General features: G+C 36.2%; 6 protein-coding genes, 1 long non-coding RNA gene, 4 other non-coding genes and 1 pseudogene across 40 annotated transcripts; 3 read left to right on the top strand and 9 right to left on the bottom strand.

Annotated features, from left to right (window-relative positions):
- Positions 1-9,995: 9,995 nt before the first annotated feature.
- On the bottom strand, positions 9,996-99,684 carry ICA1L (islet cell autoantigen 1 like). 5 transcript variants are annotated; one of them, XM_019436627.2, is made up of 13 exons: positions 99,593-99,684; positions 87,864-88,031; positions 72,279-72,447; positions 69,271-69,343; positions 67,854-67,977; positions 66,859-67,057; positions 64,335-64,460; positions 62,878-62,976; positions 61,529-61,614; positions 59,269-59,312; positions 39,766-40,020; positions 32,365-32,454; positions 9,996-13,165 (listed from the first exon to the last, which is right to left on the bottom strand). In XM_019436627.2, the coding sequence occupies exons 2-13, from the start codon at positions 87,887-87,889 to the stop codon at positions 13,050-13,052; spliced, it is 1,407 nt and encodes a 468-aa protein (XP_019292172.1). In that variant the 5' UTR covers positions 87,890-88,031; positions 99,593-99,684; the 3' UTR covers positions 9,996-13,049. The 5 variants fall into 5 exon arrangements, with proteins under 5 accessions (XP_019292172.1, XP_019292174.1, XP_019292173.1 ...); XM_019436629.2 differs by lacking the exon at positions 99,593-99,684 and adding an exon at positions 98,568-98,781 and having other exon boundaries at positions 87,839-88,031; XM_019436628.2 differs by lacking the exon at positions 99,593-99,684 and adding an exon at positions 98,568-98,781 and having other exon boundaries at positions 72,279-72,461.
- Positions 99,685-109,525: 9,841 nt separating this feature from the next.
- On the bottom strand, positions 109,526-134,776 carry WDR12 (WD repeat domain 12). 4 transcript variants are annotated; one of them, XM_019436597.2, is made up of 14 exons: positions 134,666-134,776; positions 133,996-134,112; positions 130,308-130,402; positions 126,890-126,984; positions 125,691-125,797; positions 124,481-124,596; positions 123,889-124,043; positions 122,117-122,162; positions 119,849-119,934; positions 113,994-114,134; positions 113,787-113,892; positions 113,490-113,622; positions 111,116-111,188; positions 109,526-110,137 (listed from the first exon to the last, which is right to left on the bottom strand). In XM_019436597.2, the coding sequence occupies exons 2-14, from the start codon at positions 134,034-134,036 to the stop codon at positions 110,060-110,062; spliced, it is 1,272 nt and encodes a 423-aa protein (XP_019292142.1). In that variant the 5' UTR covers positions 134,037-134,112; positions 134,666-134,776; the 3' UTR covers positions 109,526-110,059. The 4 variants fall into 4 exon arrangements, with proteins under 4 accessions (XP_019292142.1, XP_019292144.1, XP_019292143.1 ...); XM_019436599.2 differs by having other exon boundaries at positions 134,645-134,745; XM_019436598.2 differs by having other exon boundaries at positions 134,603-134,706.
- On the top strand, positions 134,768-235,953 carry CARF (calcium responsive transcription factor). Of its 18 annotated transcripts, XM_053906055.1 has the most exons (20): positions 134,768-134,871; positions 138,953-139,113; positions 152,468-152,585; positions 153,826-154,053; positions 158,126-158,246; positions 159,245-159,374; positions 160,651-160,735; positions 164,944-165,133; positions 168,882-169,051; positions 169,650-169,825; positions 174,010-174,153; positions 177,138-177,371; positions 179,555-179,717; positions 180,699-180,762; positions 185,520-185,650; positions 186,027-186,399; positions 202,025-202,164; positions 212,194-212,302; positions 217,245-217,298; positions 217,506-217,728. In XM_053906055.1, the coding sequence occupies exons 3-20, from the start codon at positions 152,508-152,510 to the stop codon at positions 217,511-217,513; spliced, it is 2,598 nt and encodes an 865-aa protein (XP_053762030.1). In that variant the 5' UTR covers positions 134,768-134,871; positions 138,953-139,113; positions 152,468-152,507; the 3' UTR covers positions 217,514-217,728. The 18 variants fall into 18 exon arrangements, with proteins under 18 accessions (XP_053762030.1, XP_053762035.1, XP_053762026.1 ...); XM_053906060.1 differs by lacking the exons at positions 168,882-169,051; positions 217,245-217,298; positions 217,506-217,728 and adding exons at positions 234,395-234,829; positions 235,769-235,953 and having other exon boundaries at positions 152,468-152,576; positions 169,705-169,825; XM_053906051.1 differs by lacking the exons at positions 168,882-169,051; positions 217,245-217,298; positions 217,506-217,728 and adding exons at positions 234,395-234,829; positions 235,769-235,953 and having other exon boundaries at positions 169,705-169,825.
- LOC128772844 (U6 spliceosomal RNA) lies at positions 149,463-149,568 on the bottom strand. Its single transcript, XR_008416965.1, has one exon. It is a non-coding gene; the product is annotated as a U6 spliceosomal RNA (small nuclear RNA).
- Positions 165,681-165,753, bottom strand: TRNAK-UUU (transfer RNA lysine (anticodon UUU)). Its single transcript has one exon. It is a non-coding gene; the product is annotated as a tRNA-Lys (tRNA).
- On the bottom strand, positions 172,629-173,667 carry LOC109259189 (cell division cycle protein 123 homolog; annotated as a pseudogene).
- NBEAL1 (neurobeachin like 1) lies at positions 235,947-412,041 on the top strand. Of its 3 annotated transcripts, XM_053906037.1 has the most exons (55): positions 235,947-236,052; positions 259,533-259,624; positions 263,982-264,143; positions 265,584-265,665; positions 266,225-266,352; positions 278,946-279,028; positions 284,493-284,578; positions 287,910-288,216; positions 289,900-290,006; positions 296,407-296,493; positions 298,765-298,848; positions 302,085-302,183; positions 302,271-302,851; positions 303,581-303,713; positions 304,328-304,447; positions 305,804-306,107; positions 311,162-311,247; positions 316,886-316,975; positions 319,720-319,888; positions 320,347-320,480; positions 320,944-321,103; positions 321,213-321,315; positions 322,067-322,223; positions 324,184-324,342; positions 325,834-325,993; positions 328,829-328,917; positions 331,850-332,428; positions 332,776-332,951; positions 333,695-333,848; positions 334,142-334,270; positions 338,642-338,947; positions 339,039-339,188; positions 342,662-342,819; positions 345,453-345,577; positions 350,891-351,017; positions 356,337-356,485; positions 357,083-357,216; positions 359,492-359,593; positions 361,637-361,732; positions 362,130-362,254; positions 365,145-365,285; positions 368,220-368,350; positions 370,827-370,936; positions 374,892-375,009; positions 384,388-384,485; positions 386,835-386,951; positions 391,261-391,350; positions 396,722-396,831; positions 397,908-398,080; positions 399,078-399,172; positions 402,081-402,197; positions 402,634-402,795; positions 403,910-404,058; positions 405,659-405,794; positions 408,246-412,041. In XM_053906037.1, exons 1-55 carry the CDS (start codon positions 236,002-236,004, stop codon positions 408,345-408,347), a joined length of 8,172 nt encoding a protein of 2,723 aa, XP_053762012.1. In that variant the 5' UTR covers positions 235,947-236,001; the 3' UTR covers positions 408,348-412,041. The 3 variants fall into 3 exon arrangements, with proteins under 3 accessions (XP_053762012.1, XP_053762017.1, XP_019301866.2); XM_053906042.1 differs by lacking the exon at positions 296,407-296,493; XM_019446321.2 differs by lacking the exons at positions 235,947-236,052; positions 259,533-259,624; positions 263,982-264,143; positions 284,493-284,578; positions 408,246-412,041 and having other exon boundaries at positions 405,659-407,923.
- LOC109259188 (60S ribosomal protein L17-like) lies at positions 253,454-254,023 on the bottom strand. Its single transcript, XM_053910297.1, has one exon. It carries the CDS (start codon positions 254,021-254,023, stop codon positions 253,454-253,456), a length of 570 nt encoding a protein of 189 aa, XP_053766272.1.
- LOC128772646 (U6 spliceosomal RNA) lies at positions 386,988-387,095 on the bottom strand. Its single transcript, XR_008416808.1, has one exon. It is a non-coding gene; the product is annotated as a U6 spliceosomal RNA (small nuclear RNA).
- A 9,115-nt stretch (positions 412,042-421,156) lies between the features above and the next one.
- LOC128772656 (U6 spliceosomal RNA) lies at positions 421,157-421,261 on the bottom strand. The gene has a single exon (XR_008416813.1). It is a non-coding gene; the product is annotated as a U6 spliceosomal RNA (small nuclear RNA).
- A 7,338-nt stretch (positions 421,262-428,599) lies between these two features.
- LOC128778036 (uncharacterized) lies at positions 428,600-430,246 on the bottom strand. The gene is made up of 2 exons (XR_008423358.1): positions 429,712-430,246; positions 428,600-428,871 (listed from the first exon to the last, which is right to left on the bottom strand). It is a non-coding gene; the product is annotated as an uncharacterized LOC128778036 (long non-coding RNA).
- Positions 430,247-430,272: 26 nt separating this feature from the next.
- Positions 430,273-510,146, top strand: CYP20A1 (cytochrome P450 family 20 subfamily A member 1). 4 transcript variants are annotated; one of them, XM_019446315.2, is made up of 13 exons: positions 430,273-430,455; positions 437,985-438,034; positions 438,835-439,001; positions 441,526-441,668; positions 467,856-468,023; positions 471,261-471,339; positions 475,982-476,097; positions 477,140-477,194; positions 480,116-480,236; positions 486,184-486,295; positions 487,999-488,063; positions 504,805-504,894; positions 505,058-510,146. In XM_019446315.2, exons 1-13 carry the CDS (start codon positions 430,384-430,386, stop codon positions 505,206-505,208), a joined length of 1,389 nt encoding a protein of 462 aa, XP_019301860.1. In that variant the 5' UTR covers positions 430,273-430,383; the 3' UTR covers positions 505,209-510,146. The 4 variants fall into 4 exon arrangements, with proteins under 4 accessions (XP_019301860.1, XP_053762000.1, XP_053762001.1 ...); XM_053906025.1 differs by lacking the exons at positions 430,273-430,455; positions 437,985-438,034; positions 438,835-439,001; positions 441,526-441,668 and adding an exon at positions 450,072-450,184; XM_053906026.1 differs by lacking the exons at positions 430,273-430,455; positions 437,985-438,034; positions 438,835-439,001; positions 441,526-441,668 and adding an exon at positions 452,174-452,192.
- The last annotated feature ends 655 nt before the right edge of the window (positions 510,147-510,801 follow it).

Genomic DNA, 510,801 nt, shown 5'->3' with positions numbered 1-510,801 from the left:
TAGCACAGTTATTTTTGAGATCATTGGGATAATCCAGAGGAGATGCAGAAAAAGACCTGGGTTTAGGGCCACAGTTTGGGTACAGTTCTGGCTCAGCAGCTTAATGGTCATGGGACCTTGAGCAAAAAAGTGAGCTCTTTGAGCCTCAGTTTTCTTATTTATGAGATGAAGGAAATGCTGATAGTGCTCTCCATTAAATGGCTACTAGAATGTGAAAGTAATTTAACTTATAAAATTGGAAGCAAACATTTGTTCTCATCTCCTTTATATTTTGTTAGGTAAGTTTATTCATTCCCTAAGAAAGCCAAAACTTTTCAGTCATAGAAAATGGTCCCATATAATTCATTTTAGCTTATAAAGTGATAATACAGTTAACCCCTGAAAAACAGGTTTTTTTCCCAATAAATATATTGGAAAACTTTTTAAAGGTTTTTGACAATTTGAAAAAACTTACAGATGAACTGCATAGCTTAGAATCACCAAAAAATTTTGAGAAAAAATGTATCTCATGAATGCATAAAATATTTGTAGATAGTAGTCTATTTGATCATTTACTACCATAAAATACACACAAATTTCTCCTAAGTTAAAACTTATCAAAACTTAGGTGCACGCACAACTATATATGGTGCCATTTGCTGTGAAGAGAAAAGTAAACAAATAGGAAGATGCAGTAGCAAATCGTAACTGCATAAAATTATAGTACATGCTGTATTACTGTAATAATTTCATTTACACGTATTGCTATTGTGGTGAGTGCAAGTGTTGCAAGTATCCTCTTAACACGTTGTGTGACTAACATGAGCAGTTTGTCTCTCCAGTAAATTGCGTGTGGCAGTTAAAAGTGATCTTGCAGTCCCATGTATTTTTCATCATGTTTAGTGCAGTACCATAAACCTTGAATAACACCCTGGGACCCATACAGAGTGCCACTAGAGATGCTGGAAGTTCTCCCAAGAAGCAAAGTGGAATTGATTGATAATGTACCATAGATTGAGGTTTGAAGCTGCAGTGGTAACCTTTTCAAGATAAATTAATCCAGTATAAGGACCATTATAAAAAAAGATGTGAAGCCATTGTAGTTATACCAGCAGACATGAAAACCTTTCAAAACACCTTTTTTGTCTCATATTGAAAATGAAGCTTTTCTGTGGATGCAGGATTGCTATAAGAAGGGCATATCTGTAAACTAATATGATATGTGAAAACCCAAAGTCATTTTATGAAGGTAAATGCAGGCTCTAAAGTTGGAGAATTTAATGCCGGTAAAGGATGGTTCAATAATTTTAGAAAGTGGTTTGGGTTGGGGCACCTGGGTGGCTCAGTTGGTTGAGCTTTCGACTTTGGCTCAGGTCATGATCTCAGGTCACGGTATGTGAGTTTGAGCCCCATGTTGGTGACACTGCTATCAGCGTGGAGCCTGCGTCAGATCCTCTGTCCCCCTCTCTCGGCCCCTCCCCTGCTCACGCTCTCTCTCTCTCTTCCAAAAATAAACATTTAGAAAGTGGTTCGACTTAAAAAATGTAAAGATAACAGAACAACTTTTGATGACCTAGAGGCAGCAGATTAATTCCCAGACATCAAGAAAATAATTGAGGAAAAAGGATATCTGCCTGAACAGGTCTCTAATGCAGATGAAAGTGGCTTATTCGGGGACAGGGGGGAATGCCACAAATGACATTTAATGGTAAGGAAGTGAGCACCAGGATTTAAGGCAGAAAGGGATAAGCTAACCCCACTGTTTTGTGCAAATGCAGTTGGATTTATGATCAGGACTGCCCTTATGTATAAAGCTGCTAATCCCCAAGCCTTGAAGGGAAAAGAAAAATACCAGCAGCCAGTCTTTTGGTTGTACAAGAAGGTCTGGACAATGAAAACCCTTTTTCCATTGGTTCCAATGGTTCCATTGATGCTTTGTCCCTGAAGTCAGGAAGTAACTTGCCTTTGAGGGACTGCCTTTTAAAATTCTTCTGATACTGGACAATGCCCCTAGAACCCTATGAGTTCAACACCAAAGACATCAAAGTGGTTTACTTGCCCCTCAACACAGTGTCTCTAATTCAGCCTGTAGATAAGGGTCATAAGGACTTTCAAGGCTCGTTATACACTGTACTTAATAGAAAGCACTGTCAACACTATGGAAGAGAACCCCAATAGAACCTCATGAAAGTCTTGAAGGATTATGCCACTGAAGATGTCTGGCATCACTGTTACAGAAAAAGTGGTGAAAGCCATGAAACCCAATAGGATAAATACCTACTGGAGAAAATTGTGTCCAGATGTTGTGCATGACTTCACAGGATTTATGACGGTCGAGGAAATAATGAGATTTTGGATGTTGTAAAAACGATTGTGTGCGTGTGTGTGTATAAACAGTTTCAATATTTGGATCTTGGAGAAATTCAAGACCTAATGGACACAACACCAGAGGAATTAAAAGATTTGATGGAGATGAGTGCTACCAAACCAGTGCTAGATGATGAGGAAGAAGCAGTGCCAGAAAACATTGACATTAGACCATCTGGCAGAAGGGTTCTGGTTATTCACGACTACTTTTGACTAATTTCATAACCTGGATCCTTCTGTGATACAGGCACTGAAACTAAAGCAAATGGTGGAAGGAGGATTGATACCATATAGAAATATTTTTAGAGAAATGAAAAGGCAAGTCAGAAATTACAATATATTTCCATAAAGTTAACACTGAGTGTGCCTAACTTTCTGGCCTTGTTCCACCTCCTCTGCCTCTGCCATCCCAAAGGCCATGAGATCAACCCTCCTCATCTTCCTCCTCAGCCAGTATACTACTCAATGTGAGATGAGACTTTTATGATGCTTTCACTTAATAGTAACTAATCATGCCATTACTGTTAATAAACTTATCTGTTATGTATGTTGGGTCTTCGTGAAAATCTTGTCTGGCAAGAACTGCACGAGATATTTTTGTCATCATTATATTGCCTAAGTATTGTGTAGAACATTGTGTACAAGACTTGAAATGGATAACCTATCCTTACATAGGCATTAAGGTAAGTGATATTTAGTATAAGATTAATGTGTTAGTTTTGTTTTATATCATTGCTTTCAAAGAATTCCATTATAGTATGCCTCTCATAACTGAAGCAACTATATCAGCCTATCATCACAGGTTAAGTGGTTTTTAAAAATGTACTCTTTTCCAATACTGTATTATGAATGACACTACTACTTAATATATGCCATAAAAATATAAGAATCCATTCATTATAGGCTAGGCTACTGTGAAGCAATCATATGGATTATACTAGGCTACTGTAAAGCTATCATACTGATGCTGTGTCATTATCAATGCATGAACTGTTATACATATGAATATGAATTTTTTTTACACTATCTTCATTTTTGATGTCTAGTGTTAGTATTACATTGCATCTATGGTGTTTTGTGTAAGACTGCTGATGTAGGTACTGACAGATGATTAAACTTGTAAACACATGACTTATGGTATCAATAAGTTATAGTACTCTACTGTACAGTACTGTAAATGTATTGTCTCATGAGTTCTTAATATTTTCTGTAGCTTACGTTAAAGAGTACAACAGATAATATAACCTATATGACGTGTTATTGGCAAGCCTTCTGGTCAATAGTAGGCTATTTGTAGTTCAGTTCTGGGGGACTCAAAAATTACACACAGACTTTTAACTCTATGTAGGGGTGGGGGTAGCTAACCACCCCTCATTGTTCAAGGGATAACTATATAGTCAAGGATATTGAACTTAAATCAATAAATAGGTAACACTATCAGTAGCTTACCAAGTACCAGCCACTTTATATGTTAACTGTTTACCCTAATCTTTACAATAATCCTATAAAGCCAAACAAACACTGCTATTTTTACTATTTTGTGGATGACCAAATTGGAATTAGACAAACTCTTCCATGGTCATCTGGGAAATGTCAAAGTCTGGCTTTGAACCGAGTCTGACTATAGAACTCAAACACAAAGCCTCACTGCTACTTCCAGAACAGTAGCATTAATAAAATACAGGCATTCAGTATCATTGCAGATTATGTGCTATTGGGTCATTGCCTCATTTTCCTTTCTCATCCTTTTTGTTACTTTAGCTGCTGTGTAGCTTGGTTCAGAGGGTGAAGAGAAAGTACCCAAGTTAGACACCAATTCCTTACCAAAGAAGTTACTGACATGAATTTGCAAGCTCTGTTAGTTTTAATGTTGCACAGGTGCAGAAATTTCAAGAAGTATTTTAATTTGGAAGCACAACTTTTAGAGAGGCAGAGCTGACTTCGATCAGTTTTGGTGGTTTTTTTTACCTGACATTTTGAGGAAAAGACTTACAAAGTATTTAATTTTTTTATCATTATAAGCATACTCTTTAATCCCCATGCCCTGTTCCGCCCCCCCCCCCCCAACTCCCTTCTCATCAGTCTATAGTTAAGGCTGTTTCTTGGTTTGTCTCTCTTCCACCACCCCCCCCTTTTTTTTCTTAAAGTCCACATGTGAGAGAGAGCATATGGTATTTGTCTTTCTCTGGCTTATTTTACTTAGCATTATATTCTCTGGCTCCATCCATGTTGTTGCAAATGGCAAGATTTTATTCTTTTTTATGGCTGAATAATCTTCCATAATAAATATTTTATACACACACACACACACACACACACACCACGTTTTCTTTATCCATTCATCTATCAATGGACACTGGCTGCTTCCATAGTTCAGCTATTGTAAATAATGCTGCAGTGAACAGGGGCGTATATATCCCTTTCAATTAGTGTTTTTATATTTTGGGGGTAAATACACAGTGTGATTATCACATCATAAGGTAGTTCTATTTTAAATTTTTTGAGAAACATCTATACTGTTTTTCACAGTGGCTGCACCAGTTTGCATTCCCACCAATGGTGCACAAGGGTTCCTTTTCTCCACATCCTCGCCAAAACTTGTTTCTTGTACTTTTGATTTTAGCCATCCTGACAGGTGTGAGGTGGTATCTAATTGTGGTCTTGACTTGGATTTCTCTGATGATGACTGATGTTGAGCATCTTGTCATGTGTCTGTTGGCCATCTGGATGTCTTTGGAGAAATGTCTATTCATGTCTTCTGCCCATTTTTTAATTGGGTTACTTGTTTTTTGGGTGTTGATTTGTGTAAGTTCTTTGTATGTTTTAGATACCATACATTTATTGTATATGACATTTGCAAATATCTATTCCCATTCAGTAGGTTGCCTTTTAATTTTGTTGACTGTCCTTTGCTGTGTACAAACTTTGTATTTTGATGTAGTCCCAATAGTTTGTTTTTATTTCCCTTGCCTCAGGAGACATATCTAGAAAAATGTTGCTATGGACGAGGTCATTGAGATTACTGCCTGTGTTCTCTTCAAGGACTTTTATGGCTTTGAGTCTCACATTTAGGTCTTTAATCCATTTTGAGTTTATTTTTGTGTATGGTGTAAGAAAGTGGTCCCATTTCTTTCTTTTGCATGTTGCTGTCCAATTTTCCCAATACAATTCGTTAAAGAGAATTTTTCCCATTGGATATTTCATTCCTCCTTTGTTGAAGATTGATCATATAACTATGGGTTTGTTTATAGGTTTTCTGTTCTATTCCACTGGTCTTTTTTAATGCCAGTACTATACCGTTTTAATTACAACTTTGTAATGTAACTTGAAATTTGGAATTGTGATACCTCTAGTTTTTTCTTTTTCAAGATTGCTTAGGTATTCGGGGTTTTTGGTGATTCCATACAGATTTTAGGATTGTTCGTTCTTTGAAAAATACTGTTGGCATTCTGATAGGGATTGCATTAAATCTGTAGATTGCTTTGGGTAGTTTAGACATTTTAGCAGTATTTTTTTATCAGTGTTTTTATAATTTTCAGAGTCCTTCACCTCTTCAGTTAAGTTTATTCCTAAATACTTTATTGTTTTTGATATAGTTGTAAATGGGATTGTTTTCTTTATTTCACTTTCTGCTGCTTCATTGGTGTATAGAAATGCAACCGATTTTTGTACACTGATTTTTGTATCCTTTGATTTTACTGAATTCATTGATCAGTTCTGGTAGTTTTTGGTGGAGTCTTTAGAATTTTTTGTATTTAGTATCATGTTATCTGCAAATAGTGAAAGTTTGACCTCTTCCTTACCAATTTGGATGCCTTTTATTTCTATGTTTCTAATTGCTGTGGCTATGGCTTCCGGTACTATTGAATAAAAGTGTTGAATAAAAGTGGTGAGAGTGGACATCTTTGTCTTGTTCCTGACCTTAGGAGGAAAGCTCTCAGTTTTTCACCACTGAGGATGATGTTGGCTGTGGCTTTTTCACGTATGGCCTTTATTATGTTGTGGTATGTTCCCTCTAAACCTACTTTGTTGAGGGCTTTTATCATGAATGGATGTTTTACTTTGTCAAATGTTTTTTCTGCATCTATTGAAATGACCATATGGTTTTTATCTTTTCTCTTGTTGATGTGATAGATCATGTTGATTGTTTTTGCAAATATTGAACCACTCTTATATCCCAGGAATAAATCCCACTTGATCATGTGGGATCATTTTTTAATGTATTGTTGGATTTGGTTTGTTACTATTGAGGATTTTTCCATCCTTTATTCATGAAAGATATTGGCCTGTAGTTCTCTTGTTTTTGTTTTTTTGTTTTTTCTGTTTGTGTGTGTGTGTGTGTGTGTGTGTGTGTGTGTGTGTGTGTGATGTCTATCTGGTTTTGGTATCAGGGTGATACTGTCCTTATAGAATGAATTTAAATCGCTTCTTGGCCTTTTGGCTAAGATCAATTGTAGAATGAATTTAGAAGTTTCCTTCCTCTTGTATTTTCTGCAGTATTTTGAGAAAAACAGATGTTATCTCTTTTTTTTTTTTTTTTTGCAAGTTTATTTTGGGAGAAAGTGTGTACAAGTGGAGGAGGAAGAGAGAGAGAGAGAGAGAGAGAGAGAGAGAGAGAGAGAGAGAGAGAATGCCAAGCAGGCTCTTCACTGTCAGAGCAGAGCCTGATGTGGGACTTGAGTTCAAAAACTGTGAGATCATGACCTGAACCGAAGTCAGCCACTTAACCAATTGAGCCACCCAGGCGTCCCTATTAACTCTTCTTTAAATATTTGGTAGAATTTGCCAGTGAAGGCATCTGGTCCTGGACTTTTGTTTTTTTGGGGAGATTTTTGATTACTGATTCAATTTCATTGCTGATAATTGCTCTGTTCAAAATTTCTTTCTTTCTGCTTTAGTTTTGCTAAGTATATGTTTCTAGAATTTATCCATATCTTCTAGGTTGTCCGATTTGTTGGCATATGGGTTTTCATAATACTGTTATAATTGCTTATATTTCTGTGGTGTTAGTTGTTATTTCTCCTCTTTCATTAGTGATTTTGTTTATCTGGGTCCTCTCTCTCTCTTTTTAATGAGTCCTGCTAGAGGTTTATCAATGTTGTGATCTTTTCAAAGAAACAGCTTCTGGTTTCAGTGATCTGTTCTATTTTTTTTTTTAAGTTTTCTATTTTGTTTATTTCTGCTCTAATCTTTATTTATTTCCTTCATTTTGCTGGGTTTGGGTTTTATTCTTATTTTTCTAGCTCCTTTAGGTGTAAAGTTAGGTTGTTTTGAGATTTTTCTTCCTTCTTGATGTAGGCCTATATAGCTCTAAACTTCTCTTTTAGAATCAGTTTAGCAGCTGTAAACTTCTTTTAGAATCAGTTTAGCTGCATCCCAAAGAATTTGGACCATTGTGTTTATTTTCATTTTTTTCCATGTAATTTTGATCTTTGATTTCTTGGTTGACCCGTTCATTATTTAGTAGCATATGATTTAACTTCCAAGTATTTGTGCTCTTTCCAGATGTTTCTTGTGGTTGATTTCTGGTTTCCTAGCATGTGGTCAGAAAAGATACATGCTATGACTTGGACTTTTAAAAATTTGTTGAGACTTGTTTTGTGGTCTAATATGTGATCTACTCTGGAGAATGTTCCATGTGCATTTTGCTATTTAGGATGGAATGTTCTGAATATGTTAAATCTATCTGGTCCAATGTATCATTTAAAACCATGGTTTCCTTGTTGATTTTCTGTTTGGATGATCTGTCCATCAATGTGAGTGGGGTGTTAAAGTCCCCTACTATTGTATTATTGTCGATTATTTCCTTCATGTCTGTTATTAACAGTTTTATGTATTTGTACACTCCCACGTTGGGTGCATAGGTATTTACAGTTGTTATATCTTCTTGTTGGATTGTTCCAACACTTTATTATATAAAGTACTTCTTTGATTACTATTTTTGTTTTAAAGTTTAGTTTGTCAGGGCAGGGGCTGGCTGGCTCAGTTGGAAGAGAAAGTGACTCTTGATCCTCAGGCTCGTGAGTTTAAGACCCATGTTGGGTGTAGAGATTGCTTAAATAAACTTTAGAAAGAATAATATAGTTGGTCTGAGACAAGTACTGCTACTCTGGCTTTCTTTTGACATTCATTTGCATGATAAATGTTTCTCCATTCCCTCACTTTAAAAATGCAGGTCTTTTGGTCTGAAATGAGTCTCTTGTAGGCAAGTATATAGATGAGTCTGGTCAAAATTTTTTTAATGTTTATTTTTGAGAGAGACAGAACATGAATGGAGGGGCGGGGGAGAACACAGAATCTGAAGCAGGCTCCGGGCTCTGGGGTTGAACCCATGAACTGTGAGATCATGACTTGAGCTGAAGTTGGATGCTTAACCAACTGAGCCCCCCAGGCACCCCCAAAATTATTTTTTTAATCTTAATTTGGTATGGCCATTTCAGACAGAGGACAAAATGAAATCACCTGGGTCATAATTTAATGATGCACCTGGGTGGCTCAGTTGGTTGAGAGTCTGACTTCTATCCAGGTCATGATCTCACAGTTTGTGAGTTCAAGCCCAGCACTGAGCTGTATGCTGACAGTGCAGAGGCCTGCTTGGGCTTCTCTCTCTCTCTCTCTCTCTCTGCCCCCCCCCCACACACACACTCTCTCTCAAAATAAATAAACCTAAAAAAATATGTGAGCCCAAATGCACTATAAAATAGTATATAATGTCCATAGTTGTTATTTCTGGATGGTAGGGCTGTAGATGATTTTTCTTAAATGAATGGATATTACTTTGATGTGAGGAAAAAGCAAACTTTTTTTCTTTAATGTAAAAACACTTCAAAATCTTACCTATTACCACCACCAGGATCTCCTTTTGGTATTTACTTTTTGGACTTTGATCATTTATTTACACCATTGAGTGAAGAACCATGTTTTGACTTTAAATGCCAAGAACAGTTTTTGGTTTTCTTTACTTATTTTGAGAGAGAATAGGGTAGGGACAGAGACAATCCCAAGCAGGCTCCACACTGCCAGCATGGAGCCAGATGTGGGGCTCAAACCCATGAACCATGAGATCATGACCTGAGCTGAAATCAAGAGTCAGACGCTTAACTGACTGAGCCACCCAGATGCCCCACCAAGGATAGTTTTTAATTCAACTTTTTAGTCTTTTTAAATAGCACATAAAAATGAGATATTTTATTAAAGCTTGGCATATTGATGTGACTCATCCTGTTCCATAGGTTTTCATTGCCATATTTAAACAATTTACCATTGTATGTTTTAAGTGCATTACTTTCAGTACTGCTGAATTAATATTTAAAATTTGTTTTTCCTTCATAATTTAATTTCAGTATCCCAAGATTCTTGGGCTGGCTTCATTGCTCAAAGAAAACACAGGGCCCTGCCAATACTGTGGAAGACTGAAATAAACTAGATCAGTACTGCCTTTCTTCTTTTTATTCCTGCCTTCAGCAAGTCAGGTTAAATACTATGCTTATATTTCATTGGTTGTTTCTAAGCTCAAAATTTTGATATATTTATGGTTTGTATTTTGTTACTGAGTGTATTTACACACAAAAAATACACATTCTGTTATTTCCCATATCTTACAAAGTCCCTTCTGTATGACGTTAAAAAGAATCAGTCTCACAAAGATATTAATTGCCTTGGTTTTATTTTCATTTTGTGTTATCTATAGCAATTCAAACTACCTTTTCACTACTATGGTCCTGAGGTAAAACCTAAATTTTTGAATAGGTTAACAATAATTGCGTTTGTGTTGAATATTTCAGGAAATAAACTTTTTTGTTTTATGCCATCTTGTAATCTCTATTAAAAGAGGCTCAGTAAAATAGAGCATAAACTTCCTTTTGTTCTTAAGCTGTAAAGATCTCTACATTTCCAGATGGTTAGTTACGTGAAATAAATATCTATAGTTGAAATGCAAACACTTTTCATTGTGCAAATACTGAAACCTATTTTTTACAATACAGTTTGTTTCTAACCATATCAGAGCTATGTTTTACAATTAATGAAAGATTTCAAAAAAATACAAAGTTACATCAATCTGATCTTAATATGCCCTGGTATTCCTGTCTAATTTGTAAAGTGGTTGTAAGAAAGATTAGACAAGTTTTAGTTCTTCAGGGCTTTTCAAAGGTTAAAGGCATTCTTATTTGGAATTAAAAAGTAGGAGATATTATTTTCCCCCATTTAATATAAAAACAATACATTTACTCTGAAAGAGTTCTCAGCTTACCTTTGGTTAAGGTTAATTTACTTCTTATTGAATGTTTGATCTAGATTTAGGCAAATAGCAACTGATCACCTTTGTGTTCTATGTCTATCCTGTCCTTCCTTTCACTCCCTACTAAATATGTGGTTTGTTTCCTTTATTAGCAATGTAGGTGTAATATAGCCAGATTTCTGCTTCTGGCCTGTAATGACTGAACTTCAAATAATTAATACTGAAAAAAATATGGTTACCTTCATTTTAATAACAAAGTTTTCAATGTGCTCTTCAAAAATGGAGTTGTTAGATTTGTTGAAATTATAACTGAACTTGCTAAGCCAGTTAATGTTACTTTTGGGTTAAAGGAACAACCACACACTCTGTATTGAGAGAAGAAATTTTAAGAGAATCTCAGAACTGAATAAGATCTATTGTGTGTGAGGGTTTTTTTTTTTTTTTTTTTTTTTGAGGACTTTTGTTCTTTCTTTGAAAATTGAAGTCCTTATCTGTACACATTTATAGTCTGGAATTCAGGGTTCTGGCTTGGCGAAACCAGTGGTTTTCCTCTTTGGTGAGGTGTCTTTGTTTATACAAGATAACGTGCATGTGAAGGAAATACATAAATTATTTCTGAACTAATGCATTAGTGAAAGGAAATTAGTTAAAAATGGCACAAACTCATGATATAAAGTTATCAATTTCTGGAAGTAAAGTTGAGAGCACAGAGTCACCATAGGCATAGAATTTAAATTATGATTATGAATCACGACCCTTGGTGATTGAATTTGGCAGAACACTAACAGTACTAGTGCATTCTGGAGAATTTTACTGAATAAAAAAATCCTTCTGAAAGGGTAACCAAATAAAAAAATGGAAATAAGCATGAAAAGATTACATAATCTTTTCCTGAGTCCATGTTTCTGATCCTCAGGTAAGGTCTTTCCAGCCTCTGCAGTATTGCGACATAGTAGCGATTTTCTGGAGAGCTCCTGGGTGGTTCAGATTGTAGCTAGCTAGGCCAGAATGCTATGCATGGAGGTGGATGGCACTTTACCCACCCTGGTCTGTTTCTTCTGTATACAGTGACTCAGACATTACAATCCATTCTTTTGTAAACAATCAATAAGCTTGTTTAAAACTAGGAGCACATGGAAACTGCTGTGAACAACTTAGTTAAAATGTTTCCTTATGGAGATGCAATGAACTGGATGTCAAAAATAAGAATTTCTTATTCTGAAGAAATTGTCTCAAAACAGAGGGTGGGCAAGAAAAAAGAACAGGATATTGACTGACACATTTATACAGTGGCTATGTGTTCATTAGCTTACACTAACTTCCCTCCAGTAAGGATAACAGTTTTTCCATAGTAATCAAGCAGAGCCTCAGATGATGTCACCCACAAAAAGGAAAAAAGTGGAAAAATAAGACCGGTTCTTACTGATCATGTAGAGCCTTCTATGATGGCCAGAAAATCTTGGTTAAATCATGTCAAGAAAAAGGTTGTAAGTGAATGCGTAAGGATAGGTGTACCCTTACATGTATAAGGATAAGTTGTTTAGCATTTTTCCCTCATTCAGAAAGAAGTTTCTGGGTAATTTCAGGAATACTATTGCCACTTGCTTAGGGATTGTCCTCCCCTTGTTTTCTTTTCAGAAAGAATATGAATACTGTATATTACGGTAGCAATGTGTAAAAAAAAAAAAAAAAAAAAAAAACTAGGCCCGGAGACACCTGTACAATGTCTTGAATGTTACTAGACATTCTTGTGGCTTAGGAGATGGGTTATGTTTCTGCAGAGGATGGATTTAGCAAACAAATCATCCTGCTACTTCCCTATGAAAATTCAATCATGGAATTGAGGGGTGTCCACGATTCTGTATGAAGGAAAAAAACTAATACTACATTTTAGCCTCCAGGTGGAGAAAAGCACCAAGTTCTCTGTGATTTCATGAAAGCAAATTGAGTTCTCAAATCTTAATCTACTTTTCTAGCTAAAAACAAAACTAGTCTGGTTCTAGTGCTATTTTCCACAACAGAAAACTCCCCCTGCTATGGTTTTATTTAAAAACCAACCCCAAATCACAACCCAATTTACATGCTGTCTTTATCCACATATAGAAGTCTCACAGCCAGCAAGGCAACTTGAACATAAAAGGCTTTCCAAAGAAAAAAGCCCAACTCCTTATTTACAGAATTATTCCTTTCTGTTATCTTGAAACAAATTTTGATATCCATTTCACACTCAATAGTTTGTAATATTTTCAACATATTATCAAGATAGCTGCAGATCCAAGATACTAAAGAGATACTTAATCTATTCAGATGTGATCCTTACCATCTGTTTAAAGTTGGCTAAAAAGTGTTATATCCATGAACACGATGCTTTTGTATATGTGTTACAATATAAACTCCTTTCCACAAAGGCAGTATGTTGTAAAACTGATGTCTCAAGGCCACTGAAGTGACGACATAATTTCAATCAAGCATTAAGAAGTTCATCATCTGAGTGTCCAATAGCATCTGGGTTTGAAAGTGGATCCAAGTCTGCAAATAGATTGAACCAGGCTGACATGTCTTGGTTACCACTGCTGGGAGCTATTAAAGAAGAAAAAACACAATGAAGAGTCTCATATTTTTTAAATCACATCACCATTTACATGATTTTAAAGTAGATGCTTCTTCTGAATACAAAAATTTAAGACGACTGACAAGAATGAACTATCAATTACATCTCCTTGGTAATTCTGAGACGTGAATGCAGGTACCTTGTGCTTTGCTGAGGACCTTATATGTAAGTATTTTCATGTTGCTCTGAGAAATGATTAAAAGTGAAAAGGCAAATGAGGCACCTGGGTGGCTCAGTCGGTTGAGCGTCTGACTTCAGCTCAGGTCATGATCCCATGGTTCATGGGTTCGAGCCCCATGTTCAGGTTCTGTACTGACAACTCAGAGCCTGGAGCTTGCTTTGGAGTCTGTGTCTCCCTCTCTCTGCCCCTCCCCTGCTCATTCTCTCTCTCTCTCCCTCCCTCCCTCTCTCTCTCTCAAAAAATAAAAACATTAAAAAGATTTTTTTTCAATTAAAAAAAAAGTAAAAAAGGCAGGTGGTAGTAAAGGCTTCTTAGAAACACTGAGATGGGCACCTGGGTGACTTAGTTGGTTAGGTGTCCAACTTCAGCTCAGGTCATGATCTCACAGTTCATGAGTTTGAGCTCCATGTCAGGCTCTGTGCTGACAGCTCAGAACCTGGAGCCTGCTTGGGATTCTGTGTCTCCCTCTCTCTCTGCCCCTCCCTCACTCACATTCTGTCTTTCTCAAAAATAAAAAAGAAACACTGAGATAGTTTATAGAAGTCTCTCAGGTAAGGTTCAAAAGTAAAAGTAACGTTTGTTCCTACAAAGTAGGAACATTACATTTGTAAATGTGTTTAAAAATCTACATGATAAAATACTGAAATATTAAACATAAGGGGAAGAAAATCCTTCCGATCCTATTACATTAACATACCCAACAGTTCCTATTTTGGTTTACAGCAGTTTCCTTTGTCTTTTCCATGTGCTCTTTACAAATTCTTGATGAACATCTTATAGAGTGGATTGTGTTCAGGTACAACTTTCTGTTAACCAATTCCCTCTTACCTCTCTGTGGAGACTAGAAAACCATATATATCAATAGTCTACAGGTTGTACTGGGGCAAATATTTCAAGGATATACATTTAGACTCAAGGCTGAGACTAGTAAAAGAATGCACAATGGCACACAAGTGAGTCATCTCAGAAGGCTACGCTCTTGAGGGTCAAGGGATCCAGTAGCAGAGCTAAGACCCAGGGGACAATATAAAAACCTAGATATGAAATGAGTGACTCAGTGAGAAGAGAATGGAAAGCAATCATATGCAGAAGAGTCTAGGGCAACCCTCTTTTACAAACATGGTTCCCACTTTCCACAAACCAGTGGACTGTAGTTTGGACTGTGGAGGATCCCATTCCTCAAAGATAAGGACAGAGTGAAAGGCTTCTGTTTATGTCCACTTCTATTTCTAGAAAACTCCCAAGTTAGTGTCAGTTCTGGCCTTGAGTCCTCAGCACACTACCTACTAATAAGTAATTATGGCAAGTCATTTACCTCAAGGGCTCTTATTTACCCATCTGTAAAGTAGTAATAATTTGTCATTAAACTAGGATACCTGAGAGTGAACAAGGGGACCATTAATAAGTATCCTGGAAAAGAGCGATACAGACCTACCTCAAGAAGCAAGAAAATTTTCAAACAACCTAATCTTACATGTAAAGGAGCTAGAAAATGAAGAAGAAACAAAACCCAAAACCAATGGAAGGAAATAAAGATTAGAGTGGAAATAAAAGAGAAACTAAAAAATCCCAATAAAACAGATCAATCAAACTGGGAGCTGGTTCTTTGAAAAGATCATAAAATTGACAAACCTTTAGCCAGACTCATTAAAAAAAAAAAAAAAAGGACTCAAAATTAGAACTGAAAGAGGAGAAATAACACCACAGAAAGGATAAGAGAATATTATGAAAAGTTATATGCCAAAAGATGGATAAATTCACAGAAACATATCTCCCAAAACTGAATCAGAGGAAATAGAAAATTTGAACAGACCAATTAACAGCAATGAAATTGAATCAGTAATAAAAAAAAAAATCCCCAGACTGGACACCTTCACTGGCAAATTCTACCAAACATTTAAAAAAGTGTTAATACCTATCCTTCCCAAACTATTCCAAAAAGTACAAGAGGAAGGAAAACTTCTAAATTCATTATGTGCATTTGTAAATTCATGTATATGTGATATAAAGAAAACACAAAAAAAGAGACCTACAGGCCAATATCTCTCAATATAGACGCAAAAATCCTCAACAAAACACTAGCAAACTGAATCCAACCATACATTAAAAAAAAAAAAATCATTCACCATGATCAAGTGGGATTTATTCCTGGAATGCAAGGTGGTTCATTATTTGCAAATCAATCAATGAGATACATCAATCACATCAATAAGAAAAAGGATAAACACCAGATGGTCATTTCAACAGATGCAGAAAAAGCATGTGACAAAGTAAGTACAATATCCATTCAGGATAAAAACCCTCAACAAAGCAGGTCTAGAGGAAATATAACTCAACATAATAAAGCCCTTATATAAAAAAACCCATAGCTAACCTCATACTCAATTGTGAAAACTGAGAACTTTTCCTTTAAGGTCAAGAACAAGATAAGGATGCCTACTCTTACCACGTTTATTCAACATAGTACTGGAAGTCCTAGCCACAGCAATTAGTCAACATAAAGAGATAAAAGGCATCCAAACTGGTAAGGAAGAAGTCAAACTTCCACTATTTGTAGATGACATGATTATATATAGAAAAAACCCGTAAGACTCCACCAAAAAAGTACTAGAACTGACAAATGTATTAAAGTTGCAGGACACAAAATCAATGTATAGAAATCCATTTCATTCCTATCACTAATAATGAAGCAGCAAAAAGTGAAATTAAGAAAATAATCCCATTTACAATTACACCAAAAATAATAAAATTCTCAGGAATAAACTTAACCAAGGATGTCAAAGAGCTGTACTCTGGAAATTATAACACACTGATGAAAGAAATTGAAGATGACACAAATAAATGGACAGATGCTCATGGACTGGGAGAACAAACACTGTTAAATGTCCATACTACACAAAGAAACCTACAGATTTAATGCAATCTCTATCAAAATACCAACAGCAGTTTTAACTGAACTGAGAACAAATAATCCTAAATTTCCACGGAACCACCAAAGATCCTGAAAAGCCAAAGCAATTTTGAAAAAGAAGAACAAAACTGGAGACATCACAATCTCAGATTTCAAGATATGTTACAAAACTGTAGTAATCAAAACAATATGGTACAAAAAAAAAGAAAAAACAGTATGGTAGTGGCACACCAATAAACACATAGATCAATGGAACATAACAGAGAACCCAGAAATAAATCCACAGTTATATGGTTCATTAGTCTATGATAAAGGGGCAAGAATATGCAATGGGAAAAAAGTCTCTTCAACAAATGGGCTGGGAAAACCGTACCACCTTCTTACCATACACAAAAATAAACTCAAATGGATTAAAGACCTAAATGTGAGACTTAAAGCAATAAAAATCCTAGAAGAGAGCATGGGCAGTCATTTCTCTGACATTGGTCATTCTAGCTATGTCTCCTGAGGAAAGGGAAACAAAAGCAAATATAAACAATTAAGACAATATCAAAGTTAAAAAGCTTCTGAACAACAAAGGAAACAATCAACAAAAGAGAAAGACAACCTACTGAATAGGAAAAGATAAATGAAGGGCTAGTATCCAAAATACGAAAAGAACTTATACAAATCAACACCCAAAGAATAAATAATCCAATTAAAACTGGGCAGAAGAGGGGTGCCTGAGTGGCTGGGTCGGTTAAGCGGCTGCCTTCAGCTCAGGTCATGATCTCACGGTTCGTGCATTTGAGCCCCACATTAGGCTCTCTGTTGTCTGTGCAGAGCCCACTTCAGATCCTCTATCCCCCTTTCTCTCTACACCTCCCTCCCCCACTGGTCCCCCCCTTCTCTCTCTCAAAAATAAATATATTTTTTTAAATAGGCAGAAGGCATGAACAGATATTGTTCCAAAGACATCCAGATGGTCAACAGACACATGAAGAGATGCTCAACATCAGTCATCATCATGGAAATGCAAATCAAAACCACAATGAGATATCACCTCATAGCTGTCAGGATGGCTAAAATCAAAAACACATGAAACAACAAGGGTTGATGAAGATGTAGAGAAAAAGGAACTCTTGTACACTGTTGGTGGGAATGCATATTGGTGCAGCCACTGTGGAAAACAGTATGGAGGTTCCTCAAAAAATTAATCAGATGATCCCACTAATGGGTATTTACCCAAATAATGAAAAAACTAAGCCAAAAAGATGTATGTATCTCTATGTTTACTGTAGCATTATTTATAATAGCCAAATTATGGAAGCACTCCATGTGTTCATCAATAGATAAATGGATAAAGAAGATGTGGTATACAGGAAAAGCATGGAAGTTTTTTGTGTGTCTTGTGTCTGTGAAATGCGCCAGACCAATACTAAACCATCCTACACACCTAGAAAACTGATTGGAGGATTAACACAATAATCTGCACAACCTGAACCACAGAATTCAGCAGGTATGTGGCATGTAGAGGTGAACTTGGGAAGAGAGAAGCTGGTGATGGGCAGGGAGCCGCCTTTGCAGGTGTAGAGAGGACAGAAGACTGGGGTGGGGGAGAATATGGGAAAAGCACCCCTCCCCAAAAGCAGCTGGAGACAAAGTGGAAAATTGAAACAGCCACAGGGACTAAACTAAAAAGAGAGAAAAGAGAAAGGAGAGGGTTTAAATCCCATTAAGACGGTAAACAAGGGGAGTGCAAAGGCTGAAATTCTGCAGCTTGATACCTGGCGGTGCTCTGGTGGGAAGGGGGGATCCCTACGAACAGAGTGGGGTCCAGGAGGTTCTCGGGCCACATGGAGAAAAGCAGTTCCACTGCTGGAAGGACAATTGGTAGAGACTGTTGAAGCCACCTGGTCCCAACAGACCCCAGAAAACAGCCACATTTGCTGGTGCTGGAACAAGGTCATTAAGTGTGAAGCCTGGTGTCAGATGTGTGTTGTGATTTTCCATAATCCCTGAAAAGCTGCTGCTACACTATCTCACGAACTTTTTCTGGGGCGGGCTGGCACCTGGCCACAGTCTCGGGGCACTGGTAGGAGCAGGGTCCAGCAGGCGTTCCTGGGTGGAGCTGGCATTCAGCCATTGTTCAGTGAGACCCTCCCGCAGAGGGACAGAACGGGTCAAAGCCACAGTCCTTCAGACATAAGGGACCAGGGAAAAGAGCTGCATCTGAGACAAGACGTGGGAGAGGGGTACTGCTTGGTCATGGACAGTGAAGCAGCAGCGAGTGGACCAAAGCTGAAGACAGAGGACAGTGCACGATTGCTGATCGGAGAGAATGGAGTTCCCATACTAGAGACTAGGTAGCTGGGTGATGCCATTTTCACTGCTCCTGTGCATGCACATATGGCCTACGAGCGCTGCAGCAGTCCGCCCCAGTGTACTAGAGGCGCCATCTAGTGGGGAACGGAGCTGTTACACTGAGCCCTGCCCAACTGGGCCAACATCGCCCTTCAAGAACACAAGTCTCACAGCCTATTTAGTTTATGACTATTAAGTGCTACATAGTCTGACTTCTAGGGGAAAACGAAGTAATTTAAGTCCTATTTCAATATGTTAGGAGGTCCATCTATTCAATTTTCTTTCGTTTTCTTTTTTTTCTCTTTTACACTATTCTTTTTCTTGAATACAGAAAGAAGAAATTCATTTTTATTTTCACTTATTAAAAAAATTTTTTTACTATATTTTTTACTTTTGTGTAAATTTTTTCAAATTCTATCTTACTTCCATCATTCTATTTTAGTCTACTTCAGTGTATTCACCTTTTCAAATTTTCAAATGATTTCCTTGTTTTTTTTTTCTTTTTTCTTTTTCTTTTTCTTGAATGCAGAAAGTGAAAAACTTCATTTTTACTTTCAATTTCTATTAAAAATATTTTTCTTCAATTTTTTACTACATTTTTCTCTTTATGTAAATTTTTTTCAAATTCTATTTCCATCACTTTATTTTAGTCTACTACAGTACACTAAAAGTATTCACTTTTTCAAATTTTCAAACGATTTCTTTTTTTTCTCTTTTTTCTTTTTTTAGTTTCTTTTTCTTGAATATAGAAAGAGAAAAAAATTCATTTTTATTTTTACTTTTTATTAAAAATATTTTTTTCCGAGGGGGCTTCTGGGAAGATGGCAAAGTAGGAGGATGCTAGGCTCACCGCATCCTGCAGATCACTTAGATTCCACCCACACCTGCTTAAATAACCCAGAAAATCGCCAGAAGACTAACAACGGATTCTCCGGAGCCAAGTGTAGACAAGAGGTCCACAGAAGAGGGTAGGAAGGGCAGAGAGGCGGTGTGCACTACACGGACTGGCGGGAGGGAGCCGGGGCGGAGAGGTGGCCTGCCAGCAAAGCAGAGACCCCGAGTCTGGCTTGCAAAAATGGAGGGGCCGGACGGAGTGTGTTCTGACAGCAAGTGGGACTTAACATCTGGAAGGTTATAACTTAACAGATCTACTTGGAGAGCGGGAGGGATGGAGGACAACGGGAGGGAGAGTTGTTGAGCCCTGGACAACAGAGCAAAGCTTGGCGGGGAACAAAGACGCTAGCCAGCGCCATCTCCCTCGCCCATCCCCCAGCCAAAACCACAAAGGGAACTAGTTCCTGTCAGGGAACTTGCTTGCACTGCACAAACACCCAACGCTGTGCTTCTGCAGATCCATCCCTCTGGTACCAGGTCTGACTCCCTCCCGGTGCTGCAGGGCCCCTCCCTAAGCGGATCTCCGAAGGAAAAGTGAGCTGAGCCTGCGCCTCCTGCCCCTGTGCACCTTGCCGATCCACCCCAGCTAATACGCCAGATCCCCAGCACCACAAGCCTGGCAGTGTGCAAGTAGCCCAGACAGGCCATGCAACTCCACCCCACAGTGAATCTCGCCCCTAGGAGAGGGGAAGAGAAGGTACACACAAGTCTGACGGTGGCCCCAGCGGTGGGCTGGGGGCAGACATCAGGTCTGACTGCAGCACCGCCCACCAACGCAAGTTATTCAAGACAGCATAGGAGAAGTGCCCTGCAGTTCTGCACCACTCCAGGGACTATCCAAAAAGACGAAACGGAAGAATTCCCCTCAAAAAAACTTCCAGGAAATACCAACAGCTAATGAACTGATCAAAAAGGATTTAAACAATATAACAGAAAGTGAATTTAGAATAATAGTCATAAAATTAATCGCTGGGCTTGAAAAGAGTATAGAGGACAGCAGAGAATCTATTGCTACAGAGATCAAAGGACTAAGGAACAGCCAGGAGGAGCTAAAAAATGATATAAATGAGTGGCAAAATAAAATGGACACAACCACAGCTCGGATTAAAGAGGCAGAGGAGAGAATAGGGGAACTAGAAGATAAAATTATGGAAAAAGAAGCTGAGAAAAAGAGAGATAAAAAAATCCAGGAGTATGAGGGGAAAATTAGAGAACTAAGTGAGGCTTAAAGAGAAATAATCTACGCATAATTGGTATTCCAGAGGAGGAAGAGAGAGGCAAATGTGCTGAAGGTGTACTTGAAGAAATAATAGCTGAGAACGTCCCTGATCTGGGGAAGGAAAAAGGCATTGAAATCCAAGAGGCACAGAGAACCCTTCAGACGTACCTTGAATCGATCTTCTGCACGACATATCATAGTGAAACTGGCAAAATATAAGGATAAAGAGAAAATTCTGAAAGCAGCTAGGGATAAACATGCTCTAACATATAAAGGGAGACCGATAAGACTCGTGACTGATCTCTCTACTGAAACTTGACAGGCCAGAAAGGAATGGCAGGAAATCTTCAATATGATGAACAGAAAAAAAATATGCAGCTGAGAATCCTCTATCCAGCAAATCTGTCATTTAGAATAGAAGGAGAGATAAAGGTCCTACCAAACAAACAAAAACTAAGGAATTTATCACCACTAAACCAGCCCTACAAGAGATCCTAAGGGGATCCTGTGAGACAAAGTACCAGAGACATCGCTACAAGCATGAAACCTACAGACATCACAATGACTCTAAACCCGTATCTGTCTATAATAACACTGAATGTAAATGGACTAAATGCGCCAACCAAAAGACACAGGGTATCAGAATGGATAAAAAATAAGACCCATCTATTTGCTGTCTACAAGAGACTCATTTTAGACCTGAGGACACTTTCACATTGAAAGTGAGGGGATGGAGAACTATCTATCATGCTCCTGGAAGTCAAAAGAAAGCTGGAGTAGCCATACTTATATCAGACAAAGTAGACTTTAAATTAGAGGCTGTAACAAGAGATGAAGAAGGGCATTATATAATAATTACAGGGTCTATCCATCAAGAAGAACTAACAATTATAAATGTCTATGCGCCGAATATGGGAGCCCCCAAATATATAAAACAATTACTCACAGACATAAGCAATCTTATTGACCAGAATGTGGTAATTGCAGGGACTTTAATACCCCACTTACAACAATGGATAGATCTTCTAGACACAGGATCAATAAAGAAACAAGGGCCCTGAATGATACATTGGATCAGATAGACTTGACAGATATAATTAGAACTCTGCATCCCAAAGCAACAGAATATACTTTCTTCTCGAGTGCACATGGAACATTCTCCAAGACAGATCACATACTGGGTCACAAAACAGCCCTTCATAAGTACACAAGAATTGAGATCATACCATGCATACTTTCAGACCACAATGCTATGAAGCTTGAAATCAACCACAGGAAAAAATCTGGAAAACCTCCAAAAGCATGAAGGTTAAAGAACACCATACTAAAGAATGAATGGGAAAAAAAAAAAAAAAAGAATGAATGGGTCAACCAGGCAATTAGAGAAGAAATTTAAAAATATATGGAAACAAACAAAAATGAAAATACAACAATCCAAACGCTTTGGGATGCAGCGAAGGCAGTCCTGAGAGGAAAATACATTGCAATCCAGGCCTATCTCAAGAAACAAGAAAAATCCCAAATACAAAATCTAACAGCACACCTAAAGGAAATAGAAGCAGAGCAGCAAAGACACCCCAAACCCAGCAAGAGAAATAATAATGATTAGAGCATAAATAAACAATATAGAATCTAAAAACTGTAGAGCAGATCAGTGAAACCAAGAGTTGGTTTTTTGAAAAAATAAACAAAATTGATAAACCTCTAGCCAGGCTTCTCAAAAAGAAAAGAGAGATGACCCAAATAGATAAAATCATGAATGAAAATGGAATTATTACAACCAATCCCTCAGAAATACAAGCAATTACCAGGGAATACTATGAAAAATTATATGCCAACAAATTGGACAACCTGGAAGAAATGGACAAATTCCTAAGCACCCATGCACTTCCAAAACTCAAACAGGAAGAAATAGAAAGCTTGAACAGACCCATAACCAGCGAAGAAATTCAATCAGTTATCAAAAATCTCCCAACAAATAAGAGTCCAGGACCAGATGGCTTCCCAGGGGAATTCTACCAGACATTTAAAGCAGAGATAATACCTACCCTTCTCAAGCTATTCCAAAAAACAGAAAGGGAAGGAAAACTTCCAGACTCATTCTATGAAACCAGTATTTGATTCCTAAACCAGACAGAGACCCAGCAGAAAAAGAAAACTACAGGCCAATATCCCTGATGAATATGGATGCAAAAATTCTCAACAAGATACTAGCAAATCGAATTCAACAGCTTATAAAAAGAATTATTCACCATGATCAAGTGGGATTCATTCCTGGGCTGCAGGGCTGGTTCAACATTCGCAATCAATCAACGTGATACATCACATTAATAAAAGAAAAGATAAGAACCATATGATCCTGTCAACCGATGAAGAAAAAGCATTTGACAAAATTCAGCATCCTTTCTTAATAAAAACCCTCGAGAAAGTCGGGATAGAAGGAACATACTTAAACATCATAAAAGCCATTTATGAAAAGCCCACAGCTAACATCATCCTCAATGGGGAAAAACTGAGAGCTTTTTCCCTGAGATCAGGAACACGATAGGGATGTTCACTCTCACCACTGTTGTTTAACATAGTGTTGGAAGTTCTAGCATCAGCAATCAGACAACAAAAGGAAATCAAAGGCATCAAAATTGGCAATGATGATGTCAAGCTTTCACTTTTTGCAGATGACATATTATACATGGAAAATCCGATAGACTCCACCAAAAGTCTGCTAGAACTGATATATGAATTCAGCAAAGTTGCAAGATAAAAATCAATGTACAGAAATCAGTTGCATTCTTATACACTAAAAATGAAGCAACAGAAAGACAAATAAAGAAACTGATCCCATTCACAATTGCACCAAGAAGCATAAAATACCTAGGAATAAATCTAACCAAAGATGTACAAGATCTGTATGCTGAAAATTATAGAAAGCTTATGAAGGAAGTTGAAGAAAATATAAAGAAATGGAAAAACATTCGGTGCTTATGGGTTCGAAGAATAAATATTGTTAAAATGTCAATACTACCCAAAGCAATCTACACCTTCAATGCAATCCCAATCAACATTGCACCAGCATTCTTCTTGAAGCTAGAACAAACAGTCCTAAAATTTGCATAGAACCACAAAAGACCCCAAATAGCCAAAGTAATTTTGAAGAAGAAGACCAAAGCAGGAGGCATCACAATCCCAGACTTTAGCCTCTACTACAAAGCTGTAATCATCAAGACAGCATGGTATTGGCACAAAAACAGACACATAGACCAATGGAAGAGAATAAATACTTCAGAATTGGACCCACAAATGTATGGCCAACTAATCTTTGACAAGGCAGGAAAGAAGAGCCAATGGAAAAAAGACAGTCTCTTTAACAAATGGTGCTGGGAGAACTGGACAGTAACATGCAGAAGAATGAAACTAGACCACTTTATTACACCATTCACAAAAATATACTCAAAATGGATAAAGGACCTGAATGTGAGACAGGAAACCATCTAAACCCTAGAGGAGAAAGCAGGAAAAGACCTCTCCGACCTCAGCTGCAGCACTTTCTTACTTGACACATCCCCAAAGGCAAGGGAATTAAAAGCAAAAATGAACTACTGGGGCCTTATCAAGATAAAAAGCTTCTGCACAGCAAAGGAAACAATCAACAAAACTAAAAGGCAACCAATGGAATGGGAAAAGATATTTGCAAATGACATATCAGACAAAGGGCTAGTATCCAAAATCTATAAAGAGCTCACCAAACTCCACATCCGAAAAACAAATAATCCAGGGAAGAAATGGGCATAAAACATGAATAGACACTCTAAAGAAGACACCCAGATGGCCAACAGGCACATGAAAAGATGCTCAACATCGCTCATCAGGGAAATACAAATCAAAACCACACTCAGATATCACCTCACGCCAGTCAGAGTGGCTAAAAGGAACAAATTGGGAGACTATAGATGCTGGCGAGGATGTGGAGAAACGGGAACCCTCTTGCACTGTTGGTGGGAATGCAAATTGGTGCAGCCGCTCTGGAAAGCAGTGTGGAGGTTCCTCAAAAAATTAAAAATAGACCTACTCTGTGACCCAGCAGTAGCACTGCTAGGAATTTACCCAAGGGATACAAGAGTGCTGATGCATAGGGGCACTTGTACCCCAATGTTTATAGCAGCACTCAACAATAGCCAAATTGTGGAAAGAGCCTAAATGTCCATGAACTGATGAATGGATAAAGAAATTGTGGTTTATATACACAATGGAGTACTACGTGGCAATGAGAAAGAATGAAATATGGCCCTTTGTAGCAATGTGGATGGAACTGGAAAGTGTGATGGTAAGTGAAATAAGCCATACAGAGAAAGACAGATACCATATGTTTTCAGTCTTATGTGGATCCTGAGAAACTTAACAGAAACCCATGGTGGAGGGGAAGGAAAAAAAAAGAGGTTAGAGTGGGAGAGAGCCAAAGCATAAGAGACTGTTAAAAACTGAGAACAAACTTAGGGCTGATGGGGGGTGGGAGGTAAGGGAGGGTGGGTGATGGGTAATGAAGAGGGCATCTTTTGGGATGAGCACTGGGTGTTGTATGGAAACCAATTTGACAATAAATTTCATCTATTAAAAAAATAAAAAAATAAAAGTTTTTAAAAGCAAAAAAATTTTTTTTCCTGCTATATTCTTTACTTTGTGTAATTTTTTTTCAAATTCTATTTTACTCCCATCATCTTAGCGTACTTTGGTGTATTACTTTTTTCAAATTCTCAATTTCCTTTTTTTCCCTCCCTTTGTTTTTTCTCTAATCAGTCAAACCACTTTCAACACTCAGACCAAAACATGCCTAGGATCTAGCATCATTTATTAGATTTTGTGTGTGTATGTGTGTGTTTAATTTTTTAATTTTAATATATTTTTAATTTTAATTTTTCTACTTTATTAATTCCTTTTCTCCTTTCGAAATGACAAAACGAAAGAATTCACCCCAAAATAAAGAGCACGAGGAAATGACAGCCAGGGATTTAACCAACACAGATACAAGCAACATGTCTGAACCAGAATTTAGAATCACAATAATAAGAATACTAGCTGGAGTCGAAAATAGACTAGAATTCCTTTCTGCAGAGATAAAAGAAGTAAAAACTAGTCAGAACGAAATAAAAAAAGCTATAACTGAGCTGCAATCACGGATGGATGCTGCGGCGGCAAGGATGGATGAGGCAGAACAGAGACTCAGCAATATAGAGGACAAACTTACAGAGAATAATAAAGCAGAAAAAAAGAGGAAGATTAAGGCAAAAGAGCACGATTTAAATTAGAGAAATCAGTGACTCATTAAAAAGGAACAATATCAAAATCATAAGGGTCCCAGAAGAGGAAGAGAGAAAAATGGGGGTAGAAGGGTTATGTGAGCAAATCATAGAAGAAAACTTTCCTAACCTGGGGAAAGACACAGATATCAAAATCCAGGAAGCACAGAGGACTCCTATTAGATTCTACAAAAACCGACCACCAACAAGGCATATCATAGTCAAATTCACAAAATACTCAGGCAAGGAGAGAATCATAAAAGCACTAAGGGAAAAAAAGTCCCTAACCTATAAGGGAAGACAGATCAGGTTTGCAACAGACCTACCCACAGTGACTTGGCAGGCCAGAAACGAGTGGCAGGATATATTCATTCAATGTGCTGAGTCAGAAAAATATGCAGCCAAGAATTCTTTATCCAGCAAGGCTGTTATTCAAAATAGAAGAGAAAAAAAGTTGCCTGAACAAAAATTAAAGGAGTTTGTGACCACTAAACCAGCCCTGCAAGAAATTTTAAGGGGGACTCTGAGGGGAGAAAAGATGAAAAGATAAATACATACACACATACATACATACATACCAAAAGCAACAAAGATTAGAAAGGACCAGAAAACACCACCAGAAACTCCAACTCTACAAGCATCATAATGGCAATAAATTCATATCTTTCAGTAGTCACTGTAAACATCAATGGACTCAATGCTCCAACCAAAAGACACAGGGTAACAGAACTGATAAGAAAACAAGATCTATTTGCAGTTTACAAGAGACCCACTTTAGACCTAAAGACACCTTCAGATTAAAAATAAGGGGATGGAGAAGCATCTATCATACTAATGGTCAACAAAAGAAAGCCGGAGTAGCCATATTTATATCAGACAATCTAGACTTTAAAGACTGTATCAAGATGCAGAAGGGCATTATATCATAATCAAGGGGTCTATCACCAAGAAGACCTAACAATTGTAAACATTTATGCGCCAAATATGGAGCACCCAAACATATAAATCAATTAATCACAAACATAAAGAAACCCATCAATACTAATACCATAAAAGTAGGAGACTTCAACACCCCACTCACAGCAAAGGACAGATCATCTAATTAAAAAATCAACAAGGAAACAATGGCTTTGAATGATACACTGGACCAGATGGACTCAACAGGTATATTCAGAGCATTTCATCCTAAAGCAGCAGAATACACATTCTTCTCCAGTGCACATGGAATATTCTCCATAATAGACCATATACTGGGACACAAATCAGCCCTCAGCAAGTACAAAAAGATCAAGATCATACCATACATATTTTCAGACCACAACACTGTAAAATTGAAATCAACCACAAGAAAAAATTTGGAAAGATAACAAATACTTGGAGACTGAAGAACATCCTACTAAAGAATGAATGGGCTAACCAAGAAGTTAAAGAGGAAATTAAAAAGGTCATGGAAGCCAATGAAAATTATAACACCACAACCCAAAAACTCTGGGATGGTCATAGGCAAAGGTGGTCATAAGAGGAAAGTATATAGCAATCCAGGCCTTCCTAAAGAAGGAAGAAAGATCTCAGATACACAACCTAACCTTAAGCCTTAAGGAGCTGGAAAAAGAACAGCAAATAAAACCCAAAACCAGCAGAAGACAGGAAATAATAAAGATTAGAGCAGAAATTAATGCTATCGAAACCAAAAAAAAAAAAAAACCAAAAAAAAAAAAAAAAAACAGTAGAACAGATCAATGAAACCAGAAGCTGGTTCTTTGAAAGAATCAACAAAATTGATAAACGCCTAGCCAGTTTGATCAAAAAGAAAAATGAAAGGACCCAAGTAAATAAACTGAAGAATGAAAGAGGAGAGAGCACAACCAACACAGCAGAAATAAAAACAATAATAAGAGAATATTATGAGCAATTATATGCCAATAAAATGGGCAATCTGGAAAAAATGGACAAATTTCTAGAAACATATACCCTACCAAAACTGAAACAGAAAGAAATCGCAAATTTGAACAGACCCATAACCAGTAAGGAAATCAAATTAGTAATCAAAAATCTGCCAAAACACAAGAGTCCAGGGCCAAATGGCTTTCCAGGGGAATTCTACCAACTATTTAAGGAAGAGTTAACACCTATTCTCTTGAAGGTGTTCCAAAAACAGAAATGGAAGGAAAACTTCCAAACTCTTTCTATGAAGCCGGCATTACCTTGATTCCAAAAGCAGACAGAGACCCCACTAAAAAGGAGAACTACAGACCAATTTTCCTGATGAACATGGATGTAAAAATCCTCAACAAGATATTAGCCAACTGGATCCAACAATACATTAAAAAAAAAATTATTCACCACAACCAAGGATTTATACCTGGGATGAAGGGCTGGTTCAATATCCGCCAAACAACATGATTCATCACATCAATAAAAGAAAGGACAAGACCCATATGATCCTCTCAATAGATGCAGAGAAAGCATTTGACAAAATACAGCATCCTTTCTTGATAAAAACCTTCAAGAAAGGAGGGATAGAAGGAGCATACCTCGAGATCATAAAAGTCATATATGAAAGACCCAACACTAATATCATCCTCAAGGGGGAAAAACTGAGAGCTTTCCCCCTAAGGTCAGGAACAAGACAGGGATGTCCACTCTTGCCACTGTTATTAAACATACTATTGGAAGTCTTAGCCTCTGTAATCAGACAGCACAAAGAAATAAAAGGCATCCACATCGGCCAGGAGGAGGTTCAAACTTTCACTCTTCACAGATGACATGACACTCTATGAAAAGCCCAAAATATTCCACCAAAAACCTGCTAGAACAGATCCATGAATTCAGCAAAGTGGCAGGATATAAAATCAATGCACAGAAATCGGTTGCATTCCTATACACAAACAATGAAGCAACAGAAAGAGAAATCAAGGAGTCAATCCCATTTACAATTGCACAAAAGCCATAAAATACCTAGGAATAAATCTATCCAAAGAGGTGAAAACTCTATACACTGAAAACTATAGAAAGCATATGAAAGAAATTGAAGAAGACACAAAAAAATGGAAAAAGATTCCATGCTCCTGGATAGGAAGAACAAATATTGTAAAAATGTTGATACTACCCAAAGCAATCTACATATTCAATGCAATCCCTATCAAAATAACACCAGCATTCTTCACAGAGCCAGAACAAATAATCCTAAAATTTGTATGGAACCAGAAAGGACCCCGAATAGCCAAAGCAATCTTGAAAAAGAAAACCAAAGCAGGAGGCATCACAATCCCGGACTTCAAGCTATACTACAAAGCTGTAATCATCAAGACAGTATGGTACGGCACAAGAACAGACACTTGTTCAGATCAATGGAACAGATCAATGGAACAGAATAGAGAACCCAGAAATGGACCCACAAACGTATGGGCAACTAATCTCTGACAAAGCAGGAAAGAATATCCAATGGAATAAAGACAGTCTCTTCAGCAAGTGGTGCTGGGAAAACTGGACAGTGACATGCAGAAGAATGAACCTGGACCACTTTCCTACACCATGCACAAAAATAAACTCAAAATGGATGAAAGACCTAAATGTAAGACAGGAAGCCATCAAAATCCTCGAGGAGAAAGCAGGCAAAAACCTCTTTCATCTTGGCCACAGCAACTTCTTAATCAACACATCTCCAGAGGCAAGGAAAACCAAAGCAAAAATGAACTGCTGGGACCTCATCAAAATAAAAAGCTTCTACACAGCAAAGGAAACAATCAGCAAAACTAAAAGGCAACCTACAGAATGGGAGAAAATATTTGCAAACGACGTATCAGATAAAGGGTGAGTATCGAAAATCTATAAAGAACTTATCAAACTCAACACCCAAAAAACAAATAATCCAGTGAAGAAATGGGCAAAAGACATGAATAGCCACTTCTCCAAAGAAAACATCCAGATGGCCGACTGACATATGAAAACATGGTCAACATCACCATCATCAGGGAAACACAAATTAAAACCTCAATAAGATACCACCTCACACCTGTCAGAATGGCTAACATTAACAACTCAGGCAACAACAGATGTTGGTGAGGATGCAGAGAGAGAGGTTCTCTTTTGCACTCCTGGTGAGAATGCAAGCTGGTGCCGCCACTCTGGAAAACAGTATGGAGGTTCCACAAAAATCTAAAAATAGAATTACCCTATGACCCAGCAATTGCACTCTAGGTATTTATCTAAGCGATACAGGTATTCTGTTTTGAAGGGGCACATGCACCCTAATGTTTATGGCAGCACTGTCAACAATAGCCAAAGTATGGAAAGAGCCAAATGTCCATTGATGGATGAATGGATAAAGAAGATGTGGTGTGTGTATGTATGTATGTGTGTGTGTGTGTGTGTGTGGATATATACATATATATATATATATATATATATATATGTATATATCCACACATATATGCAATGGAGTATTACTAAGCAATCAAAAAGAATGAAATCTTGCCATTTGTAACTACGTGGATGGAACTAGAGGGTATTATGCTAAGCTAAATTAGTCAGAGAAAGACAAATATCATATGCCTTCACTCCTATGAGGATTTTAAGACACATAACAAATGAAGGGAAGCAAGGGAAGGGAAGCAAAAATAATATAAAAACAGGGAGAGGGACAAAACATAAGGGACTCTTAAATATGGAGAACAGAGGGTTACTGGCGGGGTTGTCGGAGGGGGTACGGGCTAAATGGGTAAGCTGCATTAAGTAATCTACTCCTGAAATCATTGTTGCACTATATGCTAGCTTGGATGTAAATTTATAAATAAACAAACAAATAAATAAATAAATGGAGGGTAAATTATGTTTTGTATTTTCTACTACAACAAAAATGTGGAGGGAGTGCTGTGGTGAGAAAATCTTATCTTTTTTTTTTTTAATACCACTCATCATTGTAAAGACTGAATCACACAAAAAGCAACAACAATGGATGCTACATCTAAGTAGAAATTCTGATTAAGACCTGGACTTGTGCGCTGTCGCAAAGTGTCTCCTCAGAGACTGCTTAATAACTGCATGAGAGGATAAAATAACATAAAACGGTAATTATTTAAGAGAAAAAGTACACAACACTTTGAATGGGTGGCCAAAATTAACATTATCAATGAAGGAGAAACAGACTGCATAAACCTTACATCTGGAACCCTGAGACAGGAGGGTCACCTGTGTAGTATTCCAGTCAAGAATGAAGAACCTGAATTTAATCACAATAAAATTCAGATAAAACTGAGATAAGAAATATTCTACTAAAGATAAAAAGCAGTGGAGCAGAGGGACTATATTGTATTAAAATTCCCATGTTCAAAAGTCAAAGAAAAACTGTGGAAATGTTTCAGAATAAAAGGGACTAAAGAGACATGGCAACTGAATACATCATGACCCTAGACTCTCTCGGTCCAGAGGGGGAATGTGCTACAGGGGACATTATTGGGTCAACTCACAAAACTGGAATACAAATACATGGTTTGCTTTGTACAAAATACATTAACATTAAATTTCCTGAAGTTTACAAACCATACAGTGGTTATGAAAGAAAATATATCTGTTCTTAGGAAATACAAACTTAAGTATTTTGGGGTAAATGGTCATGATGTATGTAACTCACCCTCAAGTGGTTGAGAATAAAATAACACATGAATCTCACACACACACACACACACACACACACACACACACACACACACACCCCCTACATAAAGCAAAGTACTAACAGTAGATGAATCCGGATAAAGGGTATACAGGTGTTCTTTGAGCTATTTTCACTTATGTAACACTTGTACATTTGAAATGCTTTCCAATCAAAGTTTTTAAAAATCAACATTAGTGACTAAGATTATCATGTATCTAAAATCCTGACAGAGTATCTGTTTTCTATGCATACCCTACATAGTAACTACAACATGGACCAGTTCTGCAGACAATAATATGGTAAGTACTCAACAAATGTTAGCAATTACTATGTACCAGGTCCTATGCTAAAGGCCTGAATGCACTCTTTGTCAATGGGCATCTTGTAATCAAAGAACACCTTCTATCTTAATGGTATTATCCATTACCAACAAACCTTAGTACAAAATATTTAAAAAATTAAAGTATAGAATTTACTATGACAAGTTCACAATTTCTATTCAATTTTTTCTATTCTGAGGGATAGCCTGGTATAACTTTCATTTTAATTCATTATGAACAAAATATTTTCCTGGACAATATGAGGCAAAGACTATAAAGTAATTCTTTTCTAAATTTATGTGACTGAAACTAATTGTTAATATGATAATAAAGAATAGAAATAAATAACTTACACTTTGTTAATTTCCTTGGACTCTGTGAAGGCACTGGCTGGTTATCAGTGTGTGAAAGAGGAACTTCTAATCCCCCTTCAGAGGCCCAGCCTAGCGGGGAGGGAAGTAAGGAATTATCCACTGTTAGTCAAATAGGAAGTAGCATCAGAAAAGACAAGAAAACGTAAAAATATCTAATGAGTACTTTAATCCTTCTACTAGGGTGTGATTCTACAATATAAGAGGCAGAAAATACTTAAAATGTATCTGCAATTATGTAGTCAAATCATCAAGTTTATTTCCAGGTAGAATTAGATCAGACTTCCTAACAGTTTTCAAAGTGGTTTTGATATAAATATACAAGTGTTCTTTTTAAATAATTGCAGATATATAAGGCATAGAAAGAGAATTTCTAAGGAGTTGGGAGAGAGGAAATACACCTGACAATTAGAATCTTGAAAACTTTAACTATGTTTATACCCTTGGACTCAGTAATCTTACTCCAGAAATTTACTTAAAGGAAGTTATTTAACTGAAGGAAAAAAAGTACATGTATGATGAAGTTTTTTGCAGCATTATCTATATAATGAAAAAGTCAAAAAAGCAAGGAAGGAATTTAGCAGATTATAGAAGATAAATGTGACAAAATGCTATGCAGTTATTAAAAAGTATCATTATGAACAAGCTCAACACCCAAAAAACAAATAATCCAGTGAAGAAATGGGCAAAAGATATGAACAGACACTTTTCTAATAAAGACATTCAGATGGCTAAAAGACACATGAAATGATGCTCAACATCATTCATCATAAGAAAAATACAAATCAAAACCACAATGAGATATCACTTTACACCTATTCAGGAAACAGCAGATATTGGTGAGGATGCGGAGAAAAGGGAATGCTTTTGAAATAGTGGTGGGAATGCAAACTGGTACAGCTGCTCTGCAAAACAATATGGAAGTTTCTCAAAAAATTAAAAATAGAGCGGTGCCTGGGTGGCTCAGTTGGTTACACCTCCAACTTCAGCTCAGATCATGATGTCACAGCTCGTGGGTTCGAGCCCCATATCAGGCTCTATGCTGACAGCTCAGAACCTGGAGCCTGCTTTGGATTCTGCAACTCTGTCTCTCTCTGCCCCTGCCTGCTCACACTCTGTCTCTCTCTCTCCCTCTCTCAAAAATAAACATTAAAAAAATTAAAAATAGAAACACCCTAAGGCCCAGCAATTGCACTACTATGTATCTACCCAAAGAATACAAAAATGCTGATTTCAAGGGGCACATGTACCCCAATGTTTATAGCAGCACCATCAATAATAGCTAAGTTATGGAAAGGGCCCAAATGTCCATCGACTAATGAATGGCTAAAGAAGATGTGATATATACACATACATACAATGAAATACTACTCGCAATCAAAAAGAATGAAATCTTGCCATTTGCAACAATGTGGATGGAACGAGAGTGTATTATGCTAAGTAAGTCAGAGAAAGACAAATATACAATTTCACTCATATGTGGAATTAAGAAACAGATGAACATAGGGGAAGGGAAGGGAAGGGAAAATAAGACAAAAATAGAGAGGGAGGCAAACCATATGAAACTCTTAAATACAGAGAACAAATTGAGGGTTGCTGGAGGGGAGGGAGGTGGGAGGATGGGCTAAATGGGTGATGGGCATTAAGAAGGGCACTTGTTGGGATGAGCACTGGGTGTTATATGTGAGTGACTATTCACTGGGTTCTGCTCCTGAAACCAATACTACACCATATGTTAACTAAATGAAATTTAAATAAATTTTTTTTAAAGTATCATTATGAGGGGCACCTGGCTGGCTCAGTGGAGCGTGAGACTCTTGGTCTTGGGGTTGTGAGTTTGAGCCTCATGGTGGATGTAGAAATTACTTAAAAATAAAATCTTAAAAGTAAAAAGTATTATGAATATGGTGAAATATTTTCTGTAACATGAAAAATTATTTAGTTTATAATTAAAACACAGCAGTAGAAAGGAATATAAATTATCCTGTCTACTACCTTCCTTGTACAGAAGAGATCATTTGAAGCCCATGTTCTTACTCAGGGTTCCTAGAACACAGATCTTCTAACTCAGGGCAGCTCACTTTCCTGGTTTACATTACAGGAGAGAAAGAAGTAGACATAAAGAAAAGGTGAATCAAGTAGAAAGAGTCCTGTACTAGGAGGCAGAAGACCAGATTTTGGTTCCCTCTTAATTGTTTAAACTGCCTAGTTATCTTGAACAAGACACTCATTAAACACTGAGTATCAACTGCCTCAGTCATTGCATGGGAACGTCTGTCAGCCTGCAGGCAGGGACCAGAACAGATGTTCTAAGTGATAAAGAAATATTGTGGATAATGTATTGCCAGAAAATAAGAAAAGAATCCAGTGCTGCTAGAGATGTGGCAAGTTAAGGAGAAAGAGCAAAAGGTATTCACGTGGAAAATGAATCTGTTTGTAAATCTTTATTAGGTCAGTTAGATATGTATGCAAGAATAATTGTTTTCTAAAATTTTATAGCAAAACATCTGAATTATCCTAGATAGAGTGCCTCTTTATCAAATAATACTGTCCTTTCTTCTAGGTTAAATTCTTACTGAGTGATTTAACTGATTTTTATTTTATCTTAGCTTAGTTTTTTTATTTTTTATTTATTTTTAAATATGAAATTTATTGTTAAATTGGTTTCCATACAACACCCAGTGCTCATTCCAACAGGTGCCCTCCTCAATACCCATCATCCACCCTCCCCTCTCTCCCACCCCCCATCAACCCTCAGTTTGTTCTCAGTTTTTAAGAGTCTCTTATGTTTTGGCTCCCTCCCACTCTAACCTCTTTTTTTTTCCCCCTTCCCCTCCCCCATGGTCTTCCGTTAAGTTTCTCAGGATCCACATAAGAGTGAAAACATATGGTATCTGTCTTTCTCTGACTATTTCACTTAGCATAACACTCTCCAGTTCCATCCATGTCGCTACACAAGGCCCTATTTCATTCTTTCTCATTGCCACGTAGTATTCCATTGTGTATATAAACCACAATTTCTTTATCCATTCATCAGTTCATGGACATTTAGGCTTTTTCCACAATTTGGCTATTGTTGAGTGCTGCTATAAACATTGGGGTACAAGTGCCCCTTATGCATCAGCACTCCTGTACCGCTTGGGTAAATTCCTAGCAGTGCTATTGCTGGCTCATAGGGTAGATCTATCTTTTAATTTTTTGAGGAACCTCCACACTGTTTTCCAGAGCGGCTGCACCAGTTTGCATTCCCACCAACAGTGCAAGAGGGTTCCCGTTTCTCCACATCCTCGCCAGCATCTATAGTCTCCTCATTGTTCATTTTAGCCACTCTGACTGGCATGAGATGGTATCTGAGTGTGGTTATGATTTGTATTTCCCTGATGAGGAGCGACATTGAGCATCTTTTCATGTGCCTGTTGGCCATCTGGATGTCTTCTTTAGAGAAGTGTCTATCCATGTTTTCTGCCCATTTCTTCCCTGGATTATTTGTTTTTTTGGATGTGGAGTTTGGTGAGCTCTTTATAGATTTTGGATACTAGCCCTTTGTCTGATATGTCATTTGCAAATATCTTTTCCCATTCCATTGGTTGCCTTTTAGCTTTGTTGATTGTTTCCTTTGCTGTGCAGAAGCTTTTTATCTTGATGAGGCCCCAATAGTTCATTTTTGCTTTTAATTCCCTTGCCTTTGGGGATGTGTCAAGTAAGAAAGTGCTGCAGCTGAGGTCGGAGAGGTCTTTTCCTGCTTTCTCCTCTAGGGTTTAGATGGTTTCCTGTCTCACATTCAGGTCCTTTATCCATTTTGAGTATATTTTTGTGAATGGTGTAAGAAAGTGGTCTAGTTTCATCCTTCTGCATGTTACTGTCCAGTTCTCCCAGCACCATTTGTTAAAGAGACTGTCTTTTTTCCATTGGATATTCTTTCCTGCTTTGTCAAAGATTAGTTGCCCATACTTTTGTGGGTCTAATTCTGGAGTTTCTATTCTATTCCATTGGTCTATGTGTCTGTTTTTGTGCCAATACCATGCTGTCTTGATGATTACAGCTTTGTAGTAGAGGCTAAAGTCTGGGATTGTGATGCCTCCCGCTTTGGTCTTCTTCTTCAAAATTACTTTGGCTATTTGGGGTCTTTTGTGGTTCTATACAAATTTTAGGATTGCTTGTTCTAGTTTAGAGAAGAATGCTGGTGCAATGTTGATTGGGATTGCATTGAATGTGTAGATTGTTTTGGGTAGTACTGACATTTTAACAATATTATTCTTCCAATCCATGAGCATGGAATGTTTTTCCATTTCTTTATGTCTTCTTCAATTTTCTTCATAAGCTTTCTATAGTTTATAGAAACTATAAACTAGCCCCTTGATCTCTGTAGCAAGAGATCCTCTATGTCCTCTACACTTTTTTAAATCCCAGCGATTAATTTTATGACTATTATTCTAAATTCATGGTCTGTTATATTACTTAAACCGTTTTTGATCAATTAGTTAGCTGCCGCTACTTCCTGGAGTTTCTTTTGAGGAGTATTCTTCTGTTTCGTCATTTTGGATAGTCCCTGGGGTGGCGCCAAACTGCAGGGCACTTCCCCTGTGCTGTCTGGAGTAACTTGTGTTGGTGGGCGGGGCCACAGTCAGACCCAATGTCTGTCCCCAGCCCACTGCTGGGGCCACAGTCAGACCGCTGTGTACCTTATCTTCCCCTCTCCCAGGGGCAGGACTCACTGTGGAGTGGTGTGGCCCCTGTCTGGGCTACTTGCACATTGCCAGGCTTGTGGTGCTGCTTTGATGGGATCTGGCGTATTAGCCAGGGTGGATCCGCAAGGTGCACAGGGGCAGGAGGGGCCCTGCAGCACCAGGAGGGAGGCAGACCCTCAGAGGGATGGATGACAGAAGCACGGCACTGAGTGTTCGTGAGGTGCAAGGAACTTTGGTGACGGGAACTGGTTCCTTTGGGATTTCGGCTGGGGGATAGGAGAGGGATATGACGCCGGCCAGTGCCTTTGTTCCCCACCACCGAGCTGATCTCTGTCTTCCAGGGCTTAACACCTCTCCCTCCCGGTGTCCTCTTGCCCTCCCAATCTCCAAGCAATCCAATGTTGACTTATAACATTCCAGATGTTAAGTCCTGCTGGCTGTCAGAACTCATGCAGTCCAGCCCCTCCACTTTTGGAAGCCAGAATGGGGGCTTTGCCTTGCTGGGTAGGCTGCCCCTCCACACACACACCCCCCCCCCCGGCTCCCTCCCACCAGTCTGTGTAGTGCGCACCGCTTCTCAGCCCTTCCTACCCTCTTCTGTCAGCCTCTTGTCTACACTTGGCTCCGGAGAGTCTGTCCTGCTAGTCTTCTGGTGGTTTTCTGGGTTATTTAGGCAGATGTGGGTGGAGTCTAAGTGATCAGCAGGACGTGGTGAGCCCAGCGTCCTCCTATACCGCCATCTTCTCCCCTATTCTCCTTAGTTTAGTTTTTTCATGTTTATTTTTGAGAGAGAGAGAGAGAGAGAGACAATGTGAGTGTGTATGCATGCACAAGCAGGGGAAGGGCAAAGAAAGAGAGGGACAGAGGATCTAAAGTGGGGTCTGTGCTGACAACCAAGAGATTGTAACCTGAGCCAAAGTCCAACACTTAGCCTACTGAGCCACCCAGGCACCTCTATTTTAAGTAGGCTCTATGCCCAATGTGGGGCTTCAACTTATGACCCTGAGACCAAGAGTCAAATGCTCTAGCAATTGAGGCAGCCAGGCTTCCCTAACTGATATTTATTTTATTTATTGAGCTAACTTTATGCTGTTGTCATAGAAAGGACAAAGATAAATCACCATACAGATTGTGTCCTTGAAATACTTGCAGGCTGGACAAAGTATGATGGTGTTGCAGACACGGTATGAACAAAGTATTTTAATACAAAGTACAATGCATTAAGACACTGTTAGGTGCTGTGAACCATTTTCTCAAGGATAAAATCTACTAGGGGGTGAAAGATAGGGACAGAAGGCAAGATGAACTATGATCACAGCCATGAAAACATATAAAGCACTATGCGAGGCCAGAGGTGGCAGAAACCACTCCACTGGGCAGTACTGAAGAAGTATTCAAGGGTTGGTTGGCCACCATGGAGAAAATGCTGGACTGGGAACCTAAAACACAGGCTCAAGCCTATGTTTTATTACTGAACATCATAAGTCAAAGCAGCAACACAAGCAGTGATGTCTCAGAGGGATCTAAAAATAGTCAATACATTTACAGAAAATGGAAAGGATTGTGGGTGCCTGGGTGACTCAGTTAAGTGTCTAACTCTTGGTTTTGGCTCAGGTCATGATCTCACGGTTTCGTGAGTTCGAGCCCCATGTTGGGCTCTGTACTGACAGTGTGAAGCCTGCTTGGGATTCTCTGTTTCCCTCTCTCTCAGCCCCTCCCCAACTCATGTTCTCTCTTAAATGAATGAATGAATGAATGAATGAATGAATGAATGAATAAATAAATAAATAAATAAATTTAGAAAAGAATATATAAGTATTTTGAAGTAAGGTAAGAGATAAGAGTGGAAATGCAGGCACGGGTTTTACCCTAGAGCCCATGGTCCTTCACTGTAATGTAAGCAGGGTGCTGACATCAGAATCTGCCTCTTGGAGAAAGAACTCTTCCATGAAAGCATGGAAGATGACCTGGGGTTTGGGAGGTCTGGTAGGAGGACTCTTACAGCAGCCCAGGAAACCAAACAAGGCTCTAAATGCCTCTGATAATAGAGGAAGAAAGGAGAAGCATGAAATTGGAGACATATTTTAGAAATAGAATTGACAGCACTTAGCAACAAATATGGAAGTGGGGAGCAAAATGACTCCCAAGGTGCTAGGTTGATTACACGTTGCTGGGATAGCAGGTCAGTAGAGGGAGTCCCTGACATAAACACAAAGCAGAGGGCCCTTTCCTCAGGAAAACAACCTTCCCCGGCTTTCTACCACAACCCTCCAGTCCTGCTGCCTTGCCCAGGAGTTGCCAGGATCTACTCTAAACCCACAGGAAGAGAACACACCAAGCTTTGCTAGATGGAAGAAACAATATGACCTGCCATAAGTAGGGATAACTTAGCAGGTCAAGAGTTTAAAATAAGACACTGATTTTCTATGTTGAGAAGACATCTGGGAAAGTCAATACAGAAAATGTGGGGTTTGGTGGAGGTGGGAGGAAAGCAGCCCTTTTTTCAGTCTTACTGATATACTCCAGTAGTAATATTTGTTATTTTTTTCAGTTGATGCGTGTGACTGCAGATTTTATCTAGTAGTACTAAAGTTAAAATCAATATCCTTGTTGATTTTAGCATCCACATGCACATAGTTTTGCTTCACAAGGATAAAATAAGTCATGGGTGTCCAAATGTTTCATAGACACTTACTGTTGAAAGCTCCAACAGCATGAAGGCCAAGATCAAAGAGCTGTGAAGGAAGGAATCGTGAAGAATGAGCAAGAGGCTCAGACCCCACAGAAGGCTCCTGGAATGTGAGGCTGGTGCCGGGGCTCCCAAAGGCAGTCTGGCATTCTTGGGTAAATTCACTAGTACTTGAAGAACCAGGACTTAGCAGGTTGTTCAGAAATGAGAATTCCTTCTCAAAATCATCTTCCAGTGAATCAACAGGTAAATCTTTTGCAACTGTTGAATGAAAATAAAAACAGAATGGCTCTTTTCTTTTCGAGGAAAGGAGAGTAAAATGTAGGGCAAATCAAATTTGGTTCACTGTTCTTATACATTAACATAATTTTTTAACAAAATTTTAGTGAACAATTAAACTGACTGGAAGTTTACATGAAATTATTTCTAATTGGGTAGGCTATAGATCAAAATGACCACATTTCACAATGAAGATACAATAGTCATGAATATCTAAGTGTGAAATAATGAAGCAGCCACTATTTAGGGCAGAAACTACAGGGGATGCAAGAAGTAGAAACAAATTAATGATCATAGAATTTAATTATTTAATTAATTACTCTCAGTAAAAAACAGTAGACTTTAATATACCACTCTCAGTAAAAAATATGCCCAAAAGGTAAAAGTAAAGATATAAAAAATCTAAACAGAGTAATCACTAAGATAGGTTTTGTAAATAAACCTAACAGAAAATACACTTGGACTGCCTGGCTGGCTCAGTCAGTAGAGCGTGTGACTCTTGATCTCAGGGTTGTGGGTCTGAGCCCCACAGTGAGTGTGGAGATTACTTAAAATAAAATCTTAAAAAAAAAAAGAAAAAGAAAATATATTTTCCTCTCAAGCACACATTGAAAATTCACCAAAATTATACTAAAGCAAACACATAAAAATCAATGAGTTTCTTAAAGTGGAAATACTACAAACAACATCCAAGAAAGTGAAGTAATTTAAAAAATGAAACTGAAAAACTAAAAGGCTCTTCCACTTGTAAATTTAAATACATTCTATTAAACAACTATTGGTTGAAAGGGCAATGGAATTTCTGAAAAATAATAAAAAAGGCATTTCATGTTATAATCCATGGATACTTAAATAGCAATTAATAGAGAAAAAATAATCCTGAACACCTTTACTGATAAAAATGAAAAAGGCTTCCAGCATGATAGAGTGGGGAAGTCTATGGACAGGCATACCAGTTTTTAAATAACTGGTAAAAAATGTTTAAAAAACAATCATTAAAGTCTCTAGAAATTGTTCCAAGGACACACATCAAATGAGGAAACACCTACTCAAGAAAATCTATTAAAATTCAGACTATGATAAGTGAACTAAGAACCATTCCCTTCCCAGTTAAGCAAGATGGAAATTCCACTCTCACCCTGTATAGCCAAGAACATAGGGCTCCTGCTCCCACAAGTCTCAGTCAAGAGTTATGTTCTCAGGAGGGGCAGGGTATCAGCATTTCATATCCTGTCCTCACTTACCTATTGGCTAAGTCTGGACAGTACAATCAAGAGGTGCAAGCTCCCATTTCCCACCCAGATAACAAGACCCCAGTCATAAGATTGAGACTATGATTTGGGTGTGGCATGCTGAGAATACAGGAGCCCTGGGTCATGTGACCCTGCTCATAATGTGGTAGTTTCATTCAGGAAAAGGCAGGCCAAAAAGACCTGAGATTACCATCACCCTCCTCACTTAGCACTCAGCTCCCAGAGCAAGGATCTTATACAGAAACATGTCATTGTTTTCATTCCCAGATAAAGCCCTAACTTAGAGATTTTGCCTGGAGAGAGAAGCAGACTATGAAATAGCTCCAAATCTTGTCCCAAAGAACTGACTTCCTTTGCAACAAAGTACAGAGAAATTCAAGCCTAAGGATACTCCCCAGAACAGTGAAGGCTGTGGTGAAAAGCAATTGGGAAGAGATTGGAAGACTCATTGGACATACAGGCTAAAATGTAGGCCAACTAGTTTGCCTGAAAGAATCAGGGAAAAAGCCAATGGGGACGAGCCTACCTAGGTAGGGTAAGAATAAATCTCAGTGACCTTGGAAAATATCCTCTCACAGGAGTCCAAATTTTACTGGTTTTGTTTGTAGAACAATTTATGATCCAGAGCATTCTTAAAAATAATAAATCAATGATATGGAAATTAGTGGTGTTTAACAGCTGGGTGTGATCAGGGAAAGGGACTATCAAAGAGAACCCTTACCAAAACAAACTGTCATCCCAGGGTGACTGTGGGTAAACCTAATTCTGTATTCCTTTTCCACTGTTGGGAGCTGAGGCGCTGGGGGAGGGGGGATAGACTTCACCAAAATAATCCAGCCTGTCACTAAACAAATAAAGCAAGCAAATAATAACAACAAGCCCCAAAGGAGAAGACCAGTAGCCAAAGTTGCTAAAATGTATTATCTAAAATGTCCAGTTTCCAACAAAAAACAGTAAGGTAGGCCAAAACAAACAATAAATAGTAAAGTATGACCAAACAATGGCAAGAAGGCAGGAACTCAAACTGCCTGTGAGAGCAAACCAAATGTCATATTAACAGGCAAAACCTTCAAAGCAACCCTTATAAATACATTTAAAGAACTAAAAGACAGTATGATTAAAGTAAAGGAAGTGTGTTCATAGATAGGGTAATTAACTAACTAGATGGAGAGAATCCTCTCACAAGGTAAACATTATATCAGCACACTTCAAACATCTTACAATTTTATTTATCAATTTTACCTCAGTAAAGCTGAAAATTTTGTTAAAGCAATCTTTAAAAAGCAAAGGAAGGTGTTGTGACAATACTGTATCAAATAGAGAGTATCAATAAAGAGTCAGAAATTACAAAAAAGAACCAAATAGAAATTGTGAAGTTGAAAAGTACAGTAACTGGGGCATGTGAGTGGCTCAGTCAGTTAAGTGTCCGACTCTTGATTTCAGCTCAGGTGATGATCTCATGGTTCATGGGATTGAGCCCCATGTCAGGCTCTGCACTGGCAGTGTGGAGCTCTCTTGGGATTCTCTCTCATCTCTGCCCCTTCCCTGCTTGCGTGTGCACGCTCTCTTTCTCAAAATAAATAAACTTAAAAAAATTTTGTTTTAAAAGTACAATAACTGAGGGGCACCTGGGTGGCTCAGTCAGTTGGGCATCCAACTTCAGCTCAGGACATGATTTCACGGTCCGTGAGTCTGAGCCCCACATTGGGCTCTGTGCTGACAGCTCAGAGCCTGGAGACTGCTTCTGATTCTATGTCTCTGTCTCTGCCCCTCCCCCACTCACGCTGTGTCTGTCTCTCTCTCTCAAAAATATATAAACATTAAAAAACTTAAAAAAAAAAAAAGTACAATAACCGAAATGAAAAATTCACTGGTGAGGATCACCAGTAGATCTGAACTAGCATAAGAAAGAATTAGCTAACTTTAAGATAGACTGACAGATTATGCAACCCAAAGAACTGAGAAAAGAAAAAAGAATGAAGAAACATGCACAGTATCTAAGTGAAATGGCGGGCCAACATCAGAAGTAAGAGTTTCAACAAATTTCAATTGAATTATTCAATAATTCAATAAGAGTTTCAATTTGAAACAAGTTTCAAAAGGATGGCGGGGCAGAATTTGAAGAAATAATGGACAAAATGTCCCAAATTTGTTGAAAACATCAATGTACTCATCCAACAAGCTTAATAAAACCCAAGTAGAATCAATGTAAAGAGATCCATATCTAGATACTTCATAAGCAAACCACTGAAAGCCAATGATAAGGAAAAAATCTCCACATTCACAGACTGGAAGGAACAATATTGTCCAGATAGCAATCAACTCCAACTGATGTATGAATTCAACATGATGATTGTAAAATTTATATGGAAATGCATACAAGTTAGAATAGCCAAAACAATTTTGAAAAAAAAACCAATGCTGTAGGGGCACCTGGGTGGCTCAGTCGGTTAAGCGTCCGACTGCAGCTAAGGTCATGATCTCGTGGTTTGTGAGTTCGAGCCCCACCGTGGGGCTCTGTGCTGACAGCCTGGAGCCTGCTTCCAATTCTGTGTCTCCCTCTCTGCCCCTCTCCCGTTCACTCTCTGTCTCTCTCAAAAATAAATAAATTTTAAAAAAAAGAATGTTGTAGGACTTATACTACCTAATTTCAAAATTTACTATAAAGCCACAGTAATCAAGACAGTAGGGTACTGACCAAGGTCAGGTATATAGATCAGTGGAACAGAAACTAGAATCCAGAAACATACCCTTACATTTTTTTTGGTCACTTGATTTTAACAAAAATGCCAAGAAAATACAGTGAATAAAGGAATATCTTTTCAATAAATGGTACTAGTACAAGTAGATATACATATGCAATAAACAAAAACAAAAATAAACCTTACCTACCTCACACAATACATGAACTCAAAATGATCATAGTCCCACAGATAAGAGTTAAAATTATGAAACTTCAAGAATACATAAGAGAAAATCTTTGTAATCTTGGGTAGGGAGATCTAGATGTGATACCAAAAGAACAACCCATAGAAGAAAAAAAATGTTAAGTTGAACTTCATAAAATTTAAAAAATTTTGTGTTTCAAGAGGCAAAATTGAGAAAATAAGATGACTAGAATATTTACAAGTCATATGTCTGACAACTTGTATGAAGAATAATTGTGCAATTTAATAATAAGGTAAATAACCCAATTAAAAAATTGGCAACAGATCTTAACAGATTTGTCAACAAAGATATACGAATGGCCAATAAACACAGGAAAAGATACTCAACATCATAGATAGAGAAATGCAAATTAAAGCCACAAATTAAAAGCGCTAGAATGTACATGATTAAGAAGATAATACCAAATGTTGACAAAGATGTGGAGAAACTAGACCCCTCATACTTTGCTAGTGGGAATGAAATAGTAGTAGAGCCATTTTGCAAAACCATTTAGCAGTTCCTCAGAAAGATAAAGTCAAATTTGCCACATAACCTAGCAGTTCCATTTCTAGGGATCTAACCAATAAAAATAAATCTTATGTCTATACTAGGAGAAGTACTTGAATGTTCACAGCAACAGAATTACAACAGCCAAAAACTATAAAGAGTCCAAATGTCCATCAACTGATAAATGGATAAATATAATGTGGTATAACCATACAATGGAATACATTCATAAATACAAATAAACTATAGTTAGCAAAATGTGGTGTATACATATAATGGAGTATTATTCAGACTTGTAAAGGAAGAAAATTCTGCAATATACCACAACATGAATGGATCTTGAGGACATTATGCTAAGTGAAATAAGCCAGTCACAAAAGGACAAATACTATATGATTCCACTTACATGAGGTACTTGGAATAGTCAACATCATAGAGAACAAAGGAGAATGTTGGGTGTTAGGGGCAGAGGTGGGGGAATGGGTAATTATCATTTAATGAATACAGACTTTCAGTTTTATAATGAAAAAAGTTAGAGATGGATGGTGGTGATGGTTGCACAATTTAATACCAGTATACACTTAAAACGGGTAGGATGGTAAATTTTATGTGTATTTTTCAATAAAACAAGGGGGGAAAAAGTAATGAACTACTGCTATTTGCAACAACATGGATGAATCTAGAAAAACATTAGGCTTAATGGCAGACATAAAAAGCCAGACACAAAGGGCGAACTTTTGTACAATTTCAGTCCAGGAAAGGGAAATTTAGAGAGACAGAAATCAGATTAGTAATTTTCTAGGACAGAGTGGGAGCAAGGATTATAAACAAGTACAAGAGGCTTTTGGGAAATATTCTAATATTCACTGAGGTGATAACATGCACAACTCTATAAATTTACGAAAAATCATAGAATCTTACACTCAGAATTGGTAATTTTTAGGTATTTAACTTACACCTCAATAAAGCTGTTAAAAATCAAGATTTTATACAAATCTATACAAATATCTGACAATCTAGACAAAACGAAGAATTTGAGAAAAATATAATTTGCTGAAATTGATTTTAGTACATATAGAAAGGTTAAACAGAACAATTTCCATTGAGAAGAAAACACAAAAAATGCACCAGGCCTAAATGTCTTCACAGGGAAATCAACTGCAATGCAGAATTAGTAAATAAAATATCAACAGATTAATGCACAATGACAAAGCTGGACTTATAACTGGAATGCAAAGATGGTGTAGTATCAGGAAACCTATTAATATAATTTATCATATTAATACATTTAAGAAGAAAAATCAAATAACTGCTGGCATAGATATGGAAAAAGCTGTTGGAAAAATTCAACAACCATTCCTAATAAAACTCTTAAGAAATTAGGAGTGTATGGATACTTTCTTTTTTTCTAGTTTATTAATTTTGAGAGAGAGAGAGACAAGGAAGAGAGAGACAGAATCCCAAGCAGGCTCTGTGTTGTTAGCGCAGAGCCCAACATGGGACCCAATCTCATGAACCATGAGATCATGACCTGAGCTGAAATCTAGAGTTGGACGCTTAACAGACTGAGCCATCCAGGCACCCCATGGATACTTCTTTAACGTCACAAAATCTATACCTCATTTCAAAAGCCAACATCTTAATTGATTCAGAAACATTACAGGAACTTCCACTAAAATTAGGAAATGCCCACTAATATTCAACTGGTTCTGGAGGTAGTAACCAATGCAATTAAACAAAAGAAATCAATTACAGTAACAAGAACTGGTAAAGAAAAAACAGGATTATATCTATTTGCATATGACATGATGGTATACCTGGACAATGCTAGAAAATCAACGCTAAAACTAACTCAAACTATAAAAAAAATTCTAGGTAGCAACATATAATATTAACATACAAAAAGTCAATAGAATTTTGGGGCACCTGGGTGGCTCAGTCTGTTAAGCTCTAACTCTTTGATTTCCGCTCAGATCATGATCTCACAGTTGTAAGAGAGAGGCCCATGTTGGGCTCCATGCTGAGTGTGGAGACTGCGTAAGATTCCCTTTCTCTCTCTCCCTCTGTCCCTCCCCAGCTTCTGCTCTCAGTCTCAAAAAATAAATAGATAAATAAATATCAGAAGTTTAAAAAAATCAACAGCATTTATTTATATACACAAATTAATAACCAGTTAAAAATATAATGGAAAGGGGTACCTGGCTGGCTTAGTTGGTAGAGCATGTGACTCTTGATCTCAAGGTCATGAGTTCAAGCCCAACATTGGGCATAAAGATTATTTACACACACACACACACACACACACACACACACACACACGTATATGTAATGGAAAAGAAAACCTCACTTACAGTGACAACAAACAAGATAAAATACTGAGAAAAAACAAAACTGTTCAAAACCTATATTTAAAAAAACCTGTATATAAAAGATACACAAGAAAATTTTAACAAATAGGAAAAATGTCCCTTGTTTCTGGTTAGGATGCCTCAGCACCATCAAGCTGTCAGTTTTTCACATTTAATATAATCACAATAAAAGGAACAATGGGTTTTATGCAGCTGGACAATATGATATAAAATTTATATTGAGGGGCACCTGGGTGGCACCTGGGTGCTCAGTTGAGCATCCGACTTCGGCTCAGGTCATGATCTCACAGCTCATGAGTTCAAGCCCCGCGTTGGGCTCTGTGCTGACAGCTCAGAGGCTGGAGCCTGCTTCAGATTCTGTGTCTCCCTCTCTCTCTACCCCACCCCTGCTCACACTCTGTCTCTCTCTCTCTCAAAAAATAAACATTAAAAAAAATTTTTTTAATTTATATTGAAAAACAAACATGCAAGAATAGCTAAGAAAATAATGAAAAGGATATTAGCCCTACCAGATATAATAACACAAAAGAAAATTTCAATAATTAAAACCACATGGCATTGGTACATGCACACATCAATAAAATATAAATAAAGTCCAGAAACAGACCTAAATACAAACAGAAACCTAGTATATGATTGGAAGTTATCTCAAATTACTGTGGCAAAGATGGCATTTAAAAAAAATGATATAAAAGGATGGCCACTTATAAAAGAAAACATTTAATCCACTGCTAATACCATATGGCTAAATAAACTCCAAATGAATTGGAGGTCTAAATGTGGGGGCACCTGGGCGGCTCAGTCGGTTAAGTGTCTGACTCTTGATTTTGGTTCAGGTCATGATCTCAAGGTTCGTGAGATCAAGCCCTGAGTCTGGCTCTGTGCTGACAGTGCAGAATCTGCTTGGGATTCTCCTCTCTCTGTCTGCCCCTCCCCACACTCATGCTCGCTCCCTCTTTCTCTCTCTCCTCTCTCTCTCAAAATAAATAAACATTAATAAAATAAATAAATGTAAAAAAAGTACACGAATACTAAAAGACACCATCAATGAATTTTTCTAACCTGATTCTTCATATGACAAAAATCAAATCCAATAAAAGAAAAGACTGATAAATTTGACTACACTAAATTATTTTTAAAAATTTACAAGGCAAGAAACAACCACATGAAAAGTCAAAAGACAAATGACAAAGCGGGAGAAAATATCTGCAACATAACTGCTTGGGGAAGATATTCAAGGTAGTTTCTACTGAGTGTCCACAACTGCTGGATAGCGGAGGTACACTAGACCGTAAGATAGACATGGTCCTCACAGTTACACAGATACATCTGGACAAGGGCCCAAACATACAAAACAAATAATGACTTCAGTTCCACTTCAGTGTGCTACAAAGTAGAAGCACAGGTATTGGATTCCTGTATAGAGAGACCTATACAGGTTTTAATGTTGAGGAATTAAGTATTAAATTAAAGAATTTTAAATAATACATTATCCATTTATATGATGAAATTATAATTTCTTAACCATTTTCAGAGTTAGAAAACTGAGGTGCTCCAAATTCTCTTATTTGATAATGGTTTTCCTTGTGATCTTTGGCTGCTGAAACAAAAGCACATAAAAGGTAAGTTGAACAAGGACAAATTTAGCATGCTTATTTGCTGTTAATATTTTGTAATTATTGGTTTAAGTGTTCAATTGGCCAAATCAGTTTATAATTTATATATATTAAAAGGGAGATATATTTAATATATTTATATTATATTTATATTTATATTATATATATATTTATATTTAATATATATTAAAAGGGAGATGTAAAAATTTAAAGAGCCATATATAAAGATTACATTTGTGTGTGTGTATGTGTATATACATGTACATATGTGGGTACATATGTATATATGCACACACACACACAGATGGTTCCCTACTTACAATGGTTTGACTTACCATTTTCTGACTTTATGATGATGCAAAAGAGATACACATTCAATAGAAACTGTACTTCGAGTGCTGAATTTAGTATTTTCCCCGGGCTAGTGATATGCAATACAATATTCTCTTACGATTCTGGGCAGCAGCAACAAGCCACAAATCCCAGTCAGCCATGTGATCACAGGGTAAACAACCGATACACTTACAAACTTCTGTACCCATAAAACCATTCTGTTTTCAGTTTCAGTACAGTATTCAATAAATTACACAAGATATTCAACACTTTATTATAAAACAGGCTTTGCGTTAGATCATTTTGCCCACCTGTAGGCTAAAGTAAGTGTTCTGAGCACATTTAAGGTAGGCCAGGATGAGCTATGATGTTCAGTATGTTCGACGTATTAAATGCATTTTGACTTACATTTTTTTTGGTATAGAAGAGAACATACATTTTTGATTTTTTGATTTTTAAAAATGTTTTCATTTATTTTTTATTTTAATTCCAGTATAGTTAACATACAGTGCTATATTAGTTTCAGTGTTCAGCTTACAGTATTTTCAACTTATGATGGGTTTATCAGGATGTAACTACACCTAAAGTTAAGAAAGATCTGTAACACAATAGATACAACTTATATATATAAATATAAATATATATATATACTGTATATGTGTATGTATGTAACATGTGTATATACATATTATATGTATATGTATGTATACACCTATACATACGTGGCTCTGTGCTGACAGTGCAGAATCTGCTTGGGATTCTCTTTCCCTCTCTCTCTGCCCCTCCCCACACTCATGCTTGCTCTCTCTTTCTCTCAAAATAAATATTAACAAAATAAATAAATGTAAAAAATAAAAGTACACAAATACTAGAAGACAGCATCAATGATTTTTTCTAACCTGAGTTTTGCATATGACAAAAATCAAGATCCAATAAAAGAAAAGATTGATAAATTTGACCACATTAAATTATTTTTTAATGTAATTGTAATAATTGTAATTATTCAGGTCCTTTGTTATATCTATGTTCCCTTGAAAGTTAAAAGTTTTCACATTCCATGTAAATTGGTATAGCCATTATAAGGAAAACAGTATGAATATCTCCATATTAAAAACAGAACCACATATGATCCAGCAATGCCACTTCTGGCTATTTATCTGAAAACAAACAAACAAACAACTATCTTGAAGAGATACATGCATCCCATGTTCATCTTGGCATTATTTACAATAACCAAGATATGGAAACGACCTAAGTGTCCATTAATGGATGAATGGGCAAAGAAAATGTGAGATATATCTATATACATACATATATATATAGATATATACACACACACATGTACATATGTACATATATATGTACATGTATGTATGTATATACATACACACACACTGGAGTATTAATCAGCCATTTAAAAAAAATGAAATCTTGCCATTTGCAACAACATGGATAGACCTTGAGGGAATTATACTAAGTTAAATATGACAGAGAAGACATTTTCTGTATGATCTCACTTATTTGTGGAATTTAAAAAACAAGGAACAGGGGCACCTGGGTGGCTCAGTTGGTTAAGTGTTTGGCTCAGGTCATGATCTCACAGTTCGTGAGTTCAAGCCCCGCATCCGGCTCTGTGCTGACTGCTCAGAGCTTGAGGCCTGCTTTGAATTCTGTGTCTCCCTCTCTCTCTGCCCCTCCCCTGCTCACGTCTCTCTTTCTCTCAAAAATGAACATTTACAAAATTTTATTAAAAAAAAAAAAAAAAGGCAAACTAAAACCAAGCTCAAAGACCAGATTTGGAGGTTGCCAGAGGCAGGGGATGGGGGCGGGTGGGGGGGGGGGGTGGGTAGGCAAAATAGGTGACTAAAGTGGGAGCACCTGGGTGGTTCAGTAGGTTAAACATCTGACTCTTGACTTTGGCTCAGGATATGTCATGGATTATGAGACTGAGCCCTGCTTCAGTCTCTGCACTGACAGCACAGAGCCTGCTTGGGATTCTTTCTCTCCCTCTCTCTCCGCCTTTCCCCCATTCATGCTTGCTCTCTCTCTCTCTCTCTCTCTCTCTCTCTCCCCCTCTCTCTCTCAAAATAAGTAAATATTTAAAAATAAATAAATAAATAATAGGGATGTAATGTCTAGCATGGCAACTAGTAAATAATACTGTATTGCATATTTGAAAGTTGCTGAATGAATAAATCTTAAAATATCACAAGAAAAAATTTTTGTAACTATGTCTGGTGACATAAGTTAACTAGACTTATTGTGGTGATCATTTCACAATATATACAAATATCAAATCATGCTGTGACTCTGAAACTAGTGTATCATTTATATATCAATTAATAAAAAAGTTTTCACATTCAAAAGCTTATCCCGTCCCTGGTGGACCTGTGTCTAATTCTGCATTCTCTGAAAGTCCATTTTATATTTTGTTCTGCCTGATTTCCATGTTTTTGCACAACAGATATTCACTTTATGTGTAAGCAGCTTCTCCACATTCCTCACCTATAACAAAGTGAGAGTAGTAGTGATTTCATACCAAGAAAAAGATCAAACATATGTGCTAAAAGAGAGCATACTCCGGGCGCCTGGGTGGCGCAGTCGGTTAAGCGTCCGACTTCATCCAGGTCACGATCTCGCGGTCCGTGAGTTCGAGCCCTGCGTCAGGCTCTGGGCTGATGGCTGGGAGCCTGGAGCCTGTTTCCGATTCTGTGTCTCCCTCTCTCTCTGCCCCTCCCCTGTTCATGCTCTGTCTCTCTCTGTCCCAAAAATAAATAAAAAACGTTGAAAAAAAAAAAAAAAGAGAGAGCATACTCTTAAGGGGTTTTTTTGAATGTTAAAAACCAGGGGCTCAATAAGTTAAGTGTTCAACTCCTGATTTTGGCTCAGTAACGATCTCATGGTTTCATGAGTTCAAGCCCTGCATTGGGCTCTGTGCCAAAAGCCAGAGCCTGCATGGGATTCTCTGTCTCCCTCTCTCTGCATGCGCTCTCTCTTTCTCTCTCAAAAATAAATAAACATTTTAAAAAAATTAAATGGGAATGCAAGTTGGTGCAGTGACTCTGGAAAACAGTATGGAGGTTCCTCAAAAAACTAAAAATAGAACTACCCTACCACCCAGCAATTGCACTACTAGGCATTTATCCAAGGGATACAGGTGTGCTGTTTTGAAGGGACACATGCACCCCCATATTTATAGCAGCACTATCAACAATAGCCAGAGTATGGAAAGAGCCCAAATGTCCATCGATGGATGAATGGATAAAGATGATGTGGCATATATATACAACGGAGTATTACTTGGCAATCAAAAAGAATGAAATCTTGCTATTTGCAACTACGTGGATGGAACTAGAGGGTATTATGCTAAGCAAAATTAGTCAGAGAAAGACAATTATCATATGACTTCACTCACATGAGGACTTTAAGAGACAAAACAAATGAACATAAGGGAAGAGAAGCAATAATAATATAAAAACAGGGAGGAGGACAAAACAGAAGAGACTCATAGAGAACAAACTGAGGGTTACTGGAGGGGTTGTGGAAGGGGGGATGGGCTAAATGGGTAAGGGGCACTAAGGAATCTACTCCTGAAATCATTGTTGCACTATATGCTAACTAATTTGGATGTAAATTTAAAAAAATAAAAAATAAAACAAGTTAAAAAAAAAAAAAAAAAGACCCTACAAACCAAAGCTCTTCAGGCAGAAAAAAATTGTGTGTTTTTTTTTAAAAACTATCTCCAAGTATGAGGTGTATATTGAGATAAATTATGCCCCATTATTAATTCAGGAGCCAGTTTCTCACATAATACACCTGTGCCTCATTTGCAACCTAGTAAAAACAGACACCAGAAACAAAAACAAAACCAATAACCAAACAAAAACAAAAAGCCTAAGATTTTGACATCTTCAACTATTATCAAGGGCATTTTTCAAAAAGATAAATGAAATATAAATGTCTCCTATACACAACATGAATAGTGTTGCTGATGTATAGTGAGCTTAGAGGGAGGAATACATCTAAGGACAAGGCAGTAATATCTGTACTACACTCTTATAAAATTTGATGCTCAGTTTGGAAAACTCAAAAGAAAATAGAAAAAATTAAATCAACCAAAGTAATCAAAAGAAAAACAAAATCAAAAGAAAGGTGTAAGGAACTCAGGGTTATTTAGCAAAATATATAGAAGAAAACAAGTACTAACAAAAATATAAACTAGTTAAGCTAAGCTAATGTCTTACAGAGGAAACTTTAAGCCAAGAAGTCTTATTAGGACAGAAAGGGTCATTATATTGATAACAGATTAATTCACTGAACAGATATAAGAATTCGAAATTTATATGCAACCATCACTTCAAAATCCTCAAAATATAAAAAATGAAAAACTACAGAGAGAATGAAAATCCACTTCAATAGCAGGGATTTCAAAACACATTTCCCAATTATTGATACATCAAATAAATTAAAAATTAGTAAAGATATAAAAGACTTAGAGAAGCACAAATAATAAGCTTGGTGTAATAGACACACAGGCTTCTGCATTCAACAGTTAGAGAACACATATTCTTCTCAACCACATGGGATAATTAGAACAACTGGCTACTTTTTAGGCTATAGAGAGCGTCCCAATAATTCAAAGAATCAGTATCACAAAGATACATTCTCTGACCATAATGAAATTAAGTTAAAAATCAATGACGGGGTGCCTGGGTGGTACAGTCGGTTAAGGGACCAACTTTGGCTTAGGTCATGATCTCGCGGTTCATGGGTTCAAGCCCCATGTTAGGCTCTGTGTGGATAGCTCACAGCCTGGAGCCTGCTTCGGATTCTGTGTCTCCCTCTTTCTGCCCTCCCCTGCTTGTGCTCGCTCTCTCTCTCTCTTGAAAATAAACAAAAGTTTTGTTTTAAATCAATGACAAAAAAAATAATTTCAATATCTCCTTAATTTGGCAATTTCAGAAACACAGCTTAAAATCACTCATGGCCATAGATCACAGAAGGTATTAGGAAAAGTTTAAAACAATTTAAATCAAATTATAATGAAAATACCATATATCAAAGTTTATGGACATCCATACGATAGATTAAGCAATAAAAAGGAAATACCAACACAAATTACGTCAGCGATGAACTTCAAGAGTGTTACATGAAGTGAAAAAAGTCAAATACATATTACATGATTCTAGTAATATGAAATGTCCACAAAAGGCAAATTTACACAGAGAGAAAGTAGATTAGTTGTTGACTAGGAATGAAAATGGGTATTACAGCAAATGAATGTGAGGGATCTTATTAATGAGAGGATGAAAAGGTTCTAAAACTGACTTATAGAGATGGTTAAAACACTCAGTAGTAACTAAAAATTACTGAAGTGTACAACTGAATGAGTTTTATGAAATATAAAATATACCTCATAAGGTTTTTTTAAAAAAAACTTGTGGGATACAGAAAAAGGGAAATTTTAGCCTTAAAACACAAAAAAAAATAATAAAAGAAAATAATAAAGAACTAAAATTAATGAAACAGAAACAAAGATTCAATAGACAGGATTAACAAAACCAAAAGTTGATTTGTTGAAAGAATAAATAAACCTTTAGCAAAATTAATTAAGAAAAAAAGAAAAGGAACAAATAAACATTTGGAATTAAAAAGTGGATATAACTACTGATACAGCAGGTTTTAAAAGATTAAATAATGCTACAAATGAATGTTAAAACTACACCAATATCCATTATATTTCATTTGGAACTTTAAAAAAAATGTTCTCTACCTGGGTACTGGATTATGTATACAGAAGTAGCTAACTTTTGGAACATACATTTGAAGCTATGTTAAATATAGAATTCCATAATTATTATGGCTTCTTAAATTGTTTTTCAGTACGATCTGTATTTACGTGTACACTTAAAAATGCCTCTCACATGGGGCACCTGGGTGGCTCAGTCAGTTAAGTATCAAACTCTTGGTCTCAGCTCAGGTCTTGATCTTGGGGTCATGAGTTCAAGCCCTGCATTGGGTTCTGTGCTGGGCATGTAGCCTACTTTATAAAAAAAAAAAAAAAATGCCTCTCATATTTACTGTCACCTATCCTGTGCTATGTAGTTTATAAATATTATCTCTAGCCCTAATGTCTCTGTAAGGTAGGAGTATATGACTCCTGTTTCAGATGAGAAAAATGAGGTATAAATGACTTGTTTTAAAAAGCCGGCACTCAAACCCTGATTATTCTGGCTCCAAAGCCACACTGATTGAATATATATGATTGTATATATAACATGTATTTATAAAAAAAAGAAAGTATGAATTTAAATGTGAGGAAGAGCTTGAAACTTAATTATACAACTATGAAATAAACGTCTACATTAGAAGTCCTTATCTTAGAGAAATTAAAAATTCCCTTAAGAAAACAAGTAGACCCTCTGATTAGGTACTCCTAGAAAGCTAACTCACTGCTGAGCATAGCCTCCAGTCCCACATGACCAGGAAGCCTGCAATGAGACCCTGGGAAGTTGCAGGGCATATCCTATCACCCACCCACCCAGAGAAGCAAGTCAGCAACACCCCCCAAGCTGGAAGCATAACCTGCAGCCTACCTCACTAGCAAGCTCTAATGGTAACCCTGGGGAACATCACGGCCCAGCTTACAGCACTGCTTAGCAGCAAACTCCAGTCTATAGCTCTGCTTGGCACTGGAGCCCAGCTGATGGCTATGCCCAATTGTTGAGTACAGCCTGCAGTCTCACCCAGGCAGGGAGACCAGTCAGTGACCATACCCTCTGTGAAGCAGAGCCTCAAGCCCTGCCCAATGGAGTACAGCATGAGGCCCGCCCAGCTAGGAAGCATGGCTAGCAATCTTGCCCAACAGCAGAGCACAGCCACCATTCTGCCTTATTTAGAACTGAGCCTCTGCAGTTCTGCCTAATCACAAAGCACAGGCTGAGGCCACATCAGACCATGAAGCCCTGCCTGCAACCCTGCCTGAATGAAGAGACTGGGCAGTGGCACCATTTGGCCAAGGAGCATACCCAGTAACATTGCCTGACCAGAGATGACTGTGAAACCCTGCTTAGTGACCCTGCCTGACCTCAGAGCACAGCCCTACCAGCCAACAGCACCGCTTAAACACACAATAGAGCCAGTGGGCCACCCCCACCTCAGCATGAACAGCAGCTTCACCTAGTCAGAGACAACAAACCATTATAATTATGTTGTCAAAAGTCAAAGATAGAATTTTGAAAGTAACAAGAGAAAAGTGACTTGTCATATATGAGGGAGCCCCTATAAGACTGTAAGCAGATTTTGAGGGAAAACTATAGGTCAGGAGAGAGCGGTAGGATATATTCAAAATACTGAAAGAAAAAACTCAGCAAAGCACACTATACCCAGCAAAGCTCTCTTTCAGAAATGAAAGAGAGATAAAGCCCTTCCCAAAGAAATGGAAGCTGAGAAAGTTCATCACCACTAGACCTCCCCTACAAGGAAGGCTAAGGATAGTCTACAAGCTGAAATGAGAGGATGTTAAATAAACCCCGTAAAACTGCATGAACGTATACAACTTGTTGGAAAGGGTAAATATATAATCAAAGGCACATTCTATAATATTGGAATACTGGTGCATAAATCACTTTCTACTCTAGTTGTTTTGGTTTTTTTTTTTAATGTCTATTTATTTTTGAGAGAAGGGAGAGCACGTGTGCACGCACAAGTGTAAGTAGGGGAGGGGCAGAGAGAGGGAGACAGAATCCAAAGCAGGCTCCAGGCTCTGAGCTGCCAGCACAGAGCCGACATGGGGTTCGAACTCACGGACCAAGAGATCATGACCTGAGCGGAAGTCAGACACTTAACCGACCAGCCACCCAGGTGCCCCTTTCAACTCTAGTTTAAAAGTCAAAAATAAACCTTAAAAATAACTATAACTATAATAATTTGTTATTAGATACACAATGAAAAAGATGGAAATTATAATATTAGTAATCTAAAAGGTGAGGGAGAGAAATGCATAGAGTTTCTATATGGTATTGAAGTTCTTATCAGCTTAAAATAGGATATTATTTCACATAAGCATACAGAATGGAATATTTCTCAGCCATAAAAAAGAATGAAATCTTGCCATTCATGACAATACATGGGCCTAGAAGGTATTATTCTAAGTGAAACAAGTCAGACAGAGAAATATAAATACCATATGATTTCCCTTATATGTGCAATCTAAAAAAAAAAAAAAGCAAAACAAAACAAACAACAATAAAAAGAGACACATAAATACAGAGAACAAGTGGCCACCAGAGCAGAGTGGGGTGGAGGCATAGGCAACATAGATAGCAGGGATTAAGAGGTACACACTTCTAGTGATAAAACAGCTAAGTCACAAGGATGGAAAGTACAGCACAGGGAATACAGTAGATAATATTATAATAACTTTGTATGATGACAGAAGGTGACTACACTTAACATGGTGAACATTTTGTAATGGACATAATTGTCAAATCACTGTGTTGTATACTTGAAACTAATGTATGTCAACTATCTTTCAATTAAAAATATATAAAAAAAAAACTAGGGAAAAACATTGTGACATTAGTGCTGGCAATGATTTTTTGCAAATGACACCAAAAGCACAAGAAACAAAAGCAAAAATAAAGATGATATCAAACTAAAAATCTTCTGCACAGCAAAAACACAAAAAATAACCATAACAAAACAATCAACATTCAAAAACCCAATCACATTTGCCTACAGAATGAGTAAAATATTTGCAAACCATGTATCTGATAAGGGGCTCCTATCCAAAACATGTAAGGAATTCAAACTCAATAGCAAAAATAAACAAACAGTAACAGTCTGTTTAAAAAATGGGCAAAGAACCTAGATACACATTTTTACAACCAAAGAAGAAGACATATACATGGCCAACCATACATGAAAAGGTGCTCAACAACACTATTCACTCATCAGGCAAATACAAATCAAACCACATTGAAATATCACCTCACACTTTTTTTTTTTTTTTAATTTTTTTTCAACTTTTTAAATTTATTTTTGGGACAGAGAGAGACAGAGCATGAATGGGGGAGGGGCAGAGAGAGAGGGAGACACAGAATCGGAAACAGGCTCCAGGCTCCGAGCCATCAGCCCAGAGCCTGACGCGGGGCTCGAACTCACAGCCCGCGAGATCGTGACCTGGCTGAAGTCGGACGCTTAACCGACTGCGCCACCCAGGCGCCCCTCACCTCACACTTTTTAGAATGGCAGTCATCAAAAAGACAAGAGGTAACAAGTGTTGGACAGGATGTGGAAAAAAGGATGTGTACTGTTGGTGGGAATGTAAATTGGTGTAGCCACTATAGAAAGCAGTATGGAAGTTTCTCAGGAAGTTAAAAACAGAAATACTATATGTTCCAGCAACTCCACATCTGGCTATATATACAAAGGAAATGAAATTACTATCTTGAAGAGGTATCTGCACCCCCATGTTCAATGCAGTATTATTTACAACAGCCAAGACATGGAAACAACCTAAGTGGCCATCACAGATAAATGGATAAAGAAAATGTTATACATGTACATATATAATAGAATATAATTGAATGTTATTTAGTCTTAAAATATAAGGAAATCCTAGCATTTGCAATAACATGGATGAACCTGGAGGGCATTATGCTAAGTGAAGTAAGCTAGAGAAAGACAAATACTGTATGATCTCACTTAAATGTGAGATCTTAAAAAGTCAAACTCAGAACAGACTGGTGGTTACTAAGGTCTAGGAGGTGGAGAAAATGGGGAAATTTGGTCAAAGGGTACAAACTTCCAGCTATAAAATTAAGTTCTGGGGATCTAAAATACAGCATGGGGACTATAGTTAACAATATACTTGACAGTTGCTAAGAAAATAAATGTTGTATGTTCTTGCCTCCACAAGATATATAGTAATTATGTGAGGTGATGGATGTTTTAATTTTATTGTGATAATCATTTCAAATACATCCATCTATCAAATCACACTATACACCTTAAACTTACACAGTGGTATACATCAATTATAACTCAATAAAGCTGAGGAAAAGAAGCTAACTCAAAAGTGTACAGAAGAGACTTATAAAATGACTTAATATGTTTTCTAATTGAATGGATATTAATACAATCTGTTTTAAAAGGTTGTGACAAGCTGTTTTGACATTTAAAATGTGGTCATTTCATATTTTAATGAATTTACCATCTTACCTGGTTTACTTCCCAAGCTCACTTCCTCATCTGACAAAACTAACCTAAAGTAAAAACCAAAAAATGCAAAGAATTTGGTTAAAACACACTTGGGATTCATATTCTACAGTTTTATATGGTTAAAAAAATGTTTTTAACTGAGATGACATATAAAATAGTTGTCCAGTAGATAGATCTCCTAAAATCTGAGGCAAATGTCACTTCTCTAGATCTACATAGACCATGAAAATAATCCTCCATCCATTATTCTTTTAACAACATATACTGAGTGCTGATGAAGCACCAGGCACCATGTTCAGTATTACAGGCACTGTGCTAAGTTAATACATCATAAAGAACGTCTATCACCGAAGTCACTGAGTATAAGGTTTAGTTTTCAAGTACTGAAGGGTTTGCTCAAGAATACTTGAAACCTAAATAGAGGGAATGAAGAACTGCAGAAAAAATGTAGTACTCTATTTTGGAACAGGAAAGTGATGTTTGCAAAAGAAGATACATTTGCCTAAAATGTTCTCGGTAAATACTAATTTTGGATATTTATATCATCCATCTGGGATGATTATGAAAAGTCAGACAAAGAAATTGAACATAGATTTAGGCATTATTCCTGGGGTGTAACCTCACAATTCTAGTATTGAAGGTTGTTTTTAATAAATCCTTAAAGATCCTTAAAAATCATTACAGGTATCCCCTGCTTTTTGGAAGTTTGCGTTATGCTTCTTTGGAAGACCTACGTTAGCGCCTGTCTTTGCTAACTGAAAGAAGTTTGAAGAGGATTTTTGCTTTTACAAAAAAGGCAAAAAGCAAAAATAGCATTAAGTGTTTATTCTGCAGGGAGCCCTCACAGAGGCAGTGTGCACCCTGAGCAGCAACAGTAGCACCACCAAGCTCCTTCCCTGGGAACTACATTCAGCATCTCAGTATTAAGCCACTACGAACTGTGTGTGCATCTGTGCTTCATCTCCATTTATTTTGGGTATAGCTTAGCAAGATGTGCCCTAGGGTGTCAGATAAACCTAAGAAAGGTTATTTTTTGGATCTAAGAATACTCAAAACATTTTCCACAAAAATTAATGGTAATTGCTTCCTTGCCTCACACTGTATTGGCTTATGAAAAGTTTCATTGGAACACTCTCAGATAGCAAGGGAAACCTATATGGTATTTATTTGCAAAAAACACACACGCACAAATAGAGCAAATATATACTAATGACTTGGAACAAAATTTCCAATGACCGTGTATGTGCATGATTCTTTAAATAACTTGGATGGAAGAGAAGGTAAAAAGCTTTGGAATCTGTTAACTCAAAAGGAAGCTTTCAGAATGGTGAATATGCATGAGAGGATTGTGAATAAAACTTTGATGAAATGTGATAATGGAAAAAGTTTACTAAATTAATATATTTAATGTAACATGATTTTAAATATCAGTGTATAAGTAATAAGTTTCATCTATAACTATACATTTGATATTTATTTAATCTACATCCTAAATTGTTTATATATTCAAATTAGGCAAAAAAATTTGTTTGGATTTCCCCATAAAGAAAAGAAGGAAATGCTTATATTCTGGATCACCTTCCACTCAACAATATACGGTTTGTCACTGTTCTGGTCTTATTTCTGGGTTTGTTATTACACTCAGTGCAATCTACTTCAAATGAGAAGTAAACAAAGGTAAGATGTAATAAAAGGGAAATAGGCAAAATGAAGGATGTGCACAGCAAGAGCCCCCCATTTCCAGGTAACCAGACCCAGTCCCATTTGTGTTGCTTTGGAGACAGATTTTCAATAGCTTCTGTTTCATAGCTGCTGGTACCTGTCCCTTTCTGTTTCAAGTTGCCCCTTCTGGGTTTCACTAGGCAGAGGTTCTTAATAAAAAGCTCAGTCTCCCCAAATACAGAATTTGGAGTTATCACCCTAATCTGTTCTGTACTCCTATCATCAACTTTGCCTACCATGTTAAAAATGGGGAGGGGGTAGATAAGGCTTTAAAACAAATGTTTAATATTAATTGGAAAATGGGGTGCCTGGCAGGCTTAGTGGGTAGAGCACCCAATTCTTGATATCAGGGTCATGAGGTCAAGCCCCACATTGGGTGCAGAGCTTACTTATAAAAAAAAAAAAAACTTTAAAAATATTAACTGGAAAAATGACACAGAAATAAATATTCAATAGATTGGAAAAGAAATAACTCTTTCCAAATATATCATATAACAGTATCTAGGACTTCCATAACCCCATACTTCTGCCTGCTTACTTATTGAGGTTTTCAGTGAGAGAACTGTTGTCTATTTGTTCTTCTTTGTGGTCTTCAGTAAGCTTGCTTGGAGTGTCTTGTAGTTGCTAAGGATAAGAAATTCAATGTTAAGTAGATGGAATCTGTTTCTCTCTTTGTGCAAATGAGATGAGAATAAAAATTCTAAAGAACAACATAAAATAGGGATAGTTCTGAAGTAGGAGTGAGAGATATGGGAAATGTATGATAATGCAATTTGACCTGGGCCCTGGGTCCCCATTTATCCTGGCTGCCAATGACAACCACACAGACTATAACATGGGCTAGCAACAAGCTTCACAAGTTTGTGATATGCCAAAGAAGACTTACACTGTGTTACTAACTTCTACTGCAATGCTTTAAATACAGCTGAAGATTTTCAACTTCATCTGAACAGAAATTACATGTTAAATTTGCCTAAAAACATAGTATGCTATCCAGTGAAGCATTAATATAGAAAAAGTAAAGAAAAAAAACATACACACAACAAAAACATAACGACTAATTCAAGGATATCTATTAGACTGGAAGATGCTATGTCAGAACATGACTTAAATATCTACACCAAGCCCCAGGAATATACAGCTGCAAGAGGTCAATCCATCATAGATACTACATCTAGCTTGAGCAATCTCAACAATAACATTTTCAAGCTCTATTGAAAACAATACAGAGTGATAAGGTCAAAGGCACTGAAACCCAACCTACCAGAATTAAATGATTACCATAGTGTGACCCTGCTGGATAAGCCATATGCAAAGGTTGACAGAAAGATATACAAATGTTAAAAGCATTATAATCAAAGCCCAAGAGTACCTTTTACATGTAGGTATTACAGAAAGAGCTGATCTAATATAATACAGTAGTCTCTTCAGCTGCAGTCACCCATTATTTTTGCATCATGAATTACATCTATGACATGAGTGTAAAAGTAAAGCAAGGAAATTTTTCTTTAACTTCTAAAATTGTTGGGTAGGTACTCTGGTTGTTTTTGAAAACCAACAACCATTTTCCATCACTTGTTCCTCTTAAGTTTTTCTTTTCCTTGGCTTTTTCTTACCTCGTTTACACTTTGATTTTCTTTTCTCTTGCTCCCTCTTTCTCTCCCCACCCCAATATCTTGAGCCCACAAGCAATATTCTCACGTATTTGTTTAGTGTTTCTGGTAGCACTTGGAATCAGGGAAGTGCAGAAAAATAACTGGCTGAAGGAGTGTAGAAAAATGTTTCCCATGTTTTGTAAATTCAAAATTAGGCTTAGCACAAAATAGTTTCAGTGTTATCTAAATGAAGTATAATATACCTAACAAAAGAACATGGAAACAAATGTACCTTGAGAGCTACAAAATCATATAGATGAAAGCCAGTACTGGCCCCATGGATCTGGGACATCAATTGAGCTGTTTTCTCCCAGAATCCAAGCAGCGTCCTCTGCAGAAAAAGAAAGGTTGTCACTACGGTTACGATTTTTTTCACTGCTATTTTTCCTCACTAGTGTAGTAGATGAATGGTTGCTGAATAACAAGCAGTAGGAAGTAAAATCAACTTCCAAGTTTGGGGAACAAGAAAGCAATGTAAATAGTAATTCTGCATAAGAACTGGCAACTGTATCAGCATACACACACATACACACACACACCTATCTGTATACAGCACTGGAAAGTACACTGGAATCAGCTGGAGAGTAATACTAGTGGATTAGAACACCTTTGGAAGAGTCCAAAAGAGAAATGTTAAGAGCACAAAAGACTGTATCTGTATTAAGGGTATATGTATAAATCTTTGTGTTGGTAAGCACATATAAGCCTTTATTAATTGGAGAAAAATAATATGCACCACTAAACTAGTCTTTCATTGAGGGCTCAAGAGACTCACCGAAAAAAAAAAAAGTGTTCTTCAGCTAATTCAAGTAACTGGACATCTTCCTTGCTGCTTCAGAGTTCCTATTCAAAGTGAGAGGGCTGAGCAGAGATAATAAAAGAGAACTGAACTAACAGCTGTTGCTTTTCAGGCATATGCTACATGGATTGCCAGATACTTTTATTTTCAATTGCATCCTTTCTTGACTACTGAATTCCATCCACAGTACTGCACTGAATCAGGAAGATTTCCTACAAGCAGCAGTGAATGTCCATTCCCTTTAGTTTATTATTCTTAAGTAAATACAGTTCATTCTATTTTGCCATTTAAAAATACAAGTTAATATCGGTACCTGCTACTAATTAACATCTGACTTATTCACTGTGTGCCATTTATGTGTGATCTGGGATAACAGAAGCACAAGTGAGAGACTGCTGATATGAAAGTGCAGAATGAAAAGAACGCACGGCCTAGCATGAGAACACAGGTTTTCAAGGCCAACATTGCCGTTTACTTTAATTCTCATAGGGTTTCACTTTCCTCAGCTATGACAGGAAAGTTTTACACTTTTGGGCCCCAGCATCTTTGCTTCAAATGAAACTGTATGTAGAAGTTCAAAATGGAGTAGCTCTGGGGAACCAGGCAGGCTGTGAACGCTGCCTCAACACTTCCACTCAAACCTAGATGGCCCCTAAATCTCTCCTAGGACCCCAAGGGGAATAATGTGAAGATACAGGAGTAGGCAATCCCTAAGGTCTTTTTCAGTTTAGAATTCTATGATTCTCTGTCATAACCTCAGTAGGTCAATTTTCAAAGTCAAAGGAATTTGATTAATTATGCAATTTTTTATATCCGTTAGACAACTTTTAAAAAGGAACCTCACCACTCATCGTTTACTGCAAGGACATGCTGACCATGGAGGTGGGTACCTGGTAGGTAGTGAGTGAATGAGATAACATATTGCAGCGACTAGCTCCAAGTAAATCCACTTTCTGACAAACATCCATCTTTAACTTGTCGAAAGAAGCTTTGCTATTTCTCACTTGGATCTGTACCTGCAACCACAATAATATTTATTATTATTACTGATAATACAAGTATAAATATACCATAAGGGTTCATGGTACATATTTTCAGACACATGAAATAAAGAAGATTAATTCCCTCTCCTTGTATTATTATTTCACGATTACTGGTAAAGATTTTGGCTATTTTTAGTAACTGAAGGAGATTCTTTCCAGCAGGTATCTTTGTGCTGAGAAAGTATGCAATGATAAATGGAAAGTGCATAGTTGAGAAGAAAGACCCCTACAGACTCCAAATAAAAAGAAACATCCAAAACTACTGATAGGTAATATTTAGCTAATAGAAGAACACATGGAAATGAAACAGTTAAAGTGTTGAGAAGCATTAATAATAACTCTGAATCATGGAGATACATTTATAAATTAAAATAAATGCCTATCATATTTCTTATACATAAGGTAAATCACATGTCATCAAGTAGCATGAGTATTCAAATGTAAACATACTAATGTATTCATTCAACAAATATTTATAAGGTATCTATTATGTGCCAGGCACTGGGATATTGTGCGTGAAAAAAACAATGTTCTTTCCCATCATTTCTGAGTGAGGAGGCACAGGAAAAAGCAGCAGTAAACAAATATATAAGAGCATCTCATGTTGCAAAGATAACATATAAGTGAAAAGAAATGACTACTTTTGGGTAAGATGATTAGGGAAGCCTTTGGTGAGCTCATGCAAGATGTTTGAAATGGGACAGAAAAATGATAAGCAGGCCATGCTAAGATTCTGAGGAGAGCATTCCAGGCTCAGAGAAAAGCAAGGACAAAAGTCCTGGGTGTGGGAGGTGAAGAGCTTAACAAGCTTGCAGGACAATATGGAATAGGCTAGACCATATTCCTTCCTGGGGCATGGAAAGGGCTAGAGTCTAGAAAGTACAAGATGTGGCTGCACAGGCATCAGGGACCAGACTGTGCAGAACTATTTGGGTCCAGATAAGTTTAGAATGCACTTTTTTTTTTTTTAATTTAGGTGTGGGGCGCCTGGGTGGCTCAGTCGATTGAGCATCCGACTTCGGCTCAGGTTATGATCTCGTGGTTCACAAGTTCGAGCCCTGTGTCAGGCTGTGTGCTGACAGCTCAGAGCCTGGAGCCTTCTTCAGGTTCTGTATCTCCTTCTCTCTCTGTCCCTCCCCCACTAGTACTCTGTCTCTTTCTCAAAAATAAATTTAAAAAACAATAATAAATAATAAAATTTAGGTGAAATTCAGGTAACATAAACTTAATCATTTAAAAATATATAGTTCAGTGACATTAGTGCATTCAGAATGTTGTTCAACAACTCTCTTGGATTGTATTCTAAGATTATAAAGGGGAAAGATAACAGGTTGCTGTGGTTTATACAGCTGGTATAAAGTTTCCATCAATATTAAATATGATTTGTATTACATGTACTCTAAATATTTATGAAATGAAGGACTGAATGAATTTTAGTATTCATGTATGGTGAACTTGGGGGATACAATTCAAAACTAGTTTATTTAGGGGCGCCTGGGTGGCTCAGTTGGTTGAGTGTCTGACTTGGGCTCAGGTCATGATCTCACCACTCCTGAGTTCAAGTCCCACTTTGGGCTCTGTGCTGACAGCTCAGAGCCTGGAGCCTGCTTTGGATTCTGGGTCTCCCTCTCTCTCTCTCTGCCCCTCTCCCACTCATGCTCTGTCTCTCAAAAATAAATAAACATTAAAAAAATGTTTTTAATAAATAAATAGTAGTTTATTTAGCAAAAACATAAGTCCATACAGTTACTTTAAAAGTCTGTGGTCAAGGGGAGCCTGGGTGGCTCAGTCGGTTAAGCATCTGGCTCTTGGTTTCGGCTCAGGTCATGAGTTCGGCTCAGTTCACGAGTTTGAGCCCTGTGTCTGGTTCCACACTGACAATGTAGAGCCTGGCTGGAATTGTCTCTCTTTCTGCCCCTCCTCCATGCACTCCCTCTTTCTCTCTCTTTGAAAACAAATAAACTTTAAAAAAAAGTTTGTGGTCAAACTATGTACTGTAGTAGAATAAAAATCTGATAATCACTTTTTCTTATAATAATCAATTTACCTGAATTTTTACTTAAATTATTTATTTTTTCCTCACTAATAAACTCTTTCTCTCCTGCAAACAAATCCCAAAAGTCCAGGGAAGCAACATTTATATTGTGAAAGGGATAAAAAAAAAATAATAGAAAAGGTTGATGGGGTCGGGATGTCACTTAAAGATTAAAAAAAAAGTGTAACAACCTTTTGCACTTCAAAGATCTCCAAGCAACCAAGATTTTATAACATTTTTCAAAAACAGCCTGATATTTTAGGATCTTGATTAAATTATTCCGTGTAAATTCAATAGATTTGTGTACCAAGAAAAGGAAAGGATGCATTTTCATACTTTTCGGAACTTTTCCATTTGTTTTAGGGTGTCTGGGTCCAGTTCTTGGGATACGTCTTTCATCCACAGCAGAGCTCCTCTGTATTCTGTGCGTGCTTGCTCCATCCGATTAATTGTCATCAAGGTATCAGATACTGCCCTTTGACTGAATGTTGCTACTTCTTGCTTAAGACGAGAAAGAGGAGTATATAGGGCCAATCTAATGGCAGAGAGGTAAAAATCAGAGGGATGTACATCCCATAAACAAAACAAAACAAAAACAAAGGTTTAAAACAACCATATATTTTGGCTGTATTTAGTAACTGTTGGAGATTCTTTGCAGTAAGTATCTTTATGTTAAAAATCTGTAAAGTGATAATAAGTTCAAAATAAATAAGTAGAAAAAAATCCCTTCCACCTATAAAGAAGAAAAGTTCTAATGTACTCCTAAATAACATAATATCCAAAAAAGCAATAAAACAATTAAAATATACATATTTTTATATGCATGTGCCTCTGTTACATTAAACCACATTAAGGAGTTTAAATATAGGCTTGGGGCGCCTGGGTGGCTCAGTCGGTTAAACGGCCGACTTCGGCTCAGGTCATGATCTCACGGTCCGTGGGTTCGAGCCCCGCATCAGGCTCTGTGCTGAAAGCTCAGAGCCTGGAGCCTGTTTCAGATTCTGTGTCTCCCTCTCTCTGACCCTCCCCCATTCATGCTCTGTCTCTCTCTGTCTCAAAAATAAATGTTAAAAATAAATAAATAAATAAATAAATAAATAAATAAATATAGGCTTAAAGCCTATTTGTAGGAATTAAGCAACCAGAATGTCAATTTTTAAGTAATTATTTTAAAACCAAATAAGTAAGAGGCATCGAAACAATTACATGCTGTATTTCTCTTTGAACCCTCTACTGGAATGATCAGTAACCTTTATAAATATGCAATTTTAGGTACATAGATCAAAACTGTCATAAAGACTACAGATTGAGGATGATGCAAAACTGTAAACCTTTGCTTGGCTGAAGAACAGAGTGCCTTGCCAGTAGCATCCATCATTTTACCAGCTTGTGTTGTATCCCGTTCTGCTTGAAACTTTAAAAAGAGCCCTAGTTCATTTTCTTCCTCTGATATGACTAGGAAAAAATTACAATACAGTTAACTGTTTTCTTTCATCATTTGTTAAAGACACACAGCTAAAATTCTCACAGCAATAATTCTCTATACATAAGAATTACTTGAGGGAAGAAGAGAGACTTATTTTAAAAATGCATATTCCCAAAAAGAAAAAAAAAATGCATATTCCCAGGGTCTTTTTCCAGAGATTCTGATTTTACAGGTCTGAGGATCTGCTTCCCCTTACCCACAAGTACTCCAGATGGTTTTGATATAGTGAATTCATGGACCTTGCTTTGGGAAGCAAGGAGGGGGAAAGAAAAGATTCCAAAATGACAAAACCACAAATGCATTTTCAAATGTGCAGACATGTATTTTAGGATCACTGTCTCTAACAAAGTCTTTGTTTTCTATTTAAACTTAATCTTGACTCCCACCCTGGTTTCAGTATCTATGCTCAGTATCCCAGGCCCACAGACATCCATGGTTTTATTGCTGAAACCATAAAATTTGTCAGTCATGTAGTACATCACTACTCAGTGTTGTCCACTGACCAATTCCAGTCCACAGTCATTTGTTAACAGCCTGTAACAAGTACCGAAACGAAGAAACTGTTTAGAAGCTTACTAATTTGATGAGTATTTTATATCTGCTGAATCTAATAATAAAGTGTGCTTATATTTTGTGTGTCTTCTTTAATTTCATTTGTGTTGAAATTCACTTTCATTGTATTTTATAGAAGTGTCAGTTTACAACAAATTGAAAGTAAAACACAAAGCAAAAAAGTGGTCTTTGACCACAAAGTTTTGGAAGTGTGACCCTCTAATCACACACAGTAAGACTAATAAATGGGGAACCCATAAAGTATTCAAATTATTAGCTTAAAGTGAAAAATGACAAATGTCATGCCTAATTTCACCCTGGTTTACTGATGGAAAAACTGAAGTTAAAAACTGAAAGGGAAAGGGGTGCGTGGCTGGCTGACTGGGTGGAGCATGCGACTCTTGACTTAGGGTTGTAAGTTCAAGCCCCATGATGGGCAAAGAGCCTACTTAAGAAAAAAAAAAAAAAAAAGAAAAACACCTCACAAAACAAACTGCAAGGGAAGTCTCTCAGCACCTCTGAGGTGGCAGCCCGCTCACTTACTAGCTCCACACTCACACTGCTCCTTACTGTCACTTCTTTGTCACAAGGAACCATTCACATAATAGTTCAGTAAACTATTTTTACATTAAATCTTTCATTCTCAAAAATGCAAGTAAATTATTTATTTTAAAATGGGAATTACTGAATAGATATATAGGATTTCATACCATTAAGTCTTAGTTGATATTTCTCAACTATCTTCAGAAGTTCAGTGCATGTCTCTTGAATAGAGTGAAAAACCTTTGAAATATAAATTTTATTAGGACCAAATTTAAAGAATCATAAACATAAAATATCTGTTATAAGCACTTCAAAAGCAGAACATTTTCTTTTAAGTATTATGTTTATTTTCCTTGACTTTGAAGTACTTCCGTATTGGTTTTATACAGATGTAGAAAGCACTTTTAGATTCCCCCTTGAAGGCTGGAAAAAATGGAGATAAATACATGGGAGCTAATGAAGATTTATAACTGTGAAGTGTGTCCTCCCCTCAGCTCCAAACTATCTAAATAGCAAAAATGTAAATCCAATATAAACTGCATCAAATATTGTCAATTTCAGATGAAGAGTATAGATAACCTTAGAAAATGTTAACTCTCAATCTGGTTTTTCTACAATGTTATCCTAAGCAAACAGGTCAGTTAATTACCATAAAAACTAAATAATGTATTACAACATCATAAATAAATTACTTTTGGATTGTTTTTATTTGGAATTTTCCCTTCATTACTATTGTTGCTAATACCTAAAAGTAAAATAACCAGTAGACACTCATTTCAAAGTAAGCACATGAAAATTTGATATTAGAACACATTATACACATGAGGTAACTCTTCACACACATCTATAAATTTAGGTTTTCCCAGAGAGATGAAGTATCATAGGTTTTAGGGTACAGCCGTCTTCCCACAAAGTCCTATGCCGAAGAATTGTTACAAGACTTTAGTTTAAAAAGACCTTTGCACTGTAGCATAGTCTTAGGCCCTAATCCTTTGATTATCAAATAAATTTCCAATATCACCACTGAGCCTAAATATTCACTCTCTGAAACAGTTTTGTTATTATTTAGATATATGATCAGACCTAAGGAAGATTAGTGACAGACACTAAAATCTAAATGGAGGAGCAACTATCAACTTTCCACATAAGTTTAGGTATGTTTGAAATGAATTTGGTATATGGATTTTGCAACCTAAAAAGCTGTTTTAAATCCATATGGAAGAACAGAAAAGGGTACAAAAATGAGAGCTCTACTATGATGAAGTGATTATGATTGATTTTGTTCCCCCTGGGTCTTTGGAAGATTTATATACAATTGCTTTTTAATTTTACAATGACATTTTTTTTAAATGTGAGTGAAGTATAATATAATTAAAGTGTACGACACGATGATTTAAGTAAACATACAATGAAAAATTTTCTCATTCTTAAAAAATAAAGTACAAAAGTCAGAGAAAGTACTTGGGTGATTCCAAATATTTGACTAATGGATAAGAATATAAAATATGTCATACAGACTACCTAACGATGTAAAACAAAACAGAAAAATCTATGTCTATGGGAATATATGTTGAAATAGTGAATCTTTCCTTTAGCCTTAAAACATTTATTGCTTATAATCAAGTCCCTTCATTTTTTCCACATGTCACTGAATCCTAAGAATACTTTTCTACGCAAAAAGCTTGTTAATTTGTTATCTATTTCCATATTTGTTATGGCAATGACATAAATTTACTTTTTTTATAATAAAAATACTTAGTAGATTAAGACCTATTTAATTAGGCCTCTACTTTTAAGGATTGCAAGAAATTATTATACTTCAAGCATAACAGAAATCCTACTTGGAAATATTTGTAAAAGGCATCTTCAATTAGTATACGTACATGGACTCAGTAAACTTGCATTTAAAAACCTAGACCTATTCATTAATATACATGAGACTTTCCTCTAATTAGCTTAATCACTTAAAAGTAAAAAACACTCATAGGTTTAAAGTCATTTCATGGCAATGACTTTATTTAAAATGAAAAACATGGACAAAAAAAACACATTATAAAATACTTCAATAACTTTATCCCTTAATTATAGAAACAAAAACTCTAACTTATAAAAATCTTCACTCAGGGGGCCCTGGCTGGCTCCGTTGGTGGAGCATGCACCTCAAGTTCCTGAGTTTGAGACCCATGCTGGGTATAAACTTCCTAAATAAATAAATAAATTTTAAAACATAATAAAAAAATAGGGGCGCCTGGGTGGCTCAGTCGGTTAAGCATCCGACTTCAGCTCAGGTCATGATCTCACAGTTTGTGAGTTCGAGCCCTGCGTTGGGCTCTGTGCTGACAGCTCAGAGACTGGAGCCTACTTCAGATTCTGTGTCTCCCCCTCTCTCTACCCCTCCCCTGTTCATGCTCTGTGTCTCTCTGTCTCTCAATAATAAATAAACGTTAAAAAAAAAATTTAAAGGGGCGCCTGGGTGGCTCAGTCAGTTGAGCATCCGACTCTGGCTCAGGTCATTATCTTGCGGTCTGTGAGTTCGAGCCCCGCGTTGGGCTCTGTGCTGACAGCTCAGAGCCTGGAGCCTGCTTCGGACTCTGTGTCTCCCTCTTTCTCTGCCCCTCCCCTGCTCATGCTCTGTCTCTGTCAAAAATAAATAAACATTATAAATTTAAATAAAAAAAAATTTTTTTAAACATTAAAAAAATAAAATATAAACCCTCACTATTTGATTTCAATTATTTTCAATTAGGCAAAAGACTTCATGTAAAAGTAGTACAGAATATTTTGACATGATATAACTGCATATAACATGCGATTATAACTTACACAAGTAACAGGCAAAAAGATTCATGATATTTATATTAATTTCAATTAGGAGACAAAGGTGATAAAGCTATTATGATATTTAAATGAATGGAAATAAATTTATTTAACTAATCTATTTGTAGATACCTAATCAACATAATTGATTAATATTTAGCTTAAAAACTTATATTTATTACTTACCTAACTTATAAATACTAGTTCTGCCAATTCTCAATTTGTGCAAATTGTGACCTCCTACTCAGATATGATTGACAGATGAATACAATTAAATATTCCATTATCAAATTTGCAAGCTCTTCAAAGTCCCAAATAATAACCAATTATATGCAATACAAAGAATCCTCAAATTTACCTCAAGTTTAGCATCCAGTTCAGCATCAGATGCCACCACGTGCTCATCTTCCTTTTTTCCTGTTGCTTTGATAAAGACCTGTTTGGTTTTCCAGTATTTCTTTTGCATTCTGCTAACTACTGACTGGTTATCTTCTGGTCTGGGTTGCCCAAAGGAATCCATGAAGTGACTACAAGGAACAGACTAAAATTTCTTAAATTTTTTTCAATAATAAATATCTAGTCAGTCAGTATTTAATCCAGTTGAAAAAGTGAAAAAGATACTAAGTAGAATATTAATTTTAATAGCTAAACATTCTAATATTTGCTCTATAAGTTCTAAACTTATGTTATAATTATAACTTGCACAAATAACAAGCAAAAGATTCATGATATTTATATTTCAGTTAGGAGACAAAGGTGATAAAACTATTATGATTTTGCAATAATGACTGGAAATAATTTTATTTAACCAATCTATTTATAGACATCTATTAGTTTCTAATTTTGCTTTTGTAATAATACTGCAAAATGAATTTGTACATACATCTTTGCATATTACTATCATTCCTTAGAAAAGCCTCCCATAGTTTTAACTGCTGTGTCAGAATACACATTTAATAAATATTCTCAGATACACAAGGATTCAGATACATACTCTTTAAAAATCACTCAAATAAATGCTTTAGTATCAAATAAATAAGCAAAAATAAAGATCTCAATAAACATTAAAAAACATTTTTTTTTAATTATAAAAGGGGTGCCTAGGTGGCTCAGTCAGTTAAGCGTTCAGCTTTGGCTCAGGTTCACAAGTTCATGCTCATGGTTCACAAGTTCAAGCCGCACGTCAGGCTCTGTACTGACAGCTCAGAGCCTGGAGTCTGCTTTGGATTCTCTGTTTCCCTCTCTCTCTGTCCCTCTCTTGCTCATGCTCTCTCTCAAAAATAAACATTTTGTAAAAATTTTTAAAAATTAGGGGCGCCTGGGTATCTCAGTCTGTTAAGCGTCCGACTTCAGCTCAGGTCATGATGTCACAGTCCGTGAGTTTGAGCCCTGCGTCAGGCTCTGTGCTGACAGCTCAGAGCCTGAAGCCTGATTTGGATTCTGTGTCTCCCTCTCTCTCTGCCCCTCCCCTGCTCATGCTCTGTCTCAAAAATAAATAAAACATCTTAAAAAAATTTTTAAAAATTAGAAAGATCTCAGGTATAGGGGAGTTATGTTAGAAATAAAGATGGAAATTATAACCTGTGAACTTGAAAACTAATGTTTAAGTAATTCTTCTTAATATGGTTAACACGGCTATGTAAGGAAATGCAAATGTGAAAAGTGTTCCTTAAGGAGATGTAAAAAAAAAAAAAAAGAAAGAATAATAATGGTTTTTAAAGCCTAAATTATTCCAATAAATGGTGGGAGGCAGGAACACAGGGAGATATTAAAGTATGTGATTGATTCATCATTTTCAGAATCAACAGATAATTAACGTATTATTAATCTTAGTAAAGAAATAGGTTCACCTACTTTTTAAAAAAGTAATTACTAATTAAATAAAAATAGAATGTTTACTTTCCAAATTACTAGGGGCAAAACAAAACAGCAAGGAAAACTAGCAAAAGCAACAGCAGGGTGGGAAAAACAGGATCAAGGCAACATAACAAAAAGTATAAACTAGGATGACAGAATAAGAACAACTACACAATTTAGTATGATAAATGCAAACCTCCTCTCAAATATAAAGAATTTCAAACCATAAAAAGAAAAAACGATATCCAACTACACGCTATTTGGGGTCAACCTCTAACAAAATGACACAGGAAGAATTAGTTAAGATAAGCCAGGTAAATACACACAAAATTAAAGCAGGAATAGCCATACTAATATCAGACCAAGAAGGTTTAAATAAATAGCATTAAAAAGAACACAGTTAAAATGTAAAGTCCACAGGTGACCACTCTTCCAGATATCCTCTGAACATTCTCCTTTGGGTATTCTCCTGGATTCCTGGCAGTATAGATTAGCCACCATTTAACTGCAGAACCTCTCCTATGCTATGCTGGATAACTTGGCTAGACATAGTTGAGATGGAAAATAGAATTTAACCTTGGTACAGAGTGAATCATCCTACTGTTCTGACACATAAAGAGTCTTGAGGGAAAACTTGCAATTTATCTTTGAAAAATGCCATATTATATACAGGGCAACAAAAATACAAATTACAGGCAGTTTCTCAACAAAACCAACAAAAGTTAGACTACAATAAAGGAATGTACTTAGGGTAATGAGTTAAAGAAAAACTGTCAATCCATAAATCTGTATCTATCAAAACTGTCCTTTAAAAAATGAAAGCAAAATACATTTTCAGATAAAGAACTGAGAGAATTCATGGCCAGGGAACTTTCAGAAATGCTAACAAATTCTTCAGGCTGAAGGAAAATTAAAACAGTGATTTGGATCTACAAGAAATAATGAAGATAATCAGAATTGGAAAATGGGTAAATATGAGTTTTTTCTTTCTTGATTTCTTTAAAAGTTATAGTTTAACATATGCAGAGAAAAATAAAAATAAAAGCTTAAGTGTCAATATTGCCATTTTTAGATCATTTATACCTTCACCTACTCCCTTACCACCTCATTCTGTCATCATCATTACTATATGGTTCTTTCTGGTAATATTTACATGCATGAAGTATACAGTTTTTAGCTGTATACTTTTCACAAATGAATAGATATTACAGTATAGAACATTTCTAATGCCCCAAAAAGTTTCCTTATATTCTTTTTCAGCCACTGCCCAGCCTATAAGTAATAACTTTCAATTTTTTTCATCTTTGATTAGTTTTTCCTTGTCTAGTGTGTTTTTTTATGTTTATTTTTATTTGAAAGAGAGATACTGAGTGAGCAGGGCAAGGGCAGAGAGAGAGGGAGACAGAATCCCAAGCAGGCTCCGGGCTAGCAGCAGGGCTCAAACTCCTGAACCATGAGATCACGATCAGACCAAAATCAAGTCCGACACTTAACCAACTGAGCCAGCCACCCAGGTGCCCCAGTGTGTTCTTTTTTTATTGCTGAATAGTAATCCACTGCATGAATGTAACACTATGTTTTCATTTTTTACTACTATAGATAAAGCTGCTATGAACATGCCTAAACAAGTCCTCTTGTGGACAAATGTTTTTATTTCTTTTGAATAAAGACCTAGGAAACGATTCTGTCAAAGAATTAATGTATACTTAACTTTATAAGAAATTGCCATTTTACATTCCAATTAACAATGTATGAGAGTTCCAATTGTTCTACATCCTCACTAACATTTAATGTTGGCAGTCTTAGTAGTTTTATTCACTCTAGTCATTGAATAATGGTTTTTCCTTGTGGCTTTAATGTCAATTTTACTGATGATGAGCACTTTTTCAGGTGTTAATTTTCCATCTGTATATATTCCATTGTTAAATGTTTGTCTTTTGCCCATTTTTAAATTGAGTTGTCTTTTTTACAATTAAGTTGTAGAGTTCTGAAATTTAGATTGGAGTGGCATTGAATCTACAGATGTATTTATGCAGGACTGGCATCTTAACAATACTTTTTTTTTTTTACTATTTTTTTTAGTGTTTATTTTTGAGGGAGAGACAGAGCACAAATGGGGGAGGGGGAGGGGGAGGGGGAGGGGGGAGGGGGAGGGGGAGGGGGAGGGGGAGGGGGAGGGGGAGGGGGAGGGGGAGGGGGAGGGGGAGGGGGAGGGAGAGGGAGAGGGAGAGGGGGAGGGGGAGGGAGAGGGAGAGGGAGAGGGAGAGGGAGACAGACAGACAGACAGAGGGATTCACAGAATCCGAAGCAGGCTCCAGGCTCTGAGCTGTAAGGACAGAGCACGACACGGGGCTTGAACTCACTCACCGTAGGATCATGACCTGAGCCAAAGTCGGACTCCTAACTGACTGAACCACCCAGGTGCCCTTTAACAATACTGAGTCTTTCAATTCAAGAACGACAGCATGTATCTCCCATTTATTTAGGTCTTCTTTAATTAATTTTGCTCAGCAGTGTTCTGCAGTTTTTAATATAGAAGCATTACACATTTCATTTAATTTATTCCTAAATATTCTGTGTCTACCGATGTTATTATAAATATCATGCCTCCTAAACTCAACAAAAGCCTTTACATCTGTATATTTTATTACACTTAAATTCTGTACTTTTGTTTCTCAATGTTCTCATTACATGAAATGTTACAGTCTCTGAGGGGACTTATTAAATGGCATCCCTTTTCTCTGCATTTTTCTAAATAAGAAACGAGTAATATAAGGAGTAGTAACTGAAGGCCCAAATCCCATTTTTTGTTACTAACAATGGCAAAGTTTATGGATATAGCTTAGTGTGAGACCTAAATGGTCCTCCTCACTGAGCATCAGGGCTAAGCAAATTTGCCAACCAGTCAAAGGTAACTGGATTAGGGCAAGTTTCCCCATATGGGAAGAGGAAGAAGGATGGCTAACCATTATTTCTTATCTCTCAAATTTTCCTTTTTTGCTTTTGAAAAGGCCCATTCTTTAACAGTTCTAATGAATCCTGTGGGTAAAAAAAAGCTTGGTCTTGGGATCTATGAAACTCTATTTTGAATTCATTCATATTTATTGTATATAAAAATCTAAACTAACAACTTTTTCCCTTTTTTTAGATACAATTTTTGGTCCATGCAAGACTCATTTTCTTATGTTTGTTCATTTACTTGTACATTCATTAACTCCCTCTTCCTTTCCATCTGTCCTCATAATCATTCTAATGTGCTTCATGTGTACTTTTTTATTTGAATGTATTCTTAATAAAATGTGTTATGTACACGTTCTAATATAGACAAATGATACTGTGTTGTATCATTTATTTCTGACTTTTTGGGTGTTTTGTGCTCAGCCCTGTTTTTAAAGTTCTATATATGTTGCTATCTGTTCTGTCATTTCTATTACATAGCATTCTTTAGTGTTTCTTGATTCTTTGTGAAGATAGAATCCCCATGTCTTAGGGCACCTATTGTAGTCAATGAGAATTCTGGGGTCAAACTATCTAAGTAAGCTCTTACTGTCTTTTGAATCTTGTAGAGCATTCTATTGAACCTTGATGACTTCAGGCTCTCTACGATATGTTTTGGTAGAGTATTGTCATTCTGGAGATTCAGGTCTTCCAGAAAATTTTAAGTTATTATCCCTTCAAATATTTCTTTTAACCCATAATTTCTTCTTTTATCTGAATCTTCTACTGGTGTTATTCTTTATAGGTCTTGACTCATTTTTAGATCCGTTTCTCTGTGCTATATTTTGGGTAAATTCCTCAGTACAATCTTCCAATTTATTAATTCTCTTTTCAATTCTGTCTAGAGTTGATCCCAGCTATTGAGGTTTACTTTTGTTTTTGTTTAATGTTTATTTTGGGAGAGAGAAAGAATGAGAAGGGGAGGGGCAAGGAGAGAGAGAATCCCAAGCAGGTCTATGTTCAGTGCAGAACCCAACACAGGGCTTGATCTCACAACTGCAAGATCATGACCTGAGCCAGTATCAAGAGTCGAATGCTTACTGGACTGAGCCACCCAGGTGCCCCAAGGTTTATTTTTTTATATGCAGTGACTGTTTCTTTCTGTCTTTTGTGATTTCCAAGATTTCTAATCAGCTCTTCTGCAGATTTTTCTAGTTTCTTGTCCTTTTTAAATGGTTATTCTATATTTTTTCTCTCTGGCATCTTAAATGTATAGAATTCTTAGAAAAAAATTATTTTCACCTGGAATGAATTCATGTCCCAAATGTTGATTTTGTTGAATTATATAGGCTCATTGTGAGTGCAGAATCTTTAATTTTTTCCTTCCTTCCCTCTGTAGTTATTCCTCCTCACTAGTAGTTATATAGTTGCCACCAATTCACCTTCAGGGCTCCCACTTCCACAGCATCTTATATTGATTATTTTAATGATATAGTGATACATAATGATATCTGAAATACTATTGATCTAATCATGTATGAAGGAATGCTGCATAGGAACACTTTTAATTTCTAACAACCTGCAGAAACTGAACTCCTAGATGCCAGAGCCTACTTCTATACTGAAAGCTCAGCACATCCATCTCAGCCTCACTCACTATTTTATCTTTCTATTGTATTGTTGGTTCATGTTTCTCTCTCTTTTATTTTAGAGTGCATGCACACAAGACGGGAGGGGCAAAGACAGAGAATCCAAAGCAGTCTCTACGTTGTCAGCACAGACCTGACGTGGGGCTCAGTCTCACCAACTGTGAGATCATGACCTGAGCCGAAATCAAGAGTTAGACACCTAACTGACTGAGTCACCCAGGCACCCCTGGTTTATCTTTATTTCATTATCTAGCCAAGACACATCTTTTTGGGTTTGCTTCTTAATTTCTTTTATAAATACTATGAGTAGAGAGCAAATGTTACTATGCTGTCTTAACTAGAGATCTCCTTTATTTGCAATAAGAGTAGTTTCTTTCTTTTTTTTTTTTTTTTTTACGTGAACAGTAACCACAGAGAACACTTTATTCCTTTTTACACTATACTATTTAAATTTTTTAGCTATCTCCTGGATTTGGAGTATAAATCATAAATTATGACAAATCAGTATTCTCTTTAGAGGTAGTTCTGTACTCACTTTAACATCTCATTACTGTGACATCAGTAAAAAGGAAGCAAAACAGACTGATGGTAATATGCAAAATGAAGCAGTGAAATCCCATTGAAAAAAATAATCTGTAAAGACTTTTGACTAAATATAACTGTTTGACGCAATTAAGAAAATACATTAGACAAGTTTGCTGTTTAATATTAATGTAGTACTCCCGATTATCCTGGCTCCTAATCCATAACTTTTCTTACAAACACAATCAGCATTTCCTCAAAGAATCAGTGTGTTAATGATTTCAACTAAGGACATGGAACACTCCAAAATGTCAACAAAGTTTTCTCTTCAGTAGGATAAAGGGTGATAGTTTCCTGTAGTCTCCAAATTTACTACAATTACCAGTAGGATAAAGGGTGATAGTTTCCTGTAGTCTCCAAATTTACTACAATTAACTAACTACCTTTTGTATAACTATTATTATTTTCAGAAATGTCTACTTGATTATCCCAGTTATATCTTTTTGGTGTTGTCTTTTTCATATTTTATTTATTATTATTTTGCAGCACTAGCAAGCTCTTATCCAAAGTTAAGAGTTATTCATTCATTCATTGTTAAATACACATTAAGCAGTTATACTTTTATGTAGACTTTTTTCTTATCTGAAATATAACTCTTCTTATAAACACCATATAAAGGCTATAAACAATTACATACAGAAAATATATTCTATATAGAGTTAAGAGTGAAACGTTTACATTACTTCCATCACTTAACAGTGCTATAAAGGGCTTAGAGTATTATTTACCCTCATTTGTTACAAAATAATTCACTAGATACATTAGCAAGTGCATTAAAAAAGTCTGAGAGTTAAAGTTATGGCAAAGACTAGGTATTAAAATCACATATACATTATTTACAAGGGAGCTCCTATTCCTCTCTTGCCAACAATCTCCCACTTGTTAACAGAAGTAAGATTAGAATTCAGGCATTCTAGGTGCCATAATTGAAATACTGAAGAAAAACAGAGATCTTAACAGCATGAGACAAGGAAATGTCATTCCAAAAATAGGAATGAAGAAGAAAAAGGTAGATTGATGATAATTGTAGAGGTCTCTATATTTTGTTAATAGGTAATGTGGAGCTAATAAAGGTTTTTAAGCAGCAGAAAGACTAAACAGAAAGTTTATAGCAATCTATCCATATTCCAGGTATAATGTAATAAGAATCAGGACCAAGGACCGTTACCATAAGAACACATTTGAAGGAAGACTCTACAGAATTTGGTTAGTAATGACTTAACAGTTTTGCCCCTGAAAAATAAAAAAAATTAGGAGAAGTGCGAACAAAATGCATCTGACATGTGAAATTCTGAGTCTGAAATGATAAGTGGCATCTGAATTTATAGAAATATCTGAAAGCAATTACAACTGTAGTAATCAAGATTGTTTCAAGCTTGGGTCTCTAGTCAGACTGCCTCGGTATGAACCTAATAACTCTACTACTTAGTAGATGTGGGACCCTGTATGAGCTACATTAATCTCTCTGACCTTTATTTTTCTTATCAGTAAAATAGCAATAATAAAGTAAATATATTGTTTTGAGAATTAAATGAGAAAATACATGTAAAGCACTTAGAACAGAAATTGTGGGTATTTAAGAATGAATATTTTATATTTTTTCATTTAATTTTTATTGCAGCTCAGATTAGAAATGGTGATTTGGGAGTTAGCTATAAAAAGACAGTTAAGGGGCACCTGGATGGCTGAGTCAGTTAAGCGTCTGACTTCAGCTCAGGTCATGATCTCGCGGTTGTGAGTTCGAGCCACACATTAGGCTCTGTGCTGACAGGTCAGAGCCTGGAGTCTGCTTCGGATTCTGTCTCCCTCTCTCTGTGCCCCTCCTCCACCTGCACTCTATGTCTCTCTCAAAAATAAATAAACATTAAAAAATTATATTAGAGGGGTGCCTGGGTGGCTCAGTTGGCTGAGTGTCTAACCTCAGCTCAGGTCACGATCTCATGGTTTGTGAGTTCAAGCCCCATGCCAGACTCTGTGCTGACAGCTCAGAGCCTGGAGCCTGCTTCAGATTCTGTGCCTCCTTCTCTCTCTGCCCCTCCCCTGCTGACACTCTGTCTCTCTTTCTCTGTCTCAAAAATAAATAAACATTAAAAAAATATTAAAAAAAGACGTTAAGCAGTGATAACTGATGAGACCTTTAAAAAAGAAAGCAGTCCACAAAACAATCAATGTGATTCATCACATCAATGAAAGAAAGGACAAGAACCACATGATTCTCTCAATAGATAAAGAGAAAGCATTTCACAAAATACAGCATCCTTTCTTGATAAAAACTCTTAAGAAAGTAGGGTTAGAAGGATCATACATCAAGATCATAAAAGCCATATATGAAAGACCCGACGCTAATATCATCCTCAGTGGGGAAAAACTGAGAGCTTTCCCCCTAAGGTCAGGAACAAGACAGGGATGTCCACTCTCGCCACTGTTATTCAACATAGTATTGGAAGTCTTAGCCTCTGCAATCAGACAACACAAAGAAATAAAAGGCATCCACATTGGCCAGGAGGAGGTCAAACTTTCACTCTTCACAGATGACATGACACTCTATATGGAAAACCCAAAATATTCCATCAAAAACCTGCTAAAACTGATCCATGAATTCAGCAAAGTGGCAGGATATAAAATCAATGTACAGAAATCGGTTGCATTCCTATACACCAACAATGAAGCAACAGAAAGAGAAATCAAGGAATCGATCCCATTTACAATTGCACCAAAAGCCATAAAATACCTAGGAATAAATCTAATCAAAGAGGTGAAAACTCTATACACTGAAAACCATAGAAAGCTTATGAAAGAAATTGAAGAAGACACAAAAAAATGGAAAAAGATTCCATGCTCCTGGATAGGAAGAACAAGTATTGTTAAAATGTCAATACTACCCAAAGCAATCTACATATTCAATGCAATCCCTATCAAAATAACACCAGCATTCTTCACAGAGCCAGAACAAATAATCCTAAAATTTGCATGGAACCAGAAAAGACCCCGAATAGCCAAAGCAATCTTGAAAAAGAAAACCAAAGCAGGAGGCATCACAATCCCGGACTTCAAGCTATACTACAAAGCTGTAATCATCAAGACAGTATGGTACTGGCACAAGAACAGACACTCAGATCAATGGAACAGAATAGAGAACCCAGAAATGGACACACAAACGTAAGGGCAACTAATCTCTGACAAAGCAGGAAAGAATATCCAATGGAATAAAGACAGTCTCTTCAGCAAGAGGTGCTGGGAAAACTGGACAGTGACAGGCAGAAGAATGAACCTGGACCACTTTCTTACACCATACACAAAAATAAACTCAAAATGGATGAAAGACCTCAAGACATGAAAGACAGGAAGCCATCAAAATCCTCGAGGAGAAAGCAGGCAAAAACTTCTTTGACCCTGGCCACAGCAACTTCTTACTCAACACATCTCCAGAGGCAAGGGAAACCAAAGCAAAAATGAACTATTGGGATCTCATCAAAATAAAGGCTTCTGCATGGTGAAGGAAACATTCAGTAAAACCAAAAGGCAACCAACAGAATGGGAGAAGATATTTGCAAACGACGTATCAGATAAAGGGTGAGTATCCAAAATCTATAAAGAACTTATCAAACTCAACACCCAAAAAACAAAAAATCCAGTGAAGTAATAGGCAAAAGACATGAATAGGCACTTCTCCAAAGAAAACATCCAGATGGCCAACTGACATATGAAAACATGGTCAACATCACCATCATCAGGGAAACACAAATTAAAACCTCAATAAGATACCACCTCACACCTGTCAGAATGGCTAACAACAACTCAGGCAACAATAGATGTTGGTGAGGATGCAGAGAGAGAGGATCTCTTTTGCACTGCTGGTGAGAATGCAAACTGGTACAGTCACTCTGGAAAACAATATGGAGGTTCCTCAAAAAGCTAAAAATACAACTACCCTATGTCCCAGCAATTGCACTACTACTACTTGGTATTTATCCAAGCGATACAGGTATGCTGTTTTGAAGGGGCACATGCACCCCAATGTTTATGGCAGCACTATCAACAATAGCCAAAGTATGGAAAGAACCAAATGTCCATCGACAGATGAATGGATAAAGAAGATGTGGCATATATATACACAATGGAGTATTACTTGGCAATCAAAAAGAATGAAATCTTGCCATTTGCAACTACGTGGATGGAACTAGAGGGTATTATGCTAAGCGAAATTAGTCAGAGAAAGACAAATATCACATGCCTTTACTCATATGAGGTTTTTAAGACACACAACAGATGAACACAAGGGAAGGGAAGCAAAAATAATATAAAACCAGGGAGGGGGACAAAACATAAGAGACTCTTAAACATGGAGAACAGAGGGTTGCTGGAGGGGTTGTGGGGAGGGATGGGCTGAATGGGTACGGGGCATTAAGGAATCTACTCCTGAAATCATTGTTGCACTATATGCTAACTAACCTGGATGTAAATTTAAAAAATAAATTAAAAAATAAAATAAAATAAAAAAGAAAGGTGAAAGGTGGTAAAATTTGGAGGTTTGAGGAAGGTGAATCAAATTTGGGCCAGGCTCTTGGTACTATGTTATGGATTCACCATGATATGAATAGGTTAATAAGAAATGTGTTCTCTATATAATAGACATTTAAATCACATAATAAAAAGAATTAAAAAGAACTTCAGAGATTATCTAGTTCAACTTTCTATTTTGACTCAAAAGGGATGGAGACTTCCATAAAATGACAGACCAATAGAAGGCTTATAAAAAAAAGCCTTATCATAACTGAGGGTATAAAATAATTACATACAGAAAATATATTCTATATAGAGTTACAGTGAAAAATTCCATCACTCAACAGTGCTGTAAAGAGTATTATTTACCCTCAGTTGTTACAAAATAATTCACTAGATACATTAGCAATCAACTGCATGTACTTATTAGACAGTTTTCATTAATAATATGTGACTGATCATGGGGCACCTGGGCGGCTCAGTCAGTTAAGTGTCTGACTTCGGCTCAAGTCATGATCTCACAGTTCATGAGTTCGAGCGCTGTGTTGGGCTCTATGCTAACAGCTCAGAGCCTGGAGCCCGCCTCAGATTCTGTGTCTCCCTCTTTCTCTGCCCCTCCCCTGCTCATGCTCTCTCTCTCTCAAAAATAAATAAACATTAAAAAAATTTTTTAATGGGGCGCCTGGGTGGCTCAGCCGGTTAAGCAGCCAACTTCGGTTCAGGTCATGATCTCGCAGTCCATGAGTTCAAGCCCCACGTCAGGCTCTGTGCTGACAGCTCAGAGCCTGGAGCCTGTTTCAGATTCTGTGTCTCCCTCTCTCTGACCCTCCCCCGTTCACGCTCTGTCTCTCTCTGTCTCAAAAATAAATAAACGTTAAAAAAAAAATTTAAAAAAAAATTTTTAATAACAAAATAATATGTGACTGATCACTATGAAATTGGTAATGGTAAACCATTTTTGACCAACAAAATCAGCAGTTTCATATGGTTTAACCTAATAAAAGGAACTCAAGTTACCAATGTGATCTAACTCCTCTCTGAAGAAAGTGCTTTGTGGGCAAATGATCTGCCTAACCAAGAACACATCTCAAGTCAGGGATCTAGGCTAACTAGCAAACTGGCCTGGAGAAAAATTAGTTCTGAGCCACTCTTTGCTACAACAGCAGAGCTAAGTAGATCCACCAGACTGAATGCCCCACAAAGCCATAATTACTGAGAATATGACATTTTACACATAAATTTTACAGACCCCTGATCTAGACCATGATTCTCAAAGTATAGTCTGAAAAATAAGTTTCTTAAGCTCTACTGTTTGTAATAAGACAATATCTATTTTTTGCTCATATGTACATACTATATATATATATATATACACACACACACACACATATATACATATACATTATATATATATCATACATAATTTTTAAAGACACTACCTGACTAATCTTTCATCAACTATCCATTAATTTGGGAATGGTTTTTAGCTCTAGCCAATCAATGAGTAGACTGTTTGTCTCCTTTCATGGATGAAGATAAACTGAAGCCCACTAAGATTATTAGGGACTACTGATATCAAAGAGAAACTATCAAGTCACAGATTGAGAATCTACCCCCGAAACTGCCCTAAAGGTATATTTTATAAAGTACCAGCTTTAATATTGACTAGAATTTCATGAAGGTTATAAACATGAATTCTTTCAGACACATAAATTTAACTCTTGTTTAGTCAAACATGGTTTGGTTACTGAGATACTAGAAGCATTACAGAACTACAGTAGTTGAAATTAACAAATACAATGGACACTGGAACTAGTGCAGAATTAAATTAGCTGAAATTTCCAAATAGTCCTAATAAGGAAGTCAGTTTCACACACATATTAAACACAGGCTTTGTTCTAGGTGCTACAACTTGGCACTACACTCATATGAGAAAATTAAATTAAATTAAATTAAATTAAATTAAATTAAATTAAATACAGGGCACCTGGGTGGTTCATTCAGTTAAGCATCTTACTTTAGCTCAGGTCATGATCTCATGGCTCATTAGTCCAAGCCCCACTTCGTAGGTGAGTCCCACTTCTCTCTCTCTTTCCCTCTCTCTCTCTCTCTCTCTCTCTCTCTCAGTCCTTGCTCACTTGTACCCTCTCTCTCAAATAAATAAATAAATAAATACAGACTTGTGTTTATCTAAAACAGAAGTATTATGGCAATTACTTACCACCATTAAATCACAGACCCAAAAATCCCATACTAAGCAAGTAGGTTGCACACACAGAGGTTACCACCTTGACCAAATATTCTTATAAAAGGACTAGAGCTTAATCATTATTCTACAAGAATTCAAAATTATATAAAAGGCAAAGTCTTAGAGGACGCTTAAGATACCTAGATGTTTCTGATAATCTTAGTATTACTACATACTAAAGTAATTATACTTGTAGAGCTCCTGACAATTTTTAAAACATTTTCACATTTTATCACCTTTGATCCTTATGATAACCCTGAGAGCTAGAAATGGTAGATTTTATTATTCTAGTTTCAGAGAGGAGATCACGGAGGCTCTGTGAAATGAAGGGAGCTTTCTCAAGGATACACATACATTAAGAATATCTTGAGGGGCACCTGGGTGGCTCAGTTGGTTAAGCTTCGGCAAGGTCACGATCTCATGGCTCATGAGTTCAAGCCCCATGTCGGGCTCTGTGCTGGCAGCTCAGAGCCTGGAGCCTGCTTCAGATTCTGTGTCTGCCTCTCTCTCTCTCTCTCTCTCTCTCTCTCTCTCTCTCTGCGCCCCTCCCCCACTCATGCTCTGTCTGTCTCTCTCTCTCAAAAAATTTAAAAAAAAAATTTTTTAAAGAGTATCTTGATACTTAGCACACATCCAGGTCTTTCACTCCACAAGTAGTGTTCTTTTCCATTTTGAAGGAAGAAAAAGTGAGATTAAAGTTGTTTCCTAATCTTATAGTGGATTAACTATTTAGTTCCCAATTTTCAGGTAACCTACTTCCAAAAACCTATAGGTCTCCAAGAATTAGCGAGGCACATAAAAATCGTTGTTTATATGAATTAAAACAAGAGAGACATGTCGTTAACAAAATTGACAAGTTTATATTGCAAACTACATTCAAATTTCTAGTTACAATAAAATTTATTTTTATATAACTAGTCTATAATTTCAGTAGTCAGCATAATTTTAACCTGTAAATAAGTCATTAAAAAAGATAAATCAGAGCTCATTTTTTTTCCAAAAGTGCTTTAGGATTATTATCTATTTTTCGACTTTCTATTTAAGAATTTACTATAATCATATAATTTACTTATACCACTTTAGTCATATCATTTCATAAAGAACATATGAATAGCATTTAAAATAGATCATTGGAGGGCCTGGGTGGCTCAGTCCCAACTTCGGCTCAAGTCATGATCTCACAGTTTGTGAGTTCAAGCCTCACACATCGGGCTCTCTGCTGTCAGTGCAGAGCCCGCTTCAGTTCCTCTGTACCCACCCCTCTCTCTCTGCCCCCCCTAAAATAAATAAACATTAAAAAAATTAAAATAGGTTATTGGAAAATAAGACTTGAAAAATGTTGATGAAATCAGTAAGAAAGACCATTCAAACTATAAATAACGTATCAAGGAAAAGGAAGTGAACTACAAAAGAAAATATCATATTTTTGAAAGTAGCCAAAAAATTATATTTCAAATGTTTTTAATAAAGTATCAACACTAAATTCTTATGTTAAAATGGTATTAAAGCTAATCTTCTATGAAACTTAAGAATATTTCCAACTTTACTGCAGATTTCAGGCAAATACCTCTTCCAGTCCTCTGCTATGCCCAAAATTTCCAAGTGCTGAGCCTCTCATACTATGAGGATCAAATGGGATAACATATGCAAAACTGCTTTGAAAAATATAAAGTTGTGGGGGGCCTAGCTGGCTCAGTTGGTAGACCATGTAAGCCCCACATTGGGCATAGCACTTACTTAAAAAAACAGATGAAGTTGTATGCAAGTATAAGACATTCTTTTAATTAACAAATAGCCTGTAAAAAATATATATGATGTAAATTTTTAAAACACAAAATTTTTTATTTAACTGACATAATTTTAAATCTCAACACTGAGAATAACCTGGAAGAGGTTTATGCAGATATTAAAATACAGGGTGCACTGTTAAAAATGCAGACTGACCACATGCACTTCCCCGCTTTCCCTTCCCTAATCTACTAACGGTAAAAGTATAAAACAAAAGCAACCAATTAACTCACAAGTATAAGGAGCATAAATACAGTGACAAGAGCAGATGAAAAGACTACAATACATTTTTGGAGAGAAAGTAGTAACCTAAGCAACTAAAAGAGGAATGTTAGTGAATAGTGAGTCAATTACCTTGCAGACTATCTGAAAAACTCACCATTTGGAAGTGGAAGGAGGATTCATTGAAGTCTATATACAGTTGGCTAGACCCTGAGGCCGTTTTCTAATCTGTGTCACTCAATGCGAGTTGAAGAAATTGAACCAAGGCGGCGCTGGACTTGGGCTACAGTCCAACACAGCAGTTGGACAACACAGAAGATCTGGCCTGAAAACAAAACAATTAAGTGAAAGTTTACACACAGAACTGTTAAATGTCAAGCTTTTTTCCCCATTCTTTGTTAACCAGTAGCAAAGCATTCTCTCTCTCTCTCTCTCTCTCTCTCTCTCTCTCTCACACACACACACACACACACACACACACACACACACACACACACACACCTTTCCATTCTTCAGAAAAGTCTAGAACATTCTTTTCTCTGGAAAGAACTAAAAGCTACAGAGAAAAGCAGGATACCATTGGGACATTCTAAAAGGATGGGTCTTTGCCTAATCACTCTAGAGCAAAATTTACCCGTTGTACATATAAATCTTCTGATTGGCTTTGTTATAGTCTTCCTCTTAAATATAAATGGAAAACCAAATGTCAAGAGATATCTGAGGGAAGTCTCCACCAAGAAAGACCTCTTACTTGGGGCACCTGGGTGGCTCAGTTGGTTAAGTGTCCGACTTCAGCTCAGGTCATAATCTCATGGCTTCTGAATTTGAGCCCTGCGTCAAGCTCTGTGCTGACAGCTCAGAGCCTGAAGCCTGCTTCAGATTCTGTCTCCCTCTCTCTGCTTATTCCCGGCGCTCTCTCTCTCTCTCTCTCTCTCTTAAAAATAAATAAACATTAAAAACAAAAACCTCTTACCTAAAGCAAAAAATAGAAAAAAGAAAATAGCTGAAGGGAATTAATATAATATAGGGAGGAAACAAAACAAAACAACCCTCCAACTAATATCCTCAAAGAGGAATAATAAAATAAAAAAGGACTCTTGAGGAAAAAAACAGGATAGCTGAATTTTTTTTTTAATTTAATAGAAGGGTTGAAAAGTAACTGAAGAACCCAAATCTCCATCCAAAAAGAGATTTATTCCAAAATACATCATTGTGAACTTTCAGGAAACAGGGCGGTGGGGGGGCGGAGGGGAGATCCTGGAAGTTTTAAGAGATAGAAAGTAGATTATATACAAATCATTAAGAGTCAGAAAGAGAGCAGATTTCTCAAAAGTAGCAATGAAATATAAAAGACAAAAATCGAACCCAGAAGAGCTATGAAGGGAAGGCTCAAGATGACAGCTGGACAGAACAAGCATCTCAAATTTAAGCAGAATGATGGACTCTGGAAAGGAGACCTCTGGGATATGTAACTGGTATGTTTCAGCATATTACTCATAGTCATATAGCAGAAATGTTAGAGCAATTGGTATTCAGAAAATTAAGTAAATTAAAAAATAAAGCCATTATTGGGGCACCTGGGTGGTTCAGTCAGTTAAGCATAGGACTTTGGCTCAGGTCATGATCTCACGGTTCAGGAGTTCCTGCCCCACATGGGGCTCTGTGCTGACAAATCAGAGCATGGAGCCTGCTTTGGATTCTGTGTCTCCCTCTTTCTGCCCCTCCCCCACTTGCACTGTCTGTCTATCAGTCTCTCTCTCAAAAATGAGATCAGGAACATGACAGGGATGTCTGCTCTCAACACTGTTGTTTAACATAGTGTTGGAAGTTCTAGCATCAGTAATCAGACAACAAAAGGAAATCAAAGGCATCAAAATTGGCAAAGATGAAGTCAAGCTTTCACTTTTTGCAGATGACATGATACTATACATGGAAAACCCAATAGACTCCACCAAAAGTCTGCTAGAACTGATATATGAATTCAGCAAAGTTGCAAGATACAAAATCAATGTACAGAAATCAGCTGCATTCTTATACACTAATAATGAAACAACAGAAAGACAAAGAAACTGATCCCATTCACGATTGCACCAAGAAGCATAAAATACCTAGGAATAAACCTAACCAAAGATGTAAAGCTCTGTATGCTGAAAACTATAGAAAGCTTATGAAGGAAATTGAAGAAGACATAAAGAAATGGAAAAACATTCCATGCTCATGGATTGGAACAATAAATACTGTTAAAATGTCAATACTACCCAAAGCAATCTACACATTCAGTGCAATCCCAATCAACATTGCACCAGCATTCTTCTCGAAGCTAGAACAAGCACTCCTAAAATCTGTATGGAACCACAAAAGACCCTGAATAGCCAAAGTAATATTGAAGAAGAAGACCAAAGCGGGAGGCATCACAATCCCAGACTTTAGCCTCTACTACAAAGCTGTAATCATCAAGACAGCATGGTATTGGCACAAAAACAGACACATAGACCAATGGAATAGAATAGAGACTTCAGAATTGGACCCACAAATGTATGGCCAACTAATCTTTGACAAAGCAGGAAAGAAGAGCCAATGGAAACAAGACAGTCTCTTTAACAAATGGTGCTAGGAGAACTGGACAGCAACATGGAGAAGAATGAAACTAGACCACTTTCTTACACCATTCACAAAAATATACTCAAAATGGATAAAGGACCTGAATGTGAGACAGGAAACCATCATAACCCTAGAGGAGAAAGCAGGAAAAAACCTCTCTGACCTCAGCCACAGCAATTTCTTACTTGACACATCCCCAAAGGGAATTAAAAGCAAAAATGAACTATTGGGACCTCATGAAGATAAAAAGCTTCTGCACAGCAAAGGAAACAATCAACAAAACTAAAAGGCAACCAACAGAATGGGAAAAGATATTTACAAATGACATATCAGAAAAGGGCTAATATCCAAAATCTATAAAGAACTCACCAAACTTCACACCCAAAAAACAAATAATCCAGGGAAGAAATGGGCAGAAGACATGGATAGACACTTCTCTAAAGAAGACATCCAGATGGCCAACAGGCACATGAAAAGATGCTCAACGTCACTCCTCATCAGGGAAATACAAATCAAAACCACACTGAGATACCACCTCATGCCGGTCAGAGTGGCTAAAACGAACAAATCAGGAGACTATAGATGCTGGCGAGGATGTGGAGAAACGGGAACCCTCTTGCACTGTTGGTGGGAAGGCAAAGTGGTGCAGCCGCTCTGGAAAACAGTGTGGAGATTCCTCAAAAAATTAAAAATAGATCTACCCTATGACCCAGCAATAGCACTGCTAGGAATTTACCCAAGGGATACAGGAGTGCTGATGCATAGGGGCATTTGTACCCCAATGTTTATAGCAGCACTTTCAACAATAGCCAAATTATGGAAAGAGCCTAAATGTCCATCAACTGACGAATGGATAAAGAAGATGTGGTTTATATATGCAATAGACTACTACTTGGCAATGAGAAAGAATGAAATCTGGCCATTAGTAGCAATGTGGATGGAACTGGAGAGTGTTATGCTAAGTGAAATAAGTCAGTCAGAGAAAGACAGATACCACATGTTTTCACTCTTATGTGGATCCTGAGAAACTTAACAGAAGACCATGGGGGAGGGGAAGGGGGGAAAAAATGGCCAGATTTGATTCTTTCTCTGACTTCAGCACAGGTCATGATCTCACATCGAGCCCCTTATCGGGTTCTCTGCTGTCAGTGCAGAGCCCACTTCAGATCCTCTGCATCCCTCTCTCTCTGCCCCTCCCCACTCTCTCTTCCTCCCACTCTCAAAAATAAACATTAAAAAAAAAAGGCAAGAAGCATTACGTATTGGGCTCCCTAAAACCTACAGTTGCTGTGACATTTTTAATTTTTCTTGTCAAGAGTCAAAGCATGGCTGTAGAAAAACAAAACAGTAAGCTAGTGGTCAACCTTGCACAGCAGACTAAAGAAGATCAATCAGAGCTATATCAGCATTGATCTGTCTCTGGAATGAATGATTAACACATGCTGTGGGAACCTGCTTAGAGATAGCATATGACGACTATTGTCAGCCAACAGCCAATTAAAGAAGAAAGATCACAACAATGTTCAGTCTCCTATCTCAGTCTCTAAGGTAGCTATTCCAATGCCTTATACCATTCTTGGGCAAAGAGCAGGCCAAAACACAACTGCCCTTTTCAACAATAGATAACATATAAAAGTAACTCTTCAAGAAAAGGAAGAGGGACCATATGTGGAAAAGAGAAAAAAAAACACATTTGAAGAGCTAGTGCATAAAATAGAATCTTAATAGAATTTTAAAGAAAACTGGTTTGCATCAGATAATACATATAATTATATAGACTATATACAGTATATATAGTTAGATAGACTAACTATATAGTTATATGAACTATAACATATATATAGTTATATGGACTATAACTATATAGTTATATAGAATATAACTTCATGAAACAGATTTTTGAAAAGAACTGAAAAAGCAAAAGATACAAGGGGAAAAAAATACCACAGAACTTGAAATCGTATTAGAAACAGCTCTGGGGGCGCCTGGGTGGCTCAGTCGGTTAAGTGTCCGACTTCAGCTCAGGTCACGATCTCACGGTCCGTGAGTTCAAGCCCCGTGTCGGGCTCTGGGCTGATGGCTCAGAGCCTGGAGCCTGCTTCCAATTCCGTGTCTCCCTCTCTCTCTGCCCCTCCCCCGTTCATGCTCTGTCTCTCTCTGTGTCAAAAATAAATAAGGGTTAAAAAAAAAATTAAAAAAAGAAAAAAAGAAACACCTCTGAGTAGAATAGATAATTCAGAAAACCAAGTTAACTTGGATGGCAAGCCATGGAAAATCCTTCAGAATAAATATTACAAAATAAAGGTGGCTAGATTCTAACAAAGTAGTTAGAACAAAGATGATCGATTTGTAAGACAGACTACTGAGATCTAATGTAAGTAATACTCTTTCTTGGACAGAAAGACAATAGGAACATAAAATTTTCAAGGATATAGAGGTGAAAAACTGAAAGGTCTTATGTTTCAGGAAAAATTAACAGGGAATGATCAAAATTTAGATATTGTATAGAATTCTGCCAAGTTTTAAGGATAAAGAAAAGATGCTATTAGCATCCAGAAGAAATAAAATAATTTATGTTGGCCTCATCCATCTCCTCAGCAACATGAGACAACGGATAAAAGTGAGTACTGTGTACAACACAGAGTGAAAAGGAATATGACATGGGATTTTCTACTTAGTGGAATATAATTTTAATGGATATTTAACATTCCCTTTAATGGTTGTACTATAATTTACTACTATGGTCTATTATTGATACATATTTAGATTGTTTCTGGAATATCATTTAAACCATGCTGAATAAAAAATAAGAAAAAAAAACATATATTATTTAAAATACATGCAAGTTTACCTATAAGATAAAAATCCTGGAAGTACAATGGCCGAATCAAAGGTTACATGCATTTAAAATTTTCATTCTGCTAAACTGTCCTGTATAAGAGATTGTACCAGTTTTTTTGCCCACCAGCAATGGAGTAAAGTGCTTGCTCACTGCAACTCAGAACATTGTGTTATTAGATTTCTGATCTTTTTCGGAGCACCTGGGTGGCTCAGTCAGTCAGTTGAGCGTCCGACTTTGGCTCAGGTCATGATCTCACAGCTTGTGAGTTCGAGCCCCATGTCACGCTCTGTGCTGACAGCTCGGAGCCTGGAGCCTGCGTCAGATTCTGTGCCTCTCTCTCTCTCTGCCCCAACCCACTCACATTCTGTCTCTGTCTCTCTCAAAAATAAATAAACATTAGATTTCTGATCTTTTTCAACCTTAAAGATAAAGCTTATTTGGGGTGCCTGCGTGGCTCAGTCGGTTAAGCATCCGACTTCAGCTCAGGTCATGAACTCCTGGTTTGTGAGTGTGAGTCCCACGTTGGACTCTGTGCTGATAGCTCAGAGCCTGGAGCCTGCTTCAGATTCTGTGTCTCCCTCTCGCTCTGCCCCATCCCCACTCATGCTCTGTCTCTGTCTCAGAAATAAATAAACATTAAAAAAATTTTTTTTTAAATTATTTTATGGTAACCTAATAATTTGGAATTATCTTACCATATTTCATCAGTTGAAGACACCATTATTTAAAAGGTATGCCATTATTTTACATACCTCTAAACACGAAAAAAATCTACAAAGTAAACTGTGCTTTCTAATCATCCATTTTCAAATACATGAAAAATTCTGATTTCAGGGGTACCTGGGTGGCTCAGTTGGTTAAGTGTCTGTCTTTGGTTCAGGTCATGATCTCAGGTTCTTGAATTCAAGCCCCACATTGGGATCTCTGCTGACAGCATGGAGCATGCTTGGGAGTCTGTCTGTCTACCCTTCCCCAGCTTGTGCTCTCACTCGCTCTCTCAAAAATAAATAAACATTAAAAAAAGTTCAGATTTCAGAAATAATTTCAGAGATGTGAAAATATGAACAGGTGCTTCTTAAAATCAACGAGATACGATATATGAGAAAGGCTGAGTATCTGAAAACGATTTTTTTTAATATGCAACAATCAGGAATACAGCACAAATATATGCTTCCCAGAACAAATAAAACAACTAAATTATTTGAAGCCACAATCCATACAACTAAAATGTATTTAGTTTTATTATTTTAATTTTATTTTTTAAGTTTATTTATTTTGAGAGCAAGAGAGACAGCACAAGTGGGGGAGGGGCAGAGAGGGAGAGAATCCCAAGCAGGCTCCCCACTGTCAGCGCAGAGCCATAGGGCTTGAACTCATGAATCCTGAGATCAAGACCTGAGCAGAAACTAAGAGTCAGGCACTCAACCGACTGAGCCACCCAGGTGCCCTTACAACTACAATGTATTTAAAAATGTGGGGCTGCTGGGTGGTTCAATCGGTTAAGCATCTGACCGGCTCAGGTCATGGTCTCACAGTTCGTGAGTTTGAGCCCCACATCGGGCTCTGTGCTGACAGCCTGGAGCCTGCTTTGGACTCTGTCGGTCTCTCTCTCTCTCTCTCTCTCTCTCTCTCTCTGCCCCTTCCCCACTCATGCTCTCTCTGTCTCTCAAAAAATAAATGCTAAAACGAAAATTTCTTTTTAATGTATTTAAAAATGAAGAACTTATTGGAGTACCTGGCCGGCTTAGTTGGTTAAGCATCAGACTTTGATTCAGGTCACTATCTCACTGTTCGTGAGTTTGAGCCCTGTTATGGGTGAGCACAAGCCCCACTTCAAATGAGCCCCACTTCTCTCTCACTCCCTTTTTGCCCCTTGTGGGATTCTCTCTCCCTCTCTCTTTCTGCACCTCGCTCACTTGTGCCCTCTCAGTCTCTCAAGAAAATTAAATAAATAAAAAAATTTAACAATGAAGAATTTATAAAATGGAGAAATGGTAAAAAGGGATTTAATTCAGTTAACTCTAAATGTGATTGTAACAAAACAGAATTGTTTTAACTATTAAAATAATAGGTACATGTAAAAAATAAGAAAAATTTGATGAAAATTATCTGTGATAAAAATTCCTGAACATGGGGCGCCTGGGTGGCTCAGTCGGTTAAGCGTCCGACTTCAGCTCAGGTCACGATATCACGGTCCGTGAGTTCAAGCCCCGCGTCGGGCTCTGGGCTGATGGCTCAGAGCCTGGAGCCTGCTTCCGATTCCGTGTCTCCCTCTCTCTCTGCCCCTCCCCCGTTCATGCTCTGTCTCTCTTTGTCTCAAAAATAAATAAAACGTTAAAGAAAAAAAAAAAAATTCCTGAACATACCATTAAAACATTAGCAAAAAGTATGTTAAATTATTCATCTCTCATGATAAAAAGGTATTTAATAAAACTTAACATCCATCTTTTTTTTTTCTTTTTTTAATCTTTCAAAGGCGCCTGGCTGGCTGAGTCCATAAAGCATATGACTCTTGATCTCAGGATCATGAGTTGAAGCCCCATGTTGGGCACAGAGCTTATTTAAAAAAATAACCTAGGGGCACCTGGGTGGCTCAGTCAGTTGGGCGACCGACTCATGATTTCAGCTAGGTCATCATTTCATGGTTCGTGAGTTTGAGCCCGGTGTCAGTCTCCACACTAACAGTGTGAAGCCTCCTTGGGATTCTCTGTCTCCCTCTCTCTCTGCCCCTCCCCTGCTTGCTTGTGCATGCTCTCTCAAAATAAACAAATAAACATTTTAAAAAAGAATAAAATCGGGCACCTGGGTGGCTCAGTCAGTTAAGCACTGGACTTTAGCTCAGGTCATGATCTCACGGCTCATGGGTTCGAGCCCTGGGTCAGGCTCTGTGCTGACAGCTCAGAGTCTGGAGCCTCCTTCAGATTCTGTGTCTGTCTCTCTCTCTCTCTCTCTCTCTCTCTGCCCCTCCCCCATTCACACTCTGTCTTTCAAAAATAAACCTTAAAAAAAATTTAATAAATAATAAAATAAAATTCACTAGGAAAACGACTGTAAGAATACCAGAAAAAATCTAATTAAGAGTAATAAAAAGATTTTAAGCAATATCAATTCAATCAGTATTGTACTGGTCTTCCATTTCCACTTCAGAAAGTTGCAAGAGAAAATTAATTCCATCCTAACACTGAGAATAAGTTAGATAATCTACAAAATTTAGTGTTTTCTGAAAGTACATCAGAGGGCTGAGGATGCAGGAAAGCTCATGATCTGAAAATCCAGAAAATGCTTAGCCCTACCTAGGACTGAAGAGATTCCTGGCTGCTCTCATCTTGGGAGAAAAGAGGAAGAAGAGGAGGCTACTTCACAAAATAAAGGAGGGCAAAAAACAAGCAAACTGTATCTTTAAGTCCTGGAAAAAAAAAAAAAAAAAAAAAAGCTGGCCAAGAATTCTATATCTAATAAAAATATCCTTCAAAAATGAAAGCAAAGTAAAACTTCAGACAGATACAGTTGAAAGGCCACAGTGACCTGTGTTACAAAAAAAAATCTAAATATTCTTTAGGGTGAAGAAAAATAACATAGAAACTCAGCTCTACAGGAAGCAAGAGAGAAAAAAGGGTAAATATATTGATAAATACAAAGGAATTTTTAAACATTACATATATACATGCATCTTTAAATTTCACTAAAAGATTGATTCATTACATTTTTAAAAATATAGGACACATGTAGAAGTAAAGTATGTAAGGGCACATAAGGTGAGATGGTCATTACAAGTATAAATGATAATATTCTTACACTGCTCATAAAATACTAAAATAGATTTGAAAATAAGCTATGATAAATTTAAGATACATATGAAATCTTTAGTACCACCAATAAAAAAAATAACATGAAGAGACAAAACTAAAAAGACAGGACAAGAAATATTTTTCTAAAAGCTCAATTCATCCAAAAAGGAGGCAGGGAAGAAGGCTAAAGAATAAATGAAAAAATGGAAAAAGAATACCAATATACTTAACCCAAACACAGAAAAAAGTTATAAAAATAAAAAATGAACTATATACCACTATTAAAACACAGAGGTTGTTGTGAGACTGGATAAACAACTACAAACCAACTGTATGTAGTTTATAACAAACACATTTTAAACATAAATACACAGATGTATTAAAAGGAAAAAGCAAGAGGCAAGCATTAAGCTTGTATTAAGGTCATACAGGACAGGCTTCCATGTAAAAAGTATTTTCGGGAATAGAATGGACATTTAATAATGATAAAGTGGTCAATCTATCAAAAGGACACAGCTGTCTTAAATGTGTATGTGACTGATAACACTACCAAATATTTTTAAAAAACTGACAGAACTGAAGGGGAAAATAGATAAATCTACAATCATAGTTAATCATAACTAAAACTTAACACTTCTCCCAGAGTAACTGATGGAATAAAGAGACATTAAAATGTGAAGATAAAAGGCTCAAGCAACACTCAACCAGCTTGACCTAAATGACATTTAGACTATTCCATCCACCACCAGAAGAATACACATTTTCCCCCAAGGGTAACTGAACACTCACCAAGACAGACCATAGGTTAGGCAAGGAAAAAATTCTCAATAAATTTAAAGGTATTGAAATAATACATGTTTTCTGAGCACGACATTGTTAATTTAGAAATCAATAGCAATGAACTACCTAAAAAAATTCCAAAATATTTGGAAATAAAATAGCACACCTAAATAAATAAGGGATCATAGAACTTAAACTTTTAAATATTTTTAACTAAATGATAATGAAAATATCCCATGTTTGTGGGATGTAGCTAAAGCATGCTTAGAGGAAAACTTATAGCTTTAAATGCTTACATAAAAGGGAAAAAAATATATTATTTATGCTTCCACCTTAATAAATTAGAAAAAGATGAGCAAATTAAACCCAAAGTAAAAGAAAAAAATGAAAATAGGAATGAAATATGTGAAATAGAAAACAGGCAAATCAGTAAAATCAACAAAGTCAAAAATGTAAATATAGGACATACGACACGATAAAATCATGAAGTCTGACAGTGTAGTATTTGGTACCAGTTCAGTCACTGGTACAAATTTTGTTTTATTAATTGCTTTATAATAAGTATGTCTAAAAAAAACGTGGCTTCCTAGTTTTCCCAACCAGTCTCATGTTTGCAGCTTTCACACTTGATCTCTGAGCACCCATTTAACTCCAAAATTATGATGATTTGTCTAGCAATTATAAATTACTGATAATTAGAACAATGTCTTGCACATTGCTGTTTCAATGGCTAGATGCACAATCATTCTGAGCTATTAAATACAGACATTTCAAAGAATACTGGTAATGATGGGCACAGATAAATATAAAACGATTAAAATTTTTCATTATATAAAAAATGTATACATACCATCAGATGTTTATTTGTTCAATAAATGCGTAATTAACTCCTATTAAAAGATGAGGCACCTGTGGCTACTTCATAAACACTGATGTTAAGATGATGTAAGTAATATCGCCTTACAGTACGTTGTCTAAGTCTAAACTAAATAAATCAATACATAAATGCTTAAAGAAAATCCAAAACCATGGACAAACGTGATCCTCCCAATAAGCTATTTCACAGTGACCCATAGCTTATAACAGCTTTCAGGCTCTGCGCATTAACATCATCTATTACATGAAAAATAATCCCACCCCCTCTACCGGCAAACCCACAGCATCGCGGGTTGGTTGCCAGATCGGATTTTTTTCCCCCTCTCCCATCTTTCTCAGGCATCAGGTATCTGACCACTGACATCATTTGGGCACCCGACCAGGTGATCCGCGTTTCCAAGAGCCGGATAGGTGCACGGGGCTGGGTTCACGGCCTCAGGCCGCAGTATTTGTGCGCGGAACCCCTTGGGAGCTCTAGCATTCCGCGGTTAGCCTTACGCCGCACACTTATGTTTTGTTTTTACCAAACGCTTGCCACTTCGTTTCTAAAGAAGGCGTTTCCATCACAAAATAATGACATAAAAATAAACACAACAGAAAAAAGAGGTCAGCAGGAAAGCACCTAAATGCTGTGAACACCTGCCTCTAATGGAAGCGATCTCCACCTTCCAGAGAAATCACCCAAATAAGCCTCAGGCTGGTGCGCACGTTCGCTACCGGGGCGGCGTGAAGGAAAGCTCCTTTCGTCCGGAGAGGACCCAGCCTCGCCAGAAACCACTCCTTGCGGGTTCTGCCCGGAGGAGCGCGGACCAGGACTTCGTCCCAGGGGGAGGCCGCAGGGGCCGGCGAGGCCTCGAGAGACAGCGTGCGCGCGTGGCAGGCGCCTCCCGCCGCGCTTCCACCTCAGGGCGTCGCCACGGAAACGAGGGTTTGGCCTCCGGCCCGCCAGGCCCGGAGAGGGCGCGGCCTGACCGCCACTGGGAGGCCGCAGGCTCTCACCGCGACGCTGGAACCGCGACGCGCCGGTCCTCCGCCAGCTCGGGTCGCGCTTAACTGCGCGGAGGTCCGTCACAGCACCCGTTCCCGCCGCCGCCACCCGCGAGCCCCGCGACGCCACCGGGCCACTCCCGCAGCCCGTGCCCCTCCGCACCCGTGCGTGGAGGTGTCGGGCTCCGGCTGCGGGAGGCGGGAGATTTAAACCGGGCGGCCTGGCGCGCGCGGAAGCCGCGCTGCCTTCGGCATCTCCGTCCGGCGTCCGCGTTCTCGCCCTCTCCGGCTTTTCCCGAACCCCACCGAAGCCCGGCTTCGGTCTGTTTTTTGATGAACTCCTAGACCCTTTCTGTTCCTTCGCTACCAAATTCGTTTACTAACAAATACCAAACCGGTCAGAATATCGGAATTAAGGAACTGTTTGTGAGACCTCTGAGGCATTCCCTGTTTCCTTTCCTAAGCCCGGGTCCCTCCCTGCCTCCGGGGCGGCACCGCACCTGCCAGGCCCTCCGAGAGACCATCTCTACCGGGCTATATGCTTCTGAGCCTCAGTCATTACTGAATCAGGGCGCTTCTCAGTACCAGTGCCCGCACGCGGTAACTGTTCATGTGTTATATTTTAACTCTTAAAGGTTTAAAGATGATTAAGTTAGCAACTGTTAATAACTGACCTCAAATGCACATACACATAACCTAAATTTGTTGTCATAAATGAGTCTTCAAAAGTAAAAGGCAAATTTTAAGCCTAAAAATTGAAGAAAAAAATGGAAAAAGGCAAAAGTAAATTGTTACTGGCGTAAGATAATATAAATTCAAAGTGCTTTCTTTTTAAAGGTGATTCAAAAAATCCTATCAACTTTTCTAAAGCTCCACAAAGTATGAATTACAACTGTGACATAGGCTAGCGAGGAAAAAACCTTACACTCCAGGTGATAACTAAAGTCTGTAAGATCACGAAAGATGGAGTGAGATTCTAGAATATTACAAAATACTTACCTAAAAAACCAGAAAGTGGTTTTAGAATAGGAAAAAGAATAGGCTATTTATACAAGAGTTAATTTGGATCGAAAAAAATTGAGATATCTTTAGACCAGGGATTCTTACTGAGATATATGGGGTTTCAACGAACAGGTGAATACCTGAAATAATAAGCAAACTTTCGGTATCTTTTTTTTTTTTCTAATTGTTAGAAATGTAACCAAAGCCAAGTTCCACTGCCCAAAGCACACAAAGCCAATCACTGAGACGTCATATTTGCAAGGAAAGGGTTTATTCCAGAGGCAGCCAAAGAGATAAAAGGGCAAGCTTCAAATCTGCCTCCTAGAAGGGGTTGTGATTACATATATGCTGATGAAAAAGGTGGAGAAATTTATGGTAATTCATGAGGAAAGATGGGGCATGCACACTGAGCATACCCACTTTGAGGTGGAGACTTAAAATGAGGCACAATTCAGCCTCTACTGTCAGGAGGTCATCTTAGGACACAGGGGCTATGGGCATGTTCCAAGAGAGCCTAGATCAAAATGGATGGGGTCTTGGGCTCATTATCTAGGGTAAGGAAGACAGGGCCTTGCTGTTCATAGGCGGGAACTTATCTGTGACTTTTTAGCCCAGGTCTCCCTAGTGGATTTGTTAGTGGGGTCTGAAAACAAACAATAGCTGATTAGGGAGAAACAGGCCTCTGAAAAACTTTAGATTTCCTGTTAGTTTCAACCTCATTAACCCCATGGGGGGCAGCAACCTCAGAGAGTCCACAGCTTTCCTCAGATTCTCAAAGTCCAGATCCTTAAAAGGGTAAGAATTAGCATTTGGCAATAAGGATAACTGCTGTACTTCCTCAGATCTTTCCTAACTCGTGCTAAGTTTGGCGTCCCACGTAAGGACATACCTCTGCTCTCAATAATTGTAATTATTTCTCTGTCTTCCCCATTGGATCCTTAGCTCTTCCAAGGTACATTTAGGCTGTTTAGTAGCTTTATCTCTTTTAACACAGTGCCTAATACATACTGCATTCTGAATGTGCATTCAATCAATAAATGAACAGAAGCAAAGACAGCTAATTGACAACTGAAGGATACTGTATAGAATACCTGAAAAGAATTGAACACCTTTCTTCCCAAAGAATAAATTATTCTAATAGAGTAAGCAAAACGACTTTCATAATGTTATCATGAAACATATGTTAAGTTACTTGGGATATTTTAGAAAATGCTTGTTCCAAACAGGATGAAGTTTAACTTAAGAGGATATGAAATAGTTTTTCAGCCCAATCTGAAGCAGAGAAAGGCCCTCCAAGAAATATACCAGAAAGTCAGAGAAGTGACTGTGGGCAAGGGGTGTTGGCTTTGTTCACTTACTTGGAGAAAATTACTTAGATACACAAGACACCATAAAATGTAGCATTCATACATAATCACTTTTCCTTCACAGGTCACTAAGAAAAGCAGGTAAGTGGCAGCAGAGTATAAGAATGGTTTCAGCAAACAAAGTTAAGCTACTGACACGCTTCGAATCAGGTTTCCTTAATCATAGATTTGATAAATGTTTGTAGAGTGAATTAATAATCCTCCTTTAGCTGTTGGTAAGAAAATATTTAAATGCCTTGTACTAGTTAGTACCTTAAATAAATAGGCGCCCACAGTAGTTAAAATGTAGTGTTTCATAAATAAGTTTTTAGAAAACAATTTAACACTATTAAAATATTTTTATATGGGAGGATTTATTTTTTTTTTAATTTTTTTAGCGTTTATTTATTTTTGAGACAGAGAGAGACAGAGCATGAATGGGGGAGGGTCAGAGAGAGGGAGACACAGAATCTGAAACAGGCTCCAGGCTCTGAGCTGTCAGCACAGAGCCCGACGCAGGGCTTGAACTCACGGACCGCGAGATCATGACCTGAGCCCAAGTCGGCCGCTTAACCGACTGAGCCACCCAGGCGCCCCTATATGGGAGGATTTAATTTCATCTAGAAATTAAATGTACAAACATTTATAGAAGTGTTATTTAATTTTCTATCAACAGATTTATCATAGTATAAAGTGTTTTCCTCCACGGTAGGCTTCTACAAGTGAACTAGAAAAGACGACCATTAGATATCTTGGAATATGGAGCTTCACAAATCTGCAATCCCAGAGCAATAAACAGCAACGATCTTTTGCACTATCAAGCAAACGTCTAGTTTATCTCTTAAATAAAACTTCAATTGATATTTAAAAACATACTAAGAATTCTATACTTTTGTACTGTTTTACTTATTTGTTTTGAGAGAGAGTTTGTGGGGGGAGGGCAGAGAGAGGGAGAGAGAATCCCACACAGGCTCCATGCTCAACCCTCAGATGTGGGGCTCGATTCCACTACTGTGAGATCATGAGCTGAGCCAAAATCAAGAGTTGGATGCTCAACTGACTAAGCCATCCAGGTGCCCCTGTACTGTTTTACTCTCATTAAGGATTAGGGATTTACTGAACTTGATGCCATGGAAATAGCTCCATTTCTTCAAGGTGTTCTACTTTCTCAGTAATTTGTTTGATCTTATCAAGGAAGTCAGAAGTAACAGGTCAGTTAACAAGTCAGGTAGTTAGTGAGGGTATGGTGAGCTATCTTCCCAGATGCCCACACTAGTATTTACTTACATGTGGCTAGCTAAACATGCTCTCTCCCATATTGTATTTGTGTTGATTCAAGTAAGGCTACAATTAGAGACATTATGATTTTTTTAAATGTGAAGTGTTATAGACAGATTTAAAAAAGTATGGTTTCCTCCCCCTGAAACAACCATTGAACTTAATTTGGTATTAGTAATTCCCAGGCATGTTGTCTATACTTTTACTAACTATCCATAGAATTAACATGTTTCTCAACTTTCTATCAGATTGTACCTAACAAGATCATTCTCTGTAGTCTTTTTTTTTTTTTTTTAACATTTATTTATTTTTGAGAGACAGAGACGAGCACGAGCAGGGGAAAATCAGAGAGAAAGGGAGACACAGAATCTAAAGCAGGCTCCAGGCTCTGAGCTGTCAGCACAGAGCTTGACATGGGGCTTGAACCCACAAACCATGAGATCATAACTTGAGCTGAAGTTGGACGCTTAACTGACTGAACCACCGAGGCACACCCATTTCTCTGTAGTCTTTATTACTCAGAGGCATGTGTCCTATCTTCATCAATTGGCTGTACACCTTCATACTCGATATTTAAGCTGCTGGGTTGTGGTTTCCTTTAATAACATGAATAATGTGATAATTCAAATGACATGAATGAATAACAGGATAAATTCTAAAGTTTCCTTTTGCTCATACAATTCCTATATGAAAAGAAATGGATCTTTAAAGAACACATATATTATTACGCATATAATTATTATGAATATATTACATTTTGTGGGATACTAATATGGAAATTAATTTTAAAGGCAAGAACATGCAAAGCTGAACCTAAGTTGGTAATTTGGTACCAATAAATGCCACTTAAATTTATATATAACCTTGTATATGAAGACATCTCCAAACTTATTCTTCACATTTATAAATACATCGTTCTTCTGGATGCCAATTGGCAAAATATATACGTACTAGTTAAGAACTTGACCTCTAGACAACGATACATCCAAATTCAAATTGTGACTCTATTTACTGGCTGCATGAAATCTGGTCAAGTAACTTGACCTCTCTGACACATATATTCCTGCTTTAAAAAAATTTTTTTTATACTTACTTTTGAGAGAGTGAAGATGAATGGGCGAGGGGCAGAGAAAGGGGCGGGGGGGGGGGGGGGAAGAGGATTTAGGATCTAAGCAGGCTCTGTGCTGACAGCAGAGAGCCCCATGTGGAGCTTGAACTCACAAACTGCAAGATCATGACCTGAGCTGAAGTCAGACACTCAACCAACTGAGCCACACAGGCACCCCTCCTCCTTTAAAATAAAGATCAGTCATTTTATTTTTTTCAACGTTTTTTTTTTTTATTTTTTTTTATTTTTGGGACAGAGAGAGACAGAGCATGAACGGGGGAGGGGCAGAGAGAGAGGGAGACACAGAATCGGAAACAGGCTCCAGGCTCCGAGCCATCAGCCCAGAGCCTGATGCGGGGCTCGAACTCACGGACCGCGAGATCGTGACCTGGCTGAAGTTGGACGCTTAACCGACTGCGCCACCCAGGCGCCCCAAGATCAGTCATTTTAATGTCAAAGGATTGCTAAGGTGGATTTTTTTTTCTTGCCATTTTAATAGACACTGCCAGAAAATAATTTACTTCTTCAAATCTGTGAATATTGGTGGATAATGGAACAAAAATAGTCTAATTCAATTAAGCAATACCATCCCCCCCCCCCAATTCTAAGTTACATTAAAGATATACTTAGCTTAAAATCAAAAACACAAGAAAAGGCAAGTGTTGGGGAGGATGTGGAGAAAAAGGAACCCTCTTGCACTGTTGGTGGGAATGCAAACTGGTGCAGCCACTGTGGAAAATGGTATGGAGTTTCCTCAAAAAGCTAAAAATAGAACTACCCTACAATCTAGTAATCACACTACTGGGTATTTACCTCCAAAATACAAAAGCACTAATTCAAAGAGATACATGCAACCCCTATGTTTGTTGCAGCATTATTTATAATAGCCAAACTATGGAAACAGCCCAAGTATCCATTGATAAATGAATGAAGATGTGAAATAGATGTGTATATACACATATACATATACATACACAATGACATGTTATTTAACCATAAAAAGGAATGAAATCTTGCCATTTGCAATGACATGGATGGAACTAGAGTATAATGCTGAGTTAAATAAGTCAGAGAAAGACAAATGCCATGATTTCGTTCATATGTAGAATTTAAGAAACAAAACCAACAAGCAAAGGAAAAAGAAGGGCAAACTAAGAAACTGACTCTTAACTACAGAGAAAAAACATGGTTACCATAGGGGAGGAGGTTGGGTGGATGGTGAAATTGGTGATGATTTAAGGTGTACACTTGTGATGAGCACTGGGTGATGTATGGAATCGTTGAATCACTATATTACACACCTGAAACTAATATAACACTATGATAACTATACTGGAGTTAAAATAAGAAGCTTAATAAAAACAAGGAAAAGAGATAAAATATTAATTACACATTAAGGTTTATTTTTTTTTTTTAACGTTTATTTATTTTTGAGACAGAGAGAGACAGAGCATAACGGGGGAGGGTCAGAGAGAGGGAGACACAGAATCTGAAACAGGCTCCAGGCTCTGAGCTGTCAGCACAGAGCCCAATGCGGGGCTCGAACTCACGGACCGTGAGATCATGACCTGAGCCGAGGTTGGCTACTTAACTGACTGAGCCACCCAGGCTCCCCTTAAGGTTTATTTTTTTACTTGCTTTCTGAAACCTGATTCCATTTAGTGGCTTTTTTGTTTATTTTTATTTTAGAGAGAGCATGCATGAGTGCAAGAGGCGGGGAGAGAATCTTTTTAAGTTTTTAAAATTTATTTTGAGAGAGAGAGCACAAGCAAGTGAAGAGCAGAGAGAAAGAGAATCCCAACCAGGCTCTGTGCAGGTTAGCACAGAGCCTGACATGGGGCTCAACCCCAAAAGCCTGGGATTATGATCTAAACTGAAAACAAGAGTCAGATGCTCAACCAACTGAGCCACCCAGGCACAACCACTCAGTGGCTTTTAAAATAAAATAAATACTAATTGAATATTGCTTGTATATGCATAGTCTCCAAATGAAATTTTTTTCCTTTTATAAGATATAGTAGTATAAAGATTATTTCTCCTTATATTTGCTTTATATAAGCAACTGATTTTTCAAAATTAGAATACATCAAAAGATTTTTTGTGAAAAGATTCAATGTTATTATCAGAAATTCCCAGATAGTATTTCATTTGCAGGGTTATTTGCTCATTTTGCGATTATGTGTATTTTATATAAATCTAAGTTTTAATTTGTTTTCCTCAACAGTGTTAGGAAGCATTCTGATATATTATTATGCATTGATGACAGTAGTTCCAAAATGGTCATTCTAAATTCAAAAGAAAAGGATATGACAAAACAAACACTGGTCACCTATTCATAGAAAATCTATGGTTTTTCTGCATTCTATGTAGAATTAAAAATCCTATATAACTCAAGTTTCTACCCTAATAATCTGAGTAATCATCATAGCCAGGTTTTGTTTTCATGGTTCTCAAAAAGATCATCATGTCTTACCATGTTTTCACCCATATGTGGATCCTGAGAAACTTAACAGAAGACCATGGGGGAGAAGAAAGGGAGGGAAAAAAAGTTAGAGAGAGGGAGGCAAACCATAAGAGACTCTTAAATACTGAGAACAAGCTGAGGGTTGATGGGGGGTGGGGGAGAGGGGAAAGTGGGTAATGGGCATTGAAGAGGGCCCTTGTTGGAATGAGCACTGGGTGTTGTATGGAAACCAATTTGACAATAAATTTAATAATAATAAAAAAAGATGTCTTAGATGAGACCTGGAGGCAGTTTTACCTAAAAGAGGAAACAAAATTAAACTTCTTAGCATATGAAGAAATAGGATTCCTTCTTTCCTCACATTATTTCTAAGCTATCATTTCTGATGGTTTGTGCTCTGGCAGAGGGAGCATTTCCACCCCCAACCAGTATCTGTCCAGGTCTGTCTGGCTCAAATATTACTCTTCTATGATGCCTTTCTTGACATCCAACTTACTCCCCACAAAGCTAATTGCTCCCTTCTCTATGCCACCGCTCTACCTTACATTTTACATCTTTCTTTGCACTTAGGTCACTGTTACAATTTTTTTTTTAAGTTTATCTCTTTATTGAGAGAGAGAGCATGCAGGTACGTGCACACAGCAGAGAAAGGGAGAGAGAGAATCCCAAGCAGGCTCCATGCTGTCAGCACGCAGCCTGACACAGAGCTAGATCTCATGAACCGTGAGATCATGATGTTAGCCCAAATCAAAAGTCAGACGCTTAACCAACTAAGCCACCCAAGTGCCCTTGTTGTAACTAATCCTTAAATGAGTATTTCCATGCAAGAGTGTTATCTTTTTGGAGGTAGTGTCCATGTCTTACACATTTTTTGTTTCCCCTCCCCTTTCCTCCATTCCCAAAGAAACCCTGGTACATGTTAGAAGTTCAGGCATTTTCCTTGAACTAACAATTAGGTATACTTTGAGTCTAATTTTTAGTTTTAGGAAGTTTATTGTTAAACAGTAAGAAAGGAATTTCTTAAAACTTTGTTTGATGAGGTTTAAGAGCAAGCATCAACCTGTTTATGGACCTCATTACTATGGCAACAAAGCATAAATAATCCTCTACCAGTCGGCATGTACTGAGCACTGCACTATCTCATTCCTAACTTCACCCTGCACTAGGAAAGCAGCAACACTCATTTTCCAAGAGAACCTTAGGTGCATTTAAGTGCATGTAAAGCCCTTGTCTCTGGTAGAACTAAAATAGAGGAAAATGGACCATTGAAAAGGAGTCTCCTACTTTCGAGTTAGGGATAGGAGAGCAATATATTGTAAGCACTCAGTCTTCTAGGCTTCTGTTAGCCTCTCATGTTTTTCCTGTTTGAGGAGTAAGATCTAACCGCCTGAGTTATACAAGGAGAGAAATTTGAGTTTCACTAATGTTATGCCCATCCTAAAGGAGAGTGCCTGAACCATGAATGCATCCTGCCTTGGAATCAGGGTCGGTTCTAAAAATTTAATTTATAGGCCTCTTTACCTTTATTTCAACCACTTTGTATATGCGGGCTACAACTGAAAAGCCCAGATTGGGGAAGTTAAGAAAGACATTTAAATAACTCTGTCCTTGGCTCATTCAGAGACCATCCAAAACAAGAATAAAAATTCTTCTTTATCCTGTAAAAGTTAAGATTTCGAGACAGTACAGATATCATGAAATTTATACCAGTCTGCACTAAATGAGAAAAACAGTCTGCATTTTCTGGCTAACTTTATTCAGTTTTTTAACATTAAAATATACTTCCTTTAAATGACGTAAGAACTATAGCTCTAGCTCTTGTGTGAAATGAGAACCATATCCTAGGGGTAGAGGGAGTCTGGGTCTCTAATGAGTGTAGAACAAAACCACTCTCCCAGCCCTGGAATGCCTCTGGATTTCAACTTATGAGAGAACTAAACTCCTAACTGGTTTAATCCACTGTTAATTTTGTTCTCAACTGCAGCCAAGTATTATTTCCTAGACCCCTGTAATAGGAACATTTTCTGAGATACACTGCGTTACAGTCTTGTGAGGGGACCAAACTTATTTTCCATATATTACTTAGAGGCTGAAGCGCTCTGCTTGAGGAATAACAATCCATTAAAGATGGAAATCATACTTTAAGAAGATATTTACCTTAAATATTTGGTATATAATAAATGCATTAAGATAAATGCTAAGGATATAAAATTTATAGAATGTTTATTATCTAATACTGACTGAAAGGTTTTGTCTACAAATTCTATTCTTATCTGCATACCAGGATAAGTTAGGGAGAAAGATTCCTGGTTACCATGAAATTTGTATGTATGCAATGTCTTAAAAAAATTTTTTTTAATGTCTATTCATTTTTGAGAGACAGAGCACAAGCAGGGGAGGGGCTGAGAGAGAGGGAGACACAGAATCTGAAGCAGCCTCTAGGCTCTGAGCTGTCAGCACAGAGCCCAAAATGGGGCTCAAACTCATGAACCATGAGATTATGACCTGAGCCGAAGTCAGACGCTAAACCGACTGAGCCACCCAGACGCCCCTGTATGTATGTAATTTCTAAAGCATTGTGACGTACCTTTTTTTTTTTTTAATTTAAAGTAGGCTCCATGCCCAACACAGGGCTCGAACTCATGACCCTGAGATCAAGACTCTGGTATCAAGAGTCACACACCCTACTGACCAAGCCAGCCAGGAGCCCCAGGATTCTAACATATCCTTAATACAAAGCACTTCACTTAAAATACTCTAGCAAACTCTTAATTGGCAGCAGGATCTATATGTTTTAATGCTGAATGCCCACAAAATCTTATGATAGGTTAGACATCACTTATTTTACCCAAAGCAAAGTGTTATTTCTAATTTTTTCTAATAGAATTTATTAGTTTTCTTAAGATACTTTTCTTAAACAGCTAACATAGGAATACTTAAGTGTCCCCATCAGAAATGAAAATCTGGACAATTACTTTAAATATATGCTTTTACAGCATTTCAAAAACAAATCTTAATTCAAACCAATACCTCTAAAAGGAAATAAAAAATTCAGTTTAGTTTCAAGAGTTTGCATATGGCTGAGAAGGCAGGTCACTTTTACATTTTAACAACACACACTACTATATAATAAATACAAAATAAAGAAATAGTGATAGTTATCATCAAGGATGAAACTATAAACTTTAAGAGACTGCTTTCTGAACCGTCACTGATGCAATCTGAGGATTCTCTATTTCATTTACAGACACAATTTCTGTAGTCAAATCTATCATTCACTTTCAAGCCCCAACATGAGAAGTGGTAGGTGAATATCTATAGGAATACAATTTATTGTCTGCTCCTCCACTCAGAAGTAACTGCGTAAAGGGAGAGAAAAAAAAAAAAGCACAAACATGTAAGTAAATATAATTATTTCATATGATAGTTAAACACAGTTAAATACCGATGATTCTGATTTACAGAAGGACTTAATGGATAAGCAATTAACTCTCATTGAGAGTTCATATTTAAATGGACCCATTACATCAGTTTTCACTACCATATTATAATACACTATATTAAAACCATAAGAGACTCTAAAAAACTGAGAATAAACTAAGGGTTGATAGGGGGTGGGAGGGAGAGGAAAGTGGGTGATGGGCACTGAGGAGGGCACCTGTTGGGATGAGCACTGGGTGATGTATGGAAACCAATTTGACAATAAATTTCATATTAAAAAAAAAAACTTTAAAAATGATCACTTGAATTTGGTTGGGGTGTGATACACTACTACTGTACTTTCCAAGAAACATTTAAGAAATATAATAAAATTTAAAAGTTTGAGGGAAGATATAGTTTACCTATTTAAGAAAATTAAGTTTTATAGCAAAGTATATTAACTATTTGCAGGTAAATGGATATTACAAATTATTCAAGTAGCTCTAGGATCTGTATTTGGAAAGAATTCTTAGGCAATAAGAGCTAATATTTATACGTAAAAATAAGTAAATTGTAATCCTTTAAGCAGATTTTATGGTCTAGACTTAGTCTATAAGATTTTTTGTAAGTAGAAAATACTTAGATCCAGTAAGTCTGAAGGAGCAAGTTTATGGAGTTAAAGCAGTTCATTACAATACTAGAGAAAGAAACGGCTTAAAACTTTCCAAATTTTACTACTCCTAACAGTAAAGGACAAATATGTTTCTTCTTTGAATGAGATGTGAGATTTTATGAATAATATTAAGGGAAACTTAGAATACAGAATTATAATTATCAGATATATTGAAAGTAGTAACTCTCTAAATATAAGCACCAGATTTATTCTTTTTTCCTTTCACCAAATAACAAATTCTTACCCCTGTGTCTGTCCAGTCTACACTCAGAACTTTGTCTTCATGAGCAGCCAGATCATAGAGAGGAGCCTTACAACTAAAAGATCAAAGTATTACCATGTTATATGCAATTCAAAGTATTAAAAAACATACATGACTAATCACATATAATTTTCTGAAAACTTTACCAACTTTACCATCCTTGCCCCAATAACCAGTTAATCTTAAAAATCCTGAGTATTTACTTGATTGGCTCTGTTGATTTTCCCCTATCGTTAGCAGAATACAGAGATTTATTGCAATAAATATTCAAGAAAAATGCTATTTATTTACAAATATTTATTCATAATTAGGCCCATTTTCATATTCCTTGACTATTTTCCTTTTACAAAACCTCAAATCACGACTTTATATATCCTTTGTCCATCCATATGTATGCTGATAACTCTCAAATTTGTATCTTTAGCCCAAACTTCTCCCTGATTTTGATATGTATATCCAATTGCCTGACATGTGGTTATCCCATGGGCACTACGAATTTATTTATTTAAAAAAAAATTTTTTTAATGTTTATTTATTTTTGAGACAGGAGCGTGAGCAGGGGAGGGAGCGAGAGAGAGTGAGGGAGACATAGAATCTGAAACAGGCTCCAGGCTCTGAGCTTTCAGCACAGAGCCTGATGTGGGGCTCGAACCCATGATCCATGAGATCATGACCTGAGCCGAAGTCAGACACTTAACCGATTGAGCCACCCAGGCGCCCCCGGCACTACGAATTTAAAATAACCAAAACAAAACTCTTGATCTTCCCTCATAAACCTGTTTCTTTTACTCTTTCCATCACAGTAAGTTGTACCACTAATGGCCCGATTGCGCAGGCAGAAAATATGGCCATTATTCCTTGATTCCTATCTCTATATTCCATCCATAAGCCAATCCTGCCAAAGAGCGGTCTTCAAAATATACCTAGAATCCAACCTAGGAACTGCTTCCATTCTTCCTACCCTATTTAGAACCCACAAATCCTTCCCCATAACATTTAGAATGGAACCCAAATTTCTTAGCTTGGCCCCTTAAGTCTTGCTCAGTATAGTACGACCTGTCTCATGTCCTGCCATTCTTCTCCTGGCTTACTCCACTCCATCAACACTGACCCTCTTCGTATTTTATCAACATGCCAAGATTTTCCCTACCTTATCTGCTGTTCTCTCTACCATGATTTGTGCATGGCTGATACCTTCCCATGTTCAATTCACTATTATAAAATCACCTTCAAGAATAGCCCACCCCTAAAGAAGTGTCCCTCTACTCTGCTTTACTTTCTTCATAGCACTGCTATCAGAAACTATATAATTGCTATATCAAGTATCCAACTAAATGTAAATAACCTTCTAGGTATTAACAAATCATGCATCATAAGGTAGTAGTATCAGGATGTTAAAATGCAGATTTCGGTAAACAAAGAACAGGTATTTTTTTTTTTTTTTTCAACGTTTTTTTATTTATTTTTGGGACAGAGAGAGACAGAGCATGAACGGGGGAGGGGCAGAGAGAGAGGGAGACACAGAATCGGAAACAGGCTCCAGGCTCCGAGCCGTCAGCACAGAGCCTGACGCGGGGCTCGAACCCACGGACCGCGAGATCGTGACCTGGCTGAAGTCGGACGCTTAACCGACTGCGCCACCCAGGCGCCCCCAAAGAACAGGTATTTGATTAATGCCTCTCCATTCTACCTGTAAAAATATGTAAATACACTGTGTATGCATTTCACTGGGGACACTCATATATACTAGTAACAAAAAACTTTAGTATCTAGTTATCTTTTAAAGTATGTATTTCTATGGAGCCTGGGTGGCACAGTCGGTTAGGCACCCGACTTCAGGTCACGATCTCAGTTTGTGAATTGGAGCCTTGCGTTGGGCTCTGTGCTGACAGCTAGGAGCCTGAAGCCTGCTTCCAATTCTGTGTCTCCCTCTCTCTGCCCACACTCTCTCTCTCTCTCTCTCAAAAATAAATATTTTAAAAAAATTTTAATATGTATTTTTATTTAATTTTCTATTAATATATAATTTATTATTTGTGCCATTTATTATAGATTATATTTATTATATAGATTATAGTGCCATTTATTTAGAGACCATTGCCTTCTACTTTTATAATATCACATTTATATTAAGGTTCAATATAAATTTTTTCAGAATGTAAAAAATAACCTATCAACATGAACGAAATTCCTTTGCTCCTGGCTTTTCTTTTTGACACCAATATTTATATCAGGTCATAATCAAAACTTTTTTTACTCTTCTGCTTTTGGATAATCTTTTCAGCATTCATTTCATTTTCTCTGTATATAATAGTTATTTCAAGTATCTTCTTTGTAGATCATAAATAGGATTTACCTTCTTGTATCCCACAGTTTCACAATGTTATCTAAAGAACCTGAAATCAGCTGCTGCTCATGGGTAGGAGACCACTTTAATGATGTGACCCAGCCTGTATGTGAGGTTAGGGACAGCGACACCAAAGAACCATCTGAACAAAATTTAAAAAATAATAATTATTGAATTTTAGAAGAGAAATAGGAGAACCAAAAACAATATTTGTAGAAAATTATCTTTTTTTATACACATTTCTAGTGATAGGAGAAACTGATGTTATTTACCCATATTTCTCCTCTAGGATTTTACACACCTCACCTTTAGTTCGGGGATCCCACAGCCTGATATGCCTATCTGTACTTCCAGACGCTAAACGTTTACAAAGCGGAGAATAGGAGATACAATTAAACACTCTATTTCCTGTCTGAAAAACAAGGAGGAAAGAACATTTAAATGGTGAGCCAGAAATAACCATCTCTAGAAGCTCAGAGTTAACCACAGAGTCACTGGATTTTGAAGTCTTACCAAAGTTGACTTAAGACTGCCAGACTCAACATCCCACACTCTAATTGTGTGGTCCCAAGATGCACTGCAGATTTCTTCAGCATCTGACCACAGAACCGATGAAATTGCTTCTTTGTGCCCAGAGAGGGTCACTATGGGAGTCTAGAAATGAAAAGATACCCAAAGGAAAGGCATTTTTAGAGTAACTGCAACAGTAATAGTATTTACTTCTGAAGCCCACACAGCAGATGCTTTAGCTTTCATATCTTGCCTTATTTCTTCTTTACAACAATCATCCAAAACATATATCTGATTTGATTCCATAAATGAAGACAGGGAAAGTGAGAAAGATAACTTGCTCAAGGTCATACAGCTATACATGGCAGACTGAAGTTTGAGCCCAAATATTACTTAAAGCTTTGTAGTCTTTCCTCTACATTCTACTGCTTTCCCATCTGTTCTACTTTTTATTTTGAGAAGTATTAATATTAACACTAACTTAACTCTTTCATATGTACATGTTACATGTAGAAGTTAGTTGAAAAAGATCTGGGGTCAAAGAGATCTAGGTTTGAGTCAAGGTGCTGCCATTTTCTTCCTAACTCTTCCAGGTAAAAGTATCTCAATAGATTACTCTCACCATTTCTTCAGTATCTTCTAAGTTATATTGTCCAATCTTTAAATAATGCCCATGGTCCATTTATTAATACTACAAAATCTCTAATGTTTTTTCTCAATTAAAATCCCCAAACTAGGTGTAATATCTATCTTAAAGAACAAGTGAAACAGAGAAAGAGTTCTGAAATGGAAGACAGTTAATCTACATTTGTAACTGCTGTATTTAACCTCCTTAAATATCATTACCTCATCTGTAATGTGAGTGACTTAGATCAGATATCAGCAAAGTTTCTCGGTAAAGGTTCAGAAAGTTAAGTATTTTAGCCTTCTAATGTCTGTTGTATACTCTTGTTTTTAAAACCACCTAAAATCGTAAAAATCATTCTTAGCTCTCTGTAATACAAAAATAGGTCACAGCCAAATCAGCTGTTAGGCTATACTTTGCCAACTCCTATACCAAATGATCCCTAAGTCCAATCTTCTAGCTCTAGAATTTTCCTGAGAGAAGTAAAGAAGCGTAATAGAGGAATGAGGAACAGAACGACCTCGGTTGTGATCCAAAGCAAAATAAAAAGGTAAGAAAGATAATCCAGCAGAGACACTGGGATAGAAAACAGCAAGGTAGCGGTGCCTGGATGGCTTAGTCAGTTAAGCGTCTGACTTCAGGTCATGATCTCACCACTTGTGAGTTCTAGCCCTGCACTGGGCTCTGTGCTGACAGCTCAGAGCCTAGAGCCTGCTTTAAATTGTGTCTGTCTTTCTCTGCGCCTCCCCTGCTCACACTCTGTCTTTCTCTCTCTCAAAAATAAATAAACATTAGGGGTGCCTGGGTGGCTCAATAGGTTAAGTGTCCAACTTTTGCTCAGGTCATGATCTCATGTTTGTGTGTTCGAGCCCCACATCTGGCTCTGTGCTGACAGCTCAGGGCCTGGGGCCTGCTTCCGATTCTGTGTCTCGCTCCCTCTCTTGCACTGTCTCTTTCTCTCTCAAAAATAAACATTAAAAAAAATTAAAAATAAACAAACATTAAAAAAATTAAAGAAAGAAAACAGCAAGGTAAAAACAAATGGGCAACACGAGTTTTAGCGAATGATAAACTGTTCTCTACCTTGATGATGCAGTGGTTACATACTCTATGCATTTATCAAAACTCAAAAGTTATACACCAAGAATACAAAATCAATGTACAGAAATCTGTTACATTTTTATACACCAATAATGAAGCAGTAGAAAAAGAAATCAAGGAATTGATCCCATTTACAATTGCATCAAAACAGTAAGATACATAGGAATAAACCTAACCAAAGAGGTAAAAGATGTGTACTCTGAAAACTATGGAACACTTACAAAAGAAATTAAAGGGGACACAAAGAAATGGGAAAGCATCCCAAGTTCACGGATCAGAAGGACATTGTTAAAATGTGTATACTACCCAAGCAATCTACACATTTAACGCAATCTCTATCAAAACACCACTAATATTTTTCACAGAGGTAAAACAAATAATCCTAAAGTTTGTGCGGAACCACAAAGATCCTGAATAGCCAAAGCAATCCTGAAAAAGAAAAGCAAAGCGGGAGGCATGACAATTCTTGTATTTCAAGCTATATTACAAAGGTGCAGTCCTTAAGACATTATAGTATTGGCACAAAAACAGACACATAGATCAATGGAAGAGATTAGAAAACCCAGAAATGGACCCACAACTATATGTTCAACTAATCTTCGACAAAGCAGGAAAGAACATCTATCCAATGGGAAAAAAAGTCTCTTCAACAAATGGTTTTGGGAAAATTGGACAGCAACATGCAGAAGAATGAAGCTAGACTACTTTCTTATACCATACACACAAATAAACTCAAACTGGATGAAAGACCTAAATGTGAGACAGGAAACCATCAAAATTCTAGAGATCACAGGCAGCAACCTCTTTGACCTTGGCCTCAGCAGCTTCTTACTAGACACATCACCAGAGGCAAGGGAAACAAAAGCAAAAATGAACTACTGGGACTTCATCAAGATAAAAAGCTTCTGCACAGCAAAGGAAACAATCAGCAAAACTAAAAGGCAACCTTTGGAATGGGAAGAGATATCTGCAAATGACATTATCTGATAAAGGATTAGTATCCAAAATCTAGAAAGAACCTATCAAACTCAACACCCAAAAAACAAATAATCCGGTGAAGAAATGGGCAGAAGATATGAATAGACACTCTTCCAAAGAAGACATCCAGATGGCAAACAGACACATGAAAAGATGCTCAATATCACTCATCATCTGGGAAATACAAATTAAAACTACAATGAGATACCACCTCACACCTGTCAGAATGGCTAAAATTAACAACTCAGGAAACAACAGGTGTTGGTGAGGATTCGAAGAAAATGGAACACTTTTGCAATGCTGGTGGGAACACAAACTGGTGCAGCCACTCTGAAGAACAGTATGGAGGTTCCTCAGAAAGTTAAAAATACAACTACCCTATGATCCATTAATTGCACTAATAGGTATTTACCCAAAAGATACAAATATACAGATTCAAAGGGGTACATGCAACCTGATGTTTATAGCAGCATTATCAACAACAGCCAAACTACAGAAAGAACCCAAGTGTCCATCAACAGATGAATGGATAAAGAAGATATGGTGTGTGTGTGTGTGTGTGTGTGTATGAACATAGGGGAAGGATAAAAATAAGAGAGGGAGACAAACCATAAGAGACTCTTAACTACAGAAACAAACAGGGTTGCTGGAAGGGAGGTGAGCAGGGTGATGGGTTAACAAGGAGGGCACTTGTCTTGAGCACTGGGTGTTGTATGTAAGTGATGAATCACTAAACTCTACTCCTAAAACCAATATTACACTATATATTAACCAACTAGAATTTGAATAAAAAATAAAAATAAAAAATAAAGGGCCAGCACTTAAATTACACTATGTAGCACCAGAAATTGACAAAATGATACACTTTTTAATAGTAACTAATGTAAACATAAATTATGTGTTAAATAAAATCAGTTATGGCATTAAAAATTTGGCCATATTGAGTGCTGGTAAGGATGTAGAGTAACTTTGATTCTTTTTATACTTTCAGTGGAAGTATAAACTGATATAACCATTTTGGAAAACTTTTTGCCAGTATCTAACATTTGAAAAACTCAACCTGTGCATACCCTGAGACCCAGCAATTCTAGTTTTCCAATTCTACATATGCAGAAATTACTGTATAAGTACACCAAAAGAAAAGTAAAATGACTAAAAAAATTTTTTTAACGTTTATTAATTTTTTTTGATAGAGACAAAGCACCAGTGGGGGAGGGGCAGAGAGAAAAGGAGACAGAATCCCAACCAGGTTCCAGGCTCCAAGATATCAGCAGAGTCCAACTTGGCACCTGAACCCACAAACTGTGAGATCATGACCTTAGCCTAAGTTGGCACCCCTAAAATAACTTCTTTTAATGTTTATTTTTGAGAAAGAAAGAGCATGTGCATGGGGGGGAAGGGCAGAGAGAGAGAGAGAGAGAACACGCCAAGCAGGCTCCACACTGTCAGTGCAGAGCCCAACGTGGGGCTTGAACTCATGAACCATGAGATCATGACCTGAGCCAAAATCAAGTCACTTAACTGACTGAGCCACCCAGGCACCCCAAGTATAGGAGCTTTCTTAGCAACGTTATTTATGGTAGCCAAAACTGGAATCAACCTAAATGTCCATCAAAAGAAGAATGGATAGGGGCGGCCTATCCATTGGATTAAGCATCCAACTCAGGTCATGATCTCATGGTTCCTGAGTTCGAGCCTCGCATCAGGTTCTGTGCTGACTGCATGGAGCCTGTTTGGAATTCTCTCTCCTCTCTGCCCCTATCCAACTCATGCTCTCACTTTCTCTCTCTCAAAATAAATAAATAAACTTAACAAAAAAAGAATGGATAAATTCTGATATAGTCAATGCAAGAGGATGCTATACATTAACGAAAAGAACTATTACGTGTAGCAACATAAAGCGAATCTCACAGATTATCACCTGAAGTTTAAAAACTAACGTAAGGTGACACAAGACAGAACAGTGATCACCTTCATGGGCTACCAATTGCAAAGCAGTCCAGAGGGAGTCTTCTAGGGTGTTGGTAATTCTCTATGCTTTATTTGGGTTGTGATTACTCGAGTGTATGTTTGTTAAACTTCACTGTACACTTAATTGTACATATGTCAAACTTTAATTGAAAGAAAGGAAAAAAAGCTACCTTCTGAGGGATTAACTTCTCTAATTCAAGAAATCTTTTTCTACTCAGATATTCTTTAAAGGTTGACCAGAGATATGCATCAGTAAATTACCACTTATCCAATTGGTGAGGCATTTATAGCTTTAACTTAAGACTAAGTGATAAGGAAATTAAGTAGCTGCCAGATCATTCCTCTTGCAATTCAGCAGTCCACGTTTAAATGTACTAAGAAATCATAAACCACTTCTTTCAGTTGGAACTGGTTAAGTGCTATTTTTTATTACATTTTATGTGACTCTGATTAATCATTTTATGATCATACTTTATTCCTCCTTTTCAACCGTTTTTATAAAATATTTTGTTATTTGTAACTACAAGAAATAATGTGCAAATGTGTTTTACTGTACATTCATTACAGCTGTGAGAAAATGAATGGAAAACATGTCTTCCTAAACCTGATTCAGTATTGTCCTTCTCATTTTGCGTATTAACTTGGGTCAGATCATATTATGACAAATATTTTCCTAACAAAACAGAACAAATAAGAATATGGGTGAACTGACTTTAATCTAACTGGACTAATAGCTAAATGACAGAATCAAAACTCAAATTAATTTTGACTTTCTATTGATTTAGGAGATATAATTAGCATTCCTAGTAAGAATTATATTCTCAGTGTATGAAACAATATCATTAAACAATCGAGGTATTAAAATGTTTCACTTAATTTGGATTCAAGCTTTAACAATTAAAAGATTCTACTAAAAACTGCATCATGGGATCAAATATAATAGCTAAATAATCGACCTACCAATCTGTAAGCCTGGCTAAATACCACTACATTCAAAGACTCAGATAAATGTAGCATACTACAGTATTTGTAATAAAAATTTACCAATCTACTATAAGAAAGCCTAATTATGGTTGACAAAGCAAGACAAGAAAAAGGGAAATTTAAATAGAAAAGATTAAATTGTCATACATTTGTTAGTACAGACCTCAGCCAAATATAGTAAGTTCTCAAAAATTCTTACCCTTGTCAGCCCCAACTGCTCTGTTTTCTGTTTCTTTCTTGGTCGATTTGTGGATTCCTCCATTTCATCTTCTTCATCTGTAGGAACTGTATCACAGAGAATTAGATCTGATGTTTTAAAAATTTAGGGTAAATATTAATTGCAAACAGTCTTAAAAGAATTCTTACATTTCTGGGTATGTTTTCTTAACTGGTTAGGGAATAAATATTCCTCCTTATTTTGGTTAAAGAAATTTACATATAAAAACAATACCTGGGTTATTAGTCTTCCAAAAGGAGAAAGCAAAAAATAGAGTACATTAAAATCCTAAAGCCTAACCAGTTTGATATCTTGCTATGTCTTTAAGATCATTATGAATATTCATCACTTTGCCATATCTATGAAAAATTGCTTACTATTAGTTATAGGAGAGTTCTTTCTTTTTTTTTTTTTAAACACTTTTTTAATGTTTTTATTTATTTTTGAGACAGAGAGAGACAGAGCATGAGCAGGGGAGGGGCAGAGAGAGAAGGAGACACAGAATCCAAAGCAGGCTCCAGGCTCTGAGCAGTCAGCACAGAGCCCAACGCGGGGCTCGAACTCACAGACTGTGAGATCATGACCTGAGCCGAAGTCAGATGCGTAACCCACTGAGCCACCCAGGCGCCCCAGGAGAGTTCTGAACACATTGTATTTTTATTATGACGAATGGAATAACAACAGGGTGCCTGGGTGGCTCAGTTAAACATACAACTCTTGGTTTTGTCTCAGTCATGATCTCATGGTTTGTGAGATCAAGCCTGTGTTGGGCTCTGTACTGACAGCAAGAAGCCTGCTTGGGATTCTCACTCTCTCACTCCCTTTGCCCCTCCCCCGCACACATGCAGGCACACGCACACTCTCTCTCAAAATAAATAAATTAACATTAAAAAAAAGGGACTGACAGGTAAACAAACACATTACATGGAGATACAATCCAGTTATGCTTATTCTTCTTGACTATTTCACTTTTATAACAATGAATTAAAAGTATTTCAGATTACAAAATATTCCACAAAAGGAAAATTATCCAAACAACTTTCTGCCTCAAACCTGTTTGCTTTAAGCATTACTGAGAAATCTACTGAAATGACTTATCTTTATTTCCTACTACTGACACTGTTTAAGCTTTTCTGGATCCCCCAATTCTACTTTGTGAACTGTAGTTAGGGTATTATACTATAATAAAGCAATTCCCTCAGAAGTAATAGGGATTCTGCTCTATTTACCTAGGCAATCTGTGGGTCTTCCCCCTCTTTTCTCCTCACTACTCTCAAAGCACCTTCCTTTAAGAGTCCTCCTTCCTCCAACTCTTCCTCCAAATTATCCCTTCTATGTTTTCAAAGTAAAAAAATTAAGTTTGGCAAAACTACACCGCAAAAAAAAATTTAAAGGGGCACCGGGTGGCTCAGTTGGTTAAGCATCCAACTTTTGGTTTCAGCTCAGGTCATGATCTCTGTTTTGTGAGTTCAAGCCCCCTATTGGGCTCTGCACTGGCATCGTGGAGCCTGATTGGGATTCTCTCTCTCCTTCTCTCTGCCCCTTCCCTTCTCTCCCCCCTCTCTCTGCCCCTTCCCTACTCACATTGTGTCTATCTTTCTCAACAGAAATAAACTTATTTTTTTAAGTAAATTAGCTTAACTATGAAATTTCTTTTTCATTTTTTTAAAATTTATTATTTTTTTTAAATTTTTTTAAAATTTATTTTTTTGAGAGAGAGAGCATGGACGAGGGACAGGCAGAGAGAGAGAGAGAGGGAGGGAAAGAGAATCCCAAGCAGGCTCCGCGCTATCAGTACAGAGCACGACATGGAGCTTGATCTCACAAACTGTGAGATCATGACCTAAGCTAAAACCAAGAGTCAGATGCTTAACCAGCTGAGCCACCCAAGCGTCTCTTAACTAAAATTTCTCTAACAGTGGAGTGTTATCAAAATGACTCAAGCTATTTTTGCTTATTTCCAGGTTCCTGAATAAGAGAACTCTGAGAACTAAGCAGTTATGCCCCATTGCACCAATCATGTTGTTGAGTTACATGCAGCAATTCAGTCACATGGTTCAATAAATAAGGGGGTAATAGATAGAAACACATTTTGAAACACAAAGCATACTAATTTTTCTCGATATGTTCCTTTATTTGTATCCTAAAAAGCTCTGATTCATTTTTATGGATCAAAATGGGGGTTAAAAAGTCTTCTTTCACTGGAATTCTTGGAACATTTTTAGTAAGTCAAAATAAACAAATATTTACCTGTAGACCAGATCTTTAGCATCTTGTCCCAGGAGCCACTGCAAAACTAAAAACATATACATGAAGAGAAAGAGTATATAATATAACCTATCGTATTATTTGCCTTGATTTTTCTATTTATAACTTAAAACCTTTACTTTGCTCTGAAATCCTTTACTACTATTGTACCATCTGCATAGCTTTCTAGTCTCCTGGAAGTTGTATCCACAATCTCATAACTGAAGGCATTGCCATTCTTACATGGCCCTGTGCCCTGGCTTTGGTTGCATAGATTGAGGTAGGCAACTGATCTACAGAGTACCAATAAGTCTCTCCCTCCTTCAGGACCTTTTTATGAAAGCCTATGTTCCAGAGAGTTGAAGTTCATCTTCTCCAGGAACTGATGGTAAAGGGTGTGAAACATAGGAATATTGAAAGCCAGGTTTTATTGTCATGTGGAAAAAGCCAGTTTGGGGGCACCTGGGTGGCTCAGTCGGTTAAGCATCTGTCTTCGGCTTAGGTCATGAGCTCATGGTTCCTGGGTTGAAGCCCCACATCAGGCTCTGTGCTGAGAGCTCAGGGCCTGGAGCCTCCTTCAGATTCTGTGTCTCCCTCTCTCTGCCCCTCTCCTGCTCACGCTGTCTCTCTCTCTCAAAAATAAACACTAAAAAAATTTTTTTTTAAAGGAAAAGCCATTTTGAAGTGAAAGAGAAGAAGTCAACTTAGGGAGATGAGCGAGGAAGGGAGAGGAATGTGCTGGCCACATTCAAGCTCAACTCCATTGGTTCCTAAGACTCAAATGCATCCTCACCCAGTTAGTGATGTGATTGTTTATTCCTTCCTGGATCTCACAAACTTTTTTTTTTTCATTTTTAAAAAAATGTTTATTCATTGTTCAGAGAGAGAGAGAGAGAGAGAGAGAGAGACAGAGTGCAAGCAGGGGAGGGGCAGAGAGAGAAGGAGACACAGAATCCGAAACCGGCTCCAGGCTCTGAGCTGTCAGCACAGAGCCCAACACGGCGCGTGAACCCACGAACTGTGAGATCATGACCTGAGCCGAAGTCCGACGTTCAACCAACTGAGTCACCCAGGCACACCTGGATCTCACAATCTTTTCAACTGAAAAAAGTTCAAGATGAGTTTCTATCTCTTATAGCGAAAGGTACAGTTAATTCATTTAAGTTTGGACTCAACAACAGGTAAACTTTCTTTATGGCTCTATATGAATAATCATAAATCTTTACCTTTGAATGCATCAAGGGTCCTCTAATGCTAATTGGCAAAGAAATGCTGAAGAAACACTCTTAAACCCAACACAACTCAATGTGGTTTAGGAAACTTTCAAACAGCAAGAGAATTTATAACTCCTCATATGTCAATAGTGTTGTACTCAGGTTTTTTTCTTTTTTTACCATTTTGTCACGATAAGAGTAAATCAGCAGTAATAGTAAAACAACCTCTATTAACACAAACCTTGAGTATGCTAAGGCTTAGATGATCAACTCGATTTTTTCAATGATGAAAGCACTGAGTAGCTAGAAGATTGAAAATGTCAATCACTATGATTAAAGTTAAACTGCTAGTTTACCTGATTTCTTAGAATTTCTGCAGTAACCAGAAAAACCCAGACTGAGGAAGTGAATTCTCTCTCATTGAAAGAGTATTTGCTTTGGGTTTGAAATCATATTCTTTAATTACCAACTGTTATGATTGTAGGACAATGAAGAAAAAATTGTTTGCATAAGAAGCTCAAATTCTAATTGAACAGTACTAGTAACACACTAGCTACTTACTTTAGTTCCTGTGCTATCAACAGCTATAGAATCCACACTTCCAGCATGACCTCTGCAGCAGTGCAGGGCTTTCACTTTGTTTCTCTCTACATTCCACTCCCATAAGAGAATAGTCTGATCCATAGAGGCACTCAATAGTAGGCAAGACAAACTGTCTGAAGAAAGGAGAACACAAGAACAAATTAGCACAAAAATTTTAAATACATTAAGTTCTAAAACTGAAGAACTGATTTTTTGTTGTTGAAAGACATTAAGAAGATAAAAGAGCTATATGCCAGCTTTGAAAAAGAAGTAACTTACAGTATAAAAGGATGATCCTTCAAAAATACTATAAAACATGAGTTTAACACAATATTAACTTGAAAGAGCACATTATCTGCTATGATTTTCAAAATGTATGGATTGAATTCTACCACTTATGGATTTTCTTACATAATCTTTTTCTTCTTCAACACTGTATTTTTGAAAGACCTCACAATAACCAAGGCACATGGCACTTCCTACCCCATCCCCATTGTGCCCCAGCACTGAAAATGGCTTATTTCCGGTTCCCTTTTCAGGATTACTTTCCATTCAGGCAGAGAGTCCTAACCTTTTTTCACCCAGGCCACATCTTTTACAACATCTGTGTGTCCCACAATTGTCATTATTGACTTTCCTTCCAAGGACCAGATCCTCGAAGTCTTATCATAAGAACCAGTCAAGATCCTATGAAAAGAAAAAAACCCTTATGAAATACAAAAAGCAGCTTTTTCAAATCCTGAAATCAATTATATTTCTTTTTTAGTGTTTATTTTTATTTTTGAGAGAGAGAGAGAGAGAGAGAGAGACAGAGCATGAGGGGAGGAAGGGTAGAGAGAAAAGTAGACACAGAATCTGAAGCAGACTCCAGGCTCTGAGCTGTCAACACAAAGCAGGATGCAGGGCTCGAACTCACAAACTGTGAGATCATGCCCTGAGCCGAAGTCAGACACTCAACCGACTGAGCCACCCAGGTGCCCCAATTATATTTCTAAGGCAATTAAGTAAATCTTGAGATTATACTTTAAAAAGATTTTTAATATGAAGACTAAGATTTTAAAAGACATTAGATCAGATCTTACCTGTGACTTTTTCTGACCTCCTAAAAATAAAAACATAAGTAAAAAGCCCTAGACTTCATTTTAATTACTATTGTAAACACTACAACTCAGGGAAATTGCTTGTAAAGCCTAACTGCCCTTTGTACTTAACCACTGAAAATCATTCAACAGAAAAACAGTAAAACCATCTAAGATAAAAGTAAAACCAGTAAAAACATCATTTGTGTAACAACTCCAGGAAGATATTCTTTTAAAAATGTAAGCTTGTACTATGATCCAGTCTCAAGATGCTTTTCAACAAGTAAGGCCACTGCGGGTTTGTTCTGAGCCATCCATACCTTCTCAGATCCAGTCTGCCCTTTTTAGCCCTATACCATGATCTGCATCTTCATGGTAGTAAGCCAGGAGATCTGTGGTTATAAGAGGGTTTTTTTCCCCTCTATGGAACAAATTATATCTTTGGTCTTATAAGCAACACACAAAAATAAAATATTCTAAGACACTTGACTTATTCATGTATAGACAAATGTCACTCCAACATCTTGGGAAGGAAAAGATATGCTTCTTCTTGAATAAATTGAATGTAAAGATCTTGGGCATGGACACTGATACATATATCACAAAATTACTTCTACAAATAACACAGAATCAATCAGAGAAAAATATTCACATAGTGCAATTAAAAAGACTGATGGAAGTGGCATAATAAAATCGCAATACCATTCCTCTGCCCCTCTGACTGAACTGATCCAATCATCATGGAACAAGCATTGTTCTGGCTGAGGTGCAGTGTACTTCTCCACATATTCTAGTTCCACAACCTCTTCCTAGTGACAGAGAAAAACCAGAAATCAATCAGGCAGTAGTTCCAAAGTAGTATACTACAAACATAAAGGACCCCTTGTTTATCACGTCTCTTTCATGTCAGTCCCCTTCATAACCCAGAAATTTGGAGCCATGCAAAAGGCGAAAAACTTTATCTGACCTAACAGTGTGCTAACAGTAATATTAATGAATATTAACAACCTTGGAAAATTTATGCTGAAAGGGGGGTAGGGGGATATAAGGAACTTTAAAAAATAAAATTATAAAAGCATTCTACTTAATGAGGATGATAACAGTCCTGGATATGGATAGTCGTGATAGATGCATAATATTGTGAATATACTTAATGCCACTGAATTACACACTTAAAAATGATTAAAATGATAAATTTTATGCATATTTCATAATTCTAAAACTTGTCAAAAAATTATAAAAGCAATTATAAATTACATTTTCAATTATAAAAGCAGTATCAAGGAACTTTGAAAATTAGAGGAAGGGGGAACCGCTATAAATCACAATTGTCTAACCCAAAAGTTTTTATACGTGCACAATCATCTTTTTTTTAAGGTTTTTTTTTTTTTTTTGAGAGCGAGAGACGAGGGGAGAGAGCGCACGCGCGCATGCGCGTGCATGCATGAGTGGGGGAGGAGCAGAGAGAGGGAGACACAGAATCCGACGCAGGCTCCAGGCCGTCAGCACAGAGCCCGATGTGCGGCTTGAACTCACGGACCCTGAGATCATGACCTGAGCCGAAGTTGGACGCTCAACCGACAGCCACCCAGGCACCCCTCATTTTGTACATCATTATTGGTAATAAACATGTATTTGGTATTCCCTTTCTTGATAATTCTTCCACAAATATGAAGGTTTTTTTTTTTATATTCATTCATCTACATTTCTTGAGTAAAACATTCTCAGAAGAGGGGATTTCAAAATTGAATATACAAACACTGAAGTTCAAATTTCTAGAAAAAAAATACTAATCAAAAAAAAAATCTTGGTTGCTAAAGATTCAGTCTGATTGTAAATGTTTTCCTACATTACCTGAGAACACCTTACATAAAACAGAGCAGGTAAACATTTGAACTTACCGATGAGATGTTTTCCAGTTCCATGTGTTTGAGTAAGGGCATTCGCAGAAACTGGCCCTTGATGAGGAAATCAAACTCCACATGTTTGTGTAACTCTAAAGAAAATGCATAATAAAATGATCACTCTTAGAACCTGAAGTGACATTGGCAGAGGTATATGAGAAACCCCAGAATGAACAGGTATTTATTATTCAGTGTGGCCTCTGAGTTTCTCCAGAATTTCTTCACGTCATAATCAGGCCATGTATTCTATTCCAGTACACCGTGATTTTTAGGAACAGAGGACTTTGTTCTGTTGGTGTAATTTTTTACTATTGTTGTTTCTATTATTTCTATTTAAAATTTATTTACTGTTATTTATTTCTATTTAAAAAAATGTTATTTCTACTTAAAAAAACTTTTGGGGCACCCAGGTGGCTCAGTCGGTTGAGCGTCCAACTTCGGCTCAGGTCATAATCTCACAGTTTGTGAGTTCGAGCCCCACGTCGGGCTCTGTGCTGACAGCTCAGAGCCTGGAGCCTGCTTCAGATTCTGTGTCTCCCTCTCTCTCTGCCCCATCCCCACTCATGCTCTGTCTCTCTTTGTCTTAAAAATAAAATTTTAAAAAAATTAAAAAAAAAACAAACTTTTTATTCTATGGAAAATTCCAAATATATGTAAAAGTAGAAATAACATTATGAATTCCCACCCCCATCACATACTTTGATAATTACCAACTCACTGACAATCATCTATACACCTCTCTCCACTCCTCTGCTGGTTTATTTTAAATCAAACCTTAGAAATGCTATCATTTTTATCTGTAAATGCTTTAATATGTATCTCTAAAATAAAAGGACCTAAAGTGATATTAAAAAATTTAATCATTATTGCTTTTAATATCAAATAGCCAATGTTCATGTTTCCTTCTCTTTACAGTGAGCTTTTTATTTTTATTTTGTTTTAGGTGTATTTATTCAAGTCATTTCTATACCCAATGTGGGGCTCGAACTCATGACCTAGAGAGGAAGAGTTGCATGCTCTTCTGACTGAGCCAGAGAAGTGACCTACAGTGAGCTTTTCAGAATCAGCATCCCAAGTCCACATATTATATCTGATTAATATGTTTTATTTAATCTTTAAGAGTTCCCCCTCCTTTTTTCCCCAGTCATTTATTTGTTAAAGAAACTGAGGGGGCACCTGGGTGGCTCAGCTGGTTAAGCATCCGACTTCGGCTCAGGTCATGATCTCACAGCTTGTTGAGTTCGAGTCCCATGTCAGGTTCTGTGCTGACCACTCAAAGCCTGGAGCCTGTTTTGGATTCCGTCTCCCTCTCTCTCTACCCCTCCCCTGCTCACCCTCTGTCTCTCAAAAGTATATAAACGTTAAAAAAAATTTTTTTTAACAAAAAAAAAAAAAAGAAATTAGGTCATCAGTCTTCTAGTATTTCTTACATTCTGGTTGATTACATCTCCATGGTGTCCTATAAGATGTTCCTCTACCACCTACACATCCTATACAGCAGGCAGACCTAAACAACTGATTAGACTTCAGGTTAGCTTTGTTTTTCTGGCAAGAATATTTATACATAGTATTATGTGTTTCCTATTGCATCACATCAGAAAATGCATTGTGTTGTTGTATGTCTTTCTATGATGTGATAATCTACATCTGGACTCTGATATTGTCAGCCTGGTCCCATCCATCCTAATATTCTCCGTCAGCCTTTCAACATGTAATAAATAGTTTTAGTAGCTACTGATAATCACTACTTAAACCCATTATTTCATTTGGAGTTACAAAATGCTAAAAATTATTCATTCTTTCTACATTTATTAGCTGAAAGAAGAATTCTCTCATTGGATTATTTGGATTGTTGCCTTTTAAAAATCTGAAATCTGAATCATTTGCATCTTCAACTCAAGAGCAATCAATGACTTAATTATTTGATTATTCAAAAAGTAACCCACATTCAATCTACAACTTCAGAAAAATATACAACTCTCTGGGTAACAACAAACATCCATACACCGGTATTTCAAAGATTCTATTACAAGAATAATTCTTATTCTCGTTCAAAGACTTTTTCAACAAGAATATATGGCAGTGTTGTAATTCAGAAGTAAATATTTATCAGAATCTTTATACATCAACTGGATGAAGTAAAGGCAAGGACCTATGGGAAGTGTTATGTGAATATCTCTCAACCAAGAACAATAGCTTCAATAGCTTGCTAGTAATAAAAAGACCGCAGACTCTGCCCCCTCCCACCAAAAACAAAAACAAAAAACAAAAAACTGTTCATAAACATCATCTCAGGGGTGTTTGGCTGGCTCATCTGGAAGATCATGAGATTTCTTCTTGAGGTCATGAGTTCAAGCCACAAGTTGGATACAGAGATTACCAAAAAAAAAAAAAAACAAAACAAAACAAAAAAAACAACAAAAAAACCTCAAACTTAAAAAAAAAGTTATAGGATTATTAGAAGATAGAGAAGAGGAATATATTAAGCATTAGTTTCTAACTCTCAACTCCTCATTCCTCCAACTGGGGTAGAATCAACAGAAACATCTGGGTAAAAATGTTTGTTTCTAAATGGTGACTTCATTGACAAATTATATGTTTAAAGATCATGCTTCATGTTATTTTCAACCTTTCATGTTTAAATCTTCTATTTTATGTATTGTTCCCTTACTTTTCAATATACATTTGATTATAGACAATTTCAAACATATGGAACAGTGGAGAATAATACAGTAAACTTTCATATACCTATCACCCAGTTTTAACAATTATCAACTCCTGGCCAATCTTGTTTCATCAATATTTTTGCATACCTTGTTCATATGAATTTTATGGGCTAATAATTTATTTTCATACAACAGCATGTTTAACATTTATATCTCTTAAATGTTTTACTTGATACCCTTGCATGTTTATAAAATTTTACCATTAATTTTTCAATGAATTCTAAATACTTAAAAAAATACTAGTATTAGTATTGGCATCTATTATTACACAAAATACTCAAATAGTGACAATGTCATTTTGCTTTGTAGGATTGTAGCAACTGGGGCTCAAGCACCTAGATGCTTGTTCTATGCTTACCAATCCCAGACCTCCCTAGGAAAACCAGTGTCATAACTATTACAACAAAATCGTATTCCTAAATGCCAACCACCTTATATCCATACTGCCTTTAAAGCAGATTAAACTGAAATAAATAAGAAAGAATTTTTCCTGAGAACTTGTATTTCAAAGCATTTAAAAAAGTATCATGTAGCAGGGAAACTCGTAATTTATAAATGTTACCATTACAAAATGCATACAGTATTTTAAAATAAGGCTTAAAAAAAGGAAACAAAATAAAATGTGATATATTTTAGTGTAGTTAGTGGCAATGCACCCTCTCCTAATTTCTCAGAGCATGTATACCTACCATTTTTGGCCTCCAGCAATTTATTGATGATGTTACTAAGATCAGCAATTTCAGAGGCTGCAGGAATTGAGAAGGGAACATCATCTACCACATATCTATAAAAAGGAAATGATATGTCAAAGTCAAGTCTATGGATTATTTTAACAAATGTGCATTTATTCATTCAGCAAATATTTACTGGGTATCTAATACATGCCAGACATTTCGCTACATGGGGTTACAAATGAAGCGACCCGGGTTCCCCTAGCTCCTCTTTATAATTTCTATGTCTTTATTGATACTTTGCTCATGTATTATTTTCCTGGTTTCCTCTTATTCTTTGTCCACGGTTTTCTTTAGCTCTTTGAGCATATTTAGGAGTATGTTGGGCTAGTTGACCTGCCCTGCAAGAAATGGTAAAAGGAATTCTTCAGGCTGAAATGAACAGACATAGACAGTAACTAAAAGCCATAAGAAGCAGTACAAAACTCCAATACAGTTAACTACTGGGGTGTCTGGGTGGCTCATTCGGTTAAGCATCAAACTTCAGCTCATGTCATGATCTCGTGGTTTGTGAGTTCAAACCCTGCATCGGGCTCTGTGCCGACAGCTCAGAGCCTGGAGCCTGCTTTGGATTCGGTGTCTTCCTCTCTGTCCACCCCTCCCCTGCTTGTGCTCTCTGCCTCTCTCTCTACCAAAGTTAAGTAAACATCAAAAAACAAATTTTTTTTAATGCTTATTTTTGGGAGTGCACAAGTGGGGGAGGAGCAGAGAGAGGGGGACAGAGGACCTGAAGCAGACTCTGCACTGACACGCTGACAGCAGTGAGCCTGATGTGGGGCTCGAACTCACGAACCACAAGATCATGACCTGAGCTGAAGTCCGCTCAATCGACTAAGCCACCTAGGCGCCTCCCCCCCAAAATTTTTTAATTGTCAAAAAGTTAAATATGAAATTACCATTTGACCCAGCAACTCTAAGTATATACCCAAGAGAAATGAAAATATATGTCCACACAAACACTTACACACAAAAGTTCCCATCACCACTCCTCGTAACAGCCAAAAGGTGGAAACAATCCAAATGTCCATCAACTTAAAAATTGCAAACAAAATTTGGTATGTGGTATATCCATACAATGGAATATTATTTGGCCCTAAAAAGGAATGAAGTACTGGTACACATTACAGTGTGAATGGACCTTATAAACATCATTCTAAGTGAAAGAAGCCACTCACAAAAGACCACATACTATAAAATTCCCTTTATACGAATTGTCCAAAACAGACAAACCCACAGAGATAGAAAGTAGATTAGTGGCTGCCTACGGCTGTAGTTGAAAGGATTAGGGGGTAATACCTAAAAGGTGATAAAAAACGTTCTAAAATTGTACTGATGGTTGTTCAATTTTGCAAATATACTCAAAACCATTGAAATGGAGATTTTAAAGTATGAATTCTGTTCTAAGTGAATTATATCTCAATAAAGTTGTTACCACAAAAAAAAAGTCTAAAGCATGAATTAAGGCTGTAGTTGTGGGGAATGGAAGTTTCAAAAGATGTTAAGGTAGAATCTACGGCTCATCAAGACACTGTATAATAAATCTCTTTTTACTACAATGGGGTAGGGTTAGGGAAGGGGGCTTCAGATCTTGTCAAAACGTACATCGTAAAACAGGTCTGAGGTGGAATTTGAGATTCTGCTTTTTCTAAAACCTCCCAAGTGATGTTGATGCTGCTAATCTTCAAACCATACTTTGAGTAGTAAGACTACAGCTTTATTTATATGTATCATGCTTAAAAAAAAATGTAAATAGTAATTTAGGATTTCCAAAAGATAACAAAACCTAGAATTAAAGTTCTCGGTTTTTCTTTTCACCTACTATTTGGTCAGTAAAATGAGAGGGTGGGGGGAGTAGCATAATTCACATACACGCGTATATGTAAATTACATACATATACGTGAAAAAATTATCCCCCTCTCCATTTTACTTACCAGAACATATAATGTATAAGAAGCAAGAACTTAATTTTTATTTATTTATTTTTTAATTTTTTTTTTTTAACGTTTATTTATTTTTGAGACAGAGAGAGACAGAGCATGAACGGGGGAGGGTCACAGAGAGAAGGAGACACAGAATCTGAAACAGGCTCCAGGCTCTGAGCTGTCAGCACAGAGCCCGACGCGGGGCTCGAACCCACGGACCGTGAGATCATGACCTGAGCCGAAATCGGACGCTTAACTGACTGAGCCACCCAGGCGCCCCAAGAACTTAATTTTTAGGTTTTGTTAACTTTTTGAAGAATTTAAACACACACATACATATATGTTTATCTATCTATCTCAGGGTTAAAACACAATGGTCTATTATTTCTTAAAACTTCATGTGAATCACCAATTATCGCAATTAAAAACTTCAATTAGAAGAAATACGGTGGTCATGCTATTGCACCACATTCCTTGAGAAATATGCAGACCAAGTATATATACTCATGTGCATTGATAATACAATTTATCTATACTGTAAGAATACAAGAGTGAATATGATTTACTAGGTCAACTCATACAGCTCCAACACATAATTTTAATTGAAGTGGGAGTTATCTAGCTTACAACTGGCGTTAGCTTGTTAATACAACAAATATTCACTATCATCAGTATGAGAAGAACTTGACAAACATTTGTTGATTCCGTCAATCCAAGAAGAGTAATACAGTCCCTACCATCAAGAGACTTACAATATAGCTGAAAAGACACTAAGAAAAGTTAGTAGTGTAATGTACGCCACAAGACTGAATACAATTAGATTTCAAACAAATGCTACTGACCTGGGGACCACTGGTAAAAACGTTCACATATACATACATGTATATACATACACACATACAGACACACACACGCATACATGTGTAAGTATGTATATGAATATACAAACCTGTAACTTAAAGAACTTCACACTATTACCAAAAATTAGTTCTATTGGGGTGCCTGGGTGGCTCACTTGGTTAACCGTAGGACTCTTGATTTCTGCTCAGGTCATGATCTCATGGTTCCTGAGATCTAGCCCCTATTGGGCTTTGCACTGACAACATGGAGCCTGCTTGGGATTTTCTCTCTCTCTCAAAATACATACATACATACATACATACATACATACATACATACAAAAATCTCTCAAAATAAACAAACGGACATTAAAAAAAAAAGTTATACCAACCCCCATTCAGAGCTCCACTTTCTAGCCTGGTTTAGAAAAGCACTGTCTATTATCTACCTAAAAAAATAATAGTAATAAACTTGTGTTTTGAGAAATGGTGAAACATCCCTAGCAGGCAGCCTGTAAGGACTCGGTCCATTGTTCATTCTTAAAATCACATGTGCTTCATTCAGGAATCAAAGGTGAAGCCCCTCAAAGCCCTCTACAGTCACAATTCAAATTATATACAGCCTTAGAAGCCAGGCAAAAAGGATCGGTGATATCAGATGTAGATCCCCGAGAAATCCCGGCAAGGTATCGCTTCCGCTTAATCGGAAAACGCGCTCAAGCCAAGAGTAAAGCCAAACAAACAAACAAACAAACAAAATAGGAGTTGGGGGAGGAATTGTGGGCAAAGACAACCGAGGCTCCACAAAGTCATACAGAAGGAGTTCTTGGAAAAGATCCCAGGGAGGCGAGAGGAAGAGAGGAAAGAAAAGGGCGCTCACTTACTTCTTATTGTCAGTGAAGAAGCGAGCCTGGAGCTGAGCCATGACGAGGAGTATACACAAGACTTGTCTACCGAAACGAAAGGGGGTAATAGACAACAGGCGCTCTGGTCTTTTAAGGCTACAAAAAGAGGTAACTCAAAATTAGCTTGCACAGGTACGCAAGAAGCTGCCGTGTTCCGGGCTTCCGCTTTCTTTCCTCCGGCCTCCTCAGCAACCACGAGGTTGCTCACACACCGAGACCCAGCCCACAAACATCAACTACCTATTCCTAGATACAGGAATTATCGATAGTAAAGCATGTCTTAAAGACCGGGTGTCCCTAATTTTTTTTAATTTTTTAAAAAATATTTAGAACTGTTATCGATTAAGAAGACACAGAAAAGGCCCAATTTAAACTGCTGCTCTATGTTTTTAATTGTAAGACGCTGTCTTCAGACCTGATACTTCAAACACAACTCCTAGACACTACCATTCCCAGAAAGCAGCGCTTCTCAGACGCAGTAACCACTGGGAATGGTAGTCTTTTTTTGCCATGCTGTCCTCAAGATAAATTTTATCCGTATTAAACCTTCCCAACCGCAGCCAGATATCTATTGTATTTCCTCTACCTTCAGCTTTAATTTGCTAAAGACTTTTCGGCTTTTTCTTACGTATACTCCCAATCACTCTACCGAGTCTTTCGCAGTACTCTGACCTCCGGCTTCAGGCTCTAGATCCAGTGAGAGTAGGAATACGCGTGCGGAAAGCGAATCAGAAGCCAAACGGACGACGGTGGCCGACTGTGCTCTTGTCTCATAGTACTACGCTGAGCGTTCTCAGAAGGATGCGCCTGCGCATTGTGCTGGTCTCCATGGCAGGGCCTCGGAGCCAAGACGAGGTTGAGTAGACTCGTTTTGAATTTTCTCCCCTCTGCTCCTGCACTTTGTGGACTTCCCTCCTCGCCCTGTAGGGCTCTCGGAGGCGGCGGGACTAAGGGAGTCGGAGGTTTGGCCGAGCTGTCTGCGCCCACCGACCGGACGCTGCCTCCCAACCCCCATTTCTTTCCTCCTGCCTCTTCCTCCCGTCACCTCCTGACCCTCCTGCTCTCTGAGCAACTGCGGGTCCCCGCCCCCAACCGGGCCCGGGTGGCGCCTTCAGCGCCCCGCCTCGGGGCCTTTTCGGGGTCCCACACAATGAGGCCTACTACCCCTCTCCCAGGACTGCTCACGCGGGCCTCGGGAAAGCAGGCTGGAGAAGGTGGAGGTTAGGTGTCTGGAGGAGGGTTGCTGAGCTTCAGGACGCGCCACCGTCGCGGAGAAGTATCCAGACGCCTGGGCGGGAGCGCGCGGTGTGTGGTCCTTTTAGCAGCCACGAGCCCCAATTTTTAGGTTTTTTGTTTTTGGTTTTTTGGTTCTTTTTGTTTTCCCTTTATGAGCCCCATTTTATCTTCCATTTAGAAAGGGAAAGGCGTCCTCCCGTACATTCTCAGACTACGCTTTTTGACTTTTGGTGTTGAAGTTACCCAAAGGCCTATGTCTTAACTCTCAATGGTCGGGAGAATTACTCTAATTAAATTTAGTTGTTTCGCTGTGGGAGGATGGATGGAGAGATACTATCCAGATTTCAAAGTCACTTTTTAAGTCGTTCGCCAGAAAAGCTGCAAGAGGGGGACTTCAAGAGAGAGCAGTTTAGAATCAGGCAAAACTGGATTGCAGAATTTGTGGGCTGAGCAGTATGTGCAGGTGAAGACAACTAAAGCTTTCTTTTACGTTGCTTAAAGATGTGCTACAATTAAGTAGACACCTGGTATTTAAATCACCCATAGACTATGAGAAAGTATTTACACAATTGTAAGCGAGGAACAATCTTTTATTGGAAAGTAATGATAATGAAAGTAGGACTATTTTCAATTCACTCACCTTTTTAGAATGCGGGCTCTCGAAACTGAATGTTTCAAGTACATATTAAATCTCTGCCACACTTGGGTCACTGTGAGAATTAAATGCCACATAGTAAATGTTAGCTATTATTACCATCACGATCATTTACATGTCCAGTTTGACTGCTGAATAAGAGAATAGTCTCGTGGTTAGAGGAATAAAAAAAAAAAACCTCTATGCTGAAATCCTAGCTTGCAAATAGAAACTGTGGTCATTTAACCATGTGATTCATTGTAATGGTGAGAATGATATGCCTTAAATAAGTTAGATCACGTGAAGCTTGAACACTTTCTTAACTGAAGTGTTGCTCTTCGTATTTTCTGAATCTGGTAGTCGTGGAAAGAAATTTGACAGTTTTAAACATTCTCCTTTAGTTATAAGTGATTTTTGAGTTACAGCAGTAAAATTGCCTGAATTAAAATTCATAGGGCCTGAAATAATCTTCAAATAATTAGGTTCTTTTTCAGATAATTTTTTTACTATTGATAAAGTATTGATTAAAATGTCTTTTAAAAACATGCAGGGGAGCCTGGCTAGCTCCGTTGATGCAGCATGCAGGTCTTGATCTCCGGGTTATAGGTTGTAAGTTAGAACCTCAGGCTGGGTGTAGAGATTAGCTAAAAATAAAATCTTAAGAAAAACAACAGCAAAAAACATATAGTAAGATTAATAAATTTTGGTGATTGTTATTTTGAAATTTACCGTAATAAGAAAGTACAATACCTGATGGTACAGATTGATCTTAATTTTAATTGAAAAATATGACCAGTAAGATACAGAACCTAAGTATGCTTAATAAGATAAAACTTCAATTTGCCAAGCAGAAATGTTGAATTCACTAAAATACATGTCTTCATTTGAGACCTTCCTTTGGTTAAGGAAAATTATAAGTGTTTCAAAGCAACTCAACATCCACTATGATGGCTTTGGTGTTTTTTCAGTAGTGACTTGTATCATACTTGGTGTTCCCTCCATGCAGTACTTAGGGTAGTTAATGCTTTTACTTTGATTGGTCTTTTTACATTTTTTTAAATGTTTATTTATTCTGGTGGGAGAGAGGGACAGAGCTCAAGAGGGGAAGGGCCAGAGAGAGAGGGAGGCACAGAACCTGAAGCAGGCTCCAGGCTCCGAGCTGTCAGCACAGAGTCCAATGCGGGGCTCGAACTCAAGAGCTGGAGATCATGACCTGAGCCGAAGTCTGACGCTTAACCATCTGAGCCACCCAGGTGCCCCTGAGTGTTTTTCTTAGAACGTTAACTTCAAGCTTTTTGTTCTTGATGATTTACTACATGATTCATTTACTGTGGTCCTTGTGAAGACATATTGTTATCTAGAAAATCACAGCTTAGAAGATTTGTGTCTCTTTATTATAGGTTTCTTTTTTCAACATATAATGGCATGGTATGGTATGATCTGAAGACTGTGTATGGGCTTTGCAGTGCAGTTTGTTTTTTGGGTTTTTCCAGCTTAGTTTTGAATCTGAGCTCTAATGCTTTCTGTGATTTTAGGCAAGTTACTTGACAGCTTTGGCTTTCTTCTCTATAGAGATAAAGATCCAACTGTTACTGTGAGGATTAAATGAAATAATCTGTATAGCTCTCAAAAAGCATAGAGGTAAAAAGAGGTATTATTTACAGGGTAAGAAATGGGTAGATACCAAGATTATAGGCAAGTTTATAGAAGAGGGCAAACCTTAAGTAAAAGAGACATTGTGAACACTAGCTTTAAATTTGTTTAAGTGAAAAGTTAAAAATAGGTTATTGTTTATACATATTTGCATACATTTAAATTTTTGACTTAACACATTATAACTTTCCAAATCCACCTTTAAAAAAATAAATTGTTCTATCAAATATTTGTGAACTAGGAGTCTTGATTTAATTTTTGATACCACTGATTCATAGTAATTTTATATACATCATAAAAGGAGCATAAAAAGAGCATTCATTTACTTTAAAAGACAAGAATAATTTTATTTTCTAAAGGACTTTTGAGCAACATTTTTTAATGTTAATAAGTTACAAGATCTGGCACTGATATTGAATATATTTCAAGATCCTTAAGTCTTAGGATGCTAACAAGGTACCTAGAATTAGGAAAATCTTTTAAGACTAAACTAAAAGTGGTTTCATCCTTCAGTTACCCTGTTTGGGGATTTATTCTCAGGCAATTGGTTTTAACAGATACATGTTAGTATGCAAAAGTCTTTAGAGGAAACTCAACAAAATAATCAGTTGTTAAGACAGAATTACCTCTAAAGTTTCGAATAAAATTCCTGTTGAACAAAATCAAAACGGTATCCCAAATAAGGTCCACAGAGATATGAGTGACTGCAGTCTGAATAGTCTTTTCCTCTCTGCCATGCATTCAATATTTATAAATAAAATTCCCCCTTTCCCTATAAAACATCAAACTTCTAATTTAACAATTTTCTTCCTAATCTTTGCTTTTGATATAAGGTAAAATCCACTTTTCTAACATGATGTGAAACATTCTAGAAAGCAATTTGTCAGCAAAATGTGTGTGCTCTGAACTCCAATCATAAACTGTGTACACATGTAATACTTTATTCTTTGTTCTCTTTATATAATCCCAATACTATTTGCTTAAGAACTAACTTTGTCAAATCAATTCCATGATTTTATAGAGGGTGTAGTTTGGGGAGGGGGACCTTTATTCTCAAGCTTTTATGGTTACAAAAAGTGCCCTGTTAGTAAATATTTCATGGGAGAAATGTACTTTACTAGAGGTCTTTGTTTTAGTAGTAGGTATAGAATGTGAGTTGAAACAAAACCTTAGTCCAAATCCCTGATTTGGACTGAGGAAACTGAATCACACGTTAAGTCATCTACCCCTGGACACATGCAGTTATCTGTAAAGTCAGTCCTGATCTTTAGTTTTCTTCAACTGAGTCAATTGATGGTTCTACTGTACTAGGCTGGTTACGGTTGTTTTATAATAAAACCTGCATAACAAAATCTAGTAGTTTTCTTTATGTGTAGAAAAAGAAAATATACATTGAATACCTTCTCATTACAGAAAAAATGCTGCTGTGAAGACATAATTATAGCTCTCACACAAATGAAGCCTATCATGATTTAGTGTCCCCGAAAGGAAGAACTTCAGTGGACAAGAGAGGGCATTTCTGGCAATAGTAGAATGCTTGAGGCCTGAGTTTAAACTTGAGCGACTGCCTGAAGGTAATACTTTTATTTCAACTAATTGAAAGTAACAGCTGTGTAAAAGTTTGTACCTATTACATATTAATGAAAAGTCAAATTGCACTTTGTATATAGGTATTTCATTCTATTTGTATTTACCAGTTGGAAGAAAGCATTTTATACCTAGCTACTTGATATCTTCATCCTTAAAAACTTCACTTTGACATAGTTAATTGAAAGCCATGGATGATAATTTCCAGCATGTACTGACATTGAAGTTAGTTGGGAAAATGTCACCCTGCAGTTGTCAGGGTTGAAAAGTGTAATGCAAAGTGATGGGGCAAGTAAGGGAGGAAGGAGTAATACTTTTGCTTCATTCAGATTTTGTCTTTTGAAAAGGATGTCAGTAACATAGAAATGTACTTTCAACCTCTGGTTCAGTAGTAGGTTAGTCAATAGATATTGACATCCATTTTTCCATGTAGAAACTAAGTAGTATTTTCCCAATGTAACACAAAAAAACTTCCTTAACCTATCGTGTAGATGTACATACTGAAAGGAAAATCTTGAGTTTTGAGTTCCCAAAAGATAGTATAAAAAGAAATTATCTTTGGCAAAATCTCAGTGTGAGCAAAGCCCTGAAGTAGGTGGTTTATGTTTGACAGTGTTCCTCTGTTAACAACATCTCCACCACCATCCTTTCCTCTTTCTTCATTGCAGCGTTTAGCTTAGACCTCTGCAAAATCCCTTTTACATGTTCTGAGCTTCAAGTGTACTTGCTTTCTCATCTCCAAATTAAACTTTGCAGGGTAGCTGTTCTTAACTTTTCTTAAAGGAAGAAAGCTATCCTTATATAAATTTACACAAATTTGTTAATGGCTGATACTCTGTCCAGAGTTTTTTCTTTTTAACAGAAAATGCTTATTAACTCCAGTGAAAATTTCAGCTAGGGTAAGAGAAAGTAAATAAAATGAAAAAAAAAAAAAAATAGGCCAATAGCGTTAATTTGTAATGGGATCAGGGCAGCTATTAGGAAACTGGGAGTAAGTTTTTAGAATTCTTTCCCCTAAACTATTTGCACTTTGCACTTCTTCTTCCCAAGCTCCACTTTTGAATCTATTTGCAGAATGTTTTCTCAGTGACTGCAGTGCCTGCAAGATTAGAACTCTAGCTTTTTCATGGGATCAGAGATGTTTAGATTGTTTACAGGAGGGCTTTGGAGCTTTAGGGACTGACTCTAATTGAATTTCAACCAAGAAAAGTTGAGAACAATAATGAACAAAGAATTTTTTTTTACCATCTAGAATTTGTTAACCTATCAGAAAAAAGGAAAAAGATTTAAAGCCATGACTAATGAAGGAAGGAAGGAGTTTTGTTACCTTGAAAGAGTTCCTATAGTAATAATAAAGAGTAGGCTTTGGGATCAGCACCTGTTGGCTTGAGTCCTTGCTCAGCCACTTAGTGTATTTGTAATCTTGGGAAAGTTACTTCATTGCCTGAGTTTTATTTCCTTTTATGTAAATTGGAGCAAGTAACTGAATCACTTGCTGGGTTGTTGAAAGGATTGTTGAAAGGATTATATAAAATGACAGATAGAAAACACTTAGCATAGTGTTTTACCATAGTGCTCAATAATTGATAACCTTGAGCAGTGAGCCTCAATTTCCTTTTCTGTAAAATGGTGATAATAGGTTCTACATCACAGAATAGTAGAGTGATTATTAATAATCCTAGCTAGTAATTAAGTATAATAAACATTCAATAGACATTAAATTTTATAGCTATGACAAATTCATAATCTTCATCTATTTTGTCATTGATAGTGCTTCATATTTAAACTCAAAAAACTCTCTAAAATTTTTTTTTTTAATTTTTTTTAACGTTTATTTATTTTTGAGACAGAGAGAGACAGAGCATGAACAGGGGAGGAGCAAAGAGAGAGGGAGACACAGAATCTGAAACAGGCTCCAGGCTCTGAGCTGTCAGCACAGAGCCTGACGCGGGGCTCAAACTCACGGACCGTGAGATCATGACCTGAGCCGAAGTCGGATGCTTAACCGACCAAGCCACCCAGGCGCCCCTCTAAAATATTTCTTAATATTGATGTCATCATATTTAGCCAGTGAATATTTCAATATATTTAATTTGCTTTAAAAAATTAAATTGTATTCTGGACACCAGTTATCACAGTTTTAATACATCTCTCAGTAGGACTTCATTTTCAGTTGAATCTAACATAAGAATTTTCTTTTTGAATAGTATTCTTTTATTTTTCTACTCTATACATTGGAAGTCAGTCAATAAACAATAAATGAATTAAAAAAAATTTTAATGCTTATTTATTTTTGAGAGAGAGACAGAACGCGAGTGGTGGAGGGGGTAGAGAGAGAGAGAGGGAGACACAGAATCTGAAGCAGGCTCCAGGCTCTGAGCTGCCAGCACAGAGCCCGACGCAGGGCTTGAACCCACGAACTGTGAGATCATGACCTGAGCTGAAGTCGGACACTCAACCGACTGAGCCACCCAGGTGCCCCAACAATAAATGAATTTTAAACATTATCAGGATAATCAACTTTTAAAAACAAAAATCTTAGAACTGGATGGGATCTTAGGGATCATCAGGACCAACTCTTCATTTTAAAGAACTAGAAATTCAAGTTCAGAAAAGTTCAGTTTGGATATTTTTCATCAAATCTAGACTGACTCTATGTACTCTACTACATTTATGAAATGTGTAAATTTTTAAATAATACTGAAATGAGAGTCTATTAGGCATCTTAAAGTATACAATTTTAAAATTTTTTCAAAGACTATATAGAAAAGTATATTTAGAAGTTTAATACTGGGGCACCTGGGTGGCTCAGTCGTTTGAGCATCTGATTTTGGTTTAGGTCATGATCTCAGTTTGTGAGTTCAAGCCCTGCACTGGCTCACTGCTGTCAGTGCAGAGCATGCTTCAAATCCTTTCTTCCCCTTTCTGTCCCTCCCCTGCTCACCCTCTCTCTCAAAAATAAATTAAACCTAAAAAAAAAAAAAGTTTCATACTAAGCCCAGATAAGTTTTGATTATATCAATTAGATGACTGGTGTTTAACAGATCTTTGCCCTAAAGAATTTGGGGCACCTGGGTTGCTCTGTCCAACTCTTGATTTCAGCTCAGGTCATGATCTTGTGGTTCATGGGTTCAAGCCCCGCATTGGGCTCTGCGCTGATAGCACATAGCCTGCTTGGGATTCTCTGTCTCCCTCTCTGCCCCTCCCCTGCTTGCATGCTTTTATGTGTACGCTCTCTCGCTCTCTCTCTTTCTCTCGGTCTCTCTCTCTTACTCAAAATAAGGCTTAAAAAAATGGGGTGCCTGGGTGGCTCAGTCGGTTTGGGGGTCCGACTTCAGCTCAGGTCATGATCTCACAGCTCATGGGTTTGAGCCCCACATCAGGTTCTATGCTGACAGCTCAGAGCCTGGAGCCTGCTTTGGATTCTGTGTCTCCCTCTCTCTCTGTCCCTACCCTGCTCATGCTCTCTTTCTCTCAAAAATAAAATAACCATTTAAAAAAAAAAAAAAAAGAACCAACGGGTTTATATTTAGATAGGTGAAATTTTGGCCTTCATTTGCATGATTATAGGTAGGAAAAATTATTTATTTAACACTGAACAGTGTATTGGGAACTGCATGATACCCTTTGCATACATTATTTTATTTAATCTTTATAACAACCCTGTGAGGTAGATGAATATTATGCCTATTTTGCAGATGAGAAAACTAAAGCTCAGGGTGGTTAACTAATTTGACAAATAAGCGTAAAGTTGATTTTCAAATTCCTACCATATAACTACGGAACAGTTCAACTATTTTATACAGTTTTACTAACAAAACTCTGTTTTTATTTGAAAATTTAATGAAAATATATTTTCTTGTATATCCTAATTCCAACATTGTCCAAATTGTGGTAACTTAACCTAAAGTTTCAAGATAATTTTGGAATTCATGTACTGTTATTTGTTATTGGCTTTAGTTTACATTCTGCTTTTTTTTTTTAAACTAAAGGACTTTATTTTTTTGCATAGTTTTAGACTTACGGAAAAATCAAGCAGGGTATACAAAGATTTCCATATTCTTACACCGCCCACTTCTTTCCTCTACCTGCTAGCACACAGTTGTCTCTGTTGCTAGCATTTCGCATTAGTGTGGTACATTTCTTTCTTTTCTTTTTTTTTTTTTTTTTTAGGTTTTATTTATTTATTTTGTAGGGCTTGAGCTCACAACCCTGAGATCAAGAGTTGCATGCTCCACCTACTGAGCCAGCCAGCCAGGCACTCTTAGTGTCCTATATTTTATAAAGTTAATGAACCCATATTGATATGTTATTATGAACAATAGTCTAGTTTACATTAAAGTTCACTATTTGTGTTGTATATTTTTATAGATTTTGACAAAATCCATTTCAAAATGTCATGTATCCACCATCAGAATTGTTTCATCACCTTGGGGCGCCTGGGTGGCTCAGTCGGTTAAGTGGCCGACTTCGGCTCAGGTCACGATCTCACGATCTGTGAGTTTGAGCCCCGCGTCGGGCTCTGTGCTGACAGCTCAGAGCCTGGAGCCCGTTTCAGATTCTGTGTCTCCTTCTCTCTCTGCCCCTCCTCTGTTCATGCTCTGTCTCTCTCTGTCTCAAAAATAAACATTAAAAAAAAAAATTTAAAAAAAGAATTGTTTCATCACCATAAAAATCTCTCAACCTCTGGCAACTATTGATGTTACTGTGTCTATACCTTTTCAAGAATGTCATATATTTGGGGTGCTTGGGTGTCTCAGTCAGTTGAGCATCCTACTCTTGATTTCAGCTTAGGTCATGATCTCAGGATTTGTGAGTTCCAGCCCCATATCAGGTTCTGTGCTGACTGTGCAGAGCCTGGTTGGGATTCTTTCTTTCCCTCTGTCTCTGCCCCTCCACTGCTCGTGCACTCTCTCTCTCAAAATAAATAAACTTAAAAAAAATTTTTTTTAAATGTCATATATTTGGAATCATATAGCCTTTTCAGAGTGGCTCCTTTCACTTATAAGTATGTATTTAAGGTTTCTCCATGTCTTTTTGTGGCTTAATAGCCTTTTTTTTTAATTGAAGTATAGTTGACATATAATAGTTTCAGGTATATAGCCTAGTGATTTGACAATTAAAAACATTGCAAAATGCTTACTGTGATAAATGTAGGTACCATCTGTCATACAAAGTTATTACAATATTATTGACTGTATTCTCTGTGCTGTACTTTTTATCCTCATGACTTTTCTGTGGGTGTGACTTGTTTTATAACTGGAAGTTTGTATCTTCCAATTCCACATATAAGACAGGTCACAGGGCATTTGCTTTTCTCTAGCTAGCTGTGTATCTTCTTTACTAAAGTGTTTAATTCAAATATTTTGGCTACTTTTTATTGGGTTGTTGTCTTATAATTAGGATGAAACAGTTCTTTACAGAGTTCGAATACAAATTCCTTTATCAGGCATGTGTTTTGCAAATATTTTCTCCCAAACTGTCATGAGCAAAAGTTTTTAATTGTGATGAAGTCCAATTTGTAGACTTATATTTCATGCTTTTTGAGTCATGTTTAAGATATTTTTGCCAAACCCAGACACCTGGGTAGCTTGGTAGGTTAGGCATTCAACTCTCTTTTTTTTTTTTTTTTAACGTTTATTTATTTTTGAGACAGAGAGAGACAGAGCATGAACAGGGGAGGGGCAGAGAGAGAGGGAGACACAGAATCTGAAACGGGCTCCAGGCTCTGAGCTGTCAGCACAGAGCCCGACGCGGGGCTCGAATTCACGGGCCGTGAGATCATGACCTGAGCCGAAGTCGGATGCTTAACTGACCAAGCCACCCAGGCGCCCTGGCATTCAACTCTTGATCTCGGCTCAGGTCATGATCTTGCAGTTTGTGGGTTCAAGCCCCACATCAGGCTCTGTGCTGACAGCGCAGAGCCTGCTTGGGATTCTCTCTGTCTCTCTCTCTCAAAAATAAATAACTAGACTTAAAAAAAAAGATATCTTTGCTAAACCCAAGGCCACAAAGATTTTCTCATATGTTATCTTCTAGAAGTTTTATAGTTTTACAGGCCATGATCCATGATTCAAGTCAATTTTTTTTAATATGGTTTGAGGTATTGGCCAATGTTTATTATTTTGCATATAGCTATTGTTTTAGCTGCATTTGTTGAAAAGACTGTCCCTTTTCTCTTAAGTACCTTGGCACTTTTATCAGAAAGCAATTGACTATATGCATGGAGGTCTGTTTCTGGATTCTTCTATCTCATTGATCTATTTGTCTTTACACTAATACCATACCATCTTGATCATTCTAGCTTCATAACAAGTCTTGAAATCAGGTAGAATTCCAAATCTGTTATTCTTTTCCAAAGTCGTTTTGGCTGTCTTAACCTTTGACTTTTCATATGAAGTTTAGAATCAGTTTGTCAATTAAAAAAAAAAAAAAAGGCCTGCTGGAATTGGGATTGGGATTGTAGGCAATTGATTGTAGATCAGTTTGGTTATTTTAACAATACTGAGTCATCCCTTCCATAAACATGCAGTATGTAACTTTTATCCTTTTAGGTCTTCTTTAATTTCTCCCATCTAAGTTTTGTAGTCTTCAGTGCATACATCTTCCATATATTTTGTTAACTTTATCCCTAAAATTTTCATATTTTTTATGCCATTGTGCTATTTTAGGTAGTTGGTATCATACTGTATTTATACAAAATTCTAACTTAGTCTCCACATTGGATTTACTTAAAGCCAATGACATACTTCATTTGATGAGATGCATTATTTTTATTATATGTTGCTGGATTTTGTTCACTGAGATTTTATTTAAGGCTTATTTATATGTTTATGATTGTTTCAAAATACTCTTATTTCTCTTTAGATATGGTGAGGTCAACGAATCAGGAGGTGATTGCCACTGAAAATTAAGATAGTTTATTACTCACAGTTCCAAAGAAGAGGGTAGGCATGCCACATAGGGCCACAAAAGAAAATATCAAGGTCAGTAGCAGGCACAAAGAGAGAAGATATCAAATCCTGGATATCATCACATGATATAATTTCATCTACAGTATCATTCCTGTACCTAAAAACACACCAAAAATTTTTTAAATAAATCTCTAGTCCACATTCATATTTTCCTGACTGCCACATATACATTACACACACACACACATACACACACATGTATATACTTATATATGTATATGTTTTTTTCTTTTTGGTAATAAATTTAAAAAGCTGAGGTGAAATTCATGTAACTTAAAATTAATCATTTTAGATGAACAATTTAGTGGCATTTTCTACATTCACAGTTTTATGTAAATACCACCTCTATCTAGTTCCAAAATATTTTCACCAACCCCAAATAAAATCTTGTGCCCAATTGACAGTTTTTCCCTATACTCCTCCCACCCCCCAGACCTTTGTCATCTACTAACCTGCTTTCTGTTTTTATGGATTTACCCCTTCTGGATATTTTTATATAAATGGAATTATGTAATATATGACAGTTTGTGTCTGGCTTCTATCACTTAGTATGTTTTTGAGATCCATCTATATTGTAGCATGTATCAGTACTTCATTCCTTTTTATGGCTGAATACCATTTATAAGGACATAGCACATTTTATTTATCTGTTCATGAGCTGATGAAAATTAGAGTTGTTTCCACTTTTGGTTCTTTTTTTTTTTTTTTTTTTTTTTTTTTCATTTTTTAACACTTACTCATTTGAGAGAGGGAGAGCACAAGGAGGGAGGGACAGAGAGAGAGGGAGACACAGAATCCGAAGCAGGCCCCAGGCTCTGGGCTGTCAGCACAGAGCCCAATGCGGGGCTCACACCCACAAACCGTGAAATCATGACCTGAGTTGAAGTCGAAGGCTTAATCGACTGAGCCACCCAGGTGCCCCTCCACCTTTTGGTTCTTATGAAAATTGCTGCTATGAGCGTTCGTGTACAAATTTATGTTTGAACACTGATTTTCATTTCTTTGGGGTATATACCTAGAGTGGAATTGCTGTCATATGGTCATTCTATGTTTAACTTCTTAAGGAACTGCCAAACTTTTGCACAGCACCTTCACCATTTTACATACCCATCAGCAATGCACGAGGGTTCCAATTGCTCTATATCCTCATCAACTCTTGTTTTCTTTTTTAAAAAAATATGTGGTTGGGGCACCTGAATGGCCCAGTCAGTTGATCATCCAACTCTTGATTTCGGTTCAGGTCATGATGGCAGGGTTGTGGGATTGAGCCCCACATCGAGCTCCCTGCTGAGCATGGAGCCTGCTTGGGATATTCTCTCTCTCTCTCTCTCTCTCTCTCTCTCTCTCTCTCTCTCTGTCCCTCTGCCCCTTTCCACCACTCGTACGCATTCTCTCTTGCTCAAACAAAATAAATATAGTTATTCTAGTGGGTGTCAACTGGTATCTCATTGTTGCTTTGATTTGCATAATCCTGATGACTAATGACCATAAACATCTTTCTTTTTTTTTTTAATGATTATTTATTTTTGAGACAGAGGGAGAGTGAGCACGGGGAAGGGGCAGAGAGAGAGGGAGACACAATCTGAAGCAGGCTCCAGGCTCTGAACTGTCAGCACAGAGCCCCACGTGGGGCTGGAACTCATGAACTGTGAGATCATGACCTGAGCCGAACTCAGACGTTTAACCGACTGAGCCACCCAGTCGCCCCTTCTCTGTTTTTTTTTTTAATCTTAAAGTATCTTTCTCTCCCCCTGCTTTGTGAAACAATAGTTTTGAACGTATATAATCATATACTGATTATCACTTTTTTTTTTAATTCTCATGACTTCCACCATTGTTGCTACTGAGTAGTCTGCTTTCTATCTAATGTCAGTACTCTGTGGGTGATCTGATCACTCTAGCTACATTTTAATTTTTTTTTTGTTTATTTATATGAGAGAGAGTGAGCTCCCTGCAGGGTAGGAGCAGAGAGAGAGAGAGAGGGAGATACAGAATCCGAAGCAGGCTCCAGGCTCCAAGCTGTCAGCACAGAACCCTATGCAGGGCTCAAACTCACGGAACCGTGAGCCGAAGTTGGACCTTGACAGAGCCACCCGGGCACTCTATCTCTCTGGCTACATTTTAGATTTTGCTTTCTCTTTAGAATTTTGTGCCTTTACTACACTGGGTGTGGATTTCTTCTGATTTATTTTGGTACATTTTGTGCTTTATCTGTGGATCCATGTATTCAGTTTTGAAAAATTGATAGCCATTATCTCTTCAAATATTCTCTGATCCATTTTCTCTTTTCTGTTTTTCTGAGACTCCAGTAATAAATTTACCATGCTTATTCTATTTTTCCTAGTTTTAGGTCTCTCTTTCATTTTTTTTATCTTCTGTTTTTCCTATGATGCATTCTGGGTAATTTTTTAAAAATCTGCCTTCTAATTTAGTAGTTCTTTCTTCTGCATCTAACCTTCTATTTAATGTTTCCAACTTACATTTTTTTTTTTATTTCTGAAAGTTCTGTTTGGTTCTTTTTCATATTAAACTTTTCAGTCTCTTGTTTGTTTATTCCTGTGATTCACTCATGTTTACTTCTTTGAACGTTAAATGATAACTTTATGTTCACTATTAGATTGTCCCAATACTTGAAGTCCATAGGGAGTGTCTTTGGTGTTTTTGGCACTCTGATTATAAGCTTATATTTAATATTAATGTGTAAGGAAACTAATGCTTTGGTTGGGTTTGTGTTCCTCCAAATAATAACTCTATTTGTTTGTACTAGAAGCCATGCTAAACTATTGTCTCAGGACCTTTCAGGTTCCTAGTCCTATTTTGGGAGTTTTTGAGTTCTCCTCCCCCAAGAGCTGCTTATCTAAGCCTGGGTTTCCCGACCATAAAACCTGTGTATTAGCACTGCTCTTGCAGAAATTTTCCTCTTTGCTTGTGCTTGTTACTTGGGTTTTAGCTCATAGCTTTTGCTTTTTGTTTTGGAGGGGGAAGAGACATAAGGGAGAACAGGGAGTGACCTTTGATTTTTGTTACTTCCTATAGTAGCTCCGTGTAGCGCAAAATATTTTGTTTTAGATCAACTTTGTATTTTTTTGTTTTCTAGCAAGAGAGCCTTCTATATTATCTAATCTGCTATACTGCCATTAGTGGGGCTTTCTTTTTATTTTATTTTATTTTTTTATTTTTTTATTTTTTTTATGAAGTGTAGCTTTTTATTTTTTTATTTTTTTATTTTTTTTTCAATATATGAAATTTATTGTCAAATTGGTTTCCATACAACACCCAGTGCTCATCCCAAAAGGTGCCCTCCTCAATACCCATCACCCACCCTCCCCTCCCTCCCACCCCCCATCAACCCTCAGTTTGTTAAAAATATAGAACGCTTCACGAATTTGCTGTCATCCTTGCGCAGGGGCCATGCTAATCTTCTCTGTATCGTTCCAATTTTAGTATATGTGCTGCCGAAGCGAGCACTTTATTTTATTTTATTTTATGCTTTTTAAATTTTTTTTTTAATGTTTATTTTATTTTTGAGACAGAGAGAGACTGAGCATGAATGGGGGAGGGGCAGAAAGAGAGGGAGACACAGAATCGGAAGCAGGCTCCAGGCTCTGAGCCATCAGCCCAGAGCCTGACGTGCGGGGCTCGAACTCACGAACCGTGAGATCATGACCTGAGCTGAAGTCGGACGCTCAACCGACTGAGCTACCCAGGCACCCCTCTTTTTATTTTTTAAACCATTCATAAAACATATTATTCTGAAGTTTTATACGTATCATCTAAAAAATTAAAAACAGAACAGAACCAGAACATTATAAAATAGAATTGCTCTTACTTGAGAGGTAATTACACGTTTTTGAAATTCTTGTAACAAGTTAAATTAGAATACAAGTGATAATTTAAAATCTTAAAACGAGAGACAATTTTAAGATATAGTTATATATTAAAAATAAGACTGATTTTTAGCCTATTACATTTTATATTTGAGTGGAACTATTTATAATATTGTGGAAATATTAAATGGCAGACCTTGTAGATTTTCTGAAATGTTTAATTTTACAAATATATATGTGGATGCTATCACAGAAAAATAAGTTTTCAGTGTGTTCAAATATGTACCAACTAAGTCTTAACTACAAGGTATAAGTTTATCTTATTTTTAAGAGAACATTTTGGGGGGGGTGGAAATGATTTTATTTATTTATTTATTTATTTATTTATTTAATATAATTTATTGTCAAATTGGTTTCCATACAACACCCAGTGCTCATCCCAACAGGTGCCCTCCTCAATGTCCATCACCCACTTTTGCCTTTCCCCCACCCCCATCAACCCTCAGCTTGTTCTCAGTATTTAAGAGTCCCTTATGGTTTGCCTCCCTCTCTGTAACTTTTTTTTTCCCCCTTCTTCTTCCCCATGGACTTTTGTTAAGTTTCTCAGGATCCACATATGAGTGAAAATATATGGTATCTTTCACTGACTGACTTATTTCACTCCGCATAATACTTTCCAGTTCTATCTGCGTTGCTGCAAATGGCCAGATTCCATTCTTTCTCATTGCCAAGTAGTATTCCATTGTATGTATAACCCACATCTTCTTTATCCATTTGTCAGTTGCTGGACATTTAGGCTTTTTCTATAATTTGGCTATTGTTGAAAGTGCTGCTATAAACATTGGGGTACAAGTGACCCTGTGCATCATTACTCCTGTATCCCTTGGTAAATTCCTAGCAGTGCTATTGCTGGGTCATAGGGTAGATCTATTTTTAATTTTTGAGGAACCTCCACACTGTTTTCCAGAGTGGCTGCACCAGTTTGCATTCCCACCAATAGTACAAGAGGGTTCCCGTTTCTCCACAAACTCTCCAGCATTATAGTAAGAGAACATTTTTAAAAAGTTTTTGTTTGAGGAGAGAGAGAGAGAGTGCAGGGGCGGGGTGCAGAGAGAGAAAGAGAGAGAGAATCCTAAGAGAGAGAATCCTAAACAGGCTTCACACTGTCAGCATGGAGTCAGACTTGGAGTTTCAACCCACAAACAGTGAGATCATAACCTGAACCGAAATCAAGAATCCCAACACTTAACTGACTGAGCCACCCAGTTGCCCGATAAGGTATAATTTTAAATTAGGGTTTAGGATGATTGAATTATTATATATCCTGGTTGTTATGGTGGTTACATGTGTTAAAATCCATAGAACTACACACCAAAAAAGGAAAAAGTTCAATTTAATGCATGTTAATTTAAAAATAACATTTTCAGGGACCTCTGGGTGGCTCAGTCGGTTAAGCATCCTCCTTTGTCTCAGTTCATGATCTCACAGTTCGTGGGTTCAAGCCCCACATCAGGCTCTGTGCTGACAGCTCAGCTCTCTCTCTCAAAATTAAAAAAATTAAAAATTTAAAAGTTTAAAAAAATTTAAAGAAAAATGTGTGTGTTCTTAAGATTCTATGCAGTTTATTTTAGAAGTTTTTCAATGATAGTCTTAACTAGTTTCATTTTGTCCTTACTCCAATTTTGAGACTTAAAACATCATTTCTTTTAGCTAATAGAGAATCCAGTATTCACTATGATATATTAGGCCAGGGTTTCTGAACCTAAGCATACTGACATCTTTGTTGTGGGGCTGTCCTGTGCATTGTAAGATATTTAACAGTACCCCTGGCTTATATTCTAGTAGCACTTCCCTGTCCATTTTGACAACCAAAAATGTTTTCAGACACTGCCATATGTCCTCACGGGACAGTAGTGTGTGTGTTTGTGTGTGTGTGTGTGTGTGTGTGCGTGTGTGTGTGTGTGTGTGTGTGTGTGTGTAGAGACAAAATTGATACCAGTGCTAACCACTGTATTAGGCCTGACTGGCTCAGAATTTTGGGAATATATATTTCTTAATTTTCAAAGCTTGTCAAGCCAGTATTAAGTGGTATGATGTATATTATGGTAAGAGCTATGTTTATATAATCAATATTTACACCAAAACATCTTTTCTAAAATTATCTAATGGTACAGTAGGGCATTCCCAATTCATAAAATTAAGACCTTTATTTGTATTAAATCTTTGTAAAATGAGAATTTTAGAAGTATTTGAAAGGGTGAACAGTACCTGTCACATAGCAACAATCTTATAAAAAGTATATGAGTGTTATTAAGGGTAGGATGAGGGAACTATACAAAGGTAATTTTTGCTCTGTCTTGAATGTATTCTGGTGCCTTGGCAAGTCATTTAAGGAAATGTTTATTTTCTTAATCTATAGAATGGAAATGATTTAACCTAAATTGTATGGGGTAACACCATAGGGGAAATGAGAGATTTAGTTAAGACAAACATTCCATAAAAATATTAAGTGTTTTAAACAGATATTTAAATTTTTTCAGCTATTAAATAATAAAAGAAAATGGAATTGAATATATCAGCATGGAACAGTCTAATGATTCATTAAGAGTCAACCATAATGATTCTGAAGAATCAAAAACAGATTCTCAGGTATTTGAGGTAGGAATTCAACGGGGAACTTTTTTCCATTACATTTAACAACTTTTTAATGGGTAAGAAATAGTGTCATGTTTAATATATTCACGACTGTTAACATTTATCCACAATGCTATCATATATTTGATTTAATAATATAGAGCTTTACTCAAAGTAATATTCATAAAGATCTATATATAAAGAAAAATATGTTGAATTACATATCAAGTTGTATTCCCATGTACAACTTTATTTCAGTAAGATTGAAATAAAACATAAAAATCAACAATTTCACTTAAAAACTGCTTTCTATGTTAGTCTGTGTGAATTGACAACTCTTACAAAAAATAAAGAGGATAATTAACTGAAAATGAATCTTTCCATTTTTATTATAACATGCTATTTTACTTTAAGTTTCAGTATAGTTAACATACAGTGTTATATTAGTTTCAGGTGATTCATATAGTGATTCAAGAATTTCCATACATCACCCAGTGCTCATCACGACCAGTGCACTCCTTAATCCCCATCTCCTATTTAACCCATCCACCCACACTCCTCCCCTCTGATAACCATCAGTTCTCTATTTACTAAGAGCCTGTTTCTTGGTTTCTCTCTCTGTCTCCCCTCTTCCCCTCTCCCTCTCCCTTTCTTCCTTTGCTCATTTGTTTCTTAAATTCCACATATGTGTGAAATCATGTGGTATTTGTCTTTCTCTGACTTATTTCTCTTAGCATTATCCTCTCTAGCTCTACCTATGTTGTTGTAAATGGCAAGATTTCATTCTCTTTATGGCTGGATAGTATTCCATTGTGGATATATAGCATAACTTCTTTATCCATTCATCAATTGATGGACATTTGGACTGTTTCCATAGTTTGGCTATTATAAATAATGCTGCTATAAACATAGAGGTGCATATATCCCTTTGAATTAGTGGTTTTGTATTTTTGGAGTAAGTACCCAGTAGTGTGATTACTGGATCATAGGGTAGTTCTATTTTTAACTTTTTGAGGAACCTCCATACTATTGTCCACAGTGCCTGATAAACATTCTATTTTATTTATTTTTTTATTGTGACATTAGGGGCAACTGGCTGGCTCAGTGGGTAGAGCATGTGACTCTTGATATCAGGGTTGTGAGTTCAAGCCCTGCATTGGGTGTAGAGATTACTTAAAAATAAAATCTTTAGAAAAAAAATTTTTTTTTAATTGTGACATTATGTTTTACAAACACCCAAGTGCTTTTTTTCTCTTTGCAAAAGCATCTAACCTGTATGGACTCCAGGGATCCTTCCTTTGGACAAAATGGTTCTCCTAGAATTTTACCCATCACCTCTCATGAAGTAGATAATTCACTCACATCACAGAATATACCAGGGACCCTGACTCAGACACAGACTCTTTCTACAGAACAATTCCATCTAGTGGACCAAAATGGGCAGCCTATTCAATATGAACTTCAGTCATTGGGGGATTCTAATGCACAAATGGTGAGTATATTTTATAAATAATAAGTTTTACCCTATTTAGCAAATGTATTGACCTTACTAATTTCTTGAAACTTGACTTACATTGCTTTGAAAATACTATTTCTGTGACATTCGTTTTTAAGTTATGTGAAGATTTTAAAAGATTTCCTTTTAGAACTACTAACAGTACATTAAACCAGTACTTCCCAGCCACTATGTCTAGGCATGCTGTGACTTTGAGATTAGTTGGAAATGTGTCATAACCTGTAACTAGTGCCAGAGTTTACATGTAACTTACATTTATTTTTGTATATACATTTGAATTCAAGGTTATTGCTTTATCCACATCTCAGTCACTAACTTGCATGCCATGTGCCACTGTGCTTTCTTGAAGCAAAAGAAAGCTATGGAAGTACCAATGATATACTGGCAATCAGACATACCTTGGTAATGGGCAGATATGTGTGTGTCATGTGAATAACAATGTATAAAGATGAAATTCCTGCTTTAATCTATTAGCTAAAGTATTTATGATTAAGTTTATAGTTTGAGTAGAAGAAATAAAAGATGGTTTTGATTGAAATGAGAGAATTACTGAGCAAAACTTCTCAGTTGCTCTCTGATTAATAAGAATATCCTTATATTAGTAATAATGTGAAGAATAATGAATTTCTTGTTTACCTGTATTTTTAAAATTTTCTACAATGGGTATAAATTTCATAATAAAAATTATTTTAAAAATTATAGCTTCAGTTATAAATTATACCACAGGTGAGCAACCATTTTACCTAAAATTAATCCCTGTTTTGATTCTAGTCTGGAGAATTCTGGAGTTATTCTATTTCTATTGTATGAAGGGCTATCATTTTATACATGGTAGTTGTCTTAAACACATTAAAGTCACTTATTTGAGTCTAAAAAGTGTTAGAGTTCCCATTCTCTTTGTAATTGTATTAAACTTTCTGTACAAAATGATCTTAAAGATGATTTTACATTGTTTGGGGTAGGAGATGATAGGGGTAGGAGAGAGTTACCTGAAGCTATGAAATAGGAAACCCATAGCATGGAGCATGGAAATAAATGTAAGACACATAGAGTATAAGGAACCAAAGATTAGAAAGTGGTGATGTTTTGGGAAACTTAGTGGAGCTTTTGGGGGCTTTGTTTTAAATAGATTTTAGTTTTTGTTTTTTTGTTTTTTTTTAAATTTTTTTTTTCAACGTTTTTTATTTATTTTTGGGACAGAGAGAGACACAGCGTGAACGGGGGAGGGGCAGAGAGAGAGGGAGACACAGAATCAGAAACAGGCTCCAGGCTCCGAGCCATCAGCCCAGAGCCCGACGCGGGGCTCAAACTCACGGACCGCGAGATCGTGACCTGGCCGAAGTCGGACGCTTAACCGACTGCGCCACCCAGGCGCCCCTAGATTTTAGTTTTTAGAGCAGTTTTAGGTTCAAAGAAAAACTGAGCAGAAGGTACAGTGATTTCTCATAAAGCCCCTGCCCCTACACACACATAGTCTTACCCATTTTCAACATCCCCCACCAAGTGGAGCTTTTTTAAAGAAATGACTTTTTTTATATGATTTTTTTTAATGTAGAAGTTAATCAAGGAACTAGTAAAGCTTCTGTAGTGGGTGAATCTGTAACACATGAGGAGGCTTTAAAGTGAAGCAGGGAAAAAAAAATAAAGTGAAGTAGGGATGGTATTTTGGATTTATTAGGAATATTGTATAGTACACAAAGAACCCAGTAAATATGACTACTTATTAGCCAAGGTTTTCTGATAATATTCGTGATCTGCCTCAAATAGAATGTATTGCAACAGATGACTTTTCAAAACGGTTTTGTTTTCATAGCAAAGATTAAAGATAATTGACTTTTTTTTTAAATAGGAAAAGTAATATTGTCACCATTATCAAATTACATGAACTGAAAATAGTTTTTTAGCTACCGGGTAGAATAAGCTAAGAGGAGGAGGAGGAGACTCTTCTCTACCATGCATAGGAAATATATTTTCAAAATTAAGAAGATATTCCACAGATCATTTTTTTTTAAGTTTATTTTGAGAGAGAGAGCAGGAGCACAGAGGAGGGGCAGAGAAAGAGACGGAGAGAGAGAATCCCAAGCAGGTTTCATGTGGTTAGCACAGAGCCCAACATGGGGCTCAAACTCATGAACCGTGAGATCATGACCTGAGCTGAGATCAAGAGTCAGACGCTTAACCAACTGAACCACCCAGGTGCCCCCCACGATTGTTTCAATTATGATATTTTCATATGATTAAATAAATTATAAATATATGTGTTTTGTTAGGATTTAGTAATAACCACAGCACTATTCTTTTCTAAGAATAAATGAAGTATTTTTCACAAATATTTAATCTCATTTAAGGAGGAAAGTCTTTATTTTTAAAATAACATATACCTTATTTTACTTTATTTTGTTTTTTAAAGTTTATTTATTTTGAGAAGGACAGAGAAAGCAAGCAGGGGAGTGGCAGAGAGAGTGGGAGAGAGGGAGAATCCCAAGCAGGCTCTGCACTGTCAGCACAGAGCCCCGTGTGGGGCTTGAATCCATGAAACTGTGAGATCAGGACCTGAGCTGAACTCAAAAGTTGGGCACTTCACCAACTGAGCCACCCAGGCTCCCCTAAGGAGAAAATAATTTAAAACCATGTTATTACTGTTGCCTTTTAAAGTCCAGCAGTGTTTTTGTATTATTTTTGCATTTTTTTAAGTTGAATAACATGATCAGATAATGGGAAGCAGTAGTTGTTTGAATTTGGGTTTGAATTTCAACTCATCACTATGTAACTTTGTGTTATTTTGCATGAGTTGTGTAACCTCTTGTGACAATTTCCTCAAGTATAAAATGTATATACTTCATATACATGTGATAAGGATTAAATCTGGTAAGGCATGTAAAGTCCTGCCATTTTGTATGCTCTCAACAAATGTAAAGCAATTATCATCATCAGACTTTACAATTGCTTTTTCATAATGAATTGGTAAAAGGTATGGCAAGATATTTTTCTCTCAAGAAACGATAAACATTAGGAGAGGGAATCAACTACTACTCTTAATTTCTGGGAAATGTTTATGACTATATTTAAAGCATTCTACCTTGTTGAAGTTTTTTTTTCCAATTTAATTTTTTCTCAAATTAAAATTTTTTCAATTGACCCTCTTGAAATTAGGACTACAGTCTCTCTCAGACATCAGCAATGTTTTCATGTTTTATATAGCAAAAAGGCAGTCTTGGAAAGTGGGTTGTAATGATTATGAAGAGTTACTTGTATTAGGGAGAACTGAGGCTAGTGGACTTTGGGTAAAAGAATAACACTATGTCAATAGAAGAGTGGTGTGTTAGGTAATAGAGTTTACACGGTGTCCCAAAAGTCTGGAAATATAGGATAAACTTATTTTCAAATAATGTATTAGTTTTATGTTCAGATGATAGGCGTAAAGTGTTTTTCTTCTGCTTCAAACACCCTTTTCATTGACCTCTAAATTTGAGACAATGGATTCAATTGTTAAATTGAAGGAAAAAAGTAATAAATCTATGATTTTTCCTATATTTTCAGAATTTTGGGGCATTCTATGGTATTCCTCATGGGCCAAGACAGGATATATATATATAAATTCAGAGATATAAAGATAAATTCTGTTTAATTAGACATCTAACAAGGTACTGTTTTTACATGTGACAAATGATTACCACACAAATAATTCAAACACATAGGGATATAATACAGTAAGTAGAAAAAAGTAAATATATTAAGTCCAATCAGAGCCTTGTTCATATTACTAAGTAATTAGACCTCATCCAAGTGTAATAATTAAGAGCATAAGTGGTTAAGATCATAGGACATATGGCTAAATTGCCTGTTTTGAAACTTGGCTTTACCACTTATCAGGTGTAAGACTTTGGAAAAAAATTTTTGTGTACCTCAGTGTTTTCATGTATAAAATGAGGGAAATAAATAGTAACCACCATGGAGGTAGGCATGTCTTTAATAATTTATTTAAGTAATAATTCTGTCAAATCATTGCTGGCTTATGCATTTCATTTTTTTTTTTAATGCTTCCAAGATGATTGTTCCTAGCCCATCAGAAAATGGACAGGTGCTGCATGTAATTCCATCTACCCAGACAGGAATGGCACAAGTAATTATTCCTCAGGGGCAGCTTGTGGATGTAAATAGCCCTCAGGGTAAGTAATGTTGGGATATAGGGGATTTTAGAATGTTTTAAAAAATGTATATTCCAGAAAATCACCTCATGAAAGTCAGTGCTAATTGGTCTCTTTGGGTAAGATTTTGAACTGAATAATTAGAAAAAGTTTCTTAGCCCAAATAAATTTCAAGTTCATTTTTCAACCCCTGTCTAGGTTAGCTGTCTATTTCATTTTGGAATTCTATGAAGCTGGTTGACTCTTGCTTCCTTCCAAATGACCAGTGAGCATAATAAATTCTTCTTAATTATAATAACAGTAATAATAACAGCAACAATAACAAGAATATAATGTTAATAGCTACTGGAGAAATTTTTACTTTTGTATTTTTATCGATACTTTTGTTAGCCATGTGACTCATTACTCTTTTGTTTAACTATTCTTTTCATCCTCTTTGCTGTTTCCCTCTTTGTTCCTTCAGATTCAGAAAGGAGAATCATGCTCCCCATTTTTTTTTAATTCTTTACCTATTTGGTAATATTCCTGTTAGTTCTTGTCTTTTGCTTCCCTTCCTTTTCTCTTTTCTAACACCATAGCTACACTGTTTCATTGTTCATTCATAGCTAATGATTTAGAGTAGATATTTTTACCTTAGTGTTATGATTCTTTGTCTTTGTTAACAGTTAAAACTTAGAGAAAAGAAAGTTTGCAGAAAAAAAATAAACATGGTTTAGAAATGAGTTTTATATTTTCCCATTACATTATGAAACAACATAACAGTTCTACCACCTTTATATCCTAGCTGTTCAATTTAAGCTTCAAAAACTTAATTATAAAATTTCAGTAGTCAGTATTATAATTTGAAACTAAACAAGTTTATTAGAGAAATTCTCAATAAAGCGTTATAAGTTTTGTTATCTTTATCTTTAGAGCACATCTTGCCTTTCCTATTTCAAATGTATGAGTTCTAATTAGTTACCTTGTCATTGTCTTCTTCAAGATATTGATGTTGCTTTGTTCTTTTTATTGCTGTTAAGATGTCTCTGAAGAGAAACCCGGTGACAGAAACTTACCAACCATAAGAGTGGATGTTCTAGCAGACAATACCAGTAATTATACTCTTCATCCACAAGCATCCCTCACATTGCCCAAAAAGACCGTGGCCAGGTGAGTCAGTGGGAGAGAGAAGTTCATCTTTTGAATTCATCATGGAGATCTTTTTTGAAATTACCACATCTAAAGCTGGCTGGCTATAGAAAAGATCAGAAATTCAGGAAATAGAATAAACATTAACCTAATTATCAAATATCTTTAATTATTTTAATGGCATCTTGGCAACAAGGAGGCTATCCTAGAAGCTATAGTGTCTGAAGTATTACCTTTCCTCAGTGACACTTGCCCGTTATCTTTTGAAGCAATCTGAAAATATCTGATACTCATAGGGTTTTTAGAATTAAAAAAAAAAAGAAAGAAAGAAATATCCATTCTAGTTCCTAAAATCATCTCTTATGCATTTAATTCCTCTGTGGTAAAGTGTTTAAATGTTTCTTATTAATATCTATTTCAGCTTTTATTTTTGCCTTAACATTGTTTATAATAATTTAGGGAAATATAGACATAGGTTTTGTATTATTTATATTCTTTTAACTGTTTATGAAAATATTAAAAATTAACACAATGTTTATGACATTTAGTCTTAGAACTTGACATAATATCATGTTAACTCTTAAAAAATCAGGTGAAGATGTTTTATTCATTTTTTTGTAAATGAAAAAAAAATTATATAATGAGAAGACAGCAAAGTAAGCATTGAGGGAGGTATATAAACCACTTAAATTTATTGGGACTACAGATATTTGGAAGAAGAAACTTAGGCCTTTGCTTTAGCAGCTAATAAGATGGTAATGTTTAAAGAAAATTAATACATCCATCACTCTATCATTATTATTACAATTTTTTAAAGATTTTATTTATGTATATATGTATGTATGTAAGCAAGCAAGCTCTACACCCAATGTACGGCTCGAACTCATGACCCTGAGATCAAGAGTCACATGCACTACCAACTGAGCCAGCCAGGTGCTCCTATTATTACAGTTTCTTTTCTTTTCTTTCCTTTTCTTTTATCTTTAAGATTATTTATTTTGAGAGAGCGTGCATGAGCAGGGGAGGGGTAGAGAGAGAATCCCAAGCGGATTCATCTGTGGAGCCAGATGCAGAGCTTGAACCCATGAGCTGAAATATCATGAACTGAGCAGAAATCAGGAGTCCAACACCCAGCCGACTGAGTCACCCAGGCACCCCTACAGTTTCTTATTGATGACCTCAATATATTGTCTTTAACACTGGCTAAGGGGATAAAGCAGTTGAATGTCATGTGTGTTTGTGTGAATGCAACTTACAATATGTGTTTATATATGTGCATATTCCTCCCTTTTCCCAGAATGCTTGAAGAGCCCTTTCTGGCTCCTCTCCAGCCACTTTCTTCTAACACACCTATGTGGGCTTGCCGTCTTAGGAGCTGTGAGGTGAGTTAAAGATAATCCTTACCTAGATTCACTAAATTGATTGTAATGCATCCCCAAATGTCCACTTTTGAGTCCAACTAATGGAGACTATCTGTTCTGTAATTTTTGTTCATGTGTATGCTAACTCTGATCTCACCTATTCTTTTATTCCTTAGAGATTTTAAGCTCTGTTGAAACAGAGATCATACAGATCCCTTCATGCTTCACTATCATGTCTTCTCTTGCAACTCTTTTCCTTTGTCTCATAAACTTCACTATCATGTTTCTCTACTTTTTATCTTTTGACCATTCCTTCTCTTTCTTTGCTTGCATTTATTTCTTTTCATGTTCTCAATGGAAATTCTTTAAGTTAAACTGTTTGACCTTATTTATCTACACTTTATCCTTTGAACTGCTGATCAACTTTACTAACTTCCGACTCTCACTTCTATAAAAATGATTTCCAAATATATATCACTGGTCCTTTAATTGTTGCCTTGCTCTTGTCTCAGATCTCCAGCTACTTTCTTGTAGCTTTACTTGAGTTTCACTTCGAATTCACCATATACTAAACTTAAATTACCATATCACAACTAGCTGTACTTCCTAAATCCCTTGTCCCTGTAATGACAAATACCATTTCTTTAGACATTCCAGCACAGTATTTTAGACTAATTTCTTTCTTTCCCATATTCAAGTAATCACTTGAGTCTCACAGTTTTTCCTTTAAAACCTCTCTCTTCTTTTTGTGAGGCAGTTGGGGCTGCCTCTTCCACAGATCTTTGTTATTTCAAACTCAATTACAGTAACAGCCTTCCCTCTAAGCTCGTTGACTCTTCCATTTCTGGTCCCCACTGTCTAGTTTTCTAAAACTACCTGGCTTTAAATATTGCTTTCATTATTTTTTCTCACTGCCCAACAGGTTCAGTGTTATTTTTTCCATATCATTTACCACTATACATAACTTTTAAGGTTTTTCATTATCTGGTATTACCTTATCTTGTCCTATTTTATTTACTACTTTTCCTCTACCTCATGTTTTATTCTTGTTAGCCTACTCTTCCTACTTTGTACAGACACTTCAGAATCTTTCTTTAACTCTGCCTTCACTTGTCTTTATTTCCATTTCCTAATGTGTTTTCTTTTCTTCTGTTTACCTTTGTGACCATTCTTCAAATCCCAGTGCAAGTTCTATATATCTTTTCTTTAAATAATCTAATGATTATTTTAGCTTTTATATATCTCTTTAAATTCTTTGGTATTTATCATTACCATTATTTTTTTAAAAATCTTTTTTTAAAGTTTATTTGTTTATTTTGAGAGAGAGAGAGAGAGCACAAACAGGGGAGGGCAGAGAGAGAGAGGGAGAGAGAGAACCCCAAGCAGGCTCTGCATAATCAGCATAGAGCCCAGTGTGGGGCTTGATCTCACAAACCATGAGATCTTGACCTGAGCTGAAATCAGGATTGGATGCTCAACCAACTAACTGAGCCAACCAGGCATCCCAAGAAAATTACTTTTTTGTTGTTGTTGTTAACTTTTTTTAATGTTTATTTTATTTTTGAGAGAAAAAGACAGAGTGTGAGTGGGGGAGGGGCAGAAAGAGAGAAGGAGACACAGAAATCTGAAGCAGGCTCCAGACTCCAAGCTGTCAGCACAGAACCCAATGTGAGGATCGAACTCATGAACCTCAAGATCATGACCTGACCCGAAGCCTACCGCTTAACCATCCAGGCGCCCCATCCCAATGAAAAATTTTTTTTTTAATTTTCTAATGCTTATTTATTTTGACAGAGAGAGAGTGAACAGGGGAGGGGCAGAGAGAGAGGGAGACACAGAATCCGAAGTAGGTTCCAGGCTCTGAGCTGTCAGCACAGAGCCTCACTTGGGGCTCAAACTGACAAGCTGTGAGATCATGACCTGAGCCGAAGTCGGACGCTTAACTGATTGAGCCACCCAGGCACTCCCAGAAAAAAATCCTAATAGTCAAGTATAATGATGTGATCTATTGCAATGATTAGGACATGTTTACTATTGTTGATTTTCTAAGTCATATATATTTAGGTGTATATGTATAGATGGATAGATTTTTTTTTTCCCTCACACTTTTGTTACTCATACTTTTTCACTGGTTTCCAAAAGTAACTATTATTGTTTTTGATGACAGTTTTTATTTTTTATTAAAAAAATTTTTTTTAACGTTTATTTATTTTTGAGACAGAGAGACAGAGCATGAACGGGGGAGAGTCAGAGAGAGGGAGACACAGAATCTGAAACAGGCTTCAGGCTCTGAGCTGTCAGCACAGAGCCCGACGCGGGGCTCGAACTCACAACCATGAGATCATGACCTGAGCTGAAGTCGGACACTTAACCGACTGAGCCACCCAGGCACCCCTGATGACAGTTTTTAAAATCATTATTATAAGCTTAACAGAATGCTACAAAAATTAAAGCATTAGCAATTATGTGGCCAAATCACCTTGTTTTACAACCACGATACATTGTGTGTGGCTTCTCTAATGTCGTACATCTTGTAAGAAACTGGTTAAAACTGCCCAACAGAATGTTTTTCTATGGGCATTTATTAGATTTCACCAAAATGTAGTAGTTGGATGAATTTCAAAACTGTATTAAATTTTATCTCCTGAACCAATTTGCACTCTCAGATGCAATGAGGCAAAATGTTGCTCTTATTCCCTTTAATGAGGAAATATTCATGGAGCCAATTTCATGGAATATATGCATTTTATGTAAGAGATCACAGTTAACAGATTTTCTCTACTGGTGTAGAAAAAACTTCTACTTCTGTTGAGGGATACTCCCATGGTTGTGAGTGGATAGTATCAATTTATTTACACGATTTACTTATACCTTCCTTGTTTTAGGAAGAATAAAGACAGCCTACAAAAATACATAAAATATATTAGCAAGGTAGAAATTAAAAGAATAAAAAACAAGAATGTAACGATAAAATGGAAGTAAGAAATGTATATCTTAATGAACTGTACATACACACATACACACACGCATACATATGCGCACGCGCACACACACACACACACACACACACACACCCTTGTCTATAAGCATCTACATTTCAGAATGGGAAAACCCAGTTAGTTACTAAATTCTGTGTCCATTAGGTAAAAGTAATTAAGTTGATTTCCATAAAATAAAACCATTAACTATTTTTGGTTCTAGGTTCAGACAGGATTTTCTTTCAGAGAAGGATCTTCATAAAAAGAATCTTGATATAATGAGCAAATTCTTTGATATCATTTCAATATGGGAGATACATCACAATTTTCATAGATTTTCAAAAATATTTGTGTCATGTCAAGATTATTTCAATAAAAGAAGCTCCACAGGGAGCCAGTACTTCATGGCTAGTTTGTGTTGATCTGGTTGGATCTAAGGGTAAAATTTAAATATATGGAAGAATGGATACATAATGTATTCTTCAAGCTGTCCTCCCTAACTGTTATTTCTCTCAAACAAGATTTTGATACTGATGGTATGACCATGAGTTTGAAATAATATTCTCTAACAAATACTTGGAGAATATTTACTTGAAATCAGATCAGATACACTGGTTGTAATACACCATTGATCTGACAGGAGAATGACATTCTGTTTTAAAAACTGATGAGTCTTGGGGCACCTGGGTGGCTCAGTCGGTTGAGCGTCCGACTTCAGCTCAGATCACGATCTCACAGTTCATGAGTTCGAGCCCTGCGTCAGGCTCTGGGCTGATGGCTCAGAGCCTGGAGCCTGCTTCCGATTCTGTGTCTCCCTCTCTCTCTGCCCCTCCCCCATTCATGCTCTGTCTCTCTCTGTCTCAAAAATAAATAAACATTAAAAAAAAATAAAAATAAAAATAAAAACTGATGAGTCTTGGGGTGCCTGGGTGGCGCAGTCGGTTGGGTGTCCGACTTCAGCCAGGTCACGATCTCGCGGTCCGTGAGTTCGAGCCCCGCGTCAGGCTCTGGGCTGATGGCTCAGAGCCTGGAGCCTGTTTCTGATTCTGTGTCTCCCTCTCTCTCTGCCCCTCCCCCGTTCATGCTCTGTCTCTCTCTGTCCCAAAAATAAATAAAAAACGTTGAAAAAAAAAAATTAAAAAAAAACAAACAAACTGATGAGTCTTTTATCTTGGAAAATCACTTCATTAAATTTTTGGTACAGTGAAACATTTGCTAATAATTTTGTTATTTAATTTCTATAATATGCAGAAAATTGGAGATTCTTACCGTGGCTACTGTGTAAGTGAGACTGAATTAGAAAGTGTCCTAACATTTCACAAGCAGCAAACTCAGAGTGTTTGGGGGACCCGCCAATCTCCAAGTCCAGCCAAGCCAGCTACACGCTTGATGTGGAAATCTCAATATGTTCCATATGACGGAATCCCATTTGTTAATGCAGGTACTTTTTAAAAGAAATTTTTTTTAAAGGTTCAGAACACCCATGATACACTGTGAAAATGTGGTTTTCCTAAAAGTTTTCTACCAAATTTTTCACTTTGGTGGATGACAGCTGAATGTTAATTGATGAAAATGCATATTAAACTAAAAATAAAACAAATATAACCAATTATTTTTATTATAAAATTGTATTATGTTAGAATAAATAATGCTTTCTTTAGATGTATTGATAAATAGAAAATAAAAACATTAACATAGCAATTTTATTATTTTAAATATGTGTATCTGTTGAATTTTTTTTTTAATGAAATTCAGATATTCTCTTCTTTCTCTTGATTTGTCTTGTGGGACAAATATGTGTTCATTTTATGTAACTCTGGACTTACTACATAGAATTTGTATGCATTCTGGAGTTACTAAACAGAATTCTAAGACTAGGATACTCAAACATCAGATGTGTTACATATGGTATTCTCAAATACCAGGCTAGTATGTATTAAAGTGGTAGAGTTTTGGTTGTTTCTTTTAAGATTTTTAAGTCATCTTTACACCCAACATAGGGCTCGAACTTACAACCCCGAGATTAAAAGTCACATGCTCTACCAACTGAGCCAGCCAGGTACCCCTGAAGTGGTAGGGTTTCAAACAATTCCCAGAGATTTATCCTAGGACTAGTCAGACTCCCAAGAACATAAAAATAAGTGATTTATTTCAGGACTATGGGAATACTGAGTCAGCTGGAGGAGTTGCAGTCTCATCCTGGACCTCTGAGGGTAAAAAAAAGATACTTAGAAGAAGATGAGATAAATGTAACCTCTTCTGCCCAGGTTTCATCACTATCTTATAAAAGAAACGCAACATTTCCCCCCTCCCTAGATCTTATCCCCATGTTAACTCTCCACAGGCAACCACCACATAAATTTGGTATGTATCTTTCCAGTCTATATTTGTATACTTTGCCATACATGTTTGTCTTTATAATAATATATTATATTATTTTGAATACTTTTAAATATTCATAAATAGTAAACTACAGACATTCTTATGTAAATTTTCACTCACACTTATTTTTTTTCCACCCTTATTTCTTGAAATCTGTACATATTGATACTTACAGATCTTAATTTAACTAATATATAACATTCCAGCATATCACCAGTAATATAAAAAATAATGCCACTAATGATCATTTAAGATGTTTCTAAGTTTTCAATATTACAAAGAATGCTGTAGTCAAATCTTGACAGTGTACATTTTCTGTTGAGAAGATGGAAATAAGATAATGGTGTATGCTTTAAAGTGGAGATGCTGAGTTGTAAAGTATGCCCTTCACAAGATTATTTCAAGTTGTTCTCTAAAGTGGCTGTACAGGTCCAAGTCTCCTCTCTAAAATTTTTTGGCCACATGTATTTCAGAATTTTTGGAATGTAGCATGATACTATTACAGAATAGTCCTAGCAAGTATTCGGTAGACACTATCACATAATCAAACACAGTAATACTTTATGGATAGTCACACTAGGAAGGATAAACAAAAGAACATAAATAGCCTTGTAAAATTCAGGTCAGGTTTTGTAGTCAAATGAGTTCCAAAAAATTTGTTTTCTGAACTTTTTCTATTTCAGAATTGTACATGAGGGAATGACGACCTGTACCAATTTTTACTTGTTTCAACAATGTATGAAAATTTCCCTTTCCTTCATTCACTTTATGACTTAGCATTGTGGACTTTAAAAATCTTTATATATTCTGGAAATTTTCTCATATATATACACACACATATATATAGATATATATATGTATAGATAGATATATATAACATATATAACAATATATGAAATCCCATGATTCCATGTAGTCATCATCTAGCTTCAACAACACTTAGCATACAGTCAATCTTGTCTCATTTATATCCCCCTTCTTCATTCCTACCTCCAAGATGATTTTCCAGCAAATTCCAGATATCCCATTGTTTTATGTGTAATTACTAAAGTATATATTATATGCTAAAGTATATATCTCTAAAAGATAAGGACTCTTTATACACATGCATATGTTAAGTGAAGTTACATTAACACTTTAAAAGAATTAACTAATTTCTTAGTGTCATAGAATGTCCAAAGTTCACATTTCTTTACTTATCTAAGAATTCTTTTTCCGTAGGTTTGTTCAAATTCACTTCCAGAGTTCACAGATCACATTTGTGTTAATTTATCTCTTAAATTTTTCATCTAAAAATTTATTTTCTCTTTTCCCCCAGGTAGTTTGTCCTGTAGAGTTTGCCATATTCTGAGTTTTGCTGATCCCATCTCTGTGATGTAGTTTAGCATGTTTTTTTTTTTTAAATCTCCTCTATTTCCAGTGAACTATTAGATCTAGAGGCTTGATTAAATGAGGATTTAATCTCCATTAAAGTATTGTACAAAAATGCTTCATAGGTGTGCTGTGTACTTCTTATTGCTACCTATGTGCAACACCTTTTTGTGATGTTAAGATTGATCAGTGGGTTCAGTTATTTTAGAGTATTGTTAAAATTTTTTTTTGCCAATCCAAAGAGTGTGAGATGGTATTTTACTATTGCTTTAATTTGCATTTCCATATTTAGTAATAAAGTTGAACATCTTTTTATTTGTTCATTTAATATCTTATTTTTTTCTTTTTGAATTACCTATTTATAGTCTGTCCATTATTCTGTTTGGTTCTTTATTTTTATTTTTTAAAAATTTTTTAGTATTATTGACAGAGAGAGAGAGACAGAGCATGAGTGGGGGAGGGCAGAGAGAGAGGGAGACACAGAATCTGAAACAGGCTCTAGGCTCTGAGCTGTCAGCACAGAGCCCGACGTGGGGCTCAAACTCACTGACAGCAAGATCATGACCTGAGCCGAAGTCGGACGCTCAACCGACTGAGCCACCCAGGCACCCCTGGTTCTTTAGTTTTAAAGCTTATTTGTAGTTCTTTATATTCTGCATATTCTTTGTTATATGTGTTGTAAAATACTGTTTTTTAAACTTTTTTACCTTTATGGTGTCTTTTAAATTAAAAAATTTTAATTTTTAATTCATGTCAGCTTTATCAACAGTTTTATTTATGACTGGTGTTTTTTATTTTAAATTTGAAAAGTTTTCTGTGCTCTGCTATACTCTACATGGAACTGGATATTTGACTTAAAGTCATAAACTTTATAGTTTTCACATCCACTTATTTTTATTCTTTTGCTATGTAACAAATTACCCAAAACCTGATGGCTGAAAACAACAAACATTTATCTCATTGTTCCTCTGGGTCAGGAATCCAAGAGCTGCTTAGCAAGGTAGTTCTGCCTCAGGTTCTGTCACAAGACTGCTTGCTATTAAGGTGTTGGTTGGAGCTGCAGTCGTCTCACCACTTGGCTGGGGCAGAATGTGCTTTCAAGCTCGCTCATGTGGCTTATTCCTTGCCACATGGGTGTCTCCACAGAGCTGCCTCACCACAGACAGCTGATTTTGCCCAGAGAGAGCAATCCAAGCAAGAGCAAGAGAGTACCCAGGATGGAAGTCACAGTCTTTTTATAACCTAGTATCAAAAATAGCATCTTGTCACTTCTGCCATGTTCATTAGAAGTAAGTTAATAAGTCTAGCCCATGCTCAAGGGGAGGGAATTACACAAGGGCATGAGTACTAGGAAAATAGGGATCATTGGGGGCCATATTATAGGCTGGTTATTACATTATTGTAGTCCCCCCTTATCCGCAGTTTCACTTTCCAAGGTTTCAGTTGCCTGTTCTCAACCTCAGTCTGGAAGCAGATGATCCTCCTGACGTTTTGTCAGAAGGTCAGTAGTAGCCTAATGCTACATCACAATGCCTACGTCATTCACCTCACTGCATCTCATCACATAGGCATTTTATCATCTCACATCATCACAAGAAGAAGAAGGGTGAGTACAGTACAATAAATTATTTTGAGAGAGAAACCCCATTCATATAACTTTTATGACAGTATATTGTTATAATTGTTCTATTTTATTATTGTAATCTCTTACTGTGCCTTAGGTTATTAATTAAACTTTATCATAGGCATATATGTATAGGAAAAAGCATAGTTTATATAGGGTTTAGTACTGTCCATCATTTCAGGCATTCACTGTGGGTCTTGGAACATATCCCCCGCAGATAAGGGGGGACTACTGTATTCTAATAGTACAAATAGAAATAAGGAAATAAATAGTTATAAAATGAAATAAAACTTTAAATGACAATATTTACTAACAAATGTACCTTTTACTAATTTCTACTTATAAGGTGGCAAATTTTATTATTAAAAATTATATGTATGTAAATATCAGTTAACATTCAGTAAATGTGGTATTATCAAATTTCTTTACCATAATGTACATTTGGTAAATATTACAATAAACTCTTAAATTTGTATGTTTATACATCTTAGTAAGACTTACTGATGTTTTCTTTCCTTAAAGTTGCATAATCGAAAGTGTAAATTTTGATATTGCCACCACTAAGTTATTTTTATTCTAGTGTCCAGAACAGATGGATACTTCAATTAATATCAATAGTTGGTTTTGGCCTACAGGGAGTAGAGCTGTGGTAATGGAGTGTCAGTATGGGCCAAGGAGAAAAGGTTTCCAGTTAAAAAAAATCAGTGAACAGGAAAGCAGGTCTTGTCAGCTCTACAAAGCCACTTGTCCAGCCCGGTAAGCTTTATTTTTTTTTATTTCCTTTTTTTAAATATTTAATTTTTAATAGCTAATAGACACATTTCTATTAAGTTTAAACAGTGCCAAAAAGTACACAGTGAAACCTAAGTTTCCTTTTATCTTTAACCCTATGTCTCTTTTTAAGGCAACAACTCTTAACAGTTTCTTGTGTAACCCTCCAAAGATATTCTGTGTATATGCATACATATATATGCTCCTTTACACTCAAAAATGTTGAAATCTTAGTAAAACTTATAATATTTTCTTTCCTTAAAGTTAGGTAGTTGTGTACATTCTTTCCTGCTGTGAATTCACATTGCTTTATTTCCATTCTGAATACCTATTATGGTTATTTACTGCACAACTATTTTGCCTCATACTAGTGTGGATGCAATGACATATACTACTCTATGCTTTGTTTTTGTTATTTCATTCCCAGTGTGTCTCAAAGCTGCCTCCATATTTGTACATAAAAACGAACTGATTCCTTCCTTTTATTTATTTATTTTAATTTTTTTTTAATGTTTATTTATTTATTTAATTTTTTTTTAACGTTTATTTATTTTTGAGACAGAGAGAGACAGAGCATGAACAGGGGAGGGGCAGAGAGAGAGGGAGACACAGAATCAGAAGCAGGCTCCAGGCTCTGAGCCATCAGCCCAGAGCCCGACGCGGGGCTCGAACTCACGGACCGCGAGATCGTGACCTGAGTTGAAGTCGGACGCTCAACTGACTGAGCCACCCAGGCACCCCATTGTTTATTTATTTTTGAGACACAGAGAGACAGAGCATGAACGGGGGAGGGTCAGAGAGAGAGGGAGACACAGAATCGGAAGCAGGCTCCAGGCTCTGAACTGTCAGCACAGAGCCCGACGTGGGGCTTGAACTCATGGACCGTGAGATCATGACCTAAGCCGAAGTCGGACACTTAACCGACGAGCCACCCAGGCACCCCATTATTTATTTATTTTAAAAATTGAAATACAACTGACAGATACCATTATGTTAGTTTCATGATTCTTTCAGTAGCCATACAATATTACATTTATGGATGAATTGTCATTTACAAAATTAGTCCTCTGATGATGGACATGTAAGCTCTGAAAAGTATTCTTTATTATTGTATATAAAACTGCAGTATAACATTATGCCTGTTTGTATACTTGTGCAAGAATACCAGTAGAATAAATTTCTTGAAATGAAATTGCTAGAGCAAAGGTTATATTCTTTTAAATGTTGACAGGTATTGTAAAGAAAGTTGTTCTTTAGAGAAATTTTACGAATTACATTCATACCAGCAATGTACAAAATCAACACAGTACGTTTTAAATAGAATAGGACTACAGACTGGCCATTGCTCTGGGTGAGAGTGAAAAATTTGAAGCAATAAAAGGTTTTTATTATGTTCTTTTCTAATATTTTTTTCAGACATTGAAATTTTTAAATTATCAAATAAATAAAATTTAAAAAGATAACATATAAAGGCAGGGTTTAGTTGATCTTTGGAACATTTTATTTCATTATCACATGTCATACACAAACCTCTGCATTCTCAAGAAATTTTTAAAGCCAGTTCAGAAGACTTTTCATATTTAATCTGATAATGTTAACTTTAGGCAATATTTAAACCTGACTGTGAAACAAAACTTTCAACTGCTTTTAAATATAAGCAATATAAAATCTCAGGTATAACTTAAGGGAAAATCTCTGTGTATAAAGAAATAATTTTATTCTCTGTCATTCTACAAGTACTTTTTCGGTATCTACTCCATGCTCAGCAATACATTGGGAAGGAAGGAGACTGAAAGAGTCTTAAGATTTCGCTTACTCTTGGGAAACTTAAAATATTGTTGGGGTACCTCAGGAAACAGAAAACTGTGGGAGGGGCACACGGGTGGCTCAGGTGGTTAAGTGTCCGACTTCGGCTCAGGTCACTATTTCATGAGTTGTAGCCCCACATCGGGCTCTATGCTAACAGCTCAGAGCCTAGAGCCAGCTTCATATTGTGTCTCCCTCTCTCTCTGCCCCTCCCCCACTCACACTCTGTCCCTCTCTCTCAAAATTAAATAAACATTAAAACAAAACAAAAAAATATTGGAGAACATAATAGTATAGTATATAGTACCAAATGTGTCAATTAGCTAACTCATCAGAGAAGAAATATATCCATGCAAACTCATTAGCAGGAAAAGTACAAATTAACCTGGATGCTGAAGTTTAGATTGAATTTGGGTAGGTAGGTAGAGAATTAGAGAGAAGATAATTGTTTGTAGACCAGGAGCATTCTATAAATAAAGATATGGTGTGATTGTATTTTTGGTATCAGAGAAGGAACATTGAAATGATAAACTTCACAGAAAAAGCAATTTTATGTTTGAAGTACTTGAAAGATTAGGTGAATAAGGTAGAGTCATATGGAATGCCTTGAATGCTGCCAAGACATATGTACTTGATTAAAGAGCAGATAAATTCTTCAACAGAGAACTACAAATGTGAGCAATTATTGTAGCATTGATATATCAAGTGGGTTTAAGGAACAAGGCCCAGAGGCCCAGAAGGAAGCTATTAAAATAATCCAGGCATGAGTTTTTGTTTTATTTTTATGCTTAAGATCTATTTATTATTTATCTTTACAAGTAGCAAAGTCCCTCCATTTTTTCTAGCTTAATATACATGGATATAAAAAGCTACTGATTTTACCCTGCCTCCCACCCTGACAGAATGGGGTAAGAGGAGGTTGTGAGCTCAGAGCAGCCTCTTGATGCCAAGGTAGTTCCTTTTTACCTCAGACTTGAACTCTGGTGCTCTAATCAGTTATCCTTTTGCTGATTTCTTTTCAGTTTAAGAAAATCTGTGAGTTTGTGAGCATTCTCCCCAGTATTCGGGTCTACAAAGTCCTTGGGAAGTTGGTTACTCAGATAGGGACTGGGTTGAACTGTTACTTCACTATTTGTGCAGCTGAAAGCTGGAGAATCCTGCTCCAGGGCATCTCTTTCACTAAAATCACCTTTTAAGTTTCTCCCAGATATCAGCTCTTCCCAAGTAAACAGCAGTGAATCAGTTAACTTCACCAAATGGATTAAAATCAATCAGCTACACCTTCCCACTGCTGTTTCTAGATACATCCAATGCGAAGTCTTCATTTAAGAATTTATACTGTGTTTCTTGGAAAACTCTTGTATGCACCTGCAAATCTTTTCCTTTTGTTTAGAAATATGATCATAGTATTGTGTATAGTCCCTTTGAAAAATACCAGTAAGCTTGTTTTCCTTAACAAAACATCAGAACTCAGCCCCAGAAATTAATTCACACCATTGTTGAAGAACAAGTTCATATTCTGTACGAGGATCTGGAGAATCATCAGTGCAATGAATAAATGGTTGAGTGAAGTCAAGAATGATGAAATCAGAACTCTTGAACAATGGAAAGTTGTCACTGAATGTTTTACATTTCAGAGAACTGTTCATTGCTATCCAGTTTGCATCCCTTGGAGCACTCCAGTTAAGCCTAGGAAATACACTGCCTCCACCCCCACCCCCACCCCCACCCCCACCCCAACCCTTAACCCTGGGGAATCCATAGCTTCATGGACTTTAGTGGTAAACTTGGGAAATCCTGGTGCCATAAGCATAGCCATGTTCTCATCATCCGACCACTACATTTCTTCTGCCTCATCATCACTGGCTGAGAATGTGTTGGCGGATCTTCTCTTCCTGAAACCACCAGAGTTCCATCATGGAGTAAATAATCCTTCACATTCTGAGGAAGTGGAAGAAGACACACTTGATGGTAAGGCTTCAGAACAGTGGATACCACATGGAGAAATGCCCCGTATTCATCCTCCAGCTGCTGCTGCCGCCACCACCCCCACCTCTCCCAGCACCCTCCTGGAACTCCCAGGCAGGAGTTTTTTATGGCTTTCAGAAGAATTGAGAAGAGGGAAATCCAGAAACAAAATTACTATCCATAAATATTCAGATACTTTTACTGACATCATGAGTATTGTTCATTTGCTAAGTATTATGCACTGAAATATGGCTTATTTTTCAACATAATCTTCTGAATGCTTTCTAATTTAATTTAATTTTTTAAAAGTTTAATACTTAAACCTTTGCTTGATAAGTTAGATTTTCTTAAGATCATAATATAATGAAACAAATTCTTCTTTTTTTTATAAAAAGGATTTACATTAAAAAGGTACAGAAGTTTCCTGAATATAGAGTTCCTACAGACCCAAAAATTGACAAGAAAATAATCCGAATGGAGCAGGAAAAAGCCTTTAACATGCTAAAGAAGAATTTGGTAGATGCTGGTGGTGTTCTTAGGTATGACATTTATATCATTTTTTTAATTTTTACAAATTAGCTCCATTTACAAGATTTTTTTGCTGTAAGAGAAACTATAATTATGTTTTCTAATTATTTCATTAAGAAAAGGTTTTTATAAGGGACATTTCTCACTAGTGATTTCCTAGGTATTAAAGCAGTTTGTTGCTGTATAAGCCATTGAGTTTATCAACCAAATGTTTGGATAATGCTGACCAAAGAATTGCATATACCATATGGAAGTTTTCCCCCAAAATGACAAATACAGGTTTAATAACACATATCATTATGTATTTCACACTTTGTTTCTGACACTTCATTGGAACCGAACTTGCAGTCACCTGTATGTATTTTTTTTTACCCATCTTTGATTATCTATGACAGCCAGAAATTAATTCTAAGCCCTTCATATAATTCCATTTTGTACTTATTGGGCTTCAGGTTTTATATAAGAAGAAATATTAGCCTTCCTTCTTTCCTTCATATTCAGTCTAGGTGAAGAATTTACAGTAATGCAATGGGATTAAATATACGGAATATAGTTTTTGTGTGAACTTTAGAAAAACTTTCAGATGTATAGAAAATGAATAGTCAATAATTAGATCATCTAGGTTAGAGAACATTGCATATAATTTTTAAGTAGGCTCCATTTCATGCAATATCAATCATTGCAAGCACTTTGTACAAAAGTATCAATTAAAACAGTATCCTACCAGATCATTTCATTTTCCTAGCATCTGTTTTTTGGGCCCTGCACTGCTGTATGGAAGATCTGTATTCATCTTCTAGTTAATTCTCTTGCTCATTGGGGCAATTGGAGATGGGGTGCTGTTAGAGGCAGTTTATTGAGTTCCTGTCAGAGAAGATTCTCCCACATAACTCAATAGGCACTGAATTATAGCCACTCTTTGTTTAGACAGATTATAGGTGGAACACAGAAGTTATAATTTGGGGACAAAATTGGAAAATGGGAAAATACACAATTTAAAAGATGATGACTTTAGGGGTGCCTGGCTGCTCTGTCAGTTGAGTGTCTGACTTTGGCTCAGTTTATGATCTCACAGTTTGTGGGTTTGAGTCCACATGGGGCTCTCTGCTGTCAGCAAAGAACTCACTTTGGATCCTCTGTCCCCCTCTGTCTTTGCCCCTCCCTCACTTGTTCTCTTTTTCTCAAAATAAATACACACACTTTAAATGCACAAATAAATAAAAGATGATAACTTTAAAAGTCTTGTTATTTTGAGGTAAAATTTACTTAACATGAAAATTTTTTTATCATGTTTCAGAGCTGGCTTTTTTTTTTTAATTTATTTTTTAAATTTACATCCAAGTTAGTTAGCATATAGTGCAACAATGATTTCAGGAGTAGATTCCTTAATGTCCCTTACCCATTTAGCCCATCCCCACTCCTACAACCGCTCCAGTAACCCTCTGTTCTCCATATTTAAGAGTCTCTTACATTTTGTCCCCCTCCCTGTTTTTATATTATTTTTGCTTCCCTTCCCTTAGTTCATCTGTTTTGTATCTTAAAGTCCTCATATGAGTGAAGTCATATATTTGTCTTTCTCTAATTTCGCTTAGCATAATGCCCTCCAGTTCCATCCAGTAGTTGCAAATGGCAAGATTTCATTCTTTTTGATTGCTGAGTAATACTCCATTGTATATATATATACCACATCTTCTTTATCCATCCATGGACATTTGGTCTCTTTCCATACTTTGGCTACTGATAACGCTGCTATAAACATTGGGGTGCATGTGTCCCTTCGAAACAGCATACTGGTATCCCTTGGATAAATACCTAGTAGTGAAATTGCTGGGTTATAGGGTAGTTCTATTTTTAATTTTTTGAGGAAACTCCATACTGTTTTCTAGACTGGCCGCACCAGTTTGCATTCCCACCAGCAGTGCAAAACAGATCCTCTTCTTCCACATCCTCACCAACATCTGTTGTTGCCTGAGCGGTTAATGTTAGCCATTGTGGTTTTGAGTTGTATTTCCCTGATGATGAGTGATGTTGAGCATTTTTTCATGTGTTGGTTGGCTATCTGATGTCTTCTTTGGAGAAGTGTCTATCCATGTCTTTTGCCCATTTCTTGACTGGATTGTTTTTTGGGTGTTGAATTTGATAGGTTCTTTATAGATTTTGGATACTAACCCTTTATCTGATATGTCGTTTGCAAATATCTTCTCCCATTCCGTCAGTTGCCTTTTAGTTTTGTTGTTTCCTTTGCTGTGCAGAAGCTTTTTATCTTGATGAGGTCCCAGCAGTTCATTTTTGCTTTTGTTTCCCTTGCCTTCGGAGACATGTCAAGTAAGATGTTGCTGTAGCTGAGGTCAAAGAAGTTGCTGCCTCTTTTCTCCTTTAACGTTTTGATGATTTCCTGTCTAACATTTAGGTCTTTCATCCATTTTGAATTTATTTTTGTGTATGGTGTATGAAAGTTGTCCAGTTTCATTCTTCTACATGTCGCTGTCCAGTTTTTCCAGCACCACTTGCTAAAGAGACTATCTTTATTCCATTGGATATTCTTTCCTGCTTTGTCAAAGATTAGTTGGCCATACGTTTGTGGGTCCATTTCTGGGTTCTCTATTCTGTTCCATTGATCTGAGTGTCTGTTTTTGTGCCAGTACCATACTGTCTTGATGATTACAGCTTTGTAATACAGCTTGAATTCTGGAACATGAAATTTAAAATACGATTTTCATATATATTTAACTCCTATACCCCTCCTTAACTTTAGGGCCAGAGTAAAAGTCTATAAAGGTTCATAAAGATTTTTATTTAATTGAGTATAGAACCAACTTAGAACAAGCAGAGGACATTTTAAGATTTATTTATTAGTTTTAAATTGCTAATTATATTCATTTAATATATAATCTTTTCTTAAAAGGTTATTCTTTTTCTTGATGAGGTTTAACATAAGTAACTATGATTCGTGCCTTTGTTTAATAGCATAATTTTAAATATTTCCACTTCTCAGATGGTATGTACAGTTACCTACAAAGCAAGCTCATCAGTATCACGAGTTAGAAACTTCCTGCCTTGCTTTGTCACCTTCCCCTTTTCCTGTGCCTTCTCTTGAAGAAGAGGAAACTGCAATTAGGGATGAAAATTGCGCATTACCCTCACGTCTACATCCTCAAGTAGCACATAAGATTCAAGAATTAGTGTCACAAGGAATAGAACAAGTGTATGCAGTAAGGAAACAGCTAAGGTATGGTAAAAACAAATTGTTCTTTTACATTTTTCATTTTTGTTTGTTGGTTTAAATAATACACTTACCAGGGTGCCTGGGTGGCTCAGTTCGTTAAGTGTCCAACTCTTGATTTCAGCTCAGGTCATGATCTCACAGTCGTGGGATTGAGCCCTGCATTGGTCTCTGCATTGAGTGTGGAGCCTGCTTAGGATTCTCTCTCCCTCTCTCTCTCTCTCTGTCCCTCTCCCACATGCATGCATGCATGCTTTCTTTCTCTCTCAAAATAAATAAACATTAAAAAAGTAAAAAAATAATAACGCTTTTATTATCATAGACATTTTCCAGATTGTATGCTATCAGAGTAGATAAAGATTATAATTAATTAATTTATTAAAATAATCTTATTATGAACTGATCATTTTGTAGCAGATCTTTGGCAAGCCATGAGTAATGATTCAAATTACTCATTTAAAATATTCCATAATCAGATTTAACAAATTGGACTATTTCTGAATGATATATAAATTGAATTATGTAATAAATACCTTTAAAAAGAACCTTTGTAGAACCAAAGATTTTAAAACCTAGGCCAAGATACTTATTTAAGCTATTTGAAATGCAATTAAATTGTATTACAACAAAAGAACATGGATAGTTCTTTTTTTTTTTTTTTACTAGAAAGCTTTTTATTAACGGAAGTTATAAAGCAATATTCATTTAAGTACATAGATCTTTGTATGATGAAATTATATGTAGCACTCTGGTCCAATGTTATTGATACTCAAGATACAATAATTATTATGTGGCGCTTACTATGTATGTAACAGATATTGTATGCACTTTATATGCACGATCTCATTTATTCCTGCAACTCTATAAAGTTGATATATTTACCTCCATTCTTCACATGAGAAAATGGACACTATGAGTGGTTAAATAATTGGCTTAAGAGGTAGAGGCAGAACTGAAATCTAGATCTAATTCTACAGCCTGTGCTCTTTACCATGATTTCTGATATTTATTCCTGGCCTTATTCCTACTAGTTATAGTGTAGTTATAACTAGTTACAGTAGTCTGATCTGAACAACACAGTGAGTATTTCCTAGGATTATTTCTTAATTAATATATGATTTTTCCTATTTAACAACTTTATTAGACATTTATATTCATTTTCATTGGGGCATTGTTAGAATAGACCCCAAATTTGGTAAAACCATACATTATTTACTAAACTTGAATCTTAAGAACAGAGGTATAATACAGCTCTGCAGTATGGTCTATAGAATGTAATGCACGAAGCATATAAATACTGCACTTTATCATTTCTTTTTTTTTCCATTTTATTTATTTTTTTAATTTACATCCAAGTTAGTTAGCATATAGTGCAATAATGATTTCAGGAGTAAATTTCTTAATGCCCCTTACCCATTTAGCCCATCCCCCCCTCCCACAACCCCTCCAGTAACCCTCTGTTTGTTCTCCATATTTAAGAGTCTCTTATGTTTTGTCCCCCTCTCTGTTTTTATATTATTTTTGCTTCCTTTCCTTTGTGTTCATCTGTTTTGTATCTTAATGGACTTTATCATTTCTTTTATGTATTTGTATACATTTATATGTCAGTGATGTCTTCTATTTCTATACTGTCTTTTATCTACTTATAAAATTGGAGCAGATCACATTTTATATAGTAAGTGATGCCTTTTGGCAACAGTGTAAGGTGATGTAGGCCCAAGCTTTCTTACTTACTGGCTAGATGTATAGCTTTGGCAAATTATTTAATGTCAGCAGCCCTCAGTTCCCTCATCTGTAAAGTGAGAATGATAATTGCACTTTCTTCACAGGATTATAGTAAGCATTAATGGAGATCCTTGATGTCAAATGTTTAGTACACTGCTTGACATCATTAACATTCAAAACATATTATGACTAAACTGAAAATAGTGATTCTTTTAAAAATTCATAAAAATGTCAAAAAGCTCACTCTAAGATACGTAGGTGTTTAATGAAAATACTACATTTTTTTAATCCATATGATTTCTTTGATTTAATGTATGAAAAAATTTAAACTGGAAAAATAATAAATTCTAAAGCTATAAACCATGCTTTACAGAAGTTTATGCTAAAAAAGAACTTTTTCTCATTTTATCTGAAGTATATTGCTAGATTATTTATGTTTTTATTTTGTTTTATGCTCTCCACAGAAAATTTGTGGAAAGAGAACTATTTAAACCTGATGAGGTGCCTGAAAGACATAACTTATCCTTTTTTCCAACTGTAAATGATATTAAAAATCACATCCATGAGGTACAGAAAGCCTTGAGAAATGGAGATAATGTGTATAACTCAGATATTATTCCAGCAACGGTATGATTACAACTGTAATTCTTTGTTTTATTATAGAATCTTTCTCTATTTCTTTGGCCTTATAGTGGTGGTTGTTAATAGGCCATATAAATGATTGTGATGAAAGAAAAAAAAGTCTCTTAAAATGTAAACACTGTGAACCCTCAGATGATGATTTGACTGAAATTTGTATATTACTGTCACAAGAAGAAATATCAGTGAATAGCCATCTCTGACTATAATAACAATAGTAATCTTCATTTAAAAATCAACATTATTTTATCTCTGTATAAAGTGTATCTTATTCATCTAACAGATATTTATTGAGTATATACTGTGTATATCTCCCTCTCTTTTTAAATAGGTTGACAACTTTCAGTACAATAGTTCAGACTTGAATACACAGCATTTTTGTATCTACAAAGGGATGATATTGGTTTTGTATGCCATCTACGGATATCAGTTTTACATCAACTGTGATGCTTTAATTACCCCTGAATATTGGTCATTTCTATGAAAATTTTGCTTACTCTGAAGGGAATAATATAATTACTCAAAAACTAATTATAGTACAGACAGTAATTATGGCATTAAAATCCTAGTAGCAATACCTTTTGCTCTCCATGTTTTTACTATCCAAATTATGTCTTCTTAACTGAATAGATTCAGATTTTAAGCTAGTCCTACTATTCTTTTCCATCCAAAACTCTCTTGATTATTCACTGTCCAAAGTTCAGGAAGTAAAATGGATTTGTTTAGTGATGATCTTTGCCATCTCTGCTTGCTATCCAAATTTTTGCTATCTGAACTTGGGAAGCTTATGTATTTGGATGGTGAAGTATACTTGTGCTTTAAGAATATAAACAAGTGAAGAGAATAATCACTGAATAAAACACAATTGTACTGTCATTGAATAAAATATGACAGTTGTATTGATGTTTTAAAATATTTTGCAATATAAATTCTTTATTGTTTTTACTGAAATAAATGTTTCCATTTCAGCTTCAGTGGACTACAGATAATGGGCATATTCTCAGAGAGACTGTGACAGTTACATTTGCAGAAGGTATGTTATCCTGAATATCTTTAAAATATAAAATCAGTGTCAAAACTGGAAGATACTTATTTTTTTCAATTTTTAAAAAATATGTATTTTGAGAGAGAGAGAGAGGGAGGGACAGAGGGAGGGAGCAGGAGAGCATGAGAGGGGGAGGGGCAGATAGAAGGAAAGAAAGTATCTGAAGCAGGCTCTGCACTGTCAGCACAGAGCCAGACATGGGGCTTGAACCCACAAACTATGAGATCATGACCTAAGACAAAATCAAGAGTCAGACATTTAACTGACTAAGCCACCCAGGTGCCCCAAAACTGGAAGACATTTAAGGTATTATCTCATCTAATCAAATTTTATGGATGAGGAAACCATGGCCAAAAGAGACAAGAGCAACTATGTTAGGTTTTGTCAAAATAATTCCAGCTGCTTAAACTTCTTCATGTGTATTATTCAGCCATAAAAAAGGATGAGCTGTTGCCTTCTGTGACAACGTGGATGGACCTAGAGGGTATTATGCTAAGTAAAATAAATCAGACTGAGAAGGACAAATACCATATGATTTCCCTCATATGTGGGATCTAAAAACAAAACAACTGAATAAACAAAAAGCAGAATCAGACTTCAAATACGGAGAACAAACTGATAGTTGCCAGAAGGAAGGGATGGTAAGGTAATGGGCAAAATGGGTGAGGAGGAGTGGGAGATACAGGCTTCTAGTTATGGAATAAATAAGTCATGGGAATAAAAGGCACAGCATAGGGAATATAGTCAATAATGTTGTAATAGTGTTGTATGATAGCTACACTTGTGAGCATAACATAACATATAAAGAAGTTGAATCACTGTGTTATACACCTGGAACTAATGTAACATCGTGTGTCAACTATACCAAAACAAATTGAAAATAAAAAATAAAGGATGCCTGGCTGGCTTAGTTGGAAGAGCATGTGACTCTTGATCACGGGGTTGTGAGTTTGAGCCCCACATTGGGTGTAGAGATTAAAAAATATGTATATAAATAAACTTTAAAAAATAAATTTTATTCTTTATGATTAAAATTTTGAGGCTGACTACTAGTACAGTTTACTCTAAAGTTAGGCTAATTCCAGTAGTAATAACCCTAAGGTACCTTGATCAGGAAGCTATTGTCCATTTTGTATGGTTTGTTTTTTCTCATATGTGTACTCTTATACTCTCTTACTCATCCAGATTTATTTCACCTTTTTTTTCCCCTTTCTTCTGAAAACATGTTTTCTCCACTTCTATATGGCAAACTTCTCTCACCAATGAAATCAATCTCTTTGGCTTTAAGTGTTCTCTTAACTTCACCCCCTGTATAAAGTTAGACATTCACTCTTTGTACTTACCTCCGCATTTAACATGGTATCCTTTTGTTTATAGGTCTGTATCTTTCGTTATGATTTGAACTTCTCAGGGGCAAAGATTGTATTTTATTCAAGTTAACATACCTAGTTCCTAGCATAATGCCTGCTACAAAGTTAACATCTACATAAATGCTTTAGAATAAATTAATGAATAGCTATATACAGTACAATTTTTTCTTTATTCTTTGATTGATTAACCTTTAAGAGAGCCTGTGCATAGAGAATAACGTTCAAATTCCTTAACATTATTCATTTGTTCTGCACATATTTTACTCACTGTGATAAATGTTGGACATAAAAAAGAACAAGTTTCTTGCTCCATTGAATTTCAAGTTTAGCAAGAGAAAAAGACACTATAAACAAATATATTCTAACTACCGTTATAAATAGTGCCATGAGAGAGTTGTGCAAAATTTTGTGGGAATAGTGATAAAGACATATAACTTAATCTGGAGAGTAGGGAAGTGACACTTGAGAAAGTGGCTTTTAAACTAAGGACTGGGGGCGCCTGGGTGGCTCAGTCGGTTAAGCGTCCGACTTCAGCTCGGGTCACTATCTCGCGGTCCGTGAGTTCGAGCCCTGCGTCGGGCTCTGGGCTGAGAGCCCAGAGCCTGGAGCCTGCTTCCGATTCTGTGTCTCCCTCTCTCTCTGCCCCTCTCCCGTTCATGCCCTGTCTCTCTCTGTCTCAAAAATAAATAAAACGTTAAAAAAAAAAAATTTAAACTAAGGACTGAAGAATGGTTAGGAATCTGCCAATCAAAGAAATAGCTTTCAAAGCTTAGCAACAGAGAGCTTGGTCATGTTCAAGGAACTTAAAAAGCTGGTATGGTTCTAAGAGTAGAAAATGCTTGGGGATAAAAATGGGTATGCAAAATGGGCTTAGGAGGCCCTTTCAAGCTGTCCAAATGAAAAGTGATAGTGGTTTGGTGCACAGTTGGTGGCATTTATACTATAATTGGACAGATTTTAAGAGTTTTTTAAAAAGTAGAATTCAAAGGTTTGATTGTTGATTGAATAGGTGTGAGAGGTAAAAGAATGGGAATGATCTGGGATGACTCGTGAGTTTCTTCCAAGAGCAACTGACTGATAGTAACATTTACTGAGTTAGGCAACACTGGCATAAGAATAGGATTTGGTGGTGGCAGGGGAAGAGAAAAGAAGCTCATAAGATCAGGTTTGAAAACCTTGGGTATCAGAGCCATTTCAATGGAGTGGATTAGGAAGAAGCCATCTTGGGATGGTTGAAAAGTGAATGGGTGATGAATGAAGAAGTAGAGACAGTGTGCTGTGAAGGGAATATGGAGTTGAGGGAAGGGATTTTCAGATAAATATCTGAAGAGATGGATGAAGATGAAGGTACTTGATAGCTTTGGTGATGGGAAGCTGAGGAAATTTCTATCTGATAGTTTCTTTTCTCTTTAAGTAAAAGTGCTAAGAATGAAAAATCTCAGGAAGTGTGGCCAAGATTGGACATTTGAAATCCTTTATAACATAGAGTGAGAAGAACACTGTAAGGTTGTCAGTATAGCTGAAGGTCCTGTTGAAGTTGATGATCATGAATTGGTATTAGTAGTAGTAGCAAGTTTCTTTTTCAGTGGCATTCAACTTCGCACATATAGGCACTGGAAGCCATTTTCATTCAATGTTAGGATTTTATCAGGGGTTATAACAAAGTACAGAGAGGCAAAGGAGTTTAGGGTATTTGCAAGGAGTGACTGAAATTATAAACTTAAGACTCTACTAAGCTAAATGGAGAGAGAATTTTATTAAGGAAGAGGTTGATCTGAAGAAAACTGAGAAATCAATGGACTGGAGGGTCACATGAGGTTGAACAACAATTGTAGTGAAGTACTTGAGCAAAATCTTTGGAAAAATAAGAGGCTGTGATCAAAGAATGGGATATTTGAATTAGAGATTTTTAGATGTAGAATAGATGAGGTTATGACAGTAGTAGTAGCAACAGAGTGAAGTAGAATGACAATTAGAAATGAAGAAGCCAAAAAGTGAAATAAATCAGAGAAAGAAAAATACCATGTGATTTCATTTGTATGTGGAATCTGAAACCAAAACAAATAAGCAAATGAAAAGCAGAAACAGACACATATATACAGAGAACAAACTGATGGTTGCCAGGGGGTCGGGTGGTACAGGGATGGGCATAGTGGGTGAAGGGGATACAGGCTTCCAGTTCTGGAATAAACAAGTCATGCGGATAAAATGGAATATAGTCATTGGTACTGTAATGGCATTGTATGGTGCCAGATGGTAGCTACACTTGGGGTGAGCATAGCACAACATATAAACTTATTCAGTCACTATATTTTACACCTGAAACTAATGTAACAATGTGTGTCAACTATACTTCAGTTTAAAAAAGAGGGAATGAAGAATCCAAGAAATGTGAGAGTGTTGTTTAATCCTCTTAGCAGTCCTTTGAAGAAGATTTTTATTTTGCAGATGAAGAAACTGAAGTTAGAAACCGAGTTAAGTAGCATGTTGAAAGTTACAGAGAAAAGCTAGTGCTTAAATCCATCCTTGTCTGACATTAGGGCCATTTTTTAAAATTACTTAGTGTGAAAACAGTAAACAGTTGCTGATAATTGGTTTTTGATTGACTGAGATGAATTTATTTGGGTTTAGTACATAAAAATTACATGAGAGGAACTACATTCCCTAAGGACAGTTACTTTAGCCATTGAAGTATTAAGAAAACAGAGATTTGTACTCCTCATTTATTCCAAAATGAGTTATTGAAAGAAATTTAGTACTGTTATTATTGAGGACCCACTTTATGTCAGGCATTATCCAGGCACTAGGGCTACCGAAGATGAATTAAGTTTGGTCTTTGTAATTGAGACTCAATAGGTTTCACACATCTAGAGAAGTTTAGGTGTAGTTCAGCATCATAGCACGGAAAATGGTCTAGATTAGAGTTACAGAATCTTTCAAGGAAAGAAAAATACTGTTTCCTATGTTTCTGGAAATAGTGGACAAAATAATTTCTTTTTTTTTTAGTGGAAAAAATAACTTTTTTAAAAATATTTATTTATTTTTGAGAGAGAGAGCATGAGTGGAGGAGGGGCAGAGAGAGAGGGAGACACAGAATCCAAAGCAGGCTCCAGGCTCTCAGCTGTCAGCACAGAGCCTGACGCAGGGCTGGAACTCACGGACCGTGAGATCATGACCTGAGCCGAAGTCGGATGCCTAACCGACTGAGCCACCCAGGTGCCCCATAGTGGAAAAAATAACTTCTTAAAGTCATTTCCAAACCTTTGACTTTATTTCCTATTCCAATTGTGATAGTAAGTGTTGTAATAAAATGTAGCATGCTAGAAGCTATAAATGTTATTTTATTTTGACGGCTTATTTTTTTATATAACTTAGGAAATTCACCAGGAGAATCAATTAGCACCAAAGTGGAAACAAATCAGACAAGGGGTTCTTTGTCTCCAGAGCCAGCCCACTTGCTCTCTTCACTTTCCTCATTTCAGCCAAAAGTATTCACTCAACTGCAGGTAGGTAGCCAGTGAAATAAACAAATTTGAAGCCTTTCCCTTTCTTCCTCAATCTCTCCTCTTCTAGGTATTTTATAGAATTGTTATAGAATCGTAATAATGATCAAAGATGTTTTTATTATTAATTTCCTGACTTTTTTGTATCTTGATATAAGATAATTTAAACAATACATTTTGAAAAAGTTGGAGTTGACCATGCATGCAATAAAATTTAGTTGTACTACTATTCCTTTGATTCTTGTTTCTGTCCTCAATATTTGTTAGTAGCTGTACCATTATATTTTATTCTAATTGTGTGTGAAAAGAATAATATATCCTATGAAAAAATTATACTTAGTAAATTTAAACATTGATGTAACTCTTTTCGGTTTAAAAGGGTTTGCAGTTGCAACCAAGATTCACTTCTCCTGATGGATCACCGACTCTGATATCAGTAAATAACCACCCTTCCTCCAGTCCTTCAAGACTTCTGGACTCATTAGAAAGTACTGTAATGAATAATAATTCTCTACTGCTTGGTCAAAGTCATAGCCTTCAAACAGATACATGCCTGACCCCAAACAATAGCATTATTACCTCTACCATGGGTAACCTTCCAGGACCAGATCAAAATCTAGCTGCAATGGACCAGCTGGTGCAAGTTGGAGATGTTGAGGATACAGAGAATATGGAAGGAAGTGTTCATCGGATTCTGTTGGGAAACGTGCAGACCATCCCAATACAAATTATAGATAACCACCCAGCTATTAGTAAGTTAAAAGCAACTTGTGATTTTATTTTTTTTAACCTTCATGGACTATCAGTGCTATTGTTTTTAATTTAAATTTGAGTTAGTTAACAGTGTAGTATTGGTTTCAGAAGTAGAATCCAATAATTCATCACTTCCATATAACACCCAGTGCTCATCCCAGTAAGTACCCTCCTTAATGCCCATCATGCATTTAGCCTATACCCCCCACCTACCTCCCCTCCAGCAACACTCAGTTTGTTCTCTGTATTTAAGAGTCTCTTATGGTTTCCCTCCCTCTTTGTTTTTATCTTATTTTTTCTTCCCTTCCCCTGTGTTCATATGTTGTTTTTTAAATTCCACAAATGAGTGAAATCATATGATACTTGTCTTTCTCTGACTTATTTCACTTAGCATAATACACTAGAGTTTCATCCACATTGTTGCAAATGGCAAGATTTCATTCTTTATGATTGCCGAGTAATATTCCATTGTATCGTTACTATTACACTACAGAAAAAACTGTCATTTCTACTCAGGGGTTTATAATACATAAGTTGATAAAGTAAAACTACCAGAAAAAGGGAAAAATGTCAAGAGCATAATAATTTTTAAACTTTAAAAATTTTTTTTGTCTCTAGCAAAGTTATTCATTCTCTGATCACCTCAGTTTACATGGAAAATCTGTGGTGATATTAAATCAGAGGGTCATTTTAGAATGTATGAAAAAAATGAGAAACTTTAAAAGGAAAAGATTTAGTGTAAAGGTTATTATGGAAAATTTGTTAAAAGGAAAAATGGGATGGGGCGGGCAGCTATAAAATTTTTAAAATTTTGAGTTCTAGACTTAAATACAGAGTTCTGTAGAAATTGAAACGAAACTAGTTAAGTCTTAAGGACTTAACTTAATCCAAGACTTTGTTACATTCACTTTGTAACAAACCCAGTCAACCTAGTAATAAATTCTGACTCCTACTTGACCTGTGTCACTTCCATTCACACAGATTGTTCTGGATTGGGCACTTTTGTGGGAAAAGATTTGCATTTTACTTTGAAGAACATAAATTTTCATAGAAATTATCCTTAGAACATACAAAGTATTTACTTTCCATTCTTAGTCATCATTCTTTTGGGTAAGGAAAAGTATAAAATAGTTCCTTCCAGAAAAGAATCATTATATTTTAAATTTATTGGAAACATTACTTTTAAGAAAATTTATCCAGAGGGCTGTGACAATAGATGAGAAGGAAAAGGAATATATGGAGACTAATCCTCACAACCGCATGAAATAGTTGATGATGTCCCCATGCTACAGATAGGGAGACCAAGGCTCAGGAAGATTAAGTAATTGCCTAAAGTGATAGAGCAGGGATTTAAACCCAGATCTAACTGCCTCAAAAGTTTCTTTACATTCTAACATGCTTCCTCCCTCTGTGTTGTACCAAGATATTTCTGAGAGCTCTAATTCAGATTGCTTTAAAGGAGACCCTCTTTGGATCTGAACCTGCATGATTTATCAAGTTAGATCATGATCTGAGGGACTCCCTCACCTGCATATGAATTCTCAGGGTCACTCAAATCCATCTTCTATTGGTTTTCTCTATGGTGTGGGCTAAACTCTCCCAATACACTCACATGTGACAAGCATTAGGTGTGTTCAGCACACTTTCCAGAGCAAATTTTGGTCCCCTTAATCTCGGTTCCCTGTAGCAATGGAAAAACTGGTATCCCTTAAAAAGAAAAAGATTTCATCTTAGATATCCCACCTGCCTGTTCAAGATAATAGTGTTTCTGGTATGCTACATTCTGATTAATTTGGTCATAAGTACTTTATTTAAAATCAGAATGGTAAGTGCATTATGCAGTGTTTCAAGTAAGCAAACACATAGCTTATGTAGGTAAGTCAGAGCTATCCATTAAGATGTGGCATATTTTTTTCTAACATACTAATGTAGTGGAGTTTCTTTAAGGAGGGAAAATTTTCCTTGATATATGATCACATATGGAAACCATATGGGGGTAGTAACATATTGGTAAATTTGTAATATATATGCCTGCTCTTTGCAGAACATCATTTTCAAATAATGGGAGGCTTCCTGACTTTTATTCACACATATTTTTATTAAAGGCAATTAGGGGCGCCTGGATGGCGCAGTCGGTTAAGCGTCCGACTTCAGCCAGGTCACGATCTCGCGGTCTGTGAGTTCGAGCCCCGCGTCGGGCTCTGGGCTGATGGCTCGGAGCCTGGAGCCTGTTTCCAATTCTGTGTGTCTCCCTCTCTCTCTGCCCCTCCCCCGTTCATGCTCTGTCTCTCTCTGTCCCAAAAATAAATAAAAAACGTTGAAAAAAATTAAAAAAAAAAAAAAAATAAATAAAGGCAATTAAGTTTATTTTTAAAAAAGTATTTAAGTTATTTATTTATTCTGAGAGGTAGAGAAAGCATGAATAAGAGGGGGCCAGAGAGAAAGGGATAGAGAGGATCCCAAGCACGCTCCACACTGCCAGTGTGGAGCTTGATGTGGGGCTTGAATTCACGAACCGAGAGATTGTGACCTGAGCAAAAGTTCAATGCTCAACTGACTAAGCCACCCAGGCGCCCAGAGGCAATTAAGTTTAAATATGAGATACTCCTCATAATTTTATCAAATTATGGACTGCTTTTTTGTCAAAGTATCTTTAGAAGAAAATAACTATGATTTTCTTAGTCTCTTCTTTTTTTCACTACCAGAAGCATTAAAGAATTTTTTTTTTTACTTCTCAACATTTAATTTTCTATTCTTTTTCTTTTAGTTTTTTTATTGAAGTTTAGTTGACACACACTGTTACATTAATTTAAGGTGTACATATACTGAAAGAATTATGAATGACTATTAAGATATCAGAAGTACTGAGTTCTCAAATACACTGCTTTTCATAAAACTACTATTTTTTGCTTTGCCTCTAAATTCATATAAAGATTTCAGTGTTATAAGTTACATTAACCTTTAGGGTTTTTCTTTTATGTTTGGTTTTAAAGTTGGAGAAAATCCAGAAGGTACCGTTTCTGTGAACCAAGTTAAGCAAGAACCCAAAGAACCAGCATTGTCTATGGAAGCAAAAAAAAATTTGGACTGTAAGAAATTATCTACTACATAAATTATTGAAGCTTTTCAGGATTTACAACTTGGGTGACTTATAATGTCATAAAAAAGAAGGTGAATATTATCAAAGCGCAGCATTGTGATAAGTGAACTGAAGACCGGTTCAATGAGCAACTTTGATTTAAAACCGATATGTTTGTTGCCAAGTCCATATTTTTGGAACCTATTTTATTCCTCTTATTTTGTATAATTCTTATGCTTTTTGATTATCTGATAAGGCCAGTATTTCCAAAGATCATCTGAAATTATCCATGACAATATAGTCTGAACACAAATAGTTATCTAACTAATCCCTTGGAAATATCTGATTTGGGTTCTGGAAAGACAAACAAGAACAACAACAAAAATAGTGTGTGAGTTTGTGTGTGTGTGAGTGTGTGTATGTGTGTTGACTTTTTTTTAAAGTTATAAAAGAAATTATTTCCTCTTTAAAGTTGTGAAGAAATTCATTAAATTAGCACAGGGGAGAGAATATTTGTAGTCTGTCTCATTAGGAAAGATAAAACCATAGTAGATTTTACATCATAACATAAAGCTCAGTATTCACATCTGTGGAAACTGTAATTGCATTTTGGCTTCTTCCATTATAATTTTTATACTTATAACTACAAACCAATAGCATACTAATAGTTATCTAGTAGAAATTTAAAATGTCTTGGTAAGTACTTAGAGTTTTAATTTGAATTAATCAGCTAAGCAACAGAAATAAATGCATATTGCATGGATTTATATAGTATTTTAGGTAAAACACTACATGTGGATAGAAAACTATAGAAATTGAGAGAATTCAGAAAGAATAATAAACTTCCCTGGTGTTGACAGATAATTTGAGGAACTTGTTGATATCCACAAAAGATTTTTTTTTTCCTACTTTGTATTGAAGATTCAGCTCTGGTTAGAAAATAATTTGAGTTGTATTTATTTTTCTGTGCCAGAGCTCTTACTGAATTAGTGGTATTTTCAAGGTAAGTATTTGTAGTTTAAAATTTAGTTCATATTTAAAACAACTGATGTGTTATATTTGCTTGCTGAGTAAGTATATTTACTTGAAATACTGAATAAGTACTAATCACTGTATTCATTATAAGCTTCTGTTTTCTGGAAGGTTGGTGAACTAGAAATGTCAATTATTAGCTGTCAAGAAATCAATTTAAAGGTTTTTTTCACCCCAGGGACCGTTTGTGGGTATATTTAGGACTTTATGTAAAAGTAATAAGGATTTCAAATGGATATTAATATTTATATTCAAAGTATATGGAATGTAATATGAAATTTAACCTTACTCTTTTACATGACTGAATCCTTTTTGGCTTTTCTAAAGTCCAGTCTCCCATTCTTAATTCACTTTAATTGTTGCAAGTATACAACATGTACCTAAGTAAAGCATTGTTAAATTAGACGTGAGTGGAACTCTTAAAAATCCATGCTCTTTAGATTTATACCCTATTTAATATAAAATTTATTATTTATACCCCTATTTAATACAAAGTGGATATTTAGTTACATATATGATTTTTAATTAGAATAGCTTTTCTTTTTCCTAAGAACTGAAAATATTTGATGTCAGCATTTCAGAGGCAGTCTGCCAAATCTGATTATGTTACTCTAAGTTAAACATAGCTCTTAGTAACCTCAAACCCAGCTTTCTCGTAGTCTGTGTGTACGTAAAGGGTATAAGTCTGAATTTATAGTTTTATTGCATTTGTAGGTAATATTCTTTTAATTTATTATTTCTAATTTTTATGGAAACTTTTTTCAGGATTTTACATAATATTCACTTTTCATTAATGGCAATAGCTTATTATTAAATATTTTACCAATTGAACTATATTCCTTTGGAGACATTCTTTTCTTTTTTGATGTTGAGTTGCTAAGGAGAAATGCTTGTTAAGATACAAACTCCAGTCAGTTACCTATGAGGATAAGAGACGTTAGAGAGTTCAGACTTTGACATTTGAACAAGAACAAAATATAGTTTTAAAATATTTCTCTCACTTCATTCTATGTGAATGTCTCTTTCTGGTACTGTTTTTTTCACTAGGAGGAGGAAAGTTACAGTGCATCCTTCCCACAAACAAAAAACAAAATTAAAAAAGAGCATGAAGGAAGGTTTAAATCCCTAATTGTATACTCTTTTGGTTTTTAGGTAGAAACTGGAACTATCAATATTTTCATGTAAGTATTTCAATGAGTAGCTCTTTAAAAATGGTTTCTAAATTTTTAAAAATTCATTTCCCCTCTAAGTGCATGTTCAGTCACAGTATATCAGTATTGTATTTTATTTTAAGGGTGCTTAGCATCGCTTTTATAAAAGTGTGTTTACATATTTTAAATATTTGATTAATTTTTAAATGCACAGGGTGTTAAATACAAGTGCATAAAATTTTCAGTATCTATATTTGGCATTCTCCTAACAGCTCTACAGCAAAGTTTGATATATGCTCTTTTGTGTCATGTATTACAAGGTGTAATATCTGTAGTAGTAAGTTGGACATTCAAAATAAGCAGTTAGAAATTTATAATTACAGTTGAGCTTTTTTCATCATTGTAGTTTTCATGTTCCAAAGCCTCCCAGTGAATTTTATATATGCTACAGTGAATTATAGATAAACACCACCATGGTGGGCTTTTCCCTCAATAATAATTTTCTCCACAAGCAGTTAACATGCTTAAAAGAAAAAGTTTTTACATGAAGTACCTTGTCTTATCCAAGGTAAATGTTTTCTAAAAGTCACAAAAATGGTAGAAAATGGGATCTGGTCCTGCATTAGAGTTTCTAATTTTGAGGCCCACCAGCTTGTGTTTCATCTTTACATCCTGTCAAAATACTTAATCATGTGAGTATGAGAAAGATGTCATTTAATTTGTACCAGGTTTTTTAAAAAGTTTTAAAATGTGTGTGTGTGTATATATATATATATATATATATATTGTAACAATGTATAGTGTCTTTGTTATAATGTAATTTTTTCATTAAAAGAATCCTGTGGTTTTTTTTCTTAAATTTGTTAGTTTTCTTTTTAATACTTTTTCTGGGGATAGTGGTAGTTTTGTTCATCTTTAAGATGCTGAATAAACACCTTAAATACCTGAGAACTTTGGCTAGAGATTTATGTTCAATTTGGAACCTGAAAGTTTTTCAGCATAACTACCAGTAACTCCTATTATCATTACATTAGGTATATATACACATTTAGTACTCTCAGCTCAGCCAACCATCAACATTTTAAAACAATCCCTGTAATATTAGTAATTCTTTTTTTCTCACATCTTGACACTGGACATCTTTAAGTACAGCTTTATATTTTTGGTGTAATGACAGAAGTATGTGATTTTAAAAGGAGAGATCATTAATGTTTTTCTTCTTTGCTTCTTTTGCTTTATTCCTCCCTGCCTATTTTATGGGACCATAGAAAATCTGACTCTCTCCAGAAGGGGCACTCTATTAACTATTCCCCATCAGCTAATTTAGGCTTTAGACATTTTGATTGGTGTATACTTTGATATCTAAGTATCAGTAATTCTACTTAATTAACTTAGTTGTAATGGCAAAGCCTTAGTGTAATTTTGCCAAATACATGTTAGCTATGAATACAATCATTAAATACAAATATTCATTGCTCATTGAATTCTTAAAACTTCAGGAATAAATCAGAATTAAAGAAAAATTCGCTAAGGGATTCTAAATTTTAAAAAAATGTTAACGTTTATTCATTTTTGAGAGAGACAATGTGAGCAGGGGAGGGGCAGAGAAAGAGGGAGACACAGAATCTGAAGCAGGCTCCAGGCTCTGAGCTGTCAGCACAGTGCCTGATGCAGGGCTTGAACTCACGAACCGTGAGATTATGACTTCAGTAGAAGTTGGATGCTTAACCAACTGAGCCACCCACGTGCCCCTAAGGAATTCTAACTTTGATTCATTAGAAAAATAAATAGTATGGTTAATATTGAAAACCTTTGAAAATATTATATGGGTACAAACTTGCAATTAGTAAATACATCCTGGAATTCTAATGTATGGCCTGGTAATTATAGTCAATAATACTGCATTATAAAATTCAGAATTGCTCAGAGACTACATCTAAATTGTTCTCACCACAAAAAGGAGAGAATAATTCTGTGTCCTGATAGTGATGTTAATTAACACTATGGTGGTAATTATATTGCAAAATATAAATTACCTAATTGACATATTGTATACCTTAAACTTAATGTTATATGTCAATCATATCTCAAGAAAATAAAGAATTCTAAAACCACAGTACAAAGTAGGAATCAGATACCAGCAGAGGGTTTTAAAAATATTTTTATTGAGGTATAATTGATATATAACAAACTGTACATATTTAAAGTGTACAGTTTAATAAGTTTGGATAAATGTATACATCTATGAAAGCATCACCACAGTTGAGGTAATGAACATATCCATCACCTCCAAAAGATTCCTAATGCCTCTTAGTAATCCCCTCCTCTCCCTGCCTCCCACTCACACTTCACCATCCCCAAACAACTACTGATTTGCTTTCTGTCATTAGAGATCAATTTGCTTTGTCTATAATTTTATAAAAATCATATAGTATGAACCTTTTTATATATGACTTTTGTAACTCAGCATATATGAGTTGCAAATGTTGCATATGTTTTTTTTGTTTTTTTTTTTTAAGTTCATTTTGAGAGAGACGGAGACAGTGTGAGTGAGGGGAGCGGGGAGGAAGACCAAGAATCCCAAGCAGGCTTCACACTGTCAGCACAGAGCCCCAAGTGGGGCTTGAACTCATGAAACCATGAGATCATGACCTGAGCAGAAACCAAGAGTCAGACACTTAACCAACTGAGCCACCCAGGCACCCCCTGTCACTCAGCATAGTTATTTTCAGATTCATCTGTGTCGTAAGATGTCTGAATAGTCCGTTCCTTTTTACTACTGAATAGTATTCCGTTGTATGAATATTCCATAATTTGCTTATCCACTTACCTGCTGATGGACAGCTGGGTTGTTTACAGTTCTTGGCTATTACAAATAAAGTTGCTATGAACACTTGTATAAAAGTCTTTGTATGAACTTATGATGCTTTCATTTCTCTTGAGTAAATATCTAGGAGAGGAATAGCTGGGTCATATGGTAGGTATATATTTAACTTTTTAAGAAACTCTCAAATGGTTTTTCCAATGTGATTGTACCCCTTTACGATCCTGTCAGGAGTGTATGTGAGTTCCAGCCAATGCTTGGTATGGACAGGCTTTTGATACTGTAGGCATATTACAATGCTTTGTAGTCTAGTAGTATCTCATTGTGGTTTTAACTTCCAGTTCTACAGTCACCAATGCTCTTAAACATCTTTTCATGAGTTATTTGCCATCTGTATATTTTCTTTAGTGAAGTGTCTGTTTGGATCTTTATCTCATTTTTAAATGGAAATGTTTTCTTCTTATAGAGGTTTAAAAAGCATATTCTAGATATAAGTCCGTTTTAGAAATGTTATTTACAAGAATTTTCACCTGATCTGTAGCTTATCTTTTCACCTTCTTAACAGTATCTTTCAAAGAGTAGAAGATCAGAAATTCTTATTGTGATTAAGTCCAGGGTACCTTTTTCCCCCCTTTATGGATCATACTTCTGTGTTGTATCTAAAAGACCTTTGCCTAATCCAAGATTAGATTTTTTCCTGTTTTCATCTAAGAAATTTTATAACTTTTGAGTTTACATTTAGGTGCATGATCTATTTTGAGTTAATTTTTATATACATAGTACAAGACTTTTTTTGGCATATGAATATCCAGTTGTTTCAGCACCATTTTCTGAAAAGACTATTTTTCTATTGAATTAAATTTATACCATTGATGAAAAATCCACTAATCACATACATATGGGTGAATTTCTGGACTCTGTTCTTTTTCATTGATTTATTATTTATCTCCATGGTCTCAACCAGGGCAATTTTGCCTCTAAAAAACATGGGGCAAAGTCTGGAGACAGTTTAAATTCTCATAGCTAGGGAGATACTGATTTGTGATAGAAGCAAGAGCTTCTCTTCAACATTGTACAATGTATAGGACAGCCTGAACAACAAAGAATTATCTGGCCCAAGATGTCTGTAGTACTGAGACTGAGAAGCTCTCGTCCCTCTTGATGCCAATACCACTGTCTTGATTACTATAGCTTTATAATAAATCTTGAAGTCAGGTAATAAAGTCTTTGAACCTTATTCTTCCTTTCAACTTTGTTTTGGCTATTCTTAGTTCTTTGTTTTTCCATGTGAATTTTAGAATCACCTGATCAGTTTCTTTTTTTAAAAAAGCCTGATGGGATTTTGATTGGGATCATGTAGAATATTATAGATCAATTTGGGGATAATTGAAATCTTAATATTGATACTTTGTTTTTTTCTCTGCAATGTTTTAGAGTTTTTAATGTATAGGTCTCATGTCTTTTATCAGATTTATCACTAAGAAGTTATAAATGACATTGTTTTTTAATTTCAATGTCTTACTTTTGCATTAATATAGAAATACAGTTGATTTTTTATATGGATCTTCTATCTTGCAACCTTGGTAGCTCATTTATTAGTTTTCATAGCTTTTTGGTAGATTCTTCTAGATTTTCTACGTTGACAGTTGTGCTATTTTACATCTTCTTTTCCAATCTGGATGGCTTATATTTCTTTTTCTCAACTGTTATACTGACTAGAACCTAGAGTACAATTTTGATTAGAATGGCTTAGGGTAGACATCCTTGCCTTGTTTCAGATTTTAGGGGAAAAGCATTTAGTCTTTCACTGTTATGGTGTTAATCATAAGTTTTGTATATGTCCTTTGTCAAATTGAATGAGATTCTTTCTGTTCTTAGCTTATTGAGAATTTTTATTAGGAACGGATATTTGATTTTGTCAGGTGCTTTTCCTGTGTATATTGATACAATCATTTTCTTTTTTTTAGTCTCTCAATATGTTAAGATTTGATTAAATTTTGAAGGGTAAAGGCCTTGTATTCTTGCATTCCTGGAGTAAATCATACTTGTTCATCAGGATGCATTATCCTGTTTTACATATTTTACATATTTCACAAATGTTGGGTTTCATTTGCATTTAATGTTACTATTGAAATTGTTGTGTTTATGTCTTCCCTTCTATCTTTCTATTTGTTCCATCTGTACTTTGTTGTCTTTTTCTGTCCTTTGGTGAAATTGCCCTTTTTTTATGATTCAATTTTACCTCCTTTATTGACTTGTTAGCTAATTATTGCTTTAGTGTTTATGCTGTACATCTTTAACTATCCCAGTCTACCTTCAAGTAGTATTCCATCATTTAACATACAGTATAAGAATCTTATAATAATATACTCACATCTTTCCCCTTCTTTGTGCTATTGTGGTCACACATTTTATTTCTATATAGATTACAAACCTGACAATGCATTGTTACTATTTACACTTTAAATAATCAGTTATCTTGTATATATTATTTTTATATATTTTCCTGCTTTTTTGCATTTCTGGTAACTTTTGATTGGATGTCAGACATAACTTTCACCTTTTTCGAGTGCTGGATATTTTTGTATTCTTATAAATATTCTTGAGTTTTGTTCTGGGACACAATTGAGTTTTTTGGAAACAGATTATTCCTTTAATGTTTGCTTTTAAGCTTTGCTAGGTAGGACCACGCAGCATTTAATCTAGTGTTAATTTTGTGTCACTATTGAGGCAAATCCCTTCTGAGTACATTGCTTTTGAACTAATGAGGTTTTCTACTCTGGCTGGTGGAAGAGGTATTCTTCTGAACCCTATGAACCTTAGAGGGTTGTTCCCAAATCCTTTCAGGTTGTTCTTTTCCCTAGTCTCAAGTAATTTCCTTATACTCATGTACTAATCATTAGTATTTTGAATGCTAGGGAGTGAACTTCTGCAGATCTCTGGAGTTTTCTATATAGCTCTCTCCTCTCCAGTACTTTGGCCTACAAACTTTAGCTGCTTTGGCCTTCCTCGATTCCAAGTTTCATCTCCTCTGCCCTGAGAGGTTCTGCCTGGTTTTCTACCCCATGTGCCACAGCCTGGAATCTCTTTGGACAGCTCTCTGGGATAACATAGGCCTCATCTCATCTGTTTTATATCTCTCAGGGATCACTGTCCTCTCTCATCATGTGTAACATTTTGAGAATCATTGTTTCATATATTTTATCCAATTTTATAGTTGTTTCAGGCAGGAGGATAAATCTGGTTACTTTTACTCCAGCTTGACTAGATACAGAAGTTCTCCAGACAATGTTGATGCCATGTCACGTTTGGGTTTCTGCAGGAGCAGTAGAGTTGGGAGAATAAGTAGGAGGTTATGAGGGAAGCACAAGGATAGATTACAAGATGGAGTAAGGTACAACAAATCTGAGTGAGACAAGTAGGTATATAATTGTGGAATTTAGGGTATAGGATTGGTCCAAAGTAATCTCCAGAACTGTCTGATTGTATAAGGACCACCTTTGATAGTATAGTTTCCAGTGTCCACTGCCATGGCTCCACCACTCATGATTCAGCCTTCTTTAGGATATAGGCCATGTAAGATACCAAAATGAATGATTTAAAAGTTTACCTTACTGGAACGTAGTGTCTATTACATGAGATATATAACTTTATACAAGATAGAAAATGGTAAATTTGAGGGGTGCCTGGGTGGCCCTGTTGGTTGAGTGCCTGACTTTTGCTTTTGGCTCAAGTTATGATCTCACAGTTTGTGGGATCAAGCCCCATGTTGGGCTCCACATTGACAGCATGGAGCCTGCTTGGGATTCTCTCCCCCTCTCTGTGCCCCTTCCCCATGCTCACACATATTAACACATGAGCATACTCTCTCTAAGTAAATAAACTTAAAAAGAAAATGGTTAATTTGATCATAGGAATATGGATAAAATTATATAAGAGTGAAGAATAAGATGGGACACCTTGGTGGCTCAGTTGAACATCCCACTCATGATTTTAGCTCAGGCCATGATCCCAGGGTCATGGGATCAAGCCCCATGTTGGGCTCACACTGAGTGTGGGGTCTGCTTAATATTCTCTCTCTCTCCCTCTGCCCCTGTCTCCTGCTTGTGCTCTCTCTTTCTCTCTAAAATAAAAATAAAATAAAATAATTAAGAAGAGGGTGACGACATTACTTACAAGGAAGAGAACTGACATTTCAGTAAACACCAGACATTGTACTTGGTGCTTTACATTGTTTGGTTAAAGCACTTGGCATTTCACCTGGCATAAATAGTTTCTTATTATTGTAGCTTGGACTGGTGGTTAAGAGCCTGTGCTCTGAAGTCAGACAGATTGGAATCCCACTTCCTGTTTATTAGCTGTGTAACTTTGGACAAATTACTTGAACTTTCAGTTTTTAGTATTTTTCTTTCCTCTGAACAAATAGTAGTAGTAGCTACTTAATTGAACTGTTATGAGGGTTTAATGAGTTAACCTATGTTGAGATCTTAGAATCTGTAACAGGCCACTCAGTATATGTTCCTTTTTATAATTAATATTAACAAGGAAATTTTAAATGCTGAAAGGTAAACATTATCCTTATTCTCAAAGTGATGTGTCTGTTAGGTAGCATCTTTGGCTGTGTGCAACAGAGACATGATTATGGTGGTTTAACCAAATAAAGAGATCTTATTTTTTTATGAAACCAAATCTGAGGACAGTCTCACTAGGGATGTATGGTGGTTCCATAGGCTACCAGGAACACAGCAACCTTTAATATTTTCATATAAGCATCTCTAATGTGACTTTCATCTACATGTTGCTTTTTTGTCCATGGTGGTTGTTCCACCTCCAGCATTGATCAGAGTTCAGACAAGAAGAATGGAATGAGCAAAGGTCCTGTGCTGGGTGAATGAACCAAAGGTCTTTCTTAGGAGACCCGTCTGTGACTTCCCCTTTTATCTTATTGGTCAGAACTGTTATATGACCACCCTGGTTACAGGGGATGCTAGAAAACGTAATTCTTTTAAAATCTAGGCACCACTCCAAGAAAAAATATATTTTAGTAAGACAGAATTCACTCAACTATTGTTGAGGCCACTAATGGTGACTCCCACAAATTGGAGAACTATAATTCAGAAATTCAATAACTTGCTTGAGGTCATTAAACAACTATTAAGTGATAATATTGGTAGCAAGGTCTGTCCAGTACCATTCCACATTCCTTTTGCCACACAGTCCAGAAAACAAGTGATTGTTTCATTATAGAATCTTTGAGTTGGATCTTTAATGACAGGATATGAACATGAGATTAAAGTGCAGATGTCCAGAATTCAAGGAGCAAGTAGATGGAATTATATAGCTCATTGGGAGTACATTTTAAAGTTCATTTTGATCAGAACTTTAAGATTCAGTGAAGGAATGAAGCTGGGATAAAGATTGGAATGGTAAGAGAGGTTAAATGGTAGAAATTCTAGAAGGCCAGACTAAGAATTTTACGTTTTGCTTAGTGTTTGTTACATTTAAAGTCTTATTGAAATGATTCATTAAAGGAGTCCATTGAGTCAAAAAGCTTTCCTAAAATCTGGGTGAAACTTTAAATGTTACAGATTTCTGAAAGTAGATATGATGACCAAATGGAAGTGATAGAGTAATTTTTTGATGACTATAATAAAATTGTATAATAAGTTTCTGGCTGTGACTTGCATCTATAATTGCTTTATAGAAGCTGTTGGGTTTTTTATATTTATATTCTACAAAGACACTCTAAAATCTTAAATATGGACATTCATTCATTCAACAAAACAGACATACTTCCTGCCCTTTTGGAGCTTACAGTCCAGTAGAGGGAGATAGATAATAAAAAATAAACATAGTAAATAAGTATATATAAACCTAAGCTCATTATATATATTTATATGTAGTAATATATATTATTTATATGTAAGTATACATATATGTAAGTATATATATATTTATATGTAAGTATGTTATATGTATATTTTACACTTATATGTTAGGTTGACAGCCTCCATAAAAATGGAGCAGGGAAAGAGGCAAATATGGGGTTAGTATGGTAAGAGTTACAATTTTAAATAGGACAACCAGAGTGGGCCTCATTGAGAAGGTACATGCAAGCAAATTCTTAGAGAGAGTAAGAGTCATGCAGATACCGTGTAGAGTAGTGCAGTAAGAGGGAACTGCAGGATTGGGAAGTGCTTGCTGTGCCTGGAGGTCAGCAAGAAGGCTAATGTGTCTGGAGTGGAGTGAGCAAGTGAGAGAGTACTGGGAAATGAGGTCAGAGAGGTAATAGGGAATCAGATCATGTAGGGTCTTACAATCCATCATAAAGATTTTGCCTTTTACTCTGCGTGGAAATGGGAAGTCACAGCATGTTTTGAGCAGAAGAATGACAACATAATATGACTTACCCTTTAAAAGGATCATTTTGGCCATTGTGTTAAGAATACACTTTATAGTTTGTCTCTCTCTACTAAATTATAAAATTCAGGGTTAGGGATCTTTGTCTTTTTTTGCTCATTGATCTATGACAGTGGCAGATGCTTAGAAAATATTGTTGAATGAATGACCATCCACATTTAAGATTTTAGAGTGTCCTTATAGAAAATAAATGGAAAACAACCTAAAGAGAGAAGGGAAACTTGTCAAGGGGAGAAAATTGCTGAAGAAATGTCTTTGAGTAGCAGAAAGGAGATGGGATCTAGTGTTCAAATAAAGGGTTTGACTCTAGATAGGACCATGGATACCTCATCTGTGGGTGGATGACAAGGGAGACTACATGGGTAAAGATGCTACTACTGTACAAGTGACAGTCTGTGGAAATCTCTTTTGATTGCTTCAATTTTCTCAGTAAATAAGAAGCCAGGCCCTTAGGTAACTGTGAATATGGGTATGTTGGGGGGAAGTGTGTTGGTGAGAAAAGCTAGTATGAGAGTAATTAGGCAAATGAAATATAGTATTATTAATGGGTCTACTTGATTAAGGGTTCACTTAAAGTTCATGTCCATCAATTGAAAATCAGATTAGTCAGCATGTTTATGTGCTTTTGTCCAATCATAATCAACAGTGGCTGAGTGTTTATTGAGAATCAGACACTGTGTTACCTGTTGGTTATACAAAAGATTAATAAAACCCAATCCTAGCTCTATGGGGGCTTACAGTGTAGTGGCAGACAGTTTTTTAATCAATTTGTAAAATGGTGTGATAAGTACTATCATTTCAAACAAAGGAAAAAACATTGTAAATCAAAGAAGTTCCAAAGTGAACAATTCAGGTTATGGAAGGAACAACAGATTAGTCTAAGAAGGCAAAATATTGTGAAAGAATCACTTTCAAAGCGTTACTTCCCAGTCTCCAGTCAAAAAGGTGTTATGTATAAACTTTGTGTAATTCCAATCAGATCTGCTTTGAAACTTAAACTAGATCCCAGAACTACTAATTATTGCTCCTCTGATACCCCCTGTGAAATGCTAAGACTATCCGGATAGTATTCTCCCTTACCACAGGAAGCAAAAAACTCAGTTTTGCTTTATCAACAGGTTATTTTGGAGGTATTTTAAAGGAGCCAGCATTTGACGGTCATGGAGGTCTTATCAAAATCTGGTCACCTTGGAAACAGCATGCTTTTCTGAGGCCCTTTGAGCCTCCTACACAGGGTCTCTCCAATAACAGTGGTAAGGTAAGTTCATGTTGGGTTTGAGCTCTGATTTCTAATTTTTTTATCGAATACTCCAAATGCTTAAGTTTGTTTTGTTTAGTTTGAGAGTAGTGTCTAGGAATAAACTCCATTTATTGATCATGTTTGAAAAACTTTTATTTGGTAGAAATCTGCATTACTACTGTCAATACTGTTTGTCCTGGTAATTTCTGCATTGTGCATCTATTAAGAGGAAGTTCATAGGGATAAAAATGGGTGTAAACTTGTAGGTTCAGAAGGTTTCTCTTCAAACTGGCATCCTTTGGAAAAACTGTCTCAAGTAATTTATGAAAGTTTAATGAGAACTTTGCCCACTCTTGTTTTATCTTGTCCGTGAGGGTCTGGTTCTCTTTAGGAGAGGGTCCCTAAGATTCAAGGTTCACATTTGACTATATATTATCAGACTCATAGGTTTATCTTTAGTCTGGTTCTATAGCCATTCTGGGCTGGACTCCTGCATCTTATATGTATTTATACTAGAATCAAAATGTGTCTTGTTTACTTTCTTTTATTTTTATTTTTTTAGATAGAGTATGTGAGTAGGGAATAAGGGCAAAGGGAGAGAGAGAGAGAATCCCAGGCAGCCCCCCCCCCCCCCCCCCCCCCACTGAGAATGGAGCCTGATACTGGGCTCTATCCCACCTCATGAGCTGAGGTGAAACTAAGAGCCCAACACTCAACTGACTGAGCCACCCAGGTGGCCTGTGTATTACTTTGAAAATGATAAAAGGATTATTTGGAATTAGAATTGTTTTTTGGGGGAACTTCTCATATAAACAAAATTGTTCTTTTGGGGACGTACTTTGAAGCAAAAAGAAAGCAATATCTCAAATATACAGTTGTCTACATTTTTTTAATGTTTATTTGTTTTTGAGAGAGAGACAGAGCATGTGCGGGGGAGGGACAGAGAGAGGGGGAGACACAGAAGCAAGCTCCAGGTTCCTAGCTGTCAGCACAGAGCCTGACATGGGGCTCGAACTCGTGAACCATGAAATCGTGACCTGAGCTGAAGTCGGCCACTCAACCAACTGAGCCACCCAGGCGCCCTTACAGTTGTCTACATTTTAAGAGGAAACTTCCAATATAGTCAAGAGATTATGAAATTGCCTCCTTAAAAGAGTCTTTGGTAAAGGCAAGAAAAAAATGTGAAAAATTTAGAAATGTCTTCTCTAGATCCTTTCAAATCACAATTTGAATATGATGTCCTTGATTGTTCTATTTCCTCATCCTGTGTTCCTGTTTCCCTCTGTACTGTCTCTCCTAACTTTTTCTCCTTCCCTTCAAAATACCCCATAAGGATATAGTCTTGTTGGTCTAAAAGAGAAAGATCACTCTGTTTAATGTAAGAAATACCCCTTTCATTTTTATACTTCAAGTATTAACAGTTACTGGCATTTTAATCAAAGAAATCAAATTGTCTAGGGGTCCTAAATTAATGTTTAAACCAGCTGTAATGACTGACTCTTCCTCCTGCTTCCTCATCCCCTCTTATGTGCATGTATTTCAAAATAGGTTTTCTTGCATCTAAACTTTTCCCCTGTCTTTAAGTAAGGAAAGATAGTCTTTTCCAATGCTAATTTTGTATTTGACTAAAGTTGGCTCCCTCTCATTTTTAATTCATATTCCTTTTCTTCTTTTCCCTCCCTAGGGAAACATTAGAGATTAATTGACAAAAAAAATTATTCTGTCATTATGTACTCAATCTAGAAATATCTAATGAATTTCTACAATAGAAAGAAAAATTATTAAACTGTTTTTCTGTTTCTTTAAAATTGCTTTTAAGAGGGGCGCCTAGATGGCTCAGTCAGTTGAGCATCTGACTTAGGATCAGGTCATGATTTCCTGGTCTGTGAGTTCAAGCCCCGTATGGGGCTCTGTGCTGACAGCTTGGAGCCTGGGAGCCTGTTTCGGATTCTGCGTCTCCCTCTCTTTCTGCCCCTCGTCCACTCATGCTCTGTCTCTCTCTCTGTCAAAAACAAATAAACATTTAAAAAAAAATTGCTTTTAAGAGATATTTCTGGTTAAAACTAAGAAAAGAAGAAAAAACTTCTTGCTTCCAAGATGAAAGACTCTGAACCAGGATTTAAAGGGTTTTTATTATAATTTCATTTATGAATACAAAGTTTATATATTATACAGAAAATATTCATAAAGTATTCCTGATAGAATGAGTTAATCATATTGGTTTAAAGGATTGAAAAACAATTATCTTCCTGACTTTAATATATGAAATTAATGCCAACACAGTATGCTAGTTATACAGGAAGATTGAATATCTCATAATTTAAATTTTATATATTTCTTACATTGGTTTTTTTTAATTTTTTTTCTAATCTTACATTGGTTTTATGGGACAAATTATTATCATTATTTCTATAAATTAAGTTTACAAAAATTTAGATTCATGATTAATTAGATAAAATTGTAATGATGGATATCTTTAAAAAGTTTATAATCTCAAGTTATTTCTATAATATCAAAATTCTTGGGATGCCTGGCTGGCTGAGTCAGAAGAGCATGCAGTTCTGCATCTCGGGTCATGAGTTCAAACCCTATGTTAAGTGTAGAAATTACTTAAATTAAAAAAAAAAAAAAACTTAAAAAAAACTTTAATATCAGAGTTCTTAAGAACTTTATACTTAACTAAAATTTCAATTTCTAGTTCCTCAGCTAACTTAAAAACCTCAGACAGGGGCACCTGAGTGGCTTAGTTGGTTACGTGTCTGACTTCGGCTCAGGTCATGATCTCACGGTTGGTGGGTTTGAAACCCGCGTCGGGCTCTGTGCTGACAGCTTGGAGCCTGGAGCCTGGAGCCTGTTTCGGATTCTGTGCCTCCGTCTCTCTCTGCCCTCCCCCACTCATGTTCTGTCTCTGTGTCTCTCTCAAAAATAAATAAACATTAAAAAAAAAAAACCTCAGATAAAGGTTAAACTGAGTTAATTGATACATAGGCTTTGAATACTTGGACAAAATCTAAAGAAAACAATGAGTGACATTGGTCACTAAACAGTTATATTTTACTGTTATTCTTCTTTTTAAATTTTAATGTTTTATTTTATTTTTGAGAGAGACAGAGTACAAGTAGGGAGGGGCAAAGAGAGAGGGAGACAGAATCTGAAGCAAGCTCCAGGCTCTAAGCTGTCAGCCCAGAGCTCCATGCAGGGCTCAAACTCGTGGACTGCAAGGTCATGACCTGAGCCGAAGTCAGATGCTTAACTGACTGAGCCACCCAGGTGCCCCTTTATTGTTATTCTTATCTGTTTAAAAATAGATATAGATTGGGGTGCTTGGCTGGTTCACTTGGTAGAGTAAGTGACTCTTAATCTCGGGATTCTGAGTTCTACCCCATGTTGGGCCTAGAGCTTACTTCTAAAAATTGAAAGGAGGAAGGAAGGAAGGAATACATTTATAGGACATGAAAATATTTTTGGATTTTGTTATATGCATAGTTTCCTTAAAATTCATAAAGACAATATGACAAACATGCTCATTAGAAAAATAACTATGCGGGGCACCTGGGTGGCTCAGTCGGTTAAGCGGCCGACTTTGGCTCAGGTCATGATCTCATGGTCCATGAGTTCGAGCCCCGCTTCGGGCTCTGTGCTGACAGCTCAGAGCCTGGAGCCTATTTCAGATTCTGTGTCTCCCTCTCTCTGACCCTCCCCTGTTCATGCTCTCTCTCTGTCTCAAAAATAAATAAAACGTTAAAAAAAAATTAAAAGAAAAAACTATGCTAAGTGAAATTAGTCAGAAAAAGACAAAAATCATATGACTTCATTCATATGAGGACTTTAAGAGACAAAACAGATGAACATAAAGGAAGGGAAACAAAAATAATATAAAAACAGGAGGGGGACAACAGAAGAGACTCATAAATATGGAGAACAAACAAAGGGTTACTGGAGGGGTTTTGGGAGGGCGTATGGGCTAAATGGGTAAGGAATCTACTCCTGAAATCACTGTTGCACTATATGCTAACTAATTTGGATGTAATTTTAAAAAATAAAATTAAAAAAAACTAAATAATTCCTCATTTTCTGTCTTCTAGTTTTGTCTAGGGAGAAATAAAAATTGATCACATAGGTTAAATGGAGAAAGTAAGACTATATTCAGTGTAATTACAGAGAGATATTTGTTTCTTAAAGAAATTTTTGCACCTAGGAGGATACATTGATAGGATGCTGAAATGGCCTTCTAAAAGCAGAGCTTCAGCATTAACTCAGAGGCAACATTCTGAAAGGGCGGATACCATCCTTGAAGAGGTAATATATGCATAAATCAGAGACCTCTGTATAGTGCTGTGTTTCCAACAGGAAGAATACATGGGTCCAGTAACCATGGGACAGAAGCAGGAGTAGCCCCATTTACCTTAATTTCCAGTGACATACTGGGAGATTTTGTTTCCCATCCTTTTAATTCTGGGCTCTGTAGGTTTGGAGGTCCTGGTCCCCAAAGCGAGCATACTCTTGCCAGGGGGAACACAAAGTTTTTATTCAACTATAAGGTAAGGCTGCTGTCAGTGCACTTTCAAGTCCTTGTATCCAGGCACCAACAGGTAAGAAGAGGCATCAGCATACTGGCAGGAGTGATCAACCCAGATCAGCAGAAGGACTTAGAGCAGGGGGACTACATGTGGAGCCTAGATGATCCATTTGGACACCTTTTGGTCCTTCTGTGCCCCATTGTAACTGTGAATGGATGCATGCAGCAGTGTCTGCACAAGAACAAAATGGTCACTCAGTCCTCTCAGGAATTAAAATTTGAGTCATAACACCAGTAAGGCTCCAAGACCTGGTGAGGTAATACCTGAGGGTGAGGGAAATTAGAATAACTCCTGGAAATGGGAGAGCATGAATACCAGTTTTAGCTCCAGAGATCAACTGCAGCATCAGAGGTTCCTTCTGAGCATCAGAATTTCCTTCATTTCAGGAAGATGGGCCAGAAGAACTATGGGAGACTGGCAATCTGACCTGTGGGGAGAGATAAATCTATTCAGCATAAGAGGTAGGCCATGGCAGCAATGAAAATGAGCCCTCAGAGCTCCTGCTGCAGATGGAGTGATTAATAAGTGGCCACAGCTGCTGCTCTGGATCTGTCATGGTGCCTGTGCAGAAGCTATGCTTCTCACAGGCTGCTCTCAGCCAATGACTGGGCATGGCAAAGGTACTAAGATGGTCCCACTTCTGTGAGGAGGACTCTGATGGGTAACATGTCTTGAGTTTTCCCCATTAGCCTTGTAGACTTTACACAATATTAGTGGGGCCCGTGCATTGAAAAACTCAAATTAGACCCCCAAAACCTCATAAATATCTTATCTTTGTCCTTCCTCCTCAGACACACTGCTAAGATCTGTCAAAGTAGTATTCTCCTTACTGTAATAAGCAAAAAACGTAGCTTTGTTTTATCAACAGGTTATTTGGTGGTATTATTAGGCAGATAGCATTCAACAGATGAAAAGGAGCCATCATTCAGAAAGCAGAGAGATCTTCACAGGTAGGAGGAACAGTAAATGCAAAGGCCTTGATGTGGAAAAAAGGTATTTAAGGGCAGAAAGCAGAGCAGTGTGGCATTAGCTTAGAGGCAATAGAGAAGATGGTGTGGAGTCAGTGGTAATCATAGTGTCAATTTCATTCTGAGTAAAACAGAACCTATTACAGGATTTCTACTGGAGAAGTGATATACCTGGGTTTATATGTTGTAGAAGAATATGTTATACAGGGACATGAATGGAAACAGGGAGAGCAATAAGGAGGTTATTAGAAATGGCACACACATGAGAGCTTAGGTGATTTGCATCTAGAGTGATAGTGATACAGGAGGCAAAGAGAAATGGAAAAATTCAGGATTATTTTGGAGATAGAATCATCAGGACTTGCTGATTGGTTGGCTGTTGGGGAGGGCATGTGGGGATGTGTGTGAAGGAAGGGAAGGAATGAAGAATGACGCCAGCCAGGGTTTTAGCTGTGAGTGACTGTGTGAATGAATGGTAGTAAATTTTACTGAGTTGAGGAAGACTGATGGGGAAGAATAGACTTGGAAGAGAAAATCAAGAGCTCGTTTTTGAACCTAGTTAGTTTTGAATTCCAAATGGAACTGTTAAGTTGGCACTTACAGATACAACTCTAGATGTCAGGATTGGACATAAACATTTTTGTGATTTATCAACATATAGATGGTAATGAAAAACTAGAGAACAGAGAGATCACCTGAGGAAAAAAAAAATGCAGATAAAGAAGAAAAGAATGCCCAGGATCTAGCCCTGAGGCCCTCCAACATAAAGGTTAGCTAGAGCAGGAAATATGACTAAGAAGTTAAAAGGAATACCACGAATGCTTAGAACTGGTCAGTTGAGTCCACTTTGGAACCTGTGAGGAAATGTCAGGGCAAGAAGTATCTCAGATTAGTTGCAAATTAAAGCAAATTCTTCAGTCCTTTAGTTAACAAATACATATTCAGTGTATTATAACAGTGGTGTTCAAAAGACATTACAATATAAGGTAGTAAACCCTTAATATACCAAGTATATGTGTAATGCTCCCCTACAAGTGAGGGATATCAGATCTCTAGACTTGATTGTAAAAATATTTCAGAAGGGGCGCCTGGGTGGCTCAGTCGGTTAAGCGGCCAACTTCGGCTCAGGTCATGATCTCGCGGTCCGTGAGTTCAAGCCCCGCGTCGGGCTCTGTGCTGACAGCTCAGAGCCTGGAGCCTGTTTCAGATTCTGTGTCTCCCTCTCTCTGACCCTCCCCCATTCATGCTCTCTCTCTCTCTGTCTCAAAAATAAACATTAAAAAAAAAAATTAAAAAAAAAATATTTCAGAAAAGTCTTTCTGCTTTCTATCTAGTCTTTCTAAAAGCAACTACCTAAAAAGATCAATTTTTGTTTTTTTTATACATTCAATTTTAGGTTTAATAAACATTAAACTTTTTAAACTTACTTTGCTTTTACCTAAAATATGGTTTTAGGTGGCAGTAATAAATTCTGGCTTTAAAAGATGATTAGAATTATATAAATATATTAACTGTTCTTAAGAAGATCCTTCCTCTCTTTTTAGATTTGATTAACATTTGACAATACATTGTAATGTTTTGATATTAGAATTATATGAATCAAAACTATGAGTGTATTTGAACTTTCAAGAAGAATTTAACCAAAGGATATAGGAAAGAGCAAAATAAAACAATGTGGTAGATATAAAACAATTTGTGGTTTTCAGAGTAACAGACTTCTATATCAGTTGCATAATAGTAATTATTTATTCATGAAGTCTTTTTATTTCCATGGAAACACTGAGATCATTTTAATTTTTAATTACATTAGAGTTTACAGTTCCATAGATTTTAACTGTAGTAGCAAGCACAGAAGCTAGAGCTCTACCCATTTCCACTTTAAAAAATATAAAGGAGGAAGAAAGGGTTTAAAATGATGATGAATTTCACTTAGTTACAACCTTTAACTGTATATTGATTATTTCTAATTTCTCCTAAACCTGCCCTACAATTTTATGTCCAATTAATTTTTCCATTTTTGTCTATACCCTTCAGGTAAAAGTATTTTCACAGGAAAAAACTGCAATGCAAAATTGAGCAATGGATGCTGGTAAAATAGGTAGTTTGTGAGATAAGTAAAATAGTTGTCAGGTAATAGAAAAAGCAGAGAACTAGCTCTGCCACTTAGCTGAATTATCTCAGGTGAATCACTTCATTTCTCTGGCCCTCAATTTCTTCATCTGCACCCTGAGAGAGTGAGGTTGAATGATAGAACTCAGTGGTTATATGTAAGTGATGAATCAATGGATTCTACTCCTGAAACCGTATGTTAACTAACTTGAATTTAAATAAATTGAAAGAGAAAAAAAAGAATTCAATGGTTCTGTGAAATGGCTTGGCTGTATGGAGACCAGGACTTGTGGGAACTATCCACGTGGGCCCTACAAATATGTTGATAATATTTCTCATGATATGAGCATTTGTCAACGGGGACTGGTTTGAAGGTTTTTTCAAAATTGTTTTTAATTGATGCATAATATTGCATAATATGTTTTTTTTACATCTATTTTAGTCATTCCCAGATTGTTGAACATTTAGATATTTTCAATATTTTTAACATCAGATGTCATTTTTTGCATCTCTGACTACTATGTTTTTGGTTTGGATTCCTAGACATAAAGTAACTAAACAGCATAAGCATTGTTACTCTTGATAATATTATCAAATTTCTTTCCATAAATGTTATATTGTTTTAGTCTATCTCAAAGTAATTTTTTTTTTATTTGAGAGAGAGAGTGTGAGTGAGGGAGAGGGATGGGGGTGGGAAGAGAGACAGAGAGAGAGACAGATAGAGAGAATCCCAAGCAGGCTCCATGCTCAGCATAGATCCTAACAGGGGGCTCCACCCATGACCCTGGGATCATGATCTGAGGTGAAATCTAGAGTGGGATACTCAACTGACTGAGCCCCCCAGGCACCCTATCTCAAAGTAATTTTTGATTGTGCATCTGATCATGTCCTCATGAGAATTAAATATGATAATTTAAAGACTTTTCTAATTTGAAATACTTTACTTTTTTCAAATTAACATTTTTTATTAGTGAGGTGTTTTCCATGTATATTTTTTATGTGAAATACAATCTTTTCACTAGCCCATTTTAATATTGCAATTTAGTTTTTAAACAAAATCCATTTCTGTTGGCCTAGTACTTTTTAAAAAATGTTTAGGGATGCCTGGGTGGTTCAGTCAGTTAAGCATCTGACTTTAGTTCAGGTTGTGATCTCATGGTTTGTGAGTTCAAGCCCTTCATCAGGCTCTCAGCTCTCAGCGTGGAGCCTGCTTCGAACCTCTTTCCCCTTCTTTCTCTGCCCCTCCCCACCTCTCCCTGACCCTCCCCCATCTCTGCCCTCCCCCACTATGCACATGCTTCTCTCTCAGAAATAAACATTTTAAAAAAGGAAAAATATTATAATTATTTGCTACCTAGCAATGTGCACTTTCTTTTTAACTTGCTTGCCCTATCCTTTCCCAAATTATGTAGCATGCATACTATCAGTAATGGTGGAACATAAAGTCATTGTTCATTTTGATAGAGTAGGCAGTTAGTTAGGATCTAGCAGGAGGCCTAGAGGCCAGCAAAGAGGAAGTACAGCTATCTGGAAAGTCAGAGGCCTGTCCTAGCAGCACTCCACAAGAAGCTGGATCAGACCAGACAGATCCAAGATGGCAGGTGCCATGACAGAAAACCCCTGACCAAATAAGGAAGAGAAGGCTCAAAACCCTGCTTCTAAGAAATCCTCAGCCCAAGCAATCAATATCCCATGCCCTAGTTAACAACTGTCAATAAGAGATAGAAACCCAAACCCAATATCACAGTTCCTGTGCTTGCTCTTTCTTTTGTGCTCTTTTTTTTATTTAGTTTGAGTATAGTTAATATACAGGGTTATAATAGTTTCAGGTGTACAATATAGTGATTTAACAATTCTATACATTACTCAGTGCTCATCATGATAAGTGTACTCTTTAATCCACGTATTTCACCCATCCTCCCACTCATTTCCCCTCTGGTAACCATTAACTGATTCTCTATAACTAAAGAGTGTGTTTCTTGGTTTGTCTGTCTCTCTCTCTTTCCATTTGCTCATTTGGTTCTTAAATTTCACATGTGAGTAAAATCATATGGTATTTGTCTTTCTCTGACTTATTTCCCTTAGCATTATATCCTCTCTAGCTCTATCCATGTTGTTGCAAATGTCAAAATTTCGTTTTTTTATGGATGAATAACATTCCATTGTGTATATATACCACATCTTCTTTATCCATTCATCAATCAATGGACACTTGGACTGTTTCCATAATTTGGTTATTATAAATAATGCTGCTATAAACATAGGGGTGCATGTATCCCTTTGAATTATTGTCTTTGTATTCTTTGAGTAAATATCAGAACTGTGATTGCTGGATTGTAGAATAGTTCTATTTTTAACTTTTTGAGGAACCTCCATATTGTCTTCCACAGTGGCTGCACCAGTTTGCATCCCCACCAACAGTGCACAAGGCTTTCTTTTCTCCACATCCTCACCAACGCCTGTTGTTTCTTGTCTTGCTGATTTTAGCCCTTCTGACAGGTATGAGGTGATATTGCATTGTAGTTTTGATTTGCGTTTTCCTGATGATGAGTGATGTTGAGCTTTTTTTCATGTGTCTGTTGGCCATCTGGATGTCTTCTTTGACGAAATGTCTGTTCATGTCTTCTACCCATTTTTTTTTTTTTTCAACATTTTTTATTTATTTTTGGGACAGAGAGAGACAGAGCATGAATGGGGGAGGGGCAGAGAGAGAGGGAGACACAGAATCGGAAACAGGCTCCAGGCTCCGAGCCATCAGCCCAGAGCCTGACGCGGGGCTCGAACTCACGGACCGCGAGATCGTGACCTGGCTGAAGTCGGATGCTTAGCCAACTGCGCCACCCAGGCGCCCCTACCCATTTTTTAATTGGGTTATTTTTTGAGGTGTTGAGTTGTATAAGTTTTTTATTTTGGACACTAACCCTTTACAGATATGTCATTTGTAAATATCTTTTCCAATTCTGTAGGTTATCTTTTAGTTTTGTTGATTGTTTCCTTTGCTGTGCAGAAAGAAGCTTTTTATTTTGATGTAGTCCCAAGTTTATTTTTGCTTTTGTTTCCCTTGCCTCAGGAAATGTAGCTAGAAAAAAGTGGCTACAGTTATTAGTGTCAGAGAAATTACTGCCTTTGTTCTCTTCTAGAATTTTTATGGTTTTAGGTCTCATATTGAGGTCTTCAAGCCATTTTGAGTTTAGCTTTGTCTATGGTGTAAGAAAGTGGTCCCATTTCTTTCTTTTGCATGTGTAGCTGTCCAGTTTCCCCAACACCATTGTTGAAGACTGTCCTTTGCCCATTGGATATTCTTTCCTGCTTTGTCAAAGATTAATTGACCATATAGTTGGGGGGCTTTCTATTCTGTTCCATTGATCTATGTGTCTGTTTCTGTGCCAGTAGCATACTGTTTTGATTACTTTGTAACATAACTTGAAGTCCAGGTTTGTGATGCCTCCAGCTTTGCTTTTCTCTTGCAAGGTTGCTTTGACTATTCAGGGTCTTTTGTGTCCCATACAAATTGTAGGATTGTTTGTTCTAGTTCTGTGAAAAGTGTTGGTATTTTGATAGGGATTGCATTAAATATGTAGATTGATTTCAGTAGTATTGACATTTTAAGAATATTTGTTCTTCCAACTCATGAACATGAAATATCTTTCCATTTCTTTGTGTCATCTTTAGTGTCTTTCATTAAAGTTTTATAGTTTTCAGAATAAAGATCTTTCACCTCTTTGGTTAAGTTTATTCCTAGTATTTTATTGGTTTTGGTGCAATTGTAAATGGGATTTTTCCCTTTCTTTCTTTCTTTCTTTCTTTCTTTCTTTCTTTCTTTCTTTCTTTTCTTTCTTTCTTTCCTTCTTTCCTTCCTTCCTTCCTTCCTTCCTTCCTTCCTTCCTTCCTTCCTTCCTTCATCTTAGTGAGAGAAGCATGCAAGTAGATGCAAGAGAGGGGCAGTGAGAGGAAGACAGAGAATCCAAAGCAGGCTCTATGCTAACAGTAGACAGCCCAATGTGGGGCTCAGACTCAGGAACCACGAGATCAATACCTGAGCTGGAGTTAGATGCTTAACCAACTGAACCACCCAGGTGCCCCAGTGAGATTGTTTTTTTTTTTTTTTAATTTCTCTTTCTGCTGCTTCATTATTGGTGTATAGAAATGCAACAGGTTTCTGTATATTGATTTTGTATCCTGTGACTTTACTGAAATCATTTATCAGTTTTGTAGTTTTTGGTGGCGTCTTTTGGGTTTTCTCTATATAGTATCATGTCATCTGCAAATAGTGAAAGTTTTACTTCTTCCTTACTGATTTGGATGCCTTTTATTTCTTTCTGTTGTCTGATGGCTATGGCTAGGACTTCCAGTACTATGTTGAATAAAAGTGGTGAGAGTATACATCCTTGTCTTATTCCTGACCTTAGGGGAAAAGCTGAGAGAAAAGCATTTCCCTGTTGAGTGTGATGTTAGCTGTGGGTTTTTTATATAGGGGCTTTATTATGTTGAAGAATATTTCTTTTAAACCTACTTCATTGAAGGTTTTTTATAATAAATTGATGTTGTACTTTTGTCAAATGCTTTTCCTGCATCTCTTGAAGTGATTATATGGTTTTTATCCTTTCTCTTATTGATGTGATCTATCTCATTGATTTATTTGGGAGTATTGAACCACTGTTGCATCCCAAGAATAAATCCCACTTAATCATGGTGAATGATTTTTTTTAATGTTTTGTTGGATTTTATTTGTTAGTAATTTTTGAGGATTTTTGCATCTATGTTCATCAGAGATATTGTCCTGTAGTTCTCTTTTTTTGTGGTGTCTTTATCTGGTTTTGCCATCAGGGTGATAACTGTCCTCATAGAATGAGTTTGGAAGTTTTCTTTCCTCTTCTATTTTTTGGAATAGTTTGAGAAGAATAGATATTAACTCTTCTTGAAATGTTTGGTAGAATTTGCTTGGAAGTTTTTTTGATTACAGATTCAATTTCATTGCCAGTAATCATGTTGTGTTCAAATTTTTTATTTCTTCCTGGTTCAGTTTTGGGAGGTTATGTGTTTCTAGGAATTTATCCATTTCTTCTAGGCTGTCCAATTTGTATAATCTTTCATAATATTCTCTTACAATTATTTGTATTTCTGTGGTATTGGTTGTTACTTCTCCTCTTTCATTTGTGATTTTTGTTCTCTCTGTTTCTCTTGAGCTAGTCTCCTTTTACATCTCAAGAGTGTACTTTCAGTTTAATGAACTTTCCCGCTTGTGTCACTCCTTTGGTGTGCTGTGTCTGTCCTTGAATTCTTTCTTGGGATGAAAACAAGAACCTTTGGCAACCTCTTTGGGTTGGGCTGGGTCGAGGCCCCAGGGCCTGGGGTCTCTGAAATTCACCCAGCAACAATTAACATATATTTACTTTACTTAGTTCTAAAATATGGTAATAGATAACACTTATTGAATGCCAGATGCTTTATATTTATCATTTAATCCTCACACCTGGCCTGGGTTTTATTATCCCAATTTTATGGAAGAAAAACAAACTCAGAGGGATTGAATACCTTACCCGAGATTATACATAGCTAAGAAGCCAAGAATCAAAAATCTAAACCCAGGACTTTTTTACTCCAAAGTCTGTGTTATAATCAGATTTCACTCTAAATTAAATAATTCATGAACTATCAAAATTCACCATGAGGAAGAGTATGCTTCCTGCCAATCTAGAGTGTTTATAAATTAAAAGATAAGGGACTGTAGGATATAGATTAATATATTAATGGGGGAGCAAATATTTTTTTCAGAGTAGTATTAACACTTTTATTTTCAACCCACCTTGATCTTTGAAATCTCCTGAAACAAAATATTTAATTAAAAAGTTGTTATAAAGATCTAATAGAGGGACGGTATTTAAGTTTTCTTTTTTTAATGTAAGTTCTTCACCCGACATAGGGCTTGAATTCACAACCACAAAATCAAGAGTCACATGCTGTACCTAGTGAACCAGCCAGGCACCCTGAGGGACAATCTTTAAGGAACATTGGCTCTAAGCCATTACTGTCTTAGATTTTGTATACCAAATAGTTCAGAGGATATTTAAATTGGAAAATAAGCATTTCATTCTGTAATTCATACACATTTGGAGCTGTCTAGATTCCAGATCTTTTCTAGTTTGTCAAGAATTTATATTACAAGTGGATGTTGACTTTTGTCACATAATGCATCTATTGAGATAATTATATGGTTTTTCTCCTTTAGTCTATTAAATTGGTGAAATGCATAGACTGATGGGTTTTTTAAAGTTTTATTTTAATTCCATTTAGTTAACATTCAGTGTATATTAGTTTCAGGTGTACAGTATAGTGATTCAACCCTTCCATATATCACCCTGTGCTGATCAAAAGTGTAATCCCTACTTTGGCTCAGGCCATGGTCTCACAGTTCAGAAGTTCAAGTCCCTCATAGGGCTTTGTGCTGATAGCTTAGAGCCTGGAGCCTGCTTTGGATTCTGTGTCTCCCTCTCTCTCTGCCCCTCCCATGCTCACACTCTGCCTCTCTCTCTCTCTCAAAAATGAATAAACATTAAAAAAATTAAAAAAAAGTGCAGTCCTTGATCTCCGTCACATGTTAACCCAACTTGTTCTCTATATAGATGGATGTTTAAATGATACATGTCATACATATTTTTTGGTACACACATGCACAGTTTCTCCAGCTCCATACGAAGTAGTTGGATCATTGGATATACATGTAGCTTTACTAGTGCCAAACTGATTTCCAAATCGATTGTACCAGTGTATACCCTCACTAACAGTGTATGATAATTACAGTTGTTTCATATCTTTAAAAATACTTTTTATTGTCAGACTTCCTAAATATATAGTGGGTTTTAATTGTGGTTTTAATTTGCATTTCCTTAATTGCAACTGAGTTTGAGTACCTTTTCAATATTGGTTCACCATTTGTATTTCCCTTCCTGTGAATAGCCAATCTAAATATTTTGCTCATTTAAAAACTTCTAGGGGCGCCTGGGTGGCTCAGTTGGTTGAGCATCCAACTTCAGCCCAGGTCATGATCTCATGGTTCATGAGTTCGAGCCCAGAGTCAGGCTTTGTGCTGACAGCTCAGAGCCTGGAACCTGCTTCAGATTCTCTGTCTCCCTCTCTTTTTGCCCCTCCCCTATTCACGCTCTCTCTCTCTCTCTCTCTCTCTCTCTCTCTCTCAAAAATAAATAAAAACATTAAAAAAATTAAAAACTTCTAGATAGTTTCTATTACTTTTTTGTTGGGATTCTATACATATTCCAAGTAAGAGTCTTTTATTAAAAATATGTTTTACAAATATATTTTCCTTTTCCAAGGTGTCTTTGCTCTCTCTGTAGTGCTTTTGAGGAACAAGCTTTTTAAATCTTATTGTAGTGGAAGTTATCAATTTTGTCCCTTATAGCTAGTGCTTTGTTTCTTGTTTCAGAAATCACTGTGTGGAAGCTTAAACGAGCCTGTGCAGAGAGACCACATTTAACAGGTTTTGTGGGTTTTTTGTTTTGTTTTTGTTTTTAGAGAGCGTAAGCAGGGGAGGGGCAGAGGGAGAGAGAAAGAATCTCAAGCAGGCTCCATGCTCAGTGTGATGCAGGGCTCAATCCCACAACCCTGGGATCATAACCTGAGCCGAAATCAAGAGTCAGATGCTCATCTGAGCCATCCGACCGAGCCACCTATTTTATGTTGACAGTCCAATGAAGTTCCAAGTCAACAGGCAGCATCAACCACAGACATGTAAGTGAAGATGTCTTCAGATTATTTCAGCCCTCAGCCATTGAGTCACTCCCAGCCTTTGAGTCTCCCAGCTGAAGCCCCAGACACTGTGGAGTAGATACTAATCATCTCTTCTTTGCTCTACCCAAATCCCTGGTCCATAGAGTCTGTGAACACAATAAAATTTTTGTTTTATGCCACTAAGTTTTACTAAGTATTGTTTAATGCATAGCATAATTTTATTTTGTTAAAAACATATACTTGCATCATTGAATAAATTTAGAAAAATGGGGAAAATACACATAACTGAGTTGTCATGGTTATCTCTGGATCATGCATATTTACAAATGACACAAAGTTAACTGAAAGGAAGAGAAATTTCATTCAAATTTAAAGATACCTGAGGATCTTTCCAAATATTTGTTTTTTATTAAATTTGTTAAAACAAAACAATAGCAACAGTTCATCTATTTCTTCCACCCTCCAATCCCTGCCTCTGGCAACCACCAATCTGTTCTCTGTATCTATGAACTTGGATTCTATTTATTTAAAAAAAAAAAAGAGAGATCATACAGTGTTTGCCTTTCTCTTTCTTATTTCACTGAGCATGATGCCTTCAAGGGGCACCACAAGGTCTTAAGATGATTTGTTATGTAAGAATTGTGGAATAAAAAGACCATGGGGCCGGGCGCCTGGGTGGCGCAGTCGGTTAAGCGTCCGACTTCAGCCAGGTCACGATCTCGCGGTCCGTGAGTTCGAGCCCCTCGTCGGGCTCTGGGCTGATGGCTCGGAGCCTGGAGCCTGTTTCCGGTTCTGTGTCTCCCTCTCTCTCTGCCCCTCCCCCATTCATGCTCTGTCTCTCTCTGTCCCAAAAATAAATAAAAAAAAAAAGAACGTTGAAAAAAAAAAAGACCATGGGAACCTTTAAAAAAAAATGTTGTGATAGATGCAACCTAACAGTTTTTAGTGTCTGGAAATACTGATATTATAAGAGAACCAAACAAACTATGCTCAGTCACCTGATGATGTTGGGAATAGGGTAGTGTTCAGACTACACATTGTTCTCCCCAAATCCATTTTCCATAGTGTATTACCTAGGTATATGGACTCCTAGTGAGAAATAGAATTTTCCAGTATCCTTTCTAGCTAGATGTAGGTGTTGACTAAAGTCTTGCTCATGGAATTTGAGAAGTGAGTGCCACTTCTATGTAACCAAAAGGAAATGGTCCTTCATTTCCACTTTTTCTTCCTTCCTGTAAGCTGGTTGATAAGGACAATATCCTGTGAGTTCAAAGAGCAATGAGAAGGGGAGAACTGGGGCCTTTGAATCTCATTGTGGGATCGAGGTGCGCTACCTACCTTAAGACTGTTAGAAATATTTAAAATTCCCATCTTATTTAATCCACTGCATTTTACATCTATATTACATTAAACTCTCCCTCCACCCCTTAACTTACACAGGTAGTTAAGAATAGGAGGGGAGAGACCGAAAGATAATAGGATTTGTACGAGCACAGCCTAGGAAGTTGGCAATGTTGGAAATTATCAAGATACCACTTTAAATCAAAATCTGTAAAGGGTAGATCAGGAATCTAAAAAGGAAAGGAGGTTGCTGTCTTTAATCATATGTTGACTCATTTGGTCAGTTATTGGTCACTTAAGTATCTGGAATTTATACTCCCTTCCATAACCTCTCTTGTTTTTAATAGCTATTACAACATTCTGATGAGAAATAAAATTTATAATGCCTAAATTATTACATAAATGCCTATTTTGGCTTTTAACATTTTTTGCCTTTTTTACCATATCCTAGTCAAGTAAAATAACTGCACCTTTCTTTCTTTCTCTCTCTGCTCTCTCTTTAATGATAAACTATACATAAGGTAAAGTTTACCATTTTAACTATTTTTAAGTGTACAGTTCTTTGCCATTCAGTACATTCACACTGTTGTGCAACCATCTCCAGAACTATTATCCGTCTCCAGAACTTTTTCTTCATCTCTAACTTTAACTCTATAACCATTAAATAATAACTCCCCATCGTACACTGCCCTAAGTGGTTCTCTTTTTTGTAATAAAATACCCACTAAAACATCAGAAAGCTTTTAATGAGACTGAGTGGATAACTGCAAACAATAAGATATAATTGGGAAAGTGGGCATTTGATGTTAATTTTTTTTTTTTTTAACAGAGAAAAAGAGCATTAGTTTGGGAGGGACTGAGAGAGAGGGGGACAGAAGATCTGAAGCAGGATGTGCTTGACATGGGGGCTCGTACTCATGAACCTTGAGATCATGACCTGAGCTACAGTCAGAGACTTAAGCAGCTGAGCCATCCAGGTGCCCCAGGAAAGTAGGCTTGTGTATGCCACTTCTATTTGTGAAATTATTCAACTGAGGGTATTTTCTTTACAGTGGCTGCTTGATTTCTTATCTGGAAACCCAAAAGCTAAATGGAAAATTTTTTCTTTAGTTTTCTATTCTTCCTCTTAATTTGTACTGAAACAAGCTTTTGTTTCATTCAACTTATTCCTTTAGGGCACTATTTTCCATCTGCTTATTCAAAACTGGAAACCATAATCTTCTTGATCTCCTAATGTGTGTCACCATGATGAATCATATGATAAACAAAAGCTAATGATCCTTTTGGCAGGAAATAAATACAGGAATGGAATGCTCAGTAAGCAAAGATCTTTCTCCTTAATTAAATACATTACAATAAAATAGGAAAAGTGAAATAGGTAACTTTTTTCAGAAATGTCTTCAGAAAACTGTGAAACATTTTGTGTTTTCATCATTGTTGACTTGACTGCCTTTAATATGTATTAACCTTTACAAACTACCTGAACTCAGATGTTTTAATAAGTGTTACTTTTTGATTACTATTAAAATTTCGTGGTAATATGAACAAGTAAAGCCCTATGAGTCAGTCGTAGTTGTTTACCCCTGACACTCTAGATTTCATAATCTTAATTCCAAACACACTGATAATTATTAATCCACTTTATTACTGAAACAGAAAAAATGTAAGGAGCCAATAAATCAAACGAATATACAAATCAAAAGAATTATAAAAAAAACAGAAAACTAGTACCAGATGCAGTTCCTAAGAACTACTAGATTAATGTTAGAAATATCATATTCTTTTTTTTTTAATTTCCTTTTAATATTTATTTACATTTGAGACAGAGAGACAGAGTAAGAGCAGGGGAGGGGCAGAGAAAGAGGGAGACACAGAATCCAAACCAGTCTGCAGGCTCTGAACTGTCAGCCCAGAGCCTAATGTGGGGCTCGAACCCATAAATCATGAGATCATGACTTGAGCCAAAGTTGGACGCTCAATGAACTGAGCCACCCAGGGGCCCCTCATACATTCTTTACTGTGAATAATGTAGGGGAAAAAAAGTAATTGAGATGTGTGGTTGTACAGCATACATGGGGTAGAGATTACATAGAGGTGGGTTTTTTTTAATTTTCTTTTTAATTCATATAGTATTGTATTGCTGTAAGAAAGAAATAATCCTTGATACGTAACAGTAAAGAGATCTCAGATACCTGAATTTGAATTAGAGCAATTGGATTTCAAGAAAGCTGCTTTCTTAGAAAATCTCTCCCAGCCTCAAATTTTTATTTTATTCACATTTAGGTAAAAGGAAATAATAATTTTAGAAAGAGAAATTGCTACTTTATAAGTAAAATTTTCCTGTAATTTCTTTTTTCTCCCTGATTAAAGATTTTTTCTCTACTGTAGACTTTGGAAGTCTTAACTTTCAATTACCTTCCCAGCCACCATTGAAAGTTTATTTTACGTGAAAGTGAAGTGGCTTTCTTTCATGTTTCAACTAAATTTTAATTACTGTATTCTGTGTGTTGAAAAGAGTGTAGGATTACATGTTGCCTTGGGAAAGATATCACAAGATGTAGGACAACAAATATAATTTTATTCTTGTCATGGCCTTGCTTAAAAACTCTCATTTTAGGGGCACCTGGGTGGCGCAGTCGGTTAAGCCTCCGACTTCAGCCAGGTCACGATCTCGCGGTCCGTGAGTTCAAGCCCCGCATCGGGCTCTGGGCTGATGGCTGGGAGCCTGGAGCCTGTTTCCGATTCTTTGTCTCCCTCTCTCTCTGCCCCTCCCCTGTTCATGCTCTGTCTCTCTCTGTCCCAAAAATAAATAAAAAACGTTGAAAAAAAAATTTTTTTAAAAAAACTCTCATTTTACACAGAATGAAATCTAAATCATTGATCCAGCATTCAGGACCCACTGTGAGCTAATTGCAACCTTTATCTTCCCAACCTCATCTCCTTCCTATTCTACGCTAGCTAGACTGCTCACGTAAATCACAGCCTCTTCAAAATTTAGAGGAGAATTTTCTGAGGAGTCAATCTTTTACCTAAGCAGTCTCTTTTCAGAATTCTTTTTTTTCTGGACACTCAAATTCTGACATTCTTTCAAGGTCTAGCTCAAGTACCACTTTCTTCCTTAAGCATAGTAATATCTCCCTGCAACTCTCCGCACTGAATGTACCTTTACCTCTTTAAGAATTCTCTTCATTCTATTTATATTCTGTTCTTTATCTTATGTTTCAGATCTGCCTCTTCAGTCCTGAGTAATAAAGACATTGTTAGAGGTATACTCAAGTAGAAAATACATGGGTGTTAAATTCAGATATAGCTAATTGGTGTGTACGAATTTTGCATTTCCCTCTTGCTAGCTAGCTGTGTGACCTTGTGCCAGTTAAACTTCTATACCACAATTATCTGTAAAATGAAGAGAATTCCATCTGTCTTGCAATGTTAGTTTGATAGTTAGAGATAAAATATGTAAAGCATATGGTACTATGTACATAGTAGGTGCTCAACAAATTATTATGCATAGTTGATTTTTAATCCCCATTCAAGTGGTAGCCACCAATAGGCATCCCTGTTGAGTTAATTTGCACTTTTTTGGGGGGGGGGTCATTTTAATACTTACAAAAAATCAAAACAAGATTAGATAGGCTGTGTACAGTAGCTGTGGCTTACAAAACATAGCAGTAATTTTTACCTGGTGAGTATAAAGAGAACCAAGGAGGATTCAGGTGTCTTTTACAACCAAGGGTGTACACAGGGCATCACCACATTAAAGGACAAAAAAATTCACATTTTCTACATTGGAAAAAAAAAGCACAGATCTCCAAATGTCTCTGAAGACCGAAAAAGTCAAAGTTTTCTGAAGGGTGGAAAAGAAGAAATCTGAAACGAAACTCTACATGTAAAAAGATTTGTACTTCACAAGACCAATTTTCTTGGCTTCTGTTTCATATATATCAACAATCTCCACATTTTGACTATAAAAACTTCTGCTTTTTCATCAAGTACCATGGCAACATCATCTAAAATGCTCTGAGGTGAACTATGAACCATAACCTTAGAACAAACAAAATAAACTATTGTAGCTTCTTCTTCACCTATGTATTTTATAATTTTCTTATTAATCCATGGTCTAATCCATCATTCCATCAATATAGAATCCACAATAGACCAGTCCAGGGGATAAGCAAAGAGCTCAGGTTTGGCCATAGGGATTTTCTCAATGAGACCTTAATGTGTTTGAGCTTTTCTTCAGTGTTTACAGTGCCTTTGGCAGCATTTTTATCATCTTCACCATAATCCAAGGGAACTAGTTTCCTTTTTGGGGATACATCATCACTGTCTTCATCCTCAAATTTGTTAAAGACACTATCTATGGGGAGTTTCTTTCCCTTCACAGAATTAGGTTGACCAGGACTATTGGAAGCACCCAGTTTAAGACTTAGCTCTATTTTTGGCCCATGTTCCTCAAGTTGCTGTTGATCTGGTGAATTTTCATGAGGAATAACAGTACCACAAGGAGACTCATCCCCAACAGTGTTGGGGGTTGCATTGCCACTGGCAGAGGAAACAGATGGAGCAGAACTAATGGGCCTCAGAGTTGGTTTGAGACAGGGCTTTTGCTCCAACTCTTCTTCCTCTTCCATTGGTTCCTCCCATTTTTCTTCTTTTTCTTGTTTTTCTTCTTCCTCTTGCTCTGATTCTGGTTCTTGCTTTATCTGTGATTGCACAATTCAGCCTCTTGTTCCATCATCTGGATCCAGGTGCCCTTCAGCCAGAAAGGCACTGCCTGATTTCCTCTAGCTCTTCCTTCTCTTTTTCTGTCCCGTTCATCTGCTTCCATTTCCTTTTGCCTACCAGGCAACCTTCTCTGAAGACCGCTTCCTCTGTAATATTTGGGATTGTCTCTATCATCATCATAATCTTCTAAGAATTCTTTTAGTCATTTAGCTTCTTTTGCCATTTATCTTCTTCTTTCTTCTCTTTCAGCCTCTTTCTCATACTCCTGGGTTTTCTTCTGTTCTCAGATTTCCCAATTCTTAAGGTACTCTTGGTAAGCAGCTTCTTTCTCTCAGAGTTTTCTTTCAAGTTTTCTTTGTTCATAAGCATCTTCTTTGTCCTCTCCTCAGTCCCACTTCTTGTCTCTCTCTCTCTCTCGTTCCCATTCCTTTTCTCACTCTCACTCCTGTTCTCTCTCTCTCTCTCTTACCTGCTCCAGTTCCCTTTCATGATCTTGCTCTTTTCTCTTGATCGACTCTGATCTGATCATGGTCCTGGTCTCTCTCTTTTGTGTGGTCACGATCCCCATCCCATTCTCATTCCTGCCCTCGTTCCTTCTCCTTTTTCTATATCATATTCTTAAAGTTCTCATTTGACTGTTAGGTTGGATCTAACCTGCCTCTTACGGGGGTCCTGAAGGACATCTTGTGTGACTAGGAAATCCTAGTAACCTAAGGTTCTCAAAGGCGATGATTTTGCCCCCAGTTTTGCCCCCAGGATATATGGCTTTGTCTGGAGACAGTTTTGTTTGTCACAGCTGGAAGATAGTATTTACTGGGTAGAGGCCAGGGATGCTGCTAAATAGTCTATAGTGAACAGGACAAAAAATCCAGTCCAAAATGTCAATAGTACTGAGGTTGAGAAACCCTGCTTTAAATTCATTGTCCTTTGGACTCCGAAAAGACAGCACAGTCAAAAGTCTAGGATTAAGGAGTTCTGGGTTCTAGTTTCAGTTCTGTTGACTACAAGTGGTGCACTGCAGGACAAGTCACTTAACCTACTTCTCTATCCTCTGTGCTTCCTACAATGTAAATTAGCTATGGATCTGTCCAGTACAGTAGTCATTAGCCACATGTGTCTTTTAAGTTTAAATTAAATAAAACTAAAAATTAATTTCCCTGTTGCACAAGTCCGATTGCAATTGTTTAATAGAAATATATGGCTAATGGCTACTACACTGAACAACACAGATGTGGAACGTTTCCATCGTTGCAGAAATTTCTTTTAAAAATGTTTTAACCTTTATTTATTTTTGAGAGAGAGACAGAGCATGAGCAGGGGAGGGACAGAGAGATGGAGACACAATCTGAAGCAGTCTCCAGTTCTGAGCTGTCAATAGAGCCTGATGCAGGGCTCGAACTCATGGACCCCAAAATCATGATCTGACCCGAAGTCGGACAGTTAACCAACCGAGCCACCCAGGATCCCCCCCATCATTGCAGAAATTTCTGTTGAACAGTGCTTGTCAAGAATTTTGGTTACATTCAAATTCAGGCCTTGATTTTTCAATATTTAAAACGGACATATTGAATTACATGATCTCTAATGTAACTTCCAGCTTTCCAGTTTTGTGATCCCAATTTTTTTAAGTAAACTCTTTGTCACATGTGGGGCTTAAACTCACGACCCTGAGATCAAAAGTCACATGCTCTGCTGACTGAGCCAGCCAGACACTTCTAGTTTTGTGATTCTAAATGAGAATACGCAAGTAATGTACCTTAATAAAATAATTATAAATGGGTGGCTAAGGAATTTTGGAAACACCCACGTTCTAATCAGTGTAATCATAGAGTGTTTGTATTAGCATGTCTGACACTGAAGCTTAGACAATTTTATGGTACCTACCGAAAAGGTATGGACAGGACTTCCAGTTTCTGGATCAGCATGTAAAGATCTTGAAAGTCATCACTCCATCCTAATACCAACTGAAAAGCTGAACAAACAAAACAGCTTAGCTCCATCAGAGATGTGAGGTTACAGGATAAAAAACTACCCCCAAAATTGGAGCGACAGGCAAATACTGAGAATTACAACTTACCAGAGCAGAAATCCTGAGCAGAACCCTCAACTGGAACCCATACTGTGATAGGAAAATCTAAACTATAATTGATGAATTGCTGGGGGCTCAAAGCGGGTAAGTCTGAGAGTTAAAAACTCTAGGGGAGTGCAGTCATGGTGGGGGGCATAATTTTGTGAGTTTTATTTCTAGGAGCTCAACCAACTTCTCAAAGTAAATATTGGAGAAAAATCCCCTCATGGCTCTGGCAGGGGAAGGGGGAAAGGAACCCTTTTCAAATAACCAGAGCATTCTTTCTTTTCTTTTTAACAAGGCCCACCATCAAGAGAAATTATTTTACCAGAGCCTAACTGATCCGGGGGTTAGGGAAATACCCAACTCCAGCCCACTCTAGCCATCCTTTCCCACTTAAGTGGGGGAAAAACTTAGAAACACTTATGAAGTTCACAGTTCAAAGGCACAAGCTCACTAAAGACTGAGACCTAATGATAGGACTATAGAAAGCTTCCCTTACCCTAACATCTTACCACCTCACTAAAGAAAAGTCCTATTTATTGCAGTTCCTTTTACCCAGCACATCACGTCTGGATATTAAAAATTTACAAGGCATACTAAAAGGCAAAAAACAATTTGAAGAGACAGACTAAGCATCATAACCAGACTCATAATATGGCAGGGATGTTGAGAATTATCAGAAAGGGAATTTAAAAAATTGTGATTAATATGCTAATAGGTACAAAAAAGAGATATACAGCATAAACGGAAAGATGGAAATTCTAAGATTCAAAAAGAGATGCTACTGATCAAAAGCACCATAACAGCAATGAAACATGACTTTTATCAGTAGACAACATGGCTAAGACCCTTTGAGCTTGAGGATATGTTAATAGAAACTTCCAAAATGGGAAGCAAACAGAAAAAAGACTGAACAAATCAGAACAGAATATCCAAGAACTGTGGGACAACAACAAAAAGTGTAATGTGTAGAATGAGAATACAAGAGGAGGAAGAAAGGAACAGAAGAAATATTTGAAGCAATGAAGACTGAGAATTTCCCCAAAGTAAGGACAGACACCATATCACAGATCCAGAAATCTCAGAGAACACCAAGCAGGATAAATGCCCTCCCAAAAAAGCTACACCTAGGCATATCACATTCAAACATTAGAAAACCAATGATAAAGAAAAATCTTGAAAGAAGCCAGAGGGGAAAATATACCTATCTATAGAGGAGCAAAGATAAAAATTGCATCTGACTTCATTTCAGAAACCATGCAAGCAAGTAGAGAGTGGAGTGAAATATTTAAAGTACTGAGAGAGGGGCGCCTGGGGGGCTCAGTCGTTTAAGTGTCTGACTCTTGATTTCAGCTCAGGTCATCATAGTTCGAGCCCACATTGGGCTCTGCACTGACAGCGTGGAACCTGTTTGGGATTCTGTCTCCCTCTCTCTCTCTCTCTGTCCCTACCCCTCTTGCTCTCTATCTCTCTCAAAATGAAGCTCAAATGGATAAACATTAAAAAAAACAACAAAAAGGAAAAAGAAAAAAAATAAAGCACTGAAAGAAAAAAACACCAACCTAGAATTCTGTACCTGTGAAATTATCCTTCAAAAGTAAAAGGGAAATAAAGACTTTCTTAGACAAAATAAATACATAAATAAATAATAGAAAAGGGAAATTCTTCCCTTGCAAGAAATGTTAAAAGAAGTTCTTCAGAGAGAAGAAAAATGATAGAGGCCAGATACTCTGGTCTACATAAAGAAAAGAAAAGCATCAGAGAAAGAATAAGTGAAGGTAAAATAAAACTTTGTTTTTCTTATTTTTAATTGATCTAACAATTGTTTAAAATAATAGCTACAATATGTTCAGTTATGTGTGTTTATGTATATATGCATATGCCTGCTTATGTATAAGTGAAATGAATAATGCAAGGGATGGAGAGAGGAATTGGGAAATATTTTGTTATTATAAGGCTCTTGCAATGCCTGTGAAAAAGTATAGGGTTATTTAAAACTGGATTTGGATTAGTTGTAAATGTATATTGCAAACTCTAGGCAACCACTAAAGAAAAAAATAGAGGAGAGGAATAAAATATTCAGTTAGGGGCAGCTGGGTGGCTCAGTTGGTTAAGTGTCTGACATTAGCTCAGGTCATGATCTCACGGTTTGTGGGTTCAAGCCCCGCGTCGGGCTCTGTGCTGACACCTAGAGCCTGGAGCCTGCTTTGGATTCTCTCTCTCTCTCTCTCTCTCTCTCTCTCTCTGTTCCTGTCTTGTTCCTGCTCTCTCTCTCTCTCTCTCAAAAGTAAACGTTAAAAAATTAAAAAAAAAATAAAAGAAAATATTCAGTTAAAACCATAAAAGGAGGAAAAAGTAGAAGGAAAAATAGGAACAAAGAATAAGGGCAACAAATAAAATCCAGTAACAAAGATGGTACATATTAGTACACAATATCAATAATCACTTTAAATACCAATTGGCTAAATACACTATTTAAAAGACAAAGATTGTTGGGGCACCTGGGTGACTCAGTTGGTTACGAGTCTGACTTTTGGTTTCAGCTCAAGTCATGATCTCACAGTTTGTGGGTTCGAGCCCCACATTGGGCTCTGCACTGACAGTACTCAGAGGCTGCTTGGGATATTCTCTCTCTCTCGCTCTCTCTCTACCTCTCTCTGCCTCTCCCCCCTGCTCATGCATGCACTTTCAGTCTCTCTCTCTCAAAATAAATAAACTTAAAAAAAAATTTTAATTGTCAAAGTGGATCAAAAAATAAGACTCAACTATATGTCATCAAAAAGCAACCCATTTTAAATACAAAAAGACCCATATAGATGAAAAATAAATGTATGGAGAAAGATAAACCATCCTAACACTAAATAAAAGAAAGCAGGAATAGCTATATTAATTTCAGATAGAACAGACTTCAGAGCAAGGAAATTTATCAGGGATAAAGAGGGGCATTACATAATGATAAAGGGGCCAATTATCCATGATATAATAATTCATAATTTGTATGTTCTTTTTAAAAATTTTTTTACTAATGTTTATTAATTTTTGAGAGAGAGAAACAGAGTGCAAGTAGGGGAGGGAGAGAAAGAAGGGAGTCACAGAAACTGAAGCAGGCTTCAGGCTCTGAGCTGTCAGCACCGAACCCATCAACCCAACATAGGGCTCAAACACACAAACTGTGAAATCATGACCTGAGCCGAAGTCACACGCTTAACCGACTGAGCCACCCAGGCGCCCCCATAATGTGTATGTTCTTTTTTTTTTTTTTTTTTAATAAAAAAATTTTTTTTTTTTTAATGTTTAGTTATTTTTGAGACAGAGACAGAGCATGAATGGGGGAGGGTCAGAGAGAGAGGGAGACACAGAATCTGAAACAGCCTCCAGGCTCTGAGCTGTCATCACAGAGCCTGATGTGGGGCTTGAACTCATGGACCACCAGATCATGACCTGAGCCGAAGTTGGACACCTAACCAACTGAGCTACCCAGGTGTCCCCATAATGTGTATGTTCTTAACAAGAAAACATTAAGGGGCGTCTGGGTGGCTCAGTTGGTTGTTTCCAACTTTGGCTTAGGTCATGATCTCACATTATGGGTTTGAGCCCCAAGTCGGGCTTTGTGCTGACAATGAAGAGCCTGCTTCAGATTCTCTGTCTCCCTCTCTCTCTGTTCCTTCCTGACACACTCTCTCTCTCAAAAATAAATAAATATATTTTTTTTAAAGGGCGGGGGAGGGGGGTGCCTGGGTGTTTCAGTACAGTTGGTTAAGCATCTGACTTCAGCTCAGGTCATGATCTCATGGGGCTCTCTGCATTGGGCTGTCTGCTGTCAGCCCAGAGCCCACTTCAGATCCTCTGCCTCCCTCTCTCTCTGCCCCTCTCCTACTCCCTCTCTCTCAAAAATAAATAAACATAAATAAATAAATAAATAAATAAATAAATAGAAAACATCAAAATGTGTGAAGAAAAACTAATAGAACTGGAAGGAGAAATAGATAAATCTCCTCCAAGTATATAAAAAATGGACAAATCCATCAGGCTGACCTAAGGACATAGTTGAACTCAATATCACCATGTTGATCATATTGGATATAGTTGACATCCATCAACTGCTTCACAAAGCAACAGCAGAATACATATTCTTCTCAAGTTTACATGGAAAATTCACCAAGATAGGCCTCATTCTGGGCCATAAAACACACCTTAACAAATTTAAAAGAATAGAAATTAGTGGAAAAGCTTTCTCCCTAAAGTCAGGAACAAGACAAAGATGTCCACTCTAACCACTTTTCTTCAAATAGTACTGGAAGTCCTCACCATAGCCATCAGAAAACAGAAAGAAAAGCCATCCAAATGGGTAAGGAAGAAGTAAAACTTTCACTATTTGCAGATGACATTATACTATATTAGAAAACCCAAAAGTCTTGACAAAGAACTACTAGAACTGATAAATGAATTCAATAAAGTCACAGGATACAAAATCAATGTACATAAATCTGTTGCATTTCTATACACCAATAATAAAGCAGCAGAAAGAGAAATTAAGAAAATAATCCCATTAAAGTGCACCAAAACCAACAGAATACTTACGAATAAACTTAACCAAAGAGATGAAATGTCTCCAACTCTGTCCAAGGGAAACTGTATTCTATCTACTACAGTTGAGTATCTGCTTCAGTTGGTAGGTTGTCCATAATGGGAATGGTTGCATGTAGGTTATTATATAAGATATCACTACTTATCAAGTTAATCTAATTAATTTACTTGCTCTGAACCATGATGAAAAAGTAACTCAAATATTATAATTTACCTATGTTAGTCTTTATTTTTTTTTTAAGTTTATTTATTTATTTTAGAGAAAGACAGGGAGAGAGAATCCCAAGCAGACTCCACACTGTCAGTGTAGAGCTAATGCGGGGCTCGAACTCATGAACTGTGAGCTCATGACCTGAGCCAAAATCAAGAGTTGGATGCTCAACTGACTGAGCCATCCGGATGCCCTGATCTATGTCATTATTTCTTTGAGGTGATAATCCTCTGACTGATTTACATAAGTAGTCCAATTGTCTTGGCAGATGTAATTTTCATTGTTAATTAATTTAGTAACATTCTAAGGTTATATAGGTGAAGTGAACTGAGACTCTTAACCCTGTTATCAGAAGAGAAACTATTTGAGTACAGGACCACCTGGTAGATTAGAGAGGGCCATTTCAATTCATGAGTATGCCCTGATGAAAATAAAGTGAAACTTCACTAAAGTAGAATAGGAAGGATAGAAAGGGAGGTTAGAAATGAGAGCCATACCACTCAACATCAAATTACAGGAAGAACTGTCAATTATGGACCCCAACAGAAAAATCTTAAATTGGAAAGAATCACCAATTACAGTCCCCAATGGGGAAAGAGGTACATTGCATCTTCTACAAGAAATCAACTACCCCTGCAACTCAGCCAATGAGAAATTGTCATCATGAAGACCCCGTGCTTTTGTCCAATCAACTTGCATTCAGAACATTCCTTCCCAACTTCTTCCTGCTTCTCCATAAAATAATATTCCTCTCCTTTGTTTGTTGAACTTACCTATGGTTTTGCCATATTTTGCATGTTCTGAATTGCAATTCTCTATTATTCCTGGATAAAGACATTTTTACTGGATTTGCTTTTAAGGTTAACACATTTTGTCATGAAAATTAGGCCAGAAATATGATTTTAGTATAGCAAGGCCATGTTGTTTCAGAAGGTGACTAAGTAACAATTTTACTAAGGAAATATGTTCTTCAGGTGACAAATGTGTTGGCCTTGAGGTCTGCCTGAAGAAGAAGTGGCTATAGCTTCACTGGTGGAGACACCTAAGTGTTGATAAAAGACTCACTCATAAAACCAAAGCTTATCCCCACTCCAGGGAGCTACCAGAAGTCTCAGCACAGGAAGACTTTTGGCATCTAGCCGACACTAGATGCCATCTAAATGCAGAATTTGGGGGGCACCTGGGTGGCTCAGTCGGTTGAGTGTCGGGACTTTGGCTCAGGTCATGTGATCTCATGGTTTCGGGTTCAAGCCCCGTGTCAGGCTCGGTGCTGACAGCTCAGAGCCTTGAGCCTGCTTTGGATTCTGTGTTTCCCTCTCTCTCTGTCCTTCCCCTGCTCATGCTCTGTTTCTCTCTGTCTCTCAAAAATAAATAATAAAAAAAATTTTTGAAAAAATTAAAAAAAAAATAAATGCAGAATTTGGCAGACTCAAGAAGGGACATAGAATAATGACATGGAATAATAGACATATAGTGAAATAGATAATTTATTCCTTTTATTTTATAGTCTGCAAATATTTATTGGGTGTCTCTTGTGTATAAGACACTATTCAAGGGCCTGAAAGTATATAGCAGTGAATAAACTCCCCGTGTTCATAGTGCTCCCATTTTACTAGGGGGAACTTACAATAGACAAATTATATGTCAGCTGTTAAGTGCTACAGTGAAAAATAGAGAAAGGAAGGGAAAAAAGGACGCTATTCTCTAAAAGAAGGTGAGGGGATGCTTTACTGATGTCCTAGTATGTTTAGGCTGCTATAACAAAATACCACAGACAGTAGATTACAATTTCTTTCTTCCTTTTCTTCATCTTTTCTTTTTCTTTCTTTCTTCCTCTTTTTCTTTCTTTTCTTTTTCCTTCTTTCTTTCTCTTTCCTTCCTCATTTCCTCCCTTCCTTCCTTCTTCTTTCCTTCCTTCCTCCTTTCCTCCATTCCTTCTTTGTTTCTTTCTTTCCTTCCTTCCTTCATTCCTGCTTTCTTTGTCTATAGGCTGGAAGTCCAAAATAGGGTGATTGTGTGAATGCCATCTTCCAGACTGGTTGTATTCTCACATAGTTGAAAGCTCACATAGGGAGCTCTGTGAGATCTATTTTATAAGAGTACTAATCCTATTCACTAGTGCTCCTCCCTCATGATCTAAGTACTTTCAAAGGCACTGCTTCCTAATACCATCACCTTGGGGGGTAGGATATAAATTTTGAGAGGACCCGAACATTCAGACTATAGCAACAGATAAAGTGATTCTTCAGCAGAGGTTTGAAGATTGTGTGTGGACATTTGGGGAAGGAGAATTCCAGGTAGAGGGACAGCTTATGTAAAATCCCTGAGAATGGAATATGCTTTGTGAATTTTAGAAGCAGCAAGGAAGCCATTTGTCTGGACTGAAATAAGGGAAGGCCAGAATAGTTGGAGAAGGTAAAGAGGTAAGTGTGGGAGGAAAACACAGGTACTTTCTCGTTGTTTCAAGTGGAATGGGAAACCACTAGAGAGTTTTTAGCAGAGGAGTAACGTCTTATTTCTATGTTAAAAGACCACTTTGCTTACTGTGTTGAGAATAATGCATGGGTAGGGAGAGTGCATAGGCAGAGGCAGGATGACAAACTGGTATGAGATTATAATAACCTACAAAAGATTTAGTGGTAACTCACATCAGGGTGGTAGTGGTGGTGGTGTAGAAAAATGGTTAGACTCTGGATATATTTTGAAGCTATAACTGAAAAAATTAGATTGAATGTGAAGTATACAGGAAAGATGGCAAAGATACTTCTTAGGTTCTCGGACAGCACACCTGGAAGAATGGAGTTGCTAATTATTAAAATGGCAGATCCCAGAGCAAGAATAATTCCTCTCCGTTTCCTTGAAGTTTTCATATATTTTCACATATGTTCTTCACAACCAGAGAGAGATGCTGAAAAGGCATAATTGGGAAATAACTACTGGAAATTACTTTCAACTTTGCCCTCTTGCAGTGAAAGCAGGTATTAGTAGTAAAGGGGGAGCACATAGCTGGCTAAGGCAGAAGAGAAAGTAACTTTTAATCTCAGGGTTGTGAGTTCAAGTACCACATTGGGTCTAGACCTTATTAAAAAAAAAAGGCTATTAACAAACAAACTGTAAAGGAATGGGCATGGCTGTGTTTCAACAAACTTTACAACACTAAAACTTGAATTTCATCTAATTTTCAAATATTACTAAATACTATTCTATTATTTAAATAAAAATTTAAGTTTATTTTGAGAGAGACAGAACGAGAGAGAGAAAGAGAGGGAGAGACAGAGAATCCCAAGCAGGCTCCACGCTTCCAGTGCAGAACTGATGGAGGGCTCCAACCCTCAAAACTGTGAGATCATGACCAGAGCCGAAACCAAGAATTGGAGGCTTAACCAACTGAGCCACCCAGGTGCCCCACTCTTATATTATTTTAAGAATACGTACCAAGCAAGACACTCTGCAAAACCTAAAATATTTACTGTTCACAGTTTGCCAAGTTTTGGTACAGGTGAAAAGATGGGACATTAATTAGTTGATAATCTTGGTATGTGGGGTTTCATTATGCTAGTATAGAGTTGACATTTTCCTAATACAAAGTTTTTTAAATGTTTAGGTGTACCAAAGGTGATTTATCTTGTATGTCTTCCTTCTCATCCCCTTCCGACAAAAATCTCCTGAAAGTTGTCTATATCTAGTAAACGCAGCCGTTTGTCTTGTTTTTCTGAAAAAGCAAAAACTCTTCTGAAGCCTTCAGTAGTGTTAAAATAAGCACTTTGGATTGGACATTTCGTGACTGCGGAAGTAGAAAGCACAAGCGCGATTAAGGAAAAGACTTTGTTGTTCTTTTTCAGAGTGTGGGGATAGTTGTCTGTTTTCTTGTTATTATACACTACCAAGACCAATCCCCTTTTTACAGGAAATCAAAACAAAACCCCCTTTAGTGAGCACTCCAGGATTCTCCGCCCTCAAATGAGTCCCGGAAATGACGCCATCAGCCAAATGCTACCTCTGCCCGGCCCCAGGAGTGGCGGTGTATTAGCGTCAGCACGTCTGTCATCCTACTCGTCCAGCCTGGGAAGACTGACTGGAACGTCCCGGCTGGCGCCAGCCCCCGAATCTTCCGGAGCCCGGTCGACTGCGAATGCGCAGGAATGCTGGGGCGGGGCTTCAAGTCACTCTGCCCCCGGCCTGCGCGACCAATGAATAGCGACTGCCCCGGGGCCGGCTAAATCCTTAGAGGCCGGAGTTATTAGCCGAGAGGATAGCCCCGCCCTTGTTTCCTTCAGGCCCTCGCTCCCCGCCTCGCGCCGTCGTCGCCCCGCCTCCTCTCGCCCGCCTTCCCTGCTGCGAGGTGAGGTGACACGGCTGGGGAAGGGGGCGAGGGAAGTAAGTTAGACGTCGGCCTGGCGGCGTTGGCGTAGCCCCCAACGTGAGCGTGGTGACGGGGAGCGGGTCGTAGCGAAGAAGTGGCCGCGTGGCAGACGTGGGAGGGTCCCCGGTGCGTGGTGGGGAACGCGCTGTAGAGTCTGTGGCGGCTATGAGGGGGCGAGGTCGACCCGGGTGTGTCCCAGTGCGGTCTGCAGGGCGTGGATAGCGGGTCGGAGGATGCGGAGGAGCTCGCACTGCACCATTTCCAAAGCTTCTCTTGGCAGCTTGCACACCTTAGGTTTGCCTCTGTTTCCGTTGTCTGGGTTGTGAGGAGGAAATTTAAAGATCCCTAAAAACACTGGGAAGCTTTCCCGGAGTGTTTACCTTGCCAGTGCGTGCTCCTTTCTTCCAGAGGTAGAGGTAGAGAGGCCAGGTGGGCAGGTTGGCTTTCACCCTGCGAGAATTGTTAAAACAAACAAACCAGGAATTCCTCACCCTCCTCCCCACGCCCTGCCCTGCAACTCAACGACAAACATTCCCTACAAGTCTTAAGCAGACTAGAATATTCTAAGGGATTCTTTGTCTTTGAAATATAGCACTAGTAAGTGTGGCTTTCTTTTTGTTTCTAGAAAATATGAATGGCAACGGTGTTTTGCGGTTTATTACCACTGGACGCATTTTGGGTTATGAGTACTTGTCTCAGGGTCTGCGCTAGAGAATTCTAACTTTATATTGATGTGAAGTATTGTGTTAGCAGTGATGTTTTCCCGAAGCACTACTTTCTGTAAAATCAATCAGTATAAAAGCTTAGCTGGTTGTTTGCAGGAAGTGAAGTAGATAAATCTATAGTTCTGATAAATCTACAGTTTTTATTATGGCCCCTTTTTCTAGCAAACTTTTTGCGTATTTTTGTCTTTCACAGATTTATTTAATCGCCCAACTACCATGATGAAGATAAGTTGGAGTGACTGCTAGAACTGAATTTTATTGATCAGAAGACAGCCCATTTGACTTCACTTATTTTTGTTTTCCCTTCTGCTTTGAGCTTTACTGTAATGGCTGAAAAACTTGGAAAATAAAATGAACATGCTGTGGTCTTGAACATAATTTTTTTTTTTTTGGAGGAAAAATTAAAGTGCCAGAGTGAAAGCCAGAATGGCATCTAGAGAGAGGCTCTTTGAACTTTGGATGCTTTATTGTACAAAGGTAACTGCTTTCCTTTTTATTTCTAAGTTTTAAAGTACTTTGTTGTAAAATTTTGTGACTGGCCTTATCACTTTAATGCATAGTATTATAGTAATGACCCAGAATTTAACAACATGGATTTTTCTATTTTCCACTTTTCCCAGGTTTGAACACATACACGATACTGACACCCTTTTTAAACCTCTAGGGTGTGGTTTTTATTTTTCTTCAGGGATTTTAAGTTATGTAAGTAATATGACCTTAGCAGAAAAATAAAATATTTTTATTTTTGTGTTTTTCTTTTTCTCCCACAAGTAGGGGTAGGATAGAGATATTTTTATGAGAAGAACATTCAGCATTTTTTCCTATAATTAACCTTTTAAATGGTGTTAAAAATGTTATTCATTATATAAAAATGTTATTGATTTGAGGTGGTTACTACAAGCTTACTGATAGTACCTTATGAGTATTGTCTCATTTAATCCTCACAACAATCCTGGGAGGTGGCTATTGTACTTATCCCTTTTTACTGGTAAGAAAATTGATTAAAGAGGCTGTTGAGAAGCAGAACTGCCTGAGTCAAGTCCATGTTTTTATCCAGGATGATTCCTTAATATTTTTTATTTTCTCATTCAAAAATAATGTTTTCTGTCTTGGTCTTTATGTGATTTTTTACATGTTAACTTTGATATTAAGGAGAAGGGTACTGAAAAACATGTTTTTCAAGAGAAGAGCTACATTACTGCTTTGAAGATACTGGCAAGGGTCAGAGAAACATCTCTAATTTACTGCTTAAGTTACTTTAAGTCTGTGGTGAAGTTCTCAAGTCTCAGCTTCTGTTTCTGCATTATCCCCCTTCAGACTCCTTTTTTATACTTTCAGCTTTTTAAAGAACAAGTTATTCTTTAACAAGTGATCTTAGTTATCTCTAATACTAAATTTTAGAGGTCACCCTGGAATTTTCTTTGACTTCCTGGTTTGGTATTTCTTATAATTAGTGAAGGATATACTTTGAAATGTTTGATATGGATTTTTAAAAAAGTTTTGTAGTCTTGTGTAATTTAATGCCAGAAATGTGTTTTTAAAAATAGACCACTCTTCTAATAAAAAAGGAATTGAATTCACCACTTTTGGAAATAGTCACTAACACGCGTCAGCCAAAAATTAAAATGCATTTTAGTATGAGTGGTAGTTTAAAAATGACTTATTTAAAAATACATCAGACATACTAGATTTTACATTTTCAGAATGACAAAAGTTAAATGCGATTACATTGTCTTATTCATTACTTTTTTTGTTTTTACGTGGAGTTAATGTTTTGTCATTGTGCTTATTCAAAAAATGGTATAGGGGTGCTTGGGCTGGCTTAGTCAATAGAGCATGGTACTTGTGATCCCAGGGTTGTGAGTTCAAGCTCCACGTTGGGTGCAGACATTATTTAAAAATAAAATCTTTTAAAAAAAGAAAAGATCGTATAATTTGTTGGCATACACAGGCTTATTCTTTATAACTTTTAATATAAATATGAATCCTTACTCTTTTATGAAAATGTCTAAGTAAATAATGAAGACCCTTCATGGTCAAATTTTGAAGCCTATTTTTGGACAGGAAGATAAATCCCATTTTTATGTTTAAGTTCGTTGTGTACTTATTAAGATTTAAACTTTTTCAGCTTTTTTCAAAAATTGTTATTAAAATAATGATTTTATGTTTCATTAGTTCATGTTTAAACTTGTAAGCTAGATGACAATTTTCTTTTCTACAAACACTTTGAATTCAAGCAGTTTCTAAACATACCTCATACATATAACACTTCTGCTCCCTGGTGAGGATGATTGCCAGATACCCAGTTGTTCTCCATACTTCTCTCTAGTCTTAGTGCTCGCTCAAGCATATTGCCCTTCTAACCACGGGATTGTTTTTTTCACCTAACTTTTAAACTCTTTTTTACACCTTTGATGGGCTTTCAGACTACTTCAGGATTCCTCAGATATTCTTTTAGCTCTAACTTAGACTCTTTCTGGGCTTGCAGTTGTGAGGTCTAGTTTTGGCTCTGCTCCTGTTTTGTTTTGTGACCTTGAGCAAGACTTACCTCTTTGGGTCTCACAGTTTCTCATTTTTCACGTAAGAGTACGTGTGTACATATGTATGTGTGTGTACAGCGAGAATGCTTGCCTAATTTACCGTTAAGGTTTTCATTTGGTTTTTTTTGACCTCTGAGGGACATGCATTTATTTTGTTGTCCTTCTTATGGATTGTCATATAGACCTTTTTAGTTCATCTTCCTTTTTAAGTTTTTTTAATGGAAGATTTGAAGTGGGCATAGAGAAGATAGTATAGTGAACTCTTTTGTATCTGTCACCCTGCTTCAGTAATTACCACTTCATGTTCAGTAATGTTTCATCTGTAACCTTCCACTACCCCTGAATTATTTAAAAATATATATATATATTTAAAAAAAATTTTTTTTTAATGTTTGTTTATTTTTGAGACAGAGAGAGACAGAGCACGAATGGGGGAGGGTCAGAGAGAGAGGGAGACACAGAATCTGAAGCAGGCTCCAGGCTCTGAGCTGTCAGCACAGAGCCCTATGCGGGGCTCAAACTCACGGACCGTGAGATCATGACCTGAGCTGAAGTCGGATGCTTAACCGACTGAGCCACCCAGGCGCCCCTATATATATTTTTTTTAACATTCGTTTTTGAAAGACAGAGAGAGAGTGTGAGCAGGAGAGAGGCAGAGAAGGAGACACAGAATCCAAAGCAGGCTCCAGGCTCTAGGCTGTCAGCACGGAGCCTGATGTGGGGTTTAAACTCACGAACTGCGAGATCATGATCTGAACCGAAGTCAGACGCTTAACCGATTAAACCACCTAGGTGCCCCTAGATATACTTTTAAATATTTATGGATAAGATGATGTTGTCTGGGATTTGCTTTAAAATAATTCAGGGGTAGGGGCACCTGGGTGGCTCAGTTGGTTAAGCGTCCAACTTTGTCTCAGGTCATGATCTTAAGGTTTGGGAGTTTGAGCCCTGCATCAGGCTCTGTGCTGACAGCTTGGAACCTGGAGCCTGCTTTGGATTCTGTGTCTTCCTCTGTCTCTGCCCCTACTCTGCTCACACTTTTCTCTCTCTCTCTCTCTCTCTCTCTCTCTCTCTCAAAAATAAAAATAATAAAAACATTGAAAAAATTTAAAAAAAGTGTATCTAGAAAACAACTCTTAAAAACATAAGCACAATACAATAATTAAGTCATCAAATATCTGCACAGTTTAAACTTTTCTGGTAGTATCATAAATGTGTTTTCCTGCTGTTTGACTCAATATTTAAACAAAGGATACACATCATATTTTGTTGAAAATGTCTATTAAATCTTTTAATCTATAGGTTCCCCCTCAGCATACTTTTTATTCCTTTTATTCTATTTATTTGTTGAAGAAACCAGGTTTTGACATTAAAGTTTTCCTCAGTCTCAGTTTTGCTGGGTTTAATTCCTTCATTTTAATTAATTGTTTTCTTTTTTCCTGGTATCTGCAAACTGGCAGATATAGAGACTTGGCTGATTCACATTCTGTCTGGTGGGGGGAGGCTAGAAAAATTCATCTGTCTCTACTATCAATGAGTTATACCTACATGTGGTAATTATTTCATTAGGAGTTAACAAAACTGATACTTCAATTCTGTCATTTCATTATTAGCAGAACATATATAGAGAAATGTCCCCTCATCAGTTGATGACAGTTCCTTAAAGGGAAGGCAGGCAGGATAGATACTTGATTCTTTCTCTTTGTTTTCAGAATAATGACTTGATTTACTTGCCTCCTCCCAAGTTGATCAGTTATTTTTCTTGAGTATCAAATTCATTTTTACTAATTAAAATTTAAATATTGTCTACCATTTTTCTGCCCTAGTTGGTGTGTTATCCATACCAAACATTGTATACATATCTGATTAAAAAAGATGGCTTCAAAGATTTATGAAGGTCAGGTTCCAAGCAGTAAGGTTAGGACATCCTCCATATTTGTCACAGCGCTGACCAGCATACGTATTTTGCAGTGTCTTAGCCATAGATCAATATTAAGGTACTATCCTACTGTTTGTATATAAGGTGATATTTTAAAAGTTGCCACTGAGAATTATAAAAGTTGAGTAGGTGTTTAAATAGGGTTCTATCAGAAATAATGCTTGGATAATACTGCTTAGGCAAAAGAAAAGAGAATGTATAAATATGTTTTCTACCTGTTAGTCTGGGTTCAGTTGTAAACCTTAATGCTAATGATTAAAGTCTTTCAAGTACGATTAAAGTAAATTACTGGTTTCAGTTTTTGGCAGATGGCTTCTCACGTATGAAACTTCATATTTGAAAATAATTTGGGTACAAAACTTGGCAGTTTGTTTTTTTAACCAAACTTTTCAGGTCTAACTTTTCACTTTCTCCTTCTAGGAACACGATTTAATTGCACTGTTAGAAACATGCATCTTCCTACTAGGTTATTTGTTAACCTCGTGTAGTTATTGTATAATATAGGCTGACTGATTTCTGAACACCCAATATTCCTGCTTACTATAGATTCTTTTACCAGCTTATGTAGTCTGAACTTTTCTTGTCTCCAAATGGTCACCCAGAGTCAAGGATTTTATTAACAGTGCATTTCATATAGCTCTTATAAGTTAAACATTAATTTGAACATGTTTAATCACGTATCTGGATTTTAGTTTAGTAGTTAACTACTTGTTGTCTAAGCATATTTTTCTTGTCTGAGTATGTTTTTATTAAGTATTGAAGGCAAATTTGATTTGCTTTTTAATATCTAAAGATTTTTAGTTCATACTATCTATAGTAGACATCATGTTTTTCCCTGTATCCTTTCACATTGTTTTTTCACATAATGTGTTTATGGTAAGAGAGACAGTGCTGAGAATGATTTTCATCTCTACATCATCCTACATCATCCTTTTTGGAATTCATATATTGCAAATAACGATATGTATGTATCATAAAGTCCATATCTCAACTCCCCTTGGATAGGCATTAAGATATATTTCTGTTCAACATTTAGTCTCTTGGGAATGCTATAGTTGATCACCAGACTATGCAGAAGAAAAACTGAGCCTCTCAAATTGTTTGGTAAGATTAAGTTATTTTTGTTCTGTGTAACAGTGGAAAGTATCAAATACATTAAGTCACTAAAAAGATACAGGGTAACTCAAAAGCATCATGACATTCGAAATGTGGCAGTGTGGGTTAAAATTCAAGGTTCATTTTTGTCATTTGCCTTTTTTTGTTTTGTTTTTTGATGCTAATTTTACACTGAAAAATTTTATGAAGCTACAGAATTAGAGCCAAGATTTAGTCCCAATTCTGCATCTGATCTTAAGGAAAAACCTAAAAACAGGTTATATAATTTCTTCTTGTTTTAGTTTTCTCATCTGTCAAGTGGAAAAAAAATAACTGTTTTTTCATGTTTCAAAATTGTTGAGAAAAAAAATGAATTGATTTTATTTAAATGTACTGTAAGGGTAAGAAACATAAAATGTAGTCTTTATTAGTAGTTTTAAGGTACATTTATGAGCTCAAGAGTGTGTATCATTACTTCCATTTTGCCTTTATTTAAGATAATAATAGAGAATAGTATTCTCACCTTTTTATCTAGTGATGAAGGTATACCCCTCAGTATCTTAATTTTTAATCGTTTTTTTGTTGTTTGTTTTGTTTTTGTTTTTTTTCTTTCAAGCATAGTGCTTAATTATTCCTAATAATAATATGAAACTTTTTTTACTCTAAATCAAGTTTGTTTTGAACCTTGGTGATGCTCCATTTCCTGCTGTTGCCCTTTGTCCTGCTATATCTGGAATATGACTGAAATAGATAGTTTTGCAATGAGCTCAGAGTAAACTTCCTTTTCAGAATAAAAGTTTTGCTTCATAAAGAAAATAGAATATAGAAGTATTTTATTCAGATAAAAAAGCAAATACTTCTTTTTATACATAGATTTGGAAAAAATGAACATAAACTCTTCTAATGAGAAAGTTACAATTTAATTATAATCCTAAATGAACCATTTAGTAAGATGCCTCAATATACATCAACCCTTATAATTAGTCTACATTTAATAAGTCTCCAGTATATGCAAAGTATAAAATGGCTTTTAATTTTCTGAGGTTTAATAACGACTTTTAATGTAAGGAAAGTAATGTTTGACCTTAAGCAAAACAGAGAAAATTGTTAGCAACTCAGTGGTAGTGGTTACCAATTACATGTTTGTTTTAGGAAATATGAAAGCAAAGAATGAATATTTTATATTAGCAGACATGGAAGTGGCCTTTAGGAAAGGAATATTAATTACTTTTGTGATTTGACTTGAGCTTATGTACTACTATAAAAAGTTTTAAGATGCATGAATATTTCTTATTCTTTCCTTTTGAATATCAAAATTTAAATTTCCCTGGTAGAAAGTAGAATTGATAGTACTTAAATGTGTAGAAAGGAGCATGAGTGAAAGATAAAACTCTAAAATAATCCTCAGGGTTTTTTGTTGGCACATTCAGGTTTAATTGGCAATTATTGACGAGTTATATGAACATAAGAGAAGAAGGTCATAGTCAGGGAGTCCTACAGAACATTATCATTTAAGAGAAGGATAGAGGAAGAAGAGTTCGTAAGGAGTTTGAGTGGAAGGACAACCAGGAGTGAGTGGTTGTCTCAAGTAGAGAGCTTTTATAAAGAAGGGAGTAGTCAGTACTGTCATTCAATATGGCAATAAATAAAAGCATTATGGAGCATATATTGGATTTGATATTTAAGAGAGTATTGGTGGCTTTAGCAAAGTAGTTCTTCAACAATGGGGATAAAGATGTTAAAAATACAAATCGCCACGTCATTAATTTTTAAATTAATTTCAACAGGCTTAAAATTACTGCCAAACTGCTGCTATTAAAGTTTGAGAATGTTTACTTTTGACTTTCTTCTCTAGCCAAGGACTTTTATTGGTCTCTGTACCACACTTTGCGTGGCATGATTTTAGAACATCTGAAAATTTTCAGATTGCCAAGATGTCATCTGTAATTTGAAAAATACAGCTCTACAAATTGAGTAGTCACTGATGATCATTTAGTAGCAATGTGAATGTGACCACTGAAATTGAGTACTTAGTTACAAGGTAGTCAACTTTAATATGTTTAAATTAACTTGAAAATTAATAGAAATGAGATCACAAACTTAACAAATTTTTATATGAAACTTACGGACCCAGAACTATTTCTTATAACTCCCAGAGTTCTTGGACCTGTTTCAGAAACATAAGCCTTGATCACTATCTGACATAATGCTGCTACTTTGCCTTTTCTCCATCTTCCTTTCCCTATTGCAAAATTACATGGCAAATTTACTACAAGGGAGTGAAATTTGGAACTAAGAATCTAGTCTATCAAAGTCTGATTTTTTGGTTTCAATTATTCATCTCTCTTCTATATACAAAATCTACTTCATGCCCAGTTTAAGAATTTCAAAAGTCTCATCCAATCATGGTATCAGTTGAAATCCAAGATCTGGCTCAATTCTTGTTTTTATTGATACTGAAACCTGTGACCTCAGAACATGCTATTGATATGTAGCACCCATAAATCGAATATAGAGTGGTGAAACTGATATGGGAATGCCACAATAAAGACTCTTGAAAAAGAAAGAATGGGAGGCATATAGGTGGCTTTGATCCATAGCAGTTCTGAAAACTGGGCAAATGTTGCCTGGTCCTTTTACCTTCAAAGAAGGAATGTTTCATGATTTGATTCTGGTTGTTTCTTGGGAGTGACTGCACAGGCTACTGTTCTCTATTGATCTTCGTGCTATACTTTTTCTATCATTCTTTTGGTACATCCAAAGGGCATTGGAGACTGTAGTTTCTTGTGACTGAACAACTCCCTCATCTGGCTTCTTGCATATAGGAAGTCCCTTATAGAAAATGGGGAGTCCACTTTCTAATTCTTCTGCCTTCACTTTTCTCTCGTCTATGTTGTCCAATAATTCCAACATGATGTTCTGTAGTATTTGAAATAAAAGACATACTTGTCTCCTCCCTCATTGTAGTGGGGAAAAGGCTGGGATTTTCTATTTGGTTAGCTTCAGACTTTGGGACTGAGATGTGTATGTATAACCTCTTTTACTCATAGATGACATTTATGGTAGATAAATGATGTTTAACTTTATTCATTTTTAGGTATACTTTTGACATTTCTATTGCAGGTTTGCTCTATTACAATATATTATAAAAGTACTTTTTTGTGTGTGTGTACATGTTAAGATGTGGATGATCAGACTATTCCTGAGTTCCAGAAAAATAGTAAGACTTAGTGTGAAAAGATCATAACTTGCTTTAATCATTGGTAGGTAGTAGTTGCCATTTAAAAATTCTTCTTCATTAGAATCATTATGAATCATTTGGAAGCAGGTGCTGCTGCATTTAATTCTCAGTAGTCCTTCATTTTAAAATACGTAAAATACAATGCTTATAGGTCAAAGTTTAGTGCCTTGTAGTTTATGAATTTAAGTGTTTGGCCTATCTAACTTGCTTTTCTGTTTACACTCAGAGGCTTTCACAAAAACTTGATTTATTTTGTGAAAATAGAACTTTTTTTCTGACAATTTTATTCTGGTCATTCAAAATTTTTAAGATGTGGGTTACTTTGTAAAATGATTGAAATCTGCCATAATTCCTTTGATGATGTCAGAATTCAGACAATAATTAGCAACACTGATTTCCTCATCTTTTCCTCATCTTTTACTACAAAGAATGGAATTCACTTTATAATATGCCCCTTCTCTTTTATTGGGGAAGCTCTGCTTTTACATATATTTGTATGGACTATACTGTCCTTTAATGTTTATTTGTTTTGAGAGAGAGAGAGGGTGGGCAAAGGGTAGAGAAAGAGAATCCCAAGCAGGCTCTTTGCCATCAGCATAGACCCTAACATGGGCTTAGTTCGAACCATGGATCATGACCTGAGCTGAAATCAAGAGTTGGGCACCTAACCCAGGTGCCCCTGGACTATATTGTCTTCTAAAATATTGAAAATAACTTGTTATTACCTATAAGGAGTATCAACATTTTCTTTTATGTTTAGATTCAAGCTCGTACTCACAGTGAACCAGAGGATTAACTGATCCATGCATTTATTTGTCACAAAAGGCATTCAGGCATTTCACAACAGTTTCTTCTGTAAAAAAATGTAGTTTTGGGACACTTGGGTGGCTCAGTTGGTTGTGTCCAACTCTTGATTTGGCTCAGGTCATGATGTCAGTCATGAGATTGAGCCCCACATCAGGCTCCATGCTGGGCATGGAGCCTCCCTAAGATTCTCTCTCTGCCCCTCTCCCCTGCTCATTCTCTCTCTTATATGCACTCTTTCTCTCTCTCAAAAAAAAAAAAAAATATTAAAAGTAGTTTGTATTATACATTTAACTACATATAATCTTTCCTGACATTAAACATTAAACATTTGAGTGGTAGGAGAGATCATTTCTATTTTAATTTATGATATCATTATGAGGTGAATTATACATTTATTGAATAATTTTGACTTAGGATTTTTGTCAAAATATATTTAAGTACAGTTTTAAAATTTCAGTTTTCTAGTGAACCTCATTTTAGGGATAAAGAATATGAATTTTCTAATTTATTATGAAAAGTAGTAATGTTTTATGCTGGGATTAAATTTTTTTTTAATTTAAGATACAAGTTAATTATGGAAAATACAAACATATAGAAAGTAAAAATTTCATTCAGAGATTTTCAGTTAAAGTATTTTATGGATGTGATTGAAAAGTCTGTGTTAATTATATTTACTACTACAAATAATACTAAGATAATAAGTTTGAAAAACTTCAACCTGACATGAAACTTCAACATTATTTTAAACTTTTAAGCTCCACTTAAAAAGTATCAATGTTATAGTTAGTTAATACATACATAATGGTAGGCTCTTCTTTTTTAAAGAATTCACTGTAGTCAGGGTCACTTGGCTGGTTCAGTCAGAAGAGCATACGACTCTCAGAGTTGTGAGTTTGAGCCCCATGTTGGGTGTGAGCTTATGTAAAAAACTGAGTTAATTAAAAAAATCTTAAAAAAAAAAGAATTCAGTTTAGTCCAAATCAACTAGTTACTGGGTACCTGCTGTATGCACATGTTATTTACTGTAATTTTATCCCTTTAAGGGTATGTCTTCCTCTTAAAAATTTGTTTAATTAATAAACTTTTGGAGCAGTTTTAGATTTATAGCAAAATTAAACAGGAAACTACAGAGAGTTCTTTTGTATTCCTGTGTATGCACAACCTTCCTGGCTGTCGACATCCAGTCACTTGACTGATTTCCCAAAAACACCTGAACCAGAAATTTCTTTATCTACCATGTGTGAAACTTCAAGATGAACACAAAATTAATGCAACAAATCATGTTCTACTTAACATTTCAACATTCCAGATGTTGGCTTTTTCAAGTCTTGCTAATTTTAACTGTGCATTTTCTATATTATGTTGATCAAACCTGGAACTTCATTAGTTATCTGAATGACTAGGTTTTTTTTGTTGTTGTTTTGTTTTTTTGTTTTTTAAAGAAATAACCTAAAGTAAACTTTGAAACCGTTCTCTCTAGGGATTGGTGTATTTCTAAGCCTACTTTTTATGTAGACCTCTATTTGAATATTGCTTTTTATTTTATGTTAAAATGACTTCCAAATCTTTCAATATATGACAGACTTGTCTTTCTTCAAAATTCTGTATCTTTTATCTGTTTAATTGACGGACTTCATCTGTGGGCCTGCTTTTCCAACTAAAGTCAGTTTTCCACTTAGATTGTAGGCCTTGATGTGAGACCTTAGGGAAAATTGCTTAGAGAGACAGGATTTTGTCAAGATTTTAAAGAATAGATAGTAGTGTAATAGTCACAGAACATGTTCCAAGCACATATACATTATACAAAGGAAAAGTGACCTAATAAAGACAATCCTTTTGGTAGTAAATTAAGCCAGGTTGTTGGACCAACCCTTTTTCTGAAAGTCATTTACAATTCTGAATAAAATTTAAGAAGCATCTTAATGGCATTGAAAAGCTTGCAAGCCGGTAAGGCATTATGAAGCTAAATCTTAGTGAAAGCAGGAACTTAGATACATGGAGAATGGAAGCCACTTTTCCTGGTGAACTTGAGCCTTTGTTTTCATGGTCTTGTGGATGGAAGAAAGCAAAGCCAAGGGGCTAATCAGAGTGAGAAGTCTAAGATTTTCCCTTATGACTCTCAAAGTTGTACACCCTTGGGGTAAAGATCAACTGAAAGCCAACCCACCTCACTCTTCCACCTTCACTTTGGGGACTCCAGGGAAAAATGTCTTTGTGTTAAGCAGAGTCAAAAGGTGAAAAGTCCCTGAGATGATGTTCCCACAAGTTGATGCTTTTATGGATTTGCAAATCAGATGTATCCTTTGTTCTAGTTCAAAAAGCCTCAAGTCATGCAGACTAGTCTGGTGCTTGGTAAAAGCAAATGCAGTCCCTTTGGAAGAAGAAACTTTGAGTGCAGATACCAAATATTTTTTCAGATTGCAGGTTAATACTTTAATTCATGATATATGAATCAACCATACCAGGCTCTTGTTGCCTTGAAATTTCTTTCATCTTTTCCAAGGGATTTGGCAGTTACTCCTGTCTTCATTTGCATTAATTGGCATGTGGTAGCTAATTCTTTGGCATGTATTTCTGTTTCCTCTGTTTGAGTGTATCTCCCATTATCAACTTTGTAAAGCACTTAGCGGTTGCCTTGCCATAAAACATAAAATTGTGATTATGTCTACAGTAACGAATAGTTGTATCATTAATGTCAAATTATACCCTGCTGCTCTGTTTTCATGCCTTTTTTGTATACACAGTAACTTCATTTTATTGCCTAATCATAGTATAATTTTTTTTAACATTTCGAATAGCAGTTAAACTCAACATGTAGTACTATGTACACAAATCTAGTAAAAGGTTATCGGTATGAAACACCTGTTACTAGTTTTGCACAGGCATTGACAAGTGTCTTAACAGCAGCCTCTCAGCAATTGTAAGATGTATTTAGATTTCAAAGATACCAAAATGTAAAAGAATTTTAGAATCAAATATGATATAAAATGTGAACTTTTAAAAAGAGTTTTAAAAAAAGGAATAGACTGTCTAGAAATTGGAGGGGAAACCCAGTAATTAAAAACCAGTGAATGTGGTTAATATGAGTTTAGACAACTGAAGAGAATTAGAGAATTGGAAGGGGGATCCTAAATACTTTTTGAATATAACCTAGGGGACACCTGGCTGGCTCAGTCGGTTAAGTATCTGACTTCTGCTCAGGTCATGATCTTGAGGTTCCTGAGTTTGAGTCCCATGTCAGGCTCTGTGCTGACAGCTCAGAGCCTGGAGCCACCTTCAGATTCTGTGTCTCCCTCTCTCTGTGCCCCTCCCTGGCTTGCACTCTTGTCTCTCTCTCTCAAAACTAAATAAACATTCATATATATACATATATATATATATATTCATATATATATGTATATATATGAATGTTAGTGTGGAAAGGTTTAACATGTTTAATTGGACTCTGTAAAGGAGAGGAGATGAAGAATGAGACAAATGTAGTATTTGAAAAGATTACAGGTGAGAAAATTCCAGGATTAATGAATATCCACTGAATTTCAAACAGCATAAGTAAAAATAACTCCATTCCAAGATACAGCATAGTGAAACCGTAATGGTTTTGCAGAAAACCAGAGAAAGGGAAAAATCTTAAAAGCTGCCAGAGAAAAATTCTCTTCAAAGGGATGACAGATTAATAGCTGATTTTTCAGTAATAATGATGGAAGGGGAAAAGGTCGACATCATTAAAGAAAAAACTTACCAGTCTGTTATTTCCAATCAATGAAATTTTTTCAGAGGAAAGTGAAATAAAGCCATGTTCAGCAAAACAAAACTGTTCAATTAACCAGGAAAATATAACAATTTTAGATTTGTGTATACCCTATAAATAGTCTCAAAATAAAGCAAGCATTGACAGAATTACATGGGTAATTCTGAACATTACCAAATTCTGAACCCAAATGAACATATGGGGTTTTTTTCTATTTGACTTGATTTAGTAGTTTTTTTTAAAACTTCAGTAACTGATCGATTGAATAGACAAAATATCCATAAAGATACAAGATTTAAACAATAGGATTGACAAATTTGATACAAGGGATTTATGTAAAACACTATACCCAACATACATTCCTTTCAAGCACACAAAACACTTACAGAAATGTTACAGGAGACCTTAGAGAAAATTTTAACAAATTTCAAATGATCAAAATAATAGAGTATATTTAACAATGAGAAGGAAGAAATCAATAACAAAATAGATTAAAAAGGAAAATTTGGAGGCCATGAAACACCCTTTTAAATAAACCTTTGATGAAAGAATAATAAAAATTAGAATTTTGGGGGACCTGAATGATAAAACTATGCATTTTAGAACTGATAGGAAGCAGCTATACATTACTTAGGAAAATTTATGGCTTTAAATAAATACGTTTTTTAAAAAGGCTAAAAATTAATGAGTTAGACGTTTGAGGTTGCCAACCTTAGAGTCCTCTCCTATGTTGTACCAGGGTTCTCTGGTGACCAATAGAATTTGGCAAAAGTGATGGTATGTCATTTCTGATATTAGAAAAGACACTTATTTCCATCTTAGTTACTCTTTATCTTCTTGGATCATTCACTTGGGAATGCCAACTGCTGTGTCATGAGCAGTCCTATGTAGAGGCCCATTTTGTGAAGTACTGAAGCCTTGCCAGCCACCACATGAATGAGGTTGAAAGTAGTTCTTCCAGGGGAGCCTGGGTGTCTAAATTGGTTAGGCGTCTGACTCGGTTCAGGTCATGATCTTGTGGTTCGTGAGTCTGAGCCTCGAGTTCAGCTCTGTGCTGACAACTCAGAGCCTGGAGCTGGCTTCGGATTCTGTGTCCCTCTCTATCTGCTCCTCCTCACCTCGCGCTCTGTGTCTCTCTCTCAAAAATAGATAAACATTTAAAGAAACGGTTTTTAAAGAAAGTAGTTCTTCCAGCCCAGTCAAGCTTTGCTATGACTGCAGCCCTATTTGACATCTTCATTATGATGAAGGCTCATGAGAAACTCTGAGCAGGAACCACCCATCTGAGCTGCTTTTGAATTCTTGATCCAAAAAACTGATAAAATATTGTTTAAGCTCCTAAATTTAATTTGTAATGCAGAGATTTATTATTAATATGCCATCCATTTCAAGAAGACAAGAATAAACCCGAACAAAGTAGAGTGGGGCAAATTGTAATGTTATTTTTAATATGAAAATTCTCATTTATTATGTTTATTTTTTTATATATTGCAGGAAATAATATGCATATAAGAAGGCTGACATAAAAAGGGGTGTATTTAAATTTTTTTAAGTTTATTTATTTTGAGAGAGAGAGCACACATGTGAGCATGGGAGGGGGAGAGAGAATCCCAAGCAGACTCTGCACTGTCAGCATGGAGCCCGATGTGGAGCATGAACCCTTGAACCGTGAGATCACGACCTGAGCTGAAATCAAGAGTCAAATGCCTAACCAACTGAGCCATCCAGGTGCCCAGGAGTACGTTTAATTTTGATAAATCATTATCTATTATATAACATCTTGGGATGAATGGCATAAACATAATGTGTAAATGGATATAGTCTTACTTAGGAACGTGGAAATGAGATTAAGTTAATAGCAGTTTCTTTTGCAAATCTTTCTAGTAGTAATGGTGATACAAGGAAATTAGGAGGTTTATTATTAAAAAATTACTCATAAAATACTAGATCTAGAAAAGGATGATCAGATGTACCTTCTGAAGGACATACATGGCAACACCTATGTAGTATTTTTTGCCAAAAAAAAAAAGAATCTAAATTTGATAGTTTCTAGATCTACTAATGAATTGGAAATATAGAGGGCCGAGGAACATGTCAAATGACCTAAGAATAAGCAGTCAGCAAAGTCCTAATGTGAGAAATACTATTTCACAAATGACCCAGTGTCTTCAACCAATAAATTAGGCCAAAAGTAAATGTAATGGAAACCCATAGGTTTAAATAGAGCTAAAAATACACCAACCAAATGCAATTTGTGGACTTTATTTGGGTCCTGATCTTATCAGACTTAAAAAAAGAATATTTGTAAGCAAATCAGGAAAACTTGAACAGTAACTGATATAAAGGAGCTGCTAATTTTTTCAGATGTGATAATATTTCATATTTTTTAAAAATTCCTTTTAGGAATATGTTTTGAAATGTAGATGAAATGATGTGTTTGTTTCAAAATGATCTAGTTGAGAATGGGGATACAGGTGAAAGATTATTGTTCATGCATGATTTGATAATTAAAGCTAAGTCATTACACAATTCTCTCTACTTCTATAAGTATGTTTGAAATTTTGTTTAATAAAATTTTTTTAGAAATTAATGAAATAATACATGTAATGGAAAAGATCAACCAAATAAGTTGTGTCTTTGATAAAACTAATAAGTCAGGAATATAAGGTTCATGGTTATATAGTTCTTAAAAATTTCACATTATAACTACCACTTCCAATGCCATTCACAAGGCATATTTCATCTTTTTAAAAAAAGCTTTGTCTAATCTTTATTTATTTTTTGAGAGAGAGACAGAATATGAACAGGGGAGAAGCAGAGAGTGAGGGAGGGAGATGCAGAATCTGAAGCAGGCTCCAGATCCTGAGCTGTCAGCACACAGCCCGACGTGGGGCTCGAACTCACGAACCATGAGATCGTGACCTGAGCCGAAGTCGGATGCTCAACCGACTGAGCCACCCAGGCGCCCCAAGGCATATTTCATGTTAAAGATAATATGTTGTTAAAAATTGTGTTTAATTTTGCTTAACTAGTGCTTCTCAAACTTGATGAAGCACAGCCATTTTTGGTTTTCTCCTTTTTGTCTAACTTCACATTGTATTTGCCATCATAGTGAACAGTGTTCCTAAGTACTTGCTCAGGAAATTCTGACTTCTCCAGTTTTATTTATTTAACAGAACTAGGTATTGTACATCTTTGATAATATCTTGCTGTTTTCTATCTGGAATTCCCTCCTCCTTGAGTATATCTGCTTATAATCTGTGAAAAACATGGGGCGCCTGGGTGGCGCAGTCGGTTAAGCGTCCGACTTCAGCCAGGTCATGATCTCGCGGTCCGTGAGTTCGAGCCCCGCGTCAGGCTCTGGGCTGATGGCTCGGAGCCTGTTTCTGATTCTGTGTCTCCCTCTCTCTCTGCCCCTCCCCCGTTCATGCTCTGTCTCTCTCTGTCCCAAAAATAAATAAAAACGTTGAAAAAAAAAAATTAAAAAAAAAAAAATAAAAAAAAAAATAATCTGTGAAAAACTTTTGAGTGGTTCTGCTACTCAGTTACTTACAATTTTGAGGGTCCATAACTCCCTTTTTATTATTTCAGTACTTTTTATAACTGTGTCACTTGTGCTATTTTTCATTTATTTGTTTATGCCTCTTTTCTATGGAACAGTGAGCACTTTGAGGATAAGATTACGTATTTTTTTGAGGTACAATTGATTTAAGATTATGTTTTACTTGTCGTGATAGCCATAGAGTCTAGTACTGTTAATTAGTTGGTATGTATTTATTAAATGTATTTTGAGGTAGCTAGGTTCTGTCAGAAAAACTTGACGGATGGCCTGAAAGATGAATTACCATTAATAATGTTTCTTTGTGTGTGTGTGGGGGGGCGCCTGGGTGGCTCAGTTGGTTAAATGTCCAACTTCAGTTCAGGTCATGATCTTGTGGTCTGTGAGTTCAAACCCCGCATCGGGCTCTGGGGTGACATCCCAGAGCCTGGAGCCTGCTTCAGATTCTGTGTTGCCCTCTCTCTCTTCCCCTCTCCCACTCACTCTCTGTCTCTCTCTGTTTCTCAAAAATGAATAAACATTAAAAAAAATAAAAGTAATGATTCTTTTGGGGGGCAGGATTTATCTTCTTTTGGTAGGATGTTAGAAACTATATTATAAATGTAACTGATTGAAGTGAACTTTTACAATGCAACTCATGCAAGTTGGAAGCTTCACAGTATTGGTTGAAATATGTATATGCATTTAAAAGTTTATGGTTTTATTTATTTTTATGTATTTAATTAATTAATTTTTAATTAATTTATTTTTAGTTAATCAGTTAATTAAATTAAATTTATTTTTTTCAAAACATGTTTATGAACCAAAATTAGTGGCACAGTGCTAACAGAATAATCTGTTTCTAATTCTAATCAGAAGAAAACCTATTTGATCCATTTTGTGAGGATACTTGAAATATGTTTAATAATAAAGACAACCAGTGTTCTGTTTTTACTTTTATTTGCATTTATTTGTTGCATAATTTACTCTTGGCCATAAGTTTTTGTTTCTTCAGTTTCTTCTGCCATATATTTTTCTTCTGTGCAACTTCCTCTTCTGGTTTAGGAACAATCTGCTCTTTTTCAGTAAGGATCATCTCAATGTGGCAGGGAGAGCTTATGTATGGGTTAATCCGACCATGAGCCCTGTAAGTTCTATGCCGCATTTTGGGGGCTTTGTTCACCTGGATGTGCTCAGTGACCAGAGAATCTACATTTAAACCCTTAAGTTCAGCATTACTCTCTGCATTTTTAAGCATGTGCAGTAAAAATTCAGCACTCTTTTTGGGCCAGCGACTCTGTGTCCAGCCCCACTGTTTGGCCTGGGCACATCTACCAACTCCACCATTGTAGCGTTGGAATGGCACCCATTGCTTCTGCAAAGTGACAGCTTTCAGATACTTGGTGGCTTTTTGGATATGCATACCGTAGATGGTCTGGGCAGTTTCACATATATTCTTGAAGTGAACACGAAGATTTGAACCTCTTGATTTACATGAATTTGTGGTCTTTTCCGGGTCATGTGAATAGCTAACCATTTTCAGAGATCACCTTGGGCCACTTACAGGAAGAGCAAAAGTTTATAGTTTTAAAAGTTGAAAGAATACTACAACCCAAATATCCTTGCATGAAGGAAGTAAGGTATTCCCTTATTCTTACCTGTACTTACCCCTTAAGAACTAGGTGAAATTGTATGGGTCTCTCTTTTTTTTTCTAATTTTTTTATGTTTATTTTATTTTTGAGAGACAGTGCAAGTGGGGGAGAGGCAGAGAGAGAGGGGTACAGAGGATCTGAAGCGGGCTCTATGCTGACAACAGAGAGCCCTATGTGGGGCTTGAACTCATAATGGTGAGATCATGACCTGAGCTGAAGTTGGATGCTTAACGAACTCAGCCACCCAGATGCCCCTGTATGGGTCTTTTAATTCCCTTTCCTACTAAAGCATCCCCACAGGAGAGTGGATCTTAAGATGTAATTTAAGTAATCACATTTGTCTAGTGGCCACCCTATTGGACAGCACATCTCTCTCTCAGTGTTTAAACCTCATGCTGTGGTAATGGGGAGCCATCGAAAGTATTTGAACAGGAGAGAAGAAATGACTAGATTTAAATTTAACAAATCCCATTAGTAGCTGTGTATAGGGAGGAGAAATTGAAGCTATAAAGACTAGTACATAGGGGGTGTATAGCTCAGTGGTAGAGCATTTGACTGCAAACACTAGTACATAACTACATAACAGTTCAAATGAAGGACTATCTTAAACAATGGCAGATGGTTGGACAAATGTTTGCAAAATCAAAGGTGATTTTGTAATTATTTCATAACTACTTATTACATTGGATTATGACCAGCTTGATAGCAGAGTCTGTATCTTAATGGTAACAAACATTTTGAGTAATTGCTAAATGGCAGGCATTGTTGAATGCTTTACATATATTATCTCATTTAGTGCCTTCAGTACTCTATGAGGTAGGAAATATTAATAGATGAAGAATGGATCAGAGAGATGAAGTAACCTGCCTAAAGTCACACAGCCCATAAATACAAATATTTGATAGGAAAAGAATACAATTAAAATCATTAGGCAAGGGGCATCATGAAATATTTAAATGTGTTGCCCAGAATATTCCTGTTTTATGTGAGTTTCCTAGTTTTTGGCACATCGTAGGTTATAAAAATAATATTAATACTTGAGCATATACTTTGTGCTAGGCATTGTTCTAAGCCCTTGAAATAGATTATTTAATTTTCACAAAGATACTATCAGACTCATTTTTATAGAGGATAAAATTGATGTGCAAACATAGGATAACTTGTTTAAGAAAGTAGCAGGGCAGGTATTAAGAGTCTACATAATTGGACCCCAGTGTTCCTGCAGTATATAATACATTTGTGGGTTGTATTTAATTAATGTACAAATGGAGAGAGAGACCATACTGTGGTGTTTCAGTATGCCAAACTCTTAACCATGAAAGTGACTAAGCTTGAAAATTTAATTAATACGGTTTCTGGGTGTGTGGAGATCTTTCTTTTTATGGTTTTTGGCAGTAAAATGTAGATTCTCTAAGAATTTTGTCAGGCTGTGTGGAATGTGGCTGTATTATGTGTTAAATTGTTTATGGCCCTGAGTTTACTGACCCCAACTCTTTTCCTCTTATTTGCTCACTAAAGTAGTGCTTATAATTCAAAGACAGTATAGTGTAGGGGAAGGAGTACAGTTGGAGTCATATATCTTGCACTTTAATCCCAGCACTATCAATTACTAGCTGTATGACTGTAGACAAGTTATATATTCTAGAACATCCCTTTTCTACAGAATGGGGAAATGAAACCTCTGGATAGGTTTAAGGAATAAATGGGATGATACATATTTTTTTAAAATATCTGCTGTAGTACTGAGCACATGGCATGTGCTCAAAAAACTGTAACTGCCTTACTTTTACTAAACAAAACATATTCAGATTTAAGTACCATTTCTTCCCTTATGATTGTTCAAATTCCTAGAAGAACTCTGTACCTGACAACCAATTGGTAACCCTGACCTTTAGACTTTGAACCAGATATTGTAGAGTTCCTAAGTAAACTATGAGGAGAAATGCATGAATTCTTTATGGTGTTATGAGACTGTTTTGTATTGAACTTTTACAGAAAGATAATCCTATGCTTTATTAAAAGCAACAATGGTAAGGAAAACTCCACCTACTTGTATTTCTGGAATCCTATCCTGAATGGATAAATGAGTAAATGAATAAATGAATAATGTGCTAGTTGAAAATGAAAATAACAAGTATTGGAACGCTTGAGAAAATTTCTCATATGAGGTAGTTCTTTTTCTGAGATATTTCCATTTTCTTTCTCAGTCATCATGTAGATAGTGGCAATTCATGATCTGATTTTGGAACAGTATATAAATAGAAAAAACAAATACACAAAAGGTCAGCAGTCTCTGCATATTCTGGGAACATTCTTTTAGCAATTCTGATTTGTAGTGTAATGCTTTTATTTTAGGGAAATAAATTACTTGAGTTCCCTTTATCCAAGAGCACTGCCTAACTAATAATATTTAATGGCTAAGTAGGACTTCTGAGTATCATTGAAATTTACTGCAGTAAAGAAGTATTGAGAGGAAGGAAATAAATCTGAGCATCATTTTTAATGATGCAGTGTATATTTAATGACATTTCTGAAGAATCCTTTTTTCTTTAAATAAACTTTGAGATATAACTTACAGACCATAAAATGCACAAATTTTAAGTGTCAGATTTCATGTTTTGATATAAACAAACATTTGTGTAACCACTATATAAGAGAACATTTCTATCACTTAGGAAACTTCCCTTTGTGTCCCTTTGTAGTCCTCCAAAGGACAGCCGGCCAGTGATCTAATTTCTGTCACCATAGTCTGCTCTAGAAGTTTGTATAAATGAAATCCTACAGTGTCTAAACTTTAATGCCTGGTATTTCTTGCTCAATATGTTTTTGAAAAATTTTAGATCTTTTTTTAATGTTTATTTATTTGTTTTGAGAGTGTGAGTGCATGAGTGGGGGAGGGACACAGAGAGAGGGAGAGAGAGAATCCCAAGCAGGCTCTGCACTGTCAGCACAAAGCCCAAGGTGGGGCTCAAACTCACGAAACCATGAGATCATGACCTGAACTGAAATCAAGAGTGAGAGGCCTTAACCGACTGAGCCACCCAGGTGCCCCTGTTCTTGAAATTTCTATTTGTTGTTGTATCAATGGGTCTATTAAGTGTTATTCCTGAATAGCATTCCACTGTATGAATATACCACGATTTCTTTGTCAGTTAACTGGTTGATGGAATTTTGGGTTGTTTCTAGCTTTTGCCTATTAAAAATAAATCTGTGAATATTTTTGTATGTTTTTGTAGTTATATATATTTTTTCTCTCAAGGAGGGGCCGTGTGGTATGTCTGTGTTTAATTTTAAAAGAAACTTCCTATTTTCTAAATGATTACACCATTTTATACTGCTACCAGAAGTGTGAGTTCTAGTTGCTCCACATCTCCAACACTTGGTGTGGTCAGACTTTTTAGTTTTAGCCATTCTAGTGGGTGTGTAATGGGTATTCCATTTGATTTTTATTTGCTTTTCTCTGGATAACTAATGTTGTTGATCATGCTTTCTTACACTATTTGGTCATTTATGTATTCCCTTTTGTAAAGTGTCCGACCATTGTTGAGTTGCTGTCTTTTTAGTATTGATTTTTAGGAGTTCTTTATATATTCTTGGTGTAAGTCCTTTGTTAAGTGTATGTATTAAGAATATTTTCAGCTCATGTATGGCTAGCCTTTTCATCGTCTTAATGGTGTCTTTTGCTGAATAGATGTTTTTAATTTTGATTATGAGTTATTTATTTATTTAATTTATTTTTGGTTTGTGATTTTTTTGTGGCCTAGCCAAGAAATCTTTGTCTACCCAAAGTTGCAAAGGTACTCCCCCTATATTTTCTTCTAGAAGAGTTTAGTTTTAGTTTTTATGTTTAGGTTAATGGTGTATCTCTGATTTTATTTTATTTATGTATTTTGTGTTTCTCATTAATTCATGAACAAATATTTATTGAGCACCTGGTCAGTGCCAGGCATTGTTTAAGCACTTGGTATCCATTAGTAAACAAAAAGAAGTTGCTCATGGTAAGCCCTTAGAAAGGCCTTGCACTTGTGAAGCCTACATTTTAGGGGAAATGACAGACAATAAATTAATAAGTAAATAATATGTTACGGTAGAAGGTGAGAAAGCACCACAGGCTGGGGAAACACAATAGTGTCAGGTAAAGGTTAGTAAGAAGATTTGCAGTTTTAAGAAAGGGTAAAAGTAAGCTTTCTTGAGAATGCCATTTAAGGAATGACTTGAAGAAGATGAGGGAGTTAGCCATTCATCTATTTGGGGGAAGAGGCTTCTGGGTAGAGAAAACAGCTATTAAAAGACCATAAGGTGGGAGTATGTCTGGGATGTCCCAGTAACAGCCAGGGACATGAAGTAGAGGGTGATAGTGGATAAGATCACAGAGATACGGGAGGGAAAATTGTTTAGAATCTTACGGGACATTGTTAAGAGTATAGCTCTTTGTGTGAGTTACATGGGAAGTCATTTGAGGGTTCACTATACTTAAAAGACATTTTATTTATTTTTCTTTTTTAATATAATTTATTGTCAAATTGGCTTCCATATAACACCCAGTGCTCATCCCAACAAGTGCCCTCCTCAAAGCCCATCACCCACTTTCCCCTCTTCCCCACCCCCCCTCAACCCTCAGTTCTCTGTATTTAAGAGTCTGTTATGGTTTGTCTCCTTCCCTCTCTGTAACTGTTTTGCCCATTCCCTTCCCCCATGATCTTCTGTTAAGTTTCTCAAGATCCACATATGAGCGAAAACATTTGGTATCTTTCTCTGACTGACTTATTTCACTAGGCATAATACCCTCCATTTCCATCCATGTTGCTGCAAATGGCCAAATTTCATTCTTTTTCATTGCCAAAGTAGTATTCCATTGTATATTTAAACCACATCTTCTTTATCTATTCATCAGTTGGTGGACATTTAGGCTCTTTCCATAATTTGGCTGTTGTTGAAAGTGCTACAATAAACATTGGGGTACATGTGCCCCTATGCATCAGCACTCCTGTATTCCTTGGGTAAATTCCTAGCAGTGCTATTGCTGGGTCATAGGGTAGTTCTATTTTTAATTTTTTGAGGAACCTCCACACTGTTTTCCAGAGCGGCTGTACCAGTTTGCATTCCCACCAACAGTGCAAGGGGGTTCCCGTTCTCTCAGCATCTATAGTCTCCTGATTTGTTCATTTTAGCCACTGTGACCGGTATGAGGTGGTATCTCAGTGTGGCTTTGATTTGTATTTTCCATTAAAAGACATTTAAAACCACACTTAATGTTTTCCTGAATATCACTCAAGAGATTTCATATTATTGTTTCTTCAGATTTGTCACTTCATACCTGCTTAACAGGAATGAAAGCATGTTTTTTTTTTCCTGACACGTACATATATTTAATATTGTTTTTCTTATTCCAGAAAGATCCGGATTATCTGAAGCTATGGTTGGACAATTTTGTTTCTAGCTATGAACAATTCTTAGATGTTGACTTTGAAAAGCTGCCTACCAGGTATGTAGAAACAGTGCCCTCCTTAATGCCTATTGCCCATTTAGCCCACCCCCACACCCAGTACCATACCAGCAACCCTCAATTTGTTCTCTGTATTTAAGAGTCTCTATGGTCTGTCTCCTTCTCTATTTTTATCTTATTTTTGCTTCCCTTTCCATATGTTCATCTGTTCAGTTTCTTAAATTCTTCGTATGAGTGAATTCATGATATTTGTTTTTCTCTGACTGATGAACGCGCTATGCTTACCAGTATGGTTTTATTATAGAGGCCTTAGAAAATAACGTGGAAGAGGCGAAGTTTTCAAAGCTGGATTTAAATATCATAAAATGGGAGAAAAATTCAAATTTTGTGGAAAAGTGCAAGTGAAAGTATAAGATCACTTCCCAGGTGAAGTTTTTACTGTATATGAAACCATCTTGAAGACCTTGTAGATGTTAGGTAAGAGAGGTCAGGTTGGCTAGGGTAAAAAGCTGGAGAAATGAGGAGGCACTAGACACTTCTAGCCACAAAAGGAACTCCATTTTATACATATATTGATATGGAAGGGGAGAAATGGGTGGTGGTTGATGATGAGAAAGAGTATCGAGGGAATTAAAAATCTTCAAGGAGGAAAGTGCAGTTTGGGGATGGACATACGCAGTAAGAGGATGGGCATGGGTGAGTAGAGTCTGGAGAATCAGGAGCCAGATCATGAAATGCCATGCATGCATTGCTAATGGACTTTGATTTTTTGTTATGGAAGATATGAGGCTCTACTATTTTCTGCATGAGATTGTCATAATCAAGTTTGTTTTTTAAAAGTCCCTTTGGTAGCAGTAGGAGGTTGAATTGGAAAGAATTGAGACTGAAGACAGGGAAGCCCAGTTAAAAGGCAATTTTAATAATTCAGAGAAGAAATCATTAGAGCTTTGGACCAAGGCACTGAACTTAAAAGATGTGCTTAATGCTCAGAAAGCACTAGTGCTTCATTATTTATAAGTATCGTTTCAGAGTTCTGTATTAGACTATTTATAACAGGTTTTAAATGTTGAAAAATGTTAAATCTTGAGCTCAAAATAATATTACATATTATTGATTTCTACTCTTCAAAGAGTATTTTAATAGTTTGTGCTTAGAAGTGCTTTTATTTAATAATTTGCAGCTCACATTAAAACATGAGCCTAACAGGGCACCCGGGTTGCTCAGTTGTTTAAGTGTCCAACTCCTGATTTTGGCTTAGGTCATGATCTCACAGTTTGTGAGATTGAGTCCTGCATCGGGCTCTGCACTGACAGCTCAGAGCCTGCTTGGGATTCTCTCTCTCCCTCTCTGCCTCTCCCCTGCTTGCATGTACATGTTCCCTCCCTCCCTCCCTCCCTCCCTCCCTCCCCTCTCTCTCTCTCTCTCTCTCTCTCTCACTCTCTCTCAAAATAAATAAATACACATGAAAAGAAAAATAAATCATGAGCCTAAGGATTTAATGGGAGTCAGGATTTGGGCCTTTGAATGCTTGGAATATTGGAATGAAGTCTTCTCAGTTTTGTAAGATGCACTTGTTATACATGTCTTCTTTCTTGGGAGGTCATTTCTAAAAACATTGTGTAGAAGTATATTGCCACTATATTTAAAATCAGATGAAAAATGCCAGCACATTGCTTTATTCATGACTTAGTTGGCTTATTTAAAATTTTATTTCAAATCTGCCAGGAAACTACACCATGAATTTAGATTTTACTAATAGAAAACTTCTAGTTTTTCAAGTGAATACTTTGTGGCAGATGTATAAAACTAGTCAGTTCATCTTAAAGATAAGAAACTCATAGATAATCCTCATTTAAATTAAACTGACTTTCTAAAACTTCTAAGTTAGGGAATTTATAATGCAAGACAAGGAGTGCTTTTACCAGAATTTAAAGCCTTGAGATCTAAGCTGGACTTTTTCCTGTGTTAGATGGAGACAACAATGGGCAGCTGTTTAATACAGACATTCAGTAGCCAAACAGAAGAGTGGAACAGATTACTGGAGATTGGGAAATTTCAGCAAAAGGAGCTTAGTATTTGGAGGCAATAAAGTACTGGTGGTGGGAAAATGCTTCCAAATTCTTAAATATTCATCACATTAGGAACATGGCCAAAAATTTCAACTTTACCTCTAAGTTATGTTCTAACCAAGCCCAAATTTTATAATGAGTGTTAGTAAATACAACAATAGATTTCTCTTCTAGAAGCTAACTTTTTCCTGTCTAGTAAAATTTTAAAAAATGCAAATAGAAGATAGGACAACTCAGGAAAAAGGGAACTAATCCTTTAAGTAACTAGGATTGAATATTAGGAAGTCTCATGTTTCTTTGTTGACTTATGTTTTGGGAAAAGTGAATAGGAATAGTTTAGCTTAGTCTTGAAAATCAGTTATATTTTTAAATTTAAATCTTTATTATTTTGAAGTTACTTTGGTTTTTCTAATCACCTCTTTTGAGCTCTTTAGCAGGAAAAAAGTATATATAAAAATGACAGTTTTTCTGGTACCACCTATAAATAAGAGAGAATGGAAGAATCCAGAATACAAGTGAAGTGATGCCCAGATTAAAATGAAACATGTGTTTTTGTGATGTGGTTATAGAATTTGGCAACCTTGATAATGTGCTTTGTGAGTTCTGTATAATTAAAGTCAGGTGTTTATTTTATAAAGCACTTTATGCTGCAGGGTGGTTCAGAAAGAGGCTAAAAATATTAACATATATATTTATGAGATTATTGGTAATGTGCCTCAAATTTTTCTGGCTACAATGAATAAAATAGCTTTATACTCAGTATAAAAATAGTAGTAAGTCTTCATATTAAGCCTTATCTGAAGAAGAGACTATTATCAAGTATAATTGTCATTTAATTATAGGAGCTCTTCATGGTGCTCCTTTGCGATTGGGTATTTTTCTTTCTTTATTTTGAGAGAGAGCGCGCACACATGGGGCGAGCATGAGTGGGGAGGGGCAGAGAGAGAGAGAGTCCCAAGCAGGCTTTGCACTGTCAGTGCAGGGCCCATTGCAGGATTTGATCTCACAAATTGTGAGATCTCACGGTTTGGGAGATCATGACCTGAGCTGAAATCAAAAGTCTGACACTTAACTGACTGAGTCACCCAGGCTCCCTGTGATTGGGTATTTTTCTTAATAGAGATAGGAAAATTAGTATTTAGTGGTTTATGAAAAGATTCTTAGGCTTTAGTGATGGTGTATTTAAAATATATTACATTTTTATAGTTCTTTACATATATCATAGCTAAAAATGTACATTGACTTTTGGCTTCAGAACCCTGTGAAATAGGGCAGATGATATTACAATTTTAGAGATTAGGGCACCTCAGAGATTAAATTAATGCTTCATGGGACAGAGGTGGAACTTAAGTACACAGGTCTTTTCACTTTGATTCCAGGGGAATTGTGAGAGAGAGTAGCCAGTCATATCCAGTGTTGGTTTGTGTAAAGAAACTGATGGTCGTCTTATCCAAAAACCAGTTGTCACAAAATATTGAAATGTTACTTAAACAAAAAAACTTAGAAAAAAATTGAAATGTTACTTAAAAATGTATTAATGTGGGGTACCTGGGTGGCTCCGTCGGCTGAGTGTCTGACTTTGGCTCAGGTCATGATCTCGCGGTTCATGAGTTTAAGCCCCGCGTTGGGCTCTGTGCTGAGAGCTCAGAGCCTGGATCCTGCTTCAGATTCTGTGTCTTCCTCTCTCTCTGGCCCTCCTTGCTCATGCGCTCTCTCTCTCTCAAAAATAAACATTAAAAAATTTTTTTTTTAATGTATTAATGCTCCTGCTTGGGGTTCTCCATCTGTTTATCTCTTCATCTGTTTATTTGTTTATTTCCTTTCCTTCTGCTGGTTATCTTCTCTCCCTCTTCTGACCACATAGCTTGGGAACCTATAGGTAGCTGAATATTGTTTATTTAGTAAAGCAGTTGACAGATATTAAACCTAGTTATAGGTACTTCATTTTTATTTGCTAGTTATTGTTTCTTTTAGAAATGGTATACACACATACATATATACATATAGATTTTATTTCTAAGTAGACATTGAACTAATTTATATTCTAAAAATTTTATTTGAAAATAGCACAATTGAAGGTAGTAAAGAGACTCTCTTTCTTACTCTCTTTTCTGTAAGCCTGTTCTGAAGTAAGACTACTTACTCTGCTCTACTAATCTTCTAAAGTGTCACACTGATCTTCTGGTGGTGCCTTGCAAAGAAGGTACTGAGCACCTGAAATAAAAGAGCTTCTTAGGAATTTGAGGTGAAAATGCAATTGTTTTAAACTGCCAAAAATTTTCTTCCTGTACTTAATCACCCTTCTTACTTTTTCCCCTTAATTGTAGGGTAGATGATGTGCCTCCAGGAATATCTCTACTTCCTGATAATATTCTGCAGGTTCTAAGGATCCAGCTACTACAGTGTGTTCAGAAAATGGCAGATGGGTTAGAGGAACAGCAACAAACTTTGTCAGTTTTGCTCGTCAAGTTCTTCATTATTCTTTGCAGGTATCTGTATAAACAAACTAGCTATCTGTTTTAAATAATTATCAAAAGAATAATGCATTTATTATTATTAATGGTGTTTATTGCTCATTTGGAGCTTTAAAGATTGCGTGCACCTTCTGTGAAAGGCTTTTGATTTATTATATTGGAAAACCATTTATTTGTTTGTTTATTTATTTATTTAGTTAGTTAGTTAGTTGGTTAAAGTAGGCTCCATGCTCATTGTGGGTCTTGAACTCACAACCCGATACCAAGAATCACATGCTCCACTGACTGAGCGAGCCAGATGCCGCTATTGGACAGCCTTTTAGTTACCATACTTAGTTATACAGAGATTCAGCCAAGATTAAAAAAATAAAAATTGCTGTAAGGACAGTGATGGGAGTTTTTACCTAACCCAAGAATTTGTATTTTCTGTGTGGTCCTCACCTGTAAACCATACATACATTTTTAGTGCTGTGCATTATCATTTGTGAAATGTATTTTTCTAATCTTTAATTTTATAATTTTGCCAAAGAAAGTATAATTATTTTATAGTCTATATTTTCCGGGTTGATAGCTGATTAGGTCTGTGGTACTTAAATTTTGGTGTGTATAAGTATCAACTGGGAAGCTTAATAGGAATACAGAGCTTGAGCCTTACTTATGAAAATTCTGACTCCAAAGAGTTTAGGCAATCTAATTTTTCTTGAATTGAGCATTAACCGGCATATATAAATTTAAGAATGGTTGGGTTAGGGGCACTGTATGCCTCCTCTCTTGTTTTTGGAATACATTTCTTATAGTATGTACTATTTTTTTAATAAATATTTTAGAATTAATTAGTAGTCAAACAGGGATTTAATTTACTGTGCATTTATTTACGTTTCCTTCATTGTTCATTGCATTTGATGCAGGAATCATGGAAAAATTGAGTAATTATTGCTAAAACGTTTCTTTCCTAATTTAGGCTCTTCCAGAACTGTAGACACTTTGCTGATTTTGTGCTCTTTATCATCCTTAAAATTTAGAAAAATAATACAAGAATTAAAACAGTTGAGGAAAAAGGGTTTACTTAGGTGATAAGACATGAGTTGGTGTGTTGATTTTTGTCCTGTTAACTACTTAGTACAATTTTAAAGAAATCAGATATCCTGTAGATAAATAACTGTTTCTCTTTTGTTTCTGCTTTGTGATATTTTTCAATTTTTCTATAATAAATAAATGTTGATCAGCATGTACTTCTTAAATGTTTCTGCTTATAGTAGTAGTTAAATGTTGCATGAGGTGTATTTTACAGTTTTAGTGGGAAAGCAGTTATATAACCATATTGATTTTAAGTTTTAATAAATGTCATTTACATTTCATTTGCCAACATGTATTTTCAAAATTCAGCTTGAATACATGAGCATACATTTTTCTCATTATTCATGTGTAATAAATATTCTTTGTTTTTCCTCACAGAAATCTGTCTAATGTGGAAGAAATTGGGACTTGCTCTTACATTAATCATGTCATCACTATGACAACACTCTACATTCAGCAAGTAGGTGTGAATTAATATATTCCTTTTGTTGCTTTACTGAGAGTAACTAGGTTTTCCTTTTTTTTTTAATATTATAATTAGTAAAGTTAAATGTTTTTAGAGGAGGTAATAATTGAGAAGAGAATTAAAGTTACCATTAGGAACTATATATTTTAGACATCTTAAAACATATTATCTAAAAGAGAAGCAATTGTTAATACATTTTATTTTAATCAAAAATTACTGTTTTATAAATGGCTTTTTACAGTGATATAATTTGTCAACTTATGTATTATTTATCATCAAATATTCCTCTTATTGAAAACATATTCTTTTTTGCAAAGATGATTGGGTATCCATTTGAAACTCTTCCTAGGCCATATTTAACATTTGAAGGGTTATATCTAGTCCATATGATTAACTGACTCTTTAAACTCAGTTGGAACTTAGGTTTATTTGAATAAAAATGATTTATGAGATGATCAATGAAAGGTGTTGTCTTTTAATGATGTAGATAAGAATGTTAAGCAGTTTTAACATTTTTAACTAAATACAATTTTATGTTTAACTCTACTTTCAGTTAAAAAGCAAAAAAAAAGAGAAGGAATTGGCAGATCAGACATCTATTGAAGAATTTGTAATCCATGCATTGGCATTTTGTGAAAGTTTATATGATCCATATCGGAATTGGAGGCATAGAATTTCAGGGTATGTCTTATAAATCATAATGTTCACTTAAAACCTTAATGTCGTAAATATATGTAATTCTTCAATGCAGGTCTTATTCTCTATGAAAAAAATTGGTAAGATGTGTATAAGACCCCTATCTCTATCTCAGATAGAAAGCTATATTGGAAGTAATGAATTAGTAAAAACTGCCACTTCCAGATAAATAATTTGCTCAGAATTTTTATTTTGTAATGCAGTTGAATGCTAATAATCAGATAGTGGCAGAGGGGCAGAGAGAGAGGGAGACACAGAATCCGAAGCAGGCTCCAGGCTCTGAGCTGTCATCACAGAGCCCGAAGCGGGGTCGATCTCAGGAGCGGTGAGATCATGACCTGAGCCGGTCAGATGCTCAACTGACTGAGCCACCCAGGCGCCTCTCCAGGTTCCACTTAATATTCACTATTGGTGAACCCAACAGTTGAGTACCTGGAAAAGGAGAAGTATTGTGTGCAGAGTGCCTGTCACAGCCTTACAAAACAGATAGAATATAGGATGATGGGTTTGCAGCTTAATGACAATAGTTAATGACCAGTTCAGGGCTCAAAAAGAAGAGTGCTCCATTTATAGTCTTTCTACTCATTCATCACTTTGGTTCTTGACTAATCAATGTTCTTTCCACCCCCACCCCTCCCACCACCAAAAAGGCTTTATTACATACAGAGAGGATGGGTTCATTCCTTCTTGGCTGCTGCCTTCCTCATGGCTGCCAGGTTGCTCATCTTCTCTCTCTTCCTCTTTGTGTGTGTGTGTGTGTGTGTGTGTGTCTCCCTACCCTTTTCTTTTAAAAAAAAAATTTTTTTTTTTTTTTAATGTTATTTATTTTTGAGACAGAGACAGAGCATGAGCAGGGAAGGGGCAGAGAGAGAGGGAGACACAGAATGTGAAGCAGGCTCCAGGCTCTGACCTGTCAGCACAGAGCCTAATGTGTGGCTCGAACTCACGAACCTTGAGATCATGACCTGAACTGAAGTCGGACGCTTAACCGACTGAGCCACCCAGGTGCCCCTCCCTACCCTTTTCTTGATGAACCTGAGGGCATTCTTGTCCTTGGAGACCTTGAGCAGCTCTATGGCAGCAGCTGTGCCTTGGCTTGCTCACATTCTTAGTCACTTTGTGGCCTTTGTTGAGGCCCACGTCTATAGGGTGGCTGCTGCTCCGCAGTACTCAAGCCAGTGTTCTCTCTATTTTGACATATTTATGCCAGGGATTGCTTAAGAAAATGGCATCTCTTGCTCTCACTCTTGGTACTTCTGCATCTTCCACCTTAGATATGTTAGTAATGGCAAATCTAAGATAACGTTTTAAGTTTTGAAACAATGACAGTTTTTCTTTGTAAACAGAAAGACATATACAGAAAGAGGAACATAAAATCAGTCTGAAAATGACAGGAGAGGTTTTTAAAGGAATCTTAAGAACAAAATAAATTTAAGTTGGGAGAAGGAGGGGCGTCTGGGTGGCTCAGTCAGTTAAGGGTCTGCCTTTGGTTCAGGTCCTGATCTCACGGCTTGTGAGTTTGAGCCCCATGTTGGGCTCTGTGCTGACAGCTCAGAGTCTGGAGCCTGCTTCTGTTCCTGTGTCTCCCTCTCTCTCTGCCCCTCCCCTGCTCGCTCTTGCTCTCTCTCTCTCTCAAAATTGAATAAACGTTAAAATAATTTAAAAAATAATAAAGTTGGGAGGAGATAAGATACAAAAAGTAGATGTGATAACAAACTAAAACAAATAAAATTGGTAAAAGAAAACAAAAACAACTTTTGAGAGCCAACAACAAGAAGAGATTTAAACACTGTAGCATAGAAAGAGAATTCTACATATATAAGATGACAACAGGAAGAGGAACAAAGAGTAGGGGGATCAGTGGTGGCATTCATGAGTGTGTGTGCAATATACATGCCAGGAATTATGCTGGAAGCTGTCCATGTATTATCTCTAATAAATGTAATAACAATTTTGCTACTAATGGTAAGAACTACATTAGAGGTAGATGGTAAAGCAGAGGTTCAGACTCCTCTTACTTTAACTTTGATAAGGAAATGAAACATAACTGAAAATAAATCCTGGAATTAGGAAAAATCTATAGCTCATGGGAGATCTATATAAGGGAGCTATAGCAGTAACTTATACCTTATAAATTAATCTGATTCTGAAGTTAAGTGGAAACTTGGAATGTATATATTTTCTTATTTATTATTTCTGTTTGTTGCTTACAGAGGCATTTAAAATACCTTGTTTCATAAAATATATAGATTTTTTTCATATCTCCATATGCAATTTGATTTAATTGAATAGATTTGATTAATCTATTGCTTCAGTTTTGATTCTGTTTGTAGCATTTTACTGATTTAGAAAGATTTTGTCAAGTGTAACTAAAATAGGTGTAGGGAAAGAATTCTTCCCTGAAAAGGACTTACTCAATTCAAACATGTATGTAGAAGTATATTTATCAAGTTTCTACTTTGTGCCCAGTGTAAGTTTAGTAGGACTCATTACCTGCCCAAAGATAAAAACAAGTTAATTAGATTTAGTTATGCCCTGGGACTCCTACTGGCCAAATCTAAGACAATGGATACATGAAAATAATTAATTGTTGAAAAGACTTATAAACTGACTGAATTGGTAGAGCCTGTGATTGTTGATCCCTGGGTTGTGAGTTTGAGCTCCACATTGGGTGTAGTTGAGTTAGTTTACTACTAAAAAAAAAAAAAAAAAAAAAAAAAAAGAATTGGGTGAGCCACCTGGGTGGCTCACTTGGTAAGCGACTGACTCTTGATTTTAGCTCAGGTCATTATCTTATGGTTGGGAGATGGAGCCCTATATTGCTTTCCCTGCTGAGTGTGGAGCCTGTGTATGGTTCTCTCTCTCCCTCTACCCCTCTCCCTGCCCCCCCCACCCCCTCAAATTAAAAAAAAACAAAAAAAGAATTATAAACCATTCAGAAAAAAAGGAATTAATGAGTCCATACCAGTAATAGATGATAAGTAGATGATAAGTAGGGTGGATGGATGGATGGATGGATGGATAGATAGATAGAAAGATAGATAGATAAAGGGAGAAGGGAGGACACTTGTTTATAGTAGAAGGCCAAGTGCCAATTAGTAAATGTATAAGGGGTTGGGAAAAAAATCAGCATTTTACACAAATTATAAGGGAAGATATGGATCAGGATGCTAAATCTAGGGAAGTTTTGGTAAGCAGCATGATTTTTGCATGGTTTTAAAATGCTTCGCCAAAGATTACTTCTTCATTGCAAAAGAAAAATTAGTAATTATTTTGTACAGTACTGGATAGTACATTGACTGGATTATCAAAATTAACATCAGTGAGAAGCACATGGATATCTGGGCCTCCAACTGTGGTGCTCCAAGGACACGTTATTGCTTTTATAGTATTCCAACCAAGAATGCATAATCTGAATCTAATTGAATGGAAACATTAAGGAAACCCAAAATGAAGAACATTTTAATGAATAAAAGGAGGGAGTGTGGGACAGCATTCTTTAAAAATATCATAAATGTTTTAGGTTAAAGGAGGGAAAAAAGCCATGACAGCTAAATGTAATATCTGGATAGGAAGCTATACTAAGAGGGGGAGAAAATGCTATTAAGGATATTCTTTGGTCATTTGACAAAACTGAATTATGAATGGTAGGTAAATGTATTATGTTACATGTATAGAAATTTATAATTATACTGTGTTATTGTGTAAGACACTATCCCTTTTCTTAGCAAGTATTCACTTAAGTATTTAGAAATGCCAGAATGTACATAATTTCCTTTTAAATGCTCTGAAAAATGTTACATGTGTGAATATATGTATATATAAATACATGTGCACTGTATATATGGGGAGAGAGTAAGCAAATGATAAAGCATTTGGGATAAAATTTTAACAGTGAACCTGAGTAAGAGATATTTGAAGTTCTTTGTACTATTTTTATTCTTGCAAATTTTGCGAGAGCTTGAATTTATTTCCAGATTAAAAGTTTAAAGATTAAGAAAGATAGTTATGTCCTAGGCATGATGGCAGCACAAAAAAGAAGCACAAAATAATTGATCAAAGAACATGAACTTAAAAAACTAAGATGCAAACTCGTTTTGCAGTCCTCAGAAGATTGGTATGTATTAGCATGTCCTAAGTGCTAGATGCTTGACCCAAATATCAGATAATGATGAAACAAATAGGCTGTGTTCTAAAAATGGTACAAGACTAAGTTCATTTTTAGTTCTTCTGTCTTATCCTATTGAAAACATGTAGTGCAGACTACTCATGCTCTAATGTTTTTGTTATGTATAACGGTTTTCATCCCTTTTATTTATGTTAGCATATTAAATTTTGCTACAACAATAATGGGAACTGTATGTTCATAGTTACATTTAATACAGCGCCTTTAGAATGAGTCATGAATCACAAATTGTGGGAGTATATTTTTATTGTGTTACTAAAGTGACAGCTTTTATTGTTTGTAGCATAGTAGTTGGATAGGATATTTGTTTTTTTGGGGTTTTTTTTATTTCCTTAGTTGAAAAGACAGTTATAATTTATTTTTGGGTTTTTTTTTTTATGCCTCTCCGCATTTTATTTATTTATTTTTTTAATATATGAAATTTATTGTCAAATTGGTTTCCATACAACACCCAGTGCTTATCCCAAAAGGTGCCCTCCTCAATACCCATCACCCACCCTCCCCTCCCTCCCACTCCCCATCAACCCTCAGTTTGTTCTCAGTTTTTAACAGTCTCTTATGCTTTGGCTCTCTCCCACTCTAACTCTAACCTCTTTTTTTTTTTTTTTTCCTTCCCCTCCCCCATGGGCTTCTGTTACGTTTCTCAGGATCCACATAAGAGTGAAACCATATGGTATCTGTCTTTCTCTGTATGGCTTATTTCACTTAGCATCACACTCTCCAGTTCCATCCACGTTGCTACAAAGGGCCATATTTCATTTTTTCTCATTGCCACGTAGTATTCCATTGTGTATATAAACCACAATTTCTTTATCCATTCATCAGTTGATGGACATTTAGGCTCTTTCCATCATTTGGCTATTGTTGAGAGTGCTGCTATAAACATTGGGGTACAAGTGCCCCTATGCATCAGTACTCCTGTATCCCTTGGGTAAATTCCTAGCAGTGCTATTGCTGGGTCATAGGGTAGGTCTATTTTTAATTTTCTGAGGAACCTCCACACTGCTTTCCAGAGCGGCTGCACCAATTTACATTCCCACCAACAGTGCAAGAGGGTTCCCGTTTCTCCACATCCTCTCCAGCATCTATAGTGTCCTGATTTGTTCATTTTGCCCACTCTGACTGGCGTGAGGTGATATCTGAGTGTGGTTTTGATTTGTATTTCCCTGATAAGGAGCGACGTTGAACATCTTTTCATGTGCCTGTTGGCCATCCGGATGTCTTCTTTAGAGAAGTGTCTATTCATGTTTTCTGCCCATTTCTTCACTGGGTTATTTGTTTTTCGGGTGTGGAGTTTGGTGAGCTCTTTATAGATTTTGGATACTAGCCCTTTGTCCGATATGTCATTTGCAAATATCTTTTCCCATTCCGTTGGTTGCCTTTTAGTTTTGTTGGTTGTTTCCTTTGCTGTGCAGAAGCTTTTTATCTTCATAAGGTCCCAGTAATTCACTTTTGCTTTTAATTCCCTTGCCTTTGGGGATGTGTCGAGTAAGAGATTGCTACGGCTGAGGTCAGAGAGGTCTTTTCCTGCTTTCTCCTCTAGGGTTTTGATGGTTTCCTGTCTCACATTCAGGTCCTTTATCCATTTTGAGTTTATTTTTGTGAATGGTGTGAGAAAGTGGTCTAGTTTCAACCTTCTGCATGTTGCTGTCCAGTTCTCCCAGCACCATTTGTTAAAGAGACTGTCTTTTTTCCATTGGATGTTCTTTCCTGCTTTGTCAAAGATGAGTTGGCCATACGTTTGTGGGTCTAGTTCTGGGGTTTCTATTCTATTCCATTGGTCTATGTGTCTGTTTTTGTGCCAATACCATGTTGTCTTGATGATGACAGCTTTGTAGTAGAGGCTAAAGTCTGGGATTGTGATGCCTCCTGCTTTGGTCTTCTTCTTCAAAATTACTTTGGCTATTCGGGGCCTTTTGTGGTTCCATATGAATTTTAGGATTGCTTGTTCTAGTTTAGAGAAGAATGCTGGTGCAATTTTGATTGGGATTGCATTGAATGTGTAGATAGCTTTGGGTAGTATTGACATTTTGACAATATTTATTCTTCCAATCCATGAGCAGGGAATGTCTTTCCATTTCTTTAAATCTTCTTCAATTACCTTCATAAGCTTTCTGTAGTTTTCAGCATACAGATCTTTTACATCTTTGGTTAGATTTATTCCTAGGTATTTTATGCTTCTGGGTGCAATTGTGAATGGGATCAGTTTCTTTATTTGTCTTTCTGTTGCTTCATTTTTAGTGTATAAGAATGCAACTGATTTCTGTACATTGATTTTGTATCCTGCAACTTTGCTGAATTCATGTATCAGTTCTAGCAGACTTTTGGTGGAGTCTATCGGATTTTGCATGTATAATATCATGTCATCTGCAAAAAGCGAAAGCTTGACTTCATCTTTGCCAATTTTGATGCCTTTGATTTCCTTTTGTTGTCTGATTGCTGATGCTAGAACTTCCAGCACTATGTTAAACAACAGCGGTGAGAGTGGGCATCCCTATCGTGTTCCTGATCTCAGGGAAAAAGCTCTCAGTTTTTCCCCGTTGAGGATGATGTTAGCTGTGGGCTTTTCATAAATGGCTTTTATGATCTTTAAGTATGTTCCTTCTATCCCGACTTTCTCAAGGGTTTTTATTAAGAAAGGGTGCTGGATTTTGTCAAAGGCCTTTTCTGCATCGATTGACAGGATCATATGGTTCTTCTCTTTTTTTTTGTTAATGTGATGTATCACGTTGATTGATTTGCGAATGTTGAACCAGCCCTGCATCCCAGGAATGAATCCCACTTGATCATGGTGAATAATTCTTTTTATATGCCATTGAATTCGATTTGCTAGTATCTTATTGAGAATTTTTGCATCCATATTCATCAGGGATATTGGCCTGTAGTTCTCTTTTTTTACTGGGTCTCTGTCTGGTTTAGGAATCAAAGTAATACTGGCTTCATAGAATGAGTCGGGAAGTTTTCCTTCCCTTTCTATTTCTTGGAATAGCTTGAGAAGGATAGGTATTATCTCTGCTTTAAACGTCTGGTAGAACTCCCCTGGGAAGCCATCTAGTCCTGGACTCTTATTTGTTGGGAGACTTTTGATAACCGATTCAATTTCTTCTCTGGTTATGGGTCTGTTCAAGCTTTCTATTTCCTCCTGATTGAGTTTTGGAAGAGTGTGGGTGTTTAGGAATTTGTCCATTTCTTCCAGGTTGTCCAATTTGTTGGCATATAATTTTTCATAGTATTCCCTGATAATTGTTTGTATCTCTGAGGGATTGGTTGTAATAATTCCATTTTCATTCATGATTTTATCTATTTGGGTCATCTCCCTTTTCTTTTTGAGAAGCCTGGCTAGAGGTTTGTCAATTTTGTTTATTTTTTCAAAAAACCAACTCTTGGTTTCCTTGATCTGCTCTACCGTTTTTTTAGACTCTATATTGTTTATTTCTGCTCTGATCTTTATTATTTCTCTTCTTCTGGTGGGTTTAGGCTGCCTTTGCTGTTCGGCTTCTATTTCCTTTAGGTGTGCTGTTAGATTTTGTATTTGGGATTTTTCTTGTTTCTTGAGATAGGCCTGGATTCCAATGTATTTTCCTCTCAGGACTGCCTTCGCTGCGTCCCAAAGCGTTTGGATTGTTGTATTTTCATTTTCGTTTGTTTCCATATATTTTTTAATTTCTTCTCTAATTGCCTGATTGACCCACTCATTCGTTAGTAGGGTGTTCTTTAACCTCCATGCTTTTGGAGGTTTTCCAGACTTTTTCCTGTGGTTGATTTCAAGCTTTATAGCATTGTGGTCTGAAAGTATGCATGGTATAATTTCAATTCTTGTAAACTTATGAAGGGCTGTTTTGTGACCCAGTATATGATCTATCTTGGAGAATGTTCCATGTGCACTCGAGAAGAAAGTATATTCTGTTGCTTTGGGATGCAGAGTTCTAAATATATCTGTCAAATCCATCTGATCCAATGTATCATTCAGGGCCCTTGTTTCTTTATTGACTGTGTGTCTAGATGATCTATCCATTTCTGTAACTGGGGTTTTAAAGTCCCTGCAATGACCACATTCTTATCAATAAGGTTGCTTATGTTTATGAGTAATTGTTTTATATATTTGGGGGCTCCGGTATTCAGCGCAAAGACATTTATAATTGTTAGCTCTTCCTGATGGATAGACCCTGTAATTATTATATAATGCCCTTCTTCATCTCTTGCTACAGGCTTTAATTTAAAGTCTAGTTTGTCTGATATAAGTATGGCTACTCCAGCTTTCTTTTGGCTTCCAGTAGCATGATAAATAGTTCTCCATCCCCTCACTCTCAATCTAAAGGTGTCCTCAGATCTAAAATGAGTCTCTTGTAGACAGCAAATAGATGGGTCTTGTTTTTTTATCCATTCTGATACCCTATGTCTTTTGGTTGGCACATTTAATCCATTTACATTCAGTGTTATTATAGAAAGATACGGGTTTAGAGTCATTGTGATGTCTGTATGTTTTATGCTTGTAGTGATGTCTCTGGTACTTTGTCTCACAGGATCCCCCTTAGGATCTCTTGTAGGGCTGGTTTAGTGGTGACAAATTCCTTCAGTTTTTGTTTGTTTGGGAAGACCTTTATCTCTCCTTCTATTCCAAATGACAGACTTGCTGGATAAAGGATTCTCGGCTGCATATTTTTTCTGTTTAGCACACTGAAGATATCGTGCCAAGCCTTTCTGGCCTGCCAAGTTTCAAAAGAGAGATCAGTCACGAGTCTTATAGGTCTCCCTTTATATGTGAGGGCACGTTTATCCCTTGCTGCTTTCAGAATTTTCTCTTTATCCTTGTATTTTGCCAGTTTCACTATGATATGTCGTGCAGAAGATCGATTCAAGTTACGTCTGAAGGGAGTTCTCTGTGCCTCTTGGATTTCAATGCCTTTGTCCTTCCCCAGGTCAGGGAAGTTCTCAGCTATTATTTCTTCAAGTACCCCTTCAGCACCTCTCCCTCTCTCTTCCTCCTCTGGGATACCAATTATGCGTATATTATTTCTTTTTAGTGCATCGCTTAGTTCTCTAATTTTCCCCTCATACTCCTGGATTTTTTTATCTCTCTTTCTCTCAGCTTCCTCTTTTTCCATAACTTTATCTTCTAGTTCACCTATTCTCTCCTCTGCCTCTTCAATCCGAGCTGTTGTTGTTTCCATTTTGTTTTGCATTTCGTTTAAAGCGCTTTTCAGCTCCTCGTGACTGTTCCTTAGTCCCTTGATCTCTGTAGCAAGAGATTCTCTGCTGTCCTCTATACTGTTTTCAAGCCCAGCAATTAATTTTATGACTATTATTCTAAATTCACTTTCTGTTATATTATTTAAATCCTTTTTGATCAGTTCATTAGCTGTTGTTATTTCCTGGAGATTCTTCTGAGGGGAATTCTTCTGTTCGGTCATTTTGGATAGTCCCTGGAGTGGTGGGGACCTGCAGGGCACTTCCCCTGTGCTGTGGTGTATAACTGGAGTTGGTGGGCGGGGCTGCAGTCTGACCTGATGTCTGCCCCCAGCCCACCGCAGGGGCCACAGTCAGACTGGCGTGTGCCTTCTCTTCCCCTCTCCTAGGGGCGGGATTCACTGTGGGGTGGCATGGCCCATCTGGGCTACTTGCACACTGCCAGGCTTGTGGTGCTGGGGATCTGGCGTATTAGCTGGGGTGGGTAGGCAAGGTGCAGGGGGGCAGGGGGGGCAGGCTTAGCTCGCTTCTCCTTAGGTGATCCACTTCAGGAGGGGCCCTGTGGCAGCGGAGGGAGTCAGATCCGCTGCCGGAGGTTTGGCTCCGCAGAAGCACAGAGTTGGGTATTTGCGGGGAGCGAGCAAGTTCCCTGGCAGGAACTGGTTCCCTTTGGGATTTTGGCTGGGGGATGGGCGGGGGAGACGGCGCTGGTGAGCGCCTTTGTTCCCCACCAAACTGAGCTCTGTCGCCTGGGGGCTGAGCAGCTCTCCCTCCCTTTGTCCTCCAGCCTTCCCGCTTTCTGAGCAGAGCTGTTAGCGTATGACCTCACAGACGCTAAGACGCGCTTGCTGTGGGAACACAGTCCGTCTGGCCCTTCCTCTTTTGCCAGCCAGACTCGGGGGCTCTGCTTGGCACGCGAGCCGCCCCTCCTCCCCAGCTCCCTCCCACCAGTCGGTGGAGCGCGCACCGCCTCACCGCCCTTCCTACCCTCATCCGTGGGCCTCTCGTCTGCGCTTGGCTCCGGAGACTCCGTTCTGCTAATCCTCCGGCGGTTTTCTGGGTTATTTAGGCAGGTGTAGGTGGAATCTAAGTGATCAGCAGGACGCGCGGTGAGCCCAGCGTCCTCCTATGCCGCCATCTTCCCTCTCTCTATCTGGATAGGATATTTGGATAGGATATATCCAGTCTATTAGTTCATACCATAATTTATAATAAATAGGCAAAATGTAAATAATCTCATGGAAAAACCTAACTGAAAGGTAAATCATCCTTTTAAAATTAATTTTTCTATCACATTACTGAGTTTTTTTTAAAGGCATGGCTAAATTTTTAATTTGAAACTCTAGTAATATTTGTGTTGTCTTAAAGGTATACAAAAAAATCTGAATAATAGTATTATTTAAATAGAAAGATCCAATAGTGTTTGAATTTAAAATAAATACAGGGGTGCCTGGGTGGCTTAGTTGGTTAAGCATCTGACTTTGGCTCAGGTCATGATCTCACAGTTCATGAGTTTGAGCCCCATGTTGGGTTCTGTGCTGACAGATTAGAGCCTGGAGCCTGCTTCGGATTCTGTGTTATCCTTCTGTTTCTGCCCCTACCCCGTTCATGCTGTCTCTGTCTCAAAAATAAACATTAAAAAAAAAAATTAAAATAAATACAAAATGTGATAATTCTTCTGCCTTCTCCACAATGAAAATAGGCACAGATTTGGAAAGCAGTGCAGTAGCAGATGGTGTCTGATATGATTTCTGGTAAATCTGGATCTTAGAACTCTTTACTCTGCCATTACTGAGTCCAGCTGTGCCTGTCTTACTGGCTTTTTCTGTGGTCAGTTGACTTTTCTTCCTAGCTTTGAATATAAGGAAAGTAATTCTAATATCTCAATTATGGTTGTTAAGAAGAAGTCATCTTAATCCATTGCTTTATCAGTAGATCATATTTAGATGTATGGAATTTCTCTGTGGCTGTTTTTCAAAAACTTTTCATTTTTGTTGTCTTTCTCTAACAATGTTAAGAGTTTTTTCAGGGCACTAAAAAAATAAGTTTTTTTATTTTTGTTTTTTTAATTTTCAGCAGTTTACCAGTTGGATGTATCATTGTAACAATAGCCTTTATACTCCCAAACCCACACTGCATTGTCCATCTAAGAGACTCATCCTGTGTTGAAATGTTCTTGGTAAAAGCACATGCTATTTGTGTTGGCCCACCAAAATCTGTAGAAAATTTTCAGCCATCAAGACTACTGGAATTATCATTAAAATAAAAATTAATCCCAGCCAATATTAGATCTACATACTTAAAATGGAAGAAGACCGTGGCATGGATTCTTTGTGTCCAGATGAAATTTCAGGAAGTGGCAAAGCGTGGCCTGATTTCTGATGAATTTAGCTTGTACTGTGGTAATAACCTCCACAGCCTTAGATGTCAGATTAGCAGTACTGCTGAACAAGTTCTTTTATAGATTGGATATTTTATTTTATTTCAGTTTATTTATTTTGAAAGGGAGAGAGAGAAGGGGAGGGGTAGAGAGAGGATCCTAAGCAGGCTCCACACTGCCAGCACAGAGCCAGACATGGTGCTCGAACTCATGAACCATGAGATCATGACCTGAGCCCAAACCAAGAATCAGACGCTCAAATGACTGAACTATCCAGGGGCCCCTACAGATTGGAAATTTTATTAAAAAAAATTTTTTTTTACTGTTTATTTTTGAGAGAGAGAGTCACAGAGCGTGAGCGGGGAGAAGAGCATAGATAGAGAGGAAGACAGAATCCGAAGCAGGCCCCAAGCTCCAGCTATCAGCACAGAGCCTGACATGGGACTCAAACCCATGAACTGAGATCATGACCTGAGCTGAAGTCAGATGCTTAACCAACTAAGCCACCCAGACGCCCCTACAGATTGGAAAACTTAAATGCCTAGTTCCTTTTTCTATTTCCAGTTGTTTAGAGACTTAACCTGGCTGCTGTGTTTCACCATGAATCATTTAAAAAAATTTTTCTTAATTCAAAAGAAGAAATCCTTTCATTGGCGAGCATTTAAATTATTGGCTAGACTTCCTTTTCAAGATTATGCCAGTCCTAGAGATGTATTTTTCAGTACCTAAATAAAAAGTAATATACTAAATTTATATTGTTTCTGTAATTATGCCATCTCTACTTGCTCATGTTATAATTTGTTATTAACTTCTTTTTAATAATAGACGAATCCTTAGTACTGTGGAAAAGAGCAGACAGAAATACAAACCAGCTTCTCTCACAGTGGAGTTTGTCCCTTTCTTTTATCGTAAGTATTAGTCCTAATTTCTCTTTGATTTTGATGTTACTCTGATCATTATTTATGCTTAAATTCTTTTTCTGATTGTGCTTGATTCAGCTCTGTGTATTTGTAAGATAAAGATTGTAAGGACCTATCACTGGAGTACTTGATTCGTATTTTGCTGTGATTAGTGTTCTTCCTCTTACTTAATTTACTGTTCTGAAAGTGTTTTTATTTAGAGAAGAGCTTAATATTTTAATCACTGTAGTATAGAACTTCAGAATTTTTACAGAAATAGAGGGGCGTGGACGCCCAGCCAGTGCATGACCACTGCCCAGGAGCCTGAAACCAGGGCCTCCTGCCCAGGTGATAAATACTTGGCTGGGCTGTGAGCTGGTGTTGGCCTTGGGGATGAGGCCTTCCTTTTGCAATTGGGGCTTTTCAGAGCTTGAGTGCAGGCTGGGCCCAGGCTGCGTTTCGGGGAGGGGACCAACAGGTTTGCTCACCCCACAGGTGGGTGGAGTAAGGGCAAAGAGAGCTTTGCATTTTCCTTCTCTTCCACCTCTGATACAGAATTGGATGCTGTGGTTGGATTTTATTATCATGGATGAAGAGTTCAGCTATTAAAGAAAAATTTTATGAACAAGCCCTCCCAGGAATTTGAAGACATGGGAGACAATAAATTCACCTGCACACGTATTTGTTTTTTGGTTTTTTTTTTAGTGTTTATTTATTTTTGAGAGAGAGAGAGAGCAAGTGCACGTGAGTATGAGCGGGGGAGTGGCAGAGAGATGGGAGACACAGAATCCAAAGCAGACTCCAGGCTCTGAGCTGTCAGCATAGAGCCTGATGCTGGGCTCAAACTCCCCAGCCATGAGATCATAACCTAAAGTTAAGTCGATGCCTGACCGACTGAGCCACCCAGGCGCCCCATCCTACCCACCTATTTGTAGTGAATACAGTTCTTTGGTAGAAAAGTCAGATTCATGGATTTAACATGGGGACTTACTTGCACAGCAACTTTACAGTACCATAAAGATGAAGTGGCTGGTGACATATTCAACATGCTGTTCATGTTTATGGGTTTTCTGGCTTTTAAAGAAACGTTTCTGGGCTATGGAGCAGAAGGAGAAGGCTGGGTACTGGGTTTAAGCAGTGGTTTAGTGGTGAGTTTGTTGTGCAAATCATCTTCTTTGCCAGCTTCCCAGAGCAATCTGAGACCCAAGGGCCCCCCTCTGGACAATGAAATCTTTCTAGATTGCCAGCTCACTAGACTAGAGGAGGCTAATGCTAGTATGATGTTTCCAAGATGAAAACATCTTGGAAAGACTGACTCTGTTCTGCAGCTGTTCATTAATGTTAAGTATTGGTGGGTCAGAAAGAAAATTATCTGACCCTCCTGGGACCTTTTTCTCCTGAAACACTCTCTTGTATTCGGTGATCCTGTTACTTTTTCTGGGGTAGACACCTCTCTCAGAGGCTTTTGAGTCAGGCTCCTGTAGAGCAATCCCAAGGCCAGCATTCTACCTGGGGACCCCTTCCCCAGCATACATGTAGGTGTGTCAGCATTTGAAAAACCGACCGTCACCAACTCTCTTTGGCCAACAGTTTTTGGATTTCCCACTAGGCATTTTGTACACTAAGCTTTTTATATTCATCAACGTTTCAATCCTGTAGCCTTAATGGGGTTTTTGACTAGGAGTATTTATCCAGGGTGTTACTCAAAGCCAGCTGCCCATCTTGAAATTTCTGAAGCTCCTACTATCACAATTAGTCTTGACTATAGGAATCAACTAAGAGAGGTGTCCTTTACCCAAAAGCTACATGTGAAAATCAATTTCTTATCTTAATATTTGCTTCACAATCTTTTGCTAGTCCTGATATAGTCTCTCTGTTTCTTGAATTCTCTTTTAAGCATTTTTGAAAAAATGTTTTTAAGAAGATGTACATTCAGGCTTACCTAGTGGATGTAATCTTGGAACTGCCATGATTACCCACTTAAATTTCAAATTATAATATGCTGTGTGCTTTTTAGTTGTTAGTACTATGAAAGCCAAAATCCTTTCTGTCTTGGTGTTTCTATTTTATTTTATTTTATTTTATTTTATTTTATTTTATTATTATTATTATTTTTAATGTTTATTTATTTTTGAGGGAGAGGGACACAGAGTGTGAGTGGGGAAAGGGCAGAGAGAGAGGGAGACACAGAATCCAAAGCAGGCTCCAAGCTCTGAGCCGTCAGCACAGTGCCCGATGTGGGGCTTGAACCCATGAACCATGAGATCATGACCTGATCTGAAGTTGGATGCCCAACCGACTGAGCCACCCAGGTGCCCTGGTGTTTCTATTTTAGTGAACACCAATGAATGTGTACTTATGCTGAAAGTAGGCTAAAAGGTATCTTTTTCTTATAGCAAGTTAAGGTTTGCTAAAACCCTTTCTGTATAAATCAGTTCATTAGGTTTTCTGTTGAGGTAAGGAGTTCCTTCTTCCTATCAAAATCTACTAAGATGGTTTCCATGGGTGTAAGCAGTTCAGTATCAGTAGGATATAGAGAACAGCTTTATTGGTCATTTGTTTACTTTTATTCAGTACAGTGGGTGAACATTACTGACCAGAAAACATGATGTCACGTCTCTAGAAAGAAGAAAAAACATAGTAGTTGAATTCCCAATGTGTTGACTTTCTCTTTCTAGCTATATATGGTTACATTTATTTATTATTTGTTACTTTTTAAATGTGTTAAAAAGTAAAAATAAAATTCTGAACTGACTTTTCATTTGGCTGTTCTGGAAGTATGAGCTACAGGTTATGTGTTTTTTCTGTACTGATGTGGCACTTATTGAATACTTTTGTACCATGAGTTAAAAGAAACTTAAGAGAATTGGCTACTCTATGTGTGTCCTATGTGGACTTTAGTTTTCTTTCTTAAAAAATGATTGTGCCATAGTTTGGGGCGCCTGGGTGGCCCAGTCGGTTAAGCATCCGACTTCAGCTCAGGTCATGATCTCGTAGTTCGTGAGTTCAAGCCCCGCGTCAGGCTCTGTGCTGACAGCTCAGAGCCTGGATCCTGTTTCAGATTCTGTGTCTCCCTCTCTCTCTCTGATCCTCCCCCGTTCATGCTCTGTCTCTCTCTGTCTCAAAAATAAATAAATGTTAAAAAAAATTAAAAAAAAAATGATTGTGCCATAGTTCAAGAATATAGAAAGTACTGCAAAATATATAAAAGGAACACCTTGTGCTTCCCACTCATTTGTCAGATCTTAATATTTTGCCATATTTGTTTTGGTTCTCTATTCTTTTTTTCGTAAGAATTAAAACAAGGCAGAAATAGTCCTTTATTTGAATGCTTGGTGAAGATGATTGCAGTGCCCACTCTGTTTGACCACCAGTAGCTGATTTCTGGATTCTCTTTTTTTTTGTTCACATACCTGCCCTTACTATATTATCACACTGTATTGATTATTGTAACTTTATGCCAAGTCTTCAAGTAATTCCTCAGCCTTGTTATTTTTCAGAATTTTCTTGGGTATTCTGAATGCCTTACATTTTTATATACATTTTAGAAGCCAATTTAATTTAAAAAAAATGGCTGATTTTTAATATTTTTACAAAAAGCCTTGCTGGGATATTGTTTGGAATTGTATTCAATCTATGGAAGCATTTTAGGAGAATTAACATCTTAAGAATACTGAGACTTCCAATTCATGAATCTGATAGATCTCATTATTTTTTTGTTACTTGTTTCTTCAATATTTTATAGTTTATAGCATGTAGATTGTGCATATGTTTTGATAATTTATCCCAAAGAAGTTATCACAAGTACTTATAAATATAAAGGTCTTTAAAATAAACCAGACTTTTTAAAAAGTGAGTTTTATTTTCATTGCCTGTCTTTGATAAAGACATGTCTGTCCCTTTCTACCAATGGTAGTATTCCTTGACTTTCCTTCATAATATTTCTTGCCTGCTTTGTCAGATGCTAATAAAACCACTCCATCATTCTTATGATTAAAGTTTACATGGTATATATCTTTTTATATCCTTTATATGTGTTTTCTGTGTGTCTCCTGTGGCTGAGTAGAAGTCTGTCATCTTGCAGCTCAGTGTCAAATCTGATAGTTATTCGACTTGAAACCTCTTGGTAGGTTTTTGCTGGTCTTGTGGGATTTCACTTTGACTCACAGTGAGCCCTGTATTTCTGGAGTACTTTCCCTGTATAGCTTCTTCCACTCCAGTACTACTTCACAAATTCTAGTTGCCTAGGCCTCCCCAAACTTTATCTATCTCCTAAGTCAGCAAATAGCTATATTCTTTTAGGGTTCCCCTTTTCTTGGTAGTTGTCAGAACATGTCTACAACAAGAAGCTGAGATAATCCTTGGGCTCACTTTGCGTCTATTGAGAGAAGGAAAATTTCTAGGATGTATAAATTTCTACTTATTTTGTCTAATTTTCTAGTTATTTGTAGTAGGAAGCCACATATAATGACAGTTATTCCAACATAGCAGGAACCATTTAACTTTTTAAATGTAAATTGGTATCAATACATTTACCTCAAAGCTGTTTCTTATTGGTAATGTTTGTTATGTATAAAATTGGAAATAATTCTGTTGTTACAGTCTTGTCTGTGTATGTAATGATACATACAAAAAGATATTCATTACTGGGTTATTTGAATATTAAAGAAGAAAATCATAAAAGTTTATCAGTAGAGAACTGCTTAAGTAAATTAAGGTATGCCATTGTAATGGTCATAAAAATGAATAAGGAAGATGTGTATGTTAAGATGTAATAATACCCAGTGTATATTATGTTAAAACAAAAAAAAAATATGATGCAGTAGGATATCTATAGCCTTTTTTTTTTTTTTTAAGGTGTGGAGAGCAGGTAAATTGAGGCGTAGGTTTGAGGGAGACTTATATTTGCTTGTCAGTTCTTTTATACTATTTTAATTATTCTTCGTCATGTGCATGTATAACCTTTTAAAAACAATACACTACTTTATAAATTAAAAGGAAGATTGCTATTGGTACCAGAACTTTAGAATGTTTGCCCTGGAGTAAACCCAGAAAATCCTTTTGTCCAACTCTTCCAATTTTATTATTGAATAATTTTAGTCAATTATACTAATAAGATGCAGTAGTAGTAGTAAAAAAAAATCTAATTTTCTGTCAGATTTCAGTTAGCTTCTAACTTTGTCACTTAGCTCTATAACTTTAGGCAAGACATTCCATTTGCTTATTTATAAATGGGGGCAAAATACCCTCATATGGAGTATTAGAGAATTAAATGAGATAAATAAGTTATCTAAAATACTAGCTGATAGGTGGTTTCTTTTCCTTTACTATGAAAAAATGCATATCAACCTTGCCTTTTAACAAATTTTAGCCTTTTCATAGTTTTTAATATTTCAGTGTCAGACATTCCTAACAGATAAATCATACTGTGAAAGAGAAATCTTATTTGTTTATTTGTGTATTATATTCACAGAGTGTTTTCAGGAAAGCGAACATCTCAAGGAAAGTCTTAAGTGTTGCTTATTGCATCTCTTTGGAGCCATTGTAGCCGGTGGGCAGGTGAGGAAAGTGTTAAAAGTTAATATTTAAAACAGTAGTTAACAGTGCAAAAAGTTTTCCATGGATTATTTTAATGTATTCTTTTTCTTTTTATAATTTCATGAACCACACAAATATTTTTCTGAGTTTATGTCTTGTTTAAAACTACTCTTTTATTTGTTAAAACTTCTTCAAAAACCTAAGTAATAATTTTACTTAAAATATAACAATATATAATAACTTATAATAAACTAACAAAATTACTGCATAAATAACCATATTGAACAATTTTTTATTTTAAGTTCTTAGTTGTATTGACTTTCAGCTACTAGTTCTTTCTTTAGAGCATAGAGTCAGCCCTGTTAGTCTACATGGTGAAATCAACTCAAAATTAAATATACATGAATTAATTACTATTCTGTCAACTTAATTACTAAATGCATATATACAAGGTTTATATGCACTTTTTCAACAAACTCAGCTAGTTTTTTTATTACTCACAAGAAGGAAATTCTAGTAATACTTGTTTCTTTATGTTTGAAGGTGTCTGTGGTAGACTATGAGTATAACTACTAGTTGAAAACAGGATTATAGTTTAGAAAGAACATCCTACATGTTTTCTTTAGGCACACAGTTTAGATCAGAAGTTTCTAACACTTTTTGTAACACATATGCCCTCTATAAAGTCCCTTGTCAGAATGTGTCAAATGCATAAAATAAAACACATAGGATCACAAAGGAAACTAGTTACGCTGAAATCAGTTACTAAAATACTAAGATAAATTTCTAACATAGTAATATGTGCTTAGAACACACTAAAAGAGATACAGCATCAAGTCTAGTAACAAATGCAATTTCAAAAAAGAGACAAACCTGGTGTTTTGAGATATTACTGCAACTGTAATATATGAAAATTTATATGATTTCTGTTGATAACAGAGTTACAGCTGTTGTTAATAATACTACTTTTTTCCTAGTGGGCTACCTTGCCTTTCCCTCTTAACTCTAGTAGAGGAATCTGTTTTTTTGTGAGAGTGATGGTGGCTAGAATCTTATTTTTCAGTTTGTGTGCTTTGTCACCTTCCTTTGTTAGCTCATATCCTTCTTTTGTATCAGTATCTCCCTATTTCCATCATTTCTCCACTACTAAGAATAAGAATTAATGAGTATACATGAATAAAATTGGAAATGACATTGTTTTTGACTATTGGAGAAGCTGATCGGATCCCATTACCATTTTGAACACACAGAGACTTGTTCTTGTTAGTGCCCAGGGGTAATCAAGCCCTGAGAGACCTCTAGTGATTAAAATTAACATAGAAATCAAGTAGATACTAGAAGGCCAATTTATTATTTTATGTACTGAAAATATTCAAAATCCTTTTAATCAGGTTATAGCTATAGTTACAGCTGTTTTGAGGTCAGAAGGTTATTTATTGAATATAGGGATAGGTACCAGGATATTTAGACGAATGAAATATCTAAAGATATAAGAATGGCCTTGTCATAAACAGCAGAAAAACTGAAGTCCCATGACTGGTCTTCCTTCTCAAAGCATCATGCCTGGGCTTCCCATTGGCATATTTGTTCTATTTTGTGTTAAGAGGATGGGCTTTGGAGCCAGACTGACATAGGTTTGAATTCCATGTCCATCTCTCATTAGTTCTGTGACTTTGGATGAAAACTATTTACATGTGTTTTAGTTTCTTTATTTATAATATGGAAATAATAACACTATAAGGTAGTCATAAGGACCAAATGGTGCATAATATATGTAAGGCATTTGCTTGTAAAAACTAATTTGGTGGCTCTAGGATCTTCAGGGACTCAGGTTCGTTTGAATGTCAATTTGTTACTATTTCTTTTGCTACAAGATTAGCTTTTAGAGTTTTGGCTATCTGCATTGTGTCTGCATTTTGGGCACAAAAATGGGAGGGTGGTGAGGGAGACAAATGGCAACTATCTTTAAAGGAGATACTGAAAAGCTGATACTCATCTTTTTTTTTAAATCTCATTTTCCAAACTCCATGAGATAACTACAACAAAGGAAAATATGTCTAGATAAAAAATTGGTAAAACTTGCTTCCTCAGCCTCCTTGGCAGCAGGGGAAGTTAGGAAATGTAATTTTTATTCCTGGTAGCCACATGTCCAGTAAAATATCAGGGGTTCTTTTGATAAGGAAGTGGAGGAAATGGATGTTGGATATTCTATAGGCAGTTTTTTTTTAAATTTTTTTTTTTTTATGTTTATTTATTTTTGAGACAATGTGAGACACAGAGTGCAAGCAGGGGAGGAGCAGACAGAGGGAGACACAGAATCTGAAGCAAGTTCCAGGCTCTGAGCTGTCAGCCCAGAGGCCGACACGGGGCTTGAACTCATGAACCATGGGATCATGACCTGAGCCGAAGTCAGATGCTTAACTGACTGAGCCACTCAGGTGCCCCTATAGGCGGTTTCTTTCAAAGTAGCACTTGTTATTATTGATATTACTTATTTTGTTGGTAATTACCAGTTCTAATGGCTTAAGTGCTATTATTTTCAGATTATTTTTGCATAACTGTGTTTGATTCATTATCAGTTTAACAGATTTGGGCAAAATATATGGTTTTTTTCCAAGTTTAATGGGTCACCCTGAATAGCTACCAATAACTTAGAATTTCAGAAATGTTTGCAGAATCAAAGTCAAGCCAGTTGTCTTATTTACCTATATCATTTGGGATGGGTTTGCTATAACCAACAGAAAACCCTAGAGAAGCTTAACCAAATTGAGGTGTTTGTTTGTTTTTATTCTTGCATAACAAATCCAGATGTAAGTAGTTCTGGGCTGATATAGCAACTCCATGGTATCATCAAGGACTAAGTCCTTCTGCATTTCTATTTTCTCTTTAGCCTGCCACTTTAATTCTTGGGTTTGTTTCTTAATGATTTAAAAGTGGCTCCAAGCATCATGTCTGCATTCCAGGCAGGAAAAAGGTGAAAAGGCCAAGAGCCAAGGGTCCTTCTCTTTTTATTTGTAAAGTTATGTTTTCTTCATAGCCTTCTGGCATATGTTCTTGACCAGAACCATGTCACATGGTTACCACTAGCTGCAAGGGAGGGTGGTAAACAAGTTTTCTATGTCGGCAGATTGCTATCTGAATAAAACCAGAGATCTAGTAATCTAGTGAGGAAATGAAGACTTAATCTGCATAAAACACTAGCATTGCCCATCAAAGTATATGTTTAAATTTTTTTATATGTTGATTTATTAAAAGAAAAAGTCCACACATTTATTAAACTCTCTTTGTTTTTGCAAACATACAGAACTTCAGTTAGGTTTGGATTTTATTTTTATTATCTCTCATGTTTCAGAGGAATGCTTTGCAAGCAATTTCTCCAGCTACCATGGAAGTTCTTATGAGAGTTTTGGCAGACTGTGATTCCTGGGAGGATGGAGATCCTGAAGAAGTGGGTAGGAAGGTAGAACTTACTCTGAAGTGCCTTACAGAAGTGGTACATATCCTTCTCACTAGCAGCTCTGACCAGCGTCAAGTGGAAACCAGCACTCTTTTGGAGAACTATTTTAAATTGCTAAATTCAGATCATTCAGCTTTACCTAATCAAAGGAGGTCGAGACAGTGGGAAAGCCGATTCATAGCTCTACAGATAAAAATGTTGAGTAAGTATTACATAAAGTTTATTACACTCCGTTTTCTCTGAATCTTTTTTTTAGACTTATTTGAAATTCAAGACCATTGTATAGGAAGTATCGATTGTTTAATTCAGCTATTGTGTGACTTTAGGTTTTGACTTCAAAATAATTAATATGGAATTGATTTGTTAACAGCGTCTTTGCTTTAACAGTGACAAAATTGAGCCTTTATTAATTTTTTGAAAGCGTAATCCACTAAAAGCATCAATCTTGAGAAAGCTATTATTTTCAAATTCTAGGAAAAGTAAATTTTCAGGAGGTGCCATTTGCATTATCTGACCTATGGCAAAGAGTCACATATGATCAATTTTATATGTGCTTCTGTAAATCTCTGTAGAGGTCAGTTTAACATCTGTCCTTTCTCTAGAGGGCCTCTTGTTTTGTTTTGTTTTGTTTTGTTTTGTTTCTTCAGAGCCTCTATGTATGTTTGTCTTGTTTCTCTTGCTGTCTCTTTGTGTTTTTTGGTTTGTCATTCTTTGCTTATATGTCCCTATCTCTGTAAACTCCATCAATATATGTGATTTCTTATTGTATTCCCCTGTTACATTGATAGATACAAGTATTATTAATTGAGTTTCTCTTTATAGAAGTAAAATATTTTCATTACAGCTATCCTGGGAAATTTGGATAAGTAAAAAGAAAAGCTTTTTATATCCTACCACCCAGACATATCCAACATTAATGATTTATTGTGTAGCTCTAGAGACTTAACGTGCTTGTGTGAGGGCATGTGTGCTGTCTAATTTAAAAATATTGGACACCAGAATCTTGGTGAAACTTGATCTCTTACAACTGTTTCTGTAGGAAAATAAGATTTATTTTATCTAGTTTCTGTTATTTTATATGATATGTTACATTTTGTAATTGTAATAAATTTTAAATTTATAAGGAAGTTTGAGTCTGTATTAATGGACTTCTTATTTGTTAAAAACTATCACATTACTTATGTAGATTATCCCTAGATTTCTGAATGAGGATATCTTTTCAGTAGGAAACAAGAACAAACCATCATTACAAATGGATTAATTCCCTAAGTCTCATTTTCTTAATGGCCACATGCTAATTTTTTACTGTGTGATGAGACTGTGTTGCAAAACATAACTAGATGTTGCTTATTTGTTAGTAGCAAGCTATACTTGAGCATTATAATCGAATAACAGCTATTTAAGTCTCTGGGAAATATATATCACTCTTAGGTATAAAAACAAATATTGTCAATAATAAATTATAAATGTCTACTTTTCTTAACAAGTAATAAGTACAGTTTTGTTTTGTACTCTCCATCCCTGTTTTTTCCTAACTAATTTTACATCCCTTTGTCGACAGAAAAGCCTAAATTAAAAATACGGCCAAAGTATGGGGCACATGGGTGGCTCGGTTGGTTGGTTGTCTGACTTCGGCTCAGGTCATGATCTCACAGATAATGAGTTTGAGCCCCATGTCGGGCTCCGTGCTGATAGCTCAGAGCCTGGAGCCTGCTTCAAATTCTGTGTCTCCCTCTCTCTCTGCCACTTCTCTGCTCATGTTCTGTCTTTCTCTCAAAAATAAATAAACATTAAAAAAATAAAAAAAAATATGGCCAAAGTAAATGTTTCTGTGATTCCAAATTTCCTACTTTATAAATGGACTATTTTGTTTTTATTTTCCCAGATACCATCACAGCCATGTTAGACTGCACTGATAGGCCTGTTCTTCAGGCCATTTTTCTTAACAGTAATTGCTTTGAACATCTCATACGACTGCTACAGAATTGCAAGGTATTTTTCTGTTATTGTGTTTGGTTTTAAAAAGCTATCATTTGGTTTATGCTTTGATTCAAATTTGAACATATTACTAATTTTCTTTTTTATTGTGATAAAAAGCACATAAAATTTACCATTTTAACGGGTGTAGTTCAGTGGTATTAAATGCATTCACATTGTTGTACAGCTGTCACCACCATCCATTCTTCATAAGTCTACATCTTATAGAACTGACTCTATATCCATTAAATAATTCCACATTCTCCCTCTCCTAGCCCCTGACAACCACCTTCCTGTCTCTAAGTACCTCATGTAAGTGGTGTCATACAGTATTTGTCTTTTTGTGACTGGTTTATTTCACTTAGCATAATATCCTCAAGATTCATCCATGTTGTAGCATATTGCAGAATATTCTTCCTTTTTTATTTAGGCTTAATAATATTCCATAGGATATACATACCACAGTGCTGCTATGGAACATGAATATACACATATCTCTTTGAGACTCTGTTTTCAGTTCTTTTGGATATATTCCAGAAGTGAGATTGCTGGATCATATAGTAATTAAATTTTTAAAAAGTTTTTGAGAAACCACCTTACTGTTTTCCAGAGTGGCTCTGCCATTTTACAGTCTTGCCAACAGTGCACAAGGGTTCTGATTTCTTCACATTTTCCTTCACAGTTATTTTCTTCTTTTTGATAGTAGCTGTTCTAATTGCTGTGAAATGGTATCTCATTGTGATTTCGATTTGTCTTTCTTTAATAACTAGTGATACTGAGCATTTCCTCATGTGCTGATTGGCTATTTATAAATATTCTTTGGAGAAATGTATATTTAAGTTATTTGTGTGTTTTTTAATTGGGTTTGGTTTTTATCGTTGACTTTTAGTCTTTTGTTGTGCATTGTTAAAATTTGGTGTGAGCATTTGATGCATATAATTTTGTGCTTTTGTTTCATGTAAGATGATTTTGTTTGCGTTTTCCTGTGTTATGATTTTAATATCTACATAATATTATATTAAGTGGATGTATCATAATTTACATAACTATTCCCTATTGGCTGATACTCAATTTACTTCTAATTTTTTTGCCATTACATAACTCTTTCAAGTTTCATAGAACAGAATTCTATTCCTAGCAGAATTACTAGGTCAAGGGGCATAAAATTTTGTGCTTTTTTAAAATTAGGGAAGTGGGGTGCCTGGGTGGCTCAGTCAGGTAAGCCTCTGACTCTTGATTTCAGCTCAGGTCAAACGTTAAAAAAAAAAAAAAAATGAAATTAGAGAACATTGCATAAAACAACTTGTAAATAATTGGGAAATATAGAAAAGCAGAATAATAGAAATAGTGTTAATGTTCTTGATATATCCTGCCAATTTTCTTATTATTTTTCTTATTTTTTACTAATTTACACTTTTGGCAGATTTGTGAGTATGTAATAACTAATGTCTCTTACTATATCATATTTTCATAAATTTCAAGATTGTATCAGATATTTTTTAGAGAGCTTCTTGAAAAGCCTTTGAAAATAAAACTACGGGGTGCCTGGGTGACTCAGTTAAGCCTCTGATTCTTCATTTTGGCTCAGGTCATGATCTTATGGTTGTGGGATTGATCCTTGCGTTATGCTCTGAACAGAGTGTGGAGCCAGCTTGGGATTCTGCTCTCTCTCTCTTTCTCTAAACCTCCCTTGCTTATGCTTACTTGCTCTCCCCCTCAAAAATAAATAAACTTAAAAAATGCCTGCAAAATATAATTATATTTAAAAAAAAGAAAGAGAAACTACTTCAGATAATTCTTTCTGTTTGAGGTATTCCTTTCATGGACTCTTTGCTAAAAATTACTAGGGTTTCATTGTGATTTTTGAGAATATTCCAGTATAAGGATTCTAATATCAGCTCCTTGAATTTTTCCACACTGTTAAGAGAGATATCCCTGAAAGCATTTATGTCACTATATTTTTTAGCTTATAGTGAAATAGTAAAGAAATAGCATAAAATAATAAAGAATGTATTGATGAAGTCAATAATGATGAATATTTATGAAATCAATGAAAGTACTAATCTGTCACTAGGGAGTGAAGATGCCTCCCCTACCTTTTAAAAATTATTCTTGGGAATGTATTCCTAGGAAGATGAAAAGAGTATAAAATAACTGTTTATAAAACCTTTTGTTTGTTGTAAAAAAAAAAAAAAAGTAGTGTGGCTTTATCAGTTATAAAGGCAACTTCAGTGATAAAGACAAAATGTCACATGTGTAGACAATCTGCCAGTCACACATTATAAAAGAGTAAATCACTAGGATAAAATTCAGTTCCTACTAAAATTGATTAGTGTTTTTCTTCAATATATGAAAGTCAGATATAATAAAAATCTCTATCTTATCATGGTCAACAGTATCTTTTTTAAAAGTGCACAGCTTTTTGGCATAGCTGTAATGATGTTGAGCTAATATAAAAGCTCTTTCTACTGTAGTATAGACCAGAATTTCTTGTAATTTAGATCTTGAAACTTGCTGATAGTCATAATGTTTTAAAATTTAATTATTTGATACCACCTATCACACTTTGTTTTGAGATAGGCATGCTAGAGAAGAAACCCATTTCAGAGGGGAAAGCCAGGCTTTGGGACCCCATCCCTCTCTGCTGCAGGTGGTCTTCTTCTAGGCAGGAATTCTAGTCAGAATCACTAAAAGCTCATCACCAAACATTACAGTGATTAAGTCCTAAAAGCGTGGGGGAACCTTTGAAATAAACTGCCCAATTCTTTTATTACACAAATGAAGAAATATGTCATAAGAGATTAAATGATTAACACAAAGTTAGTACTAGTACACAAAGGAGGTAGATTTCTTACCCAGGTATTCTGACCCTAAGTTCACTGGTTGTATGTAGTTTTGTTGTACTGGTACTTAAGGTCAGTAGAAAAATGTTTTCTTTGTGTTAAATATAGGGGAAGTGCAGGTTTTATTGATTAAACACATTTGATAGAGATAGGTTAATACGATTCTTAAATATATAAAAATATTTGGTGTCTTGTGAAAACTTAAGTTCTGAAATATATTACAGGATGCTATAGATGTCTATGATTGATTTTTTATTAAAGTATTTTGCTGTAAGGAATGAATAATTTTTTGTTTTATATAATAATACAGAATCAAGACAATTATTGTTTGAATATTCAGACCTAGAGGAAACATTGTCAACTAAAGCTTAAAGTGTCACAAACATTTTATGAATCACATGGAGAACTTTAGGCTGATTGCTGTAGTTTCTGTGCTTTTCTTTTTCTGTGAGATTCACCAGCCAGTTTATGCATTTATTTCCTGAACTATTTGTGTAAAGACTTCCGGTTTGTCAAAATGAGTTTCATCATACTGTAAAGTACTTAGAATATAATTCAGTAGAATCATACATTTAACTTTTCTGAAAGCTATGATGAACTTTAAACATTTAAGAGTTGTTTTGTTTCACTATATTACATTTTGGAAGGGGGACATGCTTTGGATTAATGTAAAAATTATTTTTAAAAGCTGTCCAATTCAGTGTTTGAATTGAGAAGAAAATAACAAATTTCTAGTAATAAAGAGGAGGGTTCAAAACCATTACATATACTTTAGCACTCTGCTTGAAGTTTTAATCAGTTTTTTAAAAATATAGATGTTGCAGTATATTAAAATGTGTAAAGGTCTATTTGAGGACTAAGTCATAAGATTCTGGAAAGCTGTTGATATTTTGGTTTTGTTTGCATCCCTTAATTTGTTCTCTTCACATTCTTCCTTTCCTTCTCCCCTTCTGCCCCTGAAAATCAACTAGAACAAAAATTTAGCATCAAGGCAGTAGTAAAAATGAGAATTTATAAAAGGAGCAACTGAGGGATGATTTGTGGAAAAGAGTGTTGGAGATGGATATAAAATGGTATAATTCAAAGCTGGATTTTGGGAGTTGGCACCTGCCTGGATTTATACACACTGACTATTTGAACAAATTTCTTTTCATTTTTTAGAACAGATTTTTATTTAGATTCTTAAGCAATAATCAATTATAGATTTTGGAGGAAAAGATACATAAAAAATATATTTTCTCAATCTTTTTGTAAAACATGTATGTATATATAAATATTTAAATTTTAAAATTGTGGCAAAATACACATAATAATATTTTTATATATATTTTTTAATGTGGATATATTTTCCTTTACAAATTTGGAATACCAGTGAATATTTTTGTATCCTGCTTTTAAATGTATTATATCCTGACTCTTCCCATATACCATCATATATTTTTCAAAACAGTATTTTTTTTAATGTTTTTATTTATTTTTGAGAGAGAGAGAGACAGAGACAGAGAGCAGAAACAGGGGAGGGGCAGAGGGAAAGGGAGAAACGGATTCTGAAGCAAGCTCCAGGCTCTGAGCTGTCAGCACAGAGCCTAATGCAGGGCTCGAACCCATGAACTGGGAAATCATGATCTGAGCTGAAGTTGGACGCTTAACTGACTGAGCCACCCAGGCACCCCAAAACAGTATTTTTAATGACTACAAATATTTCAACCCAAGGTTCTCAAAGTATGGGGTCCCCAGAATCATTTTAGGGAATCTGCAAAGTCTGATCTTAACATTTCAGTTTGAGGCTAGATTGTTTTTTCATAAACTTGAATCAAACAATATTATCATAACAGTCTGAATGTAAAAGTAAATATTAGAATTCATTCATCTTCTATCAAGTCAGACATTTAAAGAAATTATAAAATGTAAAAGCAGTGCCAATCTCAATGAAGTATATTTGGAAAATAGAGTGGGTTTTTTTCCCCATAAATGTGTTACTTATGTCAGCCTGTAATAGGTTTATTTTTTTGAATGAATAAGCAAATATTTTTTAAATGTCTTTATTTTAATGTCTTATATGGTGAATATTGATAGATATAACCCACATAAAGAGAATTTCTTTGGGGTTCTCGGTAATTTTTAAGACTCTTAAGTGGTCCTGAGGCCAGAAAGTTTCAGGACTTCCCTTTCAGTCTATGGATGAGCCATAATTTATTTAAGTATTCTGCTATTTAAGGATATTTGGGCAGTTTCTTACTTTTTGCTGTTGTAAATAAAGCTGAAGTGAGGATCTCGATTCTAAAATCTTTTCTGACCATTTTTTAGGTAAATGTCTAGAAATACAATTATAGACTTAAAGAGTAATTTTAGGATTCTTGATATAGATTGCTTTCTGGGAAGACTTTACTCATTTTTGCTTTCATCAGTTTTTAGCATTCCTGTGTTCCTGTACCAGATAATATGGAATACTATTGTTTAAAAAATTTTTGTTATTAATAACAGCTTTCATTTACTAAACCCTGTTACGTGTCAGACATTGTATTAATAACCTAGCATGGATTATTTTATTTAATCTGCACAACTATTTCATGAGATACTCTTTTCCCTTTTGAGAAAATAAGCTCAGAGAAGTTAAGTAGTTTTCCTTAAAACCAGACAGCTAATAAGTAGCAGAACCAAGATTCAAATCCAGGTTTCTGATTCCAAAGCCTGTGTTGTGTACACTAATCTATTTTTAGGTTAAACTTTATATATGCTCTGCATATCATATCATGCCTTATCTTTATCTGTTTTATTTTATATTGCCTTATTTCAGTATATTATTGGACTTTTCTATTTTCTGAAATGATAGAACTTCCTAAGAAGAACTTCCTTCCTTGGATGCTCTTGATAAATTCTTTTATAAGTCTTTCTTTCTTTCCCTTTTCACTTTCATTTGAATTAACTTTTTATCCAAAATGTGACTGAGATCTTTTGGAATGCTAGTTTTCCATACTTAAACAAAAATACTTGATTCCCTTAGCAATCCTCATGTTTATCAGAGAAAATCCTTAATCCCCCTTTTATAGAAGCTAATATAAATTATGCCCAACTCTTGATAATTTGAAAAATATGTATACCTTTTTCAAAGTACAGTAGCATATTTGAGAGTCTGAGAAGTATTCTCAAAAAGCAACTTTAAAAGGTAGGTTAGCTTCTACAAATATACTTGACTACAGAATCCTCACTACATTATTTACTACAGTATCTTTAATCTGTCTCACTAACAAATTTCCTTCTTTTCTATGAGACATTTTCTGCTAATTCTTTAAGAATTTAGGAATATTAACTAATTTACTTGTTGCTATTATTATTTTAGTAATTTTCAGTTCCAAGAGAGAAATAAATACCAATTTATTATATAGTATATGACCTAATGTTAGTTTGTAATCCAAAAAGTGAATAGTTGATTGTCAGTTTAAAATAGTATTCTTCACGAATGGATTCTTGGATTTATTTTCAAGAGACATGGAAATCCATTAATTTCATTTCTGCTTATAGGTAACAATTTAATGTTCTTTCTCCATTATTCTTATCTCTGTTTTTAACAGCTATTTTTAAATGCTAACAATAAGGTGGCAGACAAGAACGAGAAAGACCTTGCCAACAAATTACTGACAGAAATGAATGAGGACCAGGTATCTACAAAGCCTGCATCTTGTTTCAGCTGAAGTCCAAAATCAGCCAATGGGAGCAACTATTCCTGTACTTTTCTTCTTATGTCTTAAAATACACCAACACTATCTAATCCTAATGTTCATTAATTATTTTTGAAAATTGTTAAAAAAATTAAAAATTTTTTTCATCTAAAAGATAAATCTGTTGAAATCTTGGTGGTTGATGTAAATGATCAACAGTATTCCATCTTTGTATGTGTGTATTCTTGTCAATTTGAGGAGATATAAAGTACAGGAATGGGATCCCAATATCAACGTGGTGATGACTTCATATTTTGGGAGCTTCTTTTTCTAAGCATTGTGGTGTATTGGGACCTTAGGGCTTTGTTTGTGAATATGTATGGTCAGTTTTAATACCTTGATTCTTTGCTTCTTGTTGACAAGTAATGATTATAATTCAATGGACAACCTGAATCCTGGAGGAAGGGAAGAAGACGCTGAACTCTTTAATTTAGCATAAAACTTAACTGTTGTCTTTTGTAGAAAGTCACCTCTATGTGGGTAAAAGGCAGAAATAAGCAGTTTTTGTTGCTTTTCTGCATTAGGTAATTCATTTTGGAAAAAACTACCTATAAAAATTGCTTTGTTATTTTTCTTTCCTGAAATGTTTGTGAGAGAGCTTTCATGATGTCTTTTATTAATATTATCTTAATATCCAGGTTTATAAATAGAGCTGTGGTATAGATATGATTTTCTGTTCTGGATGTAAAATACCAATTTACAGAGTACCATTTTAGATTTCTCTATAAATGTTAGTCCCTCTCAAGGCCTATATAGATTAATAAAACAGTTACAATGATATTCTCAGAGGTTTATGTTAGTATTCCTAATTGTAGGTACTGTGATGACTAGTCTTTGGACAAAGTGTAGGAAAGATCTTATTTATAAGAAATTCTCTATACAGAATTATTAATGCATAGTATGTTTATTACACATATAATAGGTATATATAATAATGTTTAATAAACAACATCAACAAAAATCAAGATACTGGCTTAAATAACTTGCCTAAAATTGGTAGAGCTTAGCTTAAAATGACAAAGATCTAATCAGTCCCTTAAATCATTTTTATTGGTAGGGAGAGAGGAAAATCCCACTCATGAAGTGACTGCCTTTAAGTCATAGTAATATATTACCAAAAGCAGATTTTTGGAACTGTTAGTTTTTACAGCTTTCTAGTTCTCATGTAAGGCTTTCATGGTTCATTAAGCCTGATGATATAACCCAGTCATATTCAATTTTTTAATGTTAATGTTGTATTTTGTTTTCACCTTTTGTCTCTAAATGCACTGTTCTGAAACTTAACACTTCTCTTTATGATGAAGCTTAGACAAAATAGACAAAATGAAGCTGCTTTTTATTTTTTCTTACAGCTTTTGACATTAAAGCTTGCCTACTCAAAAACATGATAATACTTATAGATACATATTTCATTTTCTGTTCTACCTCAAATTCTGCATCTTATGTAAAAATAGGTATACCTTATTGCTTGCAAGTGTGATTGATTGGTAAATAAATATACCATTTCAATTATAACACAAGGCTTGGAAACCAAATAGACAACACCATTTTAAATACCTTATTATACATGCTAATGAAATTTAAAGCTAGGAAGTTCAGTGTATTTTTGAAGGGAAATTAAAATATAATAGAATTTTCTTTTTTTTTTAAATTTTTTTTTAATGTTTATTTATTTCTGAGACAGGGAGAGACAGAGCATGAGTGAGGGAGGGGCAGAGAGAGAGGGAGACACAGAATCAGAAGCAGGCTCCAGGCTCTGAGCTGTCAGCACAGAGCCCGACACGGGGCTCGAACTCACAAACCATGAGATCGTGACCTGAGCCGAAGTCGGTCTCTCAACCGACTGAGCCACCCAGGCGCCCCGTAGAATTTTCAATGATAGATCTTTCTCCCTTCCTCTGGAGATTGTCCATTATTTTTAAAAGCATGTGTTAAGCTTGTGTTCTTTTCGGGTTTTGGTTTTTGTCCCAAAACATTTCAAAGTGATGAGTGAATGTAGCTTTATCCTTCTTGACACATGGTTTATTTTTGTCAAGTAGGTAACTTTTCTTGCAGGTATAGTGTTTCAGAAATCTATTTTATTGTAAGAGGAATGTATTGCATGTTAAGTAATTATTTTTTCAGGTTTTCAGAACAAAGGTTTCCTAACTAAATACAAATCTTGAACACGTTGTTAATTTCTTTCCTTTTTATTTTTTTTCTCTCTGATAGGTGTTTCAGGGGCAATTGGATTGTTTGGCTATATCAACCATTAAGGCTTTGACAGCAGTAATGAATAAATCTCCAGCTGCTAAGGTGAAACAAAATCCGCAAGCTCAAAAATGTTATCCTAGATATGCCAGTTTTCACTATGAAATCCCCAAAGTAATGTATGAAAGTATATATATAATACATTTGGTGTTATACCTGAAGTGAAATAGTTCACAAACTATCTCAGTATAGGAATCATTTGCTGTTAACTTTTGAGACAAACAGCTAATGGGGACTGCTTTGGATTATAAGATAGGCATATAATTATATGATAGAACTGTAAGCTAATAGAGACTTACAGTGTCAGTAAACAAAGATAGCACTGCTGTTGAAAAGATCATTTTAAGTGATTCTATGGTTAGTGAGTTTAAAAAAGTAAATTTTATATCATAGTTTTTCTTCATTAATAAAATAATCACTCTTTCACTCTTTGCTCAGTTTATGACTGCCTAGACTGTGAGAAAATTTTTCACATGAATAGCCCTATCAGTTTGGGACTTGTTTTTCACAATGGCCGTGGAAATTCTGCTTCTTTGTTACCAAACCTCAGGATTTTCTTTCTTTATGCTGATTTGTGCTAGTAGTTTCGTCATTAAATAGTTTTAAGGATTAGTGAGATCATCTGTGTAAAGTGGTAAACCTATAGTGCCAGGCACATGGTAAGTGCTTAATAAATCTCAGTGTCGATGATGATGATGATATTTTACCTTCTGTTTACCACCTGTAACGTATTTCATGCTTTACCTTTTAGTAGCAGACATGAATGAATTATTCCTGGTTTCCTAAGCCATGCCTTCAGTAGTATTACTAACTTTCCATTGGTTCCACTAGGACACTAATGTTTGCTCTATAAATGTTGCCATATGTAGCTTATGGTTAGATGCCTACTAGACAGCTTTTACAATTTTACAGGCCTGCTTGGGAATCTAATTACAATAGTTTCTGTAAGGGAAAAAAAATCATTTTAAGTTCTAAGTAATTGGTTTATGAGTAATGAATTAGCTGTACTGTATTATGAAACTCAAGTCTCAAGTGATGTTCAAGTCTTAAGATAGAATTTTTTTATTATGTAATGCATGGTTTAAAATTCAAAAGGTTATGTTAAAAATACCTTTTTAAAAATGATAGGTATTAGTTTTTTAAGTTTTAATTTAAATTCCAGTTAGTTAACATACAGTGTAGTAGTATTTTCAGATATACAATATAGAGATTCAACAATTCCTTACAGATGCATTTACTACAGATATAATACTCAGTGCTCATCACAGGTGCACTCTTTAATCTCTATAACCTATTTAACCCATCTTTCCACCCATCTACCTTCTGGTAACTATTAGTTCTCTGCCTGTTTTGTTTTCTTAAATGCCACATATGAGTGAAATCATATGATGTTTGTCTTTCTCTGACTGACTTCTTTTGCTTAGCATAATACTCTCTAGTTCCATCCATGTCGTTGCAGATGGCAAGGTTTTATTCTTTTTTATGGCTGATTAATATTCTGTTTTGTGGGGTTGCCTGGGTGGCTCAGTCGGTTAAGCGTCCAGCTTCAGCTCAGGTCATGATCTGGCAGTTTGTGAGTTTGAGCCCCACGTCGGGCTTTATGCTGACAGCTTGGAGCCTGGAGCCTGCTTCAGATTCTGTGTCTCCCTCTGTCTCTGCCCCTCCCATGCTCATGCTGTGTCTCTCACTGTTTCTCAATAATAAATAAATGTTAAAAAAATTAAAAAAATATTCCATTTTATGTATATACCACATCTTCTTTATCCATTCATCAATTGATGGACACTTGGGCTGTTTTCATAATTTGGCCACTGTACATGAAATTCCTATAAATATAGAGGTCCATGTATCCCTTTGAATTAGTATTAAAAAATACCTTTTGGAAAAAAATGTTCTTTCTACCACTGGGCTCACAGCCAACTAGTTCCTCTCCCTAAAGACAACCAGTCTTACTCATTTTGTTTAAATCTTTTGATTTTATAATAAAAGTGTATACATTTTTGCCTGATTTACTGGACCAGTTTAGCATTACTAGATTTTTGTTGTCTTTTTATTTTACTTTATGACTTTGTGTGCCCACTAGTTCAAAAATACATATGACTTAGACCTTTCTAAAATGAACTTGATGTTTGAGATAAATTCAATCCATTTAGATACAAAAAGAAGAGAGAAAATTACCCAGTTTTTTCTGTTACCACTCAAAATTGCTAGGACTCTAGTCTTTTTTTTTTTTTAAGTTTAATTCAAATATCTTTATTTTTTATTTTATTTTTTTTTATTTTTTATTTTTTTTATATTTTTTTATTTTTTAATATATGAAATTTACTGTCAAATTGGTTTCCATACAACACCCAGTGCTCATCCCAAAAGGTTCCCTCCTCAATACCCATCACCCACCCTGCCCTCCCTCCCACCCCCCCATCAACCCTCAGTTTGTTCTCAGTTTTTAACAGTCTCTTATGCTTTGGCTCTCTCCCACTCTAACCTCTTTTTTTTTTTTTTTTTTTTTCCCTTCCCCTCCCCCATGGGTTTCTGTTATGTTTCTCAGGATCCACATAAGAGTGAAACCATATGGTATCTGTCTTTCTCTGTATGGCTTATTTCACTTAGCATCACACTCTCCAGTTCCAGGACTCTAGTCTTTTGAGACTGCTGCCTGGCTCCTGTTACCCCCAAAGTCTTCTCATTCTTTTGCCATTTTTGTTTTGACTTCATGTAATACTGTACTAATTACAAATCAAGGGAAGATGAAAGTGGTTGTACCCTAATCTGAAATTTATATAATATTTTTATAATATACAATTATACAATTATTGCTAATTTCATTTATTTTACATTTGGTAGATTATTGTCACATCATATTTCAGAAGACCTATGGAATCTATTTTAGAGGGTGCCTGGTGGCTCAGTAAGGTTAAGCGTCCAACTTCAGCTCAGGTCATGGTCTCATGCACGGCTCATGGGTTCAAGCCCCGCATTGGGCTCTGTGCTGACACCTCACAACCTGGACCCTGCCTCAGATGCTGTGTTTCCCTCATTCTCTTTGCCCCTCCTCCACTTGTACTCTGTCTCTCTCTCTCTCTTTCTCTCTCTCTTTTTCAAAAATACATGAACATTAAAAATTTTTTTAATTAAAAAAAGATGAAGATGTGATTTAAGAAGCAAATACTGTACTCCGTCTTTTCAGTATTAACTGAAATGGGTATTATTCAACATTTTAAATAATCAACAAATTCAGTCTTTGAAAGTATGTTTTGATGTGTTTATTTCCCTTCCCTTAGGAAGTATTTAAAGAAAGAATTGGTTATACACATATGTTTGAGGTTTTAAAATCCCTGGGTCAGCCACCGCTAGAACTACTTAAAGAACTTATGAATATGGTGAGTTTTTTCGCTGTATTAAACAAGTTCCATTATCTCCATATCCAAAATGGTTACTAACCTTTTGTCTTTTATGTTGCTTTATAGGCTGTAGAGGGTGACCACACTTCAGTTGGGATTTTGGGCATTAGTAATGTCCAGCCTCTCTTGCTTCTTATCCAGTGGCTTCCAGAGCTAGAATCCCATGATCTGCAAATCTTCATTTCTGATTGGCTGAAAAGAATTTGTTGTATTAATAGGCAGAGTCGAACTACTTGTGTCAATGCAAACATGGGAATTCACATCATTGAAACCCTTGGTTCCCATTCTTCCCTCCATCGAACTTGTGCTGAGAACTTGATTGCACTTCATGGTTCCTTGGGGAGTCAGTCAGTGAGCTCAGAAGAAATACGTCAGCTGCTAAGATTGCTGAGAGTGGATGAATCTGAGTATATTCACCCTTATACTACTCCTGTGACTCGAGCAATTCTGACAATGGCCCGAAAACAAAGTCTAGAGAGCGCACTGCAGTATTTTAATTTGTCACATAGTATGGCAGGAATCTCTGTGCCTTCCATACAGAAATGGCCAGGGTCTGCCTTTTCTTTCAATGCTTGGTTTTGCTTAGATCAGGATCAGTTGACTCTTGGCAATGCTAACAAAGGAGGAAAAAGAAAACAATTGTACAGGTACTGATACAAGTTATGGAATATAAATGAATACTGTCATAACAATATATGCTGTAATTCTCAAACAGGAAAAAGCTTTTCAAGCATCTAGTTTTTAAATGTACAACAGTTTAGCTGAAACTGCTTTATCCTTAGGGCATACACTTTAATTATAAGTGTTTTATCACTTTCATGATATTGATTACATATATCAAATATTTTGGTAGGTCTTTGGTTAGTTTGGAAACAAAGTTCCTTCTTAAAAGTATGATAAAAGTGGAAAAAAAAAGTGTAATAAATTTTAAAATGAATGGTGATCTCTATGTTCCATTAAAGGTGCTCTATATTTATATGAAGGATCACAAAACCTATGTGTATGTACATCCAAACTTAGTTACTTTGGTAACTGATAATTTTAAATACATTTAATGCCTTGTGATTTTTAAGACATTTATTCATGCTTTCTGAATCCTATTTGAAAGAATTTTGAAATCTTCAAAATTTATCATTTTACTTTTGTTTGATAATGGAATTCCACTCTTCTGGCTACCTTTTATAATTTGTTAAACCATTAAGCCCATAAAAGATTTAGGAATTACCATTGATATGAGGTTGGACTGATGTGTGGCAATAGAATGTAAGCCACAGCATTATTGATAAAGATATTCATGATGATCTTACGGTTTTGTGTGTATTCAGTGATAAAACTGAACTGACTTCAAAAGTTCTGATAATGTATATTTTTGTTAGCTTTTTTACAGGAAGTGGCATGGGTTTTGAAGCTTTTATTACCCATTCAGGTATGCTGGTTGTTGCAGTGTGCACAAAAAGAGAATATGCTGCAGTTATGCTTCCTGACCACAGTTTCTGTGATTCCCTCTGGGTAAGGTTTTAGGACATCACATTTAACTTTTTGGTTCTTTTCTTTAAAATCACACATTTGGTGAATGTACATCAGGAATTATCTCCTTTTTGAGCATTGATTAATTTTCACTTCATAATTCTGCTTATGTTGAAATTTATAAGGAAGTTAATAGCATTATCATCCTCATTATAAACTCAGCGGTAATAATTTTTCTCCTAAACAATTAAAAGTAAATATTTCCATTTCTTTCATGTTTTCTAGAATCAGATTTGGTTTAGGAATTCAATTTAAAATGAGAACATAAATTATTAATAGCGATGCATCTCTCTTAAAGTATAAAATGCTTCTCATTAGGAAAATTGATTCTAAAGAATACTCAGACTTGGAAAATACAGGAAAGATACTTTGTTACAGTTGTGTATAAGTTGCTAGAACATATATAAATGCTTTTGTAGTACTACAGAAAAAATTGTCATTCACTCTTAAGAACAGAATTTTAACCAGCATTTAATTATGCTTAATCTCAATGTTCTGCTATTCACACAAACTAATTGAGTAATACTCTGAAAACATTTGTCATTCCAAAGATTTAATGTAATTTTAGTCTTTAAATGTATGCTTTACTTTACTAGCACAACATAACCATTGTTCACATGCCTGGAAAAAGACCCTTTGGTCAGAGCTTTGTCTATATCTATGACAACGGACAGCAGAAGGTCTCTGCCCCTCTCAGATTTCCTGCCATGAATGAAGTAAGCACACCTTATCTACTTGTTATGGGACCATGGGATTTTAAAATGTTTTGTATGTTCTAAGATATAGTAAGTTAATATTTAATACTGTTAGCCTATCATTATTAGATGAAGTTGGACAACATGTAATAAAGAAAAACAACTCAAAGAAGAAACAAATGTAATAAAAAACTTATGGGGAAAAAGACCTAAAATGGGAAAGCCAAAGAAATTGAATAGAGGAGAGCAAAGGATCATTTAATAAAGCCCTCCATGGGATGTCTGGGTAGCACAGAAGGTTAAGCGTCTCATTCTTGAGACTCTTGATTTTGGCTCAGATCATGATCTCATGGTTCCTGGGGTTGAGCCTGGCAAGTGTGGAGCCTGCTTAGGATTCTCTCTCTCCTTCTCTTTGCCCCTCCCTTGCTTGTGTGTTCTCTCTCTCTCTCTCTCTCTCTCAAAATAAATTTAAAAACTTAAAAAAATTAAAAATAAATAAAATCTTTACAATAATAATAATAAAGCCCTCCCAAGTGTACAAAATACTTAGAGACTATTATGATGGTCTCTTTTCCATCCTCACTGAATTTGAAACAGTAATGAAGAAACTTTAAGCCTTTACATTGTAGTCAAATATAAGATGGAACTTATTGAGATGATTCTTAAAGAATATTATTGTAGCAGTGATTCACACATCAGGATTGTAGGATGTAAGCTTGGGAAATAGCACACTGATTTATTTTCAAAAATGTATTTGGGGAAAAGAATCAGAAATAAAAGCTGCAATTTGTAATAGCTCTGTTTAAAAAAATCAAAAATAAAGATTGTTTACATATTGTATTAGAAATGGAAAAAAAATATTATTGTAAAAGTTCTCTGAGAATTCTTAGATAATTCTAAAAGAGCCTTTTTTGAAGGTAATGAAATCTGTTATTTCCCAGGTGCTTCTCTGATTCTAGTAGTTTCTTATTGATGTTCATCCTGATGCTCATTTTAGGATAGCCTGTAATTAGTGTTATTATACTAATGTGTAGTTCTGTTTATAAATTTTAAGGGAGAAAAGTAGTTTCCTTTATTTTAGATTATAGTAAAGTTGTTAAAGTTTTTAAAAACACTCATTAAAATTTCAAAATTTACAGGATATAATGTGAATTATAAAAGTAACACATCCAAATCCCATAGGCCAAAAGTAACATCTCTCATTGGCTTCTTATGTATGCACACACATGCACACATTATGATCCAATAAAATTAAAACTTACAATTTATTTTCCATCTATTTGTTTTTTTAATTTTATGTGCTGTTTTATTTTCAATCTGAAGATCGAGATATAATTAAAATGGTGTAATTTATTTTGTTTGTTTCTTAATTTTTAGCCTTTTATTTCCTGCTGCATTGGTTCAGCTGGGCAAAGAACCACCACTCCTCCACCATCCCAAATCCCAGATCCACCTTTTTCTTCCCCCATTATCCCTCATCGGACATCATTTGGTGGAATTCTGTCATCAGCCTCCTGGGGAGGAACACTTGAAAAATCAAAATTGATTACCAAATTGATATCAGCTGGAACTCAAGATAGTGAATGGGGATGTCCCACATCTCTGGAGGGCCAGCTAGGGTCTGTTATCATATTTTATGAAGGACTACAGCCTCCTCAGGTGAAGGCATTGTATTTAGCAGGTGAGCATGTACAGTCATACTGTTTAAACTTAGTGGTTTTTTTTTTTTGCTGCCTACATATATTTTGAAGAATATATTTGATCTGAAGAGTGTATTTGTATTTGTAATGGAACCTGAAAGGGAAGAAAAATCCCACTACATTCCCTGTCCGCCCACCCTCAACTTGATTGGGATATTATTGACATAAAACATATGTAAGTTTAAGATGTACAGTGTAATGATTTGATAGACGTGTATATTACAAAATGATTGCCGCAAGGTTATTTAGCACCTGCATCCCTCACATAATTAGAGTGTTTTACATGTATGTTGATAATATTTAAGAACTGACCTGTGAGTTTGAGCCCCATATTGTGCTCTGTGCTGATGGTGTGGAGCCTACATGGGATTCTCTCTCTCCCTTTTTCTCTGCCCCGTCCATGCTCTCTCTCTCTCTCTCTCTCACAATAAATAAATAAACTTAAAAAAAAAAAAACAACACAAGGAATGGTCAATACTGTTTCCTCCTTTTATTGATGTAAGGTGGAACCTTGTTTGAATTTGCATTTCTTTTTTTTTTTTTTAGTACTATTTACTATTCAATTTCTATGATATCTTTTCACATTGTTGGTTATTCTGCTATTTTTCTTCTAAATTTAAATTACTTAACATTAGATAAATTAATAGGTAAATTTTGTTATATTTGATATTAGGTTTTTAATGCTGTATAAAATTTCCTTTCTATAGTGGAGATTGAACCACCCACAACTTTCCTAGGTTTTAGATGAATTGAAGGTGATACCAAAATGAAGTTCATTTTGGCTAGTATGGTTTAACTGTGTTGAGTAGCTTGAAACAGCTTAATTTTATTTATTTATTTATTTATTTATTTATTTATTTATTTATTTATTTATTTATTTATTTTAACAAGCTCTCTTTAATAAAAGGAAAAATAGAAAAACAACCAAATATCATGTACTATATTATCTGTGTCATTCTCGTTATTCATCTGTTAAAATTGATGGCAATGTTGTATGTATAGTAATTTACAGAATTCATATTGTTAAATAACTTTAATTTTATTTATTTTTATTGTTTTTTAAAAATTTACATCCAAGTTAGTTAGCATATAGTGCAATAATGATTTCAGGAGTAGAATCTAGTGATTCATCCCTATATGTAACAAACACCCACTGCTCATCCCAACAAGTGTCCTCCTTAATGTCCCTTGCCCATTTAGCCCACCCCTCCACCCACAACCCATCCAGCAGCCTTTAGTTTGTTCTCTTTATTTAAGAGTCTCTTATGTTTTGTCCCCCTCCTTGTTATTATATTATTTTTGTTTCCCTTCCCTTATGTTCATCTGTTTTGTGTCTTAAATTGTTCATATGAGTGAAGTCATAGGGTATTTGTTTCTCTGACTAATCTCACTTAGCATAAACACACTAGTTCCATCCATGTTGTTGCATATGGTAAGATTTCATTCTTTTTGATTGCTGAGTAATACTCTATTATGTATATATACCACATCATCTTTATCCATTAATCTGTTGATGGACACTTGGGCTCTTTCCATACTTTGGTGCTGCCAGTGGCACAGCTGTAAACATTGGGATGCACGTGCTCTTTTCAAACAGCACACCTGTATCCTTTGGATAAATACCTACTTGTGCAATTTCTGGGTTATAGGGTAGTTCTATTTTTTTTTTTTTTTTTTTTTTAACGTTTATTTATTTTTGACACAGAGAGAGACAGAGCATGAACTGGGGAGGGTCAGAGAGAGGGAGACACAGAATTGAAACAGGCTCCAGGCTCTGAGCTGTTAGCACAGAGCCCGACGCGGGGCTCGAACTCACAGACCGCGAGATCATGACCTGAGCCGAAGTCGGCCGCTTAACCGACTGAGCCACCCAGGTGCCCCGGGTAGTTCTATTTTTAATTTTTTGAGGAACCTCCATATTTTCCAGAGTGGTTGCACCAGTTTGCATTCCCACCAGCAATGCAAAAGGGTTCTTCTTTCTCCGCATCCTCACCAGCATCTGTTGTTGCCCAGGTTGTTAATTTTAGCCATTCTTACTGGTGTGAGGTGGTATCTCATTGTGGTTTTGATTTGTATTTCCCTGATGATGAGTGATGTTGAGCATTTTTTTCATGTCTCTTGTTAGCCATCTGGATGTCTTTTTTTTTTTTTTTTAATTTTTTTAAATGTTTATTTATTTTTGAGACAAAGAGAGACAGAGCATGAATGGGGAGGGTCAGAGAGAGAGGGAGACACAAAATCTGAAGCAGGTTCCAGGCTCTGAGCTGTCAGCACAGAGCCCGATGTGGGGCTCGAACTTACAGACTGTGAGATCATGACCTGAGCCAAAGTCAGCCGACTGAGCCACCCAGGCGCCCGTATCTGGATGTCTTCTTTAGAAAAGTGTCTATTCATGTCTTTTGCCCATTTCTTCACTAGATTGCTTTTTTGTGTGTGTTGAGTTTGGTAAGTTCATTGTTGATTTTGGGTACTAACTCTTTATTTGATATGTCATTTGCAAATATCTTCTCCCATTCCTTTGGTTGCCTTTTAGTTTTGCTGATTGTTTCCTTTGCCATGCAGAAGCTTTTTATCTTGCTGAGATCCCAGTACTTCATTTTTGCTTTTGTTTCCCTTGCCTCTGGAGAACGTGTTGAGTAAGAAGTTGCTGCAGCAGAGGTCCAAGAGGTTTTTGCTTGCCTTCTCCTTGAGGATTTTGATGGTTTCCTGTCTTATATTTAGGTCTTTCATCCATTTTGAGTTTATTTTTGTGTATGGTGTAATAAAGTGGTCCAGGTCCATCTTCTTCATGTCGCTGTCCAGTTTTCCCATCACCATTTGTTGAAGAGACTGTCTTTATTCTATTGGATATTTGTTGCTCAAAGCTTAGTTGGCCATACATTTGTGGGTCCATTTCTAAGTATTCTCTTCTGTTCCATTGACCTATGTGTCTGTTTTTGTGCCAGTACCATACTGTCTTGATGATTACAGCTTTGTAATACATCTTGATGTCCAGAATTGTGATGCCTCCAGCTTTGGGGTTTTTTTTCAGGATTGCTTTGACTATTCGGGGTCTTTTCTGGTTCCATACAAATTTTAGGATTATTTGTTCTAGCTCTATGAAGAATGCTGGTATTATTTTAATAGGGATTGCATTGAATATGTAGATTGCTTTGGGTAGTATTGACATTTTAACAATATTTGTTCTTCCTGTCCAGGAACATGGAATATTTTTCCATTTTTTTGTGTCTTCTTCAATTTCTTTCATAAGCTTTGTATAGTTTTCAGTATGTAAGTTTTTCACCTCTTTGGTTAGGTTTATTCCTAGGTATTTTGTGGTTTTTTGGTGAAATTGTAAGTGGGATCGATTCCATGGTTTCCCTTTCTGCTGTTTCATTATTGGTGCACTGATTTCTGTGCATTGATTTTATATCCTGCCACTTTGCTGAATTCATGGATCAGTTTTAGCAGGTTTTTGATGGAATCGTTTGGGTTTTCCATATAGATTGTCATGTCATCTGTGAAGAGTGAAAGTTTGACTTCCTCCTTGCCGATTTGGATGCCTTTTATTTCTTTGTGTTGTCTGATTGTTGATGCTAGAATTTCCAATACTATGTTGAATAACAGTGGCGAGAGTGGACATCCCTGTCTTGTTCCTGACCTTAGGGGGAAAGCTCTCAGTTTTTCCCCATTGAGGATATTAGTGGTGGGTCTTTTGTATGTGGCTTTTAGGATCTTGAGTTATAATCCTTCTATCCCTACTTCCTTGAGGGTTTTTATCAAGAAAGGATGCTGTATTTTGTCAAATGCTCTCTCTGCATCTATTGAGAGAATCATGTGGTTCTGTCCTTTATTTTATTAGTATCATATATCACTGATTTGTTTGTAGATATTGAACCAGCCCTGCATCCCAGGTATAAATGCCACTTGATCATGGTGAATAATTATTTTAATGCATTATTGGATCCAGTTGGCTACTATCTTGTTGAGAATTTTTGCATCCATGTTTATCAGGGAAATTTATCTATAGTTCTGCTTTTTAGTGGGATCTTTGTCTGGTTTTGAAATCAAGGTAATGCTGGCCTCATAGAAGGAGTTTGGAAGTTCCTTCCATTTCTATTTTTTGGAACAGCTTTAAAAGAATAGAAGTTAACACTTCTTTAAATGTTTGGTAGAATTCCCTTGGAAAGCCATCTGGCTCTGGACTCTTGTTTTTGGGGAGGTTTTTGATTACTAATTCTTTACTGGTCATCAGTCTGTTCAAATTCTCTATTTCTTCCTGTTTTCAGTTTTGGTAGTTTGTATTTTTCTAGGTATTTTCCGTTTCTTCCAGATTGCCCAATTTGTTGGAATATAATTGCTTATAATCTCTTATTATTGTTTGTATTTCTGCAGTATTGGTTGTGATCTCTCCTCTTTCATTTTTTATTTTATTTGGGTCATTTCCTTTTTCTTTTTGATCAGACTGTCTAGGGGTTAATCAATTTTGTTAATTCTTTCAAAGAACCAGCTCCTGGTTTCATTGATCTCTTCTGTTTTTTTGATTTCAATAGAATTAATTTCTGCTCTAATCTTTATTATAATTTCCCATCTTCTGCTGGTTTGGGGTTTTATTTGCTGTTCTTTTTCCAGCTCTTTAAGGTGTAAGGTTAGGTTGTATATGTGAGACCTTTCTTCCTTCTTTAGGAAGGCCTGTATTGCTATATACTTCTCTCTTCTGACTGCGTTTGCTGCATTCCAGAGGCTTTGGGCTGTCGTGTTATCATTTTCATTGGCTTCCATGTACTTTTTATTTCCTCTTTAATGTCTTGGCCATTCATTCTTCGGTAGGATGTTCTTTAATCTCCAAGTTTTCATTTCTTTCCAAATTTTTTCTTCCGATTGATTTCAAGTTTCATAGCGTTGTGTCTGAAAATGTGCATAGTATGATTTCGATCTTTTTGAACTTGCCTGAGGGAGAAACAACTTAATTTTAAATTTTGTTCTGATTACACAGAATCAAGGAGGCCAAAAATATTCAGTGATGTTTATGTACGTGTGTGTAAATAATTTTCAGGTCCAAACTGTTTAAGCCCTTGGAAATTTCAAGAGTCTGACATGGCTGACCTGTCTGGTAACATCCTTCTTCACTATACTGCAAAGGTGAGAGTAAATGCATGGACTGTATCTACTTGTAACTGTGCTATGAACTAAAATTCCTTTTTTGTTCCTTTTGTCATTTCAGTGGTTAATTGAGAAGGATAGTCTTGAATTAAATTTAAAAATTACTCATTTTCTTTTTTTTTTTTTTAAATTTTTTTTTTTTAACGTTTATTTATTTTTGAGACAAAGAGAGACAGAGCATGAACGGGGGAGGGTCAGAGAGAGGGAGACACAGAATCTGAAACAGGCTCCAGGCTCTGAGCTGTCAGCACAGAGCCCGACGCGGGGCTCGAACTCACGGACTGCAAGATCATGACCTGAGCCGAAGTTGGCGGCTTAACCGACTGAGCCACCCAGGCGCCCCCCCACCCCCCAAAAAATTACTCATTTTCAAAGGAAGAGGAGGTCCAACTCTCAACTAGGATTCAAATGTTTTGATTATGTCATCCCAGTAGTATGAGTGAGGAATCATATAGTATGAGTAGGAATCGTTGTGGTGGGAAGTTTTACTAATGAATTGACTTCAGTAAATGAAACTGTTTAAACTTGGATTATCCCACTTTTTTGGAAGGGGAGATTAAACAGAATTATGGTTAACATTTTTTTGTTTATTTTTTAAATGTAATTCTAGCAAGAAAACAAACCAAAAAAATGAAATGTTTACTTCAGAAGGAGAAAAAAGAAACTACCTATATGCATAGCATGCATAGTCCTTTTTCCTTCAAAGACCTACCTAGTGAAAGTAATTGAGGTCCGTAAAGTCTGAGGGAAAGAACTGGGAGAAGAAAAGGGAAAGTGGCATAAACAGTGTCAGTTGCCTTCATTGTACTAAATGTTAACACTGACACAGAAAATGCTTTTATTTGTGAGATTATGCACTATAGAATTTTTTTTCTAGTTTAGCCAGCTAGTACATGGTCATAACTTACTACTTTAATACTTATTTGTGATATCTGACCTAATAAAATTCACCTAGCATTTGTATTCCCCTTTACTTTTTATTTTGAATAATTTCAAGCTAGAGAGGAATTGAAAGAATGGTAAAGTGAAATCATGTATACTCCATACTCTCCACCTGAATTCACCAATTACCAATTTTGCCACACCTGTTGACACCTGTTGCCTGTCTTTTGTGAAGGCACATTGACATAGGTATCAATGTAGCTATGTATTTATGTAATTATTAACCTACCTGGGAAAATTATCAATAATTTATGTACTGTATAACTCATTCAAATTTTCCCAGCTTTCTCAAAAATATTTTGTTTAGCCTTTTAAAAAACTTAAATCAAGGTTCATGCCTTGCATTGGTTATAAAGTCTCTTAGGACCCTTATTTTTTTTAGTGTTTGCCTTTTGTAACACTAACGTTTTTCCAGTATGTTTGTTTACTGAACTAGACTTTATTTTCTTGGCAGGGGCTAGATCATATACTTATTTTCTTTTTACTGTTATTATTAAATATATAGGAAATAATTGAATTTAATCTCACTGATATATTTAATAGCATGTCCTAGATACATGTTAGTTAACTGAGTCTTTGTGGCATTATGTTTGTCATATTTATTCTCTTTCCAGATTTAAACTTGATAACATTAGGTTGAATTTTTACTGTTGGAACTTCCTTCCAGTAGTTGGAAGTTCCAACAGTAAAAATTCTCTAATAAGAAAATAGGTATTATTGTTTTTCCTCAAGAAACTCAGTATGACAAATACATCAATAAAACAATTTTTTGGAGGAATATTTCTTGAAACAGTGATATATCATGATAAAAAGTGTTCTGTGGTTAACAGAGTTTGGGGAAATGCTGTATTCTGTTTATCCATTTTGGAGATTGATCATATACTTGAAAAATCTTATTAGAAAAAACTTAGTTTATGTTTGTTTTATCCTACTCTTTGACCAGTTATTTGAACATAGAACACATTCTGTTTTTCCATCTCACTTATTTAACAAATGCTAGTTTGAGAAAAGCTGCTCTTGAAGATTTTCTGAGAGTCAACAGCTTTTCATTTTTGTAATTGCTTGTAAGAGGTGTTGAACCATCCATTGTTTATAATTTTTTGAGTGTCTTCTCCATGCCAAGAATTGTGCTGAACTTTTAAGATCTAAAGATGAATTCAGTGTCTGGCTTTAAGAAACTTATAACCAGGGGCGCCTGGGTGGCTCAGTCAGTTGAGCGTCCAACTTCGGCTCAAGTCATGATCTCACAGCTTGTGAGTTCGAGCCCCGCATCAGGCTCTGTGCTGACAGCTCGGAGCCTGGAGCCTGCTTTGGATTCTGTGCCTCCCTCTCTCTCCCCCAACCCACTTGCATTCTGTCTCTGTCTCTCTCAAAAATAAACAAACATTAAAAAAAATTAACAAAAAAAGAAACTTATAACCCAAACTGAAGTAAATATGTAAAAAAAATGAGTGCAATGTAATTTTATGAGCATTTTTCTTTTTAACTACCATTTATTGGGTATTTACACTAATATTAAGCACTATGCTAAATGTTTTATATGTATTATTTCACTTAACCTTCATAAAAACTCTAAGGGATGTATGGTATTACCCGTGTCTTTTATGAGGTGTGGTTTTCTGAGGCTCAGTAAAGATAAGCAACTTGCTTAGCCTCATAATTTTAGTGAATGGTAGTGCTGGAGTTAGAATTCAGTCTGTTCAGTGCATATCCTTAACCACTATACAGTATTTCTGTGTTGGAATTGTGTATAAAATATAGTGAGAATATAAAGGCATGAGTGGTTAGTTCTTTCAGATCATAGCAAAGATGGTTTGATTTGTGTTTTAAAAGGCAGGGCTGAGGAGGGATGTGCCACATGTAACAAGCAGCACCTACAAAGGCATAGACTTTAAAACTGGGATCTACGTATATTTGGGTTTAGGGCACTAAGCAAGTAGGAAGAGAAGATGGCAGGAAATGAAATTAGAGGGCACATAGAGGCCACATTATAGCAAGCCTCCTATGGCAGGCTAAGTAGTAGGCAGTGGATAGGATTTTAAGCAGAAGAACAAAATATGGTAAGGTTTACATTTTAGAAAAAGGTCTCAAGCTGCATTGTGAAAGTTGGATTGGAGGGATAGGAGACGGGAAGCAGTCATGCCATTAGAAGTTGTATTGTATGAGGACAGGTCATAGATACACGCTACCCAAACTGAGGTAGTAATGGGAGAAAGACATTTCTGTCTTTGAGACTAATATAGTTTACATTGAGTTAAGTGTAAACTCAGTTTCCGTTTGTTTTATTAAAGCATTTTTTCTCAGTTGCCTTAAGAAGAAAGCAATGATGCATCATTTATGCTAAAATTTGTAGTAGTTTGTTTTTTGTTTTTTGTTTTTTTGAATGGTAATTGGATTCGAGGATGCTTCATTATCTGCAAATTCACAGATTGGATGTGAAGTTATATGCTTTATAATCCTTCATGGAAGTTAACAAATACATTTGATAATTTCTAGAATTGTAGACTAGACTCTTAATATGAATGTACCCAGAATTGTCAATAACATGAAGGAAAAGTGTCTTATGCCTGTGATTAGAATTTTATATCATATGTTTTTCTGTTTTGTGATTTTTTTAAGGTTTATTTATTTATTTTGAAAGAGATAGGGTAGGGGCAGAGAGACAGAGAGGGAGGGAGGGAGGGAGAGAGAGAGAGAGAGAGAGAGAGAGAGAGAGAGAGAATCCCAAGCAGGCTGTGCACCATCAGCATGGAGCCTGATGCAGGGCTTGAGCCCACAAACCGTGAGATCATGACCTGAGCTGAAGTCAGATGCTTAACCAGTTGAGCCACCCAGGTGCCCTGTTTTGTGATTTCTGTATCTCACATTTTAATCACATAATTAAGTGTACCAGTGAAATTATGCCTAGGGAAATACTCATGGGAATAGAACACTGAATTTGTTAAAGACTCAAAATCTTGGGCCACCTAGGTGGCTCAGTCGGTTAAGCATCCAACTCTTTTTTTTTTTTTTTAATTTTTAAAAAATATTTATTTATTTTTGAGACAGTGCGAGAGACAGAGTGCAAGCAGTGGAGGGCAGACAGAGGGAGAGACAGAATCCGAAGCGGGCTCCAGGCTGTCAGCCCAGAGCCCGATGTGGGGCTTGAACTCACGAACTGTGAGATCATGATCTGAGCCGAAGTCAGACACTTAACCGACTGAGCCACTCAGGCACCCCTAAGCATCCAACTCTTGATTTCAGCTCAGATCATGATCTCATGATTCATGGGATCGAGTCCCACTTGTCTCTCTCTCTGCCTCTATCCTGCTTGCTCATTCTCTCTCAAAATAATTAAATAAATAGCCAAAAGCTGTTTGCATAAGTTGGTTTAAAACTTTAATTTTTTTTAGCTTTATAGGATTTTTTATTTTTTAAAGATTTTTTTTAATGTTTATTTTTGAGAGAAGGAAGAGAGTACGAATGTGGGAGGGCCAAAGAGAAGGAGACACGGAATTGGAAGGGGGCTCCAGCATAGAGCCCGATGCAGGGCTCGAACTCTTGAAGCTCAAGGTCATGACCTGAGCCCAAGTCAGATGCTTAACTAAGCCACCCAGGTGCCCTCCCAAAATTTTTTTGAAGTTTAGTTGACACACAATGTTACATTAGTTTCAGGTGTACAACACAGTGATTTGACAAGTCTGTATATTGTGCTGTGCTCACCACAAGTGTAGTTCCTGTCACCATAAGCACTATTACAATACCACTGACTGTATTTCCTGTGCTGTACCTTTCATCCCTGTGGCTTACTCATTCCATAACTGGAAGCCTGGATCTCCCACTCCCCTTCACTCATTTTGCCCGTCCCTCCCCACCCTCACTCCCTTCCCTTCCCCTCCCCTCTGGCCACCATCAATTTGTTCTTAAAAGAGAAAAAATTGTAACTCCAGTGATTGGTGAGTAACTTGTTGCTATAGCTCTTCTATCAGGTGACAGGTAGAAGTGACCTGCTTTTGATGAGTGAGTCCTTTAGAATCTAGTCCCTTACAGGAGTGCTGATGCATAGGGGCACATGTACCCCAATGTTTATAGCAGCACTTTCAACAATAGCCAAATTATGGAAAGAGCCTAAATGTCCATCAATTGAGGAATGGATAAAGAAGATGTGGTTTATATATACAATAGAATACTACTTGGCAATGAGAAAGAATGAAATCTGGCCATTTGCAGCAACGTGGATGGAAATGGAGGGTATTATGCTAAGTGAAATAAATCAGTCAGATTTCACTCATATGTGGATCTTGAGAAACTTAACAAAAGACTATGGGGGAGGGGAATGGTGAAAAAAAAGTAACGGAGAGGGAGGCAAACTATGAGAGACTCTTAAATACTGAGAACAAGCTGAGAGTTAATGGGGAGTGGGCAGAGGGGAAAGTGGGTGATGGGCATTGAGGAGGGCACTTGTTGGGATGAGCTCTAGGTGTTGTATGGAGACCAATTTGACAATAATTTATATTTAAAAGAAAAAATAGAATCTAGTCCCTGATTCTTTTAAGAGGCAATGAGAATAGCAGTACTAAACTTAATGTTGTAAGCATTTTATCATTTTAAATTATGGCGAAATATTTCATATATAAAGTTATGTTTTTGTCCTCATTGTGCTTAGCTGTTGGCCATATTTTCCTTTTATTCTTAGGCTTGCAAAAATTCAATCTGTCTTGATTTATCTACTAATTGTTTGCATGGAAGATTAACAGGAAACAAAGTAGTGAACTGGGACATTAAGGTAAGTTAATGATGAGCAACGCCTTATGTAAGTTTATAGATCCTTTTAAAGAATTTATCTTTTTAGCACCACCAGGTTGATCTGAATAATAAGTCTCAGTGAAAATGTTTGCAAGCAAGATATACAGTTTGAGGTATAAACAATTAAGTAGTTGAAGGACTAATTTGCTTGAAACTTAGTTACCTCCTTAAACTGTTTAACAGTTTCCTTAAGAAAAATAATACTACCTTAAAATCATTGCTCCACTTTTAAGGTATTTCATTCCTAAAACTATGTGACAGATTTCATCCCTTACCTTCTCAGAGACTTCATTGATTATCCCTTTTCTCCTGTATCACATGCTTCTGTCAACAGTCTCCCGTCTATTAGCTTTTAACGTACTTCGATCTTTCCTCCCTAAGGCTAAAGATAAGTGACTTTTCCTCTTCCCCACATCCCCCTCTGGAGCTGTCATATCTTGTCTGACTTTTGGATGTGCCTCATATATATGTGACAGTTGGACATAATGTCTTTGGTTCTATATAGAGGCCTCTGCTTATTTTCCAAGACTGAGTTAACTGCTCTTGTCATGAATACTTACAATAGTTTATCATTTCACTTAGTGTGATGAATAATAATTTGCTTGGTAATTTAGAGCTTGATTCTCCAGTAGTCCTTAAGAACTTTGAAAAGAGGTACCGCTGCTTTTTTCACCAGTGCCTGGTACAGGGATATGCAATAACATTTTGACTGAGTGACTAAATTAATAAAGGTTATTTAGATTACTGTGAAAGTCAAGTCAGAGATATCCTATTTCTAAAAGATATTTCTTCAATAGAAATTATAGCTTAAGTAAAATCAAAAGAAATATAAAAGATATTTTAAGGGGACTTGCTGATAAATTAGCAAAAAATCCGTTTTATCTTGTCCTCAGTTAACACCAATCAAATATGCTTATTGTTTCAATGGAACAGACATTATTAGGATAGTTCTGCCTGTATAAAAATGAATCCATTAATTAATGTTAGTCTCATGTTATGTGGTATAAAGCATTTTTCTCTTTGTGAGATAAGACCACTTAATCATATCTGTTAAAGTAGTAAGATATGTAGCATTTGCCCTTACATAAGTTAACTTTTGCTGTCACTTATGAGATTGGTTTTACAAGGCTAGTTCTCATGTATTACTTATATATAGAAAGCTGATTATTTGTGCCATACATTATACTTAAAAATCAAAGTAATTTTTGGTGCCTTGAGATACAGCTATGGGGAAATCATATGGGATCAGAGTTAATAAGAAAAGGATCATTGTATTTTTATACTGAAGCACAATCAAACACAAAAAAAGTTACATGACAACTGAAAAAAAAATACTTGCCATCTAAAAACTTAATTTGCTTACTATACATAGCTTTTAAAAATCAGCATGAAAGGGGTGATTGAGTGTTTGACTTCAGCTCAAGTCATGATCTCGCAGTTTGTGAGTTCAAGCCCTGCATCAGGATCACCGTTGTCAGCATAGGGCTTGCTTCAGATCCTCTGTCCCCCTCTATCTCTGCCCCTCCCCTGCTTGCGTGTGCGCGCTCTCTCTCTCTCTCTCAGAGATAAAATACTTTTTTAAATGTTAAAAAAAATATCAGCATGAAGACAAAAAGTATGAAGAGGGTTGTGTAAAGAATGAAACTTTCTAGATGGCAGCTCAGAATATTTTAGCATTTAATAATGGCTAACCTTGGGTGGGTAGTACCAGTTCATTTTCATTTATTAGCTTACTTAATCCTGGTAACAACTTTACAAAGTGGGAATTATTATCCTCATTTTACAGATGAAGGAACTCAGGCCAGAGAGATTACTAACTTGTCAAAGAATATGGACTGTATTTTGTTAAGCTATTCAAAATAGTCATTTTCACATTCAGAGGCACCCACTTCAATTTCTTTGTTAACTAAAAGTAGAGGAGTCAGTCATATTTCTACCACCAAATGATTTTTTTCTTAATTTATTTTGTTTATTATACTTAATTGCCTTATGACAGTTGTTTCCTCATATCATTAGTGTTACATTATAAAGTCTACTTATGGGGTCAAGTTTGGATTGCTTGTGTTTGGAATCCCTAAACTTTGGAAAACAAAGGTGTGGTAAAAATGGTCTGTCATGGTGTTTCTTGAGTATTAATTATGGTGATCCCCCTAGCTACATTTTTTTTTTTTAAGTAAGCTTCATGCCCAGCATGGAGCCCAACATGGGTCTTGAACTCACAACCCTGAATCAAGACTTGAGCTGAGATCAAGAGCAGGACGCTTAACCTACTGAGCCATCCAGGTGTCCCCCACCCTGTGCAACTTCCCACCCTGTGGCTACTCTTCAAAGCATCTCCCTGAATTAAGGTTCCTTTAGCTTAAGGCTATCTTGTACATTGCCTGAAAGTTCAGCACATTTTTTTTTTTTCAACTTTTTTTTTTTTTTTTAATATATTTTTGGGACAGAGAGAGACAGAGCATGAACGGGGGAGGGGCAGAGAGAGAGGGAGACACAGAATCGGAAACAGGCTCCAGGCTCCGAGCCATCAGCCCAGAGCCTGATGCGGGGCTCGAACTCACGGACCGCGAGATCGTGACCTGGCTGAAGTCGGACGCTTAACCGACTGCGCCACCCAGGCGCCCCAGTTCAGCACATTTTTAATGTCACACATGCTGTGTGGGTGTTAAATGACAAAATTGCTCTTGTTTTATAAGATTAAAAGATTGTAATTTTCTTTTTCAGGACATCATAAACTGTATAGGTGGATTAAATGTACTGTTTCCTCTGTTGGAACAAATCAGCCACTTTGGTGAAGGACAGATTTCTGAAGGAATGAATGAAAGTACAGTTTCTGAATTGGTAACACCTGTAGAAGGAGATTGGGTGGTATTGACCTCCACAAAGGCTTCAGGTATTAAGATGAAATTAACACACAATAGTCATTGAGAAATTTGAGAATTAATTGAAAAATAGGTTAAAATGTCTTGCCACCCTTAGGAAGAAATTTAACCATTTGTAGCTGAAGCAGCCCATCCCTAATTTTACTAATGTAATTCAGAAAGTTCATTAATACTTTAGTCAGAAAAATTAAGATGTTGGTTTTACTCTTGATTGTCCTCAGTTTCTCCTGTTAATGGAAATATAACAGCATTGCTAAACTTATGGTAGAAAAAAATGTTTCCATGTGTATGTAAGTATACAATATGCAGTTGCTGCTTTCTCTGATATTTGCATTCTGCAAGTGACCTTTGGAGGCAAATTGCTCAACCAAATTCTTGTTTGTTACTATATGCATTATGATATAGAAAATGTGTTATAAAAATGATTTAGAGTAATATGATCATTAATGACATGTTCACAATTCCTCAGAGTCAAGATTAGAGAAAAATCTAATTGCAACATTTATCTTGATTGTGAAACACTTTATTCAAAGACATCCCATCAACCAGGACAATCTTATTCACTCCCATGGAGTTGCCACTCTTGGTGCCTTACTTCAGAAGGTGAGCACAAATTTAACAAGTTTGCAGATGTGGCTAATGATTGTAATTAGCAGTTTGTCTTTAGGGTTTTTTTTCCTACTAGGTAAATATTATTTTAAATTACACTACTATGGCTTCATTTATATTAGTGGATGTAATTTTATTTCACAAGCAGGTATTTTATCCTACTCTTAATCACATTTTTATAAGAATTAGTAATCTTACATAATAGTGTATAATCTTTGTATATAGGACTTTGTTAACATTGGTATTTGGGATCTTTGTTAAATATGATTTTAGGAATATGACATTAGGAAAATATGTTCTAGCAGACATCGGAAAAATTAAAGTTTAAGTTGTTTATATTTTTGTAACAGAGATTCTCATACTTAGTAGATATTCTGAATTAATCATTTGTAATTTAAATGTAGCTTAATGATAATTAAGCTGAAATTTACAGAGCCCTCATCTGTTTGGATTTCAGGTGCCAAGTGCCTTGATGGATGTTAATGTATTGATGGCAATTCAGTTACTAATTGAACAGGTATCATTAGAGAAAAATATGCAGCTCCTGCAACAAATGTATCAGTATTTACTCTTTGACTTTCGTATTTGGAACCGTGGAGATTTTCCCTTCCGAATTGGTGAGAGAGCAGGCTGTTGGATCAAATTTTACAATTGTTTTAGAAATTTATAACTATTTTTGGGATTTTATTTTAGGCATATCATTTAAGGGTGAACTTTGTATTTTAGGTCATATACAGTATCTTTCCACCATCATCAAAGACAGCAGGAGAGTTTTCCGAAAGAAGTACGGTGTGCAGTTTCTCCTAGATACACTTAGGATTTATTATGGGTATGATGTCCTTGTTCCTTCTCAGTTCGATACTGTTTTCTGCCTGCCACTGGGTTGGAATTTCTAGATTATTTATTTTCCAGAAATTCTAATATCCTTTAACTTCAGAGAGACAGGAAAATGTGGAGGTTAAAATGATGAACAATGTATCACATATATTGGGTTTGAATCTTATGTTTCATCAACTGGCTGTAGGTAACTTACTCAAATTTCTCTTCTTAAGTTGTGTCTGTGACAAGGAGATAATAAACCTGTGACACCCTATGGTTGTTTTGAGGATTAAACTAAATAATTAAGAATGTGTAAAGCACTTACAACTGTGTCTTCTCCTTAGTATTGTTTAAATATATATAAACTATTTAGGGGCCCCTGAGTGGCTCAGTCGGTTGAGCGTCTGACTTGATTTTGGCTCAGGTCATGATCCCAAGGTCATAGGATCGCTCCCCGCATGAGGCTCCATTGAGTGTGGAGCCTGCTTGAGATTCTCTCTCTCTCCCTCTCCCCTGCTCATGTGTCCTCTGTCTCTAAAATATAAATAAGTAAGTAAGTAAATAAATAAAAGAAGCTGTTTTAACTATTTTTATCTTTGTCATTGCAACTCCTAGCTTTAAAAGGTTTTCCTTAAAAAGAAAAAACAGATACCATGAAACATGGACACATCTTTTTTTATACTATGAATTCTTGTGTATAAAAAAGCACTAAACTATAAAAATTTTAAATTTCAATTCTCGCATTTTACTTTCTTTTCCAGGAGTGATTGTAAATACAGTGAGCTGTCTGTAGATGACATTCGAACAATAAGGACTTCTTTGTATGGACTAATTAAATATTTTCTGTGCAAAGGTGGAACTCATGAAGAGATACAAAGTATTATGGGTTACATAGCTGCTATCAATGAAGAAGAACAGGTATCATGCTCCAGATAACTTTTTTCCCCCACACTTAAGTTGCTACATCATCTTCTTTTAAAATTACATATATATTAAACATACGTTAGGGGCACCTGGGTGGCTCAGTCGGTTAAGCGTCTGACTTCAGCTCAGGTCATGATCTCACACTCTGTGAGTTTGAGCCCCATGTCAGGCTCTGTGCTGACAGCTCAGAGCCTGGAGCCTGCTTTGGATTCTGTGTCTCCTTCTCTCTGCCCCTCCCCTGCTCATGCTCTGTCTCTCTCTGTTCAAAAATAAATAAAAACATTAAAAAAAATATTTGTAAACATACTTTAAGAGTAAAATGTTTATTAGATATAATACGATATTATGCAGTTGAAGAAGTAAATTTTATCTCCTAACTATAAGTTTAATAAAGTAGTTGGTAATGTAATAAAATATTTTAAGTAGCTAGAAAGTAGTATCTGGAAGTAGTTGCTTTGGCACTTCTGAAGACTATTTTTATAGGCCACATAATATACATTTACCTGTTATCAAAGATACTGGACAGATTTCTAACATGAATTTAACATAGGTTTATAAGAATCTTGCATAAAGAGTAAATTATATTTCTATTTTTAGGTACTTTTATATATACATTATTCATTTCATTTATACCTCAGAACTACTCTGTAAGACAGTGGTTCTCAGTGTATGGTTCCTGACCATAATTACCTGGGAACTTGTTAGAAATGCAAAACTGCTGAACCAAGTCTTCCAGGTGATTGTGGCGCATGGTAAAATTTGCAAACCACCGATATAAAATATACAGACAAGGGAGCGCCTGGGTGGCTCAGTTGGTTAAGCATCCAACTTTGGCTCAGGTCATGATCTCACAGTCTGTGAGTTCAAGCTCTGTGTCAGGCTCTGTGTTAGGCTCTGTGTTGACAGCTTGGAGCCCTGGAGCCTGTTTTGGATTCTGTGTCTCCGTCTGTCTCTCTCTCTCTCTCTCTCTCTCTCCACACCCCCCCCCCCTTCTCCTGCTTGTGCTCTGTCTCGTTCTCAAAAATAAATTTAAAAAACATTAAAAAAATTTTTTTAAATGTACGGACCAGGAAGTAACCTTCCCATTTGCACATTTGGAAGTATATATTCAGAAAGATTAGGTGACTTAAAAAGTCATACAGCTGACAAACCTAGGAATAGAACCCAAGTATATTTACTATTTCTGTGCTCTTTCTCAACACCAAACTTGAGCAGCCTTAATTTATATTGACTCAAATATTTTGTGCTTTTCAATGAAGTATTCTTTGTGTACTCAGTGCTTACAGGACTTCATCATTAATATTATATAGATGAGTTAACTTATGCTGTTTCTCTGTAAGATTAGACTACTTCAGAAGCTTGTTTTTATTTAGAGTAATGATAGCTACCTTATTTCATAATAGCTGTATTGCCACCTGCTGTGATTCATTGCCAATGGTGTTTTCTTGGTCAATTTAGTCAAAGAGTTATTTACTGAAAGCTTACTTACACAGAATCATAGTAAGATATTATAGGTATATAATAATGAGTTATATCATTCTTTTAGCCTAATGGAGGCAAGGGTAGGTAAGAGAGCTTTATAAATAATCTTGAAACAAACAAAAAAAGAATATAATAATATTTGTAAGAGAGATACAAAGTCCTATGAGGTTTGCATATTACATGTTGAGGAGACCAGGAAAGGCTTTATGGAAGACATGGCTTTTCATGTGGTTATAGCACTATAGGTATATTCAGCAGGTGAATATGTGGGTTGAGAGGATTACACAAAAGGAAACAAGCCAAAAGCATAATGGAGGTAGGAGGCAGGGCTATTTCATAAGACATCAGATAGTCCAGTTAAGCTACAACATTAGGGTATATATGATTTAGATAAATAACTGTGGTTTATGACTGTATTTGTGCTTCCATGTATGAATGTGGTTGTTTGTTTTGTGTTGTTTAATTTTAAAAGCTCTTTGGAATTTTGGATATGCTCTTCAGTCTCCTGCGTACCAGCCCAACTAGAGGTCAGCTTTTCTTACTGCTGTTTGAACCAGGAAATGCTGACATACTTTATGCCTTGCTCTTAAATCAGAAGTACTCTGACAGACTAAGAGAAATCATTTTTAAGGTATAAACATTTCTTAAACATCTTTATATTTGGGGATATTTGTGAGTATATGAATTGTAAATATTCATTTCATGAATGTAAATTCTTTTTTCATACCTACTTCTATCTAATTTTAAACTGTTCAGTTTGTTTTGATACATATTTTTTGCGTTTTTACTGTTTGAATATTTAAAAACTGTATGGATATCTGATCAATTCTTTCAGTGGAAAATCCACTTGGTTATATCATTCTCTGTATAAAACTTACCATCTCCGTTTTTTGCCTTCTATAAAAAAATTTTTTTTCAGCATAATTGACACAGTATTATAATAGTTTTAAGCATACAACGTAGTGATTCTACATGTTTGTACATTATGCTTTGCTCACCTCAAGTCTAGCTGCCATTTGTCAGTATATAACGTATTACAATGCCATTGGCTATATTCCCTGTGCTGTACCTTTTATTCCTGTGAGCTAACTGGAAGCCTATACCTCCCACTCCCTTTCACTCGTTTTGTTCTGTCTCTTGACTTACCATGGGTCTTCATGGCAGGTCACACATTTTAGCAGTTAATAGTAATAACTGACTTTATGTAGCACCACTATTTGTCAGGCAGTAATATATTCTTCATATATTAGCTATCTTAGTCCTTGCAAAAACCTTATGAAGTGAATATTATTATTCCCATTTTACAGATAAAGAAACTGAGGCCAGAGAGGTTGGTAACTTGTCAGAGGATATTGAATATTTTGTTAAGCTATCCAAAGTAGTCAGTTTGAGCTTCGGTTGAAGCTACCCACTTAACCTTTTTTGTTAAAAAACAGAGGAATTGGTCCTATTTCTACTTTTCATGATTTATTCTACTCATTATGCCTAATTGCTTGTGGCAGTTGTTTCCTCTTATATCATTAGTGTTATGTTATAAAGTCTATTTATGGGGTCAAGTTTGGATTGACTGTGTTTGGAATCCCGAAACTTTGGAAAACAAGGGTGTAATAAAAATGATCTGGCATAGGCTCTTTTGAGTATCAATTATGGTGCCCCCCATGGCTGCTCTTCAAAGCATCTGCCCAAATAAGCTTTCCTTTATGGAGATTAAATGTTATTTCTCCAAAAATGACCTTATATGGATTGTTCATGATACTCTGCCAAAATTACCCTGTACCTAGGGTTTCAATGTCTCACTTTTAAATGTTGATCTCACTGCAAGAGGTATGGGATTATTAATTCATTCTCCCATTTTAGTATATGGTTGTTTTCTTTTACAAAATGTTTCCTTGTTCTCGAAAATTATTTTGATAACTGTTACATAAGTGTTATACAAATTATGAGATTGATCTAGAAGTATCTTTTTCTTCTTTCATAGCATATCTTTGTTCTTCTTGGAGACTGTAGGGTTTGTTTCCATCTAAGCCTTAGCCATTAAAAAGGAAATTTTAAATTATTTTAAATAGTGACAGACTGTCCTTAGTTCTCTGTGTTGAGAAAAATATATTACTGTTGTAACCAGGTTATGGAACAAATGTTGAAATGCACGAATGTTTATGAACGAAGTAAACAGCGCATTCGGCTCAGAGAAGTTGGCTATTCAGGATTGGGACTTCTTCTTAATGAAGCACCCGTTAATGCCAATCTCATTAAAAGCCTCACCAATCAAATTATAAATACAGGTATGACTAAGGCTGATAATACTGATATATTTAAGAAATGTTCTTCATAGTAGCATAATTGTATTTGATAGTCTCAGTTTTTTTCCTGAAGGTTTTTTTTCCCTTCCTTCCTCAGGTTACTTTTTAAATTACCTGTTATTTGATTCAGCAGGGCTTTATTAGGTACTATTTTTTATCTATCTTTTTTGTTATTATCTCCCCAGGGCATAGCATAGTGCCATAGGCCTTCAGTAGAAATTTATTGATTGATTAGTAAATAATTGAGTTCTCTATAAGGAAAAGATGCTAGAGAAAATACATACAAAACATTTTATCTTTTTTTTTTAGGGAGCGTAAATCCTTAATTTCAGATATTCTTTTTTGCTTCTCATTTTTTTTAATAAAATTTTTTAGTACTTACGACAAACTATAGTGTTTATGTCAGATGCTGGGGGTTTAAAAGGCGTAAGATAAGGTTCTTCGCTTTGATTGGTTTACCTTCTCATTGATAAGACAAGTACATAAGATATAAGATATGTACATAAAAAGATAAATAATGTATATTATAACAGTATGGATAGTATTTTCAGGCAATAAAAGAAAAGAACAGTTAGGGCTTACTCAGGAGAATGTCAAATATTCTAAATCTATTTTCTTTGTAAGATTTAAACATATGTATAATCCTTATTTTAAATGAGAGTTATTTCAGCATTATGTAACTGTTACCCCCAGTTCATTCTTTGAGAGAGAACTTCAAAAAGAATGCAGCTGGAGGCATCATGGTTCTTGATTTCAAACTGTTAGAGTAATCGAAACATACATACACCATTGGAACAGAATTGAGAGCCCAGAAATAAAACAATGTATATCTGGTCAACTAATATTTGACAGGAGATCCAAGAATACTCAGTGGAGGAAAAATAGTCTATTCAATGAATGGTGTTGGGAAACTGGATATTCATATGCAAAGGAATGAAAATGGACCCCTATCTCACACTACTCACAAAAATTAACTTGAAATGGATTAAAGATTTAAATGTAAACCCTGAACCATATAACTCTTAGAAGAAAACATAAGGAAAAGCTCCTTGACATTTGTCTTGGCAATGACTTTTTGGATATGACCCCAAAAGCACTAGCAACAAAAGCAAAATAAATGAGGCAACATCAAACTAAAAAGCTTCTGCACAGTGAGAAAAACCACCAACAAAATGAAAAGGCAGTCTACAGGGTGGGAGAAAATACTTGTGAATCAAATATCTGAGAGGAGGTTAATATCTAAAATACGTAAGGAAATCATATAATATAATAGCAAAAAAAAATTCCAGTTAAAAATGAGCAAAAGGGGGTGCCTGGGTGGCTCACTCGGTTGAACATCTGACTCAGTTTCTGCTCAGGTCACACTCTCATGGTTTGTGGGATCCAACCCCACGCTGGGCTCTGCATTGACAGCTCAGAGTCTACTTGGGAGTCTTTCTCCCTCCCTTTCTGTCTTTCCCTCACTTGCGTGCACATGCACATGTGCACGCTCTCTCAAAAAATAAAAAAATGTTAAAAAAATGAGCAAAGGACCTGATGAGACTTATTTTAAGTTTTATTTATTTATTTTGAGAGAGAGAGAGCACAAGCAGGGAGGGGCAGAGAGAGAGGGAGAGAGAATCCCAAGCAGGATCCACGGCAACAGCGCAGAGCCTGAGGGGGGCTCGATCCCACGAACTGTGAGATCATGACTGAGCCACCCAGCTGCCCCCTGAATAGACAGTTTTTGCATAGAAGACATACAAGTAGCCAGCAGGTAGACGACAAGGTGCTCCACATCTTTAATCATAAGGGAAATGTAAATCAGAACCAGAAGGAGATAGCAGGTCTTACATATTAAGATGGCTATTATCAAAAAGACAAAAGATAACAAGTGCTGGTGAAGTTATGGAGAAAGGGAAACCCTTGTCCATTGATGCTGGGAATGCAAATTAGTGCAGCCATTATAGAAAACAGTATGGAGGTTCCTCCAAACATTAAAAATAGAACTATCATATGATCTAGCAATCCATCTTCTGGGTATATATCCAAAGAAAATGAAATCACTATCTCAAAGAATTATCTGCATGTTCATTGTAGCATCGTTTATAATGGCTAAGACATGGAAATAGCCTAAGCGTCTGCTGATGCATGAGTGGATAAAGAATGTGTTATGTGTGTGTGTATATGTATATATAAAAGAATATTATTCAGCCACAACAAAGAAGGAAATCCTGCCGTTTGTAACACATTAACCTGCAAGACATTATTATGTTAAGTGAAATTAAGTCAGAGAAGGACAAATACTGTACGGTCTCACGTATGTTGAGAAATTCAAAAAAACCAAACTCCTAGAAACAGAGAACAGATTGCTAGTTGCTGGGGTGGGGTGGGAGGTGGGGCAAATGAATGAGGTGGTCAAAGGGTACATGCTTCCAGTTATAAGATGAATAAGTTCTGGGATCTGATGTGCAGCATGGTGACTATAGTTAACAGTGCTGTATTATGGACTTGAAAGCTGCTAAGAGCAGATCTTAAAAGTTAACCACCGTGATAGGAAAATGGTAACTATGTGAGGTGATGGATGTTAATTAACCTTATTGTGGTAATTATTTTACAATATATACGAATATCAGATCATCATGTTTTACACCTTAAATTTATGCAGTTTTATGTCAATTGTATCTTAGCAAAGCTAGAAAAAACCAAAGGCTGTCTATTGTTGACAGCAAGAAAAATAAAATAAAAATGAAAACAATTATTTCATTAACCATCACTCATAGTTCTTTGGCTATCTCTGGAATTCAATTTTAACTTTTTGTTTTTTCCCCACCGTAGATCCTGCTATTAATTTCAAAGATCTGTTGTCCATGGTATATATATCTCACAGGACACATATAAATGTCAGGGTGGTTATCTGCAGAAAGGTTAGTGAACTTTTAAAATATACTTTAAAGGGGTGCCTGGGTGGCTCAGTTGGTTAAGCGTCTGACTTCATCTCAGGTTATGATCTCGTGGTTCATGAGTTTAAGCCCCATGTCGGGCTCTGTGCTGACAGCTTGGAGCCTGGAGCCTGCTTCAGTTTCTTTCTCCCTCTCTCTCTGCCTCTCCCCCACTCGCACTCTCTCTCTCTCTCAAAAGTAAACGTTAAAAAAATTAAAATACACTTTAGAAGTAACAATATTGTCATACTGTGAATAGCTTTTATATTGAGTATTTTATACCAGGTATAAGTTTTAATATCTGTTATTTTATAAATGGCACGATTTTTAAATAGTTTCCTTTTTTGAGGTGAATTAACTTCATGTAACCACAAAAATGTGTTCTTCTTAGCCTCATGTAGTCACCTGGAAATATGCCCTTGCCCCAGTAAAAGATTTATTACAAGAGAATAGTTTGTCAAGAACTTTCAAAGATAAAAACCACTTCTAATTCATATACCATATTTTAGAGTTAATCTTTTGAACTTCGTGGAAAAGCAAGAGTGACTTGCTTTCAATGTACTCCTTTAACTTATCCTGTGTGCTTCTTCCTAATTATAACCTTCTGTCTTCCCTGCTGTTAACCTCTGACCACTATTTAATTTATTTTCTTGTTTTTCTTTTTAATTTTACTCCTTAGTTATGTTACAGTATTTTTCCATTATAAGTCTGTATATGTATCTTTCTCTTTACTGGCCTCATAGAGTTTTTCATTCTATGACTATTGTATGAAGTATTACCTGGTTCCCTGTACATGGACATTTAGATTGTCTCCTACATTTATATGTTAATAAACTTCCGTTAAGAACACTTTTTTACATATACTTTTACCTGTTTTTGGTAATATATCTGTAGGACCTAATCCATGAAATGGAATTGCTGTCTCAGAAGGTACTCACATTTTGCATTTTGATGGATTTTACCATATTGTCCTTGAAGCAGGCTATATAGATTGATCCTTTCCTTTCAGTTTGAAAACAACTTTTGGTGCAGCCTAGTTTTTATCCATTACATGTATATAAAATGAACATAAAATAAGTAATTTTATGGATATTTTAAGTTTTTTTTTTTTTTAATTTTTTTTTTAACGTTTATTTATTTTTTTGAGACAGAGAGAGACAGAGCATGAACAGGGGAGGGTCAGAGAGAGGGAAACACAGAATCTGAAACAGGCTCCAGGCTCTGAGCTGTCAGCATAGAGCCCGACGCGGGGCTCGAACTCACGGACCGCGAGATCATGACCTGAGCCGAAGTCGGCCGCTTAACCGACTGAGCCACCCAGGCGCCCCTTAAGTTTATTTTTGAGAGAGACAGTGAAGGAGGAGGGGCAGAGAGAGAGAGGGAGAGAGAGAATCCCAAGTAGGCTCCATACTTTTAGTGCAGAGCCTGATGGGGGGCTCAAACCCACAAACTGTGAGGTCGTGACCTGACCTGAAATCAAGAGTTGGACACTTAACCAACTGAGCCACTCAGGCACCCCTTATGGAAATTTTAAAATTATGAAATCACGAAAATTTCTTTGCTGTGGGGAAAAAATGGTATTTTCTATCACTAGAATAGTGGTAGCTCACCTATCACAACGAAGGAAAGGAAAACATCACATCATTGTGACTCATTGTGACTAATTGCTTTCTATATCAGCATCAGCATGCATTAGAGCCATTGATATTAAAGTCCCTATCAATATTATTCATCTCCTATGAAACTTGTCAGAGATAAAAGAGATTTTCTAAATACTGGGAGCAAAATTTCTTTTCATCTACATAGAAGTTTATTGTCTTTGTGATAAAAATGTCTTAAGGGTCTTAACTGAATACCTGACAGTGTTTGAGAACCTGTTTTAATCCAAAAATGGGAAATGAGTTGGATAGTAGAGATTATACTCATTGACACTTCTGTGTGTGTTCTTTAATTTCAGTTTCTTTTTCCAGCTAAATAGCAGTATCCATTTTATTGGAGTTAGTGTTTTCAAATTAAAATATAGTTTCTTTGGTGCCTGGGTGGCTCAGTTGGTTGAGTGTCTGACTCTTGATTTCGGCTCATGTCATGATCCCAGAGTTGTGGAATCAAGCCCCATTTTGGACTCCATGCTAAGTGTGGAGGCTGCTTAAGATTCTCTCTCTCTCTTTTTCTCTCTCTCTCTCTTTCTCCTTCCCTCCCTCCCTCCCTCCCTCTCTCCCTCCCTCTCTCCCTCCCTCTCTCTCTTTTCCTCCCTCTTCCTTTCCCCCCGCTTGCGTTCTCTCTCTTTCAAATAAATAAAGAAATAAAATACAGTTTTTATTTTGTTTGTTATTCAAGATAGAATTAATGGAAAAAAAAAAGTGTTTTTGCAAAAGTAGCCATTTACTTTGCCCATAAAAATGAGATGGGGAAACATTCTTGGGATATCTAGGCTCTATTAAAGTATTTGTGTGTCTTATTTACTCTGCTAACCTTAGGGCCAGAACAGGGCCTGGTACATAGTAGATATTCAGTATTTGCTAAAGAAATGCAGTAGGCTCATGGAAGGTATTTAGTTGAGAGGATATAACTTTATTACATTTTATATGTATCTTCATTCTATGTATATTTTCTCTCTTACCAAATTAAATTAATAACATGAGTGTTGACATGTGGAGGATCATTTTATTTTTTTTCTTTATCTTTCAGCAAATATTTAAGTACTCTGTACAATGAGTAATATGCAGATTAGTTAAAAACACAGTGTGTGCCCTCCAGATAATTTGTAATCCAGTTAAGAACATAATCTTTTGAAAGTGTATCTTCCCACAGTTTCTCATTAAATTACTTTGTCATTAAAATAACTGGGAAGAAACTGGTTTTGATGTGAAGTACTGTGTACTTTTTGACGAGTTTTGTATTCTTAATCTCTTCACAGATTTTACAGATTTTGCAGTCCCAGCCAGATGCAGCACATCAAATATCTCAACAAGTGGGTTGGCAAGACACTTTGGTTAGGCTCTTTTTAAAAACAAATTTTGAAAATGGAAATACTCTTCATAAGCACAGTAGAGCTCTTTCAATGAAAGACAATGATAAAAATGTGGTAGGTGAAGAAGATCTTAAGAGGAACTTCGATGAAAAGACTGATGAGGAAAAAATCAACTCTTTTGGCTCAGCTAATGTGTCTTCCGATCAGTGGAGTTTAGAGGATAGACACTCTCTAGACTCAAACACACCATTATTTCAAGAAGATAGTTCTGTGGGAGAATTAACTTTCAAATCAGAGAATCAAGAAGAATTCTGGAATAATAATCCTTCACATTTGAGTTTAGATTTCAGTGGAATAGACTCATGTGAACTGAGCGACAGTGGAAGTCACATGCCAGACAGCTTGCCTAGTACACCATCCCCAATAGAATCTACTAAATCATTTTCTGTGCCATCTGACAAAGAGAGCAGCATCACAAATGATACGGGTTTTAGTGATGACTTGTCGTTACTTGAAAGCCAAGAGGTAAAATTCCTTATTTGTCCAAAAGCTGTTTTCATTTTCATGCATCTATGATATATTTCTAGTCCTTAGAATTGTGTGATTGTTAACAATTTCGTATTATACTCATGTTCTAAGTCTCAAGATCTAAGATTTTGGAAGCCTAGAAGTCACTAAATTGTGTCTTGAGAGCAAAACCGGTGTTGTATTCATCCTTGTATTGCTAGGGCCTACCTAGCAAAGTTCCTGGTTCATAAGACACATTAAAAATATGTTAAATGATTACAGTCACTATATAGGATGGTTCTTTTAATGTGCTTTTAATACTTCCTCCTTCCAATAATTTAATTATACTTTATCTTTTTTTACAGAGATGTGAGGAGGAGCTTCTTCAATTACTGACAAATATTTTGAACTATGTAATGTGTAAGGGACTAGAAAAGTCAGACAATAATACTTGGATTGAACGAGGACAAGTGTTTTCAGCACTAACTAAACCAGGAATATCCAGTGAACTACTTCGACCATCAGATGAAATAAAATTAATGTAAGCACTCATTTGGTGATTTACCCTCTCCTTTTGGAGTGGTCTGGAGTCCAAGATAATATTATTTATTGAACATTTATTCAGGATTCAGTAGGTGTAGTGAGAGAAAAGGAGAAACATTGTACTCAGCTCCTTTTCCTCTCTGTTGCCATTTTAGTGGAATCTAGAGAGAAGTCCAAAAGTAATTCCAATGTGAGGAGATTTAAAACTTTAGTTTGGGTTTAAGGGATTACATATTCCTTATTGTTTAAAATAGTTTTGATAATATCTAAGCACTCAGTGCATTGTGTTCTACAGTCTGTCCAAATTTGAGGATTTCCATGCTAAAGGAAGCAAATAGTGTTTTCATAGATATTACTTCTCTAAAGCATTTAGAGTTCTCTGCAGGGCTAGACCCTCTGCAAGACATAATAAGCCGTTTCTTGCCTTCCCAATTTAGAGCTTTAAAGAAACTTTTAGTTATCTTATAGAAACTGGAATTTGAAATATTTTAATAGCTTTTTTATAGTCAAGTAGAACAGATAACTTTTACTTTGCCTTTGTATTATACTTATTGAGGGTAGATACTTCAGAGATTAAAAAGTTGCTTCATTGTTACTAGATACTATCTACAATGTCCTTGGATCCCTGCCTGTGATAGTGTATCTTTAGGAATACAGTCATTAACAAATAATTGACTTTTTTCATGTTTTACTATTTTTCTAAGCTGAAAATGGTTTTAAGAGGATTTGTTTTGCACTTAGTTTGCTACAGAAGATGTTAGAATGGGCAGTCATGGAAAACAGAGAATCAAACACGAATCCAGTAACTGCTGAAAATGCCTTGCGGCTCATCCTGATCATACAGGACTTTCTGCAGTCAGAGGGGCTTGTTAATTCAAACATGTGGACTGAAAAGGTACAGCGATAAATAACACTTTGAAATTACTTTCTGTAGTCAAGCACTTTATTCAAGGAAAAAAAACTTTTGTACCCCCTTTTTGGAGCATTAAAATTTAATTGGATTTAACAAACATGGATAAACAGTTAACCAATTTCATTAGCTATTACTAAGATAATTCTCTTGGCTGTTTCCATTTGTACATTAAACTAGTTTTGAAAACACTTATAATGTGTATTACTGTTGGGGAGAACTCATCAGTTGATTTTAAGATGGAATGTTTTTATTTCTCAATTTTTCTCTTGTGATAGCTTTTAGAGGATCTGATGCTGCTCTTCGATGGTCTGTCAGTTTGGTATTCTGAAAGTTCAGTATTGGCACAACTTTCTCAAGTTCAAATCCAGTTACTTCTAGGATTCATTGGAATGGGTAATGTGCAGGTTTGTCAATTCATTTGCATTATTTTTTGTACTTTGTATGCAGCATAGGAATTATTTGTGTAATAACTAAATGATAATATTTAATATATTAGTATTTAATAATTTAATGTTAAATGGTAATAATTTTCAGCATTTTAATTTTTTTATTAGTTCCAACAGCATATATGTTTCAGTTTTGTTAATCAGAAAGAAGCTTCAGAGGCAGCTCATTGATGGTTTCTTCCTGATTCAATATAATTTCAACGTTGCCTTTTAAAGGATTTATACATAGCTTATATTAGGAGGTATTATATCATCTGTAGTGTAGCTAGGAAGTACACAACCTGCTTAGACTATTTATACTTGTCACTCATACATATGAACTTTAGGGCTTATATTTTGAGGAAAATTGAGTTTTTTTTTTCTTTCAAATCTTTTTCTGTTACTTTACTAATCCACAGTTTTACACTATATCTCATTTTTTAATTAATCAAATGCTTACTGTGAATACCTACCAAGTTTGAGCATTGTGCTAGGTTTTCAAAACACAGATAAATAAAGTATGGACTCAAGGAATATTTATTATTTCTATCTTTAATTAAAAATTTTAAAGGTTGGGGAATGTGCCTGGGTGGCTCAGTTGGTTAGGCATCCATCTCTTGGTTTTGGCTCAGGTCATGATCCTCTGTTAAGCTCTGCCCTCATGATTTTCTCTCCCCTTCTCTTTCTGCCCCTCCCCCATTCATTCTCTCTCTCTCTCTCTCTCTCTCTCTCTCTCTCTCTCTCTCCCCGTCTCTCTGTCTCTCTCTCTCAAAATAAATAAACTTAAGAAAAAACTCTTTTAAAAAATGTTACAGGTTGGAAAATTTGCACATGAATTTTAGTCTGTCAACTTTCGGTTTATATTGGAGAACTTGGGTTGAGTTAATCATGACATGTATCTCATAACTACTTACCTGGCCCTTTTAATTTCCTTTTGATTTTGGAATTTCAAGTACTTGGGGCAAAGGGGTAGGGTTGGGGATGGTTTCTAATATATATAAACTTACTGTAATGTTGATAACATGGAGAAGTTAAAATTCCATAAGGTTGCCATATTTTTAAAAGGCCATATTTTCAGTAGATATTTTTTCCTAATTGTAAAAGTAAAACATGATCATTATGGAAAATACACAAAAACATAAAGAGAAGAAAATAAATCCATCATCCCATAGCCCAAGAAGAAATAACTGTCAATATTTTTCTATGCATATATCTTTTTCAGATGATTGAAAACATCATATATTTTGATAATTTTATTTTCTTTTTTTCTTACAATTATATTCCTTTTGGAATGGGAAAAGGAATGGGAATTCCTTTTGGAATTCCTTTCCCCATATTACTAACTTTTTAAACATTGGGTTTTTTGGAGGGCTCCTGAGTGGTGGCTCAGTCAGTTGAGTGTTTGACTCTTGATTTCAGCTCAGGTAATGATCCCAGGGTCATGAGATCAAGCCCTGCATCAGGCTCTGCACTGAGTGTGGAGCCTGCTTGAGATTCATTCTCTCTCTCTCTCTCTCTCTCTCTCTCTCTCGTTCCTCCCTCCTCTCCCTCTCTCCTCCTCTCTCCCCTCCCCCAGTTGTGCGCTATTTTTATAAATAAAAATAAAATTAAAATCGCAAAAGAAATTTTTTAAAATAGTGGGTTTTTTTTCTTAATCATAAAAGTAACATATTCATTGTAGAAACATGGAAAACACAGAAAAGCTAAATAAATAAGATTTGCTTGCTGATACATGGATTGTGGAACCTTGAATTATGTATCCATTCAAATGTAATTTGAAAATATATGTATTTAAAAAAACAATCACACTCTTTGTCTAGTATTTCTAGTCTAAAAGTATATCCTAAAATAATAATGTAAAATATAAACAGCCTTGATGGATGTTCATGGTAGTATTCTCGGGTTTTTTCTACCAAGAGATAGAATGAAAATAGTTTTTGGGGCCTTTTCATTAATATTAGCCTGATGGCTGTTAAAGCAATTGCAGCCAGCATGCCAGGTGGATATGAGAACTCTTGGTTTTGGGGTTGTTTTTTTCCCCCCACTTATAATTACTCTCAGTGTTTCTCTTTAATGAAATTTCCATAAATACCTATTTGTTTAATTTGTTCACCATTAAATATTTCAATGCCTGTCCCATAGTAGGCCTCTATAAATACTTGTTAAATAAAGAGTACAGAACCTATGGATTGTTTACCAGTAGTTAGTAACCTAAAACATTTTTTACTGGCTAGTTGTTTAATTTTATTCTCTCAGGAATAAAAACACATTTCTCTGAGGTTATTGTACATGTTAAAGGCTGGGAAAGCAACTTCTTCCCTTATAGGGGTTATAATAAAGGTTCTTTGCCATTCTGACTACAAACTTGTTTTGTGTGGCTCATACTTACTAGTTAATTGCCTGTGTGTATGTATTAGAAGATGTCACATAAATGTCAACATTTCCTAGCTTGTCTCTAAAGTAAGACTAGGTGGTTGCTGATTTATTTAGATGCAGCATATGATCTCCATTTTGCTGGTTTCCTCTTCCCCCAGTTGTCTTACCTGAGCCAGTGATGAGAACATGAAATTACCTTGTGGGGCATCACCCATAGTAATTATATTAGAAAGGAGGAAATAGGGCATCAGTATTTTTTGTAGTTTCTCAAGTGACCCTCATGCAGTGCTCTTTATAATGGGGGTAGGGGGGATCATATGTATCTGTATGTGACATGTGTACGTATCCAAAATTAAGGCAGTGGTCAAGTAAATTATCTTGTATTCATTGAAATATCTTTATACTTCTAAATAAACATATGAACATTATTTAATACCATGATATTAAGTTAAAAGCAAAGCACTAGATGTTTAACTCTTTGTATAAACGGTATTTTACTTAAAAAGTTTTTTTAATGTTTATTCATTTTTTGAGAGACAGAGACAGAGCATGAGGAGGGGAGGGGCAGAGAGAGAGGGAGACACAGAATCCAAAGCAGGCGCCAGGCTCTGAGCTGTCAGCACAGAGCCCGATGTGGGGCACGAACCCATGAACCGTGAGATCATGACCTGAGCCAAGTCAGACGCTTAACTGACTGAGCCACCCAGATACCCCAATATAAACAGTGTTTTAAAAAACACGTAGTAGGGGCGCCTGGGTGGCTCAGTCAGTTAAGCATCTACTATGGCTCAGGTCATGATCTCGCAGTTCATGGGTTCGTGCCCCGTGTCAGGCTCTGTGCTGACATCTCAGAGTCTGGTGCCTGCTTCAGATTCTCTGTCTCCCTCTCTCTCTGCCCCTCTCCTGCTTGCGCTCTGTCTCTCTCTGTCTCAAAAATAAACATTAAAAACAATTTTTTTTAAAAACACATAGCAAAAAAGCCCAGAATTATTAGTTCTGGTATTTCCTGGATGATGAAATTTTATGGCCTTTTTTCTTTTTTTTAATGTTTGTTTATTTTTGAGAGATAGTGCACGCTGGGAAGGGGCAGAGAGAGAGAGGGACAGAGGGTCTGAAGCGAACTCTGCACTGACAGCAGCGAGCCCGATGTGGGGCTTGAACTCATGAACCCAAAGATCATGACCCGAACCAAAGTCAGACACTCAGCTGACAGAGCCATCCAGGTGCCCCTATGGCCTTTTTTCTTATATTTGTTGGTCTCTATTAGAATTAAGCTGCTTTAGTCAGATTCAAAAACCAAAGTTAAAGATTTGGAAAGTCTGAGGAGAATGGAAAAGCTTCAGCAGTAGAACCTTAAGTTAAAAGTAGAAAAGTTAGGGTTGACTGGATGGCTCAGTTGAGTAAGCATCTGACTGCTGTTCAGGTCAAGATCTCAAGGTTGGTGGATTTGAGCCCTGCATCGGGCTCTGCGCTGACAGCTTGGAGCTTGAAGCCTGCTTCAGATTCTGTGTCTCCTCTCTGTCTCAAAAATAAACAGATAAACATTAAAAAAAAATTTAGTATAATTCCTCTGTCCTTGCACACTATTAGGAAGAGTGGAATAGACGTTTGGGTGATTAATTATCCACTATACCTTTTCTGTATATTCTGCTTTTATAATTGATTAAAAAAAACAAACAGGGACACCTGGGTGGCTCAGTCGGTTAGGTGTCCAACTTCAGCTCAGGTCATGATCTCACGGTTCGTGGGTTCGAGCCCCGCGTCGGGCTCTGTGCTGGCAGCTCAGAGCCTGGAGCCTGTTTCAGATTCTGTGTCTCCCTCTCTCTCTGCCCCTCCCCTGTTCATGCTCTGTCTGTCTCAAAAATAAACAAACATTAAAAAAAATTATTAAACAAACAAAACTTGAAGAGCCAAAGATCTTTTGCTAAATGTTTGCTTTATTCTGTTCTTTCTCACCTGTACTATTTTCCTCAGGTTTGTGCAATGGCATCAGCTAAGCTAAACACCCTTCTTCAGACCAAAGTGATTGAAAATCAGGATGAAGCATGTTACATTTTAGGGAAGCTGGAACATGTTCTAAGTCAGTCAATCAAGGAACAGACTGAAATCTACTCATTTCTGATTCCCCTTGTCCGTACCCTGGTTTCCAAAATTTATGAGCTTCTCTTCATGAACTTGCACCTGCCTTCTTTACCTTTTACCAATGGTAGTTCTTCATTTTTTGAAGATTTTCAAGAATATTGCAGTTCAAACGAATGGCAAGTTTACATTGAAAAATATGTAAGTTTTATCTATTTTGAGTGAATTTTCTATTGTCATTTTTATTAGAAGTATGTATTAAATTTTGTGTATATATGTATATTTTTGTAAGATTGTGCCTTACATGAAGCAATATGAAACCCTTACATTTTATGGTGGTCATGAGAACATGGCACTTTATTGGAAGGATTGTTATGAAGCCTTAATGGTGAATATGCATAAACGAGACCGGGAAGGAGGAGAAAGCAAGCTTAAGTTTCAGGTAAAAATTATTAAATGTTTTTAGTGTCTAGTTTTTTATATTGATTTCAAGCATTTGATATTAAAATGAGAGTAATAAGTCAACTTTGAAAACAAATGCAGTTTCCTATTTGAAAATTATTTCAGAATTGAAAGAAAAAGACTAATCAGTAACAAAAAAGTTAATATCAAAATGTTCTATGCATAGTGGATACGTAAAAAGTCCATTAGGCTGATAGTTCATATCTCTAAGGAGGCTGAGTATATATCAGTGCTTAAAGAAAATTGATGGTACTAAATACTTGCTTTAGAAAAGAAGGCCTCAAATTAATAATTTATGTATCTACCTTAAACTAGAAAGAAAACTAGTTTCTAAATAAGAAACAAACAAAAATAAGAGCAGAAATCAATGAAACTGAAAGCAGGAAAATAATAGAGAAAATTAATAAAACCAAAATCTACTTCTTTAAAATGTTGATAAAATTGGTCAACTTCTAGCCAGATTAACAAAACAAAAAAAAGAAAGTGAAAAAGTACCATTACCAGAAATGACAGGGGAATATCACCACTCATTCACAGACATCAACATGATAATAAGGTACTACCACAAACCAATCTGTGCACATAAATAAGATGACTTAAATGTCTCAATTTCTTGACAAATACAGATTTCCAAAATTCAATAGTAAGTTGATAACCTAGTCTTTTACCTATTAAAGAAACTAAACCTACAGTTTAAATATGTTCCAAAAGGGAAGACTCCAGGCCCAAGTGGTTTCACTGGTGAATTCTGTTGAACATTTAATGGAGAAATAACACCAATTCCTCACAGTCTCTTTAGAAAACAGAAAAATGGAATCACTTCCAACTCATTATGTGAGGACAGTGTTATCCCCTTATTGAAACCATACAAAAATAGTGTAAGAATACACCTGAAGCTCATATAACACTGTATATTAATTATACTGGAATTAAAAAATCACAAAAATGGTACAGGAAAACTACAGATCAATATCTCTTAGGAACATTGATGGAAACCAGATCCAGCAATATATAAAAAAGTAATACATCACACCAGGTAGTTTATCCTAAGAATGCAAGATTGCTTCAACATTTGATAGCCAATATGAGGGTAATGGACTAAATTCATATTTATTAAAAAGAAACTATATAATCATATCAGATGTAGAAAAAGCATTTGACAAAACTCATCTGTTTTATGATCAAAGCTCTCAGAACACTGGAAATAGAATCTCGACAAAAATCTTACAGCTAGCTTCATATTTGTTTTTAAAGTTTATTTATTTTGAGAGCATGCACATGTATGTGCATGTGAGGAGGGAGAGAGAAAATCCAAAGCAGGCTCCACACTCTCATTGCAGAGCCTGTTTTACGGCTCTGGCTTAGGAACCATGAGATCATGACCTGAGCTGAAATCAAGAGTCTGATGCTTAACCAACTACATGGCTCAGGCACCCTGCTAGCTTTATATTTAAATATTTAAAGGTGGAAAACTGAGTGCTTTCCTTGTAAGCAGAGAACCGGCTGAGAATGTCCACTCTCACCACCCTTCTAGTCACTGTTGTACTATATATGCTAGCAAATGCATTAAGAATAGGGAAAGAAATAAAAGTAATTTACATTGGACAGGTAGAAATAAGACTGCAGATAATATTATTATGTAGATGATCCTAATGAATTTACCAAAAATCTCCTACAATTAATGAGTTTAGCAATACTGCAGGACATACAATATACAAAATTTAGTCATATTTCTATATACCAACGATGAGCAATTGTAAACTGAAATTTTGAAAAAGCACTACTTACAATATCTCTAAAAAGAATAAGATATTTAGATATCAATCTAATAAAATATGTACAGGCAAAACACTGACGAAACAAAGATGATCAAGTAAAAATACATTTATTTCTTAATAGGTATAAAAAGAAACATTTGTAATCCACCACTATTAACATTTTGGTATATCTCTTTCCTGTTTTTTTTAATGTATATAAAAATGGCACACTTTTCATTTACTGTTCCTTTTCTTATTGTGAGCATCTTTCCATGCCATTATATGACTGTGTAGTTTTCCATTATATTAGGTATTAGAGCATAATTAAATTTATGTCCCAATTTTGGACCTAATTTATCAATGTTCATTTTAAGTAGCATTGATCATCCTTATAGTCATACTTTTATGCTTATTCAGGATGGCTTTACTAGGATAAGTGGAATTACTGGATGCGGCACTGCTTAAAATACTGTTCTATTGCTCTCATAGAAGTTCTTTTAGTTTCTATTCCAACCAGCACTTTCTTTGTAACTTCATCCTTAGCTTTTCTGGGTAAAACTAACTTTAGAATATTCTTATTGCTTGAACTTCACCAATTGTGAAATTGATGTTTAAATTATAATGGAGTTGTCATGACTTCTTCAATTTTCTTAGCATTGACCTGTTTTAAATATTTAATAATACCAAATCATTGATTTCACAAAGGTCTAGTAATTATAGTAACAATTATAGGAATAAGAGCTACAGTTTATTGAGAGCTTGCTACTTTTCTGGCACTGTATTAAGTACTTTAAATCTTAATCTTTTTTGATGACAAATATTGTCAGCCTCATCTTAGAGATGAAGATACTGGACCTCAGAGAATTAAGTGCCTAAGATTTGTACCAGGCCTAACTCTAAACTCTTAACTGCACTGTGCTGTATTGCCTCTCTAAAAGATGTCTTTTAAACCCACATCTAAATCCATGTCTTTAACTGTTCTTTTTAACATAATTCAGTATTGATTTTGTGAAACAAATACTGTTATTTTAGTTCTTGATAGATGAATATCTGTTTGAGTCAGTCTTACTACTTTTCTTTTTGAAAACTATAAAACTTAATTTCAGGACTGAGTTATATCTTGATAGAACCTATTATCAGAGTGAATTTTATCCTGAAAACTGGAATAAGTTTGTGAATTCATTTGCTGACTAGGATATTATTCAGAGAGCAGCAATTCAAATGATGAAGTTTTTCATTGTGAGAGATTTTCCCCTATGGATTTCTTTTGTCTTTGGCCTTGCCTTTTAGATCCCCAGTAGTAGCTATGGATGTGGTTACTCTTCCTTCTACTTTATTTTAAGAATGAGTTTCATTCCAGCGCCTTAAAAACCAAAAGACTCCAAAGGAAGATCATTTTACTTGACAGTATAAGGTTAATAAATCTGAGTTTTAAAATTCTGTATTGAGGTACATCATTTTTGAAGCTCTTCACATGTTTATTGTTGTTTAGATTTTTAAAGTTTTACAAAATACAGATTATAGAGTAGTATGCTTCATGAAAGAAAATTATTCTAATGAAATAAGAAAATACTGTTGGTTGTCCGCTTCTTTCTTTTCCATGATTGTATTGGAATAAATTTTTTAAATTATGGCATTAAAATTTAAATATACCTGTAAATACAAGATTCAAGGCTATTATTTATTGCTATCTCAGGAGTTTTTTGTGGAGCCATTTAATCGAAAAGCACGCCAAGAGAACTTGAGGTATAATAATATGCTTAAACAACTTAGCAGTCAACAGTTAGTCACTCTGAGACGCTGGAAGGCAATACAGCTCTATCTTACATCTGAAAGGGGACCTTGGGCTGAAAGGTAGGAGGATATCATTTATTAAATATTCTTTCTTCATTAGAACTTCTGTCTAGAACTTTTTGAGCCAGTGACCTCTCCAATTCAATTTTTAAAACATTCAACTTACAAAAAATTGCTTTTAATTAATTTGGTTGTCTTTTTGTGAATTACAGGTCTGGGATGTTCAGAGCTTCATATATGTGTTTTCACCATGGAGTTATTTCCCTTCTTTTTACACTGTGATATAGAGTTTAAGTCTTGAATCAGTTTATTTCTTTCTTCTTGATACTGCCTCTTTGAGCTGGAGTTAGTGATGTTATATGTTTGAATATTTTACAGTTTATTTACTTGATCCTAAGTCATACTTTGCTGAATCAGCAAAATAGAAGTGACTTAGGATCAAGTAAATAAACTGTTAAAATATTGTTGGCTGTCAGCTTCTTTCTTTTCCTACATGATTGTATTGGAACAAATTTTTTAAATTATGGCATTAAAATGTAAATATACCTGTAATATAATATACTATAAATTTAAATATTAAAATTTAAAAAAAAAAAAAAAAATATATATATATATATATATATATACACATACACACAGACACACACACACACCTTTCTTATTGTGGCAAAATACACATAATATAAACTTTACCATCTTAATCATTTAAAAATACACAATTTAGTGACATTAAGTACATTCATAATGTGCAATCATTACCACTGTCCAGCTTCAGAACATTTTCATTACTGCTGAAAGAAACCTGGGACCCATTAAGCAGTCACTCTCTATTGTTCCTTTACCCAGTCCCTGGCAACCACCAGCCTGTATTCTGTCTCTATGGATTTACCTATTCTTGATATTTTATATAGATAGAATCTTACAAATGTGGCCTTTTGTGTCCAACTTATTTCACTTGCGTAATGTTTTCACTTGCGTAATTGTATCATGTATCAGCACTTCTTCAATAGCCAAACCACATTTTGTCTATTCATTCATCAGATGGTAGACATTGGGATGTTTTCTTGTGGCTTTTGTAAACAGTACTGCTTTGAACATTTGTGAACACTGTTTGTTTCCAAACATCTGTTTTCAATTCTTTTAAGTGTATACCTATAAGGAAAATTACTAGGTCATGTGATAATCCAATGTCTTACTTACTAATTGCCAAACTGTTTTCCACAGCATCTGCATCATATAACATACCCATCAGCAATGTTTGCGGGTTCTAGTTTCTCCACAACCTTACCAGTATTTGTAAAATTTTTCCAATTTTTTTATTATGTGATGTGAAGGGCAAATGGATGTGAAGGGCTATGTTATGGTTTTGATTTGTATTTCTTTTTTTTAATTAAAAAAATTTTTTTAATGTTTATTTTTGAGAGAGAGAGAGAGACAGAGACAGAGACAGAGCATGAGTGGGAGAGGGACAGAAAGAGAGGGAGACACAGAATCCGAAGCAGGCTCCAGGCTCTGAGCTGTCAGCCCAGAGCACAACGCTGGCTCGAGCTCACAAACCGTGAGATCATGACCTTAGTAAGTCAAAGTCGGACACTTAACCAACTAAGCCACCCAGGCACCCCGTTGATATGTACTTCTTAATGACCAGTGACATTGAGTATCTTTTCATTTGTTGGCTATTTGTATATCTTTTTTGGAGAAATGTCTAAGTTCTTTGCCCATTTTTAAATTGGATTGTTTGATGTTTTTTGGTTGAGTTGTAAGAGTTCTTTTTCTCAGCAATAGACCCTTATCAGATCTATGATTTGTAAATATGTAGATTGTCTTTTTCACTTTCTTGGTACTAGCGTTTGTTACACAAAAAGTTTTTAACTTCAAAGTCCAGTTTGTCTTTTTTCTTTTGTTGATTGTGTTTTTGATATAATATCTAAGAAACCATACCCAAGTCCAAGGTCATGAAAATTTACTCCTATCTTTTCTTTTTTTTTTTTTTTTTTAATTTTTAACGTTTATTTATTTTTGAAAGACAGACAGAGTACAAGCCGGGGAGGGGCAGAGAGAGAGGGAGACACAGAATCCAAAGCAAGCTCCAGGCTTTGAGCTGTCAGCACAGAGCCTGATGCGGAACTCGAACCCACAAACTGTGAGATCATGACCTGAGCCGAAGTCAGATGCTTAACCGACTGAGCCACCCAGGCGCCCCTACTCCTATCTTTTCTTCAAAGAGTTTTAGCTCTTACATTTAGATTTGATCTATTTGCAATTATACTCTCTTTATTTGTACTAAAATTATTATTTTATTTTGAACAGTGCATTTGGAATAAACTCATTGTATACCTAGTTAAGAACTATCGTTGAACAGTTAAAAAGTAAAATCTATCAAGCTGTAAGGTGAAGATTTATGTTCAGTTCTTATTTCTGCTGCCTATAAACAACATAGCATTTCGGGCAAATAATTTAGCATGTCTTAGGTTCTTCATGTATAAACTGAAACTGCATATTCTCATTAGTTTTCTTTCAGGGTTGTTTGGGTCAAATGAGATAATGAATATGAATGTTTTTAATATGAATACTTTCTTTGTTTCAATCAATCAATCTTTGTAACTTTCTTACTTTCTTACTTTGTTTCAATCAATCAGTCTTTGTAACTTCAAACTAAGTAATTTTACTTGTTTACTTATGAATATTCATAGGAAACAAAATCCAGTTCACTGGAAACTAGCTAATGTAGAAAATTATTCCCGCATGAGACTTAAATTGGTGCCAAATTATAACTTCAAAACTCATGAAGACGCTAGTGCTTTGAGAGATAATCTAGGTGAGTTCCAATGGCTGTTTAATTATTTCTTGAAGATAATGAGGGTATTGGTGGGTTGTTTATTGTTTTTATTGTTTCAGAATTGCTTACTCATGAAGGAAGGGGGACATTTTATAATTATTTCTTTTTCAGAATGTTGAAGTTTTATATACAAAGCTTTGTTGTACACAATATAGTTGATTTTTAAATGGTTGTGTATGTTAAATGCTGTTCTTTGGCCTAAATCTAAGATGATTCCTATTTTAATTAATTGTAATTTTTCAAAGAAAAGCATAATTTGCAATCATAAAATTATACTGTAGTTTATGTGCAGTGCATTGTCTCTTGTATCCATTATGGTACATTGAAACAGTACCTTAGTCTTTTGCTTTAGTTCTTTTCCCTTAGTCTTTTGCTTACCAAGACTAGGGCTAATATTAGATATATTTAGAATTCTTAGCAACCGTTTAAGTTTTTGTTTTATAACCTATTCTTCTTGGACCCTTAGGATCTTAGGCCAGTATCTTTTTCTAGAAAAAAAAACCTTCCTTTCTGGCCACCTTTCTGACTTGGTATCTCCTTTTTTGAAGACAGGTCTGTGAAATACCCAATATAGTTGATTGTTGAGTCATTGGCAATCATGTGTATACTAAATTGTGATTGTTTTATCGTAGCCACCTGTTTTTAGTGGCTAAGTTTTAGATGGAATTCAAGTACCAGTTTTTAAATCTTTTTAAAGCTGCCTTAATATATTGGCCAATACATTTGATGCCGTAAATTAATCAAGAGTGCTATCTATGATACCTACCATTTATGGTCTTATATTCTAAAATAAATCAGACACAGTAACCAATTTTCCTTAAGGCAAAATAATGGTCCTACCCCCGAAAGAAACTCTGACTTTAAGAATATCTTATATAGGAATAGTCACTTACATATAGCTTATCCTCCCTGTACATATCTTGAAACCTATTATACTTTCTCTACTCATTGAAATTCGACTGTGCTTATTACTCAGCAAATATCTATTGGTGAATGACTTGAATCTAGTAATACTTAAAGAATGGTGTCCCCTGTTTTTTCTTTGTTTTTGCCAAGAAATCCCACTTCAGGAAATTCCCTGTTCCTCTTCCTTTCCTCACCCGTTTATACTTGTACATAGGTAGAATTTTATGTCCCTTCTGCTTGGTTTTAGTTAAGTATAGGAAAACTAGTGCTCTTTCTTTTTTTCTTTTTTCTTTTTTTAAATTATTTAGTTAAGTAATCTCTACACCCCATGTGGGGCTCAAAACTCACAACTCTGAAATCAAGAGTCACACGCTTTCCATGGGCGCCTGGGTGGCTCAGTCAGTTGGGCATCCAACTTCGGCTCGGGTCATGATCTCACAGTTTGTGGGTTCGAGCCCCGTGTCGGGCTCTGTGCTGACAGCTCAGAGCCTGCAGCCTGCCTCAGATTCTGTCTCCCTCTCTCTCTGCTCTTCTCCCAGTCATGCTGTCTCTCTCATTCTCTCAAAAATAAAATAAAACATTAAAAAAAAAAAAAAGTCACATGCTTTCTGGACTGAAGCCAGTCAGGTGCCCCTTCTTTCTTTTTTTCATCTCTCAGTTTTTCTCCTTACCCAATGTTCAAAAATAATCCAAGTATAATAGTGATAGGGAGATAGTACAGAAGAAAAAATTTTCATACATTTCAAAGTGAAACTGGAAATAGTATAAAACCAGTGGCATCAATCTCTAAAGCTCTTTAAAGTTCCCTGAAGTATCCTTCAGAATTAATTGTATAATGTTCTACCTACTCCTTTTTATGTCTTTAAGTATTTTCATTAGCTGCCAGAAATCATGGTATTCTAAAAAATATTTTGTTTTGTTTTCTTTCATTTACCCCAGTTCTGCATTGTAACATCGCACTGCAAATTTACAGGATAGTTTTGACACTGTGGGCTAACCTAGAAACTTATCCATTAACTGTAACATTTTTTTGATGGAAAATTATTTGTGAATTCCAAGCAAGTGATTTGTGAAGTATCTTTTGGAACACAACCACTTGTAAATTGTGGAATTTAAACAGTCAGAAATAAAGTGTATTCTTAAATATATTATTAAAAATACTTGGTTTTAGAGTTTTGTTATGTCTGCTTTTATTTTTTTTTTTATTTGGTTTTATAAAAAATTTTTGTCCATACTTTTTCATTAGCAATACTCTTTTCTTGGGGCACCTGGGTGGCTCAGTTGGTTGAGTGTCCGACTTCAGCTCAGGTCATGATCTTGTGGTTCATGAGTTCGAGCCCCACATCGGGCTCTGGGCTGACAGCTCAGAACCTGAGCCTGCTTTGGATTCTATGTCTTCCACTCTCTCTGCTCCTCCCCAGCTCATATTCTGTCTTTGTCTAAAAATAAATAAACATAAAAAAATTTTATATAAAAAAAGAAGTGGAACGTGCAATTCTATTTTTTTTTTTTTTAATTTACATCCAAGTTAGCATATGGTGCAACAATGATTTCAGAAGTAGATTTGAACACGGAATTCTTGATCTTGGGGTTGTAATATCGAACCCCACATTGGGTGTAGAGATTGCTTAAAATCTTTTTTAAAAAAGTACTCTTTTCTGAGTATTTGCAACACCTTGTTTTTATTTCTTACAGTTTCTCTTGTCTCTGAACCATTTGGTAGTTATCCTCCTCTATAACTATATTTTTCTAACAATGCTGCTTAACCTCCTAGTTCTCTTACTAGTATTTAGTCTTGTTCACCTTTTGAATGATTATATTCCCAGATCCATGCCTAGCCATCTTGCCTTTTGCCTATTCTTTCTATGAAGTGGTGATCTCATGACTTCACCACTGTTTGTATATGAAATGGTGCTTTCCCACATGTGTTTCTATTCTAACCTGCCTTTTGAAGATTTCCAGCTGCCTGTCTGTCTATTGGATACCTCCTCCACAGGGGGGCTTCCATGTAAAAATTCTGAAACTGAATTCATTATGTTTTCTCATTTGTCTACTCCTCGCCCTAGACTCTGCTTCTCTCACATTTTGTGTTGTAGTTTCATTTTCTTCATTTATTAGTTACTCAGATTAAAATAATATTAGCCATGAATCTGTCCTCATCCCTCTTAATCCCCTACATAATAATAGCTCTTTAGGTACAGTGTCCTCTTAATTCTCCCTTACATAGCTTTTGAATGGTTTTCCTTATTTTCATTCCCTTTCCTGTTGTCATGACTTAGTTTGGTGTGCTATCTTTTCCCAAAGTTACAGTAGTTTCCCAGCTGGCCTCTTTGCCGGAAGTGTTTCCCATTGTCAGTTTATTCTCCAGTCTTTCATCACATTTTGAACTTACACTCTTTTTTTTTTTAATGTTTATTTTATTTCTGAGACAGAGAGAGACAGAGCATGAGTGGGGGAGGGGCAGAGAGAGAGGGAGACAGAGAATCTGAAACAGGCTCCAGGCTCTGAGTTGTCAGCACAGAGCCCAACGCGGGGCTCGAACTCACAAACCGTGAGATCATGACCTGAGCCAAAGTCGGTCACCCAACTGACTGAACCACCCAGCCGCCCCTGAACTTACACTCTTAATGGAATAGTGTCATTCAGCTACGTAAAGTCTGTTTTCTTTTTGTATCACATTGTATAGATTCCTGATTTTCAGTTTCATTGCATTCTCATGTGCTTTAATTACATGCCGGACAATAAATACTGCCACCTGCAATAAATTAGAACATATGAAGAAACATATTCAGTAACTAGGAAAAGTGTGAGCCATTACTTCCTATCTATAGACAAAGGTGTGATCAAAGCAGATTTACACAGAAAAATGCAGCTGTACATTAGGTTGATTCATTTTTTATGTCTGAGCAATGATACCATATGAAAAATTAAGGGAGGATTTGTCGTCTTTATAATGTTTTGTTAGTTGGTATGAATTATTTTTGTTTCCCACAACTGAAATGTCTTTATTCATAGTTACATACATAACTTTTTCCCAGTCCTACCTATAAATTATGCAGTTATTTTTATTACTACTCTTATACCACTCAGATAATTGAGAAGTAAATGTACAATTATAATAGCTGCCATTTATTTTATACTTAATGTAATGTGATGTATCTCCATTTCACAGTTAAAAAAACCAAGATTCAGAGGAGTTGTCTATTTAATAAATGGCAGAACCCAATTTGAATTTAAGTTCACCACCTCACAGCCTTTGTTCTTCCCGTTATATTAGCCCTGTCTTCTTACAAAATGTATATTTTATAAAATCCATTCATTTATTGTGTATATATGTATCTAGAATTACTTTTTAAATTCCATGTGCTCCAGAAAAGAACACTTCAGCTCTTGTATTATGTATTCTCTTCCAATTAAAGATAATTTGTCATATTCTTACTTAACATTTCTTTAGTACAAATACACAAAAATAGTTTTATTAATACAGTGAGAATAATTCTTTCTTTGACTTACTGGCATATGTTAGAATTAAATGAATTAAAGAGATGAGTTGACCCATTTTGAAACATAAATAGTACCATCATTAAAAATAAAGGACAGAGGCACCTGGGTGGCTGGCTCAGTTGGTTGGGAGTCCACCTTCACCTCAGATCATGCTGTCACGGTCCGTGAGTTCGAGCCCCTCATGGGGCTCTGTGCTGACAGCTCAGAGCCTAGAGCCTGCTTCAGATTCTGTGTCTTCCTCTGTCTCTGCCCCTTTCCCTCTTACACCCTGTCTGTCTCACCCTCAAAAATAAACAAACATAAATAATAAAAAAATTATAGACATGTTTTAAAAACATTTATTCCTTTTTTTATACATGTAGTAGTTTTTAAAAATCACAAACAACCCAGATTACTCTAAATCATGTATTAAAAACTTTTCTGTAGTAAATATCTTTTCTATCTTAGAAAACTTTACCTCCCAAGGTTTTTTTCCAGTTTTATAAATATAATTAACATACAATACTATGTAAGATCTAGAACATAATGACTTGAGATATGTGCATATTGCAAAATAACTACCGTAATGTTTAGTTATCACCCATCATGTCGTGTAGTTAAAAAAAATTTTTTCCTTATGATGAGAATTTTAGGATCTGCTCTTGTAGCAAGTATACCATATAGCATTGCTGACTATAGTCATCATTGCACATTATGTTCTCAATACTTATTTATAACTGGAAGTTTAGACCTTTTGAGTACCTTCACCCAATTCCCTTACTCTCTTCCTTTACTTAATATATATATGTATTATTATGTAATTAATAGCCAGAAGTTACAGGACTATAATAGGATTATTTTTTACTTTGTGTTTAATAGATATTTTGTATTTATTTTCAACAGGTATCCAACACTCACAGCCTTCTAGTGATTCATTGCTTTTGGAAGTAGTGAAACAAGTAAAAGTTAGCAATATGGAAGAGGATAAATTAGACCTTCCTGAAGAAGACATAACAGCCAGAGTAAATATGTATGTATAAGTATTTGAAAGGAGTGAACATTATTTTGTTCTGGGGGAGCGTGGGTGGCTCAGTCAGTTGAGCATCTGGCTCTTGATTTTGGTTCAGGTCATGATCTCAAGGTTCATGGGATTGAGCCCTGCACTGGGCTGTGCGCTGACAGTGTGGAGCCTGCTTAGGATTCTGTGTGTGTGTGTGTGTGTGTGTGTGTGTGTGTGTGTGTGTGTGTCTCAATATAAACATTATATTGTATTTTAATAAACATTAAAAAATTTTGTTCTGAAAAACAGGATTATAAAATCATGGAAGGTATTTGCTTAAAATACTAAGTACAGTGACCCTTGAACAATAAAGGTTTAAACTGCATGGATCCACTTATATATGATTTTTGTCAATAAAAACAATATAGTACTGTAAATGTATTATATCTTCCTAATGATTTTCTTAAAACCTTTTTCTTTTTTCTAGCTTACTTTATTGTAAGAATACAGTATATAAGATATACAAAAGATTTATTCATCAACTGTGTATATTATTGGTTGGTAAGGCTTCTGGTCAACAGTAGGCTGTTAGTTAAATTTTTAGGGAGTCAATTTTATTTGTAGATTTTTACACCAGCTTCAGTGCCACTAACCCCTGTATTGTTTAAAAGTCAACTGTATTTGCAGGATCCATCAGTTACTGCTATATCAGTTGTGAGTAGTCTATCAGTATTAACTGACATTATTGAGGAATGCTTTTTAGAACTGAGATAACTTTGAGCTGGACCTTGAAATTAGAAAATATTTTTAGCTGAATGATAATGAAAACATAACCTATCAAATTTGTGGGATACAGTTAAAGCTTACATAGAATGTTTAGATAGTTAAAGTTTAGATAGAAAGTACAAAATAAAATATAAACTCTTAAGCAGAAGGAAGAAATTATAAAGATGAAAGCAGAAGTCATGAAAAGAAAATTGGAAAAGGAAAAAGACCAAAGAAAACAAAAGCTAGTTATTAAAAAAATAAAAAAAGAGCTAACAAAACATAAACTCCTTGCCAGACTGGTCAGGAAAGAAAGAAAGGCAACATAAATTATCAATATTGGGAATTAAAAAGGAGAGAACACTAAAAATATTAAAATGATTAAAAAGAAATACTAAATACAACTTTACCAATAAATTTTGACAACTTAAATGGACAAATTCCTTGAAAGATACAAATTAGCAAACCTCCCTCAAGAAGAAAATTTAAAATGAATAGCCTTAGATATATTTAAAAATTTTGAATTTGTAGTAGAAAATTTTCCCAAACATAAAAGATATTGATTTCCTTATCTGTCCTTTGTATTAATTATCATAAATACAGACTTTCATGTGTTTTAAGGCCAACAATACAATTTTGTAGTTACTATTGTATGCACTTGTCTAAATCAGTCAAGGGAAGAATAGAGAAAACTATATAACTGTACTTTTTATTTGCCTGCATAATTACCATACTTATATACTTTATTTGTGCACATTCAAATTTCCATCTGGTGTCTTCATCTTCTAGCCTGAAGGACTTTTATTTTCATGTGAGGAATGTCTGACCACAGATTCTCTCAGGCTTTGTTATCTGTGGTAGTCTTTATTTTTGCCTTCATTTTTGGCTACTTTTTTAACAAAATTTTAGTTATATATCTTTTGAAAATTGAGATTCATATAATATAAAATTTACTCTTTTAAAGTGTAACATTCCATGGGTTTTAGTATGTTCACAGATCTAATTACAGAACATTTTCATCACTCTGAAAGGAAATCTTGTACTTTTTTAGTAGACACTCCCAATTTTCTCCTTCCTACATCCCCTGGAAATCACTCATCTGCTTTCTGTCTCTATTGGCTTTGTCTGTTTTTGACATTTCATTTATTTCTTACAATATGTGGCCTTTTATGTCTAGCTTATTTCATTCAGTATAATGTGTCCAAGGTTCATTCATGGAGTAGCATGTAACTTGACTTCATTCCATTTTATGGTTGAATAATATTCCATCATATGGATATACCACCTTTGTTTATCCGTTCATCAGTTGATGAACAGACAGTTGTTTCTACTTTTTGGTTTTTGTAATTTATACTTCCATGAATATTCATGTACAGAACTTTGTGTCGACATATGTTTTTAATTATATTGGGTATATACCTAGGAATGGATTTGTTAGTTATATGGTAAATCTATGTACAACCTTATGAGGAATTGTAAAATTGTTTTCATACTGACTACACCATTTAACATTCCCTCAAGTGACATATAGGGGTTCAGATTTCTCCACATCTACCCCAATTTTTGACATTTTGTGTGTTTATTTATTACACTATTCTATAAGATTTGGAATGATACCTTGTGATTTTAATTTGCATTTTCCTAATGACTAATGAAGCTGAGCATCTTTTCACGGATTTGTTTACTATTTATATATCTCTTTTGGATAAATATTTATGTAAATCCTTTGCTCATTTTTTTTAATTGGGTTGTCTTTTAGTTATTAAGTTATAGTGATTCTTTATTCTAGATACAAATGCCTTATCAGATACATGATTTGCAAAAATGTTCTCCCATTGAATGTGTTTTCCTTCATTTTGTTGCACAAAAATTTAAAATTTTGAGGTCCCATTTATCTTTTTTTCCCCTAAGAGTTTTATATTTTATCTCCTACATTTAGGTCTTTGATCCATTTTCAGTTAATTTTTGTATATGGTATGATGTAGGAGTCCATATTCATTCTTCTGCATGTGACTATCCATTGCCTGAGGACCATTGCTTTCTTTTTTGAAGGATGGTTTTGTTGGATATACAGTTCTTAGTGGACAGGTGTTTTTTCTTTTCTTTTTTCTCTCTTTTCTCTTCTCTTCTCTTCTCTTCTCTTTTCTTTTCTTTCCTTTTCTTTTCTTTTCTTTTCAGCATTTTGAATATGTCATCCCACTACATTTTAGCATCCTGTATTGTGGTGGTTTTTGTACTTGGCTTTCAGCACCTTGGCTTTATGTCCATGTGTGGATATCTTTGGGTATTCATAAAATCTTCCTGGATGTGTGAATTACTATTATTTTTTTATTTGGGAAGTTCTCAGGCATTATTTCTTCAAATATGTATGTTTGGCTCTTTTTCTCTGTCCTCTTTGGAAGTCCTTTTACACATCTCTTGTTTCCCATGATGGTAACCCTCTGAGGTTTTTTCATCCTGCTTCTTTCTTCCTTTGTGTTCTTCAGGTTGGACAGTTTCTTTTGAACTGTCTTCAAGAGTCCTGCTTCTTTCCTCTGCAAGTTCAAATATGCTATTGAGAGGCAAGTTCAAATATGCTATTGAGGGGTGCCTGGGCTGGGTGGCTCAATCGGTTAAGCATCCGACTTCAGCTCAGGTCATGATCTCCCAGTTCGTGGGTTCGAGCCTCGCTTCGGGCTCTGTGCTAACACTGCAGAGCCTGGAGCCTGCTTTAGATTCTGTGTCTCCCTCTCTCTCCGCCTACTCCCTTGCTTGTGCTCTGTCTCCCTCTGTCTCTCAAAAACAAATAAACACTAAAAAAATTTTTTTAAATGCTATTGAGTCCTTCTGGTAAAATTTTCATTTAGTTATTATGCTTTTTGATTCCACGGTTTTCCATGTGGTTCCCTTTTTAAAGATTATGTAATTTCTGTCTCTTAATTGACAGTCTCTATTTGACTAGGCTTTGTTGCCATAATGAATGCACTTTAGTTCTTTAAACATAGTTTCCTGTAGTTCTTTTAATGTATTTACCATAGCTACTTTGATGTTTTTGTCTGCTAATGTGAACATCCGAAGTTCCCCAAAGACAGTTTCTTTTTACTGTGTTTTTCTTTATGGCTCATAATTTACTTTTTCTTTGCATTTTAGATAATAAATTGTAACCACTCTGGTTTCTGATTCCCTTCTTTGATGGTGGTTATTATGGTGGTATTTTTGCTTAGTGACTTTCCTGGATTAATTTTGTGGTGTATGTCTTACCTGCTCTGTGTTGCCAGTGATGTCTGTACTCATTGGGTTTATGTTTTACTCATTTTGTTTTTTTTTTTTAATTTATTTTTATTTTTTAAGTTTATTTATGTTGACAGAGAGAGAGCACAAGCAGGGGAGGGGCAGAGAGAGAATCCCAAGCAGGTTCCATGCCATCAGTGCAGAGCCTGACATGGGCTCAATCCCAGAAACTGTGAGATCATGACCCGATCTGAAATCAGGAGTTGGATGCTTAACTGACTGAACCATTCAGGTGCCCTTACTTTGTTTTGTTTTTAAACAAAAAGCCTGTTTTTAAAAAAGTCTGGCCCTTTATAAAAAGTTAGTATGGGTTAGTGGTCAGGCAATAATTAGTATTTAAACCCCTTTTTCCAGAAGACTGCCATTCTTTGCCAGTAGATCTGTGTGTGTGCCTTAGGGAATGTGTTCAAATTTCATGATTTACACATTTGCCCTGACTTTTACTTTCTATGTTTGTAAAGCCTCAGCCAAAAATGAGTACTCAAGACCCAAATACATAATTTATTCTGGACATCACTTTTTTTTTTAGATTATAAACTACACATGGCAAGCATTTCTTTGGAACTTACTTTAATATTACAAATTGACCTGGTTCAGTAGTAATCTTCATTGGCATAAATAAGATTTTTGTTAATATAATTTTAATAATTTCTGAAGATTTATAATTTATAAATTATAGTTTATGTTATTTATAATTCTATTTAATTATAAATTATATAATTATGTTGTAATTACTGTTATAATTTATTTTTATTGGAGAAGATAACAGTCCTCTTAATACAAGATGACTTTATTTTAAGTAAGGTATTGCTATAGTAGCCCTTGTATTATCTCCAGTTCCATTGTAGAGACATTATGATGATGTTGTTGCTCTAGATTTAGTTGCTCTTGAAAAGTCTCATTTTACAGTTTAAGAATCAGTCATAATTAGTGCTTCTGATAATTATTCATAAAACATCACTAATGATGCATTCCTTTATTCACAGATTCATATATTCCCTAGGTCAACTCATCTCTCGCAAATATAACTAAAATGACATGACTAGTATTGCTGTATGTTCGAACTGTCCTCTGCCAGTAGTCTTAAAGATTCACTATATTTTGTTTTAATGGGCCACATACAATTAAAATATAAAACTTTGTGGTTTTTTTTTAACTGAGTTATTGGGAAATAACATTTTGGACAGTATTTAATTAGTTTAATATTCAGTGGAATATTTTTATAGGTAATTCAAATACTCTTTCTTGATATTCTTTTCCATTTACACAGAATACATTGGATGGTTTTTGTTTGGTTGATTTTTGTTTTTACAGTGATGAAAAAGAAGAACAGGATCAAAAAGAAAAATTGGTGTTGTCAGAAGACTGTGAGCTCATTACAATAATTGACGTAATTCCTGGCAGATTAGAAATTACTACTCAACACATTTACTTCTATGATTGCAGCATTGAAAAAGAAGATGGTGAGGAGTTCTGGGGGAATAATTTCTGTTGTTCAATAGTTAAGTATCCAGCTTATTAATCATTAATGAGAAGAAAACAGTGACATAGGATTGTGGGATTGTGGTCTATCATGTAACAGGAGAAATGGAAAGTCAATATGGAATTAAATTTCAACAACGTATTGGAGGGAATGCTTTTTTGTTAATGTTTTTTAAAGATTTGGTAAGAGGGATTGCTGTAAACTTGTGTTATAAAATGCAGTCTTAATTTTATTTGCACATTTATTTCTATCAGCTTTTCACATAATTCATTATCTGAAAATTAAACGATATTTGAATCTAAAATGCCAACATAAAGAGAAAAGGAAAAATGTTTTTGAGATGTAATGATCAGGATTATTCTGTTTTCATGAGAAGAAAATAGAATAGCTATAGAATTTAAAAATACTTTTAAAAGAAACCATCTAAACGTCCACTAAATTTATCAAATGGTTTTTATGAAATAAATGTAATTCCTTTTCCCTAAGTGGTACTTTTGTTAGGAGCTAGGAGATATCTTCTGCATAATACAAGTAACTTCATATGGTACTCTGGTCACAAGATTTCTTCTGTTTTCAGGAGTAGGCTTTGATTTCAAGTGGCCTCATTCTCAGATTCGAGAGATTCACCTGCGGCGTTACAATTTAAGGAGGTCCGCCCTTGAGATTTTTCATGTTGACCAATCCAACTACTTTCTCAATTTCAAAAAGGAGGTATGTAAGATGCTGCCTTTCTGGAAGCCTCCAAGTATTAGCTTGAAATAATTTTCCACCTAGTGAGCTGTGTAAAACTTTGGACTCATTTGTAAAGTCAAAATATTAGAGGAAAAAAATCTCTGCCTTAGGGGCTAAGTAGTACATGAATTTTTGTTGGGATTTATGTTTGAGTATTTTTAGGTTGCTTGTTTTCAGTGTTTATTTATGAGTAGATAAATCAGTAGAATATTGAGTGTCAGCCAATAAGTGCCTCACAGTGTCCAGTTGTGAAATAATATGCAATGTATACTATATGACAAATTTATGAAATTGGGTTGGGTTCAGTTAAATAATAATGGGGCAGGTATTTTTTCCAGGAGTAGAGTACATTCTTTTTTTTCCCCCAAAAGTTAATTTATTTATTTTTGAGAGAGAATACAAGTTGGGGAGGGACAGAGAAAGAGAGACACAGAATCCAAAGCAGGCTCCAGGCTCTGAGCTGTCAGCATAGAACCCAATATGGGGCTCAAACCCATGAACTGCAAGATCACGACCTAAGCTGAAGTCAGATGCTTACGGACTCAGCCACCCAGGCGCCCCAGGAGTGGAGTATATTCTTGAATAGTGTAAGTGGTTAAGTGATTACCACTGAAGCCAGATTATCTAGGTCCAGGTACTAGCTCTGCCAATAGCTGTGTGTCTTCAGCATATTACTTAGGATTCTTACTCCCAACCTTCCTTCCCTCTTTTTTTCACAGTGATGGAGTCACACTTCTATCACTGTCTGGCAACTCTTGATCTTGCCTAGCTTTCTTTCCATTTTCTCTCACAGGCATCTTTCCTGATAAATTCCTTGAATGTTCAATTCAGTTTTGCTATAGTCAGTAACTAAGTTTCTGTTCATTTGTGGGATCCAGGTTTACTTGTAGATGATTTTATTCAGATGTTTAAAGGCATTTTGTATTTTTATAAAATAATACTTTTTTACTATTAAAAATAAATTTTCTCCATAGGAATATATAAAGCTTATGTTTTTAGGAAGGTGTGTCAAACCAAGCATGTTCTTGTTGAATACTGTACATTTGTATAACTTTAGAGGTTTTACTATTTTTTTGGTGTTTTTTTTTTTTAATGTTTACTTATTTATTTTGAGAGACCAAGAGCACGAGTATGAGCTGGGGAGGGACAGAGAGAGAGGAGAGAGAGAATTCCCAATCAGGCTCCACAGTCAGTGTGTAGAGCCTGATGTTGGGCTCAAACTCACAGACTATGAGATCATGACCTGAGCTGAAGTCTGATGCTTAACCGACTGAGCCACCCAGGCACTTTTAGAGGTTTTTTATTTTTTTAAGTTTATTTATTTACTTTGAGAGAAAGAGAATGGGGAAGGGACAGAGAGAGGAAGAGGAGAGTGTGCAGGGGAGGGGCAGAGAGACAGGGAAAGAGAGAATCCCAAGCAGGTACCATACTGTCAGCATAGAGCCTGACATGGGGCTCCAATCCCACAAACTTGTGAGATCATGACCTGAGCCAAGATCAAGAATCGGACACGCAACCAACCAAGCCACCCAGGTGCTTCTAACTTTAGAGTTTTTAAAGCACATTTATATGCAGTATCTAATCTTCATAACAACCTTCAGATTAGATATGGCAAATTCCATTATTCCTTTTTTTTTATAGATGAGGAAACTGAAGTTCAAAGATGAATTTTAGTGCTACATTTGGGTAGCCCTGAAAAATTCAGAAAACTGTAAGGATAGAGACAAATGAGACTCAGTAAATTAATTGATTTGCCAGTATGATAAGTAAATGACAAAACTAAATTTGAACTGGACTTGAGCTAGTTTTATGATTTAGTGTCTGGTGATCCTTCCAGTATACACTGTAACCTTTTCAAAATTTATATGGCCTGACTTCACCAAACCTAGTATAGTAGAGAAGTTAAAACCATAATCCTCTATTTATGAGAACTGTCCAGAATAGGCAAATCTGTAGAGGCAGAAAGTAGGTTAGCAATTGTCGGGGGATGAGAGGGAGTGGGAACTGGGTGGGAGGTGATGGCTAGTGAGTGTAGAGTTTCTTTTGAGGATGATAAAAATGTTCCAGAGTTAGATCATGTTTGTGGTTGCACAGCTCTGTGAATATACAAAAAGACTCATTGAATTACATACTTCAAAGGGTAGATTTTGTGACATGTGAATTGTATCTCAGTAAAGCAATTACAAAAACCATAATCGCAGTTTGTTTTGATCAATTTTTAAACTATAAAATGCTGTTTGTTTGTGTTTTTTAGGTTAGAAACAAAGTATATAGCAGACTGTTGTCACTTCATTCTCCAAATAGTTACGGAACCAGATCACCACAGGAATTGTTCAAAGCATCAGGATTGACACAGGTAGGAAATTTTAACAGTCACTTTTTTTTTTATGTTTATTTTATTTATTTTGAGAGAGAAAGAGAGAATGCACATTAGCAGGGGAGGTGCAGAGAGAGGGAGAGAGAGAATCTCAAGCAGGCTCTACACTGTCAGCCCTGAGTCTGACGTGGGGCCTGATTTCATGGTTCAGGAGTCTCCTGACCCACTTAACTGAAAGAGCCACCCAGGTGCCCCTAACAGTCACTATTTTTATGTTCATTTTATATCTCAGGCTTTTGCTTAAATGTAAAACTTTCTCTTCTGATTATTTTATTTTGATTATTATAACCATTCTTCCATTCAAATTGATGTTTTGAATTATCTTTGAATCTTCCTGTTTCACTAATGCATAGTACCCTGTCCTCCAGCTCCCATATCATTTGGTTCCCAGGCATATCTTACGAATTCTTCTAATAATTTTATCTTTTAAAAATATAGCAGGTGAATTTGCTGGGTTTTTTTCCTAATAATAAAAGTTATCCATACATGAAGTAAATAAAAAGTGGGAAAATACAAAAGACACTCTGGCAAAAAAAGGCAAAAAATGACCAATTCTTCTATCTGCCAAAGCTAATTAATGCTGTTTTTTATCCCCACCTATATTCCAACATCTCTCTTATATTTCTGCTACCAAAAACCAAGGAAAGGCCGTTGTTTTTTGCTCTCCAGGACTATCAGTAGTCTCCTAACTCAGGTCTCTGCCTCCTGGCTCTTTCCTTTCTCTTACATATGCATTAGTCTTAATCTTAAATGTGGTTCTTGTTCAAAAGCTATCATCAATCCCTTCTTGTTGCTTATGGAATAAGCTTTATTTAGTGGAGTACATTTCCTGTTTTTTTGGAATAAACTTTATTCATTAGAGTATTTCTCAGGTTAGCACTCAAGAATAATTATAATTGGGCTTTCTGTAAAATCTCTCTCTATATATATACATTCATTTCTCACCATTTCCCATAAGTGTATCTTTTGCTTAAGGCACTTAGTAAACTTAAAGGTGAATGTTAATCTGTCAACAAAATTCTTGAGAATACCCATACTGTGTAATTAACAGGTTAGGTACAATGAAGTGATTAAAAGAAAAAAGTGATTATGATTTTCTTTAGAAAATTTGTATCTAATGTAGCAAATTCTGATCTGCTGTTGCTCTGGCAAGACAGTTCTCTGAGGATAGTTAACATGAATTTTGTTTAAAATTTGTAGATCATTTTAGTACATTAAGATGCTTTTTTTTAAATATGTGCACTTACGAAAATTTCAATTTATAACAAAATTTTCTTTTAAAAAAAATTTATTTATTTATTTTGAGAGAAACAGAGACAGCACGAGTGGGGGAGGGGCAGAGAGAAGTGGGGGAGAGAGAGAGAATCCTAAGCAGACTCCATGATGCCTGACACAGGGCCCAAACTCATGAAACTGTGAGATCATGACCTGCATGGAAACCAAGAGTCAGATGCTTAACTGACTGAGCCACTCTTGCGCCCCTGTAACAAAATTTTCAATGTTGGACAATCCTTCAAAAATTGATCTTTTAAAGGTATTTAAATAAAATAATTTAATTCAAAAAAAGATTTAGTTCTTATGAAGTTTGACTATAATAAAAGATTTATGTTTAATTTTCTGTACCTTTTCTGAAGACTGATTTTTAAAAGGAAGTAAATTTAGGAAAAGATATATTGATTTTATTTCCCTGTTAAACTTTTTTAAAATCCCCATTCCTTTTATCAGAAAGACACCAAGATAATAGAAACAAAAGATTCTATTAGTGGGTGCCTCGGTCGCTTATTTGGTTAAGTGTCCCAACTTGGGCTCAGGTCATGATCTCACGGTTTGTGGGTTCGAGCCCTGCATCAGGCTCTGTGCTGACGGGTCAGAGTCTGGAGCCTGCTTCGGATTCTGTCTCTCTCTCTCTTAAAAATAAATAAACATTGAAAAAAAAAAAAGATTACCTTAGTACTATCAGTAATACAAACTTCGAAGAGATATAGATTAATTTTGATTTTGTTCTTTTTTTGTGCTGTCTAGAAATGGGTGAACAGAGAGATAACAAATTTTGACTACCTCATTCAAATAAATACAATGGCAGGACGAACATATAATGACCTTGCACAGTATCCAGTGGTAAGTTTTATAGAAATCTCATAAATATGGAATAGCCTTTCAGTTCTATAATACATAGAAATGTATGTGTGTATTATGGTTATTTTTCATCTTTCAAAACATAAAAACTGTTTTTGCCTTTGTGTATATTTTCTCCCTTGCTATTTTCAGAAAGATTATAAACACAAAGAATAATTAAATAATTAAAGCTTTTTTTTCACTTCACTAAAAATATTCCAGTGGAATTATAGGAAGTAATGCTTCTGGTTATGGAACTGAAGCTGAATAAACATTTGCAACAAGGAAAATATTTCTAAAGACTATCCCTTTTTGTCTTAAATAAGCATTTGATATTATATATGGGGATAGTAGCTTCTCTGGTAAGGAATATCTAAATTGTAAATTGTGGCTCTTTTAGTTTCCCTGGATTTTACAAGATTATACTTCGGAAGAGTTGGACCTTAATAATCCATCTGTATTTCGAGATCTTTCCAAACCAATTGGAGTAGTTAATGATAAAAATGCCAAAGCCATGCGAGAAAAGTAAGTGTCTTTTATCCCTTTTGAAAGACACCCATCACGTGCACCTGGGTGGCTCAGCTGGTTAAGCATCCAACTCTTGATTTTGGCTCAGGTCATGAATCATGAGATCGAGCCCTGCGTGGAGCCACGCACTGGGCGTGGAGTCTGCTTAAGATTTTCTGTCTCCCTTGCCCTGCCTTTGTCTCTCTCTGTCAAAAAAAAAAAAGATACCCATCATTTTTTATGGTGTTTTTGAATTTGTACTGATTTCTCTTATGGCCAATCAAGTGTTACTTTTTTTAAATGCACAACTACTTTTGATAATCAGAGTCTGATAATCCCTTCATGATGTTTTTTTGAAAATATATCTCTTGTCCCTCAAGTATCTTAAATATATATAGGCTGTTTGTTTCCCTTTTTTGCCAAATTTAAGTTGATATTGTTTAGAATTTCTTTCACCTTGTCATATGTATGTGCCGAAAGATAATTTTTCTTCCCAGGTATTTTAGACTTAATAATTCTCTAACATGCAAAAACACACACTTAAGGGGCACCTGGGTGGCACAGTCGGTTGAGCAACTGACTCGACTTTGGCTCAGGTCATGATCTCGTGGTTTGTGGGTTTGAGCCCCATGGCTTAGGATTCTCTGTCTCTCTCCCCTCGTCTCTCTCTGCTGCTCCTGTGTGTTCTCTCTCTTCTCTCTGTCTCAAAATAATTAAACTTTTTAAAAAATCCAGCAAAAACATACCCACTTAATATAACATTTTTGTAGATACAAAATTAACACTATTATTTACAAATAATGTGAATAAAGAATAGTGAAATGTGTAGAAAGTTACTATTTTAATTAGGAAAGGAATTTTTATAATTCTGTATGTTTACAATTGACCCTGTAAATGTCTCACGTTTTTTTTTCAAAGCAAGTTGCTGACAAGTGAAATAGTCTGATTTTAATTTCCCTTTTTCTCCACGTGAAATTGTGGATGACTTGTCAGTTATGACTTCTAATAATAAGGGCAAAAACTGTTTTGCAAGCAAAATAGATTTATTTGAGAGTAGATTGTACATTTTTTTTCTTTTATTTGCAAATCTACCTTAGGACTTTTTGCAGTGTTTAATATTTGATCTGATCTACTAGTAGAATTCTGCCATGTGTTACCTCAAAGTTTTTCTGACAATAACAAAAGAACAAGGTTTTTTTGTTTGTTTTTTAACACTGTTCAAAAGGAAATAATTGTTTTAAATTTCAACAGTTGGGGCATCTGGGTGGCTCAGTCAGTTAAGTGTTTGACGTTTGATCTCAGTTCAGGTCTTGATATCAGGGTTGTGAGTTCAAGCCCCACATTGCGCTCCTTGCTGGGCATGAAGCCTACTTTAAAAATAAATAAATTAATTTATTAATTTAATTAAATACATTTCGGTGGTATATGTTTTTGCATTGGTACAGATGACTTTGACCTGAAAACTTTTATTCCCTTGAATATTGATTACTGTGTAAAAAGAAATTGGCCTCAGCTTGATGAATTAATTACTATTTTGGTTTGAAAGTTTAATGTTTATTTCCTCTAAAAAACTTCATTCTTATTCAGATTTTATACCCACTAATTCAGATGTTACTATTCAAACCACCATTCAGAAACGATTACACACTGGTAGTGCTTACAGAACCACTATATATATCCTTTGTTTATTTTCTGGGTTAGGTCGTCTTCCTACCCATAATCTTCCTTTCTTTTCTACCTTCTTCTCTTACCTTTAATTGTTAAGCATTCATTTTCACAATTCTTGACTGATCCTCCATATTTTTCTTCCATTACCTTGGCCACAAAGGGATGTCTCATCACATTGCTTACAACAGCAGAAAAATAGAAACAATCCTTAATATCTAAAAGTAAAGAAATAGTTAAATTGTCATACATTCATATATGTCACTGTTATAAATACCATGTGCCTGTTAAAATAGATTATTCAGTTATTTGGAAAGACATAAATAGAAAATGAAAGTCTAGGTTATGAACAATATATTATGTATAGCACTTTTATACTGAAATATATTTGTGTATTAACTTACACATTAAGGGTGGCAAATATTCATCAAAATGTTAATGTTGGGGGGACATGGGTGGCTCAGTTGGTTAAGCATCTGACTCTTGATTTCTGCTCAAGTCACAATCTCACAGTTTGTGGAATTGACCCCTGCCAGCAAGGAGCCTACTTGGGATTCTCTCTCTCCCTCTCTCTCTCTGCCCCCTCCTCAACTTTTGCATGCATTCCTACTCTCTCTCAAAATAAATTAATATTTTTTTTTAATGTTAATGTTATCTCTGTGGTTGATTTTAAGTTTCTCCTTTTTTGGTTCTCTGTGTTTTCTTTCTGTCTTTTTTTTTTTTTTTTTTTTTAACTTTTTTTAATGTTTATTTTTACAGCACATGTGGGGGAGGGGCAGAGAGTGAGAGGGAGACACAGAATCCAAAGCAGACTCCAGGCTCTGAGCTGTCAGGACAGAGCCTGGCTCAGGGCTTGAGCCCATGAATGGTGAGATCATGATCTGAGCTGAAGTTGTATGCTCAACCAACTAAGCCACTGAGGCGCCCCTTTGTGTGTGTGTGTGTGTGTGTGTGTGTGTGTGTGTGTGTGTGTGTTTTCTGATCTATCTATAGTGAATATGTATTATCGTATGAGACTGTTTCAGAATCCAGTTATTAGTGATACTACATTGTTCAAAAAGAAGTATCAATGGATAAAATATTTTTATTTATTAACATGGTATGATGATATGAATACATACATAATGAATAATATTAATAAGGACTTCTTAAAAACTATGTTTCTAACAATGCAATACAACCTTAATGTCCTCCTAATGTAATTTTACTGTTGTGGTTACAAAACTTTAGTTTATTTTTTTAGATATGAAAATTTTGAGGATCCTATGGGAACTATTGATAAATTTCATTATGGTACTCACTATTCAAATTCTGCTGGGGTTATGCACTATCTTATTCGCACAGAACCATTCACCACCCTTCATATCCAGCTTCAGAGTGGAAGGTATGTTTTGGATACATAAGCTGTTTTCTTGAGACTGCATGTTAGTGTTGAAAATTCTTTGCCTTCGTGTCATGTACTGTATAACAGAGCCTTATCTTTTTTATTCTCTGGTATTAGGTTTTGATTCATTTCATAGCCTCTAGATAAATATAGCCAAACTAGTTTGAGAATGGATTAGTCCAATTGACTTACATAAGTAACCTTTAAGGAGAATTCCTTTTTACTGTTATCTAGCGTACCTTTGTGATTCTTACTGGTTTTAGGAACCTACCAGAGATTTAGAGTTTAAACTGATTTCAACCTAGATCCAAGATATCTGCCAGGAATTCAAACCTAACCAATGCTTATGTATTTCTCTTTAAAATACTTATTAATCACAAGGATTACATTATTAGCAATAACTGTCACAGGTTTGTAATGCCATTGTATTATATTACCTGTCAGAATTATAACTTACTATGTTTCACACTTTCCTAATAATTCTAAAGAAACAGGCTTCTTCATGAATCCTTGGTTTTCCAAAGTATCCTCTAGGTAGCTCCCTGTTTATTCATATTTTGTCTCCATGTTGCCTTATTCTTTAGCATTACTATTTTGCCTTTCCTACCCACCCAATCAAGCTATTTAAGCATTGCCTATTCTGCTTTCTTTGCTTACAGTTTTATCTCTCAAAATTAACTATTACTCCTATTTTTGTACAATAAACCTTGGCTTTCAAGAAGAGATTCTGTCCCCAATATCATATTAACCATCTCCAAATGTTACATTTACCATGATAGCAGGTAATTTTCCCCACATTAAAGTGTAAGTGGGTCTTTTCAGCTCTTAGTGACTTTATCAAATAATTTTATTACAAAGCTTCAAAAATAGATTCTGTGCTTCAAAAGACACCATCAAGAAAGGAAAAGGACAACACATTCAGGGCGAGAAGATATTTGTAGATTGTGTATCTGATAAGGGACTTGTATCTAGAAGTGTACAATGCAATAAGAAATAGACAAATGACCCAATTAAAAACTGAACAAAGGATCTGAATGGACATTTCTCCAAGGAAGATATACAAATGTCCAAGAAACATATGAAAACATGCTCAATATCATTAGTCATCAGGGAAATCCAAATCAAAACCAAATTGAGATAACGTCTCCAGACCTATAGTGATGGCTATAATAAAAAAGACAGATAATACCTAGTGTTGATGAGCATTTTGAGAAATTGGAACCCTTATATACTGCCTGTGTTGGAAATGTAAGATGATGCAACCTCTGTGGAAAACAGTCTGACAGTTCTTCAAAGGGTTAAATACAGCATTATCATATGGCCTAGTAGTTCATCCCTAGCTATATAGCCAAAATACTTGAAGACATAATATTCACACAGAAACTTGTATACAAACGTACATAGCAGCATTATTTGTAATAGCCAAAAACTAGAAACAGTCTATCAGCTGATAAAGGAATAAATAAAATGTGATATATCCATACAATGGAATATTATTTGGCGACAAGTAGGTAAAAGGAATGAAAGATTGATACATGCTGCGACATGGATGAACCTTGAAAACAATATGCTGAATGAAATAAGCCAGACATAAAAAGTCATATGTCGTATGACTTACATGAGATGTCCCAAATAGGCAAATCCATAGAGACAGAAAGTAGATTAGTAGTTGCCAGGGAATGGAGATAGGGTGAATGGAGAGTGATTGTTAATAGATCCAGGGTTTCTTTTGGGAGTGATGAAAATATTCTAAAATTGTGGTGATTATAGCCCAACTCATTAATATACTGAAAACCACTGAATTGTGAATTATATGTAAATTTTATCTCAGTAAAGCTGTTCTCCCCCACCCAAATGAAAAATTCTACCATTGAAACTATATTTCCTTGAATTTGGATGCACCATCGTTAGACGTTATTGATGACCCAATCATTAGCCATAATTAAATTCAGAGTTCTGCCAAGTTCACCTGCACCTCAAAACAAGATTGGTAGGAATAAAAAGTGTCAAATTAGTCATCAGTGTCAGTAAGTCATTACTAAGTAAATCCAGGAAGATAATATCAAAGGAGATGAAACAGAAGATGCTTTTTGTGAATAGAGAAAGTATAATAAAATTGCAACATGACTACTTGAGCTTGTTTCAACTACTGTAGGCCTGTGATGGAACTTAAAAATAAAGTTAGCGGCACCTGGGTGGCTCAGTTGGTTGAGTGTCCAACTTTGGCTCAGGTCATGATCCCACAGTTCATGGGTTCGAGTTCTACTGTCACCTGTCAGCTCAGAGCCATTTAGGATCCTCTGTCCCCTCCTCTCTCTGCCCGTCCCCTACTCATGCACTTTCTCTCAAAAATAAACATTAAAACACATAAAATAAGTTAATGGTATATGTGAATAAAATATAAAAGCTTTAGCCACAGAACTATTTCCCTAACTCACTCTCTGGTTTTTAGCAGAAGAGTTTGTAAAGGTATTTATACAGAGGGGATTAAACTAGCATTGCTATGGATGTTGTTAATCATGTATATTAATAATGATATTTAAACTCTGTGGTTTTAAAATATCCAAATAATGTTTATTCACTCTCTGTAATGAATTTACCTCAGCAAAAATTAGACCGTCCTTTAAAAGTCTCTTAGGTTAACATTTAATTTAATTATTTGAAAATTTTCTCTAGTGTTATTTGGTTTTCAGCTACTTTGACTAAGATGATACTTGTGATTAAAATTACAGTATCAGTTCTTGGCAACAAGACTTGAAAGATAGGCTATCATAAGAAGGAGAGAAAATTGTGTTTTTAGACATGAAGAGAAAAATTAATGAAAGAGAAGCTCTAACCATTAGGAAACATGAGGAGAGTTTAAGGTTTGTTTCATGGTTGTTGTTGCTCTCCTTCAGTATTCATTCACTGTTCTCTTCCAATCTCCATGTGCAGGTTTGACTGTGCAGATCGACAATTCCATTCCATCCCTGCCACTTGGCAGGCTCTCATGGACAATCCATATGATGTGAAGGAACTTATTCCTGAATTCTTCTATTTCCCAGAGTTTTTGGAAAATCAAAATCGTAAGAAATAGATTAAAAATTTACCTCAACGGGTCCCAGTGGAGGATCCTGAAAAATACCTTTCTGGATATTTTTGTGAAATTCTGTAGATTATTTAAGGTTCATTCTGTCTGTACTATTTAGTAATAGGGTTTAACCAATGCCCAGTTGTAGTCTTACTTTTCCAGGAAAATGCTACACTGGCCTATGATGAATCAAATTTGAGTTGGTGAGAGAATTTATTAGAGTACAGTGTTTACTAGAAAGGAAAAATGCCATTGTTCTTTCAGCCATATAGCTAGCCACTTAGGTTAAAAGTGTTTGAGTTAGATAAGATGAAAATTTAGATCAGGGGTTAGCAAACTATGGGTCCGTGGATTAAATCCACAGGCAGACTCATGTGTTTTTAAAGTTTTGTTGGAACACAGCCCAACCAGTTCATCTACATACAGATTGTGGCTGCTTTCATAACATAACAGCAGATTTGAGTAGTTGCAACAGAGACCATGGGGCTCACAAAGCAAAAAATATTCTTTGACACTTTATAGAACAAGTTTGCAGACTCCTGGTTTAAGGCAAATTGAAAATAATGACAGGGTGTAAATTACCACAATATTTGAAAAATCGTATTATGTTTTGAAGTAGAGAATTAAGGAGCCAATACGGTCTTTAAAAATACCCAAATACTTCCTCTGTGAAGTAGTTTGAGATTTATTTTTAAGCACAATAAGATAATGACAAGATTGTTACTACTGGTGTTCTTAAGGGAAGTTGCAGTGTCAAAGGACCATTTCCAACTTCTTTTTCCTCTCCTAGTGTGTAATGTTAATGTTTGACCCTTTGCTTTTTCAGCAGAGTTATTTGCCATGCTAGGGAGAGCATATCCAGGGCTTTCTGTCCTCTGATCATACATTCTGGGACATGCTGTTGGCATCTGATTTCTCAGAGTAAGGCAGTTAAAATTGGTCACTTTCAGAAAATCAACTGAGTCTGTTAATGGATTCTGATCCTAGACTCTTACCCATAGGAGCCTCCAAAGCAGGATATCTGCACTAGGAGGGCTGAGGAGATTAAATTTGGATGTAGAAGTTATACTCTTAGCTTGACAATTTCTGATGTGCACTAGAGCAGTTTGCTGTCTCATACTACTGTCCTACTGGCCTCCTTTTCTAACTGTGAGTTGCTTCTTTGTTTGAAATGAGCTAGGTGGGAGAAAGCAAAGTACATTAATTAGAATGTCAACAAATAATAATATTAATTAGTAAAACAAATATTAGTAAAGTCAATTCAGAATTGTACAGGCAAGAAAATTTTAGTATTTTCCATAATAAAACCCCCAAGTTATGATGGTGTTCAGGTAGTTTTTAACATCATCATCAAAGCCAAGTTCTTGTATTTTCATTCTGCTCTTCTAAGTGTTTTGACTTTGTCCTTGGCTAGTCGCTCTCATGGTTACAAATGACTGAAGCATTTCTAGGCATCATAGGCAGATACAATAGAAGTAGATTGTAATTTTTTGTGTCATTTCTTAAGAGTGAGAAATTCTTTCTCATAACTTCTCCCTATTGTCCAGAGCTGAGTCGTATACCAACCCCTACACCAGTCAACTTGTTACAGGCATAAAACATAGGGCAAGGATGGATACTTGAATAAAATCAAGATTCTGTTACCAAATAAGGAGGAATGGTTAGCACATTGGCAACAATGTCTGCTACACAGTAGTGGGGTTAACAAAGCCACAGGCCCTGTGCATCCTGTCATTCTATGACATTCAAACCTCTCTCCAGCTTTGGAACACACTGATATTTTAAGGCAGCTTCTTTTATGAAGGTCTTTTGTCTTAACACTTTTCTTTCCTCATATAAACAAGAAAACCTCATCTTTGGGACACTTTTGTCAAAATACTGCATTTTAACTATATGAGCAAATCTTTATGATGTCAGTATCTACTTAGAATAGTGGTATGTAAGTATATTTTTTCCATATGACAAATATAACACTTCCATTGAGTGAATTTAAAGTATAAGTTACACCAAAAAAGTTCTAAGGAGTTGTATTTTGTAAATTAACCACTAGAAGGACTATATTAATTAATTTAAATGTAAGAAGAATACTGAATATTCCATTTTTGTTTAGATTAAGTTTTTGGTCATATCTATAGTTTTCCCCACTTCTCAACCCCAAATCAATTAGTTTTCTGATTTACCTTATAATAACTAATTTAAAACTAATAATTACCTTGTACTAACTAATTTCATTTTATTTTCATTTACCTTTTTAATCAACTGATAAAATACATTTCCAATATGATAAGAATTGTTTTTACCTGTTAAATAAACTTAGATCAAGAGAAGGGAACTTGGTTCTCACATTTTACTCTTAAAGAAAAAAAAAACTAAAAATCCTTAGTTTTGCTAAGGATTGTGCCCTCATATTTGTTTTACTTGATTTATTTAAATCTAAATGATTTGATACATTTATTTTTTACTTGTCTTAGAATTTAACTTGGGTTGTCTACAAGTTTCCAAAGATGTAGTAAATGATGTCATTCTCCCCAAATGGGCTAAGTCAGCTGAAGATTTCATCTATAAACACAGGAAAGCTCTGGTAAGATTTTTGTGTTTAGTTATTAGACAGATTACTAAGATAGAGATGTATGTGTTTTCCGAAGAATGGACTAAAGAACAGTCTAACAGAGGAAGTATATCTGACAATTATTTTTCTAGATTAACTTGTCATCTGTTATATATGCTGTTGTAGAAAGTATAATGTAGTAATTTCTTTTGAGATAATGAATCTTCTGATATCGTGAGAATATAGTATAGTCCAATGGATGTATAGCAAAAAAAAAAAAAAAAAAAAGCAATTCAGTTTTATAAGGTACCTGCCTGTTATATTTTAAAGTATTCTAACGACCAAGGTGGTGTAGTTCAGTGTTTTTCAGTTCCCACATTTGTTTCAAATCTAACAAGAATGAGCACATTTTTGTGTCCTCTGAAGGATTTCAGTAAGTTTTTAATACAACTGCTAAATCCTAAATTCCACTTTAAAAAATAGTCGTTTTTAGCTGAATTTCCAGCTTGGATTTAAAGGAGTAGTGAAAGTTAAGGACTGATAATTGTGTCATTTTGTAAATGATGTGTTTTTTTTTCCCTTTCAATAGTCCACTTAGTTCTCTTTCTAAACTGAAATGTTTCAGACTCTGAAACTAATTAGGCCAATACTTGGAAACACGCCTTGTCATTAATACATAGTATGTCAAATTTACAAAATTCAAGAACATTATATATGAATAAGGAGTTGGGAAAAAAACTAAGCAACTCTGAAAAATAATCTGTTACTTACTAGCTAGCCAGGAATTTCTCAGATGTATTCCTCTATAGTGTCTATGACACGAAGTAAGGGTCCAGGATTTTAGGAAGACACGCTCCTTATATTAAAATATTAGAAACCTGTGTTTCAGTTATGTATTGCTATATAAAAAAACTATCCAAAATTTAGAGGCTTAAAATAAACCCATTTTATTATCTCTCACAGTTCTGTGAGTTGGCTGGTTTCATTTGAACAAATCTCATCTTGTTGAGGTTCTCATAGCCTTGCAGGCATATAACAGCTGAGGTTGAGGTCATCTGGAGGTTGCATTGAGACACTGGAATGCTGGACTTTTCTCTCTTTCCACGTATTCTCAAGATATCTCCTCTTCATGTAGTCTCTCTAGCTAGGTAGCCAGATATCTACATGTCCACAGCTCAGAAAAGAGTACAAAATTGGAAGCTCTACCCTTTCTTAAAGCTTAAGTCTGTGAACTGTCACAGCACTTCTGTCACCCTGTCAAACAGTAATAGGATCAGTACAGATTCAAGAGCAGAGAAAGTAGGGCCAACCCGTTAAGCATCTGACTTCGGCTCAGGTCATGATCTCATGGTTTATGAGTTCGAGTCCCTCATCAGGTGAGCACAAGCCCCACTCAGGTGAGCCCTGCTTCTCTCTCTCTCTCTCTCTCTCTCTCTCTCTCTCTCTGCTCCCCGCTCACTTGCACCCTCTCTCTCTTAAAAAAAAAAAGCAAGCAAGGAAAGTAAACTCCATTTCACAATGGTGGGACGGAAAAAGAATTTGCAACCATATTTAATCCACCACACGCAGTCTGCCCTCTGACTACAAATTATTTACATTCCTCCTATGTGCAAAATGTACATACTTCCTCTTAAGATCCTCCCAAAGGCTCATGTCAGGGACTTTCAAGTCAGGTATCTACAATCTTTTTCTATAAAAAAGGACCAGATAGTAAATATTTTTGCTGGCTTTAAGGTCTGTGGCAAAATTCTGCCACTATAGTGCAAAAAAAAATTAGACGTGGCTGTGTTCTACTATTCTAGAAATTTTGAGCTAGTAAAACTTGGTCCACAAGCAGTAAGTAGTGTGCTGATCCCTGCATTAAAGCATGATGTCTGAAGTCCAGAATCTTCTTAATAATCTAAATCAAATCTATTTGTGCACAAAACTATACAGGTGTGTCTCCTCTTGCATCTGAAGATTGTGGAGTTAAAGAAACCGGTTATATGCCTCCACATAACAACAGTGGTGTGACCAGGACAGGAGAACTATAATTGACAGTCTCATTCAAAAGGGAGATTAAAAAGGGCACCTGGCTGACTCAGTTGGTAGAGCATGAGATTCTTGATCTTGGGGTCATGAGTTTCAGCCCCACGTTGGGCAAAGAATTTAATTTCAAAAAGGGTGGGGGAGAGAAAAACAAGGGCTATGTAACAGTAATTGGTTTATAGCAATTCAGAATTTCAACAGGGACATGCTTTCAGTTCCTTTACCAGGGCCCAGTGCTATTCCAGTGGTTCTTTGTGGCTCTTTTGTTTTACCCTTTGGCTCTTAGCTTCCTATTTTGAGTCATTCTCTCTTTTACCTAAAAAAAAAAAAAAAAAATTGCATGAGTATCTTTGTCAGCCTCTTACCTAACCACAGTAAATTAAATATCAAAGGTCTCTCATCTTTTTTTTTTTTTTAACAGTTTCTACTTACTTCAGTCTGAACTAATATAATTTCTTTTAAAATTTAATGGGTTTCTTATGCATCAGTATTATCGGATAAAAACCATTTCACATTATTTTAGAATATGATCCATTATTTCCTTTGGGCCAAGCTGGAAGCTAATGTGGGAAAATACCTTTAGGATTCTTAAGATATTGGGGAGGCTGGTTGGCTGTTGGTTAAGCGTCCGACTTTGGCTCGTGTCATGATCTCACGGTTCGCGAGTTCAAGTCCCGCTTCAGGCTCTGCTCACAGCTCAGAGCCTGGAGGCTGTTTCAGATTCTGTGTCTTCCTCTCTCTCTGAACTTTCTGGCTCAAAAATAAAATAAAGCGTTATAAAAAGCAAAAAAGATTCTTAAGATATTCTCTTTTCTAGTTGAGTGGGTCTGTGTGGCACAGCCTGAAATCTTTGAGGTGTGAACAGATTGCTTCACAGCTACACTCTTGAACTAAACATTCACCTGAGACCATATTTTACAGGTTACACACTGATTTCATCATTGACCTTGGCCATTTCTCACTTCAAGAGTCTTTGCTCTCTAGTATCCTGTAAATGAGAAATAATTTTATTTGGAACCCAGCAAGACCTGCTCCTTTATATTTTTCTTAAATTATGCTTAAAATCCAAATAGCTCTTTTTTTAAACTCATGTTACTCCTTCTACGCTTTATCACAGGCAGTTAAAAGCACAAATTATCAGTTAAAAACATTATGCCTGAAAATCCCCATCCCCATACAATACCCAGGTACTCATCACAACAAGTGCACTCCTTAATTCCCATCACCTATTTAACCCGTCCCTCCACCCATTGTGTGGAAGTGTTGAATCACTATATTGTATACCAGAAACTAGTATTATACTGTATGTTACCCAACTGGAGTTAAAATAGAAACTGAAAAAAAATCTCTACCCCAGATTCATGAGGTAATTAGGTACTCTTTCTCTCTTTGATAGAACTAAACTTGAATCCCCTTTTCTCCCGTCTCCAATAACAATTGTCATATTGTCTTTCAAACCATCACTAACAGGCTTCAGGAGGTCCTTCAAGCCTCTCTGCCTGCCACCCAGTCCACCTTTTTAGTGGGGTGGTATCAGGTTGGGTAGGTTGGAGGGGGTGATTTCAGCCATCTTTAATCTACCCCAACTGGTTTGTTTCTTTGAAGTGAGTTTCTAGATGGCTATGTGAATGGAAATTTAACAAGAAAGATGCATCCATAGCCATCATTAAGTTTTTTGTTGTTGATATTTGGGCTATTAGAATATTTGAGTTATTTTCTTTAGCCATTAGTTAAGAGATATTTTGTATTATTAAATATTAATAAATATGTTTATATTGTACTAGATAGAATATATGTAAAATATGTAGTAGATGCTAATCAAATGTTTAACATGATTTTGATATAATTTTCTTTATAGTTGTAACATTTTTGTGTAGAAATGCTTGATTTACTTTTTAAAAAGAGTCATATTTACATTGTTGTTAGAAGGTATCTCTATTATTATTTGTTCTTTTTCTAGGAGTCTGAATATGTTTCTGCTCATCTTCATGAATGGATAGATCTGATTTTTGGCTATAAACAGAGGGGTCCAGCTGCAGTAGAAGCACTCAATGTTTTCTATTACTGTAGTTATGAAGGTATAGCCTATATACTTTTTATCTTGTATTCAATCAATGGGAAGTATTATTTAATAGGTGGTTATACGTGGTATTTTGGACATGAGAAAGACATTTAAAAATAGTTTAAATGATCTTTTTTATTTGAAAGGTTAAGAGATTGATGTGTGTGTGTGTTTTTTAATTTTTTTAATGTTTATTTATTTTTGAGAGACAGAGACAGAGCACGAGTAGGAGAGGGGCAGAGAGAGAAGGAGACAGAATCCAAAGCAGACTCCAGGCTCTGAGCTGTCAGCACAGAGCCTGACTTGGAGCTCGAACTCACAAACTGTGAGATCATGACCTGAGCTGAAGTTGGACGCTTAACTGACTGAGCCATCCAGGTGCCCCTGATATGTGGTTGTTTTAAATAGTAGTTAGGAGTATATGTGCAGATCTTCACTTTGCAGAGCAAAGGAAGCCATCAATAAAACAAAAAGGCAACCTACGCAGTGGGAGAAGATATTTGCAAATTACATATCCGATAAGGGGTTAACATCCAAATATATAAAGAATTTATACAACTCAAGGCGCCTGGATGGCTCAGTTGGTTAAGCGTCCGACTCTTGATATTGGCTCAAGTTGTGATCTGCCAGTCATGGGATCAAGCCCCATGTAGGTCTTCACGCTGGGCATGGAGCTACTTGGTATTCTCTCTCCCCTTCCCCTGCTTGTTTGCTTGTGTGCACATTCTGTCTCTCAAATAAAATTGAAAAAAAAATTTATACAACTCAACACCAAAAAACAAATAATCCCATTTTTACAATGGGCAGAGGACCTGAACAGACCTGTTTCCAAAGACAACATACAGATAGCCAACAGACACATGAAAAGATGCTCAGCATCACTCATCATCAGGGAAATACAAATCAAAACCACAATGAGATATCGCCTTACACCTGTCAGAATGACTAAAATAAAAAAACATAAGGATAGCTGGGAAGATGGTGGTGTAGGAGGACTCTGGGCTCACCTTGTCCTGCTGATCGCTTAGATTCTACCCACATCTGTCTAAATAACCCAGAAGACCACCAGAAGGCTAGCAGAACAGACTCTCCAGAGCTAAGCATAGATAAGAGGCCCACGGAAGAAGGGCAAAGAGGCAGTGTGTGCTACACGGACTGGTAGGAGGGAGCCAGGACGGTAGAGGGACAGCCCACCAGGCAAGACAAAGCCCCTGAAGTCTGGCTTGCAAAAGTGGAAGGGCCGGACTCCGTGAGTTCTGACAGCCAGCGGGACTTAACATCTGGAATGTTAAAAGTCAATAGCTCTGCTCTCGGAGAGCAGGGAGAGAGAGTTGTTGTACCCTGAATGACAGAGCTCTGCAGGGGGAACAAAGGTGCTGGGAAGCGCCATTTCCCTCTCCCATCCCCCAGCTGAAATTCCAAAGGGAACCAGTTCCTCTCACCGAACTTGCTTGTACTGCGCAAACCCTCAACACTGATTCTGTGGGTCCATCCCTCCCACGGACCTGCCTCCCTCCTGGTGCTGCAGGGCCCCTCCCACAGCAAGGCTAGCTAAGCCTGCCCCTCCCACCCCTGTGCACCTTCAAGATCCACCCCATCTAATATGCCTTTGGTCAGATCCCATCAAAGCAGCACCACAACCCTGGCAGTGTGCAAGCAGCCCAGACAGGGACCACAGCACTCCACAGTGAGTCCTGCCCCTGGGAGAGGGGAAGATAAGGTACACACCAGTCTGACTGTGGTCCCGGCAGAGGGCTGGGGGCAGACATCAGGTCTGACTGCGGCCCTGCCCACCAACACAAGTTTCTCCAGATAGTACAGGGGAAGTGCCCTGCAGTTCCACACCACCCCAGGGACTACCCAAAATGACGAAATGGAAGAACTCTCCTCAAAAGAAACTCCAGGAAGTAGTGACAGCTAACGAATTGATCAAAACCGATTTAAGCAACATAACACAACAAGAATTTAGAATAATAGTCATAAAATTAACGCTGGGCTTGAAAAAAGCGTAGAGAACAGCAGAGAATCTAATGCTACAGAGAGCAAGAGACTAAAAAATAGTCATGAGGAACTAAAAAATGCTATAAATAGGGTGCAAAATAAAATGGAGGCGGCCATAGCTAGATTGAAGAGGAAGAGGAGAGAACAGGTGAATTAGAAGATAAAATTATGGAAAAAGAGGAGGCTGAGAAAAAGATTAAAAAAATCCAGGATATGAGGGGAGAATTAGAGAACTAAGTGATGCAATCAAATGGAATAATATCCATATCATAGGAATTCCAGAAGAAGAAGAGGGAGAGAAAGGGGCTGAAGGTATAGTTGAACAAATCATAGCTGAGAACTTCCCTGATCTGGGGAAGGAAAAAGGCACTGAAATCCAAGAGGCACGGAGAACTCCCTTCAGACGTAACTTGAATCAATCTTTTGCAAGACATATCATAGTGAAACTGGCAAAATACAAGGATAAAGAGAAAATTCTGAAAGCAGCTAGGGATAATCCGATCCTAACTTACAAAGGTAGACACATAAGAGTAGTAGCAGACCTATCTACTGAAACTTGGCAGGCCAGAAAGGAATGGCAGGAAATCTTCAATGTAATGAACAGAAAAAAATATGCAGCCGAGAATCCTTTATCCAGCAAGTCTGTCATTCAGAATAGAAGGAGATATAAAGGTTTTCCCAAACAAACAGAAACTGAAGGAATCATCACCACTAACCCAGTCCTACAGGAGATCCTAAGGGGGACTCTGTGAGTGAAATGTTGCAAGGACCACAAAGTACCAGAGACATCACTACAAGCATGAAATCTACAGACATCACAATGACTCTAAACCCATATCTTTCAATAATAACACTGAATATAAGTGGACTAAATGCTCCAACCAAAAGACATAGGGTATCAAAATGGATAAAAAAACAAGACCCATCTATTTGCTGTCTACAAGAAACTCATTTTAGACCTGAGGACACCTTCAGATTGAAAGTGAGGGGATGGAGAACTATCTATCATGCTACTACTAGAAGTCAAAAGAAAGCTGGAGTAGTCATACTTATATCAGACAAAGTAGACTTTAAATTAAAAGCTATAACAAGAGATGAAGAAGGGCATTATATAATAATTACAGGGTCTATCCATATGAAGAGCTAACAATTATAAATGTCTATGCGCTGAATATGGGAGCCCCCAAATATATAAAACAATCACAAACATAAGTAACCTTATTGATAAGAATGTGGTGATTGCAGGGGACGTTAATACTCCACTTACAGCAATGGATAGATCATCTAGACACAGGATCAATAAAGAAACAAGGGCCCTGAATGATACATTGGATCAGATGGATTTGACAGATATGTTTAGAACTCTGCATCCCAAAGAAACAGAATATACTTTCTTCTCGAGTGCACATGGAACATTCTCCAAGATAGATCACATACTGGGTCACAAAACAGCCCTTCATAAGTGTAAAAGAATTGAGATCATACCATGCATACTTTCAGACCACAATGCTATGAAGCTTGAAATCAACCACAGGAAAAAGTCTGGAAAACCTCCAAAAGCATGGAGGTTAAAGAACACCCTACTAAAGAATGAATGGGTTAACCAGGCAATTAGAGAAGAAATTAAAAAATACATGGAAACAAATGAAAATACAACAATCCAAACGCTTTGGGATGCAGCAAAGGCAGTCCTGAGAGGAAAATACATCGCAATCCAGGCCTATCTCAAGAAACAAGAAAAATCCCAAATACAGTATCTAACGGCACACCTAAAGGAAAGAGAAGCAGAACAGCAAAGACACCCCAAACCCAGCAGAAGAAGAGAAATAATAAAGATCAGAGCAGAAATAAACAATATAGAATCTAAAAAAACTGTAGAGCAGATCAATGAAACCAAGAGCTGGTTTTTTTGAAAAAGTAAACAAAATTGATAAACCTGTAGCCAGACTTCTCAAAAAGAAAAGGGAGATGACCCAAATAGATAAAATCATGAATGAAAATGGAATTATTACAGCCAATCCCTCAGAAATACAAGCAATTATCAGGGAATACTATGAAATATTGTATGCCAACAAACTGGACAACCTGGAGGAAATGGACGAATTCCTAAGCACCCATGCGCTTCCAAAACTCAAACAAGAAGAAATAGAAAACTTGAACAGACCCATAACCAGTGAAGAAATTGAATCAGTTATCAAAAATCTCCCAACATTGTGTATATAACAGAAACCCATGGGGGCGGGGAAGGAAAAAAAAAAAAGAGGTTAGAGTGGGAGAGAGCCAAAGCATAAGAGACTCTTAAAAACTGAGAACAAACTGAGGGTTGATGGGGGTGGGAGGAAGGGGAGGGTAGGTGATGGCCATTGAAGAGGGCATTTTTTGGGATGATCACTGGGTGTTGTATGGAAACCAATTTGACAATAAATTTCATATATTAAAAAATAAAAAAATAAATCTCCCAATAAATAAGAGTCCAGGATCAGATGGCTTCCCAGGGGAATTCTACCAGACATTTAAAGCAGAGATAATACCTATCCTTCTCAAGCTATTCCAAAAAATAGAAAGGGAAGGAAAACTTCCAGACTCATTCTATGAAACCAGTATTACTTTGATTCCTATACCAGACAGACACCCAGCAGAAAAAGAAAACTACAGGCCAATATCCCTGATGAATATGGATGCAAAAATTCTCAACAAGATACTAGCAAATCGAATCCAACAGTATATAAAAAGAATTATTCACCATGGTCAAGTGGCATTCATTCCTGAGGTGCAGGGCTGGTTCAGTATTCACAAATCAGTCAATGTGATACATCACATTAATAAAAGAAAAGATAAGAACCATATGATCCTGTCAATCGATGCGGAAAAAACATTGGGCAAAATTCAGCATCCTTTCTTAATGAAAACCGTCGAGAAAGTCGGGATAGAAGGAACATACTTAAACATCATAAAAGCCATTTATGAAAAGCCTACAGCTAATATCATCCTCAATGGGGAAAAACAGAGCTTTCCCCCTGAGATCAGGAACACGACAGGGATGTCCACTCTCACTGCTGTTGTTTAACATAGTGTTGGAAATTCTAGAATCAGCAGACAACAAAAGGAAATCAAAAGGCATCAATATTGGCAAAGATGAAGTCAAGCTTTCACTTTTTGCAGATGACATATTATACATGGAAATTGCGATAGACTCCAACCAAAGTCCACTAGAACTGATACACGAATTCAGCAAAGTCGCAGGATACAAAATCAGTGTACAGAAATCAGTTGCATTCTTATACACTAATAATGAAGTAACAGAAAGACAAATAAAGAAACTGATCCCATTTACAATTGCACCAAGAATCATAAAATACCTAGGAATAAACCTAACCAAAGATGTAAAATATCTGTATGCTGCAAACTATAGAAAGCTTATGAGGGAAATTGAAGAAGATACAAAGAAATGGAAAAACATTCCATGCTCATGGATTGGAAGAATAAATATTGTTAAAATGCCAATACTACCCAAAGCCGTCTACATATTCAATGCAATCCCAGTCAAAATTGCACCATCATTCTTCTCAAAGCTAGAACAAGCACTCCTAAAATTCATATGGAACCACAAAAGACCCCGAATAGCCAAAGTAATATCAAAGAAGAAGACCAAAGCGGGAGGCATCACAATCCCAGACTTTAGCCTCTACTACAAAGCTGTCATCATCAAGACAGCAAGGTATTGGCACAAAAACCGACACATAGACCAATGGAATAGAATAGAGACTTCAGAATTGGACCCACAAACGTATGGCCAACTCATCTTTGACAAAGCAGGAAAGAAGAGCCAATGGAAAAAAGACAGTCTCTTTAACAAATGGTGCTAGGAGAACTGGACAGCAACATGTAGAAGAATGATATGAGACCACTTTCTTACACCATTCACAAAGATAAACTCAAAATGGATGAAGGACCTGAATGTGAGACAGGAAACCATCAAAACCCTAGAGGAGAAAGTGGAAAAAAAACCTCTCTGACCTCAGCCACAGCAATTTCGTACTTGACACATCTCCAAAGGCAAGGGAATTAAAAGCAAAAATGAACTATTGGGACCTCATGAAGATAAAAAGCTTCTGCACTGCAAAGGAAACAATCAACAAAACTAAAAGGCAACCAACAGAATGGGAAAAGATATTTGCAAATGACATATCAGAAAAGGCTAGTATCCAAAATCTATGAAGAACTCACCAAACTCCACACCCGAGAAACAATCCAGTGAAGAAATGGGCAGAAGATATGAATAGACACTTCTCTAAAGAAGACATCCAGATGGCCAACAGGCACATGAAAAGATGCTCAACGTCACTTCTCATCAGGGAAATACAAATCAAAACCACACTGAGATACCACCTCACGCGGGTCAGAGTGGCTAAAATGAACAAATCAGGAGACTATAGATGCTGGCGAGGATGCGGAGAAACGGAAACCCTCTTTCACTGTTGATGGGAATGCAAACTGGTACAGTCACTCCGGAAAACAGTGTGGAGGTTCCTCAAAAAATTAAAAATAGATCTACCCTGTGACCCAGCAATAGCACTGGTAAGAATTTACCCGAGCGGTACAGGTGTGCTGATGCATAGGGACACTTATACCTCAATGTTTATAGCAGCACTTCCAGCAATAGCCAAATTATGGAAAGAGCCTAAATATCCATCAACTGATGAATGGATAAAGAAGTTGTAGTTTGTATGTACAATGGAATACTACTTGGCAATGAGTAAAAATGAAATATGCCCTTTTGTAGCAACGTGGATGGAACTGGAGAATGTTATGCTAAGTGAAATAAGTCAGGCAGAGAAAGACAGATACCATATGTTTTCACTCATATGTGTATCCTGAGAGACTTTACAGAAGATCATGAGGAAGGGGAGGGGGAAAAAAAGTTAGAGAGTGAGGGAGGCAAACCATAAGAGACCCTTAAATACTGAGAATAAACTGAGGGTTGATGGAGGATGGGAGAAAGGGGAAAGTGGGTGATGGGCATTGAGGAGGGCACCTGTTGGGATGAGCACTTGGTGTGGTATGGAAACCAATTTGACAATAAATTTCATATTCAAAAATATATAAATAACATGTTAGGATGTAGAGAAAAAGGAACCCTTGTTCACTGTTGGTGGGAATGCAGACAAGTGCAGCCACTGTGAAAAATAGTATGGAAGTTCTTCAAAAAATTAAAAATAGAAGTACCCTTTGATCCAGTAATTCCACTAGTGGATATTTACCCAAAGAATAGGAAAATACTAATTTGAAAATATCTGTGCACCCCTATGTTTATGGTAGCATCATTTATAATAGCCAAGATATGGAAGCAACTGGTGTCCATTGATAGATGAATGGATAAAGAAGATGTATATATTTTTATATGTACTGTATATGTACTATATGGTGTATTACTCAGCCATAAAAATGAAATCTTGCCATTTGTAACAATATGGATGGACCTAGAGAATGTAATGCTAAGTGAAATAAGCCAATCAGAGAAAGATAAACACCATGATTTCATTCATGTCGAATTTAAGAAACAACACAAGCGAAGTGAGAGGCAAACCAAGATACATACTCTTAACTATAGAGAACAAACATAGTTACCAGAGGGGAGGTGTGTGTGGGAACGGGTGAAATAGGTGATGGGATTAAGAAGTGCACATGTCTTAGGGCGCCTGGGTGGCTCAGTCAGTTGGGCGTCTGACTTTGGCTCAGGTCATGATGTCATAGCTCATGAGTTCGAGCCCCACTTTTGGGCTCTGTGCTGACGGCTCGGAGCCTGGAGCCTGCTTTGGATTCTCTGTCTCCCTCTCTCTCTGCCCCTAACCCACTTGCATTGTGTCTGTCTCTCTTAAAAATCAATAAACATTAAAAAAAATTTTTTTAAAAAGCACAAGAGAGAAAACAAATGAACAAAGAAAAAAGACAAAAAGACTCTAAATACAAAGAACAAACTGGTGGTTGCCAAAGCAGGGAGGTAGGTGCAGGGAGGGGTGAAATAGATAAAGGGGATTAAAAAAAAAACAGTATGTATGGAAAATCTGATTGTAAATGTCAGTTATTGGTGTCATAAAAGTTTTTGATCTCTGACCATATGTGTCCTATTCAGTCAGGTCCTACAATAAGTATTTAGTGTTGAATTGTTAGCAGACTTTGAAAGAAGACCGTTAGTATTATAAATAACAAAGTCTTCAAATAATAGTAAGATGACATCATTCCAGTGTTTAGCTCAAGATGAAGAACATTTTCTGAAGGCTTTGAAATAGTGTTTTCAGGGCGACTGGGTGGCTCAGTCAGTTAAGTATTTGACTTCAGCTTAGGTCATGATCTCACTGTTCGTTCATGAGTTTGAGCCTGGCATTGGACTCCCTGCTGTCAGCATAGAGCCTGCCTCAGATCCTCTCTCTCCCTTGTCTCAGCGCCTCTCCCACTCATGCTTTCTCTCTCATTCTCTTCCAAAAATAAACATTAAAAAAAAAAGTGGTTTGTTTTCTTTTTTAATCATTCAGTAGATCTAATCCTAATAGTTCTAAAGATTGTGAATAGTATGAAGTTATGTAAATATGAGCAGAGTCCATATGCCTTTTGGTAAATAAACAAGCATGCTCTTGCTTTGCCATATTCATTTGATGATAGTTTTGTAGGGAGGTAGTATCCATTTTGGTTATGAGCATAGGCTTGATTTGAAATCAGACTTACCTAGTTTGGCCAATTACTAACCATATCAAGTATGGGTGGGTATAATCAGTTAACCAGAATGTTACCTTTCCTAGTATTTGTTAGATAAATGGTAATTTATAGTAGTATTTTGCGTGATTATTACATTTGTTTCAGCTTGATTATCATGAAGAAAACAATTAAGTATACCGTGAATAATTTGTACTTTTCCAAGAGAAATTTTTATGGACTTCCAGTTAACTTTTGTTTGAAACATTTTGTTCTAAATAATGGATGGAATTTTTTGTTTTTTAAGAGAGAGCACAAGTGGGAGAGAGAGAGAGGAATCATCTGGAGCAGGCTCCACACTGAGTGTGGAGTCCAGAGCAGGCCTTGATCCCATGACCCTGGGATCATGACCTGAGCAGAAATCAAGAGTTGGACACTCAAACTATTGAGCTACCCAGTTGCTACCCGCCCCCCACTTTTTTTTTTGTTGGAGAATAATAGATGGTACTTATTCTTATACATATTTAATGTTTGAAGTTTCGCTGTTTTTTTTTTTAAGTGACCTCTCACAATATTCTTATAAATTGAAGAATGGAATAATATTTTATTGAAAATATACTCATCAGTCCCCAGTATATTTATCAGTTGTGTGTCCTGCTGATTTGTTTTCACTCTGTAGTGAGTTGACTTTTCCTTGTTTTAGGAGCTGTGGATCTAGATGCCTTAACAGATGAAAAGGAAAGAAAAGCCTTAGAAGGGATGATTAATAATTTTGGGCAAACACCTTGTCAACTGTTAAAGGTAAATCATAAAAGTTATTGATTGCATCAGAAGTCTAGAATTTTAATTGCTGAGGAGCAGTATTACTGGTGTTTTTAAGTATTTTAATGATTTAACGCTTTATCTCAGAATTTAGAATTTGACAAAAATTATACTGTCATTATATTATTAAAAAATAAATAGATTTAAATGTTCCTATTTTGAAATAACAAAATATTGTAGTCAAAATCCACGTATATAGTCAATAACTCTTAAGTCACAGAGGAGTTATATTTACTCAGGAAGCCAATCATTTTATTGTGTTTACATGACTAAAATGTGACTGGAGCAGGATTTGGATGCATGACTAACTAACTCAAAAAAGCCTTTCTACCATGCCATGTCTCCTCTGAATATTAGCCATAATCCCCCTTATTGAACTACATCACTTTCCGTGTTCTATGGGCTATTATATATATCCTAATTATGACATTTTCTGCCTTAGTTTTATATTTATGCATTTGCCTTACTTTATTATAACTATGTTACAGGCAGCAACCTTTTCTTAATCATTTTATATCTTTCTTGCATATAGTATGTGTGCAGCAAATATTTGTGAATTGAAATCTCCACAGCTGTTATAGCAAGAGTGGATCTAAACTCTGGCTTATAGATCTTTTGTACTTCTGTTAAGTCAGTTATCACACCTAGCTTTGTAATTGCTACTATTCCTTAGAGTTTATTTAAAGCCTCCAACATGGGTTTTTTACAAAATAGTCATATTTAAAATCAGTGCTTTATCCCTATCTGCTGTGCAAAAGGAACAGAAGACAATAGAACACTTAAGTTTTGAAATAGATTCCATATTATTTTTGTACTGGCTGTACTTTTCTTTTTTTTATAAAACAAGTGCTAATTAGTTTTTATTACCATAAAAAATGACAGAGAAGTCAGCCTTTGATTTAAAATAAAGTGAATAAGAAATGCCTGGGTGGCTCAGTCAGTTAAGCATCTGTCTCTTGATTTTGGCTCAGTTCATGCATGATCTTGTGTTTTTTGAGTTCGAGCCCTGCATTGGGCTCTGTGCTGAAGGTGCAGGGCCTGCTTGGGATTCTCTCTTTCTTCCCCCTCTTTCTATCCCAACCCCACTTGCACCGTCTCTATCAAAATAAACATTAAAAACATTTTTTCAATAATAAAGTGACTAATATATGGATTGAGAGCTAATTGAGTACTATTGAAGTACTTATAGCTGTCATAGTATTTTCTATAATTGAATATTTTGTGATGGAGATAGAAAAATCCCCTATAGATGGAATTCTGTTCTGCATTTTAACTATGCCTTTTGCATGTTAATTTGATTTGCCGTTTACTTCTTATTTATAAAGGTAACACTGTTCTATGTCTCTGACATTAAAGTTAAGGAAGAATAATTTATTTGAAAACAAATGCAGCAATATGTATAATAGGATTCTGATAGTATTGAGATTTCTATCTTATTTCAGGAAATAAGGATTCACCCATGTAAATTTTGACTTCTGAGCAATTCATTTAATTTTACCAAATACTTATTAAGCCTCTGTCATACTCAATATAACAGGTATCGAAAATCCAAAAATGAGTAAGACTTGTTTTCTGACTTTAAGATGCCTACTGTTGGGGCACCTGGATGGCTCATTTGACTAAGTGTCTGACTTCAGCTCAGTCAGCATCTCACGGTTCATGAGTTTGGGTCCTTCATCAGACTCTGCTGGCAGCACAGAGCCTGCTTCAGATCTATCCACCCCCCACCCCTCCCTGCCCCGACTCCTCCCTGCTGGTTCTCTCTCTGTCTCTTAAAAATAAATAAAATAAAAATAAAAATAAAAATAAAAATTTTTTTAAAGATACCTGTTGCCTAGGGGCCCCTGGCTGGCTCAGTCAGTATAGCATGCAACTCTTAATTTTGCTATTGTGAGTTTGAGCCCCACATTAAGTGTAGAGATTATTTTAAAAAATAAAATCTTAAAATTAAAAAAAAGATAGATACCTATTGCCTAGTTGGAAGAGATAGACCATAAACAAGTATGTAATCCAAATTAGAAATAAGTAACAAATAAAATACTAAACAAAGTAATATGCTGGTGAAGATAATCAAAGAGAATAATTAATTCTGGCTTAGAAATTCAAGATAGACATCAGTAAGAAAAACTTTAAAGTAGAAGTAGGGTTTCTTTAGAAATGAAAAGAGTAGGAATTCTGCTGAGGGGAGTACTCTGAAAAATGGCCTAGAATTGTCAACAGTGCATGGTATATAATCTGTTGTAACTAGAGCCCAGTATGTATGAAAGAATACAGTAAGATATGTCTTAATATAATTACGGAATTATTTTTCTTAAAATTATTTTGAAGGAACCACATCCTCCTAGGTTGTCAGCAGAGGAAGCAGTGCAGAAGCAGGCCAAAACAGACACTTCAACCCTGGACCTATTTCAGCACCTCTCCGAACTCAAGTCATTTTTTATAGAGGTAATATAAACTTGGTAATGTCAAAGCATTTTCTCTATGAATTCTGTACACCTCAATGCTCCTTTTATTCTCCCTTGCGCAGGGGCCATGCTAATCTTCTCTGTATCGTTCCAATTTTAGTATATGTGCTGCCGAAGCGAGCACACTCCTTTTATTCTCTATAGGGAGGGGCATCATAAATATTTAGTCCAAAGTCATAAATAATGTTGCAATAATATGTTCTTGGATTTTTAAAACAATTTTTTCTTTATTGATTATTTTTTTTAAATATATTTATTTTGAGAGAGAGAGAGAGAGAGAGAGAGAGAGAGAGAGAGAGAATCCCAAGCAGGCTTTGCACCATCAGTTCAGAGCCTGATGCGGGGCTCAAACTCAACAAACCATGAGATTATGACCTGAGCTGAAATCAAGAGTCAGATGCTTAACCAACTGAACCTCCTAGGCATCCAGGATTTTTAAAACAATCTTATTGGGAGTTTTGTTTGCCACTGAGTGGTAGTGTGAAATGTTTCTCTTAGCTTTCTTTTATTTTACATTTTCTTGACAAGGAAGAATAAATAATTTGGTTTAAATTCCTTTTTATGACAGCTGAGATGATAGGTAGAGGGTGTGTGAAATAACTCTTAATTACAGTGTCTGCATATTTATAAAATATGGCCCAGTAAGTCAAATTGTTAATTGCTAATATCAGAAGGAATAATGAACTAAACAAGGTAGTTAATGCTATAATTGAAAGAGTGCTTTAAATTCAAATGTTTATACATGTTGAATTACTTAGCATGGTTCAGAATATGAATGCATTTATACCTATGAATTTGGTTAGGACAGATAATATTAACTCTTGGCAAGAAGAAAAAATGATAATGAAATGTTATTAAGAAGGGGTGCCTGGGTGGCTCAGTCAGTTAAGCATCCAATCCTTGATTTCAGCTCAAGTTATGATCTCACAGTTGTGAGAGCAAGCCTCATGTCTGGCTCTGTGTTGGGCAGGGATCCTGCTTGGGATTCTCTCTGTCCCTCTTCTTCTGCTCCTCCCCCACGCATGCATCTCTTCTCTTCTCTTCTCTTCTCTCTCTCTCTCTCTCTCTCAAAAAAATGTTATTAAGAATAGTTTGGGGGGAAAAAAAGAATAGCTTGGAGATGTGTGGAACAAGCAGTAACTCATGCAATACAGTAGAGTTTGGTAAACTTTTCTTAATTTAACCAGATAGTAAATACTTTTGGACTTTGTAATCCAGAGTCAAAATCAAGAATATTATGTAGGTACATAATTACCACTTAAAATATAACCATTTAAAAATTGGGGCGCCTGGGTGGCTCAGTCGGTTAAGCATCCGACTTCAGCTCAGGTCGTGATCTCACGGTGCGTGAGTTCGAGCCCCGCATCAGGCTCTGTGCTGAGAGCTCAGAGCCTGGAGCCTGTTTCAGATTCTGTGTCTCCCTCTCTGCCCCTTTCCCGCTCATGCCCTGTCTCTCTCTGTCTCTCAAAAATGAATAAACATTAAAAAAAAAAAAAAAGTAAAAATTAAAAACCATTCTCAACTTACAACCTATAAAACATGTGGTAGGCAGGACTTCAACCATAGGCCTAGTTTGTCAAACCCTGCACTAGAGCATCATTATAATGTGTTTCTTAGGTTCAGTACCATGGGAAGTCTTTAAAGAATTTTTTGATAATTTGGTATAAAAAATTTTAAGTTTGTTATAATTAGCTTTAAACTGACTTTTACTCAAATGAACAATGTTGTAGTAAGCTCTACGGTATTTTAACGTAAATGTTTTCACATGTCTGTGAAAGCACTTCATAATTAATCTTTGTCACTCCTTTCTTAAATTCATGTTTAATGAGATAGTTTTTTAGTGTTTAATAATACAAACTCCCCAGAATCAGTTGTTTTCCCAAAGTATCTAAGTCAGTTGCCTGAAATTCAGCATAAATAGAAACTGTACTTAGAAATGATGACTAATTTGGGGCACCTGGCTGGCTCAGTTGGTGGGGCATGGGACTCTTGATCTTGGGGTCATGAGTTCAGGTCCCACGTTGGGCAAAGAGCTTAGTAAAAAAAAAAAAAAAAAAAAAAAAAGATGATGACTAATTCCCAGATGTGTTCTGGGTCCCCAAGACCACCCTCAGGTTTGGTGATTTGCTAGAAAGACTCACAGGATTCAACCTATTATTATACTCACAGCTAAAATTTATTACAGTGAAAGGATACAAAACAACATCAACAAAGGGCAAAGGCACATCGGGTGGAGTGCAGGGGAAACCAGGTACAAGCATCCAAGAATTAATCCTATCCCAGTGGAGTCACATAAGATGTGCTTAATTCTACCGGTAATGAAATGTGAAAACAAATTTGTCTACCAGGAAAGCTCATTAAAGACTCACCACCCAGGGCAGGTGTTGTGTTTTGTTCTGTTTTGTTTTAGACTTTATTTTTAAGTAATCTCTACACCCATTGTGGGACTGGAACTGACAACTGTGAGATAAAGAGTCACATGTTCTACCAACTTAACCAGCCAGGCACCCCAACACCCAGGGTTTTTATTGGAGGCTGGTAACATGAGCAACCTCTGCTTAGCACATGCTAAAATTCTAGACCCCAAGTACAAAAGCGCATCTTCAGCACAAGCCATATTGTTTGCACAAATAATCTAGAAATAATGAGCCACTTTTATCATTGAAGACAAGTCTTATATCAGTGTAAGGAACTCTGCCCACCAAGTTCCCAGATACCAGCCAAGGGCCAACCTTACAAGAAGGCCTTTCTAAGGAGAGCTATCTCAGGATGCCTGGGTGGCTCAGTCAAAGTGTCCAACTCTGGCTCAGGTTCGTGAGTTTGAGCCCTGCATCAGGCTCTGTGCTGACAGCTTGGAGCCTGGAACCTACTTCAGATTCTGTGTCTCCCTCTTTCTCTGCCTCTCCCCCACTAGCGCTCTGTCTCTCTCGCTCTCTCTCAAAAATAAACAAACATTTAAAAAAATAAAAAAAATTAAAAAGAGCTGTCTCAATCCTTCTGTGTTAACTCTCCACTGCACATAGGGCAACCCATAAAACCCTCTTTATCCCATAATCTGATGGACATGTAATACTATATTTATTATGCAATGGTGATAAAATGATTTCACCATGTCTAATCATTTGCAACTTTGTTTTTATAGAATAATACATTCCAAGTTCCATTTGCAACTGCAGTGACATCTGTCCCTCTCTGTACCCACTGTGTCACAGGGTAGCTATCCTCGGGACCAGTATCTGGAGCAGGATAAAAAACACAAGAAATATCCTTGGGTACTAATAATTTGTTAATCCCTTTACATCACCATAGGGGAAGGTATTTCCCCACTCATTCATATGAAAAAAGGTCTCTATAGGTCATCTCTTCCTAGTTAAAATGGTGAAGAAAACAGGTAGCAGTGAAAGCAAGGGCCTAATAAATAGTTTTCTTCAGACACCATTTTCATTTATGCTTGTTCAAATGTAAGTTCTTTTCTTGATCTACAGAGTGAAGAGAAAAGATAGGCACTAACTTTTTATAGTTTATCATTGATTATTCATATGAGGCTCTTAGAATAGCACCTGTTACATAGTATATACCCAATAATATTAAGTTATAATTTACCTAATAAATGTTAGGTATAATTTATGAACTGCTCTCACAAAACTTAAAACAAATCATTGTTCTGTTTCACGTTATATAAGATAAATGCCAATTTTCTGAGAACTCTTTATTTTCTCGTCCTATTGTTATGGCTTACAGAGATTGCCTCAGTTAATGGGATAGATCTGTGTTTTGAAAGTTAAACCCAAAAGGAAATTCTGTAGAATATAACCAGTTGTCTCATTTGACTTATTTGAGCAATGTACTCTTATATGGTCTATATTTTCTACTTTATATTAATGCCAGTATGGCAAGGGAAAAGGAAAGATTCTAAATCACTGGCTGTTTAAATGGTTGATACTCCTTGAAATCTGCATCTGTTTCACAGTGAAGTAGTAGAATACAAGAAAATGATGGGTTTGAGAAGTTTCAAGTATGCCATCCAAACATGGTATATAATTCCTTTCCTACATTTTTTAGCCTTTTTAAAGAATTAAAGTACATTTCACACACACTGTTATATTAGTTTCAAGAGTACAGCATAGTGATTCTCCTTTCCTACAATTTAATTAAATGATATGTTTTGATAGAGTAAAATGCTGTATTACCGGGTTCATTCTTGTTTAAAGAAATAGAAGTTTTCAATAACTTGTAACTAATAAAGATAAACAGAACCAGCCACTAAGCCTCCGTCTTTTATTTTATAGGGAATTAGTGATGGTATTCCACTAATAAAGGCCATTGTCCCCAAAAATCAGTCTCGCTCTTTTATGTCTCAAGGCAGTCCTGAGTTACTGGTAAGTAGATTTATGGCTTTTTCTCACTGCTATGTTTGTATACATTACAACTCATCAAAAAAATTGAGAAAATATGGGGCATCTGGGTGGCTCAGTCAGTTAAGTGTCCCAACTTCATCTCTCAGGTCGTGATCTCACGGCTCGTGAGTTGGAGCCCTTCAGATTCTGTGTCTCCCTTTCTCTCTGCCCCTCCCCCACTCACACTCTGTCTCTCTCTCTCCTTCAAAAATAAAAATAAATAGACGTTTTTAAAAAATGAGAAAATAAAAAAAAATTAAAGACTTTTTAAATAATAAAGACAATTTTTATGGAATTATTTTGACTGAGTATAAAAAATGTATCTTCTAGATACACAGCTTTTATTTCAAGTAGTTAACTGTAATACACTTCTTTTTTTTCTGTCAATGTGTCTTGATTTATTTTTTGCTTTTGGTCAATTTTTAGAGTCAAAAAATTTGTTTAAGTTTTCATTTAAATTCCAGTTAGTTAACATACAGTATACTACTAGTTTCAGGTGTATAATATAGTATTGTGTACATCACCCAGTGCTCATCACAATAAGTATACTCCTTAATCCCCATCACCTATTTCACTCATCTCCCCACTCATCTCCCTTCTGCTAACCATCAGTTTGGTCTCCATAGTTTCTTGGTTTGCCTCTCTCCCTCTATCTGTTCCTCCCCCTTTGCTCTTTGGTTTTTTAAATGCCACATATGAGTGAAATCATATGGTATTTGTCTTTCTCTGACTTATTTCACCTAGCATAATACTCTCTAGCTCCATCCATGTCTTTGTAGATGGCAAGATTGCATTCTTTTTTATGGCTGAATAATATTCCATCATTATCCATTCATCAGTTGATGGACAGTTAGGCTATTTCCATAATTTGGTTATGGTATGTAGATAATGCTGCTATAAACATCAGGGTGCTTGTATCCCTTTGTGTTAGTACTTTTGTATTCTTTGGATAAATACCTAGTAGTGTGGTTGCTGGATGGCAGGGTAGTCCTATTTTTATCTTTTTGAGGAAACTTCATACTGTTTTCAGAGTGGCCATACCAGTTTACATTCCCACCAACAGTGCAGGAGGGTCCCCCTTTTCCACATCTTCACCAACACCTCTTGTTTCTTGTGTTGTTGATTTTAGCCATTCTGACAAGTGTGAGGTAATAATTCATTGTAGTTTTGATTTGCATTTCCCTGATGATAAGTAATGTTGAGCATTTCATGTGTCTGTTGGCCATCTGTGTATCTTCTTTGGAAAAATGTCTATTCATGTCTTCTGCCCATTTTTTAATTGGTTTATTTGGTGTTTTGAGTGTTCCATTTTATTAAGTTCTTCATATATTTTGGATACTAACCTTTATGAGATATGTTCTTGGCAAATATCTTCTCCCATTCCATAGGTTGCCTTTTAGTTTTGTTGATTGTTTCCTTTGCTGTGCAGAAGCTTTTTATTTTGATAAAGTCCCAATAATTTATTTTTGCTTTTGTTCCCCTTGCCTCGGGAGACATATCTAGAAAGAAGTTGCTGTGGCCAATGTCAAAGAAGTTAGTGTCTGTGTTCTCCTGTGGGATTTTTATGGTTTCAGGTTTCACATTTAAGTCTTTAACCCATTTTGAATTTACTTTTGTGTATGCTATAAGAAGGTAGTCCCATTTTATTCTTTTGCATGTAGCTGTCCAGTTTTCCCAATACCATTTGCTGAAGAGATATTCTTCTTCCCATTGGATATTCTTTCCTGCATTATCAAAGATGAGTTGACCATATAGTTGTGGGTTCATTTCTGGGTTTTCTGTTCTGTTCTATTGATCTGTGGGTCTATTTTGTACCAGTACCATACTATTTTGATTACTACAGCTTTGTAATATAACTTGAAGTCTGGAATTGTGATGACTCCAGCTTTGCTTTTCTCTTTTGTGTTTCCATAAAAATTTGAGGATTGTTTGTTCTAGTTCTGTGAAAACATGATGTTGACATTTTGATAGGGATTGCATTAAAACTGTAGGTTGCTTTGAGTAGTATGACTTTTTAAAAATATTTTTTCTTCCAATCCATGAGCATGGAGTATCTTTCCATTTATTTTTATCATAAATAGATGTTGTCCTTTGCCAAATGCTTTTCCTGCATCTATTGAAATGATCATATGGTTCTTTTCCTTTCTTTTATTAATGTGATGTATCATGTTGGTTGATTTGTGAATATTGAGCCACCTTTGCAACCCAAGAATATCCAGCTTGATTGTGGTGAATGTTTTTTTTTTTTTAATGTTCTGTTGGATCTGGTTTGCTAGTATTTTTTAAAGAACTTTTGCATCTATGTTCATCAGGGATATTGGCTTATATTTCTCTTTTATATGGTATCTTTATTTGGTTTTGCGATTAGGATAATGCTGGCCTCATAGAATGAAATTAAGTTGTTCATCTTTTTCTGTTTTTTTAGAATAGTTTGAAAAGAATAGGTATTAATTCTTTTTTAAATATTTAGTAGAATTTGCCTGTGAAGCCATCTGGTCATGGGTTTTTTGTTTGTTGGGAGTTATTTTTGTTACTGATTCAGTTTCTTTGCTGGTTATTGGCCTGTTCAAATTTTCTGTTTCTTCCTGTTTCGGTTTTGGTAATTTATATGTTTCTAGGAATTTATCTGTTTCTTCCAGATCATCCAGTTTGTTGGGGTATAGTTTTTTACAATATTCTCTTATAATTGTTTGTATTGCTGTGATGTTGGTTGTTATTTCTCCTCTCTCATTTGTGATTTTATTTATTTGAGTCCTTTCTCTTTTCTTTTTGAATAGTATGACTACAGGTTTATCAATTAATTTTTTCAAATAACCAGCTCCTGTTTTCATTGATCTGTTCTATTGTTTTTTTAGTTTCTATATCTTTTATTTCTGCTCTAATCTATTATTTCACCTCTTCTGCTTGCTTTAGGATTCATTTACTGTTCTTTTTCTAGCTCCTGTAGGTATAAGGTTAGATTCTTATTATTTATATAAATGATCTTGCCTCTTGAGGTGGGCCTATATTACTTTGTACTTCCCTTTTAGGACCACTTTTGCTGGATCCCAGAGGTTTTGGACTGTTGTATTTTCATTTTCAGTTGTTTCCATGTATTTTTTAAATTTCTTCTTTTATTTCCTGGTTGACTCATTCATTGCCTAGTAGCATGTTATTTAGCTTTCATGTATTTGTGGTCTTTCCAGATGTTTTTCTTGTGGTTTTCTTCTAGTTTCATAGCAATGTTCAAGTAGTTAGCTGTAATTCTGATGTGAAAATACGAGAACATTTTATTATTTTTATTTTTTTAATCTTTTTTTCCACATTTATTCATTTTTGAGAGAGAGAGCACGCGCACGATTGGGGGAGGGGCAGAGAGAGAGGGAGATACAGAATCCCAAGCAGGCTCCAGGCTCTGAGCTGACAGCATAGAGCCCGATGCAGGGCTTGAACTCATGGACTGTGAGATCGTGACCTGAGCCAAAATCAGACGTTCAACTGACTGAGCCATCCAGGTGTCCTAATACCAGAAAATTTTATACCAGAAAAATAGGATGTAACATCTTATTAGATATTACAATATATCATAAGGCAGTATAAGTAATAAAAATGAGAAATAATACAGAATTGAGGAAGGTATAGATGCGGGAGATGTTAGTGAGTAGTTTACATGAAGTTTGTAATTTAATCCTGTTAGATGGGCACTAATAATCCTGTTAGATGGGCACCATTATTATTTCCTTCCTATAGTTTAGAAACTACAATTCATAGCTGATTTGCTCAGGGGCACCTGGGTGGCTCAGTCAGTTGAGCGTCAGACTTTGGTTGAGGTCATGATCTCATGGTTCGTGAATTCAAGCCCTGCATCAGGCTCACTGCTGTCAGCACAGAGCCCACTTAGGGTCTTCGGTCCCTCTCTATCTGGCCCTTCCCATTTGTGCTCGCTCTCTCAAATATAAATAAATCTTTTTGTTTTAATGTTCATTTTTGAGAGAGAGAGAGGGAGAACATGAGCAGGGGGATGGGGGGCAGAGAGAGAGGGAGACACAGAATTGGAAGCAGGCTCCAAGCTCTGAGCTGTCAGCACAGAGCTCAACACAGGGTTTGAACCCACAGACCATGAGATCATGACCTGAGCTGAAGTTGGACACTCAACCAACTAAGCCACCCAGGCACCCCAAAAATAAATAAATCTTAAAAAAAGAAAGGTAATTTGCTCGAAGTCATAGAACTAGCTAGTAAAGGATCTTGGATCTGGGACAGGCACATGGACCAAACTTAGGTATGTCTTATTCTCATTTTGTCAGGTACAAATTATAAAAACAGAGTATAGCATAGTGAACAGTAGAGATTCCAGAATTAGACTTATCTTTCTAATTACGCATATTGTGTGTGTGTTTAGGAAAAACATCTAGAAAGATAAACAAAAGAAAATGAAAGTGCTTTTCAATGGTGGAATCCTTATGATTTCACCTTTAATACCTGCATTTCTTTAAGTTATCTTTTTTTTAATCTGTTTTATAATCAAGGGGGGGGAAAGTTTTTCATTTTTCATTTTTTGTTTTTTTAATGTTTATTCATTTTTGAGACAGAGAGAGACAGAGCATGAACAGGGGAGGGTCAGAGAGAGGGAGACACAGAATATGAACCAGGCTCCAGGCTCCAAGCTGTCAGCACAGAGCCCGACACGGGGCTCGAACTCACGGACCACGAGATCATGACCTGAGCCAAAGTCGGCTGCTCAACTGACTGAGCCACCCAGGCGCCCCAGTTTTTCATTTTTAAAACAACGTTCACTCTTACTGTCACTAAGATGAGAGACCTTCTTAACAATTTGTCATAAATTGTACTTATGATTTATGTTCTAAATTATATATAATATGTCGTATTTTTATGGTAAGACTTGACCCTTAATTTCTTCTGACTGCCAACTAAAATGCTAATACAGTTTGAGAAATGACAAAAATTCTCTCACTAAAAAAAGATTCATTGGACAGTTTTTCTTGCAATAACATAAAAGATAAAAATAAGAAATGACTTTTTCCATTTTAAGACTTTATTAGACTTAAGACTTTATTAGTATTAAGACTACTCTTTTTAAGAATTAAGATGTAATTAATGAGGGATGCCTGGCTGGCTCATTTGGCAAAGCATGTGACTCTTGATCTTGGGGCTGTGATTTCAAGCCCCACGTGGAGTTCAGAGATTACTTAAAAATAAATCTTAAAAAGGACTAATGAATTTTGTGTTTTAAGTACACAATCCCACATTACTCCCTAAATGATAAATGCTAACATCATGTGAGCATTTGGTTATTCTGTGCTGCTTTCTTTAATCTTTTATTTCATATTTGTCTTCATATGTTCTCTTCCAGATAACAGTAAGCATGAATTATGTTGTTGGAACCCATGGATGGCTGCCTTATGACAGAAACATTTCTAATTACTTTACATTCATCAAAGATCAAACTGTGACAAATCCAAAGTAAGTAAATGAACATTTAAAGCAAAACAGGTGCAGCTGGTACCTTATTGCCAGGAAAAACAACTAGATTGATTGGTGTCATTTTGATAGTAATACAGTAGACCTCCAGATTTTCTTCCCTCTCTCCTTCTCTCTTTTGTTCTTTCCCTCTTCCTGACTTGATACTGGTTTAAGGATAAAACAACTTATATAATATCATAGGGAAACAAATTATTAGCAATAATTTTGAGGCTTAATTTTATTTTTATTGTACAGTGTTGTTTATAAATAAGCCTTATGTGTTTTATATAAGAAGAATTTATTATTTACCTTAATTTGTTAAGTATCCAAAGGTTACATTTTAAGTTAAAGTGATGTTTCCCTTACTCAGAGTTATTTGAGCTGTTTATTAGGAGCAATGTCTTTTTTCCTTCTTATCCCACATAGGTCTTAGTACTCTTTGTGTTTGGCACAAAGCATACCTTCAGCATATTGATATTGAATAATAAAATTCTAGAGCTGAACTGTCAGAATTGGCCCTCATTCTCTGTATGCATGCTAAAGTGCAATCACTTCTTTGTATCTTTCTGCAAAATCTGGGTTGACTGAGTTCACAGTTCACTGGGAAACAGATAAAACCAACATGCTTGCTTTGGTTTGAGTGAAGAATTATCTTCATGAATATTGTTTGATACACATTTAACTGCTTATGAGGTAGATTTCTGGTTTGAGTTGATTTCCAGCTTTCCTCATCCTGTCATATCCTTCTTGTGCTTAATAGTTTGATACTACATTTTACAGAATCGACAATCTTACTAAATTGGCTTTGAAAGACAAGATTTAAATCTTTTTCACACCTTCACCAGTCTCAACTTCTTTAGTTTAACCCTTGAGATTATTATTATGTATATTTTTATTTGATGAAAAATATGAATAAGATTAATTTTTTCTGAAAATCTTTATCATTCACTAATGGTCATTTCAATTGAACAGTTGAGATTTATTTTTATTTCTTTTTTAAAGAGATTTAAAAAAATAGTTGATATCAGTGTAAATGGTCTTTTATGGAAAAGTCTAATATTTAATTATGTTTACAGAACTCAGCGTAGTATGAATGGTCCTTTTGCTCCAGGGCTGGAAATAACTTCTAAGCTATTCATAGTATCACATGATGCAAAGTTGCTTTTCAGTGCTGGACACTGGGATAATAGCATTCAAGTGATGTCACTTACAAAAGGCAAAACTATCTCACACAATATTAGACACATGGGTAAGTGTTAACTTTTTTCTCCCAAAAAAGCAATGTTTCCCTGTGTCTTCTAACTACAAAAGTAGTACATCCTCCTTATAAAAAACATTAATATTTACCTTTGAAGCTGAGTGAACTTTTTTTTGATAGAGCAATGTTATGAACATTATATGCTTTCTTTAAGAGTATTTAATGTTTTGGGGTATACTAAATACCATATAAATTAAATACAGCTTCATAGTATCTGAAAGATGTTAGGCTAAGCCTTTTTTAAAAAAATTGGTTGATACAAGTAAGAATTTTAAGACAAAACTTAAAAAAAAAAATCTGTCGTTGTTGAAGAAGACATCACCTGCCCTATTACTTAGTTATAGTTAGGCATGAAAGAGGTAAATTATTGAATGTGGTTTAACCTGGTACTTCTTAGGCTGTTCATTTTAGTATAAGAATAAGACATGGTGTAGATTTCCTCCTGATAAACCTATTACAAAAGGGAAATGGGAGTCTGCTACTAATTCTGTACCAGTGGCTCCTGAGATGCTACTTAGCTCAGGTTTTTACCTTTTAGTAGAAATGTATTTTATATTGTGTGAATTTGCAGTGTAATATGTACTTTTTTGATTAGGGGCATATATTCCACAGGATTTCAGTTCTTAATGGGAGTAGAAGGTAAATGGGATGAGAGAGTAAGAGAGCAGAGAGGCCTATCAAAACTACCTGGGGATTCATTTCAAGCCTCCTAACCCACTAGCAGGACTCTGATGGACATTTCCCTGCCCCGTGTGTACTCTTAACTCTCAAAGCTGGGTGACCTCAAAGAAAGATTCTCTACATGAGTTTAGAAATGCTTGTTTCCTGTGTTATTCTTCCCCAGTGCTTTTCCATTGCCATTCCTACATTTCTCCTGATAGAACAACCAATTTAGTAATAGTTTGACCATGAACTAAAATTGCCCTTTTAGTTCTGTTCCAGCAAAACCATGCCATTTCATTTTTTTGTAATTCCTTTTTTCTTACAGATATTGTTACTTGTTTAGCTACAGATTATTGTGGAATACATTTGATTTCTGGTTCGAGAGACACTACATGTATGATATGGCAAATAATACAACAGGTTAGTTACACATTTAAATAATCTTCCTTTCTGGTGGGACTACTAGAAATTACAGATTTATAATTTTTATCAGCCATATTATACTCATTATGATGTTGCTTCAAGGAAGTAAAGTGTCTTTTTTATGGCTTTTAGATTTTCTACTTGACAGGCTTTCTTCTACTTCAAATTTATTAAAATAATTACCTAAAATTTTTCTTATAATATTTTTCTTAACTTTTTTTTTTTACATTTTAATCTTCAATCCTTTGGTAATTAATTTTTCTTTTTATAATAGAGAATATGAGTATTATATATATAATATATAGATATATATGATAGGGGCGCCTGGATGGTTCAGTCGGTTAAGCGTCCGACTTCAGCACAGGTCACGATCTCGCAGTTCGTGGGTTCAAGCCCCGCATCGGACTCTGTACTGACCACTCAGAGCCTGGAGCCTGCTTTAAATTCTGTGTCTCCCTCTCTTCTCTCTCTGCCCCTCCCCTGCTTGTGCTCTGTCTCTCTGTCAAAAATAAAGATAAACTAGAAAAAAATAGATATATATGATAGAATATATAGAGTATGTAATATATATTCTATAATAATATAAATATTAAAATGTATTATTATGTTTACTTTCAGTGGAAAGTCATTTATGCCAGCATAAATGACTACCTACTGAATTGGATCTTCTTCTAGATTCGCCATTTTGTTTCTATAGCAACACCAAAATATTTTCATTTTAATATTTGGTAAAACAAATCTCCTCTCACTATGTTTCCTTACAAAAAATGTTCTCAGCTAGTCTTATATTAGTATTTATTCTTCCATATGAACTTAAAAAATATTTCAACCATATCTTCCTCACAAATCTCTTAGTCTTGATGAAATTATATTTAATTTATATATTAATTTGGTATGCATTGGCATTTTTATAATCATTCCTATCCAGAAATAGGACATGTCTTTCCATATTTGTTTCTGTTCTTTTTTTAATGTTTTTCAACAAAATCTTTTAATTATTTTTTTCCATTAGGTTCTGTACTTGTTTATGTTTATTTCTTTAAAAAAAATTTTTTTAAGTTTATTTTGACAGAGCGGGAGTGGGGTAGGGGCAGAGAGAGGGAGAGAGAATTTCAAGCAGGCTCTGTCTGCACTGTCAGTACAGAGCCCAATGTGAGGCTCAAGCTCACAAACCATGAGATCATGACCTGAGCTGAGGTCAAGAGTTAGATGCTTAACCAGTGTCTCCTACCCTAGCACCCCTATTTAAGTTTATTTCTGATTATCGTATTATTACTATTTTGAAGGGACTTTTTAAGTCACTTTTACTTCTTTTTGATTTTGAGAGAGAGCACACACAAGCTGGAGGAGGGGCAGAGAGAGACAAGAGAGGGAATCCCGAAACGGCTCTTCACTATCAGCACAGAGCCCAGTGCACAGGGCTCAGTCTCATGAACTGTGAGATCATGACTTGAGCTGAAATCAAGAGTCAGATGCTTAACCACCAACCTAGCCACCCAGGCACCCCTAAATCACTTTTACTCTAAATGATTATGGCTAGTGTAAAAAAAAGCTATTGATTTCTATACAGTTATCTAATTGGTTTACCAAATCTTCTTATCCAGCTCTTATAATTATTAGTATCTTTTAGGTTTTCTGATAACAAAGTAGATAAGATATATAATCATATGATCTGAAAGTAAAAGTGGATGTCTTTATCTTTTCCAATATAATGATTCCAATAAAATGATTTCATTTTATCTTATTACATTATTAGCTAGTGTAATAGAGTAAGAAAATTATACTGAGTATCCCTGTCTTATGTCTGATTTTGATGAAAGTGCCTTCACCATTGTGCCATTTAGTATACCATTTGCTGTTGCATTTCACCATACATTGCTGTTGGGTTGTGGGGTTTTTTTTGATATTTAAGTAGTTACTTTCCTTCTGATTTTTTTTTTCTTTTGGTAGCTTTTTAGTAGTTTACAGAAAAGTTACAAAAATAGTACATTTTTGCATTTGTCTTATTATTCTCTCCTAATGTCTTTTGCTCCCAGCATCTTTTTTTTTTTTTTTTTTTTTTTTTTAACAATTTAAAAGTTGTAGATATTGGGGCCTCTGGATGGCTCAGTCAGTTAAGCTTCCGACTTTGGCTCAGGTCATGATCTTGTGGTTTGTGGGTTTGAGCCTCACATCAGCCTCTCTGCTCTCAGCACAGATCCTGTTTTGGATCCTTTGTCTTTCTCCCTTTGCCCTTGCCCTCTCTCTCTCTCAGTAAAGATGCTGTGTTCGTTTACCCCTAAACACTTTAGTGTATATTTTCTAAGAACAAGTCATTCTTACATATAATCAGTTCAGTTATCAAAATCAGAACACCTATACAATATATAATATATATAGTTATCTAATCCACAGTTCATGTTCTAATTTTGCTAGTAGTTCCCATAATGTCCTTTTTAGCTATTTTTCACAGTTTGTCTTATTTTTTTTGTAGTTTTTCTCTTATTTTCTCTTAATGTCTTATGTTGAAAATTCTCCTAGGTTTGAACCATTCTGGAATTCCTATAATAAAACCATATAGGAACACCTTGGTGCCTCAGTCAGTTATGTGTCTGACTTCATCTGAGGTCATGATCTCACAGTTTGTGAGTTCAAACACCGTGTCAGGCTTTATGCCAACATCTCAGAGCCTGGGGCCTGCTTAAGTTTTAGAGCCTCAAAAGGGGCTGAGAATTTGGGAATTCTCCAGGAATAATTTAGGAATCCAAGGAAAAACACAAGAATGAATATTACTATAAATAGATGCAGTAGTAAGAACTTGTTTTGCAATATTAGTTTGTGATTAGACAATTTAAATATAGTATAAGCCTTTTTGTAGAAAATAGCCGACTAGAAAATTACCTTTGTTTCTATGTTTTAACACTAGGGAGGTGTTCCCGTGGGCTTAGCATCGAAACCCTTTCAGATTCTGTATGGACACACTGATGAGGTATTGAGTGTTGGCATCAGCACTGAACTTGACATGGCAGTGTCAGGATCAAGGGTAAGATTTCACCTTTAAGAAATGCTAGTTTTTTCTACAAATTGTGAAACAATATTTAAATTTAAATTTTTTTCATGCTTGCTTTAGAAGCACATATGCTAAAATTGGAAAAATAATTTTTTTTCTAGAATTGGTAAAAGCATAGAAATTCTTTATTGTTTGTGTACGACTTGCAGAAGTAGGATTAATCCAGAAAGAAGAAACTTAAACAGACTGGATTCTATTTTGGGATTTTATTGGTCTTATAAGTTAAGGAAAGAGGGCATTTTATGAAATAAAAGACTATTTCAAATTTCAAGATTGAAATTTTTCCTAAGGTACATGTGCCTTGGTAGAATAATCATTTTCTAAGTTCCTTTCCTGTATTTATTTATCTGGCCCTCTTTCTTTTTTTGTTGTTCTGTTTCTTTTTCATATTCTAATACTTTCTGTGTAGGATGGCACTGTGATTATACATACCATTCAGAAAGGTCAGTACATGAGGACTTTACGACCACCTTGCGAGAGTTCTCTACTCCTCACTGTTCCTAATTTGGCGATATCTTGGGAAGGACATATTGTCATCTATTCCACCATTGAGGAAAAGACCAATCTCAAGGTATATAACAGTTTCATACAGTAGGGCTAGACTATCTATAAGCCCATCTTTTCCTTTCCATATTATACTGTATTTATGATATATTATTTTGTTTTAGGGATTTATATGGACTTATATAATACATGATTTCAAAAAGAATTTCTGATTATGTGGGACTTCATAAACTTAAGTGGAAATTATAACCAAATTAAATTCTTTTTGTACAGCCTGGGTATGAAAAAACAAGCCATGAATTACGTTTATTTTTCTTTCCATGATAAAGCTATTTAAAAACTAAGAGAATCTTGGGGCACCTGGCTGGCTCAGTTGATAGAACATGAGACCCTTGATCTCAGGGATGTGAGTTTGAGCCCCACATTGGGTGTAGAGATTACTTAAAAGGTCAAAAAAAAAAAACAAAACAAAAAAACTTACAGGGGCACCCAGGTGGCTCGGTCAGTTAAGTGTCTGACTTCAGCTCGGGTCATGATCTCATGGTTTGTGAGCTTGAGCCCTGCATCAGGCTCTGTGCTGACAGCTCAGAGCCTGGAGCCTGCTTCAGATTCTCTGTCTACCTCTTTCTCTGCCCCTCCCCCACACATGCTCCCTCTATCTCCCTCTTTCTCAAAAAAAAAGGGAGGGGGGAGCACCTGGGTGGCTCAGTCAATTAAGCAACTGACTTTACCTCAGGTCATGATCTCACAGGTCATGGTTTCGGAGTCTGCTTCAGATTCTATGTCTCCCTCTCTCTCTGCCCCTCCCCTGCTCGTTCTCTGTCTCTGTTTCTCAAAAATAAATAAACGTTAAATAAAAATTAAAAAAAAACCTCATAGCTTTAAAAAAGTTAAGAGAATCTTTTTGTTTTATGTTAAGAATGCGGGGTTTTTTAGACTGGATGAGGTTTTAATTCTTTTGGAGGGGTGAGAGTTCTTGTTTAATATTGTTTACTTAGCAATTATTTAGTTATTAAATATTTTCTTAAAGTATGTAATTATTTCTGATTTAAAATCACTTTAGTAATATTGTCTACACGCTCTCTTTATACATAACTGTATGTTTATTTCAACATTAAATTTGAAATCATTAAATCATTAAATTTTGAGATCATTAAATTGTTTTCATCTAATCTTTATAGGATAAGAGTGCACTACATCTGTTTTCTGTAAATGGCAAGTATTTAGGGTCTCAAGTCCTGACAGAACAAATATCAGATCTGTGTATCACTGGAGAACACATTATCACGGGCAGTTTACAAGGTTTCCTGTCCATAAGAGATCTCCACAGGTAAATAAAAAGAATTGTTGAAACCTCGCTTAAGAAAAGGTGGTAATAGGGCACCTGGCTGGCTCACTTGATGGAGCATGTGACTCTTGATCTTGGGGTTGTGTGTTCAAGCCCTACATTGGTTGTATAGATTACTTAAAGAATAAAATCTTAAAAAAAAAAAAAAAAAAGGAAAAGAAAAAGTAGTAATACTTTCAGCCTAGAGTGGAAATCAGGAATCAAAGATTTCTAATCTTTTGGTTTATCATTTATTATGAACATGTCTTTTTTTTTGGTAACTCTGAAAAAAATTGAGAAAGCTAAAGAATTTCTGGATTAGTAAGTGAGATATAGATGTACATTTTTAAAATGTAGGATATTTTATGTTACGTATATTTTACTACAAGTAAAATTTTTTAAAAAACAGAAAAAAAATTTCATAGTGCCAAGCCTCGATTATGGATTTGGAAATTTGTTCAATTATAGTTTGAATTTTTACAAACTAAAGTTAGGGTTTAATTTTTTTTTTAATTGGGGTAAAAAAAAAACTAAGGTATTTTTAAGGCTAATGTATGTGTTCATGATTGTGTGTATGTGTGTGTAAAATGGGTGGGGAGTCTTGTTATTAAAGTGAAGGGAAAGGATGTTTAAATAGTGGATACGTTTTTGAGCTTTGTATTCTTCGTATTTACTAGTTTATGTATACAAAGCACTGTTATTTCCTGTATTTGTATTTGTTATGCCCAAATACATTCTTTTCTTCCATTTTTAAAAAATTTATTGTGGCTTATTTACACTACTGAGACTATCTTGGCCCCTCCCAAACCTTTCTTTTCTTTTCTTTTTTTTCCCCCCAAACCTTTCTTATAAATCATTTCCTGATCCATTGTGCTCTATCCTACCACATTCATGTCAGAATCATTTCTGTGCCAACACCCGTCTCTGTTTTTGTATTTCTCTTCTCATTTTTGTCATTCTTTCTCCTGTGGAAGAGCACTGAATCCCTATTTGAATCATATCTTTCCAACATTTTGTTTTACTCAGGGTATTATTAAGAGAATCTCAAATCAGGTCTTGTAGCAGGTTAGTCTAAACACAGTATGTACTTCAGAGGGTTCTTCATTCTGTAATCCTAAAAGCCATGGATATTTTCCATAGTTGAGTTATGTTTTTATATCATAACCATATATTTATGGTTTTAAATATTATGTATTATTTTATATTATATATTTATACATATATCTTCTAAGACAAGGCAAATAGACCGATTTTATTGACCTTACCCCCCAACACATGCACACTGTTTTAGCTTTTTAATCAACAAGATGAAAATCTTTTAGTGAGAAGATTTTGGTTAGAAGAGAAAATATATATATTTGGTTGTATATATAGTTAGAAGAAAAACAGATATTGAGAATGAGAAAAGATAGATTAAGTATTTTAAGTAATGCTATAATGTAGGCCCTTGTATGAGCCGTTCAACCTTTCTGAATCTAAGTTACACATCTGTAAAATTAGAATGGAGAACCAGGTGATCATTAAATTATCTTCCAGGTATTAAATTCCATGAATACGTTATGTATCCATGTAATTATGTGTGTGTATTTTCTTTCTTTTCTAGTTTGAATCTCAGCATGAATCCATTAGCCATGCGGATGCCTATCCACTGTGTTTGTGTAACCAAAGAATACAGCCATATTCTTGTAGGATTAGAAGATGGCAAATTGATTGTAGTGGGTGTTGGCAAGCCAGCTGAGGTAAAACATAGCATCAAGAACTTCTTTTCCCGTACTGTTGGGGATTCCTTTGGTTCTCCTTTGTTTCAGCTGAATCAGAAGTCTCCATTATGGATGAACAAATTAACCAAGTTTGATTTTTCAAAGGGCAGTAAATGAAAAGGCGATAAAGCTAGTATTCAAGAGTGATGTTTATATTATGCTTCAATTGAAGGCATACATTTGACAGTTTCTGTCCTCTAAATGAATAAGAAAGTTCTTTTATTTTCTGTCTTTCCAAATCTAGATTCAAGACACGACTTGGATTTTTAATAAATAAGAGCCTTTATAAAAAATTAAATACAGGCTCAAACAATAAAACTATTTACTTTAATTTCAATAAATACCAGTATGACTGTATGTCAATTATCCTTTTGTAAAAGCATCATTTTTTTACTTGGAACTACAGATATCCCCATATAATGTCCTAATTCTCGGTGAGTTTCCTGTAGTTACTGTAAATTTATTTGCCAGTGGTTTATCAATTACTGAACATTCAGATATCATAAATCTGATACTGTTCCTTAAAAAACTTGGTGGCTATACTCCAAGTAATATAGTGATTCTGTTAGAAAGTTAATTGTATTACATAGAGTCAAATTAAGCATTATCAATTTTTATTGATACCATCAGTCTTTTCTGAGAAATCTAAAATATGGCATCTGTAGTAGTTGTTTCAAGAGAAGTCATTAGTGAATAACACAGTGTCACTGCTTTTAATAAATCTACCACGGATCATAGGAACCTTTTTGCTAAGTTTTCATCAGTTCTTATACCTGTTCAGGATATTATTATAACAAAAGAGAGGTCTTATTAAATTAAAGTGATAGCACCATTTACCTTCAGTTGTAACAGTCCCCCAAAGAATGTCAGCAAGTCTGTATCTTGGTATTTCACTTACATTTAAAACATTTTAGGCATTTTTTCTCTTTGAGTATGTTTCACTTTCTGTGGATTACTCAAGTGCCCTTTAAATTTGCCTGCATCTCCCCACCTTAAGTAATTTTTCAGTTTCTGATTTTACTGAATTTTTTTATATGAAGTGACCATTATGTGCACACACTTTTCTTTTAAAAATCGATTGGAACAAAAACGCCTAAGCAACTTCATTTTGTAGGCTTAAATCAGTGTTTTGTACTGTTTATTAAGTAAGTTTTTTGTCCTCCTTGAAAGTTTTATGTAGTCTACAACACATAGAATCTGAATTGTGTGCAGATTTGGAATAAAAGTATTTTTTATCTGTTTTACATCTTTGGATGTATCAGTTGAAGTATGGATCTACTTTAGTACATAATCAAATACTTAGAATCTTGCATAATTAAGATATAATTCCATATGACAGTATGATTAAAGCTTTAGTTATGAAAAGATCTTTATGTAAAGATCTAAATTTATCATAAAAGATCAAAGTCTTGATTAATGTGTACTTTAAGCCATGTATCAGTTTTGTATATTACACTGTCAGTATGAAATTCATGTTTATTAATCATATGGTAAAGTGATAATAGATTAATGGAAATCATGTTTCTGGAAATGAAAATGCAAAACAAGCATGCTAAAGTGTCTTTGCATGAGGCTTGGTTTTTTTTTTTTATCCCTTTAATAAATGTACCCTAGAGGAGGGTAACCATTAAAAAAGGCTGGCAGACAAATAAAAAATAGATTATACTTGGGAAAGTAATTCCAACAAGTCATATTGTTAGTTTGAGAAATGTGTCCCACATGGATTCTTTTTTGCCTTACCTAGAATTATAAGCACTTTTAGAGGGGCATTTATTTACCGATTGGATTAATATTTAATTAATAATTGTTATGTGCTGAGAAGCGTGCTAGGTGGTACAAATTTAATGGTGAACAAATGTGATTCTCACCTTCAGAGAGCTTATGCTATACTTGTTCTCTAAATTATATTTTATCATTTTGTTGCTAAATGTCATTTTTTGAAATTCTTATATCAAAATACTCTAAAATTATTTTGTTTCCATCAGAACATTATTGTACTTCCTTATTATCCTTGTGATTAGCATCAATAGTACTTTAAATATAAAAGGAGAAAATCCTCAAAATTATGTGTCTTATTAGCTAAAGTAAAATTCAGAAGATTATTTTAATGAACTGTGAAATATATTTCTTTAATTTATAAAGAAAAGGACTGATAATTTGGACAAACTGGGACATTTAATTTTAAAATTTACACATTGGCATTAGACCTTTCTCAGTTGAAAGACAATTGGTATAGAGAAGCCTTTCTTTAATTATTATTAATCAAGAATCATTAAAATGTTAATATGAATGATTCTGCTAACAAAACTTACATTCTTACATTCTGCATCCTACAAAATCAGTGTCTTATATATCAGTCTCACTTCTTTTTTTTCTTTCTTTTTTTCTTAATCACATCTGTTGTTCATTTCTCTGGATTACCTTAAACAGATGCGTTCAGGTCAGCTTTCTCGAAAATTGTGGGGATCTAGCAAGCGGCTCAGCCAGATTTCAGCTGGAGAAACTGAATATAATACTCAAGATTCCAAGTGATTACTATTTCCATCTTCTGTCATGGATAACTGAAACTTGATTTATTGCTTTGTCACTTTAACCACATCTCTCAACTATCTGAATGTTTCAAGGCTTTTATCACTGAAAATCATTTAGGGATTATCAAAATTGAATATGCAATGTGTATAAAGACATAGGTTGTATTATTAGCCACTTTAAAAATTTCTGGTTAGTATTAAATCCAGTTGTATTGACTATTGGTCTACACTAAGGTGGATTTGAGAAAATACATTTGAATTAGATTTGTGGTTCATTCCTAAAGATCATTAGATCCATTAAAAAAAAAAAACTTCTAAAAAATAAAGAAATACCATATGATTCCCTTATTATTCCAAACAACAAAATTTAAGGTATTTCTAATAAAATAGTACAGATGATGGGACAGTTGAGAGACATGGCTTTTAATATATTCTTTAGTTAATCATTTTCCTATTTACTGACCACCATATTTAAAAATATATCAGTTTATTTATGGAACTCCTGATTGGAGGTAATATTTTAAAGGCATCTGTTGCACACTTAGATTTTCAAAACTCAGTGTAAATTCCAGGTTTTCATGATAAGTTGACTATAAGACTATTGAAACCGGTACATTGGGTCATTCCACTACTGCTAGCATATTACTAATGAGAACTTATTGAAATGTATTATTATATGCTTAAATAATAAAGGTTGAGTAGGAATAAGAGAAGCTGAGATATATTTTGCAGGTGTATTTCATTAGTAATATAATTAAGGAAAAATGCTGATTATGATTTTGACAGTTGGATCCTTTAAGTAGCATAGTTTATTATCTGCAAAGTTCAAAATTTCTTGGTTTATTCTTTACTAAGCAAATACTGTGTTTCCCCGATAATTAGAAGTGTTAGCAATGATACCCAAATACATTAACATTTTTACCTAGAACTTCCATGTGATTGATACATGAATTAAAAAGATAATGCATCATTAAAGTAGTCACTTAGACATAGTAATTGTTAAAGACACGTTTCTATTTCATGTTATGTATAACTTTTAAGATTATAATTAATTTTATTATACATAGTTAAGTGTTACATTATGTTTTACTGTTCGAAATTTTAAAGTAAAATGCTGATAAATTTATTTTGGAATTCAAAGTGGTTGATAAGCCTAGTGCTTTTATAAGGTCATCCTTTTGAGTTAGGTCAGAGAGCTTTTACAACTACAAGTGTCCTTAATCTGAGATACCACGGGTTTGGGGTAATTTATGAATCCCCTGAAATTGTGTGGAAATTCTGTGTGTTAACTGCAGTTTTTTTTTCAGGAGTGAGTGAGTGTGTGGCTTTCATAAAGGGGTTTCTGATCAGAAGGGGGAAAAAAGATAATAATAGCTTCTTATAAAATAATATTCCTTTTTATTCCACAAATCATAGATTTCCTTACAGCCAATTCTCTTCTCCATGGAATCTTTGAGAACCTTTCCCTCTGCAATTCTTCTGTTGCCCCCAGTATCTATTACCCTTTTCTTTATAATTCTGTGAATGAGTAAAAAATTTATGAGAAGTAAAGGATTCTGTTTAGGGAAGCTTTTTGAATAGATATGATCTGTTCAAGTCAGGACTAATAAAAATTTGTAGAAGAATTTTCTTTACAATTATTTAAAATCCTCTGTTTTATTCAGTGAAAACAAAAACAAAAAACCATGTTTTAGATAAGTAACACTGAAACAAACTGGTGCAGCAAGTATAAAATAGAGCACATATAAATGTGAAGATTTCCTTTTTAAGGGTTTCAGGAATTTGTGATGAAAATGTCTCAAATCAGTAAAGATAATTATGATTTATTGAATTTATTGCTTCTATTTATTTCATTTTATTTTTTCTATTACATTTTTTAGAAGGCTTCAAGTCAGCAAAACCAACATGATTGATTTGGGGTATTTTAAATGTTAATTTTTAAAAAAACTTTTCTGAATCAAAACTTTGGAAATTTTTCTTTTGCTTACTTATCCATTGACTGTGGTATAGTGTTGCCTTCTTTATTTTAAGGTTACTTAATAATGGTTTTAGAATTATTTTGGAAAGTTACAAAGAAGTTTAACTGAAATTATTAGGGAAAAATTCCTAAATTTATGATGTTTTAAAATTACCAGGGAAAAATTCCTAAATTTATGGTGTTTTACTTTGCTGCTTTTTAGATTGAAGAACCAAACAAGCAGTATTCATTTTATATCACAAATAGAAGACCCTTTGTTCACAGTAAAATAAATATCCTACCTAGACTAACAATAGATGTTTAGAGCTATGGAATTCTTCCTTATATTACTTTTTCCAAAAAAGTGAAAACCAAAAATGTAGGATTTTGGGGAAAATCTGATAATACTAGCAACAGTCTAAAGGACTGGAAGTTAACTTTATCTATTAAACAAATAACGTAGAACCATTAGTTGAATAATATAAACCTCTTTTAAACAGTGTAGCCCACTGAATTACTTCAAAAAATGACCAGATAAAATCACTGAAAAGATATACTTTGGGGATTCTGGTGTATTTAGATGTTATCCATAGAAACGGTTTCTGCTTATATAATGGGAGAAGTGAACAACAGTGTGATGAAAATGGAATAACAAGTAGACATTTCAGTTGATAAATACAGTATCTCAACTTGGCTGCTATGAAGTTTGTTGTCTAAAGAAACTTTCATCTGCTTTTGTTTCTTGACACTGGTAATAATGATGGAAATAAAAATCTCAGCATCCTGTGATAGGAAGAGATTTATACTAAAATAATAATTTTACTTTTAGAAAGTGAGATTTAAAATATTAAAGCATATAATACCTGTGTTCATTTAGAAAATAAAGCAAATTTTCAACTCTCCAATCAGTATTCTGTCATTACTTAGATAAAATTGGAGGAGAGAAGGAAAAATAGATCAGGGCATGGGAATTAGTAAAGTATATAAAAATAAAGCTTGTCCAATTGGTTTAAAATCTTTTTAAGCCTAGGAAGCTTGTGTCAGCTATTATTAAGTGTCTATCTATTAACTTCCATTAGGTCACAGTGGTTTTTTTTTTAGGTCACAGCCTTTTGTCAGAGAGAAAAATGCCAGATATTCATGTGTCATCAGCAAGAAACATCAGTGAGGCTTCCTTTTTTTCTGTTAGGCGTACAACAATTATCCTTAAGAGACTGGTATTGAAAGTTACTTTTACATTTCTGAAGCAATAAGTGTACCCTCATAATTAATTAGAATTCAGATTTGAAAGTTAAATCTTAAGCTAAGATTTTTTTTTATATTTTACTTGAATAGGAGTAAGCAGAGAAAATTTTAACTTGAATACCAGATTTTTATTTAATGATGATCGACACATGGCCTTTGTCCTGAAGTGTATTTTATATTGTGACCAAAGAAATCACTCATGAAAATCTTCTAGTTAAATTTAAAGAGGTTAACTCCTTTTATATATTTACTTTCACGAAATGAGTAGCATTGTCTTTATCACCTTTCCAATGAAAAGATGCAAGTACATGGACTATATTAAACATAAATATTAGATAATATGTACTATCATAGGCTATGTGTACGAGTGAGTGAAGGTTGGTCTCTTCAAATACATCAGTAAATTTGTCTTCCATTAATTCTTAAACCTGTCTGTAGGATGTAATTTTTGATATAAGAAACGAAATAAATTATTTTTCTTTTCTAAATCTAATCCTTTGTTTTCCTCTATCAGCCAGACTCCTAGCTTGTCCTAATTTACTGTTCCTTTCATCCACTGACTCTGTTCTTTCCCAGTAAGTAGCCAATCTTAAATATTTATCACTCTCAACAAATATCCACTCTCAGTATTCTTTTTTGCCTAATTCGTTTATCGTATGTACCCACCATTTGCTTTGCTTTAAATTTGATCCCATCCAGAACATTGTTCTGAAGAGTTTTTCTGTATCAGAGTCCTGGTGGTGCTTTTTCTGATGACATTGTTGCAACAACAGTACAGTGTTACCAGTCATCATTTCAATATTGTTAAAATGTTGGCCACAACTTTAGTCCTTTAATTTGAATCCAGCATTTTCTAAGCCAATGTTTCTTCATTGAGATTGTAGATCAGACTTGTCCATGAAGATAGATAGATAGACAGACACACACACACACACACACACACACACACACACACACACACACACACACAGAAGTTTAGGCACTGTTCTGGACTTTCTGAATCTCTTGGTACAAAAAAAAATTATCCCAGAATTTATATATTGTCTTAAAATATTTTCTGCTATAGAAATTATATCCATCCATTTTTAGGAATCATTGCATATTCACAGGCTTATATGAAACTAGGTTTAATCATTGTCCTTGGAAACATTTTGTCTAAAATTTGCTTGGAATGGCTTTCCTATCTTCATTTTGCTTGCCACCACAACAACCAAATTTCCTTTTCAGTTGCATCATTCTTATAATTTTCTTCAAACCTGTCATATTTGAATATTCTAATAGTGGTTCCAACAAAAAAGATATGCTGTTTGCTTATATTAGTTCCTAGTGACTGTTAGTGAATATTTTTGCATATTTGAATTTGGTAACATTTTCAAGTATCAATAAAAAGCATGATTTACAAAATGCTAGGTTTAAAAATACAATTGGATCTCTTATAGCCTTAAAGGAAATGATATAATTTTTCTAATTAAAAAGCATTGGGTATATATATTCCCTAAGTACTTCTGATGACTTTATGGAAATAATCTTTAATTTTTTTCATATAAAAAGTCCTAGTATTTCAGAAAATAAAGCATTGACATTTAAGATATTTAGGCATATATTGGAAACAATGCAATTTTCTACATTAAAAATATAAGGCCATCCTAGATATAGGAGTTACATGATTTTCTTCAGTATAAGAACCTGTGTAAAAGTGGCTATATTATACATTTTTTGGTTAGATTGTATAAATCATCAGACATATCTTAGGTTATCTCACTGATATTTGTTACATGTGGGTGATTCTAAACAGGATTTTGACCTATGAAGCAAATGGCTGTAGTAAAAAATAAAAGGACAGAAATCAACTGCGTTTACTTTTGTCTTAATGCCTATAATCTTAAGAACTGAAAATTCAAAGGAACAAGTAGAAAGTTACTAATCTAACATTTGTTTTCTGTGGTATAGTTTTAATGTTCCTTGGAAACTTACTTTGTAAATATTACCATAATAACACTAACAACAGCACAGTTACGTCATTGAAAGAATTACCCATTCGGTTTTCAAAGTTGACTATTAATGGAGTTTGGGGTGTGTTTGTTTGTGTGTTTTCACTTATAATATTATGGCTGTCACATTATTTAAAATTTATAACTATTTTTGAACATACAAAATGATTATCTCCTTATTCCAATGTAGCATTGTAATTTGAGAACAAAAAACAAGTTAGGATTTAGGTAGGGTTGAAAAATAAAATTATATTTTGTTGTTTTAAATAAAAACTTTAAAAGTCTTATTCCAAGTGGACGTTTTAAAATTTTATTTTGGCAATAATATCTTTCAACTTAATATGTATTAAAACCAGAGGTTCTCTGATAGCCAGTGTATTAACTAGGTAATATTAAAATGCTATTTTTTTATGTTCCTTCCCTTGGAAATATTTCCCACACCATCCAAGCAATGTGTTTTAAGACTTAGGGGGCTCAACCTACAAATTCAACATATGCACATCTTGCATTTTGAAGGAAAAGAACTTATCTGTGATGGCTGCCATTTTGCTCTTCAGAATGCTAAAATTATATTAATCAATAAATACTTCAGAAAATGGTTCTGGTAAGGAGATACCAGTTGTCACACTTAACTGAAAAAATTCAGCCTCTTAATTTTTTATATAGGGATTAAAGAGAATAACTATTTCTTCCTCTGGGCTTTTGATTGCTTTTTTAAATATTTATAATAGTGTCTACCTTTTTCCAAAATTATGGCATATTACAGCAAAGATCTTACTATCAAAGATCTTTTACATTTTAGACTTTTTCTTCCATATTCTGCATTTTACTGTTTTCTGTGATTCAGAAATACTATCACCAAAAATATCTTTGGATACTGTTTATTTTATAGTTAGCTTTATGTAAGAAAAACTTACAAAACTGTATGGCTGCTCTGTTGTCTTCAGAAACTCTTGAGTATGGCTTTCTTTTCCCCAGTTGTACGCTTTTTATATAGTTGGAGTAAAACAATTAGCAAAAAGTAAGCAGAGATCTAGCTAGACAGTCCTTTTCTATCAGATGCTTTGCTACAGAAATGAATCGATTAAGACAGAAAACTATCAAACATATATGTTTGTCTCTTATGTCAGTTTTTCTGGAACCCAGATTAAACAGGAACATTTCAGTGTTATCACAGATGGTGACAGTGACTTGAATGCATATATATGCACATAAAGGAGGATAGCTGAAAATTCGGAATTACTTGTTTAAAAAAAAAACACTTGCAAATTGTGCTGCTACTTAAATATTTAAGGAATTCAGAAAGTTGTGTAGTTATCATAAAATGGTCCTTCTCATTTATATTACTGGAATTGACCATGAGAAAGAATATCAAGCCTTATTTATATCTAATTATTGACTGCAAACTGTGACTCAATATTTGTATGCCAAAAAAAGTGGTCTTAAAGTTGAGAAAATTTTAGATTTAATAAAAATGTGTAAATTTTGATTAGTCTTCTCATTAAAATGAAGTTACTGTTAATTTGGTGCAATACATTCTTTGCTTCCTCGTCCTTTTAAGATTAAATATATAAGTTGTATATTTTATTTTGTTACATTGAGTGCTGTTTTAAAATTTTTCAGTGTGTATATATGAGCTAATATTTGTTTCTGTATAGCATGATTGAAGATAATTGAGAATTTTGCACTTTTTTTAGTCCTTTGGAAATTTGTATTCTAACAGCTTTTAAGAATGTACATTTATTTTGTACATAATACATTAGCTTTGTGTATTAAATGGGTTTAAATCAAATAAAAAAATGATGTTACTTTCTTCAGTTTATCTGTAATTGTCACTTCATGGTCTGATTAGAACTTAGCCATGGCTAAATTATTTGGGCAAGGGATTGAATACAGTTTTTGTTAAGCAGTAATCACTGCTTCTTTCATTGAGAATCTCTTCTGTAGTCCTATGTGTACAAGATAAAGATTATGTTAATTGACCAGTTTTTGTCATACATAAAACATATTAAGCCTTTGGTTATAAATCTCCCTAGAAACATAGTTACTTTTTCCTCCCTCGGTTAATGATCATAAGAGATTTCCATTTGTAGTTAAATAATACATTGAGCTGAGTTTTTTAAAACTTTTATTTCCTTTCATATAATTAAAATCTTTTATTCATCAACTTTTGACAGTCTAAATGTTGACCTAATTCTCCTGTGTTTGTTAGGGTTAATAAAATTTAATCCATAATAAAACAGAATTCTAAGCTCTGTTCTAGTACTTTTTTAGTAGTTTAAGGTTTTTAGTACTTTTGTTTCTAGATCTAGAGTAACGACACAACAGAAATGAACATTAACCTTTTTGTAGCCTAATACCATCTTTGCATGATACTACACTTTTAGTCACAGGACAAAGCCATGTTATTTAAAGGCTTAATTAAGGCTGCCTTGGGACACCTGGGCCGCTCAGTCCATTGAGTCCAACTTCGGCTCAGGTCATGATCTCATGGTTCGTGGGTTCGAGCCCCGCCTCTGGCTTTTTGCTGACACCTTGGAGCCTGGAGCCTGCTTCAGATTCTGTGTCTCCCTCTCTCTCTGTCCCCTCCCCTGTTCATGCTCTCTCTCTCTCAAAAATAAATAAACATTAAAAAAAAATAGTAAGACTGCCTTGCTTCTCTGAAAGAAGTCAATAATGCCATACCAAGCATCAAACAGATGTATTTATTTTATGCAATTATACTGGAGTTATATTTTCTCACTATGTATCATTCATTTGATGAGAAATTAAACCATTTTTTGAAATGTTTATTTTTGAGACAGAGAGAGACAGAGCATGAATGGGGGAGGGCCAGAGAGAGAGGGAGACACAGAATCCGAAGCAGGCTCCAGGCTCTGAGCTGTCAGCACAGAGCCCAATGCGGGGCTGGAACTCACAGACCACAAGATCATGACCTGAGCCGAAGTCGGACGCTCAACCGACTGAGCCACCCAGGCGCCCCTAAACCATTTTTTGAAACCTTTTATTATGAAATTTTTTTACTACTTTTTTCACTACTAAACATATTAGAATAATTTTGACAGTCTATTCAATACTTGTAAAACTCTTTACCTCACAGTATGTTTGGTGCATTTTCTAAAGTTGTGTCAGGGGCACCTAGCTGGCTCAGTTGGTTAAGCATCTGACTGGCTCAGGTCATGATCTCATGGTTCATGGGGTCGAGCCCTGTGTCAGGCTCTTTGCTGACAGCTCTGAGCCTGGAGTCTGCTTCGGATTCTGGGTCTCCCTATCTCATTCAAAAATGAATAAACATTTTAAAATTAAAACAACAACAACAACAATAGAAAGTGTCCCTTCAAAAGTGGTTCAATTGTAACTTTGCAGAATTTGGAGAGTGAGAGGAAGGCCTCAAAAAATTTGTGAATTAGCATTTTTCATGATCTAGTGATAGAAACTTCTTTTTTGAAAGTAAGTGCCTTCTTACAGTATTCAACTTTAACTTACGTCCCAAATCATTTAACAAATCATGGATTCTCAAGTGTGCCTGGGTGGCTCAGTCAGTTAAGTGTCTGACTCTTGACTTCAGCTCAGGTCATGATCTCACAGTTTGTGGGTTTGAGCCCTGCATTGGGCTCTGTGCTGACAGTGTGGAGCCTGCTTGGGATTCTCTCCCTCTCTCTCTTCCCCTCCCCTGTTGGCACACTCTCTGTCAGAATAAATTTTCAAAAAATCATGGATTCTCAGAAGAAAATAGTGTGCCAAGTCATTCCTATGCATATGGCATGATGATTAAAGAGAAGTAAAGATGGGTTTAGTTATTTAACCTAGAACAATAGTTGCAGAATCCTATTTAAGCATCTTTAGTCAGAATACTTAAAGCGACATCACAGAGACATTTACATATGGGAAAACACATAAGAATGTGTTTAATGAGAACTTGAACAGTGTCAAACAGGTTGAAAATGGACATTGACAGCTTAAAAACTATCAGAATTTACATCTGAAAGGGAGTATGTGGGTCATAAGGAACTTTTATTTGAGAAGACAATCTAAATTTTCATTAAAACCCAAAATCAGGGGCGCCTGGGTGGCGCAGTCGGTTAAGCGTCCGACTTCAGCCAGGTCACGATCTTGCGGTCCGTGAGTTCGAGCCCCGCGTCAGGCTCTGGGCTGACGGCTCGGAGCCTGGAGCCTGTTTCCGATTCTGTGTCTCCCTCTCTCTCTCTGCCCCTCCCCCGTTCATGCTCTGTCTCTCTCTGTCCCAAAAATAAATAAAAAACGTTGAAAAAAAAAAAATTTAAAAACCCAAAATCATTTTGAGAGGTTGTGTTATATGCAAATACTTTTGTTTTCCCATACTGACTAAATGAATAGTGAGAATATTAACTAACAGTCTTATTAATTAGAGCCATAGTCACATGGGGAGATTTATCCAGGTACAGGCTTTCTCCAGATGGTGTTACCGTGATGAACTTGTGATGGTTTGGGAATCGGCGCTATCACTATCCTAAAGAAAATCAAACTTGGGAATGCTAATTGACACAAGTTCACAAGAGTGACCTATATAAGTTACAGTGCAAATTAATTTATAATGCAGTGTTTTCTAGTGGTTTCCTTCCTAAGACAACCTCATTTTTTTTTTATTTTTGAGAGAAAGATTGTGCGCCCAAGTGGTGGAGGGACAGAGAGAGAGGACTCAGAGGATCCCAAGCAGGCTTTCCAGCAATAGAGGTCAGCCCAATGAGGGGCTCGAACTCACAAGCCTTGAGATCATGACCCGAGCTGAAGTCGGATGCTCAACTAACTGAGCCACCCAGGCATCCCAAGACAACCCTCATTCTTTAATTTCTCATAGTTGTCTTACACACTGTTAACAGATCCTAATGTACTAAGGTCACTACTATTTTTTTAAGTATATTGAAATGGGAAATTTTGATCTACCCATCAATATTGGTCAAGATTCTCAGATATTATCATATGTCTTTAATAGAATGGGATCCAGTGAAAGAGCTCAGGTCTGGAACAAAAGATCTGGCTTCAATTTACATTTCTCCTATAAAGTACCTCTATGACTTAGAGTAAGACACTTAAACCTATCTGGTTTTAGTTATTTCATGTGTAAAATAGAGTGTTAATGATGTTTAGGGATCAAATGAAATAACATTAAAGGATCAGAGGTAAGAAACACACTATTAGAGGGCACCGGGCTGGCTCAGTTGGAAGAGCTTGTAACTCATGGTCTTCGGGTCATGAGTTTGAGCCCCATATTTGGGTGTAGATATTACTAAAAAAGTAAATTAAAAAAAAGTCAGAACAAGAAAATAAGGGATCATTGACTGCCCTGTGAGTGTAAATTGTAAGTCCAGCACATCATTAATCAGAGCAGACACAGGCAATCATCTGAAGGATGTGTGATGAGATGTAGTAGGATGCTTGTTAGGTAAGCTGTGATTCATAACATCATAAACCAAAAAAATTTTTTTAAAGAAATACACTGTTGTAATACATAATTTTAATTTCACTTAATGAAAGTAGGCCAAATGACATACTGGTTGTAGGGATCCAGATTATTGTGCTATATATGTTAAAGTGTTAGGTAACAAGCATGGAATTCTTCATAAAAATGTACCAAAAGATTAATAATAAGTTATACACTATTAAGGGAATATATGATACATATAATGTTATGGCAACACAGACTAAAATAAAGAGACAAATCTTATTCAAGGAGATCAGTTGCTTAGATAATCTGACACAAAAGAGAAATTACTTCCTTGGCAAGGAGTAACCTTTTTTTTAGTAAGAGAGGCGAAGTAAGTTTCTTTGAAGTGAATAGCTAATACCCTGAATCTAATTACTATAAAATAGTACTTAACTGATAGATATTCTTTAAGTTGTGTCATTTTATTTAAAGGTCATTATACTATATTCCTGTTGGTGCTATAACAAATTGGCACAAATTTAGTGGTTTAAAACAACATAAATTCACTTTTACAATTCTGGAGGTCAGAAGTTAGAAATCAGTTTCAGTGATTCAGTTCAGTTTGTTTCTGACTTTTCTTGTGTCCTTCCTATTAGGACTATTGTGATTATGTTGAGCCCACATGAATAATCCAACTTGATCTTTCCATTTCAAGAGTTTTAGTTTAATCACCTCTGCAAAGTGTATTTTACCATGTAAAATAACATTTACAAATTCCAGAGATTAGGATGTGGACATATTTGGGTGCCATTATTCAGCCTGATACACTAATGAATGTGGAAAATAGTACACAGCAGTTATGCATTCTTTTCTTTTTTGCTACCTGAGCCAAATTATTCCCTACTCTCTGAACAAAGAAAATTTCTCCAATTGAAAAGAATTTAAAAATTATCCTTTGTATGTATTATGCCTCAATAAACTTGAAAAAAAATTTTTTTTAATTTTTATTTTTTGAGAGAGAGAGAGAGAGTGCGAGCAGGGGAGGGGCAGAGAAAGAGGGAGACACAGAATCCGAAGCAGGCTCCAGGCTCTGAGCTGTCGGCACAGAGCCTGACGTGGGCCTGAACCCACGAACTGTGAGATCATGACCTGAACTGAAGTCGGACGCTTAACCGACTGAGCCACCCAGGTGCCCCTGAAAAGATTATATTTAAAAAAATCTATCCAAGAAATACTATGACCCAAGATAAGCTAATTTGGCATTACTGCCAGGAAAACACTGCCAGGAACAAAAGATGTGAAATCTTGATTATAAAAACAGAGATACTGCTGAAATGAAAAATTAACTTTATAAAACAAATAATTTCTGAATTATGTGTCTATATTTTATTTTGTATCCAAACACACTAGACCATTCTAGAATACCTAGGCATGTGCAATAACTAAGTTCACCTATCTTTGTTAGTTTATTGACTTTCAATCATAAAAACCATAGTTTACACATATTTTAAATTTGACATTATGAAGGTATAATTTTAGGGCAGAAAGATAGAATATCACTTATGTAACAGTTTGTTAACTTCCTTTGTGAGTTCTAAAGTATTTTGACATGTCAACAAAATCCATACCAACATTCCCATCTCCCTAAATCTGTAGATTTCTTTCCCCTACAGCAGGGACCCACAAGCTTTTTCTGTTAAAGGACCAGATAATATTTTAGGCTTTGAGAGCCATGTGGTCTCTATCACAACTATTCAGTTCTGCCATTGTGGCATGAAAGCAGCCATAGACAATACATAAATAAATGAGCATAGCTGTCTTCCCATAAAACTTTATTTACAAAAACAGATGGGGCCCCAATTCCTTAGTTTGCTGACTCCCTGCCAGGAAATATCTGGCATCTCAACTTGAATGACTGTTGGCCAGTATTCAATCCAGGCTTCAGTTAACCAAACAAGCACATTCAGATCCAATATCAGGTGCTCAATGTAACACTAAAATCTCAAAGCCTGAATGAATGAAACCATATAAGTATACTTGCCCTTCCTAGCCTTTATATTTTATTCTTTTTAAACAGACATGCCTAGAATCCACCTATGTTCTCTCTGACACAAATTAACAAGGCCTTACTGTTTGTTTGATGTAGTGTTCTGCTCCAGGTTCAGACAAAAGGGGGTGCATTGTGTGTACAGAATTTTATTTTTATTATTTTTTAAAATATGCAACACTTCATGAATTTGCATGTCATCCTTGCTTAAGGGCCATGCTAATCTTCTCTATCATTCCAATTTTAGTATATGTGCTGCTGAAGTGAGCACTGTGTGTAGAGAATTTTAAAGAATAATAAACCAACTATATGTCTTCTTTTTATTATCACCATGTGCTGGAAATTATAAAAATGTCAGTAATAAATTCCTCCATTCTGCTGGGGGTGCTCCACCACTAGCCTCTTTTTGTTGAAATGCCACTGTTAGGTTATTTCCTCTAGGAACTGAGTAGGCATTTCTCTTTGTGGGCCATGAGGAGTTTAACTCTCTCTATAAGCCTGGAGATAATGAGGGGATATGGGAGTTCCTCCAGATAAAAGGCAATCTCTTGTGATGTAACTGACCCAAGAGAAATTTCTAAAAGACTTTTATGTGATGAAAAGATGCTCAACATCACTCATCATCAGTGAAATACAAATCAAAACCACAATGAGATACCACCTCACACCAGTAAGAATGGCTAAAATTAACAACTCAGGCAACAACAGAGGCTGGTGAGGATGTGGAGAAAGAGGATCTGTTTTGCACTGCTGGTGGGAATGCAAACTGCTGCAGCCACTCTGGGAAACAGAATGGAGGTTCCTCAAAAAGTTAAAAATAGAGAGATTCCACCTACACCTACCTAAATAACCCAGAAAACCGCCAGAGGATTAGCAGAACGGAGTCTCTGGAGCCAAGCGCAGACGAGAGGCCCACGGAAGAGGGTAGGAAGGGTGGCGAGGCGGTGCGCGCTCCACGGACTGGCGGGAGGGAGCCGGGGCGGAGGGGCGGCTCGTGGGCCAAGCAGAGCCCCCGAGTCTGGCTGGCAAAAGCGGAGGGGCCGGACGGAGTATGTTCCGAGAGCAAGCGCGACTTAGCGTCTGGGAGGTCATAAGTTAACAGCCCTGCTCGGAAAGCGGGAAGGCTGGAGGACAAAGGGAGGGAGAGCTGCTGAGCCCTCAGTTTGGTGGGGAACAAAGGCGCTCGCCAGTGCCATCTCCCTCGCCCATCCCCCACCCAAAATCCCAAAGGGAATGAGTTCCTGCCAGGGAACTTGCTCGCTCCTCCACGCAAAAACCCAACTCTGTGCTTCTGCGGAGCCAAACCTCCGACAGCGGATCTGACTCCCTCCGCTGCCACAGGGCCCCTCCTGAAGTGGATCACCTAAGGAGAAGCGAGCTAAGCCTGCCCCTCCTGCCCCCGTGCACCTTGCCTACCCACCCCAGCTAATACGCCAGATTCCCAGCACCACAAGCCTGGCAGTGTGCAAGTAGCCCAGACGGTCCACGCCACCCCACAGTGAATCCCGCCCCTAGGAGAGGGGAAGAGAGGGCACACGCCAGTCTGACTGTGGCCCCAGCAGTGGGCTGGGGGCAGACATCAGGTCAGACTGCAGCCCCGCCCACCAACTCCAGTTATACACCACAGCACAGGGGAAGTGCCCTGTAGGTCCTCACCACTCCAGGGACTATCCAAAATGACCAAACGGAAGAATTCCCCTCAGAAGAATCTCCAGGAAATAACAACAGCTAATGAACTGATCAAAAAGGATTTAAATAATATAACAGAAAGTGAATTTAGAATAATAGTCATAAAATTAATTGCTGGGCTTGAAAACAGTATAGAGGACAGCAGAGAATCTCTTGCTACAGAGATCAAGGGACTAAGGAACAGTCACGAGGAGCTGAAAAGCGCTTTAAACGAAATGCAAAACAAAATGGAAACAACAACAGCTCGGATTGAAGAGGCAGAGGAGAGAATAGGTGAACTAGAAGATAAAGTTATGGAAAAAGAGGAAGCTGAGAAAAAGAGAGATAAAAAAATCCAGGAGTATGAGGGGAAAATTAGAGAACTAAGTGATGCACTAAAAAGAAATAATATACGCATAATTGGTATCCCAGAGGAGGAAGAGAGAGGGAAAGGTCCTGAAGGGGTACTTGAAGAAATAATAGCTGAGAACTTCCCTGAACCGGGGAAGGAAAAAGGCATTGAAATCCAAGAGGCACAGAGAACTCCCTTCAGACGTAACTTGAATCGATCTTCTGCACGACATATCATAGTGAAACTGGCAAAATACAAGGATAAAGAGAAAATTCTGAAAGCAGCAAGGGATAAACGTGCCCTCACATATAAAGGGAGACCTATAAGACTCGTGACTGATCTCTCTTTTGAAACTTGGCAGGCCAGAAAGGCTTGGCACGATATCTTCAGTGTGCTAAACAGAAAAAATATGCAGCCGAGAATCCTTTATCCAGCAAGTCTGTCATTTAGAATAGAAGGAGAGATAAAGGTCTTCCCAAACAAACAAAAACTGAAGGGATTTGTCACCACTAAACCAGCCCTACAAGAGATCCTAAGGGGGATCCTGTGAGACAAAGTATCAGAGACATCACTACAAGCATAAAACATACAGACATCACAATGACTCTAAACCCATATCTTTCTATAATAACACTGAATGTAAATAGATTAAATGCACCAACCAAAAGACATAGGGTATCAGAATGGATAAAAAAACAAGACCCATCTATTTGCTGTCTACAAGAGACTCATTTTAGATCTGAGGACACCTTTAGATTGAGAGTGAGGAGATGGAGAACTATTTATCATGCTACTGGAAGCCAAAAGAAAGCTGGAGTAGCCATACTTATATCAGACAAACTAGACTTTAAATTAAAGCCTGTAGCAAGAGATGAAGAAGGGCATTATATAATAATTACAGGGTCTATCCATCAGGAAGAGCTAACAATTATAAATGTCTATGCGCTGAATACCGGAGCCCCCAAATATATAAAACAATTACTCATAAACATAAGCAACCTTGTTGATAAGAATGTTATTGCAGGGGACTTTAACACTCCACTTACAGAAATGGATAGATCATCTAGACACACGGTCAATAAAGAAACAAGGGCCCTGAATGATATATTGGATCAGATGGACTTGACAGATATATTTAGAAATCTGCATCCCAAAGCAACAGAATATACTTTCTTCTCGAGTGCACATGGAACATTCTCTAAGATAGATCACATACTGGGTCACAAAACAGCCCTTCATAAGTTTACAAGAATTGAAATTATACCATGCATACTTTCAGACCACAATGCTATGAAGCTTGAAATCAACCACAGGAAAAAGTCTGGAAAACCTCCAAAAGCATGGAGGTTAAAGAACACCCTACTAAAGAATGAGTGGGTCAACCAGGCAATTAGAGAAGAAATTAAAAAATATATGGAAACAAATGAAAATGAAAATACAACAATCCAGACGCTTTGGGATGCAGCAAAGGCAGTCCTGAGAGGAAAATACATCGCAATCCAGGCCTATCTCAAGAAACAAGGAAAATCCCAAATACAAAATCTAACAGCACACCTAAAGGAAATAGAAGCAGAACAGCAAAGGCAGCCTAAACCCAGCAGAAGAAGAGAAATAATAAAGATCAGAGCAGAAATAAACAATATAGAGTCTAAAAAAACAGTAGAGCAGATCAACGAAACCAAGAGTTGGTTTTCTGAAAAAATAAACAAAATTGACAAACCTCTAGCCAGGCTTCTCAAAAAGAAAAGGGAGATGAACCCAAATAGATAAAATCATGAATGAAAATGGAATTATTACAACCAATCCCTCAGAGATACAAACAATTATCAGGGAATACTATGAAAAATTATATGCCAACAAATTGGACAACCTGGAAGAAATGGACAAATTCCTAAACACCCACACTCTTCCAAAATTCAATCAGGAGGAAATAGAAAGCTTGAACAGACCCATAACCAGAGAAGAAATTGAATTCGGTTATCAAAAATCTCCCAACAAATAAGAGTCCAGGACCAGATGGCTTCCCAGGGGAGTTCTACCAGACGTTTAAAGCAGAGATAATACCTAACCTTCTCAAGCTATTCCAAGAAATAGAAAGGGAAGGAAAACTTCCAGACTCATTCTATGAAGCCAGCATTACTTTGATTCCTAAACCAGACAGAGACCCAGTAAAAAAAGAGAACTACAGGCCAATACCCCTGATGAATATGGATGCAAAAATTCTCAATAAGATACTAGCAAATCGAATTCAACAGCATATAAAAAGAATTATTCACCATGATCAAGTGGGATTCATTCCTGGGATGCAGGGCTGGTTCAACATTCGCAAATCAATCAACGTGATACATCACATTAACAAAAAAAAAGAGAAGAAACATATGATCCTGTCAATCGATGCAGAAAAGGCCTTTGACAAAATCCAGCACCCTTTCTTAATAAAAACCCTTGAGAAAGTCGGGATAGAAGGAACATACTTAAAGATCATAAAAGCCATTTATGAAAAGCCCACAGCTAACATCATCCTCAACGGGGAAAAACTGAGAGCTTTTTCCCTGAGATCAGGAACACGACAGGGATGCCCACTCTCATCGCTGTTGTTTAACATAGTGCTGGAAGTTCCAGCATCAGCAATCAGACAACAAAAGGAAATCAAAGGCATCAAAATTGGCAAAGATGAAGTCAAGCTTTCACTTTTTGCAGATGACATGATATTATGCATGGAAAATCCGACAGACTCCACCAAAAGTCTGCTAGAACTGATACATGAATTCAGCAAAGTTGCAGGATACAAAATCAATGTACAGAAATCAGTTGCATTCTTATACACTAACAATGAAGCAACAGAAAGACAAATAAAGAAACTGATCCCATTCACAATTGCACCAAGAAGCATAAAATACCTAGGAATAAATCTAACCACAGATGTAAAAGATCTGTATGCTGAAAACTATAGAAAGCTTATGAAGGTAATTGAAGAAGATATAAAGAAATGGAAAGACATTCCCTGCTCATGGATTGGAAGAACAAATATTGTCAAAATGTCAATACTACCCAAAGCTATCTACAACATTCAATGCAATCCCAATCAAAATTGCACCAGCATTCTTCTCGAAACCAGAACAAGCAATCCTAAAATTCATATGGAACCACAAAAGGCCCCGAATAGCCAAAGTAATTTTGAAGAAGAAGACCAAAGCAGGAGGCATCACAATCCCAGACTTTAGCCTCTACTACAAAGCTGTCATCATCAAGACAACATGGTATTGGCACAAAAACAGACACATAGACCAATGGAATAGAATAGAAACCCCAGAACTAGACCCACAAACGTATGGCCAACTCATCTTTGACAAAGCAGGAAAGAACATCCAATGGAAAAAAGACAGTCTCTTTAACAAATGGTGCTGGGAGAACTGGACAGCAACATGCAGAAGGTTGAAACTAGACCACTTTCTCACACCATTCACAAAAATAAACTCAAAATGGATAAAGGACCTGAATGTGAGACAGGAAACCATCAAAACCTTAGAGGAGAAAGCAGGAAAAGACCTCTCTGACCTCAGCCGTAGCAATCTCTTACTCGGCACATCCCCAAAGGCAAGGGAATTAAAAGCAAAAGTGAATTACTGGGACCTTATGAAGATAAAAAGCTTCTGCACAGCAAAGGAAACAACCAACAAAACTAAAAGGCAACCAACAGAATGGGAAAAGATATTTGCAAATGACATATCGGACAAAGGGCTAGTATCCAAAATCTATAAAGAGCTCACCAAACTCCACACCCGAAAAACAAATAACCCAGTGAAGAAATGGGCAGAAAACATGAATAGACACTTCTCTAAAGAAGACATCCAGATGGCCAACAGGCACATGAAAAGATGTTCAACATCGCTCCTTATCAGGGAAATACAAATCAAAACCACACTCAGATATCACCTCACGCCAGTCAGAGTGGGCAAAATGAACAAATCAGGACACTATAGATGCTGGAGAGGATGTGGAGAAACAGGAACCCTCTTGCACTGTTGGTGGGAATGCAAACTGGTGCAGCCACTCTGGAAAGCAGTGTGGAGGTTCCTCAGAAAATTAAAAATACACCCACCCTATGACCCAGCAATAGCACTGCTAGGAATTTACCCAAGGGATACAGGAGTACTGATGCATAGGGGCACTTGTACCCCAATGTTTATAGCAGCACTCTCAACAATAGCCAAATTATGGAAAGAGCCTAAATGTCCATCAACTGATGAATGGGTAAAGAAATTGTGGTTTATATACACAATGGAATACTACGTGGCAATGAGAAAGAATGAAATATAGCCTTTTGTAGCAACGTGGATGGAACTGGAGAGTGTGATGCTAAGTGAAATAAGCCATACAGAGAAAGACAGATACCATATGGTTTCACTCTTATGTGGATCCTGAGAAACTTAACAGAAGCCCATGGGGGAGGGGAAGGAAAAAAAAAAAAAGAGGTTAGAGTGGGAGAGAGCCAAACATAAGAGACTGTTAAAAACTGAGAACAAACTGAGGGTTGATGGGGGGTGGGAGGGAGGGGAGGGTGGGTGATGGGTATTGAGGAGGGCACCTTTTGGGATGAGCACTGGGTGTTGTATGGAAACCAATTTGACAATAAACTTCATATATTGAAAAAAAAAAAAAGTTAAAAATAGAACTACCCTATGACCCAGCAATTGCACTACTAGGTATTATCCAAGGAATATAGGTGTGCTGTTTCAAAGGGGCACATGCACCCCAATGTTTGTAGCAGAGCTATTGATATAATAGCCAAAGTACGGAAAGATCCCACATGTCCATCAACAGATAAATAAAGATGTGGTATATATATACAATGGAGTATTACTCGGCAATCAAAAATAATGAAATCTTGCCATTTGCAACTACGTGGATGGGACTAGAGGGTATTATGCTAAGCGAAAATAGTTAGAGAAAGACAAATATATGACTTCAGACATATGGACTTTAAGATACAAAACAGATGGGGGAGCCTGGGTGGTTCAGTCAGTTCAGTGTCCGACTTTGGTTCAGGTCATGATCTCACCGTTCGTGGGCTCGAGCCCCGCATCAGACTCTGTGCTGACAGTTCGGAGCCTGGAGCCTGCTTCGGATTCTGTGTCTGCCTCTCTCTCTGCTCCTCCCCTGCTCATATGCTCTCTCTCAAAAATAAATAAAGATTAAAAAAATTTTTTTAAGATACAAAACAGATGAACATAAGGGAAGGGAGGCAAAATTAATATAAAAACGGAGGGGGACAAAACATAAGAGACTCTTACATACAGAGAACAAACTGAGGGTTGCTGGAAGGGTTGTGTTTGGGGGGGATGGGCTAAATGGGGAAGGGGCATTAAGGAGGAGACTTGGTGGGATGAGCACTGGGTGCTATACATAGGGGATGAATCACTGGAATCTATTCCAGAAATCATTATTGCACTACATGCTAACTAACTTGGATGTAAATTTAAAAATAAATAAAAAATAAAAATAAATGCTCGGTGATAGTCATCACATCACTATGGTATTTAAATTCCTTTTCATACATTTAAAAGAGATACAATAATTTCAAATGTGAATATTTATAATACACTAAAAATTTAATCCTTTTAAGTCAAGATAAAAATTTTAGATGTCAACATCAAAATGTGTGAAAGTATATACATGGTTTCATAAAATATTTTTAGGTAGGGGCACCTGGGTGGCTCAGTTGGTAAAGCCTCCGACTTCGGCTTAGGTTGGTGGGTTCCAGCCTCGCGTCAGCTCTGGGCTGACAGCTCAGAGCCTGAGCCTACTTCGGACTCTGTGTCTCCCTGTCTCTCTGCCTGTCCCCCACTCGAGCTCTGTCTCTGTTTCAAAAATAAATAAAACATTAAAATAAATAAATACATACATACATACTTTTCTCTTTAAAAAAAAGTACAATTTCTGCGAAATAAAATATCAAATAGCAACATTTATATTTGCTATAGATGCCAAAAGCCTTGGCATTTTCAATGAGATGTTTCATGCTTACTCGAGAAGTCATTTATCACAGATGTTCTAAAATGCAATCTCAAATGATTCCACTTACTGAATTGCTGCCTTTGTGTGTGAATGTATGTGTGTCTGTGTGTGTGTGAGAGACACACTTTATACTATGAAAGCTATAAAAACCATACATACTTTGAGTGTGCATTCACTAAATGGAACACCAGTAAGTAATGGCCTTTGCCTTACATTATAGATATCAAAACTTCTAAATCACGGCTTGGGTGGCTTGGTTGGTAAGGTGTGGGACTGTTGATTTCAGCTCAGGTCATAATCTCCCAGTACGTGGGACAGAACTCTGGGACTGGGTCCAGGCTGACAGTCTGGAGCCTGCTTAGGATTTTCTCGCTCTCTCTTTCTCTGCCTCTCTCCTGCTCAAGCGCTCTCTCAAAATTAATAAACAAACAAACAAACAAACAAAGCCTTCTGAGTCCTGTGAAAAAGAAGAGGGATCCTAGGATATTTTTATGTTCAGAATAACTAGTGCTAAATACTAACGAGCATTTTGCCAGGAACTGTATTAAGTACTTTCCATAAAATACCTCATTTATTCCAGCAGGCAACTCTGTGTGGTATTATTTCCATTGCTTTATATATAAGGAAATGGAAGCTTAGAAAATTCAATTTTCTGAAACTCTAGCAGAGTCAGGAAATCTTACCATAACTGAACAGTTCGCTGCCTTCAATCACGAGAAAGTGTCAAGGAATCACATGTATTAGCACTTCAAATAAATTATTTTTCGAAACAAGGAACATCTAACGATGCTTGACTCTTAGACACTCCTGTCCAGGTTAGCTTGGGTCAGTGGTTCTCACGGTGTTTAACAGCTTTGTTAAATAAAGCACAGACTTGCGGAATCCCTCTCGCTCCCAGGGTGGGGTAGAGAAACAGAATTCCTAGCAAGTTCCCCGGTGCTGCTGCTGCTGCTCCGGAAGCTACGCCGTAAGAATCTTTGGTTTATGAGTTTTAATCCTAAAACCATTGGGACAAGTGTTGGTCTGGGCAGAGCGATGGTAACTCCTAACGTGTTTCAGAAGCCTAGACTCCACTTTCTCCTGCGACAGGAACCCCCAAATCGTGGGCGTGCCCCGAGGCCTTGTCCGCCGCCAACTCCGCCCTGGGGTGTGGCTCCGGCCCCGCCGCGGGCCTCGGCGCTCCATTGCTCTCCCCGCCAGCCTCGCCTGGCCCCGGCCCCGCCCCCCGGTGGGCCCATTGGCTCGCAAGGTCCACCGGGCGCCTCTGCCCTCACGCCCATTCCGCAGAGCTGGCCAGGCTGAGGCGCTGCTGCCGGAGCGCGGGGTGTGAGACGTGGCTCGTTGGCGGAAGAGCCATGTTGGACTTTGCGATCTTCGCCGTTACCTTCCTGTTGGCGTTGGTGGCAGCGGTGCTCTACCTCTATCCGGTAATCGCCGTCTCGGCCTCGGGGTCTCTGACAGCCGCCCCAGCCTCCGTTGCCGCATCCGCGTCGCTCTGCGCGCAGTGGGCCGCAGGGAGCGGGCCTGAGAGGAGGGCTCCCGCTCTCGCTTGTGTTCCCGTTCCCGCATCGCGCAGCTGCAGCTCTCGGGCATGTGACGCCTCGCGGGGTGCGCGCGGGCTGCGCTGGGAGAAGAGCGGAGCGGGCGGCTGGAGGACCCCTCTGGCGCGCACGGCCAAGGACGCGTTGCCGCCTGAGGGCTTAGGGCCGTTCTTCTGGGTTCTGCCTACGTGCTCCCGGCACTTGCCACGCCTCTGTCATAGGCTGCGTGAGCAGTACTTTGGGGTGACTTTTGGGCAGTAATCCTGCCAAACCCAAATTCCATTTTCCAGGGTGTCTGGGAGGAAACTTGAGGGTGCGAGAGTGCTCCACTCCTTTGTCCTTTTCTGAGGATTCTCCTGGATTTTTTTTTTTTTTCCTCCTTCGTGCCCTGCCTTTCGATCAGTCTTTCGGTCTGTTAACGAAATCCAAAGTCCTCACGGCCCAGATCGGTCTTGCTCTTCGCAGGGCCTCGGAAACAAATGGAGGAGCTGTGGAATGAGCGTTGTGGTGGGTTAGTTCCTGAGCTTGAAGTAGCGACTTTGCGTTAGCTCTGAATCTTGTTCTACTAGACTTACCTGCTTGCCTTTATCAGCCTCAGAGGGTGATTCTGAGAGGGAAAGGAGCTAGTAGATGAGCAATCATCTCTTAACCTGTTTACAAAACACGGTGGTGTTTTCGTGGAAAAAGTTAAGTAGCTGAGCTCCCCAAAACCTCACTGATAATAATGAGGGAACACCTTAAATGTTCAGAGATGGTAAATGGATTAGATTGGAATATTGCAGCTACACAACCTGTAATGTCCTGTATCCTATTTATCTAGAAACTAAAGGTTTAATGACTCCAGATCCTGAGGTTTTTTTGTTTTTTTTTTTTAATTTTTTAAATGTGTGTTTATTTTTGAGAGGGAGAGACAGCACAACGGGAAGGGCAGAGAGGGGGAAGGGCAGAGAGAGAGAGAGAGAGAGAGAGAGAGAGAGAGAGAGAGAGAGAGAGAGAGAGAGAGAAGAGAGGGAGACAGAATCCGAAGCAGGCTCCAGGCTCTGAACTGTCAGCACAGAGCTGGTTGCAGGGCTCGAACCCACCAGCCATGAGATCGTGACCTGAGCCGAAGTTGGACCCTCCAACAACTGAGCCACCCAGGTGCCTCTCCAGATCTTGAATTTTTGATAATCTTTAAATGAGATTGCCCTTTGATTAGTCTATAGGAAGGAGCACTGTTTAGTCTTTCAGCCAAATATGGTTCCATGTACTGGCTATACAGCAGTGAACAAACCAGGCAGAAAATTCATATTCTGGTGAGGGGGAACAGATAATATAAACAAATAACACTAAAATACTAGTATTAAGTATTATGGAGCAAAATAAAGTTGGGAACAGGTAGTGTTATTTTAAGGTAGGATGGTCAGTTTTTTTAAGGAAAAATATTCCAGAGTGGCTGCACCAATTTGCATTCCCACCAACAATGCAAGAGGATTTCTTTCTCTCTACATCCTTGCTAACAGTTGTTATTTCTTGAGTAGAACTATCCTACAATCCAGTAATTGTACTACTGAGTATGTAACAAAAAATGCAAAAACTCTAATTCGAAGGGATACATGCATCCCTATAGAGCATTATTTATAGCAGCCAAATTATGGAAGTGGTGCAAGTGTCCATCCATAGATGAATAAAGAAGATGTGATGTATACTTACAATGGAATATTATTCAGCCATAAAAAAGAATGAGATCTTGCCATTTGTAGTGACATGGATAGAGCTAGAGAGTATAATGCTAAGTGAAATAAGTCAGAGAAAGACAAATACCCTATGATTTCATTCATTTTTGGCATTTAAGAAAGAATAAATGAGCAAAGGGGGGAAAAGAGACAAACTAAGAAACAGACTCTTAACTATAGAGAACAAACTGATGGTTATGAGGAGAGGTAGTGGAAGGATGCATGAAATAGGTGATGGGGTTTAAAAAATTTTTTTTTTTTTTTTAATGTTTATTTATTTTTGAGACAGAGAGAGACAGAGCACGAATGGGGGAGGGTCAGAGAGAGGCAGACACAGAATCCGAAACAGGTTCCAGGCTCTGAGCTGTCAGCACAGAGCCCGACGCGGGGCTCGAACTCACGGACTGCGAGATCATGACCTGAGCCGAAGTCAGCCGCTTAACCGACTGAGCCACCCAGGCATCCCAAGGTGATGGGGTTTAAAGAGTGCACTTGTCACGGTGAGCCCCACATGTTGTGTGAAAGTATTAAATCACTATATTGTACACCTGAAACTAACACGGTATATTAACTATACTGGAATTTAAAATTAAAAATATTAATAAAATAGGATGACCAAGAGGTAAGGAGAAATTGGAAGAGAGACCTGAAGGAGATGAGGGAGGGAGCAAGCCATTCAAGTATCTGAGAAAGCATTCCAGACAAAGAGAATAGCATATGCACATCTTCAGGGGGAAACATCCTAATGTGTTCCAGGAAAACAGAAGACTAGTGTGGCTGGAGTGGAGTAAGAAAGATAAAATCAGAATGATGGGGAGGAAAGGCAGGTTTTTGTTGTAGGCCAGTTTATGGACTTGGCATTCATTCTGAAGTAGGCCACTGGAGGGTTTCAACAGAAGAGTGACATTTTAAATTTAAGGGAGTTAAAAATTTAATATTATTAGTTAAATCTTAAGCAAATCATTTTGACGGATATGTTAAGAATAAACTTGTGGACCTAGGGTAAGGGTAGAAGTAGGCAGGGTAGTTAGGAAGCTGTTAAAATAATTTTGGTGAAATCTGGTGCTAGCTTGATAGCAGAGATGGTGTGGAGGGAAGAGGGGTATGTTTCATTTGGAGCATAGACAATTTAATAGGAGGGAAGGTGGAATATATCGGCATACATGTAGGCAGATGATAGTCATGGTGTGGAAGTTATTTCCTGATTGCTTTCATTTTTTCAATGGAAAAGTAGCAAGATTATCAGGTGGGGATAGGGGATTTAAAGAAAGAAAAGGAGCAGAGCCATCTAGAAGATTACAGAATGATAGACTAGGGAAGTGTGTGATTTCCAGGCAGTTCACTGGAGGTTCATGAAATTAAAATAAGACTAGTCAGCATGGTTGTGTTTCTCTTCAGCTGTGTGGATTCAGGGACAGTTTGTCAGATATTGGATTTAATTAGAATTGGTGTTTTGCTGGGACACCAGGATATAGGGCAAAAGGATACAGGACAAAGGAATGTTTATAATGACGTACCATGGAATCTAAGCTGAGTAAAGTAGAAAATGAATATGTAAGTGGGTGTGTTAAAAGTACTTTTTGGGGTAAAAATAGTTTTTGGAGTGAAGATAATAAAAATAGTTGAGAAGGAAAGATAGGAGGTGCTTGGAGATTCGGATGCTTAATGTTAAAATTCTGGAGATGTTGAAGTTTTTGGTCATGTAAAAATCTAATTTATGGGGACGCCTGGGTGGCTCTGTTGGTTGAGCGTCCAGCTTTGGTTCAGGGCATGATCTCGTGGTTTGTGAGTTCGAGCCCTGCGTTGGGCTCTGTGCTGACAGCTCAGAGCCTAGAGCCTGCTTCGGGTTCTGTGTCTCCCTCTCTCTCTCTGCCTCTCCTCCATTCACACACTCTCTATCAAAAATAAACGTTAAGAATTAAAAAAAAAAAATCTAATGTATGACCATGGGAATGAGTTGCTAAGATAGGGTGGAGGCTTGAATAGGGGAGAGATGGGTCAGGGAAAGAGGATAAACTTCTGTAGGTATAGGAGTCTGGGGATGAGAGAAGACCTAAGGTTGGTAGTCCTGGCCTTTGTGTGGTGTCTAATATAAGTAAGGAAAAAGATCATAATAACACTCTGGATAGTCTCAAGGCCAATGGTAGTGGTGAGGCAGTGAAATGGGGAGATTGAAGTTTTGCAGGGTTTTGTCCAGGTGCATACCAATTTTGGGATCCCTCTCATCATTTTAGCTATTTGGGAGATGTGGATGTAGTAAAGAGTGGGAGAGCATTTTACCTGGCATTCTGAGGTTCACTCTTCATTTTTGCGGATGAAATGTGGCATTTGCTATAGGAACCATTTTATCCAGAGGATGCACAGACTTCTAATGCTACCTCTTCCTGTTTGCTGATGGAGTTGTGGAAGCCAGGATTAGGTTAGTGGAGAGGGATTGTACTTAGTATTTCCGCATCGTTAGAGTTTATTCACCCCTGCGTGTCAGTAGTTTTTTCCAAATATTCAACATTTCTGTCATAACACTACTCTGTGAAGGTGTCCAAATATTCAAAGACATCAGTTGCATTTTCTTCAGCATGAAGATACACATTCTGGAGCCATCCATCTTCCTTCCCCAGCTGGTACTGGTTATAGTCTCCTTCAGTTTAGCTCTTGTTCTTTTACTATCACTGTGGGTATTCTCTTCACCTGTGTTATGTACCCTATTTCCTGCATGCCTCACAATCCTTTCTTGTTTCACTTGCTATATATGCTGCAGTGCATCATTTTACAGTAGCTTCCTAAGAAAGTGTGCATGGAAAATACATTTTATGAAACCTAGCTTATTTGAAAGGTTCTGTTCTAGCTTTACACTTGAATAATAGTTTGGCTTCATATTAGATTATAGAATATTTTCCCTTAGAATTATAGGTGCAACCACTCCGCCAGCCTGTTTTTCCTGAATTTGGAATCTTGAGGTTTACTTCCAGAAGGATGGTAATCAGAGGAATAAAGAATCTGTATGCCAACTTTTTAAGAATTGGTTAAGTCTGTGTCTTACCTTATGTCTTATCCAGGCTTTCTGGTTACTGAGTGCAAATCTGATTGCTTTTTTAGGAATCCTCCTTCTTCCTCTGCAGACTCCTAGAGGAGGCCTCTCAACTATGTCAATTAATCACTTCTCCAACAGCTTAACACTTTCAGAAATTTGTTGAATTGTTCATTCTGTTATTTCCTCTCCCTTTCTCTTTATTTTTGTTTTCTCCTTCCTTATTCACTTTCATTTAGTGGGATTTCAGAAGGAACAGATAATTGATGAATGTTATGGATCTACCATGTTTAAAGAGAAATCAAGAAGCTTGCTTTATGATTAATAATTTTATCCCAGGAAATTGAAAGTAGGATTTTTTATACCACTGGGTTTATCTTTTTTCTAATTTCCTCCCTATTTAAAATATTAAACTTGAAAGTTTCCATTATTGATGACTGTAGGACAGAATTATACACTGTAGATTTCATTGTTATCAGCTAAATACAAGTGACACATACTATGCATACTATTACCTAGATAGCATTCTTGTAGTATTTAGCAGAAACTGAAAAACTCTATAGTTAGTACCGTTCAATCTAGTATTTCTCTTTTGGCATATATACCCCAAAGGAGGAAAAAAGTAAAGTTTTACAAAGATTTTTATAGCACTACTTATATTAATGAAAAAACAAAAGAAAGAAAAAAAAATAGCCGAGATGTTTTATAGCAGTATAGTAGGAAAATGATAAAGCAATTTCCTTTTTAAAAATTTTTTAAAATTCAATTAAAAAAATTTTTTTTAGTGTTTATTTATTTTTGAAGAAGAGAGAGACAGAGCATGAGCGAGGGAGGGGCAGAGAGAGAGGGAGACACAGAATCCGAAGCAGGCTCCAGGCTCTGAGCTGTCAGCACAGAACCCGATGCGGGGCTTGAACTCATGAGTTATGAGATCATGACCTGAGCCAAAGTCAGACGCTTAACCAACTGAGCCACTCAGGTGGCCCTCAATGTTTTTTTAGTTTTTAAAAATGTTTATTTATTTATTTTTGAGAGACAGGGAGAGTGCACAAGCAGGGAAGGAGAAGAGAGACAGAAGGAGATACAGAATCTGAAGCAGGCTCCAGGCTCTGAGCTGTCCGCTCAGAGCCTGATGTGGGGCTTGCACCCAGGAACTGCAAGATCATGACTTGAGCTGAAGACGAATGCTTAACTGACTGAGCCACCCAGGTGCCCTAGGCAATTTCTACTACATGATGAACATAGTTTAGCCTTTAAATGTTCAAGTATGTTGAATCACTATGTTGTACACATGAAACTAATATAACACTGTATGTTAACTATATTAGAATTAAAAATAAAAAAGGAAACCTCTTCTTTTAATTAAGATATAAAACAATAAATGCTCAAGTAAAGAAATATTTATTCATTTACTTATGTAATGTTAATTAGGAAAAAGAAAGGGGGCAGAATGCTAGATAGATAAATGCTGACTAATATTAATCAAAATTGTTGACAAAATTCAGAATTGATCCTGGAGTAAATATTTCATGTTATTTTTTCTATAAATATTTAGTTTATTTAAAAATGATAAAAAGCTGGGGAGCCTAGGTGGCTCAGTCGGTTAAGCATCTGACTTCGGCTCAGGTTATGATCTCATGGTTTGTGACTTCGAGCCCCGCGTCGGGCTCTGTGCTGACAGCTCGGAGCCTGGAGCCTGCTTTGGATTCTGTGTCTCTCTCTCTGTCTGCCCCTCCCCACACACACTCTGTCTCTCTCAAGAGTGAATACACATCAAAAGAAAATTATAAAAAGTCATATTAAAGAATAATATGCTTGTCATAAGATAAAAACTAAGAAAAAAATAACATTGATCCCAAAACATAGCAGCTGTAACCCCAGTATAAAATTGTAAATATTAAAATTTTACATACTTTTCCCCAGTTCATTTTAGAGGTTGTTACTTGAGCAATTTGCTATGAATTATTTTATTATTTGTATGCCACACACCTCAGTGACTGTATGACCCTGACAATGATGACTATATTTGGGCCGTCTGAATGGCTCAGTCAGTTAAGCATCTAATTCTTAATTTCAGCTCAGGTCATGATCTCGCAGTCATGAGATTGAGCCCCAAGTCAGGCTCTACACTGAGCATGGAACCTGCTTAAGATTCTCTCTCTCCCTCTGCCCCTCTCCCCTACTTGTGCATGCTTTCTCTAAAACAATTTAAAAACTGACTACATTAAAGCAAAAGATGAATATCATATTGTATTTTGGTAAATTCTTTGGCTAGAAAGAGAACAGTTTTAGGAATGAAACTCTTGTAAGCATGACATTGATTTTTTTTTATAAGCCAAGCCAGAAGGGACCATACGTAGACTCAGAACAACAACAAAAAAGGTACTTTGTTATATATTAGTTGATATAGAATGGATATTAAAACTTTCAAACTTGTTAGTTTAATTGACACAGAGGAAGCATATTAAGATTATTCTTTTAAATACAAAGAACCCAGTTTTTGTATTTTAATACAGAAAGAATTCTTGATATTCAACCAAATTGGAAAGCCATCACTTAGTCATGCAGATGTCTTGGCAAAACATCTGACTTATGGGTTATGTGATTATACATTAAGTTATATGTTATACATTAAGTCATTATACTAAACTATTTTAAAATTTCTCCTTAAGGCTTCTAGACAAGCTGCAGGAATTCCAGGGATTACTCCAACTGAAGAAAAGTGAGTAGTTATTATTGTTATTATTTTTTGGAATTCAGTAGAGTTAACTCTTATTTAATTTTTGGTATCAAAACTAAACCATATTTGTAAATTACATAGTTTATTTAATTCCTTTATTTACTCTAAATTTATCTCTGGGCCTAAACCTGAACTTTGTTAAGAACAGAAAGGAGAGCTGTATAAACAAAAATTTTAATTGCTTTCAGGTATCTGGCTGGCTTATTCATTAGAACATCCAACTCTTGATCTCAGGGTTGTGAGTTCAAGCTTCACTTCGGGTGTAGAGTTTACTTTAAAAAATAAATAAGAAATAAAAAGTTACACACACAAAATCTGAAAAAAAAAAACCAAAACTTTAATTGCTTTCACTTTCTCTAGCCAGAGTATTGAAAATAAAAAACAATAATTAAGATAGAAGGAAATTAGAAAAAAATGCCAGAACTGATCTGATGATTTAAATCAGCCTATGATGATGTTCATTGCTATTTCAAAATGAGATGTTGCAAAAATGGGGTTATTTTCCATTGTGTAAGTCAGATGTTCCTTGTGTAGCTTTTTTCTTGGTTTGAATTGTTACAAATTCTCAAAATATCAGAAAAATCCATATCTAAATATAACTACAGAAAGTAAGGAGTCAAATTTAATTAAGTTTTAGATTTTGCAATAATTTGCATTTCATTCAACTCTGCTCTCATCTGTTGACACAGTTAATTCAGTATCAGTTATTGTTTTTCTGATTCTTCCAAGTTAAATTTCTTATTTTTCCAAGTTATTTTTTTCAAATGTTGTTCTTTTCTCAGAGATGGTAATCTTCCAGATATTGTGAAGAGTGGAAGTTTGCACGAGTTCCTGGTTAATTTGCATGAGGGATATGGGCCTGTGGTCTCTTTCTGGTTTGGCAGGCGCCTTGTGGTTAGTTTGGGCACTGTTGATGTCCTGAAGCAGCATATCAACCCCAATAAGACATGTAAGTTTATTTTTTTTCTAATTATCTGATCCTTATCTTTTACGAATAAACATCTATACATGAAGAGCCACACATTGTTCATGGGTAAGACTAGCTAACATTTGTTGAATGTTTTATACTATATGCCAGACATTATGCTAAGGTCTGTATAATTAGTACCTCACTGAAGTTACAGTGTTGTAAAATGATTATTTTTCTCCTCAGTTTATAGATATATACAGTAGAATCCCAATATAAATTCCAACAGGATTTTTTTGAAAAAAATAGATCCAGGGTGCATCTGGAATAGTAAAGGTACTTGAGCAGTCAGAAAGCATCTAGAAAAGAATATTCATGAGGGGAATACTTATACCATCTGATAGAGCAATGTGCTATAAATCTAGATTAATTTAAAGAATCTTGTATTATGATAAGACTAGACAGATTGATGGAGTAGGTAGTCTGGTAGACAAACCAAGTATACATGATAAGAGAGCATTTTATGATAAAGGGGAAAGGTGATAAACGGTTTTGGAAAACTGGTTAGCTATTTGGAAAAAATAAATCTACATCCCTGCCTTGCTCTTTATAGCAAAATAAATTCCAAATGATTAAAATTTAAAGTCCTAAAAAGTATTAGAAGAAAACGTGGTTAAATATCAAATTGAGGATAGGTGTTGATAAACCTTTTCTTACCATGAGATCTAGGAGCCATCAAGCACAAGATAGGTAAACTATCTTAAATTTTTATGTAAATCTATATAAAAATGAGAAACTTCAGTACAATAAAAAGCACAGATTACTACCCATGATGTGTAGTTGATTACTATATTTCTGTAAAATAAAAAGGCACCCTGAAAAAGTTTAAAAGAGATGGGGAAACTATTTACCATCCATATATATAAGTAAAAACTAGTAAGAAAATAAAAATAAAATGGAGATATAGAAAAATGGGCAAAAACAAGGTAATTAAGAAAAGAGGAAATAAAAATGGCCAATAAATAAATGAAGATTTCAACCTGTCTAATAATTAGTGGGATGCAAATACAAGTTTTACCTATCTTACTTGGAAGATATGAAAAATATTGGCAAAATGCATTGTTGCTAAGGGAATAGGCAAACATGGAATGTAAATATTTTATAAACTTGGGAGAGAGGGTTGGCAGGATCTTTGATTTAGCAATAATATCATAAATAATTTATCATAAGTTGATATTCATATAATGAGAAAAGACATATTAATATTATTTACAATAAAAATTTGAAGCAAAGTTAAATGTTAGTGGCTGAATGAAAAAATATAATCAGGCCTTAATATGCTGATGTAGATTTATTTTGTTTACCAAATATCTATATGGCCTACTATATGCCAATACTATTATAAGCCATTTACAGATATTAACTCATTTAATCCTTAGAACAACCTTATGAAGTAGACATTAGAGAAAACTGAGGTGCAAAGAGGTTAGGTCATTGGCCCAAGATCACACAACTTATTAGTGATAGAAATGGGACTTGAAGGTAAGCAGTCTGGCCTGAGTTTGTGTTCTTAATCACTAAGCTTTCCATAACATGGAAGGATGGCTCTGTCAGGAAATGCAGAGATGAGTAAAACCAGACGTGGTCTCTGCTCCTGTGGAGCTTATGGTGTATTGGGGAGTAGGAGAACCATGTAAACATTGAAGTGATCATACTAATGAACTGGGAGAAGTGCTCTGAAAGAAGTGTTTGTATTTGTAAAATCTGACATTTTTCTGTTTCCTTCTGTTAAGTAATGTTAACAGCTATAAAAACAAAACAAAACAAAAGCAGTCTTATTGGGGCAGCTGCGTGGCTCAGTTGGTTGAGCAGCGACTCTTGACTTCGGCTCAGGTCATGATAGCACAGTCATGAGATTGAACCCTGTTTGGGGCTCTGAGCTGAGCGTAGAGCCTGCTTGGGATTCTCTCTCCCTCTGCCCCTCCTCTCTCTCTGTCAAAAAAAAAAAAAAAATGCAGTCTCAAAAATGTTTAACATTATCTCTCTGGTGAAATTTAGATGAATTTTCTTTTGCATTTTACTGTTGTTTTAATTGTTTACAATGACAATGTATTTTTTTTGTATGAAACAATATAGTCATTAAAGAAACACTTAAAAAATGGATGAAAGAGAAAAAAGAAATTTCTGCACTCAGCCAAATAATTTTAACTGTAATACTTAACCTTTACACACCAATAACAATTTTGCTTTAAAACCAGTGGAATGAGCTTTTTTAAAAATCAAAGATATTGTTGTCATGTAGGTAGAATATTTATGTTAAGTATTAATTATTTATAGTGTAATTGCCAGTCAGGATATTGTATTCTTAACAGTTTTTATTGCCTCTTGAACTGTTCATATTTAGGAAAGATAATGAAGGGAGTTGGGAAAAAAGTTGGCATGCTGTTAGCTACAGTCCCCTACCTCCTTGATCTCTTTGTTTTGTGCTAGGTTTTTATAGTTGTTTTCTTTGTTTTCAGTTCTGTTGCCCACTTGGACTCAGAAATGCTTAATTTGTCTGTTTCAGCGGACCCTTTTGAAACCATGCTTAAGTCATTATTAAGGTATCAATCTGATGGTGGGAATGTGAATGAAAACCACATGAGGAAAAAATTATATGAAAGCGGTGTGACTAATTCTCTGCAGAGTAATTTTGCTCTCCTGCTAAAGGTAAGGTGATGAGAAGTGTGGCCCAGAATTCTTTAATACAGATGATAGTATATTTTTGACTATTAGTGTGTCTTGTCTTTGCTACTTTTTTTCTTGTCTTTCTAAGCTGATTTTTATTCTCCTGAAATTCTAAAACAAAACAAACAACAATAAATAATCTTCACACCTGTACTCTTCTGTGTAAGCTGGAATAATGGGAATGGAGAGAACCTGAACAAATTTTCTGTGTCAATAGATTTGTCCTTTGTGTTCAGGCCAGACTCTAAACTAGTCCCAAAACCTGATCTAAGCTCACTTAAAACACATTCTCTTGTTAAAACTGCAGATTTACTGGGCCTCTGCATAGACAAAACTAAATCATACTGCAGAGGGATCTGGCATTTTTTTTAAACAATTTTTTAAATTTATTTTTATTTTATTTACTTATTAAAGCATTTTTTTAGATGTTTTATTTTATATTTGAGAGAGACAGAGAGAGAGCATGGGCAGGTGAGGGGCAGAAAGATGGAGACACAATCTGAAGCAGGCTCCAGGCTCCGAGCTGTCAGCACAGAGCCCAATGTGGGGCTCAGACTCATGAGCAGTGAGAACACTACCTGAGCCACAATCAAACGCTTAACTGACTGAGCCACCCAGCAGCCCCAACAGTTTTTTTTTTTTTAATTTTTTTTAATGTTTATTTATTTTTGAGATAGAAAGAGAGCACGCATGAGTGGGGGAGAGGAAGATAGAAGTGGAAACACAGAATCTGAAGCAGGCTCCAGGCTCTGAGCTGTCAGCACAGAACCTAACACAGGGCTCACTCAAACTCACAAACTGCAAGATCATACCTGAGCCAACGTCCGATGCTTAACCAACTGAGCCACCCAGGCGCTCCTTAATTTTTTTAATGTTTATTTATTTTTTGAGAGAGAGTGTGAGTGGAGAAGGAGCAGAGAGAGAGGAAGACACAGAATCTGAAGCAGGCTCTAGGCTCTGAGTTGTTAGCACAGAGCCGGATGGAGGCTCAAACCCTCAAACTGTGAGATTGTGACCTGAGCCAAAGTTGGACACAACCAGCTGAGCCACCCAGGCACCCCTAGGGATCTGACATTTTTAAGATGTTCCACAAATGACTTATTTACAAAGTTTGAGAACAACAGTAATCCATACTATTTACTTTTTGTCCCTAAAGATCCTTAGCTGAGCCCTATGTGCTGACAGTTCTCTGTGTCCCAATAGCACTGTTCCAAACCTTCACCCTTATTCTACTATTGCTAACAAATCCCTTTGCTTGCTGTAGGTGTCTTTGCCTCCTGGTTTGCTGAGACCATAGTGTCCCTTACCTGTAAATTCCCTCAATATCCTATTTCCCCACAAACAAACTCTATCCATCTCAATCTTGTTCTTTCTTGTCATTTTAAATCTTAAAGAACCCTTTCTTCTGTACAAAACTAATCCATCCATTTGTGCTCTTTAAAAACAATGGAATTGGGGCACCTGGGTGGTTTAGTTGGTTGAGCGACCGACTTCGGCTCAGGTCATGATCTCACAGTTTGTGAGTTCAAGCCCCGCATGGGGCTCTGTGCTGACAGATTAGAGCCTGGAGCCTGCCTCAGATTCTGTCTCCCTCTCTCTTTGCCCCTCCCCCACTCATATTCTGTCTCTCTCAAAAATAAATAAACATTAAAAAAAATTTTAATAATGGAATTTATAAAATTAACGTATGGTTGCTGTAGAAAACATTTTATTTTTTATTTTTTTTAATGTTTATTTTTGAGAGAGAGACAGAGACAGAGCACAAGTCGGGGAGGGGCAGAGAGAGGGGGAGACACATAATCCAAAGAAGGCTCCAGGCTCTGAGCTGTCAGCACAGAGTCTGACCCGGGGCTGGAACTCACGGACTATGAGATCATGGCCTGAGCTGAAGTCGGATGCTCAACCAACTGAGCCACCCAGCCACCCCGGAAAACATTAACTTTATTATTATTTTTTTTATAATGTTTATTTTGAGAAAGTGGGGGAGCGGCAGAGAGAGAGAGAGAGGATCCCAAGCAGGCTCTGTGCCATCAGCTCAGAGCCCGATGTGGGGCTCAAACTCACAAATTAGTGAGATCATGAGCTGAGATGAAGTCAAGAGTTGGACATTTAGCCGACTGAGCCACCCAGGTGCCCCAGAAAGCATTATTAACTTTAAATAAATCATTCATAATATCACTATAGATGTATGTGTGGTTGAGATCATACTGTATGTATAATTTTATATACTTTTCACCTTAAAATGTATCACAAACGTTTTTCCATGCCATTAGAATTTCCCCCAAAATAACTAAAATTATGTTTACTTTTTTCTGATTCATTTTATAAAATATGGAAAAATTTAGGAAATCCTAAGGAAAAAAATAAACATTTTTAATGCTATCCATTACTCATTGATAACCATGTTCAACATTTTAAAATGCTTTCTATCATTTTATTTTTTCTGTACACATTAGAATTTTAATCAGCATCATACTATATTGATAGTTTTAGATTCTGAATTGTTTTTAAGATTTTATTTTTAAGTGGGGCGCCTGGGTGGCTCAGTCGGTTGGGCGTCCGACTTCAGCTCAGGTCATGATCTCGCGGTCCGTGAGTTCGAGCCCCGCATAGGGCTCGGTGCTGACAGCTCAGAGCCTGGAGCCTGTTTCAGATTCTATGTCTCCCTCTTTCTCTGACCCTCCCCTGTTCATGCTCTCTCTCTCTCTGTCTCAAAAATAAATAAACGTTAAAAAAAAAATTAAAAAAAAAAAAAAAAGATTTTATTTTTAAGTAATCTCTACATCCAAACTCACAACCCCAAGATCAAGAGTCACATGCTTTACTGACTGAGTCAACCAGGTGCCCCTAGATTCTGCATTTTTATTTCCATTTTATTATAAGCACTTATAACATTATTCTTTGATAATTACATTTGAAAAGAGTGTCTACTCTCAATTTTACCTTCCAAATATCTTTCAAATTGATCTTCTTTCAATCAGCACTGCCACCATCCTAGTTTAAGCTTCCATAATCTTACCTCGATTGCTTGTTTTTTTAACTTCTCTCTGCCCTTCTCCCCTAATTCGTTTTCTATCCTCTGCAGGGATTCTTAAACTCTTCTTATGACACATATCCCTTGTACCTTTAGTGAAACCTATGGAGTCCTTCTGAGAATAACATTTTAAAATGTGTACCTACAGGGCTGTCTGTGTGGCTCTCAGTTGGACATCTGACCCTTGATCTTGACTCAGATCATGATCTTTGTTCGTGAGTTTGAGCCCCACATTGGGGCTCTGTGCTGATGGCACAGAGCCTGCTTGGGATTCTGTCTCTCCTTCTCTCAGCCCCTCACCTGCTTTTATGCTCTCTCTCTCTCTTAAGATAAATAAATAAACTTAAAAATATGTGTAACTACAAGGGAAAACGATATACTAATAAGAATATTATTTTTTAAAAATTTGTGATATTTTAATGTATGTACCTCATCTTCATTATTTTTTTTAATGTTTTATTTATTTTTGAGAGTGCAAGTGGGGTAGGAGCAGAGAGAGTGGGGGACAGAGGATCCAAAGCAGCCTCTGTGCTGAGAACAGTGAGCCTGATGCGGGGCTCAAACTCTCATGTGAGAGCATAACCTGAGCCGAAATCGGATGCTCAACCGACTGAACCACCCAGGTGCCTCTATACATCATTATTAATTCATTAAATAACAAGATCTAGCAATGTTTCTAAAACTTCCATAATTTTAATTAAGTTTTTACATTTAATGGATTCTATTTTAATTTTTTATTTTTTTTAAGTTTTTATTTAAATTTCAGTTAACATTAGTGTTATATTAGTTTCAGGTGTATAATATAATGATTCAGCAATTCCATAAATCACCTGATAGTAATCACAAGTGCACTCCTTAATTCCCATCACCTATCTCCCTTCTGGTAACCATCAGTTTGTTCTGTACAGTTGAATCTGTTTCTTGGTTTGCCTCTCTCTCTCTCTCTCTCTCTCTCTCTCTCTCTCTCTCTCTCTCATTTTTTTCCCTCCCTTTGCTTCTTTGTTTTGTGTTTTAAATTCCACATATGAGTGAAATCATATGGTATTTTCTGATGGAAAATACTGTCTTTTCTGACGGACTTATTTATCATAATACTCTCTCACTCTACCCATGTTGTTACAAATGGCAACAACAATGCAAAAGATTTCCTTCTTTTTATGGGTGATTAATATTCCGTTGTATACATATACACCACATCTTCTTTATTCATTTATCAATGGATGGACATGAGCTATTTCCATAATTTGGCTATTGTAAATAATGCTGCTTTAGGGCCGCCTGGGTGGATTAGTCAGTTAAGCATCCGACTTTGGCTCGGGTCGTGATCTCACGGTTTGAGCCCTGTGTCAGGCTCTGTGCTGACAGCTCAGAGCCTGGAGCCTGCTTTGGATTCTGTGTCTCGCTCTCTTTCTGTCCCTTCCCCACTTGCGCTCCTGTCTCCCTCTCTCTCAAAAATAAATAATAAACGTTAAAAAAATTTTAAAAACAAAAAATAATGCTACTTTAAACATCGAAGTGCATGTATCCTTTTGAATTAGTACTTTTGTATTCTTTAAATACCTAATAGTGGATTGCTGGATCATAGGGTATAAAACTTTCATAAATTAACTAACTGATGGATTGGGGCATGGAGCCCAATACAGGGGTTGAACTCATAACCTTGAGATCAAGACCTGAGCTGAGATCAAGAGTTGGATGCTTAACCATCTGAACCACCCCGGTGCCCCAAAACTTCCATAATATTAAAGTAATGGCATTATGAGGGACAAAACCATTATTTTGAGAGTTTTGTAATAAGTGTCATATGATGTGTACATATTTGAAATTTGTATCGATGACAGAGTCAAAGGACCTATATTCACAATTAAAAGAAATGCTAAATTTCAATCAGGGGTGAGTAAAAAATAAAGATTTTTCTCCTTCATTCAATTTCATGAACTGCTGGATTCTAGGTAGAGACCCTTTTGTGTCTGTGGACTTGAGATTCAAAACCTGTGAGAATAGATATTTTCAAAATGCAATTCTTAGTTTAATTTTTTAAAAATGTTTTTATTTATTTATTTTTAATTTTTTTAAATGTTTATTTATTTTTGACAGAGAGAGACATAGTGCAAGCAGGGGACAGGCAGAGAGAGAGGGAGACACAGAATCCGAAGCAGCCTCCAGGCTCCGAGCTGTCAGCACAGAGCCTGATGTGGGGCTTGAACCCATGGACCATGAGATCATGACCTGAGCCGAAGTCAGACACTGAACCGACTGAGCCACCCAGGCACCCCTGTTTTTATTTATTTTTGAGAGAGAAAGAGAGACACAGAGCATGAGTGAGGGAGGGGCAGAGAGAGAGGGAGACACAGAATCTGAAGCAGGCTCCAGGCTCTGAGCTGGCAGCACAGAGCCCAACGCAAGGCTCGAGCTTGTGAACCATGAGATCATGACCTGAGCCAAAGTTGGACACTTAACCAACTGAGCCACCCACGTGCCCCTGCAATTCTTATTTTGTTATTTCCTTAATCAAAAACCTCCACTGGCTTCCCTTTGCTCTTGGGACAAATTCCAGAATATTTAATGTAAGTTTTAAAGGCCATTTGTGATTTAGCTTGCCTACTTTTCCACCCTCATTTCTCATTCTTATTTGTGCTTATACTCTAGCCACTTTGGTTTTCTTTTAGTTTTATACCTTGTTCTCTCCTGTCTCAAGGCCTCTGTATATGCTGTTCTCATCGCTTAGATTGTCTCCTCTAACTACTCACATACCTAGTAAATGCAAGTTCATCTTTTAGCTCTTAGTTTGAATGTCACTCCTCAGGGAAACCATCTCTAATTATTCCACTGTCCCCTTTTAGATGCTGTCATAGCAGTCTGTACTTTTCCTTCACAACACTTTCCATTTTGTTAATTACATTTTGTGTAATTCTTTGAATGTCTGTGTCCTAAACTGTATGCTCTATGCAGGGAAGGACTATTCTGTATTAATTATGTCTGTATACTTGGCTCTTGGTGTAGAATAGACTCTTAGTAAACATTTATTAAAACTAACAAGGTTAGGGGCACCTGGGTGGCTCAGTTGGTTAAGTGTCCAGACTTCTAAAAAATTTAGCAAAAAAAAAAAAAAAACAAAACCTGACCAGTTTAAAGTTTAGTCATTGTCTCCTTTGTTTTCTCTATGAGTCAAACTCATCTCTCTATTTAAAAAAATATGTATTTTTTTAATGTTTATTTTTGAGAGGGAGACAGAGTGCAAGTGGGGAGGGCAGAGAGAAAGAGGTAAACACAAATCCAAAGCAGGCTTCAGGCTCTGAGCTGTCAGCACAGAGCCCAACGCAGGGCTCAATGCGCTAACCCTGAGATCATGACCTGAGCTGAAGTCGGATGCTTAACTGACTTAGCCACCCAGGTGCCCCATCTTCTGTCTTAAGAAATAGGCTTCTCATGTTGCCTGGCCAACTCCTACTCTAGTATCCAGTTTAGTTATGTACCCTTCTTCATGCACCTTCTTTAAACTACAGTAACAACCTGACATGACAAAATTAAATTGATTTTCTTATCTTTCTCCCTTCTTAGATTGTGTTTTCCATCTCCTTTTTTCTTACCTTTGTGCTTCAAAATGTAGTTATTTATTTTGTTGTATGTTTGATGTAGCTCCTTGGAAATAGGATTATCTTACAGTGTGAAGATTAAGCTTGGGCAAGAAGCTTTGAATCTTGCTTCTACCATTTAGTATCTGCATGATGGTTTGTATGTTACTTGGCCTTTCTGAGCTTTCATTTCCTTATCTTAATAACATCTACATTACAAATTTCCTGTGAGGATGATGTGAAATAATGATTTAAAATTCCCAACTACAGGTCTTAGGACACAGTAACTACTACTCAAGAAATAGCTCTCTTTTTTGTTTGTTTGTTTGTTTGAAAAGTAGATTTTCTTTCTTTCTTTTCTGAGGGATGGGGGACAGAGGGAGAGAGAGAATCTTAAGAGAGATGCACGGCTCCATCTCACAACCACCATGAGATCATGACCTGAGCTAAAATCAAGAGTCAGATGCTTAACTGACTGAGCCATCCAGGTGCCCCCACATGGGTCAGTTTTATTTTCTTTACCTTCTCATCTTCTATTACTTTGTTCATTCCTCCTAAAAATGTTCTTAAATGCACATTATAAGCCCTTCTGTAACTTTTTTGAGTTATAGAATACCTGAAAGCTGTTAAGAGGATGCATAATTGACTCTTAACTACTTTTTAAAAATAACATTTAATAAGTACTTAATGCCATTTTTTCATTATCAGAGTTTTGTTTGAAACTAATACTTTCTATTTAAGACTTGAGGCTGAAAAAAAAAAAAAAAAGACTTGAGGCTGGCTTGCTGAGTTTACTGGAAGCATTAATACATTGACTCCTCTGCACAGTTTTCCTCCTAAAAACAGACGAACCAAGGCCTTTATCCATGGCTGGATGTTGATAAGTCTCTCTCCTTCCAGTTCCTATTTCTACTGGCCCGTCAGGAAACTTATATACCAAATCTCCACCCTCTCATTGTTATCATTCCTGTTTGGTGTGTCAAACAAACCTTATTAGCTTTGCTCACATCATGTTCTCAAGGCCTATTAGGCTTCCTACTTGGGTTGTCACGCCTGTTTTGTCATCCCTCATCGTCCTCCCTGGAAGCAGTTAGGTTGCCTTTCTCTGAACATTCACAAGTCAGAATCTTCTTTTCTGTTCTGTTTAAATACCTAACATTTGCCAGTAACCAACATCTTTTCGTATTTAATTGTATAGCTCCAGGGAGTTTTGCCCATTTCTCCTTGCTTTGCTTTCAGTGGTGACAGAAATACCTTTTTTTTTTAAAGTAATATTTATTGTAAGCCTTAATTATTCTTTCTTCTGTGCTTCAAACTAAGTAATTCTAACTTTTTAATCTTTTATCCTAGGCTCTATTTCCCAAACTTTCTTCTTTGCTTTTGTTCTGTATTCCAGATTTTTCTCCTCCTACCTGATTAAAGGCAAATCAAGATGGAAAATTATTTCCAAATTTTCATGTTTCTTGCCATCATAGTTTTAAGTTTTGGTTCATAGACTGGGTCCAAATGTGAGAAATATATTTTGATTTATATTGTCAATCCCGTAGTACAAGCAAGTTACTTAGTCATCAGAAATACTAGTTAAATGTTTAATCAGGAAGAATATGACTAGAGAGTGCTGCTGTCAGAACATCTTCCTTTTCCTTACCAATATTTTTCTTTGAGGGAAGAGTGCTGTTACCAGAGTTATTCCCCCCCCAAAATAAATGTTACTTTATATTCACATAATAATCTTTTTGCCTTTTTTTGTTTTTGTTTTTTTGTCCAGATCTGAGTTCTTTGTTCGGATTCTTCTCTAATCCTTTCAAACCTCATCCTTTGACTTCTGGTTCCTTCCTGTCCTGACCATCCTTGCTCCAAGGCTGTGTGTAAACCTCCACTTTAATTCTGTGAGTGTAACTTCTCTATTCTCTGTGCTGAAACCCCATATTCTCCTGTCACTTGTGGGAAAAATTCTGATTTAATAACTATTTCTGGATTTGTAATTTAGGACTATTATCCAGAATCTTCTTAATTGACAGCTTAGTAATAGTTAATAGTGAAAATTGTTGAGTTTGTTGGTCCAGTGGATTGTATGAACTCATTTAAGCCTCACAACAATTTTATAAATAGGTGTTGTTATTTACCCCTTTTTACAGATGAGGAACCATAGAACGGTTAAATTAACCAGTCCAAGGTCATATAGCTCGTAAATAGTAGGATCAGGATATCATTCCAGTCTGGCACATTTCTTCTCTAGCTTGTTCTGCTACCCTAGGATGTAGTTTTACTTGGCTAGGTTTTTTTTTTTTTCCCTTTTTTAAAAAATCTTTTTTAAGTTTGCAGTCACAATAATAACCTAATGCAAGGTGGAATTGAAAATCATTTGCTTCTCTGAAATTCTAATAATTTCACAATAATTACCTAAAGACTTTCTTTTTTTAAAGATTATTTATTTATTTTGAGTGAGAGAGAGAGAGAGTACAAACGAGGGAGACAGAGAGTGGGAGAGAGAGAATCCCAAGGAGGCTCCATGCTGTTGGTGCAGAGCCTGATGTGGGGCTTGATCCCATGAACCATGATATCATGACTTGAGCCAATGCTCAACTGACTGAGCCACACAGGAGCCCCACCCTGGATTTAATTTAAATGAAAGATCCCAGGATTCCCCTTTTTTTTTTAATGTTTATTTTTGAGATAGAGACACAGCACCAATGGGGGAGAGGCAGAGAGAGAGAAGGCAACGCAGAATCTGAAGCTGGCACCAGGGTCTCAACCTGTCAGCACAGAGCCGGACGTGGGGCTCAAGCCCACAAACTGAGAGATCATGACCTGAGCCAAAGTCAAACATTCAACTGGCTGAGCCACCCAGGTGCCCCCTCGGATTTCATTTAAAAACCAACTACGTATAAAATCTTTTATACATTATTAGAAATATAAGCTCCAGGGGCACTTTCCCTCACTTTCTCTCTCTCTCTCAAAAATAAATAAACATTAAAATAAATTTAAAGAAATATAAGCTCCAAAAGAAAAATGGCTAAAGATGTGAACATGGAGTACATTGAAGAAAACATGTTAAATGGCCTCTAAATATTTGAAGCTTGTCTAAACCCTACCAGTAATTAGCAAAATAAGCCAATTAAAGCCATGTTGAGATATTTTTTACCTGTTAGGCTGACAGGGTCTTTTTTTTAATGACAATACCTACTTATATCAGAGGTGTGGGAAATGGGTACTTTGATATTGCTGATAACAATATAAATTGATAAGTGCTTCTGCAAGGCAGCATGGCTATATATATCAAAAGCTTAAAAAATGATTACTATTTAACTCAGAAATTTCATATGTAAGGGAAGCCAAATGGAAATAGATGTATGTACAAAGATGATTACTGAAGCATTGTTTATTATAGCAGAAATTGGAAATACTTAAATGCCCAATAATAGAGGATTATTTAAATGATAGTGAATCCTTACAATGGATCAGAATAAAGACATTAAAAAGACGGCAGACGTTTATTTATTAATATATGGGGATTATTTTAAGATGGTGTTTGTTTGGGCTGGCATAACAAAGTATCACAAACTTGATGGCTTAAAAAACAGAAATATATTGTCTCACAGCTCTGGAGGCTAGAAATCCAAGATCAAGGTGTCAGCAGGGTTGACTCCTTCTGAGCACTGTGAGGGAGAATCTGTCTTGTGTTTCTTCCTGGTTTCTGGTTTTGCTGGCAATCTTTGGTGTTCCTTGTCTGGTAAGATGTATCACTCCATTCTCTGCCTTCATGTTTATAAGGAGGTCTCCATGTGTGTATCCTTTTTTTATAAGGACGCAGTCATATTGTATCAAGATCCACCCTAATGTGCTCATCTTCCACATCTGTAGAGAGCCTCTTGCCAAAAAAGGTCTCATCCACAGGTACTGTGGGTTAGGACTGTAAGATTTTTTTGGGGGGATACAATTCAACCCATAACATAATGGTAGGTGAAAAAACCAGCATACAAAACAGTTTGTATAGTATTAGTATGTTTTCCAAAGTATATCTATATACACACATGTATGCACATTTATAGATGGATATTCATCCCATAGAAAAGCATATAAAAAGCTAGGTACAAAAATGTTGTAAGTAGGTATCTCCATCTGGGTTAAATTTAGGGTGATTTAGTTAATTTCTATATTTTCATTTATATTATTTTACTTTCTTTTCATTGATTTATACAATTCAGGAAAACTGAACTCAGCTATCAGGGATAGTCTGAATATTTGAATTTTCATTAGGAACAAAGCTTAATAATTCATTGAATAATTAAAACCAAAACTGAGTTTATTCTAAGAACAAAGCCTTTTATTTATGGACTTTTTAGGACTGTATATTTGGTTTCCTTTATTTTTCTGGAAACGGCTAATATGCAGGAGTTGATTTGGGAAGAATTATGTTCCTTGCTGGTTACTGTGTTGTTCAGTATTTTTCATCAGAGCTGTTTTTTGTTTTTTGTCTTTTGAAAAATTAAAAAAAAACTGTTCTTTGTAAAAAGCCAAATTTTATGAAATGAAAGATCTGATGATCAACGACTTTACATTTAGTTACATTTACATATAGTTGGGACATATATTACTAGTAAGACAGACTTGAATATTTAAAGAAGTATCTATTAACTTCTGAGAGAGTTCTCTTAGTCTTGTCAGAAACATAACTTATTCTTTGTAGTAGATACAGGACAGTCATTTTGAAAAAGAGAGTTGGTTATATTCACTAAATATTTATTGAGCATCTAAGATTTGCCAGACACTGCTAGGTACTAGGATTGATTACCAGTCTAAAAAGCTACCCTCAAGAAGGTTTATGTCTAATGGTTAAGTACTGGGTCTTTAAATAATATAGTGATGCTACGTAAATGCATTCCTTTTGTTAAATGTTGGAACCAGTCTCAAACTGAGTTTCTGACAGCAAACTTTTTACCACTTTCTATTTCTCTTACTCTTAAGTCTACTCTTGGCCTATATCCTGACCCTTAATCTCAAAACACCTTCTATTTTTGAAGTTCCAATTGTCTTCTGATTTTAGTTTCCCAACAAGAACATAATTGGTTAGTCTAAGAGTATATGTTCTTACCTTTTTTACTTATATAAAGAGAAGCATAATGGTTGACAGCTTGGACTCTTCATCACACTACCTAGGTTGGAATACGAATTCTTTGATTTTTGTTGTGTAGCCTTGGGCATGTTACTTTTTTGTGTGATACATTTCCTCATTTATAAAATGAGGGTAATAACGGTTACTTGTCTCATAGTATTAAGGATTAAATGAATTCATACATTAGAAGATGCTTCCAAATAGTTTTCCAGAGTAGTTTTACCACTTACAGTCTCATGGCAGAGTATGAGCATTCTCCATTTTCTGCATCCTCACTGTTCCTTGGTATTGTTAGATGTATAGAGGTTTCTCATTGTGATTTTAATTTGTATTTTCCTGATAGCTAATAAAATTGAACATTTTTTTCATTTGTTAACTTTGAGGTAGTGTTACTTAAAATCTTTTCACCATTTTTCTTTGGGGTCTTCTCTATTTTTAATTTTTAAGAGGTCTTAAAAATTTCCAAGTTTAAGAACTTTATTGAAATATTAATTATCTTCCTCTGTGGCTTGGTTTTATATGCTCTTAACCTTGTCCCTTGTCTTTTGATGAACAGATACTAATGTTAGTGTAGTCAACTTATTATTCTTTTGCCTTTTTTGTTACTGCATTTTGTGTCCTATGTAAGAAATTTTTTTTTAATTTCAAGCTTTTATTTAAATTTTGGTTAGTTAACATAGTAAAAAATGTTTATCCTAATGTTATGAAGATATTCGTCTGAGTTTTGTTTTGAGGCTTTTACTGTTTAATTTTTACACTTAGATCTATAATACATTTGGTGTTTATTGTATAAATAATGAGGAAGGGAGTTAACATTCATATTTTTCTAGGCAGTTATCCAGTTGGTCCAGCATAACCTATTGAAAAGATCATCCTTTCTTTATTATACTGTAATGTTACCTTTATCATAAACCAGGTGATTGTATAGGTCACTTGATTTATGTAAAGTTATCTTTACGTGTTATGGAATCTTCTACTCCATGAACATGGAAGAGTACACTTCCTCTTATTTTGGTCTTTAGTTTTTCTCAATATATATATTTTTTTACTTTTCAGTGTAAAGGTCATGTCTTTTATTAAAGTTACTTCTAGATATTTAGTGGGGCTTTGATGCTGTCGTAAATGGTACTGTTTTTAAATTTCTTTTTTTGCTGATACATACAACTGATTTTTTTGCATATTGACCTTGTAGTCATTAACCTTGCCAGATTTCCTTATTAACTCTAATGGTTTATCCTGGTATTTGAGATCAATGGACAGTTTTCTTTTCCATTTCTACTACCTTTTCTTTCTTTTCTTGTTTTCTTGCCAAACATTCTGTTATATTTTTAATGTCCTTAGGCTCTGTAGTACCTTCCCTCTCTTGTTTCTTTTTTTTTTTTTTAATTTTTTTTCAACGTTTTTTATTTATTTTTGGGACAGAGAGAGACAGAGCATGAACGGGGGAGGGGCAGAGAGAGAGGGAGACACAGAATCGGAAACAGGCTCCAGGCTCCGAGCCATCAGCCCAGAGCCTGACACAGGGCTCGAACTCACGGACCGCGAGATCGTGACCTGGCTGAAGTCAGACGCTTAACCGACTGCGCCACCCAGGCGCCCCTCTCTTGTTTCTTTTTAAAAAAAATTTTTTTTTCAAATGTTCATTTATTTTTGAAACAGAGACAGAGCTTGAGTGGGGGAGGGACAGAGAGAGAAAGGGAGACACAGAATCTGAAGCAGGCTCCAGGCCCTGAGCTGTCAGCACAGAGCCTGACATGAGGCTTGAACTCGTGAACCCCATATCTTGTCCTATGCAATTCAATTCTTGATTAGTGTTTCTAATGGTCTTTATTTTATTTTATTTTTTAAAGATTTTTATTTATTTATTTCTTGAGGGAGAAAGAGACAGTGTGAGTAGGGAAGAGCAGAGATAGGGGGAGAGAATCCCAAGCAGGCTTCACAATGCTAGAGCAGAGCACTACATGGGGCTCAGACTCAAGAACCATGAGACAATGACCGAAGCCGAAATCAAGAGTCAGCTTACCTGACTGAACCACTAAGTCTCCCCTAAAGATCTTTATTATTGTGGGTCCAGTCAGGAGAGAGAAAGCACACAATTATTTAAATAGGAAAAGTTTAATATAAAGAATTATTAGCTATAATGGGACTGCAGTAATGAGAGATTGGCTCGTCAGAAGTAAACAGAACTCTAAAGAATATAGGATAGCAGGTATAGGGAGCAGTCACCAATTCTAGGGCTGAGACAGAGGGCCCATGCCCCAAGGACTGAGACCCAGACTCTGTTTTAAGGGGCACAGCTGTGAATGGGAACTCTTGAAATCAGATTCCTTTTTTTTTTTTTTTTTTAATTTATTCTCAGGTTAGTTAATACACCGCGTAGTCTTGGCTACGGGAGATTCATCACTTATATTTAACACCCAATGTTCATCCCAACAAGTGCCCTTCTTAATGCCCATCACACATTTTCCCCATCCCCATCAACCCTCAGTTCTCTGTATTTGAGAGTCTCTTACAGTTTGCCTCCATCTCTGTTTTTATCTTTTTCTTCCCTTCCCCTATGATCATCTGTTAAGTTTCTCAAATTCCACATATGAGGGAAATCATATGATATCTTTCTTTCTCTGACTATTTTGCTTAGCATAATACTCTCCAGTTCCATTCATGTTGTTGCAAATGGCAAGATTTCATTCTTCTTTATCACTGAGTAATATTTCATTGTGTATATATCTTCTTCATCCATTCATCAGTTGATGGACTTTTGGGCTCTTTCCATAATTTGGCTATTGTTGATAGTGCTGCTATAAACATTGGGGTGCCTGTGCCCCTTCAAATCACCATTCCTGTATCCTTTGGATAAATACTTGGTAGTGCAATTGCTGGGTCATAGGATAATTCTATTTTTAATTTTTTGAGGAACCTCTACATTCTTTTCCAGAGTGACTGCACCAGTGTCCATTCCCATCAACAGTGCAAGAGGGTTTCCCTTTCTCCACATCCTCTCCCACATCTGTAGTTTCCTGAGTTGTGAATTTTAGCCACTCAGAGCGGTGTGAGGTGGTATCTCATTGTGGTTTTGATTTATATTTCCTGATGATGAGTGATGTTGAGCATCTTTTCATATGTCTCTTGGCCATCTGGATGTCTTCTTTGGTAAAGTGTCTATTCATGTCTTCTGCCCATTTCTTCATTGGATTATTTGTTTTTTGGGTGTTGAGTTTGGTAGTTCTTTATAGATTTCTGATACTAACCCTTTATCTGATATGTGATTTGCAAATATATTCTCCCATTCCGTCAGTTGCCTTTTAGTTTTGTTGTTTCCCTTGCTGTGCAGAAGCTTTTTATTTTCATGAGGTCCCAGTGGTTCATTTTTGCTTTTGTTTCCCTTGCCTTCGGAGACATGTCAAGTAAGATGTTGCTGTAGCTGAGGTCAAAGAAGTTGCTGCCTCTTTTCTCCTTTAAGATTTTGATGATTTCATGTCTAACGTTTAGGTCTTTCATCCATTTTGAATTTATTTTTGTGTATGGTGTAAGAAAGTTGTCCAGTTTCATTCTTCTGCATGTCGCTGTCCAATTCTCCCAGCACCATTTGCTAAAGAGGCTGTCTTTTTTCCATTGGATACTCTTTCCTGCTTTGTCAGACATTAGTTGGCCATACATTTGTGGGTCCAATTCTGTGTTCTCTATTCTATTCCATTGGTTTATGTGTCTGTTTTTGTGCCAATACCATACTGTCTTGATGATTACAGCTTTGTAGTAGAGGCTAAAGTCGGATTGTGATGCCTCCCATTTTGGTTTTCTTTTTCAACATTACTTTGGCTATCTGGGGTCTTTTGTGGTTCCATACAAATTTTAGGATTGTTTGTTCTAACTTTGAGAAGAATGCCAGTGCAATTTTGATTGGGATTGCATTGAATGTGTAGATAGCTTTGGGTAGTATTGACATTTTAACAATATTTATTCTTCCAATCCATGAACACGGAATGTTTTTCTATTTCTTTTTGTCTTCTACAGTTTCCTTCATAAGTTTTCTATAGTTTTCAGCATACAGATCTTTTACATCTTTGGTTAGGTTTATTCCTAGGTATTTTATGGTTCTTGGTGCAATTGTAAATGGGATCAATTTCTTGATTTCTCTTTCTGTTGCTTCATTATTGGTGTATAGAAATGCAACCAATTTCTGCACATTGATTTTGTACCCTGCGACTTTGCTGAATTCATGTATCAGTTCTAGCAGGCTTTGGGTGGAGTCTTTTGGGTTTTCTATGTAGAATATCATGTCATCTGCAAAGAGTGAAGGTTTGACTTCTTTGTCAATTTGGATGTCTTTTATTTTGTTTTGTTATCTGATTGCTGAGGCTAGGACTTCAAACACTATGTTAAACAACAGGGGTGAGAGTAGGCATCCCTGTTGTGTTCCTGATCTCAGGGGGAAAGCTCTCAGTTTTTCCCCATTGAGATGATATTAGGTGTGGGTCTTTCATATATGGCTTTTATGATGTGAAGGTATGTTCCTTATATCCTGACTTCCTTGAGGGTTTTTTTTTAATATGAAATTTATTGTCAGATTGGTTTCCATACAACACCCAGTGCTCATCCCAACAGGTGCCCTTCTCAGTGCCCATCACCCACTTTCCCCTCCCTCCTACCCCCATCAACCCTCAGTTTATTTTCAGTTTTTAAGAGTCTCTTATGGTTTGCCTCCTCCCTCTCTGTAACTTTGTTTTGTTTTTCCCCTTCCCCTCCCCCATGGTCTTCAGTTAAGTTTCTCAGGATCCACGTAAGAGTGAAAACATATGGTATCTGTCTTTCTCCGTATGACTTATTTCACTTAGCATAACACTCTCCAGTTCCATCCATGTTGCTACAAAAGGCCATATTAAGGGTTTTTGTTAAGAAAGGATGCTGTATTTTGTCAAATGCTTTTTCTGTATCTGTTGACAGGATCACATGGTTCGTATCCTTTCTTCTGTTAATGTGATGTATAATGTTGATTGATTTGTGAATATTCAACCAGCCCTGCAGTTCAGGAATGAATCCCACTTAATCATGGTAAATAATTCTTTTAATGTACTGTTGAATTCAGTTTGCTAGTATCTTGTTGAGAATTTTTGCATCCATGTTCATCAGGGATATTGGCCTTTAATTCTCCTTTTTAGTGGGATCTGTGTCTGCTTTTGGAATCAAGGTAATGCTGGCTTCATAGAATGAGTCTGGAAGCTTTCCTTCTTTTTATATTTTTTGGAACCGTTTGAAAAGAATAGGTATTGACTGTGCTTTAAATGCCTGGTAGAATTCCCCTGGGAAGCCATCTGGCCCAGGACTCTGATTTGTTGGTAGGTTTTTGATAACCAATTCAATTTCTTCACTGGTTATGGGTCTGTTCAAATTTTCTATTTTTTCCTGTTTGAGTTTTGGTAGTAAGTGAGTATCTAGGAAATTTCTTTTAGATTGTCCAGTTTGTTGGCATATAATTTTTCATAATATTATCTAATAATTGTTTGTATTTCTGTGGTGTTGGTTGTAATCTCTCCTCTCTTTCATTTGTGATTTTATTTATTTGGGTCCTCTCTTTTATTTTTGAGAAGTTTGGCTAGGGGTTTATCAATTTTGTTTATTTTTTCAAAACACTGACTCTTAGATTCATTGATCTGTTGTACTGGGTTTTTTGTTTGTTTTTTTTTTTTTTATATTGTTTATTTCTGCTGTAATCATTACTGTTTCTCTTCTTCTGTTGGCTTTGGGCTTTCTTTGCTGCTGCCTTTTCTAGCTCCTTTAGATGTAAGGTTAAGCTGTGTATTTGGGATCTTTCTTGCTTCTTGAGATAGGCCTGAATTGCAATGTATTTTCCTCTTAGGACTGCCTTTGCTCCATCCCAAAGGATTTGGACTGTTGTGTTTTCATTTTCATTTGCTTCCATATATTTTTAAGTTCTTCTTTAATTTCCTGGTGACCCATTCATTCTTTAATAGGATATTCTTCAACCTCCCTGTATATGGGGGCTTTCCAAATTTTTTATTGTGGTTGATTTCAAGTTTGATAGTGTTGTGATCTGAAAAATATGCATGATATGATGTCAATCCTTTTATAGTTGTTGAGGGCTGTTTTGTGACCTAGTACGTGATCTCTTTTGGAGAATGTTCCATGTGCACTCAAGAAGAATGTGTATTTTGCTGCTTTAGGATGAAAAGTTCTGAATATACCTGTTAAGTCCTTCTGGTCCAGTGTGTAATTCAAAGCTATTGTTTCCTTATTGATTTTCTACCTAGATGATATGTCCATTGCTATAAGTGGAGCATTAAAGTCCCCTACAATCACAGTATTATCTATACATTTGTTTATGTTTGTGACTAATTGATTTATATATATGGGTGCTTCCACATCGGGGGCATAAACATTTACAATTGTTAACTCTTCTTGATGGCTAGACCAATTAATTATATGTATAATTTTATATATATGTAATAATGCCATTCTTCATGTCTTGTTATAGTCTTTGTTTTAAAATCTAGTTTGTCTGATACAAGTATGGCTACTCTGGCTTTCTTATGACGTCCAGTAGCATGATAGACAGTTCTCCATCCCCTCACTTTCTTTCCTTCTTCTTCTTCTTTTTTTTTTAATGTTTATTTCTGAGAGACAGAGACAGAGACAGAGCATGAGTGGTGGAGGGGGAGAGAGAGAAGGAGACACAGAACTCCAGGCTCTGTGCTGTCAGCACAGAGCCCATTGCAGGGCTTGAACCCATGAACCATGAGATCATGACCTGAGCTGAAGTCTAACACTTAACCAACTGAGCCACCCAGGTGTCCCATCCATCCCCTCACTTTCAATCTGTGGTGTCCTCAGGTGTAAAATGAGTCTCTTGTAGGCAGCATATAGATGGATCTTGTTTTTTATCCATTCTGATACTCTTTGACTTTTGATTGGGTCATTTAGTCCATTTACATTCAGAATGATTATTGAAAGTTATGGATTTAGTGCTATTGTGTTATCTGTAGGTTTCATGTTTGTGGTGATGTCTCTGGTCCTTTGTAGTCTTTGCTGCTTTCCACTCACAGACTCCTTGTTCAGATCACCTGCAGGGCTGGTTTAGTGGTCATGAACTCCTTTAGTTTTTGTTTGTCTGGGAAAGCCTTTCTCTCTCCTATTCTGAGTGACAGCCTTCCTGGATAAAGGATTCTTAGCTGCATGTTTTTCCTTTTCATCACATTGAATATTTCCTGCCACTCCCTTCTGGTCTGCCAAGTTTCAGTGGACAGTTCTGCTACCATCCTTATGTGTCTACCCCTGTAAGTTAAGGACCATTTTTCCCTAGCTACTTTCAGAATCCTCTCTTTATCTTTGTGTTTTGCCAGTTTCACTATAATATGTCGTGGTGTTGATGTGTTGTTTTTGTTTTGTTGATTTTGAAGGGAGTTCAGTGTGCCTCATGGACTTGGATGCCTGTTTCCTTCCGCAGATTAGGGAAGTTCTCAGGTATAATTTGTTCAAATAAACCTTCTGCCCCTTTCTCTTGCCCTTCTTCTTCTGGAACTCCTATGATACAGACACTTTCATTTCATAGAATCACTTTGCTCTCTAATTCTCCCCCTTGTGATCTAGAAATTTCCTTTCCCTCTTTTTTCAGCTTCATCATTTTCCATAATTTTGTCTTTTGTTTCACCTGTTTTCTGCTCTGCTTCTTCTTTACTTGCTGTCACTGTATCTAGTTTATTTTGCATCTCATTTGTAGCATTTCTTAATTCATTGTGACTAGTTCGTAGATCTTTAACCTCTGCAGATATAATTTCTCTGCTGTCTTCTATGCTTTTCTCAAGCCCACCTATTAGTCTTACGACTGTTATTCTAAATTCTTGTTCAGAAATATTGTTTATATTTGTTTTGAGCAATTCTCTGGCTGCCATTTCTTCCTGAATTTTCTTCTTTTAAGGAGAGTTCTTCCATTTCGTCATTTTGGTTAGGTTTCTGTCTTTTATGTGTTTTCATAGCTTGTTATGTGTCCTGCACCTGCAAGTACCACTATATTAAAAAGGGGTCATACACTGTCCAGGGCCTGGCACTTCAGAAATGTTTCTGGAGTGTGTTGCGTGCACTCTGTTGTGTTTTGGCTGCTCTATCGCACTGGTCAGTCCTCTGCAAAGCTCCTCCTTGCTTGTAGTAGTGGAGTGTTTGGACCTTCAACCAAGGGCACTTTGATTTGTTAATTGAAGTAACCCTTTAAAAAAAACGGAAAAGGGTGGTGGGGGAACTGGTGGTTGCGCTTGTCTGGAGGAAATGCCTGCTGCCTTGGGTCAGTTAGTCATCCTCTAGTGGATAAGCTGTTGCCAGGCATGGAAGGGTGGGGTTTGGTGTAAGTAGGTCCTGCCTCCACTGGGGGTTGCTGTGATGCTCTCCAAAGTCCCACTGTATTGGTATTGGGGAGAAAAATGGAGACACCCCGGTCTCTCTTCCCTGGACTGGATGTCTCAAACCACACTGTTCAAGCAGCCCTCAAAGAATAGCACGGGTTCAGTTTGCCCTGCTCCACAGTAATCCCGTGTCTTCTAGGTGCTCAGCCTGGGATTCAAAACCCGATGTCTTAAAGGGCCCTGTACCACTCAGACCATGTTCTGGTGTAGCACCCCTCAGTCAGCTGATAAAAGGCCTCTTTTGTCCTTGGGGAGGCAATAAACCTTCTTCCCACAGTACTTGAGGAAGGGGACTGTTCTCTCCCAGTGTGCCCCTGAGATCGCTACAGAGCCCAGGGGCTGGCTCTCTACCCACCCAGGCACGCGCATAGGGTAGCAGATTCCATCTGGAGAAAGTCGGAAGAAAGTCGCACATTTTGCTACCTCTGAGTTTCAGCTCCTAAGGCTGTTTGCAAAATAGAAACTGGCACTCTATGTATTTCTCATTCCCCAGTCCGTGGTCTGGAGAGGTTTTCCTCTTGTGCTAAGTTGATACCAAAACCCTCTCACTTTCTCTCCCTTTTGTCTCTCCACAGAAGGGGTTCCCTCCCTTCCCTGCCTACTCCGTTTTATCTCTGCCAGTTCACACACACATACACACACACACACGCATGTTGATCCTGCCAAGCTGTCTCCCTCCACCTGCAGAGATCCTTGTGCAACTCCACAAATTGATTTCCTGGGTGTTCGAAGTGATCTGACCTCATTACAGCTGTGTTTGAGGGACAAGGGAATCCCAGTCCCCTTACTTCACCATCTTAACTCCTCCCTCAAAATCAGATTCTTTTTTTTTTTTTTTTAAACATTTATTTATTTTTGAGACAGAGAGAGACAGAGCATGAACGGGAGAGGGTCACAGAGAGAGGGAGACACAGAATCTGAAACAGGCTCCAGGCTCTGAGCTGTCAGCATAGAGCCCGATGCGGGGCTCGAGCTCACGGACGGCGAGATCATGACCTGAGCCAAAGTCGGACGATTAACCGACCAAGCCACCCAGGCGCCCCTCAAAATCAGATTCTTTACCTTCCTCAGAGGTTCTTCTTGCTGTTTGTTGTGCAGTGTTGCTGTTTGCTTATTTAGTGCCTTTCCTGTTTTTGTAAGGTCTGTATTCTTCTCATGTATGGCCACTGGAAGCATCTGTTCTGTTAGCTTAATGGTCAGCTGGTATTGACAGATTTACCTTAAACACTTGACAAAAGAAAAGAAGAAAAGTAAAAAGAAAAAAACTCTTGGGGCACTGGGGTGCCTCAGTTGGTATAGCATCAGACTCTTGATCTCAGCTCAGGTGTTGATCCCATGGTCATTAGTTCAAGCCTCAAGACAGGTGCCACACTGGGCATGAAGCCATTTAAAAACAAAACAGAAACAAAAACTCTTCCAGTATTTGTAGACTGGCTTTGCCTTTGGGCCCTCCTTTAACATTTATCTGGGCCTTTTATAAATCCACTTCAGCTTTCACTTCCTACTTGTATGGAGCCAAAAGACCTGTCAGCTGTGAAAGTTTACTCTTCTCCAGTCTTCTCTGAGCATATATCCTGCTCTTTGGCATGTGCATGGCTTTCTTAATAATCCTGGTATATGCAGAAACTTTCAAAAGATCTTATTCCCACATTTATCTCCTCTCCTAACCACTTCCTTCCCAGGCTTCTTAGTCTGTTATTTGCTTGTCTCAAATGTGGTTTCTTGCTCCAGCTGTTGTGGCCAATACCTGTGCCTTTAAATGTTTTCAGCACAAGCTACCCAAGAATGTGTCCTAGGAACACTCTGAGAATGTAGAGTTGTGAAAAATAAAAGAAAGCCTTTTCACCAGTCCTTGATGGGAGCTGCCAGGCAGATTGAGACTCACAACTACAGTTCTTTGAGAATAATGCCTGTATTGCTTCCTAGCACTCTGTAGCAGGAATGTGGACTGCTATTGTCATAGCTGTTGCCTGTCTGGGGTTTGGAGATGGTAGGAAGGTTGTTTAAAATGCCACAGTGCTTACCGCAAAGTAGCAGCTTCTTTCTTCACCAGGCTTTCCCCTGGCTGCTGTAAGTTTTTGACTGTGTTATAGAGTTTTTTGGAAGCTGATTCTGAGTTTGGGCCAGCCCATTACTTGCTTTTGGAGAAGGAGAGAGTCTTGGGATTCCCTACCCCATTTTCAGTGACCATGTGATAACCAGTGGTGATCACGCTTTAATAACACTCCAAAGATGTCAGGTTTCTGTGTTGTCTGCAATGCTGTTGGCTTTTGGCTACCATGCTACTACTGAGCTGGAGAGAAAAGGGAGATGGAAATAACCTTAAGTTAAAACATCACAGGGGCAGCTGGGTAGCTCAGTCCGTTAAGTGTCTGACTTTAGCTCAGCTCATGATCTCTCGTTCCGTGAGTTCGAGCCCCACATCAGGCTCTGTGCTGCAGCTTGGAGCCTGGAGCCTGCTTCAGATTCTGTGTCTCCCTCTCTCTTTACCCATCCCCCGCTCATGCTCTATCTCTCTCAAAAATGAATAAACGTTAATTTTTTTTTTTTTTTAAGCATCACAGACCCCACTGTCCTACTGAGGTTCTGTAGTTTTTGTTGACTAGATACTTCTCAGTGGGCACTGGATTCTGGTTAATTGCCACCATGCTGAAATGATTGATTTTCATTGTTTCATTGGTGTGCATGTGTTAGCATTGTTTTAGAGGAAGAACAATTATCAACAAGGCCCTCACTCCACCATTCTGGAAGTCGTTCTTCTGGAACATTTTGAAAGAAAATAATAATAGGACACATTATAAACATAAAATAAATTTTCGAAGGTATGATAGTGGCATATGTGTAGTCAACAAAATAGACAATGTCCAGAAAAAGTCCCAAGTTCATGTGTGAATCCAGTATATAAGGAGTGAGTGGCATTTCAAATTAGTGGAAAAAAGACATACTTAATGGTTAAACAGAGTGTAAGCATTTTCAAAATTAAATGGAAAAATAAATAAATGGAATTCACTGTTAATACCAAAGTAAATTCTACTTTATTATGATTTAAGAGTTTGGAATCCTACTCGTGGCTTTTTTTTCTTTTTAATGTTTTTTATTTATTTTTGAGAGAGTGAGCGCAAGCAGGGTAGGGACAAAGAGAGAGGGACAGAAGATCTGAAGCAGACTCTGTGCTGACCACAGAGAGAGGATTCGAGGGTTGAACTCATGAGCCGTTAGATCATGACCTGAGCCAAAGTCAATACTGAACCAACTGAGCCACCCAGGCGCCCTGTAAATTCTTTAAATGCAAGGATCGGCGTGCCTGGGTGGCTCAGTCGGTTAAGCATCAGATTCTTGATTTTGGCTCTGGTCATGATCTTGCAGTTTGTGAGTTTGAACCCCGCATCAGGCTCTGCAGTAACAGTGCAGAGCCTCCTTGGGATTCTCTCTTTCTCCCTTTCTGCCCTTCCCACACTCATGCTCACTTGCTTTCGCTCTCTTTCCTTCAAAATAAATAAATACATTTTATTAAAAAATTAAAATAAATGTAAGAATCAAGGTAAAGGCTCAGCATTGACATATGATACTTGGAATAAATTCAAACAAATACCTCAACACTAAGATTGTAAATGATGAGGTTGTAGTTTTGTCACATGGCATTGGGCCTGATGACTTACTTAAAAAAGGATTAGATATTTAGGAGTAAATGGAGTGATGAAAAAGGTGCAGTCTGGCATTGTAGTCTGAGTGGGTGAACACTTAACACACAGTTAGGTTTCCCAGTTCTGTGCATGAAGCTGAGATGGTTGCAAGTTACATAGTTGTACTAGAATTGTTTTGAGACAAAATCTCATGCATACTAAGGAAAATAATGTTTTCTGAAGGAAAAAAACTTTCATGTTTAGACAAAGGAAATCTTACTGGTTTATCTTATATCTATTAATATGTTTTATTTTTTCCACAAAACTTTAAAAAAAATGTTTTTATGTTTATTTATTTTGTGAGAGAGAGCACACACAAGCAGGGGAGAGTCACAGAGAGAGAGAGAGAGAGAGAAAAACCCAAGCAGGCTCCGATCTGTCAGCACAGAGGCTGACATGGGTCTCGATCCCAGAAACTGTAAGATCATGACCTGAGCTGAAACCAAGAGCTAGACTGAGCCACCCAGGCACTCAATCTATAAGAAAGCTTTTTTACCCCTAATATTTAGTTTTCACGTTTGAAACTTCTATAATTACCCATAAGTCAAACTTACATTAGCTCTTCCAGTTTTACCTAGAAATATTGTCACTTTAATGGTTTGTTTCCAAAATCTTTTTTCATCTTTTATTTTTTTTTTTAATTTTTAAAATGTTTATTTATTTTTGAGAGAGAGAAAGAGAGATCAAATGTGAATGGGGGAGGGACAGAGAAGGAGAGGGAGACACAGAATCTGAAGCAGGCTCCAGGCTCTGAGCTGTCAGCGCAGAGCCTGATGAAGGGCTCGAACTCACAGACTGCACGATCATGACCTGAGCTGAATTTGGACCTTTGACCAGTTGAGCCACCCAGGTGCCCCTTTTTTCATCTTTTAGTATGAAGTTATGTAAACTTGAGTAATAACTGTAGAATTCTAAGTTTTTAAAGTATCTGAGATTATTTTGTCCATAACATGAAATTAATTAAAAAAAATTTTTAAGTTTTTATTTATTTTGAGAGAGAGAAAAGACATAAGCAAGGGAGGGGCAGAGGGGTGGGGGGAGAATGAGAATCCCAAGCAGGCTGTGCATTGACAGCAGTGAGCCTGATGTGAGGTTCCAACTAATGCACCATGAGATCACAACCTGAGCTGAAGTTGGACACTTAACTGAGCCACCCAGGCGCTCCTGAAATTTATTTTTTAATAATGTAGCTCTGTTTTAATAATTATCTTCCTGTTTTCTTCATCTTCACCCATCTCAAAGAGATTTTTAAAGTATATTTGGGGCACCCAGTTGGCTCAGTCAGTTGAGTTTGATCTTAATTTAGGCTCAGGTTATGATCTCATGGTTTGTGGGATTGAGCCCCGAGTTGGGTTCTGCACTAATAGTGTGGATCCTGCTTGGGATTCTCTCCCTCTCTCTCTCTGCCCCTCCCCTGCTTTCACATACATGTGTGCTTTCTCAAAGTAAACTTTAAAAAAGGTATATTTGTTAATCTTGATACTATGGAATCATTAAAGCTTCCCTTCCCTTTCTCAAAAAAAACAGTACTCCAGATATGTTACTTTAAGTTGGTATAAACCTATGTAGTGCTAATCTTTTCATTTTAAACATTTATTCTATTTCTTACATTTAATTTTAATCCTTTATACTGTGACAAAACTTTCATGAATTTCATGTGGGAAAGGAACTTAAATTCATGTATATTACCTTACAAAAACTCTTCCTGCATTATATGATGTGGTTATAATTACCATATCACAGCAGCCATTCAAGGTAGATGTCATCCATATATAATGGTTGAGACACCTGAACCTTGGAAGAGTTAAGAAAATTGCTCAAAGCCACAATGCTTCTAAGAGATAGAGCCTGAAGTAACACCAAGGTTTTTCTACTCCAAAGCTTTTGATCTATTTACTACCCATTGTTTTTATTCCACAAGGGATTTAATAAATATTTGTTGAATGAAGGAATGACAAAGAGACTATGAGAGGTTTCTGTCACTGGAGCTTGTCTAAGGTTTTACATATTCATATATTTATCACAGGCATTCTGTGATGAACCTTTACTATTTTTAATTAGAGACTAAGATTAGGCTTAAGGTTCTACCAGCTCTTGAATTTGTAATTTATATTTTCTCTTTTTATTATTGTGGTGGTTGTTTTGTTTTGTTTTGCAAATCAACCCTTTGACAGAATCTGAACCTGAATCCTTGAAGATATAATTACAGGTGGAGCCAAAGTTGCTTGACAGTTGAAATAAACACTTGAATGTTTACTTTGATTACAGAGTTGCACTGTGAAATTAATCTACTTGCTGAATTTTTCTAGCAAGAAGAAATAGTAAATCATTGTGGTTTTCTGTTCTCTTCCAGCTTTCAGAAGAATTATTAGATAAATGGCTCTCCTACCCAGATTCGCAGCATGTACCCCTCTGCCAGCATATGCTTGGTTTTGCTATGAAGTCTGTTACACAGATGGTGATGGGTAGTACATTTGAAGATGACCAGGAAGTCATTCACTTTCAGAAGAATCATGGCACAGTAAGTCTAGGGCCAAATTTAAAATTATTCTTTCAATCAAATTGGATAGTTGAATAATGTAGACTTTGCCTCTCAAGAAAAAGATGTCACATCCTGTAGTATAGAATTTCCGTTTGGGGCTAAATCAACAATGCAAGCAAAGATAATTGTATTTTTCAAAAATGTAAAAATTACTTTTTTATGATACTGAATTCTAGAATAAAGAGAAAAACTTTAATAGAACTAGACTATGTCCCATATAGAAAGAAATTAAAGCCAGTAGAGCATTAAAATGAAATGAATATGATTTGACGAAAGACTAATTCAGTCTAAAAATGATTTATTTTCTGTTTTTTTCTAGATTCACATATGGAATTTATTTTCTTCTGTATTTTTATCAATTTCAGCATTCATGTGTTTAATCCCAATATTAAATTAATTTATTCAATTCAAATCATACTTAGGTCATTGGCCACATTTTGGGTCTCTGAGAAATTAATTATTCCTTATTTTATTCAAATCTATAAAAACATTTTGGTTAAATAATTGGGATAATGTGTTTAAAACAAAAATCACTAGAGGGGCACCTGGGTCGCTCAGTCGGTTGAGCATCTGACTTCAGCTCAGGTCATGATCTCGCGGTTCATGGGTTCAAGCCCCCATCGGGCTCTGTGCTGACAGCTCAGAGCCTGGAGCCTGCTTCGGATTCTGTGTCTCCCTCTCTCTGCCCCTTCCCCGATCACACTCTGTCTCTTCAAAAGTAAATAAACATTTTTAAAAATTTTTTTAAACAAAAATCACTAGGAACTGTGGTTTGATTCCCTGTTATTTATATGCTTTTTCCCATTAAAATGGTTTAATTTTTATGCCTGATGACTAAAAAATGTATGTTTCTTAGGGCGCCTGGTTCAGTTGGTTGAGCATCCGACCCTTGATTTCACCTCATGTCATGATCCCAGGGTCATGGGATCGAACCCCACATCGGGCTCCATGTTGAGCTTGGAGCATGTTTAGGTTCCTCTCTCTCTCTCTCCCTCTGCCCCTCTCCCCTGCTCGCACTTGCTTTCTCTCTCTCAAAAAGAGAAATATATGTGTATATTATATTTATATTTATATATATATATATTTGTGTATATATATATATATATATATATACACACATTTTTATCAAACATCCACATACTCAGGAGTGTAAAAATAAAAGTAGAAAAATCACTCTAAATTCCACTTCCTGGAGTAAACTAGTTTGTATACCCAGTCAAAATAAATTGATTAAGGAATTCCTAAAATGTTTTCATATTTTAATGAAGAAACAATTTTTGACTCAGTTATTTTTGTCTGATTTTTTTCATATTGACAAGACAACATTTTTTAAAAAATTTTTTTCTTTTAATGTTAATTTATTTTTGATAGGGAGACAGAGCATGAGCACAGGGTGGGCAGAGAGATGGAGACACAGAATTCGAAGCAGGCTCCAGGCTCCGAGCTGCCAGCACAGAGCCTGATGCGGGGCTCAAACTCACGAACTGCAAGATCATGACCTGAGCTTAGGTCAGTATCCCAATGACTGAGCCACCCAGGTACCCCATATAAGACAACAGTTTTTAAGAGACCTCCACTGTTATTTATAGGATGACCTGTTATTTCTAGGATGTTTTCATGCTGATATTTTCTTTTTCTTCCTTTTTCATTCTTTCCTTATAACTTTAAAATAGAAATAATTTAAAACTTACAGAAACTAGTTGCAACTAGTGTAAGGAATTCCCATATATCTTTTACCCAAGTTCACCAGTTGTTTACATTTTGCCCCATTTGCTTTTGTAATTCATTACCTACCTCTTTCGAACCATTACTGAAACCATTTGAGAAAAAAAGTGGACATTTTGTCTTTTTTCCCCCTAAATACTCCAGTCTGTATTTCCTAAACACAAGGATATTCTCTTATATAGCAACAACATAGTTTTCAAACTTGGGAAATTGAACATTCATACAATACTGTTCTCCACAGCCCATATTCAAATTTCTTTTTTTTTTTTTTATGTTTATTTATTTTTGAGAGAGAGAGAGAGTGTGTGAGCTAGGAGAGGGGCAGAGAGAGAGGGAGACACAGAATCCGAAGCAGGGTCCAGGCTCTGAGCTGTCAGCACAGAGCCCGATGTGGGGTAGAACCCACGAACTGTGAGATCATGACCTGACCCAAAGTCAGACACTTAACCACCCAGGTGCCCCTCAAATTTCTTAACTTTCAGTGGCCAGACCTCTTTTTTTATTTAAAAAAAAAAATTTTTTTTTTTTTAACGTTTATTTATTTTTGAGACAGAGAGAGACAGAGCATGAACGGGGGAGGGACAGAGAGAGAGGGAGACACAGAACTGGAAGCAGGCTCCAGGCTCTGAGCCATCAGCCCAGAGCCCAACGCGGGGCTCGAAATCACGGTCCGTGAGATCGTGACCTGAGCTGAAGTCAGACGCTCAACCGACTGAGCTACCCAGGCGCCCCGTGGCCATAGCTCTGTAATGTGGAATAGTTCCTCACCTTTTCTTTGTTTTTTGACATTACATTTTTTTATTTTACTTAATTATTTTTTTAATATTTATTTATTTTTGAGAGAGAGAGAATGAGAGTGAGTGCAATCAAGGAAAGGGCAGAGAGACAGAGAGAGACAGAGAATCCCAAGCTGGCTCCAGGCTCCACACTGACAGCATAGAGCCCAGCATGGGGCTCAAACCCATGAACTGTGAGATCATGACCTGAGCTGAAATTAAGACTTTAATTAACCGACTGAGCCACCCAGGAGCCCCAACGAACTTTGACTTCTTAATTGTAATTAGTTTTAAAGTGCCTTGACTGAAATTATTAAAATATATTTGAACTCTATCTTCAGAGACTCTGGAGTGAATGACTGGCCCACTTTTATTTAAAAAAACAAAATTTTTTTTTTATGTGTATATTTATTTTGAGAGAGAGGGAGAGGCAGAGAGTGAGAGGATCCCAAACAGGCTCCGCATTGTCAGCGCAGAGCCGGATGCAGGGTTCAAACTCATAAACCGTGAGATCATGACCTGAGCCAAGATCCAGAGTTGCATGCTTAACTGACTAGGCCACCCAGGCGCCCTGATTAGCCCAATTTTAAAAGGGAGAGCTTAATTATCAGATCTGTTGGTAAGATACGAAATCCTCAATTATTAGCTTAGATTGCATGTCATTCTTTAGAAAATGTACTTTATTAAGATAATAGGTATGTTTTTCTATTTTCAGGTTTGGTCTGAAATTGGAAAAGGCTTTTTAGATGGATCACTTGATAAAAGTATAACTCGGAAAAAACAATATGAAGATGGTAAGTTTTACTACTCTTAAATTATAGTAAGGACAAAAGGATATGTGCCCCAATTTTAATAAGGTTGTCTCTGAATCATGAGATTATAGGTCATTTATATTTTCTCTCTTTATATTTTTCTCCTGTGTTTCCTGTATTTAAGGTTTTTCTTTAACAAAAGAGGAAAAAGCAGTGAATCAGTAAACAAAGCTCTAGTATTCACTGTAGAATGAGGTTGGTATAGCCTATAGGAAAATGTAAGGTACAGTCCTGGGAAAGCAATTTGATAATACATATTAAAGTCATAAATAATAAATGAAATTATCTAAAAGAAGAAAAAAATCATGAATATTTTTTTGTAGTGCTTTGTAGTGCTAAGTAGAAAACAAGAAGCAATCTAGATGTCCAACAATGTAGGAATTACTAAGGAAATATTATCAACTTAAATGTTGTATAGATTTTTGTAAAAAATGTAGCTATGTAAAAAGTCTTGCTATTATAACGTTGAGTAAAAATATTTTCAAAATTGTTGGGCATTGGTTATAATTTTATAAAATTTGCACAGGAAAATAACAATTTTAATTTATGAAAGCTGCACAAAATTATTCTCCCTTTTATTTTCTGTCAGTAATTTTATGATTGTAATACTTAAAAAAATTTTTTTTAATGTTTACTTATCTTTGAGAGACAGACAGAGCACGAGCAGGGGAGGGGCAGAGCGAGAGGGAGACACAGAATCTGAAGCAGGCTCCAGGCTCTGAGCTGTCAGTACAGAGCCTGATGCAGGGTTTGAACTCACAAACCGTGAGATCATGACCTGAGCCGAAGCTGGACGCTCAACCGACTGAGCCACCCAGGTGCCCCTGTGATTGTAATACTTTAATGCCTTTATTTTCAGCTGCTTTGGTTCTTTTTTTGAAAGTAGGGTAAATTAAAGTACATGGGCTGTATTGAAAAAATGGATTATTTTCCATATATAATAGTGTTGCTTCCCAGTAGTCTCTTCCTACCTTCTCTTTCTTTCTTTTATTTCTAAAGATTTTATTTTTTAAGCAATCTCTACACCCAACATGGGGCTTGAACTCATAACCCTGAGATCAAGAGTCCCACGCTCCGCTGACTGAGCCAGCTAAGTGCCTCTCTTCCTTCATTCTTTTCAACAAATGTTATTGAGGCATTATTTTGTGTGAAGGAGACAAAAATCCCTGCCCTCATGGGGCTTACCATTCTAGTGATTCCTTTGAGGTCCAATGTAAGCCCCCAAAAGCCAATTTAACAGACATATTTTCTATACTCTGGTTTTCAGTATCATTGTGATTATCTTGATGGATGCATTAGGATTCATACCCTTTAATAAAAAAAGTATTTCACAAATATTGGTTCAATTTATACAAAATTAAAATAATTTACATTCTTTGATTCTAAATAAAAGTAGGTTGTCTAACATGATGCGTTACTTGGGTTGTAACATTGGCCTAAATAAAATTTGAGCTTTTATTGAAAATGAGTCTGTGTTGGTTTATGTGACTGGGATCCCATGGCTGGATCAGTGCATCCTTTGTTCAAGTGAGTAATTTCCAACCTGGTCTATACATTAAAATCACTTTGGGAACTTAAGACAAAAAAGTGAAGATCAGGCCCTACCCTAAGCCAGTTTATTTGGAGTCTGAGAGAGAGGTGCCCTGGGCATCAGATATTTTTATGAAAGCTTTCTGGGTTAGTTTGATGTACCTGTAGGTTTGAGAACATACAGAAATAGTTCCCAAACTTTGCTAAACATTGAATCTTTAAAAAAATATAAGGGGTGCTGGCTCAGTCGGCAGAGATATGGCTCTTGATCTTGAGGTCATGAGTTCCAGCCCCACACTGTGTGTAGAGATCACTAAAAACAAACAAACAACTATTTAAAAAAAAAAAAATTTATATATATATATAATATATATATATATATATATTATATATATATATAATATATATAGAAGCCAGGCTTCCATTCCTAAACATTCGGATTTAATTGGTATGAGGTGTGACTTGTACTTTACGATTTTTTAGAAAAAGCTTCCTAGGTGATTCTTATCTGTAGCAAAGTTGGGAACCATTGCAGTACAGTATTAATAATTTCTCATATTAATCACTAATGTGTTACATTCATGTCACTCTATAACTATTTACTGAGTATCTGTAATATTCTGGTATGATTTTGGTGCTGGAAAGATGTCCATGAACAGAACAAACAATTCCTGTCCTTGTGGCTCCACATTCTAGTGGGAAGAGGCAGCAAATTATTTTATTTCATTTTATTTTATTTTACTTTATTTTATTTTATTTTACTTTATGTATTTAAAAAATTTTTCTTTTAACGTTTATTTATTTTTGAGAGAGAGCGGGGCAGGGTCAGGGAGAGAGGGAGACACAGAATCTGAACCAGTCTCCAGGCTCCACGCTGTCAACACGGATCCCGATGCAGGCTTGAACTCACGAACCGTGAGTGAGGTCATGACTTGAACTGAAGTTCAGACGCTTAACTGACTGAGCCACCCAGGCGCCCCCAATAATTTTAAATAAGTAAACCGAATAGTGTGTTAAAAGATGAAAAGTGCTATGGAGACAATTAAATCAGGAGGGGGAATAGGGCGTGCCAGGGATGAGAAGGTTGCAATTTTGAATAGGGTTAGTTATTAGGAAAGGCCTCACTGAGATTAGGTAACTTATGAGCTAACACTGGAAACCAGGCAATGCAGATCATGTGAATATCTCCATATCCAAAGGAAGGAGATTCCATGTAGAGGGAAAGTAATTACAAAGTCCTTGAGGTGGGATTCTGGTTTATTTGGTGTACAGGGAACTTTGTGGCTGGAGAGGAGACAGTCAGAAAAGGAATAGAAGGAGATGAGACCGGAAAGATTGGGGAGAGGGACAGGTTTTGTCAGAGTTATAGATCATTGTAAACTAGGTTGTTACTATGAGATAGGAAGCCACTGGAAGGTTTTGAACAGTTATAATCTGAGTTATGTTTGCTTTTTTTCCTTAAAGATCTTATTTTATTTTATTTTATTGAAGATCTTACTTTATTTTACTATTTCTTAATGTTTATTTATTTTGAGAGGGAGAGAAAGAGAGAGAATCCCAAGCAGGCTCTGCACTGTCAGCACAGAGCCTAATGTGAGGCTCATTCCCATGAACCATGAGATTATGACCTGAGCTGAAATTAAGAGTCAGACAGTTAACCAACTGAGCCACCCAGGGGCACCCAAAGATTTTATTTTAAGTAATCTCCACATCCAACGTGGAGCTTGAGTTTATAACTCTAAAATCAAGAGTTGCATGCTCTACCACCTAAGCCAGCCAGTCACCCCAATCTGGGTTATGTTTTTAAAGGGTCATTCTGGCTGCTGTGATGGATTATAGGCACCTAGAGCAGAAGCAGAGACTAATTCAGGGGCTATTGCAATGAAACAGGCAAGAGAAATAATGTGGATTGGACTAGGTGGCAGGCAACAGAAAATATAGAATTAAAAAAAATAGTAAGGGAGAATAATTCTGTATTTTGGAGATAGAACAGCAACATTAACTGACAGATTAGTTGTGTGGTATAAGAGAGAAGGTGACACCAAGGTTTTAGGCCTGAGTAGTTGGAGAATGAAGTTGGAGAATGAAGTAGTTGGAGAATGAAGGAGAGGGGGCAGACTGTAGGACGATCGAGTTTTGGTGGAGAAAAATCAAGAGTTCATTTGTGTATATGTTATGTTTAATATGCTTCAGACATCTAAGTGGAGAGGTTAATAAGTTGGTTGTTAGATACGTGAGTCTGGAGTTAAGGGGAAAGAGTTCCTGACTATAAATATAAATTTGGGAGTGTTCAGTCAATAGCTTGTATTTAAAGCCTTGAGACTAGTGACCATCAAGGTAAAGAATGTAATAGTAAAAGAGAAGAGGTCCAAAAACTCAGTCCTGACCTTGGACATTATATCATTAAGAAATTCAAGAGAAGGAATCAACAAAAGGAGACAGAATGAGCAGGCAGCAAGGTAGGGTAAGTATGGAGTCCAGGAGAACATTGGAACCCCAAGATTCAAATGAAAATTTTACACCTGGAGGCTATGTGATCAACATCATCAAATCCTGTGATGGGTCAAGTAAGATGGAGACTGAGCAATGACTTCGGGATAATTTTGACTGTTGGATATCAGTTATTTATTCTGTATCCTTCTGGTTTCATAAATCTACTTTTCTGATTATTTTACATCTGTTTCTGTTGCTAAATGCCTGATGTGGGAGAGGAATGGAGTTAAAAAGACAGAATTTAGAAGGAAAGTAGATAATATCATAGGAGAGGTTTATGTGTGTGGAGGCCTCCCAGGTGCTGGTATTAGTTCTACTTCTTGATGTAGGTGGTGCTGTTATGGGTGTTTGCTTTATAATTATTCCTTAAATTGTACCTACATGCTTTAAACAGCTTTTTATATGTAAAATTTAGCAAAAAAGAAGGAAAAGAAAGTTCATGAATTTAAGCATAAATTAGCTTTTTAAAAATTGCCGGTTACACCTCTTTTACTTTTGCAAGCTTTGTTCTGCACATAGCAACAGTGTACAAAAATATTAAAAAATGTTCAGTCTTTACAAATGTTTATATTCTAAATTTTTTTTGGATTTCTTCTCTAAGCTCTTATGCAACTGGAATATATCTTAAAGAAAATCATAAAAGAACGAAAAGGAAGGAACTTCAGTCAACATATTTTCATTGACTCCTTAGTACAAGGGAACCTCAATGACCAGCAGGTGATGTAATTGTTCAGTGTTTATCAAATAAATGATAATCACACATGTATAGTGTGTTTTTTATTCACTTTAATCCAGATTCCCTCCTAAAATTTAGTGGCTTCTCTTTTATTGTACATCATCTATAAATAGTATAGGTATTTTAGTCTCATGTTAGTACAGGTATTTAGATCTTTGAATCAGCTGTATATTAATTAATATTGAGTAAGCAAATACTGAATCAAAATTCTTCTATCATAAAAGAGGAGGACTTGTATAAGTCTTTTTTTTTTTAAGTTTATTTTTGAGAGAGAGAGAAGAGCACAAGTAGAGGAGGGGCAGAGAGAGAGGAAGACACAGAATCCAAATCAGGCTCCAGGCCACGAGCTGTCAGCACATAGCCTGATGTGGGGCTCGAACTCATGGTCTGTGAGGTCATGACCTGAGCTGAAGTTGGATACCCAACCAACTGAGCCACACAGGTGCCCCCGTGGACTTATAGAAGTCTTTATCAGCCAAGCTGCTCTACCTAAATGACTAGATATAGCAGCTTGGCTTGTTCCCAGGGTGCCTCTGTTACCCCCAGCATACCACTGTGTGGTGTTGTCAGGCAAAGAACAAGAGTCCACACCTGTTCTTTATAGGAATCTTCTGCCCACAATATGCATGCAAATTTCAGAGATAGAATGGTTTGCTGGGTATGTGTATGGGTGCAGAAATTGAATAAGGCTCCAAGGACAATGGCAGCTTCTTCTCCATTGTTCTTGAGGCTTTGCTGCTGCATCGGGCCAAGCCAGAAAGATAGGATTGAGCCAGTGATATTTGCAAAAAGCATATCATGAGCCAGTGATATTACTGATAAATGTTTATTGCATCAAAAAATCAATACAGTATTTAGATTGGTTTTTACATTAGACTTTTTTTAAGTGAAAACATTGTAAAGAAATAATAGACTTTTTTTCCTTTCCTTGACCCTAATTCTATACTACACATTATTTTAATAGGATCTAATAGAGGCCACCTTAAACATTTTACACTTTCTAAACTTAGTTTTCTTTCCTAGATCCTTGAAGACAGTATGATATTTTCTCTGGCCAGTTGCATAATAACTGCAAAATGTAAGTATAAACTGATTTTTTTTGAGAGATACTATAAAATACATAGGGATAAAACAAAAGAAACATTGTTTGCAAGACTTCTTTATAATTTCCTGTCTCTTTTCTTCTTTATTCTTGTTTAAAAGGCTTGATTCACACAGCTGCCTTTTTTTTTTTTTTTAACCCCAGGTGCTCTATGCCACCTCTGAACATTGCCATAAATTTCTTGACACAGTTTATGGATTGTGAATTCTAGTTAGTGCCTTTAAAATGAACTGCTATTGACACTTTCCAACCAGAGCAGTGAGATTTTCAATTTCCTGCTGCGGCTTTTCTCTTTGACTCCAATCCAGTTTGCTCTTATTAAGGTCTACCAACAGAGGATATAGGCCACAGAGATCACAATTTAAAAGAACTCCTCTCTTGGTAGAATTGAAGGTGATTTTTACTTAAAATTCTAAAATGTGTGATATGTTTCTATGTTTCCTTACTGTATTTTAGTTTAGCAGAGTACCATTAATTCATATGGTGTTTATAAAAATCTGTGTATGTTTCTAAAAATATACTAGTATAAAATGTTAAAGGAAATACTAAAATAACAGTGTGAAATAGAAAAAAAATTATTCATTTGAAGGATTTCACTTACAACTTTGTTTAAAAACAATGATTCAAAATGTAAACTTCCCATACATTTTTCTTCCTTATAAAATTTTTGACATCTAGAGTTGTGGAATTTAGGTCAAATGTGTCAAAAATAATGTATTGAACTTTTTTTAGAAGTACTTAACTTGTTTTAAAAATTTACTGCATTAGGGGCACCTGGGTGGCTTAGTCGGTTAAGCATCTGACCTCAGGCCATGATCTCAGGGTTCCTGGGTTCCAGCCTGAGCCCTACATCCTGAGCCCCCCTGGGGCTCTCTGCCCTCAGCATGGAGCCTGCTTTGGATCCTCTGCCCCTCCCCCCTCCCTGCCTCTCCCTTTCTCTCTTCCCTTCTGTTCATGAGTTCTCTCTCTCTACTCACACTTTCTCTCAAAACTAAAAATAAACATTAAAAAAATTTACTATATTAAAATATATCTTTGCTAAAGACCTTCAAAAAAATCTAAATTGGTTGTTCTCCGGATACAGAACACAATAAGTGACCATTTCCAAAGTCAAGTTAATGTTTTAATGGTATTGCAGTTTTTAGGGGGGATTTTAGCCTATCACTCACTGTTTCTTTGCACATGGGTTGGTTATTTTTTAAGGTATCTCTAAAGTTTTTGAGAGTCAAGATAGTAGGAAACTTTAAAGTCCTTCCTCTACTACTAATTAGCTTTGAGCAAGATACTTGCTTTACATTTTTCCCTTTTCTAAAATAAGAGTTTAGCTCTAGATGACCTCCTAGGTATCTCTCAAATATACAGTTGTGTCTTTGGTTCAGTATCATAATTAAAGAACATTCAGTGACTTAAAATCTTACATTTAAGTTGTGTTCAGTCATACTTTTTGATGGAGTTCTACAAAAGAACCAATGTTTGAGATTATTAAGCTTATATAATTATATTTTAAGTGATGATACAGTAAGGTGGGGTATATGAGTACCTACTGTGTGCATATCCTTGTACTCTTTTAGTGTTGTATATTACTATATATTGTAAAATTGCGTACATATTATGCACTGTCTGTACAAGTTTTCATGTCACTTGTGAAATACAAATTCTGTAGTTCACTCAAAAACCCTAATAAAGAAGTTTTTGTAGGAAAAAGCTAAGGACAGGCAGTTACTCATGTGCCTTTTATAAACTCTGGATGTGAGTAAAAAAAAAAATAATTGAGTACCAGGCAGCTATAAATTTTAATGGTAATAACACTTAGAAAGTGAATTATGTCCTTTCCAGGAATCGGAATTGAATAATATGTGAATAAAGCAAACATTTAAAAAAAAGTAACTTTGAAACAAATTTAAGACAGCCCTTAGTTCAAGAAAGAGATAATTAATAAGTGGAGGTAGAAACTACTTAATGCATTTTTTAAAGTACTTGACATAGAAAAAATAGTATAGATAGAGTCATCTCAAGCATAATCTAGGGCAAAAGGTACTATGTATCTGAATGGTTCCATTCTCTGAATAGTTTGCAATCCCAGTGGATTTCTAAAGGAAATATAACTACTCTTATTACCTCTGTTTTACGTTCATCATGTAATTTTCTTATCTTCTCATTTTCTCAGTGAATAATCTATAAACCATTTTAAGCAAAAATAAGTCCATAAGTTTAATAATCTTCCAATCTTGGTGTTCATCAAAATAATTGTTATTTGTTGGAAGTATAGATGTGTGGACTCTCCTAAACCTGTTGAATCAGAATCTGCGAAATGTGGGGTTGTGCTATCAATCAATTCCCAGGCGGTTTTTGAGAACCTTGAGAACCAACCACTGTCCTAAGCAATAACTGGTACCAATTCTTGAGCCATTGTATCTACCATTACAAGTAAAAATTTAGAGTATTGATTTATAGGTAAATCTCCTGCTACTTTGATTTGTATGAATCATTTCATTAGGGTTCCTGAGTGAACTGATAAATCAGTATTTTTATTACACAAAATTGGATGAACCAGACAGTCCGTTACAGTTGTCAGCATTTAACACTCCTTCAGATGTGAAGTTTATTTATTATCATTACTATTTTTACTTAAGTTAAAATGCATTTTTGGCTTCAGTTACTTGCCAGTTTTTAAGAAAGAAATTTTCCAGATTGTACTATCTCTTTAGGAATGTTCTATAAATATTTGTGTTCTGTTCAATGAAGTACAAATCCTGTGAATAATCTTGTTTTATTTTTTGGTAGCATTTAGGTATCTTGCCTATCAGAAAAAAAGGAAAATACAGGTACAAAATAATAATAGTACCCAAACTATGAGTTAGCTATTTTCATTGTTATTAATATAAATTTTTACTTAGTGTGCACCTGGGCAATCTGTTTTTTAACCACCTCTGAAGAGGTTCAGAAAAAACTTTATGAAGAGATAGACCAAGTTTTGGGGAAGGATCCCATTACTCCAGAGAAAATTGAGCAGCTCAGGTAAGAATACAATAAAAAGAAGAAGAGATGATTAAAAGGTAAATTTGAATTGGTTTAACTATCTTTTTTTTTAAATTTTTTAATTTTTTTAATGTTTATTATTTTTGAGAGAGAGAGTGTGTGAATGTAAGCTGAGAAGGGGCACAGAGAGAGGGAGACACAGAATCTGAAGCAGGCTCCAGGCTCTGAGCTGTCAGCACAAGGCAACGCAGAGCTTGAACTCACGAACTTCTTATTCTCACTAATAAGTTTAACCAGCTTATTTAAAGCTAATGATAATATCTGGGAAAGGTATATATTTTTATAGGACTTAGATAATTTAATTTGCTCTTTAAAATCATAAGATAGGGGTGCCTGGGTGGCTCAGTCGAGCATCCAACTTTTGATTTTGGCTCAACACTCGGTGTGGAGCCCACTTGTGATTCTCTTTCTTTCCCTTTGTCTCTCTCCCCCGCTCACACTCTCTCTCTTAAATAAAACAAAAATAAAAACCATAAGGTAGTTCTGGGAAACCTTTACATTAAACTGTATAAAATAGTATCATTGATGTTCAAATAAGTGGAACCTTAGTGATGGGAATGCAAAATGGTACAGTCCTGTTGGAAAACAATGTGGCAGTTAAACATACACTTAACCATATAGCCCCAAAATTCTCCAAGGCATTTACCCAAGAGAAATGAAAAAATATGTCCACACAGAGAACTTTATGCCAATTTAACAGCAATATTATTCATGATAGCAAAAAGTAGAAGCAGTCCAGATGTTGATCAACTGGTGAATAGACAAATTGTGTTATCTTGAAATATTACCAAGTAGTAAAAAAAAAATATGATAATATATATACAACAATGTGGATAAATGTCATTCTATTAAGTGAAAGAAGTCAAACACATACAATGTGCATACAATATGATTTCATTAAGGTGAAATTCTAGGAAAAGGAAAAAAACTGTAGTGATAGAAAGTAGATCAGTGGTTGTCTGGGGCCAGGAATAGGGAGGGGATCAACTAGGAGGGAGAATGAGAAAAGTTTTTAGGGTGAGGGAACTGTTCTGTATTTTGCTTGTGGTTGTGGTTAGACAGTTATACACAATGACTAAAGTTCATTAAATTGTACAGGTGAGATAGATGAATTTTTATATGTAAATAATACCTTAATTAAAAAGATTAAAAAAAATTTTTTTTAATGTTTATTTATTTTTGAGAGAGACAGAGACAGAATGTGAGTGGGTTAGGGGCAGAGAGAGAGGGAGACACAGAAACAGAAGCAGGCTCCAGGCTCTGAGCTGTCAGCATAGAGCCCAACGCGGGCTCGAACTCATGAACTGTGAGATCATGACCTGAGCCAAAGTCGGTCGCTCAACTGACTGAGCCACCCACGCGCCCCTAAAAAGATTTTTTTTTAATAACAACTGTGACTGCTTGAGGTGTTGAAGTCTGAGTCTGGATAGCAGGTGACCAACCCTACCTTTGTATTTATCTCTTTTAACTATAGAAAAGAAGATAGGGAGACTTATCTTACAAATTCCTCAAAATGTTGGAAGTTTTATTCATTACCTTAAATTTAACCCTTTCATTTTATTTTTTTAAATTTTTTAATGTTTATTTATTTCTGAGGGAGTAAGAGAGAGAGTGTAAGGGGAGAAGGGGCAGAGAGAGGGGGAGACCCAGAATCCAAAGGAGGCTCCAGGCTCTGAGCTGTCGGCCCAGAGCCCAATGTGGGGCTCGAACTCACGAACCATGAGATCATGACCTGAGCTGAAGTCACACACTTAACTTACTGAGCCATCTAGGCTCCTCATAACCTTTCATTTTGAAAGTAATACATAATTGTCTTTTGAAGTTTTTATAATACAGAAGTGTATGAAGTAGAAGGTGAAGGTTTTTTGTAAGTGTACCCTTAAGAGATAACAATTGTTAACTATTTTTACTATTTTTCCAGCTTTTTCTGTGCATATATACATATATATTTAAAATAAAAAATTTCAAAATATTTTAAAATATAAAAATATAAATCTTCTGTAAATTTAATTTTTTCTCTAAATATTTTATGGACTGTTTTTATATATGTATAACTCCACCACATCCAATCAGTTATTAGGTTTGTTGTTTGTACTTTCCAAACACATTATAGTTGGAAGTTTGATTTTAATTCTTTTCATCGCCCCCACTCTATTCAGACCACCATCAACTTGCGTGGGATATTTCAACAGCCTTGGATCTTGGTCCCCTCCAGTCCATTTTCCAAATTGCTACTGGAGGCTGTGACTACACACTGTAAACACTGGGTGCTTTAAACATACAGATAACCTAGGACCAATTCCATACCAACAATCTCCAGGCATCAGTTTTCAAAAGCTCCTCAGATAATTCTAATGTTGAGAATTACTGTGCTAGTGATTTTTCTATACCTAGGGAGTCAGCATCTGGGCAGATGACTCCCTAATTTAAAAGCCTTCAGTGACTTCTGGTTGCCCCTAAGATAACATTTAAACTCACCAGTGTAGCTTATGAGGCATTCCAAGAGCTGGGCTTTGTATTCTTCTCCCATCTTTTCTCTTTTTATTTGTACCTTTTCATTTCTAGGATTTAGATATACTAAAATTCTTTTGTTTCTGCAAAGCTGCAGTAGTCTTTCTTATCTTCTGGCTTTTGCAGACTACTCTTTTGTCTAGATTCTCTCTTCCTGTCTTCTAGCTAACGCCTTTTTTTTTTTTTTTTTTTTCCCAGCAGGTCTCAGCCTAAAATGCTTATTTCTCTGCAAAGTCCTTTCTTTAGTTAGGTGCTCCTGCTATGCCATGTGTTACCCAAATCCCTGAACTTCCTTTATCATAACCATTAGTATGCTTTTTAAATTGTCATCCTTGATGTCCCTACCACCTTCTCTTTCCCTACCAACTAGACTTTGAGTCCCTTTGTGGGTATCTGTCTTGTTCACTGTTGTAGTTCAGTATCTAACATGGTGCTTCTAATGTAGTAGGTACCTAATAAATACTTGTTCAAAGAGGAAAGGAAGGATTTGCCTCCTTTGTTTTTGTTGTTTTTAGATATTATAAACAGCCAACTTTCCTACACTTGTATTTTTGTTAATATTTCCAATTGTTTCTATTAATAAAGTCCTAGAAGTGAGATTATTATTGAAGGATATATACAGTAACTTAGTATTTACGATAAGGGGGTGTGGACTAAGACAGACCTAGGTTTGAATTCTGTTGACACCACTTCCCTGCTGTGTTGATCTTAAATAATTGCCTCATTTTATGGGTCGCCTGGGTGGCTCAGTCTGTTGGGCATCCGACTTTGGCTCAGGTCATGATCTTGTGGTTTATGGGTTCCAGCCCCACATTGCGCTCTTTGCTGACAGCTCAGAGCCTGGAGCCTGCTTTGCATTCTGTGTCTCCCTCTCTCTCTGCCCCTCCCTTGCACTCTGTCTCTCTCTCTCTCTCTCTCTCAATAAAAAAAAATCGAAAAAAATTTAAAAAAAATTGCCTCATTTCTAAAAATCTGTAAAATTAAAATAATAATAGCATCCATGAGGTTTAAATAAGGATTAAGTGAGATAGTGCATAGAGAATATTTAATAGAACTGGCTTATGATAACATTTCAATACATTTTAGCTTTTATTCTAATTGTGTTGTACACTTAATAGTTTTATACATTGCCTGAGAAAAAATGAAATATGGCCTTTTGTAGCAACATGGATGGAACTGGAGAGTGTTATGCTAAGTGAAATAAGCCATACAGAGAAAGACAGATACCATATGGTTTCACTCTTATGTGGATCCTGAGAAACGTAACAGAAACCCATGGGGGAGGGGAAGGAAAAAAAAAAAAAAAAAAAGAGGTTAGAGTGGGAGAGAGACAAAGCATAAGAGACTGTTAAAAACTGAGAACAAACTGCGGGTTGATGGGGGGTGGGAGGGAGGGCAGGGTGGGTGATGGGTATTGAGGAGGGCACCTTTTGGGATGAGCACTGGGTGTTGTATGGAAACCAATTTGACAGTAAATTTCATATATTAAAAAATAAAAAAAAATAAAAAAATAAAAAAATAATAAAATAAAAAAATATTTTTATACATTGCCAAATTATCCTTCAGAAAGGGTGTACCAATTTATATTTCCAACAACTGGATATAAATGTCTTTTCCCCATTTAAAAAACATATTTATTTTTGAGAGAGAGCGCAAGCTGGGGAGGGGCAGAGAGAGAGAGGAAGAAAGATGATCCTGAGCAGGCTCTGCACTGATAGTTGTGAGCCTGATATGGGGCTTGAACTCATGAACCCTGAGATCATGACCTGAGCGAAAGTCAACCCACTGAGCCACCCAGACACCCCTCTTTTCCCCATTTTTTATTAGTATTGTCTAATGTCATTCTATTTCATCTTTGCTGATCTGTCAAGTAAGAAAAAGTTGCTATAGGGGTGCCTGGGTGGCTCAGTTGGTTAAGCGTCCGACTTTGGCTCAGGTCATGATCTCACGGTCTGTGAGTTCGAGCCCCACGTCAGGCTCTGTGCTGGCAGCCCAAAGCCTGGAGCCTGCTTTGGATTCTGTGTCTCCCTCTCTCTCTCTCTCTCTCTACCCCTCCCCCACTCATGCTCTGTCTCTGTGTCTCGAAAATGAATAAACGTTAAAAACTTTTTTTAATTTGCTATAATTGGCAATTTTTCCACCATTAAAGAGGTTGAGTATCACTTCATATGTTTGCAGGACATTTGTATTTTGTTGTATGTGAATTACTTTTTTATGTTTGTCCATATTTCCTTCAGGGTGTTTGATGATTTTCATTATCTATTTTTATTTTTATTTTTATAAATTTTTGTTTATTTTTTAGGGAGAAAGAGATAGAGAGCGAGCGAGCACGAGCTGGGGTGGGGCAGAGGGAGAGAAAGAATCTCAAGCAGGCTCCATGCCCAGTGCAGAGCCCCACTTGGGGCTCTATCTCATGACAATGAGATCATGACTCCAGCTGAAGTCAGGCATCGGACACTTAACTGAGTGAGCCACCTAGACACCCCAATAATTATGGATTTTTATTTTTATTTTTTTTAATTTTTTTTTTTCAACGTTTTTTATTTATTTTTGGGACAGAGAGAGACAGAGCATGAACGGGGGAGGGGCAGAGAGAGAGGGAGACACAGAATCGGAAACAGGCTCCAGGCTCCGAGCCATCAGCCCAGAGCCTGACGCGGGGCTCGAACTCACAGACCGGGAGATCGTGACCTGGCTGAAGTCGGACGCTTAACCGACTGCGCCACCCAGGCGCCCCAATTATGGATTTTTAAAGAGCTGTTACGCACTGTGATAATATTTTTCCTAGTTGTTTTTCAGTTGTACTTACAATTGCAAATATGTTACATTTTCATACTTGGATTATTTGTATTTTTCTTTATGATTTCTGTCGTGTCAATATTTTTATTTTTATTTTATTTTAAAAATAAAGGATTTTTGCACTCAAATATAAAAATAACTGTTTTGAGTTTTCTTCTGGTACTTTTAAAGTTGTTTTCATTTGTTTAAATTTATACCTACCTGGACTTTATATACCTCTAATACATAACTTATTTTAAAACACATTAGAATTGGGGCGCCTGGGTGGCTCGGTCGGTTAAGCGTCCGACTTCAGCTCAGGTCATGATCTCGCGGTCCGTGAGTTCGAGCCCCGCGTCGTGCTCTGTGCCGACAGCTCAGAGCCTGGAGCCTGTTTCAGATTCTGTGTCTCCCTCTCTCTGTGACCCTCCCCCGTTCATGCTCTGTCTCTCTCTGTCTCAAAAATAAATAAACGTTAAAAAAAAAAAATTAAAAAAAAAAAACACATTAGAATTATGATGTGACTATTTCAAATTAGGAAGATTATTAAAGTTGTTGAATGACATTTTAAAATGTATGTACATTTCAAACTGCCTCTCCCAGAGTAAAAATCTGTAAAAATGTTTTTTTTAAACAGATATTGTCGGCAAGTACTTTGTGAAACAGTTCGGACTGCCAAACTGACTCCAGTTTCTGCCCGGCTTCAAGATATTGAAGGAAAGGTTGACAAATTTATTATTCCTAGAGAGGTAGGAAATATTTGTTATACTTACTAACTCATCTAGTTGTTCTTTTCAACTCTTTTAGTGTGTATTTTTAAATTGTATTGTCTAAAATGTCCAATAAATTATACCTGTTATTAAATCAAAGACACGGGGTACCTGGGTGGCTCAGTTGGTTAAGTGTCTGACTTTGGTTCAGGTCATGATCTCATGGTTCGTGGGTTCAAGTCCCATGTTGGGCTCTGCACTCACAGTGTTAACTGTGCTTGGGATTCTTTCTCTCTGTCCTACTCTCTGCTCTTCCCCCACTTGTGCTCACTCACTCTCACTCTCTCAAAATAAATAAACTTAAATAAAATAAATGAAGGACACAGTTATTTTAAATGATAACATATGCTGTTTTAAAGTCTAAATAATAGAAAGGCTTCCTTCCTCATGTGTGCTACTATTAATACTAAAGTATTTTTATAGATCTTTTTCTATGTATGTATATTACTCTGTGTGTGTAATATACATATATGTATGTATTTTATTTTATTTTTTTAATTTTTTTTTAACATTTATTTATTTTTGAGACAGAGAGAGACAGAGCATGAACGGGGGAGGGTCAGAGAGAGAGAGGGAGACACAGAATATGAAACAGGCTCCAGGCTCTGAGCTGTCAGCACAGAGCCCAACGCAGGGCTTGAACTCACGAACCGCGAGATCATGACCTGAGCCGAAGTCGGACGCTTAACCGACTGAGCCACCCAGGCGCCCCATATGTATGTATTTTAAAAACTGAATTTATATGTGAAAGGTTGTTTTTCATATATCCTTCATTAATTTGCTTCTTTAATTAAGTGTATCATGACTATTAGTACAACTGGTATTTAATACAGATCCAACTCATTACTTTTAATGGATATAGAGTATTCCATTGTATGAGTGTGTTGTGTAGTTTATTTAAGCAGTCTCCATTGGTTGAAATTTAGATTGACATCATTTGTTTTGTTATTACAGACTGTATACTTGTATAGGTATTGAGTAGAGAGAGCCTTAGAAATAAGAGTTTTGGGGTCAAACTGCTTATGTATATTAAATTTAAGTTGCCCTCTAAAAAACAGTTTATATTTTTAGCAACAGTGTATGAGAATGCTTTTTCTCTCCATATCCTTACCACTTCAGGATTTATGAACTTTTTACACATTTCTTATATGACATACTATATCATTATTTTAATTTGCTTTTCCCTGATCATTGGAATGATTGAGCAGCTTTTCATACATATTTAAAAGTTTGTATTTCTTCTTTTGTGAATTACGTGCTTCTAACTTACTCTTTCTTCTAGTAAGCTTAAATGTCTTTTTGTGTATTGTACATACTAACTATCAATTATATGGGAAATGTGTTTTTCTTATTATTTTATTTATTAAACACTTATGTGTTTCTTATTATTTATCTTTCACTGGTGATTTTGGTCTGGTTTGTTTTGTTTTAACTGGATGCAGGTTTTAAATTTTCATAGTTAAATCTGTTATTCCTTTATGACTTCCAGATTTTGACAAACTTAGGGAGGCCTTCCCCACTATAAAATCATCAAAATAATGGCCTGTGTTTTCTTCTTTTACTTTCTATTTTTATTCTGTATTCATTATCTGTATTAAAAGAGCATTTAGGATGAGTCGGCTTTCTGGCAGTCACTTCATCTCTGTTAGACCTTTACTAACTAGAGTAATTTTTTTTTGCAGACTCTTGTTCTTTATGCCCTTGGTGTGGTACTTCAGGATCCCAGTACTTGGCCGTTACCACACAAGTATGAAATATCTTTTTTTATCCTTGTGATTATTGATTTTCATGTGTTTGTATGTTTTGCATTCCTTTTCTAAATTTTGAGGAGAAAATTTAATATGTGACAGTGATATAACATAAGAAAGCCACTGCTTTCTCTTTATATCTTCTGTTCACTATTTCATTCATCAATCTGCTATCTGTTTCTCTTTGTCTCTCCTATTATCACTTTTTTTTAAGGTTTATTTATTTATTGAGAGAGAAAGAGAACGCTAGTGTGAGCAGGAGGAAGGGCAAAGAGAGAGGAGGGAGAGAATCTTAAGCGATCTCCATGATCAGCATGGAGTCTGACACGGGGCTTGGTTCCACAACCCTGGGATCGTGACCTAAGCGAATTTATTTATTTATTTATTTATTTATTTATTTATTTATTTATTTAATGTTTATTTATTTTTGAGACAGAGCATTTATTTATTTATTTATTTATTTAATGTTTATTTATTTTTGAGAAAGAGAGACAGAGCATGAACGGGGGAGGGTCAGGGAGAGGGAGACACAGAATCTGAAACAGGCTCCAGGCTCTGAGCTGTCAGCTCAGAGCCCGACGCGGGGCTTGAACTCACTGACTGCGAGATCATGACCTGAGCCAAAGTCGGCCGCTTAACCGACTGAGCCACCCAGGCACCCCTCTAAGCGAATTTTAAGAGTTGGACACTTAAGTGACCGAGCCACCCAGGTGTCCCTAAATCTAATGCTCTTGAGGTCAACGTAATATGTTTCCTATTGTTTTAGAACTGCATAGTATTCTATTATATGGATATACCAGAGTTGTTCAACCTTTCACCCACTGGAGAACATTTGGGTTGTTTTGGTAATGAAGCTGCTTTGAACATTCATGTAAGGGTTTTTGTGTGAACATAAGGCTTCATTTCCTTGGGATAAATGCCCAAGAGTGCAATTGCTGGGTCATATGGCTAGTGCATGTTTAGTTTTGTAAGAAACTGCCAGGCTGTTTTTCAGGGATTCTCAGTAGTTCATTATGGTTTTTAGAAGTTTTCTTTTTGAGTAACTGATGTTAACACATTCTCCCTATAGAAAAATGTCTGGATATGATTTATTTATAAAAAGAAATGCATAGAAATACATTATTATTATTACCATATTGGCAATATGTCAGAGCAAGAAAATCCGGGTCAAATTCTATGATTTTAATGGACAATAATGTAAATACTACTCTATAGTAAAGGATGAAATATTATCAACTTTAAAAACCAGACTAATACAAAATTCTCAGCTGAAAAGAATGAAGACAAATGTCAAAACCTCAGTGTGGACTGGGACCAAATGGTGACATAGCAGGCTCCTGAATTTCCCTCCGGAAACATGGCAGCACTCAATGTTGCCATGCATGGAGCAAATCCCTCTGAGAGAAATCCAGAAACTAGCTTAGTGACTCCAATACAATGGGGCAAATGAGAAAATATCCACATTAAAACATGTAGGAAAGGATGAGGCACACTCTTACCATAAACCTACCCCCAGCACAGTGCCATATAATTGGGAGGGAACCCCCAACTGCCAGCTTCTCCCTGAGGATCAAAGGGTTTGGACTGTACTCTTACTGCCCCAAATTGAAGACTCTCACCTGAGATTTGGGTTTCCAAAGCATGTAGCTCTAAAAGCCACCAGGGCTTGTGTTGATGAGTCCCACAGGCTTATACCACAGAAGCAAGCTCCCCCCCACCTCCAAGAAACAATTCTTAATGGTGCACAATGGGAGCATAGCACTTGCTGTGGCTTTTCCTCTAGGGCTCAGCACAGAGGAAGGAGTTTGACTGGAAATTTTAGAAGCTGCTGCCTGAGGGTCTAGCTTTTAGTTAGCACACATCTCCCTGTAATGGCCATGATCCTTCCTGAAACCTAGGGGAGCAAGTGGGCATGACCTAACCCCACTTCCAATTCACCCCAACAATAAAACCATGTCAGAGGACTCTCCCTTAGCACACATTTAGTGGCCTAACTTTTACAGCTGCTATCTGAGGGATATGCCCCAAATTACCTGTGATAGCTTGGGTTCTCGTATTCATAATTTCCATAGGATAATAGCAAACAAAGAAGTAGTTGTTAATAGGCATGCAGGTACTTACTGTGGCTAGCCCCCAGAGTTCAATCCAAAGGAGGCGGGCAAATGCCCATATTTCAGTCTTTATCTGGAAGGGGTTTGACTGCTTTCACATTGACAAAGTGCGATCCATAATCAAAATACCAATATTATTTTACACAGAACTAGAACAAGTAATCTTAAAACTTGTATGAAATGACAAAAGGCCTCGAGTAGCCAAAGAATATAATTCAACATAATAAAGTCCATATAGGACAGACCCACAGCCCACATCATCCTCAGTGGTGAAGAACAGAAAGCTTTCCCTCTAAGATCAAGAACAAGACAGGGGCACTTGGGTGGCTCAGTCGGTTAAGCATCCGACTTCAGGTCACATCATGATCTCATGGCTCATGAGTTCGAGCCCCACATCAGACTCTGTGCTGACAGCTCAGAGCCTGAGCCTGCTTCATATTCTGTGTCTCCCTCTCTCTGTCTCTTTCTCTCAAAAATAAATAAACATTAAAAAAACAAAGCAAACAGAGATGTTCAGTCTCACCACTTATATTCAACATAGTACTGGAAGCCCTAGCCACAGCAGTCAGACAAGAAAAATAAATAAAAGGCATCCAAATTGGTAAGGAAGAAATAAAACTGTTGCTATTTGCACATCTCATGATATTATATATAGAAAACCCTAAACACTCCATCAAAAAAACTACTAGAACTAATAAATTCAGTAAAGCTTCAGGATACAAAATTAATATACAGAAATCTGTAGCATTTCTGTACACTGATAATGAACTACCAGAAAGAGAAATTAAGAAAACAATCCGATTTACAATTACATTAAAAAAACAAAAAACAAAACTAAAACCTAGGGATAAATTTAACCAAGGATTGAAGGACCTATGCTCTGAAAACTATAAGACACTAATGAAGGAAATTGAAGATATATAAATAGAAAGGTGTATCATGCCCATGGACTGGAAGAATACTGTTAAAATGCCTATACTACCCAAAGCAATCTAATTCAATTCAATACCTATCAAAATACCAGTAGTGGGACACCTGGCTGGCTTGGTCAGTGGTGTGTGTGGCTCTTAATCTCGTGGTTGTGAGTTCAATCCCCATGTAGGGTGTGGAGATTACTTTAAAAAAATCTTTACAAAACGGGGTGCCTAGGTGGCTTTCTGGGTTGTGCATCCAACTTCAGCTCAGGTCATGATATCATGGTCTGTGGGTTTGAGCCTCCTTTTGGGCTCTGTGCTAACAGCTCAGAGCCTATAGCCTGCTTTGGATTCTGTGTCTCCCTCTTTCTTTCTGCTCCTTCTCCACTCACAGTCTCTCTTGCTCTCTCAAAAAATAAATAAACATTAAAAAAATTTTTTTTTTATTCTTGAAAAAAATACCAGTAGTGTTTTTCACAGAACTAGAATAGATAATCCTAAAAGTTGTATGGAATAATGAATAGCCAAAATAGCCAAAGCAGTCTTAAGAAAGAAGACGAAGCTATAGGTATTACAATCCCAGATTTGAAGTTACAACAAAGTTGTAATAATCAAAACAGTATGATACTGGCACAAAAATATGCACATTGATCAATGGAACAAAATTGGAGGTAGAAATAAACTCATACTTATGTGGTCAATTAGTCTACAATAAAGGAGGTAAGAATACCCACAGTGGGGAAAGACAGTCTCTTCAATAAATGATGTTGGGAAAACTGGACAGCTATATGCAAAACAATGAAACTGGGCCACTTTCTAACATTTTTTTTAACGTTTATTCATTTTTGAGAGACAGAGCGTGAGTGCGGGATGGACAGAGAGAGAGGGAGACACAGAACCTGAAGCAGGCTCTAGCCTCTGAGCTGTCAGCACAGAGCCTGATGCGGGGCTCAAACTCGTGAATGGCAAGATCATGACCTGAGCCGAAGTAGGACCCTTAGCTGACTGAGCCACCCAGGTGTCCTAAAACTGGACCACTTTCTTACACCATACACAAAAATAACTCAAAATGGATTAAGGAACTAAATATGAGACCTGAAACCATAAAAGTTCTAGAAGAGAGACAGGCAGTAATTTCTCTGAAATTGATTGTAGCAACTCCTCCTAGATATGTCTTCTGAGGTGAGGGAAACAAAAACAAAATAAAATATTGGGACTACATCAAAATAAAAAACTTCTGCACAGCAAAGGAAACAACCAACAAACTAAAAGACAGCCTACTGAATGGGAGAAGATATTTGCCAATAACATATCTGATAAAGAGTTAGTATCCAAAATATGTAAAGAACTTCTACAACTCAACACTCAAAACCCAAATAACCAACAAATGGGCAGAAGGGGCACTTGGGTGGCTCAGTTGGTTAAGTATGCAACTCTTGATTTTGGTTCAGGACGTGACCTCAACGGTTTGTGAGACCAAGTCCCATGTCAGTCTCCTGTGCTGTCAGTGCAGAGCCTGCTTGGGATTCTGTCCCTCTCTCTCTCTCTGCCCCTCCCCCACTCACACTCTCTGTCTCTCAATATAAACATTAAAAAAATAATTTAAAAAAAAAAATTAAAAATGGGCAGAAGAAATGAACAGATATTTCCCCAAGACATACAGATGACCAACAGACACATGAAAAGATGTTTAACATTACTCATCCTAAGGAAATGCAAATCAAAACCCACAATGAGATATCACCTTACACCTGTCAGGATGGTGGAAACCAAAAACTCAAGAAACATCATGTGTTGGCAAGGATGTGGAGAAGAAAAAAAACCCTCTTGCACTGTTGTTGGTACTGTAAACTGGTACAGCCATTGTGGAAGACAACATGGAGGTTCCTCAAAAGATTAAAAAAGGAACTAAATACCCTATGATCCAGTAATTCCACTACTAGGTACTTACCCAAAGAATACAAAAATACTAATTCAGAGGGATATATGTATTCCTGTGTTTATAGCAGCATTATTTACAATAACCAATGTATGGAAGCAGCACAAGTGTCCATCAATAGATGAATAGATAAAGAAGATGTGGTATAGATTGGAGGAGCCAAGATGGTGGAACAGCATGGAAGTTTTTTGTGTGTCTTGTGTCCATGAAATACAGACAGACCAACACTAAACCATCCTGCACACCTAGAAAACTGGATGATTAACACAACAATCTGCACAACCTGAAGCACAGAATTCAGCAGGAATTCACCCCAAAGGAGCACAAAGAAACGACAGCCAGGGATTTAACCAACACAGGTATAAGCAAGATGTCTGAACCAGAATTTAGAATCAAGATAATAAGAATACTAGCCGGAGTCAAAAATAGATTAGAATCCCTTTCTGCAGAGATAAAAGAAGTAAAAACTAGTCAGAATGAAATAAAAAATGCTATAACTGAGCTGCAGTCACAGATGGATGCCGCAGCGGCAAGGCTGGATGAGGCAGAACAGAGACTCAGCTATATAGAGGACAAACTTATAGAGAATAATGAAGCAGAAAAAAAAGGGAGGTTAAGGCAAAAGAGCACGATTTAAGAATCAGAGAAATCAGTGACTCATTAAAAAGGAACAACATCAAAATCATAGGGGTCCCAGAAGAGGAAGAGACAGAAATGAGGGTAGAAGGGTTATGTGAGCAAATCATAGCAGAAAACTTTCCTAACCTGGGGAAAGACACAGACATCAAAATCCAGGAAGCACAGAGGACCCCCATTAGATTCAACAAAAATCGACCATCAACAAGGCATATCACAAAATACCATATCACAAAAGTCAGATTCACAAAATACTCAGGCAAGGAGAGAATCATGAAAGCAGTAAGGGAAAAAAATTCCCTAACCTACAAGGGAAGACAGATCAGGTTTGCAGCAGACCTACCCACAGAAACTTGGCAGGCCAGAAAGGAGTGGCAGGATATATTCAATGTGCTGAGTCAGAAAAATATGCAGCCAAGAATTCTTTATCCAGCAAGGCTGTTATTCAAAATAGAAGAGATAAAAAGTTTCCCGGACAAAAATTAAAGGAGTTTGTGACCACTAAACCATCCCTGCAAGAAATTTTAAGGGGGACTCTCTGAGGGGAGAAAAGATGAAAAGATAAATACATACATGCATGCATGCATACATACATACATACCAAAAGCAACAAAGATTAGAAAGGACCAGAAAACACCACCAGAAACTCCAACTCTACAAGCATCATAAATGGCAATAAATTCATATCTTTCAGTAGTCACTGTAAACATCAATGGACTCAATGGTCCAATCAAAAGACATAGGGTAACAGAATGGATAAAACAAGATCCATCTATTTGCAGTTTACAAGAGACCCACTTTAGACCTAAAGACACCTTCATATTGAAGATAAGGGGATGGAGAAGCATCTATCATGCTAATAGTCAACAAAAGAAAACCGGAGTAGCCATACTTATATCAGACAATCTAGACGTTAAAATAAAGACTGTATCAAGAGATGCAGAAGGGCATTATATCATAATTAAGGGGTCTATCCACCAAGAAGACCTAACAATTGTAAACATTTATGTGCCTAATGTGGGAGTACCCAAATATATAAATCAATTAATCACAAACATAAAGAAACTCATCAATAGTAATACCATAAAAGTAGGAGACTTCAACACCCCACTCACAGCAGTGGACAGATCATCTAATCAAAAAATCAACAAGGAAACAATTTCTTTGAATGACACACTGGACCAGATGGACTTAACAGATATATTCAGAACATTTCATCCTAAAGCAGCAGAATATACATTCTTCTCCTGTGCACATGGAACATTCTCCAGAATAGAACATATACTGGAACACAAATCAGCCCTAAGTAAGTACAAGAAGATCAAGATCATACCATGCATATTTTCAGACCACAACGCTATGAAACTCGAAATCAACCACAAGAAAAAATTTGGAAAGGTAACAAATAATTGGAGTCTGAAGAACATGCTACTAAAGAATGAATGGGCTAACCAAAGCAGTTAAAGAGGAAATTAAAAAGTACATGGAAATCAATGAAAATGATAACACTACAACCCAAAACCTCTGGTACGCAGCAAAGGCGGTCATAAGAGGAAAGTATATAGCAATCCAGGCCTTCCTAAAGATGGAAGAAAGATCTCAAATTCACAACCTAACCTTAAGCCTTAAGGAGCTGGAAAAAGAACAGTAAATAAAACCCAAAACCAGTAGAAGACAGGAAATAAACATTAGAGCAAAAATTAATGTCATCGAAACCAAAAAACCAGTAGAACAGATCAATGAAACCAGAAGCTGGTTCTTGGAAAGAATTAATAAAATTGATAAACCACTAGCCAGTTTGTTCAAAAACAAAAAGGAAAGGACCCAAATAAAATCAGGAATGGAAGAGGAGAGATCACAACCAACACAGCAGAAATACAAACAATAATAAGAGAATATTATGAGCAATTATATGCCAATAAAATGGGCAATCTGGAAGAAATGGATAAATTCCTAGAAACATATACACTACCAAAACTGAAACAGGAAGAAATCGCAAATTTGAACAGACCCATAACCAGTAAGGAAATCGAATCAGTAATCAAAAATCTGCCAAAAAACAAGAGTCCAGGGCCACATGGCTTTCCAGGGGAATTCTACCAAACATTTAAGGAAGAGTTAACACCTACTCTCTTGAAGGCGTTCCAAAAAATGGAAATGGAAGGAAAACTTCCAAGCTCTTTCTATGAAGCCAGCATTACCTTGATTCCAAAAGCAGACAGAGACCCCACTAAAAAGGAGAACTATAGACTAATTTCCCTGATGAACATGGATGCAGAAATCCTCAACAAGATATTAGCCAACCAGATCCAACACTACATTAAAAAAATTATCCACCACGAGCAAGTGGGATATACCTGGGATGCAGGGCTGGTTCAATATCTGCAAAACAATTAACATGATTCATCACATCTATAAAAGAAAGGACAAGAACCACATGATCCTCTCAATAGATGCAAGGAAGCATTTGACAAAATACAGCATCCTTTCTTGATAAGGACCCTCAAGAAAGTAGGGATAGAAGGAGCATACCTCAAGATCATAGAAGCCATATATGAAAGACCCAAACGCTAATATCATCCTCAATGGGGAAAGAGGGAGAGCTTCCCCCCTAAGGTCAGGAACAAGACAGGGATGTCCACTCTCGCCACTGTTATCCAACATAGTATTGGAAGTCTTAGCCTCTGCAATCACACAACACAAAGAAATAAAAGGCGTCCAAACTGGCCAGGAGGAGGTCAAACTTTGACTCTTCGCAGATGACATGATACTGTATACGGGAAACCCTAAAGATTCCACTGAAAAACTGCTAGAACTGATTTGTGAATTCAGTAAAGTTGCAGGATATAAAATCAATGCACAGAAATCGGTTGCATTCCTATATACCAACAGTGAAGCGACAGAGAAATCAAGAAATTGATCCCATGTACAGTTACACCAAAAACCATAAAATACCTAGGAATAAATCTAACCAAAGAGGTGAAAAATCTATGCACTGAAAACTATAGAAAGCCTAGGAAAGAAATTGAAGAAGACAAAAAAAAAAAAAAATGGAAAGATATTCCATGCTCCTGGATAGGAAGAACAAATGTTAAAATGTCGATACTACCCAAAGCAATCTACATATTCAATGCAATCCCTATCAAAATAACACCAGCATTCTTCACAGAGCTAGAACAAATGATCCTAAAATTTGTATGGAACCAGAAAAGACCCCGAATAGCCAAAGCAATCTTGAAAAAGGAAACCAAAGCAGGAGGCATCACGATCCCGGACTTCAGGCTATACTACAAAGCTGTAATCAAGACAGTATGGTACCGGCACAAGAACACACTCAGATCAATGGAACAGAATAGAGAATCCAGAAATGGACTCACAAATGTATGGCCAACTGATCTTTGACAAAGCAGGAAAGAATATCCAATGGAATAAAGACAGCCTCTTCAGCAAGAGGTGATGGGAAAACTGGACAGCGACATGCAGAAGAATGAACCTGGACCACTTTCTTACACCATACACAAAAATAAACTCAAAATGGATGAAAGACCTCAATGGAAGACAGGAAGCCATCAAAATCCTCGAGGAGAAAGCAGGCAAAAACCTCTTTGATCTTGCCCGCAGCAACTTCTTACTCAACACGTCTCCGGAAGCAAGGGAAACAAAAGCAAAAATGAACTACTGGGATCTCATCAAAATAAAAAGCTTCTTTCTGCACAGCAAAGGAAACAATCAGCAAAACTAAAAGGCAACTGACAGAATGGGAGAAGATATTTGCAAACGACCTGTCAGATAAAAGGTTAGTATCCAAAATCTACAAAGAACTTATCAAACTCAACACCCAAAAAACAAATAATCCAGTGAAGAAATGAGCAAAAGACCTGAATAGATCCTTCTCCAAAGAAGACATCCAGATGGCCAACCAACACATGAAAAAATGCTCAACATCACTCATCATCAGGGAAATACAAATCAAAAACACAATGAGATACTACTTTACACCTGTCAGAATGGCTAAGATCAACAACTCAGGCAACAACAGATGTTGGCGAGGATGCAGAGAAAGAGAATCTCTTTTGCACTGTTGGTGGCAGTGCAAGGTGGTGCAGCCACTCTGGAAAACAGTATGGAGGTTCCTCAAAAAACTAAAAATAGAACTCCCCTAGGACCTAGCAATTGCACTACTAGGCATTTATCCAAGGGATACAGGTGTGCTGTTTCAGAAGGACACATGCACCTCCATGTTTATAGCAACACTATCAACAATAGCCAAAGTATGGAAAGAGCCCAAATGTCCCTTGATGGATGAATGGACAAAGAAAATGTGTTATATATATATATATATATATATACAATGGATTATTACTCGGCAATCAAAAAGAATGAAATCTTGCCATTTGCAACTACATGGTTGGAACTCCAGGGTATTATGCTAAGTGAAATTAGTCAGAGAAAGACAAAAATCATATGACTTCACTCATATGAGGACTTTAAGAAACAAAACAGATGAACATAAGGGAAGGGAAACAAAAATAATATAAAAACAGGGAGGGGGACAAAACAGAAGAGACTCATAAATATGGAGAACAAACTCAGGGTTACTGGAGGAGTTGTGGGAAGAGGGGTGGAGGGGTGGGCTAAATGCATAAGGGTCACTAAGAAATCTACTCCTGAAATCATTGGTGCACTATATGTAACTAATGTGGATGTAAATTCAAAAAAAAGAAAAAGAAAAAGAAGAAGATGTGATAATACCCAACCATAAAAAGAACAAAATCTTGCCATTTGCAACAATGTGGATGGATCTAGGAAGTATAATGCTAAGTGAAATAAGTCAGCCAGAGGGAGACATACAGTATACACTCATATGTGGAATTTAAGAAACAAAACGAACAAAGGAGAAGAAAAAGAGACAAACCAAAAACTAGAGTTTTCTTTTTTGTTTTTTTGTTTTGTTTTGTTTTGTTTTTTTGAGAGACACAGAGTGTGGGCAGGGGAAGGGAAGACAGGCAGACACAGAATCTGAAGCAGGCTTCAGGCTCTGAGCTGTCAGCACAGAGCCAGATGCAGGGATCGAACTCAGGAACTGTGAGATCATGACCTGAGTTGAAGTCAGACACTCAACCGAGCCACCCAGCCACCCTCAATACCTAGACTCTTAACTATAGAGAACCAACAGATTTTTACCAGAGGGAAGGTGAGGGGGGTGGGTGAAATAGATGAAGGGGATTAATAGTACACTTACCTTGATGAGCACTATGTAATATATGGAGTTGTTGAATCACTGTATTGTACACCTGAAACTATTATAATACTGTGTATAAACTACACTGAATTAAAATTTTAAATTTATATTTAAAAATTATTTAATAAATGAAATTAACAATCCTTTAGTTTTCATAAAGAAAAGATATATGCACTCCTATGTTTATTGCAATATTTAAAAGATTTTTTAAGTTTATTTATTTTGAGAGAGAGAGATTGAGCAAGCAGGGAAGGGGCATAGAGAGAGGATCCCAAGCTGGCTCCATGGTGCCAGCAGAAAGCCCAGCACAGGGTTTGTTCCCATAAACCATGAGATCATGACCTGAGCCAAAACCAAGAGTCACATGCTTAATCAACTCAGCCACCCAGGTGCCCCTATTACATCATTATTTACAATAGCTAAGACGTAGAAGCAACCCAAATGTCTACTGATACATGAATGGATAAGGAAGATGTAGTGTATGTACACAATGAAAATTACTCTGCAGTTAAAGAGAGTGAAGTCGTGCCATTTGTGACAACATAAATGGACCTAAAGGGTATTATGCTAAGTGAAATAAGTTAGTGAAAGACAAACACCAAATGATTTTTACTTGTAATTGGAACCTAAAAAAATAGAACAAATAGTTATGGGCTCATAAATTCGGAGAACAAATTGGTGGTTGCTGGGGTTGGGAGGGGATAGGCAAAGAAGGTGAAAGGGATTAAGAATACAGACTTAGACTTATAACTAAGTCATGGGGATGGAATCTACAGCATAGGGAATATAAGTCAATAATATTTTAATAATTTCTGTGGTGACAGATGGTAACTACACTTGTGAGTGTTTCATAATGTATGTAATTGTCAAATCACTATGTTGTACACCTGAAACTAATACAATATTACATGTCAGCTATACTTCAATTAGAAATTTTTAAAAAGGTTATCTAAATCAGAAAGAAGTAAAGTTGTCTTAATTTGCAGATGACATGATATTATATATAGTAAACCCTAAAAATTCTGCCAAAAACTGTTAGAAATAATAAATAAACTCAGTAAAGTTGCATGACACAAAATCAATATGCAAAAATAAGTGGCATTTCTATATGCAACAATGAATTATCAGAAAGAAATGATATAATCCCATTTACATCAAAAAGAGTAAAATATTTAGGAATAAATTCAATGAAGATGAAAGATCTATATACTGAAAACTAAAATATTGATGAAAATAGTTGAAGTAGGAAAGATAATGTATGTTCTTGGATTGCAGTAATTAATAATGTTGAAAGTGAAATAAGGCAGTCAGAGAAAGACAGATATCATGATTTCACAAATATGTGGAATTTGAGAAACTTAACAGATGACCATAGGGGAAGGGAAGCAAAAAGTAAGATGCAAACAGAGAGGGAGGCAAACCATAAGAGACTCCTAAATACAGGGAACAAACTGAGGGTTGATGGGGGTGGGAGATTGGGAGGGTGGGGAAAATGGGTGATGGGCATTGAGGAGGGCATTTGTTGGGATGAGAGGGCATTTGTTGGGATGAGCCCTGGGTGTTGTATGTAAGTGATGAATCATGGGAATCTACTCCTGAAGCCAAGACTACACTGTATGTTACCTAACTTGACAATAAAATAATAATAATAATGGCAACCTAAATCTACAAAAAAAAAAAAAAAGAATGTTGAAGTGCCCTTAGTAGCCAAAATGATTTACAGATTCAAGACAATTCCTTTCAGAATCCTAATATCAGCGTGCCTGGCTGGCTCAGTCAATGCAGTGTGCAACTCTTGATCTCAGGTTCATAAATTTGAACCCCACATTGGGTATAGAGATTACTTAAAAATAAAACCTTAAATGCTTTTTCAAAATCCTAAGGTCATTTTTCACAGAAGAAATAAACAATCCTTATGTTCATGTGGAACCACAAAAGACCCAGAATAGCTAAAGCAGTCTTGAGAAAGAAGAGTAAATCTGGAGGCATTATACTTCTTAATTTCAAACTATATTATAAAGCTTTAGTAATCGAAATAATATGGTACTAGCATAAAAACACAGATCAGAGATGCATGGACACATAGTCCGTAAATAAACCCATACATATGTGGTCATTTTTTTAAAAATTTTTTTTAATGTTTATTTATTTTTGAGAGACAGAATGCGAGTGGGTTGGGGCAGAGAGAGAGGGAGGCACAGAATCCGAAGCAGGCTCCAGGCTCCGAGCTGTCAGCATAGAGCCTGATGCGGGGTTCGAACTCACGAGCTGTGAGATCATGACCTGAGCTGAAGTCAGACATTCAAACAACTGAGCCACCCAGGGCCCCTATGGTCAGTTATTTTTTAACAAAGGAGGCAAGAATAAGCAATGGGGGAAAGGATAGTCTGTTCAATAAATGGTTCTCGGAAACCTGGATATTCATATGCAGAAGAATAAAACTGGACTCCTAATGTACACCATGCACAAACACAACTCAAAATGGAATAATACTTAAGTGTAATAGCTGAAACCCTAAAACTCCTAGAAGAAAACATAAGGGGTAAGATTCTTCACGTATATGTTGGAAGTGGTTTCTTGGATTTGACACCAAAAGCAAAGGCAGCACAAGTCAAAATAAATATATGGGACTACATCAGAATAAAAAGCTGCATAGTAAAAGAAACCATCAACAATATGAAAAGGTAACTTATGGAGTGGGAGAAAGTATTTGCAAACCACACATCCAATATTGGCTTAATAAAACTATTTAAGGAAGTCATACAATTCAATAGCTGAAAAAGAATAACCCAATTTTAAAAATGGGCAAAGGACCCAAATAGACATTTTTCCAAAGAAGACATGCAAATGGCTGAGAGGTACATGAAAAGGTGCTTAACATCACTCATCAGAAAAATGCAAACATATACCACAGTGAGAGATCATCTCACATATGTTAAGATTCAAAAAGAGATGACAAATGCTGGCAAGGATGTGGATAAAAGGGAAGCCTTGTATACTGTTGGTGTGAATGTAAATTGCTACAACCACAGTGGAAAATAGTATGGATATTCTTCAAGAAATTAAAAATAAAACTACCATATCATCCAGAAGTGCCACTTGCTGCATATATATTCAAAAGAAATGGTGTTGTCATCTTGAGATATCTGTACTTACGTATATCGCAGTATTATTTACAAGTATGAAAATGACCTAAGTGTCTGTCAGTGGGTAAATGGATAAAAAAGTGAATAGTCCACTCTATCTATATATCTGTATGTCTATATATAGATATATATATAGATATATTCCTCTCTCTATATATAGATATATAGATAGAGTAGAATATTATTGAGCCCTAAAAAAGAAGGAAATCCTGCTACTTGTGCAACATGGATAGACCTGGAGGGCATAATACTAAGTGAAATGAGCCAGACAGAGAGCTGCATTGTAGCACTTACATGTGTAATATGGAGGGGGGCGAGGGGGAAGGTCAAACACATAGAAGCAGAGAGTAGAATGGTCCTTTCCAGGGACTGCAGGTAGTGGTAGGGGAAAGAGAGCTGCTGGTAAAAGGGTACAAACTTTCAGTTATAAGATGAGTAAGGTCTGTGGATCTCCTGTATAATGTGATGACCATGTTTGATAATACTGTATAGTGTCATTGAGATTTGCTAAGATAGTAGAAATTAAGTGTTCTCCCCACACAGACACAAAATAGTAACTCTGTATTGTGGGGGGTGTGCTAATTAACTTAAGGGTGGGAATTCTTTCAAAATGTGTACATATATCAGATCATATTGTATACTTTAAATACATAACATTTGTCAAATATACTGAAAGCTAAAAAAACCAAAATCCCTCAGTATTTAGGATTAAACTATTTTTAGTTTGGATTTCATTTTATTCTTAATCGTAAAAATTGTGAGGTGTTCTATAAAGTAATTGGAAAAATCAAGTTTGACTCTTTTTTAAAATCTAAGAACACATAGAGGTACCTGGGTGGCTCAGTCATTTGAGTATCTGACTCTTGATTTCAGCCCAAGTCATGATCCTGGGATCGTGGGATTGAGCCCCATGTTGGGCTCTATGCTGAGCATGGAGCCTGCTTAAGATTCTCTCTTTCTCTCTGCCCCTTTTCCCTACTCATGTGCTCACGCTCTCTCTCTCTCTCTCTCTCTGTCTCTCTCTCTCTCTAAAAATTAAAAACAGGGGGTGCCTGGGTGGCTCAGTTGTTTGAGTGTTCAACTTCAGCTCAGATCATGATCTTACACTTCATGGGTTTGAGCCTGGTCTTGGGCTCCGTGCTTACAGCTCGGAGCCTAGAGCCTGCTTCAGATTCTGTGTCTGCCTCTCCCCCCAACTTGTGCTCTGCCTCTCTTAAAAATAAATAAATAAACATTAGAGGGGAAAAATAAATAGAAAACCGGGTATTTAAAAAAAATAAAATAAAATAATTAAAAAAATAAAAACATGTAGGTATCTTCAGGTAAAAATTTAGGGTCTCAGTTTTTAAGATAGTTTATAAAAGGTAAAGCTAATTGGGGTGCCTGCCTGGCTCAGTCTGAAGAACATGTGATTCTTGATCTTGGGGTCACGAGTTCGAGCCTCACCTTGGGTGTAGAGATTACTTAATTATAAGTTTTTTATTTTATTTATTTTGTTTTAAGTAAGATCTATATGCAACATGGAACTTAAACTCACAACATTGAGGTCAAGAATTGCATGCTCCACCAGCTGAGCCAGCCAGGCACCCCAGAGATTATTTAAATAAATAAATAAAAACTTTAAAAAAAAAAAAACAAAAAAAGGAGGAGTGTCTGGGTGGCTTAGTCGGTTAAGCGTTGGACTGTTGATTTTGGCTCAGGTCATGATCTCATGGTTCATGAGATTGAGCCCCACATTGGGCTGTACACTGACAAAACAAAACCTGCTTGGGATTCTCCCTCCCCTCTCTTTTTGCCTCTCCCCTCCCGTGGTCTCTCTCTCTCAAAATAAATAAATAAACTTAAAAAAAAAAGAAAACTTTAAAAAAAAGGAAAAGCCGATTTAATTTGATATAATTGTTACATGGACTGTAATGTAAGTCTGGTATATTCCAATAGTGAAACATAATTTACACTTTTTTAAAAGAAAATGAAAGCAGAATTATTTTTTTCCCACAGTATGGTTTAGGTCTTTTATTTCTCTATTTATTTTTAAGTAGTCTCAACACCCACCGTGGGGCTGGAATTCACAGCCCCAAGATCAAGAGTCCCATGCTCTACCAGCTGAACAGCTAAGCACCCGTGGTTTAGATCTTTTAACACTTGTGTGTTTTGTTTTGTTTTAAGAGAGAGAGAAACCGGAGGAGGGGCAGAGAGAGAGGGGGAGAGAGAGAAACACAAGCAGTTTCCGCACTGTCAGCGAGGAGCCTGATTTGGGTCTAAATCTCTCAACCATGAGATCATGACCTGAGCCGAAATCAAGAGTCAGGGACTTAACTGCCTGAACCACACAGGATCCCCAGGAAATACATTTGAATTGTAGAGACATTGTAAGATGCTTCACATTTTGATGAGATGGTCTTATGTAACAGATGTTTTTAATGCTCTTAAATTTAAATAATTCTTATGTGATTTTGTATGATTTAGCCTTATATCTCATAAAATGATGTACACCCAGTTACACTTTCATCCCTTGCTGATTCCAGAGAAATGTATTTTGTATCTATTGTGTAGAAATAATAAATTAAGCAGAAAGACTCAATATATGTTTAATAGTTTGAGAACATAATAGGTGAAATTGAAATACAATTTTGACAGCAGTTTTTATTTTTAACATTTTTCAGACTTTGTTAGATACCTATCTATGTTTTTATAGTATAAATAAGTAAGATGCCAGTGGAGCTGTTTTGATCTGCCCAAATCTTCTTTTTAGATTTGATCCAGACCGGTTTGATGACGAATCAGTAATGAAAACTTTCTCCTTGCTTGGCTTCTCAGGCACACAGGAATGCCCAGAGTTGAGGTGGGTGATAGAGAAAGGAAAGTAAAAGGAAAGATGCCAAATTTTATACTTAGAATTTTGATGATTACTGCTGAGGAGAATAAGCAACCTATATAATTATGTATAATTATATAAAAATGTAATTGTTCATCTTTAGTAATTGGTTGACTTTCTTCCTGTCTAGGTTTGCATATATGGTGACCACAGTACTTCTGAGTGTATTGGTGAGAAAGCTGCACCTACTTTCTGTGGAGGGACAAGTTATTGAAACTAAGTATGAACTGGTAACATCATCCAAGGAAGAAGCTTGGATCACTGTCTCAAAGAGATATTAAAATTTTATACATTCAACTTTCTGGAGGAAAATGATGGTTTAGAAAAATCTGTATTAAATCCTTTTATAAACTAAGTAATACTGTGGAATATAAATACATACTAGTACTTCATTATGTAAATTTGGATTTTTGTATATCAGATTTTCTTAATTCATGATATACATTGATTCTTATTATATCAATATAATGATAATTTTAATGGGAAGCTCTCTGCTTTTTTGTTTTATCACTTTCTATGCCATTATCTTCATATTATTTTCCTTTGATCTCTAATGCTCTTTTTTTAAATCTCTAATATTCTTGAAGAGAGACATTATTTTTGCACACTTTGGCAAGTCATGTTTTCTAAATATTTATAAAAGGGAAACATAATCCTAACTTCTTTTCATACTTCCAGTAAATCATTTTAATGGGGGGAAATAAGAACTTCCCATTATGTTATTTCTTGGGTTAAGATTTTTATTTTCTGAGTATAAATTAGTTTGTGTTTAGTCGTTATTAGTAGGTTTGAGTAACCTACCTTGTATTTGCTTATTTTTATACCTCCCCAGACAATACTGTTCATTTCATGACTTATACAAGGATCATCATTTTGAGCAGTTCTAAATCATTTGGAAACTACTACCATTGTTTTTGAATGTGTTTTTGAAGTGCCTCTCCTAAGGGACAAACTAAGATTGAGGCTTGTCTTGTCTTTTGTTTGGCTGGAAGTGTTACTGGCACTATATTACTTCACCAATTCTCATTTGTGGAAACAACTGAATTCTACTTTGTTGTTATTATGTCATGTACTAAATATAATGAACTTCAATGATTAGGAAATGAGAGAGCACTAACCAAAAAAACAAAACCAAATTAAAAAAAAAAAAACAAAACATGGATGAAAGTAATTTGCAAAACATCTGATAGGGATAATATCCATATGATATATAAATACTTACAGATTGGTGAGAAAACATAATAGAAAAATGGTCAAAAGACATGAATAAACTATTCTTAGAGGAGGAAATAGCTATTAAAATTTTAGAAAAAAGGGTTAGTCTCACTAGTAAGTAAAGGAATTTGGGGGCTATTTTAAAAACACTTTAAGTATCTTTCAAAATTTTACTTATTTACACTGACAAGTTTTATATTTAATACTGTTTTATTGATAGCATTATAGTTTTGTCCACCTTTTCTGGTTACATTGTTCTTGAGAATTCTTTTAAGACAACAACTGAAGGAAATATGGCAAGTGCAGATAGAGAGGAAAGGAAGAAAAATGATAACTATTTGCAAATGGGTTTATTTTTGACACTGCTGAATTCCACTTGTAATTTTAGTTTCAAGATTGTACCCTAGTTATTGAGTTATTTTATGCTGTGTTTATGGTCAGATTGCCAACATTTTAGAACTAGCTAGGAGTGGTTAAGATAGAATTTAAGTAATTAGATGCAGCTTTTATTTCTGCCAAAAATATCTAATTTATGGAATAATTTAAAATCTAAAACTTTAAGTGAAATGTATTCTTAGTTTCCAGCATCATGTTGTTTCCAAAAAGGCACACTGTTAAGTTCCCACCTATCATTTTCTATGGTTTTGTGTGTATCCATATTTTCCTTTGTTATCCCAGTACCTTGATTGGTTTGGAAACTGGCAGTGGAAAGTTAGAGTAGGCAATTGATATGTAAACCAAGTGTCAGTAAAATCAGTTTGAGGTAAGTTGTATTTTAAAGCAAGTGAGACCTGATCAGCAATCATCAAGGCAAAAACAGAGTAGTTGAGCCAAAGGGTCAAGGAATTGGTATATTGCCAATATACAAGCCAATGTATAATTACTACTGGTTTGAATCAATGAAAATAAAAGAATCAGCTGAATAAGCACATTTTTATCCATGGTTATATGGCTAACTTAAAACATTACAAATAAATTATCTTCTAGAGGATTTTTTTAAAATAAAAATATTGTTAATTATGTATGAAATAAGTTATCCATTCATTGTTCTTACTTGACCCTTTGTATTTATCAAAGACTGAAATTATAGTAGCCTCAGTGTTACTCATGGCTAGTAGCATGACTCTAAGCAGGACTCAAATTTTGTAGCTTTTTGGATTTTTTAAAACTATTTATTACCTGATTTTGATCTACATTCTTTTTTTAAATTTTTTTTATTTAATTTTTTTTTTTTTTAACGTTTACTTATTTTTGAGACAGAGAGAGACAGAGCATGAACGGGGGAGGGGCAGAGAGAGAGGGAGACACAGAATCGGAAGCCGGCTCCAGGCTCTGAGCCATCAGCCCAGAGCCCGACGCGGGGCTCGAACTCATGGACCGTGAGATCGTGACCTGAGCTCAAGTTGGACGCTTAACCGACTGAGCCACCCAGGCGCCCCTGATCTGCATTCTTTTCAAATGTTGATAAGTTTATTAAAAACACCAGCACAACACACATTTTTTATGGAAAGAAAGGATTCTTCCACACTTTGTGCTAATAAAATTCAAGACAGAATTAATTCTGTGCATGGGAAAAATGAAAAACTCACATACTGTTATATCTGGCCCACAAATGTGCAGTTCCATTTTTTTTATATAAGTAGATTCTATCTTATTTATAGACCCTATGTAAAAATGTGTTTGTCTTCTTAAAATATTACATATTTTAAAAACAAAATGTTCTATTTTTGTTATGAAAATTATATAAGTTTACTGTAGAAAAATCTTGGAAATACAGAAACAAAAATAACAAACTTAGTCACCTATATAGTCCCACTACTTGAAGTAAGCCAGTATTAAGCTTCTGAGGTAGATGCTTCTGTTCTTTTGTATCCACATTACTTTTTACAGACTTGTTATACATAATGTTCTCTTCATGTAATATATTATGAACCAATAATGTTTTCTACAGCTGGAACATTCATATTCTTCTCACTCAGAATGTAAGCACAGATTTTTGTCATTCTTTTTCCCCCCTCTTTCCCTTTGCAGGTATTGTTATTCTTTTCAGCTTTAAAAATGGCTTTACTTCCTCATCCATTTATCAAAACAGTAATTTATATATTTGTACATCTGAGTTGCTAAAGTCATAGAAGTCTAGGTGTTACAAGGAGCATTTAAGAAATGAAATTACTCTTTAATCCAAAGAAAGATATAATTAAGTTCAGGTCAAGGTGGCATTTCAACTGGTTTTTTTTTTGTTTGTTTTTTTTTTTTTTTTCTTTCAATGTTTATTCATTTCTGAGAGAGAGAGTGCCAGCAGGGGAGGGTCAGAGAGGCAGACACAGAATCCAAAGCAGGCTCCAGGCTCTAGGCTCTGAGCTATCAGCACAGACCCCAACATGGGGCTCGAACCCACAAACTATGAGATTATGACCTGAGCCAAAGTTGGACCCTTAGCCAGCTGAGCCATCCAGGTGTTCTGGCATTTCAGCTTTTAAGAGCAAATCTTAAGAATCTTTGTTGTTTTGGAGTCAGACAAACAGACTAAGATTCTTCCCTTGAAGCCATCGTGATTTTTTTCCTCAGATCCATGAAAAGTGCTGTTGACCTATAAAATGTACTTTTTCCATATGTGGTTATTTTGACAGATTGAAAACTGCTTAAACACAATTCTACCGTGTGTAACTGAGGACATGACCAATAAACATCAGAGAGTAAGTTTAGTAGCTTTGAAAGAAAACTATTATTCTTTCTTTGAAAGAAAACTATTTTCAGGGGCAGGTTTGTATAATATCAACAAATTGATATGAGCAACCTTATTTTTCTTCTTGGCCAGTCCTATGCCTGTTTCCTAAGTTACTAAGACCAATGATTAAGGTAGAAGGTGAGGATGGAGGGAAGTGGGGTATAATAACAAAGCAGTTACTGTTACACTGGAGTCAGAGGAAATCGGCACAGCCAAAAAGGCTTTATACAGTGTTGCTTTGAGGCAAGTGAGTGACCCCCCCACTGATAAAAGGAGTGAGAGTGAAACTCACAGCAAGATTAAGCTGAAAGTAGAAGAGGGGAGTGGAGGGAGCGTTTGTTATAAACTAAATACTTTATACACTTATTTAGTCCTTTAGAGCATGACAGTAGTGACAAACTAAAATAGTTTTTCACTCCTGCTAGAAGAAATACTATAAATGAATACTGGCATATACTTGCAAAGAAATATAAAAAGATCTAAATTTCAAATTATCTTCATATCTTCAGGGGGGGTTCATTGGTGTATTTTGTTACTCAAGAGGGGATCAAGCAATAGTTTCAAATGATGTAGTGTTCATAATAGCTAAAGAAAATGACTAAAAAGAGTATTGTAACAGCAGTATTAAAAAATACCCTAAAGAAAACTAATGCTGCCAACTCAACCATCATCTGTATAACTGTCTAATTTTTTTCCTATTTCCACATACATCTATTTGTAAACATTTCAATCATAATATAGTTTGCTTTTCACTTAATATATTTTAAACATTTTCCTTTGTTACTTTTATAAGGGTGTTGGGGAATAGATTTTGGGGGGTGGGATGGAAAATAGACTTAAAATCTGTAAATCAAATACTAAACTTATTTTGATGACACGGAGTGAATGGATACTTGTAAAATTGGAGTTGGGAGCCATTTTGTAAAACATCCAGGCAATAAACAAAAGGGCAGGAAATGTCATTCTTCTTCCAGTTCTACTCCCTGTTTAGTCGGTTTATAGTTTGGTGGCTTTCTAGAGACTGGGAATGGATCTTGTTATAGCATGTGATAAAATGTCATGAACAAATAAGATCCTGTCTGGTAATTAAAAAAAAAAAAACCCACAAATGTATTTTTATCTAAAATACTTGCAAATTCTTGTTTTACTTTTTTAACACATGATACGAGCAAATAAAACTGTTACATTACCACTGTAACTATTGTAAAGTTGTAAAGTGTCTGTCTCCAAAAAGGTCAATCAATAAATATTTTTAAATAAATGAATGAAATCCTCATTGAGGTTTTCTGTGTATGTAAAGTAAAGGTGATTACCTAATAGTTGAAAAAGATTTCCAGGTAGCCAAACTACCTCTAATGCTAATAGTACTTTGTGATATGCTAAGTGTATCCCATTACTAGAAATATTTAAGAAGATGTTTTATGGAAATCTTTCAGTGATTAGTGATATTAGGTATGAACATAGACTTATCAGTGATATTAGGTATGAACACAGACTCATGATAGGCTGTAGTTACACAAAACATCAATGAAAATAGTTGGTAAGCAAGTAGTCCTTTCTTTATATCATATCACCAGATCATCATTAAATCTGGAAATGTTTAAGGACCACAGTTGTTTTAATTAGTGAGAGCATTATTTCCCTAAGTATGTTCCATGGACTGCTATCCTGTGAAATACTCTGAGGAAAAGGTTATTTGATCATACTCTCAGATTCTATATACTATAATCTTTCTCAGATATTTATAATATGTATTAATATATCAGAAGTGCTGAGAGGTTCAACTGTAAAGGAGCCTATTTAAACTTGATAATTTTGAATGTTCCTAATGTGTTTTGATGAAGGTTCCCCTTTTTTTCAGTTACATCTTTTATTATAAAAACCACTGTTGGATAATATTCAATAATATAAATATTAAACATAATATTGTT

Source organism: Panthera pardus, unplaced genomic scaffold (assembly GCF_024362965.1).
Source record: "Panthera pardus isolate Hobbes unplaced genomic scaffold, ASM2436296v1 HiC_scaffold_10, whole genome shotgun sequence".
Taxonomy (NCBI): domain Eukaryota; kingdom Metazoa; phylum Chordata; class Mammalia; order Carnivora; family Felidae; genus Panthera; species Panthera pardus.
The sequence above is the reverse complement of the archived record's forward strand: the minus strand, read 5'-3'. Positions and strand labels throughout refer to the sequence as shown.

Coding starts and splice junctions, on each gene's coding strand:
- CYP20A1 (XM_019446315.2), top strand. CDS start 430,384: ATGTTGGACTTTGCGATCTTCGCCGTTACCTTCCTGTTGGCGTTGGTG. Junction 471,340..475,981: donor GAAAAAACAATATGAAGATG/GTAAGTTTTACT, acceptor TTCTTCTCTAAG/CTCTTATGCAACTGGAATAT. Junction 476,098..477,139: donor GGAACCTCAATGACCAGCAG/GTGATGTAATTG, acceptor TTTCTTTCCTAG/ATCCTTGAAGACAGTATGAT.
- WDR12 (XM_019436597.2), bottom strand. CDS start 134,036: ATGGCTCAGCTCCAGGCTCGCTTCTTCACTGACAATAAGAA. Junction 125,798..126,889: donor AACTGGAAAACATCTCATCG/GTAAGTTCAAAT, acceptor CTCTGTCACTAG/GAAGAGGTTGTGGAACTAGA. Junction 119,935..122,116: donor GCTAAAGATCTGGTCTACAG/GTAAATATTTGT, acceptor TCTGTGATACAG/TTCCTACAGATGAAGAAGAT.
- ICA1L (XM_019436627.2), bottom strand. CDS start 87,889: ATGAATCCTCCTTCCACTTCCAAATG. Junction 64,461..66,858: donor AAATGGAAAAGTTCCGAAAA/GTATGAAAATGC, acceptor TTGTGGTTGCAG/GTACAGATCCAAGTGAGAAA. Junction 32,455..39,765: donor TGCTGTTGGAGCTTTCAACA/GTAAGTGTCTAT, acceptor CCTCCCCGCTAG/GCTGGGCCTCTGAAGGGGGA.
- CARF (XM_053906047.1), top strand. CDS start 152,508: ATGGAACAGTCTAATGATTCATTAAGAGTCAACCATAATGATTCTGAA. Junction 154,054..158,125: donor GGGATTCTAATGCACAAATG/GTGAGTATATTT, acceptor AATGCTTCCAAG/ATGATTGTTCCTAGCCCATC. Junction 159,375..160,650: donor CCCAAAAAGACCGTGGCCAG/GTGAGTCAGTGG, acceptor CCCTTTTCCCAG/AATGCTTGAAGAGCCCTTTC.
- LOC109259188 (XM_053910297.1), bottom strand. CDS start 254,023: ATGGTTAGCTATTCACATGACCCGGAAAAGACCACAAATTCATGTAAA.
- NBEAL1 (XM_053906037.1), top strand. CDS start 236,002: ATGGCATCTAGAGAGAGGCTCTTTGAACTTTGGATGCTTTATTGTACA. Junction 333,849..334,141: donor CAAACATGTGGACTGAAAAG/GTACAGCGATAA, acceptor CTCTTGTGATAG/CTTTTAGAGGATCTGATGCT. Junction 386,952..391,260: donor TCAAGTCATTTTTTATAGAG/GTAATATAAACT, acceptor TTTATTTTATAG/GGAATTAGTGATGGTATTCC.